This window comes from Dasypus novemcinctus, chromosome X (genome assembly GCF_030445035.2).
Source record: "Dasypus novemcinctus isolate mDasNov1 chromosome X, mDasNov1.1.hap2, whole genome shotgun sequence".
Classification (NCBI taxonomy): Eukaryota; Metazoa; Chordata; class Mammalia; order Cingulata; family Dasypodidae; genus Dasypus; species Dasypus novemcinctus.
This window is the reverse complement of record NC_080704.1, coordinates 19,296,600-19,773,871: the sequence shown is the minus strand read 5'-3', so window position 1 is coordinate 19,773,871 and position 477,272 is coordinate 19,296,600. Positions and strand designations below refer to the sequence as shown.

Here is a 477,272-nt window from a genome sequence, read left to right as displayed (position 1 = left end):
TCAGCAGCGATGGCCCAGACTCTCCAAAAGGGGACAGAGCAGGCTGACATCACCCCAACTGGGGGCTAGGCAGACACTTCCAGCATGACGGCAGAAAACAGAAGCTGGGAACTCCAGCTGAACCTCCTCATTTGACGGATAAGGAAGCCGTGGCCCAATGTCAGAGGTCACCAAATCTGGTCCCCAATACAGTCCTTGGGAGGTGGAGATGGAATTTCGAATACAGTCCAGTTGCAAAGATAAATGGCTAATCAGAACTATTGCCGAGGAACTGCTCATTAAGGAACGAAACTGCGTAATTTAAAGTGTTGCTGTGGGGTGTCAAATTTACATTGTGGTTTTGACCCGTGAGGACTGGATACAATGCTGAGGCCGAGCAGGCCACTGCTCTGACTGGAGTCTTTTCAAGGACATTATTTGAGGATGAGCCAAGACCATAAAGCCGGCTGAAAAGGCACAAGTAATTGGGTGGCTCCCCTTAGCAGCTGGCACCAAAGAAACAGTTGATTCTGTGTTGCAACCCTCCCAGCCTAACTGTCCAGGTGAGGCCATTCATTTCCTACCTTCATACCCTGGCCTTGCCTCATACTGTAATTCTCCAGCCATGTGACCTTTAATGAACTGCTGTCATTGTAACTGAGGCCAAGAGTTTCACGTGCTCTCTCCTTGCAATCGCTTTGCGAAACAAGACTCAGGAAGAGAGACGGTCAATGATGTGCCCCAGGTCACCAATTAACCAGCTCCCTGGAACAAACAGGTCAGTGCTTTCCCCACCAGTCATGCCCTTCCTCCATCAGAAGAGCCTCACAGATTACTAACTAGATGGCACAGCCCAATGCCAGAAATGGTTGACAAGTAGAAATGGCATGAAATATGCGTGGGTGAGGGCTAACTGTACATAAGGTAAGTGAGGAAAAGAACTCCTGAAAGCTATGGGAAGCGGACTTGGCCCAGCGGTTAGGACGTCCGCCTACCACATGGGAGGTCCACGGTTCAAACCCCGGGCCTCCTTGACCCTTGTGGAGCTGGCCCACGTGTAGTGCTGATGCACACAAGGAGTGCCCTGCCATGCAGGGGTGTCCCCCGCATAGGGGAGCCCCACACGCAAGGAGTGCGCCCTATAAGGAGAGCCGCCCTGTGCGAAAGAAAGTGCAGCCTGCCCAGCAATGGTGCTGCACACATGGAGAGCTGACACACAAGATGACGCAACAAAAAGAAACAGATCCTCGTGCCGCTGACAACAACAGAAGCGGACAAAGAAGACGCAGCAAATAGACAAAGAGAACAGACAACCGGGGTGGGGGCGGGGGAAGGGGAGAGAGATAAATAAATAAATCTTAAAAAAAAAAAAAAAGAACTGCTGAAAGCTAAAAGAGAGACCAACCTGGCCACAGAAGGAAAAATAAAGAATTCCTTGATGATCTGGCCAGGCCGCCAATGGAGGGAGGAGATTGAGTGGTGCCGCCCTCAACTGCTGTCACCTCACGTAGCTAAGATGGAAGGGCACAGCTGAATGCTCAGCTACAAACGTATTTTGTAGGAAAAGCCTTCAGTTATTAAAAAAAAAAGTAAGATGGGCTTCTTTTAGGAAAAATAAAGAAATAAAACCCACCACCCCATGACCTCAAGCAAGAGAAAAAAATTCCAACTATCTTAAGCAAAGAAGGAATTCGTTAGCAGGCTTATAGAACCAATGAGAAGCTGGAGGACAAGGCTTGGACAACCAGCAGGACCCACAGGTGCTCTGGGACAAGCAGACACCACAGTCAAACCCAGTTGCCATGGGCACAGTAGTTTCCTCAAGCTTCTACCCCTGCTATATATCTGACCTTTAAACTTTCCCAGTATTTTTGTGCCCCTTGTTTCAGGTGCAGTCTCCCAGGAGATGGCTATTACTGCCCTACTAAGATCATACCCAATGTTGCCTCAACTATATGTAAGGGGACATGGGAAATGTGGTTCCTGGTAAGCAGCTGCTCCCAAGCTATGGCTCTGTACTCTGTGAAGGGGAGTCCAAAGTTTCAGTGGATAGCTACTTGTCCCTGTTACAAAAGACTTCCTACAAGGAGAAGATGGGGCCAACAGGAAGGGAGAAGGGTCAGATGTTTGACAGTCAAAAGCCAACAAATGTGTGCTACAAAATGTTTTTCTATACACTTGTAAGAAAGTCTATATTGCAATTAAGATGAAGTTGGCGCCACCTCCTTCACCAGAGTTCGTAACTGACAGGGTTCCTTAGAGGTCCACATGCTGCCCAGGGTAGAATTCCCCTCTGGCAGCCCTAATGACAGGCAGTATTTACCCTGTGTTCCCAAACCTCCTCAGGTGCAGCGTTTTAGGCTAGAAAGAATAGAAAAACCCAATTCAAAGTGAAATCCAGCCATAGAGCAGCCTTCAGGCACAGGATGATCAGCAACTGAATGCACAGGTTCTTCCCATCTCTCTGTTTTGCCATCCTCAGTGCTGGTTTCATCCTCAGGCTGGTTCCCCTCATGGCCACAAGATGGCTGCCAGTGACAGTCAGGACTAATGACCCCTGCATATCGAGCAGGAGAGAGAGAAAACCACTCCCACAACCATGGAATACAAGGTCTTCCTTTAAGTCTGCCTGGGCCAGCTTCAGGGCATGTACTGACTTGGGAACTGTGACAGTCACCAGGAGAATGCCATGTGCTGATTGGCTTGGGCTATCCCAGGATGCTGGGGATCATGTTCCCTCTCCCAAAATCACAAGAGGAAGATACTTAAGCGAAACTGGGGTTCTGTGGTCAGGGAAGAAGGGGGGAACGGATGCTGAGTGGTCGGTCACTAGTATCCACTAAAGATGGAAAGGCTTTACCAAGCAAGGAGGCCAGTCCACTTTGGGGCAGTGCTAATTATTAGAAAGCTCTTCTTTTTATGAAGCCAAAGTCTTGCTCCTAGCTCTGCTCTTTGGCTCTTCCACAACCAACATGAGTCTAAACCTCCTTCCTGGCAACATATTTTCAAAGTTTAAAGAAAGATTGGGTATGTCCTTACTCTCCCTCCAAGTTTTCTCTTTAGACTAAACTACTTTGCTTTTATTTTATCCTCCCCAATGTAGCATTTCCCACCCCTTCATCACTCTTGTCTTTCCTTTATGTACCTTTTACAGTTTGACAAAATCCCACTGGCAGGGTAATGTCTGGAGCAGAACAGTAAAACTGTACACTCCTTTGTTCTGGCTACAGTCCCTCTGTGAATGCAACCAAAGACTGTCTACTTGAGGAAAGTAATGGAAGCTGATGTAACCGATGAAACCCAGTATCTAAATGCCTTTACATGATAAAGGTTTCTTTCTCACTCAACAAAGTCCTGATTGGCCAGTGGCAATTCTCCAAGTGGTGATTTAAAGGGACCCAGGCCCCTTCCATCTTGTGGTTCTCTTATATTCAACACACAGCTCCCAACGTCACCTTTTTTTTGTCTGTGTCAGGGCAGAAGAGGAAAGAATAGAGAGGATCAGGTGTGGGCCGTTTTTATGTGCCAGACCTGGAAATGTAGCTCACATTCTAGAAGTCAATCACATGGCCGCATCTAACTGCAAGGGGTTCTGGGAGATGTAGCCTAGCTGACTTGGTCACAGTTTTAGCCAGTGGACAGCTGCATCTCATTGCTGGTTTTTCTTGAGCTTGCTGTTGACCAAACTCTACTAGATTTTATCATAATGGGCTGCTACTAAGTTGGCCTCCCCACCCTATAATGATAGAATTCATCTTTTAAACCTAGGGCCAGTGTTCGTCATTTTTATCTCACTCATTGCTGCTTTGGGCCTCCCATTCTGCCTGTTGCTTGTACCACTTTCCTCCTTTGTAAGAAGGTCTCTTTTGGCATCATATAACTAAGACTGACCTGGAGAAAAGCAATTTTTAAGTGAGGGCAATCAAGACTTCATAAGTCAAGCCATGGTACTAACCTGTTTCAAGGATACCAAGGGTCCAAAGGAGTTACTAATTAAAACATCCAGTGAAAATCACATGATAGTGTTATCACTTTCTAGATCTTTTTTTGCAACCACCTTTTTGTTATTGTTATTACTTTCTGAATTTGCGAGTATATCTCCTGAGTCTCTGTTGGTTCATTCTGCTGTCTTAAGTGCCACATGCAGAAAAAAAAAGGGGGGGGGGTAAATCTCTTACAGTTGGCTCTGCTCTGCAATGCTGGGAATGCCGAAAATGAATGTGACATCCATGTTGCTTTGGTTGCTTTTTGGGGCTTTGTGGGCCAGAGCATTTGCCCTGTATATCTATTTCCAACCCATAACACAAGACGTGTAATTAGTGGTGCTCTGCCTCTCCCTGGCAAGCTTGATCAGGCAGAACCCATCCACATGTACTCCACGGACTCGCCTTCCATGGGAAACCTAGGGAAGATGAGTCTTCCTCCAAAGCAGCATTTTCAACCATTTCGTCTGCCAAAGAGTCATCACTGGGATACCATTAAATGATGTTTGCTCTGGAACAGTTCTCATGAATTAATAGGATTAATAAATATTGGAAAGTTGTATGTGGCTAGAATTCCATTACAATAAAACCAGGAGTGGGTTAGTACCATATAGGTCAAGAAAAGAAATTTGAAAGACTCTTTCCAAAAAGCCGGTGTGTTGCTCAACCTCACAGCGTCACGATTTTTTTTTTGAACTAGAAGAAATCCATATACTTGTTCTTGCATTCAAGGGTTTACTAAGTATCTACTATGTGCCAGGAACTGCAGTGAATGATAGAGATAGAGATGAATCGCTGGCTGAGAAGCTTCTAGGCTATCAGGGAAGACAGACATAAAGTAGCAATTTGATACATGCTAGAATAGATTTATGCAAAATGTAGTGGATGGATTTTAGACTTGGATGAGCTCTTACAGATCATCAAATCCACTTTTTCTCAAACTTTTAGAACCAATACCTTCTTTTATATGAAAATGAAAATCTCTACATCCCTCAGGAAACTGCAATATCCTCTCCCAAACCCTCCCAGGAGGTGCCAACCTATTAGGAACATGGAATTGTCTTCTGTGGATCTCAGCCAGCTCAGAAGATTGGTTCACACACAATTTTTTTTAAACAGTTTTATTAAAAATCTCTTCAATGTTTTCTAAATATTGAAATACCATTTTCAAACCCCCTCCCTCTTATCCTCCCCCTCCCCCACCACCCCAGTCAAGAACAGTTTGTCTAACCCGAGCCCCCCACCTTGAAGATGAAGACGCTGAGGTCCAAAGAGGGGAAAACCAAAGCTCAGGGACCCTGGCACCTCCAATATTGTTTGAGGTTCATAGTGATGTGGGAGATGGAAAAATGAGCAGGATCCGTTTAAAGAAGGGCGTAGCCCTTGCTTCTCAAAATGTGGACCATGGACCAGCAATATTGACGTCATCTGGGAGCTTGTTAAAACAAATGCAGAATCTCAGGCACCATCCAAGACCTATGGAATCAAGATCCACATTTTAACAAGCCCGCCAAGTGATATGTGTATACAGCAAAGTCTGAGAAGCAGTCGTTGCAGACGGCCCACCTGCTTTCATCAGCAGGTGCGGCAGTTTGAACATGTGGCTTGCTTTCTACCTCAAATGCCTGCATCTGAACTCCTTGCGAGTCTGGTGGAGTTAGTGCCCCAGGCAGAGCCCATAACCAGTGAGGGATGAAAGTCAGTGGCGCACTGCCCCACCTCCATCCTCCCCCTCCTTCAACCGTGGAGTTGGCGAATCCTCCGGTGGTATCGTTTGTCCACTGAGGCAAAAAAAAAAACACAACATCTTGGCAAAAGGAACACCAAATAATCCCAAAAGATTTTGTCTCCACTCCAACCCTCCTCCAGATTGACCCTGTTCGGGTGCTTGTTTGGTGTTTCCCTAGCTCCTTGCCATTGCTTCACCTCCTAGTCATCTCCCATGCCTCGGGATTACCCCAGGCATGGGAAAAGGCACCTGGGAATTTCTTGCAAGCTGACTCCACCTGCCTCTCCCATGCAGGTTTCCCATGTTGCTCTGGGAATTCATCCAACAGTCACTGCTTTCAAAGTCTTGAATCAGACACCGATCTGACTGAGGCTGGACTTTCTGGGCACCACTTTCTTTATTTGGGTTGGCTTGAAGTCATAGGCTTGCCCTCCTCACGTCACACTGACAGTAGTCTCTCAGGGTCTCTGATTTACTTCTTTCACTTACTCTCAGAGGCATGCCTTCCATGGGTGATGAATGTTGATGTTCTGCCACCTAGTGGGGGCTCACATGGGTATGCATATGCACAACACACAGACATACCCAGAGAGGCATATGTACCTACAAAAGCACCCGCACATACAGACATATACATAGATATACACAGAGAGACACATGCACAGACATGCATGTCCACACATGCAGAAACACATGCATGTGCACACAAAGCACAGCCATGGCCTAGTTCCAGCTCTATCACTGACCAGCTCCTGTGACCTTGGCCATGCCCCTTGGCCTCCCTGGACCTCGATTTCCTTGCTGTTAAAATATGGAAACTGTGCTGTGTTTTCTAAGGACCCACGTGACTCTCAGGTTGGATGAGTCTGTTCAGCCCGCAGGTCCTCACAGAGGCTTTAGCTCCTCCTGTTCCTTTTGTGGGTATTTGTGAAGTGCCTTTGAGGTGGGGCCTGCTTGACCCAAGCAAATGCCCACGGTTCCAAGTGCCCATGTTGGCCCCTGTCGTAGGTGCCAGGGGTAGATGGGATGGGTAGCGCAAGGCCCTTGTAGGGCCCACACAGGCCTCCAAGGAGTCCCTCACCTTCAGTTCTACTACAGCACCCTTTAGGGATGGAGTGGCTGTTACAAACAAAGTCCACAATCTGTAACGGTTTATACATGACTAAAGTTTATTTTTCACTCACTCTAAGTCACAATAGGTGTCCCTGCTTGGCAGGTGGCTCTCTTTCTGAAGTGGCAAGCCAGGCTCCTTCCATCTTACGGCTCTGCCATCTTCAACATGTGGCTTCTAACATTGCTGTATTTATTTGCATCAAGCCAAAGAAAACTGAACCTGCAAAGATGGAGCCTAAAGGCTAAATACTGGGGAGTAATAACATAACAACCACTATGTTCTTATTGAACACTTGTTATGTGCAAACCACTCCACATAGGAGTTCATTTAATCTGCGAAACAACCCTATGAAGAAGGTGTGATCTGAATTTCACAGGCTTCAGAAAATTAAACTACTTGGTAAAAGTGACACAGAGAAGGGACAACAACCCAATAAATGAGTGCATGAATGAGTGGATTCGAACTCTGGGCAACTGAGGCTCAGATTTGCTGGGGATCCTTTGAGAAACTACACAGAATATGCCTCCAAAGCATCCCTCTGGGGGATAGAGAAGCTGCAGCATTTATCCACTGACTCCCATTCCTCATTGGCTGAGGGTTCCCCTAGGGGAGTCAACTCACCCACAATGCTGAGTTGCACCTACTTGTGGCTGAGCACACTGCAGGGCTGTCAGAGAATGCCCTCAGGAAAGAAGCAGAGCATTTGGGACTTTGGAGATGGGAAGCTGCCAGAATGCTGGAAACAGAGAAAGTGGTGGAATAAGATTCTGGTCCAGGTATGTCCAACTCCAAAATCCATCTCCTAACCCATCCATCATGCTGGTTCACTAGCCACATGAGAAGTATATCTTCTGGAAAGCGGATTTGGCTCAGTGGATAGAGTGTCCACCTACCACATGGGAGGTCCAGGGTTCAAACCCAGGGCCTCCTGACCCATGTGGTGAGCTGGCCCACACACAGTGCTGATGCACGCAAGGAGTGCCATGCTATGCAGGGGTGGCCCCCACATAGGGCAGCCCCACATGCAAGGAGTGCACCCCGTAAGGAGAGCCGTCCCGCGCGAAAAAAGTACAGCCTGCCCAGGAGTGGCGCTGCACACACAGAGAGCAGATCAGCAAGATGACGCAACAAAAAGAGACACAGATTCCAGGTGCTGCTGACAAGAATGCAAGCAGACACAGAAGAACACACAGCAAATGGACACAGAAAGCAGACAACTGGTGGGGGAGGGATGGGGATGGGGAAAGAAATAAATAAAAAATTAAAAATCTTAAAAAAAAAAAAGTACATCTTCCATGTAGCCAGAGCTGTAACCAAGGCCAATTGGACCTTGAGTTCTCCTATCATTTCTGGGTCAGACTGTCATTGGAGATCAGGCCCATGCTTTTCTGTGGATCCCCTGATTCACTGTGGGTAACTGTGGTCTTCAGTCTGCTCCATCTCATCATGCTCACAAGCAGATATAAAGCACTCCTTGAGCCTTGCCTCAAAAAACCTGATAGATGGAAATCCTCAAGCAATCAGCTGCTGCCTAGGGCAGGTTTGGGACATGTGGTACAGCAGCCTCATGGTTCTAGACTTTACCCTGGCCCCTCAAGTCTTTACATTCATGTCTTGTTCGATTTCACAACCATGCAAATTATTATTAAGGAAAGAGCCTAGGCCTTCACCAGACAGACGTGTATGCAATCTGAATCCCACAGCTCATCAGCTGAATGAGCTTGAGAAGGTCTCTTGACCTGCCTAAGTCAAATGGGGTTGTTTATCTGTCAAATGGGGTTGTTGTGGTGATCAGATGCAGCCAGTTTCTTTGGAAGCAGATAACACTGGTAGGGAAGTGGGGGGAGCGAAACAGGGAGGGGAAGACAGCCAGTAACGGTGCATTATTAAACCAGCTACCAAGGCAGGCAACTGGAGCTTTGTCCTGCTGGAAAACTGGGAAACAGTGGAAACCCAAGCTCAGAATTAACCCACAGAAAGGTTGAGGGAGCTGGAGTATTTATACACCAAATATTGAGGCTCATTGGTTGAGGGTTGCTCCCAGAGGGTGCCAATTCTTTCATTTTTTCACAGTTGTGGCAGAGGGACAGGAGCAGTTGGATGTGACCAAGAGCACCCTCAAAGGACCACAGGCTAGGGACAGGGCACCACAGCATCTGCTCTAAGCAGCCAGCCCATGTCCAGTACAGATGAACTGCACAGTATGCTGGCCCCACTCTCTTGGCCCTTCCCCACTCTGCATTCCGTCCAAGTCTCTCTCCTGCCATTTTGCTGAGTACCACATGTCAGGCATGTGCTCTTCTCCTCCTCTGCAATCATGTTCTTACTTAATCCTATACCTCGTTCTTAATCGATCTTCTGTACTATATTCACATCCCCCAGCCTGTATTACTAGCCTCCTCTACATACTGTTTTTAGCTCAAGTCCCTCCTCTTTAAGCCATCATAGTATGTTTCCCCCTCTATGTCAACCATCACTTTCCCCATAAATGATGTTCACAAATGCCTTTCTTTTTCTCTCGCTTCTTGAAAGCACAGGTTCCCCATGTGAAATGAGTAGTAAGATAAACAGCAGGGTGGCGGACACTGTGGACTGCCCAGCCACTGGCTCTACCATCCCATTTTCCTTCTTGCCAAGAACACACAGATTTTTTTATGCTTCAAGGGGAAGCCATGTCCTGCAGAAGAGGTCAAGTCTCTCTCCTGTACCAGGGAGGGAATACTTTTTGGTCTAAGCCGATCAGGGTGCTGGCCCTCCTCTCACAAGTAACTGGTTTAGACATTGTCGGGTTAGGTGCCTCTAGCCAATAAGACCTAGGAAATGTCTTATGAAGGCCTAGGGGAACATTTCCTTGCTCGTGAAAAGGGATCTTTGTTTCTTATGCCTCTGGACATTGTCACCTGTATGCAATACACAGAATTGCACAGTCTTCTTGGAACTATGAGGGAAATCCAAGAGAATCTCAGGGAAGTGGAACTAGAGCTGCCATGTCACAGAGGCACTGACTCCACTTACCCTAGAGCCAAGTTATCTAATGGCTTAAACCATTTTAGTTGGGTCATCTGTTACTTGCAGCCAAAAGCACCCTTAAATGATATGATAAAGCCTTTAGAAGTTAGAATTTGGTTTCTTAAATACCTAGGAGGGAATGCTTTTAAAGCACAACTGCTCCCAAATATTCTTAATGGCCCATATATCTTCACGGGCCTTTGCCACATTCAATAGGGTTGTATCATCATGCACTCTTACATGCCTGTAAGAATCAGCCTGGGAACTTCCGGCAAGATGGTGGCTGAGTGAGCTTGCCTTGCCGTCTCTCCTGGGAAGAGGCAGCTGGGCACCGCTAGAGGTTCTCCGGGACCAGGCTTTTTCAGGATTTTTTCAGGGCAGGAAGTGTCTGGACATCGATTTGGTGGGAAGGTAACGGAAAGGACTGGTCTATAAGATATAATTTGGGACTTTTTAGGAGGGGGAGGCAAGATGGCGGCTGAGTGAACTTCCCGGTTACTAGCTCCTGGGGGGAATCGGCTGGGAGGCGTCGGAGACTCTTTGGGACCGGCTGTTTCAGGATTTTTCCTGGTCCGGAGGTGTCTGGACATCGATTTGGAGGGAAGGTAACAGAGAGGATCCATCTGTGAAATATACGCGGAGATCCCAGCTACGTGTGGAGGACTCCCTCCTTGGGTAGGTGGAGCCGAGGCAGCTAGCACCGCGCGGAGCCCCGGCGGGCGGCGGCCAGGGTAGCCGAGTCCGGCCGAGCCCGGCTGAGCCGCGGCGGGCGGAGGGGCGGAGCCCAGCTGAGCTCGGTCGAGCCCAGCCGCGCCCCGCCGGGCGGCAAGCGGGAGAGCCGAGCCGCACTGCGCCGCGCCGGGCGGCGGGCGGGAAAGCCGAGCCCAGCCGAGCCCAGCCGAGCCCAGCCGAGCCGCGGCGGGCGGCGGGCGGCGGGCGGGGAACCGGAGCCCAGCTGAGCCCAGCCGAGCCTGGCGGCGGGGTTTCTGTTCTTTGGTTTTTTTTATTTTTTATTTATTTTTTATTTTTTATTTTTTGTTGTTGTTGTTGTTCTTGTTGTTCTTTCTTTTTTTTTTTCTTTCAATCCTCTCTTTCTTGTCCCCAATATTCTTCTTATACTATTTTACCTTAACAATACAATAGGTCCTACAGGAAATACCTCACATTTACTGGGTTTCCTCACCCTCCACTGCCTCATTTCTCTGTGAATAGATTTAGCCTATCTACACTATCCCCTTTCCCCTACAACTTGATATCCTCGACCATCTGCTATCTCTCCTATATTCCATCTCCCTTTCTTTGATCCACAAAATGTCTAACTCTTAATTTCTAATACCTTTGTTTAGTTTTCCATCTGGTATTCGTCCCTGAAACTATTACCTTTCTTTTCTCTTTCCCTCTCTCACGAAAACAATAGCCTCTTAGTACGTACCACATTCCTCCCATATTCAGTCGTCTACCTCATTATAGGTACTTTCCTACTACTATAACTCTACACAATTTACATGATCTAACCTCCATCCTCCCAGAACTCATATTGTTGCTTTGTAAATATATATCACCAATACTACTTCACACTTTTTCCTTCCTTACACAATTGACTTTCCCCAGCACTAATACTTTCCTTTAAAGTGAGCTTAACTAACAATAAAAAAATGGAATAAGAAGAACAAAGTGACAAAGAGAAGATATAACACTTACGCAAAAACAACAGCTAATTAATCTCCAAGACTAGACAAAGAAGCTAAGGAACTGATTAAACCCGTCAAGAAAAAATGTTGACAAGACAACAACAAAAATCTACAAACCAAACCAGTAATCAGGAAAACATGGCTGAATCCAATCAACAAACTGAAAATCAGGAAGGGGGGCAGAACTTCGCACAAGCAATGAAAGATCTCAGAACATTTATCACTGACAAATTTGATGAAGTAATGAAAGAGGTTAACAGCGTGAAGACAACACTTGGAGGGGAAATTGCAGACATGCACAAAAAAATAACAGATATGATGGAAATGAACACCACAATTCAAGAAATCAAAAATACACTTGCAGCAAATATCAGCAGACTAGAAGAGGCAGAGCAGAGAATTAGTGATGTGGAAGACAGTGCATTGGAAATCAAACAGATAGTAGAAGTGGTCAATAAAAAGGTAGAAAAAATCCAGATAGGACTTAGGGACCTGAATGATAACGCAAAACGCTCAAACATACGTATTATAGGCATTCCAGAAGGAGAAGAGAAGGGAAAGGGGTCAGAAGGAGTGTTGCAGGAAATAATGAATGAAAACGTCCCAAATCTACTGAAAGAGACAGATGTACATATCCAAGAAGCACAGCGCACTCCACTGGTCATAAACCCCAACAGGCCCACCCCAAGACATATACTTGTCAAATTATCCAATGCTCAAGACAAAGAAAAAATTCTAAAAGCAGCAAGAGAAAAGAAAACCATCACATACAAGGGAAACTCCATAAGATTAAGTGCTGATTTCTCATCTGAAACAATGGAGGCAAGAAGGCAGTGGTATGATATAGTCAAGGTACTAAAGGAAAAAAATCTCCAACCAAGAATACTCTATCCAGCTAAACTAGCATTCAAAAATGATGGAGAGTTCAAAATATTCACAGATAAACAGAAACTGAAAGAGTATATCAACAAGAAACCTCCCCTTCAAGAAATTCTTAAGGGAATTCTGCAGGAAGAAAGGAAAAAACAGGACAGTCAGAGATGGAGGAGAGTGTAAAAGCAACAAGAAAGACAAAAATAGAAGGGGAAAATAAAATAATACAAACAAAATATAACAAACACAAATCCAACCAAAATATGGCTACCATAAATAACTCTCTAAACATAATAACACTGAATGTCAATGGATTAAACTCACCTATCAAAAGATTCAGACTGGGACACTGGATAAGGAAATACGACCCATCTATATGCTGCCTACAAGAGACACATCTTAGACCCAGAGACTCATGGAGGTTGAAAGTGAATGGCTGGAAAACAATCATACAAGCAAACAACAACCAAAAAAAGGCAGGAGTAGCTATATTAATATCAGACAAAATAGACTTTAAATGCGAAACAATTGTGAGAGACAAAGAAGGATACTATATTTTAGTGAAAGGGACAATTTGTCAAGAAGATCGAACAATCATAAATATTTATGCTCCTAACAAGGGCGCCTCTAAATATGTGAGGCAAACGCTGGAAAAACTAAGTGAAAGAATAGATGCATCTACAATTATAGTGGGGGATTTTAATACACCACTATCAACTCTGGACAGAACATCTCAAAAGAGAATCACTAAAGAAACAAAACATTTGAACAGTATATTAGAAGAGCTGGATCTAATAGACATATATAGATCATTACACCCAAACACAGCAGGATATACATTTTTCTCAAGCGCACATGGAACATTCTCCAAGATTGACCATATGCTAGGCCACAAAGAAAGGCTTAATGAATTCAGAAAGATCGAAATCATACAAAACAATATCTCTGACCACAGTGGAGTCAAGCTGGAAATTTGCAAGGGACAGAGACCCAGACTTCACACGACAATTTGGAAATTAAACAGCACACTCTTAGAAAAACAGTGGGTCAAAGAGGAAATCTCAAAAGAAATCAATGACTACCTTGAAACAAATGATAATGATAACACAACATACCAAAATTTATGGGATGCAGCAAAAGCGGTACTGAGAGGGAAATTTATAGCCATAAATTCATATATCAAAAAAGAAGAAAGAGCAGAAATTGGAGAATTAACTGCACATTTGAAGGAATTAGAAAAACAACAACAAAGTAACCCAACAGGAAGAAGAAGGAAGGAAATAACAAAGATAAGAGCAGAACTAAATGAAATAGAAAATAAGAAAGCACTTGAAAAAATAAACAAGACCAAGAGCTGGTTTTTTGAGAAGATCAACAAAATTGACAAACCTTTAGCGAGACTAACAAAGAAAAAAAGAGAAAAGATGCAAATACACAAAATAAGAAATGAGAAAGGTGATATCACCACTGACCCCACAGAAATAAAGACTATCATAAGAGGATACTTTGAAAAACTATATTCCAACAAAAATGACAATTTAGAGGAAATGGACAAATTCCTAGAAATACATAAGCAGCCCATACTGACGAAAGAAGAAATTGATGATCTTAACAAACCAATCACAAGCAAAGAGATAGAATCAGTCATTAAAAATCTCCCAACTAAGAAGAGCCCAGGGCCAGACGGCTTCACAGGTGAATTCTACAAAACATTCCGGAAAGAACTAACACCAATCCTGTTGAAACTATTCCAAAAAATCGAAACAGAAGGAACACTGCCTAATTCCTTCTATGATGCCAACATTACCCTAGTACCAAAGCCAAACAAAGACACCACAAGAAAGGAAAATTACAGACCAATTTCTCTAATGAACCTAGACGCAAAAATACTTAACAAAATACTTGCTAATCGTATTCAACAACACATTAAACGAATTATACACCATGACCAAGTGGGATTTATTCCAGGTACGCAAGGATGGTTCACCATAAGAAAATCAATCAATGTAATACACCATATAAACAGATTGAGAGAAAAAAACCACATGATTATATCTATAGATGCAGAAAAGGCATTTGACAAAATACAGCACCCCTTCCTGATAAAAACACTCCGAAAGATCGGAATACAAGGAAACTTTTTGAACATGATAAAGAGTATATATGAAAAACCTAAAGCCAACATTGTTTACAATGGCGAAATCCTGAAATCCTTCCCTCTAAAATCAGGAACAAGACAAGGATGCCCATTGTCTCTGCTCCTATTTAACATTGTCTTGGAAGTACTGGCTCGAGCACTGAGACAAGAACCAGATATAAAAGGCATTCAAATTGGAAGGGAAGAAGTCAAAATTTCATTATTTGCAGATGACATGATCCTATATATAGAAAACCCTGAGAGATCTACAACAAAGCTCCTAGAACTCATAAATGAGTTTAGCAAAGTCGCAGGTTATAAGATCAATGCGCAAAAATCAGTAGCATTTCTATACACCAGTAATGAGCAAGATCAGGAGGAAATCAAGAAACAAATACCATTTACAATAGTAAATAAAAAAATCAAATACTTAGGAATAAATTTAACTAAAGAGGTAAAAAACTTATACATCGAGAACAATACAAGATTGTTCAAGGAAATCAAAGAAGACCTAAATAAATGGAAGAATATTCCCTGTTCATGGATAGGAAGACTGAATATTATTAAGATGTCTATCCTACCAAAACTGATCTACACATTCAATGCAATCCCAATAAAAATCAACACAGCCTTCTTTAAGGAACTAGAAAAACTAACTATGAAATTTATTTGGAATAAAAAGAGGCCCCGAATAGCCAAAGACATATTGAAAAAGAAAAACGAAATAGGAGGAATCACACTTCCTGACTTCAAAACATACTACAAAGCTACAGTAGTGAAAACAGCATGGTACTGGCATAAGGAGAGACACACAGACCAATGGAATCGAATTGAAAGTTCAGATATAGAACCTCATGTATACAGCCATATAATATTCGATAAAGCCACCAAACCCTCTCAACTGGGAGAGAATGGCCTATTCAACAAATGGTGCCTCGAGAACTGGATAGCTATATGTAGAAGAATGAAAGAGGATTACCATCTCACACCTTATACAAAGATCAACTCAAGATGGATCAAAGACCTAAATATAAGAGCCAAGACCATAAAGACCTTAGAAAGCAGTGTAGGGAAACATCTACAGGACCTTGTAATAGGAAATGGCTTCATGAATATCACACCAAAAGCACGAGCAGCAAAAGAACAAATAGATAAATGGGACTACCTCAAAATTAAAGCCTTCTGCACCTCAAAGGAGTTTGTCAAGAAAGTAAAAAGGGAACCCACACAATGGGAGAAAATATTTGGCAACCATATATCTGATAAGAGACTTATAACTTGCATATATAAAGAACTCATAGATCTCGAAAACAAAAAGATAAACAACCCATTTAAAAAATGGGAAAAAGATTTAAACAGACACTTCTCCAAAGAAGAAATACAAATGGCTAAAAAGCACATGAAAAAATGCTCCAAATCCCTAGCTATCAGGGAAATGCAAATCAAAACTACAATGAGATACCATCTTACTCCCATAAGATTGGCAGCCATGAAAAAAACAGTAGAATACAAATGCTGGAGAGGATGTGAAGAAAGGGGAACGCTCATCCATTGCTGGTGGGAATGCAGAAGGATCCAACCATTCTGGAGGACAGTTTGGCAGTTTCTCAAAAAATTATCCATAGATTTGCCATATGACCCAGCAATACCACTGCTGGGTATATACCCATCAGATCTGAAAACAAGGACACAAACCGATATATGTACACCAATGTTCATAGCAGCATTGTTCACCATCGCCAAAAGTTGGAATCAATCCAAAAGTCCATCAACAGATGAGTGGATCAATAAAATGTGGCATATACACACAATGGAATACTACTCAGCTGTAAGAACCAATACACTACAATCGCACGTGATAACATGGATGAACCTTGAGAATCTTATGTTGAGTGAAGCAACCCAGGCATTGAAGGACAAATACTATATGACCTCAATGATATGAAATAAGTTAACTGCCTCAGAGAGCTAGAGTCTGGAAAAGTGGCTTACTGGAAATCGGGGGGTGGAGGAAGGCTGTGAGTTAATGTCTGTAGGGGTGGAATCTGTGATGAGCTGGGGGTAAGTATGAGCACAAAGAAGGGACAAAATGGGGGCAAGGGGTTACCTTCGGGTGGGGTTTTCTGGGTTTGAGGGGGGCTGGGGATGGGAAGAGGGGTAATATGGTCCAAGAAATAGGTGGGAGGGAGGGGCAACATACAAACATGGGAGAGTGCCAGAAGTTCATTGAGAACTAAATGTTGAGTAAAACGTATCAAAGTATAAGTAGGAGGGTTACCTGGTTAGGACGCTCAGGGGGTATGGTCTGATGCGGGACGGACTCCGGAGGGAATAGCTGAAGGCTCATTTTGCCAAGGTGGGTTCTACCATTGGGTGGGGTGGACCCATATCCTGGGGAAGACTAATGCCGTCGAATAGAGAGAACTGTATCTCTCGTGAGAAAGGACGGCTCCCAGGGCATTAGATTGGCAGGCGTTGTGGGCCCTAAGGGGAGGGGAAAATGGACGTGCAATGGATGGAACAAAGGTAAATAAGGGGGCAAAAGAGGAGTTATGTGAGAGTACACGAGGATGAATATAAAACAGCTAATATTACACCAAAAACATATAGGGGACGACAGACTAATAATGAAAACCATAAGACAAAACATAGGATAACTAAAAAATTTAGAAAACTGTACAACCTAAAGTATGGACCACATAGTAAGCACAGATGTTACCTTGTTTGAAAACTATAGTTTCGGAATCTGTACATCAGTTTCAGGAAATATGATATGAATAAGTTAAAAGATTATTGCTGTGGAAGGGAAAAGGTTTTATGGTGGATCTGGGGAAATACTGTATATTGTATATATGAATTTTGGTGATCTAAGACTCTTCTGAAGCTGATATTATGTTGGGATTCACTTTACGGGAAGTTTTGGATCACAGAGTGGTTCAACAATGGCAGCGGAGGAATATTGATATGGGATGTTATTGACAGGATATATATGGTTGACAGGGAGTTATACAGGGCATATGCCCAGGGTATATGGTAATGTCTATATATACTCATAGTGGAAACAATTAAAAACAACAGCTGAGGGGGTACTGGGCTCCTGGCCGGGGGGTCACTGTTGTGGGCCCTGGGAGAGCAGTGGCAATCCTCCAGGTGCAACGGCAAGAACCAGGAAGGAAGGAGGGCCCAACAGTGGGCTCTTGATACTAATGGCTACACTTTTGAGCCTATGCACCTGCAATAAGAACAAGGCCTAGAGTAGCATTGTGCCTGGGGGTTTCCTCCTGACAGCCTTCATGTTACTCAAATGTGGCCACTCTCACAGCCAAACTCAGCGTGTAGATGTGATGCATTCCCCCCAGCGTGGGACACGACACCCGGGGATGAGCCTCCCTGGCACCGAGGGATCACTACCACATACCAGCTGAAGAAGCAACTAGAAAATGACCTTGAATTAAAGATTCAATGCGGAACAGCAGAATATACCTGTCTACATATAATAACATGACTTCGGGAAGCGGTTTGACCTAATGTAAGGGGGAAATGGAAAGGAGAAATGAGATTATAAGGCTGTGAGTCTCTAAAAAAGAGTCTGGAGGTTGTCAGAAGGAATACCCCTATGTACAACTGAACAGAGTCTAAGAGACAGATAAGGTAGATTCAACCCCAGGTATTGGTTCTTTTGAGGGATAAAGAGACCCACGGGTTCTATGGTCATGGCAGAAGGGGTTCACTGCCATGACAGATGGCCCTTCTTTGGAGCTGGTGTTTCTGCATGATGGAAATGGACTCAGAGGGGATCTCTTTTCACAAGACTTGCATGCTACTTTATTGGAATTGTAGTTGGTGCTGGGTTTAAGATATATGTAGGGGATTTGAATCTCTGGACTGATAATATGACACCCAGGCCCAGAGCCTCAACAGACTTCAGCTCCTACACTTTGACTTATTGGACTTACTCCACTCAGCTAACATGGAGTTGAAGAAGGTCAACCACCACAACATGGAGCCTAGAGTGTCTACAACTAGAAGTGGGAAGAGTGCATCCAGTACCCATGTGCAATCTAAGCCCTCACTTGACATAGGTGTGCAATGGACACAACCAATCCAATGTCCACAGAGAAAATGTGGAATGGGTGTGGGAACGGTAGCCATGGGGGCTGCTGGGTGTGGGGAACGGGAGGAAGAGATGAGATGTGGAGGCGTTTTCGGGACGTGGAGTTGTCCTGGATAGTGCTTCACGGACAATTACGGGCACTGTAGATTCCCCCAAGGCCCACTGGATGGAACGTGAGAGAGTCTGGGCTATGATGTGGACCATTGACAATGGGGTGCAGTGATGCTCAGAGATGAACTTACCAGGTGCAATGGATGTATCACGATGATGGGAGAGAGTGTTGCTGTGGGGGGAGTGGGGGGGGGGCGGGGGCGGTGGGGTTGAATGGGACCTCATATATTTTTTTAATGTAATTAAAAATAATAATAATAAATAAATATTAAAAAAAAAAAAAGAATCAGCCTGAGCAGATCCAGGAGCACATCGAAACAAGCATATCTGGCCTTTAATTAGTGCAACTCCTAAAGAGCCGGTTGGAAAGTGAATTTTTCCTACATCGAAGAGCAAGCTAACCAAATAAAATAATGTTTGTGAAAGTGTTCTGGATAAACCTGAGGTAGTGGTAGTTCATGACTCATTTTAAACAATAAGATTTCCTTCAAATAAGCAAGCCAATAGCATATCTTTTGGGGTTCAGAGGAATTCTTTTCTTAAAGTATATATTCTCCTCTGATGAAAGGTTCCTTAAATTGGGGTTTGGCTTCAGGGGATCTCTGAATCCCATGAAATTATAAGCAACATTCTGTGTCTATGTGCAGATGTGAATTTCTCTAAGGAGAAGGTACTAGGCTTTCATCAGATTCTCAAAGGACTTTGTGATGACCCTCCCCCTGACTGCCAAAAGGAGTTAAGAGTCACTGCTGGGAAGTGGATGTGGCTCAGGTGACTGGACTCCCACCTACGACATGGGAGGTCACTGGTTTGGATCCCAGTACCTCCTAAAGAAAACAGCGAGCTGACGCAATGGGAAGGCATGGTGAACTCACACAACAAGATGATGCAACAAGAGACTGGGGAGGAAAAACATAATAAGAGACACAACGAAGCAGGGAGCAGAGGTGGCTCAAGTGATTAGGCACCTCCCTCCCACATCAGAGGTCCCAGGTTCAGCTCCCAGTGCCTCCTAAAGAAACAAGGAAGATGAACAGACAGCAAGTGCAAATAACAAGGGGGTGGGGAGAAAAAAAAAGAGCCACTGTTAATGTAGTTGTTTTCTAAGTCTGAATTTAGGGAACACTTTGATTTGAAGGCACTCTGACAGAAGTCTGACATAATATTTTGAGGAACTAATGTTCATATCCAATTTGTGAATTCTAAGATGTCACAACAGCTGTCCTTATTTTCACAAGGACTCTCAGGCTCTATGGGGGGAAAGTGTGAAGGAGCCCTTGGAATAGTTGCCATGCCCGTCATTCTCAGGAGGTGTGGTGGGTTGTTATGGTAATAGTACCCAGTTTTTACACACCTCTCTGTATCCAGCTCCTACCATACTGACTCTCAGTTTGGCAGGGCGACTTTCCTTGGCCGAAGGAGCAAGAGCAATTGTGACAGAAGCAGACTTGAAAGTGCTTGCATATTGGGGCTTTCCCTCTCTTACTCTTGGCTCTTGGAGGCCCTGCCACCACTGCCAGTCTGCTGGATGATGAGAGACACAGGGTCTAGTTGCCCCCATCACCACAGACCATGGCCAGTCCACTCTCAGAAGTAGAGCCACCTCTCTGCAGGCACATGAGTGAGCCCAGTTGAGAGAACAGTGGAACAGACCAGTTGAGTCCATCCCAGTTTGCCAACCTACAGACCTGTAAGCTGGGTGAACAGCTTGTTGTTTTAAGCTGCCAGGTTTGGGGATGGTTTGTTATGCAGCAAAGCCACCTGATACAGGATGGAAGAGAATGGCTGTTCGTCCCAAGCACCAGCTTCCGTTATGACTGTGCATGGTGGGGCAGCAGGGCAGGGGATCAGAACTTCTGTCACAGCTCCAGGCCATAAGGAGGCTCATTAGAAGCCCCTGAGGTGGTAGGCAGCAAGCCCGGGACTAAGCAGAATGGATGGGAAACAGGCCCCTACAGTGGGTCTTCACCAACCTTGGCCCAGAAAGAAGACATCTGCTGGGCTCTTCCCTTCAGCCACTACACCTCCGCGAGATGGAAACTGAAACACAAAGTTTCTGAAGGGTTCCTCAGGCCCTTGGCTTTTCCCATGTTTGGCAGGATTTGGTAAAATAAGGGTTACCAGAGGTTAAGTAGGAGAAAAGAATATCAAGAATCAAGTGTCGAAGAAGGGTGAAGGGAATCACAGAATGAGGGAAAGGGAAAAAAACTCGAAAGATGTCAAATATCATCTAGACTTGATCATATAGAACAAGAAGGAAAACATCACAATTCATCATTTCCAGGTGCTTGCATGACATTACCCCACTTAACCTTCAGAACCATTCTGGGAAACTGAGGCATACATAGTTGATGGGAGTTGCTATAAGATTACACAGCCCCAAAGTGGCAGAACCAGGACTTGGGCCAGCACTTGTCCCACTAGAAGAGAAGCCTTGGTGCGGATAATAATAATAGACAATAACTTTTTTTGATGTTTACCATGAGCTACACTCTGTCCTAGATGCTTTACATGATTAATATCTATTTTCTTCTTAGAACAGCTAAGTACTATTTATTTTCATCATCCTCTTTTACAGATAAGGAAACAAAGACACAGAAAGACTAAGCAACTAGCCCAAGATTAGTAAGTGCTGAAGCAAAGATTCAAATGCAGGTAGTCTGGCTTCAGAGCCTGTACTTTTAGCAACTACATAAATCTAGCAAAATGCAGCCAGAGAGGCTCGTCCCCAAGAGTCATGTCCCAGGCTGGGGGGAAAGTAATGCAAGTATATGCTGAGTTTGGTTTAGAGAGTGGCAGTGGGCATCACCATCCCAGGAGCCTCAGGATGGAGGAATAAAATATGGATTAGAGTGGACTTACTGGTATTCTACTATAGAATTATTGTGATTCAAGCAATGGAAGAAATTATATCATTGATTTGGAGACAGTGGCCACAGGAGTTGTTGAAGGCAAGGAGAGGGAAAAAGAGGAGTGATATGGGGACTTTCAGGACTTGGAGTTGTCCTGAATGATATTGCAGGGACAGATGTAGGACATTATATATCTTGTCATATCCCACTGAATGGACTGGGAGAGAGTCTACAATGTAAACTATAATCCATGAGGTGTAGCAGTGCTCCGAAATGTATTCATCAAATGCAATGAATGTACCACACTAATGAAGGAAGTTGTCGATGTGGGAGGAGTGGGGGATGTGGGGAGTGGGGTATATGGGAACCTCTTACATTATTTAATGTAACATTTTGTGTGATCCACGTATCTTTTTTTTTTAAAAAGATGTATCTTTTTTTTAAAAAAAGATAATAAAGTCTATTTCATCTAAAAAAAAATGCAGCCAGATTCTGAGCCCACTGCTACTGCCTCTCGGAGCCCCCCGGGAGTCCAGGTATGGGTCCATGTTCCTCGGACAGGCCTTAAATGAGGACTGCAGAAGTGCAAAGATCCATAAAGGTACCCCCCCACACAAGGAGATCATCTGGAACCTCCCACAGTTTAGACACAAACAGTGAACCCAGAGACTGTTCCTGGATCCCTCGTGCTCTTTGCAGAGCCAAGCACACCTCTGGAGTCTAAACGCTGGGAGCTTGGGCTCGAAAGGACAGCTGAGCACACTGCACCGCATGGGGAAGGGCCACGCGTGGCTTCTAATTTTGCTGCCAGGGCGCTTGGAACCTGGCAAGAGACTGTGCCAGGAGCTGTTTGAGGAAAGAGGGGAGAGTTGAGGACACAGAGACAGAGCTGGCAAGGGAGCGGATCCACAAAGAGGAGGTGCTCCCTCGGGTGCTTGTCAATTACTGACTGCAGAGCTTCTAAGTCGAGTTTAAGTCCATTGGGGCCCAGAGGGGGCTCCCAGGTGTAGCCAACACGAGTCTGGCTCAGAACTTGATCCCCTACAAGTCTCTTGCTGTTTAGACCTTAGATAATAATCCCAGAAGGAGAAAGGGTGGAAGGTTTTAGAAAAAAAAAAGTTAATTCAGAAATCTGTTTAGTTTTTGAAGTGCTTCACAAAGAAGATCACCTTTGTCTCCCCACCACCTCTAGTTTACTCTTTCTGATATTCTTCTCCATCACGAACACATTTGTTACTCAAAGGCGAGATACATCAGCGGTAACTTTAGCGTGAGGGTCCGTGCATAAAAAAAGAGAAAGAAAGGAAACAAAGAAAGAAAAGGCTTTGATAATAGTGGCAAGACCCTCTTTTGTGATATAAATCCAATTGGAACAAGGGATTGTGGCTTTTTTTTTTTTAACTGGAAACCTCCAATACTCTCTGCCCTTCAGGGGGTTTCGGCATCAAATCATCTGCCACCATTCCACATATAACAAAAGGGGAGTGAAATCCTTGACTTACCTCCTCCCTGTCATCTCCTCCCTAGAACCTGAAGGTGTGTATTTAAATTTCTAAGATGGAAGATAAAGAAAAGAACTCAAGGTCTCCAAAAGGAGAATTCCAGAAGAAGTAACCATGGAAACCGTCCCAAGGTCTTCAGGATAGTGTCACATTCAGCTGAGAGACAAGTCGCATTAGTGGGAAACGAAACCCTAAAGCAGAGAAACTGAGCAGAAGAGTGAAATGAATGGAAAAAGAAGGATGCAGCTTTTAGTAAGCAGGTGAATAAGATCCAGCAAGCAGTGAAGATCAAGGTGGATGCGCAGTGCTGATGCGCGCAAGGAGTGCCGTGCCACGCAGGGGTGTCCCCCGCGTAGGGGAGCCCCACACGCAAGGAGTGCACCCGTGAGGAGAGCCGCCCAGCGCGAAAGAAAGAGCAGCCTGCCCAGGAATGGCGCTGCCCACACTTCCTGTGCCGCTGATGACAACAGAAGCGGACAAAGAAACAAGATGCAGCAAATAGACACAGAGAACAGACAACCGGGGGAGGGGAGGGGATTTAAATAAATAAATAAATCTTAAAAAGAAATTTAAAAAAAAAAAGATCAAGGTGGCAAAAACCATTGGTAGCCCTCTTTCCTGTGGGCTGTATTCCAATCATAGATGCACACCCTTAGGCTTTGCCAGTGGGCCAGCACCAGATTTTAAGAACATACTCTTTCTCTGACATTTGTTCATCAATTCTTTCTTCCATTCAAAAGCTGTTATGAAGTATTTGATACCACATTCATTCATTCGATACTTACTGAGTACCTAACACATGCCAGACACAATACTAGGTACCAGAGATACTGAAGGAAACCTCGCAGGGGTCCCTCTGGGTTCTTGCCAGGAGCAGATGACTTGGAGTCCACACTGAGATGGTTGCTGGAGAAAGCAGGTTTATTAATGCTGGCAGAAGGACAGGACAGGGGGGTCTCAAATCTGCCTTCCCTGAACAAGGGGAGCAGACTTTTTAATGGATTTAAACAGGGGAGGGTAGAGTCGTTACCATCACAATAGTAAGTGTACACAAGGGTGAGCCTAGTTTTGAAATAACCATAATCAAAGGTAAGTTCAGTTTAGGAATTTCAGGTATTGACTTTTAGCTATTCCTTTTTTTTTTTTATTTCTTTCCCCTCCCCCCTCCCCATTGTCTGCTCTCTATGTCCATTCACTGTGTGTTCTTCTGTGTCCACTTGCATTCTTGTCAGCAGCATGGGTAATCTGTGTCCCTTTTTGTTGCGTCATCTTGCTGCATCAGCTCTCCGTGTGTGTGGCACCACTCCTGGGCAGGCTGCACTTTTTTGCACGGGGCAGCTCTCCTTGCAGGGTGCACTCCTTGAGCATGGGGCTCCCCTACATGGGGGACACCCCTGCGTGGCAGGGCACTCCTTGCGCGCATCAGCACTGCGCATGGGCCAGCTCCACACGGGTCAAGGAGGCCCTGGGTTTGAACCCTGGACATCCTATGTGGTAGGCAGATGCTCTATCAGTTAAGCCAAATCTGCTACCCTGGCTATTCCTGTTTGTTTGTTTAAAGCTCAATATGTAATATTTATTATAAGAAGTCTCTAATTATTACAAAATATGCTTTTGAAAACCATTAAATTTTAACATAGTTTTTAAAGATTTACCCCCATGCCATGGCTCCCTCGTCTGTTTGTTCTTTTTTTTCCCTCATTGTGCACGCATGTACCTGTTCACTGTCTGCTCATTGTCTGCCTGCATTTTCTTTAGGAGGCACCGGGAACCAAACCCAGACCTCCCATGTGGGAGGTGGGTGCCCAACCAACTGCTTGAGCCACACCCTCTCCCGCTCATTTGTTGGTTTTGGGGTTTTTTTGCTAGTTGTCTGCTCATTGTCTTGCTTGTTGTCCCTGCTTGATAGCTGCTCACTGTGCCCACTCGATGGCTGCCTGTCTTCTCTAGGAGGCACTGGAAACCAAACTGGGACCTCCCCTGTGGGAGGCAGGCACCCAACTGCTTGAGCCACATCTGCTACCCTGGCAGTCCTTCTTGTGGTGAGAGCCCACCACCACTGTGTGCAGTACCAAACCCCAGGGGGCACTGTCACTGCCGCACCTGGCCTTCTCCATGGGTGGCTGCAGGCATGGTGGTCCAGACGACCCCGTGATCCCCAGAAGGATTGAGAGGGGGCCGACTTCAGATGTCAGCAGGCTCGCCGCATGAGGGTTGCAGGGGGGGACCCACAAGAGGCGGAGCAGCTCTGGCAGCTCCGCACCCCTCCCCCCAGGGCTGCAGCAGCTATTCCCTCATCCTCTCTGGCTATTCTTAATATACTGGAAAAGCAAGAAAAAGTGTTTATGTAGTGTTTCAGTAATCATAATTATTTGTCAATTCTTAACTCTCGGCTACAGTTCTGGTTTCATTGTCGCTTCAAAACAAACTGGGCACTTTGGTTTATCAACGAAGCAACAAAAACTATTTTAATGTTAAGTCATGGAGGATGGGACTGCCCCATTGAAGATCCTGGTGTTTGTAGAAACTAAGGTAGAGATGGACTGAAATTGCTGTGGTTCAATACTACAGTAAACAAGACAGATACATTCCCTGCCTTCACACAACTTGCCCTCTAGCCCGCGCGTGCTCAGCAATATGAAGGATCCAGAGAAGCAAAAACCAAGTTCACTAAGCTCAAAGTACCTATAATTTCATTAGAAGGATGAAATGCATGCAGAATAAGAATTAAATACTCATCCAAGAGCTGGGTGAGAATTCCAGGCAAGACTCTAAGCAATGTCACAAGGCAATACAGTTCCCTTTTCCCATTTTGTAACTAGCCAAGCTCATGCTCAGCCTTGTCTCCAGCTATTGAATTCATCGCAAAGTTCCTTAGCAAGGGCAATCGTTAGGAGGTGGATGTCTTGAAGTAAATGCCCCCAATGTCTGTTTACATTTCACTCATCCCATAACCTACATATCTTCAAGAACAAATTTGGTTTTAGGAGAATTTCAAAATCTACTTGATGGAGTGATGGAGTAAGAAGAAATATATTTTGAATCTAGCTACTTTGAAGGTGCCATAAATGGCTGGTCCACTTCAAAAACTGTCCCTGAGCCAGCTCTCAGCCTATAGGAACTACCAAAGGGAACTGCACTCTTATCTTTGCAGTTGGACCAGCACTAGACAACTCCATAGAATTCAGAATAAAACCTTTGGTTCTTGCTTTCTAGAAGACCAGGAAAAGGGGTGGGTCATATGAGGAGAGGAAAATGGAAAGTGAGCATCAGCCTTGACCGTGGATCATGCACTGATGACCATGTGGCAATGGGGCAGAGTCAGATAGAAGGCAGCCCTGCCTTTTCTTTCTCACCTGGCACCTGGCATGGGCCCTCCTCTTTAGAATGGCACAGGATGGCCAGTTCTTCACTTGGGAAGACCACTAAGCTTACTCCAAGAAAATGAGCCCTGAGCCATAGAAGTGAGACTTTTTTGAATCTTGGCTGTACAGTTCTCAAGTTGGGCTGCTAAATAAGGCTGTGTGAGAAATGAGGGGGAAATTATTATTGAGGGAATATTTCTGTTCCCTTCCTATTTTTGTCTTCTTACTTATCATTGGCAAAGAAATGGTACTTAGTGAACAAAAGAAAACTATTCCATGATCCTGGGTGATTATGGATCCAGGGACAGTTAAACTTGAATAAAGTGCAAGTGGAGAGTAAGTACCAACAGTCCACAGCAAGGCTGATTGATAGACTATTCTCAGGCAGAACTGCGGTGGTCTTGACTAGGAGGAAAGGCAGATTCTGGTTCACCTCAATTGCCTTAATTTTCTCAGTGAAGCAAAATAGTTCTCACTTCTATGAGCTACTCATTTGTCAGAATTTTCTCATTAGAAAGGAAAGAAAAAAGTCTTCAACCACAATGAGATACCATTCTACACCCAAGAAAATGGCTACTATTTTAAAAAACTGGAAAGTTACAAGTGTTGGAGAAGATGTGGAGAAATAGGGACACTCATTCATTGCTGGTTGGAATGGAAAATGGTGTAGCAGTTGTGGAAGACAGTTTGGTGGTTCCTCAGGATGCTGAGTATAGAATTCCCATATGATCTGGCAATCCCACTTCTATGTACATACCCAAAAGAACTGAAGGCCGGCACTGGCACAGATAATTGCACACTGATGTTCATAGCGGCATTATTCACAATGACCAAAAGATGGTAGCAATCCAAGTGTCCCTCAAAGGATGAATGGATAAACAAAATGTGGTGTACACATATAATGAAATATTATTCAGCCATAAAAAGGAATGAAGTTCTGATACATGCAACAACATCGATGAACCTTGAAGACATGATGTTGAGTGAAATAAACCAGACACAAAAGGACAAATATATGAACTCACTGATAGGAAATAATTATAATAATACAACTTAGAGAGTCATAATCTAGAATATAGGTTACAAGAGGATGGGGTGGGGGTAGGGGATAGGAAGTTAAGGCTGAAAACATATAGGGTTTGTATTTGGAACAATGAAAAGGTTTTGGTAATGGATGGTGGTGATGCTAGCACAACATTGTGAACATGATTAACAGCACTGAATTATACATTTGCATGTGGTTTAAAAGGGAAATTTTAGGTTGTATATATGTTACTAGAGTAATTTTTTTTAAAATCCATGGAACTGCGCAACACAAACAGTGAACCCTAAGTTAAACCATGGACTATAGTTAATGGTACAATCATAAAAGTGTGCTTACATTAATTGTAACAAATGTGCCACACCAGTGCAAGGTGTTAATAATAGGGTAGTATGTGGAATCCCATATTTTATGCGTGATTGGTCTGTAAACCCACAACTTCTCTAAAAAAAAAAAGTCTTGAACTTTGCTATTTAGTTTGCCTTCCCCTAAGGCAGGGGTCATAAATTGTGGTTGGGTACCTTCATCATGGTTTTTTGTTTTTGTCTTTATTTTTTTGTGGTTTGTTTTTTGGGGGTGCTGAGGGGACAGGCATGGGCTCTCTATTTCTGACCCAGGCTCACTACTCTAAACCTGGCCTAATTCTCATCACTCCAAAACTTAGTAGCTCAATACAACAATTACTTTTTATCTCATGATTTTCTGGGTCAGTACTTTGGTCTGGGATCAGTTGGGCAGTTCTCTTGTTTCACTGGGACGTATATGGCTGCAGTCAGCTAGTGGTTTGGCCGGAGTCTGGTTGGTCTAGGATGGCCTTACTCACATGTCTGGTGGTTGGTGCCGGCTGATGGTTGGAATAATGTGGACAATCAGGCCATACATCTACATCAGGCTAGCCCACACTTATTCATATGACAGAGTTCCCAGCATTCCCAGGAGCACCAAGAGCAGACAAGCCCAGTGCAAAAGCACTTCTCAAGCCTTTGCTTCCATCATGTTTTGTAATATCCTACTGGCCAAGGCAAGTCACATGGCCAAGCTCAGATTCAAGAGATGGAGAAATAGATTCCACATCTTCTTTTTTAAAAAATTATTATTAGAGAAGCTGTAGGTTTATAGGATATAGATCCCCTATGTTGATATGAGTTGTTGCAAAGTCACATTGCAAAGGGATGTGCATGCAGGGAGGGGAGGAGTCATTGTGAGTATTTTTGCAAACACTCTACCACACCTCAGTTGTCATCTGAGGTTGCAGCTCATGCAAGGACTCTCTTGCATCTGACTGGCAGTGTTACAGACTTGGGTGGACTCCATCTTTCATGCTTTTCCTGTGGTAAAATGAAATGGTTTGGAGGAAACAAAGGAAAAGATGTGAAGCGTTTAAAGTTGCCAGAGGGTATTGTTTCAATTACATTTCCATATCTCTACAAGAACAAAATCACACACATATGTATATTTGATATGTATGTATACATATGCACAAATTATATATATACACATACATACTGTGTTTTTTAGGTAACTATGCATGCCAGTACAGTGGCGGGGCACCTTTTTTTTTTGTCAAAGCAATATTGCTCATGTCTATTCAAATAAATAAATAGTCCCAATCTTGACTTATTTATAGAAAGTTTTTCACCAGTTTGTAAACTGATCCATGTAATTCCCTATACAACACACACACACAACCATTGTATTTTTCAAGCTAAATAGTAGGTATTTAAAATTGATAAGCATTTCTTTTCACTTTCCTACTTTTACAACAACATCCGTTGATTCACTCCTGTCATTTTGTGTAAGGAGCATATGCTGGAGATTACAAAATCAATGGTGATGTGAGTTGGAAAAGCATTGTGTAATTTACCCAAGTAGGATTACAATATATAATGTACAATTTAAAAATATATTTAACCTAAGGGGGGACTTAATAAGATAATATTTGAACATATACTTCAACTGTTTAATCAACTTTATAATGGAGAGCAAGCAAAGGGATTACAAAGCTCTGCATTAGGGCAGATTTGGTCAGGAAATCAGAAACCACTCCAAAAATTTCAAGAAGAAAATAATTTAATTCAGGGAGTTAAATGTTTACAAGACCATTGGAAAGGCTGAGAAAAAGGAAGGTCAGAAAAATCTGCTGCTAGCTTTTAAGAAATCAGGAAGTTGCAGGAATTATAAGAAGCTGCCATTAATGGTCTCAGCTGCCCAGAGCAACTATTAGGCAATTTACAAGAGAATTCATGGAAGCTGCTGAAAAACCTCACATCTATATTCTGGCAAAGCCCACCCATCTTCCTGTTGCTTTAATAATGGCTTCTGTTTCTCTTCTGCCTTCTAAACCTTGCAAGAAGGTGTCTCATTTGTGGACTCGATCCTGAAAGCCTACCTGCAAGCATTTCTAGAAAATGTAGTTCCAAGGCTTCTAGCCCCTGCAGTAAAAGGGAGATCATGTAAAGAAATGGGAATTAAACCATCCAGCACAGACTCCTGTTTCAGTTTTCTAAGCTGCTCAACCAAATACTGTGCAGCGGGTTGGCTTAAACAATGAAATTTATAAGCTTATAGTTTTGAGGCTAAAAGAAAGTCCAAATCAAGGTGTCATCAAGGCAATGTTTTCTCCTCAGAGACTGTGGCATTCAGCAATCCTTGGTCCCTAGTTTGTCACATGGCAAGGTACATGGGGGCATCTTCTGGTCTCTCCCTTCTGGGTTCTGCTAATTTCAGCTTCTGGCTTCTTCCTGTGTGGCTTTCTCTCTGTGGGTCTGAATTTCATTCTTTTATAAAGGACTCCAGTAATAGGATTAAGACTCATCCTGACTGAGTGATTGAGGTGGGTCATCAAAAGGTCCTACTTACAATGGGTTCACATGCACAGGAATGGATTAAATTGAAGAACATGTTTTTCTGAGGTACATACAGCTTCAGCCCACCATATCTCCCCCCCCCCTTAGCCTTATAGCATCCAGTCTTCTTAAGACTGTGACCTCATATTGTACAGATATATTTTTAGCAAAATGCAACCAATGTATACATACTATTCTTATGCTTTTTTCCTAACCTAAATTTATTGATGTATCCATATAATTATCAAGCCTATGAATTGATAATTTCCATAGCAATAACATATTTCTTTTCCTGAACATATTTAAGTACCCTGGAGGTTTTGGGCAAATTTTCCCCCTGTTATAAAAATAGCTACTTTATACCAATAGACACTTTTTCACTTTTTAAATCCATTTCTTAAGTTTATTCCCCAAATGAACTGATGGGTCAAAATACATAATCAGTTCCTTAACAGTGATTGTCTTGTTAAAGCTAATGCAGAAATGTGTACTGTACTAATAAACATTATGCAGTGTAATCTTACACCATATGGCATTAATCAATCTGTTACTAGCATTTGTTTTCCTCTGGGTATATAAGAGATTAAAAAGTACAGCTTCACACTAAGACATCTGGCTTCAAAATAATTGAAGTCACACAGAGATATATATTTTTTGCTTTCTCACCATTCTTCCCTGAGTCTTACAGTCCTACTCTCAGAATTTTGGGCTATTCCCTCCAAAAAAGTTCACCTGCCAAACTTTTGATCACTCTTATTCTTCTGTAACTTACCCAGTGCAAGCCCATGTTGACTATCCTACCACAGAATGGGAAGGGTCTCTGCACAATCCAAGTCACATCTCGGGAGTCCTGAGAGGCTCTGGGAGTCGGTGCTGTTTGTCTGAAAGTGGGCCAGCCCTCCTGGCTCCAGAACTTCTGGAGAATGTGACTGGGCCACCACCATAGTTAGACTTCCACATGGAACTCTGTCTTTCAACTCTTTTGACATCTGCAGCCATTTCCCTTGACTGCCCCTCCCACCTCCCTCGGAAAGTCAACACTGTGGCCATGATTCCAAGCTGTGCTTGAAGACCACCTCCTCTAAGCAGGCTCTCTGGCTTTCCAAATTAAAGGGATTTCGCTGTAGAACTGCCATGGTGTTTTATCTGAACTATTTCTTATGTAACTATTTTTTTTCCTCATTTGTGAAGTGATCCATGCTCATTGTTGAAAACTTGAGAAATATAGAGAAGATTAAAGAAAAAATCACTCTCAATCCCACAACACACAGAGATAATCATTGTGAACATTTTCCTGTGTTATCCCTTTAGCCTTTTCTATGATGTTTTTTACATAATTGAGAGCATACCATGGCTACACTTTTTTTTTACTTATCATTTCATCATGAGCATATTTTCACGTCATTAATTTTGTAATGTCTTGTTTCCACAGTAATATAAATGCCATTGTGCAGATGTACTATAATCAACTAATACTCAGTTGTTCTATATTTGGGTTGTTTCCAGTTTTATACTATTATAAATAAAGCTGTGATAAACATCCCTAATAATAAATCTTTGTTTACACATCTGATTATTTCTTTAAGATAAGTTCCTAGAAGTGGGAGTACTTTCAGCGAATTAAACACTGTTTTTATTTAAGAATTAGACAAAATTAAGGATCCTCTCCCAGAATAATACAATCAAACATATAACCACAGTATTGCATACACTTTGAGAGACTTCACCTGAAGCCCATGGGTGGATTTCTTAGGGGTCCAAAGATACCTAGGATCAATATATCTGAATCACTAGGTCAAGGGAGAAGAAAGATTTAAGGATATTGATGGTTTTCATTTTTTTCTAGAGAGGTCTGTCTGTTCCATTTTTATGTTACAGGTGCTACTTTCTACCTTTTATTATTGTTATTTATATCTTATCACCTCTGTTAGACTGTAAGCTCTTTGAGGAAAGGGTCATGTCTGACTTGCCTATGAATTTTCCACAGAACCTAGCCAAGTGCCTAACCTACAATATCTGCTAAGTAAAGGGTCATTCAATCAATAACTCAATTTCCAAACCAGGAAGTCCAAAGAAAAGAAAGTTCCAACTTTGACCATCTGGAGAGTGATTAGGGGTTTGCTTTATACCCATGATGAATGGCACCAAGAGATGGTCATCGGAGCCCTCATCCAGCCTGGGAAGCAGAATAGGCCACATCACTTTGGCTAGCTAACAGGACAATGGTACAAATAGATCCCGAGACTTTACCGCAAGTGCCAAATGCCCTATTTCCTATAGTGCACAAGGTGGCTATTGTGGTCTCTGAGATACAGAGAACTCTTTGCACCAGCCACTGACCATGGATTACTTGGGAATGTAGACTTCCAAATAACCACAGTGACTTTTTAATACTGTGATTAAAATTATTTATGACAAAGGTTTCATACACATTTACATGCAGATAGAAAAAATTATGTATGAGTCCTATCACCAACCTCCAGGTAAACTCCTTACATAAAGCACATTTTCTAAGCATTGTAGAAGGAAACAAATATCTTATGGCAGACACCCTTGCCTACCAGACAGCCATGCCCCCTTCTCTGTGAGAAGAGACTCTAATCTGGTTTGGGTTGATATATTAGTTTGCCAAAGGCTGCCGATGCAAAGTACCAGAAATGGGTGGGCTTTTACAATGGGAATTTTATTTAGGATAAAAGCTTATGGTTCCTAGGCCACGAAATGGCCATATCAAAGCACCATCAGAGATGCTTTCTCACCAAAGTCAGCTACTGGCGCTCCTGGCGTTCCTCCCCGTGGCGATCAGGTTTATGGTAGGGCTCGTCTCCTCAGCCTTGAACTGCTCTGTGGGCCCAGCCTCTTGGGTGCTTCGTGCACACGGGATCCTCGAGTCCTCTCTCACATGGCAGGGCGAAAAACAGGAGAGCTCCCTTTTCTTGTGTGTGTCTCTGTTCATATCAGACCCAGCAAGAGGGCAGAGACTCAACCTGCCTCATACCTCATTAACGTAGTCCAGTCAAAAGGGTCTCACACCCACAGGAATGGATTAGTTCAAAAACATCATCTTTCTCCTTGTGGGAGTCATGAAAGAACTTCAAACTGTCACAGTTGGCAACGTTCCCAGGCCTAAAGGATGGCTATGATTCATGAGAAACCAATCAAGGCAACTCAGTTTCCCCCTTTCCAGTTACAGCCTTACCTCATATAACAAATGTTCAGTGAATGACTTTTGGTCATCATGGATCTTTAAAATAATACCACTTTTTGAACAATGACTCGTTTTTCCCCCAGTATATTGGCTTTTTCATGCACACCAACCAAACACAAAACAAATACTCTGTAAAAAGAGATAAGACATCATTTCACTTTCTCCAATTTTACTCGACATATATTTACTCATCAGAGCATATCATATGGAACAAATCTGAATTGAGCATCATATTCGAATGAACCCAAAACGTTCTGCTTTGCATACAGATGCCAAGTGAGAGGGATGAAGAGGTATCATCTACATTGCCTTAGTCTTTGTGTGTGTGTACTTTCACCTGTTTCAAAGTGCTCTGTGTTTAGCCTTTATTTTGTCCTAAAGGTGATTTCTAGTGTAGTTGGACACTTAGTGTAGCTGGAGTGCAAATTAACCATGAACTCCCCAAAAGTTGGTGAAGCAAATGGTGCAGGCAAAAGAATTCATTTTCCAAAGGACTTTTGTCACCGTATCAAGTCTGCTCTTCCTCATTATGGTTTGTGTACAAAGTGTATTTATTTATTTTCAAATTGGTCTTTTCTTCTTGTATAAAGTTGCTTCTGTTTTTCACGTGATATATTTTCCTATCTGTTAAAATCGGGTATCTTAGATTGGGAAAGAATGCATGGTGAATTTTCCATTTCAAATGAATTATTTTTAAACACACTGGCTTTCCATTAGTGGCAGGACTTTCAAGATTGACTTGAAATCATTAATGGAGAGACTGGTGACTTAATGGAGACTTGCTTCTCAGCCTTCATTGCAAACAGGGGTGGAAACGAGAGCCAGTTCTGGCCAAAGAGAGGTGAAGTCTCCGGGGGGCTCTTGGGAAAGATTCTTTGCCCTAATACAAGAACACTTTTTTTCCCTTCTCCCTTCTTCCAATCTGAATTTTAAGGATTTATTTTTTATTTTTTTATTTTTTAAAGATTTATTTTATTTCTCTTCCCCCCCATTGTCTGCTCTCTGTATCCACTAGCTATGTGTTCTTCTGTGTCCTCTTGCACCCTCGGTGGCACCAGGAAACACACTCTTTTTGTTGCACCATCTTGCTGTGTCAGCTTTCCATGTGCACGGTGCCATTCCTGGACGGGCTGCACTTTTTTCACCTGGGACAGCTCTCCTGGCCAGGTGTACTCCTTGCATGTGATTCTCCCCCATGCGGGGGCGCCCCTGCACGGCATGGCACTGCTTGCTTGCGGCAGCTCTGCACGTGGGCCAGCTCACCACATGGGTCAGGAGGCCCTGGGGATCAAACCCTGGACCCTCCCATATGATAGGCAGATGCTCTATCAGCTGAGCCACGTCCACTTCCCTTAAGGATTTTTAAAAACTGCTTTGCAGAGAGCTGTCAGGTGGATGTGAGGAAACAACTACAAGAGAATCCTAGGGAAGCCACCCAGTGCCCTGCCCTGGTAGAGCTGAAGGAACAGTCCTGGAACAGCCATGCTCACGGCCCCGCATTAGGTAAAGTTAGTATTTAAAACAGCATTGGGTAAGTTTCTACTCCAGACAACCAACACATTTCTAGATGATTCCATAGTCACCCCTTAACCATTAGAAGCTGAAAGAAAGACTAAAGAATAGTTAAGATACCTTTTACCTTTTGTGGTGCTTTTCCACTTGTCAGTGCCCTCCATCTGGGGCAAGGCCTCCCTTCATCCTTCTGCCCTCTGGCTTTCAGCTCCCATTCCCAAAGTGCTCGTCTCCCTTATTCTCTCCTCTCCTTGCTGCTCTTGAATATACTCTGGCCTAACATGGATGTAGAACTTGATTTCCCTTTCTTGATTTCCATAGAGAACCATACACCGAAGGCAGTTTGTTTGAAGCTGACTTTACTTAAGGTTTGACTTTATACCACGGCAAGACCCAAATCCTTAAAATTGAATATGAGGCCTTTTTATCCTTGAAAAATATTTGGGCCACCCTTCCATGGTGTAAAGCCATGCTGCTTGTCTTCCAAAACTCCTTTGCTTCTCCAATTGGATGATCCTCATTTCAGGCCCTCCCCCCCCCAAATCCCATTCCCCTCCCTATCTTATGCAAAGCCTTTTAGCTGGCTACACTACTCTCTAGGTGGGCAGCCACCTCTGCATATTATTATTTTATATTTTGTTACAAAACAGGCCACATACTCTACTGGCAAAGGTTTTTGAAACAGCCCATCCTTGCCTTCTCTCTCACCCCACAGTCTCTGTGATGGAAAGAGTACGGAGATTTAGTTCTGCATTGCTAAGAATTAAGCCACATACCTTAGCAGCAGATATCAATAAAGTCGGTTGGGTTTCAAATATCACTTTTTTTCTCTATTTCAAAATATTCAGATTGAGAAGGATATTGTCCTAGTGAATGGGAAAGAGCATAGAATTTGAACCCAGTGTACCTAGAATTCAATCTAACTGAGCGCTAATATTTACAAGCATCTAGGTATCCCAATGTTCTCAAATGTAAAACATGGGGTGAGGGGTGGGGAATGCACTAAAGAATATCTGAGGGTCCATCTTGCCCTAGCCATTTCTAGATGAAAAATCTGGAGCTGGAGAAGCCAGGTGACATAGTATTTACCTTGCCACATGTCATCATTCTCCTTCTATTTTTATTTCTGAGGCTTGATCTATCAAGGTTAATTGTATACCTGGTATTTTGTTCGGATGCTCTATTTCTTTCCTTTGTTTCCAGAGTTACACTGAACTTAGCTCTGACACTGCAGGGTGAAAGAGGAGATGAAAGGCAATGAAATTCAAACTAAATATACCAGTATCTGCACATGTGGAAAGAAGTGTGTATATAAGGCTGTTTGTTACAGCTTTGTTTGAAATAGCAACAGAGTGGAAACAATCTAAACGGCCATCATTAGAAGACTGGTTTCCCAAATTATGGCATATCTATATAATGGAATACTAGGTAGCCATTAAAAAGATGAAGCAGTTCTTTATGCACTAATATGAAAAGTACTCCAAGATATATATATAAGATTATGGTACTTCACAGTGTGCATACTAGTGGGAAAATACATATATTTGCTTGACTTATATAGAGGATCTCTGAAAGGATACACACAAAAACTGATAGCACTGGTTGCCTTTTGGGGTGGGAAATAGGGATCTGGGGGATAGGAGAGATACTTACTGTTTTCCATTTATTCTTTTAAATTTTGTACTATGTGCACACATTGCCTATTAAAACATAACTTGATTTTTTCAACATTAAAACAACTTTTAAAATGTATTTTTAAAAGAACTACAACATAAAATGGGATGTGGACATTATTGGTAGATATCAATTTCCCACATACTTCCTGTCCTGAACTAATAACAGTCCTCCAAGTCTTACCTAGGCCTAAAGATGATTTCATGACCTAAAGTTATTACAATGAGAGGCATCCTGCTTTGTAACCCTGACTAAGCCTCACCCTCCCCACAGCCACTCACCATACTTTGAATACTGTCTCCTGATCTCATTATAAAAGAGCCTGTATTTCTTCCCTGATGGATAGCTGCTGCTGGATATCTCTGAATTTTCTTAGCCTAAGGGGGAGGTAGCCCTGGGTCCATGGTGGAAAGGGCATGGATATTGGTGTTGTTGGGTGGCATGTTCTGTATATGTTTGCTTGGTCTAGGTCATTTATAATATTGTCCAAGTCCTCTGTTTCCTTATTGATCTTCTGTCTAGATGCTCTGTCCATTATTGAAAATGGTATATCGAAGTCTCCAACTATTACTGTAGAACTATTTCTCCCTTCAGGTTTACCAATGCTTGCTTCATGCATTTTGGGACTCTGTGATAAAGTGCACATATATTTATAATTGTTATATCTTCTTGGGAGATTGAACCATTTATTAAAAATCTGTCTTGTAACAGATTTTGACTTAAAGTCTATTTTGTCTGATATTAATATGCCACCTGTGGTAATTTGAGGCTTTTATGGACTGCAGAAAATCATGTCCTCAGAGCCAATCCATTCCTCTGGTTGTAAACATACTGTAGGTGGGAACTTTTGATTAGATTACTACAACAGAGCATAACCTAGGGTGGGTCTTTTTTTTTTTATCTTTTATTTATTTATTTATTTATTAATTACATTATGAAAAATATGAGGTCCCATTCAACCCCACCGCCCCCGCCCCCCCCCCACTCCCCCCACAGCAACACTCTCTCCCATCATCATGACACATCCATTGCACCTGGTAAGTTCATCTCTGAGCATCACTGCACCCCATAGTCAATGGTCCACATCATAGCCCAGACTCTCTCACGTTCCATCCAGTGGGCCCTGGGGGGATCTATAATGTCCCGTAATTGTCCGTGAAGCACTATCCAGGACAACTCCACGTCCCGAAAACGCCTCCACATCTCATCTCTTCCTCCCGTTCCCCACACCCAGCAGCCCCCATGGCTACCGTTCCCACACCCATTCCACATTTTCTCTGTGGACATTGGATTGGTTGTGTCCATTGCACATCTATGTCAAGTGAGGGCTTAGATTCCATATGGGTACTGGATGCACTCCTCCCGCTTCCAGTTGTAGACACTCTAGGCTCAATGTTGTGGTGGTTGACCTTCTTCAACTCCATGTTAGCTGAGTGGAGTAAGTCCAATAAATCAAAGTGTAGGAGCTGAAGTCTGTTGAGGCTCTGGGCCTGGGTGTCATATTATCAGTCCAGAGATTCAAATCCCCTACATATATCTTAAACCCAGCACCGACTACAATTCCAATAAAGTAGCATGCAAGTCTTGTGAAAAGAGATCCCCTCTGAGTCCAATTCCATCACGCAGAAACACCAGCTCCAAAGAAGGGCTATCTGTCATGGCAGTGAACCCCTTCTGCCATGACCATGGAACCCGTGGGTCTCTTTATCCCTCGAAAGAACCAATACCTGGGGTTGTATCTACCTTATCTGTCTCTTAGACTCTGTTCAGTTGTACATAGGGGTATTCCTTCTGACAACCTCCAGACTCTTTTTTAGAGACTCACAGCCTTATAATCTCATTTCTCCTTTCCATTTCCCCCTTACATTAGGTCAAACAGCTTCCCGAAGTCATGTCATTATATGTAGACAGGTATATTCTGCTGTTCCGCATTGAATCTTTAATTCAAGGTCATTTTATAGTTGCTTCTTCAGCTGGTATGTGGTAGTGATCCCTCAGTGCCAGGGAGGCTCATCCCCGGGTGTCATGTCCCACGCTGGGGGGAATGCATCGCATCTACACGCTGAGTTTGGCTGTGAGAGTGGCCACATTTGAGTAACATGCAGGCTGTCAGGAGGAAACCCCCAGGCACAATGCTACTCTAGGCCTTGTTCTTATTGCAGGTGCATAGGCTCAAAAGTGTAGCCATTAGTATCAAGAGCCCACTGTTGGGCCCTCCTTCCTTCCTGGTTCTTGCCGTTGCACCTGGAGGATTGCCGCTGCTCTCCCAGGGCCCACAACAGTGACCCCCCGGCCAGGAGCCCAGTACCCCCCCAGCTGTTGTTTTTGTTTCCACTATGAGTATATATAGACATTACCATATACCCTGGGCATATGCTCTGTATAACTCCCTGTCAACCATATATATCCTGTCAATAACATCCCATATCAGTATTCCTCCGCTGCCATTGTTGAACCACTCTGTGATCCAAAACTTCCCGTAAAGTGAATCCCAACATAAAGTCAGCTTCAGAAGAGTCTTAGATCACCGAAATTCATATATACAATATACAGTATTTCCCCAGATCCACCATAAAACCTTTTCCCTTGCACAGCAATAATCTTTTAACTTATTCATATCATATTTCCTGAAACTGATGTACAGATTCCAACACTATAGTTTTCAAACAAGGTGACATTTGTGCTTACTATGTGGTCCATATTTTAGGCTGTACAGTTTTCTAAATTTTTTAGTTATCCTATGTTTTGTCTTATGGTTTTCATTATTAGTCTGTCGTCCCCTATATGTTTTTGGTGTAATATTAGCTGTTTTATATTCATCCTCGTGTACTCTCACATAACTCCTCTTTTGCCCCCTTATTTACCTTTGTTCCATCCATTCCACATCCATTTTCCCCTCCCCTTAGGGCCCACAACGCCTGCCAATCTAATACCCTGGGAGCCATCCTTTCTCACGAGAGATACAGTTCTCTCTATTCGACGGCATTAGTCTTCCCCAGGATATGGGTCCACCCCACCCAATGGTAGAACCCACCTTGGCAAAATGAGCCTTCAGTTATTCCCTCCGGAGTCCGTCACGCATCAGACCATACCCCCTGAGCGACCTAACCAGGTAACCCTCCTACTTATACTTTGATACGTTTTATTCAACATTTAGTTCTCAACGAACTTCTGACACTTTCCCATATTCGTATGTTGCCCCTCCCTCCCACCTATTTCTTGGACAATATTACCCCTCTTCCCATCCCCAGCCCCCCTCAAACCCAGAAAACCCCACCCGAAGGTAACCCCTTGCCCCCATTTTGTCCCTTCTTTGTGCTCATACTTACCGCCAGCTCATCACAGATTCCACCCCTGCAGACATTAACTCACATCCTTCCTCCACCCCCCGATTTCCTGTAAGCCACTTTTCCAGACTCTAGCTCTCTGAGGCAGTTAACTTATTTCATATCATTGAGGTCATATAGTATTTGTCCTTCAATGCCTGAGTTGCTTCACTCAACATAAGATTCTCAAGGTTCATCCATGTTATCACGTGCGATTGTAGTGTATTGGTTCTTACAGCTGAATAGTATTCCATTGTGTGTATATACCACATTTTATTGATCCACTCATCTGTTGATGGACATTTGGATTGATTCCAACTTTTGGCGATAGTGAACAATGCTGCTATGAACATTGGTGTACATATATCGGTTTGTGTCCTTGTTTTCAGATCTGATGGGTATATACCCAGCAGTGGTATTGCTGGGTCATATGGCAAATCTATGGATAATTTTTTGAGAAACTGCCAAACTGTCCTCCAGAATGGTTGGATCCTTCTGCATTCCCACCAGCAATGGATGAGTGTTCCCCTTTCTTCACATCCTCTCCAGCATTTGTATTCTACTGTTTTTTTCATGGCTGCCAATCTTATGGGAGTAAGATGGTATCTCATTGTAGTTTTGATTTGCATTTCCCTGATTGCTAGAGATTTGGAGCATTTTTTCATGTGCTTTCTAGCCAGTTGTATTTCTTCTTTGGAGAAGTGTCTGTTTAAGTCTTTTTCCCATTTTTTAAATGGGTTGTTTATCTTTTTGTTTTCAAGATATGTGAGTTCTTTATATATGCAAGTTATAAGTCTCTTATCAGATATATGGTTGCCAAATATTTTCTCCCATTGTGTGGGTTCCCTTTTTACTTTCTTGACAAACTCCTTTGAGGTGCAGAAGGCTTTAATTTTGAGGTAGTCCCATTTATCTATTTGTTCTTTTGCTGCTCGTGCTTTTGGTGTGATATTCATGAAGCCATTTCCTATTACAAGGTCCTGTAGATGTTTCCCTACACTGCTTTCTAAGGTCTTTATGGTCTTGGCTCTTATATTTAGGTCTTTGATCCATCTTGAGTTGATCTTTGTATAAGGTGTGAGATGGTAATCCTCTTTCATTCTTCTACATATGGCTATCCAGTTCTCCAGGCACCATTTGTTGAATAGGCCATTCTCTCCCAGTTGAGAGGGTTTGGTGGCTTTATCGAATATTATATGGCTATATACATGAGGTTCTATATCTGAACTTTCAATTAGATTCCATTGGTCTGTGTGTCTCTCCTTATGCCAGTACCATGCTGTTTTCACTACTGTAGCTTTGTAGTATGTTTTGAAGTCAGGAAGTGTGATTCCTCCTATTTCGTTTTTCTTTTTCAATATGTCTTTGGCTATTCGGGGCCTCTTTCTATTCCAAATAAATTTCATAGTTAGTTTTTCTAGTTCCTTAAAGAAGGCTGTGTTGATTTTTATTGGGATTGCATTGAATGTGTAGATCAGTTTTGGTAGGATAGACATCTTAATAATATTCAGTCTTCCTATCCATGAACAGGGAATATTCTTCCATTTATTTAGGTCTTCTTTGATTTCCTTGAACAATCTTGTATAGTTCTCGATGTATAAGTTTTTTACCTCTTTAGTTAAATTTATTCCTAAGTATTTGATTTTTTAAATTTACTATTGTGAATGGTATTTGTTTCTTGATTTCCTCCTGATCTTGCTCATTATTGGTGTACAGAAACCTAGGGTGGGTCTTGATCCTCTTACCGGAGTCCTTTATAAAAGGGATGAATATGGAGGGAGACACAGAGAAAAAACCCAGAATCTGAGAGAAAGCCCTGGAAGCTAGAATCTGAAATCAATGGTACACAGAAGCAGAGAGAAAGCCCTGGAAGCCAGAAGCTGAAATCAAGGGAACACAGAAGCAGAGAGAAAGCCACAAAGCAGGAAGCTGAAGGCAAGAAAGCCCAGAGAAGGAGGGAGAGCCCCCACAGATGCCTCCATGTGCTTTGCCATTTGAGAGAGGAGTCCAGGATCACCAGCAGCCAGTCTTTGGGGAGAAAGCATTGCCTGATGAGGCCTTATTTTGGACATTTTTCTCAGCCCTGAAACTGTAAGCTTTTAAACTAATAAATCCCCATTGTGAAAGCCAACCCATTTCTGGTATATATTGCATTCCAGTAGCTTAGCAAACTACAACCCACCCCAGCTCCCTTGTGATTACTATTTGCATGAAATATTTTTTCCATCCTTTCATTTTCAACCTATTTGTGTCTTTGTGTTCAAGATGAGTGTCTTGTAGACAATATACAGTTGGATCATGCTTTTTTATCCTTTCTGCCAATCTGGATCGTTTTTTTTAAAGAGTTATTTTTTATTTATTTCCCTCCCCTTCCTCCCCCCACCCCCGTTTCTGCTCTCTGTGTCTATTCACTGTGTGCTCTTCTGTGACCGCTTCTATCCTTACCAGCAGCACCAAGAACCTGTGTTTCTTTTTGTTGCATCATCTTGCTGTGTCAGCTCTCCACGTGTGCAGCACCATTCTTGGGCAGGCTTCACTTTCTTTCATGCTGGGTGGCTCTCCTTATGGGGTGCACTCCTTGCACATGGGGCTCCCCTACATGGGGGACACCCCTGCATGGCAGAGCACTCCTTGTGTACATCAGCACTGCGCATGGGCCAGCTCCACACGGGTCAAGGAGGCCCAGGGTTTGAACCATGGACCTCCCATGTGGTAGGCAGATGCCCTATCCACTGGACCAAGTCTGCTTCCCTGCATCTTTTGATTGGGGAGTTTAATCCATTTATACTCAATGTAATTACTGATAAGGCAGGACTTGAACCATGTTGTCCTTTTTTTCTTGTACTTCTTATACTTTTTTGTCCCTCATTTACTTCATTAATGCCTTCTCTTGTGTATAGTTGATCTTTTGCAGTGAAGCAGATCTGTCCTCTTCTCATTTCCTTTTCTGTATATATTTTAGATACTTTCTTTGTGGATAACATAGGGCTTGTATTTAACATCCTAAATCTATAGAAAACTAGTTTGAAATAATACCAACTTAACTTCAATAGCATACACAATCTCTGCTCCTATACCCTTCCATCCCCTCTCTTTATGTTGTTCTTGTCACACATACCTCTTTATATTTCATGTACCCAATAACATATAAATATCATTATTTCTTATGCAATTGTATTCTAGATCTCCTAAGAAATAAAAAGTATACTTATACACCAAGAATGCAATATTACTGGCAATTGTATCTACCCATGTAGTTACCTCTACTGGAGATCTCTATTTATTCATATGGCTCCAAGTTACTGTCTAGTGTCCTTTCCTTTCAACCTGAAGAACTCCCTTTAGCATTTCTTGTAGGGTAGGTCTAGTGGTGATGAACACCCTCAGCCTTTGTTTATCTGGGAATGTCTTAAACTATCCCTCATTTTTGAAGGACAATTTTGCTGGATTTAGAATTCTTGACTGGCAATTTTTCTCTTTCAGTGCTTTAAATATGTCGTATCACTGCCTTTTTGCCTCCATGGTTTCTCATGGGAAATTGACACATAATCTTATTAAGGATCTCTTGTTTGTGATGAGTTGCTTCTCTTTTGCTGCTTTCAGAATTTTATCTTTGATATTTGACATTGTGATTATGATATATCTCAGAGTAGGCTTATTTCAGTTTATCCTGTTTGGAGTTCATTGGGATTCTTGGATGTGTATATTCACGTCTTTTGTCAATTTAGGGACGTTTTTGGCTGTATTTTATTCAAATATTCTTTCTGCCCCTTTCTTTTTCTCTTCTCCTGGGTTTTCCATAATGCATATATTAGTATGCTCCATGTTGTCCCACAGGTCAACAGAGCTAGGCTCTGCTAGTTTTTTCTATTCTTTTTTCTTTCTACTTTTCAGACTGAATAATTTCAACTATCCTGTCATCTAGGTCACTGATTCTTTCTTCTACTTATTCAAATCTGCTGTTGAACCCCTCTAGTGTATTTTTAATCTCCATTATTGTGTTTTTCATCTCCAAAACTTCTGTTTGGTTCCCTTTTAAAATTTCTAATGACTCCTTTTGTTCATGCATTATCTTCTTGATTTCCTTTAGTTCTATGTCCTTGTTTTCCTTTAGCTCATTGAACTTATTTATGAGAGCTGATTTAATGTCTCTGATTAGTTGTTTCAATGCCTGTGCTTCCTCTGTTTTATTTCATTCCTTTCAAAGAGCCATCTCTTCCTGTTTTTTGTATGTTTTGTGATCTTTTATTGAAGTCTGGGCATTTGAATATTTTGATATGCTAACTCTGAAAGTCAGATTCTCCCTCTTACCCAGGGTTTTAGTGTAGATTGGCTCTGTTTTGAGCTCTTCTTCAATGCTTAGCCCAGTTTATACTGATCCCATAGAACAGCCATGGAGAACCATTAGGTTCTCCTTGGGTATTTCTGAGTCTATGTCTTGCCCTGGGCATGCATGGTAGCTTTCAAGAATTCCCCAATATGTGTGACTATTTCCTTCCAAGAAAGGAGTTTCTTTCCCTGGCTTCTCCTCCTGGGGTCCTGGGCTGTGCTATTTGTCTTAATTATAGTGTTTCCTTCCCAGTATTTGTGGTCAACACAGTTCTCTTCCCAAGCTCTCGTATACCTACCACTTCAGCTCTCAGCACTGGGTCTGCTCTGTGGTCCTATGGTTCCTTCTCCCTTTCTAAACTGCTTCTCTACCCCTGGCAACTTCTGGGTTAGGGTACCCAGACCTGCACCCTGTGTCAGTCTTTCCTAAGCCAAGCATACTTACACTTTTGAAGGACAGTTTTGCACACCAATAATCAGTCCCCAGAGACCTGCACTTGAATGCATACAGGCCCTGTATATCTGATCAAGGGGGAGGGGCCCAGAACGGTAAACTTGTCCTTTGGCTCTCCTACCATTTTTAGGTTGGTTTTTTTTGCTTTTTGTTTTTACAGCTGAGTAATCATTCTATTGTTCTCTAGCTTCAATTATCTTCCAGAGTGTTTGGGGAAAGGTGACTTTGCCAGATTCTGCCTGGTTTGTTTTTTTTTTTTTTTTTTGGTGTTTTAATGAGGTCACAGAGCTAGTGGAACTAGAATTTGAAGCCAAGCTTCCTGACCCCAGGGCCTACACCATCTATGCTTGAGTGTCATGAAGGAAGAAACTACAACTCTTCATGATTGTATCCCCAAGGACCTAGCCAAGAACCAGCTTATAGTACGTACTCCAAAGATAGATGTTGAATGAATGACCTAGTGGAATGGGCACATTTCCCTGAATTTAGAGACAAGTGAACCAAAATTCAGGAGAATTTTTAGACTTGCCCAATTACATTACAAATGGGAGAGTTGGGCTTGAAATCCAGATTCTGTATATACAAAGGCAGTCGGCTATTCTCATAACAGAAATAATCTTGATTTTCTCCACTGGAAGAGATGACATTGGATATTGTTCTCAGATGAAAGTGGGTGAAAAAGATAAACTGGCTGGTGAGTGAGCACTCAAAAACTACCAAACTAAACAAGGGTTGCTTGACTTGTCTTGAGGATAATTGACCAATGGAAGCTAAACACATTTACTCTTATGAAAGTCCTCTTTTTTGCCAGAAATCCCCCATTGGACAGAGCCTCTAAAGGATTTCAGAATCATTTCTCCATGTTTCTTTGTAAGTTCAGCTAGCACATTAAATGGAAGCTTCTTTAGTGTCTTATATAACCTTTAGAAGGTGCCTTAGTTTCGGTTCCCCCAAGAATTTAGTGCAAACAGTTTACTTGAGAGTGTTGGGAACAAGAGTAGGAGAGTGGAAAAGTGGGAAAGTGATGCAGGGAAGGAAAGGGAAGGCAGCCAATAAGGAGTGCACTGTCAAGCCAACTACCCAAAATAGGTAATTGGAAATTAATACCATGGGGAAATGGTGTGAAGCACAGGTCTCAAATTTATTCCCCATGCGGGGCAAGGGAGCTGAGGTATTTATACACCAACAGCCAAGAGTCATTGGTCAAAAGCTGTTCCCAGAAGTGTTAATTCCTTGGCATGTCAAGCCAGTTACAACGTATGGGCCAAATGGGCTCCACTGTTCCAGAAAAAGCCATCAGGCACAAAGATGCAGATGGTGCCAGTTGGAAGTCAGTGGGAGCACTCTGAATTAGTAGAGTTCAAGACAGGCAACCAACAGAGTGTGCTAAGAAGGAGCTCCCTCTGCTGCTTTCCACTACAGCAGCTCATCAAGAGGGGCATTATATGGAGGGGGAAAAAACTGGTGTTGCTGGGGGAAGGGTGTGCAAGTACTATGCATTATAGGCTAGGCATTGCACAGACATTTTCAAAAAGAGGGATGCCGGAGGTAGTGGAGGGGCATGTGACCTATATCTATTGAGTAGGGTGTCGATAAGCAGCCCACGTCTGTATATCTTAACCCTGAATTCATTTAAATGAATTCCTGAATTCATTTGTGGGAAAGAGGATAAGGAGTATCTGTTCTTGGGGGTTGGGGGATGGTAAGAGGAGAAGGCTCAGAGGAGGCATCCTGTAGTGTTATTAGATTCGTTTTTAATCCCAGAAGGAAAGAATACATATATTTTCTGAAATATCAGTGTGTTTTCCAGAATCAGTGAGGTCATGGAAACCGTAATCTTTGCCATGTGGTCTCCCAGCCACAGTTATGCTAATTAAACCAGGGGGCTCTGGTGAACATGGTGAAATCAGACTTGAATCTGTGAGCCAGAGGGGGCAGGGAAGGCCTGTGAAGGCTTCAGCAGTTGTTTTTGCATTCAAGGCTCAGGTCTGAGGCTGACTGGTCCCTGGTCTTCCTTTATCTCCCTGACAACTGGACCTTGGAAGCCGCCCACACCCCAGAGTGTGGAGTGGTGGACAGCAAGATATGGCATCACTGTTAATCTTATCTGTCATCACCCGCAACAGGAGGGAAATCATTCTAGGAGGGTTTTACAACTGGGTTTGGGGTCTGGAAGGCTTCAGATGTTGTTGCTATTTTTATTCAGTTTCTTAAACAAAAGGGCTCCGATGTTATTGTGGAATTACAGTCATGTGGACCTCAAGAAGGCACAGCACACACTCATTAGCATTTGGGGCTCTACCTCTAACAGGAGAATTAAAACACTGATGATGCTTTCAAACGATCATAGAACATTTGTCCTAAAGGCATTTATAAGAACCTAGGGAAGCTAGATTTGTTCTGTGTGTCCGTGCAATCCTAAGTCTCTTTCTCTCTGTTTCCTGCCATCACTGGTACTCCATATAGAAAATATCTTTAAAACATAGAGTGGGTCTGTGTATATTTGCATAGCAGCAGTCCTCTGTATAAAAATAAATCCTGAATAGATTGCTCCGTTGTATATATGTGTGGGTATACATGTCAGATACACAGATTTATTTTTCCAAGAACAAATGTCTTAATGTTTCTTTTCCTTGAAAAAAAAATCACCAACTGCCAGAATCTCAAATTCCATGTGGAACGTTGCAATAACAGAGAAAATATATGTAAAAAGCCACAGAAAAATGAAATATAGTGAGGAGTCATATTTTTGTTTCAAATAGACCTGAATCGTCCAAGACTTACCAAGTTAAGTAGAAGGCTATTCTTGGAATGGCTTTGCTCTCTCCAATAGGTCAATAATCCTCGGGCCACTGAACAGTGATTAAGTAACCAAGCCTCATTTTTCCCCTGAAGCAAAGTGTTACTGTGGTCACAGGATGACTACAGAACTGTGGAAAAACACAGCTTTGGAATCAGACAGTGATGAGTCCAAATCCAAGCCCTCCTTCCACTTGGACAAGTTTCTAAACCTCTTAGAATCTGTTTACTCATCTAGAAAATGGGGCTATTCACACCTACATAACAGAGTTCCTGGGCAAGTTAGATGTACTGCATGGAAACCCACCTGGCTCAAAATGGGTGTCAAGAACCATGAAGGGGCTAAGATTTTACACTACTTGCAAACTGACACTGTGAAAAGAAAAAAAAATACTTCAGAAAGACATGGATTCATTTGCTAGCTTAGCCACTCACCTGCTAGGCAACCTTAGTTATTTCTTAGCTTCTCGGATTCTCTATTTGGGTATCTGTAAAAGGAGGATCATAATGCAAACTACTAACTAGCGTATTATGCACTAATAGGCATAAATGTGCCTGGCATATAGAAAAAACCCTATAAATGAATGGAGGACGCAGTGTATGTTCAATAAATGCCTGTATCGTATAAGAATGTTAATAGCTATATTTATTGAACATACACTGCGTGTCCTCCATTCATTCATTAGACAGATAATCATTGTGCATGCTCTGTGTGTCAGGCACTGGGCTAGGCAGTGAGGAACAAAAGTAAGCCTAGCACGGCCGTTGCTTTTGAGGAAGACACAGTTGGCGGTAGGGATGGCACGTGCCAAAGCAGAGGTCAGAACTGAGTGCTCTGAGAACTCTAAAGAGAGAAAAGCCAATTCCAGAGGCAGCTGAGAAAGCTTCCCCAAAGAGATGACATTTGAATTTAGTCCTGACCACTCGCGCTTTAGCTCTCACTAGAGGTGAAGAAGAAGAAAGGTCCTGAGGTGATTGGATGCCCACACATTTCCTGAAATCCAAACCAATCACCCCCATTTGTTAGCTTTTGTGAAGGAAAAGGGACAGAGAAGGGAGGGAAGAAGTAAAGGAAGGGAAGGAAGGAAACAGAGAGAGAGGACACACTACTTGGAGCTCCGAGCAAATGTTGAGAGTTTCAGGGGACCAACGATCAGCACCTTCTCCCCTCTCTGAGTTCTGAACTGAACGCGAAATAAGGCAAAATAGTCAGTAGATGAGGGTAAAACATGGCGTTTATTACTAAGAAAGCTGAGGTTAGTGGTCACTCAGGTACCCACTTCCTTCCACCTGCTACCATTCCCTTAGGGCTTTGTCCTTACCTAAAGGATCTAAGTTGGGTCACTGTCATACCCGTGTTTCAACCTGGAAGAAGAGAAAGAGAAAAACCCCAAGGCTAGAGGCTTTGTCTTTAAGGAAGGTGCACACATCACTTCAGCTCATGGCCCACTGAACCAAAAGTAATCAAGTAACTCTCCCAGCTGCAAGGGAGCCTGGGCCATCCTGTTCCTGCTAAAATTAAGAAGATTCTGCTATTGAAAGGAAGAAGAGAGAATGAAAATGTGAACCTGTTAGCAGTCTTCACTGCCGGCTCTGACAGAAAATAGGGAAAGGAAGGCAGATTTGGAGGGAGCTGCTGGGGCTGAAGAGCATTCCAGGTGAAGAAGTTCAGAAAGTCACTGACAATGGACCCAGGTTCAAGGGAAAGGTCAGAGCTGGGACCTTTACAACGCGGAGGGCACTCAGAAGCCATGATAACACCAAGGAGGACAACCCAGAGAGCCCCCAAAATGTCCTGGGGAAACATCTCTGGGGACAGCTACCTTGAAGTGCTGGGGAGAGAAAGAAGAGTCAGGAAAGGAACAGGCAGAGATGAGGGGAAGTGATGGGTTCCATGTGGTAATAATCAAGGGAAGAGAGGAGGGAGCAGTCAGCCTTGGTTTACCTCTGCAGAGAGAGTCAAGATGGGGTGGATGAAGAAATGACCATGAGATTTACTGTCTAGGATGACACTGGTAACTTTTAATAGATTCAAGAGGGAAGGGGCCATGTTTCAATGAAGTGGGTGGGTAGTGAGGATGCAATGGAAGCAAGTACAGGCACCTTTTTAAATGATTAAATGATAAATGGAAAACAAGAGCCAAGAGATCACCTTGGGAGGCAGTAGGTCTCCAGGAAGGCTCTTTAGCATTTGGGGGACACATGAACAAGCTTCAGAGTTAAGAGTGAATGGCTAGTGGACAGGGTGAGGAGGAAAATGAAAAAAAAAAAACCAAACAAGGTTCCAGGGAAGTTTGGAGCAAGGAGATCAAGGGGCTCTTCCGGGAATGGGCCCTGGAGAGACAGCGGAACTTCTTGTTTGGAAGAGAATGGAAGTGGAGAGAAGGTAGAATAAGACCTGGTAAATGTGGGAGTGAAGAGGAAATAGGTTGACGGGATCTAATGGCTTATAGTTTCCTGCTGTGAAAGGGGATAGATCTGTGTACCAGACAATATTTTCCAAAAGTGGCCTCAACAATATTTCTAGTTCCACATGCATTTCCAAAACCTTGCCATACCTCCACTGAGAAGTGGGGTCTATCTACCTTCGCCCTTGAACTTGGGCCTGCTTCAATACATAGAAGGCAGCAGAAGTGATGTGTGACTTCTGAAGCTAGGTTAGAAAAGGCAACATAACTTCAGTTTCTGCCTGGCTCACTCTCTCCAGTGATGCTCATCTTTGAAATAGCCACCATGCCACCATGCTTTGAGGAAGCCCAGGCTACACACAGTGATCACATGTAAGTGTTCTGGCCAACAACCCCAGCTAAGAACCCAGGTGTGTTGGAGAACAAGCTTTGGATGGTTCCAGTCCCCAGATATGAAGTCACCACCAGCCTGAGTCTCCCAGCGGATGTCCCATACATTGTGTAACAAAGATAATTCGTTTCTGCTGTGCCCTGTCCAAATCCCTGGCCCACAGAATCCATGAGCATAATAACTGGTTGTTCTGTGCCACTAAGCTTTAGGGTAATTTGTTACATAGCATTAGATGGCCCAAATAGCCAGGCTGGGGAGTAGGGAAGCCTTCTCCAATAGACCAGTGGGGAACCAATAGGGAGTCTTTTAGAGTGAAATGGACGGTCTTCAGTGGAGTGGAAACCACCTGAGGAACATGTAGCAGAGATTCCCAGGGGAAATAGGCCCCAGTATATCAACATTCTTAAGCCAAGTTCAGAAGCTGGAAACAGTGGATGGTCATATCAGACAGGCAGGGGGAAAAGGCCCCTGCCTCCTCAATATCTCCAAGCCAATATCCCAGCAGCATCTCTACTCATCATCCAGATTAGCTGCCACACCTCTTCCTGCCATCCTGCATTTTTCCTCCTATTTCCTGTCTCAGGAAAGTCATTGGCGCTAACCAGCCCCTGAAGCTGGAAATCGGGCAGGCTTCCTGAACCCCTCTTATTCACTCCCATGTGCCACTGCTTCAGTTAAGGCATTAACCTTGCACTATGGTATAGAATGTTTTGTAAAAATGGCTAAAATTATTGACCAACCGTATCCATAGCCTCTGCAATATGACCTTGCAGTTAGTTCCTTCCACTAAGAATCTATGTTGGTCCCCTTGAGGCTGAGCTGGTTTAACGACCTGCTTTGGCCAAGAGAATGCAGCAGAATTGATTGCATGTCAGTTCTGGACCTAGGCCCCAAAAGGCTTTGCACGTTTCTACTCACTCTCTTGTAACCCTGCCCGGCTGTCATGTGAGTAAGCCCAAGCTAGCCTGCTGAAGGCTGAGAGACCAAATGGAACAGAACCAATTGATCACATCGAGTCCATCAGACCACAAAGCCCATGGGCAGTACAGACACTGATGGCAGCTGCAGGAGTGAGCTCAGCTGAGACCAGAGGAACCACACAGCTGAGCCAGCCCAGACAGCTAACACACAGGATCCTGAGCAAAAGAAAAGCAGATGCAATCCCAGGTATTGGTTCTGCTGAGGGCTGCAGTGACCCACAGGTTCTATGGTCATGGCAGATGGAGTTCAGTGCCATGTCAGTTGGTCCTACTTTGGAGTTTGTGTTTCTGTGTGATGGAACTGGCCTCAGATGTGATCTTTGTCCATAAGCCTCTCCTGTTACTTTCACCAGAACTGTAGTTGATGCTGGGGTTTAATGTATACCCAGGGGACCTGAATCTCTGGACTGATCATGTGATAGCCAGGCCCTGGGCCTCAACAGACTTGCAGCTCCTACACTCTGGTTTATTGGACTTACCCCACTCAGCTAACATGGAGGCGAAGAAGGTCAACCACCACACCAGGGAGCCAAGAGTGCCCACAACTGAAAGCAGGAGGATTGCATCCAGCATCCATGTGGAATCTAAGCCCCCTCTTGATATAGATGTGGAGTGGACACAACCATTCTAAGGTCCACAGGATGGAGGAATAGAGTATGGATTAGAGTGGACTTACTGATATTCTATTCATGAACTATTGTGATTAGTAATCAAAGAAAATGTGGCATTGGTGTGGAGAAAGTGGCCATGGTGGCTGCTGGGTGAGGGGAGTGGGAGGAAGAGATGTGATGTGGGGGCATTTTCGGGACTTGGAGTTGTCCTGGGTGGTGCTGCAGGGACAGTTACCGGACACTGTATGTCCTCCCATGGCCCACTGGGTGGACTGTGGGAGAGTGTGGGCTATGGTGTGGACCATTGACCATGAGGCGCAGCGGTGCTCAAAGACGTATTCACCAAATGAACGAATGTCTCATGATGATGGAGGAGGTTGTTGTTATGGGGGGAGGAGTGGGGTGAGGGGTTGGGGGATATATTGGGACCTCATATTTTTTTAATGTAACCTTAAAAAAATAAAGACAAAAAAAAAAAAAGAAATGGTTGTTGCTTTAAGCCACTAAGGTTTGAGGACGTTTGTTATGCAGCAAAAGCTGATACATAAGACAATGGCTTCCTAAATAATCTCCCTGCCTCTAAGTTCAACAACTTCCTCCCACAACTACCACCAATATAGCATCCATTCTGTCAGATCCATCAAAAACTCAAATCAGAATTTTTCACTTCCCTACTTAAATTCTGCTGGTGGCTTCCCAGCAACCACAGGATAAACTTAGAGATAATTAAGTGCTCTTTTAAGTTTAGTCCCAACCTCATTTCCCAGAATTCCTCACCTTCCAGACTTCCCCATCTCTCAACTTACCAAGCTTGAGTATTCTCAGGTCTATGAAAACACCTCCTGCTTTCATTTCTCCAGGATTTTGCTCTTACTGTCTTCTCTACTAAACATAATCCTTCCCCTTCTTCTCCATTTTTGTGCCCCCCACCCTGAGTCTAGCACAGTTCCTGATATTTAATAGGTGCTCAGTATTTGTTGAAAAGAATGACTAAATTGCATTCCAAGATAGCTTCATGATCTAATTAGAGCTACCATTTAAGAAGTGTTTACAATGTGGCCAACTACTGTGCCAATGACATTATACACACACACACACACACACACATTTATCTCATTTAATTGTCATAGCAACTTTATGAGGTATACATTATCACTATCACCATCATCTTCATTTTCCAGAAGAGAAAACTGAAGCTTGGAGAAGTCAGGTAACTTACCAAAGGTTACTTTGCTAAAAATTGGCAGAGCTGATTTCAGAAGACTGTGGAATTTGATACTGCTTTCCAGTATCAGCAGTAGTGGTTTCAGTTCTACCAACATCTATGGGCTTGGCCCTGTTTTCTTCACCCACCCATCCTGACCTTTTCAATCTTGAACTTATAATTAAATATTTCAAACTGTTTGTCATTAGTGTGCTCTTATTCATCGTCTTTCATTTAATGGGTATCTCCCAAAGGGAGATTTAAAACAAATCTAAACATATATTGAGGGGGAGTGCAAGTGGCTCAAGCGGTTGAGCACCTGCCGCCCACAGGGGAGGTCCTGGGTTCAGTTTCCAGTGCCTCCTAAAAGCAAACAACAACAAAAAACAAGCAACAAGCAAACAAACGAAAAAACCAACTCAGGGGAGCCGATGTGGCACAGTGATTGAGCACTAGCTTCCCACTTACGAGGTCCCAGGTTCAACCCCCAGCCCTGGTACTCAAAAAAAAAACCTTGTATTTTGAGGAGCAGAACTTTAAGCATTGAGCTAGAGAAGAATTTTCCTTGGGATCTAAAATCTTTTTTTTTTTTTTCAGGGGATCTGAGAGCATTGATTTCTCAAGCTCATCAGACAACTTTATTGAGTCGAGGGGTAAAATCTTTATCTGGAATAAGTTCTCCTCTTACAGCCAGCAAACTATGACCTGTGGGGCAAATCTAGTCTGGCTGTTTTTGCATGGCCCACAAGCTAAAGAGAATTTTACCTTTTTAAAGGGTTGTAAAAGAAGAATATGCAACAGACTGGAGGCAATCCACAAAACCTCAAATATGTATTATCTGGTTCTTTACAGAAAAAGTTTAACAATCCCTTAGGCCAGGGGTTCTTAACCTTTTTTGCTCCACAGACCCCTTTGCCAGTCAGGTGAAAACCACGGACCTCTTACTAAGCCCACACTATACTGTGTGTTATTTAATAAATATAGCACACCCACACCAACACATCCCCACAAGAATGATGTTTTTAAATTTCAATTCAAGCTCACGGATCCTGGTTAAGAAGCCCTGCCTTAGGCCATTTTTCCACACATAAGCTCTCGTCTTGGTTTGGGTTCCCCCAGAATCTGAGGATGAGGAAAGGATTCAGGTGCAAGTCATTTCTTGAGGAGGTGGTCTAAGAAAACACCAGTAGTGGAGTGGGGAATTGAGAAAGGGGAGGGAAGAAGAGAAAAGCAGCCAATAATGTGCATCATCAGACGAGTTATCATTGTGGGCAACTGGAGCTTAAACCTACTGGGGAACTGCAGAGGACAGTGTAGAGCACACACCTCACAGTGCTCTCACTCAAGGGATGTGGGAGCCAGAGTATGTATTCACCGACTCCCATCAGTCTTTGGTGAAGGGCTGCTCCCTGGAGGATATTAACTCCCCAGCACTTTCAGCCTTGCCAGAGCATGAGCAGAGTAGATTCCAAGAGCCAGAGAACACCCTCAGCGTAGAGCTGCAGGTGTTGGCAGCTGGATGTCAGGCCAGCACACACAGAAATGGTAACTGCCAAGGGGACATAGGTGGGGCGGCGGCAGCATCTACTACAACCCCTTACCCCATTCTTCTTGGAATAAAGTAGGCCTCTAAAAAAAATGTCCCAGTGTCAAAATTTAAAACTCACAATCTGGGGTGTTCAGAAATACAACTTTATTTCTTGCTCTTGAGCTTCTTTCCCTAGGATGGTGCTAATTATAATCATTTCAGATTCTTCTTGCTTTAATTGTCTCTTTAGTTTTGGGGAGTTTCTCCTCCATAGCAAAGATTCTTCCCCCTCTTTTTTCCCCAGCATGGAGACTGGGTGGACTTTTATGGTGGGGGGTGGGGATGACCTGGTCCCCATGCTGTCCTCTGGGGATGGTTTGGCCCATCTGATCACTTGGCATCCTGCCCTGACCTCTACTGAGGTGTCACTGATCTTTTGGACATTGTGCTGGAACCCCCTCTGCGTTGCCCATGGATCTTGCCATTGCCTCCATTATGAGGTCCCCAAATTCTGCAGCCTCCTTGTCCTCATGCCTCCTCAAGAACCTCTGCCCCATCAATTCTTCCATGCCAGGAACTCTCTGCCGCCTTGTGGGGTATGCTAAACTATGAGGCTGCTGAGGCCCCTTCCTCCACCACTGTTGCTTCATTTCTCCCTTGCGATGGCTTGCTCGGTCGGTAGAGGTGGGGTCTGGCTGCGGACGAGGGGTCGGTCCAGCTTGGGACGAGGGGTCGGTGCGGCAGCAGACGAGGGATCGGTCTCACAGGGGTTGCGCGGTTCGGCTGACGGGGTCGCCCGGCGAAGCCGGCGACGAAGGGGTCGCCCGGAGAAGCAGGCGACGAAGGGGTTGCCCGGAGAAGCAGGTGACGAACTGGGGACAAGGGAGGCCAGGCCCTTGTCGGGGGCTCTCAGGACTGGAGGGCGCACGGCAGAAGAACTACCGCGGAGACAAGGTAAACATGCAAGTCCACTTTATTGAGGGAGAGGCAACAGTTTTATAGGGGCTGGGGAAGGCTGATTGGTTGAAGCCACGCCCTGCTCTGATTGGTTGCCGGAGAAAGGTCAGTGGGAGGTGCTGGATGGGGGAGGGGTGGTGGTTAGGGATTGGCTGTCGCTGTTGCTGGGGGAAGGGGCAGGGTTTAGGGATTGGTGGCTGCTATTGCTGGGGTGGAGGGCAGACTTGAGTTTCCCGCCCACGCCTGGCTGTTGCTGCTGTCGGGGGGAGGGAAAAGGGCAGACTGGATTTTTCCGCCCACGCCTGGCTGTTGCTGCTGTTGGGGGAGGGGAAAAGGGCAGACTGGAATTTTCCGCCCTGCGCCTGCGCAGGGAGAAAGAAGAAGAAGGGTGCCGCCCCACAGGCATCGTGTGGCGCCATCCGGGAGGAGGGGCGGCCGCGGAAGCATGGCTGCCGAGAAGGGGAGACCCGAGGGCACTCTGCGCCCATGCCGAGCTCCCTTCAGGGGTGGCGGTGAGTCCGACCAGCCACCCTATTATGGGGGCAGCGGCTTGGCCTGCCACGGCTGCTCCCCCGCCAGGCCAGCAAACCACACTTCAGCCCAAGGGGTGACCGCACTCCCTCACCAAGGCTGGCTGCAGATTTTTCCAAGATGCTTGTATTACTCTGGGAAATGCCTGGTGAGCTGATTCACTTACCCTGATGTGCTCACATTCTCCCCCAAGTCTATCTGGGCATTTCTATGACCCCTTACTTCTACCCCCACGTCCTATGGGGAGGGTGGGAAGAGTGGGAAGATAGGAGGACTCTTGCATCTTCACTTCCCGAACCGGAAGGGCATTCCCCCTCCTGTGTCCAGGAGCTTCTCTTACTTCTCATCTATCCTCCTCCTCCCTGCTCTATGGCTCATCCAAGGTCAACGCGCCAAGCTTTGGCTTGTATTATATAACAGCCCAGCTTCCCAAGTCCTGAGAAAACCCTTCTCCTTCCCTCGTTAGACTGGCTTGTACTTACCAAATGCAATGGATGTATCATGATGATGGGAGTGAGTGTTGGTGGGGGGGGAGTGGTGGGGTGGGGGTGGTGGGGTTGAATGGGACCTCATATTGTTTTTTTAATGTAATATTTTTACAAAATCAATAAAAAAAAGGATGATCGTCTCACAAAGGACTTTTAAGAATTTAGTTGAAATTTAAAGCTGAGCAATGACTATTCTGTCCTATCCTGTATCTACCTCCTCCCAAGACAACAAGCCTCCATCTTATGGCATAACCTTAATAGCAGCAGAACAGCAGGTGATGCTTGTCTTTCTTTCTTCTTTTGAAAGAAAAACTACCTACTAAAAGGGTAAACACATTTGGGTAATATTTCAAAATATGACTCTAATGTCTAAGCTAAATGGAGACCTCAAGTCATGGAAATTGCAGAGTATGGGTTCCTAGTCTTAATTAAATCTACTTCAAGAAAATACAAATTGGTTCACCGATAATTAAAATATTGAGTATTTTATTGGCTTTTGCATTAATCTGAATTTGTGTTGATTATGATTATCCAGAGGGGAATTTTAAGGCCAGAGGGAGAAATCCATAAATATTACCTCAATATACCATGTACGGCATTTTAAAAGTATATCTCCAAGGATAGAAGAAGCAAGATCATGAATTTAGAAGACAAAATTCTCATTATCAATCATCATTGGAAAGATCTAGAACACCCACTAGCAGTCAAATGTGCACTAATAAACCATTTCATTTCCTAATGTGTACATGCCCTTACCATTTTAGGCTCAAATTTTTAACTTAAAGCTCATTTCGGAAAGGATGCACTTTGTACATGATGAAAGAAGAGTGGGCAGGGGCCACTTTAACAGGGCCAGAGTAGGTCCCCATCCCTAAATACCTTTCTCAACCAGATACCAAGGTGCTTAACAATTCACCATTAGAGAGTTATTCCTGTTAATTAGGAATTATGCTAATCCTTTAATTATCCTCTTTTAAAATCCTTTCATTAGCTTCACCAAATATTGAATGAGTACTACCTACAAGTCATGATGCTACAGCTCAAAGGTTGAGGGGGGTGGCAGCAGAGACCGGGGAGAAGAAATAAATAGATAAGTGAATTAATCCAGTCACCAACACCTTAGTGTGACTTGGTTTTGCCAAGTATTTCTTTCCTTTGTGAATTAGGCTTAATGAGAGCCATGGGTATCTGCAGGGAGAAGGAGGAGAAATAGAAGATGGAAGTTGGAGGATGCAGCTGCTACATACTCTCATATTTCCTTCCTCTAAATTGCAACTCTCCTTCTCTCACACCCACACACATTTTAATGTTTCTTAAGTCAGGAGTTATCCTGCAATCTATAAATAGATTGAATGAGGCAATGCATTTCATTTTTTAAGTTATTAAATTGAGCTTGTTACTAAATAGTGCTAGTTATGATCCATGACTTGTTATACTTAGAGATCAGTTATATATTCTGATTGAAATTTTTATTCAGATAATTGTAGATTTACATGAAGTCATAAGAAATAATACAGAGAGCTCCCATGTATCCTTCATCCGGTTTCCCCCAACGGCAACATCTTGCAAAAAGGAGTACAGTATCACCACCAGGACACTGACATCGCCACAATCCACTGATCTTAACCAGATTTTCCAGTTTTGCTTGTAATTGTGTGTGTGTGTGTCTAGGTCTATGCAATTTGATCCCACATATAGGTTCATGTACCCACCCCCACAGTTAAGATACTGCTGGGTTTTTTGATGTTTTTGTTTTTTAGGAGGTACCAGGGATTTGAACTACGTTTGAACCCAGGACTTCATATATGGAAAGCAGGTGCTCATCCACTGAGCTACATCTGCTCCCCGATGAAAGGGTTTGTTTTGAGGTAGTACCAGGGATCAAACCCAGGACCTCATACATGGGAAGGCAGGCGATCAACTACTTGAGCTACATCCGCTCCCCCCAATACTGAATGGTTCCATCACCTCAAGGATCCCTCCCATTGACCTGTTATAACTATACCTCCCTCCCTCCTGCCCCTCTCCCCATCGCTAACCCCTGGCAACCACTCAATCTGTTCTCTATTTCTAAATTTTTGTCATTTCAAAAATGTTATGTAAGTGGAGTCATATAGTATAAAACCTTTGGGATTGGGTTTTTTCACTCAGCACAATTCCCTTCAGATTCCTCGAGGGATTTGAGTCCATTGATAGTTCCTTCCTTTCTAATGTTGGGTACTATTCCATGGTATGGATGCCCCATGGTTTGTTTAACTGTTCACCTAATGAAGAATATCTGAGCAGTTTCCAGTTTGGGGCTATTAGATCAAGAATATTTATTGTGCACCTACTTTCTGTTAGGCACTTTCATATCTGTTGCCCCATCTAGTCTTTACAAAATCCCTCATGAGATAAATATTAGTACCTGCACTTTAGAGATGAAGAAATTGAGGTTCCAAGACACCGATTAACATGCCAAGATCACACAGCTGGTAAGTGGCACAGTCAGGAGTCATACTCAGATCTCCAATTCCCAAAGCCCATGAGTGCTGCTTGTTGGTTGGTTGGATGACTTCTCCCTTGAGTTGTCATGTCACAGACACTGGGGTTGGGGTTGGCCAAAATGAGCTCAGAGTAAGAGTCCTTGGGTTCCTTATGCGTCCCCAGCTTTCCCCATTATTTTCCCACCATAAATCGGGACAGACCTGAGAAATTGGGCAGCAAAATGCCTGGTAGCGAAAGTGTTTGATGGCCCTAGAGGGTTATCAATAAATCAAATAGAAAGGTAAAGGCCAAGTTTGACTCCCCCTCCATCTCAGTCAACAGTCAATTTCTGCTTGTGCTCGCCTCCCACTTTCTCTTCCAATAGACAAACTTGTCAGGGGAGTGGCAGTTCAACTGACACACTGTCATTCTGAAAACAAATGGCTGGAAATGCCACATCAGCTCATATAATCCCAGAGAAAGCTTCTGACCAGCCCAGCTGCCCAGGGCAGAGACTTGTCCTGCTGGTCATAACTTAAGCACAGTCTCCCAGAGCTAGCCCTCTGTGGGGCCAGTCTTCAGGAAAATAGACACCTGTATGATACCACCCTTCTCACCGCAATGCTGGGACCATTCTGAAGCCCTCTCCCTGAAAGAGAATGCCTCTCCCACCAGCCCATCCATACAAGACTGCCCACCCTTGAAACCAACCAGAAGCTCTCCTCGTTGGGGCAACAGCAAGGGGGCACCTGTACATTTCAAAGGGGAAATCACAACTAAAATGGCAAACCACCACACACCCACCAGAATGGCTAAAACTAAAAATAATGATAATATCAAGGGCTAGCAAGGATGCAGAACAAGAAGCACTCACGAACATTGCTGGTAGGAACACAAATGGCACAACCACTTTGGAAAAGCTCTTGGCAATACCTCCTGATGGTAAACATATGCATCTCCAATAACTTAGTGATTCCACTCCTAGGTACAAACACAAGAGACGTGAATGAATACATCTACCAAAAGGCATGTACAAAAATATTAATAGCAGCTTTATTCGTAATACTCAAAAACTGTCAAAATCCAATAGTCCATCAATAGTACAATGTAAAAATAAATTGTTGTATATTCATATAATACAATACCACACAGCAACTAAAAAAACAAATTACTGGTACACACAACATGGATAAATCTTACAGACATTAAACTAAGCAAAAGAATTCAGATCCAAAGATTACATAATGTGTGACACCATTTATATGAAGTTTGAGAATTGGCAAAATTAACCGACAGTGATAGAAGACAGAACAGTGGTTACCTCAGAGAGGCATGAGGCACCATGGAGGGTGCTGGAAATTCTTCTCCATCTTAATCTGAGTGGTGGTTACTTTTGTACATACACAGGCAAATGTTTACTGAGCAGAACACTCGATTCATACACTTTATAACCTTGACTATAGCAGTGGGTCAAATGGGGTTCCCCAACAAGTCATGGCCATCCAGAACCTCAGAACGCAATCTTATTTAGAAATAGGCTGTTCTGAAAATGTAATTAGTCATGATGAGTTCATACTGGGTTAGGGAGGGCTCTAAATCCAGTGACCGATGTCCTCATAAGAAGAGGGAAAGACACAGAGAGGTACACACAGGTAAGAAGACCATGGTAAGATGGAGGCAGAGATGGGAATGATGTGGCTACAAGCCAAGGAACACTGAGGATTGCTGGGAGCCATGAGAAGCTGGAAGAGGCAAGGACGGATTCTTCCATAGAGCCTTCAGAGGGAGCATGGGCCTGCCAGCTCCTTCGTTTCAGACTTCTGATATCTAGCACTGTGGCAGAATGCATTTCTGTTGCTTGAAGTCACCCAGTTTGTAGTAACTTGTTAGGGCAGCCACAGGAAAAAATTTAAAAGTTTTAAAAACCATAAGCATCAATTGCTCCCCCATCCACCTCAGGGGACACTGAACCAGGCCACCCTTCTTTCCTGTCCTCCTCCTCATCTGGGAACACACCAGGATGTGTGACAGAGCAAGTTGACTGCTCCACCCAACAGATTATCTGAGGCTACCTAAGTGGTCCAGTAGTAGGCATAATTAGTGGGAAACCAGATGAGACATTGGCACTGCAGTCTTGCAGGATAAGCAATTCATGCTAAAGTGCCTCCAAAGACTTCTCTTGTCTCCTGTTAACAAAAGGGTGACTCACGCAGAGGCAGAGATGGAGGAATTATTTGAGCATGGATGATTTCTGCTCTCTTGGAAACCTGAGTTCAGGAGACAAACAGAAATTAATTCTCTTTCTCTCTCTCCCTCTCACTCTCCCTCTCTCTCTCTCTCTCTCTCTCTCTCTCTCTCTCTCACACACACACACACACACGGATTTACCTCTGTCTCAGACACTGAGTTCCGAAGGATTTGAACAGTCAAAATAAGAGAGCTTTAAGAAAAATGACCAGATGTATTAAACTTATGTAGCATATGCACTTATTGTCTTTATTCATTTGTTTTCTAATTTACCTGCAGGAAAATTCACTCTTTGTGGTCTACAGTTCTATAAGCTTTAGCAAACACATGCAACCACCGCAGTTAAAATACAGAATAGTTCTATCACCCCCCAAAACTCCCTTGTAATCAAGGGTGCCCCTTGTCCCACCCTTAAACCCTGGCAACCACTGATCTGTTCTCTATCCCTAATAGTTTTGTCTTTCTCACAATATCATATAAATGGAATCATAGAGTATGGAACCATTGGGGTCTGGCTTTTTTCACTTAGCATAAAGCCTTCAAGATCCATTCACGTTGTTATGTGTATCAGTAGTTCATTCCATTTTACTGCCATGATACAGATATATTCCATGACTGAAGGACATTTGGGTTACATAGTTTGGGGCAATTATGTATAAAGCTGCTATAAACATTCACGTACAGGTTTTTATGTGACCATAAGTTTTCATTTCTCATGTAAATATGTAAGTGGGATTGCTGGTAAGTGTAGCCTTAAGTTTATAAGATATTAACAAACTGTTTTCCAAAGTGTTCATACCAATTTTTATTCCCATCAGCATTGTATAAGAGTTTCAAGTGATCCTTGCCAATATTTGGTATTTTCACTGAAAAAAAAATTAGCCATTCTAATAGGAGTGATGTGGTACCCCATTGTGGTTTTAACCTGCATTTCTCTGCTGATTAAGGATGATGAAATATTTTTGTGTGCTTATTTGTCATCCATATATCTTCTTTGTTGAAGTGTCTGTTCAAATCTTTTGCCCATTTTAAAATCAGGTTGTTTGTTTTCTTATTGCTGAATTTGGAGAATCCTTTATATATTCTGGATACCAGCTGTTTGTCAGAAGTGTGATTTGTAAATTTTTTCTACAAGTCTCTGGCTTGTCTTTTTATTTTCTTAACATTGTCTTTTGAAGAGCAGAAGTTTTTAATTTTGGCAAAGTTTAATTTATCAATGTTTTTTCTTTTATGGACCATGTTTTTGATGTTGTCTTTAAGAACCCTTTGCCTAACCCAAGCTCACAAAGATTTCCTCCTATGTTTTCTTCTAGAAGTTTGCTAGTTTTGTGTTTTATATTAATGCCTATGATCCATTTTGAGTTAATTTTTGTGTACAGTGTAAAGTTTGGGTTGAGGTTCAGCTTTTTGCATATGGATGTCCAATTGTTTCAACACCACTTATTGAAAAGATGAGCGTTTCTCCATTGAATTGCCTTTGTGGCTCTGACAAAAGCCAGTTAGCTATATTTGTGCAGGTCAGTTTCTAGCCCCTTGATTCTGTTGCATTGATTTATGCTTCTGTTCTTTCACCAGTACCACACTGTCTTGATTAATGTCGCTTTATAGTAAGTCCTGAAATCAAGTAGTGTGAGTCCTCTGACTTTGTTCTTCTGTTATTTAAAAAATTGGCTATTGGAGAAGGTAGCCATGGTGGCTGCTGGGGGTAGGGAGTGGGAGGAAGTGATGTGATGTGGGGGCATTTTCCGGGGGTTGGGGTTGTCCTGGGTGGTGCTGCAGGGACAGTTACCAGACATTGTATGTATTCCCATGGCCCACTGGGTGGACTGTGGGAGAGTGTGGGCTATGGTGTGGACCACTGACCATGAAGTGCAGCGGTGCTCAGAGATGTATTCGCCAAATGCAATGAATGTCTCATGTTGATGGAGGAGGTTGTTGTTATGGGGGAAGGAGTAGGGTGAGGGGGTGGGGGTATATGGGGACCTTATTTTTTTTAATGTAACATTAAAAAGTAAGACAAAAAAATAAAGCTTATTTAAAATTAAAAATTAAATAAATAGAATAAATTTTAAAATGCATCATCACATTCTGGATTGGATGCTCAAACCACAAAAAGGACATTTTTGGAAAATGAAAATGGAATGATTCTGTAGTTTAGTACATAATATTGGAATGATCTAACAGCATTGCTTTCTCATTTTTGACATATATACAATGGTTATATGAGATGTTAACATTTGAGGATTCTGATTGAAGGGAACATGGGACTGCTGTATGATCTATGCAATGTGTACCATTTCTTCTGAAATCTAATATTGTTTTGAAATAGAAAGTTTTTATTTAAAAATACGGTGAAATAAACATGTTCCAAGATTTTTTTAAAAATTGGCTATTCTAGTCCATTTGCTTTTCCATATAAATTTTAGAATCTTATCATTTCTATCACATATTGAATTTTCCAATACATGAACATGGTATATCTCCCTATTTATTTTGATCTTCTATTTATTTCTTCAGTGTTTTAAAGCTTTCAAGCATATAGATCCCCCACATACTTTGTTAGCCTTATACTTAAGTGCTTTACTTCTTTGGTGCTACTATAAATACTACTGTTTTTAAATTTTGAATTCCAATTGTTCATTGCTGGTATATAGAAATACAATAGATTTTTGTATATTTGCTTAGTATCCTGAAACCTTGCTAAACTCACTTATTAGTTCTAGCAAACTTTTTGTAAAGTCTTTAGAATTTTCTATATAGACAATGATGTCTTCTGTAAATAGAAACAATTTTATATCTCTTTTTCCAATCTGGATGCCCTTTTCAAATGCATTTTAAGGTCAACCCCATCCCCGGTCAAAAATTTTCCCTTCTAAAAGCCAAATCTTGCAGCTCCTGAGCAGTTGTCCATCTCTCACTCTGCATGCTAATAATTAAAACTAGAGGTGAAATAGACTCTAAAAGTCTGTATGGTCTAGGTTTTGCTATAGTACAAAAAGCCCCAATATTTCAACAAGTATCTGTTAAAACAACAAAAGTTTATGTCTTGCTCCCAGTACATGCCCATCCAGGTTGGCAGGAGGACTCTGCCCTTTCTGGTCTCTCAGAGACCCAGGCAGATGGTGCAGCTACTATCCCCAACATTGACTATGGCTGTGCCAGAGCAAAGGAGATCCCCAGAGCATGTTTCACAGGAGATTCAATGATCAGGCATTCTTCCCACAAATCATTGACCAGAACAAGTCACGCGACTCCAGCCCATCATCAGGGAGCAAGGAAAAGGAATTCTGCCATATAAGTTGAAGTAGCCAGAAATATTTGGTGAAGAACTCTAATGACTATCAATAGTTACCAGATAGTCACTAAGATCTAACTCTCTTCCTCTCTCTCTCCCTCTCTCTCCCTCTCTCCCTCTCTCTTAGTCTCTCCCTCTCTCTCGCACACACACACACACAAACACACATGCATGGGAAGTCAAGATATATGTATATCATTCTAATGCACGCTAGAAAATGGTATGTACCCTTAGATAGATATGGAGAAAAAGCAATTGGAGTTAAGAAAAGATTTCCTTTGTGTGAGCTCAGGGGAGGCCCCTAACAGCAGAAACCTTTGAAACTGGGCTTTGGAAGATATTGGAATTTGGACATTCAATAAGCTTGTATTTCATAATAAAGTATAGCAGTTAAGAGCAGGGATTCTGGAGCCATATTATAGGGGTTTGAATCCCAGATCTGCCACTTTCTAGCTGTGTGACCCTGGACAAGCCACTTAACTTGTCTGTGCTTCAATTTCCTCATCTATAGCATGAGGACACTAATAGCATCCACTTCATAGGCTGTTGAGACAATTAAATGAGTTAATATTTGCAAAACTCTAGAATAGTGCCTGGCACATAAGTGCTAATCACACCTGTGTGTGTATGCTCACACCTCCCACACACACACACACACCTGTCTTCAATCAATTGTAAACCCCAAAGTCCAAATGAGCCCTTTCCTTAAGGTTTTTAAATGGAGAGTCTGGATAAGGAAAGAAAATAGAAGATTAGTTTTCTCTGGTGAACTTCACTCCTGGTTCTCATAAACAAGGTCTGCAAACAGACAAAGTCACCTGTCCACTCTTCCACTGGCCCCAAAGCACCGAGCAAGGCTCATCGCTTCATTTTACAACAAGAAATTCAGATCATGTTTCTTAGCTGTGGGCCAGCATTTTCCCTTCCTTGTTAAGAGCTAGCCAGAGCTGGGTATACCAGTTGACCCTTTCCTAGGAGCTTTTCCTCTCTGACTTTAGAAATTTAAACAGTGTTGAGGAAAGTCTGTTCACTAAGCTATGTGAAAATAAGCCTTCACTTGCTACCTGCCCAGGGTTGTCTCTGAGTACCACAAGACAGGTAAGCATGATACAATAAGGGATTTGCTCAGAGATACCCTGTCATGGAAACCTCCATCTCTCTTGGAAGATGAGCAACTGAAGAAATATTCCAACTATAAATGGGAAAAGCATAAAGCTCATTAAGAAGAGGGAAGCAGATGTGGCTCAAGTGATAAGGCCTCTCCTACCATATGAGAGGACCCGGGTTTGGTCCCTGAGGACTTCTGGTGAAAAAGAGGAAGAGAAAGCATGCCTGTGCAGCAAGCCAGTGACCACATGGCGAGCTGAGTGCCCATGTGGGTGCCTGTGTGGCGAGCCATGTGTCCACGTGGTAAGCCAGTGCCCGTGTGGCAAGCCAGTGCCCGCATGGTGAGTCTAGTGTCCATGCAGCAGGCCAAGTGCCCACATGGTGAGCCAGTGCCCATGCCAGTGAGTCATACAGCAAGATGATGATGCAACAGAAGAGAGACGAAGGGGAGAGTCAAGATGAAGCACAGCAGAGACCAGGAACTGAGGTGGTGCAAGTGATGGGGAACCTCTCTCCACACCAGAGGTCCCCAGGATTGAATCCCAGTGAATCCTAGAGGAGAAAGATGAGAAGAGAAGACAAAAAGAGAAATAGATACAGAAGATCACACAGTGAATGGACACAGACAGCAAAAAAACAAGACAAACAAACAAACAAAAAAACAGGAGGGTGAGGGAGGGGGAAGGGGAAAAGAGGTCATAAGTAGAGAAATAATGAAGATTTCCATTGGTTTAACTTGTTTGAATGAATTTAATCCTTTAAATAAATTCCCATGTTTGAGTCTCACAGCAACCCTAGAAGGAACAGAGAGGCAGGGCTTAGCAGACACTGCCATTTCATAGCTGAGTAAACAGGTTCCGAAGAATGAAGTGACTTGCCCATGACACTGAAGCTGGTAAGTAGGAGAGAAGAATCTTGAACTCAGACCTCCTTCTATATGATTATACCCATCTAAGGCCCTGTTTCTCTAAACGGTGGAAGGCACAACTGCCAAGTGGATGCAAGTCGACTTAATTGTACACTTTATATATTTATTAGAAAAAATGTAAAACCAGAACAAATGATCTGAAATTTCCCTTCTCAATAAATTTATTTAAGTATTCGTCACTTTAAAGAAAATCTTGAGGAATTAATGAATGTCACAGATGGCATGCAAATGTGATAAAAATTGTGAGGTTGGTCCCTGAAAGACTGATGGCTGCAAACCCTCTCTGGCTCCCCTCTTCCACTGTCAGCTTTCATTTGCTTGAAATAAAGCCTGCAGGAAGTTGCTTCATCCAGGGCACACAGCTCCATGTCAGCGGCTCAGGTTCTCTTTTTGCAGAAACTTTTGGGGAGAGCCCCTTTGGCAGCCTGGATTCTAGTCTCTTCCCTCTCCTTGACTATGTGCCCTGCTTCCTGAAGCCTGCCTGCGAGGGGAGACCGTGATGGACAAAGAAGGAAGAAAGGGCTTTCCAAAGGGCCACCCTCCAACAGTAAAAGAGCAAAAGGGAAAACGTGTAAGGATTCCGGCAGGGAGGGCATTGAGGGTGGCAAGAGGAATGGAATTCACGGCGGGTCCGCTCTGAATGGGCTCCGGGACAGTGGGGAGGTTCGATGGAAAGAGTCACAGTTCCCATTTGAATGTGTCCTGGAAGTACTTGTGGTTGGATAGGATGACAGCTCTCCTGAACAAGAGTGCGTTTACCATCAGCTCCCGAACTGGGGAGGACACTCAGGACCACCCTGACCTGCTTTGTGACCTTAGGCAAGAATGTCCTGAGTTCTCGAATCTCCCTGTGTCTCAGTTTCCTCACCTGTGAAGTGGACACAACCTTCCTAAGGTTATGGCAAGGATTAAATAAAATAACATACGTAAAGACTGGCACACAATAAGAACTCGGTAAACGTTACCAATGGCCTTGTTATTGATACCCTCCCATTGGGCAGCCAGGAAAGAGTCCTAACCTGGAGTTTGGCAAACTTGGTGTGACAGTTTGAATCTGGGGAATCCCAAATAGAGATTATGTTTTTGAACTAATCCACTCTTGTGCGTGAGAGCCCCTTTGATGGCATTAGATTCTGTTACGGGACCTTGATTAGATCGCCTGATTATCTATTAGTTTTTGATTGGACTCCGTCAGGGAGGCATGACTCAGGTTGGGTCTCCACCCTCTCCTTGGGCCATATATAAACAGACACAGAGGATGAGGAAGACAGAGAGAGGAAGCTGCCATTTTGACCTGGTCATGTGAGAGGACTTGAGGATAGCTAGCAGCCAAAGCTGAAACCCGAGGCCCCCAAGAGACTGGGACCATGGAGAAGTTCAAGGCTGAAGAGATAAACCACATACCTGATGACCCACAGCTGTACCCTGGAAGAAAGTGGCGCAGTCGAGACTGATAGAGGAGGCCCGGAAAGAGACAAGCCCTATGCCTGGTTGCCCACAGCTGAGCTCCAGGAGACAGTGAGCCCAGAGAGAAAGGCAGGGACCTCTTCCGCCATCTTGCTTCACCATGTGGCAGGACCCCAGGATCACCAGTAGCTGACTTTGGTGAGAAAGCCTCTCTGTTGATGTCTTGATTTGGACATTTCATGGCCTAGGAACCATAAGCTTTTCCCCTAAATAAAATTCCCATTATAGATGCCAACCCATTTCTGGCACTTTGTATCAGCAGCCCTATGGCAAACAAAGACACTTGGGTTGAAACCCTGACTTGGCCATTTTAGTCCTGCAATGTTGGCCCCCAGTTTCCATCAATAAAAGAGTGAAAGTAATAGTACCTCAAAGAGGGTTGTTCTAAAGATTCAATTGCATAATAAAGTACTTAGCAGGATGGCTGTACATTTTAATTGCTCAATAAATTATAGTCTTAATAGACGTGGGGCTGCTCCCCCTCCCCCATTCTCCTTCAAAGAAAGGAAGGGTACTGCGAGGGGTGCTGCTTGCAGACAGCCTTCATTGCCAGTACCTCCAGAGGGCTGTGTGGCCCTAGTAAGTTCTCTGAAGGCAGAACCATCCCACTTCTTTGTGGTCCCCAAGATATTCAGTACAGTGTTGCAAGTAGAGTAGGTCATGTCTAAATACTGGTTGATGGACTGACTAATTTAACGACTTACTTCTAAAACATGGAATACATTTCTAGGGAGTCCATTTTGAAACTCTGCAGGTGAGAGGAGGGGGAAATCACCAGGTCCTCGCCAGAATCCAAGGCCACAGCAGGGATGAAGCTGCCCTGGCTGGCGTCTCTTGCCAACTTAAGAGGGTTTTTTTGTTTTGTTTTGTTTTAGATAGGAGACAGAGCCCTGGATTTTTTAGATCCAATTGAGTTTGGCCCAAATCCTTCCACTCTCTCCACAGGCCTGGCTTGGAGGGAGGACACTGGCTTCGGGCTGACCTCGTTCCCAGTCCTGATGGCCCATGTAGATGTAGTCTTGACAGATGTGCCCTTTTGAGAAGCTTTTTATCTTACAGAACTTGACAGATTTTCGGTCTCACTCTTTAATTTGAAGCTTCTCATATTACCCCCGCCCCCTCCCGCCATTCCAGCTCAGGTAATTTTTCTCTAACGCGACAGTTTCTCTGTTGGTGGTTGCATTCCAAAGTGGGCTAATGCGAAAGGCAGAATTGCCACATCTTGAATAGCTTAAACCAAAAGGATGGCTGAACCTGGGATTGACCAGCATGGAGCACAGTCTTGGGCTTCTCAGCAGTACCTTCCAAACACCAGTGCCTGGAGCAGGGCCAAGGCCCTGATTCCAGGGACTCACAATCTAGGGTGGGGGTGGGGGGGCGGGGAGGATAAAGTGCAACAAGAGCCACCATACTTTGCAGCTCCTCTCACCATGAGGTGGGGTCTGTCACCATATCCCTTGGATCTGGGATGGCCTCATGACTTGTTTGACCAATAGAAAGCAAAAGAAGTGATGTTGGGCCAATTCCTCGCCTAGACTTCAAGAAGCCTTAACATTTCCACTCTCAAGCTCTTGCATTCCTGTGACTACCATGTGAACAAGGCAGGACTAGCCTGCTAGGGGAGGAGAGGACATGTGACGTCCCTAGCCTTCTCAGACAAGGCTATTATGAACACCCAATCCCAGCTGACCCATCAGCTGATAGTAGACGAATGAGCAGACTCAGGCAAAATCAGTCACGCCTGACCCAGGCCCAAGCCTAGTTCAAGTTGCCAGCCCACAAAATCAAGAGTAATTAAATGATTGACTTAGGTCATTCCGATTTAGAGTAGTTTGTTATATAATTAAAGCTAACTGAAATAGGGGAGACAGAAAATAAAGAAGAGATCAAATATATGTCCAAGATTATACAGCTAGTAATAATTAAAGCTAACTGAAATAGGGGAGACAGAAAATAAAGAAGAGATCAAATATATGTCCAAGATAATACAGCTAGTAACATGTGCAATGAAGGAAACCAACAAGGTGAGGCGACCAACAAGAACAATGGGTGACTAATTTAGAAAAGATGGCTGGGGAACAGCTCTCTAAAGAGGCAGCATATTTGCTGAAACCCAAATGATGGGAAGGGAGCAATCAGGGGAAGACCTGAAGGCAGAGGGAATTGTAAATCAAAGCCTCAAGGGTATGTTTTCAAGAAGCAGAACCAAGGCCAGTCCGGTGGAAGTTGGAAGCCAGAAGCTGGGTCAGAGAGGGACAAGAATGAGGCCCGAGGTGAAGTCCTAGAGGCAGGCAAAAACCCCACTGTTTAAAACTTCCTGGGATACCATCTGACTTCCATCTTTCAAAGGTCACCCCAGCTACAATGTGAAGGATGGACTGTAGGGTGGTGAGAGTGGAAGCAGGAAGCTCGGTGAGGAGGTGATGGCCAAAGCCAGGCAAGAGAAGGTGCCGGCTTCAACTAGGGAGGTATCCATTGCTGGCATGAAGCAAAATCTTGTTATTGGATCTGCGTGTCTAATAAACTTTAAGTCATTGGCATTGCTTCATGCTGCACATGCTTATTTCAAAATGTTTATTGAGGAGTTTTTAATAAGTGTATAATTTCCTCCTCTTTTATACAGGTTTTTATTGTTAATTATTAATAGGTACATGAGGTTTTCCTCATGCTTAAAAAAAAAAAGTGAGGAAAGCATAAAACCCACATCTGGTTGAATGTGGACTATAGCATTTTGTTCATAATTCTTATTTTCACAATTTAGCGAGCAGGATTTAAATTTTTTTCTATTGAAACATTACATTGAACATTTTTAACAAGACTCCCCATTATGGTCTTCTAAGATTTTGACATTTGCTTATAGATTACTTCATAGAAATTTTCTATGAAGAAACATTTGTTCTTTCATTCTTTTGTTTAACAATTATTGAGAAACAGCAGTTTGGGAGTAAAAGTATGAATTCTGGAGCCAGTCGACCAGGTTCAAATCTCAACTCTGCCATTGATTCATTGCACAATCTTCGGTATCATTTTTTTAATGGGGTGATAATAGAATGTTTTTTAATGGGGTGGTGACATGACAAACTATTTAATACCTGTAATGCACGTAGAGCAGTTCCTGGCCCATAGTAGGTACCCACAGTGAGCTATCATCATTGTTACCATCAAATGGTAACATTGGATACCATTTGGATGTTAGTCAACTGGGCTACATTAGCGTGATTACTTGAAAGATGCAGAAGAGCGTTTCCTTCAAAAAATTGTTTAAGCTTCCTCTTTCCTATCCTTATTAATGCAGCACTTCCTTCCCAATTTTCTGTCCCCTTCAGTTCTGACTGTGTGCCCACTGTCTGCTACTGCCTGGCTCCCGTGTTTACCCTCCCCTTGGCAAGCACCAGCCTCGAGTTCTCTACTGTGTATCGTGCATACCACCCACGCCCTGTCTGCTAACTCTGCCAGGCACTGTCATGGAAAAGTTGCCTGTTGCCCTGAAAGGGGTGGGGGTGTCGTCATTTATTGCCGCATAAAATTTCATTCTGAAATGTAGTGGCCCAAAACAGCAACAGTCATTGCTCATCTCAGACAATTTCTGTGGCTGGGGAATTTGGGAGTGGTTTGGCTGCAAAGGTCTGGCTTGGGGGTTTCTCGTGAGGTGGTAGTTAGAAAGAGGCTGGGGCTGAGGTCATCTCGGGCATCTCTATCTCTATCGCCATGTGATTTTTGCCAACATGGCGGCCACAGGGCTGCCAGACTTCTTACATGGTGGTGCAGGACTCCAGAGGTGCCTGTTCTGAGAGAAGGGTGAGTGGGCAAGGGGACAGGGGGGAGAAAGACACAGGCAGAAGCTCTATCATCTTTTACAACCTGGCTTTGGAAGTCACATATTGTCATATCTGCTATATTCTAGTAGTTAAGGCTGCCACAAAGACCCACCATCCAGTGTTCGAGGGGAGGCAACATCAACTCTATCTCTCCATGGGATGTGGCAAGGTTCTGGCAGAGCATGTGGGACTGGAAATACTGTTATGGCCATCTTTGGAAAAATATGCTTTGCCACAGACAGAAGGCCCATCAGTCCAAGCATGACTTGTGCGAGTCAAGCAGATGATCCCTCCATGCACAAAAAGTCACAGGTCCTATTTGAGCTGGCCTCATTTGAAGCTTTACCTGGATGTTTTTCCCTTTATCAAGTTTAGAGACAGAGTGATTGTGCGGGCAAAGGGAAGAAGGAAGCTCCTTTTTACTGAGCATCTACTATCCTCTGAATGCTTTACACAAAGCTAACTGGACCAGCAACTAGTTAGTTCATGATTCTGTGGGTCAGCAACTTGGACTACATTCAGCAATTTTTCTGACCTGTGCCAGGCTGGGCTGACAGCTGGGCGTGCCCGTGCATCTCTGGTCAGCTGCCAGGTCAGCTGGGGGCTGCTCCCGGCCGTGATGGACTTTGTGTCTCTTTCACATGGAATCTCACCCTCCAGCCAGCTGTTCCAGGCTCATTCATGTAGGGGCAGGGTCCCCATGCAGCAAGCCCCCAAACACAGGCACTTTTCAAGTCTCTGCTGATGCTGTGCCTGCTCTTGTCCTATTTGACTGAGTCGTGTCACATGGCCAGACTAAAGCCACGAACATTGCAAGAGTATGGCTATAGGGAAGAGAAGAGTTTATGGCCATTTTTGCAGCCCACCATAGAATGAGATGTAAAATTTTGTTCATCAACTTCTCCACAATAACTTCTCATGGAAAAACAGGCACAGTGAAAAGTCATCCTTTTTTGGAGGCTCTTGCACACTTACCCAGGAGACGTGTGCCTCATCTGTCCATCAACTGAACTCCCCTCTCACTCCCTACCAGAGATAACCACTATCCTTAATTGTGTGTTCATCTCCCCCTTGATTTCCTTTCTCTTTTTCATTACCTATATATGTATCCTTGAACAATTGCTTCATTTTTCCTTTTCTGAACTTTATGCAAATGAACCATACTCTGACTTGCTCTGTGACTTGCTTCTTCCTATCAACAGCTCACTTTTGAGGTTCAACCATGTTGATGTAAGTAACCACAGTCCCTTCATTTGTGCTACTCTATAGTACTCCATTATAAGAAATATACTGTAACATACTTGTCCATTCTATTATTGCCAGGCACCTGGGTTGTTTCCGGTTTGGGGCTATTGTGAACCATGCTTCCATGAACGCTCTTGCACACATCTCCTGGGTAAGTGTGCAAGAGTTTCTCTTGGGCATGTGCCTCAGGATGGGCTTGCAGGGTCATATGGTTTGTGCATGTGTAGATTCACCAGGCGACACCAAAGTGCTGATTCATTCATTGTCCTGCCAGCCGTGGGTAAGGCTTCCCTTTGTTCTATGTCCTTGTCTCGTGGATTGGTTTATTCCAGTTCCTTCCTCCTGTCCTCTTTTTAGTCATGGTTCTAGCTTCGTGCCCATAGTTTCTTCCTCTGATAACTCTTCAGTCCTCTTACACAGTTCATCCATTCAGTAAATGTTTACTGAGCACCTACCCTGGGCCCAGGCACTGACCTGGGTGCTAGAGCTTGGACAAATATAAAATATAAGACATTGCTCTGCTCTCAAGGGGCTCAGTGTAGTGATTAAGACAGACATATAAACAGATCACTGGAAAACGGTGTGGTTCAGGAAACCACAGAAATGCGTGCAAGGCATTGTGGGAGCACTGGCGAGGGGCACTGCAGGGCTTTGGTCCAAGAGGCCAGACACTCCACAGATGAAGCTGGGTGGCGAGGAGCGCCAGCTTCTTAGACAGTGCCAATTTGGATGATGCACGCACGCATGCGCATGGATCCCTAGCCCCAGAGTGTCAGCCAAGCTGAAAAACAGACTGGAAAGCATCAGAGCTGAAATCCCAGGCCTTTTCCCACAGTGAAAGGAATGTGGAGTAGGTTGAAGATTCCTTGGAAACGCCTCCGAAATTTCTAGCAGTCTGTCTCTACATGGCAGGCCACCCGCCATCCTCTGCTCTGGCTGTGCTTTCAGTTTCTGGCGTGGCGACGAACGCCCTTTGGAAGCCCCCACACCCACCACAAAGTATCTTCCCCACCCAGGGCATCGGGGGGATCCCAGGGCCCAGGCAAAACTCATTTTGTGCTCTTTTGAGCCCTTAGGATAAAGGTAATATTAAGGGCTTGTTTTGAATGGGAAAAAGACGCTTCCACTTGGGTCCAAAGTCCATGAGGAACATGTAGTGACTGACAGTGATCCACCAAAGGCCATTGGCTAAGTGACTATGGGGACAGGCCACCTCCATGGGGCTTTCCCTGCTGCCACAGCCTTGCTCAGCCTCCTTCCCTACTGGTCTTTAACTCGCCACTTTCCCATGAATCCTCTTGTTTGCTTCCAGGGCCTAAAACAAAGGGTAAGGGGGAAGGCGTGGTTCCCGTGGGTTTGCCTTAGGTGAGGATGGGAGCAGGGGGTGGTGATTGCCTGTGGCCCCCTAGCCCAGCCCACCTCCTCCAGGCTTCCAGCCACCGTGTGACAGAGCCTGTCTCCCCTGGGCCACCGCCCTCTTTCTGCCCCATCTTGGCCAGCTATTCTGAGCTCGTCAAATTTTCTGGGTCTGGACCTTTCCTGCTAAAATGTAAAGAGGTCTCTCCTGGAAGTTGCTGTAAGAAGCATCCTAGATCAACTTTGCTCGGTCATAATTTTTCCTCAGGCTGCCTTTAACATTTCTGGAAAGTGTCCTGGCAAAGACACACAGGTTTGAGTCCTGACTGCCCACCCCATCCAGGGTTGCCAGAAGGAAGGGTATAGGGGCACTTTTACCTGGGGAGGGCAGATAGCAGAAGAATTCACACTCGCACTGACCGAGCTTTTCCTTGACCTGTTTGTTCTCAGGGGAATTACAAGTTTTAACCGTCCTTACCCACAGACGATGGTGAACATCCGACGAGAAGAGTGTTCGTCTTAAGGACGCGCCTCTACAGCAGGAGCTTGGCAGCACGCCTCCTGCTGACTTGGAATGTCAAAATTGGCAGGTGTGAAAAATCCCTACCGTCCCTCACTGTAAAGCTCATCTTCCCCCTGGGGCCCGAAGCTAACAGAGCTGAGAAAAAGGAGAACAGAGGAGGAGATGCTGCAGGAAGAGCAGCCAGGGCTGTGAATTCAGAGTCTCTGGCATTCGTGCCCATTCACCAAATGAGGAGTTAAGGCCATGGTCGGCAGCCTCTCCATACTGCCTCCCTCCTCAGAAGGGCCAGCAGAAGGGCAGCCAGCCCTCTGCGGAGAGGCCCACGGATTATGGCCAAGGGGCCACTTGGGTATAGGCAGGTGGCAACTACCAGCAAAGCCACGGCCAGGTACCCCCGTGGTGCTCCTGTCCTGACCTATGCGCCAAGGGCAGAACTTGGGTAGAAAGTCATTGCCAACAGGAGGAGAGCTGGAAGGGAGCACCAGATGGGTTTCTGAAAAGGGGGTGGGTAGGGTCAAGTGGGCAAGGTCAAGGAATAAAGACAGGGGTGTTCCTGGCACAGGCCAGGGTCCCCAGTCACTAGAATCCACACCCTTTTCTTCATTGACACACGGCTACATACATTTCCCAGCTCTCCTTGCACCAGATGTTGGCACATGGCTGAATTCTGGCAGATGGAAGTGAAGGATACTGCGCCCTCACCTGGGTTCCGCAGGCCCCCTGCCCCTGTCTGTCTTCCAGAGGCAGACCACAGACTACCTAGCAGCTGATGCTGAAGCCTGGGGGCGCAGAGCAAGAGAAGGAGCCTGGCTCCCCAGTGGCTGCAGGCCTCTCCACGCGCTCTGCCATGCTCTGTGTGAGCAGGAAATGTCCGTTGTGTTCAGCTCCTGAGATTTCGGTGTCTGTCTGTTAGAGCAGCTAACGTTACCCAAATTAATTCCGCGGGGAAGCTGAACCACGACAACAGCTACCTTCAGTATGGCACACTGGGACCAAGGATGGACCCTGCTGGCAATCTTCCTAATGAGAAGGATCAAACCAACAAAAAATAATCTAGCTGGATCAAAAATTTCCCTTCCCGACTGGAGAAGGAGAGTGGTGTAGAACAAAGGCTGCAGAGGCCGACGGGCCAAGGGGTGAATCCTGGCCTTGCCATTTGCTAGCTGTGTGTCCTGCCCAAGGACACTTCTCTGAGGTTTAATTTCTTCACCTGCAAAAAAGAAACAACCATGTCTAATCCTTGCGCTTGTTGTGAGGCTCAGATGCAGTGAGATCCCCTGTCTAATGTGACCATACAACACCTGACACATAGTAGGCCCAACTCACACATGAGTTTTCCATTTCCTTCCTTGCCTCTCTCTGGGAATTTTTCTATACCATCATTTTATCATTTTCTCCCATGACCACTGGGTAGTGATCAACCTTGGTAAAATGGTAGGCACACATACCCCTGGCGATTCATCACATGCAGGAGAGAGACAGAGGCTGGCGCTGCCTTCTCTGTCACACTGGGGCAATGTGGCCAAGCCTTTCGTTCTGTTGATTGAGCCGCATTTGGCTGCTCAGAGAAATTCATCCCCAGGCCTCACGGTGAGGTGGAAGGCTGGCCTGGCCCCAAAGACACCTCAGCAAATCTGCTACCCAGTTCCAGTGGCGGGCGGCCAGGCGTCTGGTCCCTCAGCCTCAGCCGAGCAGCTGTGACTGACAGGCAGCAGGGAGCTGAAGCTCAGATGTGAGGAGCTACCTTGGCTCCTAGAAAAACAGCAGCAGCAGCAGCAGCAGCAGCAGCAGCAGCGGGTTCCACTGAAACTCAGCCCTGGCAGCACAGCTGACGCGGACGCCCCACTGCCCTGGGACCCACACCGGAGGGTAAACAGCAGGTAGTTAATGGCTTCCCCAACTGACTTCAGCGGACAGAGTTGACTGGAGTTTAAGATAAGAGGCTTGATTCCAGCCTGACCCAAATGGGCCATTTCCTGACCGCTCAGAGCAGAGAGCAAGAACTGGATGTTGCTTCCTCAGCTGTAGACAACAATAATCCCTCCCAAGTGTGGGATGCGCTAGCAGGGGTTCTCAGCGCTGGTTGCCCATTAGCGTCACCTGGAGAGCTTTCAAATAATCCTGATGCCCAGGCCACCACCCAGGCTGACGACATCAGAAAGTGGGCCAGGGCTGCAGGCGTCATGAGTTTTTTAAGCTCCCTGGGTGATTCTACCGAGGGTGAGAAGCTCTGGTCTACGGCTCCCAGTTTCTTGCCCAAGCATTAGCTCCTTTGATGGGGGGAAGGTGATGTAAGTTTTGTTAGCCTCACCTGACAGAGGAGATGAAAAGTAACTGGTGGAAAGTCCTGTGCTTGATAAGTGAGGGAGCCTGGGTGCCGTCCACACCTTCATCTGTCTCCTTAACCCTTCTGGCCTTATCTTCCTCCTCTAGAAAATGGGCATAATCCTAGTACCACTCTCACAGGATTGCTGTGAGGGTGAAACAACACAATTTTATTTTACTTAATAAGTACATATGGCCTTCCAGAGTGCTGAGATCTGCTGACACCCTTCACGAATATTAACTCAGCTTCGTTCACTAAAATGGCCCATGTGCCCCCTGTACATGGGGCAGGGTGTGGGGGGGTGTATATCAGAATAACCTCTGGGGAGCACTTTAACAACACTATCAATTGTCATTAAAATGTGTGAATTTTACTCAGCAAAACCATTTCTTATCATTCACAAGAAGGAAATAATTAAGGGCATATGAAAAGATTTATCCACAAGGGTGACCACTGGAGCTTTATTTTATAACAACAAAAAAAGAAATTTGAAACGCTGATGTTCAAATGCAAGGGGTTCATTTTATAAATGAGAGCACTAAAAAACTGGAACATAGCTTAGTTTCAAATGGCTCACATGCGGTATAATCCCCTCCCCTCGAGGGGACTTGCTTCTAACCAACAACTATGGCAAAGGAGATGGGTCATCACTCCTATGATTAGGATATGATCTGGGCAGTGGGGGGGGTCTGTGTTGCTCATCTTGCTAGCACACCCTAGAGAGGCTCTTCTGCTGGCCTTGAAGAAGCCGGCCACCACGTTGTGAACTGCCCATGGAGAGGGCCACATGGCAGGGGACTGCGGGCAGGCTCTAGGACCTAATGGCAGCTCCAGCCAACAGCCAACAGCCAGGAAGAAGGCAGGTCTTCAGACCTACAACCTCAAGGGAATGAATTCTGCCAATAACCTGAATGAGCGTGGATGTGGATTCTTCTTGGTGCAGCCCCCAGATGGGATGGCAGCCTGGTCTACACCGTGGTAGCAGCCTTGTGAGACCCCGAGCAAGGGACCCAGCTAAGCCACGTCTGGACTCCTGACCCATGGAAACTGTGAGATAATAATGTGTGCTGTTTTCAGCCAGTGAATTGTGGTGATTTGTTATGCTGAAATAGAAAACTAATAGAAGTGTCATGGGAGAATATTCTTTTACATGAAAGCCACTTATAAAATACTTTTAAATTACAAAGATTGGATTATAAAGTAATATGATCCAACACTTTCATACACACACAGTCTGGAAAACTAATAATATAGCAGAACTTGGGATGACTTTTATTTACTTCTTTTTTATTCTCTATACCTTTTTAAATTACTTGTATTAATAATATAAAATTAGAAAACATTGACAATGAAAATACCAAATAAAACATCACACGTGAACACTAGTTATTGCAGAATGGTGAAATTAGGTTTGCATTATATACTTTGAAATTCCAGAAAGTTATTTTAATTTTTTTACTGTGAAGAGCTGACACTGATGTAAACATAATAAATAATTCCCAGTTATTTTCAATTACTGAAAAAAATCTACCATTTCTCCCATATTTAATTAAGAGTGAAAAATCATCTACCATAGAGATCTAGAATAGCATAGAGCTAACAATACACACTCTAGTGTCATTTGGCCTTTATTTCATGCCTGGCTACCCAATTGCTTTATTTTCTGAAATTAGGCAATTATTTAGCCTCTGTACCTGTTTCCTCATTTATAAAATGGGACAAAACTATAATCTACTTCATAGGGTAAAGACATCATGAGGCTTCAATAGTAGTGTATGTAATGTGTTTTTTAATGAGCCTGGCATATAGTAGGTGCTCAATAAATGTTGGTTAGCATTACCATCATTGTTATTATTATCCTCCAATCTCTCATTGTAGGAGTGGCCAATATTTCAGTCCTGTTATTATTTTCAGGTTCAGTCCTTAAATCACATGCAAAGGGAAAACATTATTTTAATTATGGCATACTGGTATACAGAGATTAGAAGGACTGGTACAGCTCTTAAAAGACCTAAAGTGATTAACAGAGACATAGCTGGCAGAGAAGAAATATTTTAATGACTAAGTGAATTATGGGAAGGTGGATATCTTGGTCCTTTGTCAATGAAATATTGGCTACTCTTAGTTCAGAGAACTATGTTCAAAAAGCCAAAACTCCTATTACCACAGGAAGGCATACCATGGAAAAGTCCAGATCACAGGTAGAAATAAGCCAAGAAATAGGGTCCTGTGAGATGCTGAAGACACATTTCACCCACTCCAACGCTAGAGTGAGGTTCTTAAGTAAAATGAGCACTACGCTTCTGCTAGGGTGATATGGAGTGGTTGGAACTGGCCCTTTAAAAATTTGAGTCAAGCTTGTCTGAGGTTTTATTGCATGCTACCATAAACCAGTTAGTTATGGTGTGAGGTGAGCCAGGTCTAGGTCAAAGCTTTCTCTCAACATTCCAGGGGCCTCTAGGCGCTGGGTGGGAAGGAGGAAGCACTCCAAGGCCACCATGAAGCCCAGCTGAAGAGCTACAGCTGCCCTTGGGATAGTGTCACAATCTGGGCTTGGCGGGTAGTTCAAGCCAAGGAGACTTGACAAACAGGCTGGGACAGGGGGAGGGGCCAACACCAGGGGCCTGTAGGTGGGTGTCTGGGGATGTGACCACAGGCAACAGGAAAATATCCAGCCAGGCAGGCAGACATCCTACAAAGGTTTCACTGCCTGAACAGTCTTGGCTGCGGGAAGAGGGAAGTCTGGCAGGGAGTGGTGGGCAGAGGCTAAGCCAAGCCAAACAATGGCGCAAGGGAACCAAGCTACTAGTAGCAGAGCCACAGTTATGATACACCAAGAATGGCTTATTGTCCCAAGGAATAATTCTAAGGAATGAGTCTCCCAGAAGCATGTGGCTCCACAATACTCCCACACACAGACATGGAATTGCTCCCAGGGTGAACAGGGTAAAGTATGAAATCCAGCTAAATCATCCCCAACAGAGTTCCTCAAGGATCCTCATGTTTCCTCAGGAAGACCCATCTCTAGACTTAAAAAGAAGAACTAAGCAGCCAAATGGTGGCATCCATTTTGTTTGGGTTAGGATCTCAGGAGTGCATAGGGAAGAAGGAACAATATACCCTAAACTCAGAGATCAGGCAGTTCCTCTCTTGTGAGTCAGACTTTATTATTCTGAGTATTCTTATTCTTCTTATTGCTATCATTTAGAAGAAACTTCATACATGTTCAGTTTTTTAAGAACAGGCTTTTTAAGAAATCCCATCCCAAAATGTCAGAACTGGTTTTCCAATTCACAACCAAAGAGGTGGAAGAAGCTTTAGGCATAAATATTTTCCCATGCGTGGTGGGTCTGTCCACAATTTCACTAGATTCTTCTCATGGACAGAAACTGTTTTATTTTTCAGAACTCTGCAATTTGGGGTCTTCAATTTTGCTCTCACAGCCAAGGCCATATCCAGGTCATTGTCTCCTCAGACACAGAATACTGCAGGATCTTTTTACCCTATATTCGGCTGACAAAGCCAGCACCCTCAAATCACTGATCTGAGAGGACTAACACCCCACTCAAAAGCTTCCAATGGGCTTCTGGTTGACCAAGACCACAGCCTCAGATACTCTAGGGTAGAGTTGCTCCACAGAATCTTTAAACAAATAGCAAAAACTACTAGAGCCATCTTTCTCAAACAGTTAAATGGCAAAACTGGGTGAGTGCCAAACCAAGAAAATGCAGCTACAAACTGGTAGGAGAAGCTCATGGTGCCATTGCTGTCCTCTCCACTACCTCCTCTCTGGAGTAGTGTGGAGCCAGCCCATGGTCCCATTGTGGATCTCTGGCCCTGTTCTGAAGGGAGCAGCAGAAACCCTATGTGTGTTCTAGTTTGCCTGTATGTCAGTGCCAACCTATCAGGAGGCAATCTGAAAGACTGAACCAGGACACTCAGTTCTGACTAATCCTCCCAGAACTTGCCCTGCAGGCAGAAGCAGCAGCTTGTGGACAGCTAAAAAGCAGTGTAAGAAACAAGTAAGTCAAAGCAATCTGGGGCAAAGGATTATCTGCTTTTAAGAAATATAATAGAGCATCCAGAAGGGTGGGAAAGTTCATTTCATTGGGAGTAGAGGGGACCTTTGTATTCCTATAAATGGGGAATTTCCTAAGGCCACAAGTGAGCACAAGCCCAGGACAAGGCACAGGCTCAAAAAATCAGAGAGAACCCTGCACTTCATTTTTACCACAGGCTGATCTTCTTGATAGGCAGGCTAAGCTTTGAAGGAGAGTACCAGCCAATGAAGAGCCAATTTGCAAAAAATGTGAAAGGTGTTTTTTGCTTTCATTTCTATTAACTCCTGGCACACAAGGAAATCTCTCCCATATAACTACCTGGATACAAATTTAAGAAACAAAGAACCCAGGGACTAAATCCCAGAGTCAACATGTTAAAATATTTAAAATATACCATGTGCAACAAAATATGAGAAGACAAACAAAGAAACAGAAAATGATGGCCCATCCAAAGGAACAAAATGAAAATTCAGAAACCATAAACGAAGAAGATGAGACTTTGGATGTATTAGACAAAGACTTTTTAAAAAATGAACTTTGATATGCCCAAGGAGATAAAGGAAAACACACAGAGAAAGAACTCAAGGGTATCATGAAAATTACAGATAAATAATATGAGAATCTCAATAAAGAGAAAGAAGTTGAAGGCCACAAACAAAAACATGAAAAATTCCCTAGAGGGTTTCAAAAGCAGATTGGAACTTGTGGAAGACTTTGGCCCAGTGGTTAGGGCATCCGTCTACCACATGGGAGGTCCACGGTTCAAGCCCCGGGCCTCCTTGACCCGTGTGGAGCTGGCCCATGAGCAGTGCTGATGCGCGCAAGGAGTGCCGTGCCACACAGGGGTGTCCCCCGCGTAAGGGAGCCCCACGCGCAAGGAGTGCACCCATAAGGAGAGCCGCCAAGCGCGAAGGAGGGAGCAGCCTGCCGAGGAATGGCGCCGCCCACACTTCCCGTACCGCTGACGACAACAGAAGCGGACAGAGAAACAAGACGCAGCAAAAAGACACACAAAACAGACAACTGGGGGAGGGGAGGGGAATTAAGTAAATAAAAATAAATCTTTAAAAAAAAAAAAGAATCATTGAACTCAAACAAAGACAAATGAAATTACTTAGGCAGAAAGAAAAAATAATTAAGAAAAGAGAAAAGAGTCCAAGAGACCTGTGGAATACCTTCAAGCAAACTAATATATGCATCATAGGAGTCCTAGAAGAAGAAGAAAGAGAGAAAGAGGCAGATGGAATATTCAAAGAAATAATGGCAGAAAACTTCCCAAATTTAATGAAAGACATGAACATACACATTCAAGAAGCTCAATGAAACCCAAAGATAAAAAACTCAAAGAGAACCACACCCAGACACATAGAAATTAAACTAGAATGCCAAGGACAAGGAGAGAGTCCTGAAAGCTGCAAAGAGAAAAGCAATATGTTATGTACAAGAGAGTGCCAATAATATCAAGTGCCAATTTCTCAAAAGCAACTGTGGAGGGCAGAAGGCAGTATGCTAAAATACTTAAAATGCTGAAAGAAAAAAATCTCCAACCAAGAATTTTATATCCAGCAAGAGAGTCTTTCAAAAATGATGGCAAAATTAAGACATTCTCAGATAAACAAAATTTGAGTGAGTTCATCACCACTAGACCTGTCTTACAAGCAATGCTAAAGGAGTTATTCAGAGTTAAAGGAAAGGACACCAGACACTAGACTGAAGCGGCATAAAGAAATAAAGATCTCTTGTAAAGGTAGCTATATGGATAATTATAAATGCCAGTAATATTGTATTGTATTCTTTGGTATGTAACTCCACTTTTTCCTTCTTACAGGTTCTAAAATGCAAATGCCTAAAAAGTAATGGTAAATCTATAGTTTTGGACCATACAATGTATACAGATAAAATTTGTAACAAGTAAAAGAAAAAGGTGGGGGGACAGAGGGGTATAGGAGCAGTGTTTATAAATGCTATTGAAGTTAAGTTTGCATCAAGTCAAGCATGATTGTTATAGATTTAGGATGTTAAATTAAAGTCCCATGGTAACCACAATGAAAATATCTGAAAAATACATGCAGAAGGAAATGAGAAGTGACCAAATGGAACCTGGCAAAAAAATCAAATAAATATGAAAATAGGCATTAACAGAAGATGGAGGGACAAAAAAGGTATAATACTTAAAAAGACCAAACAGCAAAAGGGCAGAAGAAAGTCTTGCATTATCAGCAATTTCTTTAAATGTAAACGGATTATCAGTCAAAAGGCAGAGCTTGGCAGAATAGATAAAAAATCATGACCCAAATACGTACTGTTTATAAGAGATTTACAAGATACTCAAGTAGATGGAAATTTAAAGGATGGAAAAATGATACCATGGAAATAGTAACCAAAAGTTATGATTGTATGGCATAACTATGCTAATATCAGATAAATAGAGTTTAAGTCAAACACTTTTATGAGGGATAAAGAAGGTCACTACATACTGATAGACGGGTAACTCAACAGGAAGACACAACAATTTTTTAAATGTACGCACCTAATGGCAGAGCCCCAAAATACATGGAGCCAATATTGACAGATTTAAAGGAGAAATAGGCAGTTCTACATTGATAGCAGGATACTTCAATATACCACTTTCAATAATGGATAGACCATCTAGACAGAAGATCAATAAGGAAGTAGAAGACTTGAAAAATACTATAAACCAACTAGACCAAAAAGATATATATAGAACACTTCAGACAACAACAACAAAAGAATACACATTCTTCTCCGGCACACATGGGAAATTCCCCAAGATAGACCATGTGTTAGGTCACAAAACAAGTCTCAATAAATTAAAAAATATTGAAATCATAAATACGTCTTCTCCAACTGCAATGGAATGAAGCTAAAAGTCAATAACAGCGAGAGAAATGGAAACTTCACAAATATGTGGAAGTTAAACAACCCAGTCTTAAACACTAATGGATAAAAGAAGAAAGATCAAGGGAAATTAGGAAATATATTGAGGTGAATGAAAAGGAAAACACAACATATCAAAGTATCAGTATACAATTTTAATTTGCAAAAATCAATAGCGTTTCTATATACTACTGATGTGCATTTTGAGGAGGATATCAAATTTTTAAAATTCCATTTATAATAGCGACTAAAACAATCAAATATTTAGGAATAAACTTAACCAAGGACATAAAGAACTTGTATTCAGAAAACTACAAAACATTGCTAAAAGAAACTGAAGAAGACTTAAATAAATGGAAGGACATTATGTGTTCATGGATTGGAAGACTAAATATCTTTAAGATAACAATTCTACCCAAACTAATTTACAGATTCAACACAAGCCCAATAAAAATCCCAGCAGCCTTTTTTGCAGAAATCGAAAAGCCAATAATCATATTTATTTCGAAGGGTAAGGGGCCCCAAATAGTCAAAAATGTCTTAAAAAAGGAGAACGAAGTTGGAGGTCTCTCACTTCCTGACTTTAAAGCATATTACTCAGCTAGTGGTCAAAACAAAACAAAACAAAACAAAACAGCATGGTACTGGCATAAGGACAGGCAGATTGACCAATGGGACCAAATAGAGAACTCAGAAATGGACCCTCACATCTACTGGGCCAAAACAGTCTATTTAACAAATGGTGCTGGGAGAACTGGAGAGCTATATCCAAAGAAAGAAAGAAGACCCCTATCTCACCCTTTATACAAAAATTAACTCGAAGTGGATCAAGGACCTAAATATAAAAGCAACAACCATAAAACTCCTAGAAGAACTCCTAGAAGAAAACGTAGAAAAACATCTTCAAGATCTTGTAGTAGGCAGTAGTTTCTTAAATCTTACAAAGCATGAGCAACAAAAGAAAAAGAGATAAATGGGACCACCTCAAAATTAAACACTTTTGCACCTCAAAGGACTTTGTCAAAATGGTGAAAAGACAGCCAAGACAATGGGAGAAAATATTTGGCAATCACATATCTGAAAAGTGTTTAATATCCACGATATATAAGGAGATCATACAACTCAACAATAAAAGGACAAAGTATCCGATTTAAAAATGGGCAAAAGCCTTGAAAAGACAACTTTGCAAAGAAGAAATTAATGGCAAAGAAACACCTGAAAAAAATGTTCAATATCACTAGCAATTAGGGAAATGCAAATCAAAACTACAGTGTGATATCATTTCACACCTATTAGACTGGCTGCTATTAAAAAGTCACAAAACTGTAAATGTTGGAGACGATATGGAGAGATAGGAATGCTTATTCACTGTTGGTGAGAATATAGAATGGTACAGCCTCTGTGGAGGACTGTTCGGCAGTTCCTAAGGAAGTTGAATATAGACTTGCCATCAGATCCGGCAATACTATTGCTAGGTATATAACCTGAAACACTAAGAGCAGTGACATGAATAGACATCTGCACACTGATGTTCACAGCAGCATTATTCACAGTAGCTAAAAGCTGGAAACAACCCAGGTGTACATCAACTGATGAGTGGATAAACAAATTGTGGTGTATACACATGATGGAATATTATGCAGTGGTAAGAAGAAATGAAGTACTGAAACATATGACAATATGGATGAACCTGGAGGACTTTAGGTTGAGTGAAGCAAGTCAGACACAGAAGGACAAATACTGTATGACTGCCCTGTTATGAACTAAATATATTATGTGAAATATAAATACATTATATGAAACATGAATATGGGTAAAACTGCATATATAAGACCATTTTTCTTTGAAGCTGAACAAATGTAGGTTAATACTGTAAAATATTAATATCAGGTTTTTTAAAAAAGCATTTTATTAAGTGAAGGAGACCAGACACAGAGTACTATATATTGTATGATTCCATTTATAAAAATGTAAATACAGATCAATTTATAAAGATGAAATTAGATTAGTGGTTATGTAGGGCTGCAGAAGGAATGCTAAGGGGGAATGGAGGCTTACTTTTTGGAGTAAAGAAATTGTTCTAAATTTTTTGAGATGATGAGTATACAACATTGTGATTATACTAAAAGCCATTGATTATACACTTTGGATAGATCATATGGTATGTGAATATATCTCAATAAAACTGCTTAATAAACAAATAATTGTGCAAGAATAGCCAGAAATAATGGCTATGTACAGCAGGGGATACAGAGAGATTGAGAGGTGAGGAATTTTCTTGTTTGTTCATCTGTCTGTTTTTTTATTATTATTATTGAAATTATGAAAATGCCTTAATAACGATTGAACTGATAAATGCACAACTATGTGATTATACCAAGTACCATTGATTGTACACTTTGGATAAATTGTATGCTTTATTAATATGTATCAATAAAATTGGAGGAAAAAATGGATGCAGCAAAGGCAGTGCTGATAGGGAAATTTATAGCTCTCAATGCTTTTGTTAAAAAAGAAGAAAGGTCTCAAATCAGAGACCTAACCTCAAGACCACAGGAACTAGAAAAAGAAGCAAACTAAACCCAAAGGAAAAGAAAAAATAGAAGGATGGAAATAACAAAGATGAGGGTGGACATAGAGGATTTTTTAAAAATGGAATAAAAAAAGGTTGATTCTTTGAAAAGTCAAAAAAATTGGCAAACTTTTAGCTGGAATGACAAAGAAAAAAGAGAGAGGACACAAATAATTAAAATCAGAAATGAAAGAGGGGCATTACTACCAACTCAACAGAAATTAAAAGGATTGTAAGAGGATACTATGAATGACTATAAGCCAACAAAACAGAACACCAAATGAAATGGATAGTTTCCTAAAAATACACAAAATACTTACACTGACTCGAAAAAGAAAAAGATCTCAACAGACCAATAACAAGTAAAAGACTGAATCAGCAATCAAAATCCTCCCAACACTGGGGTGGGGTGGGGGGAGTGGAGAGAAATAAAAAAATAATAATTTTTTAAAAAATCCTCCCAACAAAGAAAAGTCCAGAACCAGATGGCATCACTGATGAATTTTACCAAAGATTCCAAGAAGAATCAACACCAATCATGCTCAAACTCTTCCAAAAACAAAAAATGGAGAGGCAGGAATAGTTCCTCATTCTATGAAACCAGTATCACCCTAATACCAGTGCCAGATAAAGATACCACAGGAGAAGAAAATTACAGACCAATATATCTTATGAATATAGATACAAAAATCCTCAACAAATTCAGCAAACCTGATCCAATGGCACATTAAAAGAACTATTATGCCATTATCAGCTGGGATATTTCCCAGGTATGCAAGTGTGGGTCAACATAAGAAAATCAATTAATGTAATACTCCACATAAACTGAATGAAGGGACAAAACCACATGATCACTTCAATTGACACAGAAAAGGCATTTGATAAAATCCAGCACCCCTTCTTGATAAAAACAGTTTAAAAACTAAGAATAGAAGGAAACTTCCTCAATATGATAAAGGACATACATGAAATACACACAGCTAACATCATACTCAGTGGTGAAAGAATGAAAGTTTTCCCTCTAAGATCAGAAACAAGGCCAGGATGCTCACTGACACCACTGTCATTCAACATTGTACTAGAAGTTCAGGCCAGAGCAATTAGGCAAGAAAAAGAAAGAAAAGGCATCCACATTAGAAAGGAAGAAGTAAAACTTTCCCTATTTGTATATGACAAGATTCTATACATAGAAAATCCTGAAAAATCCACAACAAAGCTATTAGAGCTAATAAATGAATTCAGCAATGTGGTGGGGCACAAGAACAACATGCCAAAATCTGCAGTGTTCTTGTACACTAGCAATAAACAATCTGAAGAGAATATTAAGAAAAAAATTCCTTTGCTATAGCAGCTAAAAGAATTCAATATGTAGGAATAAATTAACCAAGGATGTAAAGGACTTGCACATGGAAAACTACAAAACACTGCTGAACTAAATCAAAGACTTAAATAAATGGAAGCACATTCTGTGTTCAAGGATTGGAAAATGAAACATTTTTAAGACATCACTTCTACACATAGTGACTTATAGATTCAACACAATTCCAATTAAAATTCCAACAGGATTCTTTGCAGAGATCAAAGTATCTGATGATATTTCTGATGAAATTGTCATCAGAAGGAAACCCTCTCATCAAATTTATATGGAAGAGGAGCAGATGTGACTCAGGCTATCGAGCACCTACTTCCCACACAGGAGGTCCTAGGTTCAGTTCCCAGTGCCTCCTAAAATACAGGGAAACAAACAACAAGCAAACAAACGAGGGAGCCAACTCAGGGGAGCTGATGTTGCTTGGTGGTTGAGCACCAGCTTCCCACAATCTCCGGGCCCTTTACCTCAAGAAAAAAAAATTATATGGAAGGGCAAGGGACTCCAAATAACCAAAACAATCTGGAAAAAGAAGCATAAAGTTGGAGGACTCACACTTCCTGACCTTAAAACTTATTACAAAGATACAATAATCAAAATAGCATGGTGTTGGCACAAAGGCATATAGACCAGTGGAATTGAATTGAGAGTTTAGAAGGAAACCCTCTCATCAATAACAATTGTTTTTTTTCTTTTGACAAGGGTGGCACATCCACTCAAAGGGGAAAGAATAGTATCTTCAACAAACGATGCTGGAAAAAGTGGATATCCACATGCAAAAGAAGGAAGGTGGACCCCTACCTCACACCATCTACAAAAAATTAACTCAGAATGGATCAAAGACCAGAGTATAAGAAACAAAACTTCAAAATCCCTAGGAAAAAAACATAAGGAAGCAACTTCAGGAATTTGTGGCATACAATGGTTTCTTGGACTTTATACCAAAAGCATGAGCAAGAAAAGGAAAAATAGTACTTCATCAAAATTAAAAACTGTTGTACATCAAAAGACTTCATCTTGAAAGTAAAAAGATAACATACAGAATGGGACAAAATATTTGGAAAACATATATACAATAAGTATTTAATATCCAGAACATATAAAGATATCCTACAATTCAACAAGAAAAAGACAAAAAACTCAATGAAAAAATGGACAAAAGGCTTGAATAGACATTTTTCCAACGATGTGCAAATGGCCAAAAAAACTCAGGAAAAGATGCTCAACGTCATTAGCCATTAGTACAAAAGCAAATCAAAACCATAATGAGATACCATTTCATATCCACTAGAAAGGCTCCTATTTAAAAAATAATACGAAAACAGAAAATAACAAGTGTGGGAGAGGATGTGGAGAAGTAGGAATACGCATTCATTGTTGGTGGGAATGTAAAATGGTGCATCTGCTGTGGAAGATAGTTTGGCAGTTCCTCAGAGAGCTAAGTATAGAATTACCATATGACCCATATGATCCCACTTCTCGGTATATACCCAAAAGAACTGAAGGCAGGGACTCAAAGATATTTGCATACTGATGTTCACAGCAGCCTTTATTCACAATTGCCAAAGATGGAAGTAAACCAAGTGTCCATCAACCAATGAATGAATAAGCAAAATGTGATATATACATACAATGGAATATTATTCCACCATAAAGAGGAGTGAAGTTCTGATATATAAGACAACATGGATGAAACTTGCAAACACCATGTTGAGTGAAATAAGTCAGACACAAAAGGACAAATATATCATCTCACTGATATGAAATGATTAAGAATTAGCAAACTCAGAGTCAGAATCTGGAACACAAGGTACCAGGAGATGGGGTGAGGGAAGGAAATAGGGAGTTAAGGCTGAAAATGCACAGAGTTTCTATTTGGGATGATGGAAAAGTTTTGGTAATAGATGGTGGTGATGGTAGCACAACACTGTGAATATAATTAATAGCAATGAATTATATATTAATTTTTGAATGTGGTTAAAAGGGGTTGTATATGTGGTATTAGAATATTTTTTTCTTTTAAAAATCCACATAACTGTACAACACAGTGAACCTGAAGCTAAACCATGAACTATAATTAATGGCACAATTATAAAAATGTGCTTTTATCAATTATAACAAAAGTACCACACCAATGCAAGGTGTTAACAATAGGGATGTATATAGGAACCATGTATTTTGTGCATGATTTTTCCATAAACCCACAGCTTCTCTAATTTAAAAAAAGGAAGTGAAGAGAGTAAAACAGAGATGGAGGAAAAGCCAATATAAGGGTGCTTTACTGCGATCGCTTCTGTAGGCGATGAGAAGTCAATTGCAGAGATCTCTGAAAAGCAACAGAATGCCTGAGAATTGTCTGTCCTTCAGTGAAATAGTAGCCCGTGCCTTTACCCACCAGCTCCCATCCTCGAATGGTTGAGGGTTACCCCAGAGGGCATTACCTTTTCCACAGACTCAGGCTGCTCTTGCACATGGGCCAAGCCAGCTTACACAGCAGCACAGAAAGCCCTGCAGCAGGAAAGGTGAGCGGGCTTGTGTGCTGCCATCAGCATGACTCTGAAGCTGGAGGTGGACCAGGCAAAGGTTTGTGAGGTGCCAAAATGTCAGGTGCAGTTTCACTGCTGTCTGGTTGGGAGTTCTCCCTCCTCGGGGATCCTGTGCTCTGCAGTTCCAGTCATTCCTAAGGCACCTTTGCCTTTAAGTGAATACATTCATACGTGGGGATCATCTCTCCTGCTGGACTGCAAGCTGCTGGAGGCCAAGGGCCACTTCATATTGAGGTCTGTATTCCACTCTCTTGGCCCCTGGCACAAAGCCCTGTTAGGTTTGCTGGATGATTAAGGGAAGAAGATACCATCATCCTTCACTCATTCACTCCTTCAACAAGTAACTGTAGTGTCAGTGACATGCAGCACTAGAGGGGTTGCAAAGGCCAAACAAATCAAAACACGCACACAGAAGACCTACATTCCCCAATCATGAGACAGTTTTCATCTAGTTGGGTACATAAAGCATACATGCAGTATCACAAAGTCTATGAGCAACAAAGTGGGCACCTCTCAGGCAGTACCATGGGAGTGGTCAATGGGGAGACTCAGAGAGGTGGTATAGTGGCCTGCATGCCATACTGGGGCCCAGCTGAAGAAGGAGATCAATGCCATCTTCATCAATCAAATCGTTTTTGTTTTTTTTTAACAACTTTTTCTAATCATAAATGTGCATTAGATAAGATTTTGAAGATGCTGAAAAGAATAAAGTTGGCAATCCCTCATAATCCTACCACTCAAAGGTAATCATTGGGAACTTTCAGGCATAGTTCCTTCTTGCCTTCTTCCTATGTGTTTATGTTACAGGGTTGAGGTCATACTGGATATGGATTCCTGGTTTATTTAACATGAGAGCTAGAAGAAATGGCAAAAATGGAGTCCAATTTCCTCAGTGTATAAATGAGAAATCTAAGGTCCAAAGAGATTAAGTGATGTATGGAGGCCCCACAGCTGAGGCTAGAATGGAGAGAGGGCTCCACATTCCAATTCAGTGCTCCTACCAGATATGGTGCTATGTCTTAGTATGCCAGGATGCTATGAGAAATACCAAACAATGGGTTGGTTTAAACAAGCATTTATTGTCTCATGATTTTGGAGGCAAAGACCAAAATCAAGGTGTCAGCAAGGTTATGCTTTCTCCCAGGATTCTTGGCATTTTGGGGCTGGCTGGCCGCAATCCTTGGTGTTCCTTGGCTTGCCTCCCTGCCTCCAATCACATGGCCATCTCTCCTTGGGTCTGCTCTTCTGTTTTCAGCTGACTTTCGGCTTCTTCCTGTGTGACCTTCTCTACCTAAGTGTGTCTGAATTTCTTGTGCCTCTAAAGGACTCCAGGAATGTTGATTAAGGTCCACCCTGATTCAGCTGGGTCACACCTTAATTAAAAAGTCACATTGTCAAAAGGTCCTATGTGTACACGAGCTCACATGCACAGGAACGTGGATCAAGATTAAGAACATGTCTTTGTTGGGACACATGATTCAATTTACCATATGCTCCCTTGATTTATCTATTCTTCCTCACCCACATAATTGTGAGTCTGAACTTCAGAAACTTAGATTTGGGGCTCAAAATGGTCCTAATCAGTATGTGCACTTAGAATTGATGGCCTATATACATTGTTGTGGAAAGAGGTATGCTCCGGTCCGGCGGGGGCGAGTCCAGGGACCTGTGGGAAGAAGCAGGGTGGGGCAGGAGTCGAGAGAAGAATGGAGACAAGACAGGATTCTGATCAAGTCTCGTTTATTGGGGGTAAAACACGGGGATATATAGAGAGGGAAGGGAACGTGTACATAGGTGATAGGCTGGTCTTGTGGGTGGCAGACGTCCAAGGAGGGGATTGGCCAACAGTTCGCACGGGGTCTGCGGAATTTCACGCCTTGCGCATGCGTATTGCTGTGGTCACCTGAGTAGAGGCGGGAGGGGGAGAACAAAGAAGCAGGGAGGAAGAACAAGGAAATGACAGGGCAGATTTGTGAACTCCGCCATGTTGTGAGATCCACCATGTTGAGAGGCTGTAAATAGGTCTCACAGCGGGTGGCTCCCTACAGAGGTAGTGGCTACCGATAGGGCTGCTGTGAGAGTGAAAGGATAGTCATCAATGAGAAAGCACCCAGCATGCAGTGGGGCTCCAAAAGTGTGACTGGGATGTATATATGCATGTAGAGAGGGGCAGAGCAGAAGTCCCAGTTCTGTTTTCTCCACATGGCCTCAGGTATAGGCACCCAGTATTCTGTCACCCATGCCGGAATATAAAATAACAAGTTTCTCGGCCAGGAAGGTGGTTCTGCCAGGTCTCCTCGGTGCTTGGGTGGATGCGTTTTTCTATAAATTTTAGGGTCCTTTGCAAAGAGTGACTACAAGGGCTGCAGATGTTGCAATCTTCTGTAACAGCTGTTCATGACTGTGAAAATCTCAGGGAAATTATACCTCAGCCTTTAAAGTCAAAGAGCTAAAACCCAACATAACTTTCTGGGCTCAGTTATTATTTCCCCCCATTTCAGCAGGCTGTGGATTAGCAGCAACAAAGCTAGTAAGTAGCCCTTGGTCACTGGAGTCAGACAAGCCAACCTCTCTATATTTGAGCCACTATGATCATCTTTCTCCTGGGCTTCACGGGCAACACACACCCGCTGATACCAGAGACTCTGTGGGTGGCAAAGAAAGCAACACCTCTCCCATCTCTCTTCCCACAGGCAACTTTCAACTTGCCAATGCCTTTACCACCCATGCCAGTAGTGATAGAATCAGAACCTCAAAAGAGAGCTTTGGAATAATTTAACCTTCCTCTTGTGCTAGAACACGGTAGAGTCTGATAAAATATATATATGAATATATATGATAAAATATATATTTATATAATCATGAAGTTTTTAAAAAATTTTAGAAATAGAGTGTAAAAGGACCCCCAGTTGTCTCCTGCCTGCCTGCCTTCCTTTTAGCAAATGCAAGTGAATCTCTTTTGTTCACATATACCTCAGTTTCTAAACAGGCTTTTGTGGAGAGCGAGGGTGACTTCTGTAAATTCATGCATCATTTACCTTCAAGACCAAGGACAAGGCACCCCTGGCAAACAAGTTCATGGGCTGTGCACTTTCCTCCCCTTCCCTCAACCTCTCCTCTCTCTACACCCTCATCCCCTCCAAGCTTGGAAGTCAATAAGTGATGACTTCCAGTCTCTTGGGAAAGATGCTTCAACATTAGGTCAAGGCCTTGCAAAAAGCAGACTCCAAGTAACTTTCAAAAACAGAGTATGTTCAAAGACAAACGCTGCTTCTCCCTCAGACAACTAAACAGGGTATAGGGTACAGTTTGGTTCACAACCAGAATTCCCACAGAATGGGAGAGTGATATCCTTAGAAACAGCCAGAAAATATTGGCCCCACCTTAAATGCCCAAGGGGAGAACACCAGAAAGGTGAGCAGTGAGAACAATTTCTAAAAAGCAAACAAATAAGCACTTTATTGCTGAGCCCATCCCAAGCAATACAGCCAGGGTCCACCCTGGTTGTGTTTGTGGCAGTGAAAAGGCCCAGGTTCCCTTAGCTTATCCAAACTGGCTTGTTCATTTCTCACTTAAAAGTTTTTTTCAAACGTGATTGCCAAATCACAGCCTAACTCACCAGATCCACACTTGGTGGAGTGAACTGGGACTGCTTACTAAGTTTGGTGGTCAGATATTGAAGAATTTCCCATCCAATGGCTTCTGTTTTCTTTATGAAAATGATGACAAGTTTATCTCCTGTAAATTCAGAGCAGATGGTATGTGTGTGTGTTGGGAGAGGCGAGTGCTGAAGAAAGTGAAGGTTGAAAATAACCCCTGAAGAAACGGGGAGAGAGAACTAAGGACAGGTAGAATGATTGTCTAACAGTTTTGAGGCACTTGTTGCCTTGGACACCCTAACTTTGTACGTGCCATTGTCTGATGTCTTCCATAATCCCAGGTATAGATCAAATAAATCTGAGAGTTAGACTGACCCAAGGCTGGGTTTTTGTCATGTGAGCCCAATTAAAGGACAATAGGCCAAGGAGTTGATGATATTGTCAAGAGAGGGAAGAGTACCTGGAGGGAAGGCTAGAGAGACTACCTGGAGCTCTTGCAAGGCAGGAAATAGTGCCTGTTCCACCAACCAGAGTGGGAAATCTCATAATTCATGGGATATCAGGTAGACCACTCAGAAGTGTTTTGCCATAATAGTGGGGGGGGGAGGGGAAATGAGCTCTAAACTAAGTGCTGCTCTGATCCTGCCTAACAAAGCTTAAAAGCAAGACCCAAAAGAATCAAACTGTTTTTAAGTCATTGAACCACATCCCAGATAAGAGGAAAATATTTGGAGGAATGCAAAAAAATATCCAGCACCCAACAAGGTAAAATTCACAATGTCTGTGTGATGTTTAGGTTATTGTGTCAACTCAGCCAGGAAATTGTGCCAGTTGTTTGGTCAAGCAAGCACTGGGCTAACTGTAATACAAGGACGTTTATGGACCTTCGTTGCCATTGACTTTACTGCAGTGGTAAATCATAGATAGCTGGTTATAATTACATCAGTCAGGGAGATTGCCATCAGCAATGAGTGACGATTAACCCAAAGAGATGAATGCCTTAAAGGGGGAAGTGATTCCAGCATTGAGAGAGAAATTCCCAGCTCATCTTTGGACAGCCAGCATCTCCCAAACTCATCAAGAACATTCACTGGACTTTTATTGGAGCTCCTGGTTGCAGCCTGCCTGTGGAACCTGGACTTGTGCATCCCCACGGCTGTGTGAGAGACTCTGATAAATCTCTTACTATCGACAGATATCCCTTGTTGATTTTGTTTCCCTAGAGAACCCTGACTAGTACAGTCTGGAAACCAATTAAAAATTACTAGGAAAGCAAAAAGCAGGAAAAGCAATCAGTTGAAGTTAACCCAGAATGACAGAAATGATAGAACTGGAAAACAAAGTCATTACAACAGTTGCTACAATATTGGTCTGTAGTTCAAGAAGCTAAAGATAAAACAGGACAACTTAACCAGAGATATGGAAGATATTTTTTAAAAAAACAAATTCCAATCTCTGGAGATGAAAACTACAATGTCCAAGATGAAAATTACACTGGATGGGATTAATGGCAGAGTCAACATTGCAGAAGATAAGAATAGTGAACTTTAAGACACAGCAAAAGAAACTATACAAAATGAAGCACACAGAGAAAAAAAAAGACTAAAAAAGAAAAAACAAACATTAGTGAGCTGTGGGAAAAGTTCAAACAGCCTAATATATATAATACACAGTCACATGAAATGTAAAATGACATATGTATGGCTTACAGGAAGTCTCCTTACAGGAGACTTAATTGGCTCCTTCTCCTTCCTGCTGCCTGAATATGGATGTGATGACTGGAGATCTAAGCCACCATATTGGACCATGAGGTGACAAAGAAATAAAGCCACAAGCTAAGGATTACAAAACCAGGGTCCCTGTGACAACATAAAACCACCATACCAGCCCTGGTCGATTACCTCCAGATTTCTTTTACCTGGGAGAAAAACAAAATCCTATTTTTAAAGCCAGGATTATTGTATAATTTACATACAATAAAATTGTCCATTTTAGGTTTACAGTTCAATGAGTTTTGACAAATGTACCCAGTTATGTAACCATCACCACAATCAAGAGGTAGAATATCTCCATCTCCCTCAAGTTCCTTTACATTCAATTCCCTTCCCGCTTCCCATCTGTTTGAATGGTTTTGCCTTGTCCAGAATGCCATGTAATTGGAATCATATAACATGCAGCCTTTTGTGCCTAGCTTTTTTCACTTAGCATAATAGTTTTGAGATTCATCCCTGTCACTGCATGTACCAGTTGTTCATTCCTTTTTTTTTTTACTGCTTTTTATTCCTTTTTAAATTATCCATTTGTAATTTGATAGCAATTTCGATTGTTCCCAGAGTTGGTAATAATAAATAAAGCTGCTATAAATACCTGTGTCTTTGTGTGGACATAGTTCATTTCTCTTGAGTGGGATCGATGGGTGGTATAAGATACATGTATGTTTAACTTTATAAGAATCTGCCCAAACTGTTTCTACCCACCAGCAGTGTATAAGAATTCCAATTGCTCCTCACCTGGCCAGTACTTGGTATTGTCAGAAATTTTAATTTCAGTCATTCTAGTAGGTGTGTAGTGGTACTCCAGTGAAGCTACATCTGCATTTCTCTCATGACTAATAATGTGGAACATTTTTCATGTGTTTGCCACTTGTATTTCTTCTTTCGTGAAATGTGTGTTCAAATCTTTTGCCCATATTTAAAGTTGTTTGTCTTCTTATTAAATATATAAAGAACTCTTATAACTTAAGATATAAGTCCTTCATAAGATATGTGCTTTGTAAATTTTCGCCCGGAGTGCAATTTATCTTTTCATTTTTCTTAAAGGTGCCTTTCAAATAGCAGAAGTTTTAAATTTTAGGTCTAATTTACCAAATTTTGCTCTTATGGCTTGTTCTTTTTGTTTCCTATTTAAGAATACTTTGCCTCCCAAGATCCCACAGAATTTCTCTTATGTCTTCTTCTAGAATTTTAATCGTTTTATCTCTTACATTTAAGATATATTCAAATTAATTTTTACATGTGGTGCAAGGTAAGGGTTGAAGTTCACTTTTTTGCCTATAATTTGCCAGCTATTTCAGTACCATTTGTGGGATAGACTATCCTTTCCTCATTGAGGTACCTTGGTATTTTTGTAAACAATTAGTTGACCATATATATAAGGGATTATTTTTGGACTATTTTGTTCCACTGATCTATGAGTCGACCTTTATGTCAATACCACATTTTCTTGACCATTGTAACTCTATAGTAAGTCTTGTAAACAGGTAGTGAGAGTCCTCTAACTTTGGCCCTATTTTTTCAAAATTGTTTTCACTGTTCTAGTTCCTTCAATATTCCACATAAATTCGAGTTAGCTTGTTGGTTTCTACAAAAAAAAAAACAATAGACATTTATGTGATTTTGACTGGGATTGCTTTGAATCTATATATAATTTGGGTAGAACTGACATCCTAACAATATTGAGTCTTCTGATCCATGAATATGGTATATTGTGAGAGAAAAATAAGATTCTATCTTGTTTAAGACACTGTTACCTTGGAAAGTGGTTGAGGCTCAACTGATAGAGCATCTGCCTACCATATGGAGGGTCCAGGGTTCTATACTCAGGGCCTCCTGACCCAAGTGGTGAGCTGGCCCATGTGCAGTGCTGCTGCATGCAAGGAGTGCCTTGCCACACAGGGATGTCACCTGCATAGGAGAGCCCCACGTGCAAGGAAGTGCACCCTGCAAGGAGAGCCACCCTGTACGAAAAAAGTGTAGCCCACCCAGGAGTGGCGCCGCACACATGGAGAGTGATGCAGCAAGATGACACAACAACAACAAAAAAGCAACACAGTTTCCCAGTCCCACATGACAAGAATGCAAGTGTACACAGAAGAACATACAGTAAATGGACACAAAGAGCAAACAACGGGGGGGGGGGAAGGGAGGGGAGAGAAATAAATAAAATAAATCTTAAAAAAAAAGATACTGTTACCTTGAAGTTTTTTGTTTTGTGCAGCCAAGCCTAATGCTAACCAATACAGAGATATTCACAATTCCTCATGAATGCAGCAGATACATGATTAGAAGAAACAGATAGAGGTGCTCAAAAAAAGGGATAAAAACCACATCAAAAGACACAAGAGAAACAAAAATGAGATTTCACTACACACCTATTAAAATGGTTACAATCCAAAATGCTGACAACACCAAATGCTGGCAAGGATGTGGACCAAGAAGAACTTTCATTCATAGCTGATGAGAATCAAAAATGGTGCAGACGCTTTGGAAGGAAGCCTGGTAGGTTCTTACAAAGCTAACCATAGGCTTACCATATGATCCAGCAATCATGCTCCTAGGTATTTACCCAAATGAGCTGAAAACTTTACATGAGTATTTATAGCAGCTTTTTCATAATTACCACAAATTGGAAGCAACCAAGTTGTCTCTGCATAGGTAAGTGGATTAAAAAACTATGGAATATAGATACAATTAAATATTATTCAGTGATGAAAAGAAATGAGCTCTCAAACTCCAAAAAAGCATGGAGGAATCTTAGATGCACATTGCTAAATAAAAGAAGCCAGTCTGAAAAAGCAACATACTGTATGATTCTAACTACATGGTACTGAGAAAAAGGCAAAACCATAGGGACAGTGAAAAGATCACTGGTCGCTAGTGGCTCATGGGAAGGGGGAGGGGTGAAGAGGGGGAGTATGGGGCATTTTCTAGGCAGTGAAACTATTCTGTACGACCTTTAATGGTGGATACATGACATTATCCATTTATCAAAATCCATCAAACTGTACAACATGAAGAGTGACCCCTAATGTAAACCATGGGCTTTAATATGCAGTAATTTGGTCCATCAATTGTAAAAAAATGTATCACACTAAAGTAAGATCTTAATAATAGGGGAAACTGTGTGGAAGGGCAGGGAGAGGGGGAAAGGAGAGGGGGTATTTGAGAACTCTGTGCTTTCTGCACTTTTCTGAAAACTTAAAACTGCTCTAAAAAATAGAGGAAGAGGAGGAGGAAGAGGAGGAGAAACGACACAGGAGCCATCCTGAAAGAGTTCCCAGTGACCAAAGCTGAAACAATTTGAGCATGAAAATAAATAGCAATAGTATTGGATTATAACCCAAAGAATAAAGCAAGCCTCCATGAATCCATACTAACATAAAGAGATGATGGGATAAATAAATAGAGAAGAAACAAATATTCCTTACATAAGAACTCCAATTAATACTTGCAGAAGGACAGAGTGAAATAGAAACTCACCTTTAGAATGCCACAGCAAAAACTGCTGCAAGAAAGAGCCACCAATGTGAATATTAATCAAATTTTATATTGTAGACGTGTGCAGTATATGGTGTGTCAAATATACCTTAATAAAACTGAAGAATGTGCTAATTTTATTGCATTTTCTTCACCAACGAAAAATAAACCATTTGGCACTCAAGTAGAAAAGACTGAATGTTCTATAGGCAGAATTGTCCTAATACCTGTAGTTGGGGTATCAGGATATGCAAGGGTTCTCTGGCAAGCTCTGTGGGTGCCCTGTCTATATGCCCTCGTCCTTGCCATCTCAGGGCACACTTGGCTCAGCCTCCAACAGCCAACACCCGCACCAGCCTAAGGGCTTTCTCTGGCCCTCCTCCTCTGTGGGAGCTCACATGGTCTGCCCATGTAACAAGCCCAAAGTGCCAGAGAATTGATGCCCCAGAGGAAGTGCCCTCAACCAGTGACTGATGGGAGTTGAATGGTGCATGAATACCCCAGCTCCCTCACCCCTTAGGTGGAGTAACTCTGAAACACATGGTTTCCCAGAACTCCACAACAGGATGATGCTCTCTAGTTGCCCACAGTGGTAAGTGGTTTGAGAATGTATATTTTGTTGGCCACATTTTCATCCTTGTGCCCTTTGCCCACTTCCCTATTGGCATTTCCTTTACTACCAAATAAACTACTTGTACTTGAATCCTTCTCTCAGAGGGATTCTCTTCTGCGGAAACCCAAACTAAGGCAAATATGTAGTGTGGGGGCGGCGGACTTGGCCCAGTGGTTAGGGTGTCCGTCTACCACATGGGAGGTCCACAGTTCAAACCCCGGGCCTCTTTGACCGGTGTGGAGCTGGCCCACGCACAGTGCTGATGCGCGCAAGGAGTGCAGTGCCACACAGGCGTGTCCCCCACGTAGGAGAGCCCCATGCGCAAGGAGTGCGCCCTGTAAGGAGAGCCACCCAGCGCGAAAGAAAGTGCAGTCTGCCCAGGAATGGTGCCGCACACACGGAGAGCTGACACAGCAAGATGACGCAACAAAAAGAAACAGAGATTCCTGTGCTGCTGACAACAACAGAAGCGAACAAAGAAGACGACACAGCAAATAGACACAGAGAACAGGCAACGGGGGTAGGGTGGGGAGGAGAGAAATAAATAAATAAATAAATCTTTTTAAAAAATACATAGTATGTAACTCTGGGAAACAGATGAGCATCTCTCTTTAGAAAACTTGCTAAGGAACATACTTCTCTTGAATAGAACAACCTTCAAGAATTTCAAGAAACCAAACACTTGTTTTTTCAGCCTACAAATATACTTTAGAATTACTGTCCATAAAACCAGTGAAATTCACAACAAGCAAGAGCATAAGCAACTGGCCTGGATTGGACCCCCTGCACACCATTTCTGATGGATAACACAGGCAATCTTGGCCATGACTCAGTTTGTTCCCAGCCTAACAGGTGTGTATTTGTCTAATTGTCACTGCTCAACAACTCTTCACCCCTGAGGATTTTTTTTTGCTCTCATTTACTTGTTTGCTTTCATGATATCTGAGAAAAAAAGGGGTAAGCAAGCTCATTACACAAAGCTACAGCTTTTTAAGGCAATTATTTATCCTAACAAGAGGGAGTACTCAGCTCAAGACTTGAAAACAAAGGGTTGACAATAAACCATTTTTGTTACATATGAACGGGGCTAATAAAACCCATAAAGAATACAGATATTGGAAAGGAGATGATTCTAGAAATAGCGGCAGCTGACATAGTTACTTACCATCTCTGAGAAGAGAGTGTTGGTAGTTGTGGTAGATTGCAAAAATGGCCCCAATTCTTTACCATTCCCCGTGTCTACATCTTGTTTGACACACAACTGTGCAATGCCTTTCCACTCTGCCTCTGCAGTTGGCTCTGTGCTTGCTTTGGGACATGGACAGTAGAGGATTGAAAGGCGCTTCCATAATTGGACCGGTTCACTCGTGCCCTCTGCCATCACCATGAGAACATGCCCAGGAGGGACTCCTGGAGGATGAGACGTGTGAAGGAAAGCTAAGTCGCTCCACTCTTCTAGCCAAGGTCATCTTGGACCAGCTGACAGTCATCCAACTGCCAGATATCTGAGTGAGTCCAGGAAAGACCAGATGTACTGCCTAGCTGAGCCCAGCCTAAGTTACAACCCATAGACACATCAGTAAAATTTATGCTTAGTATTTTAAGCCACTGAGTTTGAGAGTGGTTTGCTATGACCATTTTGGTAGAAATAGCTAATACAGTAAAGTTCCAGGCTAAGGAGTATAACCTTTCCTGGGGGGTAAGAAGGCTGAAATTTCACATGAAAATTGATAAAGTCATCAAATCATCAGAGGACTTATAAATACCAAGCTATATGATGGATTCTAAAACACCCAGCTTGGAGCTTGCAAACTAATGTCCACCATCCCCATGCAGTCCAGAAATGTGTTCCTATGGAATGGGAAAGCACCATTTCATATCTTCTTTTAAGTCTCCAAGGTTGAGGCTGCATTAGAGAACTTACCTCTATTTATTTGCACTTTTCCACTGATATAAATTGGATATAAGATCTAAATTTAAGCTCAGGGTCAGGAAAGCTCAACTCTATATCAGACAGACTTCATTCAGAGAAGAAGAACCACTAGGAATGATGTAGAATAAGGGATTTATTATTGGAAGTTGGCCTTAAGTATTTGGGGCAACTAGTAAAATAGTCTTTTGGTAGTTCTCTATGTCTGGCACTGAGCCTAAAGTCAGGCAGGCAGGAAGTAGGGGAAACAGGGGTCATTGGAAGCTGTGAGACAAACTGGAACTTGTATTGGCCTTTCTCTACCTCCAAGCCCCAACCTTGCTGCCATGGGTGACCTGCAGGAGAAGCTGGCACTCTTCCCATGAAGCCACACTCACACCTGACCTTGGATTTGGAGAGATCATGCAAGAACTTCAGGCCTGGACGCCGCCCTGCCAACAAGATGCTCCAGCATGTCCATGGAAATGTGCATGAGCCGTAACAGGGCCTGGCCTGCGGTGACCTTCTGAGAGTCAACATGGCTGCTGCTTCACTTGCACTTTCCAAATCTCCTGCAAATTTTTCCTGTGGCCAACCTTACCCTGAAACATACAGGAAGGGAACTCTCTGGGCAACACAGTACCAAGCTCAGCCAAGATGACACATTACAAAGCCACCACATCCTGACACTTAGTTGAACAAGTGAAAATTAGGTGGAAATCAGGAAGCCAGCAATCATATCCTAAGCTTTAAATTTCTGGATGGAAACTACTGGGAGATGAGTCAACCAGTTCACACTGTGTGTCTCATTTAAGAAGCTTTTGACAGCAAGGGAATCAAACTGGCTTAAACATAGGGAGACTTAACATCCCACATAATAAGAAGTTCAAAGGCAGTGTGGTTTCAGAGAAAGCTAGCTGATGCTTCAACAAGCCCACCAAGGATCCACATTCTTTCCATCTTTCTGCTCATCATCCTTAGCATGTTGGGTTTGTCTTCAGGCTTGTCTCTTCCTGGTCACAAGGTCCCTGAAGCAGCCCCATCCATCACATCCTCACACAGTAACATCCAAAAGTGACTATGTTAAGTCTGAAGAAACCTTTCCCAGAAATCTCTTGAGTTGATCTCTCTTTACATCCCACTAACCAGAGCTGGTCACATGCCTTCCCAAAACTAATTACTGGCAAGGAGAATGGGATTGCAAAAATTGAACTTCCCAGGCTATGATTATTGTCACACAACTTTTCCCTTTATTTTGGTGAGTTGCTTATGATACATACTCCAAAATGCATTTTTTAAGGTCAACAGGCATGAATAGTCCTATCACTTTATTATTTTTTTTAATGTAAAGCTAAACTGGCTCTGTTACTGATATCATTTTTCCTTCCTGAGGCCATCACTGGAGTGTTTCTATACTAAGCCAACCAGTGAGTGCATGAATGGTTTAGCCTCCCCTCCCCTGAATCTCATGGCTATCCATCACCTGAACCAAAGAGGGTTTCTATTAGCAAGGAAGAATGGGAGAGGTGCATAGGCAATGGCAGTTTGTATCTATTCATTCAGTATCTTAGTTTGCCTGAGCTGCTATGACAAATACCACACAGTGGGTTAGCTTAAACAGGAATTTACTGTCTCAGTTTCAGAGGTGAGAAGGCTTGGTTCCTGCCAAGGTCAGCAGTGATCTGGTACTGGCTTGCCACAATCCTTTGGGTTCTTTGGCTTGTGTCTCTGCTTCCTGGTGCTATATGGTAATGTCTTCTCTTTTCTAGCTTCTGTGACTTTCTGGTTCTCTTTATAAGGCATCCACTAATCTGGATTAAGACTCACCCTCATTCAGATGAGCCCCACCTTCAATAAAAATAACATCTTCAAGAGATCCTATTTACAATGGGTTCACACCACAGGAATATAAATTATGATTAAGAACAGATCTATGTTGGGTTCATGATATGGTTTATGAATTCCAAAAATAGATATTGGATTATGTTTGTAAACTGGTCTCTACCTGGGCATGATTAACTTATGATTAGGGCTTTGACTGGGCCACACTGGTAGGGTGTTGAGTCCCGCCCCCTTGGTGGGTGGGTCTCACAAATAAAAGACATGGCAAAGGAGGGAGTTGGAGTTTTGATGCTGGAGTTTTGAGCTGGAGCCCAGGAAGCAAATAAGTAGAAGAGCAGAGCAGCTGAGCCCGGAAAGAATCAAGCCCCACCCCAGGGAGAGAGACAGAGCCAGTTGCCTGATAGTCTACAGCTGAGCCCAGACAGAAATGAACCCCAGGAAGAGAAGAACCCAGGAAGCAGATGTCGGCACCCATCTTGCTCCAACATGTGGCAACAGACTTTGGTGAGGGAAGTAACTTACGCTTTATTACCTAGTAACTGTAAGCTTCTACCCCAAATAACTCCCCTTTATAAAAACCAACTGATTTCTGGTATTTTGTATCAGTACCCCTTTGGCTAACACAGGATACATAATTCAATCAACCATACTTGGCATTTCCTTGTTCCTACAAGCATATAGAGATCATCAGATATGAAAGCTCCACAAATAAGACTTAGGGAAGAGGGAAGAACTTCTCCTTGCCCCAGGGAAGGAAAGTGTGACCATCTTGTGAGTTCTAGAGGGAAATTTAAAAATAAACACATGTGAGAAAATGGATTTTCCCACCTTTAGATGTCATTGTTAAGAATAAGCGGTTGCAGGAAGTGGATGTAGCTCAAGAAGTTGGGCTTCCACCTACCACATGGGAGGTCCCAGGTTTGGTTCCCAGTGCTTCCTAAAGAAGACAAGCAAGACAGCAAGCTGACATGATGTGCTGGCGTGGCAAGATGATACGAGATCGAGGAGATACAATGAGGAAATACAATGAGAGTCACAACAAGCAGGAAATGGATGTGGCTCAAGCGATTAGGTGTCTTCTTCTCTCATGGGAGGTCCTGGGTTCGGTTCCCAGTGCCTCCTAAAAAGAAGATGAGCAGACACAGACAGCATACAATGGACAGACACAGAGAGCAGACAGTGAATACAAACAATGGGGGGGGGATAAAAAAATAAAAAGTAAATCTTTTTAAAAAAATGAGCTGGTTGGAATTGCTACAGCCATCTTGTGAGCTGAAGGGAACATGCCTAAGGAATAACAAACAGCTTCCTCGAGAGGGCAGAGCAAAAAGATGGAAGGAACCTGGGTTCTACATGGGGTGGTCAAGGCATTTAATTAATCTGCCACAAAACCACTCTTCTTTAAGACTTCTTATTTTGTGAGATAATAAATTCCCCTCTTAAAGAGTCACATCAGGAAGTGGCTATGGCTCAAGCAGTTGAGCTCACGTTTACCATATGGAAACCTGGGTTCAATCCCCAGGACTGCCAGGTAAAAAAAGAAAATAGGCAACCCAGACCTGTGCAGTGAGGCACAGGCGTTTGTACAGTGTGGAAAGGCACAAGGCCTCTGTGCAGTGAAGCAATGCGCCAAAACGGCAATGACGCAACCAGGTAGAAAAAAAATCACTTCTAGGAATGGCATGTTTTGCCAAATGTGTTCATTTTTCTCTTTAATTTATATTTGCTGCTTAGAAGCTGCCAGGATTCTAGAAATTTCCCTGAATGATTCCAGATACTCCTGTAATCATTTTCAGGCACCACTGCTTTTAAAAACACTCCTCTTGTACTTTTCTGTAGAGAGAAGACACACACCTTGCTCAGAGATTTCAATATTTCTTGCTGTGAGATAAAAAGTTATAGGTTTGGAGCAGATGGAGCTCAAGTGGTTGAGCACCTGCTTCCCATGTATGGTGTCCCGGGTTTGATCCCCAGTACTTCCTAAAAGCAAACAAACAAACAAATGAAAAAACCAACTCTCATTGGGGAGTGAGTGTAGCTCAGTGATTGAGCACCTACTTCCCATGTACAAAGTCCTGGGTTCAATCTCCAGTACCCCCTAAAGGGAAAAAAAAGAGCCAAGTGCTGTGAACCATTTGCAGAACCTGACCATTCCAGAACTCCCAGAAACAGAGGCTGGAGCAGGTCAGAACACAGGTACATTCTGTCCCTGTGTTCATCCACAGTCCATGGACACTGGAGATTCTATTGTCAGAAGGAATTTGACCTTCAACGGGTGGATTCTTTTCCCTTTTTACTCTCAATCTCATTTCAATTAATTTCGGTGTTTCACTATATGCTACTGGGAGCCTCTCCCCATTCCAACCACCCCATGGACTTGCAGGCACACACCGTCACGCACTCAGGTGTGCATGCAGAGACAGGCACACATGTGCACACGTCCTCCTTCCCCACCCCCCTGAGCATGTTCTTGGAAAAATGTCTTTCTTAATCTTCAAAATCACTCCAAAATCACTTGGGGACGTCGGCACTGGAGTCACAAGGAACTGAACTGTGCCAACAACTGGAGCATGCATGGAAGCAGATTCATCCTCAGAGCATCTGGAAAGTGAGGCAGCCCTGCCGAAACCTTGGTTTCACTCTCGTACTTCTCTTATGTGGAGGACTCCGCTGAGCTCCACTGAGCCCAGACTTCTGTCCTCCAGGACTGTGAAAAGATAACTCTGCATTGTTTGAGGTCCCCACCTGTGTGGTGATTTGTTACAGAAGCCACAGGCACTAAGTCAAAGTCTTCATTCGACTTCCACTTGAGGTGACCCCAGGAATTCCCTCTTCTTCCCGACCTTGCTGTAGGAAGGGGTGAGGGAGAAGCCAGAAGGGAAGATGCTCTTTGTGACCCCTCTGAGTATTCAGGCTTGTTTGAAAAGGCTGACTTTTGAAAACTTAAAAAAAAAATTCATAGAGTTACCACGGGCATTTCCAGTGGGACATTTTTCAACATTAGAGCGTTACAATGGGGGCTTCCAGTGGACTCTACAGGAGCATCTGTTTTGTCTCCGTCAGTCCTGCAGGGTTATTCTTTACTCTACAGTTCATGAGTAGGGCCCTGAAAGCAGACAGATGCTGTGACAGTGATGGAGTAAAAGGGTCTGGACTTGCTCTTCCGCTCTCTTCTGCCTGCCTCTCCACTTTTAAGAGCTCAATGTCATTGCCTTGGGCCCCACTGGATTGGCAACCTTAATTACACCTGCAGAGTCCCACTTCCATGTAGCATAACACAACCACAGGAGTAATTCCAGAGGACAGAGATCATGGGGCCCCAAATTCTGCTTATCACAGTCCACCCTCTGGTGGCCCCCATGAGTCACATCTAGCCCACATGCAAAACAGATTCACTCCAGCCCAGGGTCCCCAAAGGTCTCATCCCATGACAGCATTAACTCAAAGTCTAAAACCTCATTAATTCAAAAGTCCCAAATCTCTCCATATAAATCCAGTAAATCAGGTACAGATGAGGCTGTGGATAAAATCCCCTAAGTACAATTCCTGGGGCACAGTCCCACTTCATCTGTGGACAGTCAAACTAAAGAAACAAGGTATCTGTTCCCAGCGTACAATTGTGGGACAGGCAGAGGATAACAATTATATACACTGCTGTTCAAAATGGGAGGAAATGGAAGGTAAAAAGGAGTCACAGACCAAAAGTAGTTTTTCAATCCAGCCAGGCAAACTCCGTTAGTTTTCAAAGCCTAGGAATAATCTTCTGTTGGCTCTCGATTTCACCTCCTGGGTTCTTGGCTCCACCCTCTGAGTCAACCTTCCTTTTTCATAAAAGTTGGCACATGTTTGCAGTGGAGTATTTTCTCCAGCTTACTTACTGCCAGGAGAATTTTGAGAGTCCAACAGCCTTCTTTCATTTCATACTCTCTCTGTCCCTTTCAGTACAAACTAGTGGTAGATATAAAATTCTCAAGCATTCTTGTGCCTCTCCCATATGTCTCAGGGATCAGCTCCATTAGGCAGAAGCCAGGTTCACAAATCTTTGTGAGACTGTCCTTATTTTTTTATTATTGTCTTTTTTTAAAAAAGATATATGATCACAGAAAATGTTACATTAAATAAATGTAAGGGCAGCGGACTTGGCCCAGTGGTTAGGGCGTCTGTCTACTACATGGGAGGTCTGCAGTTCAAACCCTGGGCCTCCTTGACCCGTGTGGAGCTGGCCCACGCTCAGTGCTGATGCACGCAAGGAGTGCCCTGCCACACAGGGGTGTCCCCCATGTAGGGGAGCCCCATGTGCAAGGAGTGCGCCCCATAAGGAGAGCTGCCCAGCATGAAAAGAAAGTGCGGCCTGCCCAGGAATGACGCCACACACACGGAGAGCTGACACAACAAGATGACACAACAAAAAGAAACAGATTCCCAAGCTGCTGACAACAACAGAAGTGGACAAAGAAGACGCAGCAAATAGACACAGAGAACAGACAACCGGGGTGGGGGGGGCAGAGAAATTTTAAAAAATGTAAGAGGTTCCCATATACTCCACTCCCCACCCCACCCCCACTCCTCCCACATCAACAATCTCTTTCATCATTGAGGCACATTCATTGCATTTGGTGAATACATTTTGGAGCACTGCTGTACCACATGGATAATAGTTCACATTGTAGTTTACACTCTCCCCCAGTCCATTCAGTGGGTTATGGCAGGATATATAATGTCCTGCATCTGTCCCTGCAATATCATTCAGGACAACTCCAAGTCCCGAAATGCCCCCATATCACATCTCTTCTTCCCTCTCCCTGCTCTCAGCAACTCCTGTGGCCACTGTTTCCACATCAATGATACAGTTTTTTCCATTGCTAGAGTACTTCTTTATTTTTGACTTCTGCTGAGATGGGTGAGCGACGATGTTTTTGTATTTTCTAGGGGCTCCCTGGTTTGATGGAATTCATGAGTCATACCCCTAAACTCTTCAAAGCACCTTCTGGGTGACTGAATACTCTGACCTTGTGCCATCTGGATAGGCTGAGACTTTCCCAAATCATCAAGGCCGGGTCCCTTTTTTTGTTTAACAGTTCTTTCCTCAATTTATCTCCTCTCACATTCACTATAAACAGCAAGAAGAAACCAAGCTGTACTTTCCATACTTCGCTTTCTAAATATCCACGTTCATCATTCATAAGCTCTGCTTTCCACATAACTCCAAGACTCAATTCTGCTAAGCTTCATGCCACTAAGTAAACAAGGAGCCTCCTTACTCCAGTTTCCAATCAATGTTCAGGAGTCTTCACCAGCAACATTCTCCAAGTCCAAATTTCTACCAAGTCTGTTCATGGTGATTTAGGTTTTCTCCCAGGCAGTTTAGGATTTCTTCATAATTCCCCTTACTTCCTTCTGAGCCCTCACCCACCATCTTTAATATCATGTACCTACCCACATGCTGTTCAAAGAAATCTAGGCTTTTTCAATCATGTTGCCATATCGTGGATGTTACTTCACTTCTCAGGGTAAAAGGTTTCCTCACCTGCATAATAACCCCAGTTTCAAATTTAGCAGAGACTACTCCACAGAATTGTCTCAATCATCTCTGAGTCGCTTTTGGATTTCAGCCATTACGTGGCTCCAAAAGAAGAAAAATGTATCACACCATTCAGTGGTCACATTGTGGCCAGGTTGGGGGTAGGGGGAGAGGTGGGCCAAGATGTTTGTCTGCCTTCAAGTCAGGGGTGCGCTGGTGGTCTCTGAGATGGTCCGCACATCCTCTACTCCCCCATGCTGAGCACAAGGCCAAGGTCTAGCAGACAACCAGCCAACAGTCAACTTTTAATTTCACAGACACACATCTAGCACTCAGCAGGCACTGATATCAGTAACTTACAAATGAGGAACTGAGGCAGACAGAAGTAAGTAACTTGTCCAAGAACACACAGCTCTTAGGAAATGGCGCCAGACTGCAATCCAGGGAATCAAACTCCAGATCCCATGCTCTTGACCATGAGGCCATGCTGCCAGAGTGTCTTCCTGCAGGCCACCTGCGCTTATTCATCCCAACAAGAGGGTGGGAAGAGGTGAGGAAACTATCCCCCCACACCCATTCCACCGCCTCCACCTGGACCATCAGAGAATTTGGGAAGAGCAGTGCTTGGGACAAAGAGATTGAAACCAGAGTCTGGGGAGGAGGTAGAAAGTAAGGAAGGTGGCTGCTAAGGAGCTCAGCACAGTAGAAGTTTCAACCCCGTCTGCTTCTCTCTGTATTAGCCCTCATTGCAGCCTGAAGCTGACTTCCCAGGTCTCTAGACTGTCATCCAGGGGAGCCTGAGAAATTCTAGAGCCAGAGAGCAGAGTGCAAGAGGAATTGGCTGTGCTCTCCACAGAGCCCAGTGGGGCTGAACACCCAGTGGGTGCCAATTAAAAAAACCAACTTGGTTGAATCATTGTTTTAAATATTTTCTTTAATTATTGTGTCTATTGGAGAGGATAAAAAGAGCGCTTTAAAACCTAAACCCCTGGGAAGCAGACTTGGCCCAGTGGTTAGGGCGTCTGTCCACCACATTGGAGGTCCAAGGTTCAAACTCCCGGCCTCCTTGGCCCGTGTGGAGCTGGCCCATGCACAGTGCTGATGCACGCAAGGAGTGCCGTGACACGCAGGGGTGTCCCCTGTGTAGGGGAGCCCCAAGCGCAAGGAGTGCACCCATAAGGAGAGCTGCCCATTGTGAAAGGAAGTGCAGCCTGCCCAGGAATGGCACCACCCACACGGAGAGCTGACACAACAAGATGATGCAACAAAAAGAAACACAGATTCTCAGTGCCACTAATAAGGATAGAAGCAGTCACAGAATACGCAGTGAATGGATACAGAGAGCAGACAACTGGGGGAGGGGGGTAAGGGGAGAGAAATAAATAAAAGAGATAAATCTTAAAAAAAAAAAAACCTCAACTCTCAATAAATCAAACCCCTCTGCTATCTAAGGGAAAATTCCTATCATTGGGAAATCAATCCCTATACTGCTTCTTCCTCTCACAAAGGCTTGGCAAGGAAAGAATGAGGAAATGTGAGCATTTACAAGCCTCTATCATTCTTCTGTGCCACTAAAGGTAAGGTTGCAAGCTGGCAATGCATGGGCACAAGCTGGCTTGCAGAAATGTTTTGTTCGGTCTGCCTAATGTTAGCCTGCGCAGTGTTACATTTTGCTTTTGCTTTTTTTTTTAAGATTTATTTTATTTATTCCCCCCATCCTGCTGCTCACACTCACTGTTTGCTCTCTGTGTCCATTTGCTACATGTTCTTCAGTGTCTGCTTGTCTTCTCTTCTTGTCTTCTCTTTAGGAGGCACCAGGAACCAATCCTGGGACCTTCCGATGTGGAAGAGAAGCAATCACTTGAGCCACCTCAGCTCCCTGGTTTGTTGTGTCTCTCCTTGTCTTTCCCCTGGGTCTCTTTTTTATTGCATCATTTTGTTGAGTCGGTTCTCCACATGGGCCAGCTCGCCTTCACCAGGAGACCCCAAGAACCAAACCCTGGACCTCCCATATGGGAGGGGGAGCCTAAACGCTTCAGCCACATCCACTTCTCACTTTTATTTCTTTAATCCTCAGTGTTTTAAATTGGCAATAGTTGCCAGCATTAAAAAAAAAAATTGGGCCAGAATCCTTTGACAGATGTATCATGAATATCTTCTCCTGCTCTGCAGCTTGCCTTTTACTCTCTTGGTGGTAAATTTTGATAAACAGAAGATCTTAATTTTAATGAAGTCCAATTTATCAATGTTTTCCTTTATGGTTAGAACTTTGCATGTCCTGTTGAAAAAATTCATGAAGATATTATCCTATGCTTTCTTCTAGAAGCTTTACTGTTCTACTTTTCACATTTGGATCTACAGTCCATATTTAATTAATTTTGTGAATGGTCTGAGGGATCCAGGTTGACTTTTTTTCTTTGTAGATATCCAATTTGCTCCAACAAATTGCCCAGAGCGAAAGAAAGTGCAGCCTGCCCAGGAATGGCGCTGCACACACGGAGAGCTGACACACAAGATGACGCAACAAAACAAGACACAGATTCCCGGTGCCGCTGATAAGGATAGAAGTGGTCACAGAGGAACACACAGTGAATGGACACAGAGAGCAGACAACGGGGGGGTAGGGAGTGTGGAAGGGGAGAAAATTTTAAAAAAATAAATCTTAAAAAAAAAAAAGCTCCCATCTCCCTGAATCGTCCATAAATTCTGCCCCTTTCCCAGGCCACTCCCTCCTCCATACACATATACAAATGTCTCGTGTAAATGATGTTTTGGGGGGAAAGAGAGGATCCATTTATCAAACTAATTCTTAGGCTGCCCATCAGAGCCAGAAATGACTGGGATAAAAAAACATCAGCCCCCCTCCACCACTGCCTCTCAGAATCCCCAGAAAGATGGGGACGGGAGCTCTGCCCACGCATGCGTTGAGGTTCAAGTCAAATGCATTTGCATTTCCAAGGACCATCTGTATTGAATTTAGTTGGCTTCCCTTTGTGCCACTCCTCAGGCATTAGCTTTCTTCCCCTTGGCTTTCCTTCTGTCTGGTAGTTTTGATGATGTCTCGTCCAGGGGTGGAGGCATGCGCTCTGATCCGCAGTGGGGTACAAAGGATGGACGGCAGTGGACCACGGAGGGTGTAAGAATAAGGAAGTGCATTCCCTGAAGAAAGGTTTACAATAACAAGACAGACAAAAAGGCAGCCTGCTGTTATCACCACCATGCACCAGCAGTTCTCAGCAACGTCAATGAGAAAATGCTCCTCCCTCCAAAAAGATTTTGTCTGTCTAGGTTCTAAACAATGATTGTGGTTACTACTGAGTTTTACATATATTAAATAAGTAATGCAGGACATTATGTATCCTGCCATAACCCACCGAATGGACTGGGGGAGAGTGTAAACTATAACGTAAACTATAATCCATCTGGTGCAGCAGTGCTCCAAGATGTATTCACCAAATGCAATGAATGTGCCACGACGACGAAAGAGGGTGTTGATATGGGAGGAGTGGGGTGTGTGGGAAGTGGGGCATAGGGGGACCTCCTATGTTTTTTAATGTAATATTTTGTGTGATCTTTTAAAAGTAAATAAAAAATATATTTAAAAACATAATACATATTTACATATATGCTTCAAATGTATGTGTGTGGGGGATGTATGGGGACTTCTTATATTTTTTGAATATAACATTTTTTTAAATAGAGAAAAAAATAAAAAACAAAGTTAAAAAAATATATATATATATATATATAAATCCAAAGCAGCTCATCTTTATTACCTATCCTTTGACACGCACAAGTACTCTACATGGAAGTTAATTTGGGAGAATTCCTAGTTATACTGTTGATCCTAACACACATGGACTCAGCTACACATGGTCATTTTGAAAACAACTTCGTTAAAGTTCAGAGCTATTCTCACTCACCTCAGGTGAGATTCAAGCCTCTGATACCAATGTTTACACAACAGATTCGATATAACAGTAGCCCAGTGACTGTAAAGAAGAAACAGAACTGAGTAACTTCCATTGTCATTATATATGATCACCTGGAGCTTTAATTTGTGTTTAAATTTTAAAATAGGAAAACAGTGTGAAATGCAAGGTGTGATATTTTTGATTGGTAAATGCAAAGTTAGCTCATATATAAAGTAGCTTACTGAATTTGAATATCTTTAAAATTGAAATATTTTCTTTCAAAAATCCCGCCCCCCCATGAGATGGCTCCCTTGTATCTTACTCATTGTTTTTTTTTGCTCATTGTCAGCTTGTTGTTTTTCTTCATTGTCTGTTCCTTTCTTCTTTTAGGAGGCACTGGGAACCAAAGACAGGACCTCCCACGTGGGAAGCGGGCGCCAAACTGCTTGAGCCACATCTGCTCCCTTATTTTTGTTTTTTGCTCACTGTCTGCTCATTGTTTGTCTTCTTTAGGAGGCACCAGAAACCAAACCCAGGACCTCCAATGTGGGAGGTGGGCACCCAACTGCTGGAGACACCTCCGCTCCCCTATTCTTTCAAAATTTTAACTGTCTTAAAACTAAGGAATGAAAAAAAAGATTATTACTGATAATTATGAAAAATAATTTTGACATATACAGGGGACTGTTAACAAAAAAGATCCACTACAGGTATCAAATACCCTAGATATGTATTTCTTTCCTTCTCCAACATGATGCTTGATGCTTGAGAATTCTCACGGGTCAATCTTGAAAATTTTGCACACAGTTTCTGTGCCACTTCCTTCTTTCAAATGTGCTGAGAGGATTTCAGGGCAAATAAAGGAAGGTATAAGGTTTACCATCTTTTATTCAAAGATAGAGATCCCTTTTATTCTACATCTGAAAGAAAAATGTAACGAAGGAAATACCATTCAGTTATCTGCAGCAAACACTGACGTTTACATATGCCTCATATTTGAAAAACAATATGGCAGTGCCCTTTGAAGTTGGAGTTTCCAATTCTTGGAACTGCCAAAGAGAGTCTCTTGGGCGTGGAGTGGCTATGGAGTGCAGAGGGGAGGAAGTGGCAAGGGTTGGGCACCAGGCCAGATGCGAAGGCCCCGGATGTCCAGAGAAGGCACACACCACTGGAAGCTTAGGACCCATTTAAAGGTTTACGCACAAATACCCGAAATCGCTGACTACATTAACAGTCAAGGAGTAGTAGTTTCTACCACTAGTAAGGAAATGCTTCACTGGAAGATTATAAATTAGTGTTTCTAACATGAAGACCTGGCAAAACCTTTAGTTTGATTGGCAAGCACATCTTCTGGTGTGTGGTGGGAGAGCAAGCCCACAAGGGCTTCCAAGAACACACCATGCTCTCACCCTACCTTGCCTCAGCACTCGCAGCTCCCTCTGCCTAGAACAGCCTCTTCTTCCCAGTTAGGGCCTATCCTTCTTTGAAGACTTCCACGAAGTCTCCCTGGATCCCATGGTCTGAATTAGATGTTCAGAGCAACCTGGCCTTCCGTCTTCTGCTGGGCACTCTGCTCAGCAGCACTTTTAGCTCCTGAGTTCACAACTAGACTACATTTTCCAGCCTCCCTTGCCATTAAATGCTGTCATATCACTGAGTTCCAAGAAAGGAAATATGTGCAGAAGCGATGTGAAACTCTTCCCTGAAGAATAATTCTATCTTCTCCACCGTCTTTTTTCTCCACCCACTGGCTAAAAGGAGAAAACTCTATAGCCCTAGAGAAAGATGGGGCCACAGATAGAAAAGGTCTGAGTTCCTGAACGACCATAAAGAAAGTGGCACAACAATGACCCTGGGCTGTGCTGTGAGGTGAGTGAGAAATAAACTTCCATCAGGCCTAGCCACTCAACTCTTGGGGTTCTTTGTTATAGCAGTTAGCCTAACCTGACTAATGCATCACAGCAACTATCCCACACTGCATTGCATTGCATTTGTAGGTCTCCCTCCCCACTGGGCAGCGAGCTCCTTGAGGGAAGGGATTCTGTTTTGTGGGCCTTCTCTCCATCTCCTAACATAGTGCTTGATACATGGTAGTGGCTCAAGAAATATCCATGGAAGGAAGGTCATGGGAGGGAAAAGGCCAAACTGATGAATGGATTCTGTAACACAGCGGAAAGTCTTCCCTGGAACCATTTCTAGCCACTGCTCTGAATTACCTGAGACCCTAGAGGAGAGGGTTTTGCCTCTATGGATCACAGTTTCCCTGACTGTAAAATGAGGTTGCCTCAATCAGTAGTTCGACTTGAGCCTACATCAGCATCACCTGGAGGGCTTGGTAAAACACCAGCTGCCATGCTGAGCCCACGCCCAGAGTGCCTGATTCAGCTGGTCTGGGGTGGGACCCGAGGACCTGCATTTCTAGTAAGTTCCCTGGTGACGCTGCTGCCGCCGCCTCTTTTTTTCTCTAAAGGAGTGACCACCAGGGATCTCCACCAATGCTTGGGAGAGGCCAGGGCCTGGTGATCCCCAGTGTCCAAGCTTATAGGCCAAACCATGGAAGGTTTTTTCCATGTTAGGTTGCACTTGGAACTGCTAGACTGGAAATGTCCTGTGTAGCCCTCCTGTTGTATTCACAATATGGAATAAAATCCCCACCTGACAGCAGACTGGTGCAGCCTAAAATTATTCAAACTTTAGAGGTGAAAAACTGCAGCTGGGGTGCCAGGTGACCAGGTCAGGACTTCACAACTCCCAAGAAAGGTGGGGCTTAAGGCCAGGCCCTCTGATCCCAGGTCTGCAGCTAATGTACTGTCCACAGTCTCAGCACTGGGTCTTTGGAGTGGGCCTTCTGACCCAAGTTCTGCAAGTAGGTGGTCTGCCCCCCTTCAACTGATGAGACCACGTGGGTGCATGGAAATAAACGGCCTGCACAGACTGAGAGGACCAGTGGGACAGTCAGACCATGGCCTGGTCCCCTGCTTCCTGGCCCAATTCGTCCTGCTCCACTGAAGGGCATAGACAGACAAAAACACCTTCAAGTAGGACCTGCAACATGGTTGGAAAATCACCTGCCCAACAAAACAGCAATGCCTTTTCCACAATACCTCCCTTGACAATACCAGGCACCGCATGACTGGAATTGTCATGTGGCGCCTGGAATTGTCTCTTGCTTGACTGAAGCCCTTTTATTCATCCATCCTGCAAACATATATTAAGTATCTACTCTATACCAGGCTTGTATAGGTGCTAATAGAGCTAAAACAGCCACTATCTTGGTGGCGGACTTGGCCCAGTGGTTAGGGCATCCGTCTACCACATGGGAGGTCTGCGGTTCAAACCCCGGGCCTCCTTGACCCATGTGGAGCTGGCCCATGTGCAGTGCTGATGCACACAAGGAGTGCCCTGCCACGCAGGGGTGTCCCCTGCATAGTGGAGCCCCACGCGCAAGGAATGCGCCCTGTAAGGAGAGCCACCCAGCGCGAAAGAAAGTGCAGCCTGCCCAGGAATGGTGCCGCACACGTGGAGAGCTGACACAACAAGATGACGCAACAAAAAGAGACACAGATTCCCGTGCTGCTGACAACAACAGAAGCGGACAAAGAACACACAGCAAATAGACACAGAGAACAGACAACTGGGGTGGAGGGGAGAGGGGAGAGAAATAAATAAATCTTTAAAAAAATAAAAAAATAAAACAGCCACTATCATTTATAGGTGAGATATACACACAATCAAATAATCACAGCAGGGTGATAGGAATTATAAAATAGGTTTCAGGAGGAGGTTGTGGGGCCTTGGAAAAGTGAACTACTCTGCCCAAAGGGTTTAGGGAAAACTTATCCAGAGTTTTCCATGTGAAGTGAATCTTGAAGCAAGGGTACAGAGGAGTTCATCCAAGAGCCCGGAGGTGGTGGGAAAAGTTCAGGCAGAGAGGAGAACAGGTGCAAAGGGACGCAGATGAGAGCCAGGAGAGTGCATTCTGGGAACCACAAGTGAGTTCGTGAGGCTGAAGCGCTGGGTGTGAGTGAAGGGTTGCAGGAGGGGCCCTTGCAGGTAGGGGCTTGAAGACAACAAGGTGCCCTCAGGACTTCAGGCAGGAGGGGAGCACGGCTAGAGTTGCATGTTAGAAGGATCGCGCTAGCTCCTAGGATTACAGAGATGACCAGGAGATGAGTGCACACGGTGGTGCTAGTGGGGCTGCACAGGAGGGGCTTGGTGAGGGGTTAGGAAGGGCCTGGAGAGGGAACACGCAACAAGCTGTGGGGAACCAAGGACAGGACCCTGGTGCAGATGCCTGGAAGCTGTGAGGTTATCACCAGCTCAGTTCAGGCCACTCTCTCCTACCTCGGCTTCTCCTGAGCATTATTAGTCTTGTCTCCCCAAAAGCTGACATGCCCCTTATGTGCAGGGAGCCTTGTCCCTGTGCCTGCCTTGATGTGGTTAACAAAGCACTGGGCAATGATGGATGCGCGAAGATCCCGCACCTGCGGCTACAAGGCGAGCAGGCGAAGGGAACTCCTCAGGAGCCAGGACGCACATCCCCAAGGCCCTGGGCTGCTGGGAAAGAAGGCTCAGGCATACACCGCAAGAGGATGGAGGTGGGCTCCCCTGGGCCAAGGGGTGCCGCCACCTTCCCAGGGCCCAAGGCCAGGACCACGAAGGGAAGTAGAGGGCAGTGATTAAGATCATGTGCTTTGCAAACAGAGGGGCGGGAGTATCTCAAGAACGTGGGCAGTTCCCAATAGGGGAGGACAAACTAGTGTGTCCAGACCTCAGTGTTGGTGCAAGTAACCATGAAACTTGTCATCCAACAGTGAAGCCGGAGGAGGGGGGGGGGGGGTTGTCACTGTGGGCCCAATTAGAGGTGGAATGGACATCACCATCCCCAGAATCCTTAGGACTGGGGAATGAACTATGGACTAGAGTGGACTTATTTGTATTCTACTATAGACTTACTGTGATTCTAGCAATGGAAGAAATTTATGACACTGATGTGGAGGCAGTGGCCACTGGAGGTTCTGTGGGCAGGGAGAGGGAAAAACAGGAGTAATATAGGGACTTTTTCGGGACTTAGGAATCATCCTGAATGACACTGCAACAACATATATAGGCCATTTTATATCTTCCCATAACATGTAGAATTGTGTGGAAGTGAGTGTGAACTACAGTGTGAACTACAGTCCATGCTCAGCGGCAATGCCCCAGGATGCACTTATCAATTGTAATGAATGTGCCACACGGATGAAGGATGTTGTTTATGTGGAAGGGTGTGGGAGGTGTGAGCAGTGGGGCATATGGGAATCCCTATATTTTTGGTGTAACATTTATGTAATCTAAGTATCTTTTTAAACATTATTTTTTAAAGTTTATTAAGGAACAAGAAAAGAGATAACTCTTCCGTTCATATAAATCTTTCACCTTTTACCAATCACTATATTTTAAATTCACTTTTGTGGTATTGTTGCCAATTGTATGCATGTTTAGATTCACTCATTTGCTTTTGACTTTATGGATGTAAAACATGGAAAATTTTTTTAAAATCACCTCCTTTGGAATTCTGCCGACCTGCTCGGGCACCACAACTTACCAAGCTCTGAGACTTGAGGCCGGTTGCTTAGCTTCTCTAAGCTCCAGTTCCCTATCTCCCTAAAATGGAGATAATTAAAGCTCCTCCATCCAGTGGGCTATGTGGCACACAGCACTTTCATCTGCCATCACTGTTAGCAGTTATCAGCAGGGCCAGCTTGGGGCTGTGCCCCACGGTCAGGAGGGTCCTGTGCTTGGTTTTACACTCAGCTGCTGCCATCTTGAAATTCTTAAGAATTTTTTAACAAGGGCCCCCTGCCTTATTTTGCACTGGAACCCCCAAATTACGCAGCTGGTCTAGATTCTTACCAACACCAAGAGGGGGAAGCCCTGTTAACTTCTGGAATCTAAATGGAGTTTGCAATTTGAGGGACAACATCGCTTTTCTTTTTCTTCCAGCTAACTCGTCCCGCTTTCTCCCCATCACCCCCACTGCAACTGAGGACATCATGATGAGAAGCATTTTTTGAACAAAAAGGAGAGAGACAAAATGAAGCAATTAGACCTGGCCCCACATTAAGTCATTTTTTAATTCAATGGGTCTTTAAAGTGCACTCTGAGCTAACCACAATATTGCCTGGTTGCCAAGTATTCACTGTGTGCAGAATTTAAGGACCTAGCTCAGATTGCCGAGAGGTTAAAATAACCCAATCTCAGACTCTGATTTCATTGGAAAGATCCCCAACTCCTTTTCACATCTCCTGCATTGACTGTACAGGAGACCAAATGCAATATATTGGCACAAAACTTCATAAAAGCCACACTTAGTTATCATACATTTATTTTAATATAGCACTCCAATTTCACATCATGTACATTTTCCAAAGTTGGAGATCCTTAATCTATATGATCTTCACAGAATTTTCAACAAGTGTGAAAAAGGGGAACGTTAGCTTGTTTCTTACAAGTCAAAATCCAAATATAGGATATCCCCAGGGATTATTAATGTTGACGATTAATATACATAATGCGCCCAATGCATAGCAAATGAATGAGACTCTTGCTGAGTAAATTATTAGCACAACTTGGTAGCACACGATTGTGAAAAGACAGAAGGCATCAAATATATACTTTTCTGTTACACTCAATGTGCCTGCAGTGAAAAAATAAACATTTTTACTTTCGAGGTTAAAGTAGAACATCAGCTCATTATCTCTCTTTCCCAATGGCTATGTTAAAATGGCTCTTCTTGCCTCTGGCTCACTAAGACATCTTATTTGTGCTGAAGACAAAAACAATGGCAGTGCTAAAGAAAAGGGTATACAGGTTCCCAGGATGGGTGCAGCGGTGCAGTGGAAGTTCTCACACAAGTTTCCTCAAACCAAAATAAAGGCCACCTGGTTCCATTCCCAGGGGCAGAGCTCCCTGATGGAGCTTAGGATCTAGCTCTGTTGTCCCATCAAATGCTTTAGGATGAAACTGGTACCCTAGGTTTCATTATGGGAGTGCCCAAATTCCAGTTTAAGCCCTGGGTCCTCTGGTCTTCAGAGTCACAAACCTACTTTCTCTAACCTTCCACTGCCATGAAATCAGCTTACAGCATGGCAAGAGATTTCACAAAGCATGAAAGCTGAACATTCCCTGATGGGTGGGTGCAGAGCCCAGCATCTGTGACTAGAACAAGTCCTCTCAATGGAAACCTTGCAGTGCCTTTTAGAAAAGATTCTTTTATTATCATGTGTGCTAGTAAATGTGGAAAATAAACTCTACAAGTCTAAAAGCAACTGCAGACATGGAATGTCTTGTACTAACAGGCCTGCTGCTTTGGGGGTTGCTCTTGGGAGGGTCACATAACTAGATGCCCTTCTCACTACACAAAAGCAAAGGAGGGTGGCTCAGAGTAACACTCACAGTGATCTGGTGGTGGTGGGCAGTCTCCCTTAGCCTGACTGAAGCAGCAGCAAGATATGTCAGTCCAGGGGCCCCAAACCCCCAGTCCCCACTTCTTATACAAAACACCCATAACTCAACTGTAAGTCCAACTGATCCTTTGAAATGAGATTTTTAAAAGAGCATGTTTGAAACAGTTAACCAGTTGTACTGGAAGGGGAGAAAAGGACCTTTCAACTGATATTTCTCTTTGTTCACATTCATAAAAGCTAAACCTGACGTAATGAGCCCTACTTGTCAATAATATGGGTGACTCTGGTTGCTATTATACTTGAAATGCCTTTTTTTTTTTTTCATTTTTAAAATCGCATTCCCTTGGTGAGCCCTAGTTAGGAGGTATGATTCTAGTTTGTGTTGAACAAAATGTTTTTGGCTTTAAGGTGTTACCCTTCCAACTACTGCTTAGAAGACATCTGCAAATGCCTGTCTTAACTGCAAGAAACATCTCCATTACAAATATTAACTTATTGATCTTCAGAGTACACACCTATCATTACCATGGCTGTGAGATCATTTAAGAAACAGACAAAGATCACTTAGAAACAGATTATAGGATCGAATCACATTTGAAGAGAAGACTCCTTTATGATAGTCCACACGCTGGTAGGAAATCAAAGGAAAATTCATGTTTTTGATTACTCACCCTAAAATATGCTGAAATTGAACATTTGTGATCCAAGTAACTAAAAATATATTGAAGAAAAAGATAACCTACTACCATATTGAGTTCATTTCAATCACAGTAGTCTATTTTAAAAACAAACTCCCATAAGGAAAACAGGAATGGAATCCACTCAAAGCAACAGCTGTCAAAAGTTCTGCCAAGAAACTCAGAGTAACTTACTGCATCAAGAAAGGTGAGGTGTTCATAAGAAAAAATAGTTCAACATATTCTTTCCCTTGAAATTTTAGTTTTTGCTTTAATCCAAGAGAAATTTCTAGATCTAAAACTCACTGAAACATGTTTTCATATTTTAAGACTGATTAAGTCAGTAAAATTCAACATGGTAAATAGAAGAAACCCTTCCAGCTACTTCTTTCCATGGATTCTTAGGCCAAGAATCATGGTTTGTTAGGGCCATGGTTTCCCCATGTGCAAACTGCAGAAGCTGGGTATAGGTCTTTCCTTCCCAGCTCTAACTCCTGTTCACCAGTGACAGTAAGATGGGCATAGCTTCCAGCTAAGCTGCCTCCTCTCCCAATCTGGCCAAACACATTTCTCTAAGATATTTATAAAATAGTGCAAAGCCTTCCAACAAAGGCAAATGTCTGCCTTGATTACAACGCACACACCCATTCCACATATTTACCTTTCAGTTTTGTTTAATGCCTGCTAGATAGGGAGGTGGCAAACACAATATACCACATACATGCCACATACAAGAAACATGATGGCATCCAGTAAGTCCACTGTAACTCGTCGTGTGCTTCTGTCCATGGGGCTGTAGGACCTCCCTCTGGGAGAAGACCACTTACCAACAAGGTAATTAAATCCCCATGGATGGAGGCAACATTGATCTTCTGTCTATAGAATTCTGCCCAGCAGACAGGTCTAATTTTGGTGTGGATTTGTAGAAGAGACATAAGGTGATTTTGATAACCAGCTTGCCTATAAATCCTATAAATCAAATAAAAAGTTTGTCTGAAACAGAACCATTATCAGGAGTTATACTAAATTAGCAAGTGTTCACCCTAACAGAAATAGAGAGGATGAGAACTAGCTAGGAAATTTTAATATGTGTATATATACAGATAATTAATGTTTTAAAAATCCATTTCTGAGCAACTAATAAACTGTGGTAACGCCTAAGTCCAGCCAAGAAGGTTGGGTGAAGATATAATTGGTATGTTTTAATGTAATGCTGATCTTAAAATATTGGTGATACTATGAAATTGGGGAAGGGGAGGGCCTGAGGGTGTGACTTTGATTGTCCAAGGTGAGTTTTTTCCTTTAATGAAAACCAAGCCAACAAAACAAAATCCTGACTTCCTGATCTGGTTCACTCTGGCATTGACCTGATGCGGGGAAAGCATGTAAGTATTTCTAAATGCAGAATGTAGACTAACATTCCATAGTTTCTATGGATATGAAGTGCTATCCCGAGCAAGTGAGGATGCAATGGAGGATTATGAGATAAAGTGCAAATATGCTGGTCTTTGCTGGGTTGAAGGTAACAAAAGCCAAACTTGCTGTGAAATTCTGCAACACGAATACTATTTATAAAATTTGTTACAGCCCCCAGATCACAGAACAGGGGAAGAGAGGTTACCTAAAAAATGTGCACCGACCCATTTCATAATCTCAGGAAGAGTTTAAATTCACTCCTAACCCTTCCCACAGGATAAAAGGGGCAGGCAAAGGGGAAGAAAAAGAGAACCAAGAAAATGGTTCAAGTTTCCTGACTTTCAATATCAAATCAATTTGAAATCCTTAAATGTGCACAGAAGAGAGTCAACAATCTGCTTTTCCTTTGGAAAAACACCATCTTCTGTTTGAGCCCTTCTCTCCTGCCATTAAACTATCAAGAAAGCTTGCCAATGGAATAAGCAAGCCTTAAATAAATGCCTGGTCTTTTTCTAAAAGCACTTAGCTCTATTGAAATTGAAGGCTTAATGCCACATGTTACAAACCCATCCAAAACCACTTCAAAAAAAAAAAAAAAAACACCCGAGGCACACCCCATCCCTCTATCCTAAGAATAGGAAAATTAGCAAACTGACAAGAGACTGTGTTCCTTGCCAGTAGCCCCTCTAAGTGATGTTAAAGCTGGTGTGCCCTGATCCCCGTGAGGGTCTGTCAATTCCCACTTTCAACCTGGGCCTTCAGGAGAAGCAGCAGCTATCTAAATTTCTGTAGGGCACTGAGTTCTGCAGCCTGAGCTTCTTGTTTTACATCACCTTCACTGGAGTTAGTGGGGCTACTTTGGACTGGATATAAACCAATCACTTCCTAAGCATACACTTCACAGAAAACAAAATGGTTGTAGACCCAATGTGACTCCCGGCTTTCTTTCTTCATACTCAATACATTCACAATCCAGGCTAAGATAATAAAGATGAAAATAACAACAGTTGGATGGTTAGTAACAACCCTTCCCCATCTTCCCCAGTTTGGAAACCTCAGTTCAAATAACAAAGGTTTATCAATCAAAACGGGCTCCTCAGCCTTTCAAGATTTGATGGGTGGTTTCCAAACTCAAGCTTTACAGATAAGCTCTCCTTACGCAAGGTAAAAGTAGAGATCTGGCAACTATTTAATTTGGTGAGGCAGTTCAAGCAGATTGTTCTTGCCCAAAATTTACATGAAAGAACTGAGTTATCTATCTGGGTTGAAGCCTAGCTTGGCCAAGTTAAATAGATCATTGCCAAAACCTCCACTTTCCAGAGGTATAAAGACCTGATAAGTCTTTGACATTCAATAGAAAACAATAGTCTTGTATTATTTATAGCTAGATATAATATCAAAATGGCACTAGAGAAGCAATTTTTGGCATATGGTGATAGAGGGTACAGCGCCAGTCTAAATCTGATGCTTTTGTTTTATTTTACTTAGTTTTAGTTTGAGTTTTTATTATCGTCATGCCAAAAGCTATCCAGTTGGAATCCCAATTATTTAGGAAGCCAATCTGCTGGTTGATACACATACAAAAATAAAACAAGCATCCTGAAGGTACTTGGTTATAAGATTTTGTACAAATCATAAATTCTTTAAATAAATAATGTTCTAAATTTTTTTTAATTGCTAAAAGATTGATTTTTGGTAAGGAGCAGCATCTAACACCTTGAGGAAGTACTTATGAATGGGAGATAAATTCCACTGATAATTAAGACTTCAAATTGATAATCAAAGTATTTTTTCTACCACAGTAAAACGTACAGGTGAAGTGCAAGAGAAAAGTTGATATGGATTGTATTTTGCTGCTCACAGCTTTTGACACAGTCAGACATCTATGACAAGTAACTGGGCTCAAACATTTGAAGGAAAGGTCTTGGCAGAGAAGGTCACCCACTTCAACCTCGGGGGTCACAACACGGTGACTGGACGAAGTTGTTCCAACTGGTTTTCCAATGCAATCCGTTCTTGATGAACCTCCTGAGTTATACAAAACAGAGAGAAGATAAACAAAAGAGCAAAGGGATCATTTCCTGGCTTCATCCCTTCTTCAGCAAATATTAAAAAGAAACATACAACTGGACCCTTGAACACTTAAGTGCTGTACGACTCAAAAGACAGACAGACCTGGAGACGGCATACTGAAAGCTGGTGACCAGGCAAAGGGGATTAGGGATTTGTAATCTCTCAATTACTTTCTGAAGATGATTAGATGAAACTGACTGCTCCCCGCTCCCTGCCTCAGTATCATCCCCAGTTTTAACAGGATCAGTGACCGGCATACAATGACATTAAAACTTAAAAACTGGTTGGGAGGGGGCAGAAAGGCAAAAGCAGACTTCCAATGCTGAGAGATAAGTCACCAGAAACAAATTTCTCATTGCAAGCTCTCACTTCTAACTCAGCACTATACTCAGTCAGGCCTAGGGGATGAAAAAGTACACTGGTTTGCCCCTCTACCACGTCTTGTCTGGTCTCCTGCACAAAATATGGCTTAAGGTGTGACTTCTGGGTAGCAGGCAGAAAAAAAGAGGATCAGCAATCTGCCACTTGAGAATTCAAACTTATAGCCCTAGAGCGGACGTACTGGGGCATGGGAGACACATAAAGGCATCCTTAAGTAGATTCAGTCCTGCTGGGAAAGAGTTCTGTTTAAAGGATGGATTCTGAGATGCCCGCAGGCAGCAGAGAAGTCAACGAGCACTTCTTTGCCTGCACTCCTCCCCACCCACCTGATAGTCTCTGAGGACCCCTGTACAGTGGGCCAGATACTGCTGGGTGTGACGGTGTTGACGAGAATGTGGCAGATAAGACCAAGACCCTCAGAGGGCTTCTACTCAAGTGGCTAGAGAAAGACAAGAAAGGTAAAGAACAAGATCAGGTCAGCAGCAAATATATAACAGGATAGAAGAGAGCATAACAGAGGGGGGCACCTGGGAGAGAGTTGGAGAGCTGCAGAGGGTGGTCAGGGTAGGCTTCTCAGAGGGGAGGCCTTTTGAGCAGCTACTTGAATGAAGTGATGGTGAGAGCACTGTGAAGATAGGGGGAAGGATGTGGAGGCAGATGAAATGGCAACTGCAAAGACCCAGAGGGGGGCATGCACCTGGAGAGTCTGGTGATCAAGAAGGACTGTGCGACCACAGAGCAGGAAGAGCAAGGAAGCTATCAGCAGGAGATGAAGTCAGAGATTTGAGAGAAACAGAAGAAGAAGGGATAGCAATAAGATTTGTAAGCTGGAAGGCAAAATGATGAATGGTAAATGACTCAGCAAAGCCAAGAAAATAAATATGAGGATTCTGCCAGTTGCTGAGTATGTCTATTTGCAGCCTTCTGGGACTGGGGAAATAACCACCCACTGTGAGATGGAGCTGAGCTAAAAGGTCATTCATCACTGGATCTGCAAAAGCCCCTTTTTTGACTGGTAGACCTCGGTGCTCCAGGAACTAGTGTCAGTTTAGAGTCAGTGTGTCCAGTAACCCCCAAAAGTCTGATTATTCCCTTTTCCAATATACAAGCCACCCTGTTAAGTGGTCACAGGTTCTTTTGGGGCTGGAAGAAAGGGCTGCTAGTGTTTATTTTTGGCAGGATGGCAGGGTCCTTCCTCGAGGCAACCTGGGTGCCCCTTCATTTTGAAGAGGGCTCTGGGTCTGTAAACTGGCTTCTTCTAGAAACTGACTTGAGCAGCCAAGAATCTCTATGATGGTGATTCTTCAGACATAGACATAGACCTGGAACCAGACCTAGAACTTTTCCACTCATACACATCAGGTAGAGAAAACTGAAGGGCAAGCTAAGCATGGGGTTAAAAAATAAGAACCAATGTGAACTTATATAGGAGGATCCCTAAAAGACTCAAATTAGCAGCATCAGATACCTATGGAGGTGGGGGTGAATGAGGGGAGGGGGACTGGCTAAAATACGGGTTGGTCGAAAGTCTGTTTCAGAAGCAATTAGATCCCCAAGATCCTTCCCACCACAAGAGCAGATTACTCAAGTTTATTCCCTGAAAAGGTAAAACAGAGGGTCTCTGGGTTAGAGACAGACAGACACTGTTGCGGACAAGATACTACACTGGAAATATGGGGACTCAAAATATTGTACTCAACATATTGGGTCAGGCCTTTCCCTCCACACAGGAGAATGAAAGAGTCTTCTCTTTGGGGACGCCAGCCAGACCAAGACAAAAGAGCTGGAAGAAGAAAGAGCTGGCGATGCTATCTTTGAGGTTCCCCAACTGCAGTGTGCCCAGATCACCGGAGAGTGAAGTGAAAAGTTGACAAGCCCCACAACAAGCTATAAACTGCCGAACAGCATTTCATCCTCCTCTTAAATATGAGCCAAAAAGGATCATCAGATATTGGAGGAAAGCATCTAATAAAAAATACATATAGCAAAACCAGAAAAGAAAAGCAACTATTTGGGAAGAAGGAAAACTAACATTAAGAAAAGATATTGTAACAATAAGATAGCAACAAAAGGAAACAGAACAAAAAAATGAACTCTTGGTTATTGCACAACAGGAGATTCAGAATTTAAAATAAAAGACATTTCCAGAAATGGACAAAAACAAAAAAAGGAAGGGAGAAAAGACTAAAGAAAATGGGAGAGAAAATCTGAGAAAACTAGAGAAATAGGCTAAGACATCCAATTCTGAACATCAGCCAGAGAAACTGGGGGGATAATCGACAAGAAGAAGAGCAACAAAGTCAAGAAAACTTCTGGAATTGAAGAATATGAGTTTCCATATCAAAAGGACTCACCAAGTATAGAGAATAATGGATGAAAACAAGCCTACTCCACAGCACCCACTTAGGAAATTTCAGCACACCCAGCATTCAGAGGGAGAGAGGAGAAAACCAAAACCAACAAAAACCAAACGAAAAGATTACATACAAAGATTCATAAAACAGGATGCACTGGCATAGGTCTTCAAAGCCATCAAACTGTATAACAAGATTTTAACACTTAAAAAATTTTTTTTGAAATTATCAGGGAGTAAAATTGACTTTTTTTTCTCAATTTCAAGATACTTTACAGTTCCACCAACCCAAGAAGCTCCCTGGTGCTACCTGTTTATATACACATACTCTCCTCACCCGTAACCCCTGACAACCACTGAGCTGCTTGCCATCACTATAGTTTTGCCTTTTCGAGAATGCCACATGAAAGGGATCATACTACACATCACCTTTTGTCACTGGTTTGTCTCGATCAGTATGTCTTCAAGAACCTGCCAAGTTGCTGTGGACATCATTCCTTTTCACTGCTGAGTACTATCTATTTCACTGTATGAATGTTCTACGGCTTATCCATTCAGCCTTTGAAGGACATTCATAGCTTTTGGCTATTACCAAAAAAACTGCAATGAATATTCATGTACAGTTGTGTGAATATAAGGTTTTCATTTCACTAAGGTAAATACCCAGGAGTAGAACTGCTGGGTCTAAGAACTCTTCCCCTAATCCCAAGTCATGAAGATTTTTGTATGTGTTTTTCTAAAAGTTTTATACTTTTATGTTTTTTATTTACATCTATGGCCCATTTCGAATTAATCTTTGAATAAGATACGAGGTTAGATCGAGGTGCATTATTTTTACATGTGGATGGCCAATTATGACAACACAGTTGTTGGGAAGACTATCCTTTCTCATTGAATTGGTTTTGTACCTTTGTCAAAGATCAAACAGCTGTGTATTCATGTGGCCTATATTTCAGAAATCTAACATATTTCATTGATCTATACATCAATCCCTCCCATACCATACCCTCTTGAATACTGTAGCTTAATAATAAAGTGATTCCTCTTTTATTTTTTGGTTGTTGTTTAAATTTGTTCTAGCTATTTCCTGTTCCTTTGCCCTTCCACACAAATTTTAAGATCTATTTTAGCTTGTCTATACCCACAAAAAATCCTGCTGGGATCCTGGCTGGTATTGTATAAATCTATAGATCACTTTGGAGAAAAATGGCATCTCTACTATATTGAGTCTTGCAATCCATGAACAGAATACGTCTTTCCATTTACTTAGATCTTTGATTTCTTTTAGCAGCATTTTATAGTTTTCAACATACAGATCCTGTGTATGTGATAGATTTATATCTAAGTATTTCACGGGTGGGGGGCTACTGTGAATAATACTTTTTAAAAATTTTGGTTACCTATTTTTCATTGCTTGTATATAGGAATATGATTAATTTGTATCTGTTGACTTTGTAACTTTAATAGAAAACCTTAATTCACCTACAATCTTAATAAACTCATGTATTAGTTCTAGGAGATTTTTAAAAATATATAGATTCCTTGGGATGTCCTACACAGATGAAGCATACATTCTGCAAAATGAGGATTTTATTGCTTCCTTTCTAATCTGTAGGCCTTTTATTTCCTCTTCTTGTCTTACTGGGTTGACTAGGACTCTGTTACTATGATGAGTAGGAGGGGTGAAAGTGGACACCCTTGCCTTGTTTCCAATCTTAGCGAGGAAAGGACTCAGAATTTTACCAGTAAGTATGTTGTTAGCTATAGAGTTTTTATAAATGCCTTTGTTTGGAAAGCTATAGAGTTTTTATAAATACCTTTGGTTGGGAAGCGGACTTGGCCCAGCGGTTAGGGCATCCGTCTACCACATGGGAGGTCCGTAGTTCAAACCCCGGGCCTCCTTGACCTGTATGGAGCTGGCCCATGCGCAGGGCTGATGTGCGCAAGGAGTGCTCTGCCACGCAGGGGTGTCCTCCGCGTAGGGGAGCCCCACGTGCAAGGAGTGCGCCCTGTGAGGAGAGCCGCCCAGCACCAAAGAAAGTGCAGCCTGCCTATGAATGGTGCCGCTCACACAGAGAGATGACACAAGATGACGCAGCAAAAAGAAACACAGATTCTCATGATGCTGACAACAACAGAAGCGGACAAAGAAGACCTAGCAAATAGGCACATGAGAACAGACAACTGGGGTGGGGGGGGGAAGGCGGGGGAGAGAAATAAATAAATAAATCTTTTAAAAAATAAAAAAATAAATGTCTTTGGTCAATTTGAGGAAGTTCCCTTCTATTTTTACTTTGATGAGAGTTTTCATCATAAATGGAAGTTAGAATTTGTCCAAAACTTCTTCTGTATCTATTGATATAATCATGTGTTTTTACTTCTTTAGATTGTTAATACAGTAGATTATATTGATTAATTTTTGAATATTGAACAAGCTTTGTATCCCAAGGAAAAATCCCTTTATAGTCATGGTATACAAATATTTTCATATAGTGCCAGATTTATTAATATTTTGTTGACGGTTTTTGTATCTCTGTTAATGAGAATTATCAGTCTGTAGTTTTCTCTCTTTTATTGTACTGTCTTTGTCTAGTTTTGTATGAGGGTAATACTGGCCTCAATGAAAATACTGGAAGATGTTCCCTCCTCTTCTATTTTCTGGAAGAGTTTGTGTATAATTGGTGCTATTTCTTATTTAAAAGTTTGGTAAAATTCACCTGTGAAACTGTCGTAGCCTGGAGATCTCTCTTTTGAGAGTTTTTAAAACTACCAATTCCATTTTTATAACAGAATAGCAGTCTCAGGTTATCTATTTCTTCTTGGGGTAGATTTTAGAAGTTTGACCTTTTAAAAGAATTGGTTCATTTTATCTAACTATTGAATTTATGTGTAGAGAATTTTGGTAGTATTCCCTTATTACCCTTTTGAAGTCTGTGGGGTTTGCAGTGACCTCTCTCATTCCTGATATTGGTGGTTGTGACATTGCTTTCTTTTCCTCTGTCATTCTTGTAGAGATTCATTGATTTTATTGATCTTCTCAGAGAACCAAGCTTTTCTTTCCTTCATTTTTCTGTATCATTTTTCTGCTTCAATTTCATTAATTTCTGCTCCTACCTTTATTATTAACTTTCTTCTGCTTGTTTTGGGCTTATTTTACAATTTGTTTTCTAGCTTCTTTTGTTCGGAGCTTAGATTATTGGCTGGAAACCTTTCTCCTTTTCTACTATAAGCATTTAATGCTATACCTTTCCTTCTAAGCACTGGCTTTAGCTGCATCTCACAATTTTGATATACTGTATTTTAACTTTTGTTTGGTTCAAAATAATTTCTAATTTCCCTTGAGATTTCTTCATCAACTCTTTAGAAGTGTGCTCTTTCGTTTTCAATTAATTGAATCTTTTCTGTTGTCATTCTGGTCCTGATTTCTAGTTTAATTCCATTATCATCAGAACATACTCTGTATGGTTTTAAGTCTTTTAAATTTAAGGTTGGTTTTATGACCCAAGATATGGTATATCCCGGTAAATATTCCATGTACACTCAAGAAAAACGTGTATTCTGCTGATACTGGTTGAAGAGTTCCACAGATGTGTATTAGATCCAATTGGTTGATGGTATTATTCATTTCTTCTATATCCTCACTGATATTCTGTCTAGTAGTCATATCTATTACTGAGGGAAGAGCACTGAAGTCTAACTATAACAGCAGAATTACCTATTTCTCCTTTCATTTCTGTCATTTTTGCTTGCAGATTTTGAAGCTAAGATGTTAGGTGTTTACATGTTTAGGATTGCTATGTCTCTCCTTGGTGAATTGAACCTTTTAACAATATGTAATGCCCCGCCCCATGCCAGGTAATCTTCTTTGCTATTAAGACTATTTTGGTTTTATATTAATTGCTTCTCTGGCTTTCTTTTGATTAGTGATAGCAGGGCACATATTTTTCCATCCTTTTACTTTCAACCTACCTATATCATTATATTTGAAATGCTTTATATTATATGCTTTGTAGACAGCATAGAGGTGAATTCATGTTTCATGTTTTATTTTGTTTTTATCCAATCTGGCAATCTCTTCTGATGTTTATACCATGTTTATTCAATGTAATTAAATATATTTACAATTAGGCCTACTTTTTTATTTGCTTTCTGTTTGTCCACTCTATTTTGCTCTTCTTTATACTACTCTCACCCTCTTTTGGGTTATTTAAAATTTTGAGTATATCTCTTTGTATAAAATTTTAAACTTTTTATTGTAGTAACACATATAGCTCAGTATTTCTCATTTTAACCATTTCAAGTGTACAATTCTGTGTTATTAGTTACATTTACAATTTGTGCTACCATCACCAACACCCATTACCCACAGTTTTTCATCACCTCAAACAGAAACTCTGCACCCATTAAGTAATAACTCCCCATTTTCCTGACCCCTGGCCCCTGGTAACCTATAATAGAATTTCTATCTCTGAATTTGCTTCTTCTAGGTATTTCCTATAAGTGAGATCAAACAATATTTGTCTTTTTCTTTGCCTGCCTTATTTCACTCAACATGATGTCTTCAAGGTTCATCCATGTATAAAATTTTTTAGTGTTTGTCTAGGGAGTGCTAAATACAAACTTCTCCCAGTCCATTACAAAATCAATATTTTAATACTTCCCTAAGAATTCAGAAACTTTACCACCCAATAAGTCACTTTCCCATCTTCCTGTTATGCTAGTCACCTCATATACATCTACACACACTGAGAGCCCTATCATACAATGTTGTATTTTTTTTCTTTCAACTCTAAAACACGTTTTAAAGAGTTCAAAAGGAGACTAGTCTATCATATTTTCCCAGACCTTTGTCATTTATGTTGTTCTTCCTTCATTTCTGATATTCCAAGTTTCATTCTGATATTATTACCGTTTTGCCTGAAGAACTTTCTATAGTACTTCTTCTAGAGCAGGTCTGTTGGCTATGAATTCTTGAAGTCTGTCTCATGTATATGGTTTTCACCTCACATTCGTTACTGAAAGGTTTTGTTTTTGTTTTTTTTCCTGGATATAGAACTCTGGTTTAACAATTCTTTCCTTTCAGCCCTTGGAAAATACTGTGCCACTTACTTCTGGTCTGCATGGTTTCTGATGAGAAATCTGTAGTCATTTGAATTGCTGTTCCCCTATAAGGTTTACTCTGATGGTTTCCAAGATTCTTTTTCTTTGTATTTAGTTTTCAGCAATTTGATTATATGTTCTCTTTGTGTTTATCCTCGATGAGGTTCACCATGCTTCTAGAACCTGTAAATTTAGGTTTTCACCAAACTTGGGAAGTTTTCAGCCTTTATTTTTTCAAATGTTTTTTCAGCCCCACATTCTTTCTCTTTTCCTTCTGGGATTCCAATGACAAGAATTTTATCCCTTGTATCATTGTCCCCCAGTTCCTTCAAGTTCTGTTCATTATTTCCATCTTTTTCTCTCTGTTGTTAAGGTTAGATATTGACTCTTTCCTCTATCATCTCTATTCTGCTATTGAGTCCATCAGTGAATATTTTAACTTCAATTATGGCATTTTTCAGGCCCAAAATTTAAATTCGGTTCTTCTTTATACCTTCTATTTCTTTCCTGAGTCCCTTTTAATATTTGTTTTGGTTCTGTTTCATAAAGTATTATCATGCTATTTGGTACTATCCTACATGTAAAACTTCTAATGGTCACTCAGGCCTGGCTAAAGGTATACCCATTAGCTCAGGTCTCCAAGCCTTAGTAGGCTAATTAGGATCAGATCCGCACACATGCAGGTAAGGAGTGCACCCAGTGTGCTAAAACATAACACAGCTTTATGGGGTCATTTATCCAAGCTCCACCTTCTCTGTTATCTTCCAGTACTTTCTGGTTATCTAGGGTCCCCTTTAAGGTTCTCTGGGCAGAAATTAAATCCTTTTCAAGTTGCATTGTGTCTGGGGCCAAGAGGCAGGAGGACAGACACAGAGGCAAGCTATACAATTTGATCATGCCTTCTTGATGCTGTAAGATTCACTGGGAAGTAGGTTTCCCCCCACTTAGAGTTTTGGCTCCTGCAGGTTCCCATTCCTGGCAGCCACTGCTTTAGCCACAACCATCACTGCCACTGCCAGACTGCCCAGAGGCTGGAGTAAGGGAGAATTGGGGGGGAAAGAATATTAAAAAGCCCGTAGGGGATTTTTTAAAGCTCAATTTCTCTGAGCTTTAAGAGTTCCTTTTTATGTTCCTCAAGTCAGAACTGGAGGGCTTCTCCTGGATTTCATTCTGTCGGCCACACTGTGCTCACTTTCAGGCTGCTGTGAGTTCAGGAGGAAAGAATGTTAAATTCATCGCTGTTTTGGCAGTACTTCAAATTCTGGACTTGTTCCTAGATCTGCCTGCTAATATTTACTTCTCAGAGTTCTCAAAAAGATATCCATGCATTCTAAGTTTTATAGTTAAGTTAGTGAGAGATAAAGAGATGTGGCTTTTTTCCTCCATTTCACCTGAATTGTAATTCCTTTTTTTTTTTTTTTACTTTTCAACAGCAATATTGGAAGCTAGAAACTGACGCCTTTTCGATTCTGAAGGAAAATTATTTCCAACCCAGAATTCTTTACTTACTCACACTATCAATTAAGTATGAGGGTAGAATAATGTCATTTTCAGACATACAAGGTTTCAAAACAATTTACCTCCTCCATGTACTTTTTCCTCAGTAACCTACATGAGGATGTAGTCCCCCAAAATGAGCAAATAAATCAAAAAAGAAGAAATCATGGAATACACAAAACAAGAAATACAGCACAGAAGAAAGGAGACAAAATCAGTAGGAAGGTGGTAACGAAAGATCCCCAGATGGCACCTGGGTCCCAGATGTAAGAGGCTGCAAATATAGACTGGATCAGGTCAGAGGGCTCTGAAGAAGCTTCTTCAAAAAGATGAAATTGGTAGAATAACTGATGTATCTGGACATTTTGAGAAGGAATGATGACATAGTCGGGGGTTCAACTGGTGATAAACAAAAAGCATGCTAAGTAAATGAGAAAGCAGGACAATTACTTACTCTAGGGAAAATAAAAGGTCTTGCAATAAAGGTGAGGCCAAATGACTTAGCTGTACATTGCTGAGCACTGGCATAGGTACATCATTTGGAGGTGAGGCAGTAGATACTGTCACAAGAATGGGCTCTAAGAGTTGTCCAAAAGATGGACTGCCTCTGGGCAGTGAAAAATGAGTGTAAGGGTGGGTGGAAGACTGTAGAACTATTCATAGAAAACCCTTATACAACTATTTGAAACTTTATGTAAATGTGTAAGTTGGAGAAAAGCAAAAACAAATAAATAAAAAACCTATTTGGAATGGTATTGCAGGCCCTAGTTGTTGGAATAAGGAAAGAAAAATGAACAACAATCATAAAGATTAGAAAAGAACCCTATACAGATGGCATGATTGCTTATGTAGAAAATCCTAAGGAATTTGCAAAAGAACTACCAAACTAATAAATGATTTTAGCAAGGTCCCAGGATATGAATTGAAAATATAAGTCAAATACAGTTTTATATACTTGCAGTGAACAATTAGAGAGTGAAATTTTACAATAATTAATTTACAATAGGGTCTCAAACAAAATATTTGGGGACAAATTTACAAAAGATGTGTAAGGCTTGCACACTCAAAAATCAGAACTGCTGAGAGAAAATTTAAAAGACCTAAATAACTGGAGAGAGAAATATCGTCATGGAATGGCACACTCAATATTGTTTAGATGCCAATTCTCCCCAAATTGATCTTTAAATTCAATGCAAATCCCATCATAATTCTAGCCAAATCCAAAATTTAATGGAAATACAAAAGTCTTAGAATGTCCAAAGAAATCTTGAAAAAGTACTAGGTTACCTGATTTCAAGACTTACTAATAAAGCTATAGTTAATATGACACCCAGGCCCAGAGCCTCAACAGACTTCAGCTCCTACACTTTGATTTATTGGACTTACCCCACTCAGCTAACATGGAGTTGAAGAATGTCAACCACCACACCATGGAGCCTAGAGTGACTACAACTGAAAGCAGGAGGAGTGTATCCAGTATCCATGTGGAATCTAAGCCCCCACTTGACATAGATGTGCAATGGACACAACCAATCCAATGTCCACAGAGAAAATGTGGAATGGGTGTGGGAAGGGTAGCCATAGTGGCTGCTGGGTTTGGGGAATGGGAGGAAGAGATGAGATGTGGAGGCGTTTTCGGGACAAGGAGATGTCCTGGGTGGTGCTTCACGGACAATTACGGGACATTGTAGACCCCCCCAGGGCCCACTGGATGGAACGTGGGAGAGTGTGGGCTATGACGTGGACCATTGACTAGGGGTGCAGTGATACTCAGAGATGTACTTACCAGGTGCAATGGATGTGTCACAATGATAGGAGAGAGTGTTGCTGTGGGGGGAGTGGGGGGTGGGGGCGGTGGGGTTGAATGGGACCTCATATTTTTTTAATGTAATTTTTAAAAATAAATAAATAATTTAAAAAAAAATAAAGAGCTTCATCAAAGTAAAAAAAAAAAAGCTATAGTAATCACGCCTGTGTAGTACAGACATAAGGATCAACAAATAGATTAATAAAACAGAGTAAGAATCCAGAAATAAACCTACACCTATATGGTCATTAGATTTTTAAGAAAGGCATCCAAGTAATTCAAGGGGAGGAGGAAAGTCTCTTCAACAAATGGTGCTAGAATAACTATCGATATGGGAAAGAAATGAACCTTGATCCTATTCTGACACTATACAAAGATCTAATCATAAAGATTAAAACAATAAAGCTTTTAGAAGAAAACATAGGAGAATATCTTCATGACTTGGAGACAGGCAAAGATTCCTTAGATAGAAAGAAGGTAATAATCATAAAAGAAAAAAATAAAAACTTGTCATGGAAAGATACAGTGAAGAAAACGCATAGGCAAAACAAACACAGGAAGAAAATATTCACAAAGTGTGTATCTGACAAAGGACTAGCAATCCCAGATACTTAAAGAGCATCTACCTACAAGTCGACACCAATTAAGACAGAGAAAGAGAGAGAGAGAGAGAGAGACAGAAATGTGCTCAACATAATTAGTCATCAAGAAGATACAAAACGAAAATGACATCACCACATGACTGGTTAAAACTAAAAAGGAGAGTAACATCAAATATTGGCAAGTATGTGGCTTTCTCAGCTTAGTAGAGGAAGCGTAAAATGGTACAAACACATTGGGAAAAGGCCTGGCACTTTCTAATAAAACTCATCACATACACTTATCATATTACCTACTAATTATCACCCTGGGTATTTACCTAAGAGAAATGAGAACATACTGCCACACAAAGACGTGTTCAAGAATATAGTATTATTCACAACAGCCAAAACCCAAAATTAGCGCAGGTATCCATCCAAATTGTGGCAATGCACTCAGGGCAATATTACTCGGCCACGAAAACCTAACGCTAAGCAAAAGAAACCTTACATAAAAGTGCATTTTGTAGGATGCCATTTACATAAAATTTTAGAACTGGTAAAAATTCAGAATAAGTGATTGCCTCTGGGTGGGTGGGGTAAGAATTGACTGGGAAGGATCATGAAGAAGCTTCCTGAGGGTGATGGAAATGTTCTATATCTTGATAGCGGTTTGGGTTCCGAAAGGATATGCATTTGTTACAAACTCAGCAAATGTGCATTTGAGATTTGTGCACTCACTGTAGGCAAACTTTACATTATAAGAAAAACTTCCAAAAACTATTGAACTCTAGTTAATGATATGGATGCTGAAATATTTCAGGGGAAGTAGACAAACGTGTGTTGTTTACTTTAAAATATGTTAAAAAATAAGATGGACTGATGGGTAGAGGGATGACTACATGGATAAATGTATGATAAATCAAGTACAGTATCACACAATGTTAACGGGAGAAACGAAGGGGTGGATATAAAAGTAGTCATTGTATGATTCTTCCAACTTTCCTGTATGTTTTAAATTTTCATAATAAAATATGGGGGGGGCAAAGGGAGGAGTATAAAAGAGAAGTCAGGCAAGGAAGAAACAGCAAGCAAAGGCAAACCTGGAAGCATCAGTGAAAAAGAAGGAAAACCTGAAAAGCACCATGTCTCAAAAGCCAGTTAGAAAAGTGGAGAGGAGGGAATGGCCAACTGTGTAGAATCCTGAAAATTTGAGTAATATTAAAACAGGTTATTGCCCATGAGATTCAGCCATTAAGAGTGGAGTGAGTGGAGGGGAACGAAGCCCACGGGAGCAGAGGGCGAGAAAACTGCTGGTGAGGAAGTGAAGGCAGTGAATGAAAGTGGAGAGACCAGGGAAACAAAGCAGTGGTTGAAGAGGGATGTGGAGCAAGAGTAATGGATGATTCTGCAGCATGTGGACGTGGGGGGAAGGAGGAGGATGAAGAGAAAGAAGTGATAAATAGGTGATGTCTTTGAGAAGGTTTCCAAGTTACCAGGGGCGGGCTTGGCCTCTGACTGGCCTGGGGCTACCCCCTTCCCCTATAGTTAAGTATAGCATTACTGAGAGGATCTAAACAATGGAGAGCTAACCTGGAAGCTTTGGTCAACAGGGAATGCTTCAAACAGCCTTTGTAATATGTCCTTTTAACCCCCATTCAATATACAGCCTGCACATTAAAGTTGCTAGTCTTCCTCCAAGCATACAAGAACCAACCTGTGGCTCTTAAACACAGTAATCCCCTGCCTTGCAAAAAGGGGTCTGAGAACAAAGAGGCAGGTGTTACCAACAGGAATGGAACCAGACCTGCAGAAAACAACACAACAAAGTCAGGTGACGAGCCCGGGAATGCGTATCTAGAAAGCCTTCCTTACCTTGAGCTGCTGCTGGAGTTCACTGTTCAACCTGGCCAGCACGACATTTGCTTCTTTGTTTTTGCGGATAGCAGTCTGAATAGCCTTCTTCTGTTTGGAAGACTGTCTACAGAAAAGTACAAACATTTCTGTGAGAAAGGACCTGGAGTTCTGGACCCTTGAAGCACAGAACTTGCTGATTCATGAGGGGTGCTAAACTCAAGTGGCTAACGTCATAGAGCTCCAAAAATAAAATCATATATGCACAGAGAGGCAGGCAGGCACCCAAAAACGAAACAAATTTGTCAGAATGACGTGTTTATACCTGAAGTTACGGCCATTTTAGAACACAAAGAAAAGCTACCAATTGGGCCTTTCCAACCACTTTGCATTCCATTTATTTGAAGACATTTTAATAAGTGTTCTTCCTGCAAATCATATTATTAACTGGAATGAACTTCTTGTGCGAGCATTAGTGGCATATAAAAGACCTGCAAGTGGGCCCCTGTGGACAAGTCTGAAGGAAAAGAATGGAAGAACATTCTCTTTATCCAAAATCCTACATTGACTCGGCCAGTCTGCCTAACTCTCCCTCATTTCTTTATTATTAGGCATGAATGCCTGAATAATGCACATGCACACATTCATGTACCCAGATACATCAGTGGCACCTGAGAAAAACCTAGAACATTTTAATACTGGTGTTCCAGAATTAAGCCAATACTAAATCCACAAAACAGGTATAACTAAGGGGACCACATGCCCCAGTGTGCCCCTTACAGTCTCGTTTTACACTGTTTGTCCAACTGTAATTACTATTAGTACCTTTTTTCCATCTCTAAAGTATCCACAGTGGGAATGATAAATCAACATGGTTAAGATAGGTATAACCAGGAAGCAGACGGGGTTCAATTGATAGAGCATCTGCCTACCATATGGAGGGTCCAGGGTTCTATACCCAGGGCCTCCTGACCCATGTGGTGAGCTGGCCCACAAGCAGTGCGGCCGCACCCAAGGAGTGCCATGCCACAGAGGGGACATCTCCCAAGTAGGGGAGGCCCATGCATAAGGAGTGTGCCCCGCAAGGAGAGCTGCCCCATGTAAAAAAAGCACAGCCCACCCAGGAGTGGCACGGCATACACGGAGAGCTGATGCAGCAAGATGACGCAACAAAAAAAGAGACGCAGTTTCCCTGTGCTGCCTGATAATACAAGCGGACACAGAAGAACATACAGCGAATGGACACAGAGAGCAGACAACAGCGGCAGGGAAGGGGAGAGAAATAAATAAATCTTTTTTTTAAAAAAACACAAAAATTTTTTAAAAAAAGATAGGTACAACCTATAACTCTTTTTTTATTTTATTTTTTTATTTTTAAGATTTTATTTATTTATTTCTCTCCCCTCCCCCGCCTCCCCCTGCGTCTATTTGCTGTATCTTCTTCTTTGTCCACTCTATTGTTGTCAGTGGCACGGGAACCTGTGTTTCTTTTTTTTGTTTTGTCATTTTGTTGTGTCAGCTCTCCGTGTGGGAGGTGCCATCCTTGGGCAGGCTGCACTTTCTTTCACACTGGGCGGCTCTCCTTATGGGGCACACTCCTTGCGTGTGGGGTTCCCCTACGCAGGGGACACCCCTGTGTGGCAGGGCACTCCTTGCACACATCAGCACTGTGCATGGGCCAGCTCCACACAGGCAAGGAGGCCTGGGGTATGAACCGTGGACCTCCCATGTGGTAGACAGATGCCCTAACCACTGGGCCAAGTCCACTTCCCAACTCTTTTTTTTTAAAAGAGGTACTGGGGATTGAACCCAGGACCTCATACATGGGAAGCAGGTGCTCATCCACTAAGCTACATTTGCTCCCCAATGAGAGCTGCTTTTTTTCGTTTGTTTGTTTGTTTTCAGGAGGTACCAGGGATTGAATCTGGGACTTGTACATGAGAAGCAGGCAATCAAACACTTGAGCTATATCCACTCCTGACCTATAACATTTTATCTCACAGCTAGAAGTATTGCGTTCTCTGAGCAAAATGGCAATGTAAGTCCCCATATTGGCTTCCCCCCAGAAAAACAATGATACTGGGATATGGGTTCTAGGCGGAGCAACAACTGAATTGGAATGGATGGTGACCACTGGACAGATTGATTCACATTCACTGGGAATCCACACTATGCCAGCTACTTAACTAACATAGAAAGCATAACCCCTTCCCTAGCAAGCTGAGAGTTACCAATTGATCTTTTCATCTATACAGACACAGGGAAGAGGCTTCAAAATCTTTTTAAAAGGCACAGATTAGACTTGCAGGACAAGATGGAGTATATATATTTCTCTCTATTCCTCCCACTCAGCACAGCTAAAAAACCTGACATAATATATAATGCAAACACAAGAAGACTGAAAGGTAGAGAAAAGGCAAACTGGCTAGGTAACTTGATATCCAAGGAAAGACACAGTGGGGATTGCCCTCAGTTTTCTTTTTGTTTCATATGTCCCAGACTGGATGCTGGAGAAATTGGCAATCCAGATGTGTCAACAAAGATGGACCAAATTTTTTTTTATTTTAAAAGCCCCAAGAACAGCCTATTCTCCCTAACCAAGGGACCTGAAAAGGGACAGCCTAGTAAGACAGAAAACCTTTACACAATAACTACTCTACTCTGAAACAAAACAAACAAGACACCCTGTAGCCCCAACCCCATGTCCATCAGTAAACGTTGGGGAGGAGGCTGAGATTTCCACCACTGCACAGCTGCAAGGAGCCCTCTCCTTCCTACTGTGCTGGTGTCAGAGAAGGCAGAGTGGGAAGCCAGGGCTTTCACTGCCTGCCAGCAGTAATGAGGACCCTTCCTCTCACTGTGATGTCGGGGGGGTGGGCCACATGAGGAGCAGTAGCAAAACACCTCTCCCTCTCCCAGCCAGGGTGGTGTCAGCTGAGGTCTAGTGAGGAGTCTGAACTTCCACCTCTGCCCACCATCACCCAGAGTGTCAAAAGAGGTCAAGGAGGGAACCTGGACTTCTATCCCAACCTGGCAGGAAAGAGGGAGCACCCCTTTTCCTCCACTGGTGTGGTGTCAGAGGAGGCCTGCTGAAAGAGAAAATTCTCAATAAGATCCAGGGTCTAATAAAATAATACCCAAAATACAAAAAAAAAATCATTTATCACAGGAAAAGCCAAGAAATCTCAAATTGAATAAGAAAAGACAAACAACAGATGCCAACGTCTAGATGACACTGATATGGAAATTATCTAACTAGGATTTTAATGCAGCCATTACAAAAAATATTTCAGCAGGCAGGAACACACTTAAATCCTATGAAAAAAAACAGAAACTCTCTGCAAAGAAATAGAAGACATAAAGAAGAAACAAACGGAAATTTTAGAACTGAAGAACATAACTGTAGCATTTGATATGGTTATGAATTCCAAAAATAGATATTGGATTATGTTTGTAATCTGGTCTGTACCTAGGCATGATTAAGTTATAACTAGGGCTTTGATTGGGCCACATCATTAGGGTGTTGAGTCCCCGCCCCTTGGTGGGTGGGGACTCACAGATAAAAGGCATGGCAAAGGACAGAGTTGAGGGTTTTTGATGTTGGAGTTTTGATGTTGGAGTTTGATGCTGAATCCTTAAGCTGGAGCCCCAGGAAGTAAGCTCACAGAGGAAACAGAAGCAAGCCCTGGGAAGAGAGGAACCCTGAACTCAGAAAGAAGCAGGACCCTGGAAGGGAGGAACCCAGGAAGCCGGAACCCTCACAGACGTCGGCAGCCACCTTGCTCCAACACGTGGAAATAGACTTTGGCGAGAGAAGTAACTTATGCTTTATGGCCTGGTATCAGTAAGCTCTACCCCAAATAAATACCCTTTATAAAAACCAACCAATTCTGGTATTTTGCATCAGCACCCTTTTGGCTGACAATAAAAATCAAAATTAAAAACTCAATGGATGGGTTCAGCAGCAGAAGGGATAGAAGAGAGGAAAAAATCAGTCAACCTGAAAATAGAAATTACCCAAACTAAACAAAGGCGAAAAACCAGAAAAAGAAAAAACCAAACAGACCCTCAGGGACCTGTAGGACTGTAACAAAAGATTCAGCATTTCTTATAAGAGTCCCAGAAGAAGAGAAAGGGTGAGGTGATGAAAAGGTATTTTAAAACGTAATAGCTGAAAACTTAACAAATTTGGCAGACATAATTCTACAGATTCAAGAAACTGAGTGAAACCCAAACAGACTAAATCCAAAGAAATCGATGCAAAGACACACACACCATAGTCAAACTCCTGAAAACTACAGACAATGAAAACAGTCTTGAAGGCAGTGAGACAAAAATGATACCTTCCCTTCCCTATAAGGGAAAAGTAATACAGATGACAGAAGATTTCTAATCTGAAACTATGGAGGCCAGAAGGAAGTGAAACAACATTTTTCAAGTTCAAAAGAAAAGAACTGTCAACCCAGAATTCTACAGTTAGAGACAATATCTTTTTGTTCAAGTTTTTTGTTTTTATTTTTTAATGTTACATTTAAAAAAATGAGGTCCCCATATACCTCTCACCCCCCTCCTCCCCCCATAACAACAACCTCCTCCATCATCATGAGACATTCATTGCATTTGGTGAATACATCTCTGAGCACTGCTGCACCTCATGGTCAATGGTCCACACCATAGTCCACACTCTCCCACAGTCCACCCAGTGGGCCATGGGAGGACATACAATGTCCGGTAACTGTCCCTGCAGCACCACCCAGGACAACTCTGAGTCCCGAAAATGCCTCCACATCTCATCTCTTCCTCCCATTCCCCGCACCCAGCAGCCACCATGGCCACTTTTTCCATAGCAATGCCACTTTTTCTCGATTACTAACCACAATAGTTCATGAACAGAATATCAGTAAGTCCACTCTAATCCTTATAGTATTACTCCATTCTGTGGACCTTGGATTGGTTGTGTCCATTCCACATCTATGTCAAGAGGGGGCTTAGATTCCCCATGGATACTGGATGCAATTCTCCTGCTTTCAGTTGTAGGCACTCTTGGCTCCCTGGTGTGGTGGTTGACCTTCTTCATAGACAATATCTTTCAGGAATGAAGAATAAATGAAAACATTCTCACATGAAGGAAAACTATGAGAATATGTTGCCAGTAAGACGTATCCTAAAAAAAAAGTAGCTAAGGGAAGTTCTTGTAACAGAAAGGAAGTGATAAAAGAAAGACTCCTGGGACGTGAGGAAGGATGGAAGAACAACGAAAGCAGTAAATGTGTGAGAAAACACAGTAACTTTCCTTCTCCTTTTGAGTTTTCTAGATTTGGAAACTTAGATGAAATAGACCAATTCCTTGAAAAGCACAAATTAATACAACTCTTCAAATATGAAATAGGTAATCTGTATTTGTAATTTTTTAAACTTCCCCAAAATAAATCTCCAGGCTCAGATGGTTTCACTGGAGAATTCTGCCAAACCTTTCAAGAAGAATTAATACCAATTCTACAATATCTCATCCATAAAATAGAAGAGGAGGGAACACTTCCCAATTCATTTCATAAGGCCAATTACTGTGATACCAAAATCAGACAAAGACAGTACAAAAAAAAATTAGACACTTATATCCCTTATAAATAAAGAGCAAAACTCTTCATTAAAATATTTGCAAATAGAATCTAGCAACATATAAAAAGAATTATACAATACAGTCAAGGAGTTATTCTGGGGATACAAGATTGAGTCAATATTCAAAATGCAATCAATATAAACCACCTACCACATTAACAGGCTAAAGAAGAAAAACCACAATTCTATCAAGAGATGCAGAAAAAGCACCTGATTAAGCTCATTACCTGTTCATGATAAAAACTCTCAGAAAATGATGAAGAGATAAATTTCCTCAACTCGATAAAATACATCTACAAAAATTTACAGCTAACATCATACTTAATGGTGAAAGACTGAATGCGTTCCCCTCAGATTGGGAATAAGGCAAGGCTGTGTGCCCACCACTTTAATTCAACAGTAATGGAAGTACTAGTCATGGATATAAGGCAAGAAAAGGAAATAAAAGACACGCAGATTGGAGGGAAAGGAAGAAAGGAAATTGTTCCTATTTGCAGATTACATGATGGCTTACAAAGAAAATCCCAAGGAATCTACAAAAAAAATCTCCTAAAATTAATAAGTGATTTTAGCAAAGACAGCAGTGAGTTTGCAGGATAGAAGATTAACATTTTAAAAAATCAGTTGTATTTCCATATATTAACAATGAATACTTGGAAAGCAAAAATAAAAAATATGATAGCAATTACAATGATTCAAAAAAAAGAGAAATACTTAGAAATAAATCTAACAAAATATGTACAGGACTTACATGCTGAAAACTACAAAACACTGATGAAAGACATAAAAGATCGAAATAGACATACTATGTTCATGGACTGGAAGAGTTAACATAGTAAAGATGTCAATTTTTCCCAAATTGATATACAGGTTTAATGTAATTCCTATCAAAATCCCAACAAGATTTTCTTTACCAATCAAGATGAAATTATTCTAAAATATGTAGGGAAACGGATTTGGCTCAACTGATAGAGCATCTGCCTACCACATGGGAGGTTCAGAGTTCAAACCCAGGACCTCCTGACCTGTGTGGTGAGCTGGTCTATTTGCAGTGCTGATGCACGCAAGGAGTGCTGTGCCACATGGGTGTCCCCCGCGTAGGGGAGCCCCACATGCAAGGAGTGCACCCTGTAAGGAGAGCCGCCCTGTGTGAAAAAAGTGCAGCCTGCCCAGGAGTGGTGCCACACACATGGAGAGCTAATGCAGCAAGATGATGCAACAAAAAAGAGATGCAATTTCACAGGGCCGCTGACAACAATACAAGTGGACACAGAAGAACACTCAGCAAATAGACACAGAGATCAGACAACTGGGGGGAGGAGAGAGAAATAAATAAAAAATAAAAGAAAATGTATAGGTAAAACCAAAGGAATTTTAATAGTAAAACAATTTTGAAAAAGAATAATATAATGGGAGAAATATGAGACTTGTTATATACCTATAGTAATCAAGTTATCAAGTACTGAAGAGAATACTCAGACTGTGATAGAGGGAGAGGCACACATATCAATGGAACAGAACAGAGAACTCAGAAATAGACTCATGTAAGTACAGCCAACTTACTGTTGACAGAGGTGTAAAAGCAAGTCAATGGAGGAAGAAGTGCCTTTTCAGCAAATGGTACTGGAAAAATTGAATCCATAGGCAAAAAAAAAAAAGAACCTTAACCTAAATCTCACATTTCATACAAACTTAAACTCTGAGGGAAAAAAACACAGACAAAATCTTTGGTGGAGAGTTCCTGACACCAAAAGCACAATCCATAAAAGAAAAAAAATCAACAAATTAAACTTAAAAAATTTTTAAACCTTTTGCTATGTGCAAGATCCCATTAGGAAGATGAAAAGACAAGCTACAGACTAGGAGAAAATATCTGCAAACCACGTTATTTGACAATGGACTGGTAATTAAAATATATGACGAACTTTCAAAACTCAACAGTAAAAAAAAAAAATCAATTAGAAAAGGGACAAAGGACACAGTGGTGGTCTGAAGCTGTATGTATGCCAGAAAAACATCTAATCCATTCCTGTGGATGGGAACCCACTCTAAGTAGGATGGTTTGATGTGACTACTTCAGTTATGGTGTAACCCACCTCATTCAGAATGGGTCTTAATCCTTTCACTGGACTCCTTTATAAACAGGCTGAAAACAGAGAGTAAGGCGGAAAAGCCACAGAAGCAAGAAGCTGAAAGCAACGAAACCCAGAAGAGAAGGGAGAGACTGGCAAGATACTACCATATGTCACGGCATGTGGCAGAGGATCCCAGGATCACCAACAGTTAGACTTCAGGAAGAAAGCATGGCCTTGATGATGCCTTGATTTATTTAGACATTTTTCTTGGCCTCCAACTGTAAGCTAATAGATTCCCATTGTTTATTTAAGCCAAGCCATTTCATGGTATCTGCTTTCAGCAGCCTAAGAAACTAAGAAGTGAAAAGACATTTCACCAAAGAAGATATATGATGGCGAATACACACATGAAAAGATGTTTCCACATTACTAGCCATTAGAAAAAAGCAAATTAAGACCATGATGAGATATCACTGCACATCTATTAGGAGAGTTAAAATAAACAACAGTGACAATACCAAATGCTGGTGAGGACATGGAGAAACTGGATCTCTCAAACACTGCTGGTGGGAATGTAAAAGGGTATAGCCATTGCAGAAAATAACTTGGCAGGTTCTCAAAAACTAAACATACAATTAGCATACAACCCAATGATCATAATCTTGGACAATTACCCCAGTGAAATGAAAACTCATGTCCACACAAGAAAATTTACACCTATCTCATAGTAGTTTTATTTGTGATAGACAACAACTAGAAACAACCAAAACGTCCCTCAACAGATGAATGGCTAAACAAAGTGTGGTACATCCACACCACAGAATACTGCTCCGCAATAAAAAGGAAAACTATTGATACACACAACAACTGGGATCGATATCAAGAGCATTATGCTAAATGAAAAAAAAGCCATTTCAAAAGGTCACATGCTGTATGATTCCATTCCTATAGTCTTCTCAAAATGACAAAATTACAGAGATAGAAAACAGATTAGTGGTTGTCAGGGGTTAGGAATGGTGGGGCAGGGAGGAGAGTGAATACGACTTCTGTATCTTGATTATGGTGGTGGGTAGGTGGTGGTTACAAGAATCTACATGTCATAAAATGGCATAGAAATATATACATATACTACCAATGTCAATATCTTGGTTTTAATATTGTAGTATAGTCAGATAAAATGTAACTGTTGGGAGAAAATAGGCAAAAGATACACAGGACCTCTCTGAATGACATCTGCAACTTCCTGTGGCTCTATAATTATTTCAAAATAAATAAGAAAAACAATGTCAATCAGAACTGGATGCTCCTCCCTCCTTAAACTACCACCATGCATTTGTATCCAGCAGACAAGTTTTTCTCGTCTCTGGGAATGTCTCCTTCCCCATTCCCCCTCCTCCTCAGGGATGGGCCCTTGGCAGTCCTGTTGTCATAAGAAACCCTAACCTCTGTTTTCACACTTGAATGTTGGCCTGCACTGACCTGAGCAGATTCTGTCTCCTAAAGATGTGGAGTTAGGGGGAAGAGTTCAGTTCAGCCTGGGCCCTGAACAGAAAGAATGTAATCCCTGGAGATGGAGGTGGTGAAGAAATCTTTGGGAGAGAAATATGACAGATACACTCTAAGAAAATAGAGAATAATAAGAAGGAACCCCAAAAGGTTTGCAGTTCCTTCTTCCAACCCATTCCTGCCACTGGTTTTCATGAATCACCCTTACAGCCTTATAATAAAAGAATATGGCTTTGCTATCTCAAGTCAATTTTTATTATCTGCTACCAAAGAAGTCCTAAATAATGCAAAGATAATGATCAGGCCCAAGGCCCAAATCCAGATACCAAAGTCATTTCCAGAACGCCTCTCAAGTATTGTGCAAAAAGCATTTAATTGGCTTCACCCTCTTAAGAGCTGCTTCTAGAGTTTGCTCCTTCAGAGTCTCCCGATGTTTTTATTCACTATTCCAGGCCAGGCTATAACTGGTCTGGTTTCCAAGGAGGAAGATGAGGTAGTATAACGTCAAGCAGCCATTTATTTTGACCAATTCTATTCTGCGGCATGCTATCTATCAAATTCTAGAACCACATCACTGTGAGGCACTCTCCAGTAAGGTTTCAAGGTAGACTACTTATCCCCTAAAACCTATTTTTTTGGCTTCTTTTTTTTAGTGACAAATCATCCTCAGTTTGAGCTGGGCATGTGGCCACCCAACTAGAAATTAAATTTTCTGTCTCCCTTGCAGCTAGGTGTGACCATGTGTCTAGGTTTAGGCCAATGGGATCAAAGTGAAGTGACATGTGGCACTTCTGACTCATGGCCATAAAAGAAGCCTGTTTTCTCTCCATTTGTTCTTTCCCTATCCCATGACTTGGAACGTGGACCTAGTGGTGATGAGCCATCTTCAACCATGTGGCTAAAGGCAATCCCCAAGGGAATCTGGAACAATAAAACAGAAGTAAATGTGTCCCTGGGCATAGTTACTCAACATTTTTGGACTGCTCACCAACCCAGAATTTATATAAAAAGAAAGAAACTTCTATGTTATCTGAGCCACTGTTTTATGGTTTTTCTTAACATGGCTGAACCAATTCATTAAGGAATATAAACTAGAGTTCCTAAGTGAGAAAAATCTTAGCCTTCTCCCTAGGTCCTGATTTCTCCCAAGAAAATCTGATTAAGGTTTCTAAGAACTGAATTATCTTTTCCCCACTTGGAATTAGGGGTGCCAATCATCAATCCCCTGACAGTCCAGAAGGACCAGAGTACTTCCTTCAGGAGGGATAGCAAACAGAATCTCAAATGCACTGACAGTGTCATGTAATCGAGCAAACACTGCCACGCTGACTGCTGGGAACACCTTCTGGGGTTACAGAGAAGAGCAGAGGCCAGGGAGGCTGGCACAGGCTCAGCCAAAAGTGAGGGCATGCCATATCCTCAGCCTTCAAACTGCACAATCAATTCCATTCTTAGAGGAGGAACATGATGTAGAAAAGAAACAACTAAGTCCAACTGTTTCTAAGAGAAACCCACCTTTGTCCTGCTAGGCAGTTCATTAATGATGATACAATCTGAGATCTTTGTTACTCATCAGCTGTACTCAGTACCTCACTTGGGGACAATATTTTAACTAGTTCCTTTGCTCTAAATGGAATAGACAATGGTGATATCTGAAGCAGAACAATTTGTTCCTTATAATAGATTGGTTCTAATGCTAATTTTTTAAAAAGCTGATGACCATTTTACAGTTGACCTACCTCCTTTTAATCTTTTTTTGAGGTACCAAGCACCAGGGATTGAACCCAGGACCCCATATATGGGAAGCCAGCACTCAGCCACTGAGCCACATCGGCTTCCCTGAGTTGGTTTTTTCATTTGTTTCGCTTGCTGTTTTGGTTTTTCAGGAAGCACCTAGGAACCAAACCTGGGACCTCCCATGTGGAAGGTGGGTGCTCAACTGCTTGAGCCACATCTGCTCCCCTGACCTACTTTTTAGCCTTTCTCAATTGGTGTTCTATGAGAGAAGTAAGTCCTATAGAAAATTATTTGCATGTGGGAAGCCAGCTATCCCAGCACCATGTTGAAAGGAGATCTTTTCTTCTATCTGCCTGTTCTTAAGTGTTACTTCCATGGGACTTTCTCACTAGTGAGGTGGCCGCATGGTGGCAGGCTCAGAGGAGCCTCTTTTTTCAATTTTCCAACTCTAGATGCATAGGAAGGTTAACTTATTATATGCAATGAATTTTTTTTAACAAGTTGCAATTTTTTAAAGATTTATTTTTTTAATTTATTCCCCTCCTCCCACCCTGCCGCTTGCTTGCTGTCTGCTCTCTATGTCCATTCGCTATGTGTTCTTCTGTGTCTGCCTGTCTCCCTTTGTTGTATCATCTTGCTGCACCAGCTCTCCATGGGCATGAGCCATCAGGTCTCCGTGGGCACAGGCCATCAGCTCTCTGTGGGCATCGGCCAGCCTGCCTTCACATGGAGGCCCTGGGAAGCGAACCCAGGGCCTCCCTTATGGTAGACGGGAGCCCAATCGATTGAGCCACATCTGCTTTCCCATGCAATGGATTTTTAAGGGTATCAGAGCTTAGTTCTCTCCCAGAACCCTCACTGAGAAAGGGCTATATAAACTAACCATCATATGTCTGGTCATCTCTCTCCAGGTCTTAAAAAATTACCAATATTAAGTCACTTCTTATTACTTCACAATAAACTGGTCTAGGGATGAAAGTAAGAAGTTTTATAAAGTTCCCTGATCCCAAAGCATAGATCCCTGCATGTATAGCACTAATGGTATTGCTGGCAGGCGCTAGCCACTGGCTTGAGAATCAGTCCTCTGAGCCTGCCACCATGCGGCCACCTCACTAGTGAGAAAGTCCCACGGTAAGGAACACTTAAGAACAGGCAGATAAAAGAAAAGATCTCCTTTCAACATGGTGCTGGGGTAGCTGGCTACCCACATGCAAAAGAATCATGTTGGACCCCTGCCTCGCACCCCTAGTAAAAATGAACTCAAAATGGATTAAAGACATACATGTAAGAACTAAAATCCTGAGACCCTTAGAAGAAAACTTAGGGGCAAATTGTTATTACTTTGAGTTAGACAATGGTTTCTTGTACATAATACCAAAAGCACAAGTGATGAAAGAAAAAAAAGGTAAATTGGACTTCATCCAAATTCACAACTATTGTGTTACAAATGATACCATCAAGAAAATGAAGAGTGGCAGACTTGGCCCAGTGGTTAGGGCATCCATCTACCACATGGGAGATCCGCGGTTCAAACCCCGGGCCTCCTTGACCCGTGTGGAGCTGGGCCACATGCAGTGCTGATGCGCGCAAGGAGTGCCGTGCCACGCAGGGGTGTCCCCCGTGTAGGGGAGCCCCACGCGCAAGGAGTGCGCCCCGTAAGGAGAGCCACCCAGCGCGAAAGATAGTTCAGCCTGCCCAGGAATGGTGCCACACACACAGAGAGCTGACACAACAAGATGACTCAACAAAAAGAGACACAGATTCCTGTGCCACTGACAACAACAGAAGCAGACAAAGAAGACACAGCAAATAGACACAGAGAGCAGACAACCGGGGTGGGGGGGCTGGGGGGAAGGGGAGAGAAATAAATAAATAAATAACTCTTAAAAAAAAAAAAAAAACCCTGAGCCTCAACAGACTCCAGCTCCTACAATCTGATTTATTGGACTCACCTCACTCAGCTAAGATGGAGTTGAAGAAGGACAACCACCACACCATGGAGCCTAGAGTGCCTACAACTGAAAGCAGGAGGATTGCATCCAGTAACCATGTGGTATCTGAGCCTCCTCTTGGCATAGAGGTGCAACGGACACAAGCAATCCAAGGACCACAGAGAAAAGGTGGCATTGGAGTGGGAAAAGTGGACATGGTAGCTGATGGGTATGGGGAATGGCAGGAAGAGATGAGATGTGGAGGCGCCTTTGGGACTTGGAGTTGCCCTGGATGGTGCTTCAGGGGCAATCACCGGACATTGTAAATCCTCCCAGGGCTCACTGGATGGAATGGGGGAGAGTGTGGACCATGATGTGGACCAATGACCATGAGGTGCAGAGATACCCAGAGATGTGCTTGCCAAATGCAATGGATGTGTCATGATGATGGGAGTGAGTGTTGCTTGGGGGGGGGGGGGAGGGGTGCGGTGAGGGTGGTGGGGTTGAATGGGACCTCATATTTTTTTAATGTAATATTTTTACAAAATCAATTAAAAAAAAAAAAGAAAAGACAACACATGGAATACGAGAAAATATTTTTAAAGCATATATCTTATAAGGGACATCTACCCAGAATATATATATATAAAGAATGTCCTAGCTCAAAAAGTAAAAAGATAAAAAATAATCCAACAAAAAGTGGGCAAAGGATCTGAATAGTATTTCTCCACAGAAGATATTCCACTCCTAGGTATATACCCAAGAAATGAAAACATATGGCCATGCAAAATGTGTACACAAATGTTTATATCAATATTTTCACAATAGCCAATAAGTGGGGAAAAAACCAAATGTCCATGAACTGATGAATGGATGAATAAAATGTGGGACACATCCATACAATGGAATATTACTCACAATAAAAATAATCAGATTCCGTTTCATGCTACAACATGGATGAACCCTGAAAGCATTATTCTAAGTAAAAGAAGTCGGACACAAAAGACCAAATGTTGTACGATTCCATTTATACAAAATGGCCAGAACAAGAAAATCTATACAGACAGAAAGTAGACTAGTCATTCACTAGAGCTGGCTGTTTGGGGGTGAGTGGGGAGTCACTGCTAATGGGCATGGAGTTTCTTTTTGGGGTGATGAAAATGTTCTGAAATTATATTTTGGTGATGGTTGCTGAACTCCAAATATACCAAAAAAAAACTAAAAACCACCATATTATATCCTTTAAATGATTGAACTGTATAGTACATGGATGATATTTCAATAAAGCTGCTTTTTAAAAGAAGAAAAAAGAGCTAGAGAAAGAAAAAGAAAAAATTCTTCTTGTACTCTGCTAGATGTCCTGCCATCCATTCCTACGGATGCTGTAGCCACCACTGACTAACTCGACTGACCATGAAGCTGAGATCGTAGTGGAATGGTGGAGTAAAAGATGGAAGAATTTTGTGATCTTCATCTCTGATTGGAAGCCATCCTCCGGGTTTGAGGGTGGCTGGAAGACAATGATGAAAGCGCCCAATGAAGGACAAAATATATTTTCTTTATGCACTGATATGTCTGTATGAAAAAAACAAAATCATGTGTAGAAGAGGACTGTGGAGTCCTGGGAGGACTTTGGCTTTTTTTCATATATATATATTTTTTTAATAGAATTTTTTCTCTCCCCTTCCCCGCCCCCACCCCCAGCCCCAGTTGTTTGTTCTCTGTGTCCATTTGCTGCATGTTCTTTTTGTCCGCTTCTGTTGTTGTCAGCGGCATGGGAATCTGTGTTTCTTTCTGTTGCGTCATCTTGCTGTGTCAGCTCTCCGTGTGGGCGGCGCCATTCCTGGGCAGGCTGCACTTTCTTTCGCGCTGGGCGGCTCTCCCTACGGGGTGCACTCCTTGCGCGTGGGGCTCCCCTACGCGGGGGACACCCCTGCGTGGCAGGGCACTCCTTGCGCGCATCAGCACTGCACGTGGCCCAGCTCCACACGGGTCAAGGAGGCCTGGGGTTTGAACCGCGGACCTCCCATATGGTAGACGGATGTCCTATCCACTGGGCCAAGTCCGCTTCCTGACTTTGGCTTTAAAGTAGAGTTGCCAACACCACCCATATCACCTGGTAGGGGTTGCTTTTCTCTCCATGATAGTATATGCAAGAGAAAACCAGCAGCAGAGCCTGAGAACTGCTAGGCCATACCACAGCCTGAGCACTCACATTAGTGACCCACCAGGCTCACCTGAAGTCACACACAGCAGCAGGTTTCTACCCTGAATATCCCCCTCAAGTTTGCTGAAGGGAATTGAGGCAAGTCATGGCTCTTCTAAAGCCAAAGCCTTGTGGAGAAGGATGACTTGTGTGCAGCACTTCTCTTGGTCCCTGGCCATGTCCACAAGCACCTTTCCCTCTCTCCAAGGTCCATCACAGCTGGAGGCTTTGCCTGTGACCGTTCTCTGCTGAGATGATCAACTGAAACTCAGTGGGGATTTTTAAAAAATGCATGCTGTAGGGACAGAAAGGTGAATCTGAGGGTCATGAAAACAGCAACTGGCCCTGGGCGAGCATGAGATGAGGCAGGCGAAGAGGAGAAATACCATTTACATTACCAGGAAAATGTGGGCCAGCACAAGGAAGAGCTGGGTAGGAATGGGGGAAGGGAGGGAGAGCAAACCATACCACAGGTGACTACCTGTTTGACTCTTTAGGGTAGGTTTCGTTCTCTAGTTTTTGAAGCCTCCTTCTCTGTGACTGGAAGACTTTAATCCCATCATAGAGACAGTAAGGTAAAGAAAGCTATGACCCTGAACTCCTTCTGTGTGTGAGAGTGTAAATATAAACATATTTACCTATATATATAAATGCAGATTTAAAAGGAAGCATCTGACCTTGCTCTTGTTTGTCTGTTCTACTTACTTTTGGACTGTTGGATGGGGTTTCACAGCTGATACAGTAGCTGGCCCACCTACAGTGGTAGAAGGCTCTTGGTTTTCTGGAGCTTGATTTTCAGGTCTAAATTTCCGACGGATGGGCTTTGATGGGGGCTGAGAATATGCCATGTCCTGTGGCTTAAAAACAAAACCAAAGCAAAAACACAAAAATGTTTAAAAATGAAATGGCATGCCGCCCCCCCCCCCATCATGCCAGTGTTCCTTTACCATAGTCCCCAAGGCCACACCCCAGAATATGTGACTGGGTCATGATGCAGCAACAGCTGGTGGGATGTAGGCATCAGGTGCCAGTGGGACCTCTGTCTTGTCTGCTCCCCCTTCTTTTAATGTTTCAAGCAGTCTATTACCTCTTCTTGCTTTTTAAAACTCACACGGACCCAGTGTGCATCTCCTGCCTGGGGCCTTTTCTAAACTGAGGATAAGATTGGCTCCTGCCTCACTTTGGGGTTTTGGGGAATATACATTTTTTAAGTTAGTAAAGGTCTTACAGATGTGCCCCTCAACCTCCTACCCCCCAAAACCTACACAAATTCAAATGAAAGAGCCAGTGTCTTCAGGCAGGAGACAGCCCGCCCGCTTCCTTGGAGGCCGGGTCTCCATGGGCTCCGGAGCCTAAGGCCCAACCTCTTTGATGGGAGAAGGGCCTGGGAGAGGATGGGGCAAGACAGTGAAAGGAGAGCATGATGGGTGAGTGGTGCTTGCTGACCAGATGACAGGCGGCTCAGCGACATGGGTGGGCAGAGGTGAAGGCACCGGGATGGAAGAAAGGACCCAGGTGCAAAGATATATGAGGGGGCTCCCCATCCCCCAAGAGGTGCTCACAGTGGCTTAGCAGGTGTGTGGGGTTCTGCAAGACATCTGTCCCTCCCCACACACCTTCTGATCTTGCAGAAAGCAAGGCCCCTGGGGTTTAGCTGGGAGGTGCGGCAAGGGATTAAGCCCAGGAAGCATCAGGACCCTAACCTTCAAAAAGAATCCAAATTCTAGGCAATCTGGATCATTAACATTCATTTCAGGATGTGAGCACCTGAAAAGAATGGACTTGCTAACAGGTTTATGAGGCTCATGAAGCTCGGCTTACCTTCTTTGCTGGACTACTTTCTGCAGCCTGAGAAGGGATTCTGGTCAACGGCGGGTGTAACTCGGCCTCAGATGCTTGTTCAGACTGCAGCAAGAGATCACAGAGAGGATAAAAAGGCAAAACCACAACAACCTAAATTAGGGTGAAGAGCACTTATGAAAATAGACACTAAGGGAAAATTAAATTATTGATCATTCTGGCCAAGCATGGTCAGGTCTGCTGATCCTTGGGAAAAACCTTCCACAGAAAAACCCTCCCATCTCTCTTTCCAGCAGAGTTGAAACTTAGGAAAAAGAGTCAAAGGCAGTTTCTTCTATAACGGGATGTACGTACTCCCAAAAAAGTTTCACAAGCTCAAACTCTAAAAATAATGGGGCTCACAGGAAAAATAGGACTGGGAAAGAAAACTTAAAAAGGTTAACCTGAGCACTTTTTGGTATATACCCAAATGACCTGAAAGCAGGGACTCGAACAGACACTTGTACCCCAATGTTTACAGCACCATTCTTCACAATAGTCAAAAGATGGAAACAATTCAAGTGCCTAAAAACGGATGATGAACAAAATGTAGTACAGCCATACAATGGAATATTATTTAGTCATAAAAAAAGGAATGAAGAACTAATATATGCTACAATGTGGGTGAATCTTGAAGACATCATGTTGAGGGAAATAAGCAAGACACAAAAGGACAAATATTTTATGATCTCGCTTATATGAAATACCTAGAAGAAGCAAACTTCATAGAGATAGACAGTGGTTTATTGGTTATCAGGGGTTAGGGGAGCAGAGTAGGAAGAGGGAGTTATAGTTCATGGGTAAGTAGTTTCTGTTTGACGTAATAAAAAAGGACGGGTAATGGATGTGATAGTAGCATGATACTGTAAATATAATTAACATTCCTGAATTATACACTTGAATGTGGTTATAAAGGAAAGTTTTGTGCTCGACATTGGTTACTACAATAAAAAGTTGAGAAATACATATTTTTGAATATACTATTCTCCATGGTGCTCAGAAATAAGAGTAAATGGAATAAAGTGGAATAGAGACCTTAGTCAATAATCAGAGCCAGTTTGTTGGAGACTGAAGTATAGAATAAATTCACCATCTCAAAAAAGATGTTACCCTGAGTACTAACAAAAAATAATCACAATAAAAACACTGCAACTTTCAATATTAAATTCCTAATAAAGAAACCCTCTAGTAAATGTGGCCCTTTACCTTTAAAAATGGCAAAAGTTTGACAAAAGGAGTAAGCAGAAGGGCTGGGGCAGCTAAGTGTTATGGAACAACAATTAAATGCACAAAGATTGGCCAAGAATGCCCCAAAAACATTTTCCAGCCAGCCAGGTGGAAGAGCCCGGGCAACTGGCATCTCATAAAGGTCCACAGTGTCCCTGGATTGCCACCTTCATCTATGTTAAAATACTATGCTTCCAGCTGCTAAGAATCAGTGATGTAGAAGAGAGGGGAAAAAATAACAGAAACAACTGCACATGAACTGTGTGACTCCACATCATGTTGACATCAGTCCTCTACCCATAAACAAGCTGTGCTACAGAAACACACATTGTAGCAAAACAACTGCCTTCGTGTGTCTGTGCCCACTGTGTCCCTCCCAGCACTCTAACATCTGGGATAGTGTGGCTTCTGCCTTTGACTCTGCTGTAATGGTGTGCTCCCAGGAGCACTACCACTCTCTGTTGAGCAGATTCCAGTTGCCTCTTCTGGTCTTCTCCTCATTGAACCTCTGCCAGGCAGGTCACCCCTGACTACCTTTTGAGAAATCCTGCCCTGGTGCCCAATAAGCCACCTCTCCTGGTCTCCTGGACTGCCTCAACTTATGACCATTATCTCCCCATTTCCTCTACTGATTTCTCTTATCTCACAAACGCAGGATTTCTCAAGGTTATGTCTTTGGTTCCCCTGACCCATTTCCCCCTCCCTGTTCATTCTTTCCCAGCGTAATTCCATCGGCTCCTAGGTTTGAACAGCCCTAGTGCCTAGCTAGAGACCATGGTTCTTATCCAACCCCTCACATCTGAACCTGTGAAGCAGGCACTCAACATGCCTGGTTTCTAGCTCCAAGTATTTTTTATGGCCTTCCCCTTGCCACTAAGGATGATGATCATAGTTGTACCAATAGGTTTTTGCAAAGACACTATGAAACACTGAACAGTAACTGCGTCAGGTACTGCTCTAAGTGCTTTGTATGGGTTATCTCACTTTGACATCATGCCCTAAGAAGTAGTTATGGCCCCATCTTATTAGTGAAGAAACTGAGGATCAAGAAGGTAAGGAACTCACCCCAGAAAATACAAATGGGAGGGTTTGAACTCAGACTTCGCGCCAAAGCTAGGTTTTGTAACTATGCTATACAGCCTCAGAAGCTTTTAGGCCTGAGAGCTCATTCAAGAAATATTTACTGAACATCTACCACAGACAGATATTCCAGAATGAACAGAACACGTGAGATCCCTGCTTACAAAGAGCTTTAAGTCAAGTTGGAAAGATGGAGATATGAACAGGCAATTTCATTTCAGGGACACAAGGACTATGGTGGGATGTAGGGAACATCTTGCCCCACGGGTCAAAAATGACTCAGGAAAAGGGGAGGTCTCGGCTGAGACCTGAGGATTAAGCAGGATGGAGCCAGCCAGAGGAGGATTTGTGGGGATGGAGGAGGTTCAAAGAGTAAGTTCAAGAAGGGCCTCCTCTACCCCAACCCCCCAGAATTTCAGTTTCGGATACCACAAGAACACTAGAGCCAATCCCCAAGACAGGAACCGAGGGAGAGGCAGGCTTGAGGAGGAGCTCACTTTCAGACATGCCGAGTCTGAAGTGCCTGGGAACGGTCATCCACTGTGAGGAGTCTGGGGAAACGCAAACACACACCCTGGCTTCCCGGGAGTACTCCCCAATGCAATCACTCTCCAAGATCTGCGAGCCAAATGTGGGCTTTATTCCTGGCTGGGGAAGGGCTCAATAACCTCAAAACACTGTGCTGAGGAATGCAACTTGCACCTGAGGGCCCATCTTGACTTCTGCCACCAACTAGCCAGAACGCATACCTGGGGGGGGGGGGGTGGAGGGGAGAGGGGGGGAGAGAGAGAGGGAGGGAGGGAGGGAGGGGGAGAGAGGGAGAGAGAGAGAGAGAGAGATTCCGACATGAAAAGACCCATTTCTAAATAAACGATCTCACTTTCCTTCATGAACAATAGGATAAGGCATACAGGAGGCCTAGCAGCTGGAAAGGAGAATAAAGCAGAAGGTTTCTTGCTATTTCTTCAGACTTTTCTAAATCACCAATTTCAGGAAGAATGATAACCCATTAGCCAGGAGGACTTCAGCGGCTGACTTTTTCCTCAGTGTATCTGAGAAAGGGAGGACAACTACACCATCCCAAAAATATGCCCTTGCCCCAAAGTTTTGTTTGCCTGAACTGAAATCTGATACCTGAATCTTGAGAAGAAAACAAATATTGGGATTACAATTAATATGGAAAATGGGAGCCCTTTTCTGAAGGCTCCATATGTAATAAATATCATGTACTTAGCCAGGATGTGGCAACAAGAAAACACCCTTTTAGCCAATAGCTCTCGTTGAAACGCAAGCTAAGGTTCTTTAAAAAAAAAAAAAGGTATCTTATATTTTAATACTGATATCCCCTACCTACAAATGACAAATATATTTTCATTTTCAGCCTAGTTTTACAATGAGAAGTCTGGATAGATCACTTGGACTTGGAAGGTGCTGCCACTCAGGATGTGGAGAACCAGCTTGGGGTGTTGCCCATTCCCATGATTGATGGGGCATTATGGTGCCTACTCAGGTGGCTTCCCAGAAATGAACACAGGCTAATGGAGGCTAAATGGATGGTTTGAGAAGTATGGATTCCAGAAAAGTATGCTCTTTAAGTTAATCCATTTCTGTGGTGTAAGCCCATTGTAAGTAGGATCTTTGCATGAATAGGATCTTAAGATGTGTGACCCATCTCATTCAGGAGTCTTTTATAACAGAATGAAATTCAATCAAAGAAAGAGAAAGCCATGGAGCAAGAAGCTGAAAGCAAGGAAACCCAGAAGAGAAGGGAGAGACCAGCAGATGCTTCCATGTGCCTCGCCAGTCTTCAGGGAGAAAGTATTGCCTTGATGAAGCCACTTTCTGAGCCCCCAAATCTGAAAGCTTGTAAACTAATAAATTCCCATTGTCAAAAGCTAAACCATTTCTGCAGCCTAGCAGACTAAAAAATTAAGCATTTTGCTTTTCCACTAGAAGGGTTCACTCATTTATTCAATTATACACATATTTATTTCATACCTCTGAATTCTGTGTCAGGGGCCACAGTAGGTACTGGGGACCTAGTAGGCAGAACCAGATGTAGTAGGTGCTGTGGTGCCCCACTGAGATACCCTTTATCCCCAACCTGCTCTGATTGTTGGCTACTAAAAAGTTCCAGCTGCCCTCTTCTCTACATAATTACCCTCAAATGATGGGAACCCATATCCTACCCCACCCCCAGCAGCCCACAGATAATGACTGATTGATAGAAGGGTCTAAAAGGCCAGCCCGCTTGAATCTGAGCAGGTCACTCTTCAGTACATGTACCAGAGTCCTTCTTTTGTGGATCAGGCCAAGGTCAGAGTTTACCTAAGACTATACCCTTGCTTGGCTCTTTCCCCTTCCCTACCCTTGCTTCCCTCATCTCCTTTCAGGTTTTTCCTGAAGAGCACACCCTCAACAAATCACTTAGCTAGAATCCCCATCTCAGGTTCTGCTTCCAGGGACCCTGACCTGAGACATTAGGCAAAGTGCTCCCTCAAGAGGGATGCCCATACAGTCTAGTATGGTTGGGAGTTGGGGTCTAGTACAATAGCATAAGAGTGAAGGGTAGGGAGAAGAATGGGGAGATGATGCAAGCACAGCGGTTCCTAAACTTAACTTGGCTTCAACTCCTTACTCTCATGTAACTCCTAATACCATCTAGCAGAACTCACGTTCTGTGGAACACACTTTGGAAAACACTGACCTATAAACTGTGTCTTAGAGGAATGAAGGAAAGTCTTTCTAGTTGACTGGAATACCAAGTACCATGTTCCACACCCATCCTTCAAAAGGAGCATTCTCCACAAAGGCTGGCAGGCCCGACTCCAGGGATCCCTACTACACTGCTCCCAACTTCCACTTTGGCCAAGGATAAGAGAGTAGGGTGAAGATGGAGGTGCTGTAGGCACGAAGGGCTCCATTCTGTCCCTTCTCCCTCCTCCCCTGCAGCAGTAGCAACAGTTTCTCTGCGTGATTTTATTTACTGTGCTTCTTTAAGATGCCCTAGGCACAATGACAATAAAAATCATTAATTATAAAAGTGAAAGCAGATGAGTGCAACACTGACAAATTATGGATTGTTTAAAGTAGCCCTAGGAAGAGGACTTGGCCCAGTGGTTAGGACGTCCATCTACCACATGGGAGGTCCACGGTTCAAACCCCGGACCGTGTGGAGCTGGCCCATGCACAGTGCTGACACGCGCAAGGAGTGCCATGCCACACAGGGATGTCCCCCACGTAGGGGAGCCCCACGCACAAGGAGTGCACCCTGTAAGGAGAGCCGCCCAGTGCGAAACGAATGCAGCCTGCCCAGGAATGGTGCCGCACACAAAGAGAGCTGACACAACAAGATGACACGACAAAAAAGAAACACAGATTCCTGTGTCGCTGACAACAACAGAAGTGGACAAAGACGACGACACAGCAAACAGACACAGAGAACAGACAACAGTGGGGGGGAGGGGAAGGGGAGAGAAATTTAAAAAAACAAAAAACTCCAACATCAATCAATCAATCAATCAATAAATGAAGTAGCCTAAAACAAATATCTCAGATTCCAGTTCCACCCAGGCAGGTTAGCTTTACAAAGGTCCCAAGCTCATCACACCTCCCACCTGCACCTCTGCACAAACTTCAGCATGGCCTTTTTCAGCCTATAGTTTCCTCCTCAATCTGACCCCCCTTGCACACCACTATGAACCTAATCTTACAAAGCACCATCCACCAAAGTGCTCTTTCTCAATGGGCTCCTGAGGCCTCTGGCGCACCATGCAATCCCTCAGCCACTTAAAGGTCTTCCATTACCTGGCTCCATCATAACTGCATTTAGTTGCCCACGTGGAACCTGGTCCGAGCAAATAAAAATTCTCTGAACCTTCAAACATACCAGAGGTTTCTTCCCAACTCAATCTGTTTGTTCTAGTCCCTCAAGCCCAGTGAGTCCAAAATATGGCCGCACAGCAGAAATATCTGGGGAATTTTCATAAATAACAAACTTCTAGACACTACACCAGTCTTCCGTAATCAGACTCTCCTGTGGGTAAAGCATTAGAAATCTATTTTAATAAGCTCCCTGGGTGATTTTAATGTAGCCAGCCAAACCAACTGGGGACCACTGATGGACCAAACTCTTCATTAAAGACCTGAGAAAACCAAGTCTCCAAGGCCCTAGTCTGGACAAGGCCACAGGTACTCTTGCAAAAACTAACTAGACTTTTTTTTTAAGATTTCTTTAAAAATTTCTCTCCCCTTCCCCACGCCCCAGTTGTCTGCTCTCTGTGTCCATTTGCTGTGTGTTCTTCTATGCCCGCTTCCATCCTTATCAGCAGCAACAGGAATCTGTGTCTCTTTTTGTTGCATTATCTTGCTGTGTCAGCTCTCCATGTGTGTGGCGCCATTCTTGGGCAGGCTACACACTTTTTAATTGCTTTTCCGTCCACTTATCGTGGAGGTAATAGGGAATGTATGCCACATGGTTCCATGAATAAATGAGAAAATATTGAGCAAAACCTTCAGCAACAGGATTTTGTCTAAATCTGGGGATAAGCCTCCCTGGCACCAAGGGATTATTACCAAGCACCAACCTGCAGTGCATTTGAAAATAGACCTTGACCAAAAGGAGGAAGCATTAAATAAAAAAGAGTTTTTAATGGCTAAGAGATTTCAAAGTGAGTCAGTGGAAGCGGATGTGGCTCAAGCAAGTGGGCTTTGGCCTACCATATGGGAGGGCCCTGGTTTGGTTCCCAGTGTCTCCTAAAGAAGACAGTGTGCTAGCATGATGAGCAGGTGTGCTGAGCTGATGCAACTAGAGACACAAGAAGAGAAACATGAGTGACACAGCAAAGCAGGGAATGATGGAGGCTCAAGCAATTAGGTGCCTCCCTCCTACATCGGAGTTCCTGGGTTCAGTTCCTGTGCCTCCTAAAGAAACAAGGAAGACAAACATACACAGCAAATGCAAACAACAAGGGGGTGGGGAGAAATAAATAAATAATATAAATCTTAAAAAAAAAGTTGGGAGGTCATTCTGGAGGTTACGCTTATACATGTCTCAGGCAGATTTCACCAACCACCACAGTAAACAAAACCTCATACAAAAGTGATCCTTGGTATTGTAGGGACAGATGCAGGACATTATATATCCTGCCATAACCCATTGAATGTATTGGGGGAGAGTGTAAACTACAATGTAAACTATAATCCATGTGGAGCAGCAGTGCTCCAAAATGTGTTCACCAAATGCAATGAATGTACCACACTAATGAAAGAGGTTGTTGATGTGCAAGGAGTGGGGGGTGTGGGGAGTGGGGTATATGGGAACCTCTTATAGTCTCTAATGTAACATTTTGTGTGAGCTATGTATCTTTTTTAAAAAGTTAATAAGAGATTTTTTAAAAGTGATCATTGGAGCTCTAGGGACTTCTGGATACCATAGGCAAGGCATATAACCTCATGAAATCACACCCCTTTGGTGGACTCCAATATAAATAAGTTAGACTCAGGTATAATTTCCCTACTCATGATTCTTTTGTCCCTTTTATTTGAACCTATAATGATCACTATACCCATTAAATATGTCCCGGGGACTTAAATCTTTAGACTTCATTTGCCGTTGAGCCCCGAATCCCAGCAGAGTTATGGCCAATATCTACTCTCCAGTTCTTCATACTTGTCCAGGACAACTAACAAAGTGATGATGATAGACAAGTACCATCCCAAAAAATTAGAAGCATCTACAACTATAAGCAAAACATCTCATTCCATCTGCTCCATAAGGTCTAAGCTCCCTGTCATTCTGAAGCAGTCAGAACAGACATCATCCAAATTCCTCAAGAGCAAGGAATAAAGAAACATAAGGGAGGAGGGTAATCACTAACCAGTGTAGATTTATAGTTATTATATTAATAGTTATTGTCAAGTAGTAATGGAAGAACCTGTAACATTGATATAAAGATAGTGGTTACCAGAGGTTCTGAGGAGAGGGAGAGGAAGAAAAGGTGGAACATAGGCCATTTTTAGGGCACTGGAATTGTTCTGTATGAGACTACAATGATGGATACATGACATTAAAAGTTTGTCAAAGCATATAAAACTGTACAGCACAAAGTGTGAACCATAAATCACGGACCTGGATTAGTAGCAATGCTTCAATATTGGTTCATCAATTGTAACAAATGTACCACACTAATGTAAGATGTTAATAAGAGGGAAATGTGCATATGTGGGGTGAGGTAAATGGGGATCCCCTATACTTTTTTTTTCAGGGAGGCATTCATTCATTCATTCATTCCCCCTCTTGCGGCTTGCTTGCTATCTGCACTCTGTGTCCATTCACTGCACGTTCTTCTGTATCTGCTGGTCTCCCCCTTCGTTGTGTCATCTTGCTGCGCCAGCTCTCTGTGGGCTCAGGCTGTCAGCTCTCTGCAGGCGCAGGCCAGCCTGCCTTCACAAGGAGGCCCTGGGATGTGAACCAGGGCCTCCCATATGGTAGACAGGAGCCCAATGGATTGAGCTACAGCCGCTTCCCCTCCCCTATACTTTTGATGTAACTTTCTGGTAATCTAAAACTTCTCTAAAAATAAAGTTTATTACGAATTTTTTTTAAAAGTCAAGTTGTAAAAACCAAGAAAAGTCAAGTATTTTTTTAAAATTAAGTAGTCTGATTGCAGAACTTTGCTGTGGTAAGGATAACTGGTGACCTTTTTTCAAGTTTGCAATATTCATGCTATTGGACAGATTAGAAAAAGGAACTCAAGTTTTGTCTATCACCCAAGAATCCAGGCAAATCTCAAAAATTCTAGGCAGATAAGCAGACACTCCTGCTGTAGTCTCCAGGTGATCTTCAGCAACCTATTGGTATTCTAAGATTCACCGGTGCCTTTTACCCAGCCCTCATGTCTGCTAAACAAGGGCAAACGAGAAAGCCACGTGGCCAAGCCCAAGCAAAGGAGATGCAGAATCAAGGGCCAGCATCATATTGACTATACTAAACACCACCATTCATAATTAAATGCATGAGACTGGACTGGACCTAGTAATGGAGAAAAGGTCCAAAAGGATATTATCTGAATATATGAAAAATAGTATTATAGACTGTGTATTAGTCAGCCAAAGGGGTGCTGATGCAAAATACCAGAAATTGGTTGGTTTTTATAAAGGGTATTTATATGGGATAGGAGCTTAAAGATACCAGGCCATAAGACATAAGTTACTTTCCTCACCAAAGTCTATTTCCACGTGTTGGAGCAAGATGGCTGCCGACGTCTGCCAGGGTTCAGGCTACCTGGGCTCCTCTCTTCCAGGGTCTTGCTTCTCTCTGGGTTCAAGGTTCCTTCCTTCCCAGGGCTTGCTTCTTCCTGGGCACAGGGTTCCTCTCTTCCTGGGGCTGGCTTCTTTTTCCTCTGTGAGCTTACCTCCCCGGGGCTCCAGCTTCAGGCTTCAGCATCAAACTCCAACATCAAAGACCCTTGCATCAAAAGCTCCAACTCTGTCCTTTGCCATGCCTTTTATCTGTGAGTCCTCACCCACCAAGGGGTAGGGATGCAACACCCTAATGATATGGCCCAGTCAAAGCCCTAATCATAACTCAATCATGCCCAATAACAGATCAAATTACAAACATATCCAATATCTATTTTGGAATTCATAACTATATCAAACTGCTACAGACTGTAAGCTTTATACCCATGTTAAAGTTCTTGAACTTGCTAACTGTACCTAAGGTGGTCCCATATGTATCTTTGTTCTTAGGAAATGCACACGGGAATATTAAATGCTCAAGGAGCATGGTGTATACAGCATACTCTAAAATGTTTAGAAAACATATGATTAGCTAGATAGATAGGGATGGATGGATGGATGGATGGATGGATGGATGGATGGATGGATATGGCAAATGTGACAAAATGTTAAAACTGGTGGATATGGCAATCTGGGTAGGGGGAATGTTGGAGTTTCCTGTATGGTTTTTGGTGGTGTTTTTTTTTTAAGATTTTTTTCCACCTCCCCTTCCCCCTCCCCTTCCCTCCTGTTTTTGCTGTGTCCATTCGTTGTATGATCTTCTGTATCCATTTCTTTTTTTGTCTTCCCTTCTGATCTTTGTCCTCTAGGATTCAGAGGGATTCGATCCTGGGGGTCTCTGATGTGGAGAGAGGTTCCCTGGCAACTGTGCCACCTCAGTTCCTGGTCTCTGCTGTGCATCATTTTGACTCTCTCCTTCGTTTCTCTTTTGTTGCTTCATCATCTTGCTGCCTGACTCACTTGTACAGGCACTGGCTCACCACGCGGGCACTCACACGGGCACTGGTTCACTGCACAGGCACGCTTTCTCTTCTTCTTTTTCACCAGGAGGTCCCAGAGATCAAACCTGGGTCCTCCCATATAGTATGCAGAGGCCTTATCACTTGAGCCACATCCACTTCCCCCTGTATGGGTTTTGTATTATTTTTGAAACCGACCTGTGAGTTTGCAGTTATTTCAACATAAAAAGTATAAGACAAAAAAAACACACACCATCATTCCATAACTAGCCTCAGAGAGTGAGTAAATAGAGCCTTAACAGGGCTCAAAGGACTGAATTCTCTGTGAGAACAATTCCAAAATCCATAACCCAAGGCACCTGAGAGAGGCAAAAATGAAACTGAACTGTCCATACCCAGAGGGCAGGAACTGTGTCTTGTTTCACTACGATTTTCCCAGTACCCAACCAGAAAGCCATCAAATAGCAGGTCCTCTAACCAATGGGTTGAATAGGCCAATAACGAACCCAACACTGTTTTGCATTCCACTGCACAAGAGTCAAGAACCCATCCCACAATAACTGGTGCTGCAGAGAATAAGAGCTACAGGGTGCAGGTGCTAGAGTCAAATCCAGGCCTTGCACTTGCTCAGTGTATGACCTGGGAATACATTTGTAACCTCTCTGAGCTTCAGCATCTTCATCTGCAAAATAGGGATAATCCACCAAACTCATAACATGGAGAAGATTAAATGAAATAATCTGGGTAGAGTGCTAAGCACAATCACATAGTAAGTGTTCAATAATGGTAGCTATAAGAATTAGGATGAAAATTATGTTTTATTTCACAGGCACAGTTTCTGTTTTTGCAAGGAACAGCCAATTTAACATAAAGAACTTAATTTTTTCCTTGCCAAATAGATGAAAACCTAGAATGAGAAAATGCTGACTCCAGTTTAGAGTATACGCAGATCCCTATAAACCAGGCAATCCACAATCTGAAACTATGCCACTGATATTACTACTACCAAAATGGTAGGGGAGAAATTAGAAAAAATAAAAGCCTATCAGTCTTTTGGATTTCACCACCACCCAGCATGGACAACTAAGGAGGTTTGGAATGAATGTCTGCGGTAGCTGATCCTCTGGTAGCCTTCTACTGCAAGCCAACTCAACACTGGAGACACCCAGGAAAATGCTGACGGAGGAGCTCAGGGGTTGTTTCCATGAAAGAGAATAATCACTAACTGTAACGGGCAACTATTCCTGAATACAGCAGTCACATGGCAGAACCCCTTGAGGATTCTGGGTTATATACAAAATCCATGAAGCAGACTTATTGTTACAACTGAAGGACTAAGGGTGCTTTATTTTGGTCTAAAAGACAACTGTCTTGACCATGACCAGGGTTTTGTTCTTCATTTCCAATTTCTTGTAATCAAATGGAGATGTCAATCGAGTCTGAGCCCCACAACCCCACAGTACCTACGGCACGGTACAACATCATCGGTGCTCAACAACACGGACCACCTCACAGGTGAGGTGATTTATGGCAGGATTCTGTTGAAACTTATGTTCCCCACCAGGTAAGTGTGAAGGAAGATGCCCTATGCATGCTTCTTGCCAAACCTAACATGCCATTGCTCTAGGACCCCTGCACTATCTCAATCCAAAGGCAGCTGGTGGTTATGAGGCCTTCAGAAATCCTTTGTACCGGGCCCCCACCTTGACATCTACAGGCCTGGCAACAATGACAAAAGTCTCTAAAATTTTCAAAGCACCTCACAGCCCTGACCTCACCTGATATTTTACCACTCAATATTTTAAACTCCTTCCCTGGTTCCTTCACTCTGTGTTAATGATGGAGCATTAGAATGACATCTTTTCCAACTACTACAGCTTATACTCAGGCTGTGATAAATGTCCCCTTTTGGGTTGACATAGTCCTTTCTGCATAACCTATGTCTATCAGAGGTGGCTTTTAAAAACCTTAGCTGGAGATAGGGATTGCGGTTAATAGTACAAATGCAAGAATGTTCTTCTATGAATCATGACAAATACATATCACTATTACGAAGTATTAAGAATACATGGGGAAAATACAACTAATATAACTTATGATCTATTGTTAACAGTGATATTGTAGTATTTCGGCAGCAGAGGCAAATAAGGTATTATATCAGTTCTAAGCGTCAACAATAGGGGCATGTAAGGGGGTATAGGATTTTTCTTCTTGGAACTATGAAAATGTTCTAAAATTGACTGAGGTGATGACAAGCACAACTTTGTGGTAAAACAGAGCCACTGAGCACACACTTTGGATGGATTGTAAAAGTCATGGGACTGTATATCACAGTGAACCCGGTGGTAGATGATGGACTGTGGTTAACTCTACAAATATGTGAATGTTCTCTCATGAACTATAATAAATGTACAATACTAACACATGGTGTTAATAATATGGTGGTTGGTGGGAAAAATACACCAAATGTAAATTATGGCTTATAGTGAGCAGTAGTATTTTGATGATGTTCTTTCATCATTTGTAACAAATGTTCCACAACAATGCAAGGTGTTGGTGGTAGAGTGATGTATGGGAATCCTGCATGTTATGCATGATTGTTTTGTAAGTTTACAATTTCTCTAATAAAAAAAAAACGGGAAAAAAACCCTAAGGGCAAGGGAATAAAAAATACACTTAATGAAAAAAATTTAAAAACCAAAATTAGAAACAGGCTGGCCAGAGAGCTGTAAAAATTATGTAAAATTTAGGAACCAGCCATAAAATAAGTCCAGTATTGCTAAGGATGTGGAACTGGAACCGGAAGACTGCTGATGGAGTGTAAATCAGTACAAACACTATGGAAAACTGTTTGGCAGTATTTAGTAAAGCTGAACACATGCCTACCCTATTACTCAGCAATTCCACTCGTAGGTACAAACTCAAGGGAAATGAAAACACACATCCACTCAAAAACATTGTACATGAATGTTCAGCAGCATTATTCATAATTGCCAAAAACCTGAAAACTACCTAATGGCCATCAAGAGCAGAATGGCTAAACAGTAGTATGTGCATACTTAAAATGGAATACTATACAGCAACGATCCACAACACATGCAACAATACGGATGAACTGCACAAACAGTTGAACGGAAGAAGCCAGACATAGGGGTATTTACTGCATGGTTCAACCATTTATATAAAGTGGAAAATGGGTAAAACTAAACTATGCTGTTAGAAGTTAAAATGGGGAGAACCCAAAGAAAAGGGGATAGTGACTGGAAAACGGCAAAAGGGGAGCTCTTGGGGTGTGAGAAATGTTCTGTTTCTTGATTTGGGTGCTGATTACACGAATGTGTTCAGCTTCTGAGAATTCGCTGAGTGAGAATTCAACATACACTTTTCTATCTGCATATTATACTCCAATAAAAAGTAAAAGAAATCCAATAGAGCCAATTTCCTGTAATGTCCTTAAAGTGCCACCTAGTGGCACAAGCTAAATGTAAACAAGAAGGATGTTTCCTCTCTCGCAGCTTCGTAGATACGGTCCCATTTCTAACAGGATTAGGGTGACACAGCACCCTCGACTAAAATCATTTACAGGATACAAACAAAAACTCTCACCTGGGCAAAGAATCTTGCCCCAAGGATTCTGAAGAAGTAAAGCCATGCACTCGAGAGCAAACCAGTACCAGTAAGCTGAGCTTGCTCATCTCTCCCCAAGGCCACTTGAGATCAGCCATGGCAGCAGCATTTGTGACACAGGGATCAACAAATGCTGCAAACTGGGGCTTTTTTTCCAGAGAGAAGCTTTATCTACACATAGCACTGCTAGTTGCTACCTCCAAAACTTGGTGAGCAGTGCAGGGAGTTGGGCAGAAAAGAATCCCTTGGCCCTGTTTTCTCTGGCCAGGCTTGGGTTTCCTTCTTCTTCCCCTGCCAGGTACACTGCTGCAGTCAGACCTTGGTCTGGTTTCCCTCTAATTATGCTTGAGAAACACAGAGAGGGAAAAGCCCAGCCACAGCAAGCTTCAAAGCTGGCACATGAATAAAGGGTATGTGCTCTGAGTTTTGCTAGGGAAGCCTAAAAGACAGAATATCTTGGCCAGACACAGGTCCTCAGGGAGAAACTGCAACTATAGGCACGGGCACCGTGAGCCTTGAGTTAGGAGTCGGGGGCAGGGGGTGAAAGGCTGGTGAGGAGGCTTATCCGTTTCTCTACCGATTCTTCTCTTAATTTCCATTATGTACTAAAACAAGCCACCATCTGGGTTTGGCCAGCTGGCTGCAGTTTGCCTAGCCCTGATGTGAACTGACACAGAATTTGGAAGGTCACAGCAATTAGAAAGAACGTGATTCTATTACAAGTATGTTAGTAAGCCAGTCCAGCCCTGGCTCTAGGCTTGTGACCACTAATTTCTGGCTATCCTGAATCTGTTCTTCTGTGTTTGCCAACCTGCCTCTGTTTTGCTAGGCCTGTAGTGATGATAATTGTAATAGCAAATTGTTATTGAGGGTTGACTATATGCCAAGCATCATTCTAAGTGCTTTATAGATATTAACTCATTTAATCATCACACCTACCCACAAGTGATGAAATTGAGGCACAGAGAGGCTAAATAACTTTCCCAAAGTCACACAGCTAGAAAGAAGCAGAGAGGGGAGTTGGATGCCAAGCCCACGCTTGGACCTATGACCTCGGGTCACCTCCCTGAGCCCTCCTCATGGTTGTCCTCCACAACCCTTTCCCATGAACATCACAGCACATTTGGGCAGCCTCCCATAATGCCCTGCTTCTACATTTGTTCCTCCCACCCCTCATGCTTAGGAAGGTTTCCAGTTTTCTGCCACTGTGTGGTAGGGGAACAAAGAGGAAAAATAGGATTTTTTTGCTCAGGCACCTAGAAGCCAACCATAACTGAATCCCTGGGGAAAACTAGTCAGTTGAAAGAAATATGGTGCCCAACTATGGCCTACAAACCCTGCCAATAAAGCATGAGGAAATGGGTTTAAGGGAGACCCATGGAAAATGACACTGTTGTAGGTAAGCCCCATGAGAGACTTCAGAAAGGCTGGTGTTCAGCATGAGTGTCTTCAGAGGGCGAAGGAGGAGAAAGGAACCACAGGGTGAGGATCCCAGCATAACTTTGTGCTCCCAGAGTTCTCAGCAAGGGGTAGGCCTATGGGAATCACATTCGGTTCACATCCACTGAATTGATTAGCTGAATTTATGGCATCTTCCAGGAAAGTAAGCTTTATACAATAAAGTAATAAGGTCATGACCATAATATAATAAGAAGGGGGAGTCAGTACTAGTGGGGTAAAACTCACTGAAGAGGGGTCATAAAATAAGATGGATCCTGGATACAGATAATATATCAACTGAGGTGTTGAAGAGATTGGTTAAGGAAACGGTTCTGCAGTGTGGCATCACCATACAGCAGAGTACTGAGAGCTGAGACCCTGGGGCTAGAGGGGCATGGTTAGCGACACAGCCGTAACTCTTACTCGTGCTAGCTGGGACCAGCTCCTGGAGTTCTCTGTGACTCAATTTACCCATCTGCATAATGAGGAAAGCAGCAGAGCCTACCACACCTGGTTATTATGATGAAGTGAGTTAAAATTTGTAAAGCATTTAAAAGAGCACCTGGGTTATGTAACATTTATTTAATCTAAGTATCTTTTTAAAAAATAAAAGTGTGTATATATATATATATATATATATATATAAAGAGCAGCTGGCACAGGTGCTTGATAAATAAAATAAATGAACAATCACAAGGCCTCTAAGATTTATATACTTTTAAAATCAATTTTGAAATGCACAAGTAATAATAATCATGGAAAAGCTCTGCCCTTCTGTTCCCTCTTAGAAGGCAGGCCTTTTGCTATACCAGGTATGACCCACAGATCAAGGTTAAAGGCTATTTTAGCCAAGATAAATACAAGTCTGCACTGGGAAAAACACTTAGAAAATTTAGCTTAATGTAGGAAAGATTTCCTATTATTGATGGGCACAGAAACTGGGACTTCTTATTAATTTTTGTTTACAAGATCTTTCGTTAACTTTTGTGATGTGCAGTGAATGATTTTGCTTGCTCTAAGCTCTCACCATTACATTTCAAGCACTTCCCAAGAAACCTTCTCCAGCTCTCCACTTCTATAAGAACTGGTTCTGTCATTTCCTAGTTCTGGGACTCAAAGTAACTCACTTCCCATCTTTGAATCTCAACTTCTTCTTCTATAAAATGATATGCAATGACAAAAGTACAAACAGGAACACAAGTGTAGAAATTAAAAAGACTTAGAGACACTCTGAAGCAACATAAATATCCTTCTGGGGCCAAATCACCATGTGGCAAGCCAGGCTGAGGGATGAGAAGCAGGTAGCACAGCTGAGAGCCTATAGGTAGTAGAATAACAGGGATTAAAATGCCCCGCATAAGGCAGAGAACAGGCACCAAGCTCAGTCCCTGAAGCCACTGGCTGAAGTGGAGCGCCCTACCTGCAAAGCTGCTTCAGGATGAAGCCTGGAAAGGTGCTTGGGATTACCTACCTAGGAAAGAAATGGAAAACAGATATGACACTGCAGCCTCATCCTGGGCTGTCACCATCTGGTGCCATCTGTAAGATCCCTAGTATCAATACCAAACGGAAGTACTGAGCCTCAAGTATAGGAATTCGTTCTAGACAGCAGGCCGACGGGTATGGGGCTGTGGGGTGTGGTTGGTAGACAGCCATTGAAATGCTAGAAAGGGAGAACCTCAGGGACCTGGAAAAAAAGTTAAACATTAACTCAAAATGAGCCTGCAAAATACAATTCTAAAGAGCATGGAAGAGAAAAACTGAACACTAAGAAGAACATCCAAAAAAAAACCCAAGAAGATAAATTCACTCCTGAGAAAAATGAAACTAGAACAAGTTGAAACTCACTTTAAAATAAGTATGTTTATAACCCTCAAAGTTAAAAATGGGTAATACATCTATTAAAACACACACACACACAAATGTGAAACAAACTTAGAGAGAAATGAAACAAAAATAGATACAAAAAAGAACAGATTATAAAACCAGAAGAATAGTCATTGAGGTTTAAAAACAAAATAGGAAAAGTCTAAGCTATACACAGTTGTACAAAGGATTATTAATTCAGAAGATGAAAATTCCCTCCAGGGCCAACCTAGAGAGATCATAAGGCAAAAAAAAAAGAGAAAGAGCCATTACAAGAAATAGAAGATGGGCTAATAGACCTAGAAATTGAAATGAGAAGAAAATAGGCAAATATATAGAGAAGCAAAACACACAGAGCTATAACTATAGATATGACAAGATTTTCCAGATGGAAAGTCCATACCAAGTGTCACCTGGTATGAGTAAATTTAAATCTACACTTTTCTATATACAGCAAAAGTAACATTTAAGAAAGAAGGGAGAGTTCATGATCTAGAGATGAAAAAACTATTAGATATTCATCTCAGTAAACTGTTTGTTTGAATCTCAGAATTGCTTAAGTCATTCTAACTATATTATTATGCAATATTACATGTCATACCAAGATTTCCGAAAGCATGGTCTCCAAAAGTAGCTTCCAAAGCTCATTTTATTCTGATAAAACTTCAAAGGACTTTTAAAATCTAATTGTCAGATTAGAAGAGCAATTTTTTCTTTTCCCCAAATCAGGTATTGAAACTTCTACCAATTACTTAGCAATCAACCTACAAATGTCTAATAGTAAATACTTGACATGTATGACTGAAATGTCCACAGAATACCATGAATACCCAAATTCACATAAATACTACAGGGTATCTCCTAAAACTATAAAGTATACTTATATAAATGTTACCACAAGATAAGATATGTAAATTATAAATCAATTATTAAGTGACCCTTTTAGACACTCAAAAAGAGTTCATGGAAATTCTGTGAGCTGAAAACCTCAAAACCCCACTGCAATGGGAACAATTGCCAGGCAAACTCATTAGCAAAGTAATTCAAAATCCTACCACAAGGGAGCAGATGTAGCTCATGCGGTTGAGCACCTTCTTCCCATGTACAAGGTCCTGAGTTCTATCTCTGGTACCTCCTAAAAAGAAAAAATCCTACCATAGCAGTCACAGGCCTCACCCCAATATATATGGCAGAGTCAGACACTTCAGGGCTCCATCTTACCAAAGAAGCTTTGAGCAACCAGCAAGAACTGGCAGAAACATTTCTCTCAAAGCTCCAGAAAACAGTTAAAAGACTACAGTAACAGGGTGAACCCCAAATCAAGAAAAAGGCTACTTAGCTCTCCTATAGAATGCTGCGGGAGAGCAGTCAAGTGGCTGCCTGGGGGAAGGGATTGCTGGCTGCAGGACGTACAGCACAGTACATGGGACCATAAAGAAACTGTTTCCTAGAGAAGAGGGGAAATTCGATCTGTGTAAACAGTAGAATTCCAAGAGTCAAACATACTTTCCTAACACAAAGACATATGCACAGAAAGGCCAGGGAGGTCCCTACACTTTGGTCTAGAACTATTCTCCAAACTCACTGTATGAATTAGTCCTGAAGGACAGGTCAAACTGCAAAGATTGGAAAAAGTGTTATCTTTTTTACCCCGTTTTGGGGTGTGTGTGTGTCTGTGTCTGTGTCTGTGTGTGTGTTTGTGTGTTAGTTCCTGGCATTCAAGGAAACATTTGTCATAACACTAGTATGATACAAACATAAGGAACAGATACCTCAGAGTCTAAATTTCAGAGATAACACACTAGAAGATTTAAAAAAAAGAGCCAGGTTTCAACAAAAAGTTATAAAAGATACAAAGAAACAGGAAGCAATGGCCAGGCAAAACTGAAGACTAAAACATTAGAAACCATCAGTGAGGAAGATCAGACCTGGGATGTTCCACATAAAGACCTTTTATTTTATTTTTTTAATTTTTAAAGAAAAAAATAAATTTAAAAATTTTAAAATGGTCCTAAATATAATTTGCTGAAAGGGCAAAGGAAAACATGGACAAAGAACTAAAGGAAATCAGGAAAACAATAGATTAACAAAAAGAGAATGTCAATAGAGAGATGGAAATTATGAAAAGGAACCAGAGCTGAAGACCACAGTAATAGAAATTTTAAAAATTCCCTAAAGGAGTTCAACAGTAGATTGGAGAATGAATCAGTGAATCTGAAGATAAAACAACTGAAATCATCCAATCTGAGGTACAGAAAAAAGAAAAAATGAAGAAAAGCAGACAGTCTAAAAGAACCTATAGACATCATCAAGCCTAACAATATGTGCATTGTGGAAGTCCCAGGAGAAGAAAAAGAGAAAGGAACAGAGAAAATATTCAAAGAAATAATGGCTGAAAGCTTCCCCAGATTTAACAAAAGATATGAATAGGCACATCCAAGATGCTCAGCGAACACCAAACATGGTAAACCCAAAAATACCCACAACATGCCATGTTATAATCAAACTATCAAATGTCAAAGATAAAGAGAGAATTCTGAAAGCCAAAAAGAGAGAAGCAATGTGTCATATACAAGAGAGCCACAATAAGATTAAGTGTCAATTTTTCATTGGACACCAAGAAGGCAAGAAGATAGAGGGGAGACATAAAGTGCTGAAAGAAAGAAATTGTCAACTAAGAATTCTGCATCCAGCAAAACTGTTATTTCAAAAATGAGGGATGAATTAAGACATTCCCAGATAAACAATAGCTGAGGGACATCACCACCACTAGATGTGCCCTGCAAAAAGAAATGCCAAAGGAAATTCTACAGGTTGAAAGGAAAGGACACTAGACAAGTGGCTGAAGCCATATGAAGTAATAAAGGTATCTGGTAAAAATAATGACGTGGCTAAATATAAATACCAGTACCACTGTACTTTTGATTTATAACTCCACTTTTAACTTCCTACAGATCTAAAAGGCAAATGCATAAAATATAATGATAAATCAATGGTTTTGGACTCAATATATAAATACGGAATTTGTGACAAGAACAGCATAAAGGTGGGGTGTGAGGGGTAGAGGAACATAGTTTATATATGCTATTGAAACAGTCAAGTTGGTATCAAAGCAAATAAGACTGTAATAGATTTAGGATTAAATTTAAGCTCCATTGTAACCACAAGGGAAATACCAGAGAATATACAAGTTCATAAAGAGAGAAAGTAGAAAACAGGTTACCAGGGGTGGTGGGCAGGACAATGGGAAGCTAATGCATAATGAGTTCTAGTAATGGATGGTGGTGAGGTTACTGCAACATTGTGAATGTAATGAATCCCACTGAACGGTATGCTTGGGAGGGGCTGGGATGGGAACGTTTATGCTATGTTTTCACAATTAGAAAAAGAAAGAAGAGAAAACTAAAGAGATAATAACAATTAAATGCAATACATGATACTGGACGGGTTGAAAAATGGAGAAAGGGCTTAAAACCACATTGGAGCACAACCAAAGGTTGGAAACAGAATGTGGGAAGCGGATGTGGCTCAAGTGATAGAGCTTCCACCTACCATATGGGAGGACCTGGGTTCGATCTCTGGGGCCTCCTGGTGAAAAAGAAGAAAAAGCATGTCCATGCGGCAAGCCAGCGCCTGTACAAGTGCCCACATAGTGAGCCAGTGCCTGAACAAGTGCCTGTGCAAGTGCCCGCGTGGTAAGCCAGTGCCCTGCACAAGTGAGTCACATAGCAAGATGATGACACATCAAAAGAGAGTCAAGGGGAGAGTCAAGGTAAAGCACAGCAGAAACCAGGAACTGAGATGGCACAATTGACAGGGAACCTCTCTCCACATCAGAGGTCTCCAGGATCAAATCCTGGTGAATCCTAGAGGAAAGAAAATGAGAAGAAAAGACAACAGACAGCAAAAACAGCAGGGCAGGAGGAGGGGAAGGGGGGAAATAAATAAATCTTTTAAAAAACATTGTATCAATGGTAAATTTTTTTAACTCGATAACTGCACTTAAGGCGAGTATCCTTGTTTGTAGGGAATACACATGGTATTCCATATTCAAGGAGTATGTAAGCAATCTGCTCTCCATTGTTCAGAAGATGGATGGGGAGAGGGAGAGGGAATAATACAGCAACGTGGCAAAATGTTAAAATTGGTGTAACTGCATATCTGGGGGGTGGGGGTAGGTTGGAGTTCTCTGTATGTGATTTGTATTATTTTTGTAATAGTCCTATAAGTTTGGAATTATTTCAAAGTAAAAACTATTTTTAAAAAAATTCTACCACAGCAAAGGGGCCAATTACTGTGTGTCATGGACCTTCAAGATTACCCTCACATAGTAGAAAACTTTCTTGCCAAATATCTACTGTACACTTTTATGTGGTACAGTTAGGAAATATTTCTGTATTCTTCTATTTCCCTGCTCTTCTACTATTTCCATGTAATCATTTTAATGGTTGCCTAATATTCTTTTAGGCAAATGTAATACCTTAACCAGTGCCTTCCTGTTGGACATTTATGTTGTTTTTATTACTTTTATTTTTTTATCAATAATACTAAAATAAATATCATCATAGAACTTGTTCCTCTTTTTTTAAACTAGTTCCCAGAATAAATTCTAATGGCATCTGTTGGTGGCTGGCAAAATTTGGGAAGCTCCTTAAAGGAAAATAAAAGTATTTACACTTAGTTTTTTTCTCATCTATTACAATACCAGTATTTTTTACTCTCTCTTCTCCTTGAACTCGCCACTAAGGACATTTTCGTTGCCTTTTGAATTTCTCATTGTGTCAAGTATCTGAGAATAAATAGTTTTCAAAATTGTTTAATAGATCCTTAGAAGAGGACTTGTAAAACTCCAAAAATTCAATAAACAGAGGTTAAATCACAATAGTTTCTCTATGCTACACCAACCTGAAGTTATAATTAGGTGTCTGAATACTCTAATAACCAAAGTTAAAACTAACGAACATATAGTAAAATGTACTGCCAAAGTTAATAAAGGAGAAAAATACATTATACAAAATAGAATCATTCTACTTACACATTCTACCTAGATAAAATCAAAACAAATGTACCACACTAATGAAAGATATTGTTAATGGGGGAGGAGGGGGTGGGATATATGGGAATCCCCTATTATTTTCAATGTAACATTTATGTAATCTAAACCTTCTTTTAAAAACAAAGAAAAAAACCATTGTTATCTACAACAGAATATAAATTTGTCAGAACCTAATTTCTATTTAAAATAGTTCCTTTTATTTTGACCATAAGACAACACAAGTTTAATTGCATTCTTGGTCAGCCTACCTAAAGGTTTGTCAATTTTGCTGATCTTTTCAAAGAAACAACTTTTGTTTTCCCTCATTTTATCTATCATTTTTGTATTCTCTATTTTGTTTATCTCCATTCTAGGTTTATTATTTCATTCATTCTGCTAGCTTTCGTCTTTAGCTTGCACTTCTTTTCCTAATTTAAGTTTTAATGTTAGGGTATTGATTTTGGATCTTTTTTTTTAATGTAACCATTTACGGCTATAAGTTTCTCTCTGAGCACTGCTCTTGCTGCATCCCACAGGTTTTGATAAGTTGTGCTCATTTTCATTCATTTCAAAGTATTTCTAATTTCACTTGTAAACTCTTAGTTGATGCACTGGTTAAAAGTGTGTGTTTAATTTCCACATACTTACGTATCCTTCTGATACTGATTTCTAGTTTCATTCCATTGTGCTCAGAGAATATACTTTGTATGATTTCATATAGTGTTTATTGAGACTTGTTTTATGACCTAACATATGGTCTATCCTACAGAACAATCCATGTGCACTTGAGAATGTGTACTCTGCTCTTGTTGGATGAAGTGTTCTATAGATATCTGTAACGTCTAGTTGGTTTATAGTGTTATTCAAGTCCTCAGTGATCTCCCTGATCTTCTAATTTTATCCATAATTTACAGTGGCATACTAAAGTCTCCTACTATTATTGTAGAACTGTCTATCACTCCCTTTATTCTGTCACTATTTGCTTCTATATTTTGGGACTCTGTTGCTAGGTGCATATATGTTTATATTTTTTTCATGGTCTTGGTCGAAAGTGAAAGGTTAGGGTCTTCTGAGGTCTTTTCTGAGCATATGCCCAGCCTTGCATATGCACGTGGGCTTCTTGAATCCCCGGTATACACAGGAGCTTTTCAAAGCCCTTATTCCCCCACATATCTCTTTTCTCAACCTCTTACTTCGCAGGCTTTTTGGTCTGCCTGCTGCTTGACCTGAATGCTCGCCTTTGCCCCAGGCTGCTTTTGCCAATACTTGTGCCTTTAAATAATCTAAGCAAAACTGCCCAGGAAGCAATCCCAGTAGCAAACTAATTCTCCCCGTGGAACAGAAGGGAAGATGTGTCCTCCTCCCTCCCATCCCTCTCTTCATTTACTTTTGAGAACCTGTAAGTTTTTTCTCCTTTCCCTTTGAAATGTATGTAAATCTTTACTTTACAGGTTACATAAGCCTCCTGTAGATTTCCTCACTCAAGAACAGTCTGCTCAAGGAAAGAAGCCATTCTTTGAAATGTAATCAAGGAAGACATCATCCCTATTTTCCAGTTTCCTGGGAAGAGATTAGCATAACATCCAAGGGATTCTTGGCTCCAAATTATAAACCTACTTCTTAAGTATGTTGGGAATGTGCTGCAATGTGTTGAGAATGGGTTGTATCAGTTTAGCCACATAAAAAGGATGAGCTCTGTTTTTGTTTTTGCAATATCTTTGCAGATTGCCTGTGATGTATCCCATTCTGATTTAGTATGAAATCAATAATAAACCTGTTCTTCTTTCTCCTCCACCTGTAGGTGGAAAGGTTTTCTGGGTTGGGAGATTTTGTTTTTAATTGCATCTCCCCAACATACACAATAAAAATTGTTTTTTAAGTTTTCTTGTTTATGACACTCTAAGTCTTGCCTCTTATCAAGTTAACAAATATGAAAAATTTAAATCCAAAATTAATCCAAAACCTTAATTTTAATCTCTTCTCAGAGATATTATTAAGTATAATGATTTTACTCATACCAGGTTCCCTTGTTTCTCCCTTAGGCCTCCTGGTGAGTGTAGTACACTCAAACCCCATAAAAGAAATCTCCATATTTAAAATATATATTCCCAAAGTTAGGTCAATTGCCCATTTATACCAGGGACCATTCAAAAAATTCTTTTAAACAGAGCAATAAAACTTGCTGTGACATGGTAAGAATGACCTCATGAGAGTATAAGGAAGGAAATAAGGCAAACTGAGAACATGACCATTTGAAATCCCAAGCTAGTTTGCAGTAAACTTTCTTTTTCATTTCAACATTTCTAGGGAAAATTATTGGCATAAAATATCAAATTTAACTTTAATCACATAATATAGAGATGAGGTGACAGATGAGAGGTTTGGAAGGGTTCTTACCCACATCTTAAGGTTTGTGTATGTTTCCTAAGTACAAAGCCCTCTCAGAACGTTAATAGGTATTTTATAAACAAAGAGGTGGATGGCCACGTAAACCAGGAAATCACCAGATCCAACAAAACTTACAATGATCCTTACTGCAGACCTTGAGAGCCCATTGTGGGCTAAAATGTAGTGTCTCTCCCAGAGGCAGCACCTTGCAAATGTATCTTACCACAGAGCCCTAGTCCCATCTCCCAGATGGCTGTTTTATTAGAAGTAGTTTGGCAAAGACCAGAATATATAGGTGTCCCATACAGGTGGTTAGGTGAGAACCTCCAGGGGTCAATATTAGGAATTTGAAACAGTCGGCACAAGAAGTAAAGGCAACCACGCATTTACTCCCCAGGATTTTGCATGTTGAATTTATGTTCCCACGTATAGTGGAGAAATCAGGGGTGGCGCAGGGGATTTCTGCCTGCATTTCTTACACACCTGCTCCTGTAGTCTGAAATCTCCATAGTTAGGCAGTTGTACTGGAGGCTTGGGCTGAGCACTGGGCTCACTGGTTACACTGTGATGGGAAACCTGGTAGACAAAGAAATGGATTCATTCAGTAACAGTGACTTGAGAAGTCCTGGTCCCCCTGTCAGCTCCTCCTGTCACTAGGCCCCAAAGCAGGCAGGAAGCCCACCCCAAGCAGCTCAGATGAGGACTGCTGATAGCAGGAGCGCATTTCATAAGCAGGAAGAACTGGTGTAATTGGAGCAGCAGGAAAAAGATAAGGAGGTAGGTCACAAAAGCCCTTTCAGCCTGGTCTTCCATGCATTCATCCAGGTGGCTCCCAAAGCCCAGGTTTGAAAGCAGCAGCTGGTGGATAAGAGCCTCCTGCATGCCCTTGAATTCCGAGGTGACCAAGCCCAGGCTTGCAGTCAGTGCAATGCAGGAGCCTCATCTCATCTGGATCCTCCTCGGGGGGAGGTGGCGAAAGCCTCAACGCCAAGTGCAATGGAATTGCTGTATTCCTGAATATAAAGACATGTGACTACAATAACAGAGAACAGACGGGCCTTTAAGGGACAGGCTTTGCTTTGAGAGCCGGCTCTACTATTTGCTAGCTTAACCTTTGCGTGTTCCAATCTCATCACCTGTAAAATAGGGATAATATTAGTACCCACTTCATAGGGTAGTTAGGAAGATTAAATGCTTGGTATATTGCAGATGCTCAATAAACACAGCTAATAATTTCAATACGCAGAAATTATATCCAAGGAAAGGCTGAAGATGAAACTAAAGCTTGGCATTAAATATACAGCAAGGACTCAATAAATACTTTCTAACTGATAACAAACATCTTTTAAAATCATTCCTGGGACATTGGAAAAGAGGTTTCTGGCTTGTTCATATGGAAGCACAGGGCTTTCTATTACCCTTCAAGCTCAACAGAAAGCCAGTACTTTATGGTACTGGCATGCCAAGGTTGAGTAGACTCTAAATATCATCTGTATCTCTGAAAGAAGGACAAGCAAATGCTAAAAGTGGTTTCAGTGACCAAACAAGTTCTTAGATGGGCCATGTGGAAAGGTATGTTCTGAATCACCCAAAGCAATGAGGTAGAAACCAGGACTGTTCAGAGAAATGCCCCAACATTTTCTGCCAAAAACCACAAGAGATCTTTAAAGACTGATGATTTCTTCAGCAGCAATTAAAGAAGAGGGTTCTGTAGCACCACATGGCACACTGCGTGGATTTACTGCTTGCCTCTCATTTTCAACGCCAGGAATAGTGTTGATGAATAAGGCCATAGTAGCACATGTAAATCAGGCAGAATTAATTTACAGGTGAGATAGATTTTAGTGACATGCTCACACTCTCACTCCTGCTGCTTCGACAGATTGTTATGATGGGAAGAGACCATCCTAAAGAAGCACTTCTGGCCATAACCAGAGTGCTATCCCCATGTCAATAACCATTTACTTTGACTTTACGCAAAATTAACACAGCTCCTAAAATGCTGATGAAAATACAGGCACCCAGACTGCATGTACTATACAGAAAAATCATGTCCCCACCTCTCTCCCATTCAAAACAACAAGCAAGCCTCAACAGACAGGAGGGAACTCACATACTTGTGCTTGGTGGCTTACTGAGGAAACCTCTGCTTTTCTACACACAGGCTTGGAAGGCTGGCTGGATAGAAGAAATGCAACCACTGCCTGCATTCTTCACCCAGATACCACCTTGGGAATCTGAGTGAGCAGTTTGGTAATGGCCACCCTTTCCAGAGAAGCACGGTGGGAGGACAGCTTCCCTACTAGCAAACAGTCCTTAAAAATCAAATTTGTCTCCTACCTGTGATGGACAAGGTCTCGGAGGGAGCGCAGGTGGTGGGGGCAACAATCCTGACTTAGCCGCTGAAAAGAAAAACATACTTGTTAAGGACACCCCAAAACAAAACAAAACAAAACTGAAGAACCCTTCTGCCTATTAACTAGGAATAGCCAAAACATTTAACATGTTTTTTTAAAGTTTTAAAAATCCCTCAAAAGGTTTAATTTTTTTTAAAAAAGACAGACTCTTATTAATCCCTTTCTCATTTTCATTCTACCCCAAAACCCAAGTGGGTACATCTGTATATAGAAAGAGGCTGTTAAGATTAAGACAGTGTAAAACACTAAGTAATGGACACCCTTTGATAAAAAGACTGGAACCCAGCATGGGAAAGGCAGTCACTCCTCATTATTAGGAGGTTAATGATTTCGTTTCAAATACTCTAGGCCCTTTGGCTTCTTTGCACTTCTCCCTATTGGCCATTACTCTGCTCAGGGAGAAGGCTGCAGAAACTAAGGGAGTCTGAATGCAAGCTCTGCTCTCCTGTGAGTGTTACTCTAGGAATGGGTTTGATAGCAGCAGGGAGGCCAAAAGGGATGGAATAACCGATATTCAAGGATTCTTCCAGGATCTCAATTTGTTTTCTTTTTTTTTTTTTTAAAGATTTATTTATTTATTTAATTTCCCCCCCTCCCCTGGTTGTCTGTTCTTGGTGTCTATTTGCTGCGTCTTGTTTCTTTGTCCGCTTCTGTTGTCGTCAGCGGCATGGGAAGTGTGGGCGGCGCCATTCCTGGGCAGGCTGCTCTTTCTTTTCACGCTGGGCGGCTTTCCTCACGGGCGCACTCCTTGTGCGTGGGGCTCCCCCACGCGGGGGACACCCCTGCGTGGCACGGCACTCCTTGCGCGCATCAGCACTGCGCATGGCCAGCTCCACACGGGTCAAGGAGGCCCGGGGTTTGAACCGCGGACCTCCCATATGGTAGACGGATGCCCTAACCACTGGGCCAAAGTCTGTTTCCCTCAATTTGTTTTCATCTCCCTGATCCTTGTTATCGGGGGTGATTAAATCTTTCTATTGTAAGATTTTATTTATCCATTTGAAGGATACTCTTAAAGTTTCAGCCTACTTTTTTAAAAATTTCATCAGATATAGAGAAAATTTGAACTAAGCAAGAATGTCTGAATTGTAATTCAATGAAACTAAATAGCTGCTGTGGAGTTATAAATAAAGCTCATAATCACACACAAGAAATAAATTTAGCAAGTTGAACCACATTCTTTGCAAGCATTTTTAAAAAAATACATCGTGCTCTACAAAACATCGCTTATTCGCAAACATTTGTACTAATACATAGGCAATTTTCTGAGCCTTAAAAATAAATCATAGCAGGGAACAGATATGGATCAGCAGTTGAGTGCCCGCCTCCCACATGGGAGGTCCTGGGTTTGGTTTCCAGTGCTTCCTAGTAAAAACAAAAAACAAGCAGAACAAATGAAAAAATCAACTCAGGGAAGCCTGAGTTTAACTCAGTGGTTGTGTGCCAGCTTCCCACACACGAGGTTCCAGGTTCAATCTCCAGCACCCAGTACTTAAAAAAAAAATCATAGCCATGTACCAAAAACATAAAAAAGTGATTACAAATCATTTTGGATTTGCCATAGCTGAATCAGACAAGCTAAAAGATGGCGATCAGAGCTTTCCACTAATGTAACTCAGAGTAATGTAACAAACACTTTCACTCTGAGCCAGTGAACAGATATGGCACAACTATGCAGGCCCATCTATGATTTCTCTCAATCTGTCTTTCATTAAAATTTATGAAATACACCAGATGGTCAGAACTCCAGAGGTGGTGAAGCCTTAAACAGCCATCGATACAAAGCATCTAGAAGAGAATGGTGAGAGCCATCAAGAATTACCCACCTCAGGGCCCTATTCCATGGGCCTCACAGATAGGGCTTTCAAATTACCAGTTACTTTAAAAACAAAGTACAACAGTCAAACAAAATCTCTGCATCCTCTAAGGGAAAGACTAAGCAATTGCTCCAGAATATAAACTATGTTATATAGTTTTTTCTCTATTAACAAAAGAGAACCAAGCAAGGAATAAGCCCTTTGATTAAAAATTGTTGACTACTTCTTCCAGCCAAGATGGAGTAACAGAGACCAGATTTGCCCTCCCATTTGAAACAACAAAAAACAGACAGACAAAGCATACAAAACAACAGTTTTCAAGACACTAGAAAATCAGCCAACCACAGACAGTAATCCCTAAGAGACAGGGGAAAAAAAACAAGGTTTGTTCTATGTCTCTCCCAGCTTATCGCCCTGACAATGTTACTAGAAGCAGGAGCTAAATCCAGACTCATGGCTGATCGATTTCTTTTATTTACCATCATTTAATTTTTAAAAGACAAGCAACCCTGGTTTTTGTAAAAGATTATGGGTGGGTCTGTTTCTGGAGATACTTTCAGATTAAATCATATCACCTACAAAGAAGTACTAACAGCAGTTTGTGTTTCTTCCTCTCAGTACCTTTGCCTCTTTTTTCGTCCTTTTAGGTCTTACTTACCTGGCTACAGTATCTACTATACTGTGGAATAAAAATGGTGATAAATGGGCACATGTATCTTCTCTTGATCTCAAAGAAAACGCTTTTGAGTTTCACCATTAAGTATGGTGTTTGCTGTAGATTTGTTGTAGATATCCTTTAACAGATTAAGAAAGCTCCCATCTATTCTTGAGATTTTTTCATAATACCTTGCTGTTGAATTTTAATCAAAGCTGCATTTCCATCCATTTAGATGATGGTATGACATTTTCCCTTTGTTAATGTGCTGAATTATTATATTATGGATATTCTAATATTGAAACACCTTTGCACACCTAGGATAATCCCAACTTGGTCAAGATTCTATAACTGCTAGATTTAGTTGACTAATATTTTGCGGCGGGTTTTTGCAACTATATTCACAAGTGTGACTCAGAAGTAATTTTCCTTTCTCATTTGGTCTTTTGTTATGCTTGAATTACCTAGAGAGTATCCCTCTATCTGTTATCTGGAAGGAGTTGTATAAGATTGGAAATATTTTTTCCTAAATGTCAGGTAAAACGTGTCACTGAAGCCCATCTGGGCCTGGAATTATCTTTGAAATAAAGTTTTTGAGCAATGATCCATTTCTTTAATTTTTATGGGACTATTCAAACTTTCTAATTCTTAAATCAGTTCTGATAAATGGTATTTTTCTAGACATTTGTTCATTTTGTCTTAAATTTCCAATTTCTTGGCATAAGGGTGTTGCCACCCCCTCTTAGCATCATCTTAAGCTCTACAAGAATAATTATCTTTTTCCTTTCCTAATACTGTTTGTGTCTTCATTTTACTTGAAGTCCTGTTAGGACAGCCTTTGAATTGATTTTGATTATTTATATTTTCATTTCTAGAAGTTCTATTCTTTTTAAAATTGCAATTGCTTTTTCACTTTTATCGTTTCTTGGCTACTGACTCATTGTCTTTATCCCCTTTTCTTTCAACAAAAAAAACATATTTATGTAACATTCTCTGACAGGCAATTCTACTATTAGAGGGTTTGCATTTCTTACTGTCTGTTGCTTCTGCTGGCGCTCTGTCATTGTGCCTCTTTTCCTAGTGTGTTTGGCAACTTTTGAACCCTTACTCATATTCCTTAGAACTTTAACTGTAGAATACTTGGGGACATGGGTAGAAAGTAGGTTCCTCCTCTCTCTACTACTTCTGCCAGAAACCCAAGGGCACTACAACCTGGGACTACTTTAAACTAAAATTTTGGCATGATACTATTTGGAATTCCTAGGTTCTGCTGTCTGAGATTTTGTTAAATATCCTATACTAAGACTTCTGAATACAGACAGTAGTTTGAATATATGCAACTAATCTCACTCTCACCTCATCAACACAACAGTGACGAGAACTGTTTAAATTATCTTGTTTAAATTGTTTACATTTTGGAACCAGGAAAAAAGAAGATGAGTTACCGAAAAAATGACTAAGCAGGTCTGAAAAAGCCGAATCTCAAGTCTGTAGTGGAAAAAGCAGAGAGTAACCAATTTATATCACAAAAGGCCCCCAATTCTCAAGAATTGGTGGCAAATAACTCTGGAAGTATGGGCAAAAAGAGGAAAACAATAAAAAGTAAACAAATGGATAGTGGCTCCCCATTTCCTAACCTTCAAGAGAAAGGCATACCTTGCCAAGACCTTTCAAGATCTGCTTCCATCTATACCCCATCCTGTTCTTGCTTCAGAATCTCTACTCCTGTGGTCCTGCCTGCTGGAGTGGCCATGCCCCATGCCTACTTCACCTGGCTAACTCAGAGCATGGTAAGTGATCAATAAATATTTATTTGAACATAAGAAAGAACTACAGGATAATCCTCCATCCCCATATTTAAAAACAAAACAGACTGATTGAAGCAGTTCAGGAACAGTTAGATCTCGAGATTTACTCCCACTCTCCGTACCACTTCAGCCTATATCCCACACTCCAGCAAAAAGACTAATTTTTCTTCTCCAGGGAGGACACTAAGCCTAGCTGAAGGCATGGGTGCCTTACTGAAAACAGAGGGATTCCGTACATGTATATGCTCTGGATACTGAGACTCCTCCAACCTATAATTATACAACCAAACTAACAGCCTGTGTGACGGTACCATTAAAGATATTTTTAGGTAGTCAGGGCCTCAATTTGAGCTCTATACACCCTTCCTAAGGAAGCTACAAAAGGATGTGCTCCACCAAAACAAGACATAAACCAAGAAAGAGAAAGACATGGTGTGGTGCTTAGATTTATGTACTCTCAAAAACATGTCCTTAATCCATTCCTTTGGGCATGAACCCACCATAAGTAGGACATTTCGATGAGGTGACTTCGGTTAAGGTGTGGTCTGACGGAATGAGGATGGGTATCAACCCTATTGCTGAAGGCCTTACAGGGAAGGCCACAGAGACGTTGGAGGGAGCAGCAAGAAGCTGGAAGTCAACAGACCTGGAAGAGAAGCCAGGAGAGGCTGCCATGTGCATTGCCATGTAACAGGACACCCAAGGATGAAGATCGCCTGCAGTCAGCCCCAGAACACCACAGTCTTCTGGGAGAAAGCATCACCTTGATGATATTTTAATATTTTGGACTTTCCCTAACTTCAAAACCAAGAGCCAATAACTCCCATTGTTGAAACCAACCTACTACATGGTATTTGTTTTGGCAGCCAGGACACTGAAACACTTAGGATAGAGGAAAAAAGGAGAATGCACATGAAAGAAAGAGGAAGAGAATCCTTGGATAACACAATGTGGAGATCCCGCAATGAAAACTATGCACCAGGCATAGCACGCAACCAGTTTAGTTTGAAGCATTTCAGCAATCCCTGGAGAAATAAATTCAAAAGATGAAACTAACCGAATATCTGATGTCAGAATTTCTTAAGAGGAACTTCAGAAAATTGAAGGAGTCTACAGTTGAGTCAGTGGCAAGTACATTGAAAAGAATCAAGTTGATTATTCACGCCAAGGCAAACAAAAGTCTGTGCAAGTAAGAAAAATAATCAATTTATGATATGGCTTAGCAATTACATAGCCATAATAATAATAATATAAACACTAAAAATTAATCTCGTTAACATTAAAAGATAACTATACTGGGAGGGGAAAAGTGCTGAGGAAGGGAAGAGAGTGGATGATGCTGAAAACTGAGAAGTCAACAAGAGGTTATACAGATATGTTATTTAGAAACAGGGAAGGTAGGGTATATCCATGACCTTGGAGGAATTCCTCAGACTTCAGTTATCCCCTCAGTACAGCCTGGAGCCTTGGGCTCTTCTGTCCTCTAGAGGATATCAGCTGTGATTATTTACTTTCCCAGCTTCTTCACTTCTTTCCAGAAATCATTTCCACTGATCTTCAGTCAAGAGAAGGGAAAACTAATACCCACTCATTATGTTTGCTCCAGAATTAGGGAAACCAGTGAGAACTCTCAAGACTTGTTTTCTCACATACCTGGCTTCTGAAAATAAGCAGGCAGAGGTGAGAGGGTCCCCAAAGCCTCAAGTTTTAACTCAGCTGCCACTCTTTCCCAAAATACCAGCATTAGCTCATGCATCTTTCCTTGGTTGGTTGCTGCTGAAAATTCTCTTTCCTTGTTTAATATTCTGTGTTCATTTCCTCTAATGGTGGAGGTTATTAATCTAGCTTCATTCTACCAGTTTTATACCTAACTCATCTTTTTGTCTCCTACAGCACCTAATCACATTGCCTTATGTTTAGTAAGTTCTCAGACAATGGTTGAATACTTGGGATTTAGTGGAAAATCCTCTCTTACAATATTTCAGTCCATTCTTGACTGAAAATTCCTATTTGAATCTTTTATCCAGTAAAGTCTACTCAATAGCAAAGGGGAAAGGGGAAAGGGGAAAGGAAAGGAAAATTGTGTCTTTACACAGAGTGATCTGGGGAAAAAAAGACTTTGGCTAAATAATCTTGTGTACAACTGAAAATAATGACAAAGTATCTGTGGCAGTTTGATATGGTTATGAATTCCAAAAATAGATTAGATTATTTTTGTAATCTGGACTATACCTGGCGTGACTGAGTTATGATTAGGGCTTTGATTGGGCCACATCCTTAGGGCATTGAGTCCCCACCCCTTAGTGGGTGGGGACACTCAGATAAAAGGCATGTCAAAGGACAGAGTTGAGGGTTTTTGATGTTGGAGTTTCGATGTTGTTGTTTGATGCTGAAGCTTTAAACTGGAGCCCTGGGAAGTAAGCTCATAGAGGAAAGAGAAGCCAGCCCCAGGGAGAGAGGAACCCTGAGCTCAGGAAGAAGCAAGGCCCTGGGAAGAGAGGAACCCTGAACCTAGAGAGAAGCAAGACGCTGGAAGGGAGGAACCCAAGAAGCCTGAACCCTGGCAGACGTCGGCAGCCATCTTGCTCCAACACGTGGAAATAGACTTGGTGAGGGAAGTAACTTAGGCTTTATGGCCTGGTATCTGTAAGCGCCTAACCCAAATAAATACCCTTTATAAAAACCAACCAATTTCTGGTATTTTGCATCAGCACCCCTTTGGCTGACTAATACAGTATCTGATAAAAGTAACAGCTGCTTTCCTGGAAGGTAAAAGAAGGTAAGAGTGGGGAGAACACTGTTTTTATGTACAGTAAAAGCTACCCTACTCGTGAAGCAACTGAACATTTATTCCTGAAGCTTTGAAGTTGGTAAGGCAAGACAAGGCTTTCTCAACCACCCCCCCCCCCCAAATTTACATGTACAATCAGGGAATAAAGAATAAATACCCAAATTCTGAAAACCAGATTAAAAGCTTTATGGAAAAAAAAATAACTGCCGCTTAATCCAAAATTCACTAGTCATGGTAATAATTCTCAGTGTTTAAACCAATTTCCAAAGTTTACTGAAAGATGTGCATATTCTCGCACTGATCTGCTGAATCTCAGTTTCTTAATTATCTTCATCAAAAGTTCTAACCTCTAACTTTTTTACCTTCTTATCTTATTATGCTGAGAAATTTCCAGACAAAATCCTATTCACAGATAATACAGTCTATTTACTAATTTCCTTCACATTTTTACAAAGCCCCAACTCAATGAATAAATGAAAATATATTCCCACTTATTTGTGGGAATAAAGAAGCAGATGTGGAAAGTGAAACCATTAAGGAATATAAAGCCAATTCTTTGGGGAAGGGAAACATGGAATAACTTCAGCTGTGAGAAAGGGTCCCATGCCCCCTAATAGGAATATTTTATGAAGAAAATAAAAGAATTCGGATGCCAAAAAAAAACAATGTTGAAAGGAGCCTACCAGTAGGATCTACACTTTCAAGAATTAATCTAGTAGACAGCCATATGCAAAGCTTCAACTATTTAATCACTAAGGACCATACCTCTACTTTGCAAGTAAATTAAAATGGCTATTTCTTTGTAATAGGAATTGTTCTTTCTTCCCTCCTTTCTAATCACTAAAGCATGTGCGGCCTTACACACATGACCTTATGTACCAGTGATACACAGCGATGGTTACGTATGTCATATACACCTACAAACATAATAAAATAATATATATATATATATATATATATAAAATAAAATGTTTGTCAGGAGTACCATTCCAATAATACCTGCCTCCATCCTCTGACGCACCCTCCCACCCGCAAAAATACAAATCTGTTAAATTCTTCCTTAAACAAAACAAAATGTTTGAGGATTGTAGGAAGATGGTGTCGGATTAGGCAGGAAAGGCTTAGCTCTCTCACAAAAACAATGGAAAAAGAGCCAGAAACTGCTTGAGAGACCTGCTCTGGGGGTCAGCAGACCAGGACAGTGCTTCACAACTCTCAAGAGGGCGAGGGACAGAGAAAGGAAGAACTCGAAACAACAAACTGGGAAGGCTGCCCAGAAGGGCTCCCCTCCCCCACCCCCCAAGATATTAAGCATGACGGGACGCAGACTTGGCCCAGTGGTTAGGGCGTCCGTCTACCACATGGGAGGTCCGTGGTTCAAACCCCAAGCCTCCTTGACCTGTGTGGAGCTGGCCCATGCGCAGTGCTGATGGGTGCAAGGAGTGCTCTGCCACACAGAGGTGTCCCCCGCTAGGGGAGCCCCATGTGCAAGGAGTGCACCACGTAAGGAGAGCCGCCCAGCATGAAAGAAAGTGCAGCCTGCCCAGGAGTGGCGCTGCACACACGGAGAGCTGACACAACAAGATGACACAACAAAAAGAAACGCAGATTCCCGGTGCTGCTGACAAGAATGCAAATGGACACAGAAGAACACACAGCAAATGGACACAGAGAGCAGACAATGGGGGGAGGAGGGAAGGGGAGAGAAATAAATAAAAAATAAATCTTTAAAAAAAAAAAAGATATTAAGCATGAGCAAAACCCCTGGCTCACTGCGGCTGACTGAAAGGATAGCAGACATCTTCCTCCCTGTTAGCTGTTACAAGGGAAAAGAGAAGGGTAGTCAGGGGACTTTTCTTTAGTGAATTCAGCCAGTGGACCCCACTTTGAATCATGGCCCTGTCCACTAATACAAAGGAAGACCAAACAGAGACACACCTCCGTGAAAAGGTGCATCAACGAGCGCCATCTGCTGGCCAGTCTGGAAACTGCATGGACAAAAACTGCATTTGGTCCTCTCTGTTCTCTAACTTCTGAGAGAAAATCTACACCCCATTAGTGAGTCCCTGGTATGATTTTGATAACTTAAGCTAGGCAATTTTAAAGACTTAGGATAAGTTGAACCAATTATCAAAGAAGATCTCTGAAAAAATAATAATAGGTAAGAAAGAGAAATTGGCTATCTGAGTAAATTCGCCAATATATTCAGATGCATAGCCACAGCAAAAAATTACAAGGCATACTAGGAAACAGGAAGAGATGGTCCAGCCACAGGAACAAAACAAATACCCTGAAGAGATACAGGATTTAAGACAATTAATCAATGATAATCACACGACTCTCCTAAATCAATTTAAAGAATTGAAAGATAAGACTAAAGAGTTAAAGAATATTAAGAAGACACTTGGTGAGCATTAAGAACAATTTGAAAGTCTGCAAAGAAAACTAACAGATCTTATGGAAATGAAAGACACAATGGATGAGATTAAAAATACATTAGAGGGGGAAACGGACTTGGTCCAAAGGATAGGGCGTCCACCTACCACATGGGAGGTCTCTGGTTCAAACCCCGGGCCTCCTTGACCCGTGTGGTGCTGGCCCATGCACAGTGCTTATGCACACAAGGAGTGCCGTGCCACATAGGGGTGTCCCCTGCATAGGGGAGCCCCACACGCAAGGAGTGTGCCCCGTAAGGAGAGCTTTCTTATTTGCTGTGTGCTTCCTCAACCTCAACTTTCTCTTTTCTGTGTGTACTGATTTTGGCTACCAATGCTATCCCCTTTCCTTTATATCATTCTCTCCTCCATAATTTATTGTTTCTCTTACATTCCACCTCTCTGTTTAGCCCCCAACATTTCTGACTTTTTATCTCTAATACCTCTAGTCTGTTTTCATCATTTATTCACTCTTTATATTATATTATTGTCCTCTCTTTTCTTTTTCCCTCTCTTCTGACCACACTGACCTTTTAATTCATAGTATATTCCTCCCCATATTCAGTTTACTATCTCATTATAGGTACTGCACTTTTTTACAGTTATAACTATACACAGCTTATGTGATTTCATATTCATTCTCCTAGATCTCACATGGTTCTTCTGCTAACATTCACTATCAATACTACTATTACATTTTTCTTTTCTTACCCCTTTTGTTTTCTCTGGACCTAATATTTTCCTTCAAAGGAACTTAGCCAACGACAAGGAAATAGAATAAGAAGAAAAAGGTGACAAAGAGAAGACTTAACACACACACAAAAACAACAACTAATTAAACCTCAAGACTAGACAAAGAAGATAATCAATAGAATAAACCCAACAAGATAAAATGATGACCAGACAGCAACAAAAAAATTCAGACTATACCAATAATCAGGAAAACATGGCCCAGTCCAATGAATAAACTAAAAACCAGGAAGAGAAGTGGAACATTGAACTAGTAATTAAAGCTCTCAAAGCATGTATCATGAACCAATTCAATGAAGTGAAGGAAGAGATTGTGCATATTAAGAAAACACTTGGAGAGCATGCAGAAGAAACTGTGATCATGCACAAAGATCATAGTTATGATGGGGATCAATAGCACAATCCAAGAAATCAAAAATGCACTCTCAGCAAATAACACATGATTTGAAGAGGCAGAGGAAAGAATTAGTGATGTGGAAGACAGTACATCTGAAATCAAACAGTAGAATTAATCGAGGAAAAGATAGGAAAAATCCAGCAGGGACTTGGGGACCTGAATGACAATGTAAAATGCACAAACATATGCATGATAGGCATCCCAGAAGGAGAAGAAAAGGGAAAGGGGACAGAAGGGGTGTTAGAGGAAATAATGGCTAAAAACTTCCCAAACCTATTGAGGGAGATGCATGTACATGTCCAGGAAACACTACACACCCCAAACAGCATAAATCCCAACAGGCTACCCCAAGACATATACTTGTCAAATTATTCAATGCACAAGACAGAGAAAATACTAAAAACAGCAAGAGAAAAGAGAACCATCACATACAAGAGAAGCTCCATAAAATTAAGTGCTGATCTCTCATCTGAAACCATGGAGGCAAGAAGGCAGTAGTATGACATAGTCAAGGTACTAAAAGAAAAAAATTTTGAACCAAGAATACTCTATCCAGCAAAGCCAGCATTCAAAAATGATAGAGGGAAGCGGACTTGGCCCAATGGATAGGGTGTCCACCTACCACATGGGAGGTCCACGGTTCAAACCCAGGGCCTTCTTGACCCATGTGGAGCTGGCCCATGTGCAGTGGTGATGCGTGCAAGGAGTGCCGTGCCATGCAGGGGTGTCCCCTGCATAGGGGAGCCCCACGTACAAGGAGTGCGCCCCATAAGGAGAGCCGCCCAGCGCGAAATAAAGTTCAGCCTGCCCAAGAATAGCACCACACACACGGAGAGCTGACACAAGATGATGCAACAAAAAGAAACACAGATTCCTGGTGCTGCTGATAAGGATAGAAGTGGTCACAGAAGAACACACAGCAAATGGACACAGAGAGAAGACAAATGGGGGTGGGGGAAGGGAAGAGAAAGAAATTTTAAAAAAATAAATCTTAAAAAAAAATGATGGAGAGTTCAAAATATTAATAGATAAACAGAAACTAAGACAGTATGCCAACAAGAAACCTACCCTTAGCACCGAGTGAGTGTAGCTCGGTGGCTGAGCACATGCTTCACATGTGGAAGGTCCCAGGTTCAAGCCCCAGCACCGACAAAATAAAACAAAACAAAACAAAAAAAAGAAACCTGCCCTTCAAGAAATACAAGAGAGCTCTGCAGGAAGAAAGAAAAAAACAGGAGAAACAGAGTTGGAGGAGAGTGTAAGAACAACTAAAACTACAAAAAGACCAAAAAAAAATCAAACAACATAAGACAAACACAAATCCAAAAAAATATGGCCAATATAAGTAATTCCTTGAAAGTAATAACACTAAATGTCAATGAATTAAACTCACCTGTTAAGAGACACCGATTAGAAGACTGGATAAGGAAATATGACCCATCTATATGTTGTCTACAAGAAACTCACCTTAGACCCAAGATTCAAGGAGATTGAAAGTGAATGGCTGGAAAACAATCTTCCAGGCAAACAATAACAAAAAAGGGCAGGTGTGGCTCTATTAATATCAGACAAAATAAACTTTACATGCAAAACTGTTATGAGACACAAAGATGGACACTACATATTAGTTAAAGGGATAACATTTCAAGAAGAAAGAACAGTCATAAACATTTATGCCTGTAACAAAGGTGTCTCCAAATACGTGAGGCAAACACTGGAAAAACTAAGTGGAGAAACAGATGCCTCTACAATTATAGTGGGGACTTTAACACACCACTACCACCATTGGGCAGAACTTCTCAAAAGAGAATCAATAAAGAAACAAAGACTTTGAACAATATATTAGAGGAGCTGGACCTAACAGACATATACAGAACATTACACCCAAATATAGCAGGATATACATTTTTCTCAAGTGCACATGGATCATTCTCCAAGATAGACCACATGCTAGGCCACAAAGAAAGTCTCAATGAATTCAGAAAAACCAAAACCATACAAAATAATTTCTCTGATCACAGTGGAGCGAAGCTGGAAATCTGCAAGGGCCAAAGGCCCAGTTTTGGCACCAAGATATGGAAGTTAAACAACACACTCTTAGAAAAACAGTGGGTCAAGGATGAAATCTCAAGAGAAATCAATAACTGCCTTGAAACTAATGAAAATGATAACACAACATATCAAAACTTATGGGATGCAGCAAAAGCTGTACTGGGAGGGAAATTCATAGCCATAAATTCATACATCAAAAAAGAAGGGCTAGAATTGAAAAACTAACTGAATTGGAGGAATTAATAAAAAAAAAAACAACTACCTAACCCCAAAGAAAGAAGAAAGAAAGAAATAACAAAGATCAGAGCAGAACTAAATGAAATAGAAAATAGGAAAGCACTCAAAAAAATAACAAAACAAAGAGCTGGTTCTATGAGAAGATGAATAAAATTGACAAAGCCTTACCTAGACTAACAAAGAAAAAAAGAGAGAAGATGCAAATACACAAAATAAGAAATGAGAAGGGTGATATCACCATTGACCCCACTGAAATAAAGACTATCATAAGAGGATACTTTGAAAAACTGTATTCCAGCAAGAAAGACAATTTAGAGGAAATGGACAAATTCCTAGAAACACATAAGCAGCCTACATTGACAAAAGAAGAAATCGATGTTTTCAGCAAACCAATCACAAGAGATAGAATCCATCATTAAAAACCTCCCAACTAAGAAGAGTCCTGAGCCAGATGGCTTCACAGGTGAATTCTACTAAACATTCCTGAAAGAAATAACACCAATTTTGCTTAATTCTTCCAAAAAATTGAAATAGAAGGAACATTGTCTAATTCATTTTATTTTATTTTTTTTTTTTAAGATTTATTTTTATTTATTTAATTCCCCTCCCCTCCCCCGGTTGTCTGTCTTCTGTGTCTTTTTGCTGCGTCTTGTTTCTTTGTCCGCTTCTGTTGTCGTCAGCGGCACGGGAAGTGTGGGCGGCGCCATTCCTCGCAGGCTGCTCCCTCCTTCGCGCTGGGCGGCTCTCCTTATGGGTGCACTCCTTGTGCGTGAGGCTCCCCTACGCGGGGGACACCCCTGTGTGGCACGGCACTCCTTGCGCGCATCAGCACTGCGCATGGGCCAGCTCCACACGGGTCAAGGAGGCCCGGGGTTTGAACCGCGGACCTCCTATATGGTAGACGGACGCCCTAACCACTGGGCCAAAGTCCGTTTCCTGCCTAATTCATTTTATGATGCCAACATTACCCTAATACCAAAGCCAAACAAAGACACCACAAGAAAGGAAAATTACAGACCTATTTCTCTAATGAACCTAGAGGCGAAAATCCTCAACAAAATACTTGCTAATCATATTCAACCATACATTAAACAAATTATACACCACGACCAAGTGGGCTTCATTCCTGGTATGCAAGGATGGTTCAACATAAGAAAATCAATTAATGTAATACACCACATAAACAGATTAAAGGAAAAAAAATCACATGATCATATCTATAGATGCAGAGAAAGCATTTGACAAAATACAGCACCCTTTCTTGATAAAAACACTGCAAAAGATAGGAATAGAAGGAAACTTTCTGAACATAATAAAGGGTATATATGAAAAACCCACAGCTAACATCATTTACAATGGTGAAATCCTAAAATCTTTCCCTCTAAGATCAGGAAAAAGACAAGGATGCCCACTATCACCCCTTCTATTTAACATTGTGTTAGAAGTACTTGGCTCAAGCACTGAGGCAAGATCCAGATATAAAAGGGATCCAAATTGGAAAGGAAGAAGTCAAAATTTCACTATTTGCAGACGACATGATCCTATACATAGAAAGCCCTGAGAAGTCTACCACAAAGCTTCTAGAATTTATAAATGAGTTTAGTGAAGTTGCAGGGTATAAGATCAATACACAAAAACCAGTAGCATTTCTGTACACCAATGATAAGCAATCTGAGGAGGAAATCAAGAAACAAATACCATTCATAATAGTAAATTAAAAAATCAAATACCTAGGAATAAATTTAACCAAAGATGTAAAAGACTTATATACAGAAAACTACACAAAACTGTTCAAGGAAATCAAGGAAGACCTAAATAAATGGAAGAATATTCCCTGTTCATGGATAGGAAGACTTATTAAGATGTCTATCCTACCAAAACTGATGCACAGATTCAATGCAATCAAAATAAAAATCAACACAGCATTTTTTAATGAACTAGAAAAACTATGGAATTTATTTGGAAAGGAAAGAGGCCCCAAATAGTCAAAGACATATTGGAAAAGAAAAATGAAACTGGAGTAATCACATTACCTAACTTCAAAACATACTACAAAGCTACAGTAGTGAAAATGGCATGGTATTGGCACAAGGACAGACACACTGACCAATGGAACTGAATTGAGAGTTCTGATATAGATCCTCATATATACAGTCATCTGATATTCAACAAGGCCACCAACCCCACTCAGCTGGGAAAGAACGGCCTCTTCAAAAACGCTGTCCAGAGAATTGGATATCCATATGTAAAAGAAGAAAGAGGATACCATCTCATACCTTATATAAAAATCAACTCAAGATGGATGAAAGACCTAAACGTAAGAGCCAAGATCATAAAGACCTTGGAAAACAATATAGGGAAGCATCTACCAAACCTTGTAATAGGAAATGGCTTCATGAACTTCATACCCAAAACACGAGCAGCAAAAGAACAAATAGGTAAATGGGACTTCCTCAAAATTAAAGCCTTTTGCACCTCAAAGGAGTTTGTCATGAAAGTGAAAAGAGAGCCTACACAATGGGAGAAAATATTTGGTAACCATATATCTGACAGGAGACTTATATCCTGCATATATAAAGAACTCCTATATCTTAAAAATAAAAAGACAAACAACCCATTTTAAAAATGGGGAAAAGATTTGAACAGATGCTTCTCCAAAGAAGAAATACAAATGGCTAAAAAGCACATGAAAAAATGCTCAAAATCACTAGCTAGTAGGGAATTGCAAATCAAAACTACAATGAGATGCCATCTTACTCCCACAAGACTGGCAGCTATCAAAAAAAACAGAAGACTACAAGTGCTGGAGAGGATGTGGAGGAATGGGAACACTCATCAACTGCTGATGGGAATGCAGAAGGATCCAGCCATTCTGAAGGACTGTTTGGCAGTTTCTCAAAAAGTTAGCTATAGATTTGCCATATGACCCAGCAATTCCACTGCTGGGTATATACCCAGAAGATCTGAAAGTAAGGACACAAACCGATATATGTACACCAATGTTCACAGAAGCATTATACACTATTGCCAAAAGTTGGAATCAACTCAAAGTCCCATCAATGGATGAATGGATAAATAAAATGTGGTATATACATACAATGGAATACTACTTAGCTATAAGAAGGAATACAGTACAGACACACATGATAACATGGATGAATCTTGAGGACCTTATGTTGAGTGAAACAAGCCAGGCACTGAAGGACAAATACTACATGACCTCTCTGATATGAAACAAGCAAACCGAGCTGTCTCAGAGAGCTAAAGACTGAAAGATAGGCTTAAAGGAATTTGGGGGGGGGGGAGAGAAAGGTTGTGAGGTGATGCCTACATGGGTGTACTATGATAAGCTGGAGGTAAGTATTTGTATAGGGAAGGGATAAGATGGGGGCATAAGGATACCTTTGGGTGGGGCTTTTTGGGCTTGAGGGGGGCTAGGGTTAAAAGGATGGGTCAGATGACCCAAGGAATTGGGGGGAGGGCTGGGGGAAACCATTGAATATGGGAGAATGTCAGGTATATGGTTGAAATTATACTGTTGAGGAAACTCTTTAGAAAATATAATAAGGAAGGATCACATGTTTAAAGTGCTTAAGGGGGGGGCATCTGGTACAAGGGCAAGCTTCTAGGGTGTATGTGAGTGCTCATTTTGTCATAGTGTGTTATATTACTGCGTGGAGACCCATACAATGAGTGTGAAGGTATACCCGCATCCTGGGGACACCTGATGTTCCCAAAGAGAAGGAATTGTCTCTCAAAAGGATTGCTGGCTCCCAATTAGTTAGGGCAGTCTAGTATGTCAAGCCCTCAGCATTGTTGAAGTACCTGTAAATCTGGTTCCTCAAGTAGTGAAGACTAAGTGTCACAGTGTGCTCTGAGGGGAGGGGAAGACAGGTATAGCATGGATGGAAGCAGGGCAACTGGGAGGCAATGGAAGTGCTCCACAAGATCATACAATGATGGACATGTCAACTTACATCTAAAGTGTATAAAAGTCTATAAACTAAAATATAAACTATAATGTAAAACATAAGGAAACTAAAAATTTAGAAATTTGTATAGTCTAAAATATAAACATAACGTAAACCAAAATGAAACCATGTTTGACAGCTATGTTTCAAAATTTGTACATTGGCTGCAGCAAATATAACATGAACATATAAAGAGATCATTGCTGAGGAAAGGGGAAAAGGGTTTGATGTTGGATATCTGGGAGTCCCCTATATTGTGTAAGTGAATTACTGTGATCTAAAACTTTTTTGAAGACAAAATTTAAAATTAGAAAGAAAAAAAAAAAGAAAGGATGTGGACACTGAGGAAGAAATAAAAGTGCCTTGCCACTGTGCAACAGGGCAATGCCCATTACAGTGATGAAAGGCAAAATGGTAGAAACAAAGCTTTATAACAATTTTCATTTTATTAATACACCCATTTATTTTTACTTTATTTTAGTATTTCTAAATTACTGTGAGCCTCCCTGGAACCAAGGGATTACTACCAAGCACCAGCTGATGATATAATTACAGAAAAGACCATGAACAAAGAGGTCAGCTCAGACCAGCAGAATATCTTAGCCTACAAGTGATATCAGGTGTTAAAAACTGCATTTTGACCTTCAATAAAAGGGGTAAATGGAAAGGACAAATGAGTTTATATGGCTATGAGTCTCCAAAAAAGAGCCAGGAAGTCATAAGAGGTGATGCTTATGCACACCTCAGCAGGGTCCCAGAGACAGCCAAAGTAGATACAATCCCAGGTATTGGTTCTTCTGAGGGCTACAGAGACCCACAGGTTCTATGGTCATGGCTGATGGAGTTCAGTGCCTTGTCAGTTGGCCCTACTTTGGAGTTTGTGTTCCTGAGTGTGATGGAGTTGGACTCAGATATAACCTTTCTACACATGCCTCTTCTGTTACTTTTACTGGACCTGTGGTTGGTGTCTGGGTTGGTGTATACTCAGGAGACCTGAATCTCTGAACTGTCCACGTGACGGCCATGCCCTGGGCCTCAGCAGACTTGCTGCTCCTGCCCTCTGGTTTTTTGGACTTACCCTGGCCAGCTGACAGGGAGGTGAAGAGGGTCAACCACCACACCAGGGAGCCAAGAGTGCCTACAGCTGCAAGCAGGAGAATTGCATCCGTCATCCATGTGGAATCTAAACCCCCTCTTGATGTAGAGGGGGACTAGACATAGCCATCCCAGGTGCACAAGATGGAGAAACAGAGTACGGATTAGATTGGACTTACTGGTGTTCTGCTGGGGAAATATTGTAATTAGTAAGGGAAGAAATTATAGTAGTGATGTGGAGAGGGTGGCCACGGTGGCTGCTGATGGTTGGGAGAGGGAAGAGGAGATATGGTGTGGGGGCAATTTCAGGATTTGGAGTTGTCCGAGGTGATGTTGCAGGGATGGATGCTGGACATTGTGTGTCCTGTCGTGACCCACTTGGTGGACTGAGGGAGAGTGTGGACTACAATGTGGACCACTGTCCATGTGCTGCAGCAGTTCTCCAGAATGTGTTCACCGGGTGCAGTGGATGTGCCACAGTGATGGAAGAGTTTATTGATGTGGGAGGGGTGGCGTGGGTTGGGTGGGGTGGGTGATATATGGAGACCTCATACTTTTTTAATATAACATTTAAAGAAAATAGACAAAAAATGAGAAAAATAAATTTTAAAAAGACAGATAAAAAGGACAAACATATGATCTAAGGTAAATGAAATAATTAGATACATAAATTCATAGAAACAAAATTAAAATATAGACTACCAGGGGCAGGGGTATATGTGAGGAATAGGGAGTTAATGCTTAATTGATGCAGAATTTTTGTTTGGGGAGATGAAAACATATTGGTAATTTGGGATAGGTGGTGATGGCAGCACAGCATTTTGAATGTAATAAACATCAATGAATTGTATACTTGAATATGATTAAATGATTATTTCTAGGTTGTGTGCATGTCACCACAATTAAAACTGGGTTTTTAAAAAGTCTTGAACTATTAAAAAAATTACTATGTATTCTCCTATTAATTGAATTTGGCAATATATTAGGATTCACTGTTGAAGAAGTTTTGGACCACAGAGGTTCAACTATGGCAGGGGAGGAACTCTGGTGTGGGGTGTTATTGATGGGGGGCACATGGGTGGGAGGGAGTTCTCCAGGGCATGTATATAGGGAACATAAATATTTTAGGATATATGTTGGGTATTTTTATAGTAGTTACAGCTACAAACTTCAACTGAGGGAGTGCTGAGTTGCCACCCAGGGGAGCTCTGTCACATTCCCCAATGGAACAACAATAATCCCCCAAGTGCAATGGCAAAGATCAACAAGGAAGGATGGTCCAATTATGAGCCCTTGATACTGATGACTATGCTTAGGAGCCTGTGTGCCTGAAATATGAACTAGGTCTAGAGCTATAGGGTGCCTAAGAGTAACCTCCTGAGTGCCTCCATGTTGCTCAAATGTGTGGCCACTCTCTAAGCCAAACTCAGTATGTAAATGCATTACCTTCCCCCCAACATGGGACATGACTCTGGGGATTAGCCTCCCTGGCACCGAGGGATTACTACCAATCACTAACTAGAGAAGCAACTAGAAAGAGACCTCGAATAAAAGGGTCAACTCAGACCAGCAGAATATCTCAGCCTATATGTTGGATCAAGTGTTAAAAACTGCTCTTTGACCTTGAATAAAAGGGGGAAATGGCAAAGACAAATGAGTTGATATAGCTAAGAGTCTTCCAAAAAGAGTCAGGAGGTCGTCAGAGGGGTTGCGCTTATGCACACCTCAGCAGGACCCCAGAAAAAGCCAAAGTAGATACAACCCTAGATACTGGTTCTCCTGAAGGCGATGGAGATCCATAGGGTATACAGTCATGGCAGATGGATTTGGAGCTCTGTGCCATGTCACAGGGCCCTACTTTGGAATTTGTGCTCCTGAGTGTGATTGAGCTGGACTCAGATGTGACGTTTCTACACATGCCTCTTCTGTAACTTTTACTGAACCCATGGTTGGCGCTAGGGATGATCCATACTCAGGAGACTTGGATCTCTGGACTGCCCATGTGCCAGATGGGACCTGAGCCTCAGCAGAGTGGCGACTCCTACTCTCTGGTTTGTTGATATTACCCAGGTCAGCTAACAGGGAGGTGAAGATGGTCAACCACCACACCAGGGAATCAAGAGTGCCTACAACTGTAAGCAGAGGAATTGTATCCATCATCCATGTGGAATCTAAGGCCCCTCTTGATCTAGAGGTGGAGAGGACATTGCCATCCCAGGGTCCACAGAATGGAGGAATAAAATATGGACTAGAGTGGACTTAACTGATATTCTACTATAAAACTACTGTGATGAGTAATAGAAGAAATTTTAGCATCAAGGTATAGAAAGTGGCCACAGTAGTTGCTGACGGCAGGGAAAGGGTAAAAAGAGATGTTATGTGGGGCATTTTGGGGATTTTGAGTTGTCCTTAACGATACTGCAGGGTCAGATGCTGGACTTTATATATCCTGCCATAACCCACTGAATGTACTGGGGGAGAGTACGAACTACAGGGTAAACTATTATCTGTGTAGTGCAGCAGTGCCCCAAAATGTGTTCACCGAGTGCAATGAGTGTGCCGCAATGATGAGGGAGGTTGATGGTGTGGGAGGAGTGGGGTGGGGGTGTGGGGGGTATACAAGGAACCTCTTATTTTTTTAGTGTAACATTTTTTTGTGATGTATATATCTTCAAAAAAATACAATTTACAAAAATGTGGTGGGGGGTGGGGAGTGCATTATATGGGAACCTCTTATGATTTTTGTTTTTTTTATGTCTTTTAACGTAACATTCCTTGTGATCTATTGACTTTAATTTTTTTAAAAAAAGGAAAAAATTAGTTTGGAAAATGGAAAAAAAAGAGCATATCTGAATCACTCAATGACAGAATTAGTGATTTTGAAAGGCTGATCATCTGAACTGGAAAAGAAAGGAGAACAGAAAGAGAATGGAATAAATGGAAAAGGGTCTCAGGGAATTCAATGACAATGTGAAACACAAAACACATACGCATTATCAGCGTCCCAGAAGAAGAAAATGGAAAAGTGAAACAAAGAGTATTTAAGGAAATAATAACTGAAAACTTCCCAACCCTTATGAAAGAATGGAAGAAAACATCACTGTTCATACAAGACAACAGATCTTACAGTGATGAAAGACATAATGCCAAATTTTTTTTTAATTTTATTTTTTAAATTTTTTATTATTTCAACTTTTTAATTTTTTAATTTTTTTTCTATTTTTTAAATTATTTATTTATTTTTAAAAATTACATTCAAAAAATATGAGGTCCCATTCAACCCCACCACCCCCACCCCCCACTCCCCCCGCAGCAACGCTCTCTCCCATCATCGTGACACATCCATTGCACTTGGTAAGTACATCTCTGAGTATCACTTAATTTTTTTATTTTATTTATTATTTTTAAAACTATCACTATTTTTTCATTTTCTTATTAATTTTATTTGGTTATTTTGCTGGCTTCATTTTTTAAGACGTTTTGGATCACAGAAGGATTACAACTGTGGCAGGGGAGAATCACTGGTGTGGGGTGTCAGTGATGGGAGATGCATGGGAGGAGGTTCGCCTGGGGCATACCTATAAGGCATATAAATATGTTCGAGTGTTCATGGGGCACTGTCACAGTGGGTAGAGAGATCCACACAATAACCAAAAAGAATATCAAATTCCCATCCTGGGGCATTCTGCCACATTCTCTAATGGGACAACAAGAATCCCCCAAGTACAGGGGCAGTGACTAGTGAGGGAGAATGGACCATTGTGCAAAAACCCTTAAATATTGATGATTGTTTTTAGGAACCTTTTCTTTTGAAATTGAAACTTATCCTAGTATTATATGTTGCCTAAGAGCTACCTCCTGAGGGCCTCCTTGTTGCTCAAATGTGGTCTCTCTCTAAGCCAAAATTACCATATAAATGCACTATCTGTCCCAACCCCTGCCCTGGTGTGGGACATGACTTCCAGGGATGAGCTTCCCTGGCACCAAGGGATTATTACCAAGCGCCAACTAGCAATGCACCCAGAAAAAGACCTTGATCATGAGGGGGAAATGGTAAATATAAATGAGTTCTTATGGCTAAGAGATTTCAAAGCAAATAGGGAGGTCAGTCCAGAGGTTACACTTACGCACGTTTCAGCGGGATGTCATTGACTGCCACAGTAAATATGTCCTCAAATTGCGAACTCCTGAGGAATCTAGAGAAATCCAGACACTATAGGAAGGGCAGACAGCTCAGGAGTTTGGCACCCTGCCAATGGGCCATACCTTGGAACTTATGCTCCCCAGTGTGATGGAGTTGGACTCATTTGTGGTTTCCCAACACATGGCTCTTTCCCTTCTATAACATATAATTAGTACTATATTTGATAGGTGCATGTCCAAGAGACTTAAATCTTTGGTCCATCCATGTGCCAGTTGTGCCCTGAATCTCAGCAGAGTTGCAACTCCTACTCTCCAATTCATTGGACTTGCCCAGGACAACTATCAGTGATGATGATGGGCAAAACCCATCTCAAGGAACAGAGAGTCTGCAGCTACAAGCAAGAGAGTTCCACCCCTCTGACCCATGGGATCTAAGTCCCCTCTAGAGGCAGAGTAGTCATCACCACCCCCAAATCCTCAAGATAGGGGAATGAACAATAGACTAAAGTAGAGTTACTGTTACTCTACTATAGACTGATTGTTATTCTAGCAATGGAAGAACTTTTATCATTGACGTGGAAGCAGTGGCCACCAGAGGTTCTGAGGGAAGGGAGAGAAAAAAATAGGTGTAACATGGGGGCATTTTTGGGACATTGGAATTGTTCTGCATGACATTGCCATGATGGATACAAGTCATTATATATTTTGTCATAACTTACAAAATTGCATGGGACAGAGTATAAACTATAATCCACAGTTAGTGGCAGTGCTTCAATATGTGTTCCTCAATTGTAACAAATGTACCACACTAATGAAGGATGTTGTTAATGTGGAAAGTACGGAAGGGGGAGGGAGTGGGGCATATTGGAATCCCCTATGTTTTTTATGTAACATTTATGTAATCTAAAGTTACTTTAAAAAAAAAAGTGGCCAAAAAAACAAAAGATCTTGTGGTAGCCAGTCGTTTCTTAAACCTCACACCCAAAGCACAAATAACAAAAAAAAATAAATGGGACGTCTCAAAATTCAAAACTTTTGCACCTCAAAGGACTGTCAAAATGGTGGAAAAGCAGCTGACTCAATGGAGAAAATATTTGGCAATCACATACCTGATAACAGTTTAATATCCATGATATATAAGTAGATCATTAAACTCAACAATAAAAAGACAAAGTAGCCAATTTAAAAATGGGCAAAAGACTTGAAAAGACAACTGTCCAAAGAAATACAAATGGTGAAAAAAACACATGAAAAAATGTTCACTAGTGATTAGGGAAATGCAAATCAAAAGCATAATGAGATACTACTTCATATCTATGAGACTGTCCGCTATTAAAAAGTCGGCAAACTGTAAATGTTGACGAGGATGTGGAGAGAGAGGAATGCTTATTTACTTTTGGTGGGAACGTAGAATGGTACAGCCACTGTGGAGGACGGTTTGGCAGTTCCTAAGGAAGTTGAATATAGACTTGCTATGTGACCCGGCAATACCATTGCTAGGTATATACCCAGAAGAAGCGAGAGCAGTGACACAAACAGACATTTGCACGTCGATGTTCATAGCAGCTTTGTTCACCATTGCCAAAGCTGGAAACAACCCAGCTGTCCATTAACAGAAGAACGGATAAACAGACTGAGCAATATACACAGGATGGAATATTATGCAGCGGTAAGTCAAGAAATGAAGTTGTGAAACATATGACAACATGGATGAACCTGGAGGACATCATGTTGAGTTGAAGCGAGCCAGACACAAAAGGACAATACTGTATGACTGCCCTATTATGAACTAAACATATTATGTGAAATATGAATGAGTAAAACTACATATTTGAAGCTGAATAAATGTAGCTTAATACTACAAAATGTTAATATCAGACCAAAAAAAGCCATTATACTAAGTGGAGATGAAGACACAGAGTACTATATATTGTATGATTCCATTTACATAAAATGTAAATATAAATCAATTTATAAAGATGAAATTAGATTAGTGGTTATGTAGGGCTGAGGAAGGAATGCTAAGGGGTATGGAGTCTTTCTTTTTGGAGTAATGAAATTGTTCTAAAATTTTTGAGAAGATGAATACACAACACTGTGATTATACTAAAAGCCACTGATTATACATTTTGGATAGATCATATGGTATGTAAACATATCTCAATAAAACGGCTTAATACACAAATAAATAATTGTGCAAGAATAGCCAGGAATAGCAGCTGTGTACAGCAGGGGAAACATGGAGAGATTGAGAGGTAAGGGATTTTCCTGTTTGTTCATCTGTTTTTTATTATTACTGAAATAATGAAAATGCTCTAATAATGACTGAAGTGATGAATGCACAACTATGTGATTATACCAAATACTACTGATTGTACACTTTGGATGAACTGTATGTTTTATTAATATGTAGCAATAAAACTGATTTGTTTAAAAATGTTTTCACCAACTAAAAGAAACATACCTACATATTGAAATTGTTCAATAGGGATAATAAATTAATAACTGAGTTTGGGAAGGTAATGAGATCAGATTCCATTTTTTCACTTTACGGATGAGAAAATTAAGACTTAGAGAAGTAAAAATCACAACCAAGTTTACAAAGCTACTGAGGAGCAGTAATCAGTATCACACTTTGAGGAGAGGTAATGGGGTAAAAAACAGGAAGGTCCATTGGGATGGGGGATAAGCAGTTGAGGAAGAGTTGTTATTATTTGTGGAATAAGGAAGAGGTATAGCCAGAGAATAAGTACCTCAGAAGATCTGAACACAAGAAAGTAGCGCTGCTTCAAGGAACTAAAAGGATGCTCCGGAATATGTTACAAATCACCTATTTTAACTCACCCTACTATCAGAATGTAAGCATGGTTGACACTATCTAAAAACGTGCAATTGTAGCAAATATTTAGGCCTCTAGGTCATGTGGTCACCTCTTCACCAGCCTACATATGAATCCCCTGCTTTAAACAAAACTCAGATTGGTACTGGCATAAGGATAGGCATATAGATAAATGGAACAAAACAGAGTCCAGAAATAAACCCTTAATATTTGTGGTCAAGTGATTTTCAATAAATCACTGATAAATCACTGATGCTCCACATCAGTTATCAGGGAAATGCAAATCAAAACCACAATGAGATACCACTTTATACCTACTAGGATGGCTAGCATCAAAAAGACAATAATGAGTTGAGTATTGTTGGGGATGTAAATAAATGGTAACCTTCATACTTTGCTGGTGGAAGTTTAAACTGGTGCAGCCATTTTAGAAAACAGTATGGCAGTTTCTTAAAAGGTTAAAAATAAATTTACCATATAGTCCAGCAATTCCACTGTTAGGTATCTATTCCAGAGCAATGTAAGCATATGTTCAAAAATGACTTTCATATAATTGTTCACAGCAGCATTATTCATAATAGCCCCAAAGTGGAAACAGCCCAAATGTCCATCAAACCGATGAATGGATAAACAAAATGTGGTAGAGCTATGCAAGGGAATACGATTCGATGATAAAAAGGAATGATATACTGATACATGCTACAACATGCGTGAACTTCAAAAACATTATACAGGGAAGTGGATGTGGCTCAACTGACAGACCATCTGCCTACCATATAGGAGGTCAGGGTTCGGTACCCAGGGCCTCCTGGCCCGTGCGGTGAGCTGGCCCACATGCAGTGCTGCTGCACACAAGGAGTGCCGTGCCACGCAGGGATGCACCACATGTAGGGATGCCCCACATGTAGGGATGCCCCACGCTCAAGGAGCACACCCCACAAGGAGAACCGCCCCGCACAAAAAAAGCACAGCCTGCCCAGGAGTGGCGCCACACACATGGGAGAGCTGACGCAGCAAGATGATGCAACAAAAAGAGACAGATTCCCGGTGCCGCTGACAAGAATTCAAGTGGACACAGAAGAACACATAGCAAGTGGACAGAGAGAGCAGACAATGGGGGTGGGGGGAGAAAAATTTAAAAAAATAAATCTTAAAAAAAAAACACAAACATTATACAGAGTAAAGGAAGACCAACACAAAAGACGCATTTTGTATAAATCTGTTTATATGAAGTGTCCAGAAAAGGCAAATCTCCAAATAGATAGTCAATGAGTGGTTGCCTGGGTCTGGGGGTGGGAATGAGGGTAAACTATCAGCAGGCAGGAGGGCTCTTACTGGGGTACTGACCATGTTCTGAAATTGGATTCAAGTGATGGTTGTACAACTGAATAAATTTACTAGAAACCATTGATTTGTTCACTTAAAATGGGTGAGTTTTTTGGTCTGTAAATTACACTTAATAAAGTTATTTTTTAAAACTAAGGGTGGAAAAAAGTCTAATTAATAATGTGGGAGGAGGGAGATGGATGACCCAGGATAGGCCATGTGTTAGTCATTGTGAAAATTGGGGGTTCAGTATAATACTCTTTTTTCTTATTTTTTATACTTTTTGACAAGAACTTTATTGATCATTAAAAAAAGAGAAAAATGACATATTTCTGAGATTTCCAAGTATTTATGAAGGCAAAACATTCTTTCCTGTCTGCCTGAAGTACCTCAGAGAAATCTGCCTGACATTTTAAATCATATAGAAGGAAATAGGAAAGCAATATTAGAGACTTTCTAGTCTATAGAGGGTACCATAATTATTCTTCAATATATCTTTTACCTCCAGACATTAATTAGTATCATTCCCTATAGTAAGGTGTGCCCCCCAAATTAAATGAATGTAGACTGCTTTCTCTGGCACTACACCTGCACACCTGCTACAACAAAGATGTTAATAAAGATTTTCCATCTTCAAAGAAAATAATTACGTTCTCTGGATCTCAGACTCCTCGTCTCAATATGACAAGAGTTGGCCAGGATAGCATTTAAGTGCTTTTAGCATTGACAGGCTATGATTCTAGAAATCTAGAATTCATTTATCAGTGAAAACTCCTTTTTGTCCTGGATACATGGTAAGGATTAACTAGGTCCAAGATGGAGATATAACCAGAGCTAAGCACCAAAATGTATGAAAATTAACCCGGATGAAACACAGGTCTCAGGTTTCATTTCTTATATTATATTTATATAAATGCATTTCCCCTGATCATTTCACTATTAAACTCTTTGGCTTGGTTAAAATCCTATAAATAGAGAAAGAAACAGAAAAAGCAAAAAGAAGCCAAAGCCAGCACACTGCAACCATACCTTCCAAAGATTGAGACTAGCATATAACTAAACGCTCATGGTAAATAGTGGCACAGACAGGTTTTGAAATACCTGGACTGTATTTTTATATCCTAAAATATCCATCCAGCTCAACAACCCAAATATACATTTCTATGATTACGTCAACTTCTAGACTTCAAATCTCCCATGCAAAAGTGGCACTACACTATACCGCAGCTAACACTCTTTATCAACCACTGAAAAACTCAGAGAGGAATCTTAGTGCTCAGTCATTACGAACACTGAGTGTGTTCTTTCTAAGGAAAAACAAACAAGCTCAGGTCTGGAAGGCAAGGATCCACGTCTGGACAGCTAGAGGGCACTCCCTGGCCCTTCAAAGTCAAATGACCGCACTGGCAGCCAACTGCCCAGCCTTGATGAGTCCTGTCCTCAGCTGCCTTGGGAAGCAGGGTGACGCCTGTGACCAATGACAGTCACAGCATCCTCCCCCCTTCCCTGTCCTAAGAACTCAACATTCAGCAGAGGCAGCTCAATAGAAATGCACCTACTAAGTATCTCACCAAGTAGGTGAGTTTGGAGAAGCAAATGGGCTAGAAAGAGGAGAACTATTGCCCTTTCTTGAGGGAGCAGAGAATAGCTGTCCAAAGGATAGGCTCCAGCATTGAACTGCACAACTTTAAACCCGAGCTGCACCAGCAACTAGCTGCATGACCTTTGCCAAAATAATTACTGCACCTACTTCACAGAGTTATTGGGATGATTAGTGCTAGGGATGGAATGGCTGCGTAATGTGGTAACTAAAATGGAAACACACGTTCACGCAAAAACATGAACATCCATGGCAGCATTAGTCAGTATAGCCAACAAGGTGCAAACAACCCAAATGTCCATAAACTGATCGATGGATGAACAAAATATGGTATAAACATACAATGGATTATTATTCGGCAATAGACAAAAATGAAGTAAAGATTTATGCTACAACATGGATAAACCTAGAAACGTTACGCCAAATGAAAGAAATCAGACACAACAAGCTACATATTGTATGATTCCACTTATGAACTGTCTGAAATAGGCAAATTCAGAGAAACCGAAGAGATTAGTGGTTGTGTAGGGCTGGCAGGGGTGGGGATAGGGTAGAGTGGAGTTAGGGGGAAAGTGACTGCTAATGGGTACAGTTTTATTTTGGGAGGGGTGATGAAAATGTTGCACAGTACAATGATATACTAAAAACCACTGAATTGTCCACTTTAAAATTGTTAATTTTTTGGTACATGGATTATATCTCCATAAAGCTTTTTATTTTTAAAAAAATGCCCAAGCTGCCAAATTGAACCCTTGGGTGGCAGTGTACTGTGAACCCAAAAGTATAGAGATGTGGTAGGAATCCCATAATTCTACTAGATTTTAAATCCTATTTGATTTGTAAAAGAAACAAGTAGCTCTCACAGGAAAGATTTTTACAAGGGAATTTACAAGGTCAGCTGTCTGGATAGCCAAATGCATCTTTTAGGGAACACGAAAGGAGGTCTAGTCTTGAAAAAAATCTCTTGCTCCCAAGGGGTTTACCTGTTTCTCAATTTGCAGAAAACCCAGGACAGACTCTTATCACTTCCCCACCCTATAAACATACCTCACCTTCCAAGCTGAGACAGAATCCTTACCAGGGCACTTTGCCCAACTGTACCTCTCACAATGGAGAGGACTTGTAAACTTTCCTCAATATCAGAGGGGCACTGAGGAAGCAATAACCCGAAGACCCTTTAAGAATGCTTCTGTCATCTGAGCTACATTCTAGTAGCTGAGAGCAGACGGTCATAAGGAGACCCTGGGTAGAGAATGGTAGGCAGGTTTGAGACAGGTAACCTCAGCCAGGAAGGATACAATCTCTGATACTGCAAGGTACCATCTGGACTTTGGGGATATAGAATGGCAAAAAATTGTAATAGGTAATAATTGCACCTGACGCAAAATTAAAACTATACTAATGGGTATTCAGTGAAAATTAAGTCTCCCTCCCACTCCTGTTCCACGTGATTTTTTTTTAAACTTCTTTTTTTTTTAAGATTTATTTATTTCTCTCCCCTCCCCCTCCCACCCCAGTTGTCTGTTCTCTGTGTCTATTTGCTGCGTCTTGTTTCTTTGTCAGCTTCTGTTGTTGTCAGTGGCACGGGAATCTGTGTCTCTTTCTGTTGCGTCATCTTGTATCAGCTCTCCATGTGTGCGGTGCCATTACTGGGCAGGCTGTACTTTCTTTCCCGCTGGGCGGCTCTCCTTAAGGGGCACACTCCTTGCGCGTGGGGCTCCCCTACGCGGGGGACACCCCTGCATGGCACGGCACTCCTTGCGCGCATTAGCACTGTGCATGGGCCAGCTCCACACGGGTCAAGGAGGCCTGGGGTTTGAACCGCGGACCTCTCATGTGGTAGACGAACGCCCTAATCACTGGGCCAAGTCCGTTTCCCCCCCCACGTGATTCTGTTCCCTTCCCCAAGGGCAATTCCTGTTACTCATTTAAGTATCCTTTCCAAAACTGTCGATACATTAAAGAACATACCTATCCTGCACCGTGCCTTTTTTCACTTCATTTATCTAGACATCTTTCCCCTTAGTACAAGTAGAGCTACCTTATTTTTTAAAGAGCTTTATAAGATTCCTTGGTATGGATGTACCATATTTTCTTAACCCATGGATTCAATTTTTAAGGGTCTTATTATTGATATATCTAAAGCAGAGATAGGAATTTAGCTACCCACGGGCAAATACCATGCATGGATATGTTTTGTTCAGTCATCACGTTTTTAACACTGTGAATTGCAGTGTATTCGGCCATCTGAGGTGTAGTGGCAAAAGCTGTCTATCGACATCCATTCTCCTCTCTTACAGTAAGGGAGCTGTCTCGGGTAGTGGCTGCCCAGCCGGGGACTACATTTCTCAGCTACCTGGTATATCCATGGGACGAGGTTTCCCCAGTTAGATTTGAGTAGAAGTGATGAAAGTTCATGATCCGAAGCTTTAAAAAGGAATGGCTAGGTCTCCTCTTCCCTTTCTGCCAGCTAGATGTTCAATGACTGGAACAGGGCCGTTGTCACCATGGTAACCCCAAGCCACAAGCATCAGGCATGGCTTTGTTGGAAGGGCTGGGGTCAGAGTCTAGAGGAGAAGGAGGGGAATTACCCACCATCACAGTGAAACACGAGAAATCCCTTTTATCAAAACAAAAAGCACTTGACGAAAATAGCAGTTTCAACAAGGAAAAGGAGGTTAGATAGAGCCTAGAAAGTGTTAGCCTCAGAGTGTGATTTTTCTTACAGGAATTTCAGTAGATAATAAAGGGTATTCTGTGGCTTTAAGTATAGAGTATGTGCTATGTTTGAGTGCCTCTAGATTTTGTGTGCATGCATCATCAATGACTAACAAGTGCTTGTACATTTTTATTGCCTCTCAACAGAGCAACTGTGTGGGACTGTGAGGGGATGGCTCCAAGACCTGGATCAGCCTTCACAAGTAGGCTTGATGCCAGCACCTAGGGCCTGGAGATACCCTAGGTTCCAGTAAGCCACATGCTGACACTCCCCTTACAGATAGCAACGTTGAAGCCAATTGTCCCATCTCCTCCAAAGTTGGCCTTGTTCATCTGTATAGATTTACATTCTAAATTGGCCCTTTATTTTCCTATCAATGCTACCCATCACCATAAACTTGGAAGCATTAGTAACCCCCACTTCCAAGCCATTCCCTTAAATCTACCCAAGTCCTAAACCAAGAGTCTGTGTGCTCTTTCCTCCCCTTGGTCTCGATAGTCTGTAAAAAGCCCTCTTCATTTTTATAAATATCTTTACCCCCACGTAACAATCATTCCATCTTCTTCATTTCCTGCCTTCATTCCTATTTCTTTGCATCTTCTCTCCAGCCTATTTCCTCTCCATACTATGCTTCTTCTTGAAGATATCCTCTCTCAGCAACTTAACCTCATTTATTCTGTTTTTCACAATACTGTGTTTCTCTTTAAAAACAAAACAAAAACAAAACCGCACTGGGGTTTCATATTTTATCTTTCACTTTCACCTCAGGTTCACATCTTATTGCATTTTGCATCCTCTTCCCCTTACTATTCTGTTGTTAAAGCAGGGTGGCCTAAGTAGAGTATGATAAAGCTGGCAAAAGCAGGGGTGCAAGAGCTGTACAGCCAAGTCCCAGTGGAGTTATGGGTTGTCTTCTCCAGACCAGCCCTCCCATTACCACGTGTTTGAGGGAAGAGAGGTCCTGAGCCTCTGAGGTCAGAGCAAAGAAAAGACAAGTGGCCTTTAGGTTAGACAATGAAAGATGAAGCAAGAGAAGCTGCTTGAGAAAAGTATCAATGGCCAGTAACACTGCCGCCAAGCAGACTGAGAATGACTGAAAAGAAGAGCGCTGAGCAGTGTCAGCAAAGGCATGAGGAAACACTCAGATAATATGGGTGGTTGGCTAAGTTGATAGGTAGGAGTTTTCTATGGCTCAGTTTAGTAAATATGTATACACTTTAAATGTATACAGCCTTTGAGCCAGCAACTCTGACTTGCAGGATCTGGCATAAGAAAATAATCAGATGAGGAAACAAAGATAGAGGTATAAAGCCATTAATTAACCTCTGCCTTATCTACTGGCAGAGAAGCTCACTTCTGGGGGAAGACAGGTAGAGAAGCGGGGAGAAGGAGAGAAGGAGATTGGGCACAGGAAGAAGCAGGAGAGACAGAGGAGTATCAGGAGCACTGGGAGACCGAGGCTTCTGGGGCAGGGGAGTACGCACATGGGAGAAGAGCTCTCAAAAGAAAAGGACAAAGCAGGGGAAAGAAAGGGAAAGAGGTGGGGAGCAGGAGCACGTGGGAGAGAGGGGAGAGGTGGTGTTCTTGAGAGATAAAAGAGGCAGGGGTGGGTGTGAGAATGGGGGTGTACAGTGGGGAGGAAGGAGCCAGGGGACACGCTCACAGCTCACAAGAGGGAGGAGGGGGCAGTGAGCAAGAAGGGGAGACACGTGGGGGAGAGAGAGAGAGGCAAGAGGGGCAAGTGTGGCTGGTGTGAGTAACAGGCATTCTGTAGAGAGAGAGACTGAGGACAGGGGCAACAGGCTTGAGGAGAGGAGGCAGGTCAGAGAGAGAGATGAGAGGGAGGTGTGGCAAGAGAGACAAGAAAGAGAAAAATGGCCTTCGATAAGACAATCAATGACAACACATCCTTATCACACAGGCCTTAAAAGGAATGGTGCAGATCTGTACTACCAAACGGAAAGCTGTTTAACCGGCAAGATCAGGATACAGAACAGCAAGCTGAGGGTGACCCCCTTCTCTACTGTGACACGAAAGACAAGGCCGGCAGCGCCGCTGACTGGACGGGCAACATGGTTCGCAGAGGCTGGACTGGTCAGATGGGTTTGTACTCTACTTGATGGATTTCTAGTTCATCACAATTTTAATAAGTTCCAGCAATACACTCAAATTCTAAAAGCTTTTAGATAGACCCTTGTACTTTCTTGTGATAATCCGTCAACATAGAAACAAATTAAGTACATGCAATGGCATCACCTGCTTTTCCTACTGCAGAAATGCTCTATGTGATCAATCTATGTGATCTTTATGTGATCAATTTAAACTGTTCATTAAAATATCGTTTGTGAAAACCTGTGCTGAAAGGACAATGGAATCAGCCACCCCGAGCAATACCTGCAACTGGGGATTCCTCCCGGGAAGACAGCTGCTGGTCTTTGTGAAAAGCCAAATCCATCCTGGGAAGGTGGTCGTGTTCATCCAGCCCATCTGCCCCTATTGCAGAACAGCCCAAGAGATCCTCAGTCAAACGCCCTTCAAGCAAGGACTTCTGGAATCTGTCGCTATCACAGCCACCAGTGACACGAAGGTAATTCAAGACTATTTCCAGCGGCCCGCAGAGGCAAGAATGGTACCTTGGGCCATTATAAGAAACAATTGTATAGGTGGATGCTCTGATCTAATACATATGCAAAGGAATGGGGAACTGGAGCCCCAGCTATGGCAAATCACAGCTCTAAAGTAATTAGAGTGGATCCCAATGACATCCCCTTTGGGAACTGGATAGCATCACCAACCATGACAGTACTTCTGGGTGGATGGATCTGGAGCTTTTCTTACCAGCTACAGCGACTGTTTACTTAAATTCTGAAATAAATTAACCTAATAATAATAATAAGTAATAGGGGAAGTGAAATTTGGGCAGATGGGGTGGAGAAAGCTTTTCTTCTTTGGATCAGTATTAAAAAGTAGACCAACTTTCCCCATACCACGGGGTCGAAAAAATTGATGGACAGTCTTGGGTTTCATCCGGATTGGCCTTTTGGGTTCCAAAAGACTATGATCAGTTCTGATTTAGGATTCATCCATTGGTCCAAAAGATGCCCTTTCTCTTTGACATGTTTTCTTAGACTGTTCTCCATGTACCAGCACTCCTCTACCTCTACCTCTAAACCAGAGTTTCTCAACCACAACCATGTTTATTCCAGGCCCTCCAAGAGGAAACTATATTTCATCTTTGGTACTACCCATCAGCCAAAATTATTTTGCTGAGCTTGACTTTCTAGAGCTTGTATAATGAAATCAGTAGCTTCTTAAATGTGCTTTTTTCAAACTACATGCATATCCCCCTTTGCCATCTTCACCCCACTTTATCCCATACTGAGAATCATTGCCCTGAGCCAGTGTTCTCCACCTTGACAACTTCAAGTTCTCATGGGAGATACTGAACAATTCCATGAAACGTTGGAGGACCCAAGTTGAGAACAAGTGCAGATATTGCAATCATATGGTGATATTCTTATACAAGACACTTGTCCAGGTAATCCTATATGAGTATTAATTTGATTTAGACTACCAAAATTAAAATGTAAAATTGAAATTATCATAGAAATATTGCAGCTCCTTCACTCAAGTATATGCCTGTGAAAGGAGCTAAATTTGAGAAACACTATCCTAAATGAGTCTCAATTTTTTTTTCTGTTTCCACTCTGAAAATTTAAGAATCCTTTACCATGAAGTTTAATTTTGTGTTCTAAAATTGCAAGATTATGTTCATTTCCTTTTGTAATCTCTACTGTGAGTGGTTAATTTCTTTTCTAATAAAGAACCCATAGGTGATGGTTCTGTTATTTTTTGTTACATTCTTTTCTACGTCTCAAGCCCTTAAGAAATGGTATTAGTATGAAATACACTGACTTAAAGTTTTATTCATGTTTGCCCCCTGCCATTATAAATAAAGGCATGTGTTGCTGTTTAAAAAAAAAAGAATAGGGAAACGGACTTTGGCCCAGTGGTTGGGGCGTCCGTCTACCACATGGGAGGCCCGCGGTTCAAGCCCCGGGCCTCCTTGACCCGTGTGGAGCTGGCCCATGCGCAGTGCTGATGCGCACAAGGAGTGCCGTGCCACACAGGGGTGTCCCCCGCGTAGGGGAGCCCCACGTGCAAGGAGTGCACCCATAAGGAGAGCCGCCCAGCGCAAAGGAGGGAGCAGCCTGCCGAGGAATGGCGCCGCCCACACTTCCCGTGCCGCTGACGACAACAGAAGCGGACAAAGAAACAAGACGCAGCAAAAAAAAGACACAGAAAACAGACAACCAGGGGAGGGAAATTAAATAAATAAAAATAAATCTTTTTAAAAAAAAAAAAGAATAGAATTAGGTTAGGAATACAAATGTCACCCACCTAGCTATTCTTTGCCCACATCTTGGATTTATCTGGATCTACCACAAGGCTCCTCTCCAGGGTCTTTTTTTTTTTTTTCAGTCTTTATACATTATTTTAATAAAAACACTTTGCTGTGTACAAATATACAGATCTTAAATGTAACAGAAACAGAATGTAGTAGATTTACATGCTTTCTTCACTGAGACAGACCAAATTTAGACATTTATGATTAGTAAGATATAATGAGCGGAAGTACAGATTTTCCAACCAGTAAATTCCTTGAAAATGAAGGGATTACAGTCATCAAGAGGAAAAACAATTGGCAAGTTAGACGGTCCTGCCTATGTGGCATGATTAAGAGACCCAAGAAGAGCTATTAAGAAACTGTAGTTATTCGCTTTCTCACACTTCTACCATGATCATATACTTGACACATAAGCATCCTTAAATAGAAAATAGTTCAGTATGATTGTGTATATTTATTCTACATTTTGCCCATGAATTAATCTAATATATATATATTTTTAACTGACATAATATTTTAAAAAATGATAAATACAGAAAAGAAACTACAAGTCCCAAGTCAAATTACATTTAAAAGCTAAAAGGTCTATGGGAAACAAAAGTACGGGCAGGGAATAAAATGTATGGGCAGGAAATATTGGCTACATGTCAGTTTTTATTTGCAAAAGTAATTCTTACACAAACAATAGCATTCTTCTTTTAAGTCTTACAAAACAGGACAAAAGTAAAAGCAAAAAATCCTAAAATTAACCTACAAATCCAAATTTGCTGAACTTAAAGAGTAACAAAGTCAAGGCCAGTCTTGTAATCTGCACATTAATTTGATAAATCAAACTGAACCCCAAAAGACAAAAAAAAGAATGAAACAAACAAACAAAAAATGGCATCTGCAGCTATGCAGACCTGATTATTTTGCAGCAATTAAATAAAAACAACTGGTAAACAGCTTTTTTTTTTCAATAGAAAGGCGTATATCAGGGAAACTTTATAGAATACACCATTTCTGAAATTCCATAAAAGCTGCAAGGCAGCCAAGAGTTGACACTAAACGTTTGCACTCTAATGCCCACGGACGGGGCTTTGTGCCAGTAGTATGTTTTTTATCTACTATAGATGAAATGATGAGGAAAAAAAATATTACATCATATCCTAGGACAGAGCTACTATATGTGCAAATGAACCACTAAAGAATTATTTCCTGTTTTAAATGAAGTCTTTTCTAGGCATTAGACTGTAACCTAAATATTGATTGCAATGATTTACAACTCAAAGTTAAACAAAAGGAGCTTATATATTAAGATTAATTCTCTTTGGCCGTAATGGATACCATTTTCTCTGGGGGCAATCTTTAGTTCTCTTTCTTTTCAATACTATGTCAGTGGTTTTCCTGGCAGCAGTCTCTGTTGGTGTGGTTTCTATTTTTGTTATAAAGTTCTCAGGTTTAATATCTGGTTTCCTATCGCAACTGGAAAAGACTTCTTGGTGGATCCTCTGGAGCTGAATAATAGGCTGCATCTTTAAAACTTGGGAAAATCCATCTGCTTGTTCAATTAACACAGGCAAGGCCTTCATGGCTTCACTGATCTCCTTTGCTACTTTTTCCCCTCTGTGTTTCAAATTTTCCATACGAGAAGCTGGATCAGGGTCATATTTTAAGTCCACTGGATGCACAACAGGTTGATACTGCTTCAGAATTTCTTGTTTTGCTTTTATGGTTTTGATTACACATTCAAGGATCTTTCTAGGATACTGCTTACGTTTCATGGCTACATCTACGATGATTTCATCAAACTGATCTTCAAGTACTTTGATGTCAGAGTCCATAAGAGCATTATCTGAAGCTTCCTGCCATGCTTGCCCATTAATGCTGACATTCTCGTACACAGCTGATTCAAAAGTCCACTGTGCATCTCGCAACGCGAGCTCGCGAATCTCCTCTGGCAGCGCGTCCCCGAGCCCTTGCACGAAGCGGCCGCACAGCTCTAGCATTTCCGTCACAGCCCGCTTCGAGGTGCAGCGCACTCTGAAGTCCTCTCGGGAGACACCCGGGGCCGATGCCCGGTCGTCTCCACCCGCCACTAGCTCCTCGTTTGGCGGAGGAGCGAGAATCAGCAACCCCGGAGGACCCGCCATTTTCCCAATTTGACTCTCCAGGGTCTTTATCAAACCAAAATACACTTCATCTTGAAGTTATATGGACATTGGTGATGTTAAAGGGAAGTTGTCTTAATTCAGGTTCTCTGCAAAGCAGAGACAAAGGCTTGGAAGCAAGTATTTTATTTGAGTGTGGGAAGAGTGAGGCAGGGAAGGGAAGAAAGCCAAGAAAGGGTACATTAATGAATGGGGTACTGGGACTCAGTCCCACTGGGAACCATGAAGAATGAACCCCAGAGTTGTCCCACTGAGGATCAAGGCATCCTCAGACCCCCTTTCCTCTCAGGGGGAGGGCTGCCCCTGGGGACAATCCCCAGTCCTGAGGGGCCAAGGCAACCTGGGGCAGGACATGGCCAGCATCTGCCTCAGGTGTATATCAAGGGCCTACCTACCAAACATGGTGTTATTCAGATTACGCTTATTATCTCACCAAAACCCCACAAAACTCCCCACAGCTCTGTTTTACAGATTAGGGATCTGAGGTGCAGAAAGATTAAGCCACTTGCCTAAAATCAAACAGTTAAGGGCCACAGGCGGGCTCCAAATTCAGTTTTGTCTCTTCCATTGTATTGGGAAATATCTTTAAACCACAGCATGTCAATTCACCAACACAGCTGGCATTTCCTTGCTGGGTTACACTGCCAGAGAGCAGCTCATGCATTTCCACCCTCCTTCCTTTACAAGAGAAAGATATGGCCATAGTTGCCCCAGGTTGTTTTAATCTTCTTGCATCCATATAAAAATCTTCTAGGCCATAATCCACCAGCCATGTGAGATTTTTATAGCATCATTATCCCTGGCTACCCCCACCCCAAATACCAGTTACTATGAAATTATGCCAGAATTTGGATCAAAGTATGAGGGGAAGTTTAAGGCAAATTTTTGCCTGATGAACTCATGGCAGAGAATCAAATTTCAGAGAGAGTTCCAGATTCTAGTATATTAAAAAAAAATCTATGACTTTACTGTGAGGAGAGTACTTTTATTAGAACAAATAAAACATGCTGAGCTCTGCGCGGACACAGAGGTCATGCTAATGTGTGAGCCAAAGAGAGTCTTTTCTCGCTTAAGTAGAAAAGATAATAATCTGCAAATCACTAGCATCTGAGGCTGGCTTGACTTAAAATGCACACAGTTCCAGGAAATATTCTTATTTATAGCTTGCCTGCATTAGTCAGTGGAAAGGCCCTTGCTGTTCCCAAAATAACCCTTGGACGGCGCTTTCACTAAAGCACAGGTATGCTTCTCATCTTCTGTTCCTTGGATTCCCAGGGAGGACACACACAGGAAGCCAGGGGAGTACCAGGCAGGGCCCTCTGGCCTCCCCCACCTCAGCCCAGCCATACAGTGGCTGGTTCAAGAAAGCCCCACTCCCAGAAGCCCTGGAGTAGCCCACCTGAAAGGGCCTTTGCCCTAGACAGCTCTCCTCCCCTCCACACCAATCATCTAGAAAACTGAGTTCCCTTAGCATTACACCCTAAGGGACACGTGATCTTTTCCACAAGGACAAAATGCAGGAGAAAGGTTCTGGCCAGGTACTTATCACCAGGGGCTTCCACAGAAGAAATGCACAAGGAGGAGCCGCTGAGGAAATGAGAGACAGCAACCTTGTTTCCAAGTTACCGTGAGGCCAAGAGCCACTCCCTCAGTGAGCCTTCTAGGACTGAAACGTTTTTATCCTCTTGGTCCAGGATTTCATAATTCTTGATTCATAGCAAGTGTGGGCAAGGCTCCAGACACACGTGCTCTCGATCTGGCTATAACTGCTTTCCCTCCTGAGAAGACCACTGCAACTTAACTGGGTGGGAAACTGCCAGCTCTGCTCTTTGTCTCTGCAGCAGACACCCACCCACTGACTCCAACAGGAAAGGTGGGGCTCGGGTGGGGGTGCAGAGGGGACTTCACCTGGCACACTGGGCTGGAAGACTTTATTCAGATCCAAGGAGGAGGCTCTGGAATGGGTTTTCTGTGGCCGCGGTGGTGGGGTGGGAGGGTCCTCACCCCTTTTCATGGCCTCTTCTATGGAGGTGCTAGAGTAAGATCTGCAGTGAAATAAGGGAAGGTCAGAAGGGAAACAGTACAGATTTACTCTCTGAAGTTGGACTGTGAAATGGAAAACACCCCCAATGTCAGAGCAACTGCGAAGGACTGACAAGCTACCAAAGCAGCCATATTTTCTGTTATCCCTTGGATGCCACTATCTACGCTAATCACCCAAACCCAAATCGTGAACTGGGAACTTTGCTCATATTATTATCTTATTGTATAATAAGAGCAAAGATTGAGCCAAAAGGAAAGCTTTATGGAAACTCTTGTCTGTTTCCCTCGAATTATTACTAAGAATAACATGCAACCCTTCCACTTAGGGACTTCCCTATTTTAATAAAAGGTCCTAGTAGCAGAACTTTTCTCCAGTTTACATGCACATGTGATGACGGACATGTGGAACTGGGACAGTTAAGCTGAGGGTAAGAATAACTGTTCAAGTGACTATGCCATAACTGAAATTCAGGGGGAAAAAAACAGCATGCCTCTGAGTCAGGATGAGGGGTCTAGGTTTTCTTGCCCAGTGAAGTACGGATTATTTTGGAAATCTTTCCAAGCAAAAGCCTCATTGTAACCTACTCCCTCAATCTGCAGCAAAGCAGTGGCTAACTAGACAATTTCTGAGATCGTAACTCCAACAATGACATTTAAAGAAAAAACTAAATAACTTGCCAAAGGTCAAATATCTAGTAAGTTACAAAGGCATACCGTCTGCTTTTAAGTTCTGTTTTTAAAATGTTCTGATATTGCCTATGAGCCAGGGAAGAAATCCTTTGGCAACAGCAGCAAGAATATTTTTTAGAGACCTATTTATTTTCTAAATTAACTCAACCCCAATGCACTGGTCTATTGCTTAGGAAGAGGGTTAAGGACAGGTTTCCAATATGATGATCAAGAAACGGCTCTAGGAAGTGGCTGGGTACATCTGTTCTATTTAGCATCTTATCTAACTGCATGTCAAAGAAGAGAAAGACCTTTGGTCAGAGATGTGTCCCAGAGGCAATTTAATCTCAGAAAACCATTCTTCCTACTTAGCTTTTAGAGTGGCACTTGTAAAATTCAAACCTGTCAATTACTATTAAGTGTCTTCAGTTGTGGGCAAAGTTGTTTTTGACACAGCAAGTTTTTATTTTCCTGAGTAAGTTTCTCAAGATCTCTTTGTAGTACCTGAGGGTTGTGTCTTATAAGGCTGTACAACAAAGCCACTATAACGGTGTGGGGCACTCTCTGGGATGGTCTTTTCATGTACCTGGCAAGACAAAGGCATTCAGGAACTAGCAGGAATGAAAGCTTTAACACTTTCAACCAGAAAAAGAGGTGAATTGACAGGTAAGGACACCAAAGATTTTAAAAAGGAACTCTTGGTTTAAAAAGGAAATTAGAGACCCTAGCTAGAAACTGAAAGAACTTTCTATGCCAGATATAACTTTAGTGACATCTTCTACTCAAGTTGAAAAAATACATATATATATATATATATATATATATATATATATATATTTAAGCACACATCCCATATCCCATTACCATTTAATTTTCACATATAGATTGTATATTTATATTTTCATGGGAAGAGTTCTAAACAACAAATAAATGACTGCAACCAATTAAAATATAAACGTGCAGGGAATAGTGTTAAAACGGTGATTTTTCCCCTTTCCTTTACATTTCTACAAAGCTTTATTATGTTAAAAAGGATAGAAATAATATGATTCTCTTGGGTTCATAAAGACCCAAGTGTGAGTAGCAAAAATTTTTTTTAATAATCCATATTAGAGCAGGAGACCAATCCCTGAGAGAACATATAAAATTTAGCCAAACACATTAATAAAAGAATACATGATTTTAAGATTTTGTAATTTTACTCGCTTTGAGAGAGAAGGATGTCAGCAAAAGCCAAAAATGTGAGGCCCAATTTATGGTTAATATAGTATGGGCACATAAGCAGATTTCTGCAATTTAAAAAAAGCTTTTTCTACCATGAGGGAAACGATAAATCTTGTTATTCCCACATCCCAAAGCCAATGTGGGCTGATCTGTAAAAAGATCCATTCCTCAATTTTTTTAAAAAAAAGGGATGAGTAATGTGGTGACCAAAAAAAAAAAAAAGACTTGCCTTTTTTGCTACCAAAATGAAAAACTCCACTTATTCTTTTTAAAATATCAATAGAAATATCTGCACCTCCTATACAGAAGGAAACAAAATCCCAATTGGGGGAGTGGATGTAGCTCAAGTGGTTGGGCACCTGCTTCCCATGTACGAGGTCCCAGGTTCCATCCCCAGTACCTCCTAAAGACAAAATGAACAGGCTAAAGGGCCAGCTCTCACTGGGGAGCAGATGTGGCTCGGTGGTTGAGTGCCTGCTTTCCATGTACAATGTCCTGGGTTCAATCCCTGGTACCTCCTATTAAAAAAAACAAAATCCCAATTGGGAACACCCAGATATAAAGGATAAACTAAGGTGTAACTCTGATTTACAAGGAGATAAAATTTCTTTAAATGTCAGTATTTCAAGCATATAAAATATGACTGGATTTAAATAGATTTAAATCCATTTCATCAGGAATATGTCTATTAGCCAGAGATGGGGAAAAAAAGTCACTGAGAGCCAAAGCAGGACTTAGAAAACCCACCCGTAATATCCTAGCTTACACTTGAGTTCTACTGGGAAGAGCAGCCCCAGCACCATGCCACCTCTTCGACTGCTTACTTCTTTAAGTGTTTCTGTATTTCTCCCCTGCTCCTCTCTTCTAGTGCCAAGCACAGCTCTGCCTTCTTCACTCTCCATTTTCTACTATCCCCTCTATTAAAAATGTGAAGCCAAGCAGAAGCTCTAGGATGGGATCAAAAAGACCATAAACACTGCTTACCTGACTTTGATGATGAGCAGAAGCTTCAATTCTCACTGAAATAATCAGAAGTTTTTCTTTCCCTACTCTAGATTTTATTCCTCACACTTCTTACTTTTTGGTATTCACCTCTGTCATGATAACAGAGTTCAGTGTTACTGTTTTTCTCTAGTTTCAAATTTACTTCCCCCTATTCATTATCATCCTATGACACCTGGGTCATATCACGCAAGCCACCTCTTCACACCTCTTTCATAACAGGGGACGACGGAAAATCAACTATCATCTTCTAGCACTAAGAAAATCAGAAATTCCGTTTCCCTAGTTTCATTACAGGCTCCAGTCAGGCCTCTCAAAACTAGTGAAATGACCTATATTCTTTCCCCTCTCCACTCCTGGAGTTGCCCTCATCTTGTCTCCTGGCTGAAGGGCAGATTTCCAGTGTTAAATCCTAGCAAAATACAGCTGGGGAAGTACTGGGCCTGAAGGATCTGCGTGGTGAGAAGGGGTGTCCATATTCTCAGCTACAAATCTAAAGGAAATGGAGATCATGAATTTGGTTTTTTGCTTGGGGGATTTTATTTCTAGGCAGGGACAGGGCACAAAGGGCATTAAAGGAGAAATTAAACAAACACTACCTGGATCTTGGTCTTGCTTTTTGACTGTTGGAATCCTTAGGAATCACTGAAACAAAGATTATTTGTTGTTTGCTTGGGTTTCATTTCTATAGTTAAACAGGTTTATATGCAGTGCCCGGGCTAGTACAGAACACATCATCAGGAAAACGTGCGGGACAGATGTCCATGTGGAGAACTTCACAGCTTCCACATTGTCACGATTTCATTATTTTACTTATACTGCTAAAGGTACAATTAATAGAAAAGAAAAACCAAAGTGTTTTTCCTTTCATGAGAACACTGTCTAAAAGGCCACTTTGAAATCTATGCTGATGAATAAAGAAATTCCAGTCTGAAAATGCAACCCTCTCAAGGGGTTTCTTTTCATATAGTAATGGGTTCATACTTGCAGGTTTCCTGGTCTATCATGAGGGCCTAGGAGGAGATTTTGAACGAGTCTCCCCTGAAAGCTAGGAAGAAACCTCTCAGGCCACATATTTTCCTAAAATACACTATCAGTAGCACAATATTGTGAATGTACTTAATATGACGGAATTGTACAGTTGAAAGTGGTTAAAATAGGAAATTGAGGATTGTACATATATTACTAAAATAGAAAGTCATACATATTTAGAGAAAGAAAGAGACTATCAGAACGACATGGCAAAAAGAAATCAAAGTTCCTGCAAGCAAGTTGAAATGAGTTATGCAGCTTTTCCTGTAAGAAAACATTCTTGTGGCCCATGTCTCTATGACCAAATCATACAGAGAACATAATGGAATGAAATCATTAACATTTTGTCAACCACAGAATTTTTCCTTACCAAATTTCAGTCCTAAACTAATTTGCTCAATACTGATGCTCATGGAGCCTACCTGCCCATCACAAGTGGTTGGAAAAACTGAGAAACATTTACAAAATCATAATCCTCTTTATGATTTCTATCCTCCATGGAAGGCAACTTTAGAAACCACTAGCAATGCTAAAGTTTTGCAAACACTGAAAACTTTTCATCACAAATTATCATAAAAATTGACAGAAGTGCTAGGAACAAGGAGAATGTCATTTGTCTATTTGTGGGCGAAACTTTTTTTAGAAAGAAAATGTCTCACTGCGTTTGTCCATCCTCTTTTATGCTGCTTCAAAGACCAAAACCTACCTTTGTATGAAGCAGCCTAAATTTATGATATTCATTAAAATCCTTGAGTTAGATAAGTGGGGCAGAAAGGGGGAACTGAAAAGCTTCAGAAATGCTAACAAAGCACAACACAAACAACCAATATATATTCCCTTAGAGAGGTTGCTGCCTAAGAGACGCATTTCTCCCAACCTAAGCATTTTGGCTTGTTGTAATGAGAACACACACACCTTTAGACTTCAAACCACTGAACTGCCACTGTAGTTCTCAAAGTCCCCTCTTGCCCACAATCATGTACATGCATACCTGGATGTGGACAGAAAAGTCCCTCCCTCCTGAAAACCCCAAGCACCTGAGGAAGGGGCCGGAAGGAAGACTCTCCTCACAGCCATGGAGGCCATCTTGGGGCTGGGGAAACAGTGTGAGGGGACTCACCACAGAGCTGGAGAAAGCGCCCTGAGCAGGCTGGCGTGGCCTCCTCTCCCTCCAGCCCCACTGCTTTCAAGGAATTCGTGGTTTGAGAGGTCCTAATAACCGTGTTAAAATATTGTTCCCCAAACCACACTACGGTGACTGTTACTTCCTCTGCCAACTACCATTATCTTTTTCTTTGTGCTGGGGTAGGGATGGGCATGGGAGGAGGGCCGAACTCTGTTGGTGCGAGATAGGCAGAGAGCCAGGTGGGGTAAGGCTGGATGAGCAGTGGAGAGATGGGACCAAAGGCCAGGCCTCGGCTCCTGAGGACTGGGCTCTCCTCCTGGCCAAGACACCGACTAGCAGTTGCCTCTGTGGACCTCCATTTCCTCACCTACAGAACGAAAATAATGAACATGCAAGTCCTATCTCACAGGGAGTGATGAAAAGGTGCAGGTACTTTGAAAAACAAATGTGTTTTAGAATAGCAAAATATTATTATTTAGACTGCCTAACTAAAGACCCCTAATTTTTCAAGCTTGGAAATCTGGTTTCTTGGTTTCTCAAATATAGGTCCTTCTAGAATATCAACAGAAGTGCAGGTGAGAGCAGGTAAGGAAGAAGAAAAATGGTCTGCCCTGATAAGCCCAGGGGGGTGATAACTGGCAAAGGGATAGCCGATACACTCACCCACAGCAGCCCAAAGACTGTGGTATGAGAGTGAAGAGGCCTGATATACCACAGCATGACCCAGAGGCCTCAAGAAACCGTCACTGCCCAGTCAGTGTGCTCTGTTATTAAAGTGTACTGTAATGTTAGTTAAAAAATCTGCTGGACTCCATGAATATAAACATTTCCAACAATTAAAGGGGTAAGGTCATGAGAGGAAATATCTAACAAGGAATACACCCATTCTCTAATAACATAGTACCACCCTATTTATCACCCAACACATCATCGTCATCCTCATCATCCACATCACCACCACCACCAACAACAACAACTGTGAAAGGAGCAGAGCAGGGAGATGCTTTTCTTTCCACATGACTATCCCAGGCAGGTCCTGATAAGTCTCCACAAGTTTCAAACAAGAAAATATGGAGAAACGCTGTTTTAGATAACTCTTCCATCACCCTCCAACTCCAAAAAACTCATGTTCAGCATTTGGTAAATGTGAATATCTGTAAAAATGGCAAGAACACGTTGTGTTGTAAATTCCAACAAAAGCCAACTGATGGAGCATGGCTTCTCATTTAGTTGGGGGAGAGCGTAGAAGAATGAAAACTTCCTAGAACACTCAAGGCATGTCACCTTTCCAGAAAACAGAAATGGGATCAAAGGACAAACCTAAAGATTAACCTTCCAAAAGGCAGCATGCAACTCAACTGAGGTGAACTGTCCACAAGGCCTGAGCACCACCCAGCAGTAGAAATCACCACCTTAAAACTCCAGTGGCCCCTACTAGAAATACAGGTATTTACTGGGAAAAGGGGTATTAAACATGGTCCGGGAGAGAGGTTCCTTCTTATCTACTCCAGAAAGGGGCAGCAGTGGAAAAAACAAATCAGAAAACACGTAACAGCTCCCAGAAGTAATGTGAAACAAATCCAACTCTACTTCACACTCCACATCACATCTGTTAGGATTTATTTGATGATATCATGTGCTATTCAGTGAAGAAATGTTAAAAATGGGCCTATACGTTTGAAAATATTTCAAAATAAAAAGTTAAAAAAAAAAAACACTAAATTACCAAATAAAAAAAAAAAAGGAGGGGAGAGGTGGAGGGATCTAAAGCTCAAGACTCAGAGAACACTTGATGCTTGTGCTAAAATCTCTGGGAAAAACAAGAAGGGCTATTAAGCCTCAAAGGCTATTGGGAAAGCACCAATTTAACTCTCTAAATTTAAATGGCTTCCACTAACACCATAACATCAAGTTTACAAAAACTGGGATACATCCAGTTTGTCTCCAGAAACTAGAGCTGGCAAGAACTGACCCTGGGTATTTGGTGTACACAAATAGAGCATTTCCCCCTATGATGAATGAACCCAAATCAGTTTCAAAAGTCAAAATTGGGCTTGAGAATTCCCACCACATTTTTCCTTCTCAACACGGCCTTCTAAAGTTAGTGGTTCCCTAAACAGACTACATGTCAGAGTCACCTGGAAGCTTCCTAAAAATACAGACTCTTAGGTCCCATCACTGGAATCAGTCATATCTTCTCATTCATCTCCATATTCTCTCTCTTCCTGCTCTCCCCCACTCCTTCTCCCCATCCTCCTTTTAAACCTTGAATGAACTTCGTGTTTGGGAAATACCACACTGCAACGTAAGCCTCAAGGTCTTAGTATGATTCCTCTGCTCCAACTTTAAACAAATAAGCCCCTGGGATGATAGCTAGCTAATCAAAACAAACATGGTTTACTTAGGAAATCTGTTAGAGAGAGAAGAGTAAAAGAGTCAGCAGCAACTTCTTTCATATCCTCATAACCAGAGCTCAAAAGAGTACCATCTTCCCTCACCAGGGTGCATCTTGACTCTATGATGACTCACTCCATCAAGAAAGAGATGAGGACACAAGGTCCAGCCATTTGCCACTGGTTCCAAAAAGGCACAGAAACTGGACAGACACAACTGTTATTTTTTCCCTTGGAATAAGATACAATGAATCCACTACATGTATGAGCAAACATGTATGTCTTTCTGGTGTTGAAGTACAGTGAAAATGTTTGAGATTTCTGCTTTGGAAATGGCAAGTATCAACACTGGGCCTCCAGATGTTCTACCCCTTCAGCAACTTACTCTACACAGAAAACAAGCTTTCTCAATTTTAAACTGAGTAGCAATGAAGTCCTAAATTCAAAGTGAGCTATCCTTTCAGTAAAACCCAAGTTAGGTATTTAAAAAGAAATTATCCTCTTCTCACACCTGAAAAGAGGGAAAGTGGAGAAAAACAAAAATTTTCCTTAAGAAAACACGAAATATTTAAGGAGAAACATATACACTATCACAGATGTAACAATGTACTCGCTGAAACTTGTTTTTTTCATTAGAAATAATCACAAAGAAAGTAGATTAAAATGGTTTTCTCCTACCTGGATCCTCCGACACGTCCTTCGGTAAAGCTTCATCCATAGTGCTTTTCAAAGCTAGCCGTGTTTTGTTTTGTTTTGTTTTGAAGCAACAAGAGAGAGGATAGAGAAGGAAAAAAAAACTATAAAATTTTCCTTCTGAGGCATATTACATTAAAACAAAGAATCCCTATTATCGCTTATGAAAACAGGTCTTAGAAACCTCTAGAACAAGGTTTCTTAACCTTTTTTGTTCCATGGACCCCTTTGCCAGTCAGGTGAAAAACCACAGACCCCTTACTAAGTTCACACTATACTGTGTATTAGTTAATAAATAGATCACACCTGTACCAATAGGTCCCCACAAGAAGAACGTTTTTTTTTAATTTCAACTCAAGCTCACGGGCCCCCTGAAATCGTGGACCCCTGGTTAAGAACCCCTGCTCTTTAAGTTATTACAGTATTTACCAAAGCAATGCAGACCCCTCCCGAAGTACGGAAATAAATTCTCCTCCTATGGAGAACAAAGTCGTATTTCCAATTTTCCAGAGATAGCACCTTTAGTGGCTTGGAGGGCTACTACCAGAAGCATCAGGCATCTCCACCTCCTTTACTCCTGACACCCAGACTAAACCCAGACCAACACATCAAAATCTCTGTGGGTGCGACCCAGGCTTCAGTACTTTTAGAGCTCGCCAGGTTATTCCAATGAGCAGCAAAGGCTGGGAGCCATCAGTTAAGAGAGTGATCGTAGTACACAACCATGCAGGCAATGTCCAGTTCTGCCTGCCTCTCCTAAACAAATGTTTAAAGCGCATGCAATTCATGTTTCTTAATGGAAAACTTATTTTTCATGTTTAACCCCAACACCAAGCTGAATTAATGACAGGTCTCCAGAATAAAAGCTGAAATCACTTCACTGATTTTTAGTCTCTTCAAATAAGTGTCTCTCATTAATGGGCAGGTGATCAGTATCAGATAATAGAAGAAATACTGACTTCAGAATTTTAAAGTCCTGGTTCTTTTCACAGCTCTTTTTCTCACTAAATAAGCAAATGATTCATGCTGTCTGAATATCAGTTTACTCATCTCTGAACATCCCAGCCTCCATTCGGTTTTGTGAGGACTGAATGACACAGTGTATGAGGAAGGCACGATAAAGAAGTATGGAGGCTTCCCAGATAATACCAGATTAACTCATCCCTGTGTTCACGGCAGCTGTAACATGGAACGCTTGCTGAGCGACTTCTCATCTGCCCAGTAAGATAGGCAAATTGTTGCTGGGCTCCACATCACACCCCCCACACCCACAAAGCCACCGAGAAACAGATAGAGCGCAGGACAGAACCCCTGGCCAGAACAGGACTTCCTCATGGATTAGACCTGTGTACACCTGTGCATTTATATTTATGTTCTGGACTCATATGTGCTAACACAAGAGGTTCTGCTCTCAGTTCTTCCAGGTCCCAGTCAGTCCCTAATTGGTATGAGCAGATTCAATGCCATCTGTCAGGGTTGGCTGAGAGTCAGCAGTGAGTCGGGGGCCAATGAGATGTGGGACTCTGGACACTCAGGTCCTCGTTACCACTTTATCAGCTGCAGTTTTGCTGCAAAAATTTGAACCATTTAGTCCGCCCAAACGTGTGCACACATGGAGAACCGTCCTCACATGCTCTAGCAGCCAGCCATGACAAGAGAATGCCCCTAAAGGAAGCACACACATTCTTTCCATACCTTGTTTGTCTTCGATAGTCATGGCTTGGATAGGCACAGGAAAGTCAGTCAGGTCTTTAAAAGATGCCTTCTTGTAAAAGAAAAGTAAAGGAATTATACTGGTTGGAATGGAAATTAAATGATATGTACATATGACGAAAATGTTGTAAAAGCTGCATTTCTTCTCAATATTTCTGTTTTCAGGAGACACTGGCATTTAATACTATTTTCTTTTTTTTAAGTTCCTAGTAAGGTATCGGTTAATTTGTATTTTTAAGTTGACATGCACAGAGGAAAACATTAGAAATTCCGTTTCTGAGACATGTATATAAACTATATATTAACTTAGAATTCGGGGTGGGATTCAGCGTAACATTTGCCCATTCAGCCAAGAATAAACCTGTACTTCACACACTGTCTGACAAGTGGGTATTTTCCAAGATCTCTTATGCAGAGAGTATCCAAACCTGATTAAAATGGAGTCCTTGTTGTGGAGTAAAATAATTTTATTGAAGAGCAGATCAAAAGTTTTTCCTAACTTGCTGATGAGGGAATTCTTTGCATATACGAATAAGATGAATACTCAAAATGATGAAATTGTTAACAATTTTAAAGCCCATTTTAAATTACTTACTACCAATTTATTTCTTATAAAATTTCAATGAACATGCACCCTAAGACCTCTGATAAGAGTATAAGAAAAGGGAGCAGATGTGGCTCAAGCAGTTCAGTGCCCACCTCCTACATGGGAGGTCCCAGTGCCTCCTAAAAAAAATAAGAACAAACAAAAAGCAAAACAAATGAAAAAAACAACTCAGGGAAGCCAATGTGGCTTAGCAGTTGAGTGGCGGGTTCCAACATACAAGGTACAAGGTTTTAGGTTCAATTTCCAGCCCCCAGTACCTCAAAGAAAAAAAGTATAAGAAAAATATGCAGTACTATTTACTTTTTATTTTTAATGATTCCCATATACCACCCTATTATTAACACCTTGTACTGGTGTGGTATATTTGTTACAATTGATGAAAGCACATTATTATAACTGTACCATTAATTCAAGTCCATGTGTTTAACTCAGGGTTCATGGTTTGCATTGTAGTTTCATGAGTATAGTTTTAAAATTTTTACTCCAGTACCATATATGCAACCTAACATTTCCCCTTTACATCACATTCAGATATATATATATATTTCAGTCCTATTAATATATTTACTTTTTATATATGTAAACAAACTCTAGAAGGATATACAAGAACTGAGGTTATTTGGGTAGATGGGAGACAGGGATGGGAGGAAGACTTACACAAAATGCCTTCTGATAGTCTTTATAAAGCATATTCAAAAAAACAAATTTAATTTATTAATAATAACTTAAAAGAAGTAAAGTAGGGCATATAAGGAAACATCTGTACTTTCCACATATTTTTTTTTATAAACCTACAACTGCTCTAATAAAAATTAAATTAAATTTTTTGAAAAGAAGTAAATCGCTTGCTGCCTGGTACTCCAAAAGGTCAATATGTCTATCTCTCAGAATCCAAAAACCCCAACAAGATAAGCAATATTCCTGCTGTTAAACTGTCTCTTAAAAAAATGGAATTATTGAACTACTTGGTGGTGACATGATCTAGGATTTACCAATTCTCAGTCAGGTAATTCTTCACACTACAACAAAACCTCCTGATGTAATTTCCCATTCAAAGTCTACTATCTCCAATTGAAGAGAGAATATCTAACAGTGCATTTCTTTCATTTTCTTCTCCCACTCAGATTATAAACCAGACAAGAGAAGAAAGCATAGGTAAAAAGAAAGCACATAAACACTGTTGAAAGAAATTAAAGAAGACCTAAAATAAAATGGAAAGGCATCCCATGTTCACAGATCAGAAGACAATATTGTTAAGACTTCCCAGACTGTTGCACAGATTCCATGCAATCCCTCTTACTTTCTTGCAGAATCTGATAAACTCATCCTAAATTTCACATGAAAACAAAAGGAACCCAGAATAGCCAAAATGATTTTGAGAAAGAATATCAAAGTTGAAAGACTCACATTCCCAGTTTCAATACAAATTTCAAAACAAAGTTACTGCAATCAAGACAGTGTGCTACTGGCATAATGACAGACACAGATATCACTGAAATAGAATTGAGAGTACAGAAATAAGCCCTTCCATTTACAGTCATTTGATTTTCAACAAGGGTACAGAGACAATTCAATGAAAGAAAGAAGTGTCTTCCATAAATAGTGCACGGACAAACGGATGTACACATGCAAAACAATAAAGTTGTACTTGTACCTCACACTATACACAAAAAATTAACTCAAAATGGATCAGACACCTAAAAGAAGGATCTAAAGCTATAAACTCTTAGAAGAAAACACAGGCATAAATCTTTGTGACTACAGATTAGGCAATAGTTTCTTCTAGATGATACCAAAAACACAAACAGCAAAACAAAAATAGATAAATAAATAGAAAAATAGATAGAAACCCCATAGGAATACATAAAGTATTTTCATATCATAAGTGTAATAAGGGACTTCCATCTGGAATATTTAAAGAACTCTCACAACTCAATAACAGACAACCTAATTAAAACATGGACAAAGGATATGAATAGGCAATTCTTGGGAGAAGATATATAAATGGCTAATAAGCACACAAAAATATGTTCAACATCATTAGTCATCAGGGAAATGAAAATTAAACCAACAATTAGATACCACTCCACACCCACAAAAATGGCTATAATCAAAAAGACAGACAATAACAAGTGTGTATGAGGATGAGGATGTGGAGATACCGGAATCCTCAAAAATTCCTGGGGGAATGTAAAATGGTGCAGCTGCTTTGGAAAACAGACTGGCAGTTCCCAAAAGGTTAAACAAAGAATTATACTATGCCAAGAATTCCCATCCAGGTATATATCCAAGAGAACTGAAAACATATGTCCCACACAAACACTTGTACCCAAATATTCATAGCAGCATAATATATAATAGCTAAAAAGTAGAAACAAGCCAAATATTCATCAACTGATTGATGGATAAACAAAATGTGGTATATCCATACAATGAAATAGTATCTGGCAATAAAGAGGAGTGAGGAACTGATATACCTGCCTATGACATGAATGAACCTTGAGAACATTATACTAAGCGAAAGAAGCCAGTCACAAAAGGCCATATATTGAATGACTCCGTTTATATGAAATGTCCAGAACAGACAAATCTATAGAGACAGAAAACAGGTTAGTGGTTACCAGGGATTGGGGCAAGGGGTGAGTCAGGGCCCACATAAGTGAGTCACATAGCAAGGTGATGACGCAACAGAGGGGAGATGAAGGGGAGAGTGAAGGTGAAGTGCAGCAGAAACCCAGAACTGTGGTAGCGCAGCTAACAGGGAACGTCTCTCCACATCAGAGGTCCCCAGGATCAAATCCTGGTGAATCCTAGAGGAGAAAAAATGAGAAGACCAGAAGAGAAATAGATACAGAACATTATAAAGCGAATGGACACAGACCGCAAAAATATCAGGACAGGGCAGGGGGAGGGGGAGAGGGAGAGGAAGGGGGGGTGGGTAAATAAATAAATACACCTTTTTTTAATGGACTTCAGTGATAGTTGCATAAGTCTGTAAAAATACAAAGAAACCACCATATTGTATACATAAATAAGTAAACTTTATGATATGTGGATTATCTCAATAGAGATGTTAAAAGAAAAGAAAAATGAAAGAAATCCAGTAATCTAAGAAATGTAAGAAACACTGCTAAAGGGGAGTATACCTGGAATTGTAAATTGTAATCCTACAAGGAAATAAGTACCTGTTTCCAGCTTTGCTGTCTTTAGAAAGCAAACATCTTATAACCTAACATCTGAATAAGCCAAAGATTTGTTCACAACACAGATATCTATGCAGTAGTTATCATTTGCAGGCCTGGAATAAAATTTACTGAAACTCTGTGCATTCATGCTAGATTAAAAGATTACATGTTATTTTTTTTAAAAAAAATACTGGAGAGTGTTAATAATAGGGTGGTATATGGGAATCCTGGATGTTATGCATGACTGTTCTGTAAATCCATAACTACTCTAATAAAGAAAAAAATGCTGGTAGATAGAGCATTGAATAATAGTTTAGAAGAACAGGAAATACTTATTCACTGGCTATTAAAATCTAACCTATACTTCTTGAGCGGCCAACCCATCAATTAAATTTATTACTTTGCCCCTGAATTCTACCTGTTTACTGGCATCATTATCTAAAAGCACCCCACCCCACCCCCATCCAAAATAACATACTGTTTGGGAAAGAGACTTTTTTGGTTTTGCTTTGTTGTTTGGATAGGGCAAAGAATAAAAGACAAGGTAGCCTTTACCGCTACCATAGGAGCCCGCTGAAGTATACGAAAGTACATAAAACTAGCTACATAAAATGTCCATAAAGGTGAATATGCATAATGTTATCAAGAACATCACTCTATATGTGTATATATGAGATTTATGTATATATGCGCGTATGTAAAAAAAATCTACACTTCCAGACCTTATGGGCACTTTTATATTTGCTCTTTTCTATTAAACAGATGATAAATGACTACATGGTAAACAGCAACATGAGCCAGTAATTAATTTCTACAAAAAATCAGTATTATTTGTTTCTACTGAAAGGGCAAAGACTATCTGATACATGGAAGTTGGGGAAAAAGAGCTTATCTAGAAATAATGAAAACTTGTGACTTTTTTTAGTGAATCACCTAACAACCTCACAATTTTACACAAACAGGGTGACCTATCACAAAGAAAGTGGGGCAAGTACATAAGAGAGCTGTAGAGGCATCCAGCCTAAGTGCTGTATCTTTTTCTCCCTCATATGCATTCTACAGAAAAAGAAACTTAAAAAAACAAAATTCTTCAAATGCACATCTATCACTCTTCCTGAAATCACTTTTCTTTATATCCTTTTCCCATGAGTAGAAATCTATTGCAGAAAACAACACAAAGGCTACAACACAAAGAAACAGCCAAGAAGCAAAGAGGGGTGTTCCGAAGAGGGAGCGCTACAGAAGCAGGCTTGATTTTCTCACAGAGGGGCAGAGGGTGGCTTCTATAATACAGGCTTATCGGCACAAGAGCCCTCTGTGACGCCATAAGCACACGCAATTGTAAGAAATTAAACAATGCCCCTGCAACCTGCCTTTGACTTCCATCACTTTGCAACGGTTTTAACTAGGGTCAGGAGTCTAGTAAGAGTCTACCAATAAATCTCCATTTATCAAACATTTCCAGGTTTTGGGGGAAAGGGGGGAGCAGGTATCTTAAGCTGTCATCGTGGTAATCATAATGTCAATGGCATCCAAATGATAAAAATGACCATAACAACAGCTCCAATTTACTGATTCATAGGTAAGGATCAATAAGCACTTGGCCTGAGAAGTGGATGCAGCTCAAGCGATTGGGCTCCCATCTACCATCTGGGAAGTGCAGAGTTTGATACCCGGGGCCTCCTGGTGCAGGCGAACTGGCCCGTGTGTCTAGTGGAGTGCTGGCCACACAGGAGCACTGGCCCATGTGGCAAGCTGCCCTGAGTGGAGAGCTGGCGCAGCAAGATGATGCAACAAAAAGGGACACAGAGGAGAGACAATAAGAGATGCAGCAGACCAGGGAGCTAAGGTGGTACAAGAGATTGAGCACCTCTCTCCCACTCCAGAAGGTCCCAGGATCGGTTCCCGCTGCCACCTAAAGAGAAGACAAGCAAACCCAGAGGAACGCACAGCAAATGGACATAGAGAGCTGACAACAGGGAGCAGGGGAGGATAAATATTTTTTTAAAAACAAAAAAACACTTGGCCTTACACTTGGTCCTTACATTAAATGACCCAACGTGGGAATTCTCCAAGTTTCTTTGGGAGATCACCCAAATCAGTCTTCATTTGTTCCAAAACCTAAAAACTCTGAGGGAGAAGGCAGCTTTGGATATGATGTGGGGTCTTCCTATATAGCTCTCAAATCTCCTCTGAAAGCTGTACTGGTTCATTATACTTTGCTAATATTCAGCTACTAAAAGTAAAAACTTTACAATGTTTACTAGGGAATTAAGGTAGGTTAAAGTACACAACTTGGCTAGCATTTTCTGGCTTAGCTGGGCTCTACTTAAATTTAACCTCTAGAAAGTCAGGAGAATACTTTGCTTCATTCACCAAATCTAGTTTGAGAGAGAAAAGAAAACAGAGCCTCAAGTATTAAGAGAAAATGTTATAAAAGTGGATTTTCCAGAGTTTGGACAAAAACCTAGAGGTTAAAGGATTGAAGTCGATATATATCCTTACTTATTAACATGTGAAGATCTTTTACCTCGATCCGATTCAAGTCACGGGGCTGTTGGTTTGCTGCCATTGACTCGGAATAAGAATCAAACAATGCACACTCCCACTTGGGCTTAGGAAAAGCTAAGAAAAAAAAACACAGAAAAATAGGTAAGAATCTAGACTAAGCTACAGTGGTCACTGTCTCCTATCAGCTTTTCTGTGCTTATTAAATATAACAACAAAACCAGCCAACTCTAGCCCACTACTACAGCACTGCCCATGCGGAGGCAGGGTTTGAGGTTCTTTACACGGACAACCTAGTACTCCTATAGCCATCCCCAGTTTATACATGATGCGACTGGGGAAGTTGAGCAACGTACTCGAGGTCACAGAAGGCTGGTAAAGGGACAAGCAGAGACCAAAAACCCAGCAGTCCAGCTGGAGGGTCCACGCTCTTAGCATTTCATGTTGGAGCATAACAGTCCTTTTCCATAGTAACTATCATGAGTGTTAACTGTGCTACTACCATAAATTTTAAATGGCAGGAACTACGGTGATAGTTTTAATACTATGAACGTTAACTAAGGAAATACTTTATTTGGGCTATTGTTTTGGAAATTAATAGACAAGGTCTTATAATGATGTATGCCTAAGATAACCTGACGAAATGCTTATCTGTTTGGTTAGCAAGAATAACAAAAATAAAACCATAAATTCTCGCTGAAACCAGAGCAAGCATTATTGGTTTTTTCCACCATACCACACTGACAAGGCCTGCTAACTGGGTAGCTGGTTGAGTCAGCATGAGGAGAAATCCTCTATTTCTTAGGAGCAGACTCTGCTTCACCATTTTGTCACAAAGTGATTCAGAAAGAAATATCTCAACAGCTAGAAAATTTGCCAATATTCCAAAGAGGAAAAGCAGATTGGGGTACATGATAAACCAGCTACAAATCACATTTGTCACATTTGAGCTATTAAGACATCAAACTTTTAATGCAATGTTTTAAAAAAAAAATGTTTGAACATAATCCCCTCACCCTCACTGTGGCTTGAGATGCCAGAATCCCCCTGGAGAAAAGTACAGGCCATTGAGGTATCAAGCCCACAACAAGCAGTCGAGGACGAGCCCCTTCATTCCTTTACTTGCACACTCGGGTCTGAATTTCCCCGCTATCAGGTGGGGCGGACCATGGGCCCTGGTGATTTTTCCGACCATAGCTGTTCATCTCACTGCTTCCTTGGTTAAGGCTCAGCAGGACACCTTTTGAAGCAGCGTTCTTCACTCCTGCCTGAAAAGCAGTTTTAACAAAGGTGGCAGTGCTCTTGCTAGTCTACACCTGACCATAATTACACGATTCCTGCTTTCTCATGAGGGGCCTCACTCTGCACAAGGCTAACGCCATGAAAAAAGACAAAGGCTATCAACAAAGTGACACATCTCTTCTGAACGAGTCACTTCTCCCCCTCCCTCTCCACTGCCACCCACCCAGCACAAGCCCCAGCTGCTCTAGACACGGCCGCTGCTGTGGCCTCTGCCTGGTCTTCCTGGTTCCCCCCTTGCCCCTCAAGCCCTGTTCCCTGGACAGCAGCCAGCATGCTCCTTTCAGATGGCGCCTCTCCCTGTGTCACTTCCCGGGTCAAAACACGTCGACATGACCGTCCATTTCTCCCCCGCCTTCCTCCTTCGCCCCCCCTGCTCTTGCTCCAGCCACTGTGGCCTGAACTCCCTCTTCCTCCCGTGCTCCAAGCCCCTGCCCCTCTCACGGCTCTCCAGCACACCTGTGGTTTCTTCTGCCGAAACCCAGGCTTCCCCTACTTCACCTGCTTAGCCCTTAGCCCCACCTTCATGTCACAGCTCAAGCGTCTGAGGAAATCTTCCCTAAGGTTCTGCACCCTCTCGCTGCATCCCTACCTTCCCTTCACGGCGCTTCTCACTGACTGCAATGGCCCATTTGTGAGTTTATTTACCCTCTCATCTCTAATGACCAGCTAGTTCCATGAGGGTATGAACTGCGCTTTATACAGCGTTCTGACCCACAGACGGTGGGGGCCTCTCACATGGCAAACGCTCAATAAATACTGTGTAACTAACTTCTGGTACAAATCTATATCAGAATCCACCGAGTCACCTAGACATGAGAATACCAAGTCTCTTGATTAAGCCACCTAATCATCCAATGCATCCTTCTAGCTCTGCTCTTTAATATTCACTGTTAAGGAAAGGGGATTATTTCTGAAATTAAAAGTAAAATGGCAGGGAGCCAGTGTAGCTCAGTGGTTGAGCATGGGCTTCCAACATACAAGGTCCTGGGTTCAATCCCCAGTCGAGTACCTCTAAAAAAAACAGGCAACAATTTAAAAAAAGTAAAATGGCATCAGACACAATTCTTGTTTCATTATTTTACTGAAAATGAGCTTGCATCATTTTGAATGTATTATGGTATTATGGTATTAACCAGAATTATATTCACCAATCTTGATGACTGGACTTTTTAAAGGACTGAAAATAGACCAATTAGAGAAATGTTGGGGGAAAAAATAAGCACTAAGGTCAAAAAGAAAAGTTAAATGGTAAGCTATGAAAATGAACAACAAACAACACACACACAAAAAGAACTCATATTTTGCCAACAGTATGAAGGCACATAGAAGACCTAGAAGATTCTCGCCATTTTCTTGAACTATATATTAATACAAAGATAAACATGGATGATGATGTATTTAAATATTAACTAGTAAGCCCTCGGGGTTTACCTAAAATATATTGTCACTAAGTTTGATGGGGTTTTAGGAGGTTTCACATGGTTTCTGTTAGAACTATATAATTATTATTTAAGATTAATCCCACAAGCCATGGAAATGTGTGATTTTTGTTTAATTGAAGGGTATGTAATGGATTCATCAGTTGTTTCTATATAAATGCATGCTGACAGTCTCCATAAAAGATCAGGAAGAAATAGGGGTTTCATTCCAAGTGCAGGGAGATGCCCCATGATTGGCGCTTTTAAAAATACACTCCCCTATACTGAATAAGCAAATCAAAAGGAGCCATTCCATTTGCAGCAGTAAAGGAATCCCTTCTAACACACTTTTAGCTCAGAGTTTTCACAGTTTCTTAAAATTTCATCAGTGACTTCCAAAATGGTCCTTGAAACTCTTGGACACTGAAAAATTGAACTCTCAAGACTCATGACACCTGGCATAGGATCTCTGACCATATTGCACTAGAAGTAATAATATAGCATTAATTGAGACCAAAAATGGAAAGTCAAATGCATGCATGGGAGATGAATTTACCCAGGACTCTCCCCAGAGCTCAAAAGAGGTAAAGATGATGGTATTAAATATAATTAAGGGGGGTAACATATGTGGCTCAAGCAGTTGAGCACCTGCCTCCCCCCACATGGGAAGTCTCAGGTTCAGTTTCTGGTGCCTCCTGAAAAAACAAAAACAAACAACAAGCAAAACAGATGAAAAAAATAACTTAGGGAAGCCAATGTGGCTCAGCAACTGAGTGCCAGCTTCCCACAACACAAGGTCCTAGGTTCAATCCCCAGCCCATGGTACCTCAAAAAAAAGATATGTATATATAAAATTAAGTAGTCTATATATGTATAAGTATATAGTTATGTAAATATATAACTAAATATCCCTAGATCAGATCTTGGCCCTTTGGTCAGCTGTTAATCTCTATTAGAGAAGAAAAAGACCCAGGTGGCCTGCTCCCAAGAAAAGAGGATCCTCTATGACTCTGTATTGACTTGGTAACTGGAGCCAGGTACTCTCCAAGAGAGCCCCGGGAAAAGGGGAGAGAGACATCAAAAAGGATTTAGAGGCAAGATGGTGGCTGAGTAAGGCATTCCAAGAGTCAGCTCATGCTACAGGGCAGGCAGTAATCACCCAGAGCTATCTAAAGCACCTGCTTGGCGGGCCCAGGTGACCAGAAGAGCATCCTGCAACATCCTTGAAAGAATAGAAGGAGGAGACTGCCCATCTGTAGTAAAGTTGCATGAGTAGAGCCCCACACGCTGTGGAGGCCAGTGCCCATGCTCCACCAGTGGCACAAGCCGCCTTGGGAGCTCTTCCATGGCTGGAGTTGAAAGCTCCACTTCCCAAAAACAGAGGAAGAAGAGACAGTTGGCCACCAACTTCAGCTACTGATCAGTACATTCATTTCTCAGGCTAAAGTACAATCCTAAGAACAGCTAAAGTTTGAACCTGTCCAAGTTGGAAAGAGGCCAGTAGCCACCATTTTAACTCTGTCCCTGGTATGAGGAGAAGCAGGGCTGACTGAAAATCACCGTGAAGTTAGGGACTGGCTACTTTCCATCCAGATCAGACTGTAGGCCTAGCCTAGGCCCCATCCCCACCTCCAGCAGGAAGGAAGCTGGGGGGACCTGCACCAGCCTCTCCAGGCAACTGCAGGTGCTTTCGGCTGGCACAGACTGAATACTCGGATACCTGGGGCTCCATCCCCACACCTCAAAAGGATAGGAGAGGAGCTGTGTTTCCTCAGCCTGCCCAGGGCAACTGCAGGTACTTTTAGCCCACAAACTGGTTGGTTAAATGCCTTTGATTCCATCTCCACCTCTCCTCCCTGATGGGATAGGAGGGAGCTAGTGTTTCCTCAGCCTCTCAGAGCAACTGAGGCACTTTTGGCCTGCACGAACTTGACTGTTGGGCACTTGTGGATCCACACCCACCCATGATAGAAGAAGAGGGGGGTAGTGTTTCCCCAGCCTCTCTGGGTAACTGCAGGTGTTTCTGGCACACGCAAACTGAATGGTCAGACACCTGTAGCTCATCCCCAACCCCAAGTAGGATAGGAGGGGAGCTGTGTTTCCTCAGTCTCTTTCTGGGCAACAGCAGGCACTTTAGGCCTGCACAGACTAGATAGCTGGGTGCCTGTGAAACCATCCCTACCCCCCAATAGGATAGGAAGGTGCTGGTATTTCCTCAGCCTTTCTGGGCACTGGCAGACACTTTTGGCCTCCATGGACTGGACTGGTGGGTGCCTATGGATCACCCCCACCCCTTAATTGGATAGCAGGGGGCTGAACTGTTGGGTGCCAGTGTTTCCATCCCCACCCACGAAAGGGCAAAAGGGACAGTACTCCCTCAGCCTCTCAGTGAAACTGCAGGTACATCTGGCCCACACAGATTAAAATGTTGGGCACTCCAGAGGGTCCATCCCCACCCCTAGCAAGGAAGGAGGGGCGCCAGTGCTATGTCAGTCTACCTGGGTAACTGCGGTCATCTTGGACCCACACAGCATAGACTGCTGCCCACACCTGTAGCTCCATCCCCGCCCCAGGCAGGAGAGGAAGGGGCATGAAGCTTCATCAGTCTCTGAAGGCAACTACAGATGGTCTTGGCCTGCACAGCTTGGATTATTACACATGGCTGTGGCTCTGTCCCTATCCCTGGCAAAGGAGAAAGTTGGGAGAAGCTTCATCGGTCCCTGGGGCAATGAGGGCAACTTGAGTTTCCACAGCTTACAGCACATTATACTCCCATCACAATAAATCCAAATAGACCAACTCTGAGACACATACTAGTTAAAATGTCAATTACCAAAGACAAAAAGAGAATTCTGAGAAAGCAAAAAAAAAATGATGCATAACATACAAGGGATACCCAACAAGATCAAGTGCCAATTTCTCATCAGAAACCATGGAGGCAAGAGGGCAGTGGTACATTTAAGACACTGCAAGAGAAAAACTGCCAACCAAGAATCTTGCATCCGCAAGGCTGTCTTTCAAAAATGAGGGTGAGTTTAGAACAGTTACAGATAAACAGAAACTGAGAGTTTTAACCAAGAGACTGGCATTGCAGGAAATACTGAAGGATGTGTCTGAAAAGAAAAGACAGGAGAGAGGGGCTTGGGAGAGAGTCTAGAAATGAAGATTATATCACTAAAAGGAACTAAAAGTATAAAAATAGTGAAAATAAAATATGACAGATAAACACAAGAATTAAAACAAAACAAAACAAATACGGCAGATAAAACCTAAAGGCCAAAATGGGTGAAATAAGAACTGCCTTTACAGTAATAATATTGACTGTTAATGGATTTAACTCCCCAATCAAAATACACCAAATGAAAGATAAGGACTATAGTAGGTAGTAATATTTTAACAATGCTCTTGCATAGTTTATAACCAATGTTTCACAACAAAGCAAAATGTTCATGGAGGGGTGATATATGAGACGCCTGTGTGATGTTATGTATGTTTATTTTGTAAGTTCACAATCTTTACTATACATTTATTGTTTATGTGTGTTCATGTATGAATGATATACTTCAATAAAAAATACATTTTAAAAAAGATACATACTGACAATGGATAAGAAAATACGAGCCATCTATATGCTTTCTTACAAGAGACTCACCTTAGACCCAAAGATAACAATAGATTGAAAGTGAAAGCCTGGAAAAAGATATTCCATGAATGCAATAACAACAAAAAAAAACTGGAGTAGCTATACTTACATCAGATGAAATAGATTTAAAAGCAAAACAGTTATTAGGGATGTATTAGGCAGCCAAAGGGATGCTGATGCAAAATACCAGAAATCTGTTGGTTTTTATAAAGGGTATTTATTTGGGGCAGAAGCTTACAGTTACCAGGCCAAAAACCGTAAGTTACTTCCCTCAACAAAGCCTTTTGCCACGTGCTGGAGCAAGATGGCTGCCGACATCTGGCAAGGTTCAGGCTTCCTCTTCCTCTGAAGGCTCCATGGTCCCAGCTTCTTCCAGTATCAGCTGTCGGCTGGAATAAGTCTCATCTCTGTACCAGGGCTCGTTTCTCTCCAGGCTCAGCTGCTCTGCTCTCTCCACAAGGCCAGCTATAAACTCTTTGGCAAATGGGTCATCTCTCTTCCCAGGGCCTCCTCCATGTCTAATGGAGCCTTCTCTCTTTCCTCACATATCTGCTTCTCTGTATGCTTACGTCCCAGGTTCCAGGATCAAAACTCCAACTAACTCATCTGCCTTGTCATTTTCGCTCTGAGTCCCCGCCCACCAAGGGAACGGGGACTCAACATCCTACTGGCATGGCCCAATCAAAGCCTTAATCATAATTTAATCAGGTAAGACTGAAACCTCTGAATCCAATAAAATCTAGTATACCCAGAGGAACAGACCAATTTAAAAACATTAATATCTATTTTTGGAATTCATAAACAATATCCAACTGCTACAAGGGACAAAAAAAGACATTATATATCCTCCCTTTGTTATTTCCTCCTGGGCAAAAAATAACAATAACAAAAAATAACTTCCAGGAAAAAATAACAATCATAAATGTAGATGCACCTAACCAGGATGCCCCAAATTATATGAGGCAAACACTAGCAAAACTGGAGGGAGAAATAGTAATCTCTACAATAATAGTTGGAGACTTCAATATACCACTGTCAGCACTAGATAGAACATCTGGGCATAGGATCAATAAAGAATCAGAGAGATTGAATAATATGATAAATGAACTAAACCTAATAAACATATACAAAACATTGCATCCCCCAAGCAGCAGGACATACATTCCTCTCAAGTGCTCAAGGATCCTTCTCCAGGATGAACCATATGTTGGGTCACAAAGCAGATCTCAATAAATTTAACAAGGTAGAAATTATACAAAGCACTTTCTCTGATCATAATGGAATAAAGTTGGAAATCAACAGGAAGCACAAAAAGGAAAAATTCACAAATACATGGAGAGTAAACATACTTTTAAATAATTAGTGAGCCAAAGAAGAAACTTTGAGAGAAATCAATATATATCTTGAGATGAATGAAAACAAGAACACAATATATCAGAAGCTATGGGAGGCAGTGATGGCCATGAAGAGAGGAAAATTTATAGCCCTCAATGCTTACATTTAAAAGGAAGAAAGAGCTAAAATCAATGAACTAACCACATAGCCGGAGGAACTAGAAAAAGAATAGCAAACTATTCCCAAAGAAAGTAGAAGGAATGAAATAAAAAACATCAGAGCAGAAATAAATGAAATTGAGAAAAAAACAATGGAGAAAATTAACAAAACCAAAAGTTGACTCTTTGGGTTTAACAAAATTGTCGAACCCTTAGCTAGACTGACAAAAAAAGAGAAGATGAAAATAAATAAAATAAAAAATGAAAATGGGGGCATTACTACTGACCCCACAAAACTAAAAGAGATTATAAGAGGATACTATAAACAACTGTGTGCCAACAAACTAGACAATGTCGACGGAATGGAAAAATTCCTAGGAACATAGAAACAATCTATACTGACCCTAGAAGAAACAGAAGACCTCAGCAAATCAATCACAATAAAGAGATTGAAAAAGTCATCAAACAACTTCCCAAAATGAAAAGCCTAGGACCAGATGGTTTAACAGTTGACATCTACCAAGTATTCAAAAAAGATTTAATACGAATCTTACTCAAGCTCTTCCAAAAAAACTGAACAAGAAGGAATGCTACCAAACTCATTCTATGAAGCCAATATCACCCTAATACAAAAGCCAGATAAAGACATTATGAAAGAAAATTACAGACTTATTTCCCTAATGAATATAGATGCAAAAATCCTCAACAAAATACTTGCTAATCAAATCCAACAACACATTAAAAGATTTATCACCATGATCAAGTGAGTTTTATACAAGGCATGCAAGGGTGGTTTAATACAAGAATATCAATGAGTATAATACATCACATTAATAAATCAAAAAAGAAAACTCACAAGATCCTACTGATTGACACAGAAAAGGCATTTGACGAAATACAGCATCATTTCTTGATAAAAATACTACAAAAGATAGGAACTGAAAGAAAGTTTCTCAACATGATAAAGACCATATATGACAGACCCATAGCTAACATTGTACTCAACGGTGAAAGACTGAAAGCTTTCCTGTGAGATCAGGGACAAGACAACGATGCCCACTGTCACCACTGTTGTTCAATATAGTGTTAGAGGTTCTAGCTAGAGCAACCAGGCAAAAAAAAGAAATAAAAGGCATCCAAACCAGAAAGGAAAAAGTAAAACTTTCACTATTTGCAGATGCTATGATCCTATATCTAGAAAGTCCCAAAGAATGTACAACAAAGCTGCCAGAACTAATAAATGTTCTGAATAGTGTCAGGATACAAGATCAAATCTACAACAAACCTGCTAGAGCTACTAAATGATTTCAGTAGACTGTCAGGATACAAGATCAATATGCAAAAATCAGTGGTGTTTCTACATACTAGTAATACACAATCTGAGGAGAACTCAGAGAAAAAAAATCAATTTACAATAGCAACCAAAAGAATCAAATATTTAGGAATAAACTTAACCAAGGATGTAAAGCACTTGCATTCAGAAAACTATAACGTATTGCTAAAAGAAATTTCAAAAGACCTAAATAATTGGAAGAACATTCCATGCTCATGGATTGGAAAACTAAGTATCATTAAGATGTCAATTCTACTCAAATTGATGATATAGATTCAATACAATCCCAATAAAAATTCCACCAGCATTTTTAAAACAAATGGAAAACACAATTATCAAATTCATCTGGAAGGGTAAGGGCCCTGAATAGCCAGAAACATCTTAAAAATGAAAAATGAAGTTGGAGGACTCTCACTTCCAGACTTTAAATCATATTACCTAGCTATAATGGTTAAAAAAACAAAACAAAACAAAAACCAGCATGCCATTGGCATAAAGATAGACACAGAGACCAATGGAACCAAATAGATGGCTCAGAAACAGACCTTCACATCTATGGCCAAGTTATTTCTGAAAAGCCTATCAAACCAACCCAGGTGGAACAGAACGGTCTATTCAACAAATGGTGCTGGGAGAACTGGATATCCATAGGCAAAAGAAAGAAAGAAGACCCCTATTTCATACCTTATACAAAAATTAATTCAAAATGGATCAAAGACCTAAATATAAAAGCAAGAATCATAAAGCTCCTAGAAGAAAATGTAAGGAAACATCTTCAAGACCTGGTGGTAGGTGGTGCATTCTCAAACTTTACACTGAAAGCACAAGCAACAAAAGAAAACATGATAAATGGGACCTCTTCAAATTTAAACATGTCGGTGATTCAAAGGACTTCAACAAGAAGGTGAAAAGGCAGCCCACTCAAGGGGAGAAAATATTTGGAAACCACATATCTGATAAAGGTTTGATTTCTCTTCTAATTAAAGAGATCATGCAAGTCAACAATAAAGGAGCAGACAATCCAATTAAAAAATGGGCAAAAGATTTAAAAAGACATTTTTCCAAAGGAAAAATAAGAATGGCCAAAAAGCACATGAAAAAATGTTCCATATCACTAGCTATCAGGGAAATGCAAATCAAAACAACAATGAGAAACCATCTAACACCACAGAGAATGGCCATTATTAAAAAAAAAAAAAGACAAAAATAAGTGCTGGAAAGGATGTGGAGAAACAGGAACACTCCTTCACTGTTGGTGGGATTGTAAAATGGTGCAGCCTCTGTGGAAAACAGTTTGATGGTTCCTCAGGAAGCTAAATATAGAACTGCTATATGATCTAGCAATTCCTCTACTAGAAATATATCCAGAAGAAATGAAAACTATAACACAGACATTTGCACATGCTATGCTCCTAGCGGCTTTATTCACAATAGCCAAAACATGGAAACAACCCAGGTGTCCATCAACCAATGAACAAATAAACAAAATTCAGTATATACATATGATGGAATATTATGCTGCAGTAAGAAGAAATGAAATTGGGACACATATGATGACATGGATGAATCTTGAAGACTTCATGCTAAGTGAAATAAGCTACACACAAAAGGACAAATATTGCATGGTCTCACTAATGAACTAAATCCAAACCATAAACACTTGGAGTTAAAACCTAGAGTAGGGAAGCGAATTTGGCCCAAAGGATAGGGCATCTGCCTACCACATGGGAGGTCCAAGGTTCAAACCCAGGGCCTCCTGACCTGTGTGGTAAGCTGGCCCATGCGCAGTGCTGATGCGCGCAAGGAGTGCCCTACCACACAGAGGTGCTCCCCATGTTGGGGAGCCCCACATGCAAGGAGTGTGCCCCGTAAGGAGAGCCGCGCAAAAAAAGTGCAGCTTGCCCAGGAGTGGCGCCACACACACGGAGAGCTGATGCAGCAAGATGATGCAACAGGGGCGGCGGACTTGGCCAGTGGTTAGGGCGTCTGCCCACCACATGGGAGGTCCGCAGTTCAAACCCCAGGCCTCCTTGACCCTGTGCAGCTGGCCCATGCACAGTGCTGATGCGTGCAAGGAGTGCCGTGCCACACAGGAGTGTCCCTGCGTAGGGGAGCCCCACGTATAAGGAGTGCACCCATAAGGAGAGCCGCCCAGCGTGAAAGAAAGTGCAGCCTGCCCAGGAATGGCGCTGCACACACGGAGAGCTGACACAGCAAGATGATGCAACAAAAAGAAACACAGATTCCCGTGCCACTGACAACAGAAGTGGACAAAGACAACGCAGCAAATAGACACAGAGAACAGACAACCGGGGTGTGGGGGGGGGAAGGGAGATAAATAAATAAATAAATCTTAAAAAAAAAAAAAAAAGATGATGCAACAAAGAGAGACACAGATTCCCAGCGCTGCTGACAAGAATACAAGCAGGCGCAGAACACCACACAACAAACAGACAATGCGGGGGGGGGGGGGGGGGGGGGATAAATAAAATCTTTAAAAAAAAAAAAAAAGAAATTACAGCCGTTTGTCATGGTGCCCACTTGCAAGTTAATTCCTGGGAAACCATGAGGCGCTTCCCCAGCCCCTAAGGAAGGGTAGCTAGCTAAGGCGATAGTCTCTGTAGGCAGAAAGCAGCATTTATCAGCAAAGTCCATGTCCTGAAATCAATAGTTGCTTTTGCCCTCCAGATCCTCCCTTTCATACATTTTATGGGAGCATTTAGGGAGGATCCCAGAGTGGGTTACTCTTCCCCTAACATGTTAACCTGTCAATGGCACATGCCACATACTACGTCTCCATCCCCACAATCCCTAATACAGAAAATTACAGAACTTTTATTTAAGGGAATCAGAGACCCCAAGACAGGTCATCTTCTACTTTGAATCTGGTGTCTTTATGAAGAAAAGATAACCTAAGGCCTTTTCCAGACCTAACCACAAAACTTATACTGTATTACAACTAATCACAGTTTCTTTAGATCCTGCTTCCTTTTGCCAATAATCACCCATGATTAAGCTCTCATTTTTTAGTGACCTTCCCTAAAAGGTGAGAACCAGCTGTTTCTGGACCATTTCAACAGACACTATACTTCTCTGAAGAATGGGAATCAGACCAGTGTCCATGGTCTTTGAAAAGAGCAAGGGACACTCTTAATTATTCTTTTTTTAAAATTTATTTCTCTCCCCTCCCCGCCCCCGGTTGTCTACTCTCTGTGTCCATTTGCTGTGTATTCTTCTGTGACTGCTTCTATCCTTATCAGCGGCACTGGGAATCTGTGTCTCTTTTTGTTGCATCTTCTTGTTGTGTCAGCTCTGTGTATGCAGCACCATTCTTGGGCAGGCTGCACTTTTTTTCACGCTGGGCAGCTCTCCTTATGGGGCGCACTCCTTGCGCATGGGGCTCCCCATACGCGGGGACACCCCTGAGTGGCAGGGCACTCCTTGAGCGCATCAGCACTGTGCATGGGCCAGCTCCACATGAGTCAAGGAGGCCCAGGATTTGAACCTCGGACCTCCCATGTGGTAGGCGGACGCCCTATCCATTGGGCAAGTCTGCTTCCCTCTTCTAACCTTCAAAGGAATTGACACAAATGTTAGGTTCACTATGACTCGTTCCAATCCAAAGGGTTCAAAACCTGGGGTTTGGGGTAACTGTATTAGTCAGCCAAAGGGGTTCTGATGCAAAATAACAGAAATCCGTTGGCATTTATAAAGGCTATTTATTTCAGGCAGAAGTTTACAGTCACAAGGCCATAAAGCATAAATTACTTCCCTCACCAAAGTCTGATGCCACGTGTTGGAGCAAGATGGCTGCTGACGTCTGCTAGGGTTCAGCCTTCCTCTTCCTCCTAAGGCTCCATGGTCTCAGCTCCTTCAGGCTTTGTCTCTCTCCCTGGGCTCAATTCTTTCCAGGCTTAGCTGCTCTAGTCCCTCTACAAAGTCAGCTGTAGACTATCAGGCTCTCTCTCTTCCTGGGGCCTCTGCCGTTTGTATGGAGCTGTCTCTATTCCTCTGTGTTCTTCTCCTGTGTGTTTACTTCCTGGGATTCCAGCAGCAAAAGACTCCAACTAACTCTTCTGCTGTGCTGTTTTCTCTGTGAATCCCCCGCAACAGGGGGGCCAGGACTCAATGTCCTACTGAAATGGCCCAATCAAAGCCTTAATCATGTTAATGAAGTAAAAGTGAAACCTCTGAATCCAATACAATCTCATATGCCCAGAGGAGCAGACCAGTTCACAAACATAATCCATTATCTTTTTTTGGGTTTTTTTCCAATATCTATTTTTGGAATTCAAAAAATATATATAAAACTGCTACACTGGTTTAGTAAGAAGCAAGACAAAAAAGGTTCTAGTCCAATCTTCTGGTGTGCTGAAATGTTCTATACCATTATATAAGTGGCAAGTATATGGATGTAACCATATGCAAAAATTCATTGAGCCATACAATTGAGACTACAGCACTTTGTCCATTCTCCTGTATGTCATTTGACTTTTAAATTAAGGTATAAGAATTCTATATACTGTTTCATCCTCTGAGGCCACTTGGGGCACACTGGGATGAGCCTAAAGATGTCAAGTCAGTGCTTGGCTCTTCGAGAAGATGTTCCTCTACATCTGGTATCAGCCAGGAGGCTCAGTACTTGCCTAGTCCACAATTTTCATGAAAGAGTAAGTGACTTTGGTCCAAATCCATGCAAAGGGCACCAGTATAGGAATAACAGATGGTTCAGACTGACCCAAAACATCCCTACTACTCATAGTCTAAGAAAAGAAAGTCTACTCATTAAAGAAAAATAACTGAGGATACAAAGACTCCCCAAAGTATCCAGACACGATTTTCAGAATCGGAAGCTTCTCATAAGGCCTAGACAGAAAGCACCTATGTTTTAGGACCTACACAGGGCCTCACCTGCTTGCAGGTACTCTGGCTGCAGGGTTGGTGGCAGGCCCTCGGGCAGTGGGTAGCCGTTCTTTCGGGCCACGATGAGATGAAAGGCGGCACAGAACTCAGGCAGCGTCAGAGCTCCATCGCAGTCAGCATCACTGAGTTCCCTAAACGTAACAGATGTCATGAATACCTAAGACAGGGATTAGAGGACAAGTAAGCCTCAAACATGCACACGCAGCTCCCTGGCTCTCTGGCGGTGGCCCTGCAGGATTCCAAAACCCTCCTGGACAAACCTATTTGAAATCTAAGGGGGCTGCTTGGGGGCAGAAAAACGCTGATAGCATTAGCCTCAGTAATATTTCATCAATATAAAACTGTGAATTCTTCAGGCTCTCTGGTAGGTCTGAGTTACAGCACTGAGTATACAAGACAAGAAACTACTGCACAAAAAGAAAAGCAATGCTCAGGACTGCACAGTTAGCTCACAGTCAGGCAGCGAACACAGGCCTCTTGCTGGCCGCCTGCTGTGAAGAGCCCTGTACGTGGTGCTCCAAGCAATCAGAGGAAGGGCTGGGCCCAGCCATTGCACAGTTTTTCCAGCCATTGCACAGCTGACAGGGAGCAGAGAAATACGTGCTTCATTTTTTTCACTTTAAAAAAACCTTGGACTTTTTGAGTCATACAAATTTTTGTATCAAATTATTTTCTGCTTGAGAATGCCCTCCTGGGAAAATACAAGTGCAATTCAATAATTACTTGCTGAATTATGTTTTAGGATAAAACTAGCAACTCGGGAAGGCTGGAACTAGATAAGACAGAAAGGAACAAAAGAAGAGACTTGAAAAGGCTTATCTTAGCTTCACTCATTTCACACTAAAAGGCAGAGACCTATTTACTCAGCATAAAAGAAACCTGTTTGCCAAAGTAACTAAGACCCCATAAGCTCAACCTTTCACAGGTGTAACAGAAACAAGTACACTTGTGTTTGGACAAGTATAGAGATAAAACTTATCCAAAATTGTACTAGAAAGGTGTCACTACTTGAAAGAAAAATATCTATGACCATTCACCACCACTCCCTCCTCCTCCTCCTCCTCAATATTTAGAATGTACTAATCCTGAAAATAGTCGTTCCCCTGGATAAGAAGCTGGGGAACTGCTTCAAACACTGGATGGAGATAATACCATTTAGCTTTCACAGACAGGTCTCAACAAGAAGGTAGGAAGATGCATGCAATGGCACGGATGAACCTTGTAAACATGACGCTGAGTCAAAGACACCAGTCACAAGGCCACACATTGGAAGATTCCACGGACATGAAATGTCCAGGTCAGGCAAATTCATAGAGACAGAAGAGCAGAATAGAAGTTAGCAGGGGCTGAGAGGAGGGAGACTGGAGAGTTACTGCTTAATGGGTATGGAGTTTCTTTTGGGGGTGATGAAAAAGTTCTGAAAATACCAGTGATGGTTACAGAACATTGTGAATGTATTTAATATCTCTGAGTCACACATTTCAAAATGGTTAAAATGGTAAAAGTTATATTACATATATTTTCCCACGATAAAAAAAGAAAAAGAAAAGGAAATAAGAAAGGAAACATAAACTTAAACAAAAAACAAAATGAAACAAAAAGATAGGAAGCTTCTGGTGGATCATGGTCAGACTAGGAATTCTGCCAAAAGAGATTGTCTTCTTTTCAAAATGACAATTTGTGTATTTTTTCCTAGCTTTAAAATCACGTACAGGGAAACGGACTTTGGCCCAGCGGTTAGGGCGTCCGTCTACCATATGGGAGGTCCGCGGTTCAAACCCCGGGCCTCCTTGACCCGTGTGGAGCTGGCCATGCGCAGTGCTGATGCGCGCAAGGAGTGCCGTGCCGCGCAAGGGTGTCCCCCGCGTGCGGGAGCCCCACGCGCAAGGAGTGCGCCCGTGAGGAAAGCCGCCCAGCGTGAAAAGAAAGAGCAGCCTGCCCAGGAATGGCGCCGCCCACACTTCCCGTGCCGCTGATGACAACAGAAGCGGACAAAGAAACAAGACACAGCAAATAGACACCGAGAACAGACAACCAGGGGAGGGGGGGAAATTAAATAAATAAATAAATCTTTTAAAAAAAAAAAATCACGTACAAAGCTTGCTGTAAAAATAAATAAATTATAAGCCAGAGGATATTGCTGAAGAACCTAAATCCAGCTCAGAATCCCACACTGGCAAGTGCAAGCATCACAGGAAATCATTTTCCAATAATACATACAAAACAAAACAAGCAATTTTCAATTCTGTCATGATTTTTAAAGTTCTCGTGAAAAAAAAAAGCTTTACATAAATATCCCAATGTTTTAATTACATATTTATAGCAGTGCAGTCTCCCACCCAGTCCTGGAGAAGAACTAGCCCATTCATAACTGAGGCTTTACAGAGGCACTGACCATTTTTTATAAACACAAACACAGCCATCTGTGCCATCCCCTCACAATCCTTCTGGAGCCAGAGGTGCTATGGGTTCAGTGGCAAGGTGCCGTGGACGCCCCAGCTCCAAGTTGGAATCAGGGCCCTGCTGACAAACATAAGTCAAAACTTACAGAGCTCAGCAGCACCTAGAATAACCTACTTTAATTTAATTCCAAACCTTTCCGGGACTTCTCTGTTCACCTAGCCTTATAAAATCTCATAAAAGATAGCTTTTTCAAGGTCTCCTCGGTTACTGCATCACAACTAGTAAAAGAAAAATTCTGAAAATGAAATACACAAGATGGAAATTCTGATATGCCCACTAGGGCTGAGACTGAAAAGGGTTCTAAATGACAATAAGTAGTAAATTGCTTTTAAAATAACAGCTAACACTCACATACTTAGTATGTGCCAGGCACTGTTCACTGTGCTTTTCCTATAATAATTAATCTGCACAGGAACAAAAATCTGACTTCTATTCACTCTGAGTCTCTTAAAACATTCAAAAGATAAGGCTTTTTTAAAAAATCAAAGGTAGGAACTAAAGGGTAGATTATACTTACCATATATAGGAGAGTTCTGGAATGGAAAGCTTTGATTTGGTGAAGAAATTCTTAGCCACAGAACCTGTCAAGAACCATTGTTTAAATAAACCATTAATTACTTATCCAGGGCATTTTATTTATATACAAATGAATCACCATTTTTTTCATTCAGCAATTCCTACCATATAATTGCAAATAAAACATTTATTCATCAAAGCAACTGTGAAACATGTGACCAAAGTAACAAATGAACAGCTTTTAAAAGCAAATTTAAATGAGAATAGGGTTTTTAAAAGAAAAATGACATAATATTCATCATGACAGGTGTAGATGATATACACTGACTCCTGCTTTGTTTTTACGAAAATCTTTAAAATTTTACTAAGACTTCAAAAAAAGTTTACTAATAGTTCAAGACAATATTCAACAGTATTAAAGTAAAAAATCTGTTAGGCATTTATAATGAAAGGGTGAAAAGTAATAAAAAAGTCATGGTAAAAAACAGAGCAAAAATTTAAAAATTAACTCAATTCCACTGAATAGAGATACAACAGATACCTTGGGAAAGTTTTTTGTGAGATATAAGGACTCTTGGTGGCTCTTTGACAAAACTAAGCCAGAAACTTCTTGCTCCTTCCTTTATTCATTTTAAATTTACCTATATCAACTGAAATCAGGTAATCATTCCATTTCCCATGTTATACAGTGGCAAGGCACAACTGCTCCTGAAATGTTAAATCCAATCCTTAGTGAAATTGCATTTTTGATACTTAGAGCTCTCAACACAGTTTCATGGCCCAAAAGTCTTAATCCTGACCTGACGAAAAGTCAAATCAAAACCCTAAGCTTTATTCTAAATTGATAGAGTCAATAGTCTTTCAGTGACAATCACAAGTCTTTTAATTGGTCTTAAAACAATGGAGAATGATGGATCCTAAAGGAGACTCATCTTCATCTGGTTATAATATTAAGAAAGACATGCAAAGTGCCCTGTAAACCAACAAGCCTTCTCCCCAGAAGCACCCTGGAAATAATGGTGACATATGGCACTTGGCCATCAACATAGGCACTTGCTAAAACGTTTGTCAGAAATGGCTTAAAAGCCAACTTACCAGCGGCTTTATGGATGAAGACATTTTCCCTTCCTCTCATTCTTCTCCCCCCGGCCCCCTCCCCCTTGATCTCCTTTCTTCAAAGTATACTAGGCCCAAACCCACAGCCAGAAGAAATGCTGGCCTGGCCTTGAGACAGCAGGGAGAAACCATTGTACCAAAACGGGTCAAAGTTAGGTGGAGCCCAAAGGGAAGCCAACAATTAACAAGTTCAATTGTGCCCTGGCAGCCCACCTGCCATCAGTGCCTTATGTAGCTGGAGTTTACTGGGCCAAAAGACTCCTTGTAATTAAAGAGTCTAAGTCCATTTTTGATGTTTGACTGCTGACAGCTTTTAAAGCCTTACCCCTCCCTCTTCCCCTTCCGCCCCACATCTGGTAAGCTAATAAGCAAGCCCAGGTGCTCCTTCCTTTGGCACTGGCAAAAATTCAAACCACACACACTGGAACCCTCGCCCAGCTCAACCTCCTAACCACAATAAAAACTCCAGGCCAGTCTCCTTGTTCTCTCAGGCAGGCAATTTTTGGGCCTACTTGGGAGGTACCCTAATCTCCCCAGAAAGCTTCATTACGTAAGTAATAAACCATCTCATGCCATCTTGATAGGTATATATCATCATCAGTCTCAACATCCAAACCAAATTTGGGGTCAAGGTCCATCCTCCTCTTCAGACTGGCCACAATATTTCTCCTCTGTTTTCTCAGCACAAACTATGATTCTCCAATTAAAGTGTCTGTCATGACTGGTTTACCTAACTATCTCCCCTACTAGGCTGTTAAGCTCTTAAAATCAGGAATCATAACTTATCGACCTGTTATACTTCAAAGCACAATGCTAGGCATATGGTAGAATCTCAATAAGTGAGGGATAAAGAAAATGTTGGGTCTTACTTCATGGGAAAACACAAGAAGCTGTTTCACTAAAGTAAGGAAAAGACATGGATGTCATTACCTCCACTCTGACTCTTATTAGTCAGCCAAAGGGCGGCTGATGCGAAGGACCAGAAATCTGTTGGCTTTTATAAAGGGTATTTATTTGGGGTGGACGCTTACAGTTACCAGGCCCTAAAGAGTCCAACTCAAAGTACCATAAGAGGTACTTTCGCACCCAAATTCTGTTACCGTGTGTTGATGCAAGATGGTGGGCGATGCCTGTGAGGGTTCAGCCTTCCTCTTCCCTCTTAAGGTAGGAGGTCCCAGCATCTTCCAATCTCAGCTGTAGGCTGGGATAAGGCTTGTCACTCTCCCTGAAGCTGTGTCTATGGAGCACTCTCTCTCCCAGCGTATCTGCTTCTGTAGTCTCCTTCTTCATGTATTTACTTCAGTCTTTGATTATATAGCCCCATCCATTCTACCCTATTCCTTCTTTGCCCACAGATGTAGGCTAGCTGTAGGCGGGGACTCAAACTGAGTCGCACTACTGACGTGATGAAAAAGAAGAGTCAAAACCACTTCTGCTTGCAAATTATGACTCTACAATATCTAGAAAAACCTAAAGAACCAGTAGAAAAACGACTACCCCTATACAATAATCATTTCAAAATGGATCACAGCCCTAAATATAAAAGCCAGAACCACAAACTACTAGAAGAAAATGTAGGGAAACATCTTAAAGGCCCTGTGGTAGGTAGTGATTCCTTGGACCTTATACCTAAAGCATGCACAACAACAACAAAAAGATAAATGGGACCTCCTCAAAATTAAATACTTTTGCACCTCTCAAGACATTGGAAAGAGCGTGAGAATGCAGCCAAATCAATGGGAGAAAATACTTGGAAATCACATGCTGGATAAGGGTTTAATATCTAGGATATATATAGAGATGTTACAACTCAACAATAAAAAAGACAAACAATCCAATTAAAAAATGGGCAAAAGACCTGAACAGACATTTATCCAAAGAAATACAAATGGCAAAAGACATGAAAAAATGCTCAACATGACTAATGATTAAGGAAATGCAAATCAAAAGTGCACTTGAGATATCACTTCACACCCATTAGAATGGACACTATTAAAAAGACAGAGAACCACAAGTGCTGGAGAGGATGTGGGGAGATAGGAACACTTATTCACTGTTGGTGGGAATGGAGAACGGTATAGCCACTGTGGAGGACTGTTTGGAAATTCCTAAAAAAGCTTAATACAGAGTTGCCACATGACCCTGCAATACCACTTCTGAGTATATAGCCAGAAGAACTGAGAGCAGTGACACGAACAGACACCTGTACACCAATGTTCAGAGCGGCATTATTCACAATTGCCAAAAGTTGGAAACAACCCAGGTGTACGTCAATCAATGAATGGTTAAACAAACTGTACTGTATTCATACGATGGAATATTAGGCAGCTATAAGAAGAAATGAAGTTGTAAAGCATATGACAACATGGATGAACCTGGAGGACATTATGTTGAATGAAGCAAGCCAGACACAAAAGGACAAAAACGGTATGATTGTGATACTATGAACCAAATATATCGTGTAACATATTGTATGATTCAAACAAAATTTTTTAATGTAAACAGTACATTTAATTGAGAAATGTATGTTTTTATTCAAGAAAAAGATAAAATACTGAATAAATTTGAATACATACAGGTAAAACATTTTATATAGCAAAATATAAGCCAAACTAGGGGGAAAAATCTGCAATTTATATCAGTGGCAAAATGTTGATGAGAGAGAGAGAGAGAAATCTTATAAGGAATAACAACCCTATTCAAAAATGGGTAGAGCTCAGGGTTCATGGAAAGAAATGCACATGAATCTTAACCATATTTTTTAAAAAAACAAACTTGACCTTGTCCATAAGAGATCTGTAAATTAAAATCAGAGATCCCACTTCTTGTCTATCCAAGTGGGAAAAAAATACAAAAGTTATATCACATACTCTGTTAATGAAACAGTAGGGAAACAGGCACTCTCATACAATGCAGGTAATATATATATATATACCCAGTAATCCCACTTCCAAATTATCCAAAGATACACTGGCAAAAATATAAAAAGACTTACCAAAAGCTTTTCACTTTGTAATTTGCAATAGCAAATGACTAGAAAAAATTCCAGTAGGGGACTAGCTGAATAAATAATTACACACTCACACAATCTACTACTATAGAGCCATAAAAGAGAACGGAGAATATCTCCATGTACTACTAAGAAGTAATCCACCAGGATGTACTATTAAGTGAAAAAAGCAAGGTGAAGAAAAGTATGAATAGTATGCTACCATAACCTAAGAAAAGGCAAGGATATGAATATACACACATATACATACATACACCCTTACACGTATTTGTTTTTATTTTTAAAATCAGACAGGCAAACCATTAAAAAAGATGGTCATCTCTAGGGGCAAGGAAGGAATAGGGTAGGGGAACGGATGCTAGACTTCTTTGAATATAGTTTGTTGTACAGACTGGACTTTAGAAGCATATAAATATTTTAAGTATAAAATTACATTTTAAAACCATAATCCCTCAAAAGTGAAAGCAAAACTAAGCTGAAAAGAAGCACAAAGTTGGAGGACTCCCACTTCCTGATTTCAAAACTACTACAAAAATTAAAGCAATTAAGACTAGTTCTGGCATAAGGATATACATATATATCAATCAATGGATATATATTGAGAGTCATGACAATTTGAGGTTCTTTTATGAATCCCAAAAAGAAAAAGATTATATTCTTGAATAAGTCCATTCCTGTGGGTGTGGAGCCCTTTTGACTGGACTATGTCAGCGAGGCATGAACTCAGGTTGGGTCTCCGCCCTCTTATCAGGTCTTATATAAGTAGAGACACAGGAAGATTCAGATGACGAAGCCACCATTTTTGATCCCGCCACGTGAAAGAGAGGACTGCAGGAAAACAGAGAAGCCAGGAAAGACTAAGAGAGCTTCAAGATTCTGGAATCAGCAGAGCACAGAGGCATGGAAAAAGGATCCGGAGGGGCTGAGCCCATGGAGCAGCTCAAGGCCATATGCCTGATCATCCACAGCTGAATGCCAGGAGTCGTGAGCCTGGAGGGGAAAGCAGGGGACGTGAGAAGAGACCAGCCACCATCTTGGTTCACCACATGGCAGGACACCAGGATCATCATTAGCTGACTTTGGTGAGAAAGCAGAAAGCATCTCCAATGGTGCTTTGATTTGGATGTTCATGGTCTCGGAACTCTAAGCTTTTGACCTAAATAAAACTCCCACTATAAAAGCCAACCCATTTCTGGTACTTTGCACTGGCAGCCCTGTGGAAAATTAAGACAAGAATGCAGAAATAAACCCTAATGTTTATGGTCACTTGGTTTTCAATAAGGGTGCCAAGACAACTAAAGGAAGGGGAAGAACAGTTTTTTTCAACAAATGGTGCTCAGACAACTAAATACCCATATGCCAAAAAGAATGAATTTGGACCCTACCTCACACCACATACAAAAATTAACTTAATGAAACACCAACTCTCCAGTTCATTGGATTCACACAGGACAACTAACAAGGAGGTAAGGATGGACAACCACCACACCAAGGAACCAAGAGAATATATAACTACAAGTAAGGGAGTCCCATCCATCAGTCATATGGGATCAAGGCCCCCTCTCAATTAGAGGTAGAGTAGGCATGACCATCCCAGAATCCTCAGGACTTAGGAATAAAATATGGACTAGAGTAGACTTACTGGTATTCTACTACAGACATTGTGACTCCAGCAATGGAAGAAATTGTATCACTGATGTGGAGACATTGGCCACTGGAGTTGGTGAAGGCAGAGAGAGAGGAAAAGAGGTGCAATATGGGGGTATTATTGGGACTTGGAACTGTCCTGAATGACATTGCAATGACAGATACAGGCCATTATATATCTTGCCATAACCTACTCAGTTAAGTATGACAGAGTGTAAACTACAATGTAAACTATAATCCATGCTTAGCGGCAATGATCCAAATATGTTCATCAATTGCAATGAATGTACCACACTAAAGGAAAAAGGTGTTGGGAAGTGGATATGGCTCAACTGATAGAGCATCCGCCTACCATATGGGAGGCCCAGGGTTCAAACCCAGGGCCTCCTGGCCCATGTGGTGAGCTTGCCCACATGCAGTGCTGCCACCAAGGAGTGCCATACCACACAGGGGTGTCCCCCATGTAGGGGAGACCCATGCACAAGGAGCACGCTCTGCAAGGAGAGTCGCCCCGCATGCAGTACTGCCACACACAAGAAGTGCCATGCCATGCAGGGGTGTCTCCCGTGTAGGGGACCCCCATGCCCAAGGAGTGTGCCCTGCAAGGAGAGCCACCCTGCACGAAAAAAGTGCAGCCCGTCCCAGAGTGGCACCACACAAATGGAGAGCTGATGCAGCAAGATGACACAACAAAAAGAGACACAGATTCCGGGTGCTGCCAAGAATGCAAGCGGCGGGGGGTGAGAGAAATAAAGAAAATAAATATTTTAAAAAAGAGAAGAGATATTAATGTGGGAAAGGGTGGGAGGTGTGGGGTGTGGGACATATAAGAGTCCCTTATATTTTTTTGTGTAACATTTTGTGTAATCTAAGTATCTTTTTTAAAAATTAAAAAATTAACTCAAAATAGATCAAAGACCTAAATGTAAGAGCCAAAACTATAAACTCTTAGAAGATAAGATTTGTTTATGATGAATAAGTTACTATTTCATATTTTTATGGCTAAATGTAATAAATTTTTTGCTTTAAAAAAATTCTTAGAAGAAAATATATGGTAAATGTTCATGACCTGGATTAGGCAATGGTTTCTTAGATATGACACCAAAAGCATAAGCAACAGAAGAAAAAAAATAAACTGGACACCATCGGCACTTTAAACTTTTGTGCTTCAAAGGATACCATTAAGAAAATGAAGGGAAACGGACTTTGGCCCAGTGGTTAGGGAGTCCGTCTACCATATGGGAGGTCCACGGTTCAAACCCCAGGCCTCCTTGACCCGTGTGGAGCTGGCCATGCGCAGTGCTGATGCGCCAAGGAGTGCCGCGCCACGCAAGGGTGCCCCCCGTGTGGGGGAGCCCCACACACAAGGAGTGCACCCGTGAGGAAAGCCGCCCAGCGTGAAAAGAAAGAGCAGCCTGCCCAGGAATGGTGCCGCCCACACTTCCCGTGCCGCTGACAACAACAGAAGCAGACAAAGAAACAAGACGCAGCAAATAGACACCGAGAACAGACAACCAGGGGAGGGGGGGAAATTAAATAAATAAATAAATCTTTTTTAAAAAAAAGAAAAGAAAAGAAAATGAAAAGACAAGCCAGAGAATGGAAAACATATTTACAAATCATATATCTGATAGGGAACTTGTATGTAGAATATATAAAGAACTATTACAATAACTCAGTAAAAAGACAAATCAATTAAAAAGGGGTCAAAGGCTCTGACTAGACATTTCTCCGCAAATGGCCAATGAGCACATGAAAAGATGCTCATGATCATTAGCCATCAGAGAAATGCAAATCAAAATCACAATGAAATACCACTTCAGACCCACTATAACAGGTATAATAAGAAAGGTCATTAAGTGCTGACAAGGATGTTGAGAAATTGAAACCCTCATACACCGCTGGTGGGAAAGTAAAACGGTGCAGGACTTTGGAAAACAGTCTGGAAACTTTGGAAATTACTCGAATGATTAAGCACAGAGTTACTATATGATCTAACAATTCCACTCCTAGGTATATACGCAAGAGAAATTAAAACGTACATCCCACACAAAAACTTGTACATGAATATTTATAGCAGCATTATTCATACCAGCCAAAAGGTAGAAACAACCCAAATATCCACCAATAGATGAACGGATACATAAAATGTAGTCTATCTATGCAACGGAATATTATTTGGCAATAAAAAGGAACACAATGCATGCTATGACATGGATGAACCTTGAAAACACTATTTTAAGTGAAAGAACCCAGACACAAAAGACCATATATTGAATGCTTCCATTTATATAAGAAGTCCAGAATAGATAAATCTGTATATAGAGAAAATAAATTAGCGGTGGCCTAGGGCTGGGGAGGGTGGAAGGGTGGGAATGGGCACTAACTACTGATGAGTAGGTAAGCTTTTGTGGGATGAGGAAATTGTTCTAAACTTAGATTGTGGTGATATTTGCACAATTCTGTGAATAGTTTAAAACCATCAAATTGCAGACTTTGGATTAATTTTATAATATGTGAATTACACCTCAAAAAAGATATTTTTCAGAAAGTGACATCAAATAAATAAAAACTTTAAAAATTTAAAATTTTTTTTAAAAAAAGACATCAACTAGCTGCAATATTTGATCCTCTCTTGATCTTGGTCAAACTAAACTTAAAAACAAAAAAGGTATTTGTGAGACAATTGGGACAAGTGAACAATGAAGAGTTGGTGATATTAAGGCATTAATGTTCACTTTTATAGGTGTGCCAATGGAATGTGCTTATGTTTTAAAAAGAGGGCTTATCTTTGGAGATATATTTTCAAATGAAATGATCTGGTGCTTGTTTTCATCTGGAGTAAAAGGAGACAGAGATAAAACAAAATTGTTTGGAGCGGTGTGTTAGGTACATAGAGGTTCATTATATTAGCCACTCTATAGTTATCTACATTTCGAATGATGCAAAATAGAAAGTTAAAAGAAAATAAAGACATTCATTGTAAAGAGACTGAAATAGTCAGGAAGGTTAGCAAGTGGTAAATACATGCAATCTGAGGTTCTCCTTATTTTTTTAGTCATGTCAGCATTAATTTGTTGCATCTGCAATATTTTGCTTCGATAAAGCCATCACCACCAATAAGTAAATGCTGTTTGCATTTCTACAAGTATATTTTAATTACATACCTTATTTCATGAGCGAAAATTAGTCTTAGCCTTATTTCAATATGTCAGATTACAATTATCAAGGACATTATTGTTACTCAACAAAAATGATACTCAAACAAAAATTCCATACTCAGCTTTTTCACTGTTTAGTCTTTGGCCCAGTAAAATGCAGGCACGTGGGAATTAAATCAATTCCTTTCAGCTTGAATTTTGCATGAGAACTCAATGGGAATACAGATTTCTGAAGACAACCCAGAAGAACTGACATGTGGACATAAAAATACTGGCCAATTTTCCTCCTTTACTTTAAATTCTCTCACATAAACCAGAGGATCAAAACTTGAGCCAAAGAAAATGAACATGAATTGAAACCTTTAAGGCCACCGTAACATGCCTAAAAGGGGACCTGTGACACTAATGCCTTAGAAAGGGTCCTTCTTCTCACTCTAATGTAGTTTGTAAGCAATTAAAGGTGTTTCCTTGGTGCCACGCTCTATCAGTCTGAGAACTGCTATAGTTAATAAGATGCATAGGGTCAGGAACAGGTTCCCCCAAATGCCTATTTAAACCCTTTGCAACTGAAAAGTAATTTTCCCAATGGATGCATCATTGCCAACTTTTTTCCTGCATGCTTTAGCAGCAGTGCTCCAAAATGTGTTCACCAAATGCAATGAATGTGCCACAATGATGGAAGAGGTTGTTGGTGAGGGAGGGGTAGGGGGTGGGGGGTGGGGGGTATATAGGGACCTCATATTTTTTTAATATAACATTTTTAAAAAATGAAGAAAAAAAAAGAAATTCAATCTTAAAGGAAAAGAAATCAAAACCACAGAAGACTGTCACACTCATTTATCAAGACAGTTACTGTTCTATTATGTGAGAACTACGACCTGGAAACCCGTGCTTCACCTGTGCATATTCATTACCTGAAATGAAGGAACTTGGGTCTGGCTGAAGGGATCTGAACTGACTGACATAGTACTCTCGCTGTTCTTCTGTTATCCTCCAGGGTTCGTCTGGGTAATTACTGATGTTCTCCTGTGGTTCTCTCTCCACTGAAAAGGACTTTAAAAATGAATGAATGAATGAATAAGAAAATGCTCAGAGAATCTGAGATGAAGTAAAAACATTAAACATCAACAAAAGTTACTATGCATTATACTCATTTTTCCTCAACAGAATAAATTTAAACACCTCATAGCAAGAATCTATCTAGAACGTAAACCTCTTAAGGACCAACCTCATGCTTTATACTTTTTTTATATTCCTCACAGTTGTTAACAGGACCAAGCTTGAAATACTGAACACTCGCTGACCGACGAAAATTTTTCTAACATGATGAAGGAAGGGTAAAAAAGGCAATCATTCTTATATTCAAATATTTACCACACTTTAATCCCTTCAAAGTATCTGATTCAATCAAACAATATGGATTCTTTTTAAACCATGTTAAAAAAAAAAAAAAAAACCAGAACAGATATAACCACATGACATATCCTCTTTTTTCTAAGGCATTCCTAACTGTACAGATCTGGAGTCCAAAGCTCCAATTGAAACTCCACTTCCTCATGTCCTACTTGAGTGGCAAATCAGGGCCACTGAATGTCTGATTCCCTATTTGAGAGTTGAGTATAATACTCAGTAAGAAAGCTGGGTGGAGGGCACAGCTGTCATGGTACCGCAATAAACAGGGTAACAAAGAATGCAACAAACCTGCCACTAGGGGGCGTGCAAGCCAAATTGGAGAATTGAAGGACCCAGAGAACCAGAGAAGTACAGGAGAAAAAGTATGCTGGCCACAGGGAAGAACCAAAAACGGACATGCTGAAGGGAGAAACTCAGGGGCCCTCTTCATGAAACAAGAGGGTGGACCTATAAGACAAAGGGAGGTGAGGAAATAAAGGGAGAGATTCCACTGCTAAAGAGCCATCATGTTGACTGCTTCTGAGCATGCTGTCTGAAAATTAATAACTGAAGGGCATTGTAGAATAGATGGCAGAGCATCTTTTCTGACCACTGAACCACCCCCCCCCCACCCTTCCACACCACTCCACCATTCCAGGAATTAATTCTTCCCAGGAACACCTGTCTCTCCTCTGGCCACATTCAGAGAAAGATCTGTATAAAACTCTTGAGTGGTGCTATGACCTTGAGATGTCATCTTTTCAGTAGAATATCAGTTCCTTAGACATCTTAAACCTTGTACTAAGAGTGATTCGGGAGGGGGAGTGAGGTGAAATACTGCCTGTAGAATTGGTGGGTAGTCCCACAAGTGCTGAGTGAGAATGGACCCAGCAAAGAGGATACTTCTCAAAGAAATAATCTGGGCCCTTTCAAAGGGTCAAGAGGTTGAGAGCTATATGCTGTCAGGTATTAGTAACTAATATACATCACTTTTCATAGTGGATGAGTTTCTACTAAATGTAAATCAAACCACTTTTAAATGTCTGGGAAGTCAACATCAGTTAATACCTTAAGTTTATACCGTGCCTTGAAATTTACAAAGCATTTCACACACCCCTATCTCATCTGAGCATCTCAAGACTTTTGAGAGATAGGCATAACAGGTATTATCCTTTTTCCAGATGGGGATAGAAAGGCTCACAAAGTTTAAGGCACTTGCCCATATCCTTCAGGGAGCACCCAAAATCAGCAAATAACAACCATCTTTTTTATCTGTTGTTCAAAGTCAGGTGCTTGAATAAAACTGGGTTGCATCTGTGCTCAACTGTTTCAGAAATCCCCTATCATTCCTGTAATAAAGAAGCCACATAAAGAACGAAAAGCAAGCAGATCGGTCAGTCTGATCACCCAACATTCCAAGGCCCTCCCAACAAATTCCAAAGCCATGCTCCAGCAGCACTTTCTCAGAAGAAATGTAGGTGCATGAACATGTTCCAGAAGGTGGGGCACAGGGTGGAAGTACATCAGCTTGAGTTAGATTGGATCACACGCTGTATTCTAATGTGTAGAACTCACAGAAGCACTGGCTCTCCAGGTCAGCACTGACAGAAACGGCTCAAGTAAAGGACCATAAAAACCGGGGCATGGGCAGGAGAGAGGAAGACAGACATCTATGCGTGAACAATTTAGTGGGCCGAGATGTTTTGTGAAGTAGTCAGGATACAGGTCGAAAGCTCTGTCCCACCACGCCACAGCGAATGAAGACACAGCAAATGAAGGCTGGTTGTTGGCCTACCGCATCCCCTGGTTCTGACATAGAAGCTATTACTCCCCTAGAAAATGCCCCAGGACCCTTCCCTCCTGGTAACTAACCTGCCACATCCATTTGTGTTTACTGCTATCCCATAGTTGTTCTTTCTCCAGTCCTATGACCATCGAGTCGCTCTATTTCCTCTTACCACCTTACTCCTGAGTAGCTTTAGGTGCCCCTTAGCAAGTCTTGAGTCTATTTTGGCAGCAGGACTCATAAAAAGACATGACAAGGTGACTGATTCTTGCTTAAAAGCCTAGGATGACCTGTGGCCCAACAGCAATCCACCCCCGCTCCCTGGCCTCGAGGGCTCACCGCAGGTTTCTAATTGTCCTTGGAATACCATTTCTCTGATTCCAGCATACTCGACTCCTACCCATTCCTCAAGTCCCTCTACCCTACTGGCTCTCCAATGTCCCTGCCATGCCCCAGCCATTCTAGAAGGCATTGCTTGACTCGCAGCTCTGCCACAAAGATGAGCCCTGGCAGCCATGTGTCGACTGCATGGCCTAACTCACCCCTGGTTTCAGCTGAGGTAGACTAAGGGGTGGGGTGGACACACAGTTCTGGCGTTTGGGATGCTCTGGCATGGACAGTACCTCTCTAGCAGAAACAAGTTTGGTCGGATCCTTGTTCTTAGGGAATATGTATAAGAAATACAAAGAAAGAGCAGCAGAGAAAGCAGCCCCTGAGCAGATGTATGGGCCAGGAGGGACTTAAAGTTATTAGAGAGCCAGAACCAAGCTAAGCAGAACCTAAAGACACTGGGAAGCCTTGATCTTCCAAGTAGAAGGGAGGACCAGGAAATGATCCACCTTTATGCATTCACTCTATGAAGTGTGTCGATTCTGAGCTCTGCCTGTATTTTAAAGAAAAAATAAACAGAAAGAGAGAGAGAGAAGGAAATCTTCACATTTGTCTGCTAAAGCCATATACATATGGTTTATTACACAGTTTCTCTACACACAAGACAATGAGATTTGCTTATAGTTAAAACATTCAAACCTTGGTTTTATTTCAAGTGAAATGCAACTATTCAGCACTGCAAGTTATCTTTGAGGAAAACAGGCTGTTTAAAATGGAGACTTCAAAAGACCCCCTAAAAAGTAATACTATTAATAAAATTCAAAAGGTGACATTAGCTTCTAAGGATATTAAAAATCAAGCATAGCTGAATACTATGAATTGCAAGAACACACTGTCAGGGAGAACTTAAAAAGACTGTATACGGGGAGCAGATGTAGCTCAGTGGTTGAGCACCTGCTTCCCAGGTACAAGGAGCTGGGTTCAATAACCGCTACCTCCTAAAAAGACTATGGTATACCGTTTCAACCAAAGAACATTTCTGTTTAGACTATAATCCCACCTGTGAATGCTGCCTTCAAGTCTAGCCATTCTCACCTATAAGGGCAAAATGATCTTATAATAGTAAACAACAGTAAACAAACCACCTGGAGCAGCAAAAGCTTCTATATCAAGCCCACAGTGAATATATGAGGACACCTCTCCTGTCAACAATATTGTGGAAGTAAGATCACCAAAGTGCAGTCACTGATCGAAACATGAGCTTATGGGCAAGGACATAACGAGCCAAAGAGTCCAAAGAGAAAGAATGGCTAATGGGCTTGTGACACTACATTATAGCCCAAGTAAATGTTAATCTGCCTGAAGAAAGGTCATGGGAATTGATCAGCCATGGGGCTAAGGAAAAAAAGGAGTGTCATAGAGACAAATGATGACAGTGCTTACATAGGGGATCCTGGATGGCCAGAATCCTCCACATGCTTGGTGTAGCAGTGTCACTGAGTGGCTGCCCAACCAAGGACATTTTCCAGACCCCCCTAGTAGTTAGGGGCAGCCAGGTGACTGAGTTCTAGCCAATGCAAGCACAAGTGACCTGCACCACTTAGAGGCAGGTCTAGAGCCCTGAGGCCCGCCTCTGTGCCCTTCCCCACCCGTCAGCTGAGTGGGGGATGGTGAAGCCCCAGTCCTGTGGCCTGATCCCCAAATCACCACATGGAAGAATGCTGCCTACCAGCCCGTTAAATGAGTAAGAGACCCTCTGTGTTAGGTCACTGAAACAAGGGACCTATCTGGTATGGCAGCTGCTACCCTACCTAACTTATGTTTTAAGCCAAGCTCAAAGGAAAGGAGGTTCTGCCCAGTCCCAATGGCACGGCCATTTCCGTGCAGCAGCTGGACGCCTCGGGCCATGTTAACTCTGTTATTTGACCACCTAGTGACATCAGATTAACTAACCCCCCTTTTTCTGATTGTGAGCTCAAACAGCTTACTAATTTGTCTATGCATAGGGAGAGAACGTTGATCCATTTTTTACAGCAGTCTATGTTTGCTTAATATGAATGCACCTTTTATGAGTTGGAGGAGAATCCCAGGGAAGATGTACAGAGGAAAAGGAGAAGAGGGCTAGAGTAAAACCATGGGACCAAGTGTTAAAAAAACGAATGACGAAAATGACCTAGAAAACGAGCCAGACGTCACCTGTGTTGCTTTACATTCAACCATTCTCTACCATGCTCTATAAATCTTGCCTATGTTCTGTCTCCCACCCTACTCCATCCCCACTATCACATAAGTCCCCTGAGGGAGGAAATCCAGTCTTCTGATCATAGCTGTATCCCCAGCACCTGGGGTGCCACTTAGGAAATGCTCAATAAATACTTATTGAATGAATGAAAATATGAGCAAATGATTGGACAAAGCGTCAATCCTGGACAGCGGGAGAGGGCTTGGCCCGAGCTCTCCTGTAACGGAGCAGAACTGTATAAGCATTTATCAAGCAATGCCACTCCACACCACAAAGGCTAGGCCTTCTCCCTTACCTATGAAGTCAGAGAACTTTAAAGAAAACTCTCCCTTTTTTTTACTTTTTATTTTGAAATGATAGATTCACAGGAAGTTGCAATAAATAACTTGCTTTTATCTGTCGAGAAGTTAGTTAAAACTAAATCCTAACAGAGCAATTTAACCTAAGTTTCTTAATGGAAATAGATCCATAAATCAAATTACCAAACTTGAGGATTTAATTTCAACAGTTTAGAATGTTGGCTGCTAAACTGTAGAAATCTCTCCGAGCCTAACATGCAATGCACACTTGCTGTTTATTAAGATAAACTAACTTTCTAAAAACTGTGACTATAAACATAGAGGAGCAGTAGGTAACATGTATTCATTACCTTTACTAAGTGCCAGGCACACTGTGAGGGGCTCCATATATATTATCTGTTTCTACCTTCACAACAACCCTGTAACTTAGGATCTATTATTCCCATTTCACAGAACAGGAATCTGAGAATTAGGGAAGGGAAGAAATTTATTAAGACCACACACATAGTAAATGGTAGAGCCAGAATATGAAGTGACTCCAGAGTATGTAAATACCTTTAATCATCAAGCTCTATGGTCATCTCCTTCTATTAAATCTATTCATCCATCTCATCACACTACCTCAAGAAAGAAACTTGCTGTGCCTAAAGCACTGCAGCCTCTTCCCCACTATCTAGTTTAATTCTATATTTTGGTCAGTGAACTGTTACATCATGCAGACAGGTCACCATCTTACTTCTCCCTTAATTTTTACCTGTAAGCATCTGGCAGGTTTTCGCATCATGAAAGAATCCTGTAGATAGCCACAATACCAATATTCAGTCATTTCACTGTTGTTTTAGGATGTGGCACTATTTTGATTGAATAAGAGAGGATTATTAGCAATCACTGTCTCCAATTCTTCCATCTAGATGCAAGATCTCCTGCTCCAGAAGAACATCTCCCTTTATGATGGTCAGGGTTTTGCTTTCCTGCTTAGAGGAGAAGGCCAGGCAAAGAGGAGAAATCAGCAGTAAGAGGAGTCTTTGGCAAGGCTGCAATAATGTTGCAGCCTTGCCAGGGAGGTCAAGGCTGCCTGTCTCTTCTCCAATATATCTCCCCTTGGCACTCAAGGTGGCATGAGGTCTGACAGGAAACACATGCTCCAAGGCTGAACTCACGGAATGTCACAGAGAATGAGGCTACTGATTGGAGGTTAAAAAAAAAAGAGTGCAGGTTCTGGGGTCAGGCAGATGGGTTCAAATGTGGGAGGGTCACTTACTAACCACTTCCTTCTGAGCCAGCGGTTCTCCATCTAAAAGGGCCAGATCATGGCCCACAGGGCCTTGCATGGCCGAGGCCCTCCCTACCTCTCCAGCTTAATTTGTCTCCCACTCCAGGCTCTCGACCCCGCCCCCCCCCCCCCCGGCCTTCTCTCAGTTCTTCCAATGTGTGCTACTTCCCATGCTCTCCATGGTGGACTGGCTCACTCAACATTCTTCGCACCCTGTCTTGGCATGGCCCCTGCACTGCAGAGGATGGTAAGCTAAAGAAACACTGTCCAAATACCTCTCTTGCTAAAATTCCAGATGAGACTTAGCTTCCACCAACCAAATATGAATTTGAAGACTGATTCAGAACCAAGTGACATGATGAGCATGATAGCGTGAAGCATCCATTTTGCTGGCAGAGGTCTCACATGGTATAGGTCTGGAGCCGTAGACTATGGGCAGTGATTGCCCAATTGTGCAGCTTTCTGATTGTGGCAGAGGCAAAGCTCCCTTGGTAGCCCAGTTCTGCTATGTAGTTTTGGGAATTGTTCTTCCAAGGTCAGAAGAGAGTCTATATCTTCAAGCCCTTCCAATGGTTTGCTGAGCTGTGCACAATGTTTATCATAAAGTCCTTATTTGCCTAAAGTGGCCACAGTAGATTCTGTGGCCCACAATGAAGAACCCTGACCAATGTACACCTTGTCTAGGCTCTTACCTGTACGTGGAGCTCTTCTCCCCACCGTCCAGCACCATCCTTCCTTTGCCTGGTTAACCCCTTTTCCACCTTCACAGCTTAGCTCAAGCACCACTCTTTGGGAAAATCTTTCTTACCTTCTGGACCTAGGTCGGAATTCTCTGTTACATGCTACCAGAATAACCCCTTGCAATTTTACATGCATAGGCGCAATTATTTCAGTCACATCCATCTCCCCCACCTGAGTGCCAGTTCCTTGAGAGTAGGGACCATGTTTTTTGCCCTTGTTGCACCCCTGCATGCTGCCTGACTATTAAAAGGGACTTAAGTATTTCTGAATGGACAAATGGAGAACACAATACCTACCTTGCAAGGCTGTTGGGAAGACTGAAAGGAGCATACACAGGAAGGGGCCAGCACAGCGAATAAACACCCAAGTCAGGAGCGACTACTGTCATTGAGACAGGCAATCTGGGGCATGGGGCCACCTGCTCACCCAAGATCAAGGGGAAAACTGACAGGCCAATGAGCTGAAATGATGCTGTTGTGCAGAGGGGTTCCCACTCATAGCTTAGTATATATTAACTAACTGACACCCAAGGGTCCTGAAGAATAAGCTGGAGACAAATACCACTCTCATTTACAGCATTAACAATTACTGTCTTGTACCAGGAGTTCAATCAGGTGTTTTCAGCTACATCTGATTGGCGAACACAGAGGCGCTCCTATCTACCAAAGCAGTGTGGGCCCTAGCTGTGATCAGGAAAGTTCTGGCCACCATAGGTACTTAACACAATGTCCCATACCTTGGGGGAACTAGCAACAGATGGCACCATGAATAAAATGTGCTCATTTGCTTTCATCAGTAGTCTAACTGACCTACTGGAATATCACTAAATCTATGCTAAAACTCTGATGGGCTTTATTAGTCAGTCAAAGGGGTGCTGATGCAAAGTGAAATCTGCTGGCTTTTATAAAGGGTATTTATTTGGGGTAGAAGCTTACAGTTACAAGGCTCTATAGAGTTCAACTCAAGGTACCATAAGAGGTACTTCCTCACCAAATGTCTGTTGCCACATGTTGAAGCAAGATGGCAGGACATCTGCGAGGGTTCAGGCTTCTTCCTCTTAATGCTCTGTGGGCTCAGCTTCTTCTTATCTCAGCTGTAGACTGGAAGGCTCGTTTCTTTCCAGGTTCAGCTGCTCTGGTCTATTCACAAGGTCAACTGTAAACTATCAGGCAAATGACTCATCTCTTCCCGGGGCCTCTATATGTCTATGGAGCTGTCTCTCTTCCTTTGTGTCTCTTCTCTGTGTATCTTCTTCTGTGTTCTTGATTGAGCGTCCATTTATATAGACCACCAAGGGGATGGGCTCTTAACCCCACATGCCCTAATCTTGATTTAATCAAGTAAATGTAAAGCCTTTGAATTTAAATCAATCAAAGGATATCATGCCCAGAGAACAGACCAGTTTACAAATATAATCAATATCTCTTTTTGGAATTCATAAATAATATCAAACTGCCACAGTAGCCTACCATTTTTACCACCCACACACACACCCAGACACATACACAAAACTCACTGTCCCTAAGCATGAATTTTGAAAGGCGTTAAGACAGCACCCCAATCAGTCCTAGTATTTTCTAAATAAATGTCTTTTTCCCATCATTCAATTTCTATCCCAAGTAACCTCTTCTCTTTCCTGGAGTCACCTTTCTTTCAGTAGCCCAGTAATTCTTTAGTATTCTCGTCTTATAACCCAAAACATTTTGCCTTTCATGTACAAGCAACTGCCAGCAAAGAAACCAAGCAGCTAACATCACTTTAATTATTAAGAAGTGTGGGTACATAAGTAAGCTCCTAAGGAATACAATAAGCAATAGCTAAAAAAAAATTTAGGTGGAGGAAAATAAACTTTACCAAATGAAATCAAATGTTTCCTTCCTCAAAAGCAGGAGTAAGAGAATCTAAAGAACTCCAAGTAGGTGAAGGGAATAGGAAGGAATCTTGGTGCTATTATAAATAGGACCTCTTTAATCACAGAGCCTCTTCCAGTATCTGTGGACTCTAGAGGTACTAGCACACATCGATCTTTTACCCCTTAGGAGATGGTTTAAAACTCCAACTTGGGTTTGAAATAAAATGATGAAGGGATCTGGCAAAACAAGAAGTCAAGATTCAATAAGACACATACATACCTGTAAAATTTATCAAACAAGTTTTTCCTGTTATTTATTTGTCCAGTCTCTCTCCTTCCCCCTACCCTTCTAGTTCAATCAGAGGAAGAGAAATGAGTTGCCTAAACAATGTTGAGGGGTTCACACATACATACACACACACACGTACACATGCACTGTGTTGATATTTACTGTCTCTAATAACTGAGGATTATTTTAGCCCTATTGTCTACCCATCGACCCAGTCATTAAACTTGGCTGCCATAACTGTATAAACAAGAAATCCCCATTCCAGGCAGGCCTGGGCTTCTCCAGAACTGAAAAGAAGCCATGGTCCCCAATCTCCCTTCAAGGGTATCAGGAGCCCAGGACCTCCTCTCAACCACACAAGGAGCAGGATCTGACTTGTCCAGAGGAAAAATATACCAGGTTCTGGTTTCGGACTGTTAGAAATGACAAGCCAATAAGAAAACTGCAATAACCCAAAAGAAAAAAGGTCATAGGATATGAATAAGCAATTCACAGAAAAGTAAATGCAAATGGCTCAAACTTAAATGTCCCACTTTACTAATAAGGAGAAATGGGAAAATGCTCATTAAAACCACACTGAGATATCATTTTTCACCTATCAGATTGGCAAAGATCCATAATTTTGTAGCACATGATGTTTGCAAGAGTTTTCATACACTGTGGGCAAACGCATAAATTGGTACAACCTCCAACTTGACGATCTCTATCAACACTGACAAATCTATAGGCATTTTGACCCAATAATCCCATTTCTAGGAACTGATCCTATATATATGTTCAAAAAATGCTGCAACTGCAAGTACTAGATGTTGATCAGAAGGAGCTGGTTAAATGATTTATAGAAGATAGAAACAATGAAATACTATATACTTGGTGAAAAAAAATGAGGAGGTACTTTATATACTGCTATAGAATATCATTAAAGCTTATTGCTAAGTAGAAAAAATTGCAATGTGCATACAGATGTATATTACCTTATGTGTAAAAAGGCAGAACTATCAATTTTACATATATTCTATATAATTATATTTGAGATTATATATAAGGATACATACATGCGCTTGTATACGCATAAAACATTCCTTGAATGATACAAAGGAAATGAGGCTGAGAAAGGGGAGGGAGGGCACACATTTCACTCTGTACCCTTTCGCATCTTTTGAATTTTTGACATATACTTTTAAAATTTTAATCGCTCTGAAGAACAGGAGAGTTTGAAAGCTTAACAACCCATGAGCCCAAAAATAATAATTGTGGTGTTTACTTTGGTATAAACCAAAACTTAGAGCTCTTTTGCTGTGGTGATGTGAGGAGAGAGACCATCACATCCTCTTTCACCTCAGGTATTTTTTGCCTCATGCCACTCAAAAGAACATCTTCTTCACGTGGTTCATCAGCCTGAGGGTTTGGCTGTGATAGGAGGAGTATAGGAAAGTGAAAGAATTAAGAATTAATCATGGGAGTGGCCTCATGCTGAAGGAGCCACAAGGGTACTTCACAGGGGCAAGGTCACAGCTCTCACAGGGGAGAGAGGTAAGATTCCGAAAGAAGGAAAAACTGCCTGAGGCACTACTGCAAAATAATGCGCAGTCTGAAAAATGCCAGAGTCAAGGCCAATAATTCCTTGACCCTGAAAGAACGTCTGGTGGGTCATCTATGACCCTGAGCTGAGTGTTAGGTAAGAGACAGTACCTCATATGCCCCCACAGGTTTATCCATTTCTTTCTTCTTTCAAACTATCAGCACCAACTCTTACCACTTCCTCATTCTAACCCAAATTACACAATTCCATCCCAATCTTTCAGTCAAGCCTTCTATTCTCTACTTTCCTTATCCTCCCAACATCCTGATCCAGTCTACCCACAAAATACCTTTCCTACCACAAAAAGTTTTCTCAATGCTGTTTCAGCTCCCAGAAAACTGTTCCCTGCGGATCCCATGAAAACTCTGAGAATGAACAACATACTTGTGGTGTCATCAATTCTCTTCTGACTTATACCATACCAATGCCATGCCAACAAAACCTCAGGGTTATTTGTTACTTTCACCATCCTTTACTCACATGGCTTTTTTTTTTCAATTTAGAATAATTCCCAAAGGCCCCAAGGAGAAGAAATCATCTCTGCTCTGCCCTGCCCTGCCCTGCCCTAAGTTCCTAGAGACAAATCCAAGGGAGATGGCATGGCAAGAAATTGGGATTGAGGGAAAATAAGGGGAAAAGAGACAACTAAGTTAAAGAAATACTTTTCATGTTACAGAATTTTGGATTAATTTATTGGTTGGCTAATAAGGTCTAATATCCCCTCCTGTACCTGTTCATTAGAAAACTTCCACCAAAACTAGAGCCAAAGCCCTGAATTAGAATGGCAGGGTGACAGATATCAGTAAATTCTCTTTGTCATTATTTCATCTCTGAAGTAAGACTAGTGAATATTAAGAATTTGTCCCCAAAGAACTAGAAAATTGTTACATTCATTCTCCTCCAGGAAGAGAAGAAAACATCACAAAACACGTGAAGGGTTCAAAAAGTGAGTGTGTTTTGGTTAAACGTTTTCCTAAAAAGATAAATATTTTTATAGTGAGACCTGATTGAAAGAATATTTGATTTGCCAAGCCTGTCTCCCTAAAATCAGGTAAACATAACACTGCATCTATTCTATAAAAGGATACTTAATATTCACTTGTATATATACACAAAACATCCTTGGAATGATATAAAACAGGCCACACCAGCTGCCTCTGGGACAGGGAACCAATAACGGTCAGACTTCCACCTCTGAGTTTCACAGATAAATGAACAAGCAAGCACTGAACCCTTTTTTAAAGAATGATAAAATGGCTATGAGTCTCTAAAAAAGAGTCTGGAGGATGTCAGAAGGTTTGCCCTTATGCACACCTGAGCAGAGTCTCAGAGACAGATAAAGTAGATACAACCCCAGGTATTGGTTCTTTTGAGGGCTAGGGAGACCCACAGGTTCTATGGTCATGGCAGATGGGATTCACTGCCATGTCAGTTGGCCCTTCTTTGGAGCTGGTGTTTCTCCGTGATGGAACTGGACACAGATGGGATCTCTTTTCACAAGGCTTTCATGCTACTTTACTGGAATTGTAGTTGGTGCTGGAGTTTAAGATATATCTAGGGGATTTGAATCTCTGGACTGACAATATGATAGCCAGGCCCTGAGCCTCAACAGACTTCAACTCCTACACTCTGATTTATTGGACTTGCCCCACTCAGCTAACATGGAGTTGAAGAATGTCAACCACCACACCATGGAGCTTAGAGTGCCTACAACTGAAAGCAGGAGGATTGCATCCCGTATCCATGTGGAATCTAAGCCCCCTCTTGACATAGATGTGCAATGGACACAATCAATCCAATGTCCACAGAGAAAATGTGGCATTGGTGTGGGAAAAGTGGCCATGGTGGCTGATGGGTGCGGGGAATGGGAGGAAGAGATGAGATGTGGAGGCGTTTTCAAGACTTGGAGTTGTCCTGGGTGGTGCTTCAGGGACAATTATCAGACATTGTAGATCCTCCCAGGGCCCACTGGATGGAACGTGGGAGAGTATGGGCTATGATGTGGACCACTGACCATGAGGTACAGCGATGCCCAGAGATATACTTACCAAATGCAATGGATATGTCATGATGATGGGAGAGAGTGTTGCTGGGTGGGGAGTGGTGGGGTGGGGGTGGTGGGGTTGAATGGGACCTCATATTTTTTTAATGTAATAGTTTTACAAAATGAATTTAAAAAATTAAAAGATAAAAAAAAGAATGATAAAATGGAAACTTTGTATATTTGAGAAAATGTTAGAAAACTCACACTTCATGTTAACAATGAAAAACAGAAAGATGAATTGAGATGAAAGAGAAAACAAAAAGGGCAGAAGCAGGGATGATGAGGAAGATTCAGCTAGAGCACACTGGCCCCATGGGAAATGCTCAGTAGCTCTGCTCAGCCAGGAGGCCAAGGGAAAGAAGCATCAAGATACTGTACAGCTGGGAAGCAGACTTGGCCCAACGGATAGGGTGTCCGCCTACCACATGGGAGGTCCGCGGTTCAAACCCCAGGCCTCCTTGACCCATGTGAAGCTGGCCCATGTGCAGTGCTGATGCGCGCAAGGAGTGCCCTGCCATGCAGGGGTGTCCCCCGCGTAGGGGAGCCCCACGCGCAAGGAATGCACCCTGTAAGGAGAGCCGCCTAGCACTAAAGAAAGTGCAGCCTGCCCAGGAATGGTGCCGCACACACGGAGAGCTGACACAGCAAGATGATGCAACAGAAAGAGATACAGATTCCCAGTGCCACTGATAAGGATAGAAACAGTCACAGAAGAACACAGTGAATGGACACAGAGAGTAGACAATGGGGGAGTTGGGGGGGGGGGAAGGGAGAAAAATAAATAAAAATCTAAAAACAAAAAAAAAGATACTGTATGGCTGAGGAGGTGAGCTGGGGCCAAAGCGCCCAGGGCCCCAGGAGCCGTGTTCAGGCATGTGGATTACACACTAGGTGCAATGGCAGAAGGCGAAAGGCTCGAGCAGGACAGGAGGATCATCAGGAGGAGGATGGTTTGGTTGTTCGGTTTTGTTTTTTAGATTTAGGTGTTTAACTTGAAGAAGCTCATTTAATTGATCTAATTGACTCCTCACAAAAGTCTGTATCAAGTGTGTAACAACTGACTATGTATCTTCACACATTTTTCAGCAGTTTTATACCTGTGGCAGCACTGGAATTCAATTCCGCTTATTGCCAACACATGCCCTAAAATTATGTAATTTTCTTATTGCCAACTTTAAAAAAAAAAAAACATGGATTGTGGTAACACATGTGTAACAAAAACTTGCACATCTTCAAATGAAGATGTCTAGCAAATGGAGATTTGTAGTCATCAGCCTCCATGCAGCAAAAGCAGAAGTAGAAAGAAAAGCAGGCCTGGGGATCACCACCATGTAAGGGACAGTCAGAGGAAGGAGAATGGACATAGGAGATTAGGAAGGAGTAGCTACAGGACCAGGAGGAACACCCAGAGAGCATGGCCGCATGGACACCAAAGGATGAGGGCATTTCAATGGTGGGAGAAGAAGGGGCAATTCTAATTCCTAAGCCAGCAGAATTACAAACGATACTACATATTCTAGATGTTTAGAAGAACCTGTGAAAAGTAAACCACAAAATGACTTATAAACACAACAAAATAGACAAAGCAAAAAAGAAGAGTTATAATTTCTTTACAGACCACTATCAACCATCTAGCAACAGAGGATATGCTTAGCCTCTAAAATTGTGAGGGTGGTGAAATTCAACATACTGAAGAAAAAATTGAAATTCCTAAACTATTAATCAAAAAGTCTAATCAGTCATTCCAAAGTTAAGACACTGAATTGGCATAAGCACTTCCAAATTGCCAAGTCCACTGGCTACAAACAGCACTGGCCCAGGATTCCTAAAACCCTCACCCATACAGCCTCCCCCATTACCCAGAGGCCTTGCCCTCTTCCAATCACGCAGGAAGGAGTTAATGCAAGACCACAGAGGAAGTCAGGAGAGAGAGAGAAGGTTGCCATCACCCCATGAACATGGCATCATGAAGGAGATTAGTTACCCCAGTCCAGCCTAGCATCATGCCCAATAAATATTAATCATCTACCACCAACAACCTTCAATATATGACTAATTGGGGTTGGAATTTTGCTTTCTGGAATGTGGAGTCCAGCCAAGTCAAGTTGATAAGCCTAAGAAAGACACCTAAAAACAGAAATATAGCACATCAGCCATAAAAACCACAGACTACTGTCCTGAGAATGGCCCTTTGCTCTCTTAAACAGAAGACCACGCTCCAAGCAGAAAGGGGGGCACGCTCCACTCATGTCAAGCAAACATTAAGAGATTCAGACTGTTGCAGATCATTCACCATGGGCTGTTAAATCCATTCCAAGTCACTGGTGTTACAGAAAAGAGAAGGAACTCGCTCAAGGTCACAGATGTTATCTGGGCCTGGGGAGAACCTGTTTGGTTCTCTCTGCATTGTACCAGAACACCTTCTAGTGCAATGGCTGCCAAATTCCCTATGTCCACCCCCCACCCCCTTCCCAGCTTTCTCCTGGAGTGCCAGACCATCTCTTTGACACCTCCTCTTGGCTACCTCAAAAACTCAAATGCCAAAAACCCAACACTGAATTCATGATCTCTCCCCAACACTTGTAATGCAAATTTCTCTTCCAGAGCTCTGAATCTCAACAGATGGTCTCTCCATCCATGAGCTTCCCCAGCCAGAGTCTAAGGAATCATGCCCAGTGTTTAAATTCCAACCCTGCCATTTCCTAGCCATGACCTTGGGCAAATTAAATAACATTTTAAACTTCAGATTTTGTCAGCTGAAAGAAAAATGGGACAATAACAATAATCACTTCCCAAGACAGCCATGAGAATTTGAAGAGATGATGCGTATAGAGTACCAAGCAGATGGAGTCTTTGTATAGGCAGTTCGCCCTGCTGAGTTACCTGCTCCTCCCATTCCCATTGCTCATCTGGCTAACACCTATGCATCCTCCTCATTTCAACTCAAATGTTATTCTTCTCAGAAGCCTCACTTAATCACCCCTTGCCCACTAAGGCTAGGCCTTGTCCACCCCCTACCCCTAATTTTTCATGCTCAAAGCATAGTGTACTTTTCACTCACATCACATATGTTAACTGTGTATTTAGTCTGTGATGATTTGGTTAATGACCACATCCTTCAGGAGCCTGTAAGCTCCATGAGGTCAGGGATAGATGGGCTATACCTCATTTTTATATGTTCAACGCTGTGCCTGCTGCTTAATAGGTATCTAGTTGAGTGAAGGGCTCAAGAAACACGTTTATTAGCAGAAAAATGAACCTAGAGATTAGAAGAAAAGACAGAGAGCACCAAATCCAGGTGGGAGTCCATGGCCAACCCAATCACAGGGCTATGTAGAAAAGGCCCAGTAAGTCCAGTCCTTCCACTTCGAAGTTCACCATTAACTGCTTGTTTGATCATCATGGTAAGCATTAAAGATTTGATGTCTTCAGCATCAGAATGCACTCTATAGCTACACCCTAGAAATTTTGGGGTTGAACTCCAGTCCTTCAAAATACCTTTCCTAATGTAACCATCACTCCATAGTGGGTATAATCCTCTTGTTTAAAGCTGCATAATTTTGTACTATAGGATCTCTAAACCCAGCCAACTACTACATCTGGGGCTCAGCTGAAGAAACAGTGGTCTGTTCCAACTTGGGGGTAAAACTGAGCTGCACTAGTCCTAGGAGATATGGCATCTTGGTTCTCCAATTTGGTACTAATAAGGGATTTTCAAGAATATTTTTATAACACCCAATTTTTGTTTATTCAACAACTCTAGAAGCTATTCTCCTTTTAATATGTGATTCTAATGTATAGCAAAGTATTTATTAGCACAAGGTTTTTTAAATTGTGGTAATATATATATAACACAACATTTACCAATTTAATCATTTTAAGTGTACAATCCAGTGTCACTACTTTTACAATGTTGGGCTACCTTCCATTACTAAAACATTTTCATCACCCAAAACAGAAACTCTATACCCATTAAGAAATAATTACCGCCCCCCCCCACTCCTGATAACCTCTACTTACTGCCTCTATGAATTTGCTTATTCTAGATATTTTGTATCAGTGGAATCACATAATATTTGTCCTTTTGGGTCAGGCTTATTTTACTTAGCATGTTTTCAAAGTTCATCCTTGTTGTAGCATATATCAGAACTTCATTCCTTTTTATGGCTGAACAGTATTCCATTGTATGGCTATACCACATTTTGTCTATTCATTCACCTGGTGATGACCATTTGGGTTGGTCCTACCCTGTGGCTATTGAGAATAAAGCTGCCATGAACACTGGTATACAAGTTTTGTACAGGTTTTGACCTTGGACAGGCCTAGGTTCAAATCCTTACTCTGATACTTACTAGCTGTGAAACCTTAAACCAGTTGTTTGACCTCTCTGAATCATGGTTAACTTATCTATAAAAATAGAGATAATAGTACCGAGATCCCAAGGTTGGAAAAAGCATTAAATATAAGTACATAGCACCTAATTATCTTCTTATAAAAAATTATTTGTACAGAGTAGCACCTCAGAAGTTAAAATTCTGTGCATGTCTAACACAGAGCCCTATACCCATAGGGTTCTCAGGAAACATCAGGACCTTCTTTAGACTTTGTTCAGTTTCAGACTACCATCCCACTTCTTTTTGGCAGTGACTGACAAAATCTTTCTATTTTGAGTAGAAATGCCTGTGCATAAATGATCCTTCTTCCTAAGATGTACAAATGAAATGCTATACAAAGCACCCCACTTTCCCTGATCTTTAATGTCAGTGAACCCAAACTTTCTGGTAATTTCTCTCATAAACACACACACTTACATGCACACAATGCCTTCTTTGAAAATATTTCAACACAGAGACGCTACTTAAGATAATAGCTGTAGACACACAAAAAGTAAGAGCTCTTTATCCAAATGAAAACACTGGAGGTGTGGTATAGCCAAGAGAAAATGAGATACTGCCTGAGCATTTTCCATCATATTTCTTTTAGTATCTACTACATACAAGAAACAGTAGGTGTTGCCACTTGTAAAATAGCTGCTCTCTAAACAGCATTGGATCAGGCACCAAGAGAGAGTACAAGAGAGCTACCTCTACCTTCCAAAAGCTTACATCCTAACTGGAGGCACAAAAGAAATGGAAAACAATTAACTATGTACTGAATGAGTAGGAAGAAAGGATAAGGCACAGACAAGATGGCCTGTTTTGGAAAAAGTAAAATGCAATTCTCCTGATCAAAGTGCCTAAAGATTAGGAAGATGAAGGTAGAGGGGCATTCTAGACATACTGAAGACCAAGAACCAGCCTGTTTTATTCTACAGTCATGGAGAAGGGGTAGGAACATACACCGAAAAGATAAGGGAAATATAACAGCAACACAACAAGAAGTGCAATATTTGCATGAGGGGGCAGTTTTATATCTTCCTTGCAATCAAAAAGCCACACCCCCAAAGTCCAAAGCTTGTCTCCACTCACCCACTGGCATAACCCCCCCACACACCATCACTTACCCGTATAAGGGAAGCCTGAAGACGAGGGGGTTTGGTTCCAGGACCCGCCGATGAGAGTCCCTCAAGCTGGACAAGAGGCTGTCTACCTTCATAAGGAGCTGAAACAGCAGGAGGGAAAGTCAACATGGTATCTATCCAAAGATTCCACCCAAAAAGTGTGACTTCACACTCAAACTGATACAACATCTGCATTTCAGGGAAGAATTTATAAAGGAGTTAGAGTATATGCTCAAAGGACCGCCTATGACAAACTTTGACACATTTGGGCATAATTTAATTGAACAATCCGAAGACATTCAACCAATCCAAGATAAGGGAATAAAATAATTACATCGGTTTAAGATTAGGAATAAATTGTGAGGGTTGAAAGGTGAGAACTTAAACTGGGATAAAGAACAATGAGATCAGCTATAAAAGTACCATAAGTGCTCAGATTCTAAATATAAGGTAAATTCTATACATATACCTACCTGTTTAAAAGTTATCCTTTTAACATCCATGCCCCTACTAAATCAAGAAAACTAATATGCCCTTTGAACACTAAGAAACAACACTGTTTAATTTGGAAAAAAAGGAATGGCACTTCTATGTAAATGAAACATCCAGTCTTCTTTCCCTTTTTAAGAGAATATAAAAATAAGTAGAGAAAATATATATTTTATATTTATTATTTTACTACTCAATAATCAAGATATTTTTTTTAATTTTGCTACCTTTAAAAAGATTTTAGCCACCAAAAAAAAAAAAGGCACTTTTTACTCTGCCTTTTGTTTCCAGAACCCATAATGATGATCCAGCCAATATGGTAGGGAAACAATCAAACATAACCAATGGGAGGAAGCAGATGTGGCTCAACCAAGTGGGCTCCCATCTACCATATAGGAGGCCCAGGGTTCGGTGCCCAGGGCTTCCTGGTGAAGGCAAGCTGGCCCGTGTGGCAAACTGGCCCACGTGGAGTGCTGGCCTGCACGGAATACTGCCCCACACAGGAGTGCTGCCCTGTGCAGGAGTGCTGCCCCACATGGAGAGCTGGTGCAGCAAGATGACTCAACAAAAAGAGATACAGAGGAGAAAGAATAAGAGATGCAGCAGATCATGGAGCTGCGGTGGCACAAGAGAATGCTCACCTCTCTCTCTCACTCTGGAAGGTCCCAGGATTGGTTCCCAGAGCCACCTAACGAGATTATAAGCAGACAGAGAAGAACACACAGCAAATGGACACAGAGAGCAGGAAACAGGGGAAATGGGGTGGAGGGGAGAGAAATAAATAAATATTAATAAATTAATAAATAAAAACATAACCAATGGAGAGCAGATGTGGCTCAAGTGGTTGAGCGCTCGCTTCCCACATGGGAAGGTCCTGGGTTCAGTTTCGGATGCCTCCTAAAAACAACCAAAAACAAACAACAAGGAAAACAAAATGAAAAAACCAACTCAGGGGACCCAGTGTGGCTCAGTGGTTGAGCACTGGCTTCCCACATTACAAGGTCCCAGGTTCAATCCCTGGCCCCGGTACATCCAAACAAAAGAATATACCATAACCATGTAGCATTCACCTCTGACAGAGAGGAGAAATTACTGCCCAAGTTGAAACCATTTCTGGTCTCTGTGGGTTAACAGTTCAAGGTTTGAAAGTATATAAACAAGTATTATGCATTCTTGCTATAGCTTATTTATATATAAAACTGGGGGAGAGCAGAGCAGCCCTTTATGATGTCAAGTTTGGCAGGGTTTAATCTTTTTAAAATAAAGAGGGTATAATAGCACATCAAGAACAACAATCCACCCCTGGGCTTGCATCTGCTTTTTAAAATTTCTTCCAAGCAACTGGAACACAACATGGAGACACATTAAAATACATCAAAACACATTAAAACCTCAAAATGACTGCCTGGCAAGCTGTTATGTGGATTTTCAGAATCTGCTAAGAATGGATTTTTTAAAAAAAACACAAAAACTGCAAAGGAAACATACATAGAAAATGCATAATTCAAATTTTAAAAAGTAAGTCTCAGCTGGTAGGCAGGTGTTTGCTTCTGAGAAGTAGGATTTCTTCAATCATTCCATTTTGATGGAACACCCAATTAAACCCTTGATACCAACTGCTCTTTGCTGAAAGGCTTTAAACACTCCACTGTAACACTGTTGGGTGCTGCTGGTCATGATCTCTCCCTGTGAAGCTGATCCCACAAGCCTCTGCTGCCTATAGGAGGGAGGGAGCTTCCACTGCCCAGGAGAGACAAGTGTGGAAAGAAGCCATCTGGCCCTTGGCTCCAGTCCCTCACTTACTAGGTTCTTTCTTTGGAAGAGTCAGAGGTATCTCATCAGTAAAGCTTGGAGAAAAGGCTCAGTTGTGGGAGGGGGGGGGGGTCATTTCTGGAGAAGCCTGGCCTTACCTCCAGTGGGAAGCCTGCACTGGCCAAGCCTGCCTGGGACTGGAAAGGTGAGTTTATGAAGCCCATCTGGTCACAGATCTAAGATCTATACTCCAACAGCTGTATCAGTATCAAAGCTGATATTTTGGCTATCATCTGTCTCATTCCTCAAATTGGATCTGAACTCAGAAGGGAAAAATATAGGCATTATTTGTTGCCTCTACTTTCTTTCCTCCCAAAATGAAATCCAAAACACACAACTCAATGCAAACCAAATAAACTTTAGATCTGCTTATAGGAGGTTTAATAAAGAACCAGAAGTACCATTTTTCTCCAAAAGGAGGAGTATAAAACAAATCCCGAAAACACTCTGAAGTTCAGAGACAACCTAGAACAAAGCTGACAGGTAACTGCACAGTAAAGGTACCACATTTGCAATCAACCCAGTGAATGAGATACAGGTCACTTTCAAGAATACTTAAGAGCTTCAAAAATAAAACTGGTGTCAGAGTCTAAAATCACAGGAGAAAATAAAAGGGAACTCTGAAGCATCTACAATGTGCCAGGAACTATGTGAGGCACTTTATATGACATCTCTCACTTGATCCACAGAGAAAACCTCTGAAGAAGAGATTAATCCCATTTTACAGATAATGGAAACTGAGGCTCAGGTAAATGAAAGACCCATAGTCAGAGAGGGTAGAAATGTTCAGAAATGAAAATTTCAGGACCACCAACTCTACCTTAAAACCAAGAATCTGACTTCACAGCCTGTGATCTTAAGTGAGAAGAGACATCAAAATAAGATATATAAGAAAAAGCAGAATAAGCATACTGATTTTGAGGTAAGATGCTAAATATCAGAAGAACTAGCAAAAGAAGTTGAAAGTGGTTGTCTCTGGGGATCAGAAACAGGTTGCAGAGAAAGGTGAGAAAGAGAATAGTTCTTACTATAGGTTTCAAAGAATTGTTTAACAATATGCATGTATTACTGTGATTTAAAACCTGTTTTTAAAAATGTGGACAGGGGCGCGGATGTAGCTCAAGCAGTTGAGTGCCTGCTTCCCACATACAAGGTCCTAGGTTCAATCCCCAGTATCTCCTAAAAACAAAAACAACAAACGAACAAAAAACCAACTCAGGGAAGCCAATGTAGCTCAGTGGTTGAGTTTTGGCTTCCCACATACAGGTCTCTGATTCAATTCCGGGCCCCAGTACCTAAAAGAAAAAAAAAATGTGGCTAGCAGAGTGACCTCCAGGAGAGATGGTAGAGTAGGGAGCTGTAGGGCCCAGCCCTTCTACCAAAGAAACTACTAAACAGGCTGAAACTGGCTGAAACGACTATTTTGAAATTTCAGAGGCCAGAAGAACACTGAACAGTATCCAGGGAAAAGCGGGAGAAAGAGGCTGATAAATTCCAGTAAAAAACTCTAAACTGCTCTCTCTTTGTGGCACCTACCAGCACCCATCCCCCACTCTCGTGGCAGGCCACGACAGGGTCCAGTCCCTGGCTAGCGGCTGCTGACAGAAAGGGACATAAAAGCCCTCCTCCCAAAGAACAGGGGTGTGCAGGCCAGTCACTAATCACAGCTTTTTTTCCCTTTTTTAAAGTATCAGGCCAGGATTGAACCCAGGACCTCGTATGTGGGAAGCCGGCACTCAACCACTTAGCCACATCGGCTCACCTGAGTTACTTTTTTCATTTGTTTGCTTATTGTTTTTTTGTTTTGTTTTTAGGAGGCACCAGGACCAAACCAGGTCCTCCCATGTGCCAAGCAGGAGCTAAACTGCTTGAGCCACATCTATTCCCTGATCCAGGGGTTTTTGATTAGCAAATTTTGGATCCCTGGATCCCAGCTTGGAGGGCAGTTACTGTTTGAACCCAACCCAAAGGTGCAGCAGCCATTGTTTCAACCCTACCCTAGAGAAAGGGAACAGCAGTCCTTGCTTCAACCTGGGACAGAGGCAGAGGCAGTGAAGATTTAAAGACACAGGGCTTCCTCAGGGCTGTGGAGGAAAGTTAGCTAAAGGGCTGCATTTGCTGGGCAGGCCAGGAAGGCTCAGCTTTGGAAAGCCATCAGAGAAAATTTTGGCAAGCTGGTCTGCCACCCTTTCATGGGCTCCAGACCCTGTATGGGCAGGGAAAGACCAAATTGAGAAAGTCCTCTAGGGTGTGACCCTCCTCCTGGAATTTGCCCTCCAGGAAAAAGCACTGTGAGGTAACAAAAGGAGTAACACTAAAGAGGTTGACAGTCCGGGACAAAGATCTGCTCTGCCAGCTTCGGGGTGCGGGAGTGGGAGGTTTGTCCCTAGGAAAGAGCGGACAACCCAACTCATATAAACAGGGAAACTCCCAAAACCTTTAGCAAGCAAAAGTCCAGGAAAAGAGAGGCCCAGTAGGGCAGGGAAAACCCTGCACAGTGTATTTGCCTTGGGCACACCTTCTAGATAAGAGCTGAAGCTCAAGAAAATCTGTCTTATCACCAGCTGGTTACAAAGCAAAGAAACAGACATCTCAGGGAGTAAATCCCAGAGTTAACATTTTAAAATATTAAGAGGTACAGTGTGTAACAGAATAATTCAAGGCAAAGAAACAGGAAATGATGGCCCATCCAAAGCAGGAGGATAAAAGTACAGAAAAGGATGACGAAGAATGTGGACATTCTGAACAAAAGCCTTTGTAAAAATGATCTCAAAAATTCTTAAGGAGAAGTTCTAACAATGGTAGTTGCTTCCTTCAGGATTTATTAGATGTGTGAAGTACTGATAAATGTCACAATGATGGTTTTATTTTTTCGATTATTACTTTAAGTAGGTTAGGCCTTACCACGAATGAGTCATTTTTAAAATGTACATTTTTTAATGAGTGGTTTTTACAGATACATCAAAATAAATTATACAACTAAATTTTAAAAAAACAGGGGATGATATGGGAGAGGGAGGGGGTACGTGCGAATCCCTCATACTTTCAATGTAACTTTTCTGTAACCTAAAACCGCTTTAGAAATAAAGTTTATTATATTTTAAAAATAAAGGAAATGAAGAAAAATATCAGCAAAAACTACACAATAATAGGAAAACAATGAATGAACAATATGAGAGTCTAAGTAAAGAGAAAGAAATTTTAAAAAGGAACCAAACAGAACGACAGGAGTTGAAGATCACGATAACTGAAACGAAATGTGCCCAGGAGGATTTCAAGAGCAGACTGGAGCTGGCAGAAGAAAGACTAAGTGAACTTGAAGGCAAGACACTTGAAATGAGTCAGGCTGAGGAAAAGAAATATTAAAAGCAAAAGTAGCCTGAGACATCTATGGGACACCGTGAGGCACACCCATATACATATTATGGGAGTTCCAGAGGAGAGGAAAGGGAGGAAACGGCAGAAAGAATAGTCAAAGAAACAATGACAGAGAATTTCCCCAACTTAGCAAAACTTCCCAAACTCGCCAAACAGGATAAATGTGAAGGAAAATACACCCCTATCAAATGCAAAGGACAAGGAGAGAGTTCTGAAAGCTGCAAGAGAAAAGCTCCTTACATACAAGGAAGTCATAATAAGACTGAGTGCGGATTTCTCATCAGAAATGATGGAGACAAAAACTCAGTGGATTGAAATACTTAAAAGTGCTGAAGGAAAATAACTTCTAGACAAGAATTTTATAACTAGCAAGACTCTTTCAAAAATGATGGCGAGGGAACGGATGTAGCTCAAGTGGTTGAGTGCCTGCTTCCCATATAAAAGGTCCCAGGTTTGATCCCTGGTACTTCCTAAAAATAAAAAACAACAAACAAACAAACAAATGAAAAAAAACAACTCAGGGGAGCCAGTGTAGATCAGTGACTAAGTGCCGGCTTTCCACATATGAGGTCCCAAGTTCAATCCCCAGTCTCAGGACCTTAAAAAAAGGGGGGGGGGGCGGGTTAATACATCCTCAGATAAACAAAAGTGGAGGGAGCACATCCCCACTAGACCTTCCCTACAAGCAATGCTAAAGAAAATTCTTCAGACTGAAACAAAAGGACACTAGACCATGGTTCAAAGCAGCATAAAGAAAGACAGACCTGTAGTAAAGGTAATCATGTGGGTAATTATAAATGCCAATATGACTGTGCTGCATTCTTTGGTATGTAACTCTATGTCTTACTTCCTACAGGTGCTAAAATGCAATGCATAAAAAGTAATGAGTGGGGAAGCAGCTGTGGCTCAATTGACTGGGCTCCCGTCTACCATATGGGAGGCCCTGGGTTCACTCCCAAGGGCCTCCTTGTGAAGGCAGGCTCACCCACATGCTGCGGAGAGCTGATGGCCTGTGCCTGTGGAGAGCTGGCACAGCAAGATGACACAACAAAGGAAGACAAACAGAGAAGATCGCGCAGCAAATGGACAGAGAGAACAGACAGCAAGCAAGCCACAAGTGGGGGAAATAAATAAAAATTTTTAAAAAGACTTAAAAAAAAAAAGTAACAAGGGAAGCCAATATGGCTCAATGGTTGGGCACCGGCTTCCCACATACAAGGTCGTGGGTGCAATCCCCAGCCCTAATACTTAAAAAAAAAAAAAAGTAAGGATAACAACAACCATGTCTGACCAACCCCATATGGCTGAGACTGAGAAATTCAGTTAAGTTAAAATTGAAGAAGACAGAAATACAAGAGGAAATTCCACCTGCCTTCCAAAGAAATGGTCAAACAGGAGAAGCAAGGAGGTGAATTGTAATGAGGCATGCCCCAAAAATATGCAGTGTATATTTCACAAGCACTGCCTTCTTACTTTACTTCTTTTAGCTGTTAACTTTGTAAGCTGCATAGAGACTGGATCAAGTTTAAGCGACTGTGCTGCCCCTTTTCACACTAAAGAATCGAAAACTACTGACAAGGAAGGCCGCACCTGCCTCTCCCATATGTCTAGGAAGGAAAAGAACTTGAATGTTGGTGAAGGAAGAAGCTTGACGGGACGAAAGTAAAACTTAGAGTAAAAGCAAAAGCTGGTCCCGGGTGTCCCACAGGCTGTAAAATACATTTTAATCAGAGTGCAATTCTTCATTCACATGATTTTAATTACTGGAATGCAAAATTTTTTAATGTGCGAATAAACAGTTTTAAACCTGAAAAAAATGGTAAATCCAAGTTTTTGGACATACAATGTACAAAGATGTGAGTGGCAACAAGTATGAACAAACCAGTGGGGGGACAAAAGGGTATAGGCAAAGTATACGTGTATGTTATTGAAGTTATTGACATCAAACCAAATGTAATTGTTACATATTTAGGAGGTTAAATTTTAACCCTATGGTAACCACAAGGAAAACAGATGAAAAACGCAAAAGACAAGGAGAGAGTTCTGAAAGCTGCAAAAGAAACTCAATGTTACATATAAGGGACTCCCAAAAAGACTGAGTGCTGATTTCTCATCAGAAACCACGGAAACAAAAGGCAATAATAGGTTTGTAAATGGATGTGGTTCAAGCGATTGAGCTCCCACCTACCACATGGGAGGTCCCAGGTTCGGTTCCTGGTGCCTCCTAAAGAAGACAAGCAAGACAGTGGGCAGATATGACAGATTGGCAAGGCAAGCTGACACAAGATGATGAAACAAGATCATGCAACAAGGACCATGAGGAAACACAATGAGAGACCCAACAAGAAGGTAGCAGAGGTAGCTCAAGCAATTTGGCACCTCCCTCCCATATGGGAGGTCCCAGGTTCAGTTCCCAGTGCCTTCTAAAATGAAGACTAGCAGACAGAACACACAACAAACAAGAGAGCAGAAAGTGGGCACAAACAATGAGGGAAGGGGGAAAAATAAACAAATAAAATAAATCTTAAAAAAAAAGGCAGTGGGTTGAAATACTCAAAGAGCTGACAGAAAACAAGTGCCAGCCAAAAATTTTATATCCAGCAAGGTTTTCTTTCTTTCTTTCAAAAATGAAGGAGAGATTAAGATATTCCCAGATAAACAAAAGCTTAGGGAATTCATCATCACTACATCTGCCCTATAAGCAATGCTAAAGGGATTTCTTCAGACTGAAATGTAAGGACAACAGATAGTGTTTCAAAGCAGCATAAAGACAGACAGACCTGTGGTAAAGGTAACCATTTGGGTAATTATAAATTCCAGCATTATTGTAGTGTATTGTTTGGTATGTAACTCCACTTCTTACTTCCGACAGGTGCTAAAACACAAATGCATAAAAAGTAATGATAAATCAATGTTTTTGGACGTACAGTGTACAAAGATACAAGTGGTAACAAGTCCTTAAATGGATGGAGGGACAGGGGTATAAGCAAAGTATATGTGCATGCCATTGAAATTACAACAGTTTCAAACTAAATATAATTGTCCTATATTTAGGATACTAAATTTTGGAAGCGGACTTGGCCCAATGGATAGGGCGTCTGCCTACCATACAGAATGTCCACGGTTCAAATCCTGGCCTCCCTGACCCGTGTGGAGCTGGCCCATGTGCAGTGCTGATACGTGCAAGGAGTGCCCTGCTACGCAGGGGTGTTCCCCGTGTAGGGGAGCCCCACGCTCAAGGAGTGCACCCCGTAAGAAGAGCCACCCAGCACGAAAGAAAGTGCAGCCTGCCCAAGAATGGCGCCACACACACGGAGAGCTGACACAACAAGATGATGCAACAAAAAGAAACACAGATTCCCGGTGCTGCTGCTAAGGACAAAAGTGGTCACAGAAGAACACACAGTGAATGGACAGAGAGAGCAGACATTAGGGGGTGTAGAGAAATAAATAAAAAATAAATCTTTAAAAAATATATATATTAAATTTTAACCCTATGGTTACCACAAGGAAAAAAGACGAAAAATATATCCAGATAGAAAAGCGAATGCTCTTAATATGGTACAACACAAGAAAGCAAATAAATATAAAAGTAGGCTTTAATGGAAGTGAAAGACAAAAAAGGTAGAAGAATTACAAAGAATAAATAGCAAAATGACAGAAGAAAGACCTGTATTATCAATAGTGACTTTAAATGTAAATGGATTAAACTGTGCAGTCAAAAGGCAGAAACGGGGAGAATGGTTTAAAAAGCATGATCCAGCTATATGCTGTCAGCAAAAGACTCACCTTTCAGTCAAAGACACAAGTACACTGATGAAAGGATGGGAAAAAAAATACACCATGCAAGTAGTAACCAAAAGAGGGCTGCTGTGGCTCTACTAATATTAGATAAAATAGATTTTAAATCAAAAACAATTACAAGGGACAAAGATGGTCATTACATTCTGATAAAGGGGACAATTCAATAGGAAGATGTTATAGTTATAAATATATATGCACCTAACAACAGACCTCTAAAATATATAAAAAAAAATACTGGCAGGTTTGAAGGGAATAACTGACAGTTGTACATTAATAGAAGTTGTACATTAATAGAAGTAAATAAAAGTAGGAGATTATAAAACACCACTCAATAAAGGATAGAAATCTATTCAGAACAATACACTAAACCAACTAGACCTAACAGACATATAGAGAACACTGCACCCAACAAAAACAGAATACACATTCTCCAGGATATGCCACATGTTGGGTTACAAAACAAGTCTCAATAAACTCAAAAATATTGAAATCATACAAAGTGTATTCTCTGACCACAATGGAATGAAGCTAGAAATTAACAACAGAGGGAGAAAGGGAAAATTCACAAATATGTGGAAATTAAACAACATACTCTGGAACAACCAAAGGGTTAAAAAGAAAATCAGAAGTTAAATTTGGAAATATCTTGAGGCGAATGAAAGTGAAACTACAACATAACAAAACTTATGAGATGCAGCAAAGGCAGTGCTGAGAGGGAAATTTATAGTGCTTACACTAAAAAACAAGATTTCCAATCAGAGACCTAACCTCAAAACTAGAAGAATTAGAAAAGGAAGAGCTAATTAAACCCAAAGCAAGCAGAAGGAAGGAAATAAAGATAAGAGTGGAGATAAATGAAATAGAAACAATAAAATCAAAAACCAAAACTTTGTTCTTTGAAAAGATAATGCAATCAACAAATCTTTACCTAAACTGACAAAAGAAAAAAGAAGGAATACAAATAATGAAAATCAAAAATGAAAAGGGAGACATTACTACCAATCCCACTGAAATAAAAAGGACGCAAAGTGGATACTATGAACAACTGTACACCAATAAAGTAGACAAGCTAGATGAAATGGATAAATTCTGAGAAACACATAAACTGCCTACATTGACTCAAGAAAAAATAGAAGATCTAAACAAACCAATTACCAGTAAAGAGATTAAATCAGTCATCAAAAACCTCCCAACCAAAAAATCCCAGAACCAGATGGCTTCACATGGGAATTCTACCAAACATTCCAAAAAGACTTAATTCCAATTCTGCACAAATTCTTCCAAAAAATTTAAGAGGAGGGAACACTCCCTAACTCCTACTACAAGGCTATCATCACCCTCATACCAAAGTTGAATAAAGATAACACAAGAAAAGAAAACTACAGGCCAATATCTCTTATGAATAGAGATGTAAAATATGTCAACAAAATACTAGCAAACCGAATTAACAGCATATTAAAAGAATTATACACCATGATCAAGTGGGATTTATCCCAGGTATGCAAGGTTGATTCAACATAAGAAAAAAAATCAATTAATGTAAAATACCACATTAACAGAATGAAAGGGGAAAAAAACCACATGATCCTCTCAATCAATGCAGAAAAGGCATTTGACAAAATTCAGCACCCTTTCTTGATTAAAATACTTAGCAAAATAGGTATAGAAGGAAACTTCCTCAACATGATAAAGGGCATATATGAAAAATCCACAACTAATGTCCTACTTAATGGTGAAAGACTAGAAGCTTCCCCTCTAAGATGAGGAACAAGATAAGGAAAACCACTGACACCATTGTTGTTCAACACTATATTGGAAGTTCTTGCCAGAGCAATTAGGAAAAAAAAAGAAATAAAAGGCATCCAAATTCTAAATGAAGAAGTAAAACTTTCCCTATTTGCAAATGATATGATTCTATATACAGAAAATCCTGAAAAATCCACCACAAAGCTCCTAGGGCTAATAAAGGAATTCAACAAAGTGGCAGAGCACAAGATCAACATAAAAAAACAACCGTTTCTTTTTTTTTGTAAGATTTTTTTTCTTCTCTCTCCTCCCCTGCCCCACTCCAGTTGTCTGCTCTCTGTGTCCATTTACTATGTGTTCTTCTGTGCCCGCTTGGATTCTTGTCAGCGGCACCTGGAATCTGTGTCTCTTTTTGTTGCATCATCTTGCTGCGTCAGCTCTCTGTGTGTGAGGAAGACGCACTTTTTTCGCATTGGGTGGCTCTCCTTATGGGGTGCACTCCTTGCGCATGGGGCTCCCCTATGCGGGGGACACCCCTGCATGCCACAGCACTCCTTGCACACATCAGCACTGTGCATGGGCCAGCTCACCACTCGGGTCAGGAGGCCCTGGGTTTGAACCTTGGACCTCCCATGTGGTAGGCGGATGCCCTATCTGTTGGGCCAAATCCACTTCCCACAATAGTGTTTCTATACACATGCAGTGAACAATCAGAAGAAGAAAAAATTCCAGTCACAATAGCAACTAAAAGAGTCAAATATCTAGGACTAAATCTAATCAAGAATGTAAAGGACTTACACACAGAAAACTATAAAATGTTGCTAAAAGAATTTAAAGAAGACATGATCTAGTGATAGAAGATTCCTACAGAAAACAAGTTGCAGTAGATTGCAATTAGTGTATGCTCAAAATTCTGAGACAGCAGGGATAGAGCAATTTGCAGCAATGAGGTATTTGTACATGAAGGATGGCCAAGTTTGCACTAATATATTCTATTACAGCTCAGACCACATGACCTGAGGCAACAGCTTTTATGGGTTAAGGACACAGAAGATATTCCAATGATTTTGGTTGACAATAAATGTGACCTGGAAGATAAACGAGTAGTTGGTAAAGAATAGAATCAGAATTTAGCAAGACAGTGGGTTACTGTGCCTTTTTAAGCAAAGGCAAAGATCAGTGTTAATAAGATACTTTATGATCTGGTCATACAGATAAATAGAAAAACACCAGTGGAAAAAAAGAGAAATCATGCCTGCTGCTATAGACCCACAGGAAGCAACAGCTTGGAGAGAGATTAGAGGAATGAAGAACTGTTGCCAAACTAGAAAGTGCCAACATTCTAGACTTCAAAAAATAAATGTGAAGAGGCTTCTCTAGTTTTATATATTATGTGAAGAATTTAGATCTTATATTGGTTTGCACAAGTTCCCTGGAGAAAAAAAATTGTTCTGCATATCTCTCTTGGAAAATAAGACAGTATTATTTCTCCTTGTTGCAGTAACAGTTGTAACAGATGTGAAAACAAATACACTTGACTCTGGTAAGATTATACAAAAGAGTATTGTTGCATTTCAAATGTTAGTTATTGCGACTATATCCAAATAATTTCATATTGACCTTTTCATCATGATTCTTCCATGTCAAGCACTAAAAAGCTAAACCATTATACTTTATATCTGTAATGATATAGATTATGAAATTTCCCTTCACCTCATTATAGCACGTAACTTTTTGAGTCCCTGATTTCATTTTATATTTTTTTAATTATGAACTATCAATCTATCATTACATTCTAATTAAAATTGTGCATAACGCTTTAGAAAAATAGGTCTTATAGGAAAAAAAACTGGGACAACTGGTTTCTATGACTTTCAAAGCTAAAATATATAATACTAAACCAATTCCAATATTGCTTCTTGTGTTTTACTATTAAATTATAACTTTTATGGATGACTAAATTTTAGTGAATTTCCAGAAAAACACCACATTGAGATACCATTTCACACCATTTAGAATGTCTATTTAAAAAATTTTTTTTAAAAAAAGGAAAATGATCAGTGTTGGAAAGGATGCCAAGAAACAGGAACACTTATTCATTGCTGGTAGCAATGTAAAATGGTACAGCCAGTGTGGAAGACAGTCCAGAAGTTCCTCAGAAAGCTAAGTATAGAACTACCATATGACCCGGCAATCCCCCTACTAGATACATATCCAAAAGAGTTGAAAGCAGGGACTCAAACAGATTATTTACACACATATGTTCATAGCAGCATTATTCACAATTGCCAAAAGATGAAAGCAATCCAAGCGTTTATCAACCGATAAATGTATAAATAAAATGTGGTATATACACACAATGCAATATTATTTAGCCATAAAAAGGGATGTAGTCCCAATACACATGACAACATGGATGAACCTGGAAGACATCATGTTGAGTGAAACAAGCCCAACACAGGAGGAAAAATATTGTATGATCTCACTGGTTTGAAAAGATTAGAATAAGCAAATTCATAGAATCAAAATCTAGACTATAGATTACCAGGGGACAGGGTAGGGATAGGGAATGAGAAGTTAAGGCTTAAAATGTACAGGGTTCCTATTTGGAATGATAGTAATGGTTGTTTTGTTGTTTTTGTAATTTTTATTCTTTGGAAATTTTTAATAATGGTGGAGATGGTCAATATTTTAAACCCAACTAACAGCACTGAAATATATACCTGGATATGATTAAAGGAGGAAATAGATTGCATATATGGTAACAATAAAAAATTTTTTAAAAAATTCATGGAACTACAGTACACAAACAGTAATCCCTAAGTTAACCATGAACTTTAATAGTACAATTATAAAAATGTGTTATCAATTCCAACAAAATGGTCCACACCGATGCAAGGTGTTCGTGGTGGGTGGTGTATGGGAATCCTGTCTCTTCAGCATGATTCTTCTGTAACCCTCAGGTTCTCTAACAAATAAAAATTTTGGATAGCAGTATTAGCCTCGGAGGGTTGTAGTAAGAATAAAACCATACATGTAAAGACTTCTACACAATGCCTGTCCTGTAAAGCTTACCCAATAAACATTAGCTATAGCTACAACAAACAGATGAGACTGGCAGGGGCCCTAGGATGGAAGCTAAAGAAGGGCTCTGAATCACAGACTGATCTGAAGATATTCAGTCTTATTCAAAAACATACTCAGGGAAACGGACTTTGGCCCAGTGGTTAGGGCGTCCGTCTACCATATGGGAGGTCCGCGGTTCAAACCCCGGGCCTCCTTGACCCGTGTGGAGCTGGCCATGCGCAGTGCTGATGCGCGCAAAGGAGTGCCGTGCCGCGCAAGGGTGTCCCCCGCGTGCGGGAGCCCCACGCGCAAGGAGTGCGCCCGTGAGGAAAGCCGCCCAGCGTGAAAAGAAAGAGCAGCCTGCCCAGGAATGGCGCCGCCCACACTTCCCGTGCCGCTGACGACAACAGAAGCGGACAAAGAAACAAGACGCAGCAAACAGACACCAAGAACAGACAAACGGGGGGGGGGGGGGGGAAGGAATTAAATAAATAAATAAATCTTTAAAAAAAAAAAAAACATACTCATACATGCCCCACTAATCAAGAGTCATGGCAAAATCACCCAAAATTTGTTTATAGAAAATTATCCAATGAGCAAAAACGCTTCTGAAAAGCCCTGTATTTAGAATAAGTCTATAATATATATATTTTTTAGTTACTGGGGCTGGGGAGTGAACCTGGACCTCATATGTGGGAATCCAGCGCTCAACCACTGAGCTACATCGGCTTCCTTAACTTTATATTTAATATCACTATCATTAAGTTTCAACAGGGCTTTAGCTATGCTGGTGTCAAGTAAAAGGAAGATGGGGTATAGAAAAAGCAAAGAGAAATGTGTGTTTATCAGATAGGTTGGTGGCAGTGTGAGGCAAAAGGGGAGAATTAAGAAACAGATGGGAGGAATAGAGTATGGATTAGAGCGGACTTACTGATATTCTATTCATGAACTATTGTGATTAGTAATCGAAGAAAATGTGGCATTGGTGTGGAGAAAGTGGCCATGGTGGCTGCTGGGGGTAGGGAGTGGGAGGAAGAGATGTGATGTGGGGGCATTTTCGGGACTTGGAATTGTCCTGGGTGGTGCTGCAGGGACAGTTACCAGACGTTGTGTGTCCTCCCATGGCCCACTGGGTGGAGTGTGGGAGAGTGTGGGCTATGGGGTGGACTATTGACCATGAGGTGCAGCGGTGCTCAGAGATGTATTCACCAAATGCAATGAATGTCTCATGATGATGGGGGAGGTTGTTGTTATGGGGGAAGGAGTGGGGTGAGGGGGATGGGGGGTCTATGGGGACCTCATATTTTTTTAATGTAACATTAAAAAAATAAAGACAAAAAAATGTACAACAATGTAAAAAAAAAAAAAGAAACAGATGGAAAAACACATGGGAGCCATGAGAAAAACTGAGGAGAGAAGAAGACAGGAGGGTTTCTCTTACTTCTTCATCTAAAGATATATGACCCAAAAAAGGAGACAGACAGCTAAAGATAATCCTCTGGGCAAAATCCATGGACATTATAAAAATAGGAATGAATAAGCTTTGAAGGGAACAGCAACAATTAGAGGCAAGAATCACAAAATGGAGCCTAGTTTCAAGCAGAAAAACCCTTTGCTCCGTTGATTTAGATATACGGAGAAGATTATGTGAAAATACCTATAAGCCATCATGTGTGAATGATCTTGTTCCCAGCTACAGGAACCTAATAGCCTCCCACTGAATGACTGAACCCATAAAACTCAGCTCCTTGAGACTGCGTTCATTCAGACTCCTCCCTATGGGTGTGCTGCATAAAGGAGAAACTTCTGGAAAAGCACCTCATCAAATTAAGAGGATCATGATACAGGTGAAAAACCAAGAATGAAGGAAGAACCACAAAGAGATGCCACTTCATGCCTAAAAGAATGGCTAAAATTTAAAACACTGGGAAAAAACAAACCCCCAGAAGTACCAAATGCTGGCAAGGAGCAACTGAACTCTCATACATTGCCAGTGGGGGGGTGTACAGCCTCTTTGTGAAACTCTTTGGCAGTTTCTTATACACCTACCCTATGACCCAGCAATTCCACCCCAGGTGCCAGGGACACGAAAGCATATGTCACAAAAAGATTCACACACAAGGTTCATAACATCCTTATTCATATCAGCCAAACACTGGAAACAACCCAAAATGCCCATCGAAAGGAGACTGGATCATCAAATTGTTGTATATTCATACAATGGAATACTACTGAATATTACTGAGTAGTAAAAAGGAGCAAACTAGTTGCACAGGCAACAATACAGATGAATTCCAAGCATTGTGCTCTGAGAAAGGAGGCAGACCCCTAAGAGAATGGTCATGCTGTATAATTCAGTTTATATGAAGTTCTAGAAAAGAGGCAAAACAAATCCATGGGGATAAAACCCAAAATATTGTTTGTATGCGGGGAAAGGGGAACAGGAACTGACCAGGAAGGGGCCAACTCAAACTGAAGGTTTGAAATGGGGCCAGGGGAATGTTCTAGTCTTAACTGGGGTAGTGGCTACATGGGGTGTTCATCTGTTATAACTCAACCTGAAGTTTTAAAATGTGTGCATTTATCTTTATCACAGGAAAATTTTACCTCACTTTTTTTTAAAAAAAGTATATAAAAAAATGAGGTGTGGCCGACCTTGACATAAGCTGCTGAGTGTCGAGAAAGATGGAGAAAAGCTGCCACTGATGGAATGAAAGCCCAATTTGGAGTGGGATGAAAAAGAATGGGGCTCAAGTACAGACAAGTTCTTCAGGGACTATCAAGAAAGATAGGGTGGAAGTGGTGACAGGATGACTCAGTAGAAACAAACAAACAAAAAAGACTCACCTGTGAATCAACAAAGAAACAGGCACCATGCTAGGCACAGGACTCCAGCTTCCAAGCCCAGAAAAGATTAGAAATCAGAAAATTATACTTCTAATGAGGAAGTCAGACAAGGGAGACTAGGAGAGGAAAATGAAGAATTCTCAACCCAGTTTAGTTTCAGACATCAATGGGACATTCAAGTTGCACAGAAGTGATTTTCTTTTGTGACCACACAGTAACAACATCACCCTGCATTTGCATAGGACTTAATTTCCAAACAGATTTTATACTCATGTTCTCAATCCTCACAACACCCCTACAGAATAGCACTGTCCTCATTTTTTAAAAAGAGAGAAAATTATTGTTCAAAGTCCAATGACTTGCCAAGGGTCACATGACTGGTGTCATATAGCCCCCCACCTTCTGATTCCAATCAAAAAATATTTCCATTATACTACACCTGCTTCTCTCTGCAATGTTACAGCCTCTCTTTAGTACAACCTAGCACACATTTTTATTTCTGTACCCTCTGGAAGTCACCACTATTTTCAACACAACAGAAACTGGGTCATTTTCAGCTATAGGCACAAAATTTTTTAAGAAGGGGGGGAGGGTTATGGCTATCTAATTCTGGAATACCTTTAATTGGTCATATTGTAGACTGGGAACCTGAACCCCAGAAGGACTCCATAAAGTGAATTTACGGAGCTTTATCCCTTCCAGCGTGGGCAGCCAACTCTGCAAGTCATCCTCAGAGGCAACTGAGGGATTTTACCACTAACAGAGCCAGCAAAGCATCGGCGTGAGAAGGCAGGCAGCCCCAAACCATGCCCTTTACCCATTTCTCAGCAGAATGCTTCCGCTAGCATTTACCCTATTCTGATTCCAAAATGCAAGAGCTAAATATTTTCGGTTATGTGATCAATCTCCAAAGGCTGAAGAGACTCTTGCATTTGCACAGTTTTATTTTAAGATGCTTCATAAAAGAAGTTTTTATATGCATATATTTAGTATGTTTGCAGAAAGGAAGAACAATTCCAAAAAACTCAAACCTTTAATATGCTATGTTTCTGTATATGAAGGATCAGTTATTTACAAGTCTAAAAACTGAACTAGTTTTTATTACAGGAGACAAAGCATTACTAAAGGCATGTTTAATTTTATTAAAAAGAAACCTTGTTTGAGAATATAAAATTAAATTGAGTCATGTTTCCAAAGACAGAGGTAATGAAATCAGGAAATTAAGCAGCTGGTGGCGTTGTTGCCTGCTAGAGTAAGGAATCTCTAAGCCATTGCCAGGGCCATCTGGCCCCCAGACCTCCTCTTACCTGGATGCATCTGTTCAGCTCCGCTCCGCAGTTTGCTGTAGCCATGGCTCAAGGGCACCCTCTGGTAATGCAGCGGGGAAGAAGGAGGGGAGGCGAGGGGTGACATCGTGGGAGACTGTGCTTCCTGCTTCAAAGAACCAGAGCACAGTTCAGAAGCAACTCCTCCAGAAACCCGGCGTTCTGACTGCAGTCAGGAAATGTAACACAACTCTCCTGCTAGTGACCCAGCCAGTTTGACATCGGGCGAGATGCTTTCTAAAAGATGCAGCACAGTTAAAAAGCAGTGTCTGAGCATTCAGAAGTCGCCCAGAGAATAAAGTCTTGCCAGTCCTCAGCTAGCTAAATTACTAAAACAAGCTTGAAACGTCTTGAGTCGTTCCAATAACATTTTCCTTTGGAAAATGAAAGTCAATGATCACATGAAATTGCATTCATAGCCCCCAATTTTGGGCTCTTTGTGGATAAATTCAATTTCCATTCATTAATAAAGACTCCTATCTCCTGGATTTACACCTATCAAGTCTCTCAGCAAATGTGGATATTAAATAAAACTATTTAAAACGCTTAATGCTAACTATTCTTGGGGCTTACTTTGCTAAAGTAAGATGCCAACTTTTTCTTTTTTTACACTGAGAGATTGCAAAACAATTCATTATGGGTAAACCACTTCCACCAGCCTACTCCTAAATATTAGGATGAAGCCTTAGCAAGCTACATTCAAATCCCAATTTAAATATAAACCTGATAAAGGACCCTGATAAAACAAGGTAAGGAACCATACTCTGCTGCTTAGTTTCCTCCTTTTTTTTTTTTTAACAGTATGAATAGATCAGGAACAAGGAAACTACTTTTTATCAACACAGAATCTCTATAGGTACCTTAATCTAAAGGGAAATACCTAATCTAAGATACCAATCAAATACCCTTCAAAAAAAACAAAAGGAAAATGCATTTGCTTTCACGCATGAGCTCATACCCACAGATGGGGCTGGCAGAGCATAAATCCAGCCTGGCATGAAAGGATGTGTCTTCAATCACGTAGCCAGCGCCTGGGCCTGGACATTTCCCAGCACATCAACCATGGTGGGACATGGGTCCTAGTTCCTCTCCAAATGCAGGTAGGAAAGCAGGCCAAAGAATATTGGCTGAAAGTTCCTAGGCCTCCCTCTTTGTTTATATCCCTGAACCTTAAAATATATCAGAATTATGACGGCATCAGTACATGGACCATGATGCCATCATCAGGGTTTACTAATGTGGAAGACTATTTGCCTCTTCTTGATAGGCCCATTCTTCTGGGCTTCTGGGCTTTTCTTTTGACTCTAGCAATCACCACTAGCCTACTGCGATAAGTAGTCTAATTTTAAAATCCTATCCCCCCCGCTTCTTGTTCCTAACCTGCTAAATGTGTTACGGTGGCATTTCCTGAGATGGCATTCCAAGCATGCTCCCCAAGAAAAGATTCCCTGGTAAAAGAAGTTTAGTGAATGCATATCTCCAGGTCTCTTCACTGCAGGACTTCTCAGGGCCTTTAATTGTGCTAATGTGTACTATGAATCTTCAAAACTAGGGATTCAGACCTTCCTTCAAGAATGGGAGATGAAACAGCATTCTCTAAACATATTTAACCAGAGAAACCTTTTCTCCAGACTTCTTTGTGGAGAGAACCTATTAAAAACTCCTGGAAGTTACACTTCAAAGAACCCACGGGGGAAACCACTGACCTAGATAAATCAAGTAATTGCGTTAACTCGGTAGTAATATTTTAGACAAATTTCCACAGTGAAGTAGACTTTAAAGAGCCCATGGGTGGCTCGTGGTAATTCCTATACAGTAGGGTTTGTGTCAACCTCTTTTTCTCGCTATAAGTATACTTTTCTGGTTTCCTTCCAAGTCTGTAGTTGGGTCCCGGATGGTGAAATGTGCTGGAAGCCTGACAGGAGACATGAGACACTACTCTGCGAGGTGTCATGGTCAGATTCAAACAGACAGGCCTCATCAGGCTGCTTACCTGGCTATCCCCATCGTCCACTCTTTTGAAGGAGTTTTTTTCCGTGGTTAAATATGGAATCTGAACCTTAGTTCCATGCAGCTCAGTCAAGTTGCCAAATCGTATTTCACCATCGTTCTTTGACATCACAAACCGAGGCAGAGGTAATTCTTTAGGACCAGAATCAGAGAAGCTCAAATGAGGTTTTGTTTTAAAACTCCACAAAAAAAAGGGAACTCAATGGCCAAAAGAGGAATCATTTTTGAGGGAAAATTCCAGAGCGCTAAATATAGATTAAACTTTGCCTTAGACACAATGAAAATTCCTATGATACTGTCATGATGGAAAAAAAGGCTACGGTTTTACTAAGGTATTCTTGCTTAACAGTTTTAAATGTTGCCAAGTCTTCGCAGAACAAACTCATGTTTTGGTCTGATCTCCCACTTCAACCTTTAGTCCAAGGACCATGAAAAAAAAGATGTGGCATTGCATAAATACAATCATAAATGACAAATGGTAGCACAGAAAACTCAGTGCTTATTATATGCTGGGCACTGTATGAAGAAGGATTTGGAAAATATTAACTCATTTAATCCTCACCATGACTCCACAAGATGAGACTATCATTGTCATCCTTTCACAGATGTGGAAACAGACACAAAAGAGCTCAGTAACTTCCCCAAAAGTCACACAGCTAGTCTATGGCAGAACCAGGGTTTGAGCCTCAGCAATCTGGCTTCAGCATCTGTGCTCTTAACCAGGGCCCGGTGTCCCTGCCCTGCAGCAAAGCCCAGCTTTGCAAGGGCAAACATACTGGGTAGAACAGTTTGTCCTCCTATGCAATCACTTAAGGAACTTTCACAATTTCCAATTAACTTTTCATAATGGAATAAGGAAAATGGTACCAAGTTAGAGCAATCAGTCCACCATTCAGTCATGCTGACAATGGTATAAAGAGCTGAGATGCAACAATCTATTTATTTACGGCTCAAGTGTCTGACAAAATTATTCTCAAGATGGACGTGATGCTTTGGCTCACTTCTAGTTCTCAGCACAGCAAATCACACACAATCACACAACATAAACAACTACAAAAACGGAGATGATAATATGGATTACACATAATGATTTGCATCTGTATGCATTGTTCAGGCTAATACTCATCAGTGTGCCTTCGCACTTCCATCAGCTCTCTATTCCAAAAACACAGCTGCACTTCCAATGATTGATGCTGTGCGAAAGCCAGAAAACATCTTAGCAACAGCAAGCAAGTATCCTAGCTCCCCAGGCAAAGGCGGCCCCTAGTTCTCTAATATCTACATCATGTTTATTTTTAGTTGCTATGTCCACATCTGATTCAAAGAAGCAGGCAATAGGACAAATTTTTGCGTGATCAATCAGCCAAGGGCCCAAGAGACCTAAATAGAATCACCAATCTGGAAAATTAAACCAAGACTCCTCTAAAGAAGGGATGGCCACCATTTTTAATGTTTTAATGTTTCCCAATCTTGGGCAGCTCTCCAACACCCAAGGCAGGAGTGGACTTCAAAAGAAAAAGGGCAAAAGAAAAGAAAATCTAGATCCTTACTAAATGAAATACAAGCTAATCCCTATGGGGCTCTGTTCTCAGAAAGGTATCTGTTTCAGCTCAGTATGCAAAGACGACCTAAAAAGATGGAACAAGATCATATAAAATAGTATGCACCCTGATCTGCCCACTAGAGGATGACTGGACTTTCAAGCACTTCTTGGGGTAATAAATGCTCACCACTCATCAGCTCCCTGACCAGTGTTTTCCTGAGAGATCACCCCAGGGAGCAATAGACTACAATCATGACATCCACTGTTACCCCAGGATTGAAACCGGGCTCCCAGACCTCTTTCAGGACTCCGTGGCGTCACACGTTCTCTCTCCCTGGCAGATGGCGTTTCTCCCAACCCATTCCTGCTTGCCTGGGAAAGGAACCTCTCTCCCCCAGGCAGCACACAAACAGCAAAAGACAAGCACAGCTGAACTCCCTCGGACTTTCTTGGGTTGTGTGGTCTTAAGCAGCTCTCAACAGAATTTTAACTATTCATGATAATACTCCCATCATAGAAAACTTTCAGAAAGGAGCCGTTTCCCTTCCATGGCTGTAAGCTTTTAAAAAGTAAAAGGTTTCTAGTTTTTAAAAAGTGAAAGGTTTCTAGTTTATACATTTTCAGTCTCAGTGTTTTTTCCTAGTCATACACATTCCAAATTACACAGTGAAACTTTATTAGGAAATTAATCGATAAGTTCTCTCTCATGCAATGATGTAAGCCAAGTGCTCACAAGAGAAGGTCCCTCTGTACTAGTTGATGAGAATCCTGTCTCCCTGATTAGATGAAATTACATTGCCTCAGTAAGAGGTGAAATGAAAATGTCGACAGGGGCCAAGGAGATGCTGTGTGTGGCAACAACTTGCATCATATCTCAGATGGATTCTTTGAGCATAGAAATGCTTTGTATGTCAAATGTAAATGACTATTCTTCACTTCCATAAAGAAAAGTATGCCTCCCCTTTTGTAAACAAGCCTTAGGGTAAGGTAAAAGGTAAGAGAAAAACCTTTTGATTTTCCATGTTTCAGAGACATGGATGTAAGAAACACTCCAATTTTCCCAACCCAGTAGAATAAAATAAGTGAGCATAAATGCAGAAATAAATGGCAAATAGCACTGAGCCTCATTAGCTAGACAACAGGGAGGGGGTACCACCGCCCATGGAAAATGGCAGCTGCTGTCGTCCTGCCTTCGGTACTGCCCAGCAGGCAGTGAGCCACACACTTCTGTAGTAGCCACATTAAAAGGCAACCAAGGGAAGCGGATTTGGCTCAACTGATAGAGCGTCCGACTACCATATAGGAGTCCAGGGTTCAAACCCAGGGCCTCCTTGACCCATGTGCAGTGTTGAGGCGCACAAGGAGTGCCGTGCCATGCAGGGGTGTCCCCCACATAGGGGAGCCCCATGCGCAAGGAGTGCACCCTGTATGGAGAGCCACCCAGCGCGAAAGAAAGTGCAGCCTGCCCAGGAGTGGCGCTGCACACACAGATAGCTGATGATGCAACAAAAAGGGACACAGATTCCTGGTGCCACTGACAAGAATGCAAGTGGGCACATAAGAACACACAGTGAATGGACACAGAGAGCAGACAACTGGGGTGGGGGGGAGCAGGGAAGGGGAGAGAAATAAATAAAAAATAATTCGTTAAAAAAAAAAAGGCAACCAAAAGAGAGGCCAACTCAAGTTAAGTGGCATATTTAACCAATATGATCATTTCAACATGTGAGCAACATATATCATGTAAGAGGCGGGGATCAGTTTAGTTTTCACATAAAGGAAATATAAAGCAGGGAGGGAAAAATATTAATGAACCTGGCAGCCTCAGTCTCCCACTCCCTGGTTAAGCAGGAACAAAGGAAACCAGCTTAAGCCAGTCCTTTAGCTGGTAAAAAGGACGCGCAAGAAAGAGCTAAGTCAATACCAATTCAGCACTAAAGCCCATTCCTTATTTGGCAAAAGGAGCAGGTAAAAGCCAAAACGGTTGGAATGTGATAAGGGAAACCGTTAATCAAAAACTGGGTGACTTGCACAGGAAAGTCAGACCTCTTGAGTAGGCTGTGACCTCTGAAGTATCCAATCTATGGAGAAACAGAGGAAAGGCTTGTGTGCTAGGCTTAGGGGTATAAATTGCATCATTTTCCTTTGTTTGGGGTGCCAGCCACATTTTCTGGTTGTTCGTCCCTTCTTGGAAGATTGAGAATAAATTCTTTTCTTCCACACAATTGGGCGAGCCTTATTTTCTTTCAGAAGATTTCTTTCTTACATATCATCGATGAGATATTTTCCATGCTTCTTCCTCATGCAGACTTCATGCTCCAGTGTGTATTTCCCCCTTCCTGCACATCCCCTTTGAGACCCATTGCAGTTTAAGCCTCTGTGGCAGCTGGCTACCATACTGGCCCAACACAGCACAAGTTCAAGGCTGGAGCACTGGGGCCAGAAATCTGGACTTCAATAAGAACTAGCATAGTGTTAAAGGTCAGCGGCTAAGTTTTTTTTTCTGTAAAGTAAAGGACATTTTATATGGAAGAATAATTCATATAAATCTTAAGTGTACCATCAGAAGAGTTTTAACAAATATATACATGCAGGTATCCAAAACCCAGATTAAGATATAACATTTCCATCACATAGACATTTTCTTCAGGTCCCTTTCCAGTGAATCCCCTCCTTTTGTCCTACCTGGCAACCACTGTTCTAATTGCTGAACCCACAGGTTACCTTGGCCATTTCAGAGCTTCGTATCAATGGAGTCATACAGTATTTACAGGACTAGCTACTTTCACTTAACATTTTTCCTGTGATAATCATCCAGTGCACTGTGTGTCGCTATAGCTCATTCTTTTTTCATTGCTGATGCATTTTATGGATATATTAAAATATTTTTATCCATTCTCCTATAGTGACCATTTGGGTTATTTCTAGTTTGGGGCCATTATCAATAAAGCAGCTATGAACACTATGCTAAATGTTTCTTGATGGCCATGAATTAAGTTTTCCTTGGATATATACTTATGAACCAAATCCAGCCCACTGCTTATTTCTGTATAGCTGGTAAGTTAAGAATGCTTTTCAGCTGTTTGAATATTTGGGGGGAAAAATCAAAAGAAAAATAATATTTCCTGACATGTGAAAAGTACATGAAGTTCAAATTTCAGTGTCCATAAATAAAGCTTTTTTTCCTTTAAAATTTTTATTTATTTATTTCTCTCCCCTTCCCCCCACACCCCGGTTGTCTGTTCTCTGTGTCTATTCGCTGCATCGTCTTTGTCCACTTCTGTTGTTGTCAGCAGCACGGGAATCTGTGTCTCTGTTTGTTGCGTCATCTTGCAGTGTCAGCTCTCCGTGTGGGTGGTGCCATTCCTGGGCAGGCTGCACTTTCTTTCATGCTGGACGGCTCTCCTTACGGGGCGCACTCCTTGTACGTGGGGCCCCCCTACGTGGGGGACACCCCTGCGTGGCTGAGTACTCCTTGCGCACATCAGCACTGCACATGGGCCACCTCCACACGGGTCAAGGAGGCCCGGGGTTTGAACCACAGACCTCCCATGTGGTAGACGGATGCCCTAACCACTGGGCCAAGTGCGCCGCCTAAATAAAGCTTTGTTGGGACACAGCCACATTCACTTGTGGACATTACATCCATGGCCGCCTTCACACTGCAACAGCAGAGTTGAGTAGCTATGACAGAGACTGTATGGCCCACAAGGTCAAAAGTATTTACTATCTGGCCCTTTACTGGAGAAGATTCTGACCCCTTATGTGCTGCAATAGTTAAAATGACATGTAGACCTACTAAAGGATAAAGTTGCATTTAATGGAAAAATATTTTACAGTTTCATTGTTTTATTTAAATTTTAAATAAATTAAAATATCAATTCCTCGGGAAACGGACTTTGGCCCAGTGGTTAGGGCGTCCGTCTACCACATGGGAGGTCCGCGGTTCAAGCCCCGGGCCTCCTTGACCCGTGTGGAGCTGGCCCATGTGCAGTGCTGATGCGCGCAAGGAGTGCCCTGCCACGCAGGGGTGTCCCCCGCGTAGGGGAGCCCCACGCGCAAGGAGTGCACCCATAAGGAGAGCCGCCCAGTGCGAAGGAGGGAGCAGCCTGCCCAGGAATGGCGCCGCCCACACTTCCCGTGCCGCTGACGACAACAGAAGCGGACAAAGAAACAAGACGCAGCAAAAAGACACAGAAAACAGACAACCGGGGGAGGGGAATTAAATAAATAAAAAATAAATCTTTTAAAAAAAAATATCAATTCCTCAGTCACACTAGTCACATTTCAAGTGCTCAAAGGCCAATTACACTGATTAGTGACTATCATATTGGACAGCACCAATCTAAACATTTTTCCCAATATTTGACAAAGGATTATCTGAAATTGTATTCAGAGCGATCCTATAAAGCAGGTATTATTGGTATACAGCTTCTCCAGGTGAGCCATTGGCAACTCAGAGAGAATAAGAAACTTGCCCAAGGACACACACACAGAAAGTGATGGGGCAAGGATTCAAAATTAGACAGTCTGTTGCTGGGGGTCCATGCTCTTAGCCATTAAGTTATATTGCTATCCTGAAAATTTAAATATCCTTTTCTACATAATCTTGTTTCTGTTGTAGGTTTGAATATTCAGCATGAAACTGGAATGTCAGAGCTGGAAAATGGTTCTAAAGAAAACCTACAGGTGAGGAAATAAGCCCAAGAAAGGAAGGGTGGGCCTGGTCTAAGCCCTGCAACGTTACAGTGGTGGAGCTACGGCCACAGCCAAACTCCTGGCTCCCTTCTCTTCCATTCAGTTTTCATGGCCTATCTGTTTATACCAGCTACTTGCAGGTTAACAGAAAATAATGACAATAATATTCCCTAAACCCCAAAGCAAGGCTGTCCCCACACATTTTCCTGAAGTTACCTTGGGAGGAACAGCAGGGCAGACTTCTCAACCCAGGCCTGGGTTGATCAATGCTTTCAAGTCTCCCATCTATGCTATCTACCCGTGAATCTGAAAAACCACATGCCAACTTGGAAATGGATAGCTAGATAGGTGGATAGGGAGGTGGAGGTTGAAGTGGGAAGGGTAATCTGTCATTTTGAGGGGTAGGGGGAATAAGTTACATTTACTGGACATAGCTGAGGTATAACCTAGGAGGGAGTCAGGAGACCCACAGTCCACTGGATTCTCCCGCTACCAAACAGTACCCCGTTACTTCACCTCTCTTCGCCTTAATTTTCCCTTACGTAAAAGGAGATTATCTCCAGGCCTCTTCCAACTTTTGTCCTTTCATGCACTGTAAATGCTGGGGTCCATGAACAGGCTCTGGGGGTCAAGAAACCCCTGAATTTTTGGAAGACAAACGTTTTGTCCATCAACGTATTTTTCTGGGAAAACAGTCTAGAGCTTCTACTAGATTGTCAAAGACTTCTGTAAAAGAACAGTCACCAAAGAAAAAGATGGTGTTCTTCTTTAGGGAGGACCAATGATAGAGCCGAGGTTGGTGGCATGGTGTAGGGAAGGAGAACCCCTGGCAAGCACAAGTGGCCAGCCAGACTGCAGGGCAGCGTGAACAGGTGGACTTTGTCCAGAGCAGCTCTGGGTCCCTGTAGCAAGGCTGACAAGAAGAAAGGGTGTTAAGGAAATTGCCAGAGGAACCACTGAAGAGAAAAAAGGAAAGGGAGATGTTAGGCATAAAGACTGATTTCACCCTGGCATAACGGGAGATCCCAGTACAGTATTTAGTATTCAAAATTCCGTCTCAGTTTAGAGTCAACAACGTATCAGGAACTATCCGCACACATTCGCCCCAGTCCCCAGGCAGCCACAGCCTTCCCTCACGGGCTTCTTACCGCACTCCTGGGCTTCCGACCCCACCCTGAGGGGTATCTTCTCTACAGATGACCAAATTGGTTGTCATACCCAAAGGATTTCTCTTCTAGCCCTAAGAGACAGGGAGCATTTGCCACAGGGGCAGGCAGAGGCCCATCCTTGAGTCAACCATACTGAAGATCCGATTTTCTTTGTTTTTGGTGGCTATAAGTTGCACTCTTGTTTGCAAAGAAATAATTCTTGAAAACCCAGATAGGTCTACCCACATTGGAACAGGACTTGTTGCTGCAAGACACTTCTACCCCTCTCTCATATGGTCTAAAAAGCCAGGGGAGGCAGGATTGGAGTCCCTACCATCCCTGAAAGTCTTGATCCGTATTTTACAAAAAAGTTCCCAACATCAGCATTACTGACATTTTGGACCAGATAATTTGGGGTTGTTTTTTTTTTGGTTGGTTGGTTGGTTTTGTTTTTGTCTTTGCTGGGGGGAGGTTCTTTCCTGTGCATCGTACGTAGCAGGATGCTGTTTAGCAGCATCCTTGGTCTCTACCTACTGGATGCCAGTAGCACCCCCACCACTCATGACAACCAAAAATGACTGCAGATATTGCAAAATGTCCCCTGGAGGGGTACAATCGCCCGGGTTGATAACCACTGCTTTATAAATAAATGAGGGACCAAAAGGAGTTAAATAATTTGCCTTAGGATCCTCTTGGTGGAAGGAAGACTCATGACTGCACAATGGTTCCCAAATTTTAGAATTTCATGGAACAGTAAAAATTCCAAAAAAAAAAAAGTTGCCAACATTTTATTTGGCTAAGAAAATAAATTTCCTCAAGCTATTACCCATTATCAATTTCGTAAAAGGATGTTTGGCAAAAAGGGAAAAAGAAAGAAAGCTCTTAGAATTGAATACATTGAGTTTTATAAATAACTTTTTGGTCCTAATTCTTTCTCCATTTGCTGCAAACTGTGCCAGACTGTCACTAGACCATGAACCAGTTTGTGGAACACAGCCGTACAGATTACAGCAATTGTAGTTTTCACAATGTTGGGGTTCAAAAACTCTCAGAGTATGTGGAAAGAAATCAAGGGGTCAATCACCTTGGTAAGAAAGAAAATTACATCTTCATTTTCATTACCCTAACTGAAATTTGGCATTTCTCTCCATTATGAATAAGGGCAATAAACCACTATAGTAACATCAGCAATCCCTGTAACTTTGTCACCTACAAAAATCAGATACTTTTTTTTTTATTTTATTTTTTTAATTACATTAAAAAAATATATATGAGGTCTCATTCAACCCCACCGCCCCCGCCCCCCACTCCCCCCACAGCAACACTCTCTCCCATCATTGTGATACATCCATTGCACCTGGTAAGTTCATCTCTGAGCATCACTGCACCCCATAGTCAATGGTCCACATCATAGCCCAGACTCTCTCACGTTCCATCCAGTGGGCCCTGGGGGGCTCTACAGTGTCCCGTAATTGTCCGTGAAGCACTATCCAGGACAACTCCACGTCCCGAAAACGCCTCCACATCTCATCTCTTCCTCCCGTTCCCCACACCCAGCAGCCCCCATGGCTACCGTTCCCACACCCATTCCATATTTTCTCTGTGGACATTGGATTGGTTGTGTCCATTGCACACCTATGTCAAGTGAGGGCTTAGATTCCACATGGGTACTGGATGCACTCTTCCTGCTTCTAGTTGTAGACACTCTAGGCTCCATGTTGTGGTGGTTGACCTTCTTCAACTCCATGTTAGCTGAGTGGAGTAAGTCCAATAAGTCAAAGTGTAGGAGCTGAAGTCTGTTGAGGCTCTGGGCCTGGGTGTCATATTATCAGTCCAGAGATTCAAATCCCCTACATATATCTTAAACCCAGCACCAACTACAATTCCAATAAAGTAGCATGCAAGTCTTGTGAAAAGAGATCCCCTCTGAGTCCATTTCCATCACGCAGAAACACCAGCTCCAAAGAAGGGCCATCTGTCATGGCAGTGAACCCCTTCTGCCATGACCATAGAACCCGTGGGTCTCTTTATCCCTCAAAAGAACCAATACCTGGGGTTGTATCTACCTTATCTGTCTCTTAGACTCTGTTCAGTTGTACATAGGGGTATTCCTTCTGACAACCTCCAGACTCTTTTTTAGAGACTCACAGCCTTATAATCTCATTTCTCCTTTCCATTTCCCCCTTACATTAGGTCAAACCGCTTCCCGAAGTCATGTTATTATATGTAGACAGGTATATTCTGCTGTTCCGCATTGAATCTTTAATTCAAGGTCATTTTCTAGTTGCTTCTTCAGCTGGTATGTGGTAGTGATCCCTCGGTGCCAGGGAGGCTCATCCCCGGGTGTCGTGTCCCACGCTGGGGGGAATGCATCGCATCTACACGCTGAGTTTGGCTGTGAGAGTGGCCACATTTGAGTAACATGAAGGCTGTCAGGAGGAAACCCCCAGGCACAATGCTACTCTAGGCCTTGTTCTTATTGCAGGTGCATAGGCTCAAAAGTGTAGCCATTAGTATCAAGAGCCCACTGTTGGGCCCTCCTTCCTTCCTGGTTCTTGCCGTTGCACCTGGAGGATTGCCGCTGCTCTCCCAGGGCCCACAACAGTGACCCCCCGGCCAGGAGCAGATACTTTTATGTCACATCACAGATGCTTATTGATGTGGGCTATGGGTGGGAGGCTCTTTGTCTCTTCCGAGATAACCTTAACCTAAGCTGTCTGTCCTGACTTGTGGGTGTGGGATGGTGAGAGGCTGCAGTCCTGCTCTTGGTGACCATGGCAACGACTCCAGTCCCAGGAGGCCTTTTAGCAATGCAAACTCTATATACATACCAGTCAATCCAGGGAAACTCTGATGGCGGTGATGCCGAAACTTAAGGGAACTTGGACTTGGCCTCGAATGGGAAATGTAATATAGCCTGTGCATAAATTCAAAATCATCTAATTTTGTATCCAAGTGTGCCTAGGTTCTAGAAATCCAGTTAAGTGATATGGGCTTTGAATGTTCAGAAAGGATGTAAGACTAAATGTGTATTCAAGGTTGCATCGAGACAGAATGTGGGCAAGATGCTAATTCAAGCTCACCTGAGGTGTGGGCGATATGTTAATTCAAAACCTACCTGGTACTCAGGCAAAGACTTAACTAACAAAGAAAGTAGTTTTCTTTGATAAAAGCACCATTTGACTCCCCACCCTGTATAAAAGGAACCTGGAAATCTTGTTCGAGGCTTGGGTTAAAAACAGAAAGCTCCCGAGTCTGGCCCGTCTCTGGCCGGTCGTCAATAAACAATTTTTCCTTCTCAAAATCATTCCTGAGTCCTGGCCTTTCTATATGCAAATAATTGAACCTCTCTCAACTTCTACAACATTATCACTCTTAGATCACCCTTAGCTCTCTTAATGAATGTATTAATGAAAAAGTATGTATACTGCTACGTAACACTTTTTTTCTTAAATATTTTGACTATTTCAAGATAATTGGCTTTCATTATAATCTTATGTCTCTGTGGGTATTTAAAGCATTACTCAGGAAAGGGGTCCATAGGCTTCAGAATGTAAAAGGGGTTCAGGGCACACAACAGGTTAAGAACCCTACTCTATATCTTGCCTAATCCTTCCCTCAGTCCTCACCCCCTTAGGTCCAGTCTCAGAAAAAAGAAAAAGTAGAGAGCAGCTCTGTCTTGGCTTCCAGGCTGCTAAGACAAATACCATACAATGGTTTGGCTGAAACAATGGAAATTTATTCGCCCCCTGTTTGAGGTTGAGGAAGAATCCAAATCAAGGTGTGATCAAAGAAGACTGGCTTTCTGGGGCTGCGTGCCAGCGATCCTTGGCCCTGTGCCTATCCCGTGGCAAGGCACGTGGTGGTGTTTCCTGGTCTCTCCCCTCTCTTCCGTGTTCCACTGACGTTCAGCTTCTGGCTCCTCCCTCTGTGGCTTTCTCTTTCTCTGTATAAATTTCATTCCACTTATAAAGGACTCCAATAATAAGATTACAACCCATCCTGATTGAGGTGCGCCCCACCTTAACTGAAGCCACCTCATCCAAAGGTCCTACTTACAATGGGTTCACACCCACAGGAACAGAGTGAACTTAAAAGCATGTTTTTCTGTTTCTGGGGTACATACAGCTCCAAATCACCACGAGCTCCCAAAGCAAAGGTATGCCACATGGTTTCCTCATCAGGGATCTTCCATTCTTTCCACTCTCCTAAACTGTTTCACCATCTGTTTAGGCCAGGCTCAGGACTACTGTGAGGCTAGACAGATGCCCAGTGTGCAGTGTTTAAGAAAGCACTCCCGGGAAACGAACTTGGCCCAGTAGTTAGGGCGTCCGTCTAACACATGGGAGGTCCGCGGTTCAAACCCCGGGCCTCCTTGACCCATGTGGAGCTGGCCCATGCGCGGTGCTGATGCGCGCAAGGAGTGCCGCCCCACGCAGGGGTGTCCCCTGCGTAGGGGAGCCCCACATACAAGGAGTGCACCCTGTAAGGAGAGCTGCCCAGCATGAAAAAAAGTGCAGCCTGCCCAGGAATGGCGCCGCCCACACTTCCCGTGCCGCTGACGACAACAGAAGCGGACAAAGAAACAAGACGCAGCAAATAGACACAGAGAACAGACAACCGGGGTGGGGGGGGGGGAATTAAATAAATAAATAAATCTTTAAAAAAAAAGAAAGAAAGCACTCCCTCTTGGGGTCAAATAAATGCAGTGTTGGCACTCGCACAACCCTGACAGTGAGTGCCCTCTTAAATTACATGCTCTGGGCATCTCTCCAGCCTCACCCTAGTCCAGGCCCTAGTAAAACCAAATGTATACTCACAGTTTAAGAAACTGGCCCATGCGCAGTGCTGATGCGCACAAGGAGTGCCCTGCCACACAGGGGTGTGCCTCGCGTAGGGGAGCCCCACGCGCAAGGAGTGCGCCCCATAAGGAGAGCCGCCCAGCGCAAAAGAAGTGCAGCCTGCCCAGGAATGGTGCTGCCCACACGGAGAAGTGTCACAACAACATCACACAACAAAAAGAAACACAGAAGACAAAAAGAAAACAAAGAAGACGCAGCAAATAGACACAGAGAACAGACAACCGGGGGGGGGGGGGGGGGATAAATAAATAAATAAATAAATAAATCTTTAAAAAAAAAAAAAAAAAGAATCATCTGGGGAGCTTTGCAAAGTCCCAAGGTTCAGGCTGCACACCAGACCAATTAAATCAGAATTCTGGGGGTGGGACCCAGGCACCTGTTGTTGTTGCTGTTTATTTTAAGCTCTGCAGGTGATTTTCTAGTGCAGACAAGACTGGAACCAGTGGGTGAGAAAGAGGACAGGCAGACCAGGATGACTTCTGCACAAACCTCTCAGTTGTTGCAGTGAAACTAAATGCCGATGATTGTAGCTTAAAGGGTGGCAGGTAATTAAGACTCATTCCCCATGCATAAGAATTCATTTCTTCAGTTGTTCACTCATTTATCCCTTCACTCATTCAACAAATATGTACCAAGTGCCTACAATGCCAGGCAACTCAGGGTTACCAGACTCTCCTGCCTTCCCCTTAGGTAAAGGCTCACAGACTAATGAGGGAAAACAGACAAAAAATTAGTCAAACTGGTAGAAGTACTATTTACAAGCTCTGTTAAGTGCCTGAAGGAAGCAGATGCTGAGGGAGGGAGGATAACCCTAGGAGGGGGTGGCACACAGGAGCATTAGTTAACAGGTCCAGCCAAGGACCACCTTATGCCCTTACAGATGTGTATTTTTCTCTTGATTTAGTTTATTTTTTTTTAACTTTTTACTTTGAAATAATTTCAAACTTACAGGACAGTCAAAAATAACGCAAATCCCATACAGAAAACTCTGACATACCCCTCAACCCAGATACCCAGATCCACCAGTTTTAATATTTTGCCACCTTTGCCGTATCATTCTATCACCAATCTATCCATCCATCCATCCATCCATCCACTCATCCATCCATCCATCTGAACATTTGAGAACAAGGTGCATGCATCATATCCTTGCACACATACTTCATTGTACATCTCCTACAAACAAGAATATTCACATATGTAATCACGTAAGTGCAGTTATTAAGTTCAAGAAATTTGACACTGACATAAAGCCTACAGTCAATATCCCAATGTTTTCTTATGTCCCAATAATGTCCTACCCTGTCTTTTCTCTTCCATTCTAAGAGCCTTACTATCTACTGATCAGGTCTTTTACAATTCTGAGTGATCAGCTATTGACTTGTAGAAAACCATGAGCAAACAAATATTTCTTGCCTGATAGCAATGCAAATGAATCCCATTTTAGAAAAGAAAACTATACCCAAGTTGCAGTTTTACTGCCCTGAAGGGCATTAATCAGTCTTACACATATAATTTAGCAATCTTATTCCAACTTTCACTCTTTCCATTCCCATATGCTGGTTCCATCATTAATGAGTTAAATATGTGACACATGCTCACTTTATATTTGTATGGGAGTTGTGGTTTTTTATTTTATTTTGACAGGACCTACCTTATATAGGATAGTGGGGACAGTCTCTGAGTCCCGAAGGATGAGAAAAAGAAGGGGAAAAACAGACCCCTAAGAACCCAAGACCTCAGGAGAAAAAGGGGCATATGCCCTGCAGCAGGAAAGAGACTACCCAGAAATGGCACGAAGACCAGTGGTGCTGAGAGACAGAGAGTGAGCCAGTGTGAGTGTAAGATGAGGCTGGGGTGTGCAGGCACTGGATTATGCAGGGCCTTACAGATCAGTGCAGGTGCTGTGGGCTCTGGGTGGGAGGCTGCTCGTCTCTTCGTAGATAACCTAAGCTGTATGTGTCCTAACTTGGAGGTGTGGGACAGTGAGAGGCTGCAGCCCTGCCCTTGGTGACCATGGCAATGACTCCAGTCCCCAAGAAACAGTTTAGCAATGCAAACCCTATAAACTTTAAATATTCAGGGAAAATGCAAACCAAATGTACTAAAAGCTTATCTAGAATGTATGAAGTCTATGATAAAAGCTTACCTAGGATGTGGAAGATATATGCTAATTCAAGCCTATTGAGCACTGAAACTAAGAACCATTTGGCCCTTCCTCTGTATAAAAGAAACTCAAAAATCTTGTTCCGGGCTCGGATTTTGGAATGAGAAGCTCCAAGCCTGGCCAATCGTAAATAAATCATTTTTCCTTCCCAAAAATTATTCCTGAGTCCTGGCCTTACTATATGCAAATAATTGAACCTCTCGACTTCTACAACACAGGAACTTTGAATTCTGCACTATGTGTGACAAGAAAGCTATTGGAAGGTCTGAGGCAAAAGGATGAAATGAACTGGTGGGTATTTTGAAAAGACCACTCTTACTGCTGCATAGAAAAACAGATTGGAGTAGAGAAAAGAGAAGGCCAGGAAACCAGAGAAGAAACCATTGTGGTATTTAAGTGAGAGGTTGCAGGTGGCCTGGTCTAGTAGAGGCAGAGAGATGGTGGGGGCGGGCAGTGAGAATAGAGCTATATACTATCAGTACTCCTGATGGATTAAATACAGGAGTAAGGGAAAGGGAGGACTCAAGGGTGCTTCCAGGTTTCTGGACATTTAACTAAATGAGCAAGATAGAGATTAGAGGCTAACACACATGAGCAGGCAAATGCCATCCAGGAAATAAGGTTATCCATCCACAACTCCCTGGATACGGCTGGGTCTGTCACAGCCTTTTTAGATTAGGTCCTCACAAAGCATTCTCTGAGGCCTTCAAAGCTTTTGTGGGCAAAGATTAAGCTAATGAATTGCAAGCAACAAACTGGAAAATTCTATGCAGCAGCTCAAAGTTTAGCTCAAACTTGCCTTCATTCTTACTCAACATACACTGGTTGCAAATAACTTTTATTTAAGAAATTCTTAAATGAAGAGAGATATTCAAAATTAACTCTGGGTATACTTACACCCTCAGAAGTAAGAGGCAGCATCACAACTTTGAAAGCCTTGTATTTGCGAAAAAACGTTAATCCTTCACACAGTGATAATTTAGACTATCTCCCTGCCTCTACTCCCCAGGAAATTAAGGTATTGAACTGGACACAAATCAGGTAAAATAATGTAGTCTGACTTAAGCAACTAAGTGTCAGAAGTTGAAATATTCTCATACTTAACTGTAGCATGATGAAAACATAGCTAGTCTTTGTCCCCATTCCCTGTCCCTGGGGAGGGGACCTCTGAAGATGTGGGATTCCCTGTGGTAGGGGTATCATCTGTTCTTCATGGTGGGCCCTGGACCACTCCTGATAGTTCATATGCTCAGGAGGCATCAGAGAGGGGCACACTTGCAGCCAGAGGGTGGGGGCTGGCCATACCAGGAAGACCCGCCTCGTGATTAGGGGGTTGGGGCTGTGAACCACATCCTATCAGCCCACTTCCCCAACCTCTGGGAGAAGGGTGGGGGCTGCAGTTTAAGTTCAAGTACGTGGGCATTGAGTCCATCAATCAGGTCTATATAATGAGAGCCCATATAAACTCAGGACACTTCAAGTCCCAATGGGCTTCCATGACTAATAATGGCATTGCTGTCCCAGGAGGATGAGGTGTTCTAACTCTACACGGGGAGAACACTGCAAGGCTGCATTTGAGACCCTCTCAGACCTCACTCTATTTGTTGCTTCTTTTGGCAGCTTCTTATTTATGTCCTTTTACTGTAATAAAGCTAGAATCATAGGTATATCACTTTCAGTGACTTGAGTCATTCTAGCAAATTATTGAACCTGAGAAGTGGTGGGAACCCCTGAATTTGTAGCCAACTTGGTCAGAAGTGCAGGTGGCCTGGGCCCCTGAACTTACATCTGATACCTGAAGGGAAATCTTATAGAGGATGGCTCTGAACCTGTGGGGTCCGGCCTACGTCCAAAAGGCAGGATAGAATTGAACTGAGTTACTGCAGGATTGCAGTTGGTGTCGGAACCTGTGTTGGAAGTTGTAGACGTTTTTTATATCCTTTATAGCAACAAAGCAGCTCAAACTTTCCCAGAAGATAAAGTTGGAAGATTGTATGACCACTTACAACGGAATGACAACTTTCATAGCCCAACACAAATCTAAATCAAGTTTTAATGTGGAAAAAAAAAAACTTTAATCTTTAATCAAAGCAAATGACTTCTCCATCACTGCTGTGCCTCACAGCAAAGTACACTGAGCATGCTATGGAAACAATGATCCATCAGGAAATTTATTTCAAAGAACCAAACTATGTAATACACAGGGATGCCTTTTGAGTCCGATTTTTCACATCTGCAAAACATTCCGTGGTTACAGATTACAGCCAGCACCTTTCTAAACTGAAAGAATAATTGAGGAGAGACTATTTGGCATAGCAATTAAGGCTGTGCTCCAGGCACTAAACCCTACTAACAATGTGCCCTTAGGGAAGTCACTAAAGAGCCCAAAATGTTATTTTCCACATCTGTAACATAGGGATAACAGTGCCAAGGTAGGTAGAGACTTCTAGTACACCCCCAGAAGCAGTTCTCCTCTCCTTGCAGGCACCCAAGAGAATTCCATTTCCCCCAGTGCACCCAGCAGTTGGGTGAATCCAAGTGACAAGCTCCTGCCCAGGTACTGTCAGCAGCAGGAACAGGAGTTACATCCAAGCCAAAGCATTTAAAAGCTAATGTGATCCCTCACTGTTGAACCCTCACTGTTGAGGGTTCAACAGTGAGCCCCTGATACTAATGACTATGCTTGTGAGCTGATAAACCCAAAATAATAACAAGGCCTAGAGCAACTTTGTGCCTGGGAATTTCCTTCTGTCAGCCTTCATGTTACTCAAATGTGGCCAGTCTCGAAGCCAAACTCAGCATGTAAATGCAATACCTTCCCCCCAGCGTGGGACATGACACCCGGGGATGAGCCTCCCTGGCAACGAGGGACCACTATCAACTACCAACTGATGATGCAACTGGAAAATGACCTTATACGGAAGGTTCAATGCGGATCAGCAGAATATCCATGTCTACATAAAATACCATGACTTTAAAATGCTGTTTGACCTAAAGTAAGGGGGAAATGGAAAGGAGAAATGAGTTTATATGGCTACGAGTTTCTAAAAAAGAGTCTGGAGGCTGGCAGAAGGTTTGCCCTCATGCACAACTGAGCAGAGTCAGAGAGACAGATAAAGCAGATACAACCCCCAGATATTGGTTCCTTTGAGGGCTAAAGAGACCCATGGGAGTTATGGTCATGGCCGATGGGGTTAACTACCAGGGCAGATGGCCCCTCTTTGGAAATGGTGTTTATGTGTGATGAATCTGGACTCAGATGGGATCTCCCTTCATAAGACTTTCATGCTAATGTGCTGGAGGTGCAGTTAATGTTGGGGTTTAAGATATATTTAGGGGATTTGAATCTCTGGACTGACAATGTGATAGCCAGATCCTGAGCCTCAACAGACTCCAGCACCTACAATCTGATTTATTGGACTTACCACACTCAGCTAAGATGGAGGTGAAGAAGGACAACCACCACACCATGGAGCCTAGAGTGATTACAACTGAAAATGGGAGGATTGCATCCAGCATCCAGGTGGAATCTGAGCCTCCTCTTGACATAAAGGTGCAATGGACACAACCAATCCAGTGTCCACATAGAAGAGGTGGCATTGGATTGGGAAAAGTGGACATAATGGACAAAGGGTATGGGGAAAGGCAGGAAGAGATGAGAGGTGGAGGCGTCTTCGGGACATGGAGCTGCCCTGGATGGTGCTTCAGAGGTAATCACCGGACATTGTAAATCCTCACAGGGCCTACATGATGGAATAGAGGAGAGTATGGGCCATGATGTGAACCAATGTATATGAGGTGCAGAGGTGCCCAAAGATGTACTTACCAAATCCAATGGATGTGTCATGATGATGGGAACGAGTGTTGTTGGGGGGGGGGGGAGAGGGGGGGGTGGGGGGGTGGGGTTGAATGGGACCTCACATATATATTTTTAATGTAATATTATTACAAAGTCAATAAAAAATAAAAAAAATTTAAAAAAAAATAAAATAAAATAAAAGCTAATGTGATAAACTCCAGTGGTCTCTTTCCCTGTTGTGGCAATTGTGGAAATGGGTGTCGAATTGGATGTGCCATAAGATAAAATAGCCAGGATTGCTAGACTACCACAGGGCAGGAGGGCACCTGCCCTGGAGGGTCAACCCCAAATTGAAATCGCTCAAGTGAGTCCTTATCCAAGGCGCACAATGCCAATACAGTGATACCAGAACTCTGAGAAAAGTGTTTATTAGCAAGAGCTAGCCCAGCGGAGACTCAGACCAGTCTCCCTGAGCTGAAAGCTGTGCTGACTTCTATGTAGTGTTTGTTGCGTTTGTTTGTTTGTTTGGGGGGAGCTGCTGATTTAGTATAATGAAGTAGATGGAATGAGATTGTGTGTGCTGGGGGTGGGTTTTAGCTGAGCACAGGCTGTTTCAACATGCTTAGTCATATGGTATGTGTAAGAAAATGGCAGTGCTATGGTGGCTACAGGCGTGATTTTTACTATTATAATGAAGCAAAGGTAACTTCTAGGTCAAGCTTCTCTTAAATGGGCATGTCCTAGTGGCCAGAACCAGTCCATTCTAGTTCTAAAGTGAAAACAGGATCTAACCCGGATCTTGTGGTTAGATCATCCAATAGTCTCATTAAGCATAAGGTGAGATAAGTTTCCTATTAATATACACAAAGGGGATAGAGTTTTTAAACTAAGGAAATGGAAACTTGAAAAATCAGGAAGAAAGGTTACTTCCGTCAGGGGTTAGTGAAGCAGCAGCAACATCCACTACAAAACAGGAAAACAAACCTCTGCTTTGTTAAGGCTCTAAATGTGGCTAGTGTCTGCTATCACAGCTTCTGCTAGGCAATCCAAATTGACACAAGTACCTACATCGTGAGCCTTAACTGAGACGGTCCCTATAAAAGAGCCACGCACAGGGCCTGGCACACACCAGGCCCTAGGAAGGATGGCCACGAGGATCCAGGACCCCTGGTGCTGAGTGTCCTGAACCCACTTACATCTCAACCAGGGGCTTCACAAGACAGGTGTGAGCAGTTGAGGGGTTTTCATTTCAAAAGGAAAAGGAAAGGGAAAAAAAGGCACTGAAAGTCATTTGTATCAGTGAAGTAACATGAGGATCTCAGTGCATCCCTCGAAATAACCACCTTCCTCGAACAGATTTTTTAAACCAATACTGAAGCAAGCATAAATAATGCTGATAACTGGGGGCTTTGCTTTTTGTTTAAGTGGTACAACGTGTTTAAGCATATAATAGGGTTGAGGGCAGGGATTTAACATTTAAAAAACGTAAAATCAAAACTTTGAATTCTGTACTTTCTGCATGATTCTTTCTGTAAATCCACAACTGCTCTAATAAAAAAGTATTTTAAACTTTGAGAGCATAAATTCATTCTGCCAAAATTCTGGTATCCTAGAAGATTGGTGGCCGGGCAGGTCCAGGAAGGAGAGAATACAGACAGTTCTACTTGTAACCCTCCCACTTACTCCTCCCCTTATCCCAACAGAGTCTGAAAGGACATAGATACCTCGAATGGGAAATTAGACTGAATGGTATTATTTTGCCAGAGGCTCTAGAATTCCTGCCCTAAGAAAGAACAAAATCTATTTTAACTGTAAGTCAGTTAAAAGGAACTAATCTCAAGTTGCTCTGTGAATTTTCCCCCCATTAAAAAAGAGAGAAACAAAGAAAGAAATGAAGTTACCTGATAAGCTATCTTTGTTTTATTCTACAGAGGCATTGGGTGAAGCAGGGAGAAATTCCATAAAAGTTATATTGAACAGGACTTTAACCCACTAGAGTTTGTTCTTACAACACAAGAAATCTGTCATGGACAATAAGACATGTAAATGTGAGCTACTTACCACATTTAATACTCTCTAGTCGCACAGGGAGGCCAGACTGTGCGGCGGCAATTAATTTCAGGGCAACATAAAACTGCGTTGGACCAAAATAACCAACACGCTTTGCACCACACAGTTCTGTGATCTGAAAACAGACAAGAAAAACAATTATTGAAAACCCATTTCTTAACAGGAAAATGAGACAAGCTATATTGTGAAAGCGCCAAGATTTCACAGCGCAGCTAACCAAAAAGTCCTTGGAGAACCTGTGTGTTCACACTGGACTATTCTTGTCCTCCGGTTCACAGTGCAGTTTAAAATTCAGATAATTATTTTAAGTTCTACCTACTCATGATGTTTCAGGACCGCGTAACTGATGATTCCTCCTCCTTCAAAGATAAAAATAAAGGTGGCAAAGGATGGCTGTTACTCTTCTTAAAAGGAGAGTGACTTTTCAGGAGGTGGATTCTAATGTACAAAGTCTAGAAAGTCACTGGGGTGGAAAGAGAACTGATCAGTCATTACCCCAACTTGTGGATTATCCTAGTCTATCAAAACTAAAAGTAAATTAATTATTTTTAGAGTTCTCAGGCAAAATGATGTCCTAATTACTAAAATTACATCTTGGGTGCTCCTTCAGAGAAATAAAAAAGTACTACACACACAAATATTTTCAAGACCTTTCATTTCCAGACCTTAAACAATCACAAACCCTGCTGAGTTCATACCTAGGACAGGGCACTGCTGACTCATCAGATATGTATATGTTCAGCTTTGATAGATATAGCCACACTATGGAGAGATTGGGCTGCTTCGCCTTCTTCCAAACACTTGGCGTTTTCCGGCTTTTTCATTTTCACCTCTCTGATGGGCATATGGTGGTATCCCATTGTGGTTTTAGTTTGCATTTTCCTGAGGCCTATGAAGATTAGCAGCTTTTCATATGATCATAGGCCATTTGCATGTGACAGATCCTCTACTAAGCTAAGTTCCATGAATATAGAGCCACACAGGTCTCGCTCATCGGTTCACCCCTGCCACGCAGTCATGCTTAGTAAATAGTGGTTAAATAACTGAGTTTCCTGAACCAGCTCATCCCCCAATTCCAGTCCATCCTCCATAGTGCTTGTGTAATCTTCCTGTCAAAAGCTGACCATACTTTTCTCATGCTTAAAGACATCTCAGAATGGATCCCTCATCACTCAGGACAAAATCCTATCTTCCAAGTATGACATTGAAGTCCCTTTCACAATCTGGTGCTGAGCAACTTTTCTGTGTTCACTTCACACAAACACACATTTCTGTGGCCACACTGAACTCCCACTTTCCCTAACACATCCTGCCCTTCTGCTCTACATCTTAGTGCATAGGGTACTGAAGAGGGGCAAGGCCTAAAGGCAAGTTGGTTTCCAATGGAAAAAAACATTAGTTTTATGACTTTGGCCAAGTTCATTTAACCTTCCTGAGACCCAGTGTCCTCATTGTATAATAGGGATATCGTCACCATATAGAACTGTTTGGGGGGAGAAATTAAATCCTGAACTGCAAGAATCTAACAAGAAGCTTAGAATTGTTCAATAATTGCTCAATAGGGAAAGTGTGGGCTATGGTGTGGAACATGGGACATGGGGTGCAGCGATGCCCGGAGATGTACTCACCAGACACAATGGATGTGACATGATGATGGGCGAGAGTGTTATTGGGGGTGGAGTGGTGGGGTGGGGGCGGTGGGGGCGAATGGGGACCTCATATTTTTTTAATGTAATATCTTTTTTAAAAAATGAATAAATTGAGTAGAATTTGGAAAAAAAAATAATTGCTCAATAATTGCTCAATATTCCCACTCACCTGGACCATCCTCCCTCCCCCCACCTAGATTTAATTCAAACATTACTTCTTCTGTGTAGACCCTTCCCAAAACCCCAGGTAAAGTTCATTTTCCCAGTGAATTCTCAGAGTACCCTATTTAAATGTCTATAAATGTTCATTACATGATGTCTATTATTTGCTTCAAAATGAAAGGGGAGGGGGAGCAGATGGGGCTCAAGCAGTTAAGTGACTGCTTCCCACATGGGAGGTCCCAGATTTGGTTCCTAGTGCCTCCTAAAAAAAAAAAAAAAACGAGCAGACAACAAGCAAAAAATCAATGAGCAGACAATGAACAAACTGATAAGGAAGCCATCTGGGGCAAGGAAATAAAATAAAAATAAAAGGGGAGGAAAGTAAGTGGGACATGTAGGTGGAACAGGCACGACCAAGAGTTGATAACTGTTGAAGGTGGGTGATGGGTTCATGGAAATCCATTTTGCTATTCTCTATACTTTAGTGTATGTTCAAAATTCCCCATATTCAAATGTTCTTAATATCTATTTTAATAGTTAACACATTATATTACAATTTTCTGTTCCTCCCACCTAAATGCCTTCTCTTCCAGAGCAAGGAGCAATTTCCAACCATCTGCTAGCACAATGAGAGGCACCCAGATGCAATCAATATTCCCAGTCAAGTGAATGAAACCAACCCTCAAAAGTCGAAAAGTACTTGAGTTTTACAATCTATCCCTTACTGTGAATAAATAAATCATACATCTTAAGGTACAGATTTACCTGTACATGGTAAAAACAACAACATCAGTGTAGTTCCCACATCAGGATAGCTGTCTTGCAGAATTCCTACTACGAAGGAACTGTAATCCTGGGCATGTGATCAATTTAACAACTTTAACTCAGCCAGTGTTAATGTGGTATCAAGTTAACCTCCAGTTATTCCTGTACCATAACTACCACATAAAACTGGAAAGCTCTTCATTACGGGAACTGAAATTTCTGGCAAAACATTCATTTTGGTTACTTTAAGACTAACGCCCTAATCTGGCATATCGAAACATAAAGCATCTTATTTACGTTGGAATCTGTCCTTTGGGTCCATACACTATTAGAACCACTGCTTTGTAGCCAGAATAGAATATACACACTTAAGTGAGTTAAAACTCTTAGGTCACTTTTCTTGCTCTTTCTACATCAAACCTCCAAGGGACATGCCAAGAACTTTCTGAAACACCTCAGGGACGTTACAGTAATTTTAAGTCCTTGAAACTGACATATGGAACCTCCTAAGTCTAAAAAACAGGTTAACTTTGTAAGGTTTTTGTTGTTGCTGTTCATCAAGACTCAGTGTTCTAAGTCTAAATTCTCCGTGGAAAATCTCTAAGCTGCAGATAGAAATGTTTTAATGGCATCTAAAGAAAATAAGGTGGTGGTTTATCCCAAATACTCAATTATCAGGAGGTAGTTTACATAATTGTACCTTCAAAGAGTCTTTTAAAGAAAAAATGAAAAGCAAAGATTCCATTCTTCTTCTTTTGTCAAAACTCCAAACCTCTAACACACTCAGCTGGATCCATCTTAGGTTACAAGTTGTGCAGATTTCTAATACAGAATATGAACCTATGGACTAGTGTTTGTTTTCTCAGGTGGAAGGCAAGAGATGAAAAACAAAGAGGAATGGATGAAATAAACTTTTCTACAGCTTGCAGATGTATACTGAACTGTTGGGGCGTTGGATACGAATCAGAAAAATCCACCGACCATTTGGAAGGAAACTGGACAAAGTTCTGGAAGAAGGTTGAAGGCCACTGAAATAGCTTCCCTCCTACCTAATTCCATATGATTAAGTGACTGTGCTGAGTAAACAGTCCACACACATTCCACATTCCAGTTTGCCTGAAATAATACTCTTTCCTAGGTGAAATATAATAAATTTTCAGAAATGTTCAGAAGTTTGCATAAGCTTCTCTCTTTCAAGTATTTTCCAAGGTTTCCTTAAAAGGTTTCAAAAACATTAAAAAAAGTCTTGGTGGAAGCAGTTAGAATTCTACAGGAACACCCAGTGACCCCCTACTTTCTATTCTCTCTTCTACAGCTGGCTCAGTTCAGACTGTCCTCACTTCCACTGCTTCTTGTCCCCAGACTCACAGCACTTCACGCACCCCAGCCTCCACATTCCCACCTCGGTATCGTATTAAAATGGGCTCACCCCCATACTGGGTTGAATAGTGCCCCTCAAAACGTCATACCCACCCAGAACCACAGAAGGTGACCTTATTTGGAAATCGGGCTTTTACAGCGGTAATTAAGATGAGGTCATCCTGGGTTAGGGTGGGCCCTAAATCCACTGACTGTTGTCCTTGCAAGAAGGGAAGAGGACAGGATGCACAGACACTAAGAGAAGAAGGCCGTGTAATACCAGAGGCAGCCACTGGAGTGATGCAGCTGCATGCCAAGGAACGCCTACTATTTAAAAAAAACTTTTTTTTGTTCTTTTTAAAAAAAAAAAGTTCTGTTGTTTTAAGCTACCCAGTTTGTGGTAATTTGTTATAGCAGCCCAAGAAACAAATATGTCCTCCAACTCAAAGGGCTTCCAGGGCTCGTCATTCCCTTTCCTGCAAAACCCAGACTCCTGAGTATGGTTTTCCAGATCCTTCGGTCCGACCCAACTGCCTTTCCATCACACCATGTCTTTCCACTCCCCACCCAGCAGCTACGGCTTTATCCATACCTAAAGCCAACCCAGTCTCAACATCTGAGATCCAGTCATGCCTCTGGGTACCTGCTCTGCTCTCTGCCTGGAAGCCAAATGTCTCCCCTCTTCTTTACCTGCCAAGCTCATTCTTCGAGTCACCTCAAGACCAACCGTATTATTGATCTTGTTTTCTGCATTCCCATAATACTTTTTACTAGTTTTCTATCACATCACTAGCCATGTCATAGAGCAAAATCAATATTTATCTCCACTGGACCGTCCCATCTCCTTCCCCCAGACCCCCAAGTGCACAGCTCAAGGGCAGAAGTACCTCTTTATCATTTGTGTCCCTCAGGACTCACCCTCTCCATGCTTGCTGTAAACTAAGTTGCTCAATGAATGTTTGTTGAGTTCACTCATTTTCAAGCCTACAGTAGCAGTATAGTGCTTTCTCTCATCTTTTAATTACTTTTACAAGTGGCTGCTAAATAGGCCTTCCTCAGTCACAGCATATAGCCAGAAGAGTTCCTGGGAGAATATGGTGCAATATTCGCTTCTCTGTTCCCTTCCTGCTTGGCCAGAAGGGTACTGGGTGGTAGCCCTCAAAACCTGAGGAAAGCTTCCTCCCTCTTTCACCCTGGCCCTGTGCCTGGTAGCCTGGGAGAAGCCCTCAGTGGTGCCCCCAGCCACTCAGCCCACGCACCACTCCAGAGATGCACTACAGGCTGACACACTGGCCCCCAGCCTCACTGTACTCAGTCTACCCCCAGGGGATGCCAACCCCCAAGGAGGCACACTCAGCAACAGAAATGCAGAAGAGAATCTGAAGTACAAATGCAGCCTCTCAGGAAACAGTGAAGAGTCAGGTTAACTCTGTGCTGGGGTTTTCTCTCCTATTCACTGATACTTTCCAAAAAGCAAGAGTGTCTCTTAGTCCGGAGGGGAGCCACTCAAGAAAACATGAACCCCCGTATCTGATTACTCAACGTTAGGTGCCATAGTATATGCCCGTGCCAAACTATGCTGCTGAAAAGCAGGCATTCAGTGCTCAGGCCCGATTTCAGACAGTGAATCCTACCAAGAACTTAACAAGAACATTGTTTCAAAAAAATTCATGTCCCCATTGAAAGCCCTGTGCCTAGCTCTAAGTTGGGAACTGAGCAGCCCTGAAGAAAACCTCTCTCTTTACCCCCTCTGCCACCATCTTCCCCTCCACCACTCTCCCATTTTCCCCCAGACTATCTGAAAAGTGCATTACAGACCTCATGGCACACCATCTCTAGATATAGCAACCTTTCTCTCTCCTACGACACCATCACCTCCACACCTAAAAAAATCAACATTAATACAATAACTTTCACACAATACTATCTACAGTCACATTTGTCCTTAAAAAAAAAAAAAGGATGTATAGAGCTGGGTTTTCTTTTTCTCATCCAGGATTTAATCCATGTCCATGTATTGCATTTTTATCTTATGTCTCTTTCATCTCCCTTTAATCTAGAATAATCCCCATCTCCCTCTGTTCTTCATGACACTGAATCCTTTCAAGAGTTCAGACCAGTTGTCCTGCAGAATGTCCCACATTTTGGGTTAATCTGTTTCCTTGTGATTAAATTGGATTCAAGCTTTTCTGACAAGGGCATCGCATGAGTGATAATGCGCTAGAGTGAGAGGTACGAATTAGCAAAGGGCACTTAATTTCAGAATATCCCACCTGTAGTAGTTGATATCGTTCATGAATTCCAAAAATAGATATTGGATGTTTGTAAACTGGTCTGTACCTGGGCATGATTAAATTATGACTGGGGCTTTGATTCAGCCCCGTCAGTAGGGTGTTCAGTCCCTGCCCCTTGGTGGGTGGGGACTCACAGATAAAAGACATGGCAAAAGACAGAGTTGGAGCTTTTTTTGATGCTGGAGTATTTTTTTTTAAGATTTCTTTTATTTATTTTTCCCCCTGCCCTGTTTGCCCCATTGTCTGCTTACTGTGTCCATTCACTGTGTGAAGAACACTGTGTGTTCTTCTGTGTCTGCTTGTATTCTCATTAGGCGGCTCCAGGAACTAATCCTGGGACGTTCTGGAGTGGGAGAGAGGCAATTACTCTCTGGCACCACCTCAACTCCCTGTTCTGCTATGTCTTGTTATTGTCTCTCCTCTGTGTCTCTTGTTGCATCATCTTGCTGTGCCAGCTCTCTGAGTTGGCCGGCACTCCTGCACAGGGCAGCTTTCCCGTGCTGAGTGGCATTCCTAATGTGGGGCGGCACTCGAGTGGGGCGACATTCCCGCATGGGCCGGCACTCTGCATGGGCCAGCTCGCCACATGGGCCAGCTTGTCCTCACCAGGAGGCATTGGGCATCGAACCCTGGACCTCCTATATGGTACACAGGAGCCCAACTGGTTGAGCCACATCCGTTTCCCCTGATGCTATAGTCTTGAGCTGGAGCACCAGGAAGTAAGCACACAGAGGACCCTGGTTGTGAGGAAAGAGAAGCAAGTCCCTGAGTCCAGAGAGACACAAGCCCGGGAAGAGAGGAATCCAGGAAGCCTGAACCCTGGCAGACATGGGCAGGCATCTTGCTCCAACACATGGCAAAAGTCTTTGGTTAGGGAAGTAACTTATGCTTTATGGTCTGGTAACTATAAGCTTCTACCCCAAATAAATACCCTTTATAAAAACCAACTGATTTCTGGTATTCTGCACCAGCTCCCCTTTGGCTGACTAATACAGCACCCTTGGTACTGATTGACAAGTGTGGCCATTCAGGTGCTGAATGCCAGATTTCTCCATTGTAAAGACTTTAAGACCATGTGAGTAGCCTACTCCCTGGTACATCAGCCTTTTTTTTTTTTTTTTTTGAGGTAGCAGGCCAGAGATTGAACCCGGTTCCTCGTGTGTAGGAAGCCAGTGCTCAACCACTGTGCCACATTGGCTCTCCCAAGTCAGTTTTTTCATTTATTTACTTTTGTTTTTTGCCCTTAAAAGGCACCGGAAACCGAACACGGGACCTCCCATGTGGGAAGCAGGTGTTTAACCACTTGAGCGACATCTTTTCCCCAACACTGGCTTTTTAAATCAGCTAAATGCTAATTCTAAGTAAGTCTAGCTAAATAACATCAAGACCTACAGACCTAGAATCCTAATGCCAAAATTATAGCAAGAATGGAGATGAGGTAGACATTAGTTTATACACAAGGAAACCCCTGCAACAGGGAAACTTGAGTGATCTGTTCAAGGTCACAAATCCAGTCAGTACTCAAACCTATATCAGGGATTAGAAAACTACCAAAGCTCCTGTCATGGTCATCCCATTACAGGAAGAACTGCAAAACTACTTACTGTCTGTGGGCCAAATGCCACCTTCTACCTGGTTCGGTATGGACCACGAGCAGAGACTGATTTTTACAGAGCAACATTTGCCATCAATTTGAGGATAGGGAACACCAACTTTCAATCCCATTAAGCAAAATGGTATCTTCTCTTCTTGCAAATAGACTTGTATTACCAAAATATTATACTCAATTATTATATTATTGTGGCTAACATCTATACAAAATGTCCCATTTAACCACTTTCAAGCATATAATTCAGAGGCATTAATTACATCCACAATGTTGCACTACCACCACCATTCTCTTTATTTTTGTCAGTAAAAATACTGTGGAAGTTTGTTTTCTCTCTTGCTTTACAACCGCCTATATAATAATATCAATTTTGTCTCTTAGTGCACAGAGCCTAAAATAATTACTACCTGACCCTTCACAGGAAGAGTTTGCCTACTTACCCCTGCCAAACATTCTGCCTCCTTGAGAAATATTTTAACAAGCTTCCTTGAGGATACAGTAAATAACCATGCAGAAAGGGTTTTTTCTTGAAATAATAAGCTATAGTAGGTATATGCCAACTTAAAGAGTAGATTCAGGGAAGTGGATGTGGCTCAAGCAACTGAACTCCCGTCTACCATATGGGAGGTCCAGGGTTCGAGTCCCATGGCCTCCTGGTGATGGCAAGCTGGCCCGTGTGGAGAGCTGGCCTTAATGGAGAACTGGCCCATGAGCAGTGGTGGCCTGCACGGCGAGCTGGCCCAAGCAGAGAGCTGGCACAGCAAGATGACACAACAAAAAGAGACACAGAGGAGAAACAATAAGAGACACAGCTGACCAGGGAGCTGAGGTGGTGCAAGAGACTGAGCACCTCTCTCCCACTCCGGAAGATCCCAGGATAGGTTCCCAGTGACACCTAAAGGGAAGAGAAGACAACAAGCAGACACAGAAGAAGGCACAGCAAATGGACACAGAAAAGAGACAATGGGGGGGGTGAATAAGTATTTTTTTGAAGAGAGTAGATCTAGGTTTTACTGGCATCAACACAGATTTTCATTAGAAAAGAACACACATGCATTCGCCCCCTTCCTCAGCCCCCATTTTTCACCTATATATATTTCTCTAACATTTTCAGAAGCTTTCAAATAAGGGCTTCCTACATTACTATAAACTTCCACCATATCTAGATGGAGCAATTGGATGCCATAGAGTTCATACATGCATAAAATCTGTGCAATAACTCACATGCAAAAACACAATTTTGTTCTTTGTTTTTAAAGGGAAAGGGTGTTATAAATCTTCATAACCATTCTTTGAAAACTGTTCTTAAGTAGCAACATATAAGCGACTCCCAATTTACAAACCAACTTTGGAAGCTATATTATCTTTCATATCCCCCAAGATGCCATTTAACTTAGGGCTAGAAAGCCTACAATAAATTGGAGGTCAAATCCAGCCCAGTTGCTAAATATAGGTTGTATTGGCAGGGATTACCGCGCAGGTCCGGTCTGTCAGCATTCTTGGCCCAAGGCCCAAAACTCACCCAGGTGCTGGGAAGACCCAGTCTGCCACTCTGGCTCAGATGGAATATAAACAGGGACAATTCCCCTAGGCTCCATCTTTAGGCAAAAAAGAATCATACAATGTGTTAAACTCTGTCTCTCCAGTTGATGGGTTGAGTGTTTTCTTTGCTTGTTTATTAAATACTTGATAAAGTTGAGAAGCACATTACCAGATTATACTGTATTGATCCTCCACCTCTCCTTCCCCCAGGATTTATTTTGACTGGAAGCGAGAAGGGTCCTCAGACCACTAGTTATCTTGAGTTGGGTTTATAAATGTCATCGTGAAGAAATACCCCAATGATGTCTATTTTTAAACTGATCTTAGGGGTTAACAAGCCAGCCTGGTGGGATGTTTTCCATCATCATTTAACGAGCAATGGTTCTAAAAGTTTTCTGTATCCACATGGTCTTAGACCTGCTTTTAATGATTGTATTAACTTGCAAGCTCAGGTAGTATTTTTCTCAAGGCTCTATCTTAGAGCATGCTGACCAAAAGCGTGTAGCAAATTGTTTACTTTAATAACCAGCGCTATAATAGTTCTTTATTTCTAGCCACCTGTGTAGTTGTTTTTCTTCAGGGGAAGAGTTTCCACTTTTCAGGGGGGTTGTTGTTTTTAGGATGATAAGGTTTCTTTCTTGCTTTTTCCTTTTTCACTAAAGTCAATGCAGGTGAGAGGTGGGTGGGTAAGGGACATTGTTTTTAACTAGCATTTAGGTATACTTGGGTGATTGGGGGGGTTGTTAGTATTTGTTTGATGAATCTTGCTTAATACTGTCTATTACCTGTCATGCCTGATCAACAAAATGCTTAAATTTCTAAGGGTAGGAAAAATGGCTCTGCTGAGTCTTTTTCTTTCTTTTTTTCTTTTTCTTTTTTTTTTAAGGAAGGAAAGTACAGAATTGGGCATGCTACCTGGTGGTGGTGTGATTATTTTAATTTCTCCAAGGCAGACATGACATGAGCAGTATGCACCTCCAGATGACCCCCCTGGCCACAGAAACCATGGTGCAAGACCATCGAGGGTGCCAGCTCCCTCTTGCCACTTTAAAATGGGCAATGCAGTGACAACATGGATCCTATACATTTGGTGAATAGGTGAGCAAAGTGAAGGTCTTTCCCTGACCTTTGGCAGTGGGGGGAGTAGATTTTTGTTTAGGGGAATGAAGTCTCCTCCCCCCCTTTGGCTTTTACTTTGAAATCTTAAATGTTATACTGCAGGCTGCAGGCATGACAGGCAATAAGCAGGCAAAGAACCAATGGAAAAGTGTTCAAAAACTCCTATGTTAGCTAACAGGCTTCTGAATGTATCATTGTGGTCCACGGAGAAGGCTGGAGGAGGTAGCAAGGAGATGCTGTATCAGCTACTGAAGCCTTAAAACAAAGTTGGTATCTCTTTGGACTTTAAAATTGTTCCTATGCAGCTTATTTTATTTTTGTTTAATCAAATAAACAGAAGGGCTGTTTTTCTCCATGCAAAAAAAAAATCATACATAGCTGGTGGAAACAGAGCTTGGTATCCATCCAGATGTCACTTGGCAATATCCATAAGAATTACAATTTACCTTTTGACCCTAAGAATTTATATTTTACACAAGTAAAATGGAATACATACAAGGTTATTCAATACCGTATCATCTAAGACACAGACAAAACAACATCTGAGATATTGGTTTAATAAACTGAATTCAAAATAGAATTCTAGGCGACTCTAGTGGATATCTGTCATATCTGGGACTTGAAATCATCTTTTGAAAACCTTTTTCTATTTGGGGAAATATCTCCTATAGTCCCACCTCCCTGCTTAACAGTTGGGAATCAAATTCCCAGACTCCCTTGCAGCTAAGATGCAAGCAGGTGACCGAGGCTTCACTTACCAGACATATCCACATGAGACTTTGCTTTCAAAGGGAGAAATGCAAAGAAATCAGCTCTATCAGAGCTTCTATTTTTGTAGGTGGGAAGCTGCAGTAGCTGCAAGACTGCCTTCCTGGTGGTACAGAGGTGGCAGTAGAATGGCTGCAGTAAAACCAAATTCCTGATATCTGCTTCTCAGTGGAGACAGCAGCATGGGTGGCTACCACATAATGCTAGTACTGTGCATGGTGTGGGGCTTTGTTTATGACAAGTTGGATGCCAGACTGTTCCTCTTGCCCTCCCACATGATTTCATGAGTTACTGAAAATCCTAATCCTTTTTTGGTTTAACCATCTGGAGTGGACTCAGTTGCTTGCCATAAAACACACCAATTAAAAAAGGATGAGGAAGCTCTTTATGTACTGCTATGGAAAGATGATCATCAAGTTAAACTGTTGAAAAGAAAGAAGCAAGGTGCACAAGAGCTGGTATATTGTCATTTCTTGTTAAGTGGGCTGAATACAGATACCTTTACTTAGATATCCATAAGCTATCTCAAGGAAGGGAACTAGGTGGTTTGGGCACAGGGGTAGGAAAGAGTCTGCACGACATCACTGTGTACTTTTTGAATTTTTAAGAATGTGAATATATTACCTATTCAAAAACAAACTGAGAATGGTAATTTTAAAGAGTACAAAATAATTTTTAAAAGACACAGCCTAATCTCAGAGCAGCAAGAAGTATTACAAGGCATATCCCAGAACCATTCCCTTCCACCTGCTCGAAGTGCAATTTCAAAACAAAGAGCCCAGCTGGACAAATCTATAAGTGTCCTCATTCACTAAGCCCAGATTCAATACACAAACATGGTGATCTTTCCTCTAAATCAACAACACAGAACAAAGCAGTAGCGTCCTTTATAAAAACTAGCTATCGCTGTCCAAGGCAGAAGGGTCTATCTCAGTCACTTTGGGGAAGGCACCTGACCTTCCGTGGCCTCAGGTCTCATCTGCTAGGGTAGAGCAGTCAGAACAGACAGAATGCAAGGCTTTTTCTATATCTAAAAATTCTATGAAAAGGAATTCTATGGATGAAATCTAAAACTATGATTTGAACCCCTGCCTCTGGGATTTATTTCTACTTTGTACCATGATTATCCATATACCCACTACATATATCAAGGCTTTAAGTCCCTTGAAGGCAAGTCCTGCATTTTAAAAATCATCTTTACATTTCTCACAGCACCCATCCTGTTGACTTCCAACTAGGAAGACTTAATGAATAAATTACATATGGCTACTGTGTTTGTTCTAAATCTTCAGTTCACTAAGAGAATCTCTACATAGGTTGTTTTATATCTTTTGAATTTTGAATCATGTGAATTTATCAACCTACTCAAAAACTAAATTTTAAAAAAAATTTTAAAGGATCAGAGATACTACCTGATCCCAGGAGAGCAAGAAATTGATACGTGGTAAGTCGTTTTGTAAGAAATCACCTGATTCCATGCAAACAACGCCAAAGGGAAACAAAGCACATCATCCTAGAACTTCACGTTTAGTCAACTTTTGGAGCGGAAGGTGGGGGAGCATTTTAATATAAAACACAGAAGTATGTTAAGGAGTCAAATGTGAAATTAGCATGACTCTTAAAGATGAGATTTCAAAGGAATTTCACACTCGGGCTAGTGGCTCTGGTAAGGCCCCCAGCTTTCATGAGGCATACTCCTCCCACCATTACGGAACTGGCAGGTGGCCAGAGATGATCAGCCCTAAATTCATCAAAAGTGAGAATACAATAGTCTACACATTGGGTTACCACGTGTGTATGTGTATACATACACGCATACTTGACAGAGTGCTTGACAGAGTGCCTAGATTTTTTTATTATGCATCTAGCTTGTCTTTTGGAATAAGGAAGGATTATAAGTAGTGATGGCATTTGATGACAATTCTCTCTTAGAACTTTTTTTTGTAAACTAGTTCTTCTTTGGCAAGTCCACACAGCAGCTCTCCAAGCCACCCAGCCGGCTGCACACATGCAGGCACACAATCACCACAGGGTTGGGAGTTCCTCAGGGCTGGTACCTGCTGGGGGAAAAATCCGGGTCTAACACCTCAAGGGTGAAAAGAAGGGAAGAGGGCAGTGGGGCAAACCATCAAAGTATGAAAAAAGCGTCTCCCCACCACCACTGTGACACAGGGGAATGGTGGAATCGACATTAAGAACTAACATTTATTTGTGGAGGGCAGACTGTGCTGGGCACTGATGTAAAGCTAGCAAGTGAGAGATGAAGGAAATACACACACTCACACTCACAAGCAGTCTGGATACTAGCACTGAATTAAAATGCAATTACAGCTCCAATGACAAAAGAAAATTAGTTTTAGACTCTGGCCCAGGTTTCTAGACTCTGCGTATCAAAGAATTTTTGTACAGTTGGAGGCACAGAAATCTCAGGTGAACACAAATGCACTGCCAGGATTATATAACGCTTTTAAAGGTTCTGGCAACTCAGATTTACCTCAGCAACCAAAGATTAGCTTTTGAGAAAATTTGTTTATTGACATGTTTAGTGCTTTTCAAAAATAAAATTACAGGTGGGGGTTATCTGGCATTTTTATAAACATGCTTTCAGGAGATTCTATATCTTTTATTTCATACACATGCACCCACACGCAGGCATGCACATACAAGCACACCATACACACGCATTTCCTCTTTTTACAGAAACCAATGAATTCGTGGGAGGAATGGGGCTGAGGACATGTCATGTTATTGGGAGATCGGTGCATTACACACAGATCCTCCAAATGCTTTCTGACAGAATGAATGAATGGAAAGGAAACTCAGTCTCAGATCACATTGGAGTTCTCACTCCAAAGCCCAAATTCAGATATTTGAGAACCCTCCGGCACAGAGCTAAATTGGTTTTTAAAACATAAATTTTTCGTGGTGTAGAAAATCCGACTTTATTCATTTGGCTTCTTTGTCGCGTTTCCCATGAAGAAGCTGTTCAATTGTCGAAACAGCCACTGCACCTCGCACCTCTCCAGCATCCTGGCAGCCTCTCTCTGAGGCTGGCTACTTTGAGGCATTAAACCTGGAGCCAGGCCCTTCCTCCCTGATCATGAGGTTCTTCTCCCATAGCAGGTCTCACACAACCAGCACACTCAGGCTTCCTGCATCATTATGAGAAATCCACAGGGTTTTCAGTGGCTCTGGCCCAACTGACTGGAACCCAACTGGAAGCCCATGCTGCTACTGGTCCTACTCTGACCTAACTGGCCACATTATACTGACCAGACTGCCCTCTTTCCATGACCAAATCCCCTCTCTGTGCTGCAGCTCCTGCTCTGTAAGTGTCCATCCTCTTCCCACTCTAGCTTAACAAACATCTATCACTTTAAAGCTTGACCTGACTCTCATCTGTCCTTATCCTATACCGCACCCCAACTACCTGCTAGCACTTCCCTGCGGGCCAAATCACTAAGCTTTATCTGATCTAAGATCTCCTGCCACTGTGTTGTGCCTGACAAGAGGCACATCCCTTGTACCCAAGTAGATCTCCTATCTCCTACCTGGAGTCACCAGTAGACACTGTTCCATCTGCCTGAATAGACTTTCCACTGCCTGATCTGATACATTCACCCACGCTAGCCCCAAAGTGTCAGCTCCACCACGATGGATGAGCTTAGATCGAGGTCCTGATTTCTCCCAAGTTCTAGTCCAGTACAGTTCACTCTCACAAACCATGCCTAGAGACTTGACAACTTAGACACACATGACACAGAAAGAGCAGTTCCTGCCCTCAAAGCCTTTATAATCTGATTAGGATGTGTGTGAGAGAAATGATCTTGATTTATTGAACACTTATTACATACCCACCAAGCACTGTGCTTTTCTCTACACAGTATATGTATTATTTCTTTTTTATTTCTCTTCCCTCCCCCCGCCCCTGTTGTCTATTCTCTGTGTCCATTCACTGTGTGTTCTGTGTCCACTTGCATTCTTGTCAGTGGCACCAGGAATATGTGTCTCTTTTTGTTGCATCATCTTGCTGCATCAGCTCTCCAGGTGTGTGGCACCATTCCTGGACAGGCTGCACGTTTTTCACACAGGGCGGCTCTCCTTATGGGGAGCACTCCTTGCGCGTGGAGCTCCCCAACACGGGGAACACCCCTGCGTGGCATGGCATTCCTTGCACGCATCAGCAATGCACGTGGGCCAGCTCACCACACAGGTTAGGAGGCCCTGGGTTTGAACCCTGGACCTCCCATGTGGTACGTGGACACTCTGTCAGTTGAGCCAAATCCACTTCCCTGTATTATCTCTAATAGTTAAAATAACCCTATGTGGATTATGATGTAAAAAACCTACTCAACTGCCCTGGATGGTGCTTCAGAGGTAATCACCGGACATTGTAAATCCTCACAGGGCCCACTTGATGGAATAGAGGAGAGTATGGGCCATGATGTGAACCAATGTATATGAGGTGCAGAGGTGCCCAAAGATGTACTTACCAAATCCAATGGATGTGTCATGATGATGGGAACGAGTGTTGTTGGGGGGGGGAGAGGGGGGGTGGGGGGGTGGGGTTGAATGGGACCTCACATATATATTTTTAATGTAATATTATTACAAAGTCAATAAAAAATTAAAAAATTTAAAAAAAAAAAAAACCTACTCAAATGTTTAGAAAATGGATAGATAACTGGACTGATGGATATACAGACAGATAGACTGATAGATGGATAGAATGATATCGCAAATGTGGCCAAAATGTTAAAATTGGGATCTGGGGAGTTGAGTTACATGGGAGTTCTCTGTATAGGTTTTGTGTTATTTTTTTTGCAACTAACTATATAAGTTTGGCATTGTTTCAAAAAGAAAAGTTTAAGGAAAAAATCCTATGTGGATGGTTTTACAGATAGGAAATTCAGGGTTCAGAGAGATTATTACAAAAGTTCTGGAAAATGAGAAAACACCTAACTTGAAAGACCTTGCTGCCCAACAATTTGCTTTATAAATTTCACATGAACCAGATTCATTGTGCAAACAGTCAACTCTATAGGTTCACTAAGATACAATTCAGTTACATTAGATGGCACAATAGGACAGGGAGGAGAGGGGAGTCTCTTTGGGCCCACCAACTGAAAGACAAATACTATTGTACCTTGGCAGCCAGAGATACTTGCAAATTAGGCCCCACTATTTCTGGGCCTTGCAAATGTGCATCAACACATATCTGTGCAAGAGGGAGCAGAAGTAAGAGGTACAGCCTCAGAACTATTTCTCTCAGTGTAACTGCGGAACAGCCCCCAGACCTGGCTTCATCATGACTGTGTGGTAATCAACTCAGCTAACTAGAGTACAGAATAAAAACTAATGAACATTGGACCATTTTTCTTTTGGCTGCCCAACATCAGAACTCCTTGCCAATGTTTACAAAATTGCCCACCTGTCTTCAGCTAAATAAGCTTAAAAATGCCAGACACCCACTTTCCTGATTTCTTCTCAGTTAGGGTATGGGACCTAAGCTTGGCCAGACACACCCATGTGGGAGTTTGAATCAATTAATTAGAGATGAAAAGCGGCAGGAATAGTAGAGCACTGTTTTCTGTTAACAGCAGCAATGTCCAGTTCCAGAAGCAACAGTGGTGCTGAGCCCCAGACCCCATGTCCAGTGCCGGCAATATAGGTGGTGTGGGTTCAGTAGCTACAGCACCAGCAGCCTCACTGGACCAATTCTGTGGCATAATCTGGCATAGTTCCAGCAGTACTACCCCTTAGTTGCACATTTTTAAAGCCCTTTCCCCCAGCTTTCTTGGAGAAAGACTGAGCTACCCAACATCCTGCCAATAAGTTCCTTTTCTGCTTAAATTAGCCATGGGCAATTTCTGTTACAGATAGGGCTGTGTTACTACAAATCCTGGGTAGTACAGAGGACTGGTCAAAGATGAACCTTGATGGTTCCAGAGCTTCCAAACTTGGCTGTATCAATTATCTACCGCTGCACAACAAACCACCCCAAAACCTACCTGTCTTAAAAAAAAAAAAAGCACATTTATTTAGCTCATAATTCTGGAAGTCAGCAATTTGGGCTGAGCTCAACGGGGCAATTATACTGATCTGGGCCAGGCTCCACTGATCTCAGATGGGGTTCACTTAGGCATCTGCAGTGGGCTGTTGGTTTGGCTGGGGTGCCTCCATTCCTCTCCATACAGTCTCTCATCCTCCAGCAGGCTAGCCAGGGCTCTTTCACATGGTGGCATGGTTCAAAGCTGAAATGCTTCTTAAGACCTAGGCTCAAAACTTGCACAAGATCACTTCTGTATTCTATGGTCAGACTAAGTCACAAAATTGAGGATGGGGAAATAAGACTCCATCTTTTGATGGGAGGTGTTGCAAAGTATTGTCACCATTTTGCAATCTATCTTTCCTGACTTTGATAAGCAGCACAATGGGGAGCTGACACAACAGAAATTGCCCTAGGAAATTCCCATTTATTGGAATTGGTCTTAAACCTAGAGTCTGTGCTCTGACCACCATTTCAATGAATCACCACCACCTATTCCAGTCCTGATACAATAGCTAGCTAGCAACAGGAAACACACAGTGCTGAGCCAACTAACTCCACAGTCTGTTAACAGTTTTGAACAGGTGAGGCCTCCTTGATCTCTCATAATGTAAGACAGGCTAAAGAGTATGAACTAGTCAGGTGCCATCAGACACCAGCTCTCTGGCTTTGTGAATTTCTTTCCTTGAACCTCAGCTTTCCTCCCCCAACACTCAAAAACAATATTTTCTGCCTATGAACAAAGGGATACTTTGATCACTTCAGGAAGAGGACTAGTTTGACACCTCCAAGTTACAGAAGAGCCCAATTTAACCTTAAAGGTATCCAGAAAGAGGTTTGCTCTGAATCTATTAGGATCTTAAAGGAGTTACCCAAATCTCCTTCTAAAAGGCACTCAAACTGACAGATCCCACAAATCGAAAGAAACTAGATGTTTCCCCAGCAACTGCTGAACCAAGCAGAGAAGGACGTCTGGCAAAAAAGTCTCCATGGAAACCACCTAATCCTTGCATCTACCATTTTCCATATATTCTGCCTGGGATTCAAGCCCATCAAATCAGCAATAAAAACATAAGGAAGTTAGAAGAGCTTTGGAACAATGAAGAATGTCTATGGTACACTGAGATTTTCCAGGAAGAAGAAGGCATTTTCAATCCAAATGTCTCAGGATTCAGATTAAGCAGCCTCTGCATGTCCAATCCATTAGAAAAATAATAACTCCCAAAAAGAAGTTTTTTAAGCTTTTCTACAAAGTATTAGATTTTACCTATTCACTAAGTGTTTGTTAAAGCAAATTGGTAGCTCCATTTTCTTTTGCGGCTTAATAGAAATAGGTGGTCAGAACTTGGTTACACAGCAACACCTGACTGCAATGAATTCTGGGTAGTGCAACCTTTACTCCCAGCAGCCATGTGCCCAACTCCAAAATGGAGTTTCTACTACAAAAGAGAAGAGGGGTCTGAATTATCAGGGGACAACAAGCCATCTCTATCTCACAGGCAGAGAAAAATCACTCAGGCAAAACAAGTCTAGCATCCAAATGCTCTGGCCCCTAGGTGAGAATCTACTGCACAAAACAAGACCACAAAAGTTAAAGGAGGGTGGCGGACTTGACCCAGTGGTTAGGGTGTCCATCTACCACATGGGAGGTCTGTGGTTCAAACCCCAGGCCTCCTTGACCCGTGTGGAGCTGGTCCACGTGCAGTGCTGATGTGCACAAGGAGTGCCGTGAAATGCAGGGGTGTCCCCGCGTAGGGGAGCCCCACATGCAAGGAGTGCACCCCATAAGGAGAGCCGCCCAGCACAAAAGAAAGTGCAGCCTGCCCAGGAATGGTGCCGCACACACGGAGAGCTGACACAACAAGATGACACAAACAAAAGAAACGCAGATTCCCGTGCTGCTCACAACAACAGAAGTGGACAAAGAAAATGCAGCAAAATAGACACAGAGAACAGACAACCGGGGTGGGGGAAGAGAAATAAATAAATATTTAAAAACAAAAACAAGAGACACACACAGGAAAACAATGAGAGACACAACAAAGCAAGGAGCAGAGGTGGCTCAAGCAATTAGGTGCCTCCCTCTCACATGGGAGGTCCCAGGTTTGGTTCCCTGTGCCTTTAAAAAAAAAAAAAAAAAGACCAGCACACAACAGACAGACACAGCAAATGAGGGGGTGAGGAGAAATAAATAAAATAATTTTTTTAAAAAGAAAAAGTTAATGGTGCTTGGAAATGGACTCACAACTTAAATGAAGAAATAAGTTTTATGTCAAACAGAAAACCAGGAGAACAGGGCACTCAAAGGGCATCTGGTGACTAGCATTTGAAATAAGAAGCACTTGAGGAAAAAGACACATAAGGACATATAGGGACTCGCATGGACAGACATGGCTCCATTTCCAAACAAAACTGTGCCAGGATCTTAGACCACCACCAACTACAAAAGTACTGCATGTTTAGTACTTGTGATTCTTCTGACTCTGATCCTTTTAGATTCATTTTTTTCTTTCTTTTTCTTAAATGCCTGTTCTTTACTTATCCTTTTTCTTTTGAGGTAAATGTAGATTCACATGAAATTGTAAGAAATGACACAGAAATCCTATATACCCTTTACTCATTTCCCCCAATGGTAACGTCTTGCAAAATGGTCACTGATGGGGTTAAGATACAGCGCACTGCCATTACAAGAATCCCTCCTGTGGTCTTTTTATAGCCACGCACTTTACTCCCCCTCCTCCCCTCAACTCCTGGCAAAATGGAGAGCTAATGTGTTCTCCCTTTCGATAATTTTATCATTTTAAGAATGTTATATAAATGGAACCATACAGTATATGATCTTTTGGGACTGGCTTTTGTCAGCCAGCATAATTCTCTGGAGATTCACCCATGTTGTCGTGTGTTTCACTAGCCCATTCCTTTTTATTGCTGAGTAGTATTCCATGGCATGTATGTGCCACTGAAGGACATCTGCGCTGTTTCCAGTTATAAGCTATTATGAATAAAGCTGCTATAAACATTCATGAATATAAGTTCATTTCTCTGGGATAAAAGCCCAGCAGTGTCATTGCTGGGTCATATGGTAGTTGCATGTTCAGTTTTTTTTTTTTTTTTTTTTTAAGAAAGTGTCAAACGTTTCCAGAGAAGATATGCCATTTTACATCCCCACAAAGCAAGGTACGAGTGATGCAATTTCTATGCATCCTCACTAGCATTTTGTGCTGTCACGGGTTTTTTGTTTGTTTGTTTTACTTTAGCCATTCTGATAAGTATGTAATGATCTCTCATTGTGGTTTTGATTTGCATTCCCCTAATGACTAATGAGGTAGAACATCTTTTCATGTGCTTATCTGCCATCTGTATGGCCTCTTCAGTGAACTGTTTCTTCATGTCTTTTGCTTATTTTCTAATTGGGTTTTTTGGATTTTTACTGTTGAGTTTTGACAGTATGTTAGGTAGTCTAGACTAGTGGTTTGTAATATTTTCTCCCACTCTGTAGCTTCTCTTTTCTTCCTCTTAGGGTCTTTCTCAGAGTAAAATCTTTTTAATTTTGATGTAATCTAATTTATCCAGTTTTCCTTTTATGGATCATGCCTTTGATGATAAGTCTAAGAACTCTTTGCCTAGACATAGATCCCAAAGATTGTCTCCTATTTTTTTTCCTCAATTTTTATAGTTTTACATTTTACATTTAAGTCGATAATCCATTATGAGTTAATTTTTGTATAAGGTGTGAGATCTGGTTCAAGATTCATTTTTTTTGCCTATGGATGTTTAATGACGCTAACACCACTTATTAAAAAGGCTATCTTTCCTCCATTTAATTGCTTTTGCAATTTGGTCAAAAATCAACTGGGCATGCAAGGGGCTCCAAAGAGCCAAAACAATCCTGAAAAAGAAGAAAAAGTTGGTGATTTCACACTTCCCAAATTAAAAACTTATTACAAAGCTACAACAAACCAAACTGTGTGTACTGGCATAGGATTTCAGAGCAATGGAATAGAGTCCAGAAATAAATCCATACATCTATGGCCAATTGATTCTCGAAAAGAGTGTCAAGGACAGTAATGAGGAAAGAATAGTCTCTTCAACAAATAATGCTAGGAAAACTGGATGTCCACATGCCAAAGAAATGAAGACAGACACCCTATCTCACACCATACACAAAAATTAAAAAATGACCAACCACTGACATATAAGAGCTAAAACCATAAAACTCTTACAAGAAAACCTAGAGGAAAATCTTCATGGCCTTGGATTTGGCAACGGAATCTTAGATATGACACCAAAAGCATGAGCAACAAAAGAAAAAATACATTAATTAGACTTCATGAAAATTTAAAACTTTGGTGCAAAGGATATTATCAAGAAAGCAAAAAGACAACCTACAGAATGGGAGAAAATAGATACAACTCTAATATCTGATAAGGGTTTAATATTGAAAATATATAAAGAACTCTCCTTCAACTCAACAACAAAAACAGAAGCAATATAATTTAAAAATATGCAAAGGATTTTGAACAGACATTTCTCCAAAGATATACAAATGGCCAATAAACACATGAAAAGATGCTCAACATCATTAGTCATTTAGGAAATGCAAATCAAAAACACAATGAGATATCATTCTCACCCATGTGGAGAAACTGGAACCCTCATACACTGTTGGTGGGAAAGTAAAATTGTGCAGCCCCTGTGGAAAACAGTTTGGTAGATCCTCAAAAAGCTAAGTATAGAATTACATATGGCCCAACAATTCCAATCCTGGGTATCTACCCAAAAGAACTGAAAGCAGGGACTCAAACAGATACTTGCTCATCAATGTTCATAACCAAAAGGTGGAGAAAGCCCAAATGTCCACCAACAGAGGAATGGAAAAACAAACTGTAGCATATACACACAATGGAATATTATTCAGATGCAAAAAGGAATGAAATTCTAACACATGGTACAACATAGATGAACCCTGAAAATATTATGCTGAGTGACATGTCAGACACAAAATGACAAATGTTGTATGATTCCACACACGATTTATCTAGAGAAAGCATGTTCATAGAGAGAGAAAGTAGATTAGAGGTTACCAGGGGCCAGGGGTACAAGAGAATGGGGAGATATTTCTTTTTTTTCCCCCTCCCCTCCCCTCCCCCTCCCCCACGCTGCTGTTTTTGCCATCTGTGTCCATTCACTGTGTGATTTTCTGTATCTATTTCTCTTTTTGTCTTATCATCTTTCTCCTCTAGGATTCATCAGGATTTGATCCTGGGTACCTCTGATGTGGAGAGAGGTTCCCCATCACTTGCGCAACCTCAGTTCCTGGTTTCTGCTGCACTTCACCTTGACTCTCCCCTTCCTCTCACTTTTGTTGTGTCATCATCTTGCTGCATGACTCACTTGCATGGGCACTGACTCACTTGTGCAGGCACTTAGCTTTGCTGCACAGGCACGTGGCTTGCCAAGTGGACACTGGCTCACCATGCAGGCACTGGCTCACCACACAGGCACTCATGTGAGCACTTGGCTTGCCACACAGGCACTTGTGTGGGCATTCGGTTCACCATGTGGACACTCAGCTCGCCATGTGGACACCCATGTAGGCACTCAGCTTGCCATGTGGACACTCAGCACTCCACACAGGCACAGGCTCGCCATGCAGGCATGCTTTCTCTTCTTTTCACCAGGAGGCCCCAGGGATTGAACCTGGGTCCTTCCATATGGTAGGCGGAGGCCTTATCACTTGAGCCATTTCCACTTCCCAGAGTTATTTCTTAATAGGTACAGAATTTCTGTTTGGGGTGATGAAAAGATGTGGTACTGAATGGTGTTGCTGGTACACAACACTGTGAATGTATTTACTGAAATGTACATTTAAAATCATTAAAAAGGCATATTGTATGATAAACATGTGTTACCACTATTTTTAAAAATATTGAGATTTTTTTATGCAAATAAAAAATTACTCATTCAAAAAAAATCAACTGGACATAATTGTGTGGGTCTACTTCTAGATTCTCTGTACCATTCCACTGATCTATGTCTAACATCTACCTCTCTGCCAATACCACACATTCTTGATTACTGAAGTTATATAAGTCTGATCCACTTTAGACTTCTTTGTCAAAATTATTTTGCCTTTCCATATAAAATTTCAAATCATCATATCTACAGCTTCAAAATATCTTCCTGGGATTTTGATAGGAATTACATTAAACTAAATATATCAATTTGAGGAGAAATGACATCTTTACTATGGTGAGTCTTCCAAAATCCATGAACATAGTTTACCTCTCTTCTTGTTTATATCTTCTTTGATGTCTTTCATCAGTATTGTGTAGTTTTTGGCATATAAGTTCCGAACATGTTTTATTAGATTTATGCCTTTTTTGAATGGTTATAAATGATACTATATATTTTTAAAATTTATTGTATTTATTCCTCTCCCCTTCCCCTCTGGTGTCTGCTGTGTCCATTCTCTGTATGTTCTTCTGTGTCCACTTGCATTATCCTACAGCACTGGGAAACTGCATCTCTTTTTTGTTGTGTCATCTTGCTGTGTGAGCTTCTCCATGTGTGTAGCGCCACTCCTGGTGGGCTGCACTTTTTTCACATGGGGCGGCTCTCCCTGCGGGGCACACTCCTTGCGTGTAGGGGACCCCTACGTGGGGACACTCCTGCGTGGCATGGCACTCCTTGCGTGTGGCAGCAGCACTGTGCATGGGCCAGTTCACCACACGGGTCAGGAGGTCCTGGGGATTGAACCCTGGACCCCCTATATGGTAGGCGGATACTCTATCAGTTGAGCCATGTCCACTTCCCAGTACTATATTTTTAATTTCAGCGTCCACATGTTCTCGCTAGTATAGAGAAATACAATTTATTTTTATATGTTTATCTTGGATACTGCAAACTTGCTAAACTCACTTATTAGTTCGAGGAGTTGTTTTGTAGATTCTTTGAGATGGTCTACATAGACCAGGGGTTCTTAACCTTTTCTGCCAGTCAGATGAAAACCACAGACCCCTTACTAAGCCCACACTATACTGTGTGTTATTTATTTATTTTAAAGATTTCTTTCTTTCTTTCTCTCCCCTCCCCCCCACCCCAGCTGTCTGTTCTCTGTGTCTATTTGCTGTGTGTTCTTCTTTGTCCGCTTCTGTTGTCGTCAGTGGACTGGGAATCTGTGTTTCTTTTTGTTGCATCATCTTGCTGTGTCAGCTCACCGTGTGTGGGGCACTATTCCTGGACAGGCTGCACTTTCTTTCATGCTGGGCGGCTCTCCTTACAGGGTGCACTCCTTACACGTGGGGCTCCCCTACGCGGGAGACACCCCTGCATGGCACAGCACTCCTTGCACGCATCAGCACTACGCATGGGCCAGCTCCACACGGGTCAAGGAGGCCTGGGGTTTGAACCGCGGACCTCCCATGTGGTAGATGGATGCCCTAACCACTGGGCCAAGTCCGCCGCCTGTGTGTTATTTAATAAATATAGCATACCCGCACCAACACATCCCCACAAGAATAATGTTTTTGAATTTCAATTCAAGCTCACGGATCCTGGTTAAGAAGCCCTGCCTTAGGCCATTTTTTTACACATATTCTCCCATCTTGGTTTGGGTTCCCCCAGAATCTGAGGCTGAGGAAAGGATTCAGGTGCAAGTCATTTCTTGAGAAGGTGGTCTAAGAAAACACCAGTAGCCTTTCGGCCGGAACCGCCATCTTGCAGTAATTCGCCAAAATGACAAACACAAAGGGAAAGAGGAGAGGGACCCGCTATATGTTTTCTAGGCCTTTTAGAAAACATGGAGTTGTTCCTTTGGCCACATATATGCGAATCTACAAGAAAGGTGATATCGTAGACATAAAGGGAATGGGCACTGTTCAAAAAGGAATGCCCCACAAATGTTACCATGGCAAAACGGGAAGAGTCTACAATGTTACCCAGCATGCTGTTGGTATAGTGGTAAACAAACAGGTTAAGGGCAAGATTCTTGCCAAGAGAATTAATGTACGCATTGAGCATATTAAGCACTCTAAGAGCCGAGATAGCTTCCTAAAACGTGTGAAGGAAAATGATCAAAAAAAGAAGGAAGCTAAAGAGAAAGGTACCTGGGTCCAACTGAAACGCCAGCCTGCTCCACCCAGGGAAGCACACTTTGTGAGAACTAATGGAAAAGAGCCTGAGCTACTGGAACCTATTCCCTATGAATTCATGGCATAAGTGATGTTAAAAAAAATAATAAAAATAATAATAATAATAAAAGATTTGTGGATTGTAAAAAAAAAAAAGAAAGAAAGAAAACACCAGTAGTGGAGTGGGGAATTGAGAAAGGGGAGGGAAGAAGGGAAAAGCAGCCAATAATGTGCATCATCAGACGAGTTATCATTGTGGGCAACTGGAGCTTAAACCTACAGGGGAACTGCAGAGGACAGTGTAGGGCATGCACTTTACAGTGATCTCACTCAAGGGATGTGGGAGTCAGAGTATTTATTCACCGACTCCCATCAGTCTTTGGTGAAGGGCTGCTCCCTGGAGGATGTTAACTCCCCAGCACTTTCAGCTCACAGACCCCTTAAGAACCTCTGACATAGACAAATCATGTCATCTACAAATCGGGACCGTTTTCTTTCTCCCTTTCTTATCTGTATGCCTTTAATTTCCTTTTCTTGCCTTACTGCACTGCCTAGAACTTCCTGCACAATGTTGGAAAATAGTGAAGGTGGACATCCTTCCCTTGAAAATGATGCCAGACAGAACCTCAAAGATGTAGCATGGAATGAAGGGGAAGTATGTATATAAATCTAAATCAGGGGAAGCAGTTGTGGCTCAACTGACAGAGCATCTGCCTACCATACAGGAGGTCCAGAGTTTGGTACCCAGGGCCTCCTGACCTGTGTGGTGAGCTGACCCATGTGCAGTGCTGCTGCACACAAGGTGTGCTGTGCCATGCAGGGGTGTCCCCTGCATAAGGGTGCCCCATGTGCAAGGAGTCCACCCTACAAGGAGAGCCATCCTGTGGGAAAAAAACACAGCACGCCCAGAAGTGGTGCCACATATATGGAGAGCTGACGGCAGCAAGATGACACACCAAAAAAAGCGACACAGTTTCCTGGTACCGCATAACAAGAATGCAAGCGGACACAGAAGAACACACAGCAAATGGACATAGAGAGCAGACAATGGGGGAGAAGGGGAGAGAAATAAATAAAAAATAAATCTCTGTTTTTGTAAATAAAATTTCATTGAAACACAGGCAAGATCATTCATTTACATATTGCCTATGTCTGCTTTGGTACTACTACAGTGAGACTGAGGAATTGTGACAGAGACCATATGGCATGCAGAGGCTGAAATATTTACCATCTGGCCCTTTACAGAAAAGATTTGCTGACTTCTGATCTAAATAAAAAATGCCTGCATAAAATGATGTCTTTAATATTTGTAGCACTAAAATAAGACAAAAATAATATAAGTTGGGAGGACATATAAATGGAGGTAAAGGCCCTTGCATTGACCTGGAGAAAGATAGAGAGAACATCAATGGTAATATTTTTTTATTGAAACATCCCTAAATACATCTTCTTGGGTTTAAAAGGGAGAAAAACCTCCATTTCTCATTTCATTGTTTTTTCAATCACATCAAAGTAGAATTACTCACCCACTAACATCACCGGGGCAGTAGGGTACTATATGTCTATAATAAATTCCTCCTTAAAATATCTATAAGGGTACCTAACAGTTCCAAACCATCCATTTGCTTTTTGCCTTTTGGGTGCCCAAATGTCTGGCCTTGCCCAGGACTAAAGGGGTTCTTGGAACGTGGGACTTTCAGTGCTAAAACCAAGAAAGTCTTAGTTGGTTGCCCTACCTCCAGCCCCAGCAGCCTATACTAGTGAAACATACTGAGTGGGGCATGAGTAGTTCTTTCTGCTCTCTCCTAGTGAGCAGGTCACCAAGTAGAACTCATAAAGTCAAATCACACTGCCTCACCTACAGGTGCCACTTACAACTGCTCCCCAAATGAGGGCTTTGAAAGCACAGAAACTCCTTGGCTCCTCAAAGCTGCAGCTGTCAACAAGTTAACTAAAATAGGACTCACAGATATCATGTCAGCCTATTTTCTCACTTTCTAGATCCCTGTGTCCTACTGGTACCAGTATATCGCATGTTGTGGCAGTTTGGTATTAGATACTGGATTATATTTGTAAACTGGTCTTTTCCTCTTGGCATATTAGATTGGGTTGGATTCAGAGGTTTCACTTTTATTTTATTAAATAATTATTAAGGCTTTGATTGGGCCACGTCAGTAGGACACTGAGTCCCTTCCCCCTAGGTGGGTGGGGACTCACAGAGAAAACGACAAGGCAGAAGAGAAAGTTGGGAGTTTTCAGCTGGCACCCCGGGAGTAAACATGCGAGAGAAGAACACAGAGAAATAGAGACAGCTCCATAGACATAGCAGAGGCCCCAGGAGAGAGAGAGAGCCTGATAGTCTACAGCAGACCTTGTGGAGAGAGCAGAGCAGCTGAGCCCACAGAGGAACAAGCCCCAGGAGAAAAGCAAGACTTATCCCAGCCTACAGCTGACATTGGAAGAAGCTGGAACCATAGAACATTAAGAGGAAGAGGGAGCCTGAACATTGTCACCCATCTTGCTCCAACACGTGGCAACAGACTTTGGTGAGGAAAGTAACTTATGCTTTATGGCCTGGTAACTGTAAGCTTCTACCCTAAATAAATACCCTTTATTAAAGCCAACAATTTCCGGTATTTTGTATCAGCACCCCTTCGGCTGACTAAAACGCATGGAAACAAAATCTAGTTTAATCTAAGAGAACTAGGAAATTCCAAAGAGCACTGGCCTGAAAAATCTTGACAGAGCAAAGGACACTGATTTTCTACCAAAGCCATGCAGAAAATTAGACTCAGATTTAAGCCAATAAAAGATCTGCATTCTATCTAAGTCCCAATATAACATGATGCACAAATGAAAACACACTGACATAGTTGACACATATTACAAAGTCCAAAATGAAAGTCATTTCTTAAGAATGCTAGGCCCAGAAACAGATGTGGCTCAAGCAGTTGGGCTGCCATCTAACATATGGGAGGTCCAGGGTTTGATGCCTAGGATCTCCTGGTGAAGGCAAGCTGACCCGTGCGCCGAGCTGGCCCACGCACAGTGTCGCCCCAGGCAGGAGTGCCAGCCAACGCAGAGAGCTGGCACAGCAGGATGATGCAACAAGAGACACAGGGGAGAGAGAATAAGAAGACGCAGAAGGGGAAGCGGACTTGGCCCAATGGATAGGGCGTCCGTCTACCACATGGGAGGTCCGCAGTTCAAACCCTGGGCCTCCTTGACCCGTGTGGCGCTGGCTCATGTGCAGTGCTGACGCGCACAAGGAGTGCTGTGAAACGCAGGGGTGCCCCCACGTAGGGGAGCCCCATGCACAAAGAGTGTGCCCCATAAGGAGAGCCACCCAGCATGAAAGAAAGTGCAGCCTGCCCAGGAATGGCGCCGCACACACGGAGAGCTGACACAACAAGATAACGCAAGGAAAATAAACACAGATTCCTGGTTCTACTGATAAGGATAGAAGTGGTCACAGAAGAACACACAGCAAATGGACACAGAGAGCAGACAACTGGGGGGGAAGGGGAGAGAAATAAATAAAAAATAAATCTTTAAAAAGAAAAGGAAGAAGACGACGTAGCAGAACAGGGAGCTGAGGTGGTGCAAGAGAATGATCACCTCTCTCCCACTCTGGAAGGTCCCAGGATCAGTTCCCGGAGCTGCCTAATGAGAATACAAGCAGACACAGAAAGAACACACAGTGAAGAAACACATAAAGCAGACAACAGGGGGGTGGGGGGAGGGAGAATAAATCTTTAAAAAAGAATGTTTTACCCTTCCCAAAGGTTAAAAAAAATAAAAAGCAATATAGAAGTTGTACTAAAACTTCTGTAGCACAGGATGAAAAAAAAACTTTCAAATGGATTTTCATAATTAATTTTTTTCTAATTCTGGCACTGTTTCAAAAAGATTACCCATAAAACCTCAGGATGAGAAAATAGCCATTAGTCATGAATTTACAATGATCCATCTTAAGACTAATAATGGATACCTTAAAATTACAAAAACCTCCAGCTTCCTGACATTCCAATATTAAGCAACATCTCCATCCCCAGGTCATTACCCACACTGACAATTTTGAGACTATATCTCGTTTTTTATTATGCCCTCTATTAACTATAAAATCCCCTACACAGAGCTACACTTAAAACCAAAACTAGCACTGGCAACCAACTTGACCTTGATGGCTCTGCACACCTAAACTAAGCAGTGTGAAATAAGGTAGGTCTGTTTGCTCATCAAGGTGACCACTTACCCTGGCTACAGTGAAAATTAAAATTAAAGCTGCCTCTTTTGGGAAATGGATGTGGCTGAACCAACTGGGCTCCTGTCTACCATATAGGAGGTCCAGGGTTTGATGCCCAGGGCCTTGGTGAGGGCAAGCTGGCCCATGCAGCGAGCTGGCCCACACAGAGTGCCGGCGCATGTGGGAATGCCACCCCATGCAGGAGTGCCGCTCTGCGTGGGAATGCCGCCCAGCACAGGAAAGCCATCCCGCACAGGAGTGCTAGCCGATGTGGAAAGCTGGTGCAGCAAGATGACAAGAGACACAAAGGAGAGAAAATAAGAAAACATAGCAGAACTGGGAGTTGAGGTAGCGCAAGAGGGCAATCGCCTCTCTTCCACTCCAGAAGGTCCCAGGATTGGTTCCCAGAGCCACCTAATGAGAACACAAGCAGACAAAGAACACACAATGAATGGACACAGAGAGCAGACATTGGTGGGGAATGGGGCGGGGGGGGGGGGGGGGGGGGAGAAATAAATAAATCTTTTAAAAAAAAACGCTGCCTCTTTCACAATGTTCTTCACTTTTGCAAATTTTCTTCAAATCCTGACTTTGTTTCAACCTTCCCAATGTGTAATAAAGGAAATAAGATGCACAGTATGTCAAGTCAACAGATAAAGTAAAAAAAAAAAAAGCTATCACTTTGTAAATGAAGCAGGACATTGGAACAGTAGGAGTCAAGAATGAACGTGAATGAGGCAGCCTCCATGTAGAATTGGTCACATCCAACTGAACACAATTTTGAAATAAAAATGCTTGAAGGAAGCAAAAAGCTCTAAGCCAATGTGATCAACAGTGGTTTAAAGTGATGGGCTGATTCCTGAGGTGGAAATACTTTTGATTTCATGGCTCCATGATTACATACAGTAAATCCATATACCTCTGTACCCAGTCAAGGTCTTACTTTTCTTCCCCAAAGCTCAAAAACAAGGGTAAAGAACAAAAGTTTAGTTAAATTGTTTCACAGAGAGGACCAATTAGCATCCTCAAGTTTCAGGAAAACTTAACTCAACCTTAAAGGTATGTAGAAAAACCTGTGCTGAATTTGATTAAACAAATCCCCCTGCCAAGAGCCACTCAAATTGATGGGCACCACACATTAACTGGGAAGGGATGCTTCCCAGGAAGAGCTGAAGGAGGAAAGGAAGAGCTCCTGCAAGAACTCTCCATGGAAACCACACACTCTGTGCATCTACCGTTTATCTTAATACTTTGGCTGGCATTCAAGCATACCAAATCAGCAATATAAATACAAGGACGTTGGAAGGGCTTTAGAGCAATGAGGAAGTCAATGTTTGGTACAGAGAGATTTTCCAGGAAAAAAAAAAAAGAAAGCACCATCAGTCTAACTTATCGGGATGCAAAGAAGTCTCTGCTAATCCAGCCCATTAAAAAACAAATCCCCCCAAATGGAGTATTTGCAACATACCTTTTATACTACGTATTTGATTCTACCTAGTCACTAAATGTTTATAAAAACAAACTGATGTTGTGAATGATTGTGGTATTTTACAGTGTGAAAGAGGGGTTTGGAATTTTAGATTATGAAAAGGATGTGCAATTTATCATCCTACAGCTATGGGAAATAAGAGTTCTACATATGTGGTAGTCAGTGTTCAAGGGAGTGCCCAATGATCACCACTTCCTAGTTTTCAAGATTCCCTTGTATCGTCCTCTCCCACACTGTATCTGGGTTGTCAGTGTGACCAACAGAATATGGCAGAATTGATGAGGACACTCAGGCAGCCCGAAGAAGTTCACGTGATGAGGAACCCAAGCCTCCTGCCAACAGCAACAAGAGTGAACCATCAGACCTTCAGATGACTGCAGTCCTGGATGACAACTTAACTTATGAGAGACCCTGAGCCAGAACCACCCAGCTTAGCTTCTCCTGGATTCTTTTTTTTTTTTTAAGATTTATTTATTTATTTATTTATTTATTTCTCTCCCCTCCCCCCAACCCCAGTTGTCTGTTCTCTGTGTCTATTTGCTGTGTCTTGTTTCTTTGTCCGCTTCTGTTGTTGTCAGCAGCATGGGAATCTGTGTCTCTTTTTGTTGCGTCATCTTGTTGTGTCAGCTCTCCGTGTGAGCGGCGCCATTCCTGGGCAGGCCGCACTTTCTTTCGCGCTGGGCGGCTCTCCTTACAGGGCACACTCCTTGCACGTGGGGTTCCCCCACGTGGGGACACCCCTGCGTGGCAGGGCACTCCTTGGGCGCATCAGTACTGCACATGAGCCAGCTCCACACGGGTCAAGGAGGCCCGAGGTTTGAACCGGGGACCTCCCATGTGGTAGACAGATGCCCTAACCACTGGGCCAAGTCCATTTCCCTCTCCTGGATTCTTGACTTCACAAACTGTGTGAGATAATAAATGTGGTTGTTTTAAAGTAATTTGTTACACAGCAATAGGCAACTAATACAACCCATAATTGTTATAAATCAGACATTGCCTTCATTTCTTTATGTTAAAACAGATGCTGAAGAGGTAGTATAGCAATGTGGAAAGAACAAGGAGGCAGACAGATCTGGTTCAAAATTCTAGGCCAGTCACAAACTGTAAATTACTTACCTTCAATTTCTTCATCTAAAACAAAATGGATGTAAGAGCATCAATTTCATAGGGTATCTGTAAATTAAAATATATATAAAGGACCTGGCACCAAGTAAGTATTTAATGCTAGTTCCTTCCTTTTCCAAGGGGCAAATGATTCTGCTAAAAATGAGCCTTGGTTTATTAACAGAACTATAAGTCAACTGAACTACTGAACCCTAGAGAAGATGAAAAAGACCCCTTGCCCCATGGATATGAGGGAAGACATCAGAGCTACTGCCAGGCTCTGCCAACATAGTTACAAAAAAAAAAAAAAAAAGCCACCGTGTGCTGTGTTTTATACAACTTAGTCCACTTAATTTTCTCAGCACACCCACATTAATCAGGATTAACTACATTATGCTAAAGCAAGGTTTCTCAACTATGGTACAAATGACATCTTGGGCCAGCAGTACCTCCCTAGTCATGACAACAACAACAAAAAGTGTCTCCAGACACTGCCAAATGCTCCAACTTTAGAACAATTGTGCTAGAGAATCAAACAGTCCTGTCTCAATGGCATAAAACATTTTTTCCTTGCTCTTGCTGTAAAGTCTATTGGAGCTCTGCCCAACAGCCTTTTCATTCTGGTACCCAGGCTGATGGACCTGCCTCTATCTGGAACATCTCTTGGGTATTGTGCCTGAGGGGAAAAGAGATACAGCAAAACACACGCTAGCTCTTAAAGGTTTGCCTGGAAGAAGACACATATCACTACCCACAAGTCATTGGCCAAAGGAAGTCCATGGCCACAGTTGTTACCAGGAAAGGGACAGTGAATATTTGTAAGCAATAATGCAGTCTATCAAAACATCAGAGGTACTACCATTTTATGTACAAAAAAAGATGCTCACAGGGAACTTGACAAAACTCTCACCACAGCCTACAAAATAAGGATTCTACACCTATCTACCCAACACATGCAAAGACAAAAAATGAAAATATCAATACTCTCTCTACTTTAACACTGGTGTGCAAACTGTACTCTGTGGAAGTGAACAGTTTCTAAAAGTGCTTCACGGATTTTGTAACATTTAATTTCATTTGTAAAATGTATTTGATTCTCTCCTGGGTATATAGTTAAAGGAATTGAAAACATATGTCCACTCAAAAACTTGTACATGAGGGGAACAGATGCAGCTCAGGTGGTTGAGCACCTGCTTCCCATGTACGAGGTCCCAGGTTCAATTCCCAGTACCTCCTAAAGAAAAAACAAAATCTTGTACATGAAATGTTCACAGCAGCACTATTCATAATAGCCAAAAAGTGTAAACAACTCAAATGTCGATCAGTTAATGAATGCATAAACAAAATATAGTATATCTAGGCAATAAAATATTATTTGGAAATGAGAGAGAGAGAGAAATAACTTATGACCTGAGAACTAATTCTCAAATGAAAGTCAATGGTCACTGCAAAGTACGTTACAGGGCTCAAAGGAGTCAACAGAAAAGAATCCCCTCTTAACCTTCAATTTTTTAAAAAGATTTTCAGTGAAAGGTGCTCATACAGGAAACTGCTTTCTTAAAATGTGGTGAGAAAATTAAGATTTAAAAAATTAATCTTTATTTTAAAAGAGTTTTTAAAATTTATTGCCCCCCCTTGTTGTTTGTGCTGTCTGCTCTCTGTGTCTGCTTGTCTTCTCAAGGAACTGGGAATTGAACCTGGGACCTCCCATGTGGAAGAGAGGCGCTCAATTGTTTGAGCCACCTCAGCTCCCTGGTTTGTTGTATCTCTCATTATCTTTCTTCTTTGTGTCTCTTTGTTGCATCAACTTGCCGCACCTGCCCATCATACCAGGAGGCCCTGGAAACCAAATGCAGGACCTCCCATGTGGTAGGCAGGGGCTCAATCGCTCGAGCCACATCTGCTTCCCTATGATAACTCTTATAATTCAATCCATTCAGACTGGGGTCCTTACATTTTTGTGCCATGGGTCCCTGGCAATTTGGTGAAAGATCTAAAAAAGTCATGGATCTTTTTGAAGAAGGAAGTTTTTAAATGAAAAAAACAAAAGATAGGATTAGAAGGGAAGCCAATTATATTGAGCAGTTATTAAAATACTGTTAAAAAAACAAATCTGTGATATAGTAACATATATGCTCTTTTATGTGGCATTAAATAACAAGAACTAGTGGTGACTCTAGTAACTATCCAGATTTTGAAGTAGTGATTCACTGAATGGTATTTTGAGATACCTGCAATGGCTGTGATGAGTATGAAAAACCTCTGATTTACTGATGATGAAGTCATAGATAGGGTTAACATTACTGTGGATTGTTGCCTCCATTTGTTAATCAATGGAAATAATAAATATCCATCGTTAGTCAAAATAAAGATGTAATTTTTCCTCTACCCAAGATCAGGGTCCTCTTGAATTCTATTCAAACCCCTGGGAAGGATGAGAACCCAAGCAAAGAAGATGCATGTCAATTAATAACCTAAGATGTGAATCTTTCCCAGGGGGGAATGCAAATTTTTAAATGTCTGCCAGATGCTAGGGTATCTTCCTCATAAATAACATAGATACAAAGGGTTGCAACTTTTTTTTCTGTTGCCAATGCCTTGTAAGCAGCACTTAAGAAAATAAATAAATAAATAGCATTGCCACCTGGGCTTAAAGAAGTAACCCAAGTTCCCTTTTATCCTGGACATTCTTTCGACATAAATCCTGTGGTTAGATTTGACTGACTGCCTAGAATTTTATCTTGACTAGCCCTTAAGCATAAGAGAAAAAGCAAATTTTATACTGTCCCCAGAATTCATCCTCCTCCTACCTCCTGCACTTTTTTTTTTAAGATTTATTTATTTATTTATTCCTCTCCCCTCCACTCCCCCTCCCCCCAGTTGTCTGCTCTCTGTGTCCATTCGCTGTGTGCTCTTCTGTGACCGCTTCTATCCTTATCAGCAGCACCGGGAATCTGTGTTTCTTTTTTGTTGCGTCATCTTGCTGTATCAGCTCTCCCTGTGTGCAGTGCCATTCCTGGGCCGGCTGCACTTTCTTTCGCGCTGGGAAGCTCTCCTTACGGGGCGCACTCCTTGCACGTGGGGCTCCCCTACGTGGGGACACCCCTGCGTGGCAGGGCACTCCTTGCACGCATCAGCACTGTGCATGGGCCAGCTCCACACGGGTCAAGGAGGCCCGGGGTTTGAACCGCGGACCTCCCATGTGGTAGGCGGATGCCCTAACCACTGGGCCAAGTCCGCCGCCTCCTGCACTCTTAAGATTGCTCTGTAGACTTCTTAATCAATATTGAAGCAAGTAACAATCTCCTGTGGCTATGAATTTTGGCACTCTTAATGGTATCCATGGAAACGTCCTAATTGAAAACATTCGGTTTTCATTGGATCATCTTATTCCATGAAGGATTCAAGAGAATTCGTGTAGATCCTCCCAAAGGTTTGACACCCTATAAAGAGACTTACAGTGTTAGGTAATACACTATGGGGAAACCTGTAATCTGAGCATTCGAAATAAAACTGCTTATGGGCACGCAAAACCCTGACCCAGGATGTGTTTCCAATGTTGGTAAATTTAGCATTGTGTCTGTAATATTCACAGCATTCAAAAGTTAGGCAATGTTTATCACGAATTTCCTTTTTGTTATTAGATTTAAAATGTACCACTTATTATTAACTTTTGCCATAGAAGATAAGGTGTTAGAAGCTGGGAGCCACCTGGGTTCTCACCATGCCTCATAATTTTGCTTCACATGTTATTAAATGCCCCACAATTTCTAGTTAGCATTACTTTTTCTATTTTAAGGATGCAGTGATACAAATAAATACAGGATCACAAAAAGACATGGCTCTACTATTTTTCTCTGGCCCAAAGCTCAACTGTTTTGTGTTATCAATAGGCACTACAGTGAAGAGGGTGGAGAATCAGATGCTACTTTAAGAAAAGTCATTTTATCTTTTCATACTTCTTCCTTACCTCGATAAAATGGAGGTTAAGAATACCATTCTCCTCCTCTATCAAGAACTTATAAGGACTGCTGTAACTGAATCCAAGCCTATTCTGCATCCCAGCAATGCCCTGCCTTGAACTGCTAAAAGCATCCTTCTGAAGTCAGCAGGAGTGGCCCAGGGAGGAAGGAAAAAAAAACAAACAAACACAAGAGCACAGAGAAAACATGGAAACCAGCCAAGGCTGACAGAGTTTCAATAACCTTGGGATCAGAAAAGCTGTACAAATATATTTATTATCAAGATATTCCAACTTGTTATTATCAGCTAACTTTTTTTGAGTAAAAGGTCTTCCTGTGCTCACGCCAGATGGCCGGGAGAGCATTAGGGAAATCATTTCTAAAAGATGGCTCTCAGGAATCAAAAACAAGCCAAAAGCAGAACCTCCTGCTATTTGGACAACCCATCATCATACACACAAATAGCAAAGGAAATGAAATGTTGCTTCTCTCCTTCAGTTTTCTAGCATGACTGGGATGTAATCATGACAAAATATAATGATAGGGAAGCGGATATGACTCAATGGATAAGGCTTCCACCCACCATATAGGAGGTCTGGGGTTCAATACCCAGGGTCTCCTGGCCCATGGGGCAAGCTGGCCCACGTGGGTGCTGCCATGTGCAAGGAGCGTCGCCCTACACAGATATGCCCCCTGTACAAGGAGTGGCCCCCGTGCAAGGAGTGCAGCCCCGGCGCAGGAAAGCAGCCTGCCCAGGAGTGGTGCTGCCCATACAGAGAGCTGATGCAGCAAGATGACAAGACAACATGAGATGCAGCAAACTAGGGAGCTGAGGTGGAACAAGAGAATGATTATCTCTCTCCCACTCTGGAAGGTCCCAGGATGGATTCCTGGAGCCACCTAATGAGAATACAACAGACACAGAAGAACACACAGTGAATGGACAGAGAGCAGAAAATGGAAGGGAGGGAGGGGGGAGAAATAAGAAAAAATATATATATATATAAAATGATAAGTATCACAATCCCAATACCAAGTACTTTTACTAATATTCAATTGACCTTATTTTTTTAAGATTTATTTTCTTTACTTATTCCCCCCTCCCTGCTTCATTGTTCATGCTATCTGCTTTCTGTGTCCATTCACTGTGTGCTCGCCTTCTTTTTAGAAAGCACTGGGAACAGAACCTGGGACATCCCATGTGGGAGGGAGGAACCCAATGGCTTGAGCCACCTCTGCTCCCCTGCTTTGTTGTGTGTGTCTCTCATTGTGTTTCCTCCTTGTGTCTCTTCATTGCATCATCAGAAGATTGTATTGTCTTCTTTAGGAGGCACCAGGAATTGAACCCAGAACCTCCCTTGTGGTAGGCAGGCGCCCAACTACTTGAACCACATCTACTTCCCTCCATTGACTTTAAAATAAAGGTTTTCATTTTATCACCTGTAAGAAAACACAACTCCCCACAGACCATCATGATGTGAAAAATCTAAGCCATGTGGAGAGGCCCTGGAGGAAGAGATACCCATGGAGAGAGAGTCCAAGCACATTGGGAAGCCATTCACTTGAGTGAAGAAACCATCTTAGAAGTAGAACTTCCAGTCCCAGCTGCTCAAACAATGCGATCTTGAGCAGAGATGAACTGCCTGACTGAGACCTTCCCAAATGGCTGACTTACAAAATTGTGAAAAGGCCACTAAGTTCTGAGATGGGTTTTGGGCAGCAATAAATAACCAAAACAGACTGTCATCACCTTTTGCATGAAAGAAATAAAAGTGAAGTGGTCCAAGCATTCTTATGACAAGAGGAAGAAGTGAACAAAGGTCTTTCCAGATGACTCAAGACCTTAGAGTCACTAGCCTTAATCCTCAGGCAGAAGTTAGTTTCAGCAAGAACTGGACCACCTCAATGGGAGTCCCGAAAGGAATCTTTAAGGCCTTAGAGGGCCAGATGGTAAGGGGCTGCCTCATTCAAGTTAAGGTATCTCAAGAGCAAAAAGCCTAAAGTATCTGAATCTACAGGTAAATGACCTCTTGCCTCCAAGAATCCTCCCTCCAGGAATCTTCCCCATCTGCATGAACTCCAGTGAAATCATGTAGACTGGCAGGACTCCAGCTGATAAAAGGTTAGGCAATCGATCAATAAGCTAATCTCACAGGTTAGCCCTGGAGCTTCTCTTCTGTTCACAGCCCACCTAAACCAAGGCATCTGCTAACAGTCTCAAAGCCCTGTCAAATTTGTCAAAGAAATGAAAGAAATACCAAATACCGCAGAGCAAAGGACTAGGTGGGTCATCTGGGCAATTTTATTTGTTAGGTTTTGTGTTAGGGTTCTCCAGAGAAACAGAACCAACAGGAGACAGAGATAAATATAGATGTAAAGATTAAGAGATTACAGGAAGTGGCTCACACAATGATGGGGACTGGCAAGTCCGAAATCTGTAGGGCAGGCTGCAAGTTGGAAATTTGATGAAGGTGACACTGAATTCTCCCAGGAGAAGCTGGCTGGCTGAAGTAGAGATAGAAATTCTCCTGTCTGGCTGCTGAAATCCTCAGTTCTCCCTTTAAGGCCTCCTACTGACTGGACAAGGAGACTCCTCTCACTGCTAAAGGCATTCTCACAGTTATAATCAGGCCAGTGCGTCTTAACCAAACAAGTGAAGACAACCTAACCAAGTTGATATATGAAATTAACCATCACAGAGGTTGTTTTTTCGTAAACCTTTACCTGTTGCTTCAGCTCCAGGCAAACAGGGACATATGGCCATGCTATATATATCCTATGGTGCTACTCAAGTTAGTTCCAATAAATATACCTAACATAGTTAGAAAAATGGGAGTGGGTGAGCCCTTGAAGAACACTAAGGAATGTTACTGAAAATAAGGAGCCCTTTCTATTCTGCAGTGTTTTATGGTTTTGTCCCAAAGCACCCTAGAAAGAAGTTAGCTTTGTCATGTTCACTTTACAGATCAGGAAAGAGAGATACACAAAGATTTTAGTAGGAAAGTGCCTTTATGAACCATGGGCCTCTAACATAGCTAGAATTTATTCCAATTTACATCCATTGAACCATCTTCAAAATCCTGGATGATCTGAGTGACTATATTAAATTAGCAGACAAGATGAAAACTGTAAGAGGCAATTTAAACTCTGACCTGCCAACCTAGAAAAGTGATTTTTCACCTCTTGTGGCCCTTATGCCTTCCAAAATACCCACCCCCAGAGGTAAATAATATTTTTATCATAGTCCTGACACAGGAACAAAAATCAAGTGACTTTACCCCAGATAATATAAAAAGAACTGTCCATAAATACCATGATCTAGTTAGTAAAAGTGTCTCTCACAGGGATATGGGTTAGCAATTCTGAAACCACTTTATATGTAGACAAGGACTGAAAAAAGATGTCAATACATTGCTGAAAATGTGAGCCAGGTTAATCAATATTGGAGAAAGAAATTACTAATAAGGAAAGGGGGACAGCTAAAATGAATCCTGTAGTGTTGGACTGGAAATGAAGACATCGGCATGCACTCATGATTTCTAGTATATACACAGACAGATGTAGAAATACAGATGTGTAAGTATATGCATGGGTTAATATATACATCCATTTCCTAGCTCTGTCCATTGAGAGGGCCTACAAGCAATGAAACCCTAGTGGCGGTAAGTGAACCTAAACCCAGGTCTAGCTTCCTAAACACCATTTTCCAGTGAAAGGACCCACAGCTCCTTGGAGAAGTGGTTGATTCCAAGGCTGGCACAGGTAAAGTATATGATGACCCTGGAACATCTTGCAATGCCAGAAAATCATCCAAATTGAGGTTTGCCTGATATTCTACAGTCTATAAAATAACCGATCAGTACTCTTCAACAAAAGTGGCAGGAAGACAAGATTAAGAAACTGCTACCGACTGGAAGAGACTAAGGAGAAACAACAACTAAAGGTAATGTGGGAGCCTGGATAGTATCCTTGAACAGGAAAAGAACAACAGTGGAAAAAATGTTGATATTCAAACAAGATCTGTGGCTTACTTATTAATATTGTACCATTATCAACCTCCTGTTCTTGATCACTGTATTATGGGTAAGCAAGTTGTTAACATCAGGGGAAGCAGGGTGAGGAATGAAAGGGAATTCTCTACTATTTTTGTAAATTTTCTGTAAGTTCATTTTCTGTAAACTCATTCTTGAATAATTGAACAGAATATTCCTATTGGACTGAACATACAAGTTAATCTCCATTCCCATTCAAAACTCCATTAGAAACAGTGATACAGGGATTTTTAAGTTTTAAAAGACTTAATCCATGAGCACAAAGGAAAAGAAGACAATAGCAGACAAGATAGGTCAACAAAATTATGGTAGCTAGAAAACAGATGGACATGTAGTGACTACAGGACATGGGAACCAAGAAGAAAGTCAGTTCATACGAAATTCCAGAAAAGGTCCCAGCTCCCTCTGAGATGGAGAGAACTGTAAGCAGGAGGAGAACAGCCTTTCAAACCCAAAACACCACTCCTGTGAGGCAGCATGAAGAAAACATTGCCAAGTGAGAGAGAAACAACACTTTACCACTCAGTATTTATATCAGACTCATTAAAGGGGTTCTTTTGTTTAGACTTAGACAGATTTTTCATTTATCACTCATATACATAAAAAGGAAGCTAAGCAAAATTAACTGTTTAAGGTTTTCCTAAAAGTCCTTCACATTCAGAATCAGACTTTTGTCAATCTTTTTGACTCAGAGTGGTCAATGTCTGTATTTTTCCACAGTGTGTCCTCTGTGCCATCAACAGCATTGAGTGATAGAGCATTTCTTAAAAGAATCCATAAAACATGGGAAACGGACTTTGGCCCAGTGGTTAGGGCGTCCGTCTACCATATGGGAGGTCCGCAGTTCAAACCCCGGGCCTCCTTGACCCGTGTGGAGCTGGCCAGGCGCAGTGCTGATGCGCGCAAGGAGTGCCGTGCCACGCAAGGGTGTCCCCCGCGTGGGGGAGCCCCACGCGCAAGGAGTGCGCCCGTGAGGAAAGCCGCCCAGCGTGAAAAGAAAGAGCAGCCTGCCCAGGAATGGCGCCACCCACACTTCCCGTGCCGCTGACAACAGAAGCGACAAAGAAACAAGACGCAGCAAATAGACACCAAGAACAGACAACCAGGGGAGGGGGGGAAATTAAATAAATAAATAAATCTTTAAAAAAAAAAAAAAAGAATCCGTAAAACATAACTGGAACCATTAGCACTGGGCTTTGAAATTGTGCAAAGTATGCCTATTTTTTAGCCCGCTTCAGGACTGCTGTTCAACAATGGCAGAACCACCCAATTTACCAGCTCTCTTACCATCCCTACCTCCCAACCATTTGGTTCCTAGGAATTAATAGTGCTCCACTCCAGTCTCCAGGATCGTCTTCCCAATCACTAAAACCCAGTCTACAAGCATCAGTGTGATTGTAAGGTACCATTAATTGTGAAACGTCCTAATTTTAAGTGTGTGGGGGGGGGGAACAAGTGCCTTAATGATATAAATCAAGACAGTGTGGTCTGGCAAAAGGATAGAAATACAGGTAAAACTGAACAGAATTGGGAAGCGGACATGGCTCAACTGATAGAGCGCCCGCACCATATGGAGGGTCCAGGGTTTGATACCCAGGGCCTCCTGATCCGTGTGATGAGCTGGCCCACGTGCAGTGCTACCATGCGCAAGCAGTGCCATGCCATGCAGGGGCACCCCACACACATAGAGAGCTGACGCAGCAAGATGACGCAACAAAAAGAGATGCAGTTTCCCAGTGCCGCCTGACAATGCAAGCAGATACAGAAGAACACACAGCAAATGGACACAGAGCAGACAACGGGGTGAAAGAGAAGAGAAATAAATCTTAAAAAAAAAACTGAACAGAATTGACAGTCCAGAAATAAACCCTTACATTCATGGTCAATTGGTTAGACAAGGGTTCCAAAACAATCAATGGGGAAAGAATACTCTTTTCAACAAATGGTACTAGGACAACTGGATACATACACACACACAAAAAAATAATACATACATACACACACATGAATGAAATTGAATCCTGACCTCACACTATATGTAAAAATTAATGGATCAAAAGCTTAAATATAAGAGCAAGAACTATAAAACTTTACAAGAAACACAGGAGTAAATCTTCACAACCTTGAATTCAGCAATGGTTTCTTAAATATGACACCAAAAGCACAAGAACCAAAGAAAAAATAGATGAACTGGACCTTAATCAAAATAAATACTTTTTTGCTTCAAAGGACACCATAATGTGAAAAGACAACCCACAGGATGGGAAAAACATTTTGCATATCATTTATCTGATAAGGGACTTGTATCTAGAATATAAAGATCTCTTACAACTCAATTATTTTATAAAAGATAAATAACTAAATTAAACAATGCACAAAGGATCTGAACAGACATTTCTCCAAAGAAGATATATAAATGGCCAATAAGTACATGAAAAGACACTCAAAATTATTAGTCATCAGGAGAATGCAAATTAAAACCATAATGAGTTACCATTTCCTACCCACTAGAATGACTATAATCAAAAAGATAGACAATGACAAAGATTGTGAGAATCTGGAGAAACTGAAACTTTCATATGCTGCTAGTATGAATGTAAAATGGTGCAGCTACTGCGGGAAAGACTGGCAGTTCCTCAAAATGTTAAACACAGTTACCATATGACCCAGCAATTCCACTCCAAAGTACATGCCCAAGAGAAATGAAAACATATGTCCACACGAAACTTGGGCATGAATGCTCATAGCAGCATTATTCATAATAGCTAAAAAGCAGGATCAGCCTAAATGTCCATCAACAGATGAATGGATAACAAAATGTGGTCTACCTATACAAAGGAATATTATTCAGCCATAAAAAAAAAAATGAAGTACTGATACACACTACAACATGGATGGACCCTGAAAGCATTAGGCTAAATGAAAAAAGCCAGTCACAAAATATTGTATGAAATGTTCAGAATAGGCAAATCAAGAGGAACAGAGGACAGAGTGGCTGCCTAGGGCTAAGGGCAGAGGGGGATGGAGGAAACGGGGAGCAGCTGCTAATGGGTATGGTGTTTCTTTGGGGAATAACAAAAATACTGTAAAATTAATTTTGGTGAAAGATGGGCACACAATTTAGTGAATATACCAAAAATCATTGAATTGTACACTTTAAATAGATTACTTGTATTGTGTGTGAATTCTGTCTCAATAAAGCAGTTACCAAAAATAAAAGTGAGCAGAAAAAGAGACAAGGAGAAGAAAACATCTTTTAAAAAATAACTCCAGGGAAGCGGCTGTGACTCAATCAGTTGGGCTCCTGTCTACCATATAGAGGCCCTCAGTTCACGTCCTGGGGCCTCCTTGTAAAGGCAGGCTTGCCCGCCCACACGCTGGGGAGCACCGTCCGGCCCGCAGATGCCATGGAGCGGCGACTCAGCAAAGGTGATGCAACAAAAAGAAGGGAGACAAGCAAGAACACAGAAGAGCCCGCAGCAAATGGACACAGAGAGCAGAGAGCATGCAAAAAAAAAAGCCACAAGGGGGTGAGGATAAAAAAAAAAACAACTCCAAGGGAGCAAATGTAGCTCAGTGGCTGAGCAACTGCTTCTCATATACAAGGTCCCAGGTTCTATCCCCAGTACCTTCTAACAAACAACAACCAAAACAACCAAAAAACAAACAAACAAACAACTCATAGGGGAGCGGATGCAGCTCAGTGGTTGAGCACCTGCTTCCCATGTAAAAGGTCCTGGGCTCAATCCCCAATATCTCCTTAAAAAAAATAAAAAATAACTCCATGAATAGTCCAAACTTGATTATGTTGAGTACGTTAACTCCATCCATCCTGATGAACGTGAACAATGTAACCATTACTATACATATATATATATATGATTTATGAAATTAAAATAGCACAATTACCCAGGTTAGGATTACACAACTGTCAGTTGCTTATATGTTGGCTGAAAGCCTAAAAGTAGAAAGCAAAATAATTGGAAATAGTGCTAAGGGTATTATCATTACTGACCTAGCAAAGGAAATCTATTAACTAACAAAAAGATAAAACTCATTACCTCTTCTGGGAAGGGTTATGAATATCTGTTAGGATAAAAACCAATTCGGGTACAGGTCGAGGGCTGAAACTGAATATTAAGATAGGCCATAGTAAATGAAACTAAGCTTAAGAAAACAGAAATGCACACAGAAAGAGAATTCAAGTAAATATGAACCTATACATAAATCCAATCTGCTTATTATCCAGTACAATCTCCCATTCTAGATGTAGAATTAGTGAGTGCAGGTGTCAGCAAACTTTTTCTGTAAAGGGCTGGAGAGTAATTTAAGCTTTGCAGGCTCTGTCACAACTATCCAACTCTGTCAATGTAGTACAAAAGCCTCCATACCTGAATGAATGACTGAATAAGGCTGTGTTCTACCAAAACTTCGTTTATGGGAACTGGAATTTGATTTCATATTGTTTTCATGTGCCACGACTTATTCTTTTGATTTTTTCCCCACGATTTAAAACTGTAAAATCATTCTACAAAAAACAACAAAAAATAGAAAAAAAAAAACACACATTCTCAGCTCATAGACCATAAAAAAGGGCGGGGGGGGGGGGGTAAGATGGATGTGGCCACGGGCTGTATTCTGCCAATCCGATGTGGAAGAATATGCTTTCAGTATCAGAAACAACCAAACACACCAATAAGGAGAAAGGAACAACCAAGTCTTACCCTGCACAGCAATACTCAGTCATGAGAAACACAAAGGCATACCTATGCCTCATCTGGAAAACAGTGACAAGAAACTGTTACAGGGATTAAAGGAGTTAATACACAAAATGCTCTAAGGCAGTAGTGCATGCCCAGCAGTGCGCTCATCAACTATCTCAATATCATTAGTAGACAGATTCGTGACTCCAACTGAAAAGACGAAGGCAATGATTTCACTTCTGCAGCAGTAAAAACACGTATCAGAATTACAGCTATAAATTTGGGATCTAAAATTCCCAGCCATACCATGTTTTCAAGAGGGTCTCTGCAATCCTCAAAACAAGTAAATCTTACTTCAGCACCAGGAAGCTGTTACTTACGTGTAAGGCAAATTTTTAGAAGGTAGGTAAGAAGGTAAGATGTCTGAGAGTTCCTGCTCCAAGAAATTGCTCGGAGAATTTTTGAAAGGAAAAAGTCAGACTAGAGTCAGATTCAATCCTTGGCTACAAGTGTGAGACCAATACCAAAACCATCTGCGGGGGGGGAGGGGGGGGGATATGACGTTACCAAGGAACTCATCAGTTTCAGAACCCACAAGACGTTATTACATGTTTAACAGCCCAGACCCCATACATTCCACCTGGTCACCTTCTTTTTCTTGGTTTACAAATACAAGGCATTTAGGCAGAACCATTTGTTCAAGAATGAGAAAACTGTCCCTCTTTGCCTCCCACCCCAATCTTGCGCTGCATACTCTGTAGCGCAAAGAGAAAGGAAGAGCGGAGAGAGCGAGAGGTAGGTTCAATCACCATGTTGACCTGACCTGCAAAGAAAGGTGTGTAATTCACATTAAACAGCACACTGCTCCCTGCCTTTTCCAGATAAAGTTACATTTTGACAGAGGGAAAAAAAAAATCAATACTCATTTTGATTTCAGAACTTTGAACAATGGAATGCTGGGAAACCGCTCCTGGCAAAGCAACCTACACTATACATTTACCCAACCACCTGTCACTAACATCCTCCTCAAGCACAAAGGACTATTTTTATATTATACACTGCAGAGACAGATAATATCCCATTACCATGGCAACAAATTTTCCAGAAGATGTGTTAGCCTATGAAGACTGCAAAAGAGAACCAAGCTATTTCTTTGCATATGCCGTTGTTTTAAAATCTATGGGGAGGATTCTACATTTTTTTAAGCTTCCATGTGCTCAGTAGGGCCTTATGGGTTTGAGCAGTGTACCAAAAAAGTGAGTACATACATATATACAAATAGCTACTTTGGGGGCAAGGTCGAATACCTACAGGAAGCCTGTCCCTCAGGAAAGCCAAAAAGCCAAACTGACACTAGGCCATACCCTCGAATATTGTAAGACTTTCTACTCCCCTGAACTAGCCTCTAATCCTAGGGCAACCTTTCCCACCAGGTGCAGCTACTCCTAGCAGAATCCCCAAGAGGGCCACTATACTATTGTATTTTTCCCAGAGCCCTGAATAAGGACCAACAGTCCAACCCTTGGAAATGCCCCAATCTGATGAAAAGATACACACGCACACACACCATATCTGAATGCCAAGAGACAACCCCACATTCCTCAAGGCTTCCCTAGCAAAGTGGGAAGGACCTCCAGTGAACTAGTCGCACCTATTCAGCCCTCTCTTCTCCCTCCTGAGGGTCGGTACACCAAGCCCCTGCTTGGCACGAGTGGACCTCCCTTGCTACAGACACCAACCGCACCCCATTCTCCCTAGTTTCCAACTCCAGCTTGTAGTGCATGAGCACTTTTCCTCCAATTGGTCCCCCAGATCCACTCTCAGCCCCTCGTCATCCACTCTGCTCAAGAGGCTGACCTCTATAAACTTCAACACCCAGGCTCTCATGCCTTCTGGCTTCCAGTTGGGATAGAACAATGTGAAGCACCAGCAAGAAGGCAGAGGGTAGGAGAGAGAGGCCAGTTACTTATCCCCTTCCCCAACAACCCCTCCCTGGCTACAGTCCTGGCAATATCTGCATTCTTCCACCACTGCTATCCCTGTATGGGGAACCAGTTTCAGCAGTGACGTTGCTTCCCCTTGCACCCTCAGTTCTAGGGATGGCAATGGCTTTCCACTGCTGCTAGTCCCTGGATGTCTCAACATTCCTGTTTTCAGTAAAACCCTTGGACCATGCCATTTCCTGCAGGCCCCCGAATGATACGCAGCCCTACCCCAATTCCTGATTGCTCCTTGGCTTCAAAGTTTGACCAGTCACCCTCGACCCTCGACTGTCCTAGGATAGGCTTCTCAATACAGGAGAGGCTCCTTAGACGTGGTTCAAGCTCCTCACACACCCTTGGAGTCACCACAAGAGGAAGAATTCCAGCTTTTACACAGCAATAGCCTCTCCAATGACAGAGCATCAGGAAACAACCCCCCCTTCCAATTCTTTTTACTTTGTCTCCTCAACAAAGACAGAATTTCAGCCCAAATTATGATGAAGGGTATTGCTGAAGAGCAAACATCTAGTAATACACCACAAAAGCTTTCTATAACATTTACTGAATTGTGCCTGTTTGCAACGTGAGCTCTTAAACAAAACAACTCTATAAGAGAGCCAAACCACACTTATCTAGAAGTCACTTAATCTGTGTGACCTTGGGCAAGTTACTGAATCTCTGTGCTGCAGGCTGTTTTCTTCCAAAAAGGGAAAGTAAGGTCTATCTTGTGGTTTGACTATGAGAATTAAATGAGGCAAATGTTTGATGAGTTATAGGACAAGGCCTAGCACAGGGTAATCAATAAATGTCAGGGGAAGCAGGTGTGGCTCAACAGATAGAGCGTCCGCCTACCATACAGGAGGTCCAAGGGTTCAATACCCAGGGCCTCCTGGCTCACGTGATGAGCTGGCCCACACACAGTGCTGCTGCACACAAGGAGTGCCGGCCCACACAGGGATGCCCTCACGTAAGGGTGCCCCCCCATGCAAGGAGTGACCCTGCGCAAGGAGAGCCACCCCACGCGGAACCACAGCCTGCCCAGAAGTGGTGCCACACACATGGAGAGCTGACACAGCAAGATGATGCAACAAAAAGAGACACAGATCCCCAATGCTGCCTGATAAGAATATAAGCAGACACAGAAGAACACACAATGAATGGACACAGAGAGCAGACAACCCGGGGGGGGGGGGGAGGGAAATAAATAAATTTTTATAAAAATAAATAAATAAATAGATGTTAGTTGCCACCATGAGCTTTAGCATCATATATCTAGAACACTCGTTCAGAACCAGAATTAATTTTGTCTGTCCCCTCCCCCCTGGGACATTTGGCAATGTCTGGAGACATTTTTGATTGTTACACTGGGAGGGTGTTGCTACTGGCATCTAGTGGGTGTCCCCACTCACCAAGGATGCTGCTAAACATCCCACAATGCACAAGACAGTGCCCCACAACAAAGAGTTATCTGGCCCCAAATGTCAATAGTGCCCAGGTTGAGAAACCTTGTTCTAGAACAAAGAATAAAAGAGGTGCTCATCTATCTCTGAGTATTAGAAATAGAAGGTTACCACAGTGGTTGCAAAGGAGAGGAGTTAAAACATTTTAAAATAATTTTAGAAAGAAACTAAAGAAAAAAACTCAAAAAAAGGGATTGATAGATGGGCAAATGGATATAATTATATGACAAATGTGGCAAAATGTTAAAGCTGTGGATCTGGGTCTCTTCGGGAATAGGGGTACTTGGAGTTCTCTGTATTATTTTTCTAACTGTCCTGTTACCTTGGAAGGATTGCAAAGTAAGAAGTTTAAAAAATAAAAAATTATGCAGAGCACATCAAAATCAAAAACAAAACATGTTTTTCACAAGGCTGACCCTGAACAGAGGAGTAGACAAAGAGATTATTGTATTGCGTATGTTCTTTTGAAGGCATCAGGACAAACATTACAATTTTAAGGAAGCCTGCCTTTAATAAAAACCCCAAAATTCCTTAATTACTGGCATTTACAGGAGTTAATTCAATTAGTCAGGAAATTAGCACGAGTGAGGGGCTTTATTATCTCCAGGAGGCTGAACGAAGATAGTTTTCTGTAAATCAAATGGCAAAGCGCTACAGTGAAGTCCCAGTCACCGCTTACCACTAGCCGAGTGAGTTCTATCAGAAGGCTAGCTGAGCTTCTCAGGTCTGTTTAAAAGTTCAGGTTAGGGTTCTGGCAGAAATCTCTGAAGTAGAGACAACAGCAGTTAGGAAAAGAGGCGCAGTGGCCGGCTGGCCCAGGCTCCAGGGGGGCTCTCCAGAAGCGGAGCAGAGCTTCTCCCTCGGGGTGAAGCACAGTTGAGAGGGCCACTGAAAAAGATCAGGAGCAGCAGGAGCTCAACGCCTGAGCGGAGGGGGGCCAGCGGGGGCGGATGGGGGCCGGGGGTGCAGGAGGAAGGAGCAGCTGAGTGCTCCTTCACTGGCCCTTCCTGACTTGCCAAGAGCAGCCCCAGAAACACCAATATCTCTGCCACTCTTCGGGGCAGGACTGCTTAACCTATTTTGTGCCATGACCCCTTTCCAAGTCTGCAGTTTGGACCTCTTCTCAGAATAATGTTCTTGAATACATAAAATTAAAAACAGCTAAAATCATAGGAGTCTAAAAAATATTCTGAAATGCAACTATCAAAATATTACAAAAAAATTTGAGGTAGTAACACAAGTGCTTCTTTTTTGTTTGGTGTGTTTTTTTAGATGTATTTATTTATTTCTCCCCCTCCCTCCATTGTCTGCTGTGTGTGTGCATTCGCTGTGTCCTCTTCTGTGTCTGCTTGTATTCTCATTAGGTGGCTTCAGGAACCAATCCTGAGACCTTCCAGAGTGGGAGAGAGGTGATCATTCTCTTGCGCCACCTCAGCTCCCTGGTCAGCTGCATCTCTTACTATCTCTCCTCTATGTCTCTTTTTGTTGTGTCATCTTCTGCATCAGTTCTCCACGTCGGCCAGCACTCCTGCACAGGGCAGACTCTTGGGCAGGCCACCACTCCATGTGGGCCAGCTTGCCCTCACCAGGAGGCCCTGGGCATCAAACCCTGGACCTCCTATTGGTAGATGGGAACCCAACTGTTTGAGTCACATCGGTTTCCCTGTTTGGTTTTTGTTCTGGAAGTACTGGGGATTGAACCCAGGACCTCATACATGCGAAGCAGGCACTCAACCACTGAGCTACATCCACTCCTATGTTTCCTTATTAACACAAAAAACAGTAAGATTTGGCCAATGTGTCCAAACTACTGTAAACAATCATTTGAAATATCTGCAACTGTCAAATGATACAACAATAGCCTCTTTCTATAGAGGATAACCAGGTACTGCTAATACTATTGAAGGAAATGTGCAATTTCAGTGAAGGGCTAATAAAAACAAAGATGGAATTTTTTTTCCATATCTAAATTCACAGACCCCTGAACTGGATTTCAGGGTAAGGAGCCCTGCTTTACAGAATTCTGGGCAGGACTGGGATACAGAGGCATGCGAGACATTTACATCTGCTTTTCCACTTTGTTTCCTACCTCCTATTGGTCAAGAGGGAAAACAATTTGCCCTAAATACCTATGAAGATATCTATTTGCACGAAAAAAAATTTTAAATGTAAAATGAGTGGCTAAACAAAAACATATGTATGAATGTGTGTGTGTACATATGTATGTATGTATGTATTCTGACCCTAAAGAGCTAAACAAAATAATTTTCTGCTTTGGACAAATTCTGGGAGGTAAGTGTAATAGAAAGACCCCAATAACCCCCTTTCCTTGAGTGCAGTCAGAACCTGTGACTTGCTTCTACCCATCAGAACATGGCAAAGGTGATGGGATGTTACTCAGTCTTAGCTGATGGGAGCAGGAGATGCTCCCACTGGCCTTGAAGAAGCAATCTATAGAGAGAGTCCTGTAGCAGGAAACTGCAGGCACCTCTAGGAGCTGAGGACTTCAGTCCTACAACCATCAGGAACTGAATTCTACCAACCACCATGTGAGCTTGGAAAAGGTCCCCAAGCTCCAGAAAGGAGCACAGCCCAGGCGTCACCTGGATTGCAGCCTGCTCGAACTCTGAGTGAGAACCCAGCGGAGCCGTGTCCAGACTCCTCATCCAAGAAACAGAGATAACAAATGTGTACTGTTTTAAATGACTGGGTCTGGGGTCATTTGTTATCAAGCAATAGATAATACTGCAGCAACTGATCCAGAGGGTGACCACCAACCATCCTGGTTTGTCCAGGGCTGTCCTGGTTTGAAAACTGACAGCACCGTGCCCCAGGAAACCTGAGCTCTCCAGTTGGTTGGCTGTCCCACCAGTTGATATGTACTGAGGAGTAGAATGATTTCAGTACAAAATACTGGACATTTGCCTTTAGGAAAGAAATAGAAAGTCTGGGGGAAAAACTGGAAAATAAAAAAAGTTACCAATAATTGACAAAACAACTCAAGATTTCCGCAAAAATGATTTTCCATATCTTGAAAGTAGGGCAGTTCCTACTGAGGAGTAGGAATGTAGGACAATGTTCAAATCCACCTTGTGCTGATAATCTTTGGTTTGTTACTTGTTCAGTCCCCCTCATGGTTTCTCCAGTTATTATAAATCAGTTCCCCAGCACAGTTACCTTAAGGAGTGAGTGCCCAGCGGCTGGCTCACTGTGACTCATCCTTCAGTCGTGCCTTTTGAATGTTATCTGACCACAGGCCATGGGGGTCTTTTCTGCTGACATCAGTCCCCTGCATGTAAACTATAATCCAAGCGGTGCAGCAGTGCTCCGAAATGTATTCACCAAATGCAATGAATGTGCCATGATGATGAAAGAGGTTGCTGATGGAGGAAAAGTAGGGGGTGGGCAGCGTGGGACATGACACCCAGGGGTGAGCCTCCCTGGCAACGAGGGACCACTATCAACTACCAACTGATGATGCAACTGGAAAATGACCTTATATGGAAGGTTCAATGCGGATCAGCAGAATATCCACGTCTACATAAAATACCATGACTTTAAAATGCTGTTTGACCTAAAGTAAGGGGGAAATGGAAAGGAGAAATGAGTTTATATGGCTACGAGTTTCTAAAAAAGAGTCTGGAGGCTGGCAGAAGGATTGCCCTCATGCACAACTGAGCAGAGTCAGAGAGACAGATAAAGCAGATACAACCCCCAGATATTGGTTCCTCTGAGGGCTAAAGAGACCCATGGGAGTTATGGTCATGGCCGATGGGGTTAACTACCAGGGCAGATGGCCCCTCTTTGGAAATAGTGTTTATGTGTGATGAATCTGGACTCAGATGGGATCTCCCTTCATAAGACTTTCATGCTAATGTGCTGGAGGTGCAGTTAATGTTGGGGTTTAAGATATATTTAGGGGATTTGAATCTCTGGACTGACAATGTGATAGCCAGGTCCTGAGCCTCAACAGACTCCAGCACCTACAATCTGATCTATTGGACTTACCACACTCAGCTAAGATGGAGTTGAAGAAGGACAACCACCACACCATGGAGCCTAGAGTGATTACAACTGAAAATGGGAGGATTGCATCCAGCATCCATGTGGAATCTGAGCCTCCTCTTGACATAGAGGTGCAATGGACACAACCAATCCAATGTCCACATAGAAGAGGTGGCATTGGATTGGGATAAGTGGACATGGTGGACGATGGGTATGGGGAAAGGCAGGAAGAGATGAGAGGTGGAGGCGTCTTTGGGACATGGAGCTGCCCTGGATGGTGCTTCAGAGGTAATCACCGGACATTGTAAATCCTCACAGGGCCCACTGGATGGAATGGAGGAGAGTATGGGCCATGATGTGAACCATTGTCTATGAGGTGCAGAGGTGCCCAAAGATGTACTTACCAAATCCAATGGATGTGTCATGATGATGGGAACGAGTGTTGTTGGGGGGGGGAGAGGGGGGGTGGGGGGGTGGGGTTGAATGGGACCTCACATATATATTTTTAATGTAATATTATTACAAAGTCAATTAAGAAAAAAAAAGCCAAAAAATATATATATAAACGTGAAAAAAAAAAAAGTAGGGGGTGGGGGAGTAAGGTATATGGGAACCTCCTGTATTTTTAATGTAACATTTTCTGTGATGTATCTTTAAAAATAAATTTAAAATATATTAACGCTATGAATCCACTGATGTCAGGGACTTACTTCAGGATAGGAGAGGGGGGAGGATACAAAGATGGGAATGTAGATGGAATGGAACTGGCATTTGTTGACAGTGCTAAGCCTGGATGGCAAGGGCAGAGGGGTTTACTGGATCATTCTTCCCCTTGTTTGTTTAAAACGTTCCATTTCAAAAGAAGACGAGAAAAAAGATAATAAAGGCCACGAAAGCCTAGTTAATTAGCTCAAAGATCCTCTGACACCATCAAGAATGAATATTAGTGCATGTTCTGCTATCTGTGAGGGCCTCCTTAATTTTTACACCTGTTTGGAACAGTGTCCCAGTCATGTGAAATTCTATACAAATCAAGAAAAATGCCACCTGCCTTCCTTAGGCATAAGGGTCTTTACAGCACCATAAAGGTGAGTCACTGTAAAAGTAGGTAACCAGGCTTTTGAAAAAGAAGACATAATTGAACTAGAACCGCTTGTGTCAACAAAGACAAATCCCAAAAACATAACAGTGAGGGGGGGAACAAATTGCAGGTTACAGAGCATATACAGTACCCTTCACTTAAGATGAAAAGCCATACACAACAATGTACTGTTTTAGTGATATATATATATGCATACACAGAGACACATAGTACATTTACATCTATGCACATAATAAAAGCTTAAAGAAAATTTCAAACCACACACACCAAATTCAGAATGTTGGTTACCTCTGGGGTAGAGGGTGAGGGGAAGGAGACCAGAGAAGGCTCACAGGAAGCTTTAACTCTATGCTGCTTCACTTCCTAGGCAGAGTGGCAGGGTACAGTGATTTATGGGATAGTTCTTTAGTTTTGCACACCAACAATAACTCTTACACAAATGTCTTCCTTTTAAGCAATGGTTTGGCTCTCAAGTTCCCATATTTGCTGGAATTCTTTTAGGAAAAAAAGGACATCATCTCAAACAGTTTATATTCCTAGTTACTGTTCCAGCATGTTAAAATATGATATGACCTAAATATCCAAAAAGAGAAAATTGTTTCTATTTTTTAAAAGTCATTCTGGCTAATAACCTGGCAATGGGAAAAAGTGTGCAAGAATTCTGTCTGAACAGAAGAACACACAGCGAATGGACAGAGAGAGCAGACAACCGGGAGGCGGAGGGAGAGAAATAAATCTTTTTAAAAAAGAGAATTCTGTCTGATAGCCTATACTTTAATGATTAAACAGCTGTGTCAGAGTATTAAAAGAAAATCTTTAAAAAAAAAAAAAAGGCTTCCTCTCCAAGGTGAGGCTGTGCAGTTTAAAAAATATCCCCTACTTCCACAGCTTTGTTTTACTTCTTTACTTCCATTAAGGCTGCTTAAACAATCAGACATTACTTACTGAGTTTTTTTCCCATTCAGTGATTCCCCCCAATAATACTGAATCAACAGTGTTTTACAATTATTCTCCTTAATGTCAAAGAATTAACTATCAGAAAAAAAGAAAAACAATTATGACTACTTGAAAAAGGCACAGCATTCCCAGAAACTGAGCTACCTTCCTAAAAGATATATATTTTAAAGGCATCTTGGTGATTTGTTCATTCATTATGCAAAATACAAAGCATGCCAATTTCAAGATTTTTTTTGTAGATGCTATCCTTCAAATCTTTTCTTACACAATTAAAAACTCTGAAGAATAAAAACATTCCCAGGGAAGCAGACTTGGCCCAGTGGTTCCGGCGTCTTGTCTACCACATGGGAGGTCCGCGGTTCAAACCCCAGGCCTCCTTGACCTGTGTGGAGCTGGCCCACGCGCAGTGCTGATGCGCGCAAGGAGTGCTGTGCCATGCAGGGGTGTCCCCCACGTAGGGGATCCCCATGCACAAGGAATGCACCCTGTAAGGAGAGCCACCCAGTGCGAAAGAAAGTGCAGCCTGTCCAGGAATCGCACCGCACACATGGAGAGCTGACACAACAAGATGATGCAACAAAAAGAAACACAGATTCCCGGTGCCGCTGATAAGGATAGAAGAGTCACAGAAGAACACACAGCGAATGGACAGAGAGCAGACGACTGGGGGAGGGAGGGGAGAGAAATAAATAAAAAGTAAATCTACAAAAAAAAAAAAGAAAAATTTCCATCAGAAGGTCAGCTCCATGGGGACAGGGATTTTTGCATCACCTCAGTTAACATTCAAGGGCTTGGTATGTGCTAGACACTGAACATACCTAATCTTTACAAGGACCCAATTTTATCCCTATTTTTATTTAAGGAGAAGGCAAATGACTTGCACAAGGCAACCCAGCTTGCAAGAGGCAGCACCATGACTCACTCTGAAGTCTACCGACTATACTCCACAGGATCTGCTTCCTTTTACAGTGTATTTAACAAATCCTTTTGAGTATACTGCATGCCAGCCACTGCTCAAAGCACTCTTACAAGTATTAACTTATTTAATTCTCACACAACCCTGCAAGATAAGAAATCTTATTATCCGCAATTTGCCAACGAGGAAACTTGCCCAAGGTCCCTCAGATAGGAACAGGGCCATTTCTGCTTCACATGGTCTCTCAGCCCCCAGAAGGGCTAGGCCGGCTTGTTCTGTTGGTGGTAGTAGGGTTCTGATAGACAGCACAGAAGTTTCTTGAGGCTGAGGCTGGGAACTGACACCATCCAAACTGCCACCTCTTGATGAGAGGAGATACCAAGTTACAAGGCAAAGGGGCCAGGATACAGGGACAGAGATAAATGCAATCATTTTTTAAAACAATCTACCACAATACACCTCAAAACCACCCCATGAGAATCATCTACAGCAGGGGTTAGCAAACTACAGCCCATCCCAAGGCAGCTGGTTTTTGTAAAAAATGTTTACTGTCTACAGCTATAATGGTAGAGTTGAGACGTTGTGATAGAGACCAGGTGGCCTGAAAAACCTAAAATATTTACTACCTACCTCATCCTCTACAGAACAAGTTTGCCGACCCCTGATCTACAGCAAATCCTTTTCAAACTAAGAAACTTAAGTTCAAAGTCACATTTGTTTGAAACCCAGACCTGATTCCACCACACCCCAGGCTTTCTAGTACACCAGTATTTGAATACCAATGAAATATTTCGCAAACTGGGAAACCAATCACTCTAATGTTATCGTTCTTAGTCTTGAAACAGTAAACAAAAACCATTTACCTGGTCTCAGGCATCGGTATTTTCTTTTTCTAGTTTAAAAGTGTCTCGTTCTACCACTTGTCCCACCTAGTACTAGACTCCAGCTTTTAAAAATAAATATGATATCCTATAAAGAAACCAAAAAGCCTTTTACAATAGACTATTATGATGCATTAAATCATAATTCAACTGACAAAAAAATCCCTAAGACAGTTCCGTAAGCTCACTTCCTCTGCAAAGCAACATGTATAGTGGTTTATTTTTACCTCAAGGAGACAAAATTAAATATTTTATAGAATATACACTCAAGATTCTTGCCCTTCCTGGAACATTAGGTTAACCGTAATTGTAGACTTATCAAGAGGAAAACCTGGCTGTTACCACAGACATCACCTAAGCTGGTTAGCGCCTCCGTGATTTGAGCAGTTATACCTGTTGAGCCACTTGGATGTGAATTTACAGGTTTCTGTTTAATAGGAAAAGAGTAAAGGAGTCTACGTTTGTTTTAAAGAATGGCTAGTACACTCTTGGGGTAGGGTAAATTGAGGCAAATGGATTGCACACACACACATCCCCCATAGACACAACATGCTGCGCGCCACTAAAGTGGAGGCTAAAAATTAGGTGGCTGTCAGCTGCTGACTTCGTTTTAACCTCTTCTGATTATATTTCCCTGTCCAGGATGCCTTGAGCGTTAATGCTCACCCGGACGATGAACATTTGGTTGTTGTGATTTTGTGAGGTTGAAGACGAAGGGTGTGTTCTGTTCGGCTGTGCTGAAAAAGGGCGCTTAAAGCTCTCCGAGATTTACTCCAAGCAATCTTTTAGGGACGTCCCCTTTTGCCACCATCTAAAGCAGCCTTCTGCAAGCAAATTTCAGTGGGCCATCAGCAATATAATCTCATTTATACAAAAGCACTGTGCCTTGGGTTCTTTTAAAGCATATTTACGTCAAGAGTATGGGTTCTAACATCGGGAAAGCCATGCCCCGACAAGAAGGCACCAACCAACATACTCAGATTTAATATGCCCACCTCCGCTCATCACACTCCATGGATTCCTGACAACAAAATAAGGCTTCCAGAAGGTTTCCAGAAGTCACGGATTTGCTGTGTGGCCTCAGTCACTTGCTCCTCTTTCAGCTGTGAAGTAGCTACAGCATTTAAGAACTTCCTTATGCTTGGAAATATTCTAAAGGCCTCGTGGAAAAGCCAGTTTGTGTTTTAACACACTAACTTTCTCTCCGACGGCTTCATCGGAGAGAAAGTGATTTACAGACATTACAAACATTGCTTCGATGTACATTAAAACCAGGTTATTTTCTTACAGATGCATAAGCTGAGGCACCCCAGCTCAATCTCTCAACATCACTGGCAAAAACTGTCTACATAGCAAGGATTTCTCGGGAGACAAACAGCCACGCTACGTTGCGCTATTACTAATACGTCAGAAATAATATTATTTTGGAGATCCTAAATTCTAAAAGGTGAAAGATTCTAGAGTGGCTAAAGTTATGCTCACACACATGGGTATATGCATGCTCCAGCAGCATCAGACCTACTTAAGTGAATGAAAAAAAACACCTAAAAAAAAAAAAAAGGTGATACTGCAAGCGAACCGTAAAACTCTCAGTACTGCTTTGGAACTAGATTTTAAACTTCCACTCAGCACTCTAAATATTTGACTAGCATTAACAACTTTAAAACCGAATAATGCTTTTAAGAAAAGCTACATTTCACGTTCTGGGTGTTAAGAATCTTAACACCATGAAGTGGTGGTGGCATCAAAAGACGTCCCAAGTGTTTATCAAGCAGTCTTCCTCCAAGCTGCAAGGAAAGTACAAAACAAAACAGCGCCCGCTCAGCTACTGTTAACAGTAATCACAGAACGCAGCATGGCTGTTTGTTCTCAGAGAAGTCCTTTCCAAGTCTGTAGCGGCAAAAAGAAGGTGGCTGGGACAGCTCTGTCACTTTCCAAGTTTATTTCAAGCCCCAGGAATGATAAGACCGGAAACCGCGGCTGTCTCCCTCCTGGGACTTCTTGGGTCCACCCCCAGCCCCAAATGGAAAGCTTGGCTTTGACTTGACCGAAGTCCTCGCGCGGGTCCGTGCCCCGGCTCTGAATCTTGTCGTTAAGATTCTCCAACTTAAGGCTACCTTTATCGATATCCGGAAATCCGTGAGCCGGCAAAGAGAGACGATACACGATACGTGTATTGTCACCAGCCCCCGGCGAGGGCGACCTTCAGTCCTGGGTCCTCGGCCCCGCAGGCACGCACGCACGCTGCCAGTTCAAATCCCAACGAGGCACCCGAGCGCCCACACCTTCCCACCCACGCGGTTGGAGGCCGCTGAAGGGAGAGGGCGCGGCAGGCACGGGGGGACAGAGGTTAGACCAGACATCGGCCAAACCCAACAGCACTTCCCCAGCGGGGCAAACTTTGGGTGCGGGTGGCGGCAGAGCCCCAGAAATGCCCGGGTGCCAAGGGGAGGCGGCGGGGCGCTCAGGAGAGGGCGAGGGGCGGCGCGCCCCGCCGCGGGCCCCCGAGGCCCCAGGGCGTCGGCCCTGGAGCCGAGCCCCCCTCCGCTGCCTGGTCCCCGGGGCCGCCCCGTCGCCCCACCCCCACAGCACGGGTCACAGCGACCTGCGCGGCACCGGGCACCTACCTGGTGCAGCGTCTCGGCGGGCAGCTGCGACGCCCGGAACAGGTCGGCCACGGGGCCGGCGGCCGCGGTGGCCGCGCCGGGGGCAGCTCGGGCGGCGTCGGGGGGCCCGGGGCCGCCGGGCGCGGCGCCGGCACAGCGCGCGAAGAGCTCCGAGTAGCACTGCTGCTCGCCCTCGCTCAGCGGCAGCGGCGGCCCCGAGCCGCAGCCCGCGCCCGCCGCCGCCTCCATGGGCCTGCCCGGGCAGCCGGCCGCGCACCCGTCCCTGGCGCGGGCCGCCGCCGCCGCCTCGCCCGCCGCCTCGCCCGCCGCCGCCGCCGCCCCCACGCCCCGCCGCCGCCGCGCGGCCGCTTCCTCCCGGCGCGCGCCGGCCCCGCCCCCGGGCGGCAATGTTGTGCCTCTGCCGCGCCGCACATGGAGACAGGCGCGGCGCCGGCCAATCGCAGCCCGGGGCCGCGGGCCGGCCCCGCCCCCGGCCCCGCCCCCGCGCAGGTAGGGCTCCCGGCGTGCCGCCCGCCCCGCCCCCGGGCACCTGCTGGTGGGCGGGGCCCGAGGCGCGCGCCCTTGGCGCTCGAGGTGCGGCTTTGTCTCTCCGCGCGGGCGGCGAGGCGGGCCGTCGCGGGGCGCCCGGAGGAGGGGCGTTGCGGGGAGCCGGGAAGGTTGGCTTTTCTCCCGAGGAGCAGGTGTTGGTGCCCACGCTTCGCCCCGCCCGTCCCAGAAAAGGGACGTGGCACGGAAAATTGCGTTTCTCTCTTTCCATAGCAGTACTGCTTACGGCCATAGAAGCCGGAGGACACAGGTCCCCCATAGAACGGGGTCCCAGGGACTCCCCATAGCGTTCATGGTGGCGATCCGGTTAGGTCACTTTCTCAGGCCAGGCTGGCTCAAACCTCGGGTTGCGCCCAAATAAGGAATAACATCGGTTACTGCTAAACACTAGTCTTAGAAGTTTGGGGTTTTTTTAAAGGCTGCCTTTAGAGACATTTGATCCAAACCCTCGTTTTACTTATGAAAAAACTGTGTGGCATTTGCATTTTCATCAACACAGGTTGATATCTACTGGGCAGCAGGTTTAGATGCTAGGGCCTGAAAACACAGACCTCAGTAAGAGAGGGTCCTCAACCCCACCCCCATCCCCCCAAAAAAGGATCACTGCATCACTTCTTTTGATGGGAAAACAGACGTATGTAAAAAAAAAAAAAAAATACAGAACTTGTACAGGTTAAAACCGGAAATGAAAACTGGAACCCACATCTTTAGACCTTTTCCCTGGCCCTCCCCACCCTTCCCCATTCTAAACCATGCACACTATATTTTTCAAAGGTGCTTGCTCTACCCTCTGTCCCCCTAAGTAACGCTCTAGTGACTCTTAAGAAAACGTCCAGAAAAGAAGCCACTGGAGCTAAAATACTCACCATTAGAACTGCATATTTGCATCTCTTTTTTTTCTTTTTTTTTTTTCGCATCTCTTTTTCTAAAGTTCTCCATTTCAAACATCAGTGTTACAGAGAAACAATGCGCAAATATATACCTTCAGCCTAACTGGGAAGCACTGACCCAAGGGGATAAAAATCAGTCCAAGGGTAATAAAATCTCAGTTTCCGAATTTGCTTTAATAAAAGCATATATAAAACGTTCACCCCAACCAGCTTTGTATTAAGTTAGAACAGAAAACAAAAAAGATCACAAGAAATATCACAAATGATAACAAAGAGACCTTGGTATTGTGGGCAATGAAAGTAAAGAGCAAGGATAGGAAAAGAGGCGAAGAGGGGGGAAAATCAGGAGAAAATGAAGAGAAAAGAGGAAAAAGGAAAAAGGGATGGGGAAGAGACATACAAAAGAAAGAAAAAGAAAAATTATGTCAATCTCATAAAAGGTGGCCAGAGTAATATTTCCCTTAAGGAATTTGGAGAAATGAAATAGAGGAAAGGATCCATTCCAAAAGCAGGCAGTTCTCACCTCTTTACTAAGATGTTCCTTGCACCACGTTTTCTTTCATACCTGCCAAGAGAGAACTAAGCCAGCAAGAGGCTCAAGGACAAGCGCGTAGAAAAGGTGGATAAATTAGGAGCAACACAGCCTACATGTAATATCAGGAGCTAAAAATGCTTTTTGACCCTGAATAAAAGAGGGAAATGGAAAAGACAAATGAGTTTATATGGCTATGAATCTCCAAAAAAGAGCTGGTAGGTCATCAGAGGGGCCACCCTTATGCACACCTCAGCAAAGTCCCAGAGACAGCTAAAGTAGATACAACCCCAGGTATTGGTTCTTGTGAGGGCTACAGAGACCCACAGGTTCTATGGTCATGGCAGATGGAGTTCAGTGCCATGTAAGTCGGCCCTACTTTGGAGTTTGTGTTTCTGTGTGATGAAGATGGACTCAGATGTGATCTTTGCCCACAAGCCTCTCTTGTAACTTTTACCGTAACTGTAGTTGGTGCTGGGGTTTAATGTATACCCAGGGGACCTGAATCTCTGGACTGACCATGTGATAGCCAGGCCCTGAGCCTCAACAGACTTGCAACTCCTACACTCTGGTTTATTGGACTCACCCCACTCAGCTAACATGGAGGTGAAGAAGGTCAACCACCACACCAGGGAGCCAAGAGTGCCTACAACTGAAAGCAGGAGGACTGCATCCAGCATCCATGTGGAATCTAAGCCCCCTCTTGATATAGATGTGGAGTGGACACAACCATTATAGGGTCCACAGGATGGAGGAATAGAGTATGGATTAGAGTGGACTTACTGATATTCTATTCATGAACTACTGTGATTAGTAATCAAAGAAAATGTGGCATTGGTGTGGAGAAAGTGGCCATGGTGGCTGCTGGGGGTAGGGAGTGGGAGGAAGAGATGTGATGTGGGGGCGTTTTCAGGACTTGGAGTTGTCCTGGGTGGTGCTGGGGGGACAGTTACTGGACATTGTATGTCCTCCCATGGCCCACTGGGTGGACTGGGGGAGAGTGTAAACTGTAATGTGGACCATTGACCATGTGGTGCAGCAGAGCTCAGAGATGTACTCACCAAGTGCAATGAATGTCCCATGATAAAAAAAAAAAAAAAAAATGTCCCATGATGATGGAGGAGGTTGTGGTTATGGGAGGAGTGGGGTGAGGGGGGTGGGGGGGGTATATGAGGAACTCATATTTTTTAATGTAACATTTTTAATTAATTAATTTTTTAAAAGAAAGTTAAAAAAATTAGAAGCAGCAAAGACTGACTTAGCTCAGGAATTTCCAATTCAAAATCTCACCAACTCTGGATTTTTCACAACTCTAATCCTTTCTCTCTTTTTTTTTTTTAAGATTTATTTATGTATTAATTTATCTCCCCTTCCCTCCCCACCAGCCCCAGTTGTCTGCTCTCTGTGTCTATTGGCTGCGTGTTCGTCTGCTTCTGTTGTTGTCAGCGGCACAGGAATCTGTGTTTCTTTTTGTTGTGTCATCTTGTGTCAGCTCTCCATGTGAACAGCTCATTCCTGGGCAGGCTGCACTTTCTTTCGCGCTGGGCAGCTCTCCTCATGGAGCACACTCCTTGCGTGTGGGGCTCCCCTACGTGGGGGACACCCCTGCGTGGCAGGGCACTCCTTGCGCACATCAGCACTGCGCATGGGTCAGCTCCACACGGGTCAAGGAGGCCCGGGTTTTAAACCGCAGACCTCCCATGTGGTAGACAGATGCCCTATCTACTGGGCCACGTCCGCTTCCCTAATTCCTTTTCATATCACCAAAATTTGAAATATAAATCAATATTCAAGAAGCGGATTTAGCTCAACTGATAGAGTATCCGCCTACTATATAGGAGGTCCAGGGCTCAATCCCAGGGCCTCCTGACCCGTGTGATGAGCTGGTCCATACACAGAGCTGATGTGGGAAAGGAGTGCCATGCCATGCAGGGTTGTCCGCCGTGGAGGGGAGCCCCATGCACAAGGAGTGCGCCCCACAAGGAAAGCCACTCCATGTGAAAAAGGTGCAACCTGCCCAAGAGTGAAACCACACACAGAGAGCTGATGCAGCAAGCTGACGCAACAAAAAGAGACACAGATTCCCAGTGCCACTGACAAGAATGTGAGTGGACACAGTAGAACACATAGCGAATGGACACAGAAAGCAGACAATGGTGGAGAGGGGAGAGAAATAAATAAAAAATAAATCTTAAAAAAAATCAATATTCAAGATCATCCAAGGGAAGCGGATGTGGCTCAACCAGTTGGGTGCCTGCCTATCACACGGGAGGTCCTGGGTTCAGGTTCTGGTGCCTCCTTAAAGAAGATGAGCAGACGCCGCCCCTGCTGCAACGAGCAGATGCCACAAGCCAGCAGTTGCTGCCACCTGCAGGAACCCAATACGGCTCAGGCCATTGGACACTCCCCTCTCATGTGGGAGGCCCCAGTTCGGTTCTGGTGCCTCCTGGAAAAGGTGAGCAAACAGTGAGCAGACAGACGAGTGAACAATCCAGGGGAGGGGGGAGTAAATAAATAAAAGTAAATAAAGAAATCTTTTTTAAAAAGAATCATCCGAGCGCCTTAAGCGTGTCTACACTGGAGTCAGGAAAACTGAAAGCGAAGAGGTAACATGTACCTTCTTCCTACCTTCCCAGTTGCCCTCGGGCTTCCCTAACAATGATCGGAAAGGAACACGCTCTCCCCTGTGACACACGGGGAAGGAAATACCCGGTAATAATAATCCCGATCGCTCATATTGTAACACGTGGCTTTTCAAAGCACTTTCGTTCGCATTATCTTATTGAAGCCTCACCCAACTCTGGGGTAGATTTTTGCAAGTGAGAAAGTGGATGCAGACATGGTGTGATATGCCCACCTGAATATAGACTCGGAGCTAATCTTCCTCATTACTCCGCTCAGTTTAATAAATTTGGTAGGTATTTATTAAGCACCAGATATGGAAGAGATGGGCAGAACATCTCCCATCTATGCCTATCAACCAACCCATCACTTAGACGATCAACACTTATGGGTTGAACAGGAAGTAGTCACCCTGTCCCTACCACAGTGAGGGGTTTAAAAAAAAAACTAGATGCCTGTTGCTTTCAAGGAGCCTGAAGCCACACTGGAAAAGACAAAACTCACACAAGAAATAAAAACAAACAATCAAAGACAATACATAATTAAGTGCTAAATGGGATACCCCAGGCTAAGTGCCTTGGGAGTTTAGAGAACAGAGAAATCCCTGAGCTAAGAGCTTGACAAAGGCTTAACAAAGGGGCCTGATATGGAGGTTGAGGAAGGGGGGAACTGGGAAGAAAAAAGAACAGGACAGAGAGCGAGGGTCCCAGGACAGGGAGGAGCCCCAGAGACTTGGTGCCAAAGAAATGGTGACTAGATGGGCAGCAGGTCGGGTGTGGATGCCAGAGTGAAGGCTGCTCCACAAAGGATGCGAGTCACGAGTCACAGCCGGAAGCAATCAAATGGCAGTCATTTTGAAGCCCAGGACACAAGACGGGGGAAAAATGGCATGTAAACATACTTTACTATATAAGCAGTGCCCAGCACTGGTCTTTATTTCCACATGTTCTTTAATAGAAGAAATAGCCATCACACTTCAAAACAAAGATAAGAATGTAGTAACTAGAAATACATTCCTTCCAGCTGACGGTAAACAAGAACCTTTCAGGTGACCCTTTTTGTGGTTCTAAGCTGACGCACTTGTTCTGGCTCCAGCACCGCCAGAAAAGCCAGGGGATAATATTTTCAAAAATAGTCATGAGATATTCTTTCATTATGCTTTTGGCTTATTCTTTTTTTTAATTGTTTTATTTTTATTTGTCTTTTCTCTTTAAAGATGCATAGACCACAAAAAATGTTACACTAAAACTATAAGAGATTCCCGTATACCCCACCCCCCACCCCCCCACACTCCTCCCACATCAACCACCTCTTTCATCAGTGTGGCACACTCATTGCATTTGGTGAATACATTTTGGAGCACTGCTACACAGCGTGGATTATAGTTTACGTTGTAATTTACACTCTCCCCTAGTCCATTCAGTGGGTTATGGCAGGATATATAATGTCCTGCATCTGTCCCAGCAATATCATTTAGGACAACTCCAAGTCCCGAAAATGCCCCACATCACATCTCTTCTTCCCTCCCCCTGCCCTCAGCAGCTACCGTGGCCACTGTCTCCTTATCAATGATACAATTTCTTCCATTGCTAGAGGCACAATAGTTCTATAGTAGAACACCAGCAAGTCCACTCCGATCCATATTTTATTCCTCCATCCTGTGGACCCTGGGATGGTGAAGCTTTTTGCCTTTTCAATCCAGCATCCTCATAGGGAAGAGAATTCTAAAGCTGGGCTTTGCACACCAGGGCCCAAGGGCCAAAATCAGCCGGTGGTGCTGTTTGTGTACGCCTGGTGAGTGAAGAATGGTCTTTACATTTTTTAAAGGGTCGGAAAGAAAAGGGTGCTTTCTGTGAACATTACACGAATCCACCTTTCAGTGTCTATAAATAGAGTTGTATGGGAATGCTGCCACACCCCTTCACTTCTGTATCACTTATGGCTGTTTGTGCACGACAACTGCAGAGCTCAGGCATTGGGACCAAGGCTACGTGGCCACAAATCCTAAAATATTTATTCTCTGGCCCTTGATGGAAAAAGCTTGCCCACTCCTGTTTTAAAGTAGGAAGACCTTACGCTTCCTTATGCCTTCAGCTGTTTCACAGGGTCCCTGCTGGAGGGCAGGGGTGGGGTGGGGCCATGGAGTGGAGACAAGTTTGTGGCTTCCCTGGGCTTCAGAATCTTCGTGAATGAGACTGAGATACTGTAGCTTGTAGCTGAGAAAATGGTGAACTTTAAAAAAATATTTAGGGGAAGCGGACTTGGCCCAGTGATTAGGGCGTCCGTCTACCAAATGGGAGGTCCATGGTTCAAACCCCAGGCCTCCTTAACCCGTGTGGAGCTGGCCCACGCGCAGTGCTGATGCGCACAAGCCCCACGCACAAGGAGTGCCCCCCGTAAGGAGAGCCGCCCAGGGGAAAAGAAAGTGCAGCCTGCCCAGGAATGGTGCCACACACACGGAGAGCTGACACAACAAGATGATGCAACAGAAAGAGACACAGATTCCCGGTGCTGCTGATAAGGATAGAAGCGGTCACAGAAGAACACACAGTGAATGGACACAGAGAGCAGACAACTGGGGGAGGGGGGAGGGGAGAGAAATAAATAAAAAATAAAATTAAAAAAAAATACTTACGAAGGGACTGGCCAATGTACACATTCAGTGAGCACCTTTTCAGGGAGCTGTGTAGCAAAGGAGATCTTCAGGAGATCTTCCACAGTGTGAGAGGGAATCCCATTGCCCTAGCCGCCCTGGCCGCATTTGTCCTGAGGGTTTCCTCTCTATACTCCCCAGGAGGGAATACTGATGAGCGTCGGCATTTCCCCCTGCTCCCTCACGGCCTCTTCTCCAAGGAAGGAGAAGCGATAGAAGGAAGAAGGAACCGGTCATTGCTGGTGGTCAGTGTCTTCTATCTCTTGTCTCGTTGTCTCTCTAGGTCTCAACCTGTCTCCCTCTCCCTCCCTCTGCCTGTCTGTCTCTCTCTCCCCTCCACCACTACCCCCTCCCCCTGAATTCTGCTGCCCTCAGAGGGGTCTCCACTCTGCCCCTGATTCTGCTTAGCTCGGGGCCTTTCTACCCTCAGGCCTGCCTCCCTCTGTTCCTCCTTGCAGGGCTTGATGGGTATAAGACAGCGATTTCCTGGCAGCTGCCCACGTCAGGGTCTGTTTCGCAGACTCTCAGGTGGGAAAGAAGGGGGCTGGGGGAGTACCGGAAAGCCTCTCAGATCCGATTCTCACCACAATGAGGCTGACGTGGTCTGCGTGAACCTTACTCGATTAGTTTGTTTTTAGGAGGTACTGGGAATTGAACCCGGGACCTCGCACATGCGAAGCACACATGCAGCCACTGAGCTACACCCGCTCCTCATTCAATTAGTTTTGAACGCATAGAGAGAGGTTGAATTTCTTGGGCCACACATGTCCTACAAGTGACTGACAATGGACTCTTCCAAGTTAATACTCTGTCCCATAAAACCAGGTTTGGAAAAAAAAAACAACAGGTTTGGACGTGGGTTGGTGATATCATACCCCGCACCCCCTGTGTGTGCCTGGGTGATGACATGCCAACTCCCTTCCTATACCAACTCCATCCTCTGAAGCAAAAGTTTAACAAATTCAGGCAATAGCCTGTTCCCCGCAGCCCTGCTGCTCTCTTCCACAAGGTACCTGAAGGTGCACCTCTCTCCAAAGAACTAAGGCTTTGGCAGGCCTGGGAATGGCCGAGGAGAACATTAAAAGTTTTCTGTGCATTGGTCCAGGCCATTAGTTGCATCAGACAACCTGGAGTCAAGAGTTCCCACTGCTTGTTAACAATAGAGACCTGCCTAGCCTTGGGATGGCAGCTTCCTGGTTTCGGTTTCCCCGAGCAGAATTTTGGATAATTACCCTAGACGTATGTTTTCATGGTCTTTTTTTTTTTAACTACCCATAATACTCAAATGAATGTCAGAGCTTTTTTCTATTCTTTAAAGGAATAAGAAAATAAGTCTTACTGTAGTCACTCAGCACTTCATTCATCCCAGGGTCGAGCAAGAATTGTTGGTGATTAAGTTGAGAGAATTCTGCAAATCAAATATTAAGAAACCGTTCAGGTTTCTGAGCAACGAGGGCTCACTGAATAAGTCAGGGTAGTCTAGTTGCCACAACAACCAACCCCAAAACCTCGGGGGCTTAGTGTAACAAGGATTGATTTCACGCTTGTGGCACAGTCCAACAGAGGTCTGTGGAGGTCAGCCATTCTCTTGGATTGCATCCAGGACCACTATCTAGAAGCTGCTCCATCCCCTAGGGTCTCAAAGACTTCCCCCAGATGCTCTGCAGCTAGCAATTACAAAAAGAAAGAAGGAGGGGGCAAAGCCCGAAAGAAAAGGAGCAGGGAAGATGGCTTGCATAGCAGGTTTGATGGGCCAGGCCCAAAGGTGGCACATAACCACTTCAGCCTACTTCCCATTGGTTAGAGCTGAGTCATATGGCCACACTGAACCACAAGGGAGGCTGGGAAAATTCGTCAAGGGAGGCTGGGAAATGTAGTCATTCTGTGCACCCAGAAAGAAGAAAGGGTTTGGGGACTATTGGTCAGATTTTGCCATAGTTACCCTGTAAAAATTACAGACCGAGCGAAGACACTGTTGGTTCATTGCCAAGATTGTCCTCCCCAGGGATGCAACCCACTGGAGAATGTCGTTGGCTAACGGCTCACAGCTGCTCCCTTCTTTGGAGACTTGCCCTCAGCCAAACTGGGGCCACTTCAGGGAGGTTCCATCTCCACTACCCCCCACCCCCAACCTCTGCCCCAAGGAGCAACCCATAGCCAATGACTGACTGGCATAAAGGTGCAAAAGGCTAGCCCCTCACCACAAGATGGAACCAACTCTGTGGTACAATTGATGCTCCAGCGTCTCTCCCTCCCACGGGACCAGACTGAAGGAGTCTCTAGCTCAGACCACATCCTTCCTCAGCTCCTCCTGCTGCCCTCATCCACCTTCTCCTGAGAGCTGTCCCTGGGCGAAGCACTTATACAAGAATCCCCATCTCCGTTTCTGCTCATAGAGAGCCCAACCAAAGCCAGGGGGTTATATCACAGAATAACATCTCTCAGAAAAAGCATGTGCAGCACCAGTCAATCTAAATATTTAAGTGCTCTCAGTGGAGTATCTTCAAGTCTTACGTAGGACTGTGTATATATATGCAAAGACCACTTGCCCAGCACTGCAAACAGAATCCTGTTTATGAGGAATATAGATTGGGGTTTCATTCTTCATTTTTGTATCCTGCCCTTTTCTACTTTAACCAAAGTCAAGGTGGCCACACAACTAGGACTTGAGAGTCAGCCTTGCAAGGCCAGAAATGGGTTTATCACTTTTTGGGGGGGTATAACAACCCATAAGAGACTGCTGATTTATAAATCAGAATTCTGGTTAACTGACTGACATAGACAGTGGTACCTGTTCTGTGAAACATAACTCTCTTTTGCCCACAGCATTCCCCTTCTAGGTGCTTGAATTCTCAATGAAGATGAATTTCAAATAAATAAACTGTTTCTTACATATAGGACCACAGAAACCAACGAAGGAACTAAGTAAAGGATACAAACCCAAAACACCCTTTTTCACAGTCAAGGATATTTCCAAGTTGCTTTTTTTTCCAAGTCACCTTTTGAGGACAAGGAGCACATCTTAATCATCTAATGCTCAATAAATGATTTGGGGCCTAAATCAAGGAAAGAAATCAGAATTACCTGGACATAAACATGTCTAGAAACAGTGATAAAGTATCCTTCCAAGATTTTCTTTCATAAAAGGCTATTCTGCATTTGCCTCTAAATTCCCCCCTACTTTAAACCTACCTTCATGGCATGATCTCATTCTCAATACCTGTCTTATTTTACATTTTTACTCATTTCTTTAAGTGAAGAAATCCTCTTTTCTAGGAGTTCCAGTCAATCACTAAAAAATTGAAATTTTAGTTTAGCTACTTCCATATTACTTCTAACCATGTTCCATAATCTCATTAATAACAATTTCCAAAATAACAATGTAAAGTTGGTTATATATTGAAAATGTTTATACATCTACTCTCATTTACAAGTTATGTCAAAATCGGGTAGAAGAGATTGATTTTACGTTTAGGCAGCTGTCCAGACAGTGTTATTTCAAGGTAGTTACAATATGGGTTGGCATTGGTTATCTCCTGCTGCTTAACAAATTACTCCAGCAGCTTAAAACAAAAACCATTTATTATCTTACAGTTTCTGTGGATCAGGAATCCAGGAGAAACTAAGCGGAGTGATTCCAGTTCAGGGACTCTCACGAGGTTGCAGTCAAGCTCTCAACCGGCCAGGGCTATGCTCATCTGAAGGCTTGACTGGGGCTGGAGAGGCTTCACTCACATGGCTGTTGGCAGGAAGCCTGAGTTTCTCCTTAGTTGAGCCTCTCCGCAAGGCTGCCTGAGTGTCTCCCAGAGCTAGTGATCCAAGAGAGTGCTTCTATAACCACACTGTCCTTTATGACTTAACTTTGGAAGTGACACACAATCACTTCTGCCATATTCTAGTCATTAGGAGCAAACTGCTAAGACCAGCTCATGCTCGAAGGGAGGGGAATTAAGCTCCACTTCTTGAAGGGAATATCAAAGAATTTATGGACACATTTAAAACCACCATAGGTATTTCACAGAATTGATAACTTCTTTCTTGTTCCTTCCAGAGTCCCACTCGAATTTGCAAACAGATTTTTAATATGATTTTTCAGTTCACATTGATGCCAATCTGTTTATAACCTCACAAAAAGAAGAGAAAGGATTTTTTAAGTCTCCGGCATTATTTTATTAACTCTGTTTGCAATAATTTCAGACCCAATGAAAAGTTGCATAAATAGTACAAAGAATTCCCAGATACCTTTCACCCAGATTCCTCAAATGTTACCCCAGTTGTTTTATCATTCTCTCATGTACACTCTTTTTATCTCCATATATATTTATTCTGAATGATCAATCATTTGAAAGCAAGCTGCAAGTATAATACTCAACATACATTTCCTAAAAACAAGGATATTCTCATATAGAACCAAAGCACAATTATCAAAATCTACAAAGTTCATTCAACTGTCATCAAGAGTTCCACTAACGAGCTTTATAGTAAAAGGAAAAAGCTTTCTTTTTCTGGTCTGGGATCGTATGTCACATTTAGTTATCTACTCTCCTTAGCCTCCTTTCATCGAGAGCAGTTCCTCAAATCTTTCTTTGCCTTTCATGGCCTTGACATTCTTGACATTTATTATGTAGAATGTATCTCAAGTTAGGGAGCACAAAATATTCAATTGACTTTAAAACCAGCATCTTCATTCCTGTGAAGCTTTGTAAATCTTTCTAAGAAGCACATAAGAATAAACACTGCTAGATATTTGAAAGCCTTGTCAACCACATGTGAGCCGATTATTTTGAGAACTGTTAAATAAAGGGAAAAGATCAAACATTGATCTTGCCTTCCCTATCTAACACTACAACTGGGGAACCAAATAACAGATGAAGTAGGTGACAGGGGTTTCTCTTGATAGATGTATTCCAGCAAATAAATGCAGAAGGAATAAAAGAATTAAAATACCACCATTTTAAAACCCCTAAGGAATAAATAGATCCAAGCATTGATCATCAGTGGCTGCTAACATCACAAAAATAGTCAGAAATGATATGCCTCTGGATAGAAATGCCCAATACTACCTATGAAACATAATTGCAAAAGCAAATAAACCAACCTAGATTTCATAAGTCTCTAAATCAGCACTATCCAATGGAAATATAACTCAAGGCACAAATGCAAGGGACATATGTCAAGTTTAAATGTTAGTAGCTGTATTTTTAAAAGTTAAAATAAACAGGTGAAATTAATTTCAATACTGTATCTTATTTAACCCAATATATCCAAAATATTATCATGTCAATGTGGAACCAACATTTAAAAAAAAAAAAAGGATTGCAATCACATTCTTTTTTGGTACTAAGTCTTTGAAATCTGCAGTGAACTTTACACTTACAGCACATCCCATTTTGGACTAGTCACATCTCAAGTGCTCAATAATCACTGTGTCTAGTGACTACCGTATTGGGCAGTGCAGCTCTAGACAGAACTACCAATTTGCAGGAAATACAGAAGATATAGAGACATAATACACACCAGCATGAAGAAGCAAACAACAAAGCCAGCCAGTGGGATTCTCTACAGGACAAGAAATCTGACATCTTCAACAAATAAATTGCAAGGGGTGGAAGGAGAGACAAAGGGGGACCTCTACATTCAAAGAAACTTAAGGTACCTGTCATCCAATCACAATTTGTGAATCTTATTTGGATCCTGCTTCAAACAAACTAAAACAAATGTATGACATTTCTGACACAAATGGAAATTAGAAAACTGGCTAATGTGTTATTTAATATATGGTGATATTAAATAATTATTATTTAAATTTTTTCAGGTGTGATAATGGTTTCATGGTAATGTTTAAAGATACATACTGAGAGAAAAATAGCTAGAGGACAGGCAGAAATGTTCTGGGGGAAAAAATGCTCTAGGGTACAGGACACAAGGGGACAGGTGGACACCACCCAGAAGAGAAAAGAGCTAAGGAAAAGAATCTTTAAGGCAAAACTGTGAGTTAAAGTTGCAGCTGAGCTACTGGCACCCATCCCCCACTCTCGGAGCAGACGGCTTTGAATTATCTGGCCTCTGGCTGGCAGCTATGGACAGAGGGGGCCACATTGGTCTACCTCCTCAAAAAGGAGAGAGATTCAACTTTTGGCCAACCAATTTGGTTCGTGTGTCCCAGGAATCCCTCTAGGCCAGGTGGGACCACACCATTGTTTGACCTGGGAGCTGGCATGGGACTAAAGAGATCCAACTCTCACAAACACCCTTCCTTCTGACTGGGACAGGTTGATGACACAGAGGGGAGTTGAATTATTTCCTGCCTGGGAAAAGGGAGGGGGTTGCGGGCAAAGTTAACAGAACTGCCCTAGAGAAAGTTTGATCTGCGAAGCTCTAAATAGCCTTGAGGCAGGATCCCCTTTTTGCAGCAAATACACTCCTACCAGGATTTGAACTGAGAGGGCTGCTAAGACTGCCATCTGCCGGCGAACCAAGGAAGTACATGTGAGGAAATTAAAAGTAAACAATTAAGAGAGGCTTTTTCAGGAAGCGGACGTGGCTCAACTGATAGAGGATCTGTCTACCATATGGAAGGTCCAGGATTCGATCCCAAAGGCCTCCTGACCTATGTGGTAAGCTGGCCCATGCGCAGTACTGCCGGGCACAAGGAGGGCTGTGCCACGCAGGGGCTCCCCTGTGTAGGGGTTCCCCACATGCAAGGTGTGTGCCCAGCAAGGAGAGTCACCCCATGTGAAAAAAAGCACAGCCCACCCAGGAGTGGCATCCCACACAGGGAGAGCTGACCCAGCAAGATGATGCAACAAAAAAGAGACACAGTTTCCCAGTGCCACCTGACAATGCAAGTGGATGCAGAACACACAGCAAATGAACACAGAGAACAGACAATGGGGGGAAGGGGAGAGAAATAAATAAAATAAATCTTAAAAAAAAATAGAGAGAGAGAAAGAGTGGCCCTCAGAGCAAAGCAAAGGAAGGAAAGTATTTTTTTAAAAAAGAGAGAGAGGCTTTTTCAGCCTTAGAGCCATCCTCCCCAAGGCCCTTGAAAGTGGATCTGCAATCCATTATTGGATCCATGGCCTGGATTTGAGCAACTAAACAGGGACAATTCTAAAGACCTAGAACAAGTTGAACCAAGAATCAAAGAACAGCAGTAACACACAGCCTCCTGCCACTAAAGCCCTACACAAGAGAGATAAATTCAGCATCAGAGTAAACTCAACAACATAATCAGGTGTCTAGACATCAGCTAAAATTTATAAGCCATACTAAGAAAATGGAAGAAATGGTCCAAGCAAAGGAATATATCAAAGCCCCAGCTGAGACACAGATTTTGGGACAACTAGTTGAGCTTCATACAAATCTCCTAAACCAATCAATGAGTTGAAATAAAATATGACTAAAGAATAAAAGACATCAAGAAGACACTGGGTGAGCACAAAGAATAATTTGAAAACCTGAATAGAAAAATAACAGGGAATGTTATTGGGAATGAAAGACACAACAGGTGAGTTCAAAAACACATTAGAGACAAAAGAGCAAACTCAAAATGAGAAAAGAAAGAATAAGTGATGCAGAATACAGAACAGCTGAAATTGAAAAGAGAGAGAGAAAAGAATGGAGAATATTGAGCAGGGGCTCAGGGAGTTGAATGATAACACAAAGCACAACAACATATGTGTCACGGGAGTTCCAGAAGAAGAGAAGGGAAAGGGGGTAGAAAGAGTGTATGAGGGAATAATGGCTGAAAATTTCCCAACTCTAATGAAAGAAATTAATTTACATATCCAAGAAGTGCAGCATACCCCAATCAGAATAAATCCAAATAGACCTACTCTGAGATACATACTACTCAGAATGTCAAATGCCAAAGATAAAGAGAAAATTCTGAGAGCAGCAAGGGAGAAGCAAATCATCACATACAAGGGATGTCCAGTAATAATTATTGCAAATTTCTCATCAGAAACCTTGGAGGTGAGAAGACAGTGGTATGATGCAGTTAGGATACTGAAAGAGAAAAATTGGCAGCTGAGAATTCTTTATCCAGCAAAATTGTCCTTCATATATGAAGGTGAGTTTAAAATATTCACAAATAAACAGAAACTGAGAGAGTTCATGAAAAAGAATCTGCCTTTGCAGGAAGCATTAAAGGGAGCCTTACAGCCTGAAAGAATGAGACAGAAGAGAGTAGCCTGGAGGAGCACATAGAAGAGAGGACTAGCAGAAAGGATAACCAAAAGAGTTAAAAAGACAGACTAAAATAAGATATTATATATGAAAGCCAAAGAATAAAATGATGGAAGTAAATAATGCATTTACAGTATTATCATTTAATGTGAATGAATTAAGCTCCCCAATCAAAAGATATAGGCGCACAGAATGGATTAAAAAAACTAAAACAAAACAACATGAGCCATCCACATCCTGCATACAAGAGACTCACCTTAGACCCGAGGATACAAATTGGCTGAAAATGAAAGTTTGGAAAAAGTTACTCCATGCAAATAGCACCCAAGAAAGAGCAGGGATAGCTATACTATATCAGACAAATCACACTTTAAATGCAAAAAAAAGTGATATGAGACACAGAAGGCCATTATATATTACTAAAATGGACAATCTGCCAGGAAGAAATAAGTCATAAATATGCACCTAAGCAGGGTGCCCTAAAATATATGAGGCAAACTCTGTCAAAACTGAAGGGAGAAATAGACACACCTACAATAATAGTTGGAGACTTCAATGCACCACTCACATCTTTAGATACAACAGCTAGACAGAAGATCAACAAGGAAACAGAGAACTTGAACAATGTGAGAAATGAGCTAGACCTAGCAGACATATACAGAATATTGCATCCCAAATCAGCAGGTTATCCATTCTTCTCAACTGCTCATGACTCTTTCTCCAGGTTAGAGCATATGTTGGGTCACAAAGCAGGTCTCAATAAATAGAAAAAGATTGAAATTATACAAAGCACCTTCTCAGATCATAATGGGATAAAGCTGGAAATCAATAATATACGGGGAAAGGGAAAATTCACAAATGTGTGGAGGCTAAACAACACACTCATAAACAATCAGTGAGTCAAAGAAGAAATTGTAAGAGAAATTAGTAAATATATTGAGATTAATGAAAGTGAGAGCACCGCTTACCAAAACATATGGGATACAGTAAAAGCAGTGCTGAGAGGAAAATTTATAGACCTAAATGCCTATATTAAAAAAGAAGAAAGAGGGAGGAGCAGATGTGGTTCAAGCTGTTGAGCACACACCTCCCACATGCGAGGTCCCATGTTTGGTTCCCATTGCCTCCTAAAGAAGACAAACAAACAATGAGCAGACAACAAGCAAAACAAACAAACAACAATGAGCAAAACAAAGAGCAGAAAAGGAGCAAAAATAAAAATGAGCAGGGAGCAGATGTGGCTTAAGCAGTTGAGCTCCCGCCTCCCACATGGGAGGTCCCAGGTTTGGGTCCCAATGCCCCCTAAAGAAAAAACAGACAATGAACAAACGGCGAACAAAAATCAGTGAGTAAACAGATGAGGGAGCCATCTGAGGGGTGGGGCAAGAAGAAAGAGCTAAAATTAAAGACCAAAATGAACACCTGGAGGAACTAGAAAAAGAACAGCAAACCAAACCCAAAGCAAGCAGAAGGAAAGAAATAATAAAGATTAGAGCAGAAATAAATGAAATTGAGAACACACAAAAAACAATAGAGAAAATCAACAAAACCAAAAGCTGGTACTTTGAGAAGATCAAGAAAATTGACAAACACTTAGCCAGACTAAGAAAGAAAATAAAGAGAGAAGATGCAAATAAATAAAATCAGAAATGAAAAGGGAAAAGTTACGACTTGACCCCACAGAAATAAAAACGATCCATAAGAGGACACAATGAGAAACTATGCCAACAAAAGACAACCTGGATGATATGGACAAATTCCTAGAAATGCACAACCAACCTACATTGACACTACAACAAAATACAAGAACTCAATAAACCAATCACATTTAAAGAGATTGAAATCAGTCATCAAAACTCTTCCAACAAAGAAAATTCCATGGACCAGATGGCTTCACAGGTGAATTCTATCAAGCATTTTGAGAAACACTAACATCAATCCTGTTTAAACTCTTCCAAAAAATTGAAGAGGTGGGAAAATTACCCAACATATTGTATGAAGCCAACATTACCCTCATACCAAAGCCAGATAAAGATACTACATAAAAAGAAAACTACAGACCAATCTCTTAATGAACACAGGATGCAAAAATTCTCAACAAAATATTTGCAAATAGAATCCAACAGCATATCAAAAGAATTAAACACCATGACCAAGGGTGATTAATTCCTGGTGTGCAAGGGTGGTTCAACACAAGAAAATCAATTGATGTAATATACCAAGTTAACAAATTGATGGGGGGGAAATCACATGATGATCTCGATCAATGCAGAAAAGGCATTTGACAAAATTCAGCATCCTTTCTTGATAAAAAACACTTTGAAAGATAGAAATAGAAGAAAAATTCCTCAGTATGATAAAGGACATATATGAAAAACCCACAGCCAACATCATACTCAATGGGGAAAGGTTGAAACTTTCCCTCTAAGATCAGCACCAAGACAAGGATGTCCACTGTTACCACCATTATTCAACATTGGGCTAGAAGTTCTAGCTCAGCAATTAAACAAGAAAAAAATTAATAAAAAGCATCCAAATAGGAAAAGAGGAAGTAAAACTCTCACTGTTTTCAGATGACATGATTCTATATTTAGAAAATGCCCAAATGTCTACAACAAACCTACTTGAGCTAATAAATGAGTTCAGCAAAGTGGCAGGATATAAGATCGACACATAAAAATCAGTAATATTTCTGTACACTAGTATTGAACAATCTGAGGAGGAAATCAGGAAAACAATTCCATTTACAACAGCAACAAAAAGATTCAAATACCCAGCAACCAATTCAACCAAAGATGTATAGGATCTATATTTGGAAAACAACAAAACGCTGCTAAAAGAAATCAAAGATCTAAACAAATGGAAAGACATTCCATGTTCATGGCTTGGAAGACTAAATATCATGAAGACGTCAATCTTACCCAAACTTATTTATAGATTCAATGCAATACCAATTGAAATTCCAACAGCCTATTTTACAGAAATAGAAATGGCAATTACCAAATTTATTTGGAAGGGAAAAGGCACCAGAATAGCCAAAAGCATCCTAAAAAAGAAGAGTGATGTAGGAGGACTCTCATTGCTTGGCCTCAAAACATATTACAAAGCTATAGTGGTCAAAACAGTATGGCATTTGTATAAAGATAGACACATTGATCTGTGGAATAGAACCAACTGGTTTTTGACAAACCTACCAAAGCCATGCTAATGGGACAAAACAGTCTCTTCAACAAATGGTGCTGGGAGAACTGGATATCCATAACTGAAAGAATAAAAGAGGACTCCTATCTCACTCCCTATACAATAATCAACTCAAAATGGATCAAAGACTTAAATATAAAAAGCCAGGACCATAAAACTACTAGAAGAAAATGTAAGGAAACATCTTAAAGGCTTTGTGGTAGGTGATGGTTTCTCCGACCTTACACCCAAAGCATGCACAACAAAAGAAAAAAAATAGATAAATGGGACCTCCTCAAAATTAAACTTTTGCACTTCCCAGGACTTTACCAAAAGGGTGAAAAGGCAGCCAACTCCATGGGAGAAAATATTTGGAAATCACATATCTGATAAGGGTTTAATATCCATGATATGTAAAGAAATGTTAAAACTCAAAAGAAAGATAAACGACCCAATTAAAACTAGACCCAACTAATAACTAGAAATTGGGTCACCAGAAAATAGAATGAGGGTAAAGAATGGAAAGCTGAGGGTTAATCTGTGCAGAATCGGTAAAAAAGTTGTTTATAAATGTTAGGAAATGAATAGAAATGGTGAAAGCACATCATAGTGTTTGTAACTAGCAGTGCTATTCTATGGGTATGACAGTGGTAGAAAGGGAGGGTCTAAGGACGTGTATTACTAGAAGGAAGGCTGAAAAATGTAACATGGGACTGCATAACAGTGAAACCTCATGTGAAATATGAATATGGGTAATATGGCATATATTGACTGTTTTTATAAAATATAGATACAAATAAACTAGAAAGATTGGAAACAGAATGGCAGCTGTGTACAGGAGGGGAAGCATAGAGAGATTGAAAGGGGATGAGTTTTTGTTTGTTTTTTGCTTTTTATTATTATTGTTACTGGAATAATGAAAGTGCTCTAAGAATGATTGATTGAAGTGATGGATGCCCAACTATGTGGTTATACCAAATACCATTGATTGTACACTGAATGGGTTGTATGCTTTATTAATATGTATCAATAAAATTGGCTTGTTAAAAAAAGACACATACCGAAGTATTTATGGATGAAGTTATTTGGTGGCTGGGATTCATGTCAAAATTTCAAAATTATAAGGAATGTCCAATTACATGAAATACCCAGGAGACAAACCCATAGGGACAGAAAGCAGATGGGGCATTGCCAGGAGCTGGAGGAGGAGAGAGTGAGGACCAGCTGCTTAATGGGTGTGGAATTTCCTTTTGGGGTGATGAAAATGTTCTGGAACTAGATAAAAGTGCTGGCTACACAACACTGTGAATGTACTAAATGCCACTGAATTGTACATATGAAAAGAGTGAAAACAGTGAAGAAATGATATTATTGGAAGGAAAATATACAGAGTAAGGGGAATGTGCGGAGTTATAAATGAAACAAGGCTTGAGTTGATAATTGTCAAAGTTGCATGATAGTTACAGGGGGGTCCATTCTATTATTCTATTTGTGTTCATGTCTAAACTTTTTCATAATTCAAAAAATTTTAAAACACAGTCTGCTAACCTTGAGGGAAATTTGAACAAGGACTGATATTCAATGATGTTAACGGACTTTTTTTTTTTTTTGGGTACCGGGATCAGGGATTGAACCCAGGACCTTGTATGTGGGAAACCGGCGTTCAACCACTGAGCCACATTGGCTCCCCTGAATTGTTTTTTGTTTGTTTGTTTTGCTTTGTTTTTAGGGGGCACTGGGGACCAACCCCAGGACCTCCCAGGTGGGAAGCAGGCGCTCAACCACTTGAGCCACATCCATTGAAGCCACATCCACTCCAAAGGATTTTTGTTTATTTCTAAAGTTTGGTGACAGCATAGTGTTTATGAAAAAAAAAAACCCTTATAATTTAGGGGTTCAGTCTGAATTATTTACAGGTGAACTAACATGATATCTTGCATTAGCATTGAAGTACTCAGGCACAAAATAAAAAGCAGGACAGTTTGAAACGAGATTTGGAAAATGTTGACACTTTTATAAGCTGAGTGGTGGGCATAAAGTGGTGTATTATATCAGTTTATCAAATTGTTTATGTTTGAAATTTTCCATAGTAAAAAAATTTTTAAGCATGTTAATCACTTATCAACAACCGCATTTATTCATTCCAGTATGTAAGCCCTCATCTGGATTCCTGTATGTAAGTGCTTTTGAACCTTAACATTAAAGAGAAACATTAAGCAAAATAACAATATCAGGACATGCCTTTATCTTTGAAAATAGTGAAATATCTGGCAACTGCTCAGTTTTCTGTTTTTGTTTCATTCTTGCTTTTAGAATGTGACTACAGGGGCAAATTCAGCACATCTGGCTGGCAAGGCAGCTGTCCTTTTGAAATGGAAGGAATAGAGGTGTTCATTTTGAAGAGGAAGTTTATTTCACGTGTGTTATGTTATCTTCATGAGATCCATCTCTTAACTGAAATGGGGACCAGGAACAGGAACACCTGCTAATAAGCAGAAGTTTTGTTTTATTTTAAGCTTCAGAACCTCTCTGGGAATATATGTTTGCAAACAGTTTCCATATTACTACAACTGCCAACTTAGTAACTATGAAAATAATAACAGTAGATTAGAAACACGAAAGAGTTGTTCACCTCTGTAATTCTTTCCATTTTGGAACCAGAGTACTGTATTTGCATTGATAGGAAGGGCCTTAATCTGAGGCCTTTGGAACAGAAAAATTGGAAATATTTTTGAGTTCATGAAACTCATTCTCAATTTTGATTTAACCAGCTGTTTCATTTAAGCCAACAGAGATTTTTTTAAAAAGAGCCCTATTTTTCCTGGAACCAAATCCCGTCTAACAGTGCCTCAACAGACATCTAAATCCTTTAGGAAAACAATATTAGAAAACATTTACAAGCCTGTTATGTCCCCAGGGATTGTTTTTAATAATTTCCTTTAAATACCTATTCAGCCAAGAGTATGAGAGCATACTGAATATATAGCATGGCCCTCTAGGATAGCTATAATAAAAGAAAGAGACAATAACAAGCATTGGCAAGGATGGAAAGAAAGTGGAACCCTCATACACAGCTGATAGGAATGTAAAATAGTGCAGTTGCTATAGAAAGCAGTCTGGCAGTTCCTCAAACTATTAACCATATAGTTACCATATGACCTAGCAATTCCACTCCTAAGTATATACCCAAGAGAAATGAAAATATGCCCCACAAAAATTTGTACATAGCAGCATTATCCACAAGAGCCAAAAAAAGTGGGAACACCCCAAATGCCCATGAATGGATGAATGGATAAACAAAATGTAGTATATCCATACAAGGGAATATTTTGCAGCCATTAACAAGGAATGACATTCGGATATATGCAATAATATGGATGAAACTTAAAGACATTATGCTAAGTGAAAGAAGTCAGACACTAAAGCCACATATTATGTGACTCTATTTATATGAAATGTCCAGAATAGGCAAATCTATAGAAACAGAAAGTAAATAGCTAGTTGCCTGGGGAAGGTGGGAAAGGAGAATGACTGCTAATGGGTATAGGATTTCTTTTGGGGGTGACGAAAATATTCTGGAATTAGCTAATAGGGCTGTAAAACCTTGTGAATATACTAAAAGCCACTGAACTGTACACTTTAAAAGGGTAAATTTTGTGGTCTTTGAATTATGTCTCAACAAAAAACCACAACATTGTTTTTACTACATAGCTCATCACTACCATATCCATATTTCCTTGCTAAAGCGAACACTATGTACTATGTAAGATAACATCTATTATAGTTCCTCTCCTTTGCCTAAGTCATGCTTGGAATTTAACTCTCCAAACTATACCAGTCTACACTGATCTGACCAGGCAACACTTCACACTGGGTGTCGCACCACTCTTCTGCCACTTCATTACATTATTCAAATGCCATGATCACCTTGGACTATTTCGATTAAAAGCAAATGGAAAAACTATGTAGTGAGAGTAGTAGAATTGACCCTTCTCAGATGGTGCCTTTGCTAAATCTTGCCTCTCCCCACCTCTTTCTTACCCTAGATCAGGGTCCCTGGTAGACTCCTATAGCTCCAGAGAGCAGGACCACATGAGGAAGCTCCATCTGTATGCCAAGATGGGGAAAGCAGTTCTCCAACCTTTTCCAAGGTTTTCTGACAGCCATTTCTCTTTCCTTCAATGTGATGGGAAAACAGTTTAATAATGCAGTTGTGCTTCCCTTGACACAGTTGATATGTTTCTGAAAATATCTTATAAACTAGATTATTATAAGGGTAAGTGAAATTCAGACAAATGCAGGACATGCTTTAAAATAAATCTTATTATGAACCGCTTTGTCCTTATTTCTTTGTTGGATCATCTTTTATTTTCATATACCTAAAGTAAAGCACAGTAAACATGTAATATAAAATTCTGTATTATAGGTATATTTTTATATATGTGAGTATTTATATCCATAAATCAGCAGAGAAGAGCTTCCTGAACCCAAAATAGGGTTAGATTCACAGCCCAAAAAAAAGTTAATTTGAAACTTTCATTTTAGCAAATTACAAAACCATATATCCAAAAATTACTAAGTTAGTCAAGTGATGTCACCAAGATGGCAAAATAAGATGTTCCAGAGTTCTATCCTCCCACAGAAGTTTTAAATAACAAGCAAAAACAGGCAGAAACACATTTTGCTTAATTGTTTTATAAGCTCACAACTTCTCCTTTAAAAAAAAAGATCCATACATGAGAAATTCAAGGATCTGCAAATTCATTTGTCTTGCAGAAAGGTAACTATAGCTTTATAGGATATTGTTGTAACTGGCTATTGATGAAGGACTGGAGATGAGTTTTGAAGACAACAGCATTATTTGCTTAATTTTGGATAAGAATATCCTGAGCCTGCTGTGATGGCTTTTAAAGTCTTCTTTCATTCCCATCAACATACCTCTCTGAGACTGGCTTTTCTATTGTGAAAACAAAACATAGAAAGCAGTTTAGTTATAGTATCCCCTATAAGTAGCCTTGCTGCCAACTCAATCTAGATTCAACAAATTAAACCAGCTCATTTGTCACATTAGAAATCTTAAGTACTTAAGTACTGATAGACACAATATTCATTCTATAAGAGAATTTACTAGAGGAAACTGTTATTTCACTTAATATTTAATAATGCTCACAAATGCCATTGTGCAATTGTAATTCTCTGTGCTAGTCACCTGTATATGCCTACTTTCAATAAGCATGGTGGGGAAACGGATGGGGCTCAAGCAGTTGGGCTCCTGTCTACCATATAGGAAGCCCAGGGTTTGATGCCCAGGGTCTCCTGGTGAGAGCAAGCTGGCCTACATGGGAATGCCATCCCAGCGGTAGTGCCACCCTTTGCAGGAGTGCCAGTCAATGTGGAGAGCTGGTGCAACAAGATGATGCAACAAGAGACACAGAGGAGAGAAAATAGGAAGATGTAGCAGAACAGGGAGCTGAGGTGGTGTAAGAGAGTGATCACCTCTCTCCCACTCCAGAAGGCCCCAGGATTGGTTCCCAGAGCTGCCTAATGAGAATACAAGCAGACACAGAAGAAAACACAGCAAATGAACACAGAGAGCAGACAACTGGTGGGGGGGGGGGGAGAAATAAATAAATAAATCTTTTTTTAAAAAGCATTGTGTAGAGTTTTTGTATTTCTTCCCCTTTTATTTATTATGTTTCCTGAAATGTAATTTTATATCCATGAAAAAAAAAAAACAGGCAAAACCATCTTTCTCTGCAAAAGAATTAAAGGGTTGCAGTCTCTGGGCAAGCACCAAATCAAGAAAAAGGCAACCTAAAAATGCTCCTGGAATTCAAGTAAATCACAGTCATAAGTGACTGAACAAGCTTACAGAACAGGCACATCAGTGACTAAATTCCAGAAATAACACATTAAAATATTAAAATGTACAGTGTGCAACAAAATAGTATAAGGGGAGCAAAGAAACAGGAAACAATGACCCATACAAAGGAGCAAGATAAAGCATTACAAACCATCTATCAGGAAAAACAATTCTTGGACATACTAGACAAAGACTTTTTAAAAATTGTCTTAAATGTGCACAAAGAGCTAAAGGAAAATGTGGACAAGGAACTAAAAGAAATGAGGAAAATGACAGATGAACAATAAGAATTTCAATAAAGAGATAGATATCATGAATAGGAGCCAAACAAATGCTGGAGCTGATGACCACAATAGCTGAAATCAAATTTCCATACAGGGGTTCAACAGCAGTTTGGAGCTGACAGAAGAAAGAATCAGTGAACTTGGACATAAGACCATTGAAATCATGCAGTCTTAAGAGCAGAAAGAAAAAAAGAAGGAAGATAGGTGAACAGAGTCCAAGGAGACCCATGGGACATCATCAAGCATAACAATATATGCATTGTAGGAATCCCAGGAGAATAAAGAAAAGCTAAAATAATAAATAATGTCGGAAAACTACTCAAATTTAACAAAAGACATGAATATACACATCCAAGAAGTTCAATGAACTCCAACCAGAATAAACCCAGAGACTCAAGTTGAAACACATTATAATCAAACAGCTGAATGCCAAAAATAGAGAATCCAAAATCCACAAGAGAAAAGTAATGCCTCATGTGCAAGGGGTCCTTAATAAGATTAAGTACCGATTTCTCATCAGAAACCATGGAGGCAAGAAGGCAGTGGGATAACATATTTAAAGAGTTTAAAGAAAAAATTACCAACCAAGGATTCTAAACCTGGCAAAACCATCTTTCAAAAATGAGGGAGGAAAAGCAGATGTGGCTCAAGTGATTGAGCTCCTGCCTACCACATGGGAGGTCCCATGTTCAGTGCCCAGTGCCTCCTAAAGAAGACAAGACAGTGAACTGATGCGATGGGTAGGTGCAGCAGGTTGATGCAACAAGATGATGAAACAAGAGACATGAGGAAAACGCAATGAGAGAACAACAAAATAAAGAGCAGAGGGGGCTCAGGTGATTAGCTACCTCCCTCCCACATCAGAGGTCCTGAGTTTGGGTCCCATGCCTCCTGAAAAGAAGACCAGCACACAACAAGCAGACACAGCAAATGCAAACAACGAGGAAGTGGGAAAAAATAAATAAATAAAATAAATATTTTTTTTAAATGAGGGAAGAGAGAAGAAGATGTGGCTCAAGTGACTGAGCTCCTGCCTACTACATAGGAGGTTTGGGTCTGGTTCCTGGTGCTTCCTAGAGAGGACGAGCAAGATGGTGAGCTGATGCAACAGGCAGATGCAAGGAGATGATGCAACAAGAGACACACGAAGGAAAAACAATGAAAGATACAATAAAGCAGGGAGCAGAGGTGGCTCAAGCAACTGGACACCTCCTTCCCACATGGAAGGTCCCGGTTTCAGTTCCTGATGCCTCCTGAAAAAAAAATTAATGAGGGCAGAAACCATAGGACTGTACAATGCAGTGTAAATGTAATGAAAACTATGGACTATAGTTAATAGTACAATTATAATAACATTCTTCCATCAATCGTAACAAAAATATTACACTAATGCAAGGTGTTAATAATGGGAGGGGGTATACAGGAATTCCGTGTTTTCTGCACGATTTTTCTGTAAATTTTTACAGAAAGTAAAAACTTCTACAACTTTTCTAATTAAAAATGTTTATTTAAAAAATGAAGGAGCTATTAAAACATTCCCAGATAAACAAAGCCTGAGGGGATTTGTCACCTCTAGACCAGCTCTACAAGAAATACTAAAGGGAGTTCTTCAGGTTGAAATGAAAGGACACTAGACAGTAGATCAAAGTCACATAAAGAAAGATCTTCAGTAAAGGTAACTACGTGAGTAAATAAAAATGCCAGAACTATTGTATTTTTTTAAAGTTTTTTTAAATTTATTTCTCTTCCCTTCTCCCCTCCCTTTGTCTGCTCTCTGTGTCCATTCACTGTGTGTTCTTCTGTGACCACTTCTATCCTTATCAGTAGCACCGGGAATCTGTGTTTCTTTTTGTTGCGTCATCTTGTTGTGTCAGCTCTCCGTGTGTGCGGCGCCATTCCTGGGCAGGCTGCACTTTCTCTCGCATGGGCAGCTCTCCTTACGGGTGCACTCCTTGCGCGTGGGGCTCTCCTACGAGGGGGACACCCCTGCGTGGCACGGCACTCCTTGTGCGCATCAGCACTGCACGTGGGCCAGCTGCACATGGGTCAGAAGGCCCTGGGTTTGAATTGCGGACCTCCCATGTGGTAGGCGGACGCTCTATTCACTGGGCCAAGTCCGCTTCCCTGTATTTTTTATTTGTAATTCCACGTTTTACTTCTTATAAAAATTACTGAGTAGGGCTAACTCTAGGTAAATTTTGTTTTATTTTTTTTCTTTCCTTTTTTAAACTAAATTAAAATTCTGCCTCACATCAGCTCATTTAAGAACGAGGTGGGAAAGTGGATGTGACTCAAGCAATTGGGCTCCTGTCTACCATATGGGAGGACCAGAGTTCTATTCCTGGGCCTCCTGGTGAAGGTGAGCTGGCCACATGGCAAGCTGGCCCAAGTGGAGAGCTGGCCCACACAGAGAGCTGGCACAGCAAGATGATGCATCAAAAAAGAGACACAGAGAAGAGACAATAAGAGACTCAGCAGACCAGGGAGCTGAGGTGGCGCAAGCGATTGAATGCCTCTCTCCCATGCAGACACAGAAGAATACACAGCAAGTGGACATAGAGAGCAGAGAGTAAGCACAAAATGAGGCGGGCAGGGAGGAATTTCAAAAAAGAACGAGGTAAGGTATAAATATGTAGAATAATTAACTTTTTAAAAACAATTATCTTGGTACATGTCCATTTTTACCTAATAAGACTCTTTTTTAACATACTTCCCAACCAACCTGTGGACTATTCACATTTTGTTACTCACACTGTTGATGCAAATGATACTCTGTCCTACTGTCACGGCTTTCCTATCCACAACCACCTACTTGGTTACCCTCCAACAAGTATCCCCTGGGAAATATTGGTCAAGTGTGGCCTCAGACCGCTGGGGATGCCTGGAGCCCACGTACAGTCCAGGAGTCTCAGAGGCAGAGGAAAATTGACACAATAGTGTACACATACATTTCCTAAGTTTGCAATGTAAAACAAATTATGATTTTCACAGAAACTTCATATGTCCTCAATATCATTACAATCCTAAAGTCTGTGCATTCACCACGAAGACTCAATGAGTCAGTTCCTTTCAGCTAACAGTTAACAGAGTATATTTTATCTCAGCTTATGTATTTTTATGTCATTTACATATTATTTACGATTGTCCAATTTGCATTTTCCCTGGTAACCGTAGTGCTTCGTTAGATTCCCATTTTGTAGAAATGGACCAGCAGTCCATTGAAGCATAAAAGTAAAGGAAAAGTTATATAAATAGTACAATACAGAATAACTTCATAAATTTAAATAGTACCTAAGACATCAGCATGAATATAGAGTATGACTTTGTATTTCTGGGACAAGAGAATCTGTAAGGGTGATGGGCAGACAAAAAAGAATAGGAATAAGAAATACAATAATTACATGAAAATTAGATTCTATTTGTCTCTAACCCCCTGTGCTTTGCCCATTACAAAACTATCAAATAGTGGCAAAAAGCCACTGAAGCCTTCGAATACTTTTCAAACAAAGCACAATGACCTTTCTGGTGAAGTAACTAAAATGTTCCAGAATAAGCTAAAAATTGTGCTTTCCGGGATTCTAAAGCTTCAAGTTGTATTACTGCCAAGAAGTTCATAAAACCACTGACAAAGTTAATAATGTGTGCTAGGAAGGAAAAGGGAAGGGCTTGTTGACAAACTTCTCTTATCAAATGATTGTACATCACCTAATAACAATGGCATCCACTATAGACAAGCACTTATCATATTTATGTGAATAGATCATTCAAATTACAGTTACGGTAAATTTGCTCTTTTCATTTATAATGAACATATACTGTGGGCTATGATGTAGACCATTGACCATGAGGTGCAGCGGTGCTCAGAGATGTATTCACCAAGTGCAATGAATGTCTCATGATGATGGAGGAGGTTGTTGCTATGGGGGGAGGAGTGGGGTGAGGGGGGTGGGGGTATATGGGAACTTCATTTTTTTAATGAAATATTAAAAAAATAAAGACAAAAAATATATAATGAACGTATATGAGAAAGAAGTGCTCAATGTTTTTTTTTTAATCTCTGAATATCCAGGTTACAAAAGTGATTTTTCATCTAGGTAAAAAATTATCGTGGGCGCTAGTACTCGGGTAGTACAGCTAAGTAATGAGAAATGAAGGGCTTTGCTAGGTGAGCCAGACTGGTGGCAAGTGACAGAAAAGCAATTGAAACTGCCTAACGTCATAGAGCATTTATTTGCTCACACAACTTCATTCAAGCACTCAAGCCATATCATCACAAGTTATTTTGTCTCCATCATTCCTCTTCATTTTCTGCTGTTAACTTCATTTACAGGCTCCCAGAGTGCCTTCTGGCTGCTCCAAATTCATATGCTCTCGGGTTCAAGTTCAACAAGCCCCTGTTTCAAAAATCCTTCCTAAAGTCTATTTAATCTCATTGGCTCAGTCTAACTGGGTCACACAAGTCAGTTTCTGTGGCCAAGGGCAAGCAAATATTTGACGGCCACCCTTGGGTCACCATGCATGCCTTGAAATGGGGATGGATTTAATTCTCCCCAAAACACAGGGTCTGAGATAGGAGAAGGGCTGGTCTCCCAAAGGAAAATCAGGGAATTTTACCAGGAAAACTTGTATGTGTGTGTGGTGGTGGGGGGGGGGGGCATGATAACAGGACAGTTGGACTTCAAAACAGTGTTTCTTGATTTAGCATGAAAGTAATCTGACTAAATGGCCATCATGCGATACATGTTTTTTCAGTGTACTGTGAAGGTATGCACTGTCTTTTCCACAATGGAGTATATTAACTATCAGGAAAAAGATGCTTCTATCCCCATGATACTGAGAGTGCTTTAAAGACAATTTCTCCATATTCCACTGCTTGCTACTTTCAAAAGAGCAATTTTTACTTAATTCATTGATGAGGAAACTTGCAGGTAGAAAAGTTGACTGATTCAAAGAGTATCTGTGAAGCAGAAATGTATATATTCAAACAGGAGAGACATGGTGAAATAAATTTAAGTGAGAGACAAAACTGTTAATATTCTACAGGACAATAAAACCATAACCTTTGGGGCTATCTTTTCTACAAGGCATCTCTATTGGATGAAACATACAAGTTGATGTGTACATTTACAGAGTACAAAACCCTAATTAACAGCAATAGTAGTATAACAAGCAAAGGTATATTCTTTGTAGCAATTTGATATACTTGATGAATTCCAAAAAGAAATATTGGATTATGCTTTTAATCTGATCTGTACCTGGGCATGATTGAGTTAGGATTAGGGCGTTGCATCCCCATCCCCTTGGTGGGTGGGGACTCAGAGATAAAAGGCATGGCAAAGGACAGAGTTGAGGGTTTCTCTGATGTTGGAGTTTTGATGTTGAAGTTTGATGCTAAAGACTTAAACTGGAACCACAGGACGTCAGCATGCAGAGGAAAGAGAAGCCAGCACCAGGAAGGAAAGAACCCAGAACCCAGAGAAAAGCAAGCCCCAGGAACGTAGGAACCCAGAAAGCCTGAACCCTCATAGATGTTGGCAGCCATCTTGCTCTAAATAGACTTTGGCGAGGGAAGTAACCTATGCTTCATGTCCTGGTAATTGTAAGCTCCTACCCCAAATAAATACCCTTTATAAAAACCAACCAATTTCTGATATTTTGCATCACACCCCTTTGGCCAACTAATACATTCTTCTAGAGAAAAAAATAATCCTTGGGCAGGACTTTTGGACAATCTTACATTATGACATTGTAAGGACATTCTTTGGTCATTCTTTGGCCTTGTTTCCATAGTTTGGATCATTTTTTCTTAATAAGAGAAACAACTCTTTTAAAAGCCATAATTTTGCTTGCTGGCTGTAGCTCACAGATGAACACAATCGTAACTAATAGGCCTTCTCCATCACATGGACCCTGATAGCTCCTGAATTTCAAATCATACAGCTCCTACCAAAAGGGAAGGATTTATCCCGGCTCTCTCTAATCTCATATTTGAAGATCGTGGGGAAGGTTTCTGATTGAGCTGGTCCAGTGCCATCTCTGCACCAACCCACTACGGGCAGGAGGTCAAGGCTTGGAAGAACCACATAGCTGGGTGGGTGGAAGGAAGCAGGTGCTCGATCATCACAACCCAAGACAGATTCTGAGCACCAGGCTCATTATAAGGGTCTGACCTGAGGAGGAAGGGTAGGAAAATGCAAGTATTACCTAAAAATGGGGTCACTCACTTTTTGTGAAGATGAACTACTTTGACATTCGCTGAAAAATTCACAATCACACTATATTTAGGAAGGGGAACTATTTAAGAGGGCGATAAACATAAAGGAGGATCTGAACAGTGAAGGGAGGGAAACAAGACAGGGGAGGAATGGATAAAAGTTGTTTCTGGGTAGGAGGATAAGTAGGAAGCTAGAGTGGGCAACTACTCCCCTACTCTTTGGGAATACCAGTGATCTTTGAAGAGCTGGGTTTCATAAAAGATGAATGACAGCTGCAATTGGCTTAGCAAGCTTCCAGGAGATCCTTATCTACCTCCTGTCTTAAGAACCATAATTTGAATATTTATAAGCATATGCCATATTCCAATAGTAAGAATAATATTATCTAATCCGAGATTTTAACCTTTTCTCTTCTATTAGTGCCTTCATCTTAGAACACTGGTTATTAGGTGGCGGACTTGGCCCAGTGGATAGGGCGTCCGCCTACCACGTGGGAGGTCCGCAGTTCAAACCCTGGGCCTCCTTGACCCGTGTGGAGCTGGCCCATGCACAGTGCTGATGTGTGCAAGGAGTGCCCTGCCATGCAACACAAACGGACAAAAAAGAACACACAGCAAATGGACACAGAGAGCAGACAACTGGGGGGTGGGGAGAGAAATAAATAAATAAATAAATCTTTTTTTGAAAAAAAAGAACACTGGTTATTAAATGTAAATGTGGGGAAGCGGATGTGGCTCAAATGATAGAGCTTCTGCCTACCATGTGGGAGGAACTGGGTTCGATCCCTGGGGCCTCCTGGTGAAAAAGAAAAAGAGAAAGCATGCCTGTGCAGTGAGCCAGTGCCTGCTTGGTGAGCCGAGTGCCCGCATGAGGGCCTGCATGGTGAGCCAGTGCCCACGTAAATGAGTCACGCAGCAAGATGATGATGCAACAAAAGAGAGACGAAGGGGAGAGTCAAGGTGAAGCACAGCAGAGACCAGGAACTGAGGTGGCGCAATTAACAGGGAAACTCTCTCCACATCAGAGGTCCCTAGGATCAAATCCTGGTGAATCCTAGAGGAGAAAAAATGAGAAGAGAAGACCAAAAGAGAAATAGATACAGAAGATCACACAGTGAATAGATACAGACAGCAAAAACAGCAGGGCAGTGGGGACAGGAGAGGCGGGGGGGGGGGGGGGTGGAGGGGAGGGAGATAAAAAATAAATCTTTTTTTAAAAAAGTAAATGTGGGGGGAAGCGGATGTAGCTCAGGGGTTGAGTGCCTGCTTCCTACGTACAAGGTCCCAGGTTCAATCCCCGATACCTCCTAAAAACACCAACAACAAATACAAAGGAAGAAAGTAAATGTGTGAAAAAAAACCTGGGAGGCTCAACTTCATTCGTCATTAGGAAGATGCCAATCAAAACTACGCCACTTTGCCTCCTTGTAGAAAATGTCAAAGGAGGACAGAGCTCAAGGAGCCTGGGCCACGGGTTTCTGAAGGTGAATAAACTTCACAAGGAGCTCCAACACCACGGCCTGGACACTTGTGGCCCCAAGGCTAAGGTAACTGAGCGGCTGCAGGTGGCACTTGGAGGCCAGGGAGCTTGATGGCGAGCAAGAGATTGAGGCCAGCGGCGAATCAGGGCAAGCCGGGCACAAGGTGCCAGGCAGAACCAATTCTACGAGACCCAGGCCATCAAGCAAGGGAACAGTTAGGCCAGGAGGGGAACCTGCAGAAATGGAGTGGCAGCAGTAGGCCTAGTGCCCAGCAGTGAAGACAGATGAAGCAAGAAGCACTGAGCAACTTTCTTCCCCTGGGTGCTCATCAGCCGAAGCCCAAAAGAGCAGCTCCAGAGTCACAAGAGGCCTTATGGAGGAAAACTGAGGACAGGGGCACTCAAAGGACCATAAAGAGAGGAGGGGCGGCCCTCCTCAGCCTCCCTCCACAGATAATGACGACGACTTTGGCAACACCCTCGTTGCCATGGACACACACAACTGTGACAAGGTTGCCCCAGATGGGAGCAGTGGTGAGCCACTCACAGTCCAACGGGTTGGCATATCTGTGGTCTGGAGCCCGAGGCATTTATGGGACCAGAAGGGGACAGGTGTGCTTCCGGATGAAGCTCCGTGAGGAAATCTCCATGCAGCACCTGCCATCTACAGAGCCTAACCTCCACGTCACCCGCATCAGCTGGTCCCTGGACTTCCGCCGCGCCCAGCTAGGCAAAGAGCCCCTCTCCTCTGGCTGTGCAGGCACTGGGAAGAACTCCACCGATAGCCAGTTCAAAAACTAGGGAATCAAGTTTGCCCAGAAGGAGATGATTGGCTGCTTTGCGGACTTTGACTGTGGGAACGTTGCGGACCTTGCCTTTACCGAGAACAGGAAGTGCACAGGCATCGCCTTCTGAATCCACAAGGAAGACTTGGAGGGTCGGGCCCTCTACCCTCAGGTCCTGGCTTCATTTTCATCCAGAACCTTCTCCTTACTGAACAGAACTGGGGCCCCATTGGACCAGAGAGTGGGGCAGAATGTGAGATTCTGATGAAGGTAAGCCTGCCTGCTGCTGGCAAGACCACATGCCAGATAAAAGGACCTGGACGGACCTTTTTTTAAATTTTCTTTATTTCTTTATCTCCACTTGGGCCAGCTTGCCACACGGGCCAGCTTGCCTTCACCAGAAAGCCCGGGGAATTGAACCCTGGACCTCCCATATGGTAGACGGGAGCCCAATTGCTTGAGCCACATCTGTTTCTCCTGGACAGAAGTTTTTAGGAGTAATGTGTCCATAACTTGTTGAACTGCCTTTTTTTGTTTATTTTTTTGAATTTGAAATAAAGTAATTTGAAAAAAAAATAAAAAACCACATGAGCCATCAAACATGCCACCTCCACCCTTCCAAGAAATATAACATCCTGGGTACCAGTGCCATCACAGATAAGGGGCAGGGGTGGACCACCGCCGGCCACGGGTACAACCTGATCCATCCAGCCGCCCAGTGCCTCAAACGCCTCATCCAAGACCGCTGCCCGCAAGAGACACCGCATGGTTGTGTGTGGGATAGCCTCCTCCTCAGTAGGGGCCAGCCCTGGCGGAAGGTAGACACGTAACCTGGAGCCAGTGGTCAAGGGAAGGGCTGGTACGGGCGCAAGCCCTCAGCCCACCCAGGCCCACTACGAGGCGGCCGGTACGGATGCCACGTCCTCCGGCAGTTGGTATGCGGCGCTCCAAAGCCCGCCCAGTCATCTAGGCTACGCCCACTGTTCCCGCCAAAAGGCAACATCCGGACGGCTCCCCCACTCCCCCTTCCCCCTCCTCTTCCCGCCTCCCCTCGCTGTGACGCCATTCCCGCCCCTTCCCGCACCCCCCCTCCTAGCAGTTCCGTGTTGCTCCTTACCAATCCTCATCGAAAGTCTCCCCAGCACGCCTTATACGGCATCCCAGCAAGAACTCTGCCCGCCCCTCCGCCACAGCCCTATATAATCTCTGTACATTCCCCAGTAAACGGCTCTGTTACAGCTCCACAAGGGTGTCTCGTCTCCTTCGTCCCCGCCGCCCTCCACACCTTGCACGCCTCCGCCGGAGACTCGGCCAAGTCTCCCGCCTCGCCCTCGCCTCCGGGAAGAGTCGCCTGGCCCACGGCCGCCCGTCCCCCCGCCAGGCTCAGACCGCCGCTGCCACAGTTGTAGGTCAGCGCAGAGATGAAAAATGAGATCGCCCAAGCTTCCAGTGCAAGACCATTGTAATTTGTCCCATGCACGAGGACCTAAAAGACCAAAGAATAAAGCCAACCAAACAGGAAGGGATGGATGTCCCAGATTAGGCCATATTAGAAACGAAAGCCAACTTCTCGTTGCCAGGCATCGGGGACTTCCTGGCTGAAGTTCACTGAAGTGCAAGGGCAAGAAGCAGACCAGCTGGGGAAGCAACACGATGAGGAAGGCCGCAAGGCCGGGCCGCCCTCTGAAAGGTGCTTTGACGACTGAGGGGGTGGCTTTCAGAGCCGTGGAGCTGGGGGGCTCTTCCCGGGGGGCTTTCAGAACCCAGCAGGAGACAGTGGAGGAGGAGGCAACTACCAGGGGGTTTCAACTGCAGGTTGGGGGGGTGGAGGTGACACGAGAACCACTGGGGTAACAACAGCCAGGACAACTTGCGCAGCTGAGGCAGCTACAACCAGGCTCCCACCCCACACAGCCGCCACCCGACAGCACTGCTGGGGCCATTAGCACGTTAGCAACACGAACGCCATATCCCTGGCTCCAGTGCCTATCCCAGCACCCCACCATCAGCAGCTACAGCCCTCCCCAGTCGAGGTACAGGCAGCTGATAGCCACACTCACAGCCCCCGCACGTCCTCCTCCTCTTCCTCACGTCTTCCTTGTTTGGCCCTCTTCCTTGGTCACCTGGTGAGGCCACAGTGACCGAAGGCAGGACCCCGTCCTGTCCATTCATCCCATCCCTGCTCCAGCCCCTCAGCCTGCCAGACCCTCATACGATTTGTCGTAAATTCTTCCAGGTGCTTGTTTCACAGTCTGCTTTTCAGGATTTAAAAAGTTAGTAATCAAACTCTTCTAAAAACTAACCAACCACGAGTTTAAAAAGCACATTGCAGAGGGAGGAAGCAGGGACAGATTTGGGGGGATAATCATGCTTTTTTTAATTTTTGGAATTTGTCAGTTTCTATTGTGGGTCGGCTGCTGCTGTTTCGTCAAGATAACCCATTTCTTTGCTGAGTTCAGGTGACCAAGGAAGAGTCAGACCCTCAAAACAAATCACACAAAAAAATGCAAAGTCATCTTTAACCCCACTTTTTATAAGATGTCTCAGTTCCCGTGACTTTGTACACCAGCTTCTGTATTGCATGGAATTGCAACTACTTTTTGTTTTAGCAGAGAATATGACTACTGAAGAAAAACTACACTGAGATTCCACTTCACACCTACTCGGCTGGATATAATAATTTTAAAAAAGGAAAATAGCAAGTGTTGGTGAGGATGTGGGGAAAATGGAATGCTCATACGTTGCTGGTGGGATTTTGAAATGGTGCAGGCTCTGTGGGAAACAGTTTGGCCGTTCCTAGAAAAGTTAAACATGGAAAATTACACATGCTCCAGAAGATGGAAACAACCCAAGTGTCCACCAAGAGAGGAATGGATAAAGAAAATGTGGTCTATCCATACAATGGAATATTATTCAGCCATAAAAAGGAATTAAGTTCTGATACATGTTACAACATGGGTGAACCTTGAAAACATTATGCCAAGTGAAATAAGACAGATTCAAAAGGACAATCATTGTATAATTCCACTGATATGAAATATCTAGAATAGACAAATTATAAAGAGAGGTGAATTAGATGTTACCAGGAGCTGGAAAGAGGGGGAATGAGGAGTTATTGCTTAATAAGTACGGAATTTCTGCTTGAGGGAGTGGAAAAGTTCTGGAAGTACACCGTGATGATGGTTGCACAACCCTATAAGTGTATTTAATGCCATTGAATTGTGACAGCGGCAAAATGTGCTTACGAAAAATTTCTTCACTGAAGCAGCTCCGAAATTTCTAATACTTTTCCCAGGCCTAGCTGAGCTAGTTTTCTATTAAGTTAACCTTAGTAGTTTACACTGTGTTCTTAATTCCCAGAAGCACATTAACCAGACCTTCTCAGTTTTGCTTACAGAAATAAGATAACATCTTAGCAAAACCACAGAATGGCGTCAGGAGCGCCCTATGGTCCAGTGAAACAGGGACTCCCTCCCCAAGAACGACCAAAGGTGGACATTCCTGAAGCGGTCAGCTGAAAGGGAGTCAAGAAGACTTTGCACATAGGTACTTGCACAAAAATATCTAAACTGTAGTTAATGAGCCACTGAAACCAGGAAAACTGGAACAAGTTGGATGTGCTTGAAGCAACAGAGGACTGAAAAATTGCACGTACCCTCCTCACAAGACCCCTGGAAAATACAATATCATCGCTTTGTTAAAATTTGCTTTTCTTTTCCCCACCTCTCTCCTTTACCTATAAAAACCCTACCCTAAATCCTCACTTTGAACTGGTTTTGGGGAGATTGCCCCCCTCCAACTTCCTTGCTTGTACATTTACAATAAATCACTTTCTCCTTTGTGGCACCAGATTAGGTGGACCCTTCTATTGGAATTAACTGTTCTGGTGGTATCAACGGTATAATTAAAAATGGTAAAAATGGTAAGTTTTATGTCATGTATATTTTACCACAATAAAATTAAACACACAAACACTGCAAACCATCCAGTGATGTTTGTGGAACCCTCGGGATGGGGGGAATGAATGTGTAAAAAAATAACCTGGGATGTTTGTTTAAAAAGGCATACCCAGGCTCACCTGAGATTCTGACCATATTTTAAGGAAGCATTCCTATCCGGTTGTGAACCTACAGAACATGCTCTGCCAAAGTTTGATGGGCCCTTAAGACTGAAAAAAAAGCAGGCCATTCTATAGAGCAAAACAGCAACAGTTTATTAGGGAACTTACAGACCAGGAAGCTGGTTTTGGACAGCTGGAGGACGTCCAGAGTAGTGCTCCGTGCCACCCAGCAGGGTACGGGGGCTATATGGGGCAAGAATCAGGCAGGCACAGAGTCAAGTCGGGATTTGCAAGATCGTAAAATATATATATATATATATATTTTAAAGATTTATTTATTTATTTCTCTCCCCTTCCCCCCCCACCCCGGTTTTCTGTTCTGTGTGTCTATTTGCTGCGTCTTCTTTGTCTGCTTCTGTTGTTGTCAGCGACACGGGAATCTGTGTTTCTTTTTGTTGTGTCATCTTGTTGTGTCAACTCTCCGTGTGTGCGGCGCCATTCCTGGGCGGCTCTCCTTACGGGGCGCACTCCTTGCGCGTGGGGCTCCTCTACGTGAGGGACACCCCTGCGTGGCAGGGCACTCCTTGCGCGCATCAGCACTGCTCATGGGCCAGCTCCACATGGGTCAAGGAGGCCCGGGGTTTGAACCACGGACCTCCCATGTGGTAGACGGACGCCCTAACCACTGGGCCACGTCTGCCGCCCGTAAAATATATTTTAAGATATCTCTTTGAAGTTACTGATATGTAGCAAGAGTGGTTCTAGTACAGGTAGTTAATGTACTTAGGAATGTGCACATGCACTTTAAGATACACTTACAGGAGAGTTTGTTTTGTCTTATCTTGGAATTTATGGATTCTATTGTTTCTGGCCTCACAATCCACCCCACATAAAACCTACTCTTACATTCAACATGCCCTCCACCTCCTTCTACAAATATCCCACACAGTAATTGAGGAGCACATCTGGAGGCAGAGGCCACAACAACAGTATAAGACACATACACTAATACCAATACCCGCTAATGTCATGAGGAAAATGAGTAAAGCACATCCCCAAACCCCACTCTGTTAGGTAAAAAGGCAGTATTGTCTAAGACATTTCATCTCTGGCAGAAGTCGGCAACTGTCGGCACAGCCAGCAGTCAGTCTGGTTATGAATTACAGCCACTCAGGAACTCATCTCCTTCTGTTGTAAAGATTAGAAATATTAACCTAAGGACAAAATTCAAAATGTTGTAGGGACTAACATTGGAACGTCATGACCATTCTGTCATATGCAAGCTACGAGCCCATCTCCTGTCAAGATAGTTCTCCACATTGGTTTCTTCCCCGGAAAGGTGTACCGAACTTTAGCGCCTAAGGGTTCTGTGGCATTGCGTAGGACATTATACAAAGGGGTCTGTGTATTAAGCCATAATACGAGTACAATTTTTGCCTCCCCTTCTATTAATATAAAGGAGGTTGTCTGTAAACTAGAGCAACAGGGACCTTGTACATATGTAACAGGAGTCAGAGTTATTGCTAATTTCTTTCCCTCTCCCCAATGAATAAGAATACCTATCCACTTGGGTAGCATTTTCCAGTCTAAGCCCCACCAAATTTGGTGGGTGCCTTTGGGTGTGGCCTGTGGCAATCTCAATACGAGGTCCTGGTCTGTTACAATTAGAGGAATCCTTCATTCCAGTGTCACCTCTGTTCTTATTGCTGATAAGACAGGTTTCAGGGTGCTGAACCCCTCGTGTGCTGAGGTGTGTCCAGCTATGGGTACACTATTTCATTAGCCTAATGGCTTCCTGTTAAGGAGGGGCCCATCCATGCAATGAGTGGTTTGGGGATAACTACTGCAGCCGTTGTTTTAAAATCCCATTCTTCCTATCAGGCCAGTGGCCTGGGGGTTGTATGGCAGATGACAATGTCAGGCAATTTCTCTTTCTTGCACCCTGTCCTGGACTTGTTGACCTGTAAAATGGGTGCCTTAGTCACTGTCAATGTGTTGTGGGTACACATACACACACAGGAAACTTTCTCAAGTCCTTGTATTGTTCAAGTTTGATTCACTTGTTGACACCCAAAAGCCCACAGAACACCTGAAGTGGTATCTACAAGGCTAGATGTGGCCTTTTGTCCATCTGACAGGGGTCCTATACAATCTACTTGTCAGCATTGCCCGGCGTGAATTCCCCGCAGCATCAGCCCTATATTATGGGGTAGGGGTGCCTCCACCATAGGCTGTAAGCACGTCACTAGATTTCAAAGGGAGATGTAACCTTTTACTTAATTCCCATACCTTGGACCCCTTATTCCTAGGACCCTTATGCCCCAATGTATGGTGTAGCCAGTCTGCTCGGTCGTGGTTTTCATCGACCCATCTAATTTTAGCTAAGGTGTTGGCTTCCGAATTTCCCAGAGGCATGCCTGATGTATGGGCTGGAATGGGCCAGATGGTTGTTTAGGATCTGGGCTTGGGGCTCGAACCCAGATATCTTCCCACAGGGCTTTACCCCACATGTCCTTCTAAGCTATGGTCCATTTCTCCTCTTGCTATTGTCCCAACCAAGGCAGTCAGACCATGAGACATGGCCCAGTTTTCAGTGCATATGGGGATCAGCATAGGCTCATGGACTAGAACCATCCAGATGGCTCGTAGCTCAGGCCACTGAGTGCTCTGACGTTCTCCTTCATCCATCCATATGGCATCCATAGTTATTTGAATTGCTGTCGCTTGCCACAGGGGGGGTTGTCCTCTGCAGGAATTATCAGTATACAGGCACCCTCTGATGGGGCTCCTACATCCTCTATTACAGATGCTACTTTCTCTATTGCTAGCGTGGATGGCGTAGGGGAGTTAGGATGCTCTATGTATGTAACTGGCCCCAATAATTCATGTTAACTCTTAAACAGTAAACTAGAATGGAGCAAACTCCATTGTTACAAATGAGCATGCCATTCTTGCAGTGTGCTAGCCTGAGAACAAGCACTTTTAGACCGAACACAAGTGTCTTTGACCCACCCACTTATTCGCCACGTTAGCACAGTTATCAGCAAGTTCAAGGGCTCAGTCTGCATAAAAGCAAGACACACTGTTAACAGTTGTTTTTCAATAGGACTGCACAGTATTGTTGTTCTGTTCCTTCCCAAAGCTGGCACCAGAACCCGAGTGGTACTCACTTCCTGTTTTGAATTTGCCACAGGCCCCGCCCGAACTCTTTTGGGTAGCTGGCAACCTCCAATTCACAAAGTTGCCCCGCCATTAAAGTACCTAGAGACTGGATCTGTTTTACAGCTATTTTTGCTGGTTTGGATACTTACTCGGCCCCAGTGTCCCAATGCCATTGAGCCCCCCTTTTTATTAATCTAGGGGAGCGGGTGTAGCTCAGTTGATGGAGCACCTGCTTCCCATGTATGAGGTGCCAAGTTCAATCCCTGGTACAAAAACAAAACAAAAACAAACCAAGAACAGTGCCTATTAATCTATATAATGGTTGAAGTATCTGAGGTAGGTGGGGTATAAAGTGTCTCCAGTAATTAGATAAGCCTATAAAGGCTTGCAGTTCCTTTACAGCGCAGGGAGTTGTACACATTTGAACTTCATCTATGACCACTACTGGAACGACCTTTGTCTTATCCAGCCAAACCACCCCTCAGAATTTTACGGACTGTCCGTGACGGCTCACCCTTGGCTCATTAGAAGACACTATAATTTCAGGGTTGCCGCTTCTCGAGATATAATACCATCAGAAGTAAGCATAATATTGTCAATATAGTGAAACACAGCAACAGTTGGTGGCTTTTCCCATCTTGCTAGATCAGCTGCCACCATTCTGTGACAGATGGTAGGGCTATATAGGTGCCCTTGTGACAAAACCTGGAAAGCCCTCTGCTGCCCTCCCCACATAAATGCAAGTTGACCTTGGCTATCTTCAGCTAGTGGGATAGTGAAAAAGGCATTAGCTAAGCCTCACACCTAATGGAACTCTCCCAACTGGGCCAAGAAGTCTCTCGAGAAGCATTGCAATAGTTGGCACTGCTATGTGAATAGGAGGAACAACCTTATTCAACTCTCGATAATCAACTGTCATTCTCCAACTACCATCAGGTTTTTTCACGGCCATAGAGGAGTATGAAATGGGCTCTGTGCTGGTTGTACGGTCCCCAGTCTGGCCAGTTCCTGTAATGTGTCACTGATTTGAGCATATCCGTACTGTTTGGAATGGGTGACTCCTGGGCCGGGTCAGAGGCATGGGGACGAACCCACCCACCTCATATAGTCACTTTCACTGTGTAGATGCAAAGGCAAAATTCATCGGTGGCAATGGTCAAGTCTAGGTCTTGTAACACACCTACCCGTAGTAAACATTTGGGAATGGGAGAAAGGCATGCAATATACTTTCAGGGGTGAGGAGCCCAATCTGTAATGTTAGGTAGTTTGTACTACTCATATGGCTTTCCCCCCACACCCATCTATCACCTTTAGAGGCCTATTCAATCTCTGGGGAGTTCCATAGATGAGTGTGCACTCTGCTCTGTTATCACTAAGGGCTACGATGTGCAAATAGTTTGTTAGAAACCAGTGGGTAACTAGTTCTAGGTGAGACTTCCAATCGCCTGCTATCATCTGTATTTGCAGGCAACTATGGCCCCACCCTTACAGCAGACTTACTTTCCTCAGGGGGTGCTGTGGACATGATAACCAGGGGCACAGATTTACACGGAGGCAGAGGCTGATATCTTTTTTCCTTAAGCAGCTTTCGCCAGAGTCCCGTCAACATAGCATTAGGCTCTTTATTTTTTCTACTGAGGTGCCTGCGTCAATTAAGTCTGCCCGTAATTGTTTATGGATTAAACGTACAGACCCCTTGTGCCCCATCCCTTGCAAGTTCTCTTTGATTACTTTCCTTACCCCTTCCGAGCATATTCTTTCTATCTCACCCAAGTCTGCTATTGCCAGTGTCACCCAGTGAACAGCCTGGCTGACTAGTGGGCTGAGAATAGCTGCTCGTGTCCCGTACCAGACTGGAGGTGCAGTTTGGAGGACTTTATCCTTCACGCCAGTTGTGACCAGCTCATCATCAGGTGCACGAGAGTGTTCAGCCTACACCGCATGCTTCATTCCTAGTTCTCTGACTCTGTTCTGTAATTCTTCCATAGATAACCATCTGCCTATCGTGAATGGCACATCCCTCTCATTAGACCAGGCCAATTTTGCAGCTAAACTGCAGCACACTGATAAATTTTGAATGCTCTTCGTGGTTTTTTTTGCCATGCCTGGCATAAATGCTGACAAAGAGAGGGGTATGTAGTTATGCTGGCCATTTTTGCCATTTCCACTCCTGAAAGTATCCTACTGTCTTCTCCTACATCCCATAATCTTAGTAACCAAGTGGCTATGCTCTTTCAGCCCTTTTGTTTAAACTCTTCAGTTAATTCTACTAAGTCTGCAGGGTATACTTCCTCATTCCTGTTTGCTTCTGAGCAGCGGTGTCTTCCCTAGGATGCTTAGGAACCCTGGATGCTTTCATTTGTGTAGTTATTAATGGCCTTCCTTGTTTAGGCTTGTCTGCAATTTCAACTTCCTCCTCCTGTTCTCCCTCTTCTGCCAGGGATCCCACACCTTTGGATCCCACACCTTTGAACCCCTGGGACCCAAACCTTTGGATCCCCCAGCCTTTCCTCTGAATAACTGCTTGGACCTGCCACCACAGGATTCATGCATTTTTGCAACCATACACGCCATCGCTTCTCATTGTCCCTCTTGGATTTGTACCTTTTTTTGCTAATATATTAATTGTAACATGCAAATCTAATACCCTTTTCCAGAGCTAAAACCTCTTCTAATCGCCTTACTTTAGCTTTGCTTTTTTTTAATAGAATTTTTTAAAGATTTATTTATCTCTCTCCCATTTCTCCCCACCCTGATTGTCTGTTCTCTGTGTCTATTTGCTGCATCTTCTTCTTTGTCCACTTCTGTTGTTGTCAGCGGCACAGGAATGTGGGTTTCTTTTTGTTGCGTCATCTTGCTGTGTCAGCTCTCCGTGTGTGCGGCACCACTCCTGGGCAGGCTGCACTTTCTTTTGCACTAGGCGGCTCTCCTTACGGATTGCATGTGGGGCCCCCCTAAGCGAGGACACCCCTGCGTGGCAGGGCACTCCTTGCGCACATCAGCACTGCACATGGGCCAGCTCCACACAGGTCAAGGAGGCCCGGGGTTTGAGCCGCAGACCTGCCATGTGGTAGACGGACGCCCTAACCACTGGGCCAAGTCCGCTTCCCAGCTTTGCTTTTAATTAAACTTCAGTGCATGTCTAACAGATCATAACAATGGTCACATGGTGGCAGGCTTTACTTCTTTTCCTTGCAATTTCCATTTGCACCCCAGGTTTCCTGTCAGGACAAGTAACGCTCTGGCTAGCATTTCCAGGGCATCCCCATACTTATGCACTGGACTAAACTGTTTCAAAAAATGGGTAACTTTCCCCCACATACTGGAAGTCAGCCACCCAAGGACTGCCCCAGCCAAACATGACACTGGGCCCGCTGATTCTCATTTCCCTCAGCTTGTTTCACTTGTGGTCTCTTGACTTGCTTGCAAATTGTCTGGCCCTGAACATACAGAATAGGTTCCACCAAAGTTCGGTTGGCACTTAAGACTGAAAAATGAAGCAGGCCCCATCCACATAGGAAAATAGCAGCAGTTTATTAGGGAACTTGCAGACCAAGAAGCTGATCATGGGCGGCTGCAGGATGTCCAGAGTGGTACCCTGTGCTGCCTAGTGGGGTACAGGGGGCTATATGGGGCAAGAACCAGAAAGGCACAGAGCCAAGTCAGGGTTTGTAAGATTGTAAACATGTCTTATTAAAGTTACTGATATGTAGCAAGAATGGTTCCAGTACAGATAGCTATCATGCTGAGGAATGTGCACATGCACTTTAAAGTGCACTTACAGGGGAGTTTGTTTTGTCTTATTTAGGAATTTATGGCTTCTCAGGTTCATGGCCTCACACGTGCCTCAGTGCATAAATGTAATAGGTGGACAGTCACAGAGCAGAGCAGTCCCTGAAGGGACTCCAACAAGATAGCCACCGTGTGATGGTTCCTGATGGGGTGACTGGGGAGAGGGGGCAAAGGCTGGGCACCCACATGGTTCTCTAGCTCTGTTACAATGGTCCTCCAAAATGTCTTCTCCATGAATGCCTCCAGGTCCTCAAAGGCCCATTCGTCTCCTTCCCCATATCTCTTAGCCTGCCCAGCTCCCCAGCCAGGGCAATCCTCACTCTACCCTCATGCAAGGTCATTAATTGCTTCCTCCTCTTCCACTTTTCAAGTCATTATTTATGGATAAACCTTATTCCTACCTCCTTCAGGGTTCTACCCTTTTATAAAGTTTATTGAGACATCTATCACATCCACAACAACTTCTGACATCAAGTACAAAGATTGTAATAACCTAATTCAAATCAATTCTGACTCTAACTACCCATGGACTTAGACTGTACCCCACAAGTTCAGGGCTATCCTCTTCAAGATTGTTTTTGAGGCACCAGGCCCAAGTTCAGGGCCCTAGGCCACCTGTACTTCTGCCTAAGTTGGCTACAAATTTGTAAGTTCCCATCACTCTCTTGGGTTCAATAATTTGCTAGAATGACTCACAGAACTCCCTGAAAGTGCTATACTTATGATTATAGCTTTATTTATTTTTTTAGGAGGTACCAGGGATTGAACCCAGGACCTTGTACATGGGAAGAAGGCGCTTAGCCACTGAGCTACAATTCCTCCCTGATTATATAGCTTTATTATAGGAAAAGGATACAAATAAGAAGCTGCCAAAGCAAGAGATGCATAGGTGAGGTCTGGGAGGTCACGAACCCAAGCTTCTGTGTTCTCTCCTCCTAAAGTCAGAATGCATGACCCTCCCAGCACAGAAATGTATCTTACCAATTGTGGAAGCTCTCCTGGGGTTCAAGTGCCCTAAGTTCATATGGAGTTCCATTACATAGGCATAATTGGTAGAATCAATGTTCACATGGCTGAACTCAAGCTGCGGCCCCTCTCCCTTCCCAGAGGTAGGGGAGGTGGGAATGATACGACTTTTCTGGAAGCCCTAACTGCCAAATCACCTGGTTGGTCTTTCAGGCATGACCAGCCCCCACCCAAAGACTGCAAGTGTGCCCTGGCCCCTAGCTGCCATCTCATTAACATATGAACTATCAGGTGTGGTCCAGGGCCCACCAGGAAGAAAAAAAGACATTACTAACACAGAAAATTTCAATGAATCAGAATTTCCTTTCCCAAGCACAGGGGACAAAGACCAACCAAGTTTTTCCTTCTACTATACCTTTGATTGATTTGCAAAAACCTTATCTTTCCTCAAAAACTCTGACCCATGCAAATCAAAAGCATTGGATTTTATACTAAGTCCAATGCTGGCTTCTGCAAAATACCACTAAAATAAATCATTGCTAAGCAAAGCTGAGCTTATTGCTTACTGCACTAAGGAAGATCACTACCTTGACAGTCTTAGTAGCATCTCAGAAGGAGGAGGCAAAGTTGGGATATTTATGACATTTTTTTGGCAGGTCTGGTTTAAGGCTGGCCTTTTTTTTTTTAGGTATTGGGGCCGGGGATTGAACCCTGGACCTCGTATGTGGGAAACCAGCACACAACCACTGAGCCACATCGGCTCCTCTGAGTTGGTTTTTTCATTTGTTTGCATGTTGTTTATGTTTTTGTTTTTAGGAAGCACCCGGAACCACACCCAGGTTTGGTGGGAAGCCGGCCCTCAACTGCTTGAGCCACATCCACTTCCCAAGGCTATTTTTTTGGTTGTTGTTTTTTTAATCTCTCCCCTTCCCTCCCCGCCCCCCGCCCCCACCGCTGCAGTTGTCTGCTCTCTGTGTCCATTCACTTTGTGTTCTTCTGTGTCTTCTTGTATTCTTGTCAACAGCACCAGGAATCTCTGTCTCTATTGCGTCATCTTGCTGCATCAGCTCTCTATGTGTGTGGCGCCACTCCTGGGCAGGCTGCACTTTTTTCACGCGGCGCAGCTCTCCTTATGGGGTGCACTCCTTGCGCATGGGGCTCCCCGACGTGGGGGACACCACTGCATGGCAGGGCACTCCCTGCATGCATTAGCACTGCATATGGACCAGCTCCACATGGGTCAGGAGGCCCTGGGTTTGAACCCTGGACCTCCCATATGGTAGGCGGGCACTTCTACCAGTTGAGCCAGATTCGCTTCCCTCAAGGCTGGTTTTTTTATTTAGGCATAAGGATCATGGTATAACAAAATATTTTAGGATTAATGGACACAGCAAGGTGAGGGTGCCAAGCAAGTCTTTGAGAGTAAACCGTGTTTGATGTCATCTATTGAAACGTTGAGTAGTCTGACAATCCTTTAAATTGAGATGTCCTAGAACAGAACAGTAAAGTTATTTGCAACTTTATCTTCCTAGGCAAAAGTTTCCTAGGGGTAGCAAAGTTAAGTTGATGAAAACATTGAAAGAGTACAGCTATGTTCATACAGATAGTAAGCTCTGTGGAAGTAGATGGTTTTCATTCTCAGCCACCCCTCTGAAATGGCTTTCAGAGCCTATTTGAGTGATCAAAAGTTAGACACTGACTTTCTCTTTGCATTCCTGCTTGAATAATCTTGAAATTTTTCAAGACAATAGACTTCTGGCTTTAATGTGGTAAGTCTCAGTTCAAGAAAGACCCACATTAAAGCAACCCAAGTGTCTATCAACGATGAATGGATAAACAAAATGTGGTATATGCACACAACGGAATATTATGAGCTGTGAAAAGGAATGAAGTCCTGATACAGGTTACATCATGAATGAACCTTGAAGACATCTTGTTGAGTAAAATAAGCCAGACACAAAAGGACAAAGATGGGATAACCTTGCTTATACGAAATACCTAGAATAAGCACATTTCATAGAGACAGAAAGTAGATCACAGGTTCTGGGGAACTGGGGGTTGAGGAGAATGGGAAGTTATTGCTTAATGAGTACAGAGTTTCTGACTGAGGTGATGAAAAACTTTGAGTAAAGGATGATTGCAATGACACCACAATGTTGTTAATGTAATTACTACCACTGAATTGTACACTTGGAAATGCTTAGAAGGGGAAATTTTGAGTTGTACATATGTTACTACAATAAAAATTTTTTTTTAAAAAGCACATTAATGTATCTCTAGCTTTTACCTCCCTACCTAAATATGTTCAAGCCTCTTGAATTTTTTTGAGGTACCAGGGCCAGGGATTGAACCCTGAACCTTTTAAGTGGGAAACTGGCACTCGACCACTGAGCCACATCGGCTCCCCTGATTTTTTCATTGGTTTGCTGTTTGTTTTTTTCTTTTTAGAGACACCGGGAACCAAACCTGGAACCTCCCATGTGGAAAGCAGCGGCTCAACCACTTGAGCCACATCTACTTCCCCTGAATTTTTTTAAAAATCTCTTGTCCCAGTCATTGAGCTGAAAAGTCAAGCCCCTTCCCTTCCTGATGCTTTGGGTCCTCACCCCTCTACTCCCACAGAGGCCTTCCACAGGCCCTTTCCACCAAGGAAAAGGAATCCTATCATAGGCCCGCTATTTAGACCCCTTGTTGAAGCAGGTAAGAGTGGTGACCCGCTCCCTGCTGGGACTTTAAATTATAGAAGAATGCAGCTGAGAACAGCAGCAAACCCTTGCTCCTGCCCAAGGGGTCACTGAAGATGACAGTAGGGAAGTAGATGTGGCTCAAGTGATTGGGCTTCCACCTACCATATGGGAGGACCCAGATTCGATCCTTGGGGCCTCCTGTTAAAGGCGTGCCTGTGTGGCAAGCTAAGTGCCTGCACAGCGAGCCAAGTGCCCGCACGGCAAGCCAAGAGCCCATGCGGTGAGCCGAGTGCCCGTGCGAGTACCTGCGTGGTGAGCCGAGTGCCTGTGATGTGAGCTGAGTGCCCGCACAGCGAGCCGATTGCCCGCCTGGTGAGCCAAGTGCCCATACAGCAAGCCAAGTGTCCATGCAGTGAGCTCAGTGCCTGTGACCCAAGTGCCCACGTGGGTAGCCACGTGGTGAGCCGAGTGCCTGCGCAGCAAGCTGAGTGCCCATGCAGTGAGCTGAGTGCCTGTGTGGGTGCCCATATGGCGAGCTGCGTGCCCACATGGTGAGCTGAGTGTCCATGCAAGCGCCTGCGTGGTGAGCCAGTGCCTGTGCAAGTGAGTCATGCAGCAAGATGATGACACAACAGAAGAGAGACTAAGGGGAGAGTAAAGGTGAAACATAGCAGACACCAGGAACTGAGGTGGTGCAATTGACAGGGAACCTCTCTCCACATCAGAGGTCCTAGGATTGAATCCCAGTGAATCCTAGAGGAAAAAGACAAGAAGAGAAGACACAAAGAGAGAGAGAGAAAAAAACATAGACAATCATGCAGCGAATGGACACAGCAAAAACAAAAAACAAAAAAACAGCAGGGGGTGAAAGGGAGGAGGAAGAAAAAAAAGATGACAATGAAAAAGAAACTAGTGAAGACGTTGAAGAAGAAATTTGCCGGCAACGGTGCTGTAATTGAGCATCCAGAACATGGAGACATGATTCAGCTACAGGGTGACCCTCACAGGAACATATGCCAGTTCCACTGAAGGTTCATGGGTTTAAGCACTCCACGCTCACGGGAGCAGAAGTGAGGACACAAGTTTAAGATTTATTTTTTATTTCTTTCTCTCCCCTTCCCCCCCCTCCCCAGTTGTCTGCTCTCTGTGTCCATTCACTGTGTGTTCTTCTGTGACCGCTTCTATCCTTATCAGCGGCACTGGCAATCTATGTCTCTTTTTGTTGCGTCATCTTGCTGTGTCAGCTCTCCGTGTGGGCGGCACCACTACTGGGCAGGCTGCTCTTTTTTCACAGTGGGCGGCTCTCCTTACGGGGTGCATTCCTTGTGCGTGGGGCTTCCCTACACGGGGGACACCCCTGCGTGGCAGGGCACTCCTTGCGTGCATCAGCACTGCACATGGGCCAGCTCCACACCAGTCAGGTGGCCCAGGGTTTCAAACTTGGACCACCCATGTGGTAGGCGGACACTCTATTCGTTGGGCCAAATCTGCTTCCCAGGACACGCGTTTAAAAACTTCACAGCTTGTCTAATGTAACCATTGGGGCTCTGCTCTTAACTTGTTCTAGCGTGACTCCTTCATGCAATAAACTGAAAAGAGCCATTAAAAAAGAGAGAAAAAGAGAGAATGAAAAACTCCCCAGGTAACCTGTGAGCTCATGGGGCATCATCCATCGTTTTCAGTGACTCCCACTGTGTGGGTCTTCTGTTCCTGCTCAGCTCCCTGCTCCTAGAGCACAGAGAGGGTCCTTGCCATCTCTGCATCCCAGCTGCTCCAGGAACAGCTCCTGTGCCTGGCAGGCGCACTCTAACTGCTTGCAGAATCTCACTAATAAAGCAGACGAGGGAGAGTATAACTGAGCATTAAGAATTAACCCACACAGTTGAATTGTATACTTAAAAATAGCAAATTTTGTATCAGAGTTGTGTTACCACAATAAAAAACTTTTAAAGTCCTGCTCTAAGGATTTAATAATTTATAATTTTTCTCTAGGTATATCTACACCATCCTGTAAAAATCTGGTAGAAAGTTTTAAAAATAAATCCCTATCCAAACAACCATAGTCCAGAGATCATAAATAATATCTAGGGAAGTTTGAGAAAACTCTATTTTTCCTTCTCCATTGGCTCCCTATAGTAGCTAAAATTTCACTGTGAAAGATATATTATAGCGGGGCTCCAGAACATATTCGCCAGGGGCAGTGGATGTGCCCCAGTGTGGGAGGGGTGGGGTGGGTGGGGTGGAGGGGTATATGGCGACCTCATATTTTTTTAATGTAACACTTAAAAGAAAATAAAGAAGAAAAAAGAGAAATGATTGACAGGATTTTTAAAGAAAAGATTTTTTTAAAAAGATATTTCTGAATAGTTTACTATGACATCATAACACACACACACACCCCTCCCCGCCAACAAATACGTGCTGCACCCCTACTAGAGTAGGCACTACGCCACCTGAAGAAGATTGAGATGATCCAGGCCCCTATGGAGCTTGAAGTCAAGGGGGTAAGAAAGGCAAGCAACCAGGGTCTCTTATTAACATGCCGTGGATGTGCAGCTATCATTCATCAAGCCAAATAAGAAACATAGTTACAAGATGTGCAGTCAGTTTGGCATCATCCCCTAAAGCTAAACATTTGCTATCCCATGACCCAGCAATCTCACTGCGAGGTATAGACCCAAAAGAAATAGTGCCTATATCTACCAAAAGACTTATGTAAGAATGTTTAAAGCAGCTTTGTTCATAATAGCCCCAACCTGGAAACAACCCAAACATCCATCAAGAAGACGATAGACTAAAAAAATATACGATCTATTCATATAAATGGAAAACTACACAGCAATATAAAAGAACTCCTGCTATAAACGACCACATGAATGGACCTAACAGACATAATGATGAGTGAAAGAAGCCAGATGCAAAAGAGTACACATTGTACAATTCAATTTAAATGAAGTTTAAGAAAGTGCAAAACTAATTCATGGTGCTAGACCTCAGAATCATAGTTAGCTCTGGATAGGGGCATGATAAATTGAGTGGGAAGGGGGCAAGAGAAAACCTTCTGCATTGCTGTAAATGTTCTAGATGTTGAGCTTGAGCTGTACACATGAGATTAGTGTACTTTATGCACATTACGGTTGTACTGGATATCTATTGCTGTACAACACATCCTCCCAAAACTTAATGGCTTGATCCATTTATCACTACAATTTTGTGGGTTGATCAGGTTGTTCATGGTTTCAGTCGGATGGTGGCTGGGACTGGAGTCATCTGGGATGTGGAGATGGTTGGGCCTCTCTCCTGCTGCACGGTCTCAGGACCTCTCCTCACCACGTGGGCTCTTCGCGTGGTTGCTCCAGTAGCAGTTTGGCATTGTTTATGAATTCCAAAAATCGATATTGGATTATGTTCATAAACTGGTCTGTCCCTCTGGGTGTGTTCCCCTTTGATTGTATTAAGTTCAGAGGTTTCCCTTGTACCTGATTTAATTAAAATTAAGGCTTTGAGGGAAACGGACTTGGCCCAGTGGTTAGGGCGTCCGTCTACCACATGGGAGGTCCGTGGTTCAAACCCCGGGCCTCCTTGACCCGTGTGGAGCTGGCCCATGCGCAGTGCTGATGCACGCAAGGAGTGCCCTGCCACGCAGGAGTGTCCCCCGCGTAGGGGGGCCCCACGCACAAGGAGTGCGCCCCGTAAGGAGAGCCCCCCAGCGCGAAAGAAAGTGCAGCCTGCCCAGGAATGGCGCTGCCCACACTTCCCATGCAGCTGACGACAAACAGAAGCGGACAAAGAAACAAGACGCAGCAAATAGACACCGAGAACAGACAACCGGGGGAGGGGGGAGGGAATTAAATAAATAAATAAATAAATCTTTTAAAAAAAAATTAAGGCTTTGATTTGGCCACATCGGTAGGATGTTGAGTCCTTGGTGGGTGGGGACTCACAGAGAAACGACGTGGCAGAAGAGAGAGTTGGAATTTTGATGCTGGAGCCCAGGGGAGTAAATACACGGGAGAAGAACACAGAGGAACAGAAATGGCTCCATAGACATGGCAGAGACCCCAGGAAGAGAGAGAACCTGACAGTCTACAGCTGACCTTGTGGAGAGACCAGAACAGCTGAGCCCGGGAAGAAAGAGCCCCAGCAAGAGAGATGAGCCTTATCCCAGCCTACAGCTGAGACCAGAAGAAGCTGGGACCACAGAGCCTGAAGAGGAAGGCTGAACCCTCGCAGAGACCAGCAGCCATCTTGCTCCAATACATGGCAACAAATTTTGGTGAGGGAAGTAATTTACTCTTTATGGCCTTGTGATTGTAAGCTTCTACCCCAGATAAATACCCTTTACAAAAACCAACCAATTTCTGGTATTTTACATCAGCACCCCTTTAGCAGGCTAATACAGCAACTATGGGAGTATACCACTTGCAACTCCTTTCAAGAGAGAACCTGCTGTGAGGAATGTAGTTAGCTGATAGCCTCCAGCTGGTGTACCTTTGGGATCCACTGTAGCTTTCACACCAGGACTGTGATCTCCCGGAACTTTTCCCAGCCAGTGATTGAGCACAGTGGGGATCCTGGAGCTGGGCCATTCCTGCCCATCATAAGGCTTTTTAATGGGCAATCTTTTCTCTGGGGCTCTTCATCAGGTTGGCCAAGAATTTCTCAACACTGCACTGCAGTTTGAGGCTCTTCCTACCCAATCCTCCTTCCTTCTCTCTCTCCTTTCTCAAGCGTCAGATCAACATCATGATCTGAAGCCATTTCCAGGCTACCCCTGCTCTATCTACCTTTAGCCTTCACTAGCATTTCTCCTAATAAATCTCTTGCATCTCTAAGTAGATCTTGGTGTATACTCTTAGAGGATCCAAACTGACGTTCTGAACTTCTTATATGGCAGCTTGGGGATCCCAAGAGCAGGTGTTACAGGAAAAAGGAAGCAGGATCTACCAGTGCTCCTAAAAGTTAGGCTGCCACATGCTATTGTTTAACTGGAGTCACAGGCCAGCCCTCTTCAATGTGGGTGGGAACTGTCAGGGGCTTGGATATGAAGAGGTTTGATTCCTTGGGGCCATCTTTGGAGACTAGCTACCACAATTGTTACACTCAATAAAAAGTTAAAAGGCAAAAGTCCTGTCATTTGCAGAGGACTTGGACTAAAATAATCTGGAGATGGGGAGTGTACCGAGGAGGGAGAGCATCATAGAGAGGGCCTCTGGTCCTCGTTTAGACACCATCAGCATTCCTGCCACGTGGTGGTGCTGAAAGAGAGAGAATTGGAAGTGTCAGTGCTTCTGTTTGGCTTCATACATTGGCTTCATTGTGATCTACATGAACTCCATCAACAGGGTCCATTCATCTGGCAGCTGGGCCTTCTGATGTTGAGGCGGGATACACAAAAGATGGGTTGACACAAGCACTAGTTGATTTGGACTGATTTCGCCTGTGACTTCACAGCATGAAATTCTTCAGTTTAGTCATTATTTGGGGTTATTATAAACAATAATCTGATCTAATATACATAAAGCCTGGGACAGGCTTTTCTTTTGAGGGTGGCTCTTTTTTTTAAAAAATCGAGGTATAATTGACATAAAATAAATGCACAGACCTTAAGTGCACAGTTTCGTGGGTTTTTGACAATTACATACCTTTGTAACAAGACATATAATAGAATATTTCCTTCATCCCAGAAAGTTCCATCCTGCCCCTTTCTAGTCAATTTCCACCCTATCCCATCCCCCGCCCACCCCCAATCACCTCTACTCACTTTCTCATTTTTATCACCATAGGCTAGTTTTGCTTGTTCTAGAATTTCATTTTTGTGGATTTTGACAGAATGGATTCTTTTGTTCAATATGCTGTTTTTTTTAGATTCATTCATATTGTTGCATCTGTCCCTTTTATTTATTTACTTCCTTTTTATTACTCAGCAGTATTCCATTGTATAAATAAACTACAATTTGATCATCCATTCTCCCCCTGATATTTTTTTTTTTTAAAGATTTATTTATTTATTTAATTTCCCCCCCTCCCCTGGTTGTCTGTTCTTGGTGTCTATTTGTTGCGTCTTGTTTCTTTGTCTGCTTTTTGTTTCTTTGTCCGCTTCTGTTGTCGTCAGCGGCACAGGAAGTATGGGCGGCACCATTCCTGGGCAGGCTGCACTTTCTTTTCACGCTGGGCGGCTTTCCTCACGGGCGCACTCCTTGCGCGTGGGGGCTCCCCCACGCGGGGGACACCCTTGCGTGGCACGGCACTCCTTGCACGCATCAGCACTGCGCATGGCCAGCTCCACACGGGTCAAGGAGGCCCGGGGTTTGAACCGCGGACCTCCCATATGGTAGACGGACGCCCTAACCGCTGGGCCAAAGTCCGTTTCCCTCTCCCCCTGATATTTGAGGTGTTTCCAGTCACCATTCTTGTACACTTTTGTGTGGACTTATGAAAAAATATCTAGGAGTGGAATTCCTGGGTCATAGGGTAAATGCATGTTCAACCTTATAAGGAACTGGCAGAGAGTTCTCCATAGTTGTACCATTTTACGCTTCTACCTGCTGTTCAAGAAAATTCCAGTTGCTTGATATCTTGTCCAAAGTTGGTGTGATCAGCCTTTTTTATTTTTGCCACTGTAGTGGCATCTCAATTGGCTTTAATTCCATTTCCATGATGACTAATGATGATGAACACCTCTTCATGTGCTTATTAGACTTTCTTATATCTTCTTTTAGGAAGTGTTCTGTTTTTAATGTCTTCCATCTGCCTTTTTTATAGCTGGCTTTATTCCTTTAGGGGAGGCAGTTATCCAAGTTTGCAGCCTGAGAGAGTTATATGATGAAACAGATCAAATTCCAGCAGTACAGTTAGCCAATATAGGTTTTTATAGTGGTCTAGTTTCACCATTAAAAAGCAAACACTCTTGCTCAAATAAATTGGTATGACCTCTCCCAAAGTAAAATGCTGACTCCAGTATTTTATTTCCAAGGTTGGGGTTTGTGCACATACTCTAAATAAACAGTTTCATCATAAGCAAGGCAACTGGAGGCTATGATCTATTATAAATAAATTATGTTTTTAAAAACTCATCTACACAGCGAAGGGACACAGACAGCACAAAAAAACCCAGCAGGGTGAGGGAGGGGGAGGGGAAGAAAAACAAACAAACTCCTCTATTTGCTTTTAAATGAACTCTGGCCTGGTGGAATATTGAAAAATCATAAGTATTTCTCTTCCTACAAATGAGGCTGAGGCATCAACCATACATATATTAACCAATGGGTCCTAAAAGGCTTTAGAACGGTTGTCATGAAATAAATAGTAGGGTCTCACTAAAGGATGAATAGGAAAACTTCATTTTCGCCCACTACAAAATGTTTCAATAAAGATCAAAGTCTTACAGAAAGGAAGTCTTGGGTTTCTGTGTAACAGGAATGTTGGATATCATTGGTGACACGTAAGGATTGGTCAGTTTGAATTCTCGATTATTCTTTGCCTGTGAAGATGCATTAATTGGTAGTTTTATGGGCTGTAAGGATCTCATTATCACTAGATGTAATCATAAATGAGACACTAGGACACTGGAACTGTGGTGTGGTGACTTGGAGTTGTGTGTACCCCAGAAAAAAATATGTTCTTAAACCTAATCCATTTCTGTGGCTGTGAACCCATTGTGAGTAGGACCTTTTGATGAAGTTACTTCAGTTAAGAAGTGACCCACCTTTATCGGGATGGGTCTTAATACTTTTACTGGAGTCCTTTATAAGAGAATGAAATGCAGACAGGGAGAGAGAAAGCCACCCAAAGCAAGAAGTTGGAGGTCAAGGGAGCCCAGAAGATAAGGAAGAGGTCAGAAGTGACTGCCCTGTGCCCATACAGTGGCCTGTCCTCAACTATCCCTGTGGCCTCCCTATCAGAGCAGGAGGAAGTCACAACCACTGCCACCTCGTGCTCCTTTATCTTTCCAGCAGGAGCAGTTACATAAATTGCAGGGCCCAGTGCAAATTGAAACTATAGCGCCCCTCTACTCAGGAATTTGTGTTCCTGAGTGTGATGGAATTGGACTCAAATATGACCTCTCTACACATGCCTCTTCTTTTACTTTTACTGAACCTGTAGCTGGTGCTGGGGTTGGTGTATGCTCAAGAGACTTGAATCTCTGGACTGTCCATGTGCTAGCTGGGCTCTGAGCCTCAGCAGAGTTGCAACACCTACTCTCCAGTTCATTGGACATACCGGTCAGCTGAAGGGGAGGTGAGAATGGTCAACCACCACACCAGGGAACTGAAAGAGTTTACAAATGCAAGCAGGAGAATCACAACCATTAGCATGTGGGATCTAAGTCCCCTCTCAATTTAGAAGTTAAGTGGGCATCACCATCCCAGGGTTCACATGATGGAGGAATATAATATGGATTGGAGTGGACTTGCTGGTATTCTACTATAGAACTGTTGTGACTCTAGCAATGGAAGTAATTGTATCATTGATGTGGAGATGGTGGCCACAGGAGTTGCTGAGGGCAGGGAGAGGGAGGACAGGTGTAATATGAGGCATTTTCGGGACTTAGAGTTGTCCTGAATGATATTGCAGGGACAGATGCAGGACATTGTATATCCTGCCATAACCCACTGGATGGACTGGAGGAGAGTGTGAACTACAATGTAAACTATGGTCCATGCAGGGTGGCAGTGAACTAGGGTGTGTTCACCAAAGGCAACGAATGTGCCTTACTGATGAAAGGGGATGTTGATGTGGGAGGAGCAGGTGGGGTGGTGAGTGGGGTATTTGAGAACCTCTTATATTTTTTAACGTAACATTTTGTGCCATCTATTTATCTTTTTTAAAAAGACAATAATAAAAAATAAATTTTAAAAAATTTACATAGGTCCCCTTGTTCAAAACTAATAAAGAATTTCCGGATGGTGACAGCAGAGCACGTAAGCAAGTAGGGGCCCTGTGTGACTACACAGGTTGCTCGCCCATGAAGCCAGCCATGCTTCCCAGTGCCCAAGAAGTCACTATTCCTTCTGAGTTAGGCCAAATCCATCAAAATCCTCCCCTCTACCAGCTGTCCCTCTGGAAAGCTGAGTGTAACAGAGAAGCTCTCACCTCCCTTTGGGGCCTAGTGCCTGGAACTCAGAATGCAGGACCTGGCTGCACATCCAGTGAGAGGCAAGGAGAAGACTGCCATTCTCGTCATCTTTCTGATGAGTTCATAGCATAAGAAACTGATAATATACAAACTATTATGCAAATTAATTTGTCAATAACTTACTCCGTTGCAAAAATGTGATTGGAAAAAGAGCCGTCTACACATGATTTGAGGATTCTGGAAAACATTAGGATGAGTCTAGGTGGTCAAAAAACCTAAAACACACGAACAACAATAACAACAAAAAACACACTCGAAAACACCAACCACCTATCAAAATATAACTTTGTTGTCTGAGTCCAATTTCAACACTATTCTTTTTTATGATTGTATTCTATTCTTTTTTTTAATTTCTCTCCCTGTGCCCCCACCCCCATTGTCTGCTCTGTGTCCATTTTCTGTGTGTTCTTCTGTGTCCACCTGCATTCTTGTCCGGTGGCACCAGGAATCTGTGTCTCTTTTTGTTGCGTCATCTTGCTGCATCAGCTCTCCCTGTGTGTGGCGCCACTCCTGGGTGGGCTGCATTTTTCACGTGGGGCGGCTCTCCTTGCGGGGCACACTTCTTATGTGTGGGGCACCCATACACAGGGGGCACCCCTGCATGGCACAGCACTCCTTGCACGTGGCAGCACTGCACGTGGGCCAGCTCACCATACGGGTCAGGAGGCCCTGGGTTTGAACCCTGGACCTTCATCTGGTAGGCAGATGCTCTATCAGTTGTGCCACATCCGCTTCCCTCAATACTATTTTTTAAGCTCTCAAATGTTCTACTGAATAGGGAAGCTACTGACCAAATTCTTCTGGTTTATGTTTAAAATACTGTCACCAAAGAAAATGTTAGCCTTACAAAGTCAACCGCAAGTTGAAGTGCAGAAAGAAACGAGAACTAAGCAATTTAGGATGTTAAAAATAGAAATTTTAACTAGTAATACTATCACCCTGTTTCCTGGGTTTTTCATCTTCATTTCTTTCAGAAACATAATTATGAAAAATCTTTAGGCTGCTAAATTTTTTTAGTTGACTGATCTTCTGAATTTAAGTGTTAAACTCTTAATGGGTGCCCATTCTAAAGGAAATTGATAAAGTTGTTATTTTCCCACCTGAGTAATAATTTCTACATTTAATATGTCATGAGCTTTCATTTCTGTTTGGGCTGCAGAGCTATATATTTCTGCTTTCAGTATATGTAATAACAGGTTTCTCCCCACAGTTTGTTCAGAAGTTATCAGAATTTCAAGTTTTTTTGTTTTGCAAAGTAAATAAAACAACACATATACTTTTTTTAAAGATTTATTTTTATTTATTTCTCTCCCCTCCCCCCCCCCCGCCCCTGTTGTCTGTTCTCTGTGTCCATTCGCTGCGTGTTCTTCCATGTCCACTTCTATTATTGTCAGCGGCACTGGGAATCAGTGTCTCTTTTTGTTGTGTCATCTTGCTGCATCAGCTCTCTGTGTATGCGGCACCATTCTTGGGCACGCTGCACTTTCTTTTGCACTTGGTGACTCTCCTTACGGGGTGTACTCCTTGTGCGTGGGTCTCCCCCACGCGGGTGACTTCCCTGCGTGGCAGGGCACTCCTTGCGCGTGGGGCTCCCCTATGCAGGGAACACCCCTGCGTGGCAGGGCACTCCTTGCGCGCATCAGCACTGCACATGGGCCACCTCCACACGGGTCAAGGAGGCCCGGGGTTTGAACCGCGGACCTCCCATGTGGTAGATGTATGCCCTAAACACTGGGCCAAGTCCACTTCCCCACATATACTTTTGAAAACATGCTGTAGTTAGTCCATTGATATACATAATCCTACAAGGACAAATAACTCATTACAATAAAAATCAACTTTTAGCCCATGAAAAAAATGCAAATATAAATATATATGAAAAATGCTTAATTTCACTAGTGATTAAATTATCCCATGAGGGAAGAAAAGTACAAATAGTAAATATATACTGAAAAAGTGCCTGATTTCACTAGTGATTTTTAAATGTACATTAAAACAATCTATCCAAACAGTCATCATTCAACAATTGCCAGGTACCAGGCTCTAGAGATATACAGGAAAGATATCATTTCTGCCTTTGAGAATCTTAGAATCTAGAAGAGAGAGACAGGCATGGTAACAAATGGGCACTAAAGTTCTGTAGGTGCAAAATTAGAAATCTTTATGTGCATACATAGGTTCCAAAGAAGGGAGTGTTGGATTCTATCCAGAGGGGAGCGTTGGTGTTCTGGAGGAGGTAAAGCTTGTTCTGTCTGGAAAGATGGCAAAAAATCAAAGATAGACTAGTGTGTGGGACTCAGGGTGGGTGAAGCAGCAGGAGCAATGACACAGGGTGTGAAACAGCAAGGGAGGTTTGGATAACTGCAGAAAGCCTGGTGACAATGGTTTTCAGGTGTGTGGAAAGAGAATAGTGAGAAAAGAGAGACAGAGCTAAGGCCTTTGAACTTCACCTTGTAGGGAGTCGTAAGCCACTGGCTCGTCAATTATATTTATTTATATTTTATTTCCAAGCCTTGATCATCCAGATTCAGAGTGGTTATTATGGCCAATTACTACCATGGTGGAGTGTTTGCAAAAATGGCTGCCACAATTCCCCTGCACCCTGCATCCATACCTTCCACTCTGATCGTGGGCTTGTCCATTTGACTTGCTTTGGACAATAGGACAATAGCAAACCTGAGGCCAACAGAAGCTTAAAAAATGCTTTTGCACCGGGGCTTGCCCTCTCTCCTGTCCCTAGGAACTATGTGGCCATCACCACGTGAATAAACCCAAGCTAGCCTGCTAGGGCCACCTTATGCGGTCACCTTCATCACCCCAGCCAACCAGCACCAACCTCCAGATATGTGAGTAATGCCATACTAGGCCACTGCTTCCTATTAACACATACTCATTAGGGAAACTTAGAATGAAAAGAAGGGGGGAAAAAAGATGTCATCAATAGTTGCTCAACTAAAGATAACTATTATAGGCTTTCTCAGTATCTTTATTTCCAATCTTTTTTCTGCACAGATTTGCTTTCTACATGGCAATGACAGTTCTATATGGACAATTCTGCACCGCGATTTTAAAATTTATGAAATAAATATATCCTCTCATATGTTACTCTTCAAAATATCATGCTTAATGGCTGAATAATAGTCCCTGCAGTGGGTGAATCATAATATCTTAGCTATTGGGAAGCGGACTTGGCCTAGTGGTTAGGGCGTCTGCCTACCACATGGGAGGTCCAAGGTTCAAACCCCGGGCCTCCTTGACCCGTGTGGAGCTGGCCCATGCGCAGTGCTGATGCGCGCAAGGAGTGCCGCCCCACGCAGGGGTGTCCCCTGCATAGGGGTGCCCCACGCGCAAGGAGTGTGCCCTGTAAGGAGAGCCACCCAGTGCGAAAGAAAGTGCAGCCTGCCCAGGAATGGCACCGCACACACAGAGAACTGCCGCAGCAAGATGATGCAACAAAAAGAAACACAAATTTCTGGTGCCGCTGATAAGGATAGAAGCCGTCACAGAAGAGCACACAGCAAATGGACACAAAGAGCAGACAACGGGGGGGGGGGGGTGGAGGGAAATAAATATATAAATCTTAAAAAATATATATCTTAGCTATTGTTGGACAATTAGATACATGCTTTTTCTAAATTTGGAATGATTTCCTTAGAATATTTCCATTAAGTAATTAGACTAAAGGGTATGAATATCTTTTAGAACCAACACTTATTGACAACTTTCCCTTACACACCCAGCAGCATTGTCTGAGTAACCATTTCACCAAAGCCTCAAGGACCCTGTGGGTTTTTTTACTGTTGTTCATTTTGTGTTGTTTTTCATCTTTGTTCATTGGGTTGAAAAGTGAATTCTATTTTCCATTTTCATTACTTCTTCAATAATCAGTAAGGTTGAAGAGTTGGAAAGTCACATTTTCTCAGACTACCAGAGCACTGGACTAGTTGAGTTCACAAAATTACTTCCCCATTTAATCCACACGATAGCTCAAGTAGCTGTCTGTTTCAATATTCATAAATGTTGAGAAAATGTCAGCCTTCCGTATCTAAGAATGGGCCTATCCTCATGAAGGTTATTGGTGGCAGACCTAAACTCCCCCAAGCCACCCCTTGGCCATCTCCATTTTATTTCTTTCCTTAGGCTGCCATAATAAAGTCCCACAAACTGCATGGCTTATGGCTCACAGCAAAAAAAAATTTATTTTCTCACAGTTCTGGAGGCTAAAAGTCCAAAATCGAGGTGTCCATAGGGCCATGCTCCCTCTAAAGTCTGCACGGAAGAAACTCTTCCATGCCTCTCTCTTGGCTTCTAGTGGTGGCGGGCAATTCTGGGTGTTCTTTGGCTCAAATCTCTGCCTTTGTCATCATGTGACCATCTTCTCTCCTGTGTGCCTGTGTGCCTTTCCCCTTTTTATCAGAATACCAGTCATATTGGATTACCGGCCCACCCTACTCCAGTGTGACTTCAGTTTAATTTAACTAATGTCATCTGCAGTGACTTTATTTCCAAAAAAGGTCATGGTCACAGCTCAGGACTTCACTGTATCATTTGGAGGGGACACAATTCAACCTATAACAGTCATGGCTTCCACACCGCAATCTTCTTCCAATTTACACATGAGTACCCTAGGCCTTGGCGATTTTAAGAAGTTTGCTTAAGGGTCCCATAGATACATAAACTTATTTTTTTTAAAGGAAATTTAAATGAATTGTTGGGGAAAGTGGATGGAGCTCCTCAGTTCATAGAACAAGAAAAATGATAAAACATCATTATGAGACATAAAAGGACAAATATTGCATGGTCTCTCTAATATGAACTAAACAAAAAGAATAAATTCATTGAGTTAAAACCTAGAGTATAGGTTATTAGGAGATAAGAGGAGGGTTAAGAAGAACTACTGATGCTTAATGTATGTAGAAGTTTTAATTGACTTGACTGTAAATGTGTGGAAACAGAATTGGAGGTAATATATTATAGTGAGTAGAACTAATGCAACTGGTTTATAAATGGGATTGTGGCTGAAAAGGGTAGTCTAGGGATGTAAATGTCAACTGAAAGAAAGCTGGGGAATAATCTAGGGACTGAATAACACAGTGAACCCAGAAGCGGATGAGAATTGTGGTTAATCATACAAATGCAAGAATGTCCTTCTGTGAACTAGAGCAGATGTACATCACTACTGCAGGGTGGTGGGAATGTGGAGAAGCATGGGGAAAATACAATTAACGTAACCTATGGACTATAGTTAACAGCAATACTGTAATATTCTTGCATCAATGCCAAAGATGTACTGGGTTAGTAATAGGGGGGTATGGAAAAAATATGTGAAAGGTATGCTGTGGACCATGGTTAGTGGTGTGTTGGTGGAGGAGTGTTGTATGGGAATTCCACACATGTGCATGATTGTTTTGTAAGTTCACAACTTCTCTAATAAAAACATATTTTTAAGAAACGTCATTATGAGATCGTTTCTTGCTATTCCAAATACAACCAATTCTCACATCTCTACTGCTACCACCCTAGTCTAAACCACAATCATGCTCACCTGGATTGCTACAGTAGTCTGCTAACTAGTTTCTCTGAATCCACCCATGCTCCTCTACAGTCTATGTTCCACAGGTCTCCTAAATATTTTAGCAACCTTCCTTTTCCTTTTCTCTTTCGGCAGATAAGGAAACTGACATAGGTGACCCTGGTCAGTCTCTTCTCATTCCCATTTAGACCTTCCTAGAGGGAAAACAGAAGCAGAAGAGCGTAAGCCCAAGTCCACCCACTCCGCATCTGTAGGACCTGGGCCTTGCCCCTGCTTGGATGGGGAAAGAAGCTTAACCATTGTATCAGCCCTTGGTAAGAGTCTCCCTTACTCGCCTGTCTTATTCCCAGCCTGCCAGATGGAAGAACAAACCTTCGTTTTAGTTGGTCATTCATAAGCACTGTGTACCCTGTCCCCAGTACATAGCACAGGATGGTGAACAAGACACAAATGGTCCTAGTATTTTGGAGCTTACATTCTAGAAAGGACGCTGACAACAAAAGCCTCAACAGACTTGCAACTCCTACCCTCTGGTTTATTGGACTTACCCCAGTCAGCTAACATGGAGGTGAAGAAGGTCAACCACCACACCAGGGAGCCAAGAGTGCCTACAACTGCAAGCAGGAGAAGTGCATCCAGCATCCATGTGGAATCTAAGCCCCCTCTTGATGTAGAGGGGGACTGGACATAAACATTCCAGGGTCCACAGGATGGAGGAATAGAGTATGAATTAGAATGGACTTATTGATATTCTACTATGGAATTATTGTGATTAGTAATGGAAGAAAATGTAGCATTGATGTGGAGAAAGTGGCCATGGTAGCTGCTGAGGGTAGGGAGTGGGAAGAAGAGATATGATGTAGGGGCATTTTCAGGACTTGGAGTTGTCCTGGGTGGTACTGCAGGGACAGTTACTGGACATTGTATGTCCTCCCATGGCCCACTGGGTGGACTGGGGGAGAGTGCAAACTATAATGTGGACCATTGACCATGAGGTGCAGCAGTGCTCAGAGATGTATTCACCAAGTGCAATGAATGTCCCATGATGATGGAGGAGGTTGTTGTTATGGGAGAAGTGGGGTGAGGGGAGTGGGGGTATATGGGGACCTCATATTTTTGAATGTAACATTGGAAAAATAAATAAAGACAAAAAAAAAAAGTAAATAGACCAAGAGAATGTTCTCACAGTGTGATAAGCACTAGGATGGAAGCAGAGTGTTGCATTAGACTTGAAAGTAATAAAGAGGCATGCCGATTTAGATTGGGTGGTTGGCAAAGGCCTCCCTGGCAAAATGATATTTAAGCCAAGACTTGAAGGAAGAGAAGGAGGGTTGAGGTTGAGGACGTGGAGAGGCAGAAGGGGAACCAAAAGTTTAAAGGCCCTGAGGTGGGGAAAAAAATCGCTAAGTTCAGAGAACTGAAAGATCAGAATGTTCTTGGTGCACAGCGAGCAAGGGGAAGTTTGACATGAAACACGCCCGAGAGTAGGCAGGAACCCAATCATGGAAGGCTCTAGAGACTGTGGTGGGAGTCTGGACCCTACTCCAGGTCCAATGGTAAGGTGTTGAAGAGGTAAAGCAGGGGGTAGGATTCATCAACTCTCTCTTGATATTTTGTGGGAAGAGGGTTTGACTAGTCAAGGGTGGTGGGAAGACCCAGTAGGAGGCCATCGCTCTGGTCAGGGGTGAGGCCATGGTTGTTGGGCCTGGGGTGGAAGCCATGAAAACGGAAAGGATATATTTTGGAGGTAAAATCGAAAGACTATGCTGATGGATTCGATATAGAAAGCAGAATCAAGGATGACCACAAGGTACCTGCTTGTGCCATTAGTTGGTCAGTATTGCCTTTTTTTTAAGGAGATGCCAGAGATTGAACCCAGGACCTCATACATGCAGAGCAGGTGCTCAACCATTGAGCTATACCTGCTCGCCTAGTATTGCCATTTAAGGTGATAAAGACAATTGAGCAGGGCCTGGGGGGAAGGTTGGACGTGGGAGTGAACATGATCAGTTTGAGGGGGGGTTTGCCTTCTTGACTCTGAATAAGGTGAACACCAGATGACCTTTTAGGAAAAGAAATAGGACCTAAATGGACACAACAAGAGATTGAAAACGATTAACAGAGGGAAAAAAGAGGGGAGGGAGGATTTTTCAAAGACCTTCCACAAATAAAAGCACCTAAAATTGTTGTGCTTCTTAGAGAACGTAATTGAAACCTGCATATAAGAACACTGTGTGGTAGGCACAGGATTATTGCTCTCTTATTATAGACAAGTAAACAAAGGGAATGGAAACTTGAAAAGCTTGTCCCAAACTACATAGCTAATAAGGAGAGAAGTTAAGAATATATAAATTGTAATAATCATGATAAATTTAGGAAGGGATTACCTTATTATTCTACGACCTTGTGCCAGATATTAAGCTATTGTCTCCCAGCTCCAACACATCCTTCTAGACCAGGGGTTCTTAACCTTTTTTGTCCCACCGACCGCTTTGCCAGTCAGGCGAAAACCACAGAACTCTTCTCAAAATGTTCAGCAGGTAATTTTATGACACTCAACTATTGTTGGGTCTAAGAACTACTGTAATTTCAAAGCATGGATGCATGTAAGCGATTTTTCGATATGTGCAACAACTGTAATGTGATATGAAATGACTACTACTGTAATTTTTTAAAAAGATTTATTTATTTATTTCTCTCCCCTTCCCCCCCCCCACCCTGGTTGTCTGTTCTCTGTGTCTATTTGCTGCGTCTTCTTTGTCTGCTGCTGTTGTCAGCGGCACGGGAATATGTGTTTCTTTTTGTTGCGTCATCTTGCTGTGTCAACTCTCTGTGTGTGCGGCGCCATTCCTGGGCAGGTTGTACTTTCTTTCGCGCTGGGCAGCTCTCCTTACGGGTGCACTCCTTGTGCGTGGGGCTCCCCTACGTGGGGACACCCCTGCATGGCAGGGCACTCCTTGCACGCATCAGCACTGCGCATGGGCCAGCTCCACACGGGTCAAGGAGGCCCGGGGTTTGAACCGCGCACCTCCCATGCGGTAAAGAGACGCCCTAACCACTGGGCCAAGTCCACCACCCACTACTATTGTAATTTATTGCATACATTCATAAGTGAAGGAAATGCTAGATTTTAGTTAGAGGTCAGAGAAAATAAAAATAATCAGTTGATTTTTTTTTCCTATCTGGTTGAGTCATCATCTTTTTGGTGTGTCGCTTCACGGCATGGGGGCCTACGCCTCTCGGAGCAGGTCCGGGATGCCTTTTTTCTTATTTTTCACCAAAAGTTCCCAGGGATCGAACTCGGGTCCTTCATATGGTAAATGGGACTCAGTTGCTTGAGCCAGAGCTGCTTCCAGTAAGTTGATTTTTTTTCTTTTACACTTTTTAAATTAAAGTTCATAGAATTTTTTTCAATTCAAGCTCACGGACCCCCTGAAATCTTTCCACGAACCCCTGGTTAAGAACCCCTGTTCTAGACCTTGGCTGGCCATGCCGGACCTGGGACTCTGCCAACCACATTTCTGCTTGGCCAGGTGCTCCCTCTTAGGCTCTGCCAGGAGGGGGAGCTAGAGAGACACGGTAAGCCTGGAGAAAGGCAGAGAGCCTTGTTCCTCCCCATCTGCTTCCTACTCCTTGGCAGTGTCAGGTTTGCAACTTTTCCACCACTCACAGAAACCGTTTCATCGCCACCTTCCCAATCCCAGCGATGGCAGCATCACGTGGCCAGCAAGATGCTTTATGTTACATTCTTGCATTTAAATAACTGGTATGGCTTTTGTCTCCAGCACTGGCCCCTGACTAAGACCGGCCTAAAGTGAAAATGACTGGCTAATGGCACTTAGGAATACAGATGCTCAATCCTAAATAACATTGTAGTGAGCTCAGCAGCAAAACGGCTAGAGGCGCAGCCTGGGCCATGAAATGAATCATCCTGACAGAAAGCTCCTGATTGGCTAAACCATTCATGCATTCGTTCATTTAACTACCCTTATGGAGCACCGTCTGTAGGCAAGATGCAGTCGGGCATGGGGGAGACAGTGGTAAGCAGAATCCGACGGGGTCCTTTCCTTCCTGGAGCTTACAGCTTGGAAGGGAAAGCCTGATATTACTTAAATAGGCACACAAATACGTGCTCTGTGAGAGCATAATTTATTGTCTTTACATTTCTATTGTGGTAACATATATATAACATAAAATATGCCATTTAAACCACTTTTAAGGTATGATTCAATGGCATTAAGTACATGCACAATGTTGGGCAAGCATCACCACCATCCATTACCAAACCGTTCCCATCACCCCAAATAGAAACTCCGTACCCATTAAGCAAGAATTCCCCATTCCTCCCCCGTCCCAGCCCTGGGTAATCTCTAATCCATTTTCTGTATGAATTTGCTTATTCTAGATATTTCATATAGATGGAGTCATACAATATGTGGCCTTTTGTGTCTGGCTTCTTTCATTCAACAAGATGCTTTCAAGGTTCATCTATGTTGTAGCGTGTATCAGAATTTCACTTTTTTCTGGTTGAATAATATTCCATTGTATGCATATACTACATTTTGTTTATCCACTCATCTGTTGATGGACAGTTGGGCTGTTTCCATCCTTTGGCTCTTGAGTATAATGCTGCACTGAACATTGGCATGCAAGCATCCGTTTGAGTTCCTGTTTTCAACTCTTTGGGGTATGTAACTAGGAGTGGAATTGCCAGGTCTATGGGAGCTCTTTTTTTCCCCATTTATTTTTTTTAATGTTACATTAAAAAAATATGAGGTCCCCATATACCCCCCACCTCCCTCACCCCACTCCTCCTACATCAACAACCTCTTTCATCATCGTGGGACATTCACTGCATTTGGTGAATACACTTTGGAGCACTGCTGCTCACCACGTGGATAGCGGTTTACATTGTAGTTTACACTCTCCCCCAGTCCACCCAGTGGGCCATGGCAAGACATACAATGTCCAGCATCTGTCCCTGCAGTACCACCCAGGACAACTCCAAGTCCTGAAAATGCCCCTATATCATATCTCTTCTTCCCTCTCCCTACCCTCAGCAGCTACTGTGGCTACTTTCTCCACATCAATGCTACAATTTCTTCCATTACTAATCACAATAATTCCATAGTAGAATATCAGTAAGTCCATTCTAATCCATACTCTATTCCTCCATCTTGTGGACCTGGGATGGCTATGTCCAGTCCCCCTCTACAATAAGAGGGGGCTTAGATTCCACATGGATGATGGATGCACGTCTCCTGCTTGCAGTTGTAGGCACTCTTGGCTCCCTGGTGTGGTGGTTGACCTTCTTCACCTCCCTGTTAACTGGCCAGGGTAAGTCCAATAAACCAGAGGGTAGGAGTCGCAAGTCTGCTGAGGCTCAGGGCCTGGCTGTCACATGGAGAGTCCAGAGATTCAGGTCTCCTGAGTATACACCAACCCCAGTGCCAACCACAGGTCCAGTAAAAGTAACAGAAGAGGCATGTGTGGAAAGGTCACATCTAAGTCCAACTCCATCACACTCAGGAACACAAACTCCAAAGTAGGGCCAACTGACATCACAGTGAACTCCAGAGCCATCTGCCATGACCATAGAACCTGTGGATCTCTGTAGCCCTCAGGAGCACCAGTACCTGGGCTTGTATCTACTTTGGCTGTCTCTGGGACCTATGAGAGCTTTTATTAGGGTATGTGACATGGTCAGGAGGGTCAGGGAAGGCTTCCCCAAGAAACCGATGGCTGCAATCTGAAGGATTCATAAAACTAATCACACGAATAGTGGAAGAAATTCCATGTAGGAAAACCATGTACTGGGAGGGAGTGTGGCTAATAAGGGGAATTGAATGAGACCAGTGTGGCAGGATCAGAGAGTGAAGGAGAGTGTCCTGAGAGGCAAGGCTGGAAGGTAAGCAGGAACCAGGTGACGTAGGGTCCTATGGGATGTGTTAAGGAGTTTAATTTTCACTCTGAAAACATTTGAAGCTAAAGTAATCAAGACAGTGTGGGACTGGCATCATGTGTGTGTATGGGTGGGTTATGGAATAAAGGAATCACATGTATCTCACTGGAATAGAATTGAGAGTCCAGAAATAAATCCTTATGCTTTTGGCCAATTGGTAGTCTTCTCAACAGATGGTGCTAGGACAACTGGATAGACACATGCAGAAGAATGTTATTGGACCCTTATTTCACACTATATACACAAATTTACCAAACATGGATCATAAACCTAAGTTTAAGAGTGAAAACTATAAAACTCTAAGAGGAAAATATAGGAGTCTTTGTGATGTTGAGTTAGCCTGTGAATACTTAGATATGACACCAAAAGCACCCCAAACCAATGTGTCAAAATTTGGGGGAAGCCACCTAAGCCTCAGTGTTGGTAAAAGTTCCCCAGGTGATTTAATGTACAGCCAAGGTTGAGAACAGGCGGCCGATTATTATAGCCAAAGTCCTATGCTCAATTCTGTACCATGCTATAAACCATATAAACTACGTGCCTGTATATTGAGGCACCTCACTTATTAATAGCAAGCTATTCTTATAAAAAGTAACTTTTCCTTGAGCATTTCAGTCTGTTCAATCAATTAAAGATAAACAGGTTAATCATCTGAACTCCTAACTGTTTGTACCTTATTAATTATCCCCTCTAACAGAACTAGTGGACATACGATACAAACAGGAACTGCAAGTTCAAAGCTATCACAAAGTTAATGATTTATCCTCCCCTTGATGTTGCAGAAAGATGACTATTTGATAACATTTGTGTTTACTTAGAAAGCAAAGGAGAGGACTGCTATAAAGGAAGACTCCAATCTCCATGACCTTCATCTAGAATTCTAAAAGTGTAACCGCCTTACCTTTTTATTCTTTTTCTTTTGAAATAATTTTGAAGTCACGGAAAAGTTGCAGAAACTGTGCAAAGAACTACTTCTGTACACCCCCTTCCTTCATCTAGATTCATCAATTGTTAACGATCATCCTATCTATCTAACATCAATCTATCATGTATCTATCATCTATTTATCAAGGTTCTATCACAAGAATCAGGAAATTTAATATTGATGTAGTACCATTATCCAATCTACAGTCCATAGTCAAATTTTTCCAATTGCCCCAGTAATGTCCTTTACAGCATTTTTTTTTCCAGGCCAGGGCCCAATCCAGGAACATACATGGCATTTAGCTGTCATGTTTCTTTCTTCTCCTGTACTCTCAAACAGTTCCTCAGTGGCCTTTGCCTTTCTTGACAAGGACGGTAGAGTGTCCCCCACTCTCGGTCTGTCTGATGTTTTCTCCTGATCAGATTCAGACCACACGTGTTTCAGTGGGGACACTGCAAAATAGATCTTGTGTCCTCCTCAGGGTGTCACACTGGGAGGGTCGTGAAGCCACTTTGTCCCGCTACTGGCAATGTTAACCTTGATCACTCGACGAAGATGGTTTCTGCCATCTGCCAGGTTTTTCCACTGTAAAACCACCCATTTTCCCTTTGTAAAGTCATTTGCGGGGACTTGCAGGGCAGGGATTCGGATGAGGTGAGTGAGGCACCCAGGGCACAAAATTTAAGGAGGCTGTCCCTCTCAGGGTCACGCCAGTGCTAGTCCAGGCCCCGATGTGGAGACAACCTGTCCCATAAGCAATGCAGTTGTCATCTCTTAGCTTCAGGAGGAAATCCTGCGAAAATCATTATATTACGAAATTGTAAAACTGAAATGTAATAAAATCATGATCTCAAATGGAGTCTACATGACAAGAAGAAAAGAGGAAGCCAGGGAGCGCGATCCAGGTGGAGGGGAGAAAAAATAACAAATAAAGGAAGTGGGAAAGGGCAGGGCATGTGGGGGAAACAATCCCTGGGCCGGTTCCCTAGGAACAGCGGGTGCTGGCCTGGACCATTGCGCACGCCTCCTGGCTGGGACCCCTAAGTCCATCCTTGTCCCCCTTCAGTCTGTCTCCACAGGGAACCTCAACCGATGCTTGCTTTAAAGCCAGAGGGCCCACCATGTCACTCACACTGCACTCAGAGTTAAAAGCCAAGGGCTCCGCTGGCCCTGCGGGGAGCTGCACCCACCCCCACCTTACTGAACCCTTCTCCCATGACTCTGGCCAGAGCTCAGGGAACTCAGTCCTCCAGTCCTGCTGGAACAAAGCAAGCTCCCCTGCCTAGCCTCAGGGGCTTTGCGCTGGCTCCCTCTGTCCAGGACACTGTGTCCCAGAGAGCGGCATGGCTCCCTTCCTCCCCTCTTTCACATTTCTCCTCAAACAGCTCCCTGAGGCCTTTTCTGGCCTCCTGCCCAAAAATCCTCCCCCCAACCTGTCATCCCTGTCTCCCTGTTGTGTTTTGCTTTTCTTTATAGCACAACCACCTGACATACAATAAACCTCCTTGCTTATTTGTTTTGTCTGTTCCACTCGCACTAGAATGTAAGCTCCGTGAGGGTAGAAAATTTTGTCAGTTTCATTCACTTCTGGATTCCCATTGCTCAACACAATGCCTGGTCCGTAAGAGCTCAGGAAATATTTATTAAAAAGAGACAGAGACAGAGAAAGGGAAGGGAGAGCAGATAAAATGTTGAGAGATAAGTTGGAACTAGTTTCTATGGCTCTCCAACAGGTTGGATTTACCATGAAGCTAACGAAACTTTAAGGAAAGGTTCTAGTAGTGTGCCCATATAGCTTCATATATTTGCAAAAGCCAAATGCTTAAACTGCAATGAGTTAAGACTACTGTCTCTTTCCATTCCAATTCCCCCTCCTTCCTGTGGTAGCTTTGCACTATATCAACTTAGCTAAAGCAGGAGCTGTTTCCCAGAATTCTCTTCCCTGTGTGATTCCAGGTTAGCGCTGGCCACTAGAGATATTCCAGTGTAGGAGATGTGGAAGGCAGATGTGAAGCAGCCAGTTTGTACGCTTGGAAGGTCGGTACAGGGTGCCAGGTGCTATGGCAGCTTGTGCAGCATCACTGATCTGTTCCCTCACTTAGATGGCACCAGGCAATGGCTCCTTCAGGTCCCTCCCCATCACTTCCTTCAAGTTCTAGGCCAAATGCATGGCAGCTCCATGGCATAGGGAACCAGCTTCTCCTGCAAATCACCCATGACATCATGGTGGAAGGGGGTAAGAGGTTGGATCCTGATTCCAGTTTGTCTTCATGCATCCCAGTTGTCCTTGTGGATCCCAATTCATCTTTGCTCTCTTCTCCACATTCCGCTCTCCTATCCAACTGCTGGTCTAGCTGATCTATAGTGACTTCCGGCTCAACAACAGACATAGAGGCAACATCTACACAGACTCTTCCAACATCCCCTACAACTGCACGAGAATCCCTTATTCATCATCATCCATGGCAGCTCTGCTTCTCTGAGCCAACCCTAACTGATATACTTCCCATCATGTTCAGTGGCATTGGAGTGGCTACAAGCATTTTGGAGTCCCAGCCAAGGGAAAGTTGATTTAAAGATATATTTCATCAGGGCTGAGAGAGATAGACTTACATGGTTCACGATCTCTTCCATGAATGGTTGAGTCATTGATAGTCAATTGTAAAGGCTTCCAGGAATATTCGTATAGACCTTGCCAGTATTCATATCACAATATCCTGTCTCAGGGTCCCTGGCACCAGAAGTCTGTGGGTAGTAGACAAGAAACAAGGTTTAAAATGTACAAGGTACCTGTACACCAATGTTCAAAGCAGCATTAACCCAATAGCCAAAAGATGGAAGCAAGTCAAGTGTCAGTGTCCATCAAAGGATGAATGAATAAACAAAATGTGATATATACATACCATGGAAGATTATTCAGTCATAAAAAGGAATGAGATTCAGATGGATGGTACAACATGGATGAACCTTGAAGACGACACATCAAGTGAAACAAGCCATAGATAAAAGGACAAATATCGTATGCTCTCACTGATAAGGAACAGCTCAGATAAGCCAATTCATAGAGACAGAAAACAGATTACAGGAAGCAGCCAGCCCCAGATGACGGCTTGATTTGAACTTTCTTTTAGCCTTAAAGCCATGCGTGAATAAATTCCCATTGTTTAACCTGACCCATTTCAAGGTGCTTTAGTTTCCTAGGCTGCTGGAAGCAGATAACATGAAACAGTTTGGCTTGAACGATGGAAATTTCTTAGATTACGATTTTGAGGCTGAGAAAATGTCCAAATCAGGGCATCATCAAGGTGATGCTTTCTTCCCAAAGACAGACTGCCAGGGATCCTTGGCTCCTCTGCCACATGACAAGGCACGTGGTGGTATCTGCTGGTCTCTCCCTTCTCTTCCAGGTTTCATTGATTTCAGTTTCTTGCTTCTATGGCTTTTTCTCTCTGCATTCATTCCATTTATAAAGGACTCCAGTAAGAGGATTCAGCCCCATCCTGATTGAGGTGCGCCCCACCTTAACTGAAGTCGCCTCATTAAAAGGTCCTACTTACAATGGGTTCACACCACAGGAATGGATTCAATTTAAGAACAGGTTTTTCTGGGGTATATGCAGCTTCAAACCATCACACATGGTATTTGATTAAGCAGCCTAGGAAACTAAAGTAATGATGGAAAAATTTTGGTAATGGATGGTGGCGATGGAAGCACAACATTGTGAATATAATTAACACCACTGAATTGTATGCTTGAAAGCGGTTTAAATGGGAAATATTATGTTGCATTTATGTTACCACAATCAAAATTTTAAATAATGGGGGGAGTAGTGGGGTTAGGGGGGTGGGGGGTATATGGGGACCTTATATTTTTTGAATGTAATATTTTTTAAAAAATGAATAAAGACAAAAATAAATAAATAAAAAATAGATACGCTATCTTCAGCTAACCGCAGTGTTCCGCTTCTGGGCCTGCTTGCTTGCTCGCTTATTAGTAGACGCCCCCTTCCTAAAAAGCCATAAAACCACCCCTTCCCTGAGACTCGGGGCTGCTCTCTCCTCTGCGTAGGATGAGGCAGTTGCCGTGCGCCTAATAAAGCTCTCAATTGGAACTTAAAAATAATTTTTTAAAAATATATAAGCATATATATAGGAGAGGAGGAAAGGTACAGGGCCCAAAACCGATCTGTGGAAAATTCTCCCAATCATGTTGCCTGACTTTTCCCAATTTTGTGTTGTTCCTGGTGTTTGCCAACTCATTGCCTCACTTTCTTTTCTGATGCCAAATAATTATTTGCAGAGCCAGTACCTAATGCTGTATTAGGAAGTTGCATTATTGTTCTTAAAGAGGGCCCCCAAACTGTACAAGCTTCAGGACCCCCCGAGACCTGGATCAGGACCTGTTCTTAAGCAGGAAGGTGGAGGAAGCAGGGGCCAGCCTGGGAGCCACAGCGGCGTGTGATGGCAGCCACCACAGCGTGAGGCAATTTAAGAATTCTGGAGTGCTCTGGCCCCACTCTCTTGCCTCTAGACCCATTCCTGCCCTCTGTGCACCTCTCTCACCACTTTTCCTCTGCCACATGGCCACGCAAGTAAAACCTGGGCATTGATCATCTATAATGGGGAATTGTAGTCTGTAAATCAGCCTGCTTCATCGCTTTTCACCCCCTTCCTCTCTACCTGGGACCCCCGATCTTTTTTTTTCTACCAATTCCCTTCCCTTCCTACCTGAATAAATTACTGGCCTAACTCACCCGGCGTCCTCTTGAAATTCATTTCTATAGCATAGCCAAGAACCTAGATAAAATCTAGTACATATTGGGCGAGCAAGTTCTGGAGTTTATTGAACAATGGGCACAGCCTCTAGCACACCAGAAGACTCCCCATTGGGGTGTATTCTCGAGAAATGGACAACCCTACCAACTGAAAGGTTCAAGAAGGAGAAACTGATCTGCTCCTGCAACACTGCATGACCACAGTAGAGCCATGAAGGTGGCCAGAATTGGCCCATAAATGGTACTCTAAGTTATGACTGTATTTTGCAGACAGACCTTCTGCGTAAGAAGGAAAGAAAGCAGTCAGAGGCGTCCTATGTTCGGCTTTTTATGACTCTATATCAGGATATGAGGTTTAAGTGGATCTTGCAAGTTATGTTAAGCTCAGGAAGTGAAACCACTCCCTGAAAGGGAGAGTGATATCTTAGATGATCCCCTCCTCAGTCCCCACCCCCCCTCCAGCCTCTGCTTCCGCGCCTCAGTGCCCAGTGGGAGTCACTAGGAGTGGAGCATCTTTCCACCCTAATAGGGGACGCAAAAACAGCCTCTACGCAATAAGGGAAGAAGCCAACAGAGAAGCGGGAACAATTAGAGTCCGGGTTCCCTTCTCCCTGACACATTTAACGCAGTGTAGGGAAGAGTTGGGGTGATTTTCAGAAGACCCAGATAAGTTTACGGAGGAATTCCAGATTAACCCTAAATTTTCAAGTGACAGGGGAAGACGTGCATGTTATCCTAGTCTCGTGCTGCACCCCTGAAGAAAAACGCTGCATTTGGGCAGCAGCCCAGGGGCATGGGGACGGGATGGCTGCCCAGCAGCCCCAGCACTATGCTGTAGGGGTCGTGGCAGTTCCAGAGGCCGATCCTAACCGGAACTACCAAAGGGGCCAAGCAGACGTAAGGAAGAGAGACCATATGAGAGCATGCCTACTGGACGGAATGAAAAAGTGCATTGTCAAGTCTGTTAATTAGAATAAGCTGCAGGAAATAACCCAGATGGAAATGGAAAATCCTGCCCTGTTTCAAGGGAGACTAGTGGAAGCTTTGAGAAAGTACACCCAAGTTAATCCAGACTCACTGGAGGGACAGATTGTACTAAAAACCCATTTTATCAGCCAGGCAGCTCCAGATATTGAAAGAAAACTCCAAAAGCTAGCTCTAGGGCCTGGCACCTCAATGAATTCTCTTTTCAAAGTAGCTTTTTCCGTCTTCAACCACCGTGGCCGGACCTTTGAGGAGTCGAGGGCAAAGAGGGAGAGGCGGAAGGCTCAGCTCCTTGCAGTTGCCATAAATGGCAGCCAGCCACCTCGGGGCCCTCTCAACTCAGGCTCCAGACCATCGAGATCCTGCTTCAGCTGTGGAGAGCTTAGCCACTGGAAGAAAGACTGCCCTAAACCACGTGAGGAGCCCCCAGGCCTGCCCCTGGTGTGGGAAAGCAGGCCATTGTGCTCGGGAGTGGGGAGGCCGATCACAGCCCACGGCCCCCATGGAGGACTGCGGGGGCCCAGGGCCAAGAGGGGCTCCTTGGACAATTCCATGGAACACCGAAGTAGAGGAGCCCCCATGACCTTCGATGCGGCAGGTAAAGAAATTAACTTTTTAATCGATACGGGAGCCACTTTTCCTCTGCCATATGGCCACGCAAGTAAAACCTGAGCATTGATAATCTATAACAGGGAATTGTAGCCTGTAAATCAGCCTGCTTCATCCCTTTTCAGCCCCTTCCTCTCTCCCTGGGCCCCCTGCTCTGTTATTTTTCTCCCAATTCTCTTCCCTCCCTGCCTGAATAAATTCCTGGCCTAACTCAAAAAAAGAATTCTGGATATAGGAATTTTGCTGCGGGCTTCTCTGAGCGGTGCTTGGTCAACCTGGATTGGGACCGAGATGTCCTACATTCCGGGTCAGCCAGTCACCACCATGGTGCAAAGAGTTGGAATGCATAAACTGTGTCAAGTTAAGAACTTAATCCCGGGTGTCAGCATTGGGGGTGGAACTGTCTAGAATGCCGTTTTAGAAGATAAGATGGACAAGGGCGTTGGCATCACACAGCTGTCTGAGCCAGGCCCTGCTGAAATTGCTGGGCTGCGGATTGGAGGCAAGATCATGCAGGGCGACGGCTGCAGTCGATGTCGTCCTAGCAGCCTGCCCCAGGCCCCAACGAACGAGTGCCTGCCACCTATTTGTACAGTGCCACCACGTCCCCTCTGACTGCCCCTCTTCCCGGTGTTGCCCAGTGCTGGGCCCCAGCTCAGAAGGGCAGGAGCTGGGCCCCGAGCCAAGTCCTTGAGGCCTGACCCTCTCCTTCCTCTCCCATCACTGCCTGAGACTCTGGGAGCCCCTCCTTCCCTTGGACGTGGGATGGGCAGCAGGGGCCTGGAGGGGAGGTGTAGCCTGCCTGCAGGGAGCCCAGGCCGTGACACCAGCCCCTGCTGCCTGGCCACAGCAGTGCTTGGGCAAGTGGGGGAACGCCACTTCCCGTGCGCCCCACAAAGCTGGAAAATGACTGGTGGACCTGGGCCTTTACCCCATGAGGCAGCTGCAGGTCTCAGTCCTCTAAACTCTGCAGCGCCTGTGCCCCCTGCTTGTCCCTGTGTAGCCCAACTGGGGCACTTGATACACTACCAGAGGCACTACAAAGGCTGCAGGCTCTTGTCACCCCATCACACCCCACTACCCCCGAGGGGTGCTGGCTCCCCCAGGTCCACTGCTTACAGGAACTAGGTGAGGTTCAAGGCTGACATTTCAGGGCCGCTCTCAGGATTTCCATTTTTCTCTGGGTTTAGCTTTTGTGAACTTTTTAAAATCACAACTTTGACACAATGCCTTTTTATCTTAACTATTTGGAGATGCCGAGTCTACTTCTGAATTTAGCTCACTAACTCACATCCAGGGTAACAACTACTCTTGGCAAGTGAATAAGCCTTACTTTTGTTCCTGTGGCTACACCTGACATCTTATGCCCAAGAAACCATGCTGAAATCCAAAGAACCAAAAAGAAGACTGGATGTAGAGCTTTAAAACAGGACATGGGCCTAAGTACCTAGACATGCCCCCTTTTATAAGATTTGTGACAAAAATTAATATGAATGGAATTACTAGTTCTGACAGAGTGGTGGACCCGAAGCTCATATCAGTGCTAGCAAAATGGCAGAATTCATATAGTATCAAAGTTGTCCTGCAAGAGCTTTGGCATTGGAATTGTCCAGCATGGTGTTGCAATGACAGAGACAGGTCATTATATATTTTGTCATAACTTATAAATTGTGCGGGACAGTGAGTAAACTATAATGTGAACTATAACCCACGGTTAGTGGCAATGCTTCAGTATGGCTTCATCTCTTGTAACAAATGTCCCACACTAATGAAGGATGTTGTTCATGTGGGAAAGTGTGGGAGGGGGAGGGAGTGGGGCCTATGGGAATCCCCCATATTTTTTATGTAACATTTATGTAATCTAAAGCTTCTTTAAAATAAATTAATTAATTTAAAAAAAGATCTTCGGCACCTAATGATGTCTAAAGAAAATATCAAACTCCCTCAGCCGCCTGAAGGACAGTGTTACTGCAATTAAAAAGAAGAGTGCCAGCTCCGCATTTGATGGGAGCAGACTTCATTTTCCACCATTGTACATTTTCTAGATTGGTCTCGTAGATCTCAAAGTTCTAATTAGGAAGCTTTCATTCAAAGGCAGGTAGCTATCTTAAGATGCTGTAAGTGATACTTTGGTTTTTGTCTATCTGAAGTGTATAAATTGTGCTATTAGGTTAAGGTTATCTCCGAAGAGATAAAGAGCCTCCCACCCATAGCCCACATCATAACAACAACAACAAAAAGAGGTCGGAGAAGTTGGATTTCCCCCGGGGGCAGTCTGGAGCCATCCCAGGTTTCTGGTAGAAGAATGCGACCCTGGGATTTGTAACAAGCCGTAGCGTGTTGGAGTCAGTCACATCGAATCCTGAGAATGAACTGTCAACTTTTCAGGAATTTTGCAAAGTGGTTGACATCATGTTGGGTAGCTTGAAATCAGCCACTGTGGGAGCATTTATACCATAGAAGTCACCAGATGCTACAAATTGGGCCATTCCCCACCCCTCCAGAGAGCTGGTTGTTAAACATATGCCAGCACACCCCTGGGACCAAGTGATTGCCTCAGTCCTAGGTCTGCCTGAGCGGATATCCCCAGGGCTGATTTGCTCTCCAGTGTAGCTGATAGAGCAGATGGGGTAAGGAGGGGAAGAAAGGGTAGGAGGCCTCCCAAGGGGGAAGGTGCTTAAGAACTGTGAGTACCCGCCCAAGAGAAACAAAGTAAAAGGAGGAGAAACTCTGAAAACAAACAAAACTGCACCCATCCCCCAACTTTGCTTAAGATCAATTCTACAGAGGGCGATTTCTGAGTTCCTCCAGAGCATGCCACGCGTTGGCCACATGGGGGCACAGTGATCATGGCCTATGCAATTTAATAGTCTAAACTGGGTTTAAAATCACTGTAAAAGGTCTTCATCTTTGCCTTCAGGGGACTCTTTAAAACGTACATTAAACGTAAGTAAAACTAGAAATATTTCTACTGATAGTCTAAAATTATATGGACCGTAGTTCATCTAATCTAAGGTGCCATGATTATGAGATACATTTTTAATATACAAAGCTCAGAAAAAATGGTGCCAACTATAGCGTGACACGCCATTCCTTGTCAATTGAAACCTGAATTCAGAGATGTTAAAATGTGAAAGAGAAAAAATGTGAGTCTCGGAATCAGTAAAACGTGGAATGGTCCTTGGAGATCTCCTAGGCTAAAAGCATTATTTCAGAAATGAAGGAATTATCTCTCTGGAAGGGCAAACCATCCACTTAAGGTCACAGATCTAGTTAGCCACAGAGTTGAAAATGGAACCCAATTATCCCCTGCCAGGATCAGAGCTCAGGGCGATAGATAATTTTGTACATCAGAGAAGGTGATAAGGGTTAATCTAGAAGTTCCTTCCAACTCTGAGATTATAATGTTCTAAAACGTATGACTCGGGGAGTGGATGTAGCTCAAGTGGTTGAGCGCCTGCTTCCCATGTACAAGGTTCTGGGTTCAATCCTCAGTACATCCTAATGAAAAAAATAGTACGACATCCTCAGATAGACCATATGGAACACAGGACAGCATGATAGCATTTACTGAAAAGCACCCACCCTCACCCCTGCATGTAACAGCCCAGGATCTGTTGAGGCTGGGGGAGCCCAAAGCCTCTGGTCTAATCTTGCGCTCCAACTGGAATTTACCATAGCTCTGCACTAGGGCGATTGCCCGCTGATTGGTCCAGCTAATGTTTCCCAGTTTTCATCTTTCATTGTTTGAGGTCAAAGCCAGGTCTGAGAACGAGCAGTGTAAAACTAGCCTTGCTCCTCAAAGTACTCAGAACCTTTACAGAATCAGCATTGATAGAAAAGCAGAATCTCAGGCCCCACCCCAGAGCTACTGAATCAGGATCTGCATTTAATAGGGTGATTTGTATGTACCTGCAAATTGAGAAGCACTGGATAGAGCACTGGTCCTCAAGTTGTCTACACATTGGACCGACCCACTTGGGGAGCTTTAAAAAATTCATCACAAATAACAAATTTAAAAAATGCATATATATTTTTAAAATATATTCACAGCTGTGCTAGCCCTAATAGCCAAAAGGTGGAAACAGCCCAAAGGCCCATCAAGGGATGAATCGTGCATACACACAATGTGATGTAAGCATACAATGTGGTGTATACATACAATGCCATAGTATTTAGCCCTAAAAAAGAATGAAGTACTGAGACAGGGTGGATGAACCCCAAAAACTTTATGCTAAGTGAAAGAAGCCCAGGCATAAAAAGTCACATATTGTATGATTCCATCTATATGAAATTGCCAAAGCTGGCAAATCCAAAGAGACAGAACGCAGATGGTGGGGTCGGGGTGGGGAGAGACTGGTTTAGTTCGGGGCGTGGGGAATGTTTTGGAACTCGATGGAATTTGTGGTTGCACAAGACTGTAAATGTACTAAATGCCATCAGACTGCTCACTTTAAAATGATCAGTAAATTACAAAATAGTAAGGATCATAAAAGGCCCCTGCCTCAAGCACTGCTGTCTATTATAGATTCCCAGTATCTATGAAGAGTGCCTAGCTGATATGTTTATCAGCACATAGCACATACTCAATACATATGGGAAGGGGAGATTTGGCTCCACGACTATCTCGATGGCTTGGGGGCTGTTATTTCAGCTCTCTAGAGTCTGGGGGAAACACTGTGGTTCGTTCCCATCCCCTCTGAAGTTAATAGCGGATTCAAAGTCGTTTCGATGCCAGTACAGTACAATACTGCTTCAGGAGCAGGGCCTCTCCTACAAAACTTCCCTGGAATGAGGTATTTGTGCGCCCTCCTGTGGCTAGGGGTGGGGACACCCCCGGATTCGACTGGGGTGAAGCAACATGTTTCTAAAAGGGCTAGTTGAGAAACCTCTTTAGCCATCTTGTTGTAGAAGTTGAGAGAGGTTCAATTATTTGCGTATAGAAAGGCCAGGACTCAGGAATGATTTTGGGAAGGAAAAAGGATTTATTTACAGCCGGCAAGGCTCAGAGCTTCTCATTCAAAACCCGAGCCCGGAACAAGCTTTTTGAGTTCTTTTAATACAAGGAAGGGCCAAATCGTTCTTTGTTTCAGTGCTCAATAGGCTTGAATTAGCTATATATCTTCCACATCCTAGGTAAGCTTTTAGCATGGACTTCATACATTCTAGATAAACTTTTAGCACACTTGATTTGCATTTTCCCTGAATACTTAAAGTTTATAGAGTTTGCATTGCTAAACTGGTTTTCCGGGGACTGGGGACTGGAGTTGTTGTCGTGGTCACCAAGGAAAGAGCTGCAGTACTCACTGTCCCAAATGCACAGCTCAGAAAACATACAGCTCAGGTTATCCACGAAAAGATGAACAGCCTCCCAGCCACCCATAGCCTACATCAATCTGACCACTAGAAGGAAAAGTAACATGAAAAGTATATGCATTTTGAAGGCTCCAGAGACTACCCAGGACAATCTGTTTAAGAAGGTTTGATCAGGGAAACGGACTTTGGCCCAGTGGTTAGGGCGTCCGTCTACCATATGGGAGGTCCGCGGTTCAAACCCCGGGCCTCCTTGACCGGTGTGCAGCTGGCCATGCGCAGTGCTGATACGCGCAAGGAGTGCCTTGCCACGCAAGGGTGTCCCCCGCGTGCGGGAGCCCCACGCGCAAGGAGTGCGCCCGTGAGGAAAGCCGCCCAGCGTGAAAAGAAAGTGCAGCCTGCCCAGGAATGGCGCCGCCCACACTTCCCGTGCCGCTGACGACAACAGAAGCGGACAAAGAAACAAGACGCAGCAAATAGACACCAAGAACAGACAACCAGGGGAGGGGGGGAAATTAAATAAATAAATAAATCTTTAAAAAATAAAAAAAAAAAAAAGAAGGTTTGATCATGTAATCATATTTTTCCTAAATCTCAATTTCATCTGACCTATGCCTGGGAGATAAGCACATTCCGTATTTAAACAAAGGACAGCACTATTTAAGTGCTGAAAAGTGTGGAGAGGCAAGCAGGAGTCTTTGATGAACGATCGAAGAAGCTCTCTTAGTGGTACCTGGCAACCAACTAGTTGGACCCTCTGGCTGCCATTGTGGGCAGCGGGAGGGCAGGGGAGACTCAGCCTCGACTTCCCCTGGATGGAGGGGCGCCCGTGTTCCCAAGCACCGGGTACCTGGCCTTTCTACCCAGCCGGCATCTCAGCTCAGACTGCTTGGCGTCTCAGGCCCAGCCCTCATGCAAAGCTGTTCTTATATTTGCACAATAAAAAAGGGGAACCGCTGGAGCATAGCCCCTGCCCCAGTTCAGCACAGGAAGCTTGGAGGAGGAGGAATTCTGGCCCGGCCAGTGATACCTCCGACAAAACGAGAACCACTTAGAAAGGTTTAATTTTTTTTTTTCTGAATACATCATTTCCAAAAAAAATTTCAGAAAACACAGAGAACTATAAAGATCACCCATAATCCTGTCACCCAAAGAAAACCACTTACTAATTTCGCTAAATAGAGGGCTGCACGACCCAGAGTGGGTTCTCCCCGCCCCACCTACTTGACTTAGCTTTAAAAGATGTACAGTAAGCAGTGCAGATGGCCAAGAAAGCAGCTGTTGCCTGGGGTCTGGCCACATGTCAAGCACAGCTTCCAGGCCCCCCACCACCCAGGACACACTCAGTGTCAAGAGCTGAGGCTGAAGGAGCACGGAAATCTTCAGCTCAGGACGGCCACCCCTCCCTATCTACCATATCTGGTCTCCTAGGCTCGGGGCATTGTCTATCCCTGGGAAGAAGTGCCAAGTCCCAGCCCTCCAAGGGCAGCTGCGACTCATCAATCAGGGGTTTCACAATGGGAGCTTTTGAAAACCAGGTACAAGCTGACCCACTCAGCATTCCACATTTATCTTAGCTTACTGCGTGCTGGAGAGCGGACGCACATGTTGCTACTTTTTCTTTTTTTCTAACAGCTTTATTGAGATATAATTCATATACTCCATGATTCACCCATTTCAAGTGTGGGAAAGTCACTGCTTTTTGGTGTATTCCCAGAAGTGGGCGACCATTATCACCATCAACTTAAGAACTTTTTCGCTGCCCCGGTGGTGGCTTGAAAGTGTATGTACCCCCAGAAAAACAGGTTCTTAAAGGTAAGCCATTCCTGGGGCTGTGAACCCATTGTAAGTAGGACTCTGCAGGTTGGGTTGCAGTAACACCTCAGTTTAAGGACAGACTGCATCTCCGAGGCCATACACCTCGAGGAACAGTTCTGACGGTCCCGCCTCCTCTCTTGCCACATATTGTTAACATCAAAGGAATGCGCATCAAGAAAAGCGTGGCCTATAAAACCAAGACACCTGCTTCCCTTGTGTACAATCTGCAGAGGAAGAAATAAGACACGGTCCCACCACCCTTTTTAAAGATCTTAAAAGTTGACCTTTTAAACCACTCTGGACTGTGTTTTTAATGTAATGGAACTTTTAAATACAAGGATTTTTTTAGGGCAAAAAAAAAAAAAGATGAGGGTACTGGAAATGCAGAGAGCACGTCTGGGAAGCAGGAGGCTAGAAGGGAAGGGCGAGCCCAGCAGACACCGCCAGGTGCCTTGACATGTGACAGAGGAACTGAATCAAGTCGCTTGCAGCCAGGCCCAGAGGCTAGTCTTCGGGAAGAAAGCATCGCCTTGATTTGGATGTTTTTCTCCGCCTCCAATTGTAAGCTAGTAAATTTCCATTGTTTAAGCCAATCCATTTCGTGGTTTCTGCTTTCAATAGCCTAGGAAACTAAAACAGCCTCTAAAAGCAATCCCGTACCCACTAACAGTCATTCCTCATTCACCCTGAAGCTTGCCAATGCTAGGCAACAACTAGTCTACTTTCTGTCTCTATGGATTTGCCTATTCTGGACATGTCACATTAATAGAATTGCACAATATGTGGCTTGTTGCATCATCTTTCATTTAGCATAATGTTTTCGAGATTCATCCATGTCATAGAATATATTGGTATTTTGTTTGTTTGCATTGCCAAATAATATTCCATTGGGTGGGTACACCACATTTCATTTATCCAGCCATCAGTTGATGGACATTTGAGTCATTTTTATTTTTTGGCTATTATGAATAATGCTACTACGAGCATTCGTGTACAAGTTGTTGTGTGGATATATGTCTCCATTTCTCTTAGGCATATACCTAGTAGTGGAATCACTGGGTCATATAGTAACTATATTTGACCACTTGAGGAATTGCCAGACCATTTTCCAAAGTGGCTGCCCCAATTTACATTCCAACCAGCAACATATGAGGGTTCCAAGTTCTCCACATACCCAGTAACCCTTGCTATTGTCTCTTTTTGATTCTAGCCATCCTCCTGGGTATGAAGTGGGATCTCATTGTGGTTTTGATTTGCATTTCCCTAATGACTAATGATGTTTTCATGTGCTTGTTGGCCATTTATATATCTTCTGTGGACAAATGTCTATTCAGATCCTTTGCCCATTATTATTATTTTTTTTTACTTTTTCTTGGATGCCCATTTATTTAAGGTGTCTTAAAAAAACTTTTAAACTTTATTTCAGGCAAACTTGAAATCATATGAGGAAGCACATTTGAACCTAGTAAACATAAGCTTTATCATTCGCAAGCATTTAAATCAAAAGTAAAAGAGCAGGCTCTTTCTGCCCTCAGTACTTCATATTCATGTCTAAGGAACTGAGAACTTAATCTTCCAAATCTCGAAAAGACCATCGTATATCCCACCTCCCACCCCAGCTCCTGCAACACAAATGCCCAGCAGCCCAGGGGCTGGACTGTCATCTCGCCTCCAGCAACTTCAGGTTGGGAGGGAACCCCACATCAACTGCCGGGTCATGGTACCCTCTGGTCTTATGAGTCCAAAGCCCCCACGGCCACCAGGTGAGCCACTGAGGCCCGACATGAGGTAGAGCAGAAAGCTCTGGGGCCAAGGAAAGGCTTCTAACCTTGACCTAAAGTGTGGGAGTTCGGCAGGATTATAGGTGGCATGTGGCCAGATCTCACTGAGAAAGAGAAACAAGAAGATTTAAGTGACTGCAAAGCGGACAAGATAGAATACAATGACTCTCCGCAGGCCGGTAGAACTTCCCCGCAGACCTGGCTTCCATACACGCAAAGAGCCATGGAGGAAGCAGGGCCTCAGAGACGGTGTCGCCCGGAGAAAGGGGAGCCTCACGTGAGCAGCCAGGCTGCCGAAGGCCCAGGTGATCATGACGGTGGCTCTTCAGCGAAGCACACAGCCACCACCTGTGTCCAGAGACACCCACCGCCTCATCAGGGGAACCCTCCGCCAGACGCTGGGGCAGTTGTCACAACGGCTAGCATGCAGGTCCTCAAGCGACAAGTTCAGTCCTCAGTGGGTCATCGGCCAACACCGAAAAGCTGAACTTGAACTAGAGGAGCGACACCAGGAAAAGAAGAGGCAAGTCCTGGAAAGCGCAGGTCCCTTTAACGGTGAACTTGAACGTGTGCACGGTTTGAAAGTGGAAGTAGGTATGGGAACCCTGCAGCTGAAGGGCCCGAGCAGAGGCACAGGCCGGCAGAAGGCAGCGGGGAGGCTGGAGGAGGCAGCAGCCCGAGGCGCAGGCGGTCACAGGAACATCGTGCCTGAGCACAGGCGGGCAGCTCACCAAGGCCAAGAGCAGGAAGAGGGGAGCATTCCAATGGAGACCAGGAGAGCCCCCTCAAGAAGCAACCGAGAGCCACCAGAGTGGTGACAGGAGGCACAGCTCCTGCAGGAGCCGGCTGTGGCAAAGGAAGGGCCCAGTGGTAGCGGCGCTGGCTCAGAGGGCAGCGGTGTGACAGGGGAGGAGCCACCCCCAGAACCCCTCCCAGGAGCTGGGAGAAGAGAACAGATGGTGCCTTGCTTCACTTTTTCAAGTGCAATAATGTTTGGGGGAGTTTGTTTTTCTTAAGTGCAATAGCAAATAAATTATTTTAACATTGTAATGGGGAAAATGCACACACTCTCTGGCCTTTTTTTATCTTATCTAGAGTTTAGTGCAATTTCTAAAATTTGTATAATGCCGTTCATCATTCTTAAAGCCTATTACCGAATAATGCTAGTGTTATTAAAAAATTCTTCTTCATAGACGAGAGTTTTTACGTAGACCAGTGTTTGAGAAAATAAGACTAGCTGCCAATAAATAATTATCTAAAGAAGGATCCCATTTCTAACCCCTCTTTTGTGGAGCCTAATTACTCAGCGAGACCTCAAGTTCTGTGCTTTTAAATGGCTTCTTGCTGATTATGGCAAACCAGTCCAGAATCATATTCTGAATTTACAAAGGTATTCTTAGGAATATACCTATTATAGGTTTAGGTAAAGTCTTTTAGAACTACAACTCCACATTTAATCTTCAAATTTACTTCATGAGCTCTTTAAAGTCCACATTACAAACATTACTGTGACTTCTATAGATAATTATAAGAATCATTCTCAGGTTTTAATTCCTTGATACCTAGATGATAAAGGTATATAGGCAACTCGGGTTTTTTTAAGATTTTATTTATTTATTTCTCCCCACCTCCTTGTTGTTTGCCCTTGCTGTGTCCCTTGTTTCTTTAGGAGGCACCAGGAACCAAACCCAGGACCTCTGATGTGGTTGGGAGACACCTAATCGCTTGAGCCACCTCCATTCCCTGCTTTGTTGTGTCTGTCATTATGTTTTTCTTCTTGTGTCTCTTGTTGCATCATCTTGTTGAGTCAGCTTGCCACACCTGCCCCTCACGCCAGCTCCCTGTCTTCTTTAGGAGGCACCAGGAACTGAACCAGGGACCTCCCATGTAGTAGACAGGAGCTTAATTGCTTGAGCCACATCTGCTTCTTACAATTCTTTTTTTTAAATTGTCTTTTTTTTTAAAGATCACAAAAAATGTTACATTAAAAAATATAAGAGGTCCCCATATACCCCCCCACCCCCACACTCCTCCCACATCAATAACCTCTTTTATCATTGTGGCACATTTATTGCATTTGGTGAACACACTTTGGATCCTACAATTCTTAAGATTTAAAAATTAGGATAAGAAAAATTGAAGAGACTATACAGAATATGTAAGGGTTTTTTAAAAATCAAATTTAAGAAACATAGTTCTGTCACTATTGGTGGGATCAGCTGATCAGGCAAGGGAACTTTAAACATGACATGACATGCAAATTTGGTAATTAGACAACATAAAAATCCAGCACGAAGGCCTTATGCAAGATTAGAATGTATCTTCAAAAACAGGTTTTTAATAAAGCTGTAATGATCCTCCTTGTCTAGAGGTTGCATTTAGTCACTTGGACCTAAGAATGTTATCTATAAAACTGATAGCAATAGGAATGTTGAACAGTAGTAATTTAATTTGCAATTCTAAAGACTTGGGTAAACAAACCACAAAATTTGATTCAAAGTTTCCGGTTCAATACAAACCAGAATTTCTAAATTTACAATATAGGTTTCACTGATCTTGGGTATTTTTGTATTTATATGAATAATATTGGTTTTATTAACAAATACTACTTTCAGCATAGAGATGCAGATTATGTTCTAGTTATTAAATAGGAGTCCGGGTATTCGTGGAAGTGCTAAATCATCATTCAGTGGGTCATCTGCTGTTGTTCTTTTCTGCCACTTTTTGTGGGTGAATCGTATCCTCTGTGGTTTGCTGCATTTTCTCCAGGTTTTCCAGAGTCAGGGATTTTTTTTTTTAAAGATTTATTTTTATTTATTTTAATTCCCCTCCCCTCCCCCGGTTGTCTGTTTTCTGTGTCTTTTTGCTGCGTCTTGTTTCTTTGTCCGCTTCTGTTGTCGTCAGCGGCACGGGAAGTGTGGGCGGCGCCATTCCTGGGCAGGCTGCTCCCTCCTTCGCGCTGGGCGGCTCTCCCTATGGGTGCACTCCTTGCGCGTGGGGCTCCCCCACGCGGGGGACACCCCTGCGTGGCAGGGCACTCCTTGCGCGCATCAGCACTGCGCATGGGCCAGCTCCTTGCGGGTCAAGGAGGCCCGGGGCTTGAACCGCGGGCCTCCCATGTGGTAGACGGACGCCCTAACCACTGGGCCAAAGTCCGTTTCCCGAGAGTCAGGGATTTTAAGAGTCAAAGTTTGGGTTTACCATTGTGACTACATCTTTCACAGATACCTGCCCTTGTTTTGGAAGAGCTTCCTGAAACTCTGGCTTTACTTCCATCATATCAAAATTTGTTGGATATAGTAAGTTTATTTCCTGAAAGTTCTCCTGGTCTTCTTCCCACAGCTTTAGGCATCCAACCCGGTACTGCAAAGATGACTGACATTTCTTGACTCAAGCAGCAACATCCCTTCCAGAAAGCTCAGCTGTTGCCCGGGGGCAAAGGTGAGACTGGGCAAAGGTAAAGCCTACCTCACTTTTGAGACTGGAAGCCAAGAAACGTCTGCTCCTTCACCCAATTTTTAAAATTGGGTTATTCATCCTTTTATTATTGAGTTGTAAGAGTTCTTTATGTATTCTGGATACAAGTCTCTTATCAGACATATGATTTGATAAAATTTTCTCCCATTCTGTGAATTGTCTTTTTCATTTTCTTGATGGTGTCTTTTGAAGTACAAACGTTTTTCACTTTGATGATATCCAGTTTATCTATTTTTTCTTCTGTCACTTGTGCTTTTGATGTTGTGTCTAAGAAACCATTGCCTAACCCAAGGTCATGAAGATTTACTCCTACGTTTCCTTCTAAAAGTTTTATAGTTTTAGCTCTTACATTTAGATCTATGATCCACTCTGAGTTAACGTTTGTGCATTGTGTAAGGTAGGGGCCCAGCTTCATTCTTTTGCATGTGGATATCCAGTTGTCCTAGAACCATTTTTTTAAAAGACTATGCCTCCCCCCACTAAACTGTCTTGACATCCTTGTCAAAACCAGCTGACAATTGAGAATGAATTGAAAAATCAAGAGATTGGTTAACTGAATTGCTGTATATCCATTCCAAAAAATATTATTCAGCCACAAAAATAAGGTGATAATGAAATAAACATCCTTTATAAACATATGTGCAAAACATAGGACTCAATAGCTGTAGATAAAAGAAGAAAAAACCCAAATGACCATAAATGTAAGGGTTTATTTCTGGACTCTCAATTCTATTCTATTGAGATATATATTTATCTTTAATCCACTATTCCACTGTCTTGATTACTTAAGCTTTGTTGCAAGTCTTCATAATGGGAAATGTCAGTGTTTCAACTTTGTTCTTTTTTTTTCAAAGATTGTTTTGGCTTTTCTGGCTTCATTACATTTCTATATGAATTTGAGGATCAACTTGTCAATTTCTGCAAAGAAGTTAGCTAGATGTTTGTGTGGGCTTTTTAACACAGAACAAACCTTTTGATTTTTTAAAATGTATTTTTAATTTATTTTTAAAAGATGCATAGATCACACAAAATGTTACATTAAGCCTTTTGATTTTTATTACTCAAAAAAAAGCTTCAGTTTTAAATTTTACCTTTCTGTCTCTATGCTTATTTATGCCTTCAACACTTTCACAACAATTTTCTGCTCCCCAATCAGGAAAGCACACTTTATGGACATATTTGGCACGCATGGAACCACCATAGGCTCTGCTGACAGGTTTTTCATTTTCAATAACCACATAAGTACTTTAGGTCTCACAGAATGGAACCCTCAAAGTCAGCCCTGGCACACACCACATGCTGACTTTGGTGTTTTCCCAAACTTCTTGGTATAAAGGCAAGCAATTCTATTAGCAGGGGTCTGGGACAGCATAGTTTTGCTATAAGCTGTATTGTAGGGTAGCCTAAGATGGTACCTCAAACGCTGGACCATTTTGAATGTCTCTAGGAACCATCACCAGGAGAGGAAAACATCTAGCTAGAATTTTGATAGAGACTGTGTTCAATCTGTACATCACATATAGAGTTATATAACTTTTTGGTTCCAGTTAAATATATTGAGGACATCTTTCCATTTCAGTAATTACAGAGATGCAGAGCAGATGTAGCTCAGTGGTTTAGCACCTGCTTCCCTATACAAGGTCCTGGGTTCACTTGCTGCTACTGGGAAGTGGATGTGGCTCAAGTAATTGAACTCCTGCCTACCACATGGTTCAGTTCCAGGGGTCTTCCTAAAGAAGACAGTGAACTGGTGCAACGGGCAGGAGCAGCAAGCTGACACAACAAAAGACACAAGAAGAAAAACACAACAAAGCAGAGAACAGAGGTGGCTCAAGCGATTAGGTGCCTCCCTCCCATATCAGAGGTTCCAGGTTCAGTTCCTGGTGCCTCCTAAAGAAACAAGGAAGATGAACAGACACAGCAAGTGCAAACAACGAGGGGGTGGGAAGAAATGAATAAATAAAATAAAATCTAAAATGAAAAAATCCCTGCTACTTTCTAACAAAGATAATAAAATAACTATGGAAGTTTCAACGTCTTCTTAAAATTTTAGTCACTCAAATATTTATTAAATAATTATAAGACACACAGTGGGCTAGTTGCTCCATAAACCAAAATGAACCAGGCACATATCCCCTCTGTGAAAAGGAGCTTTCTATCTAGGAAGGAAAAGAAGACTTGAGCATAGATAGCTGTGTTCCAAGTATGAGAGAGGTATAGATAAAATGCCACCAAAAAAAGGGTTACTTACATTTATGAGGACTGACATAAATCTTCCATGCAGATATAGCTGTTAAGCTGAAACCAGGGTTTCTCAATCTCAAAACTATTGACATTTGGGGGTTTTTTTCTTTGTTGTGGGGAGCTGTGCTGGGCATTGTAGGATGTTTAGCAGCATCCCTGTCTCTTCCCACTAGATGCCAGTAACAACGATGTCCCCCCACACACGTGTGACAACCAAACATGTCTTCAGACACTGCCAAATGATCCGTAGGAGACAACATCACCCTGGTTGAGAACCACTGAGCTGGACCTTGCATCGCTTTTAATGACTGTGTAGTACATTCCACAGATAATCTACAATTTATGCAATATCCTATAATTGTATGTTCCTGTTGAGACCAACATTTCACTACTTTTAATAAAACACAACTTTTAGAATGTATGACATCAGCTCATTAGGATGAATAGCTAAATCATGCTAGTTTTATAGATACATATACATATATATGTATATATATTTAAATTTTTTCAAATAAATTTGGAAGATAAAAAGGATCTGTCTCTTGATCCCACTCCCCAGAAACAGTCTGTGGTGTGTCCATTTAAATGTTTGTATTTATTCAGAAAGGAATTGGTAAAAATCTTCTTTCAATGCATTTATATCATTACATGGGATAATTTAGCCTATTCACTGCACATTTCATCAGGAGATCTCAAAGCCACATTTTTCAAACTGCAGATCTTGGCCCATTAGTGAAATCAAATTATAGGGTCATGACCAAAATTTTAAGAATGAAATAGAACAGAATAGAATAGATCAGATCAGAGTGTATTGCATACAATAAGGGTTAAGTACTACTTTGTGAAAATTTTGTTTCAACACATACACACAAATAGATAAGTAAAAATATATATCTTGCAGCCAGAAAAATGTAAAAGCCTCTGCTTCAAGCACTTCAAAAATATATTTAACATTCCTTTCTACAATAAGGGTAAAGTGGTAGAGAGGACAGGTCTAATTTTTCTTGACTGAAAATAGAACAATTAATATTATGTAAGCAAAAACACTTAGTGTTAAGAGTTACTCCCTAGAAAAGAAACTCTTAATTCCCATACTAAATATTAGTTAATGTAAATTTAAAGTCAGGGCACCATCAATTCAAATTGTCCTTAGACAATCTGGATTCCTGAGGAATGAAACAGTTCAGTTGGAATCATCCACAACCCTTTTTAAACATTTACGAATTAAAGAATCTTATGATATCCATTAGGATGGTTGCGGACCCTTTAAAAAAATCTAGTCCTCTTGTACCTCTTTCTTCACTCAGTTGGGCTCATTAAACATCATCATCAAACATTTATGACCATCTGTAGGGAACAGGGCCCCAGTGATTTACAAAAATGTTGCACATCCCCTTGGCGAGAAGACTTTCGAGTGGCAGAGTTTATATAGCCATGAGGCTCTTGAATGTCTTTTTATTTCATACAAAGACAATGTGATAAGGCCCATATGACCAATTTACTTTGCATTATTATATAAATCTTTATATTTGTTTCAGACTAAAACTACTGTGATAATTGGCTAACAGGCCTGGTTAACAAAGGAGTTCACTAAAATCAAAACAGAATTAAGATTTCCCCCCAAAGTTAGAATATTTACTCTAACTTGAAATGATCATATTTTCAAGGACACTGAAGCCAAAATTGCAGATGAACACACAAAATGACTTTCAAACTAACACAGAAAACATTGGATAGACATAAGAAACAAGTTTTCCCCAAAGTTTTATTTAGAATACCACCACAAAGACTTGATGAAAACTTTTGACTCTTCTCTGTAATTCTATTCTTTGCCAGAACACCCACAGCCAAATGAGGCTAGCTCTGCTGATCTATCTGTGTACTTCCTGAAAGCCACATTGGGGGGAGAGGGGAGATTTTCTAAATCATAAAGTGAATATTTTTGGAAATGTAAGTGGGGGAAAGCAATTTATCTCTACTTATAAGGACAGAATTTCATTCTAAGATCTTGTCGAATTCCTGACTTCCAAGATGAGGAAACTGAGATTTGGGGGGGGGGGGGCGGGTAAGACTTCTTAGCAGCACACCCAGGTGTTCTTTTCATGTCTTTTGGCTGATAACTGAACACAAGCACGGTCAGTTGAGGTACTTGACCTGTACTTGACCTGGTCTTTAATCCAAGCTCCCTCACTTGCAAGCTATGAAGTCACTGGGCAAGTTACTTAACCTGGCTAAGCCTCTGTGTCCTCAACTGTATAATGGGTTTGAGAAGAATAATAGGGTGAAAAACAATCTCAGGACTGTCATGAGACAAATTAGATAATATACATAAAACATCTAGCACATAGGAAGTATTCAGTAACTGTTAGTTCATATTTAATATTCTAAATTCACCTTGCTTTCTGCCTCAGGGGCTCACCATCAAAACATACCAGGCAAGAATAGGCAAGTATTTTTCGTCACTCTCTATACCCCTCTAATTTTTCTCAAATCGTGTATTGTTAAGGTAATTTTTTTTCAATACCACATTCTCTGCAAACTAATTTTATAGTGACAGAAAGCAGATCAGTGGTTACTTGGAGGTCATAGATGGAAAAACTGGCACAAGGACACTTTGGGGCATGATTGAAATGTTCCATTTTTTCGTTGTGGTGGTTTTGTTGTAGAATTTGAGAGAGGTTCAATTATTTGCGTATAGAGAGGAAAGGTTAAATGGTCCCTTTGTTTCAGTTCTCAATAGGCTTGAATTAGCATATATATCTTCCACATCTTAGGTAAGCTTTTAGCATGGACTTCAGACATTCTAGATAAGCTTTTAGCATATTTGGTTTGCATTTCCCCTGAATACTTAAAGTTTATAGACCTTGCGTTGTTAAACTGTTTCCTGGGACTGGAGTCGTTGCCATGGTCACCAATGGCAGGACTGCAGCCCCCCATCATCCCACACCCACAAGTCAGGACAGCCAGCCTAGGTTAAGGTTATCTCCAAAGAGACAAAGTGCCTCCTACCCAGAGCCCACATCAGTTTCATGGGTGTTTACACCTGTCAAAACTCGCTGAATTGTATACTTTAAGTGCACTCTAGTGTACATAAATTATACCTCAATAAAGCTAAAAATCACACTCTCGTTTATGAGACAATCCAGGAAATGTAAATGTTCTTTAGATATTTGTATTAAGGAATTATTGTTACATTTTTTTGGTGAGAGAATGTATTGTAATTATTTTGACTTTAAAAAGGAGTCCTTATAGCTTAGAGATGATAGAGAAATATTTGCAGAAGAAATAACATGATATCTGG

General features: G+C 42.4%; 2 protein-coding genes and 2 pseudogenes across 14 annotated transcripts; 2 read left to right on the top strand and 2 right to left on the bottom strand.

Annotated features, from left to right (window-relative positions):
- Positions 1 to 60,087: 60,087 nt before the first annotated feature.
- On the bottom strand, positions 60,088 to 383,736 carry REPS2 (RALBP1 associated Eps domain containing 2). Of its 13 annotated transcripts, none has more exons than XM_058291431.1 (19): positions 383,507 to 383,736; positions 324,561 to 324,684; positions 304,266 to 304,414; positions 302,255 to 302,381; positions 283,809 to 283,906; positions 265,390 to 265,528; positions 255,543 to 255,606; positions 252,551 to 252,693; positions 238,473 to 238,567; positions 232,133 to 232,202; positions 230,423 to 230,476; positions 225,793 to 225,838; positions 222,164 to 222,300; positions 182,986 to 183,047; positions 181,129 to 181,221; positions 155,704 to 155,787; positions 154,588 to 154,739; positions 138,830 to 138,935; positions 60,165 to 60,194 (listed from the first exon to the last, which is right to left on the bottom strand). In XM_058291431.1, the coding sequence occupies exons 1-19, from the start codon at positions 383,732 to 383,734 to the stop codon at positions 60,180 to 60,182; spliced, it is 1,986 nt and encodes a 661-aa protein (XP_058147414.1). In that variant the 5' UTR covers positions 383,735 to 383,736; the 3' UTR covers positions 60,165 to 60,179. The 13 variants fall into 13 exon arrangements, with proteins under 13 accessions (XP_058147418.1, XP_058147414.1, XP_058147413.1 ...); XM_058291430.1 differs by lacking the exon at positions 60,165 to 60,194 and adding an exon at positions 92,695 to 92,874; XM_058291426.1 differs by lacking the exon at positions 60,165 to 60,194 and adding an exon at positions 119,975 to 125,193.
- Positions 219,324 to 220,273, bottom strand: LOC101425646 (kinetochore-associated protein NSL1 homolog pseudogene; annotated as a pseudogene).
- Positions 349,582 to 350,130, top strand: LOC131277201 (large ribosomal subunit protein eL21). Its single transcript, XM_058291441.2, has one exon. The coding sequence runs from the start codon at positions 349,623 to 349,625 to the stop codon at positions 350,103 to 350,105; it is 483 nt and encodes a 160-aa protein (XP_058147424.1). The 5' UTR covers positions 349,582 to 349,622; the 3' UTR covers positions 350,106 to 350,130.
- A 32,138-nt stretch (positions 383,737 to 415,874) lies between the features above and the next one.
- LOC101430050 (heterogeneous nuclear ribonucleoprotein U-like protein 1 pseudogene) lies at positions 415,875 to 417,575 on the top strand (annotated as a pseudogene).
- The last annotated feature ends 59,697 nt before the right edge of the window (positions 417,576 to 477,272 follow it).

What these genes read in the sequence shown, in the direction of transcription:
- LOC131277201 (XM_058291441.2), top strand. Translation starts at nt 349,623, where the DNA reads ATGACAAACACAAAGGGAAAGAGGAGAGGGACCCGCTATATGTTTTCT.
- REPS2 (XM_058291426.1), bottom strand. Translation starts at nt 383,734, where the DNA reads ATGGAGGCGGCGGCGGGCGCGGGCTGCGGCTCGGGGCCGCCGCTGCCG. An exon ending in CCGCCGAGACGCTGCACCAG is followed by an intron (nt 324,685 to 383,506) that starts GTAGGTGCCCGG and finishes GTCTGTTTTCAG; the next exon opens with ATCACAGAACTGTGTGGTGC. An exon ending in CCCCATCCAACAGTCCAAAA is followed by an intron (nt 138,936 to 154,587) that starts GTAAGTAGAACA and finishes ACTTTTCTGTAG; the next exon opens with ACAGTCTTCCAAACAGAAGA.